Here is a 556011-nt window from a genome sequence, read left to right as displayed (position 1 = left end):
CCAGAGAGCGTTTTGTGGCTGTCCCGGTCCCCTTCAAGCCCGGGATGATTTGGAGGCTGTCCCGGTCCTTTCCCAGCATGGGGGCAGTTGGGAGCTGCTGCGGTTCCCACCCCCCCAGCCCTGAGGAGGGGATGGGGGCTGTCACGGTCCCTTTCCAGCCCAGGGAGGATTTGGGGGCTGTCCCGGTCCCCTTCCAGCCCCGGTCCCCATTCCCCGCCCTGCCCTGCCAGCCGGACACCCCGCAGCATCCCTGAGCGTTGCAGCCTGGAGAGAGATGCAGGCAGGATTGTCACCGCTGCCTCCAAGTTATCACCGCTTTTGCTTTTCGGGACTTGGTCCTATCGTCCCTCGTGGGTCCCCATCCCCTGCCCTGCTTTGTGGGGAGCCGTGGGGTCCAGCCACCCGGATGACCCACGCTCCTGGGAGAAGGGATGCTGAGGGACAGAGAGGTCATCGCTTTTATTGGACCAGCTTCGAAAAAATCCCGACCGGCGCTGGGCATGCAGCGCTGGCCCGTTGTGCACTCCCGGCTTTATTTTCTCTTTATTGTGGTTAATAAAAGATATTACCTCTGCTGCAAAGACTGATTTGGTCTCACCGCCATCCCGGGGGGCTGCCCAGGGCTTGGGGGGGCACAGGCTGCTGTGTCTAACAGCAGCCAGAAAAATCAAGGAAGCTTGTGGGAGGGGCAGGGGGAGAAGAATAGATTTGGGAATATGTCAAAAAATTGCGTGCCATCAAATATTTAAGTGTGGGGCAGCATCCACTCTCGCACCAAAGGAGAGGGAGTGGGGAGAGCCAGGTGTGCACAGTGGGTTGTGCTGAGCTAGCACTGCAGCACTCATGGATGGAGCCTCCTCTCCCCCCAAATAGCACTTTAGGGCCCATTTATCACATTTAATTGCTATATTTAATGAATCAATAGCGCTCTGAAAAACAAGGCAGATGGTGGGCCGGGTCCACCGCTTTGCGTGGAGGTCCTGGCAAACTCTCATCCACTGGGCTACAAAAATCCCAGCACCTTTTAGTCCTCCTCCGTGGCTCCTCGGAGAAGGAGCATCTGCCGTAAAACCCAAGGCTGAGGCAGGGCACCTTCGCTCCCTCTCCAAAAGCCATAAAACACGGCCGGTGAGTGACATTAGAGGTTGTGTGAGAGCACGAGGCTCTCTGCAGCTGAAAGGGAGCCGAACTCTTTGACTTTGAAGGGTGGAGATGCTCCAAGGTCCGGAGGGAATGTGAGCTCTAGTGCCGTACTGTGGCGGGGTGGCTCTGGGGACGTGGGCACTCTTGCTTGGTGGGACCATGGTGCCTTCCTTGCCTGTTGCAAACATCCTGGACTTCCCCAGGGATGGCTGGTGTGGGGCTTGGGGAGAGGGTGATGAAGTCCCAGCATGGGAGCTGGATGCAACCGTCATCTCAGCAAAGCTGTGAGCCTTTGGGGAGCTGGGGCTGTGCCAGCATCTGCAACTGTTCCTCCTCTGCACCTTGCTGTCCTTCTGCTCCTCCTTTTCACCTTGTGGCATCTCTGCTCCTTGTTTCAGCCTGGTCCAGCCCAAAACCAGCTCAGGACCTCTGTCATTTCAGACACAGGAGTGAAGGACAATTTTTTCCCTCTTTCTCTTCACAGCCACTGTTTTCTGGCCTCTTTTCAGATGGGTCATAGCTTTCCTGAAGTGCAGAGCCCAAACCTGAGCCTCCAGGCACCCCAAGGAGCAGAAGGATAGCCCCATCTTCCTCCATCCCCAAAAGGATGGGTCGCTTTTGGATTTATGGTCTCCTCTTGCCATCCATCCTATCAGTCCTGTGTGTTCGTCTCGTCTCTAGCAACATCCATGTGTCTTTGCTGGATGGCCCTGGATCAGTTTTCCACCCTTTTTACCAGTCTGCAGTCTCAGTCCTGACATCTTGGCATTGACCATCAGGTTGATGCTCTTCATTTCCAGTTATTAATGGTCACACTGGATCCTGCAGCCCCTCAGACATATGGTCCCCTTCGAGCTCCTGTTGGACTTGGATTGGTTTTGGGTCCTCCTACACCATCTCCCCCAGACCATAACTCTGCATTTGAAACAGCATCGAAGTCTTCTTGCTGTTAAAGGCAAGGAGATCTGCATCACCCCAATGCCGGGAGTCCATTGCCGTGTCGCAGGACAAGATTAGGTTGGGCTGATGCAATTTATTCCTACAATTTAATACAGACCATTACTTATCACCTCGTTATCTTCTGGAGGTTTCCAAAGAGAACTGATTACTTGCGCCGTGTCTTCAGTAACCAGTGTGAAGCCACCTGCTCTGCAATATTGCTTCTCTTTTCCTCTCTTTGATGATGGCCCATGTTATTTTTGGTTTTGCAGCCCGGGGATGTGCAAGCATGGCTCTGGTTCAGATCTGAAGCCCTTTGGGCTTCCCAGCTCCTCTCCCACTGCGTCCCACCCTGGTTTTTTTGCTACTGGTGCTGCTCCCGTTGGCCGATTGCAGATGGCTTTTTAGCGAAGGCTGGAACAAAAAGGCATTAAATGATTTGGCCAGCTCCTTCTCGCAGTAAGAGCATCGTTCCTTCCTCCTCCATCCCTCCTCATTTTCCGCTGCTGCAAAACAAGGCTGAAGGCTCTCCTCCTCCTCCTGCCCACACCTCCCTGTGGTCTTGGGCTGTGTAATTGTCCATGTATTTTTGCTTGCATTTTACTTGCGGTTTGTGGACAGTGTGAAAACCGCAGCTTTGGGTGTAAGGCATCTCATGGTTCCAGAGTTTCCCTGCCTACAATTCCACGACAGAGGAGGGCTGAGAGCAGTGGGGCATGAGGCAGTGGACGGTACAGAAAAGCTTCTGGTGCTCGCCAGCCTTAAACTGGCAATTAACAGTGTTAAAACCACAACCCTTTGTCTCCCCCGTCGCACAGTTATGGGTAGAGGGGAAGATCTGAAGACATAATAGATGATTTAAAAAAAAAAAAAAAATTCATTTTCTGGCCTCTGCGCCTCTCCCGGGCACATTTTCAAGTCTTACTCCACAAGCGCAAAGGCTGAATTGCTTTTGTAGAGGGATGCTCTTGCCCAGCCTTGTGCTGCCCCAGGCGTCAGTGTTGGGGAAGAGTCGATGTGCCGGTTGCAATATCGTCGCGAGATGTGTCGGGATGGAGGGGGAAGGAGCAGAGTGGAGCTCGCCACATGCAGCAGCTCTCTGCCTCCTCTGCCCTCTTAGAGGGGGCATTTCCACTTCTTCTGGCTCCCTTTTAGTTTTTTTTTTTTGCTGTTCCTTATAGTCCCTTTCAAGTGACGGTTTTCTGCCCCAGCCACATGCTTTGGGGCAGCGTGAGAGCAGCCCTCTTGCTGCTAAGAAATCCTATAATCTGTAAACTGCAGCATTTGAACCCAGCTCTTAACCTTTGCTCAGCAAACGCCAGCAGCAGCTGAGCACAGCCTCCCTTTAAGATTCATGCCTGTGAGACTGGAATTGCTCATTTCTCTGTGGAAGGATCCTTGGAAAAATGCTGGAAAATGAGGAATATTTTCTTTTGACAGTTTCCATATGAAGCTGTTGGAAATGACACTTCTTTCACTTTGAAAAATCCTCCCACCTGTATTTGCAAGGGATTTGGCACTGAAGTGTGAAGTCCTGTTTCAGGTTTTGCTTCATCCCAGATGATTTCTCTCCCTCACTTGCACCCTTTTGGGATTGCAAAAGGTTTTGTAAAAATCTGCTTTTAGCCCAACGTGGGATAGTCCCCAGGATGCAGGAGAATGGGAGAATAAGTCCCAGATTTTTTGTCTGGGATGGTGCAAAGATGCGATGGGCGCTGGGGCTGGGGGCCAGGCTGGGACTCCCCGGTCCCGTGGCCAAGCCGTTTCCCCCTGACCCAGCAGAAACTGCCTTCCCCCGTCCTGTTTGCTCAGCACGAGCAGATAAGAAGTGGGAAATGAAAGGCAGGCCAGGACGGGCAGACAAAACAAGGCGAGGATGGCACGTCCCCGCGGGCTGTGGCTGGCCATGGTTATTGCTGCAGGCACGAGCTCATCCTGGGGATCGGTGGTCACCAGCAGAGACCCACCGCCGGCTGGGTGCTTCACGCCACCTCCTTTTCTTGCTCCACAGCTCCCGTGTCCATATGTCCCAGCTGGTAGCACCCAGATCCCATATGCCATTTGGTTAGAGGATGGTGAGGGTCATTTTGGTAGCACAGCCACCATCCATCCCGCAGGGTCCCAGGCCACCACGCTTCTGCTAATTGATTCATTGGCATCCAGGCAGCCAGGTGGAATTGGACCTGCTGAGCTAATTGGTGCGTATTTTAAGATGGTATCAAAGATTTTGCATTTAAACATTATGGACTTGCAAATGCAGCTGCGGGTGGGCAGGTCTGCTGGGGCTGGTCACGGTCATCGTGGTATGAATTGGGTTGCAGTGACTTCGGACCCCCTGGGCACGGGACCTGGAGTCATCAGGGTGGTTTTTCACCCCAAATAAATGAAACCCTGCAGTGCTGGGTTGTGATGGCCAGCTCTCTTCACTGTTTTGTAGCCCCGGGTTGAGAACAAGGGTGCAGATTAATGGGCGTCAGGGAGCGGGTGCTTTGGGTGCCCACAGCCAGGCTTGGCTTTGCTGTGTACCCAGGACACAACAGATGCATGGAGCAAATGCTACACCAGCCCAGCAAGAAAAAAAATCCACCCATGGAAAAGCCACAAGATGCAGGAGGGTAGAGATGGCCCTTCCAGCTCATCAGGGCTCGGGTACAAAGGCAACGGCTCAGCAGAGCCCGTGTTGTGTTTAACCACTCTATTTATACCGTGATATCCGAAGGAGAGAGGACCTTTTCCCCAAATGTCTGCAGAGCACCGTGCATGCTAGTAATGCTCTATAAATACATTAGCAATAAATAATGAATAACCTGGATGGGCATTAAAGTGTAAACAGGAGGTGAAGGGCTCTCTCCCATTACCGGTCCCCCGAGACACCGGAGCAACCCTCTCTCCAACTCTGGCTTGATGCAATTCCAACTGCCGAGTCACAGCAGCGACAATATCATAGATCAGTGGCTCCATAGTTAAGAAAAACAAGCCAAAAATAGTCCGGAGGGCACAGTCTTCCTCCCGATGGCATGCTGGATTTGCTTGCATCAGCGTTTTTGCCTGCGGTGCTCCTCTGCCTGCGTGGGCTGACACTCCCAAGGAGTCAGAGTCCTCTCCATCGCACTCTCCACCCCCGGAAAGCTTGGGAGCCCCCTGATTTGGGAAGCTTTATCTCCCTCAGATGTAGAAGAAGTGGGGAGCTGTGCCAGCTGAATGTGGTCCCCAAAAGTCCCTGCCCTGTGACTCAGGGTGGCCCCATCCCCTGGATGGGAGGGGACTTGTCCCCATTGCGATGGGGTCAAACGGGATCATTCCCGCAGATGGTCCCAAGAGACAGCACGGACACTCACCTGAGGTGCAGGGAGAAAAAGATTAAATGAATTTATGGATGTGACATGGGATCATTTGGGGAGGGGACTCTTGTGCTACTGAGGTTACGGGATAATCATGGGCTGGGGCTGATCAGAGGCATTCAGACTGTGTTTGCACATCAGGGGGTCCCACGCTGTTTCAAAAGGGTCCTCACAACCCCAAATAAAAGCAAACCCTCTTGCTACCAGCTGTAAATGATTCATCTCAGGGTCCCCAGTCTTCCTGGTGAGGACACCTTGGTTGGGGCTTGGAAAATGGGGCTGCCGGCTCTGAGCCCTTCTCCTCCTGCAGCCTTGCTCTGCCAAAGCTGGGCATTAATACATCAGCCGGCTGCAAACAGCTCAGAAGTGGCTCTGCTTCAGGAGAGAGGGAAGGGATGAGATCTTTGTCTACCTGGCTTTCATGGGAGCTTCACGCTCAACCACGGCGGTGTGAGTTGGGAGCTGTGCCAGCCCGGCTCTGGGCTCGCAGGGTCAGCAAACCCAGCGCGTCATGGTCTGGTTGGGCTCTTTTCTCTGATTTCGCTCTTGTCCGTGGCTCTGGCAGTGAGCAGGCTGGCCAGTGGGTCCTGTGGCCCCACGGCAGCCCTGCAGCAAGTCTGGGGTCAGGAGGTAATTCATGGGGTGGCACGGCAGCATCGGCTGGGAATGGGGCGGTCGCAAGGTTTTTCCCCTTGCAAAGGGGTGATGCTCGAGGTCTGGCTGGAGCTGGGAGCTGCCGACGCGGACACGCAGATGTGATGCATGTCAAGGATCTCGTAAATTCTCCGCCTGATAAAAAGAGCTGTAGGGAGCTGGAGGGTTTGGGGACTAAGGAGCTACGTGTCTTGGAGGAAATTGCTTTGCTGGAGCTTCTGCTGCCCTGTGTTTGGGGCAGGCTTTACATCTCCCCATGCCGTGCAGCCCCCCAGCCGGTGGGAGAACGCAGTGTGTGCTGGAGGTGGGAACACCAAGTTGGGACCTTGGCTGGAGGAGCGGGCTGCCCACCTCCATCCACCCCTCGTGAGATGGGTCTGTAGCAGGACCTGGACACAGTTTGGGGAGGCCCCATCTGGGATGCTGCATGCAAGCCTGGAGGGGAGCCAGAGCAGAGAGGAAGGTTGTTGGAGGTGTGGTCGGGGTCCAGTTAGTCTTAGCCCACCTCTGTGTTGAGAAGGATTTCTTAATCCTGACAAACAGACCCCATTTGTGTATTCGAGCTGCCAAAAAAGTCCCCATAAAATTTAATGTGCATTTTATCTACTGGATCTCTCCCACCCATCACCAAGACTGGGGCCAGTCTGTATCGGTGAGAGCGTATATGTTTAATAAAGCAGCATAAGCCATTAACATACATAGAAAAAAAAAAAAATAGGATTGCTGGGCTGCAGCAGAGATCCACCTCCATCCATCGCCGATTGCCCCTCTCCTGGTGTGGCTAAGCTGGATGATAACAGCAATACTGTTTAATTATCTGCCCAACACTTTCTGGCTGCTGCGGTATGGGTAATTAGGCGAAGGGCTCCAAAGTGCTCGCCTGTTGTATCGTCTCTCCTCGTTGCAGAACTGCCCCCACCCCCGGCGCCCTTCAGGCCTGTTTATCTTTTTGTGTTGCTTCAGAGAACTATTATTTCAGGCTTTTCAGGGTGTCAAATCCATTTCTAGAGTTTAACGAGTGGGTTGGAAACCACGTTAATGACGTGGTCTGCTGGGGAGGGTGAGGGGATGGCAGTGGAGCTCACGGCGGAGGGAGGGGAGCCGACCTTCCGCTACCCCATGCCGCTCGGGGCTGAGCTTTGTACCCAGGGACGGCTGATGCGAAGCTGCTTGTAGCATCCCAAATTATCAAGTCAAGTGAAAGCCGAGGGAGTGATGCAATTAGAAAGCAAGCAGCTGACGGGCTGCCGCGCGCTCCCTCCGCAGCTCCAACATGTGCTTCCCCTCGATATTTTTCATCGCCAGCCAGCTGAGCTCTTGCTACTATACCAAGAAAATAAAAAGCTATAAATTTTCCCGAGCTTGGGACTTGGGGGGGGGGGGCACGATTACTCATATCAGAGCTGACAATTAATAATGGAGACATGACAAATTACACACTCACCTGCAATAGCGCATGGCACCTTGAGAATATTTAATTAAAGCTCAGTGCTGCGGCTCCCAGGCACCCTGAGCATGGAGCTGTGAAGTCCTGGTTTTGATGTCGGATGGCAGAGCTGAACTCAAAGCTCCTCCCATGGGCATGGTGAGGGCAGGACTGAGGGACAGGCATCCTTGGGGACAGGGCCATCACCTGGGGACATTGCTATGGGGAAATGCGCTTAGAACAACCTGTTCCTGGGGGTCTTCCCCCTCCATCCTTGCAGGATGGGGGATGGCGTGGAGGAGGCTGATCCTGGCCACCATGAGGCTGTGATGATGATGATGATGGTGAATGGCTCTACCTGCTTGGGGTCATGGAAATTAGCCCTCGGAGCTGCGAGCGCAGATGGGCTGGAGGCTGTTGTGAATCCTTGTCCTTCCTGCTATGGGAAATTAAAAAATAACCATGGAGGATAAGAAGGGGAGTGGGGGGCACAGGGGAGTCCTGCGGCTTCCCTCTCCCCTTTCTCTGCCTGTTCTGCGTCTGCTGGGTCATGGAGCCAGGGTTTAGCATAAGCCAGCACAGTCCCGGCTGGGCTTCCCTTGGTGGTAGCCACCCAAATTTGGTGTCCCTGGAGTGCTACAGACCTGCAAAAACGGTTCCCTATCTGCCCCATGCTGCACCCCACAGCATGGGTGCAGATGTTGGGTCCTGCCTGTGTCTGTTCTGGGGGGAGGCTCTAGGGACTTCTCCAAAGCAGCAAACTGGTGGCCAGTCCCAAACTGGGGTGCAATGAGCTGGGGAGATCTCTGCACCCTGCCTCCTCAGGGTATTTCTGTCTTCCAGCTGCTGAAATACTGTGGTAGGACATGTTTTTGCATTATTCAGGTGGCATAAGTTGTCTCCTGAGTCTAAAGGAAAAAAAAAAGGCAGCTGCCATGGCCATGCCGAGTGTCCCTCTTGCAGAAGGTGATCGGGGTCACCGTCACCAGTGACAGTCCTGCTCTGGATGGGGACCGGGCAAACGTGCCTTCCCCGGAGACAAGAGAACCTAATGTAAGACCCCTGCAAAGAAGAGCATGAGACCTAAGTGTCTCAGAGACCCTAAATGACAGCTCAGACTTTGTTCCTCATCTCCCATGGGCAACAGGATTTTCATGGTATTTGGGGCTACCTTGGAGCTGGGAGGGATGATGATTGTGTAGCATCCAGCAGCTCACCTGCGATGAACCTGGGCTCAGCGGATGAGGTTTATGGCGAATTCTTCCTAAGGGAGATTTGATGATGATTTCTGAGCAAGGAGTGACAACAGAGCTAATTGCAATGTTTAAAAACGCCTGCCTCCTGCCTGCAGAAGGCATTCTCGGGGGAAAAGCGGAGGCCAGCGATCAGCAGGATTATAAATAACTTGCTGTGGGGACCTTCCACCTTCCCTTCTGTGGCACGGTCATAAATAGTTTGCTTTGGGAAGCACCGGTGCATTAGTGAGAGCTGTAAAACATCAAGGGCTTTGGCTTGGCGCTGCTGACTGAAACCCCAGCAAAAACCTGGGGAGAAAAATGAATCCCATTTTCTTTTATGAACCACAGTGATCTGCTGGCTAAAAAGGGATTTTTAGGAGACTCACAAACTAAAGCCCAGCAAGGACAGACCTGCCCCAGAGTTTCACCCAGGGGATAAGTTGTTTGAATGAAGGTGATGCAAAATGTGTCCCAGCAGAGCAAACCATGAAGCCACCCCAGGTGTTGTCCCACATTGCAAGGTGGCACAGGGAGGGACCCACCGGTGATGCTGTGGCCTTGGACACTCTGTCCTTGGTGGCACCGCGAGGAAGAGGAGGGGTTCGGAAGGGCAACAGGATGGTTTTGTGGATGCTATTGGGGAGCTCCTCCCCAAGGAGCAATTTGGGAGAAAGGTGCAATGTGCAAGTGGAAAAGAGGAGGTGTTGGACTTGCATGGTCGTGGGCAGGACTCAGCCCAGCAATGCCAACTCTTTCAGGGGGATAAATGCTGCCCCAAAAGGGTGGCTGGGGGCCTGGGTTGGTCACCAAGTGGTTGCAGCAGAGCTCTGGGTGGGTGTGGGATGGAAGAGTTGCCCTGCCACCCCACATGGGCAGGTCTCGTGGAGTTGTGCTTGGAGGAGCCAACATCAGCCAGAGGTGTGGTAAGCTCGGACCTTTTTGCCTTCAGTCTGCAAGATGTCAGTGGCAGGACTGGGGCTGTGCACTAGCCATGCTTGGAGAACTTTCCATCCCCATCCATGGTGATGTCTCCAAGCCTCCTCCAAGTCTTTTCCTGACCTTTCCGCACCATCCCTGGCCAACGTCTTTGTCCTTCAGCCCAAATTGCACCAAGAGATCCCATTTATGAGGTCTTGAGGAGAGTGTGGTGGCAGCTGGTGGGCTGGAGAGCCCTGACTGGTCTCCTGCGCCCTTGATAGCTGTCACCCTTGTCCACGTATAGCAAAAACCGGTGGGGTAGGAGGTGTTGTTGGACAGAGGGCTCCCAGCTGGGTGGGGAAGGCGCTTGCAGCAAGGCATTGCTGTTGAAAGCAGCGGAGTGACTCAGCAGAGCCAGCAACCTGATATTTCCCGCAGGAGCATCTCTAGCACCATGAATCAAAGTCACGAACAACCCACAAGGCAACCGCCCTCCAAAGCTTCCTGAGCCTGGGCTGGGGCAGAGCTCTGGCTTTTCTCCCTCTGCTGCTCCTCATGCCTTGCACCCAAGCAGGGTGGGCTTTCCTATGCCACCGGAGAGACCTGTGCCACCGTGGGCAGGGCAGCAGAGGTGGTACCTGAGCAAAATGCTGCAGCCAGAACATTTTGCAGGAGAAAATGCAGACAAGGGAGTTGATAACATCTGGTAAATGATCCTTCTGTTATTGCTGTTTTATTGTTGTTTAATGGTTGGCATATAAAACCCCAACAAGCTTCATCAAGGTTGCGATGAAACCTTCTGAAAATCAAAGCAAGGGCTGCTCTGAAACTGCTGCGTGGGAGGGGGAGCACGGAGAGCCCCCAGCTTTTGACTTCTCAAAGACATTTTCTGCGTCACCTCCCTGGAGGACCTCTCTGCTGATGACGTAGGACCTGAGGGAGATGTCATCTCCACAGGGTCCCTACACCAGGGAGGGCAGATACCTCTCAGCAGCCCCCCAAAAGCTTTTACACTGGGCTTAGGATAGAGGTTTTAAAAAAACCCCCTGCTACATGGAGAAGATTTTAGGGATGAGCAAGTGGGATGTGATCGTGTCCAGGGTTATTATTAACGTCAGAGCTGCTAGAATTGCTCGACTCTGGTGATGCACCAAGGGCGTGGGACCAGCTGGGCTGGGAGCAGAGCCAGCTCCAGTTGCCAGTATCCATCCTCACCTGGAGGTTGGTGCACATGGGGAACGGGAGCAGGGAAGGCCACCTCCCTGTGCCGGCTGTTGGGGACACATGGCTGTCCCTGGTGTCTCGTTCTTGGCAGGGGGAATTATTTAGTCTTTGGCAGCCCTGCTCCTCTCCCAGCCACAATCACCTCTCCAGGATGAAAGATGCTCCTTGGCATCTTCTCCTTGGGCTGCTGTAGGGAGGGATGTGTGAAACAGCTATTTCTGCAAGAGGAATCTGTCCCTCCCTCTTTGCCCAGGGTTGTCCCATCCATCTACACTCCAAGGGTCTTTGTCCAGGTACCGTCAGGGTGTAGGATCCTGCTCAAAGCAACCATCTCCATCGTCTCTGTTGAGGAAGCATCTCCCTTCTCTCAAGCACTGACCGTGCTAGTCCTTGACGTTTTTCCAGAGCAACCCACCCACGCCTCACCATGGTCACCACTATCCCCAGGGCTGGAAGGAGACACTAAGACCCCAGGACACGGTCCCTGGAGGCAGCTCCCTGCAGAGAGCTGGCGGGTTGTTTACGACTGGCAGAAGTGATGGTCCAGCCATGGTGGTTCTTGTTTGCTGGTCTGAAGCCTGCAAAAGATTAGGAGAAAACAGATGGCTTCTAATTGGCAGCGCCAGCTTACTTCCTGCTCTCCAGATAAACCATTAAATTAAGGCTTAAATCAAACTTCATACAAGTTAAGAGGCTGCTTGTAATTATTTCGAAATCTAGACAGACTTAAAGGCCTGGATTAAGGCTCTGTTTACTGTAAACGATGAAAAACGCCTGCTGTTTCCTGTAAGGCTGAGCAGCAAAGGGCTGAAGTGCTGGAGATGGGACTAGCAAACTCCTCAGCTCTGATGCCCAAGGTTTTGGGGGAAGAGCAAGAGGTCATGGACTTTGGCCATGCTTTTACATGGTAGCAGACCTGTGGGGCCACCTGCAATGGGGCTATTGAGGACAATGCAGCTCACTATGGGACATGCCAACACAAGCAGGAGCCTCTGGAGACCCATGGGGAGCGAGAGCTTGGTGGCAGCCAGGGAGCGGTCCAGGGCTGATCAGAGACATGGGATATTTTTAAATGAAGCTGACTTCAATCATGTGCAGCTCAATTAAGATAAACAAAAATAAATGAGCTACCCATCAGCTGAGGCTGCTTAAAGGGAGTGATGCCTCTGGAGCGCCTGGGAGCATCCCCCGCCAGAGCAGCACGTGTTTATGGCTGGTCCAAGGATGCACAAATGCATAAACTCATGTGTTTGGGAAAGACCTGTGTCCCTGTGCCAGGGCAGGGGCATTTCCACCAGGCCATTTCCACATTTCCAGGGTGCATGAAGGACCTTCCTGGCCTGACTCCAGGTGCATTTACATTTCAGAAAACCCAGGGGTTTGGCAGGGGGAATTATTTAGTCTTTGGCAGCCCTGCTCCTCTCCCAGCCACAATCACCTCTCCAGGATGAGAGAAAAACCTAAAGGATTTTCCCAGGTGCTGTGCTTGAAACTTCAGACTTTGCTGGATCAGACCTTCAGTTCCTGACCTGTATGCATTTGAGATGTACACTGCATTTGGAGCTATTCGGTTGTCAGTCACGAGTCTGACTCCTTTTTCCCTTCCAGGCAACAAGTAGCAACATCTCACTGAAGAACACCAATCCCCCCCAAAAGTCTCCAGGAGGTGAGATTTTTGTTGTTTGTCCTAGAAAAAACCAACATGCCTGCAACTCTGGCCAAGCGATGTCTGAAACTTCTCCCTTTCTTAGCCCATCAAGCAGGGAAAATGCCCTCAATTCTACCCTAAAACAACTGAGGAGCTGCTATCTTTTCCTAAGATTTTGTTTGGGTGCCAACATTTAACCTCTGCATGAACTTTCTCGGCTTGTTACCACTACAAGCAAAGCACAAACCTCCAGAAACCTGGAAAGAGGGGAAATATCTGGAGAATGTTGAGACTCATGATAAGGACCCATCCTTGAGGTATTAAGGCAACCAACTCACCCCGAGTCAGGGTGATTCAGCTTTTTAAGAACTGGGCCCAAAAACCTTGTCCAGGGTCACACTGGGAGTCTGTGGCCCAGGCTCATATCCAATGTCAAGGTCTTATGTGCTGATAAAGCACAGGAGACGTTGAGCACAGCAAGTTATGGGAAATAAATACTACCCCTTCCCTACTTTAGGTTTTGCAGCTCGTGGTTAAATGCCAAGATTAATTGGGGGGTTTTGCAAATGTAAAAGATTTATTTTGGGGGGAAAAGTGGTTTACTTGCATATGGCATGAAATTTTATCCTTGATCGCTACGTGCTTGGCTATGTCTCTTATCCAACAGCATTTAAAAAGCTATACATGCTTTGATTTGTGCACTACAGCCCCCTCCTCCCGACGGCTCTGCAGGATTAGCCACCTATCCTGCCACATGCTTTACTCTCTGTAATGCCCATTAATAAAGTTTCCTTTAATCCCAGATGCTTCACAAGCAGAGGGCAGATGCAAGGGGTAGAGAAGTGGAGCCGGAGCCTCGTGTGTGGCTGAGGTCAGCGCAGCATCCCAGGGCTGCTTTTCCTTTCCCCCTAATTGGGTTTAGGGGATAGCTAAATCTCATCTGAATCCATAATGCCGCATGGCAGGGGAAAGAGAGAGGTTGGGGTGGGCTGTGATCCTGCACCACGCCCCGGAGAAGTTTCCCATGGGAGGTGGTACCACGGGCAAAGGCCACCCAACCCTGCGGCATCTGGCATTCCCCCCTGCTCTCGTCGGCTGCTCCGTCCTTCCTCCCCTTTTGCTCCCTCGTGAACTTTCCTCCCAGGGCAGCTTTGCCGAGCCTTGTTTATTTGGCATCCCTGGCTGACAGCTTGCTGCAGCGCTAATCACTGCTCCAAAATGGCAATTAGATTTGTTGTTCATGTGCATAGTACAAGCAGCCAGATTTACCGTCCTCTGCAGCTTCGCATGCAGGCACTGCTGCTCTATTCAATCTTCATTAGCAGCGCCGTATGCCACACAGGGTGGGGAAAAAGGTGCAATTACAACAAAATTTAAAGGTGCTTTCCCAGGAAAAGTAAGACCCCCTGGGTTTTCTTGCAAAGGACCATCCTGGGCTCCCCTCCTCTGCAGTATCCATCAGCCCAGGAGGAGGTGAAAAGCTCAGATGGGAATCACAGGAATGTTGGTCCAGACCCCAACAGCTGATTTAGTATTTACTGAATCACATAGTGAAAATAGGAATAATATAATAAGTGATTCTAAGGTGTCACCTTGGTGCCTATCCGTGACATGATGGCAGCAGCGGGAGCTTCTGTGCCACCACCTGAGAGCTTGGACCCCATCAGACCCCATCTAGCAGGGAGGGAAAAATTTGGACACTGTGTCCAGAGAGGTCCCAGCTCTCTCCAGCAGTGAAAGGACGCGCTGCTGCATTTCCCTGGCTCAGGGGACCATGCACTGCTGACTGCAGTCCTGCCTCTGCACAGCCACACCTTGCTGAGGCTGGAGCAGGGGATCTTGCTCTCAGCATGGATTTGGCATCCTCTACCCAGGGATGCAGGGACTCATTGCAGCTCAGCACGGTGCTCTGGGTCTGGCCAAGTGACCCATGGTGATTCGAGTGCTGCAACGAGGCTTTGCAGCAATGGTGGCTGCTGCAGGGGTGATGCAAGGCTGCAGGGAGGATAGAGAGCTGCAGGAACAAGGTTGGGCTGCTTCTGATTTACCACGGACTGATCCTAGGGAAGGATGAGGACAGGGTGTTCTCGTGATGCATGCTCTCTCCTCGGTCTTTGCTTGTGCTTTGCTTTGAGTAGCTGGGGTTGGTTTTGGGGCTCCGTGGGGAGCCTTGGTGGGGGACTCCTTTTGATCCATCTGTGCTCATCCTGGGGCTTTGAGACTCCACTTTGAACTGGGTAAATGGGATCATCACCCAGATCAGCTCCAGCGATGGGGCTCAGAAACCAGAAGTCAGGATGTTTGCTGGACCTCAGGATCTCCATGAAGTATGACTTGCTCTTGACCAGAGGAGCTTTTGCCATGGTGCAAGCTGAGCTGTCGGGGAAGTTTGCTCTGTGATGGTCCTAATCTGAGGACTCAGCTGAGTGTCTTGGGGCTGAGGGGATCAGGGCTGGATTTGGAGTGCAATTGCAGGTAGAAGCTTCTAAAAAGAGACACTTTTTTCCCCAGAGTGTTACTTTTTTCCAAGCTGCTGCTGGGTCCTTCCTATCAATGCTTTTCCTGTGGGATCTTAAATCAAGGAGCTGCTTGTTTTTAATGGGCTCTTGAAGAGTTTGCAGATTGACTGCACATGCAGCACATGCCCAGGACACCAGCGTCCTCACTGCCGTACCTCCAAACACCGAGAAGTCCTCCCCAGATCCTGCCCCACTGGCATGGAAAACTGATTGCCAAAAGAGATTCTTGCCCGCTGTATGGTTTTAGGCTTTCTCTTGAATGTGAGTTTCATTTTTCAAGTTTTTCCCCATATTGTGCAAACTGAAGGGAGAGAAAGAGTATGAACCCCTTGATGGCCATCCCTCTGGAAAGAGAGGCTGGGAGGAGAAAAGAAAGCATCTATCGTGGCACTTGGGATGAAAAAGGAATTGGCAATGCTGGATGCGGAGAAAATGGAAATACTGGTAGTGCTCACCTGGGAGAGAGGATCTGGGATGTGGGCATTGCCCGTGGAAAGGGAAGGGAGATGGGCTCATGTCCTAAAGGCCATGTCTCCTTCAGGGGCTGGCACCCTGGCACAGAACAGCAGCTTACTTTGGCCATAAGGAATTGCTCTACAGACCCATGCCACCCCTCGAGCCCCCATTTCCAGTCTCTCCAACCACCACTAATCGTAGCTCAGGCTGAGCTGAAAATAAAAAAAAGAAGGTTTTGATGGAAGCCACTCTAAAATCTCATGAATAACCCATACAGGGATTGTATTAACCTCTCAGCATGAACTATGACTATTGCTAATTAAACCTTTTTTTAGAGCAAATGGCTCCCAACAGGGCAAGTGCCACACCACGTGCTCTGCCTCCTCTGAGATGGTGTCTGACCATCTCAGAGCTGTGGCGAGCCAGCCGAGCATCCTTCGACGGAGGCGGGAGGGAGAGGTGTTGCAAGCCCCATGCAGCAATCTGTTATCAGCGGTCACAGCACCTCCGAGGAGAGCGACTGACTGAATGCTATGATGCTGTGGTCCTCCCTGCCAACCCCAGCCCATGCTGACTTCCCCCCAAAATCAATTTATGGTGAAAGAAAGGTTGTGGAGGAGACCTCCATCCCACATCTCCTCTAGCCATGGGCTGTGCCTCCCTGGGGTGCGTTGGGCATGGTGAGCAGAGGGAAGGACATGAGCTGCCATGCACCAAGGAGCCTGGGGATGAAACCAGGCAGGGTGTAGTGAGAGGGTGACAAAAGCACGAGGAGACAGCAAGGGGACACTGGACACGGTCCTGGGCAACCTCCTCTATGTGGCCCTGCTTGAGCAGGGGGGGTTGGACACCCAGAGGTTCGTGCCAATCTCATCTAGTTTGTGACTCTGTGATGTTGGGATCATTGAGGGATGCTCCAGCTCCTGACAATCACTGTCCCAAGAACTGAATGTCTCTGAAGGGCTTTTAAGCACAGGGTGTCCCTCTGAGCTGAGCGAGTTCTTCACCCAGATCCAGGACTTTGCATATATTATGGCAAGTAGGAGTTTGTATGTATTATAGCAGAGTCCCCTGGCTATAAGACAGACACAGTTGCCCTTGCAGAGGGCAGGTTACAAAGAGGGGTGGCCTTGCTCCCAGCTGGGCTGTGCTGGGACTGACATCCTGGTGGTACATCTGGTGGGCCAGGCTCTGCTGCTGCCCTTGCTTGAAGAGGGGGGTGATTCACCCCATGCGGTTGGGGTTCCCTGGGGTTATCTTACCCCAACGGATCCTTGTTTCATTTCTGAGGTCTCCCAGACCTACAGAGGAGTGGGGCAGGCTGATCGGGGCTTGGATGTGATGTGGAAGAGGTGATGCTCCCAGGCATCACCGGGCTCGGGACCCGGCGGAGCCATCGAAGTGTCCTTGGGAGGCAGCTGCCCTCCTCCCCACCTCTCCCTGCACTGAGGTGCAACACTGCAGGCACCAAGGCCTTGCTAAGGTGGCTGGATTAACGATCCTTGGAGTTTTCCTTCTGCTGGGGGCTGTGGAGAGGAGAGTGTGTTAAAATCAAATTTTGATTTATTGCTGGGCTGAAGGAGGGGGGAGCCAGGAAAGCCCCGGTGATGATGACAACAGAGCTGAGGCACCGTTAGCTGCAGGTGTTTAGGAGGATGCTGGTTGTCAGTTTAGCCTATTATATCCATGTACTAATTAGCCATACTATTTTATAACAGGATCTTTCCACTTGAACCATTCCCTTTCCATATCCTGAAGTTTCCCTTTTTCCTGTCTCTCCCATTTATTATTTCTTCTCTCCCTTGCGTTGATCCCTAGGCCTTATCTGCAAACTGAGGGAGCGCAAGATGGTCCCTTAAAAGGAACTTTGCCTAAAATAGTGAGTTTTCAATACCACAAGCAAATAAAAACCACAGAAAATCTATGTAATTCAGTGGTATGAAACATTTGCATTTGATCCTTGTCTGGAAAATGATGAGTAAATGTAAGAAGAAAGAAAAGATGCTTCGAATTAATAGAAAAGATTATTGCAAAGAGACCTGACAAGGAGTTAGCCTACTAGGAGGTAAAATCTGGGCATCTGCAGGTGGGAGCCTCTGCTTGAACCTGGGTTCAGCGCTGCAGGAAGGCTAAACCCTCCTTCCTCCTTATCTCTGTTATAATCATCTTAATCCTTAGAGGGCAACCAGCTATCACTGTACATCCCATCTGCATCTAAGCAAGGTAAAAATTATCCCTACTATGTGATCAAACTGGTTCTCTGGCTTACTACCTCTCATTTACCATGTTGCCAGTAACTTCATTTCCCATCAAACTAATTTGACTGCAGCACATCTTGTGGGCACACCTCTGGGAAGGACAAGGGTCTCATTTTAGCTGGAATGGCAGATGCAGAGATGTCGTTGCAGGCATGGAGGTGTCCCATTTGATCCCCAGCCTATTTCCCATGCTGTTCCACAGATTCTCTACTGCAGGGAAAGAGTTGATATATTTCCGCGCATTGCCCAAGAGAGATGGTCATACCCCACGCATGGGCACTGAATCCCTGACAATTTCCTAGCAATCTAGAGAAGTATTGATTGTGCCAAACAGCATATTCATGCTTCATCTCAGAGTGAAAAATTCAGTCCTGCCATGCAGTAAATTCAGCAAAGCATTCACAATTAATGCGCAGTTCCTGGCCATGCCTTTTGGATAGGCTGCCACAGGCTGATTGATAATAGGAATTTTGCTAACTGCTTTAAGGAGCAAATTAAGGAACAAGTTAAAATATCTGTGCTGTGGGCACTGAAAAACAGCCTCAATGAGTAAGCTTTAAGTCGCATTAGTCTAGATGAGCCTTTCAGCTGTCCCCATAGGATCTGCCTCTTTATCTCCTCCCATCAGCCCCACTGAAAAAGAACAACATCCATGGGCACATGCAAAGGCAGACTTAGGGCTCAGTTCTTGCTCCCACAGGAGGTTTCTAAATTCAAGCTCAGCTTATCTATGCCTATGCTGGCAGGCAGACCAAGGTCCAAGCTCAACCTGAGGTCTGAACTCACCCACTAATCCCCCTGTATCTCACAGACCTATGCTTAGTGGTTGTCTTAGCTGGAGTTGAGGAGCCCCAGGAGCTCCAGATGAGCCTGGTCACTGGCACTGGCTCAGCCAGGACTGAAGGTTTTGTTCATGCACTCTGGATGGAGAGGGCAGGGAAGGGCAGAGCAGGCTGCAGCCCTGCCCGTACCACAGACATGGCTCTTCCTGATCCCGGTGCAGATGTTTTGGGGCTGGTTGCCACCAGGCTTACGGGCAACACATGGAAGGATACCACAGGAGCCACAGTGCAAACTAACAGGGATGTGGTGAAGGAGAGACTGACACCCACGTGAAGGGCTGCAGGTGCATTTGCCATCACAGGAAAGATCCAATCAGTGAAAAGCCCAACAAAGTGATGATGAAAGGGACTCAAAACGCTATTGCTTTTTTTAGCGGATGGATGCGAAAGCTGGAGGTGCACCAGACCTTACAGCAACAGCTAAGTGCCTCGAAAAACAAATGACTCAAGGAAAGATTGCCTGTTAAATGGAATAACAAATACCAGTATCAATGTTCACTAGAGAGCTGGCGATCACTTCTTCCTTGTCATCCAGGAAAGGAAGTCACGCAGAACATCTGATAAAAAGAAAAAGGGAAATGTAGAGGCTTAACAAACAAGATCCCTTCAGAAAACACCTCTGAGAGAGGGAAGATGAACAGGACTTTGCACAGAGCAGACGTGCAAAAGGCTGGGCAGGAACAGAGATGCCTTGTTTGCATCCAAATGGGCTGCATGGGAAGGGTTTGGGCACAGAGGACTTTGCCAGCCCAATCTCATAAGACCCAGCTCATAAACCCTCCATTCAGGAGGTGTTGGGATCTTTCCCATCAAGGTCTATTATTAATTGACCCTCTGCCTCTGCTTGCACTCACACCTTCCTATGGAACAGCACATTGTAAAATTAAACAGTGTTGAGATGCACCGTGAAGTCCCTGGAAGGGGAAAGCAATTTCAGGCTGACCGAAGCAACGGCCGGTCTAGTGCTCAGCCAGCTGTGCTGCATAAACACTGAAGACCGAGTTCCCTGTTGAGTGCATGCACCACCAACATAAATGCTTTTGAGCAGCAACGAAGAGGGCTCAGCTCAGCGTGTTTATATATTCCAAAGGCTTTGCTGCTATTCTCGTTTCATTTTGAGAATGGCCACATTCAGCTGGATGGTAATACCAACAGGAGAAGTTGTGTAACCCCGGCACAGTTAGATGTCTCTGCAGGAAAAGCAAGCAAAGGTTGTTTAAAGAACAAAGGAGCGCTGAAAAGCCTAATAGCATTGCGGAGTATGCACAGAAAAGGGCTCTAACAGCCCATTGAAAATCAAGTACCATTAAGGTATGAATAACCAACCAAGGGGAAAAAAAAAAAGGCCTCCATATTATAAAGAGGGATGAGGAAGAAGGGAGCAATTCACTGTAGGGAATGAAAGTGCTGTATCAGTCTGAGGGTTCCATCAACAGCCAGAGGGACTGATCTATATGTACGCTGGGAAACATGCCACCATCCCAAATGACGTCTCCCCAGTGCTCTCCCAGTCACAGCCCCCTCTCCTGAGTCGTGGGGGTGACTGGCTGCAAAACACCTCCCTGGGCATGCTGGTGTGACCGGACCCCTCTGCAGAAAGGATCTCCCAGCACAGGGTGAGAGGCGGTGTGTTGGCCCGTTTATAACTGCCTGGGTTTCCTAGTTGACTTAAAGCTCCATTTCTGTGTTCCCAAGGACTTCTCCTAAAACCTCAGCCAAGCCTGGCTGGGACATGGGGGATGGAGGGCTCCCAGGAGATAACTTGGCTGTGCAGGATTTTCTTCTGAGACGCTGAGCTCTGCCCAGTATTTTTCTAACATGACACATTCAGTCACATCATATCGTACCTTCTGAGAGACACAAAAGACAGCCCATCTGGTTTCCTCATGTAGATACAGCTGACCTGATCATCCCCACGTCCCTGTGGCTGATGACCACGTCTTTCCATTTCCCCGTCATATTTCATTGCACACTGTCACATCCAGCCCGAGATGCAGAAAACCTCCAAGGCAGAGATTATGTGTTTTTATTTACATGGTGCACTGTTTTTCCAGTCCTGGCTGGCCTCTGAGATCTATGGATAAAGAGATTTTTAACAGCAGACAGTTGCAAAATAATAAAGATGATCCAGATGGGCTCATTTCCATCATCCTGGCCAGCACTCCCGTGGGTCTGTGGAAAGTACAAGGCTCCTTTGGTTTGTTCCCAATGTCCTCCAGCTTCCCTGGCTCTCAGTTGTCACTCCTGTCCAGCACACATCGTGTATGAAGTGCTACCCAGCTGTATTAGGTGTGTTCATGGGAGTAGAGCAGCCAAATAAGCATCTTTCAGCTCCGGTTCAGGAGAGACTGAGAGCATAGCCCGCGAAGCGGAAAGCAGCTGGGAAGGCAAGAGCAGGAGCAATGAGGCCATCTCATAGCTGGGATTAGACAACCAATCCTTCTGATTTCATCCAAGGGGTCCATGAGACCCCTTGCACCAGCCAACGGCCTCAAAGCAAAGAGGTTTGTGCCATGAACATGGATGCCAATCTGCAGGTTAGAGTTCTGCCTTGGCAAAACCACCCCTTTAAGGCAGAATTGCCTTTGGATTCATGCATGAGCAGACATAAAGAGACTGTAGCTTTAGTCCTGACTCCTGCATGACCTTGGAGCAAAACCATCGGCAAGTTGCAGTGACCCAAGAGTTCAATCGCTGAGCTCTAGAGGTAAAACTTGGAACAAATATTCAGACACTTTAAGGGAGGGTAATTGCAGGTAAAGCACTGCCTGGAGACTCTGAAGATACGATTCAATTTCCAGCTCTGTTGGTGGGGTATGGTGTGATCAGAACTGTGCAACCTTCCTGGAATCCATTCCCAAACTGCAAAATGGGGGTAATTCTGGTCTTTTATTTCTTGACTGTTTTATGTAGGCTGGAATCTCTTTGGGGTCAGTATCATAACAAAGCCTCATTCATTGTGTTCCCTTATAGCATGAGCAGTGAAGGAGGAGCACAAGTAGGACACAGCTGCATTCAAGTGATACCTAAGCATCACCTTCATACTAAGTTTCCTGTATAAATGTACAGCACTGTGAATTTCATGGCATCCAGTTCAACTTGGTTGTGGTCCAACTCTTCTCATCTTTTTCTGAAATATTCCTGTCTATCCCACCCCTGCTTTGTGCTGGCCATTTTCCCAGTGGTTGCTGCTCCTTAAGAGTTTTTCAGATTCTGAAAACAGATGATGAGGGTAAGGAGAGTGTTTGTGTACTGAAGGAGAGGTGATGCTGATGGGCGTCAGGGGAGGAGAGCCAGAAGTGCCAGTGGGTGATGGATGGCTGCAATGTGAGGGGCACGACTGGAAGTGCCTCCTCCCCCAGAGCCTGGGTTACACAAGGGAGAGATAACAAAGGGGAATAAGAAGGAGATAAGTGGATCAAAAGGATTTACAGCTCCTGCACAAGAATGGGGGGAAAACTCTTTGGGGTCATGAGGGAAAAGGCAGGGATGATTGCACTTGGCTTTGCAGCTGGTGTTGCGGGAAGGTGACCCAGATGCCAGGCTCTGCAGAGTTAAACAGCTCCCTTTGCTTGCTGGCTTCTGACCCAGAAATATGATTTGTTTGGGGGAACGCCGTATTTTTACAGCCTTAACATAATGGCGTGACATTCTGAACCTTCAGTATTCCCCTGGCAAAGTGCTGGGTAAATGCCATTGCTGGTAAAGTCTAATGACCTCTCTGGAAATTGAGGGGAAGTTGTACAGTCTTCACTTGGAGGAGGATTTTAAGATCCTCATCCACGCGGCAAAAGCCCAAATTCAGACCACTACATATTGAACAGCAAATGTCCCGTGTCCCATGTCCCAGCTGATGCTACCCAGTGTCCCAGTGCATGTCCCAGTGCTACCAGCTGAACACCGCGATCCCCTGAAGACTGGCTGGCGAACAGCAGGAGAGGAGCGTGGTCGTGTTCTGTTGCTGTACAGACAATGTAGTGCATCAAGAAACAGTTGGGAAGAATGTTTTGACAAAAAAAAGGGGGGGGAATAAAATTGGTAGATGCCCAGGGTGCATGTAGAGAGATATGGAGTGTGCCCCAGGTGCTGGGAAAGTTATTTGTAAGCAGCCATGACTTGTTAAATGAATTTCCCTGCATTATCTGTCAGGAGCTGACTACAGCTTCGTCATCTTTGCTCATGACATAGGATTATTGCCAAATTATTTCTTGCTCCGTTGATGGCTCCTGAGCTGTCAGAGCTTCTCTTGCAAACAATTGCAAGCGCAAAACTGGAAGATGTTTTCAGTGAACCCTGGTTCCTCCCTGGCTAATTGACAGGGGCAGTCACATAGCAGAGGGGATTACTGATTATGGACCTAAGGGAAGAGTAGAGCAATTTTTTCAGTACAGGTTTCTTCCTGAGACAGGCATTAGGGACCATTTAGGGATATTGTGGAGGATGCAAAGATTTAACTGCTTAACAGCAGAACAAAGTGAGAAAAGGTTTGAAGGCATCTTTGGGTTTTCTTTATACCTTCAGGAGTTTAGGTGGTAGAAATGAGAGTATCTAGGTGGGGATTCCCTCCCAGGGACATCGCATGGTACTGTGGCTCAGGTATATACCCCAGAGTATCCTCCTCTCTGAGGGTGGGGGGACCACAGAAGCCAGTCTGCCTATTTCAATTGCTTGAAAATGCTTGTGTGTCCAGTCCCCAAATAAGTTGTTGCAATCCTCATCCTTTCCTCCTAGGTCACCACTTCTGCTTGGAGCTCCTTATCCTTCAGTGCAAGCAGCCAGAGATGGTGCACGGTGCTGCTGACTGCATCCCTCACCATGAGCTGTCTTGGTTTTGGGGAAGAAACAAGCTACGTTCACCAAGGCAGAGCCTGCACCTCTTCATGGGAGTCTTGCAGCTCTTGTGCCCTTGGTGCTGCTATTCTCAAGTCCACAGCCATCATTAATCACACCCTGACCAGCTGCTGGAGGGTTTGTTTTAAATCTCCCCAGACGGTTCTGCAGAGAGTTCATTAAACACAAGAGCTTGCCATCCTGAGAGGGAATTAAATGGGAGTTAACACGTCTTAATGAGGAACTTAAGTGCCAGGTAATAGAAATAACAGCTGAACACTGCGGATTTCGACACATGGATGGGACACAGGGGACTCGTCGTGAAGTGCCAAGTGATCTTACCTCTTGCTGGCAGGTGACCTGATGGAAACTGTCCCAGAAATGGGGATGATGCTGTGCTCTGCCCCTGAAGAGCTGCACCATAGTGGCCCTGCTGGGAAAGAAATGTCCCTAGGATCCCACATCCAAAGGCAATTTAGTGCACAGCTGGGTGCAACAGGCAGTTGGGTGGAGGAATTAAGCGTGTTTGCAATGTGCTGCTAATGAAAAAGACAGACAGTGAGGAAGACGGACAAAGAGAAAGGTAAAGCAGGTGGCCAGGGACTGGGAATGCAAGCTGGAGAAATGAAAGGACACACTGAGATTATGGGGGGAAGCAATGAATAGCCACAGAAACAACATTGTCCCCTCAGAGGGCAATTAATACTTGATATGCTTTGATGTTATTTTGCTCCTATTAAAGTAAAAAAAGCTTAGCAAGGAAGATGCTGGGCTTTGGAGGATCTGTTGGTACAGCTCAGACAGCTAAAGAAGGAACCAGAGCAATGTCCCCCAAAACAACTTTTGCACCTTGGTCGTGAGGTCAGCCTCAAGAGGCAACCCTCTGCTAGCAGATTGGCCCAGCTAATTGGCTTTGCATGTTGTAAAGGGGTACCTTGAAGGTAAAATCCCCTCCAGGGAGGGTTTTCCTGCAAGCCCTCTCCCTCTCAATGGGACCTCTGGGAATTCAGCTCAGGTCTGGGTACGATCAGCCCTTCCTTTTGCTTTGCAGAAGCAGCGCAGTTGTGTGAGTGGGCTGTCGCTTTTGGTTTATCAGAAAGGTGGCGTAAAAAAAGCACTGAAAAGAAGCTTTAAAATGGTAATGTCTTATTTTTCTGATGTCTCTATATCTGGGGGCTGATAAATATTCGCATTTCCCTTGATAAAAGCCAGTGCTTTAGAACTGTAAGGGGAAGTAGGTCTGCTTCGAGGTGGAGTATAGATCTTGATAAATTCTAATCAGCTGCTCAGGAATAGACATGGGGGAGTGGGGAATTGATAGATAAAGCATCAGCTATTAAAAGAAACACCGTACAGCTTCTCCAGGCTGGATAAATCAAGGAGCCCTTTATATTCACATTCACGTGTAACCAAGGAAGGCAAATTGATGAGGACTTGAGTTGTACTCTCGTGTCGGATTAATCTTTGATTTATGGCCTGGAAGATTACATTTAAATGTACCTGCTGGGGAAAATTCTTGTCTCCATTTTTAGCTGTGCTTCTTCCCTACCAGCTAGGTGGTTAGTCAAGAAAATAAAAAAAAACTTTTCTAGGAAAGTCGAAGAGCCAAACACATATTTCAGCTGGGCATGCAGGGGCTAAACTCTGCTCTCTGTTATGTCCATGTGACTCCACAAAGATCCTTTCGGAAGCAGAGCGTGGCCTCTGGCCACTTTTCTCCTCCGATCCAGAGCCGGTGTGTTTGGTGCTGGCACCCCTCCTTGACCCTTGTGGTCTGAGGCATGAGGATTCACACGGTCGAGAGAAATCTCGGTGAGGATGGAAACATGAGAGGCCCTTTCTCTGCATGTTTCTCTTTTCTGCGTGTTGACCCATCTGTGATGGAGCTGCCTGCGGTTTTCCTTTCTCAAGTGGACTGGGTGTATTCATCTCAGCCAGGCTTTGCACTGGTGCCGCCAGCAGTGCTGGGAACAGCCTGGGGCTCTGCACTGCATCGCTGTGGCACTCCTGGGATGCTCTTCAGCATCGAGCCTGACCACAATATGTTGTGGGTGCATGCGATGTCTCTTGCTGCTTTATTTAGCTGGGAACTAAGAATCATGAAAAGAGGATGCTGGAAGAGCTCCTTCTTGTCAGGAAGGGAGCTGACAGCACTTAAGGGATCCTGGGTGAATAATTTCTTGGTGCATCCCAGGGGCTTTGCCAGGCTCCGTGCCCTCAGGCTTTTTCTGACTTTTGGTGGCCAGGGAGGTAGGAAGTGGCTGGGGATATGAACAGCAAGGTTCAATATGAGACCTTGGGGATGAAGTCCAAGTGCCAGTTGCAGGAGTGACCAGAAAGAGCTTTCCAGACAAAAAGTGAAGGAAGAAATATTGCTCAGGTGATAAAGCAAGAAGGACAAAGCTAGGCAGGGTGACCGTGGTGCTGGTCCGCCTGCTCTGGTGTGTCGGGGCTGGGATCGAGTGCTCACCTTGCTCCCTTGGGACCAGCTGCAGTGATGAGCTGGAGCTGGGAATTGTCCCCCTTCCCTGGTGCAAGGTGCCAATTCCCAAAATGTTCATTGCAGTCCCCAGCCAGAGGGTAACCAGGAGGGAGTTGGGTGAGAAATGAAGAGATTTTCCTGATGGTCATTTCAGAGGGGGTCGTATGTGGCTATTGATGTGCTGGGCCTGGCTGGGGAGATTCTGTCCTGCAGGGAAGGGTCGGCATTTGGGGTGGCTGCTTGTAATCACTGAAAATAAAGCAAATACAGACTGGACACTCACCATAGATCTGTTTGTGGGTTTGTTTTTCATTTCATTTCAAGGTTTAATTTATGACCCCTACCTGTCTCCAGCGAGGGATGGCAATGAAGCTGCTGGGGTCTCGGGGCAGCCTGGAGTCTTGATGTGACCTTGGGCACTCCTGGGGACACTGGAAAATAAATTTTGGAGGTAAGCCTTTCCCCAAAGGCACAGACAGGAGTTGGCAGTGTATCCTGCCACCACCAGCCTGATCTGAAAACAGTGAAGGAATAATTCTTACTGACTTCTAATTTGTGGCTTTTGTGTCTCATGCTTTCAGGCTTTCCTCTGAAATGAGAGAATAATAGTTTTGGCATGGCGACTGCTGCTCTCACATAATCCCCTGACTCCCAGAGCTTCTGCTTTAAGCCAAGTTTTTGTAATGCAGCTTGTGACAGTCCAGGCAGGTGGTCTCATGCTTCTGCATGGCAATGGTTGAGGTTGGTCCAGGAGGCACATGGAGAGTGGTGGATTGATGTCCCTTTGGTCTGGTCCCCCACAGCTTCCAAACCATGAGCCACAGACACCTCCAGATCACACCTCTCCTCTTCTTGGCTCTGTCCCTACCTTGTCCCTGAGCCCAGATATGTTGTGTGACATGGAGCAGTCCATGAAATGCATTTGCCTGGACCTGGCTGCCCGGCTGATGCTTGCCTGAGCTTTCTGTTCCCAGCTTCAGCAAGCCCAGAGCAGGTGCCTTTCTCTTGCTCTGCTGCAGACTACTAGCCTGGATAAAAAACTTGTTTGCAATTACCAAACAGAAGGGAGAGGAGAAAACTGCTCATCATTATCAGATGTGGGAAAGACAAGAAAAGACGAGGTAGACTGAATATCATGTGGGGTAGGGTCTATCTTGCTCTCCTTCTGAAAAGCTGGTGGAAGACCTTGCCCACTCAGATCCAGAGGCACACCGCTGAGCAAACACCAGTCCCGGGGGGGGATGACCTATAGGGCTGAGAAGCAGCACAAATCCAATACTTATCCCTTTGGGAAAACTGCATTCACTGGGGTTGGCAAAAGCACAGATAAACTGCATGGAGCAGCTTGGAGTGCAGCGTCTAGGCATTGCATGAGCATCTCCTTCCATCCTCCCCTGTCCCTGATTCTGCACCTGTGTTTTGGACCTGGTGGCAAACACACCTGGACCCAGGAAGGTGCCCACAGTCCTGGCCCCAGGGTGAGCTTTTCAGAGGGGTTTCACCTGCGATAACATCTGGCTCCCCTGCCAAAATCGGTCCTTTTCACCCTGCAGGAAATCTGAAGTCTGCACCTGAACTGCCTACAGCAGGTGAAGGGTTTGAATTGACTTGATGGGAGGAAGGTTTTTAGCCCAGCTGAACTGGGCTGGCTGGGTAGCAGCATTGCTTTTCTCTCCCTTTTCCCCCTGGCATGAAGGGACCATGACATTAATTCACAGAATGGAGCAAATAAATGCATAACTCTGCCTACATGCAGATCTACAACTCACTGTGAATACTGGTGTGCTGAGCCCAGGTCATTACAAACAGACTTCATTTTTTTTTTGCTGAGCCTGGTTGGAAGTGGCTGAAAGCCCGGACAGTCCTGCTCAGCTGCAATGAGTAAATCCTGTTTCATCCCATCACCTCTCTGCTGGCTAACTCTGTCAAGGATCATATCCATTCCCAGAAGCAATGTGGGACAGCCGTGGTGGTATATGGGGATGGAGGAGGATGGGGTCACCACCCTCTGTCTACCTGATGCTTTGCATGTCCTGGTGAATGCAGCATCATTTCCAATGTTGGCCTCAGCAAGGCATCATGAAACAACCTGGTCTGTCTTCTCCAGGCTGAATTTCCCTGATTACCCGTCCCACCAGTTTGCTATGCATCTGCTAGAGAGAGCGAGTGCTCGATGAGGCTGATTTTCCTTCTCTGATCTTGTCCTGGGGCTCCCACCCTTTCCCAGACCTGGGGACACTGTCGTTGAAGAAAGAGGGCTGTGAAGCATCCAGCTCACCCGTGGTCCTTGGAAATACCTCTGTGTCGTTCCTAGTGCTGAACGAGCCCGGCGTGTTTCTAAGGCAGCGTGAGGGGGAACTCTTCAGAAGCTATTTGGAGTTATTGATAACCCAGGCAGGAAATCCTCATTATCTGATGGAGTGCCAGCAGCCTCCGCAGAGCGGTTTGGAGGAGTGCTACGTGCACGGGCTGCACAAGCGCTTGCAAGATCCCTTGCTTCCCAGGGCAGATCAAACTCTTCTGCACCCTTCCCTCCAGCCCCCGTGGTGGTGGGGAGGGGGGCAGCCCTGGTGGGTCGCTGGCATGTTTGCAACCACAGACAAGGTGAAGAGCTGACGTGCGTGTTCAGCGTAGGGAACGAGGCAGGGAGCAGCGAGGGAGAAGCACCGAGGAGCGAGGAGGACAGCCATGGAGATGCATCATCTCTGGAGGATTCAGGAGGCAGAGAAAAGAGGGATGTGCATTTTAGAGCGGCAATAAATCCATATTCTGCATTGTGTTTACCAGCAGGGAGGGTACCCAAAGCATTTAGCTCCCCAAAACTCTGATGTTCAAGCTCCTGAGTAAAGACTGACAGTCACGGCAGCAGTGTCCATGCAGAGGAAAGCCGGACCAGCTCCTGGGCTGCTCAGACTTCAGGCTGTGCCGTCCCCACTGCCTGCAGATGCTCAAGCCCCTGGATAAAGCCAGCACATGCCCTTGCGCTGCCCAAGTCCACCCTGAGCTCTGTGAGGGGGATGGTCAAACGTCACCCACTTGGTGTCATTTAGTGCCAGCGATGGCAACCACCACCCAAGCCTCCAGTGCAAGCAGTGCCCAGCTCTCACTCATCCCCTCAGTCCTCTTCTATGGGGCAAACTGGTCTGAGATGGGTCAGACCAGCCCTGTGACAGCAGCATTGCCAGGGAAATTACACCCACAGCACCAGCCTTCCTTAGAAATTAGGAGCATGTTGACCAAGGGAAGAAGCTGCTTGGCTGACTGCTGATGAAGAGCTTTCATTTCCACCTCTATTAATGTGCAAATAGCTATTTGCAAAGGGAAGCGGCTCAGAGAGGGACATTAACCATTTGCTTCCTCCCCCTCCTTTTCCTTCCAATGCCTGTAAGTGATCCTTCAAGGCACCTGCTGCATGCAAAATGCATTTTCTTGCTGGTTTCCAGGTCAAGACTTGCTGCAGTATCAGAAGGTTTTGTCTTTGCTCAGGTCCCATGGGGAGGAGCGAAGACAAGAAAAGACCAACATTGTCTCTTTGAACCTTGACCTTTAAGTAAGTCACTTGGTATGTCAGGGCAGGAAAGGAGCATTGAATGCTTGACCAGAGCTCACCTGAAGGGAGGGATGACTCTGCTCCCGGATTCAGATAAAGTCTTTGGAAAGAGAAAATGCCACTGTTGTTCTCTGGCTCCTGTAGTACAGCAATGCACTTTTTGTCCCAGGCAGCTCCCAGGGCCATGTGAGATGAAGGTAGAATGGAGCAGGTTGGGGCTGGGGATTCTATGGGGCTGGGGATGCTATAGAGCACATGTCAGTCCACCCCACTGCTGGTGCCAAATGAACAGCATGATATCACCTAAAAAGAAAGCTGCTCAGTTGCCTGCAAAAAAAAAAAAAAAAAAAAGAAAGAAACCAGAACAGCCTCAGGTGATCTACAGGACCATTCAGCAGCAGGGAGAGAAAAGATCTCACAAACTTGTCAGGAGATGATAGAAACCAGAAGGCACTTTCCACTTAGCTCATGTGAACTTGGTTTGCTCTTTCCTCTGAATGCCTTCTCCAAGGGGAACCTACAGAGGTTGGAGCTGCAGCGTGCTGCAAACACTTAGGTGCCATCTCCAGCCCAGGTCATTGGGCTCAACCATCTTCTGTGAACCTGGCAGGGACCACGGTGGAAATATCACAGAATCAGTGAATAACTGAGGGCAAGGAAGGACCAGCTGGTTTGTGTTGCTTAGGACCTTGTGCTGCCCAGGCTTGAATATCTCCAGGGATGGAGAGTCCACAGGCCTGGACTGCTTGGACTCCAGCTTCTCCTGCTCCCCCAGCACAGCTGCCTCTGTCCTGTCCCCAGATCGTGTTTTCCTGGGAACATCTGGGAGATGCAGCTCCCTTTTTAATTAAAAAAAAAAAAAAAAAAAAAAAAGTGTCATCATTGGTTTTGGTTAAATTTGAAACATTATCACCCATAGACCTGCTGGTTAAAAGTGGAGCTATCAGCAGAGAGCCCTACTGCTGAGGAGCACAGGAGAGCCCAGTGCTTGACCAGTGCTAGCAGCAGAGCTGAGAGCAAAACCTTAATTCCCTCATTCCCCATGTATTTTTAACCATGAGATCACTTTTCCTTGAAAAAAGTTCAAAAACATAAGATGTGCTATTATTTGGTCCATCAGTAGGTGGGGTAGAAAGAGGGGTCCCTGGGACACCCTGCTCGCCCTCCTGCAGCTGCTCGAGGAGGGGCAGGGGTCTCTCCAAATCTGGGGACGCAGCAGAGTGTTGGGGACCTACTTTGGCTTTAGCACATCTGTACCATTTGGGGTCTGGTTTCTGGGGAGATCTCTCTCCTTCTCATTCCCTCTTTCTTTTAGAGAGCTGAGCAGAGAGTACAATCCACCTTGTAAATCCTCTCCAACTTCAGTTTTACAAAAAAAAAAAAAAAAAAAAAAAAAAAGTTTTCATCCTGAGAATGCTCCAGGCCCTGAATATTCACTTAAAAGCTTGGCAAAGGAGGAGAGTTCAACTTTCAGCCTCATTAACTAACAAAGCTCCCCACAGCTCTGCTATCGCTCACCAGACACCGCTGCCCAAGAGGGGCAGGTCATCATTCGGGGGTCGGGAGAGGGCTATTTTTGAGCTGTGCTCCTTGTGCATGTTAATGAAGCTCAGCAGGGGATGCGACCTATTTATTCTCTCCTTGGTGGAAATGCAACCAGCCCGCAGGACTCAATGCACTTGGGTGGACAAACGCTGGAAACACGTTGGCGAGGTGAATGGATGCACCAGAGCTCATTTCTCTCCACTGCCCCGTGGGGAGAAAGTCACCACTGCTCCGCCTGCCAACAACCCACCGTGGGTCTACCGTCTGTGAACTGCCCTCCAGGTGGAAAAGTCTCAGGACCACCCTTCAGGAGATGCTGAAGAGGTGCATGTAGACATCATGACCGGTGTGAGACACTTGGCAGCTCAGCACGCAGAGCCCCTCAGCCACGGTACCACCAGAGATGTTTCTGATGGGAAACACCCCATCCGTCCCTCTGGAGTTTTGTGTTGTGCCGAAAAGCTTTCACTTTTAGCACGGAAAGAGAAATGAGGTTTTTTCACTGCAGGCTGAGGTGACCCAAACTGAGTCACTTCTGTCTGCTGAATCACAGTCCTTTGTTTCTGAGTCAGTTTGACATTTATCAGCAACATTTACTGTGAGGACGTCAGAGGAGATGAGGAGCCTGGTCCTTCTCTTTACCTCCTCTTGCAGACCAGGAGGGGGACCTGGCTGGTCTGCAGTGAGCTCCATGTGACAGCGTGGCGTGCTCTGAAAAATAGAGAAAAGCCCAGAAAAGTTATGAAGTACCTGAGTTTCCACTCTGGTGACTTGCTGGAGCAGTCAGATCGATTTCATTCAGGATCAAGTAAGCAAAAACCAGACTTTCTGATATTGCTTAATATTTTGTCCTTGTCCTTTTGCTCCATGGGGAGTTTCTCTATTTTGACATTTCCATTAGGGATGAAGGTGGGTGTCGGAATTTCCCGAGGGATAGAAATTCTCATTTTCCCTCAGGCCAGCCCAAATAATAAATCTGCAACCAATTAAACCTCCCACACATCCCTATTCCACAAACCATGGCCTCTTGGAAGTTCATGGCTCCAGCTGAGATGAAGATCCTCCATTCCTCTCACTGCAAAGGCAGAAGCTGTTGCTCCTAGGGGACCCATTTTCCTGTTTTTTGGTGATTTTATTCCCAGCGTTTACCTAGTTTAATTGTACCACCTTTCATTTCTGGCCCACGACTGCTCTGGTTTGTCTTTACAAGGCTGCCAGCAAGCACTCTGGATTATTCACACATATTTTGCTTGCAAACATCAGTTAGTTTGGTCAGAGGCAGGCCCTTGTAATCATTATTCTTTTAAGGACCAGAAGCTTTTAGCCTGGTTTGTTTATTTTTTAAATGTCAGAATCAGTGGAGTTTGCAAACACAGAGAGGGAAAGGGTGGTACAAATGGCCCATCCTGATGTTAAAGCCAGGAACTAGAGGTAAATTTAGAGACTTGCAGGTTCAGAGAAAGGGTTGTGGGTGAGAAGAGGACAAGAGAAGGGAGAAATGGTGGTAGTATCTGATAGACACATGGAGAAGCTTTCCTACAACAGAATACAGTGCAGATAATTGCTAGGTCTGCCAGTACATCCCCTGGCACTTCAAGAAGGATACTTATGATCTTTGCACTTAACGAGGGATTTTCCTGTTAAAAGTTCTCAGCAAGTTTGCACTCAGGGGACACCAGTGCACAGGTGGTGAGAGTCCTGCCATCCCTCTGGGCTCCCCAGGGCTAGAGGTGTCAGCAATTGGGGTGGAAGTTGTGGGAGAGTAGGGAGAGCTACTCATAAAAAAAGAGGCACAAGCAAATGGAGAAATCCTACATGTAAAAGGGGCTGTAAGGTGCTATTGATGAGCCGCTGAGACGCTCAATGCCCTGCAACGGAAACTGATTGCATGATGACACCCCTTTATCCAAATCCATATGCATAGCCTCTGCAGGTAAACCTAAGAGACCCCTCTCAGGACCGAAGCAGCAGCTGGGGCTCATCCTGGATTGTTATCTTGTCTTAGGGTCATCATTCGGAGGCGAAAAGCCAAACTTCTTTCTTGCAGAGGATCAGGAACTGTGATGCATCCCAAGAGGGGACTGTCGTTGTTTCTGGGGCTGTGTCATCCCAGAGGGAGAAGAGCAGCGTGTGGCCGTAGCCCTGTACCAAGTGTGGGAGGAAGGAGATGAATCTGACTCATGTGCTGGTGCTTCTGCTTGCAAATGGGAGCTCATGGAGGCTGCTTGGGAACTAAAAGGATTCAGTGAGGCAGTCAGCTTGGACCTTGGCTGTTAGCAAGATGGATGGGGACCATATGCTTCATTAATAACAGGGACACAGATGAGCAGGTTTGAGGCAATGGATGGCTGTCAGCTCTGTCACGGTGTCAGGTAGTCTCGTGTTTGAAGGATTTCAAACCCATCCTTTATTTCCAAGTAAACAGTAATGCCAGATGGGTACCCTCACTGCCTAACCGTCCACCTCCCCAGGTCCTCCTGGGTGTTCACAGACGTGCTGTACAAGCTGTCCCCTTGTGAGATGACTGCAGGTGGCTTCAGACTCTTCTGATGTTTGGCTTGCACAGGATGAGGATAGGAAAGGACATCCAGGAACAATAAGGGAAAGAAAGAAATCTGGCAAGGGAGTTGTTAGGAAACAACCACAGGGACAGGAATCAGCCCAGGAATATGGGAAACGAGAAGAACCTGGATTGATTTAGAAATGAGGGAAGGAACTTTGCCTCTGCAGAAGAAGGGGTGCCGGAGGGGAGCTGGGTAGGCTGGGGAAGCAGGCAGAGATGCTGCATGCCCGTCTGGTGGGAGGGGGACCAAAGTCTGCAGCGTGAGCTGTGGGGGATAGGTGGGAGCACTGCTTGCCTTTAAATCCACTTTTTCCCTTTGAAACTACATTCCTACTGCCAAAGGTCTCAAGTGGAATTGCTGCTGTGGCTTGAATTGACTTAGACTTCACGGATTTGCTATGCCCAGGGTGGGAAAACAAAAGACCTGGAAACCTCCAAGGTAGCTAAAGAGTGGAAAATGGTGCAGCTGGTCCTGCTAGGAGAGGGAACCTGTCAATGGGGACAGACAGCTATGGATATGGGAGTGTTACCAGCACAATTCACCTTATGAGATGGCACTGGGCTATGGTGGGCTGCTGGATGAGGGAGATCTTGGGTGATTTTACAAAGGACTCTGTCACCATGGAGAAGGAGGAACATGTGTCCCTTGCATACACCTCCAGTGTTGACCTTAGTCAACAACCACAAGCATCAGCGGCCTCCGGGTTAAGTTACCACCAAGAAGCCTCATTACCTCAAATATAAGTCTTCCCATTCAGTCCCCATTAAACCACACTGTGCCTACCCTGATTCCCAGCAGTGCTGCGTGGTGGAGGGAGCACTGCGGGGTCTCCTAGAGCTTCTTGACATTTGATTTATCAGCCCAAAATGCTGCATCACCATGAACGGCTTGCAGTTAATAACTGATGCAGCAGAGCACTGGGGGATGTGCAGGTAATAGGTGCTACAAATGTGCAAAATGGGACTTTGGCTCCAAGGTCAGGGCTCGGTAAGGACGCAAGATGTACCAGGGAGCCAAAGGGCAGAGGGACAACTCCTTTGTCCTCTCTCTATTGCATTTTGCAAGATGTGGGAGCGAGTGTGACCACTCAGCGCAGGTTGAGCCTTACCCACGTCTCTAAGGGTGCAGCAGCGGTAGAAAACCTGCACAACATCCCTTGCAGAGACAGCAAAGAGACAGCTTGGGGAAGGGCAGGGGGTGGAGGGAGATGATAAATCACAGCGAGCAGATCAAGACTCCCAGAAGGACACGATGGCTCCGAGACTCATGCAGAGTGCCCAGCTTCCAACCCACCCCAGCCTGCAAGCAGGGTGACCCCCCAGGTGTGAGCTACCTTCAGTGGCAGGTATTCATTGCACCCCAAAAGTCACTGGTCCCAGGCTTGTATACACAGGCAGGACCCAAAGGAATGGCTTTTGGGCCTCAGAAAATGGAAATTAAGGTTGTAGACTGTTCTTTTCATTTTTTATAGCTTTTCTCTCCCAATCTTTAATCAAATGTTTCTTCAGCTTTTTATATAGTTCCTATCAAAAAACCCCATCTATAGAACAAAATTTCCCTCATTTCTAGTTTGATTTTTTTTCTGCGAGTGGCAAAATGTTCTTGTCTGAAAGATGTTTAATGAATTTTCCACTGTCGCTTGCCTTTATTAGCCGTGATTTCTTATTTCTGGCGAAGCGCTCTGCCATTCCCATGTTCCAGAGCCCACTAAATTATTCAACCCATTTATTTCTGACTTTGGGTATTGTTCTGATCTACCAGTATGCGCTAGTCAGGTGGTAATGGGGAAGCTTTTCTTCATCAAGCCAGGGAATCAGCACAGGCAGCACCCGATGTGAGTGCATGGGGCCATTTCTCCCCATCACACTGATTTTTAGCAGCTCCACTGCGAAAGTCTCTACCACCCTCAAGTCCCTCCCATGCAAGATGCTGTGCCCTTGGGTGGCAAGCAATGATCCTGGCCCCTCGCTGTCTGTGATCCCACTACCCCATGATGAGAGAAAGTTTATCCTGTATTTAGGGACTTACCCAAGGCATGGATACTTGTGGGAACAGGCTGGTTTTAATGACCTGCTGTATGGGAAAAGCTCCTCCAGGACATCTCTGCCTTGTGCTATGGAGAAATCCACTCTGTCTCCAGTTTCCCATAAATACGATGTCGAACCTGCTCCAAAAGCAGGCTGGGCTGTTAGTATTTATGTGGTGCAAGGACGGTGGGGGATAGCTGTGAAGGGAAAGCAGCCCACATGCGAGAAAACTGTATTTTCACACACTGCCTTTCTGACATTTGTTTGCCAGAAAAGAAATATACCTCCAGGCATGAAACAAATTGGTCCTATTTATGTACCTTCCACCCATAAAGCAATCATTTGCTGCCTAAAAGCTCCATGCTGTTGGAGAAAAGGGCTTTATTATTTTGGGAAGCAGGGATTTGGGGAGGAGATAATTGTCAGAATTTAAGAGCTGGATAGAGACTTATCTGTTGCTAAAAGTCTGGTGGGCTTCTGTTTACTGATATTCATGCTTTCCACCTGGCAAAAAAAACCCCCAAAACCTTGATTTAACAAAGGATATCAGTACAAAGTATAAACTTGTCAATAAGATTTCTAGCTGCATGCTGCTTTTGATTACCCAGTACCCAACCTTTCATTAACCATACATTACTGCAAGCTGGTGACTGAGGTGGGATAGGCTGAGAGAAACTAGAAGACAAGAGGTCACTGGTCCCACTTTTGCCCTAAAACAAAGAAGTCAAGAACTATATTAATAATTGAAGATATTATTCAGAGAAAGTGTCGCCCCTTGCTCAGGTGTTCGTGGCCCCAGACCACAGAAAAGTTGAGTCCTCATCTCCAGGAGTGCCTTGCTCTCACACACTCATTCTCTGTGACATCTTTCCCCACCATTTGCAGATGTATCAAGGTCTAATCATCCTGCACTGCTTCATAACAGCAATTAGCATGTGTCATGCCTGATCCAACCCATAATGCTGCTGCACGGTTTCCCAAAGCTCTGATTTGACTGCTCTGCCTCACCAAAGCACCATGAGCTGCTCCTCCTTGGTTTAAGCCCCTTTGTTGTCTATCCCTGCTCTCCATACCATTGCTTCTCCAGCATGGAAAGCCTGGCTCAGCTTGGCCTGGGAGATGACGAGCACAGATGAGTTTCTGGAGAACATCCTTTGGGTTTTCTTCCATTCTTTCCCTCACTTTTCTGCATAAACTTCAGTGCAGCCACATCCTTGGTCTCTCCTCAGTCCCTTCTTGGATGAGTTCTGGGCTGTGATGCCTCCTGAAGTCCTAACAGCAGTTGGGTTCGCAGGGATGTATGGCAAACACTCCCACCAATGACCAAAACTGCCTCCTTGTAGCTCCACCTGGCTGAAGATGCCATCTCCATCCATCTGGGACATTAAAACAACACTGCTTTTCCATTCAGCATTTGCACAGCACCTGGTGATGGGATCGAGTCCCTGAGGCAGCTCCTCAGCACTGCAACAACAGAAATAACTTCAATACAGTTGACCCTCCGTTGTCCGTGGGCAGCTCATCTTGTTTGAGGCTAAACCCTGCCACATACGAAGAGACATGCATGCCATTTTGAACCCAGCAGGGTTGATTCTCTCTGCCCACAGGCAGCTATTCTGTCTGGAACCTGCTCAGGTCTGGCTACTGTGCAGTCTCAGCCTGGAGAGGTGATGCAGAGGCTCCTGGAGGTTCTGCACAGCTCTGGACCACCTGGACATCTATGTACCAGGTCCTGGGAGGGCTACCAAACTGTATGCACTCATCAGGGACTCAGATAAGTTATTTCTGAACCTAAGCAACTTCTTGTGTTTGCGTGATGCAGCATTTGAGATAATAAATCCTCCGGGAACAGGGTTGTGCTGCAGAATGCACCACTGAATGCCCAGGCTGGGTCTGGAAGCAGCAGAGCTCGTATTATCTAGGTTTTTCCTCTTATTTGCAGAATTTAGTCTCCTGTTACCTTGGATGAGAAAGAAGCTATTGCAATCATAATTAAATGTCACATATATTTAACAGAGCACAAGTCTCTATTCCACACTCCCTCTTCCATCTGGCTCCAGCACAGCTGAGATCAGACTCTTCACAGCCTGTGAAATAATATTAGGGCAGTTTCTGTTTATCACAGCTGTGATTGATGCCTGCAGTCAGCTCATGATATAATGAAGGGAGTTCAGGCTGTACAATGGGGGTGTATATTTAGAAGATGAAATAGTACCTTGTGAGCCGTTAAGTATCATAACATTAACACTGGGGAGTGTAAATAAGAAGCATAACATAAGGGTTGGTGAGTCACCATATCAGGGAGTTGCTCTCCATCCAATAAAGTACGTATTCTCTCTTAAGAGAGAAGAGCTGGAGCTGGATGACACTTACTGGGAGCCCTTTTGTACCAGTGCCTTCCCTTCTGCAAGCTCTGCAGATGGCTTGAACAAGTGACTCTTTCATTTACCTGCACGAGATGGGGGAACAGGCTTGTGAGCATGGCTGGTGAGTGGTTTGGCCCCCAAACCTGCAGGCTTGCCAGTGGCAATGTTCTCCGAACACTGCTGAGCCTATCTGCTAAGTGGAGATGATTGTATCTCCGTAAACAGAGCTTTCCCAGGATGCCCCATCTCCTGCTGGATGGCTGTTTGCTGATACAAGCCATCACGCCAGACAGAGATGGATGGGGGATTCAAGCTGTATGTGAAATGGGCACGTTTTGAGTACAAGGCCAAGGAAAGCACTATATATCCTGGTCGTGCCATGGGCAGCAGCTAGTCCTGGTAGGACCTACCTCCAGGGATGCAAGCAAGCTTGGGCGAGAAACCTGGGGAAATTTACCTTCTGCAGGAAGAAGAAGATGGTAGCAAGAAAAAGACTTGGCCTTTTTCATCATGGTTATTTAAGTAAGGATTTGTGCAGCCTGGCTGACATAGTAGGACATTTCAGATGTGTGCTGACATCTTTGGCTGTAGCTCTGCTCTTCCCCCTGCACGTGTTCTTCTCTGCAAGCACTTGTCTGGTGACAGAGTGACTTGTGCAGCTGTGGCTACTTCTTTTGGATGAGGCCTCTCCTAATGATGGTATCATGATTACTCACATCTTTGCTCTCGAAGTAGTGCCAAAGGCTCACAGTGTGGACTCAAACATCTGCAGAAGAAGGCAGAAATGATAGCACAGCACATCAGGTGGTCAGAAGGGTATGGTGTTTTCTTCAATATCAAAGGCCATCCCTGGGATCATGGTGGGAAATCACAGCCCCCTGCTTCACCCAACATCCCAGGTGCATGCTGAGCACAAGCTACAGATATTCCCAGGACAAAAGTGGAACCAAGCTTTGCTCCATTTCTGCTTCTCAGTCGCCCTAGATGGACGAAAGACAAGAAGAGGAAATCTCCCAAGAGCTTGAGCTTCTGCTGAGCTTGCACCAGTCCCCTTGCATTGCCAATTCAAAGCCACCAGCACTGGTTCAGCCCTGTGTTTGCCCAGGACCCGACATCCTCCATGGGCCCCCCTGCAGTCCTCAGAAATCCGGTGTCCCCTAAGCCCGGAGAGCTTGCTGGCACTTCTGTGCAACTGCCTGTTTCCTTGTTCCTGCCAACAGCCTTGTTCAAAACATGTTAGATCAGGTTTGCAATTAAGTTCAGCAGGGGCTGGCTTATGACAGGTAATCACTGGGCTGTTGCTCATAGGTAGTGACAGACCTCACCGATCACAAATAATTTCGATGTCTACCTTGCCACATGCCAGTTTGTATCTTCATTTCAGCTGCAATTTCCCTATTTGAGCTGACAGCAGCTCTCGCCATCTGGAGAGAGGTGTGCTTCTCCTTGGCTGAGCTATTCAGCATGGAGCTGCCGGAGCATCATTAGCAAACATCAGAAACTGGAAAGCGTCAGGTGTTTATTTCTCCACAAGCTGTTCTGGGATGCCTATAAATAGGAAGTGTGCTCCAAAGTCACCTGAGAGCAAAAGCATGTCAGACGTCCATGGTTGTGTGACCTGAGAGCAGAAGGATGCTCAATATCCATGGTTTGGTGATTCGAGAACAGAAAGCATGCTAGACGTCCATGGTGGTGGCTCTCTGACTAAACTGGGGCTGAAGCTGGGAGCGTGGTCCAAAGCCGCTTGTTAGAGGGAAGTTCTTTCACTGGTTGTGGTGAATTTTGCAACAAGCCCTTAATTTCTACAGGTGAGGTTTCACAGGGAGCTTCAGCTAATGGTAGCAGTGCATGGGGAATAATGGACTCTGCCTTTGGAAAATCTCCTGTCCCGGCATGCCCTGGCCATGCCTCCCACCCTGTCCCTGGTCTGGTGCAGGGGTTTGTTTAGTTGCATGACCCAGTTTGGCCAGTGACTGTGTTTTTCCCGGAGGGTTTATTCAGCCACAGCTCTCTGATGCAGGTCCCTGAGCAGCCCCATTGAGAGGAGAGGGGTAAAACAGAAGGCAGATGGGACTCCTCTTTTTGAGTATCAGGTTCTCTTGGAAATAGCAACCTGCAGAGCCCATGTACAGAGTCTACCTTGGAGTATCATGGTCCCAGAGGAACCTTCTGCTTGTCCCTCCACCTGGGACAAAGCCTATTGACTTGTCTGAGCCCAGATGGCTTTAGAAAAGTTCTTTGCCCTGCAAATGTCCTGGTCAGAGTGAAGATATCCTCTATAAGCTACCTTGTAGCTGGGAAAAAGCTGTACCATAGGTCTGCCCACCTGGAGGTGACCAAGAGACTGCAGAACCCAAATATCCGTGGATTTCCTTGTGGGGGAGGACAAGCTACCGAAAGATGGAGATGGAGACAAGATGACCCATTGGAGCTTTGCCATCTCTGTAGGAGATGTTCCAGGGCCTATTTCCGTGATAATGTCAGCTACGTCTAAACATGGCTATGTGAAAGAGCTAATCAGAAATGTTCATAATGATCTTGTGCCTGTAGGGGAATTTGGGTTCATTCAATGAGCAACATTTCGCAGATATGTTTAATTTCAACAAATCTTTGAAAATCCCCAGAGCAGAGTGTTCTTGTAAAGTTGAAATGGAGCAGGCTCATGTTCCCTTTTGAAAGTGCTTTTGGGGGTTTTAATTTAAGCATGTTAGAATTAAAAAAAAGTCCCAAACCAAACCAGAGTATTGTCCTCTTTAAATGAAAAGCAGAACAAGATCATTTGGCTTCCTGACAAATTTTTAGAAATTATTCTGAACAGGAAAAGCTACAGTTATATAGAATTTCAGAAGAGAAAAGAAAATAGTTTCTGTCCACATCTGGGGTTGGGTATGACCCATGGGCTGGGGCGAACTGAGTGATTTTCCAACATCAGCTGTAAAACCACGCAGAGATTCGCTACTTAATTCAGTGCAGAAGAGTGAATTATCTCAAGACATCTGTGCCCTTGTGGCTTTATTAAAGGCATCAAGCAAGGAACCAGCATTGCTGAACTACTGTGTCAGAGAGAAGAAAACCTAGAGCAGGAATATTGACAGTTTATAAACTCTATCCTGACCTTACCTCCTTCACATAAACTTGCTGGCTGAGTCAGGACAATAAATCTGCTGCATCTCATTCGGGAAGGGAAATGATTATCCGTCTCTCCGTAATGAAAGAGATTTTATTCTGATGCCTGCCGTGTTGTGATTTGCAGACCTTCCACATGGCAAGGAGGGATTTATACAGCAATAACGTGGCTGTGCATCGGGGTGCAGCTGCATGGCACTTCCATGTCACCAAAAAGGCATCCAGATGATTGTGCATTAATGCTGGCTGTGGGAAGGAGAAAAAGAAGCAAGAAGAAAGATCTCAGCTGAGATCTAGAAACAGATGGGATATGGATGAGGCACGGAGAGATAAAGTGGAGAGTGTGCTGGCCCCAGAGCTGGGAAAAGAGGGATTTTGCACCAATACACAATTATCCAACACAAGAGTAGACAAAGAGAAGAGAATCAGGATCTGTTTGGAGATTACCAACCCTGGTTCCTTGAATAAAATGGTTTTGCACCTTTTGCAAAGGTCCCTCCCAAGATCTTTGGGGAGTGCAGCAGAAAATGGAAGATGTGCCCGGCAAAGCTGAGGTTAGACAGGAGGACTCGACCCAAGGAGCTCTTCCCACACTGGACACAGCCTCCCTGGAGTAGAGAGGCAGAAGCAGGGTTAATTTTCTCCTTGACAGCAAGAACCAAGAGCTTATTTATGATGGACAGCAGCTTAGTGGAGCCATGTTTAAACAGCCTTATAAAGAGCAGAAGTGGTTTGAAAGCTCTGAATGAAAGCCAGTCAGTCTTTTTTTTTTTTTTAAAGCCTCAGCAGGCTCTAAGCAGAGTTTGGCTTTGGTGCATGGCAGATGGCTCAGGAGATGTTTCTCTGCTCTATACATAGTAATTTTTGACCTAAATCTACTTTTGCCTCTTCTACAGAAAGCACACGTATTTTTGCTGGTGTGGGAGATTTCCAGAGCTTTTCCAGGATAGATCTTCTGGGAAAGGAGGGGGAAAAGCCCACTGCCATCCCCTGGCAGGACAACAACCCATCCCACAGACCATGCCAGGTGCTCTGCAGTTAGTAGGGCCAACAGCTTTCCCCTCTTGAGGACATGGATGCAACTGGGCCAAATTCATTGCACCGCTTGAACATCTTTCTGCACCACTCTGACGTTTTGGAAGCTAGGCTGCAGCTCAAACCTCCGGGAACAAAGTGAGCTTGGAGTCTGGCTCACCAGAAATACCTGAAGTGAAGCTACTTTGTCCCTGCATGTGCACCTCCATAGCAATGTCGATGACAGATACGTCATGATGTGAGAGTGCCTTTGCTCTGGCCACAGAGAAGCTCAGACCAGCAGCTCCAAAATGTCTGCTTAAAAGCAAGATATGTATGAGGAAGGTGGATCTCCAACTTCAGTGCAGCTATATCCAAGATGAGAAAATCCATTATCTCAGTAGGAGCTCTAAAACCTCTTAAAATGTAATACTTCTTGTCTGCAAGCACTGCTTTTTGGGCTGGTACCTCCAGGGGTTTACTTCCAGTCCTGGTTGCTCACCCACAGTGCCATGAGGAGCCTTAGAGGTGGGACAGGATCTGAGGCCACCTTCCTCAGGCACGGATGACTGATTGAACTATCAATCCCCAAACCCCAAAACAGAAGGATGTTACAGGGTCACCTGCAGTGCTCCTGGCAGGAGATCGGGACCAGTGGCCGAGACTCACCCTGCCGCTCAGCTGCTTTGCAGTCAGTAGCTATTTACTTTCGCTCTGCAGGCTTTCATCCCCCTACTTCTGCCGGTGTTTAAAGAAAGAAGAAGAAATGAAGTCATCAGGGATGCTGTAACACAGCAATCCTTTCAATGTGCTAATGCGCTTGCATTAGTGCTAATGGGCACCACCAGCAGCAGGCTCTCCGGAGGAGGGAGGATACAGAGCCCACCCGCGCTGAATTCCTCTAATGCTTCCTTAATCCAACCGGTCTTTAAAAGTGTAATGAAAAGAGCTCCTGTTTACAAATAACCAGGGCATCGTAGGGTTTTGTAGCCATCTTTGGACTTTCTCGCTCTGCTGAGACAACAGTCCTGGGCTGCGGGTTCTTCCTTGCATTGCGTTACCAAATCCCATCCCAAAAATCAGAAATCAGAAGTGTGTCCTGTTAAATGACCAGGTTGCCTAAGCTTGGTCTGATGCACTGAAACAACATTTGCCAAGTGCAAATCCCGCTGCCAGTTACGTAACTGAATTATCCTTCCATATGCCAGACAGCAATTCTACAGTTAATTGATTTTAATCTAATCATTTGTAGCCAGTCACCAGTTTTAATGAACCCTGCCCACCCCCAGCCCATCGTTTTGCATGAGCCATCTTTCCAGCAATTACTGGTTTTAATTATATGAAAGTCTGGTTACGTTTCATTAATTCTTGTCACATTACCACAAGCCTCCATTTCCACGTCCAGAGTCCAGCCACCTCGGCATCATGATCCATTACAGCGTACAAACAAGAGCAGATCCTTGTTCCACTTTCATTAGATTTTTTGAATGCTAATCAGCAAGATTCAGAGAAGGCAAAACATGGTTACTCACCCCTTTGCCTCTCCTCTCCTCTCCTCTCTGCAGCCGGAGCAAAGCCACAGCCTGGCTCCAACATTGGAGACCTGCTTCTTGCCTGATGGCATCTGGTGTGGGGGCACCTGAACCAGGGCAGAGCCCCACACAATGTTTTTTTTGCAATATGCTTCATTTTTCCTTGAGGAAAGGTACTCAGGACCTCCCAGGTGAGGGGGAATATCCCATTCATCTACACTACTCTAATCCCAGCTTTTATTAACAGCGTTAAATGCATCCTTGCGGATGGGCAAAGGGAAAGGCACAAAACCTTGCACTGGTTGGGGTCCAAACACAGCTGTGAGTCGCTGTGCAACAAGGTGGATGGTCTCCCGAGGTGGTGGGTGATGGAGAACAGGGGCAGGGGAAGAAGGAGGAGGAGGAGGAAGGGTAGAAACTGACCTTCAGGAGCATCTGAGAAGGCAAATTTCATGCCATGGACTGGGCAGTGCCTGCAAGTGAAGGCAAGAGCTTGGATTTGATGCAAGGCTGGAGAAGTGACTGTGATTGGGATCAGTGGGACGTATCTGGCTAGCGCTCAGGATGTGATCTGTGCCAGGGAAAGAGGCAGCAGAGGCAAAATTCCCCCCATTCAGCCTTGTTTGTCTGACTCCAGAGGCTCAGAAATGGTGACCCAGCACATGGCCCAGTTTGAGTGGGTAGGGTCTCCTTGACCTGTTAGGAAAAGCAGGGTTTGGCCAGGAAAACTGCAAGCCGCGCTGGATTTTTAAGCAAGTGTGAAGTTCAGGGGCTCTTGGATGTTCAGAACTGTTGCTGGAGCAGACATGTCTGCTCCAACCTGAGCCCAGACTCGGGTCCTGGATTGCAAGATCTCAATACCATTGGATTACTGAAATGTGATTCCCCCCAAAAAGCAGGCACTGGATCTGAGATGCACAAGCGGCCAGTGTCTGTACGGGAGACCCCAGCCACTCCTTCCCCTCCATATAGCTCCATATTCCTGCCCCATTTTCCAGCAGGGACACAACCCCACTGGCTGATGGGGTGGTCCAGGTAGATCCCCAGAGATCAGGCCTGTCACTGCCCCTGTGGTAGGGAACCCTTTTCTGCTCCCATCACTGACCCAAATGGCTAAATGATGCCAAGATGGAGAAACAGGCATCTTCCCAAGACCAGGGTTTGAGGGACGAGCAAAGGCATGGGAGGATTTTGGCTCTGGAAACAATCTACCTACAGGCTGCCCATTTGTCTGGGTGAGTCACCCCAGCCATGCGGCCCAGTTTGTTCCTAATTAAACAAAAAAATTCCTAATAAAAATGAAGGATTACTCCCTGTCTAGTTGGAAACAACAGCAAACCCTGCTATTCACATAGGAACATGGATATTTCCTTTTCCTAAAACACCTTTGCGAGGATCCACTTGCTACAGCCTGCCCGAAGGTAGTGTGGAGGGAAGGAGATGCCAGGGGGTCTCACAGGGGTTGTCCCTGTATCCTTTCTGCCATCCTCCTGCTGATGCTGGGGGGGGACATGGACTCTGGAAGTGTCCTGGCCATGGGGCTGGAGCAATTCTGTCCTGTCCTGTGTCTCTCTGGACATGGCAGGGCAACCCCTCAACCCAAGAAGCAACCCCAGCTCCAGAGGGACAGAAACCCCATGCACCCAAAACGGGCCAGAAAAGAGAGCCAATCACTCCAAATAAGGAGGTGTCGTATATAAATAATGTATTACCAGTGGAATTGTATAACGAGGCTTTTACGGACTACTAATAAAACAAACAGTAAAAGTCTCATTGCTGTCTAAGGTAACGCAGCCAGCACGAGCAAGTAATTTTGGCTCTGGGGACGACTTTGTGTTTAATCCTCCCTCTCACCATTTAGTCCAGTTTTATGCAGATATGAATTACTGAATGCGGCCAAACCTGCCCTGCGCTCCAGCTAGCCATGAGCTCCATTGCCGAAGACTTGTGGTAACACTAGTGCAACCACAGCAATAATACTCTCATAGGAGTTTCTGTGTGTATATAAATGAGCTAAAATGATATCTATAATAACTAGAATGAGATTACAAGCTTTGTGCTGGTAATTGTATAGATTATCCAAGTTTCCTAGCACCTCTACATGTAGTATGAGCATTTTATACACATTTATTATGCTATAGATAAACATTGTATTAATTATTCATTTATAATTTCTAAGATTATCTAGCATAAGGTGAAATGGAGAGTACTCCAGTTGAGTGTTGACATTGGAGGCAGACTCCCAGCCATGAAAGCCTTGGTGGCTGGAGCAAGGTGGGGAGAACAGAAGCATTCTTGCTTTCCAGAGGGAGCTTTCTCCACCTCCAATGGAGAATGCATTACAGTGTCTGCCAAGCCCAGGATGATTTTGATGGCCCAGAGAGGCTCATCAGCTCTTTGTGGTAGAGAATCCTGCACGGCTGGAGTGTAGCTGTTGCAGATGATTAGTGATGGAGACTGACCAGGTACAAGGGATCCTGGTGCTTGCGCAGGAGAAAGAACTACCTAGACCTCAGTGGCTTTGGTGGGTTTTGTGTTGGACACCAGAAAGCCCCATCAGTCTCCTTCCCTGCCATCGCCAAATCCTCAGATGTACTCAAGTCACACGAACCCATTTTTAAAGCAGCACTGCTGGGGATCTGATGAATCTCTCCCAGCACACCAACTGTGTCCACCTCAGACCTTCAGTCTTAGGCTCTGGAGAGGTGGCCAGAGCTGGTGAGGAGTACCATGTCCCCAGTGCCATGAGCTACAAGTCTGAGGGGACAGATGGGTGGACAGCAGAGGGCTCTCGAGCCCTCAGCAAGAACAGCCGCCCAGCTGGAGGATGCTCGTGTGCGCTTGGCCACTCCGTGAAACTCATTTGGGCAGGCTGCAATGAATCAGCTGCTGGAGATAGCAATGGTGCTAATAGGAATTTACTTCTGCTGTGGAGAAAGCTCGTTCCCCGATGAAATGCCACCCCTGTAGCTGCCAAAAAGGTATGGTGGGATTAAGTACAGCCAGGTTTCCCTGCTGGCTCCTCTTCTGCCTGGCTGTTTTGTTAAAGCTTTTCTCAATAACTACATGAGGAATTAAACATCTTTTGGAGATAAAAAGGGAGAAAAAAAAAAAAAAAACAAAAAGAGAAAGCTCTGTTTTCTTGTGCAGAGAACCAGTCTTTGGGGAGCAGTGCTGTGGGTGATGAAAAGCTGGGAAGCTCTTGTGGGATTGGGCTGCTGGGTCCTCCCCTTCCCACCCCGCTGTCCCTCCCTGCAGGGACTTGTTATCCATCTGCCTTTGGCTCAAATCCGAGCAGGGGAAGGAGAAACCCCCCTCCCTCGGGATGGGTTGGGAAGAACCTGGAAGGTTATTTTAGTATTTCGAGTGGGAGTCAAGGGGGGGATACCAGACTGGGGTTTTCATCCTTCCCACATTTCCCATTGGAAAAAAAATAAACAGAGTTTGCCACCCACCCCCCGCCAATGCAAGAAATGCCCAAAAGAAGCAGTGGTGGGTTTTTCCCATATAGGGCTTTGGAGGGCTAACTCCCTTGGGATTCACATTTCCATGGGGTCATCCACATCCCTTGTGATCCTGCATCTTCACCATGCTTCAGGTCCCATCTGTGCGATGAGGACAAGGAGACATTTGCTTTTTTTTTTTAATGGCAACGGCTATTTAGGAAGCCAAGAGAGGGAATTGGGCAGCCCGGACAGGAATTCGGCACTTTTCTGTGCAGGATCTGCCCTGTGCAATGCTCAGGGATGCCTGCCGGTCCCTTGAACCCACAGCACAGGCAGCACCAAGGCTCTGCCGTATTCTCTGCACATCCCAGTCCCAGAATAAAGCTGTCCCATGTGATGAGATTGCAGAGATTGTGTAGATTCATGCCATTTCCCGGGGCCGTACCCCTGCCCTGGTGGGAAGAGGGTGGGAGAAGCTGAGGGTTATCTCCGCCTTTGCAAAGCAGGGAAGGAAATTGCCAATAACACTTTGCTCCTTGCCACCTCTGGCATCTATTGTGAAGATTTGCCTTTCTCATTTATGTGTAAATAAGCCCTTTTCTTTCTGACACCGAGCAGGTTCTGCAAGTAACTCTAGGTACGGAGCTCATCCTATACCGGGGCTGTGAGCTCAGGACTCTGAATGTGCAGAGGGAGTTTGGGAGAACAAAAGGCTTTCAAAAAACCTCCTGTCTGGCTAATCCATATGACCTGACATCATCCTCAGCATGGAGAACAAGGTGGCAAGCCTGGCTGCCACTGAGCACACCTATTAAATTGTGTCTGCTCCGTCATGAATTATGTATCTTTGCATTTCCATTTCACCACTGCTGCTTGTTTGATGAAATTCTCCTCTGTTGATAAGGATTAAGCCACCTTCTTCAAAGCACAGCACTGAAGCAGCCCTGTGTTTAATAAACTGGAGGGAGAGAGTGTTGCATTCCCCAGGCAGGGTTTGCCCTGCACTGCTCCAAGGCTGCAGCATCATCTTCTGGTGCCTCCCAGAAGATGGGAGGAGAGGCAAATGCAAACCAAGGGTGGGCACCCAAGTGCAAAAAGTTTAACAGAGGTGATGGGGTTGTTTTATACCGTATGCAATGTGTGGAGGTGGGCTGAGGACTGGCAGACCTCATCCTGAGTCTTCCTTGTCTAAACACCAGTACCTGATGCTGGTTGAGATGCCTTCTAGCATCCAGCCCACCACCCAGCAGACACTCCAGGAGCAGAGAGCCTTCCCCTGAGTTGTGTACCCTACCTGCCAGCCCTGCATGGTGAACAGAGGTGATGTTTAGCTGCCTGCTTTCTCGTCAAACCTTGCAGATAGGAGGGAAGTGGTTTACTCAGATATCATAACCTGAGAGGCCGGCACAAAACCAATCACCATCTCTGTCTTCATCTTGTCTTTTGTCTTTTCCCTGGGAAGAACAGCCTAGTGTCCCTACAAAAGCCATGGCTCTGCTTCAGACAGGGGCCAAGCCTGCCTCTAAACCGTCATGAGACAGAGCACTGATTGCAACAGCTCATGGGTTAAACAGATGAGATGTCATGCAGCCATTTGCAAATATTGGTCAGAGTCAAATACAAACAGCAGAGCGCATGTGGACCTGCTGCTGTCTTTAGTGACAGAAGCCAGGGAAGGTTTGTCCTGGTTAAACACTGTCGGGAGAGGAGGAAGGTGTGTACATGTCTGGCTTTGACATATTTGTAAGGTAGATGGTGTCCAAAAAGGGGCTCAAGGACGGTCCAGTTGCCGGTCCTCAAGAGTTTCCCCTGGACACTTTAAGATCCCAGTGTGCAAAGGCAGGAACATTTCTATAGCAGATACTACCGATAAAGCTCTCTACCAGGTAAGAGGCTGGAGGGTACCCAGAGAAAGGAGAAAATAGGGTCAGAGTCAGGGAACACTAGCAAATGCAGTAGCATTTTTGTGGAAAATGGTGATCACTTGTGAAATCAAGAGATCAGGAGGGTTCTTGGGAGCCAAGTGTTAAGATTGTGGTGTCAAAGCAGCAACTGCACATCCCATCTGGGATGTAGGTGCTCGGCATCCTTGGAGCAGCGTGCACTGGCAGGGATGTGTCCACCCACTCCTGCAAGGAGTCATGCAGTCTCTTCCATCAGCTTGGCAGCTTCCACCTCAAAAGCTGTTAGGCTTTTTCTTTGGGCTTTGCCCCAGTACTCTATCTGGATGAAAAGAAGAAACCACCACCTGCCATGAGGGTCCCACAGTGGAGAGAAACAGAAGGTAAGAGTGGAGAAGAAACAGCTAAATGAGATATAACCAGGCTTGACATCATCCTTCAGGGCAGCAGTGGCCCAGGAGGAGAGGACACATCTCCTGCCTCCTTGTTCCCCTCAGAGCAGATATTCCCAATGAGCAGCCAGGGTCCACAGCAGGCTCATGAATTTGAACGTGCAAGTGGAAGTGGGAATCTCTGGGAATGGCTGCCTCGAGCCATGTCCACACCACACTTAACTTCTGCAGGATAGATAATTATTCCTTCCTTGAGCATACATCCTCCCTGCTTGCCACCAGCTGAGGTCCCCTGCTTATCCCCTCTCAAGACTTCTCATGCATCAACCCAGGCCTACCTGAAATGCTCCTGCTTTATTTCTGGCTTTCTCTGACGGCATCATGACATAACTCTTTAAAAAATACAATGCAAACAGGAGCGATACGCCCAGACAGCCCCGTTCTCCATTTGACCAGTGAGCCAACATTTGCTTTGGTGTTTATTTTCTGAAAGGAGGGAAGATTGATGGGAGAACCAGGCACGCCGCTGACGTAAACCCCTTTGGCTGCAAAGTCCGTCTTCTTCCTCTGCACGGGTGTTAAGCACACACACAGTTTGTCCAGGGGCTGGTTAAAGCAGATCCCCCCCCCGACCCTGCCCCCTTATCTCACCAGCCCACTGCTGGCCCAGTAAACCTCTGAGGGTGTCACACCCCCCTTAGAGTTATTTTCCTGCTGAAAATTAGATTACTGAGGCTGGATTTCTCCTCACCTGGATCGTGTTGTTTCACTAGTCCGACTTGCTGCCATGAGAGGTGAGCTGCCAAGAAGGGGTGACCAAGGAGAGCCAAGCAGAGGAGGACGTCCTAAATATCCTTTGCTTTCAGCTCAAATGCTGAAGGCAAAGTCCTTGCATAGTATTCAGTACTAGCAAGCCATGAATTCCCAAAGCTCTCCCACAGCTCTCTCCAGAGTGTGTTGTAAGTGGTTTTCTGGCTGTCCTTAGCTCTCGAGTGCCTAGCAGCCTTGCTCACACCTACTCAGCCTCTGCGGTTGCTTTCAGTCCCCAGCAAAACTCCCTGTCCTTGACCTCTCCATGAAGCTTTTCTCCTGGCTGCTATTATTTGAGGACTTTTTTTTCCCCTTTTACCAGAAAGAAGCATAACTGCTTCATACACTTTTTCTGCAGATTATCATCTGTACTAGCTTGAGCCCACAGAGTAAGCATGTGGACTTAATGCCTGCATAGCTGTCAAGTGCACAGTCAACAGTCTTATTCAGATGGATAACATCTGCATGAACATGTTCCTCTTCTCATACTCATCAAAGGGTAAAAGGTTTGGCATGACAGCAGGGATCTTACAGGGACATGTGGAGATGCTGTCAGATATTTCTGCAATTGCTTGTCAGCTAGTTAGCCATGAAACCAGCCACCAGACTGGCTCTCTTCACCAAAGTATGGGCAATTTTCCTTAATGAACCTACTAGAAGATGGGAATGCTCTGTTTCTGGTGTTGTCTCTCCCTGTCAGTGTCTTGTCAAGCCACGCACAGCTCTGGAACATCCCAGGATCTGGCTGGAGCATCTGCCCAGTTCTTCCCTGCCCTGAATCTTACCTGCCCTCCCTGGGATGGGCAAACAGAGCCTGGATTCACCCAGGACCTGTCTGCTGCTCCTTTGCCCACGTGGGCAGGGAAACTGGGGGTGAACAGCAAACTGGAAGGAGCCTGGGGAGAGACTTAGGCAAAGCACGGGTGGCGGATGCTGGGGAGAGATTGGGGAAGGCTAGAGATTTCCATCTGTATCTTGGAGGTGGTAGTAGTGACCATGAGCAACCCAACAAGCATCCTGGACTTCAAGGGGTAAAACATTTAATGCAGCTGCAACACCCCCAATGCACAAAACTGCCCTGCTTACCTCCTTCCACCTCCCCATCCTGCCAGATACCAGGCACCGAGCAATTTGAGGCCAGATCCACGGCATTTAGACCACTGTGGACAACCATGTGGTGCAAATGTGAGGAGCAAACTCATCCACAGCCTCCTCCCTGTGCTGTGACCCCCACTGCATAGCAGAAGCCCCTCTTTGCCCAGCTGCACCTTGTAAGAGGGAAGGCAGGGCTAAGTCAGGCCATGGAGATGTTGCCCAGAAGCTCGAGCAGGGACTTTCCTTGCAGCCAAGGGTCTTATAACAGAGCTGTGCCCCGAAGGTCCTGATGCAGGTGAGGCTGCTTGGATGATTTACACCGAAGGGTATGAAGCTCTATAGCCTCCGGAGTACCTATCCGCATGGGATAGCTGGATGAATTGGCTTCCTTTATCTCTGCTTTCTTTCCCTAGCAGTTTGTCAGTAAATCAGAGAGATGTCAGATGTTATCAGCACCTGCAACTTTTTTTTTGGAAGTGATACAGAAGCGCATAGGTGACTTTCAGAGTGCTGAAAAAAGGAAACAAGAGGTTAATAAATATTCCTTTTAGCAGTATCCATTCCAGTGTCCTTACCCCATTCCTGGCCTTGCACAGAGATGTGACACCCACTTATTCCTCTGCTATGTTGCAAAGCCCTGCTTTGAGCTCCCTCCTCTCTTTCTGAAGGGAGGAGAGGTGCGTATGTCTTGGGAGCAGGGCAATCACCCCAAGGGTGAGTTATTGCAAGGGAAATCTGACCAGGGTCCCGGTTCTGGCCCTCTGCTCCCTGTGCTCAGCGCAGCCCCACACTGCTGTTCATTGCATCGCGTGGATGTACAGCAGCTCAGCTCCAGGGAGGTGAGGGCAGTTCCCCAGGGTGAGCCAAAAGGAACCTGCCCGGGTATCTGAGACAGCAGCAGCAGGGGAAGAGGGGAGATGGGACACTCAGCAGGACCAGGAGTGATGCTGGGTACCTGGGCTTAGGCAGCTGCATCTCACCTGGGGCTGGCAGTCACCTCCCAGCTGCAGACACCGAAACAAGAGAGGTCCTCCTGCATCCCACCTGGCCTCCAGCCAGTCTAGCATGGCACATAGGTCCTGTGTCCCCTCTGTCACCCCTGTGTGGATGGGTGGCTGAGATAGGCGAGGGGTCTCACATGGTTTCAGACGCTCATGGACAGGCAGCTGGACTGAGCTGAGGGATTTAATGACATATATGGGTATCTAGAGCTGTGTCGGAGGTGTCCCAGGTGTGGAAGAGACCTGGAGGCAAAGCAGGATGCTAAGGGCAGCTGAATTGAGTCCAGTGGAGGATAGGGTTATTGGTAGGTAGGTGCTTATGTCAGGGTGAACAGAATTGCTCTCCAGGCTCCACCAACAGCAATGACTATATCTGCATTGAGTATAACAGGAGGTTAGACACCGAGCACACATGCAGGCACTTCTTCCTAGACATCGCCATTGCTGTGTCTACATGCTGGACCCAAACTGTACCCATATTTTCCACCAAAATGCGATCCTCTAGACTGCTCCATGCCATAAAGACCTTTGAGTGGTATTACAGTTGCTGCCCCAAAAAAGATCTCTCTACTACCTCTACATCACAGGTCTGACCTGCAATTCATGGGGCTGCCCCAAGTCCAGGGAGCTCATATCCAGACGTGTGCCAGCATGAGCCTACGGCCCCTTTGGTTATGCTACTTCCAAGATGAATGCAGGCTTCTCTTCCATTTGCTCCTCAGCTTTTCCTCTTGAGGCAGAGGTGGCTGCCCCATCCAACAGTTAAACCTGATCTTCTCTTTCCTTTGCACTTTTCAAACTGTTTTCCAGAAGTGCAGCTCAGCACTGGAAGAGATCTGCCATCTATTAATTAACTCAGTACCTGACGGGTGTCATCACGCTGAAGGGATTTTTGAGGACAGCATTGAAAATTATTAAGGGTTAGAAGGGAGTGATTTATTGGCGGAAGATTAAAAGAGTTAAATATGTAAAGCTCAAGTGAATGATGGCAAAGGAGAATCTGACGCCTGTGCAGAGTGGTTTGAAGGGTATAAATGCCCAGAAAGAAGTGGTGGCATTCTTGAGATGGGGCATTTCAGCAAAAGCCCCTTGGGGAAGGCTCAGGGTAAGCAAAGGGAATTGTTCTCTGCAAGCCTGCAGTTATCAGGGTCCACACTTCCAGATTCACTCCTTTAATTTAAATGCAGTGAAGGATTATTGGCTCTAATGCAGCAGAGACATTGTTAGAAGGCCAGAAACTCAGTTTCTCCTCCCTTTTCTCCCCAGCACGGGCTCTTCAGTGCCTCGAACTACTCTGTGCTCAGCACTGCTGCATCTTCTGAGCCCCAGGGAAGCAGGGACCCACTCGGGACCTTACAGAATTGTCCTGGTGCTGGCACACCTTGCAAATGCCAGTCAAGGCAGAGGCACAGAGAGCAATATCTGCTTTCCTCTGAAGCACTAGATTTTGCTATCATAGACTTGCCTGATCAGAAACTTCAATCTGTATGTGTTGGTCAGATGCTGTCTCTGCAAAGCAAGGTAAATGTGGTGCTGGGAAGCCGTAAGTTATCCAGGCTGGAAAAAGCTTCTCAGGCAGGGTTGTTAATAGCAAGATTCATCCAAAGGAGCTATGGACGGGCTGTGTTTCCTTCCTATTCGCCATGAGAAATCCTGGTTTCCTGTCTTGCAGAAATACTTGTTTCCAGCAATACTGGTTTCCCTGCCTTCCTTCTAGCTGAGTTCACCTCTGTATCTTAGAGGGCTGCAAAATGTTTATGCACTGTTCAGATAATGGTTAAATGACAACCCAGCTAATGAGTTCCTTGGTGTTAACCAATGTAGCTGAGAGGTCACTGACAAACTCTTCCAGTGTCTGTGCAATTAAGCATCATGCTCTTCCCTGTTTATCTGACCTCACTCTTGCATAGAGCTGTGACAATTACCCAAAGCTTCCAGAAGGTGTAAAAAAAGTGTTGCAGTTAGTCTAGCTCTTAATCATTTTTTCTTTAAAAAGTTTGTACCTCTTAAACCAATGCTAATTATACATTTCTTATGGGCAGCATTTTATCAATACAGCCAACTGGGACTGGAACACCAATTAAAGTCAGGGAGAGAACTACAGCTGTAGCAGAGCACCTGATTTTTTCAAAATTATGACATCAATTTAATTGCAACTTTCCAATCCATTTTTCCCCCAATTAATCTAAAGTGCTCTATTCTTAGGAGAATTTCGGAGCTGTGATAAAGCAAGTCAATGACCTGTTTTCTGACCCTCTGCTAAACTGCTAATGACTTTTTTGGCGGGTTTCATCTCCATTTTAATTGATGATGGACACAGTCAAAATCTGGTTAGGAAGTTGTAAGCAAAGTTGTGCTCTGCCTTTTGTGGCAGGGCCATCCAGTTTGGCTTCGGATGCGGAGAAAAGAAGTGGCTGGAATGACTCAAAACTGAGTTGTCAGCTATAAAAAAGGTAAGCAAGCAGTGAAATTTACGCTGGCAAAATTGCCCAGCTGGACAGATGGCCCCTCTCCATCGAACTCGCATCAGGACTTTGCTGTGTGGCTCTTTCATCCGGTGTGTTGGAGCAAGGCTGCTGTATTTCCAACAGAAAGAAGAGGGGAGCTGGTGTTGGCAGTGGGGAGAGGGCAAAGCAGGAGCCTTGTACATGTCCATCACCAGCTGATGAACTCTGCTGGGTAGGAAACCATCTGCTAATACTCTGCACCTCTCCTAGTGAACCCCCACCAAGGCTGCAGCCCACAGCTCTTATCTGTCCTGCCCCAGAGCTCAAATCCCCCAACGTCTCCCCCATCCCTCATTTCCCACTGCTCTGCCCTGCAGCTCTGGTCCCCTGTCCCAGCTCCTTCTTCATCCTAGGTCATCATCCCCACCTCCACCAGGCTTCTCTCTCTCACCCTGCCCCATAGACATAATTGCATGGTTGAGACCAAAGGTCTGCTCAGCCCAATGTCCCATGTCTACAGCAGATGCCAGGTGAAGAAGAGGGCAAGCATGCAGCAGTACTGCCCCAAAGCAGACATGCTATTATCTGTCCCATTCCCTGCCCCTTTGCCTCTTGGTTCTTCTCTGGCTTTCCCTGAAGAGGCAAATCCCACCTCCTCCATGGGGGATTTCCATCACTTGCAGCTTCCAACACCTGTACTTACCAAAAGCACGCTTGAGAAGGATCCTCAAAGCAGCAGAGAGGACACATGTAGGTCTGTAACGGAAACAATGCTGAAATATTCAATTCCTTTGGGGTTAGTGAGTGCTTACAGACTTCTCAGGAATGCAACCTGCAATTACCCACACTCTTTAATTGCTAGTTCTTCTCCAGCCTGTGCCAGCCAGGTCTTCTCCAAATAATGCTCAGACACGGATCGGAGTGGCACAGACCAGGGTTTGCTCCTGGGCGGCAAAGTGGATGAACCCTCCAGGTTTTGGGGAGGAGAGGATTCAGCGGCATGGGCACTGCTGTGCCATGCTGCCTGCCTTTGGGGCTGGTGAGCATGTCCCCGGGTTTAGCGTGGGAGAGGCAGTGAGGGAGACTCCCTCCTCCCATCTCGAGGTGCTCATGGACTGGGTGATTTTCTTAGGACCATGAGGACCCATTATGATAAAGGAGGGAGACTGTGGCATTTTGTAAGCAATGCATAGTTCTTCAAAGCAATGGAAAATCTCTGCATCCTTCTGTAATCTGTTGTAGTGGCTAATTACCCTCAGTTTTAGAAATGGGTGGCTTTTTTGCAGTTTGAACATGTTTGGCCCTTGTTATCTGCTAGCCATTAGCTGGCTAGAGGTAAGCCTCCCTTCATATCAGGCATTCCCCGTCTTCATTGGGAAGCACAGAAAGCAATTTAACAGCCTCTTAACCTTTGCTGTAACAATCTCCATAACCAGGACTCCTTTCATCTCTTGCAGTAGCACATGCTTTTCTAGTTCCTGAATCATTCGTATAACTCTTCCCTGCAGTCTCTCCCATTTATTTCTCTGTTCTCTTAGAGCCTGGACACAGGAACAGATCCATCACTTCAAAATGACTTTCCAAAGAATGCAGCTACAACTTTCTCCTCTTAGCACATCCCAGAGCTGGGTCACCCTAAAACATACGGTGCTCAGCTCATGGGCTGTTTGTAGCAAATATAGTGCAAACCACTATGGGTGTTTGGGATGTGTGAGACCAGATTAGTACAAAACAAGACTGAGAGGGGCTGGGAGAGCTCAGCTAGACACTCACTGTCCCCAAAAGAGGGTCGATGCAATGAAACCCCTCTTGGCTGACTCCTGGCTAAAAACCTCCCTCCCTCCACAAGCACTCAGCCCCAGGCTGTGTTCTCCTTCTAGCTATAAAGACTATCTCAGCCTGGTTTTCCCTTGCTGTAATTTCAGTCCATGACTTCTTATCCTGTCCCTGGAGGAGCTGTTTATTCTCCCCCTCTTTGCAATGACCTTTTACATAATTGAAGACTGCTATTGTGTCTCTTCACAGCTGTCCTTCCTCCAGATTAAATGACACCAATTGCTTCCCAGTAGCTCATGTTTTCTCGGCCTCTGATTATTCTTATTACTGTCACACGAATGCTCTTTGGGTTGTCCTTGAAGCGAGATGTTGAAACTGGACCCAGCGGTCCACCCATGGTCTGTAAGTGGAGAAGAGACAAAGTGCCACTTCTGCTGTCACCTCCTCCCTGTGTCAGCCCTGGAGCGATCTCCCAGAGGTCTGTGCATGCCACAAAAGGGTAAGTAAAGCCTGATGGATGCCACAAGGTGGTATTGCTCCTGCACTCCACAAGCCAGCTTGCAAGAATCATAGAATCGTAGAATCATAGAATCACAGAATGGTTTGGGTTGGAAGAGACCTTTCAAGGTCATCTCGTCCAACCCCCCTGCCATGAGCAGGGACATCTTCAACCAGATCAGGTTGCTCAGAGCCCCATCCAACCTGACCTTGAACACTTCCAGGGATGGGGCATCGACCACCTCTCTGGGCAACCTGGGCCAGGGTTTCACCACCCTCAGCGTAAAACATTTCTTCCTTACATCTAGTCTGAATCTCCCCTCTTTTAGTTTAAAACCAACACCCCTTGTCCTATCACTACAGGCCCTACTAAGAAGTCTGTCCCCATCCTTCTTACAAGCCCCCTTTAAGTACTGAAAGGCCAAGAGGACGCTGCTTGTGGGAATTGCACTGTACAGGTTTCCCAGCAAGGCTTAATGCTGCAAGATCATGGAGATAAATGGATTGTGGTTCTCCAGAACCAGTCTCACTTGGAGAGCCGTGGTGACAGTCCTGAAATTACTGAGAACATTGCTGTCACAGAAAGGAAGACTGAGGATGTATGACAAGAGGAAGGCAATTAAGATGCTCCTGAGCTATCTGAAAGTGTGATGCACCATTCATCTGGGTCAGAAGCCTTCGCATTTGTCAAAACTTAAAGAGAATCAGACATAACTGACCTGGAGGAAAAAAACATCAGTGAGAGCAATTGACAGTTGTACAAACAAAGCAGGTTAGATTCAGTTCTCTGTTCATAAAGGAAACCATTAGAAATCACTGAACCCGAGTTTTGCTGGTGATGATAGAAGGAACTAATGAGTCTGGAAGTTTTACGAGCAACTGCCTGTGCTGCTGGAGCAGGGTGATTATTGGGGAGGGTATGCTGTTTGTCATGATAACCACACCATATATTTGAAGATTTCTAAAGAAAAAAAAAAAAGCTGTTTACAAACTGCACCAAATTTTATAGTCTTCCCTCTGTTTTCGCTCAAGACAAAGATTTCTGAGGGTCAAAATTTACATACAGGCTAAGCTCTTTGTGGTGCATTCACAGTATGTTAAAAGCTCCATTTGCATCATTAGGTGCAAAGCAGCCATCTCAGGGGTCTCTTGAAGATTGTGGCTCCGGCTGAAACTGTTTGTGCATTTATTTCTGGAAATCCCCAATGTAATAGCTGACATGCTAGCCCCAACATGGGCCAGTGCCTAGACACAAAACCCCCTGTAAACCTCTTCTGCACCAAGATTTCTCCTTCTCTCTTTCCACTAATCTAGAACAGAGATATTATTTGCATTCAGAGTTGCTCAGAGTTGGCTGGACACATGACAGAGAGAAGCCAGGAAGGTAATGAAAGCAAGTGGAAATACTGGCTGAGGAAACAGAGAGAGTATTTTTAGTCTTGCAGTGTCACAAAGCCTCTTAACTTCCACCTGGAAGAAACGAGGTTGGTCTTAAGGATTTCATACAAAGACAAAAAGGTCATCTGCATTGGAAAAATCTGTACATTAACTCTTTCAGTCTCTCACAAGGATTGAGAATTTAGCTAGACTAGCCTCTACCTTAGAGCCTCTAGCGTCATTGCCATTCCTATTCACGCCCCTCCAACCATGAGCACCATAGCCAGGCTCTTACTCTGTGTGATTCACATGGAAATAAAGAAAAGTCTGAAAAAGAAGAAAGTAAAGTCTCAGGGGAGTGCACGTATCCTGTGGCAACCTCCCTCTTCTTGAAGCTGGGTACAAAAAAGTTCCAATTTCTCATCAGCTGAGACAAACACCATTCCAAACCAGCAGGAAAAAGAGCCATACCTTCTCCCAGGTAACCCAACGCAGTGGGAAGGACATGTCTGTGACCATAGCACCACATGTGTGTAGGGCTGGGGGGACCTTAGGAGATTGTGTAGCCCAAAATCTGCACCAAAGGGTGGTGGAAAATGGCTGTAACCGCCTCCCTTCATCTCTTGGGCCGGGAGAAAGCCTCTTCAACAACTCTGCTCACTGTAGCATCTTGCTTTGCCTTGCACGCAGAGACCACCAAGCAACTGCATGCTGGCAAAAAGCATTATGTTCTGACGTGAGTGAATAACATCCCAGGAAGGAAGGACACAGATTTCTTCGGTACCCTCCAGAAAGGGAATCTTTCCCCATTCCTCTTGTTCTTTTTTCTTCTCTATGCTCATCATTGCCCTGGGGACCACTGGCTTGGATTTCCCCATGAACCCCTCTCAGATGTTAGGAATGTCCCTGGAAGATATCTTAGGGTAGGAGAACCAGCTCCCATCCCCAAAGGGTCCCGTTCAGGCCTGGCACCACCTGCAACAGCACGTGGATGTCTCCTTGGCCTTGGATGGAGTCCTTCAGGCTGGAGCTGCAGGACCAGGAGACACATATGGGACTCATGGGAGGTGCCCTTGGCTGCAGGCTCATGACTTTTTGGAGCATGAACCTCTTGGCAATGCAGCCATGTAAGTTCTAATGAAAGGTTTTCCTATTTCCCTGGGGTTTTATTTCAACAAAAAAAGCGATTTCCTAGTTGTTTTTAGCTCTTCTTGATATGCTGCCTTCATCTTTGGTACTTTATGGTGTTAAATAGCTGCCATGTTTCACTCCAGGAGAGTGCAAATCCCTGTATTTCTGTCCCCAAAAGGCAGAAATAAACACAGAGGTAGTCACAAGTGAAACCACTCATTCTTTTTCTGTCTCCCTTATCTCTGGTACTTGAACAAGATTTCTCCTGTGTCTTTCTTCTCCTTGATCTTGTGTTTTTCTGTTCCCATCATCTTCTTATCCTCTTTTCTTCCTTCCCTGGGTTTCTGGAGTCTCTACCTTTTATGCACAAAACCAGCAGCTCTCTTTAATCAAACACAGCAATTAAGAAACTCTAAATTACAAGTGTCACCCATGTCACGATTTATTCTTGGCTTCAGAATTTTAAGTTCACATTATTTCCGTGTCTGAAAAAGTCTGAGGGGAATTAAGCACAGAGGATTGGATCACAGACAGAAAGCACCCCAAAGAGCAGCATCCCCTGTCTCCAGCAGCCCCAAATTGTTATCTCCGGGGATTCACCAGCTGAGAGTTTTATCCCCATGCTTTTGCAAGCCAACAGGCACCAGATACTTACCAGCTTGCTGGGAAATCTTCCCTGCCCTCCCCATGGTACATGAGGAGACTCTAAGCAAAAAAGAGGATGACTCTTTCCTGGGGGTTTTCATATCCCCATTTTAGAACAGAGAAAAAAGACGACTATGGAAGTCATGAAGAGAAGAGGTTGTTTCATACAGGGTTGGAAAACAGCTCAGGCAGCCATGCCAAAGCTGTCTTGGCAGAGTCAGACTGTCTTCAGCATCGCCTGTTCCCTCTGTGTGCACTCCAGCCCTCCTCCTCCTCTCCAGGCTGCAACAAAGGGGCACAAATAGATGGGCCAGGAAACACTCCCTTCTCTGAATTCTTAGATGGCTGATGGACGGGGATGTGGGAATGCTGCCCAGAGGGAGAAGGGGCCATGCACATGTCCTTTGTGCTGGGAAACTCCATTAGGACAAAAGGTCAACTTCTCAGCTGGGTCCTTGTGGTCAAGTGGGATGAGGGCTATCTGGGGTCTGAGCCAGCATTTGAGACTCCTGCTTGGGAGGATGCTAATCCCAACCTAGAAATGCCCACGTTCTCTCCTTGACTGTAGGTTGGCCCATGGATTGTGGCTCTGATAGAGATGTTTCCATGCTGTATTTGGTCAGATGAATCTCCCTGCAATGTTGTGGCCATGCCGTCCAATCCCACCTGCAGCTGATGATTTTGTTTGACCAAAAGACCTAATTTTGCTTGATTTGGAGGGAGACTGTAGCTTACTTTTGGGAAGGAGGTGATTCCCAGAGGAACCAATGCTGCATTCTAGAAGACTAAAAGACACATGGTGATTTCAGGGTACAACAAAAGCATCTCCTTTCTTCTTTTTTTTTATTAGGTATCTTTGATCTAGCTTCTTCCCTTTGTGCAAGGCAAATGTGGAAGTTAAATACACTATCTCAAAACTAAAACCCTGTAGCTCTCTCTGCAATAGAAACTAGCCAGGGCTGAGCCACGAGCTCCAGGCTTTGCTCATTATCTCCTAGATTACTTCATTGTTAGCTGATTCCTGGAATGCTGTTGTGATTTTTTCAGACCATGCTTGAGTGTGGCTTGGAGGATAACATGGGCCAGAGGTCTGATCCAGATAAGCAGTTTGGATGCAGCCCATCACCCAGGGATGGGAGCAAGTTCATCTCTGCAGACACGTGGACGCTGTACTTCTCACCTTCCTCTTATGTACTGAGACACAGCTTTTAGCAGTGAGTAAGTGCGGTTGCACAGGGGTTTACTGCAGATTGCTATACCATTTAGTTCAGACAACCATTCCTGAGCAGCGAAGTGAGTTGCAGTGAAAATGAGCTGCAGAAAGATCGTAAATCTCTGGGCTGAGAGGCAGAGGGCTGCAGAGAAGTTTCTGATGCTGCTTTTTGGATTGCAACTATCAAGCACATGCTTTTATCCTTTGGGGCCGCAGATTCCCCTCCAAAAATGTTACTGGTCCAGTTGCCTACCAGAGGTGTCCAGAGCAGTTTGAGATGCCCTTGGGCATCCTGGCAGGACCCCAGCTGTCAGCCACCAAGGGCAGATGTTTCTTGTAGGTCCCATATTCTGGCTGCTCGCCCCATTCAATAGGATTCACTCTTGATCCAAGCTGGTCTGTGCTTACATAAAGCTTTTCATGCACACTCATGTTCATGTAAGACTTTTCATGCACACACATGCATAAACCATAGCACCGAGGAGGTCTGTGCAGCCACAGACAGGGGGGTTGGACTAGATGACCTTGAAAGGTCCCTTCCAACCCAAACTGTTCTGTGATTCTATGATCCTCCATCCACTCCAGAAGCCCTGACTTCTAGAATCATAGAATAGAATCATAGGTTTGGGTTGGAAGGAACCTTTCAAGGCCATCTAGTCCAACCCCCCTGCCATGAGCAGGGACATCTTCCACTAGATCAGGTTGCTCAGAGCCCCGTCCAACCTGGCCTTGAATGTTCCCAGGGATGGGGCATCGACCACCTCTCTGGGCAACCTGGGCCAGGGTTTCACCACCCTCAGCATAAAACATTTCTTCCTTATTTCTAGTCTGAATCTCCAAAACCATTACCTTGTCCTATCACTACAGGCCCTACTAAGAAGTCTGTCCCCACCTTTCTTATAAGCCCTCTTTAAATACTGAAAGGCTGCAATAAGGTCTTCCCGGAGCCTTCTTTTCTCTAGGCTGAACAACCCAAGAAGAAGGGGGAAGTTCAGCAGCATTTGCTTCCACAGCACAGATGAATAGTTGTGTAGTTTCCTTTTTTCCTTTCCTCTCTTGAATTATAGAGACTGACATAGAATCTCCTCTTTCCCAGAAATGCACCTTTGAGTATTTGCGTGTGCTTTGCTTCTTGGTGTGACTTTGATGCTGTGCTGCAGACATCCTCTGGGTACATGGTCAGTGGCTTTTTCAGAGTCCCGAATCCCCATCCAAGGGAGTGGGGTACGCTGGCTCGTGGAGGTGCAGTCAGGACAAGGGTTTCTCTTCCCAGCCTTTTCCTCTCCAACCTTTCCAAGCTGAATCCCTGCTCCTGTGTCCCCCTTCACTCTGTGCAGCACTGGTGCCCTGGAGCCCAGGCTTGTTTATACCCACGGATTGTCCTGTGATAGAGATTATCACTCTGCTACCCTCACTAAACCATTGTTTGTTTTGTTGGTTTTTTTAAATGCAGAAAGCACCATACGTGGAATTGGGAGAGCTGCTTTGCCCTGTGCAGTGCATGTTTCAGCAGTTCTTGGCTGTTCCCGGTGCTTTGGCACTGATGGAGGTGGATGCTGAGGGTGATGTTGTCATCCCAGGGCTGCGGATGCTGCAGCCCAACTGAGGTGCAGTGGTTGATCCCAGGTGACAGAGGCATGCTGGGACTCTGATGACTTAAATTTCTGCCCTGCTGTGTAAGACAGAGAGCTCTGTCTTGCAGGGATGAGCACACTTTGCTGGCCAGCAGCGTATGGAGGTTATTAATGGGTAGAGTAAAAACCACTTGCACAAAGTGGAAAACTTCACACTCATGGTGCAGCTGTGGAGTTACATTGGATTTAAAAGCCAGATGAGGCTTTCCCAGCTCTTATTCCCCAAGTTGCTCTGTCTTGTGCAAGGAGTCCCCATGGGCTAATGTGCACAGTGCTTGCTGCACCTGACTCCAAATCAAGCCAGCGACTCTCTGGTTCATGATGGAACCCCAGTAGATGAAGCCAAGGAGGACCTTGAGCCTTCTCCTCCACAGCTGTCTGTGGTGTCCTGCATCCCTTTCCACTTCATGTTTCATCTGTTCATTTCTCACTTGCCTTTTTGCTTTTGTTCAATTCTTTCTCCTTCCCTATTTATTATTAATAAATACATTTGCTGCCTAATTTCTCCCTCCTTTTATATTATTTAACTATACCCAGGCTACGGGTAGGGTCCTCTGGCTCAAAAGATGCTTTTAAATTAAAGCTGCAGCTGTGCGTGGACCAGAAGAGATTAGAGGTGTGTTTGAAAGCCTCCATCACCTTCTAGGGCTTGGATCAGCCCCGCTGGGTGCTGCTTTCCAGCATCCCCAACACGATGGGGTCTGAGGGTGTTCAGGATCTGCCGTGTTTTACAGAAGCATGTCCTTGAAGACTTGGCCATTAGGTTAGTATGTGCCAAACTCAACCTTACCAGTTACAGCAGGGCTGTTATTGTTGGAAGGGTTTAACCCTGCAACCTGCAGGGTTATTGTGCTCCTCTGAATAGTTTACATCCTGCATGATTCGGTGGAAAGGGGAGCGAAGGAGGGGGCTGCTTGTGTCGGAGGGGTGGGCTGGGCACCCCGCAGTGGGATGTGCTTCTGATCCCAAAGGGATGTGCTGGGGAACAGCCCCTTCCCATGCGTTTCCCAGCAGCAGCACAGCCTTCTCGCTCCCCAGTCCAGAAACAAGCGGAAGGAACTGTTTCCCTCCGGGAATCTGGACAAAGTTTATTATTTTGCATTTCTGGAGAAAAATAAACATAAAATTTCTTGGTAGAAGGAGTCAGAGCAGGCCCAGCATTAACCCTTGTGCATCTTCCTCCCATTGTCCTCTCTCGGAGAGGCTTTGTAGGCAGAAACCATCTTGTTGGTACCTGACCTGGTCCATCACAATCTCTTCTGTGGCCTCTGCTTGGTGGCCCTGCAGCAGTGGCAGGTTGTGTGCATCCGTCATGATGTGCCAGCCCATGGGATGCTTTTGCTGGGTGGGGTATGCAGGAACATATTTCAAACATTTAGGACCCCAGTGTCTTAAATAACGCTACGCAGCTGTGTTTGTATAGCCAAATCTAGGCTGTAAAGGGAGCTGAAATACTCAGTGCACATGTGGACGTCTACATTTAGGGGATTTAATGTGCAAGCTGAATCGCATCCTGGCATCTGTACAGGGGGAAAGACGCTTGGGGCTTGAAAATTTTCATGGGCCTCATCAGTCACTGGCTCATTTCTCTGCTCTGTGCACAGCTTGCACTTTCAATGTCTCCCAGCCTTAGGAGAAGGGGTGTGTGAGACCAGTACCCTAGGGGCAGGTCCAAGGGGGTGGGCATGGGATGGTGGAGACCACACAGGAGATCAGGCATAGCATTGCTGGGAGATGTTCTTGCTTTGCAAGCTGATACCTTGCTTGAGCTGCCATAGACTCCTGGCTTTTTTTAGATACCCCTCAGTCCTGTGTCCTCTGTTCCCACAACATCTTCTGCAATTGCTCCCTTGAGGTATGAGGAATCCAGGAGACTTTGCAGCTGGGTTTTCAGGGAATGACATTGGCATTCGAGGCTGTTAATCACAGCTTTTCTCCAGTTTCTTGGAAACAGTAAAGCTGTAATTTCCTCTGGGCTTGCCTGTCATCATCACCAGGGTCCAAGAGGAATGCGTTGCCTTGTGTGCCTAAATATCTTCAGTCCAGGATGAGCCCCAGCTGTGTCGCATCTCTTCTGGAGGGGACAGGCATGAGAGCTGTGCCCCTTTCTGCTCTGGATGTTGGAGATTGATGCAACAAGACTCAATGTGAGACCTTCTGGAAGGGAAGGTGGTACTTATTTTAGTCCAGATGGGTTTCAGTCTTTTGCTCCAAGATTTCACCCCCTCACCCTCTGCTACCCATGTCTGCCAGCACCAAGGCGTGCATGCCTCAGTCTGCTCAGGATCATCTACGTGCAATGAGGAAGATCAAGGCTCCAAAATGTCTGATCCTTCCCATCTCTCTTGGATTCCTCTTTGTTGGCAATGACAAATATTTTTTGGAAAGGGGTCTGTAGGAGATATCTTTTGCCTCAAAATCTTGCTTATTTTGGCATCTGTAAATCTTAGGCAAAGCTGCTGCATCTCCTTGCTCTGGGGCTAAGCATGGCTCCAGCCTGTATCCCAGTGGGACAGCAGGATGAGGGCAGTTCCTGGGGCATGGGGTGGCACATCCTTGCCACCCTCCCATTGCCAGCGCTGGTCTGCGCCGAAGGGTGGTTGTGTGGGGCTGCATAGGAGTGTGTCCTTCGGGTGGAGTGGGAGTAGGGGTGTTCCCAGTTTGTTCACTGTCGATGGTGTCCTCATTTGTCAGCACCCCATCCCTATCCACCTGGCTTTAGTGTTTCTACAGGTGATTTCACACACAGGCATTTCCCATCTCCCTCCACCAAGACCACCCTCAGCATCTCTGTCACAGACCCCTGGGATGCACAATGTGGGACCCACCTGAGGGCACAAAGCCAGCTGCTGTCTCCTGTCCCCATGCTGGAAACAGTTAGGGGATGAAGAGAGAAGATCTTTCTCCATAACTTGCTTCTCTGGAGACTCTATGAAGGCAGCAAGCCACAAGAGCTGGTAAGAAGTGTTGTCCTTGGCTATCATGATGTGTTCCTCTCCAGCATTCCTCCTCCCTCCCCTCCATCTCTGTGGGGTCTCCATAGGCTCTGACATGCTCACTTTTCCCTCTGTGCCTCTGACTACTCCACCCCTGGAGGTGTACATACTGTCTCTATGCTATCAAGGTCCTTCACGTTGTGTCCTTGCCCACCGTGGCAGTCTCTCAGCCCTCAGGTCACCGCTGTATCCACATCTCTCTGTTTTCTCCAGGGTTGCCTGATGGAAAATCTATCTGTAAATATTTGCAGATATCTAGCTATCTACATCTCGCTTGCCTCCCTCACATCCCACCTTGAAGGTCTCTGTTGAGAACCGGCTACAAACAGAGCTGAGACTGAAGGAGCGAGTGATGTGCAAACCCACCGTGTCTCAGCCTGGCCAGACCCATGTCCTCCCTAGGTAGCTGCTCATCCTCCTGCTTGCAAAGATTTCTCAATATCTCTGTATTTGTGCCCAGCCTCTGCTCCAGAGCACTCCTGCAGTCCCAAGAAATCAGAAGCTGGGGAAAAAAAAAGATGAGCACAGAGTCCCCAAAACTTTATGAGTGCAATTTGGATACATCCAGTCACCAATGTGTAGTTAGGTCATGGCACTGGGAGAAACAGGACATGGGAAGCATGACAAAGGAAACCTTTTTTAACAGCAGGTATAACAGCAAGAAGGTTTCAATGGCAAGTTTAGCTGGAGAATGTTTTTTTTTCACTGAAGTTTGCTCAGAAAGTTATAATGGTGTGCACAGCTTGGAACCATCTCAGGTTCTGGTCTCTTTAGCAAATGACATTTTAACTAGAAAAGTGAGGTGAGAAGAATTAAAATGTTATGGCAGCCTTTATCAGCGCTGTCTGAAAGCACTTCTGTCCTTCAGCGCCCTGAAAGCAACAGATTAGGATGAAGCTGGGAATATGCTCAATGACGCAGTGTCAGCTCTTATCAGATCCAGAGGATAACGGATGTTGTTCCCTCGCCACAATAATTTCAGAGCCTTCAACAACAAGCTCCCACACAACTTTGTTATAAGTACATTAAGCCCCAAAGATGAATTTCATATTTCATGAGTAATCATTACTCAACCTGTCTCTAAACACAGAAGAGACTTCCTGATTTTTTCTGCTCTGTTTGTCTTGGACCTTCAAGTAAGCACAACAGGAAGAGAAGAGGGGAGGGCATCCAGCAATAAGTAGAAAAACGCGTTCAACTTAACAACACGAGGAAATAATTTTATGCCTCAAAGTGCAAGGGGTCATAACTTTTCCACACAGGACAGCAAGTGAATTCTGGTGAATGCCAATTTAATTTAAAGGGATGATATGAGCTTAAAACTCTTATAATGAAAGTCCAGCATCTTGGCCAAATCCCAGCAAATTCTGCCTCTTGTGCGTTCAGGCAGCTGCCATCTCCCCCGTGTCCTGCCGTGCTCTTGGCCAAAGGACAGGGAGGTCACCCCAGAGAAGGTTGCATCCCATGGGTAGGATGGTCATTCTTCAATGCACAGCTCATTAATTCTTTTTTTTCTGAAAGTACTTTGAGATTCAGCTGAATGAAGAAAGGTTTGTAAATGGCAGGTCCTCTGTGACCTTCGGTGTCACAGCTCTGCAAGGAAATGTTGACCCAAGTAACTAGGACTGCAATGCAAGAACCTCTTTAAAAGGACAGTCAAATGCCACAAAGCACTTCAGAACAGGAAACGAAGAAGGGAGTCATCAGATAAATAGCTAACAGGGATGATTGTCTTGGTATGATGGTGCAATTACTGCTTACAAGAAAAGCCCACCCAAGCAACCAGTAGGATTTAATGGGATCTGAGATATTTCTTTCTTGGTTCCTGTTGTCTAAAAAAAGCACTATTTTGGAAAGCATGGCTGTCTCCTACCTCTCCCTGCCATGCACCAGGCAGACCCCAAATGGTGGTGGGTCATTGATGAAACCCAAGAGCAAAGCCAACCATTAGATGACAGTAATGTTTCCTGCAGGACACGGTCTTTTCTTGATGACCTCCTGTCCAAATAGTGGTGCTGCCCCTGCTCTACTTGTGAGCTCTCCCAGAGTCAGTGCATGGCTCCAGCTGTTTGTATGACTGCAGTTTGCTTGGAAAACTGAAACTCTACCTTTAGAGACTCCGTAGAAAGTAAAAAATTGGGGGTGATACCTGTTACGCAGTGGAGAAGCATCTGTGCCACTTTAAGTGGTGCAACAAGACACAGTCACAGCACAGAGGAGCAGCTCAGATCCTTCCTGAAGCCATGAATCCCTTGGCTTTCCCATTTCTCCTTTTATTTGGTGTGACGGAAAAGGCAGGTGACCCTTTCTTTGCAGTACTTCTGTTGGGCTGCAGCTGCATCAGTGTGAGACCTTCTGGAAAGCAGCATCAGATCAGGCCACGTAGGTGTGATTCAGTGATTCTCTACCTGCTACAGCACTACAGGGCCTATGAGCCCCCAGATTGCCTTGTTCATGGATAGTCTCTGTCAATCAAGACACCGCAGGGTCCGTGCTACTGGACGGTCAGATCCCCAAATCTGCTCCCACACCTCCCCTGGTGCTGGGGTGGGAAGCCTGGCTGAAACCCTGGAGTCCATGGACTTGTAGAGCCCCTGGGATGCCGGCTCTGTTCCTATCCCTGGACCCAGATGTGTGGTCAAAACCCACAAAGCAAGGCAGCGAACTGACTGATGGCTGTGCCGGAGGCTGTTTTCGTGCTTGCCTGCGCAGTGCAATGACGTCCAACAGGAAGCATGAATTTCTCTTACAGATTTCTGTGTCAGGGTCTGCTTTCTTTCATGTCGCCAGCTGGGGAACAAGCCACAAGACCAAGGCACGTGTTGTTGGACATGGGTGCTGCCAGATCAAATCACAGCAGTGCTTTGCATTGCTCTATAACCTCAGATGCTGAACCACAGCAGAAACCCCAAAAGCAAGCTCTGCTGCTCCCCATCTGACAGGATATACTTTAAACTAAGAGATGTTCCTCCCTTTTACATTTGCAACCTTCCCTGATGTAATTCTGGGCATTACCAAGATCTATATGGATTTTACATCCTTTCAACATCCAAATAAGTCTTGGCTTTAGCTCTCCCACCCCCTAGCGAGGCACGCAGGTGAAAAAAGTTGTTCTTTGGGAAAATATTTCCCATGACCATCCTGAACAGGTCGCCTGTCAGGTTCACTCACCGTCACACAGCTGGCAGCACCGACACAGCGGCGATCCCGGCAGTGCTGCCAGCTCCCGAGCAGTGCCAGCTTGCACGGCATCCCCACGGGGTCCCAAGAGGTTCCCTCCGTTTTGCTGCTCTTCAATGCTTCAGCAGAGCCTGGGAAGGGCGGGTTGGAAGCGGCTCAACAGCCTCATGTATATTTTGGTCTAAGAAAAGACTTTGCCTTTATGATAGTCACCCTGTGACTTTGGATTAAACAGATGGATACTTGCATCTCCCATTCCTAAAACCTTCCATGGAAGCACCCAGGGCTTTACAGTCTGCTTGGGCATCTCATTGCAGTTGAAGCTTTTTCCTGCTCTTCCACCTACATCTTTTCCCCAACTGATAGTTTTTTTCTCCTAGAAAACACTGATCTTCCCTCCTCCTTATAGCTACTCTGTATGAGAGGTGGCTGCCACATCCCCTTTCTTGCAGGGCAGATTTTGCACCCAAGCCCTCCTTCCTCAGCAGCGCCATTTTGCTCTCATTGTTGAATTCCAGCATTATCGATTTCAGGCCATTTCTCCAATCTGCCGTGAATGAGTTGAATTCTAATCCTGCCATCGGCAGCACTCGCGACCACAGGCAGAAATTTTATTAGCTCCTCTTTCTCTCATCATCCAAGTCATTAATTAAAATATTGATTAGTGCCAGAGACAGGGCAGACCTTAGTGAGATTCTGCTAGATAAATCCTTTTGGGTAGGCAGTAAATTACCCATAACCCCTGGAACTGAAGCTTTCCAATTAAGCATGCTCTTTCCCCTTCTTTTTTCTCCTCTCTGCACGATAATTTCATATGGTTGATAATTAGTTTATGAGAATGATGGGGTAGGGTCAAAATCCTTACTTAAGTCAAGAGGTAGCACAGCTTCCCCAGATGGGGCAGCTACCTGCCCAAAGGAGAAATTAAATGTTTGATGTGATCTGTCTGTGACAATCCATGACATTATTATCCAAGTGATTGTACATGGATTAGCAATCGCTCCAGCATCTTTCTGGTGCTCAGGGCTAAGCTGGGTCTGGATCTGCCTGATTTCTCTGTTTTCCCTTTCTAAGATCCTCCAGAAACCCCCAACCTCTGCTAATTGTGCAGTTAATTAGTAGTACTTCAGTAATGCCTTGGCTCATCTTTTCAGTATCCTGGTGGGAACTTCCCAGGCCTTCCTAAATGGAATATTTCTACCTTTCGTATATACATATATGAATTATTTGCCTTCCTCTTCCCCAGCTTGGGGATTAGATTTCTTTCACAGCTCTGCCTCAGTCTGATGCTATGGCCAGGCACAGCGATTCTTCGTGTTTTTGCAACAAACTGAGTGTCTTCAATGAGCAATTTCTGGGAACAGCTTTCAGGTTGCCGAAGGCAGTTTGAGTGAATTTTAATAGAAACATTCAATGGGTTTTGATACACATTTTTTGTTGGCATTCTGCAAACAGTCACCAAATCCACATGAGACCATCCCTATCCCCTCTGCTGAAAAACCTGCTCCTTTAACAGCAGCAGATGAGCAGGAGAAACCCTTTGGGCTTTGATTGCAGGGTGGCCAGGAGCACCCCAGGGAGAGATCTAGCTGAGATAAGTAGATCAAGGGGTAGCTAGGTTATTTAAAAGCTTTAGCTTTGCTCTTTTCCAGAAGAATGAGCATTGTGCTTAGCTATAAAGTAGCATTCAGCTCCATAAATGCCTTGGATCCTTCCCCACTCAGACAGACAGACACAAACGAACCAGGTTCACTGAATCTTTGGCAAACTCTGCTGAAGTTTTTCTTCTCCAGCCTGCAGAGAGTTGAACCAACAGTGAAGATTCACAGGTTGGACTACAGCCCAGCAGATAGGCTGTTTAGTGGGAAGGGGTTAAAATGCCAGGAATAGCACCAGTGCAGATGTCTACAAGATGCAATGTGTTGAAAACCCTCATGGAGATGGAGGTTTGGAGTCTGGGCTCCTCTGCCCCAAGCAAGGGCTCTAGTCATGGGGCAATTGGATGAAAAAAGAGAGGTGCTATGGCTTTCTAGGCAGAGATCTCCCTCACACCTCCCTGGTATTTATCTCTGTTGGGTTCAAGCAGCTCCCAGTACTGCACCTCATCTTTTGTGAACCCCATTTTGAGGTGCTGGTCTCCATCCCTGCCTTGTGTAAGAGACTGTGGAGAGGGTTATCCCAGCCATGAGCAGGATCTCACCATGCCAAGCGCTGGCAATGCAGCTGTGGCCTTTTTTGAGCCTTCATCTGTGCTTGGTGGGACTTCAAGGCACCCAGCTCCCCCTCTACTGCTGGATGGATGGAGTCCGGGTGTTGGCCAGGGACGCCTGAAGAACTGCTGCGTTAAGCTGTCTCAATTTAATACAGTTGACAAGAGCAATTACTGAATTTGCTGCTCTCACCATTTGCACCGCCATTTGTCACTCCTCGGTAACGAGGCAGGCATCCTCCTGGGCTGGGACATTGATGTCACATCTTCTGCCTGAGTAATTGCTGGCCTCTGGCAAGGGGCTGCTGGGAAGGACTGGGTTATATCTCATCAGGGATGGCAGAGGTGGCCTTGGCCCTGCTTTGAGGAAATCAGACGACCTTCGGAAACTTTTCAAATTCCTCCCTATCTTCTTTTCTTCGAGTGTCAGTCTCTGTCAAGTGTTGTGCTAATCCCCCACACCCTCTCTCATTCCATCTCCCCAGCTCCCCCGCAGCTGAGCAGTACTTTGGGCATGCAGACCCTGTCCTGGACACAGCCATGCTCCAGTGCTGTGGGTTCTCCCAGCTGATGTGGGCTCGGGGATGAAAATGCCCTCCGGAGATGTTAGCACTGAGCATCATCACTTTTCTGCTCTGGCCAGTCCTGAAGAAGTCCCAGCTGTGCTCAGCTGAGTGCTGCACTTTCAGAGATGTATGGAGGAACCAGAGAGAGACCGGAGGAGACAGTGATGGATTTATTAAGGGTTTAGAAAACATGAGCTAGGAGGGAGAGGTTGTTTGTTGTCTGTTGTTTGTTTGTCTGCTGGGTTTGTTTACTCCAGAAAAGGGAAGGTCAAAGGGTAATGGATAAGTAAAAAAATGTTGCTGTCAAGAGGATAACAATCAGGTTTTCCCCTGTGTTTCCTGAGGAAAGACAAGAGGAAGTGTGTTAATTTTGCAAGGAGAAGATTTGAGCTGGCTGCTCTGAAGGGCTTCCCAGTGCTCTGACCAGTGGGCTGGGCAGTGTGGGCAAAAGGGGAAGGCCAGATCTAAGAGGGCTGGTTCAGCTTTATTTTGGTGTCTCAGCTCCTTCTGGTTTGAGGATGGTTTGAGGAGTAACTTGTTGAGGTACTTTGGGGTGGTGCCTCACTCTGGGTACCACTGCTCTACCAGCATCATATTGTCTTGGCTACTGAGGGATGCTATGCAGCTGTTGGTACAGAAAGGTTGTCCGGACTGGGTGAAAAACACACCGGTCTGGGTTAGGTCTGCCAAGAAAATGAGTTCAAGGCTGGTAACAGAGGAGGAGGAACTGGATCCACCAGGGGAAGTTCTGGGCTGGAAACCTCAAGCTGTTAGAGACCTCAGGTCACTACAGCAGCAGTGCTGGTGGTTGGAGGCTCCTCTGCAGGACAGAAACACCTACCTGCTGGCCAGACCTGTCATTTAGGGAGGTTTGCTGCTTGCCTGGAGCCCAGATCCATGATGTTATGGAAAAATTGCTGAGGCTCATCCAAATTTCCAGCTTCCCATGGCTGTTATCCATGTGGGGATCACTGACTCAGCCAGGGGACACCGTCAGCAGATAAAGATGAATACAGTACCCAAGGTATGAGGGAGTGGGGACCCACGTGTGATCTCCATCCTTCCAGCCAAAGGGAAAAACCCAGACAAGTAACAATTTCCTGGTGCAGATGCTACAGGGGCTGAGTGAGGTGATGCTCTATCATGGAGAAAAACTGAAAGTAAATATGGCCACAGGGACAGCTGGGGCTGCTGCTCTCATGAGATGGGCAAGCTCAGGATCTGGAGGAAGGCAGGGAAGGTGAACAGCAGTTATGCCTCAGGAAAGCAGATTTTTGTTTGTTTGGAGACTTGCTAGGCAGAATCCTCCAGGTGTAGCCATAGAGGGCTGGGGTTCCCAGCAGAGTGGGACTTTTTGTAAAGAAAACTCTTAAAAACCCAGGATAAGCCATCATCTTGGACAGGAAGAACAGTAATCTCAGGGGAAGGCTGTTGATAAGTATCTTATCACTGAGCTAAAACACAAGAAGAGAGCACACCACAGGAGTGAGTGCAAATGCATTGCCTGGGCTCATAGGGACACAATCCAGCACACCAAAGCTCAGCTGGAGATAAGGCCGATGAGGGACAATGTGGTAACAAGAAGGGATCCTATGAGTATTCTACTTGTCAAAAAAAGATCGGTGAAAAAGTGACTTCATTGATGGATGGGGAAAACAGCTGGTATTGGATGCTATGGAAAAGACTGAAGTGCTCAGAACATCCTTTTAGCCTCTGTCTTTACAGGCAAACCCATCTCCTAGACCTTGTGTCCCCCAGGATGGTTGGGGAAGTAAGTAAGTGGAGAGCCCAGGGACCAGCAGGACCACTCAGAGAAGCTGGAGCATTCACATCCATGGAGTCAGATGGATTTCACTGGAGGCTGATGAAGGAGCTGGCTGACATGTTTGCAAAGTCACTCTCTATCATCTATGAAAATTTGTGATGATCTGAGTCCCAGACAACCAGAAGAGGCTGAGAAGGTGCAGGCTTGTGGGCAAAGGGATGTTAGATGGGTTGAAAACTGGTGGGACTGCCAGGCTCAGAGGGTGGTGATCCATGGCTCCACATCCAGCTGATGGCTGGTAGCAAGGGGAATTGTTGATCTTCAGGGATCAATACTGGGGCTGATATTGTCCATGACGTATATGATGAGACAGAACGCACCTCAGCAAGTCTGAAGGAGTTACTGAATTAGACAAGGTGACATGATGAATGCGACAGCTTCAATCCAAAGTGTCCTTGAGAAACTTGATGGTTGGGTCAACAGAAACCTCTGGGAAGTTCATCAAGAAGTGTGAAGTACTTTGCACCTGGGTGGAAATAAACCCGCTCACCCGTACAGGCTGGGAACTGCCTGGGTGAGTAGGGACCCACCGAAAAGGATTACGGTACACACTGAGTTGAAATTAGGCCATCAGAGCACTCTCATCATGAGAAAGGCAAACCACGTGCTGGCCAGCATCAGAAGGATCTTGAGGAATGTTTTTATCCCCTATACTCAGTCCTGGTGAGCCCACACCTGGGATGTAGTGTGAAGTTTTGGGCTCCCCAGTTCAAGAAGGATGGGGATAAAATGGCGAGCGCCTGGGGAGGACCTGGGGCACATGATCAATCGGAAGATGTTGAGGGAACTAGTTTGTTTAGGCTACCCAAAAGGATGCTAAGGGTGATCTAACACCACCCTACAGCCACCTCAAGGGTAGAAGGAATGGATCTAAACTCTTTTCAGCCACAGCAGATGGCATGACAAGGGGCAACAGCCACAAGATGTGGTTTGGGCTGTTCAGGCTGGACACTAGGAAAAGCATTTTTCACCAGAAAGGTGGAGCAGCCTTGGCACCAGGGAGGCTGTGGCCTCTCCGTCCTTGGAGGTTTTTCTAGGTCAGGTCAAAGTCACAGCTGCCTTCATCTAGTGTTGGTGATGGTCTTGCTGACTAGATGACCTCCAGAGGTACTTGTGATCCTGACCCTCAAGGCAGGACAGTTGAGCTCATGAGGGTCTCCTACAATGCTATATTTAGTGACTGCTTAAACTGGAGGCTGCATGGTACTGGAGACCAGCCACCACCACCATATTAAAAACTTACGTTTAAAGAGTGACAGCATATGATGAAAAGATGCCGTAGACCACAGATGAATTTGCAAGGGACTGACATGAACAGGGTGATTCAAAAGTGGTAACTCTGCACAAAAGCAGCTCCCAGCCTTGGAGATATCTTCCTGCAGAGCTATCTGTCTCTGCTAACCAGCTTGCTGCCTTTGCTGGAACTGGTCCCACCCACCCAACCTCCTTGCACCTTGCAAAGCCTTCTTGTAGTTACAGAAATAGCCTTCCCTCCTGTTTTAATTCATCCTGTTGACCCTGTGCAATTCTCACCAGCCCTAAAGGCACTGTTCTGTCTTCAGGTCTGTGACCCCTGGTACTACAAAAAGTGCTGCACAGAAACAACCAGTGCATTCAATTCCTGGTCTGGATGTCTTTCCTATACCTGCATTGCTGTAGGTTATCTCCTTTAGCCTTCCGGAGCACAAAGGAGCAAGACTGAACAAAGTCAGTGGAGTTATGGCCCAGCTGGACCGACTCATGTTAACCTCCCCTATGCAATTTATGGCTGTTGCCTAAGGTATATCCTTAAGTGCTTTGTAAAATCTATTTTAAGCTATCTCCAGGGGAATATTTCCTCTGGGGAAAACCTGGCAAAGCATAACAGCACAGGGTGGATTTTGCTGATGCTACACCTTCCTTTGCTTCTTTTGCTTCCTTTTTTTGCAATCCTCCTACCTGCCTGCCCCTTGCTCTCCATCAAACACTCCTCCTCCTACCTTGGTGCTGACAACCTTTTCATTTTTCCTGGTTTTTATCTTCCTCCCCGCTGACAGTGGGAGCCAGCCTTTCCAAACTACCTCTTTTTAATCTTCTCTTGCAAGCCAGTCCCTTTCAACAGTGTTCTTAAAGAGTACAGAGGAGGGGAAGGGGAAAAAGTGGGTTTATTTCTCTTTATAGAAAGTCCAGCCCAAATTAATGGCAATTACCACAGCAAAAGCATAATAACAGGCCTATAGCTGGCCACAAAGCTAAGACACACTGTTTGCAATTGCCTAGGATGCTTACCCACAGGGAACTCTCTTCTGCTGGAGGGATAACAAGGAAAGGAAGAATTCAGGCTGTACCAGCTTGTGCATTGCCTGAGAAAAATCTCTGTGTGATGTGATCGAAGTTTTCCAAGTGGAAAATGGATGTAGAGTCCTGAGCCCAGCCGTGAGAACAGGACGTGTTGGGAGTGAGCTGGCCAGGCCATCCTCCGGGTTCCTTCTGCATCCATCATGAGCCCAGCAGACCTGGCCATCAGTCCAGTCAGATGGCCAAGGGATGGTGCAGCCTGCCTGCTGCCTGAAATAGCACTGTGAATCCAAGGGAGGTAATTGAACTCGCTGTTTATTTTTGCATGATGCTGTTTGTGAACAAACTTACAAGACAAATTGCTGTGTAAGGGTTTTTTTTCCTCTTTTCTCCTCCTTGCTATAAGCAGCACCACTGCCTTGGTAATCAAGAGGATTAAGAAACAGCTGATGCAATCTGGAGGGCTTCCAGAAAGGCTGCACGGTCATCCCTCTGAGGGTCTCCCTCTGACTTGTAACAGGAGAAGTCTAGTGCTATGCTGTCTGCTTTGCAAGAGCACAGCTACCCCCTGAGCCCGTCCCCACCACTGCCCAACAGCCCGGCATGGCAGACCCAGCAGCACAGGATGAGCAAAGGGTCAGCAGCGATTTTGCAGAAGGATTGCACTGGCAGACCAGAACACAGAGCCCAGGACTCCTTGGACCTGTGCAGTGGCCACCAGCCAGGCTGTGCTGCTCTGGTGCTCGAGCATGGTCTGGTCCCCGTGTGAAGTCAGCTGTCCTAATGGTAGGGAGGTGCAGCCTTTCTGACTTTATAAAGTCATTTTGCAATCCCATCCAGGGGTATTCCTGGCAAAGCACATTGCAGGTCTCGACTTTTCACGCCATACAAAATGAATTGTGTTGTTATTAGTTTGTTGTGGTTTGGAAAGCACCCTGGAGCGACTTGAGGTTGTGCTGAACAAGGCAGTAAACTGTCTGTGAGCCGAGGGCTTGTGCTTAGCCAGGAAAGAACCTTCTTCTCCGCCGCATGCCACAAATTTATGGGCTGCCAAGAGCTGGAGGGACAACTGTGAACATCGTGGACTGTCTCTTCCCTACTCCTGTCCAAAGAACCTCATTCCTATTCCACACCTGCTAACAGTCTGGTTTAGAAACAGATGCTACCTAGTCATGGCTTGAAAACCGAGACTAGTGCAAAACTCCTCCAGATTTGGCTTTCCGATGCTCATGGTGAGCATATGCTACCCATCCTCCCTTGAATGGGTCCACCTACATCTCTTCAGCATCCACTCTCACGACTGTCTTCCAACACCTTCTTTTGAGGCATAAGTCACTTCTGTGTGTAGGTACCTGTGAACAGGGCTGTAGACTCTCTTAACCATCTCCTCAATGAACAAAAAGCACTGCACAAAAACTATGCAACCCCCCCCCCCTAAAAAAATAAAATAAAATTAGTCTCTCACTTTGAAATATGTTAATTGGGTCTCTCAAAATGGCTGGGCAAACAGTCTGGTGAAATATCTAAACCAGCCACTTAACCACTGGCCTTTCCACCCTCCATCACCGTACATCTCTACACACCCCAGATCTTACCATTGGATATTTGCCAGGGTGTGAGGAGTTAATAAATGTTCTTCACTGTGTATTTCTTTTCTACTCTGCATATTTGGGCTGAACTTAGAAGTTTTGGTTTCTCTACTGAATTCCGTTCTGGAGCCAAAAATTACAAGCTACCCAATGGTCTGTGGTTGGAAACTGATGGTATGAGACCAGCAACACAATTTGTGCTTGGGTGGAAAGGAGCCCTGAGATGGGAAGAATGCAGAAAAAAGAGGCAGCTGCACCAAAATAACACCAGGCTCAACTTTCACCCCATAATTACAGCTGCATCTGATGGTAACCCCTTCAAGGAGCACAGCAAGGCTGTTTGGCTCTGTGGTCAAATGGCTTAGTCACGAGCCCTGCCCAGTCTGCAAGAGGGCTGGGTTCAATCTTCCTTTCTGGTCCTGCATCCCTGGGACGAGTACTGATAATGCAAAAATAAGATTTATTATTATTATTGCTGCAAAATGTGGCCATGCTGCCAAAGAGCTACAAGTCTGCAGGTATTGGAATTTCTCTCCTGGGCTGGACCTGCAGTTCCTTTTGATGTCCTCCCCTCCCCAGCATCCTCATCCCTTTCGCTCACCACCAAAGCAGCATCTACACAACAGCTGGGTGAAGCATGTGAGTCGGTCCTTGCAATGGTCCACAGCCTGGGACAAAAATCCCATCAATGTCAGCTGGAGCTGGATGAAGCCTTCAAGGAAGAGAGACCATCTAACACCATGAGAGCAAAAGGAATGAGCACAACTGACATTCTGGGGGCAAGGACAGACCATCATTCATGGAGATGTATGGGTTCAGTACAAACCCATTTCTTAAAAATGATTTATTACAAAAAACCACAAAACCCTTCAGCTATATGGTTAAATCTCAGTGCTGGCATCACTGAGACTGTCAGCAGGAACAAATGCTTTGGAGGACATAAATCCAGAAGACTTCAGTGTCCAAAGGTTAATGTGTGTGGACTAATCCACGTGAAGGAGCAAGCTGCACCATTGAGGTGGAGGAGGAGGCGTAGAACAGCGTATGGACAGACTCTCACAGCAGTACAGAAGTAGTACATCCCACCCAGAAGATTAGGAAGCAGCCCCATCGTGCATGACTCCAAGCATCCATCCTTCACAGTTCAAGTGTTGGGTGATTCACATGGCTTCACTTCCCCGGATACGGATCACAATTCACATTTTTGGTGTCACACTTTGGATTCTGGGACCTTTATGGAGTTTCCTGCCAGTTTCTCCTTCTCTGGGTCTGCCTTTGTCTCTGCTGCATTGCTGGCTTCCCTCTCCTGCCGTCTGAGAATCACATACACGGTCACAAAGCACAGGAAAGCACCCACCTCAAAGAAAAACTGGAGACCAAGATACCTGTGGTGTGGAAACACAATAAGTCAGGGTAGCAAGGGTGTTCCTATGTGCACCCAGCACCAACACCCAATGTCCCCAGGCACCCAGCAGGCACCGAACATGGGGATGGGCTCCTTGGTCACATTCAGCAGTGGGCAAGCAACTGCTGCAAGCCTGAGTCCTGAGAAGGGGGGCAGAAAGAGGAGGAGTAGCTACCAAGATGCACTTCTCTTTGGTGTTACTTTAAGAGATCATACCTCCTGGTAAGAAGGAGGCATATAAAAATGTATCTTGGGGTTGAGGGTGAATAGGGCTTGCTGCAGCTACTGGTCAGTGAGTCATTCAACACTGATGAATTTGCAGTGGGGATGGAAGACCACCTACAGCTGCCTTCTAGCCTCCCCACAGTGCCCAGGCTGGATTTGGTGTCTTCTGCCTGTTGAGCTGGGCCATTCTGTTGGAAGAGGAACCCCTGGGTGCAAGGCACCCTGCATGGACCCTGCACCACCTCACAGGCAGCTTTGAGGCTGGGGTCACCCCTGCTGCTGCATTACCTCCACGCAGAAGGCATCAGGACAGACTGCTTGTGTCTATGCTGGTAAAATGAGTAATCATAGCATCACACAACAGCCCAGGTTGGAAGAGACCTCAGAAGATCATCTGGCCCAACATTTCATGGGAAAGGGAGCCTAGATGAGATTATCTAGCATTTTGTCCACTCACATCTTGAAAATCTTCATTGATGAGGACTCCACCATGTCCCTGGGCCGGTTTGTCCGGTGAACGATTGTTCTCACTATAATGCAGGGAGTGCTTCTGGAAGTGTACCTCTGTGGTCTATAGCAGCAAGTTAGCATGGTCCTTGGCAGGGTTTTGGCTTGTGCCAATGACTTTCCAAACCATTCCTGGGCACTGCTGAGAGTCCTCATGGGCCAGGAGGACGCGAGTGTCCCTGTTTGCTTACCATGGCATATACAACAACTTATCCCACGTCGGAGGTGGCCTGATGCCACGTTCCCCCTGGATTTCCCTCTGCACCCTCAGCCCTTATCCTGACCGCTCATCCCTACCTTTGCCTGAAGAGGTTATTGTCGTAGTATCTGCAGGCTGCCTTCCTGTCGCACTTCTTCTCCCAGAAGATGCAGGTCGTGTCAATGGCGCTGCCGTACAGAACGGGGCCCGGCATCCACGCTGGAAGCAGAGGGTCAGAGGGGGCTTTGTTATGGTACGGGAGTGCCTCTGCTGGGACAGACCCAGCCCCGGTTACTTTCCCATGTGCTAAGGGGGTGGAAAGGGGCTGGGAATGGTCGTCTTTGCTGTGGCCCATGAAGCCACTGGTCCTGCACAGCACGCCAAGGGCTGGCTGTGTGTTTGCACCCCACCAAGATGCAAGATGGTCCTTTCTCTCTTTGATAAGGGACCATCGCTCATCCCAGGAATGATGCTCGCCTCCTTCATGCATTGTGCATATACTCTCCTTCCCACGACTGCTGTGGCATGTTCTCAGGGCCTCCAGGTGAACATGAATTTTCACCATAGGAAAAATAACTAGCGGGATCACAGCACATGGTTTGCAGCCACCCTGATACGCTGGAGACGAATATGGCAGTATCTGCACACAGCCAAGGGCTGTCCTCCTGGACCTAAATGTATTTCCTCCCCTCTTTTATTTAGCCGCATAGATGTACCCCCACAGAGATGCCTTGTTCCCCTCCCCACCACGTGCAGCCCCCCCAGACCCTGCAAGGCAGCATCTTTCCCTGGCTTAGGACAGGCTTTGGTCAGCCTGAATCTCTGAATAAACAGCAATTCTGTAGCCCTGGGGCTGCTCAGGGATGAAAACCCCACGAATCCCCAAGTTGCCATGATTTTCCAGGATGGCACTTCAACACGTTTTAATTTACCTAAAACTCTCAGCAGCATGAACTGTATCCCAACCGCAAACGATTTGTCTTCAGGCTGGATGCTCCTGAAAAACAAAATGGAAAGTGTGCCTGCTGGCATTTCTGCAAAGATGAATGTTTCCCTTCCTGGCATCGCACGAAGCTTACAGCACCTCACCCAAAAAGTCATCCTTCAACCCAATCACCAAGGGCCCCAGGCAGTTCCCGTTTACATCAGCAAAAATGATGAAGTTTCATTCATTAGGGCTATAAGCTTTCCACAGCCTTTTCTTGGCCTGAAAAACCTGCCAAACTCCGTAAGAGACAGGGAGGAGCTCAGCTAAGTATTTTTGCTTTTAATTTAAAGAATCCGTATGAGTAAAACACAAACAGAAACCAATATAGCTGCTGGCTCTGCCAAACACAAGAAATACAAGGGATGCTTTTTGTAACTGAAAGAGAAAAGTGATTTACCTGTTGAGGAAGTGGCTTTTTTTTGAGGTGGGATGCCCCAGTGTATATTTTGGTGGTACCCCAGTTTTCTGAAATAAATATTTCAGGCTGTGGTTCCTGCTGGGGTCACACATGGGAGAGGACTGGGTGGCAGAGGACCTCCAGGTCAGCACACCTCAGGGAATTCAGCTTCCCTTTCCTCTCTGACTGCCTGGTGCACACATAGCTCATTCGTGGCATAAAACGTGATTTAATAACGCCTGGGAGGCAAGGTAAAAACAGGTTTTGACCACAGCTTTTCCCTAAAAAGCAACTGTTTGGAGTGCTTTGACCACAGAAATGTGCTTGGAAATATCATTTATAGACCAACACAGAGATTGCCCCATGGTTTTCCTCTTTCCCACAGCACAGCCTCAGTCTCTCCTGCCCATCCCAGGCTCCAGCCCCACCAGCCTGGGGCTCGTGTTGAGGCTGGCTCCAGCCTGCCGCTGCCTGCTCCGCAGGTGCCTTTCCGAGGGTGTGGGAAAGTAGAGTCCTAATTGCTTCTCGGCACTGGGAAGGGAGGCTGTACTCAAGTGAGATCCATCAGAAGGAAGGAAGATAATTAAACTTCTTAACACAGAGCTGCGTCAAAAAGTGCCACAGTACTGCCGTGCTAAATTAATGCTGAGTTAATGGTGCATCTCATTACTGAGGTATCAGCCGTGGGTGGGGAGAAGGAACAGGACGGCTGTTGGATCTGAAGGTTGTGCTGAGACCAGGAATGGGGAGTGCTGAGGGCAACGTGGGGTTCCAGTGAGCCCCACAGCCCTGTTGGTGGGTGGAGGTGGCGTGGGGGCCTGGCATGGCGTGACACCCATGCACCCACCGCCTGCTCCTTGCCTGAGCCTGTTGGTGAACACCACGTTGCCTGCAAGAGCAATTGGCCATGCAGCACTGGTGGTTCCACGATAAAGCCTCCAGCAGCCTGAAATCTCTACTTGCTGCTTAACTCTGCAGGGATCAGCAGGAACAGCCAAAGAGACCTTGGGAAAGCCTTTGTAGCGTTAGGGCAGCAGGAGCTGTTAGTGCAGGGTCTTCAGGAGCAAGTCCTGAAGGTCTCTCCTGCTTCAACATTTGAGACGAGATGCTCAATGTTTCTGTCTTGCCCAGCCATGCCAGGTCTTTACTAACAAAGCACAGCCTGCTCCCGAGCCAGACATAGCCTGCAAGATGGACAACCGCATGCACTGCCAGATGACAGGAGCAGGGAAGCCCTGTTCCCCATTCCCTGCACCAACACATGCAAAACCTGTGTAAAAGCATCAGGAGGAACTGGGCATCAGGTACAATACAGGGCTGACTTAACCCTCCAGTCCCTCAGCTAGAGAAAACCTTCCTCCTCCATTCAAGGGCCCCTTGGTTTTCCAAACGCCACCTCTGGATGTCTTTTCTGGTTGCACCGAGACCACGGCCAACAGCAGAATAATTGCTGGAGGTGACATTGATATGTCCCCCTCTTAAGGGAAGGTGAACCTCCAGGGTGGAATGCAGTGGATATACATGAAATCTGTTCCATAATAATTCCCTGAGCAACATAACCTGCAACCTTAGATGTTAGCAATGCCAGGGGAGCTTGGTATGCTGACTCTAAGAGAAACAACACGGAGGGTGGAGCAAAGTGGAAATACCACAGCCAGGCTCTGTGATATCACCACAGGGATGGGGAACTGGAACTGCTGGAACAAGAATGGAAGGTCCCTGCATTAAATCCACTGAGGCAAGGAGGTGAAACAATGGGGTTCTGTCAACGCTATTGCCTTACTTCTGATTTATATCATAAGTAAATGCGCAGTTCTGGAGTAGTCACACGCAAAATCATGTCCCCTGGGTGAACTTTGTTCATTATAATTTCATTATAATACCAAAACACACCTCCATCCCAAAGGCTACCCGCCTTCAAGGTGCGACCACCCCTCACTGAGCATGTGCTCTGAATTTTCTCTAGCATATACCTTTAAAAGTAAAGCGAGGAGATTTTATATCATGGGTATGTATAACTAGAGTCACTCAAGCTCCACCTAAAAATAAGAAAATAGTATAAAAGGGCTTAAGAGAGGAAGAATGCTAGGGAAGATACCATCATAGACAAGTCAGGAGGACACTGCTGACTTCTGGGATCAGTCGACGGGCTGAACCTCTCTTCCCCCCATTGGGATGCCTATTGGGTAAGATTCGAACCCTTGGTTATACTGAGTGGTTCCCCAGGAAACTTAGAAATCTCTATAGAGTTTTTCTATAATTTAGCATGCTTGCAGTCAACTGTATTCTTGGTACTCGCATGTGATTTTTAGACAGTGTATTTATCACCAGCAATCTAAATGAATGTGTGCTTCTGTTGCTTTAATAAACTGTACTGTTCATTAAAATCTAGCCATGATAGTTCTTTGAATGCAACCAAACTTCTTAAATCTGGCCATGATAGTTCGCTGAACGTGACTAGATTGAAAGTGTATTACGCTATTTTTGCGTCCGTAGTCGTGGTAATTCAATACATATAGAACATGATCAGACTTACAGCATTGAACTGGACATCACTCAGAAACTAAACCTAGCCACCCCCAGCCCCTCTGATATCTGAGGACAAGCTGGAATGCAAGGAGGTTTATTTTCTGCCAAACTTCTTTGCCATTTAACGCAACACCAACCCAATCTGCTCACCTGAGGATGAGCATGAAGGACGGCGTGTGGGACGTGCTGGCAAGGATCCCCGCCAGGCAAGACAGAACCACGAAGGGCAGGAAGAGGTGGGAGCAGCCGGTGCCGCAGGTCCCGGGCTTGGCGAACCCCGCGAGCCCGTTTTCGGAGATGCAGCTGCAGTTGGTGTAGTTCTGCAAAGAGGAGAGAAAACCCAGAGGCTGCTCATCTGCTGAAGGCTATGGAGATACCAGGGATAGCTGCCAGCTGTCAGAGGCAGGGAGGGTGTTTAGGTTTTGTCTGTAAATAATTAGCAGTAATTAGCACTCAACACTTCGGGGAGCAGGGGAAAAAAAAAAAGAAACATATACAATGAAGCTGGCTGGGGCTAACAGACTGAGTGGATGAGGAAACACATATTCCCATCCCCACTTCCAGCCTCCAACATGCTGCCATCTCTGAAAGGAGGTCCTGGTCCCACCAGGTCCCACGGGTATCGTTAGATGTCACACAGGTGAGCACACACAGCTGATGGGGAAGCTGGGACCACTGCGGTAGCTTCGTTCATCTACAGCGGTACCTTGGTTCATCTCTCTGTGCTTCCAGAGACACCTGGAAGTGCTCCCAACCCAGATGCATCCTTGCCTCATTGGTGTGAGACCCAGTAATGCCTTCCTACCCCCCCACAGCAATCCTTCTATGCTTGTGCTTCCAGTCCTGTGTTTCATGCCTGTTGTGCACTGAAGATGCTTACACACAGATTTATTTCAATGTCATCATTTGCCAGCTGAACGCTTTGGCATCCTGTGTAAATCTGGACTCTTGGCATGGAAAAGTCTCACCCACAGCTGATAAAACATTCAAGCCTGATGTGAGCTTACTTGCCTGTATTATATCTTTTGGAGGAAATCTCCAGGGGAGCAGCCTGGGCTCCATCACCTGCACCCAGCTTGTCTCCTGCTGTGAGACCCTTCATCCAGGGGCTACACGTAGAGCAGAGCTGGCAATCAAAGCTGGAGCCCAAGCTCAGGGGAGTATTAAATCAGAAAACACCTGCTAGGGGAAAATGCAGAACCTCACCTTTGAGAGAGGGTCATAAATAACTGGCACAGCATTAGCAAAGGAAAGATGCCCCAGGGCGAGGGATATGGATTTTTTCTTTTTCTCCAGATTTTAGTCACAATTCTCTTTTGTTTAAAAAAGAAACCTCTTTTTTTTTGGAAGAGACCTTTAAATAAAATGAGCATGATCTTATTGCTGCCAGAGAGGGACAGATTCACAGTGGGATGGCAGTTTGCAGAAGGGTGATCCCAGAGGCAGGAGCGGACCGGGGTCTCCCAACTCCCCATTCCCACATCACTGTCTGGGGAAATGGCACGGCTGATGCCCATAAAAGAGACCCACAAGGAACTCCTCCCGGCTGAGAACACAGGGGGAGATCTGGGATGAAAGGGGACACAATCCCTCCTCCCACCTCTAGGAAAGAGGATTTAATATTTTAAATTAAGACTGGGATTTATCTTCTTCAGCCATCTGAAATGAACTAAACTAAACTCATCATCTGGGTTCCTTTTGCAGTCATGGAGGGAGAGGTGGGTCTCCAGAGGACCCACCACAGATAAGTGCCTACGATAGCTGAGATGAATTTGGGCCAAAGCAGTTAACAAAAATGCAATTAGATAAATTAAAACTCGCTTGATCTGTGCCACCACCACCTTTTACAGAGAATCTGAGTCGTGACATTGAGGGGCCTCGCACAAAGCCAAATGGAGACAAGGGGCTGGAGGTGCACGCAATGGAGCCACAAGGCAGGGCTCTGCTCCTTTCGCTCAAAACCTCGGAGGATTTTAGAGCAGGGAGCAAGACCCCAGCTGCAAAAACCTCCGAGCAATGGGGACAAGCCACAAAGCCACCGGTGGCCCGTCTCTCTGACATGCATCATCCAGGCAGCTGTGCCACGAGGCTGATGCGGCACAAGGGCTGGGAAAAACCACCCGGCGAAGCGGGGAGCGGAGAATAACCGAGAGCAGCCCTGAAACCGGGGCTGTGGTTTCCAGGCAGGGATGGGCTGCCGGATGGCACACTGCCAGCTCCAGGCTTTTCAGGACTGTGCATCAAACATCCCCACCAGGACCATTTAGCAATTGTTTTCTTAAGAGAGAAAGCTGCTCACATCAAAATCTGCCTGATGCTGTCTTATTTCTTCTTTTTTTCCCCGGCTGGGACCTGCTGGTACCCTAAATTTTTGGGGTGTGTGCTGGCCAGCTCAGATCCAACCTGGCTGGCAGTAGAGGGATGTCCCTGCTCCTATCCATGGCCATGCATGAAGAGAGCAGAGCGGGGTTCAGAAACCCAGGAGCCCCGTGGCACGGAGATTCCCACAGTCCTGGGGGAGCCCCCATGGCCACCTCACTTCAGCAAGTCATGCTGGACCCAAACAAGTAGCAAAGCACTAAAAGGCTGTCACTGCAAGGTCCTGCAGAGTTGGCAGGGTCCTTCCTTCTGTTGCCCATGAAATTTGTGGACATCAGGCAATGCAAAGAGCAAATTGCTTTCAGTGTAGAAGAGCTTTCAAGTGAGAGTGTTAAAATCAAGCTCGCACTGTGCAAGCCTCCTCTGGAAGGGCTGCAGCAAAGCTGAGCACAAAATTGTAGGTTTTCTTGCACACCGTGAGGGTTTCTAGAAACCCAGGCATTTGGGACACGGAAAGCAGTAGGCAGTGAGTGCCACACGTCCCTGCACTGGCAAAGAGATGCTGAAAATGGTAAGAAAAGTGTAATATGGCAGAGAAAGCAGGAGCTAGAAGAATGCCGTAAAATGCAATCATTTCTTTTTTCCTTTCCTGCAACAGGTAATACCCCAAACCAGAGGGGGACTGAGGCTGCTCTGCGGACACCTGAGCTCAGCTCCTAGTCCAGCATGATAAAGGAGCAAAGCTCAGCATCTATAGCCACATCACTGTGTGCCATGAACCTCCCATCCCAGGGCGATGCAATGTGCTCCAGCTACTACATGCTGGCACATGGCTTGGCATTTTTAACAACATATTGAGATACAGTCCCTATGTGGAAGAAGCTCTCACAAATTTAGTCAAGATGCGTCAGTAGGTGGAAAGAAGATTCAGCAAATTATCTCAGCGCTAAAGGAAGAGCTTGTGCTGGCTTTACCAAGTAACGTTTGCATGGCACCATCAAGGGAGACCTGATTTTGTTGTAGCTTGTGGCTACACATAATAATACATATAATGAATGCAGGTGTGGGTCATGTTCAGGAGCACAGGATGTTAAAGGGCTGGAGGCATCTTTGAGGAGGAAGAAGCAGTTGAAAAGGATCTGCTGTACAAAAGGCAGGCACAGGGATGCAGAAAAGCACATTTGGGACTAAGCTCTGGCAGAAAACATAGTAAAGCGAAGTGTTGTTAATTAACAAAATGCTGCTAAAAAGTGCCCAGATAGTCCCATGCTGCCATTGTATCCTGTGCCAAGGACACAGCAGAAAACTACTCACCCTATATGGATTGCTAACATTTTTCACATAGGTATTTGAATTGGCAAAGATTTCCTTACTCTTTATTTGTTAAACTGTATTGCCTGGAGACCCAACAGACAATTGGCACTGGGAAAACTCAGTCCTACTGGGGTTTTGGTGACAGGTGGGGAGCAGCAGAGGAGAGAGAAGCAGACGGAAGCAAAATAACCCTGCCAGGTCTGCAAATCAAGGGAAAGCCAAGAGCAAACCCCATTTCTCTAGCCTCCGCATAAGGACTCTCCCACTAAATTATCCTCTCATGCAGTCACTTGGCTTGACAACTGGTACTTATGGCGAGGATGCACACTGCAACTTGATTATGACTTTTTAAACTGCAAATCTGCAGGCTGAAAGGTGGAATAACATTGCTCTAACAAGGCCCTCCTAGAGCATGCAGTGAAGGTCTGCTAAATGTCAGTGCTATGTGTACTGTGCAATGTCCCTCCAGGCTTGGCTTGCCCAGAGCATACAGACTTGCTCCCTGAGCCCCCAAAAGCAGGACTTACCTTCCCTCTCTTCATCCCTATACACAACCTATAGATGTAGCATAACTAAAGCAAGTTATATGACGGAAACACCCAGGCTGCTTCTACAACTGTAGGCACCAGTTGAGCATTTTCAGCTGGTATTTGCCCCCCAGTCTGCAGAAGGGCAGTTTGGACCAATTGCAGGTTTGCATTTTGCTTCCGGAAAAATAAATAAATAATTTTTTCATTATAATTTATAAATAATTTATAAATAATTTATTCATTCTGAGCAGTATTTTAGGTCAAGTCCAAGCAAATGCTGTTGGGTGAGCAGTCTGGGTGATACCTGCTGTAAGACATCAAGGTATGTGAAAATGTGTACCACCTGCATTGATATTTTGCCTTCACAACCCTGCGAAATGGAAACACTTGGACTTCCAGTTTCAGAGAACTTTGGGCATGTGATGCCTAAATTGGGTGCCTGGTTTCCGTAGGTCCCTATTCAAGGAACACGGGGCAATTCACAGCAGGAGCCTGGAGGTGGGCTGACTCACCCCATGGAGAAAGCATCCCTGGTGTACAAGAGGCATCCATGGACTCGGGGTCATGCTAGGTGTTGTGATTAGCCCTTCCCATACTACACGTCCTCCTGTCCCACCACAAGAAACACAGCTAAGAAAGGTGACCTTGTTGGTCATCATCGTTTAGGGGTGAAGGGAAAGCAGAAGGTCCTTGCATCATCCACTCCAGCTGCTGGGTAGTATGGGAGATACTGAAGATAGGGTTTGTGGAGCAAACCCTGACCTGGGGTGGAGCAGCGGGTGAGGAAGGACACCATGACATCCTAAAAGGCTGGATGCCTAAAAGGTTTCTCATTGCTGCCTTGGCCAAGGATCTGTACTGGCAAGGGCTGTGTTATACTGGAGAGTGCTAAGAGACACCATCTACACGGGGTTTTCCTGGGATGTTCTCAACCCTCCCCTGCTCATCCCACAGGGTCATGCAGAGCTTGTCCAACACTAACGAACATCAGAAAACCTAATTGCCAGACGTAAGCGCTGCATTGGTCATCCCTCATTAGCCATCCCAAGCCAGGACACTAGCGCAGTGGGAATGACTCACCAGGACCGAGTTGTCTGCATTGATATTTACGATGCTGCAGCCGGCGGAACAGGGTGAGATGTATTCAATAGCGTTAGAGCCGCAGATGGGGTTATAGGCTTTCTCGGGGCAGTTACACTGGAGGTTACACTCCAAGGCGTGGTGTCCAAATTCAGAGCTACAGCAGGAAGAAAATATTCATGCATGGTATTGAGCATCATTAATACGCATCTTATATAGAAAATATACTACATATATCTTGAGATAGTAAAGAAACACTTGATTGCTTAACAAAACCTTCCCCATACATAAATGAGGACCCACTGAAATTCCACTATAACCCCCCAAGCCTTTCCTATGCCTGGGCAAAGCATCCTGACCACAAATGGTCAAGGGAGGCACCCACTTCCTTCATATTTGGCCCCAAACGTGGGGTCTTGGGGCATTTGCAACACCACGCTGTGGGAGGTGGTGAGCTTCCCACTGAGGGCTCGGACCAGCTTCCACCAAGACCACAGAATGCTGAACATGTGAATTTACAGCAACTTGGATCAAGCCTTGAGGGAAGACAAGGTCCTGCCTGTGTTTAGCTGTGTAGGAAAGCAGCCACAGCTTTGAAGGTGTGATCCCAGGGCTGGCCCCTGCCCAAATTATTTGCCTCTGAGTAACACGCCGCACTTTCCAACATGAAATTTTAATCTTGTGCTCTTTGTGCCAAAAAGATGTTCACTTCGGGTTTCACCACGAGTCAATGAAGTTAGAAAGAGTAAGGACACAGCTGATTCACTGTTTATTCACAAAAGCATTAATTTCTAGCCTTATTTTATCATTAACTGTTTCTCAAGAGGGAATAAACCCATTTCCGCATATCCTGCTTAACTTCCACCTCCACCCCAAGGAGTGCAGCTGGGGATGGGGGTACCCACAGCCCTGTGAATCACCCACCCATGCCCAGCCTAGCTGGAGCTGTCGGTACCTCTCGCTGTAGGTAATGCCCGCGACCTTCTGCGTGGGGCAGCCGAGGAAGAGGAGGGGGAAAGCCAAGAGCAGGCAGAGGAACATGCCAAGGACGCACATGGCGCTGCATTGCCTCAGGGACATCTGGAACCGCTTCAGGATGGCACCACCCACCACGATGCCGACCATCGCCCCAGGGATGTTCACAGCACCTGGGGAAAGGCAGGTCCTTGTTTTCCATCCTCCGAGCCGTATCAGTCCCTTCACTACAGCGAAGGCCCAAGAGGATTTGTTGTTGGATTCCTGTTTTGCAGCACTGGTGATCTGGAGGGGACCAAGGTTTTTGCAGGGACTGGTGGAATAATGCTAAGAAAGAGCAGTTTTGCAAAAACAGTGGGACCCTACAGCAAACTGGCTGTGTTAGGTACCTGTGCATGGAAGACACAGGGACCAGTGAAAAGCTATGCTTAATCCAGCAAACGTGATTTTTCAGTGTAGTCAGGAGAAAATATCAATGGAACCTGCAGAGGATATTTAATTTCTGCATAATGCAGTAATGTGCCCACTTCTGTTGTCATCATTACAAAACTGTGAAGGTTTCCATGACAGACTTGGAGTTTTGCAAAACCCACCTTACAATGGGATACCAAAGAGTGCAATCTGTTTAATTCTACAAAGAATCAACAGGGAGGTTGCTTTCAGCCCATAAATACCCATACAAGGAAGGGATTTCCAAAAAGCTTTTTGATCTATACAGGAAAAGGCAAAGCAAGATTCAGTAGCTGGGAACAAAAGATAGATAAATCTCTGCAAGAAATACTGTGCATGTCTTTAACAGAGCAGGTAAATCAAGCCTGGGAACAACTCAGCAGGGCACATCAGTGGAGGACACTACTGCTTCAGCATTTAACCTTTCTGCCTGTATTTAGCCTGGGTAGCTGGCTTTGCCAGTCTGCTCTGCTCACTTTCTTCTGATTTATTTGTTGCAGACTTCAGAAGACTCTTCCTCTGAGGATGCATGCTCTTTGTTCAAAAATATATTTAAAATACTTCTCTGCCTAGATCTCTGAACTCTCCAACTGATTGTAAGAGCAGGGCTTTATTCTTCATATTTTTATTACCATGACAAGCTCGCACAGGGAGACCTCAGTCCCGTGCAGGACATTCTGGATATTAAAATACCAGCAAAAGCAGTCTGATCTCATGAGAACATATCCTGCTTAACACTTATTTCTTTCCTTCACAACAATACCAACAGCAAGCAATTAGCCCAACCGTTATAAGCAATTAGTCTGACTATAACAAACATTTTGAAGAGTTTAGGCACAATCAGTACACCAGCCTGACTGGTCTCTTGCTGCAAAGTGTCTTCAAAATGAATGCATATGTTTCTGCAGTTTTTAATTTTAGTTACTATCTACTTTTTTAAAGACCCTTAACCCAATGATCAATGTAAAGTAATCACTGTTAAAGAAACATGCACAATTCATATCTGATGTTTCTTTGCTCCCTTGATGCAATGAGTTGGTTTCTTCTCCTTGATTATAGTGAACAGCTTTAGATAACATTTCTCCAGGTCTTAAAAGATTTTATTCTAGCAAGCTCAGGCTGCAATGTAAAGCAAGGAAAGTAGGTAGTAGCTGAGAAATCATATGGGCAAGGACCTTGTGCCACATCTGTCTGTAGGTAATGGAAGGAGACTGGCAGCTGCAGAGGAAGAGGTGTTTCTTAGTAATGTCTAAATTATTTTCTTAGAGGTGCTCAAAAGCTGGCAAGCCTTGAACAGCAATGCTTACCGATGATCATGTTGGCCAAGGACGCCGTGAGGGAGAACTGCCTCTCCAGGAACTTCCCCATGAACGTTGCTAAACCAGCAACCATGGCAGAGAGGTTGACCTGAGCCAACACCACCAGTAGGTAGACGGGATGACGCAGGTTCCGCAACAGGACCAGAGGAAAATCTGAAAGGAAAAGGGGAAACCTGTTGCATACAGAGGAGGTGTACAGCAAAATATTAATCCACAGAAAGTGGCAAAACCTTGAATTAACTCTTTAGGAGTGGTGAGCTGTTCTGGACGTTTCATTTACAAAAGGGCAGAATATGTGCTTTCAGGGTTTATCATTTCAGGCCTTGATTGTGTGACAATTTGGATATTAAAAAGTCAGGATGAAGGGTCAGGACATTGCAAAAATGAAACACATGAAAACTGCAAAACAACGTGAGAGAGGGAAGCCAACGATCCCTCATCCCACCTGCCTCAAAAGCTAGCTGTGGGATGGGTGAATCAATGGCAGAAGTTAATCATTGCAAAAGATGAAGCAAAAAAGTAGGGGTTTCGGTGTGAAGACTGTCCAGCCTCAAAGTGAACATCAGAAGAGAGCAACTCCTCTCTGGACACATCCCATCCCTGCAGAGCTCACCTCCATGTATGATAATCCTTTTGATTTGCTGCTAAAGTCAGTCATGCTTATTTTCAGCTGAAGCCCATGCAGTTGAGACTGGGAACTGCTCTTAACACATGCATGCAGGCAGCGTATAGAGGGTCTGTGCCAGCGCAATGGGAAACTGTTGAAGGCATCAGCATCAGTGGAATGGAATGGAATGGAATGGAATGGAATGGAAGAGAAGAGAAGAGAAGAGAAGAGAAGAGAAGAGAAGAAAAGAGAAGAGAAGAGAAAATATTTTCAGTTGGAACGGACCTACATTGATCATCTAGTCCAACTGCCTGACCACTTCAGGGCTGAACAAAAGTTAAAGCATGTTGTTAAGGGCATTGTCCAAATGCCTCAAACACTGACAGGCTTGGGGCATTGGCCACCTCTCTAGGAAGCCTGTTCCAGGGTTTGACCACCCTCTCGGTAAAGAAATGCTTCCTAAGTAAACCCAGAATGAAGCAATCAAGAAGATGGATATCTCACGTCAACACTCGGGTGATGTGCTCAAGCAGCCCTGAACATCTGCTAATGCAGAGGAAAAATCTGCTGCCTTCTGCAGCGATACCTCCTGCTAAGCTCTTCTTCAGAGCTGCCAGGGTCTTATGATGCCTTAGGAGAAAGGCAAGTGGCTCTGCAATATTCTTCAGCCTCAGCTGAACCTCTGTAAATACTGTCTATATCTCCTACCTTCAACAGGTAGACTGTACTGGGATGGCTGAGAGCAACATGGAAACCTGCATGTCTTTCCCCCACCACCATGGGCTGAGGGCTGCAGCGCTGAGTGATTACAGGCATTGTTACAAACACACATGGGCCGAGTAAACACGGCCTCGGTTTCTTTCCCTGAAGCTTTCTGGCAGGGCTTCTGCTAAAACAAATACAAAAGTAGCTGGGAAGTCATTAAAAGTTAATTTATTTGTTTGCTGTGGTTGCAATTTCAATGTCCTTTTTGTTTCAATCATAAAACTGTATCTTTTGATTACAGGCAAGAAACACTCCAGCAAATTCCCCTGTGGCTGAACCCTTACTGCTTAAGAAAAAGCTATCTTCAGCCTGCTCAGCAGAGACAGCTGCCCTGCACCCAGGGCCACAGGAATCAGGATGCCTGATGCTGACACCCGCCAGCTGGGAGGCTGCAGCTCTCCTTCGTGTGCATCCCGAACCCACTTTCTGCTCCTGCCTTTGCTCCTCCTGAACCATCGCCTTCCCCCTTGCTCTTCGTCCGGCTTTGCAGCACGCAAGCAAAGGGCGTGCATAAGGGCAATTTCCAGACAAACAGATGATGAGTTTCCCAGATGAGGGCTCTGAAAGCCAATATGCTGAAGCAGAGATAAGGAATTAACAGGGAGGATTAATGCAAGGGCCTGCCATAAATTAATGGTGTTAATTCTTAGCAGCTCACAAACAATTGGGGCAATCTTTCTATCTGCTCCAGCACAGAGGCGCTGGGAGATTGCAGCAGGGAGAACTATCCGGTGCTTGCCTGAGAGTTGCCCCAAGCTGTGTGTTTGTTTTAGCTGTCCTAGAAAGTTATGTGAAGAGCAAAGGTCCCTCTGTGGATGCGAGGGGTGTCCCATATACAAAGGCAAAGCTCTCATTCATGGGAGTATTGCCTCTCCAGCTCAGCACTCTGCTCTCAAGGTTAGGCAAGCAGCTGAAGACATTGGGGAGCAGCAAACTCAGGGCACCAGAGAGGCTCCAAGCGTGCAAGGCACATTCAAGGACCCTGAAATACTGACACGCTGGAGAGCTGGGAGGCTAGCAGTCCACCAGCGAGGGAATGAGCTGCCATAATCTCTGTGCTAGACCAAGGTGAATCCCAAAGAGGGGAGGTGGTTTTGCTCTTAAGTATCAATAGAGGTCTTGCTTTTTTGAAGCATATTCCTGCCTAGTTTGCATACGGGAATACTGCAAATATGAAACCTCAACTTGCTTGCTGAAAGAACTCCTGAGAGCTAATCCAGCCTTTTGGAGGAGGTAGTGGGAATCTTCCACTAAAAAGATTTCTTTTCCCTAGAGTTCTTTGGTCTTTTCAATCAAATTACACCCCCTCCGCCACCCCAGATCAGAGCTATAAAGCTACGACAGTGAGCAGGTCTCCCAGTTTGTGGTGGGAGGCAGCAAGACTGCTGTCCTCTGCAATCACCATCTCATTACTAATTCCATCTTCCTTACAGCTCCAGAGGGGAGGCTGGGCAGATACTAAAAACAAGTGGAAACTTTAAAATAATAATAATAAAAAAAAATCATTGAAACCATCTTTAGGCACAATAGAGAAACAAACAAGTCACAAGCCCAGTGTTTTAATTGCTTTGAAGATCACCTTTAATGGATTAATTCCCAGTATGTGCAACAGAAGCTGCACATCCTCCCAGGTGTTTTCAACAGAAGCCTAGAAATTAGCAATGGAAATTACTTCAGGCTAGCTAAATCCTACTTTCTTGATTACTGCGAGCAGGTCCAATGCCTGCAAAAGGAGCACTTCGTGAGCATGAGGAGCAGGGTGCAACCCAATGTCACGCAGAGCATCTGTGCAAGAGCCAAGATCGTTCCCCACAGTGCTCTGACTTTCCTACTGTTGAATGACTCTAGCGAGTGGAGCCTGCTCCCTTCTTGGGTAATTGACCTCATTGTTTGGAAATGTCCCCAGTGCTTTGCCTGAGTATTTATCCTGTACACAGCTCCATCCTGTTATTGCTGATTGTGGACGGAAAAGCTCTTCCTGTCCTTGAGGCAGAGTTTCCAGGGCTTTGCAAACTGTTCTCTGCTCATCATGCCTTGCCCCAGAAAGATTTAAAGCCCAGTGGCTTCCAGAAGAACAGAGAATGTGAAGCACCTCATGGGATGGGCTCTAACTTATCCTCATTTTGTTCCCAATAAAAGGCAAAAATTTCCGCAAGCCTTATTTTGCTCTCAGTGATCTCCATGTGCACTGAAGCAACAGAACAAATGACAAAATGCATTTCCTTCTCCATAATCATGCTTCATTTTGCATCATTTAAGCTGAAATAAGTGACTAAACAGCATTGCTGAACATCTTCCTCCTCCAGGTCAGCTTAGTAATTTAAGGTTTGCCCCTGCCAAGCCCTTAAGAAAATGATGAACCCTTTAAGGCACTCTTCAGCCTTATCCTGCTCAAGGAGCAGCCTCAAGTGCTTTGCTGAATCACAGCCTAACCAGGCAGTGTCCTTCTCATCTGGAGCCTCCCCCAGGCTTGGGCTAGCTTTGGAGCAGGAGCTGCATTTTCTCCACCCGTCAATGCCAAGGGAAAGCCTTCCCTGCTCCCTCCAGCTGACAGGCAAAGGGACACTTCCCAATGGGAGATGCTGCCTTCCTCACGAGCAAAGCATTCCTCACCCCAGATTGAGTTTGCAGCCATCCCTCATGGGTGGCCCATGTGAAAGTATGAGGCCAGTTTGCAAAATGCTTTAACACTAGTGACGAGCCAGTTGTCCAAGTGTTGACTCAATTGACTCCAAGCCCAAGTGCTTTGTTTGGGCAGACCCAACACTGATGGCGCAAAGTACCTTCTAACTGAAAGTGGATGAAGATCTGCAGATGAGCCAAATAACAAAGCATAGCCCTAATCTCCAGGGCCATTTTACAACCTACTTGAAGTATTCAAACACCTCAAATGTGTTCAAACACTTCAACCAGAGGGAGGAGTCTGTCTTACGAGGGATGCGGGAGGAACAGCACTGAAATACCATATGGAAAAATCTGAGATCTTGTGCGGTCCCTGTTTGATCCAGTCCCTGCTGGTATCCTTCATCATGCTTTCCTTCATCTCACCCTGAACAGGGGACCCAGAGACATCAGTGACCTTCATCCCACCCCAAAGAGGGGACCATAGCCATCAGCAACCTTCATCCCACCCTGAACAGGGGACCCATAGCCATCAACATCGGGCAGGTCTGGGGCTACCTGTCCCAGGGACAGCACCAAAGTACCAGGCAGCTCTGTGAAGGGGACCATCTGTAAAAGCTCCCCTTGAGATGCAGACGGACCAGCAAGCAGATGAGGTCCAATCCACTTCTTGCCAGTAGCCATCTCCAGCATGATGCTTAGCCCCTTGCCCATAAAACTAATGTATTTTTTTACAAGCAGTGAAAAGGCGTGAGCATAAGACTGAATTAATATACAGGTTGCTATTTCTCTTGTAAGATATTATAGGAATCTGCTTTGTGTCATTTCTGCTGGTGGATCGGCAGTGCCCATCTCCTAGATGGCCATCTCCTGCCTTTCTGCAGAGTGGTCTCCTGCTCCCCATGCTGCATGCAGAGATGCCAGATGCAATCAGAAAAACCAAGAGGTACATCTCAAGGATTTCACAGCACAACCCCATCAGTGGGACCCCTTTCCTTCAGGAGCCGGGTCATCCTTTTGTACTGGGGTGTGGTGTAAAAAAGGCTCCCTATGAACACGGTACGGGGACCAGACTGTCCTACAGCATTTCTCCATCACGTGTGTTTCATTCTGCCTCTCTTTTTAAATGACAGAAGGTACGAAATTGCAAGATGATTCAGGCTGGAAAATCTCCAAATGCTGTTTTCATAAACTATCGTATAGAAAAGAATAGTAAAAATAGAGAGGAAAGAATGCTTGGTGACAGAAAGAAGAAACAAAATAAGCAGGAGAGTCACAAAATGGGAGGTAAAATTCCTTCCAGTAACCCACAGATGAGCTAGCACTACAGTCTTCAGACTTCACCCAAGTTGTCCCCATCTACACCATCACACGCTAGCTACCATCCAGTTTCTGGCTCTAAAACCAGTTTTGTATTAGAAATCCTGGTGATTTCAGCAAGATTGCTCTTCTGGCAAAAAATACAGACACTTCATTTTTTTCAGAACTGGGCTGTAGGGGATAAATTCTCAGAAATAATGAATTTATTAGCATAGCTCCCGCAGCCCTGACAACAGCACCCTGATGCAAACCCTGAGCCAAACCTGCAGCTCGAGCAGAGGTAAGATATTTCCTTCTCTCTTCACCCAGGAGCAGGGAGCTAATTTTTATTCATTTTTCAGAGGCAAAGAGCAGAGTGTTGGTGTGAAAATCCCATCTGAGCACTGTAAATCTGTTCCCACACAATCGCTTCCATCACACGGGTTTTCTAAATTGACAGTGCAACAAGGTCAGTGGGGAAATAAACCCCTGACTTGCTCTAATTTAGCATTAGGCTAGTGAGCAAATGGTGCAACTAGCAGAATAAAAACCTGTCCACGCTTGTCTAGCTGTGCCTGCCCCAGCACTGACCTTAATAAAACAGAGAATTTCCAATAAATTAAAGGGATAATATTCAGGAAATATGGAGGAAGCTGACATGGATTGATTTCAGAGGGTCACTTTTCTTAAGTAATTGCCAAAGTGCAGAGTATTTCCTTCAAAAAAAACCAGCCCTGAGCGGTAACCTTCACAGACTAAAGCCCAGCTGATTCCCTTCAGCACAAAGAGCCTACTCATTTTTAAACAAGCTGATTGCACTGGATTAAGATCACCCTGTACAAACATGCATCTGATTTTTATTGCTTAGACCCTGGCTCCAGGCAGCACCAGCCATCCTCGGTGGGACAGGGAGGGCGGTCTGGCTCGGATATTGTCACCAGCCTTGAAAGAGGGGGTCTGAGGAGGCTTTTGGAGATGAAGAGCTGCCAGTGCTGCTGGGGGTCTGATTCCTGCTATGACCTGGGAGCTGAGCAATAGCAGCTGGATGCACCCAAGCTGCAAACCCCCCCTCTAACTGGGGGGCATTTCGCCTTCCCATGGCTCTGCTCCGGGCTCACAGCTTGCACCCCTCTTTGCTGCCTGGCTTTGGGCTCCGATGAGGTTTTGGCCCCCTGTTTCCCACTGCCCAGATGAGCTATAAAGCCATGCAACTTTGAGAGCTACCAACCCCAGATGCTTTGACCAGCGTGAGGTGGAGTGGGGCAGCCAGGATGTGATGGCAAGCATCTGCTGTGAGCAGACCAGGAGGAGATCTGCAGATCTAATTAAACCCAACAGGACACCTAAGTTGTACCTCGAGGGCTTATCTAGGAGATAGGCTGAGCACAGGGGGGAACATCACTTTTTCTTGCCAGCATTGCAACCTGCCCATTGCCAGGACATATGTTTGCGCAAGCAGAGAAACCTTGTCCAAGCGTGAGGTGGAGGATGCGCACACTTACGTTTGATGAACTTGGTTAGAGAGAGGTTTTGCACGTGTTCAGATCTTGACCTGAGCTGGCTGAGCACATCCCCGCTCTTCTTGCTGTCGCTCTCCTTCCCACTCACCACCTGGGGACAGACGAGAGGTTATCACTGCACCGACCATGCCAAAGTTTCCACTGAACTCGCTTTTTCTCTCCCAGATTGGGACAGACAGCAGCCCATGCTTCTTGCAGACAGAGTTTGTAATGTTTCTGGGCTTGGCCAGCACTGTCCATGCCCAGTGTGGGATGTGCAGCCACCGCCGGGCAGGCGTCCTCCCACCCACGGCTGCTGCTCCGTGCCTGTGCCATCGGGTCTCCGACGGGGCTGAAAGCATCCATGCAGATGTCTGCGCTACTGGGGTAAGAGCCAGCTTCCCCCCCCCCCCTTCCCAACAGTAATGAATCACACTTCCCAAATATCGAGCTCGGCCATTACACAGATACAGCACGTCACGCACTCAGCTCACATGAATATGGAAATTCAGGAGGTGTAAGCCTTTGCATCAGGAAAGTTGGATACCCTTAGGGAGATGCTTTTCTTCCCCAGAGGGTCTGTTTTACCCCTGTGTGCGGGGGAAGGAGGCACAGGAACCCAAGGAGCAATGCACCTAGACCTCCACCCAAAGCAGATTTGGACACTGGTTTTGGATGGAGGATGAGCATTTCCCCTGCATCTCCTTGTGTCCCCTAACGAGCTGCTGTGCAGGTGCCTTTGCCCCTGCTACGGGCAAGGAGACCGGGCAGCAATTGTAGGAGGGGAAGATCCAGGCGAGGAGGGGGTCTGGGATGGAGGCAAAATATTTTTCACCTCCTAAGAGGGGCTGACCCAGAGCAGGGATGTGCCAGGGGGCATGGAGAGTGGACACAGACCCCTTCCCTCTCCCAGCCCCTTTCCATTCTTCTCCTGCTCCTGGAAACACCAGCTGAATTCTAGCAACTCCTACTCTCTTCAATGCTTTTGATTTCTTTTAGCCACACCTTTCCCAAGGAACAGCAGCAGTATGGAAGGAACATCCTCTCCCATCCTGGTCCATGGAAGGGGACAGATCCTGCAGCTCCCTCCCCTTCTTCCTTCTCTATTCAGGGGAACAACACTTTGCAGCTGGAGGTCAGATGGGTCTAGGTGTCTCGGCCTCATCTAGCCTCAGCTGGTTCTTACAGCTCTGCAGGATGCTAATGCAGGTGTTGGCAGGATCTGTGCCCCAGGTATCACCCTGCCACCGCTGAAAAGCAAAGAGGTGCTGGCAGAAGAGGAGAAGTGGAAGATGGAGGGCTTGGATCATCTAAGGTCCATTGCAGCCTCATTAGATAACTGCACGTCCGAGGCAAGTGTCCAACATCCCATCAGCAAGTGGGAGGGGAGGATTTCTTGGATGTGCATCCCATCCCCTGTTCTGCAGGCTTTTAGGGGAATCACTGGACGGAGGGCATTAATTAGATTAGATGCGCTACTATACATGGGTAATAGCAGAAAGTGTTTAGTGGGAGTGCGGTTTTCATGGAAAACCACAGCATATTTTTAGGCAGAAGGACAGAGCCAGTGGCCCCATCTCTGACATCCCACATCAGCTCAGCAATGGAGTTGTTGCAACTCCAGACACAAATTTAATATGAGTCAGACAAATAAGTTCATTCAAAAGAAATTAGATGTTCTTAATTCACAGAAAGAACTGGACAGCTCTTTGGCTAAAATGATCTCTTTTCCTTTGAAACCAAGACTGATTATTAAACATCAGAGAGGTCAAAATGTCCCATGCTGCGGATGGCACATTCCCTTTTTGAAGAGCCTCTACAAGGCAAAAGTGATAAAACTCCTTTCACGGTTTTTATTGCTAGAGCTCAGGGTTTAATACATTTTTCAAATGCAAAGATAAAATCTAGCTTTCTTTCACTTTTCAATTAGGTTACAGGGTCTCTTCTCTCTGCTCTAAAACCGCAGTGTTTTCCAAAAATACATTCAAGCTGTTACTGACTGTGGCTTTCTCAGCTTCCAGCTGTTTGTACTTCAGAGAGCTAACAGTCTGCTGGGCACTGTCTGCACATCCAAAAAAAAAAAAAAGCCCCAAATTCCCCCAGATTCCCCAACCTGGGATGCCTCTGCATGAGCGTGACCCTTGCAAGTGGGACATTTCTGTGCACATCTGCTGGCTTAGCACCCGCCCAAGAATCAGCTGCTGTCTCTCCCCATGGAGCAAAGCCCTCGAGGAGGAGGAAAACTCCTCTCCCTGCATTGGCTTGGCCCCATGAAATATTTTTTTGCACTGCCTGAAAGGATCAGGAAATGCATTCCTCTGGGATAAAGCAGGCACATTGGGAAAGCAAGCTGTAGAGGGACAGGCACAAATCTTGCCTGCTCGATGTGGGCAGGGAGGCAAACGATGCTGGGTCTACCATCAAAGACGTTCAAGCCCTGCCAAGGATGTTGTGCTCCTGCTGCAGGGAATTTTAGCATTACTCAGAGCAGACAATTTGGCAAGCCAGAGTCAGTAGGTGCAATAACACGGGCTGGTTGCTCAGTACTACCCTGGCCGTCTGCTGCAGCATCATGCCAAGGAAAAACAAATAAATGTGGGAAACATCTTGCAAAATGTCCCCACACTTGGATTTTTCAGGATGGTTCCTTAAAGGACTCAGTTTCCTGGTGCACATCCACCGGTGAATGGGCTCTCATTGCATCTCTTGTTTTTGCAATGGGATTTTAGCCATCACCATCACTTCTAGCCTCATGGGGAATGGAGGAGGCAGACAGGCTTTTGAGGAAGGAGGATGAAGCTCCCCCCCCATTTTGCATTAGGAAGAACATCCCTAACCTGACTTCGACCTGAGGAAAGCCCCCGTTTCCCTGCACGGACATGAATAAATCAGGTATGACTGAGCAGGGCTGAGACCTGGACTTGCTTTGCAGGAGAAACCTGCAGCAAAAACCCAACAAGGCAGCTTGCCTGCGAGCCAGGCTCCTGCTTTCTCCTGGCTGCTATTGCACCTGTGAGAAGGGCAGCCAGAGGTGCTGGCAGTCTGGTTTTATTCAAATACACCACTGGGAAAAGGGATAAATGACCTGCTCTGTGACAGAGAGGTTTCCCTTGCTTAATTTGAGGCTTCTGCAGAGTTTCCTTCTGGCTGTGCAGAACCTGGAGCTCCTGGCTCAGTGAAAAATAAGGTCAAAGAAGCTATTTTCATATTAAACAAACAAAAGGTAAAACCTCATGGCTTGAAAAAGAATTATTTTCCTCCTGACAAGGTCATGCTCCCTACAAACTCTTCATTATGCCTCTTCCAGCAAGTGTAGGTCCCACCAGGGACCCTATTTCCTAGAGCATTAAAATAACCAGCTGACAGGCACCTTGCTCACACGAAATGGGATGTTTATTTTTGGCTGCCGTTTGCTCCTGTCTTTAAAGCTCCCTGGGGAAAATCTGAACTTAGAGACCAGCCCATTCCTGTAACATGCCAGTGGCACCACCACGCCCTGCCACTTGGCCCCCAGTTGGTCCCCAGATAATGCCCTGTATTTCTAGACTGCCTTTGCTGGTGCTTTAGGAGCTTTAATGAGGCAGCCTCAGAGCATCACAGCCCCAGGAGCAAAGGTTTCCAGACAAAGACTTAGATTTCCCTGTCCATGCTCTTTAACCTTTCCCCATTAACTGATAACCCAAATTGGAGCAGGCGTTTAAGAGAGTTCCCCGCCAGTTATTTTCATTTTGCATGCACTGGAAGCGCACCAGGTCACTGCTGAATAAACGTGGGAGGATTTGTATAAATGCAGGCAAGCTGTCCCAAGACAGAAACTGGAGAAGTTATTTTTCACTTCCCCAGCACCATTGCACAATGTCTCTGCCTGCACAGAAGGGTCAAGTCACTGACCCGGCATCGTCCCACCATGCTGGACCTGGGATGTCCGCTGCAAACCCTGGGGACAACCCCAGACAGAGCTGTCAGCTGTTTGCACCCTGCAAATACTCTCTGTAGGTTGGGAAGTTCCCAACAACCCTGATGCAGGGCAGGAGGTTCCTTGCAGGCTTGGGCATGCTGGTACGATCCTGTGATGTATCCGACAGCAGCACCAGCATCCATGGGGCATCCTCGGGGCAGGGCAGGAGGGGTCCTGGCTGCATTTTACCTGCAGGAGCTTTTCCTCGTCACAAACCTTCTGCTTCGGGACTGGAGGGACAGGCGTTGCCTGGACCTTGCCAAGCAATGCCACCTCCAGCAGGAATGGCAATGCCCAAACATTTGAGATGGACATGTGTAGCCAGGACACAAACACATCTCTTTCAAGCATTTATCTGTGCTTGCAGCCCCCTCCTGCTACTATGCTTTTTTAGGGGGATGAAACAAGTTGATCCAGTCTGCAGGTTGTGGTTCTAAAGTTGCCAGCTCTCCCCACTCCACGGCTTGAGGCACTGCCCAGACAGATGGGGTTTGCCCTGGGAAACGGGGGGTGACTGCTTAACCCTCTGCTCTGCCATGTACATCTCCTCCAGGATGGAGCTGCACGTCCAGCTTGGCGTTCCCCTCTTTCCTCAAGGATCTGCTCCAACTATCCAGCGGGGCAATTGAAAGTAAAACCTGGAGATAAGGTACAGATGACAGGGGACACGTCCTCCACCATCCCAGCAGAAAATCCCAGGAGATGCACTTTGCTAGGCCACCACAGAGCCGTCGAATTGCTGCACACCCTGAGCACTCCCACAGTTAATGTCCCTCCAGCTCCACTGTAAAATGCCCCCAGAAATCCACCTCCTCTGTTCTGCGAAGGATTTATTTTCCCAGCCTCTCCTGGCCTCTCCGTCCCATCCCACAGGACATGACCTTGCCCCTTCCACCTCCCCCATTAGCAACACCAAGGAAGGAGCATGGTTTCTTTCCACCCCATTTTTGCACTTCTCCTGGCTTGTGAAGCTTTGAGATGAAGAAGGATGCAACATGAAAGAGGCATCATCCTGCTCATCTCTTCTGTTTGGCACCCACATGTCCCCCAGATGGACGGGCTACCTTGGGTTAGGGGCTGATGGATCAGCAACCTGTTCTCCTTCCTCAACAGCACTGGTCTTTAAATAAATAAAGGGAATGCAGTAGGTCTAATCTCTACAGAACTGGGCAAAGCAGAACATGCAGCACCAAGTGAGAAACCATTAGCAAAAAAGTGAAAATTAGGAGAGTAAACACAACATGGCTAAATAGGAGCAAGAGACCGCAGCATCCCAGAGGGAAGTACCGAGCTGCTGGGAGGTGCTGGTGGCTTCCTTGGTGGTTTGGCACAGAAGCCCCAGCTAATATTTTCAGTAACCCCCTTGACATGGTGAGAAGACATGTACTACTTAATCTGCAGAGGAGAAGGAAGGTGGGAATTGTCCATACAGAGTGGGCTGACACCATATAAGAAAAATTAGGCAACTAGAGAGCTGAAATAACAGAAACTGAACCAAACTTAGTGCAAAGGTCACAGCCATGCACTTGGGTTCTACAAATAATTTCTGCTGCACAGCTGGAAATGTTGGAAATGAGAAGAAGAGAATGACAAATAGCTCCAGGTCTATCTCTGCATAAGTCTATGGTGCAGCCACGGAAGGAGTAAGTGAAATGTGAGGAACAACCGAGGACGGTGTTTCCAGGAGAGCTGGGGGAGTGCAGACCCTTCTGCACCACCACGGGAGACCAGATCCAGACTGGTGCAGCACCAGGAAAACCAGCTTGTGGCTGGGATGGGTGACGAGCAGGGCTGCTGGGATGGAGAAGCTCTTTGGCAGCAGAGGACTAGCTAACCTCCCTCCCCCAGCAAAAGGAAGGCTTTCTATAACCACACGAATATAGCAATGATTAGGAACAAATATTTAATCAGGAGTAGGGGCAGAATAACAAACTAAAGACTAAAATATAGACTGGAGATTAAACAAAGCTTTGCAACATGCAGGGAAATAAGTTTTGAAACCTCCTACCAGTGAGGCTTAGGAGGAAAGCACTGATGAGATGGACTGATATCCCGAGAGGATTGCGTGACAGCAAAACAGAGTCTCCAGGGCTTGGACATGACGGGGACATGTAGACCTGCTTCCCATAAAACCCGTCTGAGCTTTCTCACGAGGCATCTGTTTGCAGATGACACGTGCTGACATTACAGAGAAGGCTTCGTCAGGGTGAGGAGGAAGTGTTGCTCACCCCCTTTGTATGGCGTTTGGGAGACATTTGATTCTACGTGACTTCGGAGTGTCAGAACGAAACCTGAACGGGGAGATACCTGGGTGTACAAGACCGATCTTGCAATGAGAAATGCTGAGCAAGGGCAATGCTCCTGCTTTTGTTCAAGGCGCTCACAGGAGGACCTTTCCCCTTTTCAAACCCTTTTCACATCACCCGCGAAGATGCAGCAACTGGGGAGGTGCTTTACCAGCTGCAGTGCAACATTTGGTAAGCCTGCAAGACAGACAGACACTGTGTCCAAGCAAAAGCACAGGGAAAGCCTTTAGCAGTCAGAATGCAACTGCCTGGGTTGGGATACGATAACATTGCCAGCAACAGACGGTAAAGCATGAGCTAAACTTTGGCTACTCAGCAACTGGGAAACGCTCAGGTGCTGTAGTTCCCCACAATCCAGGACAAAACCTCAAGAAATAGTTCAGGCTCATGGAGGCAGGATTAAACTGGAATTATTAGAAAAAAAAAAATTATCGACTGGAAACGGTTTGTCCAGTAACAGCCTCATCCTCACACCCCCTGCCTGAGATCATGACAACTTTATAGCTTTGCTGTGATTGTCCCTCAAATTAGATTATTCAGGATACTTTGGTGCTAGAAACTTACTGACAAGTTTCAAAGCAGAGAAATAAAAATGTTCCAGGCCCAGAGTGATTGATTTATGAAAAAAGATCAATAGAACGAACTCTTATTATCATTAATGTTAACTTTAAGTGCACAAGTCATTCCAGGAACTTCAAAGAAAGAAGCTATCAAATAAAAGTAAAGCTGAAATGCAGTTGTAGAATAAATAATCTAGATCTGTCTTGGCTGATGGGAGGAGGCAAATAAATCTCCAGATAGACAGAGCGCTGAGCTGTTATCCAGTGTTTGCTGGATGATGCCCATTGAGGAGGATGGTCCTTGGTCCAGATCAACCACCAAGGGCTCAGATGAGTTGTATAGCATGAGGCAGGAGAAAGAAAGGCAAATGAAGGTAGGGTGAGAATCAGAGAAGAGAAATAGTGCTTTTGGCAGTGAGGACTGAGCCATGGGCCAGTCTTTGCTACTGGGATCTTGTTTGGTGCACTCTGCAGCTGGGAAATGTACCCACAGCTTGGTGTGGACACATTATTCCCAGGCAGCCCCATCGTCTACTGAAACGTGCGTGGTCCCAGGGGTCTGCAGACAGCAAGCGGCACAAAGACAGCTTGGCCTGGGGCACGTGAAATTCCTTTTTGACCTCCAGAAATGAAACCCACAGCTGGTGGTGCAGAAACATCTCAGCTTCTTCTGTGGGCAGAGCAGATCTGTGCTTTTCCCAGGTGTCATTATGGCTGCCCTGCCTGGAGGTATTTGCTGTGGATACGATAAGGCCTTACAAACACGGTGGAAAAGCCCAGCTGTTGCTTCGAGTAGTTGCAGCTTGTGGTTGCTCTGCTCGTAGCTGCTTTCCTGCTTTGGCCAGGCAGAAACCCTGAAACCGAAGGCAGCCAAGGAAGTGCTGACCATCTTTGAAGCTGCAGCTGTATTTAGGCACGGTTGACCCAAAGGTTATCACAATGTCCATTCTTGCTGATCTGCTGGTCTGTAAAACCCTGCACTGACCCCATCCCTCCCCTCCCCTCTGTGGTGTGTCAGGGATGGGGCTTCGTGCTGCAGAGCTACTGGGGGGGTCTCACCTTTCCTCACTGCAATGCCCCATCTCCCCCTCTCCATCCCAAACCAGAGCCAAGCATAAGAACAACAGCTTTGCTCTGTGCGGTGAGAGGAAACCTGGAAGCAAACCTAAAACCACAGCACGAGCCACCACGGTGCCGGGGACCTGCTGGAAAAGGGCGGCTGCTCCGGCTGGGGCAGCGTAAGGCAAAATTGGGGTCGATGTTTTACCAGCGCTGAGCTCTGTGCCTGGAAACACGCATTTCCTTCCAGTCTTGCATGTCTTACCAACTCTACCCATCCCTTCTGCAGGGTTTTGCAATATATCCCTGGCTGATGCTCTTTTGAAGGGGAACCGTGGCTATAACAAGTTCAGGTTCTAACAGTAATTCGGTGACCTTAGAGATGCTGCTCCCTCCAGCTCGCTGGAGAGGAAAGGGGGCTGCCCTTCATGATGGAAAAGCGGTCGTGCTTATACCCTTACCTGAACACTGATTTACTCCAAGGGCAAGCAAGAGAAAGTGATTATATTTTTTTTTTCTGCTATGCCTACAGAAAATCACCCATGATAATGCAGATTTCCTACAAAGCTTTGAGTGCTTCCACAGCAGACAGATGTTTTACCCAGAACAGCATCTGGCAAAGTTTCTAAAGAGGCCTTTTTTTTTTTTTTTTTTATTTAAGCAGGGACCCTTCTGCTGGTGGCAGTGCTGATACCCCATGGGACAGGCACAATCTGGCTTGGCTAGCCCTGGCATCTCCCGTTCTGCAAGGGGGGGGGGGGGGGGCAGAATTTTGCCATCACTTTTAGATTCTTTTCCTATTATTATTTTTTAGTGTAAGCAGTTTCCAAAAGCTTTCTGGGAGAAATGGTAAAATGGAGAGAAATTCAAGAAGATCTGGGCTGCAAAGGGATAAATGGGTGCTCAGCCATGTGGGAGCATTCCCTACAGATATTAGCCAGTAGAGCAGGGTGAAATCCTCCTGCTGCTTTTTTAAATCAATATCCAGCCAATACTTCCTTGAACTCTTCAAAACCGCTCAGACTGATCAGAGCGCAGCACTTGCAAAAAAGTGCAGTTGTTTTAGTTCGGAGTACATTATTTTCTCTCAAGAGCCATTTATGAAATTAATATTCCCATCAGCCCTAATAAAGAACCTTTCTCCTCAGATGTAGTGTGCCACCCTTGCACGCTGAGCAGGTTCTGCTAATATAGATCATCTGTAATGACTTTAAAGTGAACCAAGCTTCACGAGGATAAATCAGGCACATTGCATTTGGTATCGCCCTCATCCTGCAAAGCACTGAGCAGTTTCCACCCCATTACCTTGCAGGACTGCGGCACCTTTGCAAACCTCACAGCATATATAACCCAGGAGCAGATCATTATATCCCCAGAAGTATAACTGGTACAACAGGTCACATTTTCCCTGGCAGGTGAAACCCAAATCTCCCTAAGAATCACTCATTCCTGCAGAAATTCAGGCAGCAGCAGGAGAAATTAATTATTCTGCACCAGACAGTGCATGGACTTGTTTAGACAAGAAAGTTTTGACGCTGCCCCAAGGTAAAATATATGTGAAAGACAATTACACAGGTTAAAGTATGGCCAACACATTGAGATGAGCCCAATTTCACCTACTAAGCGCGTCCCAACAACTTCAATGACATTCAAAACCGTAGCATGATGCCTCCTCTAAAAGAACAATTTGTTTTGTATTATTCCTCATGACACGCCGGTTGCCAGAAAACCAGGACCAGCAGCCAGCAAAGCGCTTGGGAAGCTCACAAGCTGTCTCACATCTTGGCGTGAGCACTGAAGCACTCAGAAGGGCTCCAGAGAAGTGCAAAAACTGGTTGTAAACACAGAGCAAAGTACTGTCCCACCAGCAGGCTCTAGCAAGAGCCAGGGACAAGCATCCCCCGAGAAAACTGCAGGCAGACAGACGTCAGTTTGTCTTGCAATAACAGTTCAGGCTGCTAAAGGTCTTACCCTGCCAGTTATCTCCGAGCACTTTACATAGCCAGGGTGTTTAGGGACTGGAAAGTGTCTAAAATCCTTTTGGCCAGCAGAGAGGTCACAGTGAGAAGAGGTGGTGGGTGAAGCTGGATGCTGGAGCAGCAGCTAACCCCAAGCCCCATGGACAGCAAGAGGTGAAAAGGGGCTTTTGTGGTGGAAACGAGACAAACCACCCTCCAGCCTCAGTATTTCAAACACCCCGAGAGTACAACCCACTTTTAAGGAAAGGCTCCTGATGCATTACTCATATTTCCTACGAACTGGGACGAATTTCCTCATCAGGTACACGTGGCTCCTCCTGAAGGGAAACAAGGGCCATCGGTGCAGCATCTCCCGCCAGCTCCCAAATGAGATGCAGGAGCAGGACCATTGCTTCCCTAGGGAAGGCAAGGAGTCCCACCTCCAGGTGAGCCGAGAGGGTGGCTGTGAGAAGGACCTCAATCCACATAGAGCTTGCCCAGTGCTATATGTTCCCATGCAGAGGAATCAACATACAGGCACTAATTCAGTGCCCAACCAAGGAAATTATCACATCCATTAAGCTGCTTGCACCACACTGGGTTTCACTAAGCATCTGCTTAGCATACAAGAGTCTCCGACATGGGCAATGAGAGCAAACCACAGCTCACATCTGACTTTGGGATGCAGCTATAAACTGCACGACCACCTCCATAGTCGTGTTGCCTTCAGATGCAGCAGCTAACACTGGCGGCGAGGCAGGAACGTGCATATAAATACACGAGGTATTTGTGTGCAATGCAATCTGCAGCACCTCTCCTACCTCTTTCGGCATTTCCCGTGGGAAGAAGAAATAAGGCACCGCAGACAGGGCCACGAGACTGGCTGCAACTAGGAAACCAAGCCACCAGGCACCGACCCACCGCGGGTCTTTGTTGGTGAGCTGGACTTCATCTGCAACGCAAATGGAGAAATGGGCATTAAATCAAAGGCAAACAGAAGGACCCCAGTGCACCAAAGGGATGGGTGGCCCCAGTCACCCCAAATGTCAGCCAGCTCCAAAGTGGTGGCTCCCAACCTGGGCACCATCAGTTTTGGGGTCTGAGCAGCATTTGCACCTGACTCATCCCATGGTGCTAAATCACATTTCATTCTTCGTTATCACCAGGGTGTCTAAAAACCCACTCAGCCTTTGGATGGAGGCAGCTGCGACAGGGATGTCCTAGAGCTGGAAAGGCAAAGGAAAGCATCCCCATCACAGTTTTTTCAGAGAAGGGATGCCTATGTTGTGAAAAAGCTTGGAAATACTTACTCAAGGGGATTAAGTCATGATGTCTGTCAATACAGAAGGAAAAATCCTTTCTTAAGTTTAAAATGGAGTCAACTACAGTTAACTTTCAGCATCCAAGAGCACTGGTTTAGTTTTTTACAGTCCGGCTACCCTGTTTGCAGCAGGACTTGGACCCCAGAGCTGTGCCCACCAGTCCAGTCCATTAGCCAGTGCCTGGTTTGCAGCTCGACCAACAAAAGCCGATCTTTAAAAATGCTTTCATAAGGATTATATCACTTTCTCCTGTCTGTCTGCCTTCAGTTCACCCAGCCTCCTCTCCTGTTGTTCTCAGGGCACTGCCAAAGATAACATTTTCTGTGGGGACGGTACTTGGCATAAATAAAATGGGATATGCAGAAGCTAGAATGCAAATTCACAACAGGGTGAGTCTGAACCGAGAAATATTTCTACAGAAAAAGGGGATACCTGTGGTTAGATAGTATTCATGAGCAATCCCGGGAAATAAGTCCTCCCAGAAACCTCTTCCTTAACTGTGAGGTTTAACACAAGTGAGCTATTCTCACTGGGGGAGGTGCAATTAAAACTGCATTCAATTTACTGGATTTCCGTATGGCGGATACTGCCACATCTAATCTCCCATCTCTGGAAGTAACAAGTGATAGGTCAAAGAAATTTGATAATCTCCTTCCTGCACAATGTATTTAGCAAACTGGAATTTCAAATCCCTTCCTGAATGAACAACAAGGTTTTTTTCTAGGAAAATGCGAGGTTAAATTAGATTTAGCATTAAGCAGCCAGAGCTCACTGTAGACTGAAGACATCTTTAGGCTGAAGATAGCTCTAAAACTGGGTGTTCTCCAGTTCTGGCTACTCAGGCACATTTCTCATTCAACGTCCATCTGCAGAAGGTGGTTTAAAAGAACTGAGCATGAGGGTGTGCAGGCAGACAGCAGACTCTAATCCCCTTTCTTCATCCCTCAGAGGCAGGTAAGACAAGACTGCAGACACCTCACCAAGGTTCACCCACTGAGGAGGATGGATAGCTGCAGCAATAAGCTTGGATGTCACCTGGTAGGAGGAGGCAGCATCAAGACTAAAGCGTGCTCTTGGGCTGCAAATATCATAAACGTAGGTAGTGACGAAGTCCAGGTGAAAAAATGTCTGGTGAAGTCAGTGAGCAGGAATGAGCCGGAGGCTCTGAAAACGAGCCAAAGCTAATGCATCTGTAGTGTCAACACCCACTGCTCACCCAGCTCCAGACCCGATGCTGTCTGCTCACCACCCAAAGGAGCCTGACCATCGTCCTTTTTGTCACGTGAGGATATGCTGAGCTGTATAATGTGTGTCTGCTCTGTTAATAACCAGGAAAGAGCCTCTTGTTTTCCAGGCCAGGATTCAAGAGCGGCCAAAAAAGGAGACGACTACGACTGCTTTAATAGCACAGCTCGGGAAGAGACATTTGAAAAGGAAATCCCTTTCATGCTCCTTTCTTGCCCTCTCCAGCATTTCTCTTCTACTTCCTCCCATCCTACCCTTCCTTCCCTCTGCTTCTTCAAGTCTCGGGGTCCTGGTACCCATTCTCCATTCCTCCTCTCTTATTTCTTCCCCCCATCTTTCTCTTTCATGTTTCTCTCTGGGTTTTGTTCATCCTCCACATCCCCACTCTTCCCTGGTGCTGGCTGGCAGCAAAATGGTCCTGCTGCTGTTGCTGGCATACAGCAGAAAATTCGTAGAAGAATGAAAATCAGGTCTCCTCTAAAAGCACAACGCAGATGAGCATCCCTCTAAACAGACCTGGCAGCAGCCCAGGGGTGAGGGATCCCCAGGTCTGAAGGATGATTAAAATATGGGATTCCAGCAGCCATGGGACAAGGCTTAACCCTGCAGATGTGTGTGTGACACTGAGTCAGGTGGGAAGGACCCACTTATTTGCACCATCCACCCCAGCAGTGAGAGGACCGGTCCCAGAGCATCCCCAGGTGATGGAAATGATTTAACAGGGGAGACAGCAGGCAAAGGGAGCCAACCCCTGCCCCACAGGTTGCACCCTCGGATGCCTGGAGAGGGGCTGGACCGCTGCTGGCTCAGTAAATGGGATGCAGGGCGAAGGGTGCCAGCCAGCTCTCACTCACCTCCGGTGACTTTGTCGATGTCGACGTAAAAACGCAGCATGGCAGAGCCCAGCATGAAGGCCACCCCTGGCCCGATGACGGTCACAGAGAACAAGATGCCTGCAGAGGGGCGAGAGCAGAGACGGGCTCAGCCCTGTGCAAAGGGACCACAGGGGACAGGAGGTGCCTTGAGGCAGGACAGGCCCAGATCAGAGCCCACAGCATCTGTCTCCAGTACAGGTTAATTCCATGGCAGCTTTCTTATCTCACACCTGTCAAAGGATAACAACGCCATGCTTTCCAGGCTCGCTTCACAGGAAAGGTTTTGCAAAACTCAGATTTTTCCTGTCACTTTTCTTCAGCCTCCCAGAAAGACTGAAATACAGCCAGGAACAAGATGTGCCCCTTGGCCTAAGAAATCCAAGAAATGCAGGTTTTTTACAAGGTTAGGGAGATAAAAGTTATCAGTAAACTCTCCTACGTGAATTACTGATAAAAAAATCAAACACATGTAAGAGTCAATTCCTATCTTACAGGGGATCCTTTTAAATATGGTCCAGAGGTTTGGAGCATCCACCAGAGCAAAATTTGATGCGGTACTTTCAGTTTCATGATGGTAATGACCTGTTTTTGAGCTACCCTTGCTGTCCCATTCAGTTCAAAAGGCTGTTACAGATAACAGCTGGAAAAGGGCTAGAAGGATCTGCAAAGACCACCTTGTCCATCCCACCACCCTGGGACATCCCTTTTAGGCATGTACCCAAGCTGTTCTCCAGCACACCCTCCACTGAAGGATACTTGCCTACCTCCCACACGGTTGACCCTGCTTTTTTAGCTTCCTATAGTTTTTGCTATATCTAAACAAAGTCTTCATTGCTGCATCTTAAGCCCATAGCTGCCTCTTGTGAACACAAAGATCAGATTATTCCTCTTCTCCTTGTTGAAGCCTTTTTGGAGGAGTACACAGTTATTACGTCCCTCTCCAGCTTACCACTCTCAGGCCAAAAATCCCAGTATCTCCCCTAAATCATATTTTCCAGCACGCCTGGTCTGTCTGCAGTTTGCCCAAGCTTGAAGCAGATAAACCACTTTTGCAGAAAACTTCCTAGCACCGGGTAGAGCAGAAGGGCTATAGCAAGCTCTGCTCTCATTAACGCAAATTAGTACTGTCTGGCCTTGCTATCGATGGCTAATTCTGGTTTCCCCTCTTTTCACAGCAGCCCCAGTCTTACCCAAATAGAGGGGAGAGTTCCTCTCACTGGCAAAGTCGTCGATGTAGGAGATCCCGAAGGGCTGGATGGGGACGCCACCGATGCCCAGCAGCACCTGGGCGATGAACATGACGAGGAGAACCTCGTGGTTCTCCCTGGCAGCGTGGGGTGTACAGCCGGCATTGCTGAGGTTCCCCCAGGACCCCGGGACCCCGGGCTGGCACAGGTCGGTGGTGTTGCTGAACATGCCTGCGATGACAAGGGGAGCGGGTCTAAGAAGCTCGGTCTGGAGAAAGAGCTTCCCTAAGACAGCAGCAAGGACGTAGACATGCACTCAGTAGATGTCGGTGGGAAACATGGGTGAAAGAAAATGCAAAGGAAGCGCAAAGATACTCTGCAGATGTTCACAGCAGATGGATGCACATGCCATGAAAAGCCACCTCCATGGAAAAAGCAGAGCTGAGATCACTTCCAGGACGTTTTATAGATCTTGCAATAAAGGTAAGAGAGCAAAACTGCAGATTTCATGAATAGCTACTCAGGAAACAAGAACTCATTTTACCCAGAAATGGATTACAAAGCTGCCTAAGTGAAAGTGCTGATTCTAGCACCCTTATCTTCCTTAAAATACTGGGGGAGGGTGTGGTAGTGTTTATAGCAGAATTTCCATGGTTATGCCCCAAATCAAATGCAACTCTGAGTGCTTGACACAGGGCCACCTGCACCAGCACTCCTGAAAGGCAGAGCTAATTGTTTCCAAACTGTTGTTAGCACCTGACCCTTGTTTGCATCCATGAATTATTCACCTATTAAGTCTTCCTTTGGTGGCTGCAGCTGCGTGAACCACCTGCACTCTCTCTGATGAGCCAGAAAAAAAAGCTGTTTAGTGGAAGCTTCTAAAAGATTTGCTGGAGCTTCATGGCAGGATTTGGGAAGATAATGAGAGAGTGTCTTTCTCCTTTCTTTTTTCACCCCTTCACCTTCTTTCAAGGAGAAAATCCAAAATCTGCCATGACCTGTTCCTCCATGAGTGATTGAGACCTGCACGTTTCTCACAGGAGGTTGATTTTCTGATGGGGTCTAAAACCTCAAAGCATTCCCTCAAAGACAGCTCAGCTAGACAGGGGAAGACAGGTGAGGTGCCCCACAAGTAGGAGAAGTTAGATGTGAAACCAGCGCTCCCTCATTGCAGACAACAGCGTTTCACCCCCAAAACTGCCCCGTTGGGTTGAGTCAAGCTCCTTCCCGTACTTCTTGTTTCCTTCCCATAAAGGGCTTCACTGTTCATGAGACCTTATCTTATCTATGTTATGAAAATAAGGGAGCAGTTCATGTGCATGAGGACAACATGGCTCAATGCACGGAAAATGAGAGCCCCGATGGCTGGGGAAGACCCTCCTGCTACCCGATGTTTGTCTGCTGCGCGGATGTGCAGAAGACAAGGGGAATCAGAGGCACAGCCTACATTTTGATGGTTCTCGTGCCCTTTCCTGTGGTTTCCGCTGTCCCCTGGCTCTGCTTCCCACCATCAGCTGTTGCCTCTCGGGACTGAGATGATTTCATTCTCATAAAGTTAAAATTCCTTGAGGACAAACCTACAGCTTGCAGCTCCCAACACTTTGAGGGAAGGTCATTTCCTTTATCTGTCCCAAAAGGCATAAAATAAGTTCCTAGAGTACGTACTGGCAACGGACTGGTCATACTTGTAGGGTCCAGTTATGAAGTGGGGGAGAGACATGAGGAACCCAGCCAAGGAGACGAGGACGGCACCACAGCCGATGAAACGGGGTCTGTGCACTCGGCTCCCGAAGTAACTTATGAAGACGATCAGCAATGTGTTTCCAACCTGCAGCAGGACACACAGACCAGGAGGTCTCACAAGGGAAGGACAGGAGCATGGGAAGAGCGTTTGCCAGGTGGACTAGGAGAAGCAAGCTGGTTTTCACCTCATTGAAGGAAGCGAGCAGCCCTGACGTCTGGCTGGAGAGGCCATATCGTCTCTCGATGGTTGAGATGGAGCTTTTCAGATAGCCAGAGACCAGGAGCTGGGAGAGCTGCAGGAGCCCGTGGCAGAAAACGAAGAACTGCCAACACAAAAAGAGAGCATCCAGCGTGATTACTGCGAGCTGCAACATAACAAACTGCATCTCCTACACAAAGGCACGATTATTGAACATGAACCTTTGTGACCATGAGACTTTGAAATACTACCCTCGCTCCTGCCATCAGTGGTCTTCTGAAATTAGGTCAGGGCCATTAAATAGTCCTCTGCCAAAAATGACGATAGGGTTAGTATTTGCAAGGAGAGCGTAGTTTCTTCAGCTGAAAGTGGCTTTGGGCAAACATATCATTTCACTTGGGATGCTGCTAGTTTGTGTTGGCCTTGACCCCGAGATCCAGCAGCAGAAGTGGGAGGTTGCACAACCTTCCCGGTCCTGTCCAGCCTGAAGCAGGCAGCTATCCCCAGTGCTGGCAGGAGCTCTTCTGGGACAGGAATGAGCCCTTCCAAACACAACAACAAACAGCTTCTTTAGAGAAGGTCAGGAGAAGGTCAGGGAGAATAATTCAGACTTTCCTTCTTGCAAAGCCCTGGCTGTAAATCACATATCTCCTTTGGGAAAATGTGATGGTTCTTTTCCACTTCCAGAAGGAAACCTTGTCAAAGACTATCATCTCCCAGAATATCATCTAACCTCATCTACTCCAGAGTTTGGGATGTACTGGTGCTCGGCTGCGCAGGCAAACACGTGGCCCCACCGTTACCGAGAGCAGCATCCATCTTCCTGGTCCCCACGCAGAAGCAGTTTGCAAGTGCCAAATGAACTGTCCCGGGAGGGATGGAGACCACCTCCCCTTCATCCACAGCTCTGCAAAGTACTCAGCAAAGGAAAGGACGTGGCAAGCAATCTCCTTCCCTGCTGCCACATGGCTCTCCACAGGCATCCTTCCAGTCCCCAAATAAGTTAAAATAAACTAACCAACCCAAACCGTCGCATGCCCTGAGGAGATGGACCACTCATCTCACTGCAGGACAGGCTGAATATCCCTGGGTCCTTGCAGAGCTGCTGCCCTCGGCTTTGGATTCTGCCCAAAGCCACGAGGTGCTGCTTTTTAGTAGCTGTTTTCCCAATTGCTGGCCAGAGCAGGGCATTGCCCCGGCTCTGCAAGTTTTGCAGCCAGCTCCCACCAGGCAGCAGTCTTGCCTGGAGGAGCTGCTCAGCCTGGCCTGGATTTCTGCTATGTCTCGTTCTGAGCCAGGGCTGAAGTGGGGTGACTGCCAAACTGAACTGCTCTGTAAGTAGAGGGACTATTTACAGCACAAAAAGGGAAAAAGAAGATGGTCAAGCCCCCTTGGCTCCCTGAGGACTGGAGTACCAGGGTATGGGTACCACCACCAAAAGTGATGCGTTGGCATCATGCAAAGCAGGATGCAATCCAGGACCTTCCCCCTTCCAGGCTCATGTCACCACTGAGGGGTGCAACGTGTTTGGACTAGGAAAATGTCACCCAGCCAAAGGAAAGATTTCCTAGAGTCAACTTTGCTAAAACTCCCACATTCCTGCAAGACATGCTGGCTATGTCCAGACTCTGTTTCCTGAATACATGAGTTCAGATGGCAATGTTGAAGCCAGATTCATTTTCTCCAGGCATCCATAACACACAGCCCAATAGGTATCCAGATCAAGCACCTGCACAGCATGTTGGTTTCTATCAGTTCAGCAGCCACCCACCACTGCCCCACATCCTCTTCAGCACAGGTGGTCAAAATGGGTTGGGAATCTGGTATTTTATTCTCCCCTATCTGGGCAGACTAAAGCACAGAAAAGAGAGATGGCCCTGCAAAGGACTTGCAGTGGCTTGGTGTCAGCGCTGGGCAAGGACCCCGGTTCTTCTGGCTCTGGGGGCTGTTTGCTGTTAGCCATCAGATCACAGCACAGCTGGTGATCTGCCAGGAAAAGAAGGAACAGACTCATGGACTTTAGATCTGCTGGAGAGATATATGTCCCTCTTGGTCTTTGGCTGCACACACAATTTTGTTCTGCAGCAAAAGTCACTTGTTTACATTTCCGTATCTGATCAAGACATCTGGCTGTCTAACTTGTATGGTCTAGAAAGATGCTCTTCGCGCCTGGAAGGAGAAACCATTACTGACACCAGCGTGACCCTCATAAACAGAGGCAGATTTCCCTGAGGACCAACTGCTGCAGAGCATAAGCTCAGCTCTGCTCGAGAGCCACGGGGCATAAATGCCTACAGCATCTCCAAGTTGCCAGAGGTCATATGGACATGCACACCAACATGTTCTTCTCCTGTCCCAGGAGATCTCAGTAGGGCTAACCCTACGAAGCCTACTTTCATCTATTTCCTTCCCTGCCAGCAAAGCCTCCTTCATACTCCCAGCAAAAGGAGGGAGAAGCAGCAGACAGCACTGTTAAGAACGAAGGCAACACGCTAAAATCAAATTATGTCTGCTTATCAGCTCCCGGGAAACAAACCTGCCAACCTAGAGCATCGCTTTCCACTCTCTAAAAGTATAGGCTGTGAATCCTGTCCACATTACAAGCCTAACACAGGCTTGAAAGAGATGTGTGACACCAAGAGCCATGACTCAGGTCTCCTCCATTCAAATGCATGGCTGCAAGCCTAGTTTTGGTTGAGTCCCAAAGGTTGAGTCTATACTTGTAAATGAAACAGGCCGGGGCCATTCCCTGATGCCAAGGCCAGAGGGAAGAGAATAGCCTGCATCCATCCTACCAAACTCACTGAGGCTTCAAAATAGGGCTGTTTCACTCAAAATGCTTACTGGGAACAGTCCCGTGTCCTCAGCTTCCCAGGTTTTGGGGAAAGTAGTAGCTGCCCTAGGGCCAAGTCATGGAGTAGGTGATAATTCAGAGGTACAGCCAGATGAGCTGGAACGTTGAGGTCTGCTCGGGGTCTCGGTATGCAAAATGCCCCCTCCATCCCTGGAGGACCTGATCCGGGTGAGCCTGTGCTGGGGTGAAGGTGCAGGGCAGGCTCAGTCCTGCCTTTGGGATGCACCCAGGAACATGGCCACACCACGATGCTCATCATAAGAGGGTTTTGGTTTTCTCCCAGCATGCCGCTGCTTGCAGCTCCGGTCATCCAGACCAAATCTCTACACTGGAGGAAGGATCCCTGTCTTTCTGCAGCCCACAGAGCAACTACCACCTGTGTCCCCCAGTCTGCTCATGTTTGGGGGATGCCCTCCATGCCACAGCCTGGAGGGCAGGGGATGAACATCCAGCCTTGGAGTGCAGAGAGCTCCTTCACTGAAATCTGCTGTGCATTTTTATAGGCTTATCATTCCCTTTTCTAGAAGAGAAAAGCAGTACTGCAGGTACAGAAGAGCAAAAGCCTGGGTCAGTGCAAGGGTATGAGGACATCACTGGTGGCAGGACATCCCGAGGGGATTGCAGCAGCTTAAGGAAACTGGAGGTGGAGTAACTGGGTAACACCAGGAGCTGGTGGGGTGGTTAAAGACAGCCCAGCAAGAGCCCTCAGGTATGCACCGGGTCCCACCAAGGCAGCGGGGGCAGTGGAAGAGCTGCAAAGGCATCTGACCACAGTGCAAACAGCAGGATGAAACGAAAGGAAGGAAATCCCCACAGACTGCCCAGCAGAGCTTCCTAAGATCAAGCTATTGATAACAGTTTTTAATTAAACATTTCAATCTCTTTTCTTCAATGCGTGCGTTTTTTAAAAATGACTGTTAACAACCAAACACATTAGAGGGGCCGACATCTAACACCTCTGCACTGTGTGTGTTGAAAGAGCAAAGACCAAGAGATTTATAAAAACCTGGATACCCAGATGGTAACGGCACTAGTTGCCGCACAAAAGTTTTTAGACACAAGTCAGAACCCCAGAGCAAGCAGGGAAACATTTAGAAAGTCAAAATCAAGATGGAAATGGTTGAGAAGGAAGAAACAAACAGGAATGCAAAGACCATTGCCTGCACTTTCTCCATCTTTTGCAGCAATTGTAAGTCAACTAGTTCTGCAAAAAAATGTCACAGAAAAACTCGGCTTTTTGCAGGATCAGCCAGACTTTCTGTGCTTTCTATCCCTCCTTGATGGTGATTTACTTTCCTAAGGTAGCAAAGTGGGAGGTCTTGCAATTAAAGCTCTGCAAGTTCAAGTCTCCTTCTTGCTCCTCAGGGAGTCATTGTGGGCAACCACCCTAACCACGGGGCATTTTTAGGCTGGGGTATATTTTAATGAGTGAGAAATAGAGCCGGTAATCACTAGTGTGTGATTTCCAGTTTGCCCCATTGTAACTGTGATGATGGTGGTGGGTGGTTGAGCCCCAGCAGTGTGTCTATCACAGGGCTCCTCTGGGGCCCCCCATTTGGTGCAGGGCTGACCACATGCAGACTCAGATGCCACCCTGCGCCTTTCTCAGCTAGATCTGGGAGACAGCCCATGCCACACGGCAGGCAGATCCTCTGCATCACCCTTCTGTGCCATCTAGTTACTTCTCCCAAGGACTTGAGGCTGGGGTACCTCCCCACCTGGACTGGGTCTGATGGGCTACCCCAGCAGCAGATAAGAAGGCAACCTCAGTCAGCAGATGCCAGTCTTTTCCCAAGACCCAGGCCCTGACAGCAGGTCACAGTCATGGAAAGACAGGAGCAGCCCCAGAGCTCGGCGCTCCCAGAAGCAACCCCAAGCCCAGCTGTCCGGCACCTCTTTCCCGTGAAGGGCCAAGCCATGCTCACACCATCTCTCCTCTACATCAATAGAAATAAAACAACTCAGAAAATCCAAACGAGCGCTTGCGTAGGTTGAGGAGGAAGGAAGGGAGGGGGTTTTTAATGGCTTTTTTTTTTTAAACGTCTGTAAAGCATTATTATAAGAGCCTGCTCAGGCTCTATGTTGGGATAACACCAAACATCGCACTAGACCAGGGACAGAGGGTGCTTGGTACTGATGTACCCCTGCCAAAAACAACCCCCTTGCAGTGCCAGCTTGCAGACCAACCTTCCTCCTTCGGACATGTGCCACCACCGCTTCCCACCACCAGTGAGGCATGGAGAGTGCCTGAGACATCTTCCCAGTGCCCCAGAGGGAAGAGCAGCATCCCTGCCAGGTCTTTGGTGAAGTGTCCTCACCCACAGGCAACAACATCCCAACCCTCTACAACCAGCACTGGGACGAGTGTGTCTCCGCTCTTCACACATTGAACAAGGAGCTTCTCCGCAACTGTGCACTCTCTGGGGAACTCACTGCTTTTCTGCTTTTCTCTATATTTTTCAGTATATTTTTGCAGGCTTTGCTCTACTAAGCCTTGCATTGTGTCGGTGAGGTATTGCTGCTCCCACTCTGCACATGTAAGAGAATAGAGAAATGTACTCAATCCTAAGCAGCCAATAAATTGCAGAACTGGGGATTAAGTACCAACATCTCCTCTCCTGGTGGTCTGGAAAAAACTTCTTACAAAGCTTCCATTGTGTTTCTAGTGTCGATCATGCAGTTTGGCAACAAATCCTCCATGTAAGGCCTCTGAAAGCTACACACACAGTCTTGCCCCAGTTATCACAAAGAAGTCCTTATCACGCTGTTTCCATGTGTTTGGGAGACTCTTGCTGCTATTTTAAGAAAGGGTTTTGTGCCATAGCACATGATAACATCCTGTGCACTGGGCTGTGCTTACAGAGAGGAGAAAAAGGGGCTGGGAGGAATCAGCTTCTTCCAGTTTAATCAAAACCAGTTACGTGTAATTGGGCACAAGTCCCTACCACTGCGCAGATCCATTTGTAATAAAGGCTTGGGGCAGGGACAACTCTAGTTTGTTCTTGAACTAAAGCACAGAGCAGAAAACATCAAGGACTGAAGCTCCGACAGAGGGTGAATGTCCTCAGCCAGCACCTCGATAGCTTTAGGAAGTGTGTATTGCACGCCATCCCTTGAGGAGGGGTGTTGGATCCACAGCTGTATCTGCAAATGAACCTGGAAGCCACCTCTGGGGCATTAAGGTCATTGGGCACATCCTCAAGGAGCAGGACGGCAACAGGCAGGGTCTGGCAGGGATGGGAAACACGTGTCCATGGGACCATGGTGTTCCTCTGGGGCCACTCACCTTCCCACGCATGTCCTTACCGGGAGGGGTTTCACCAACCTTGTCAACAGCATGATGTGCCCCTCATACAAGCCAGCAGTGACCACATGAGCAAGCACAGTCTTCAAATGTCCAACTGGCCTTTCAGGTCTTCTGGATACCCCAGTTTTCTTGGACAAAACCTCTTTATATTGACTACAGTGGATCACACTATGGACTATGCTTTACTGCCCAGCAAGTCATCGCTCTCAGTCTGCTTCATCTTCATCTGCAGGTAAACTGTTGCCGTAACACACACATAGTCTTTCCAAAAAAATTTCTCCTTCTGTAGCGGTTTCCATCAGAGGATGCCAAACTACTTCTCCACATCTTTGCAAAACCTTGCAGGGAGACAGCTCTTGGGCAAGACCACTCTTCCCAAACTCCTGTGTCCAGCATGGGATGCTAAATGCTCCTTGAAGCCAAGACAAGGTGTTGGACTTTAATGGAGGCAGCAGCAGACCTGATTTAATCTGCTTTGATGGACTGTAGGAATTCATGCCAGGTATCTCTAAAGGCTCAGGGACCATCAGCCCCGGGAGCATTCCCCAGGACAGCTTTGAGCTATGCCTTTCAGCTGCATTTTGACACGTGGCAATTAGTTTTCGTGACACACTCTCTCTCTCTGGAGAGAGATAGATATATATATAAAAAAAAATTGCAGTGCTGTGATTTTTGGTCCTTCAGCCACTTCAAATGTATAAACCACATTGTGCAATGGTTTTGTGTTTCTGCAAGAACCATTCATATCATGGTCTCAGAGTTATGTTCTCTGAGGAAGTCATTTAGAAACCGGACAGGGTGACCTAACTTCTTGAAAGAAAAAAAAAAAAACACCAAAAAAAGAGATCTGGGGAAAAACATCCTGTGCTGAGTATAATTCTATGCTTGGTGACATGTGTGGTCAGGTCAGCTCTGCCTTAGGGGTAAAAACAAGCCCTTCAGCAGTTTACTGTGAAACATACAATTGGAAGAGAGGATTTGCTCTCCTTGGCTGTGGGCTGCAGCCAGGATAACACCTGGCAATGCCAGGATAATGCCTGGCAATGGCTTCATTGAGGTTGGTCCCAACCTGATGTGACTGCAGTCATCCCTGCAGCCTCCTGTGATGCTGCTCTGACCTGGAAGGATCAGTCAGGGTCTCCCTGCTGAGCTTTCCAAGCACAAACCCAGCAGTAGGGTGTCCATCAGGAGCAGAGCTGGTCTCCACTGAAACCCGCTCCCTTCCTGCCCTTCTCAGGGTGGGCTCCAGGGACCCTTCAGAAAGCAACAGACTCGAGCAGACACAGGCCGTTTCAGAGCTGCCCATTGCTCTGCTCAGGTCTGGCCTGCAATACTCCCCGCCAAGAGTTTCCTCTACATCTACCTTCACAGATACCTTTGCTCAGCAAAATAGATCTTGATTCTGCTCACAGACCCGAGCTGACTTTGCACGTCAGCAGCTTTAATCTTTGAAGTTCCGAACCCCTTTAAAATATCTCCGCGAGGAAAATCAATTTGATTTTATTTTTAAAGATAATCTTGCTGGCAAGTAAAAAAAGCAAACAGCTGAATGGACCGAAAAGAGGACAGAGGGAGAAATCTCAGGACTGTACGGCACCGAGCTCTCCCCTCTCCTGTGCCTCCAGCGCCTGCAGCTCTGGTAACCCTCTGCCTCAGTGACTTCTTCTGAGCTCATTTCCCCTGTGCCACAAAGGATGAGGGTAATTAAATTCACCAGCATTTGTAAAAAAACCTCCCAAACCCAAAATCTTCCCCACAAAACTGACAGAGCAATCCTAAGCCTTTAACACTGGCTGTCATCTTTTGCTCTACAGCCTGGTGAGACTCTCTAATGAGTCAGGTAATTGGCTTCCAACTACACTGAGTGTCGCAATAAATTGATGATAATGCTATCTTTCCTGATACAGTGCAATTATTCAGCCAAAAGAGAATGAACCAGATGCTGCAGGACAGAGGGAGCCACCTCAGGGGCAGCCCATGGTTCTGCAAAGAGCTCCTCAAACTTTCAGCTGGAAAGGGCCTGAGGATGCTCTGAGTCCAGCAGGACACTTACAGCACTGCATTGCCGAAAGACTTTGAAGAAGCAAGGTTTATATGACTGGCTCTGGCCTATGTTAAAATTAAATGGAAAGGCAACAGAGAGAATGAGGAATCTGGCCCCCCAGCTTACCAGGTCGCTACCAACTCTCCTAAGCAGATGAAACCATCATCTCCCGCACACGCTTGCAGTGACATGCTAAGAGCAGCTCATGTCGAATCATGTATGTACGTACTTCATGTATACAAAGAAAATCCCCAAAACTGTGGCTGCATAGTAACAGAAAAAAACATTTTCCATCTCATTCTCCATTTGTTCATCCAGCAGTTTTTGATCTGCTCCCACATCATACCACCTTTGGCTCCCCCAGACCTCTCAAGCTCCCACTTCACAGCACTCTGTTCCCATAGCAAAACACTCCATACCTGTCATCTCTGTCTGTTTAAACAACAGCATCTTGAAAGTTGATGTTAACAAGCCAAACAACATGCTCCATTGAACATAGCAATTGTCATCCAGCTAGACCAAGAGTTGGCTTAGTTTTAGTTTCTTGCTTCATGACATGTGAGGAAAGAGCACAAAACTTCCAAAATGTCCTATTTGTAGAAAAGATGATGGAAATATGAACTTGATTCTGATGCAAGCTGAGCACTCACTTTTTTCAACATCACTGTGGTCAATGCTGATTATTATTTCCACTTCGCAGATGCTTGTCTTTCTTACTTAAATGTTTACACGTTTTTTTCTTTTGAGTGTTGCTACACTTCTCCAATAGTACCTTGCAGCAGACCACCAGTTGCACAAGTGGTATGATCATCATCATTACATGGGATTTTTTAAAAATGCCATTAGCACTATACAAAGAGAAAAGGATTCTCTGCCACCTCCATAGCCAAGGATCATGGATCCTCCTCTGCAAACAACTGAGTGTGCAAATAACGAGCTGAGGAGCACTCTTGGCACCAACACAGCCACGGGTAGGAGGCAAGAGGCCACGCATATCTGCAGGCAAGCTCAGGGTCAATGTACTCATCCCAAACAGGCAGCACTGGCCCCCCCACCAGAAGATCTCAGCTTCTACTGCATCCAGCCTCACACCTCTTCCCAGCTTTGGGAAGGGGAGAAAAAGGGACCTTCACCCAGGGTTCCCTATGGTTCAGCAGTTTGGGTGCTCTGGGACAGAGGAAACGTGGCTTCACGCCTACGTTGGCAAGTTGAGCCGGTCCTCTACCTTCCCTGGGCAGCCCTTTGACCACCAGACTGCTGTGCAGACATGACCACCACCTCCTGCCATTCCCATCACAACCAACTTTTGGGGCTTCTCCAAAGGGCTTAATGAAGTCCCCTCATGTGGCTGCCTGCACTGGACCTGGCAGAGCTCTTGGGTGGAGGTGTGGAGGAACCACCTCCCTGCATGACCCCAGACACCCAACAGCAAAACAAGGAGGAGCCGGGTGAACTTACATCAGGGTCAGGCGGTGTTGCAGGGCAGGTGGCCTGAATTGTTGCTTAGGGCATATATTTTCAGTGAATAAATTCAAGCAAGGGCAGGGTTTAAGCCAACCAGATGCCATTCTTTGCCTAAATGGGGACTAATACCCAAAGTTTTGCAGGCTGCTATGTGCCAAGCTCCAAGAGCGAGCACCGATTCCCCCTTTCCTCCAACTCTGCTGCCCCTGTTACCTATATGCATTTATCATGGATATCATAAAATTATTTCCACGAAGACTGAGGCTCATAGCTGCTTTAAGATCTGGGATTTGTTTCTTGTGAAGGTTTGCTTTGGGCTCTGGGAGTTTCACTGACAGAAGTTAGATGCTGCAGAAGCTGAAAGTTAAACTTGCATTGCAACATCACTGTCCCACCACTTGCTTTTGGTTGGAGACGGCTGCAGATTCAATGGCACTTCTGCCATAGGGAGCACCCGGAGCATTTTCCAAATACATTTGGTAAACAGAACTCCTATCAATGCCTTCTGCAGAAAGCTAAACTCCTCTTTAGCAAGCCAGTAATCCAAGGGGGGATTATAGAAAGCAGGAGGTATTTACCTTGATACTGAGAAATGGGTTCCTGCAGAGTGTTTTCTGGGTCTGATCCGGGTAGCTGCTCTTTGTAGTGGTACTTGTCATTCTGTCAGGTCTGCTTTATCCGCCTGCCAAAATAAATCATTCAGCACAATGCTAAGTTGCTCTGCCTGAATTTGCCTTGCTCAGCACAGCAAAATCCTGTCGTGCTTTGCAAACACCCACACGGCAGGCACATGGTTGTTGTAAGCAATTATTAATTATTCCTGGTTTTCATTTCTTCTAGCACTTTGCGTCTGCAAAGCAAAATAGTAGCATGCAAAACACTAACACACTAATCACCAGGGCACCTGAGACATTAAAAATTATCAGCCATTTCACTTCAAGGCAACAAAGCAGTGCTGGGCCAGGATCCTGGTATTCCCAAATCCCAGCCATACCAGAGCACAACTGGGGCCAACGCTGTTCAACATAATCAAGGACAATATTGTTTAAACATTATCTGGGTGAGTACTGTTTAACATCCTTATCAATGACCTGGGTGATGGGGCAGAGTGCACCCGCAGTCAGCTGGCAGGAGATACAAGACGGCGAGGAGCAACTGACACAGCCGACGGTTGTGCTGCCATCCAGAGGGACCTCAATGGGCTGGAGAACCTCATGAAGTTCAACCAGAAATGCAAAGTCTTGCTCCTGGGGAGGAACAACCCACAGGCTGGGGGATGACCGGCTCTGCAGAGACGGACCTGGCGTTGAACACGAGCCAGCAACACTCCCTCGCAGCAAGGAAAGCCAGCTGGGCTGCATTAGGAGGAGTGTTGCCATGAAATCCAGAGCTCCCTTCCAACGTCAGCCGTTCTGTGATCCTGTAATAATCATTTCAATACCCGTAGGAGGAAAGTGGGCAATTTTTACTGTCCCAAGCTATGGGACTCTAATTGCTCTGATCAGCCCCTTCATATCCTTGAATCACACAAGACACCTTGGCTTCTTTTTGTTCTGGTATCAACCACGTGCCTAGATCGACCATCTCAATTAGTAAACAGATCTCCAAACCTCCCCTAATCCCACCCTGAACCCCAGCCACAAGCAGCACCCTAGGGTCTTCATACAGTGCCTGGGGCAGGCTCTGGTCTCCACCGTGCTGGTGCAAATATCCTTGAGCCTTATTCTCCTTCCCACGGTAGTGCAGCTCCACAAATGCCATAGCAGCTCCTCTGATTTGGTTAGATACAGCTGAGACCAGGATCCAGCCTCTGCATTATATATTGCACTACATCAAGCTGTCTTAGCTTTCTGGGTATGTTTGCAATATGCATTACACAGTGACGCTGTAGTTGAAGGTCAATGCTACGGAGTGAGAAAAGTACCCACAGCATTGAAAAGGTGGGAAAAGGGGTTGAGAGGAAGAACCCAGCTGAGCATTAGCTCGGCTCTTGAACGGTACTGGAGTAGTCTTGGGCTAAGTGTGAGGGATCTGCCCAGACATCAAGATCCACCAAGGCGAGGCCAAGCTCACCAGCTGTGGCTGAGGTCACGTTTGCTGCTATACGTCCTCATGGGATGTAACTGGTTTCAGCTCCCCATCACACAGGGCTGATGGTTGCACGGGGGCATGGTGTGCAGAAGTGTGCGCATGAGATCAAACATCTTTGGAGAGGCTGGCTGGCCAAATTGCCTTCCCAAGAGCAGGCTATAGACAACCATTGCTCTGCCTAAATGATGGTGGGTTTTGGGGACTTCCCTACTGGCTCAGAGGCAGGAGCTCCTGCCTGCAGGAGGGGGGCTCAGCAAGCCCTTCTCCATCCCTCCATACACTGGGTGTCTGACGGAGGAAAGCCCTTCTTTCCTGCCTCTCATTTTCACGCACAGTGTTTTCACATCTCCCCTGGAAGAATCCTTCCACACTTGCTTTCTGGCTCCCAACCACCACTTAAATTTAACCAGGCAAAGAAATGTAAACCCATGGGAAGCCACTGTCCCCTTCCCTGCACCGCTGACCTCCTTCCCTTTGGACCTGCTCTCCCTCCTCCCTTCTCACTGACTACATCTGCGGAGTGAACAGTGTGCGGGAGGATGATGTCTTTGTTGGGATTTTAGTACCCAGGCTTCCTGCTCAGGAAGCTGTATTGTTTGGAGGCACGTTAAACCCATTAGGCTTTAGCCTGTTGTTCAGTACACTCTAATAGATGTTTCCACCTCAGTGGCATCTGCAAGCTCTACAGCAAATGGGGTGAAAGGCTTTACATTATTGTTTTGCGTAATTCTATTATTTCCCCCATGATGAGAGGCAAAGGAGCAAGTACCGTAGCCTCAAACAAATTAACAAATGTACGGGTTGATGTAAATTCTAGCAGAGGACACTGTCTTAACTGTGGCGTTTATACAACCCTTGAGTGCAGTGCACAGGAGAGGTAAATTCACGAGGGGGACCTGCACACCACTGAGTTACAAGCTCCACAGCATCCTCTGCAAAAAGCAATTGCTGCCCTCAGCCCCATTTCAAGAGATGAGATACGGCTACAACAAAATGGGATGGGATCAATAAAGTAAATTTGATGGTAAATTAAAGCATCCATGAAAAGCTCCCCTGAACCTCTGGAGGGTTAAGCAATGCAGGAGCAAAAGCACCTGCCTGTCTCCAGACCACGGCATCCAATATTGCCTGTCTCTGAGAGCAGCGCTGTGATGAATTATTTACAGCTACCAAGTTTGCTGCTGGAGCCTCTTGAAAGCTCAGGGGCGACACAGGGGAAAGAAAAAGGGTGCCAGGGTAGCAAGGGAGGAAGCCAAAATGAGTCTGAGCCCGGATTTCCAGGGATGGGCATGTTCATGGAGCTGGTAACCACCGTAGGTTTAATGCCCTTCTTTCCCTGGTTATCTATATTAATGTCTTTGCTAGCCCTTCTCACCAAAGACGGACTCAGTTAGACCTGCAAACAACAATCCTGTGGTCTGTAGGAGTATTTTGGTCCCCCTGCCCATCCTTTCCAGGCCCTCCTTTAAATGTGTGCATCCTTTAACCCTTCAGGGTGGCCAGGAAGCTGCTACACCTGGAATTAGTCCAACCTCTTCCCTCATCAGCTTTCATAGTCTTCTTGGTAGAAAAAGATGGTAGAAAGCACTGATAGAAATGTTTTCACTAATTCCTGACCAAGCAGGGTGCAAAAGCCCCTCACCCTTTGCCGTGCACCATAATGACCCCAAATTTCCCACACCGCCATGGAGGGACTCGGTTCTTCTTTCTCCAGGGCTGGGTGTCCTTTGCGTTAAGGACAACCTGCATCATCTGTCAGCAGCTGGTGGCCAAGGATGCACAGCCATGTCTGACTCCATCCCACCACGCACACCTTCATCTCACCTTCAGCGAGGTTTCCTACTTCTATTTCATTATTACCTGAGGGTGCGCACTGTCTGTGAAAGAGGGAGGGTGGGTGAGCTGCCGAGAGACCCGAGGAGAAACACTCAGCAGAGATCTGAAATGTTGTAAAGGTTGCCAGCAGTTAAAAATGAAAATAACCTACAGCATTTAGATACCGTTCATCCACAACACTTCTTTAAGCATAAAATGAAACAGAAAAGTACTTTGGTCCAGCACAAAGGACAATGAGCAGACCAAATAAAAAGGCAGATAAGTCTTAACTGGTAAAAAAAAAATTGCATTAAGATAGCAGCATGCTAAGTTCAGTCTGGTTCTTGTTTCCTTTGACTGGATCAAGCCCAGCTGTGGCAGCATCCTCTGGGGATGTCATTTGCTTGCTGAGAGCCACATTTTTCTCCTAGTAGATGGACATCTCAAGATGGAAAGAAAGATTATTTTCGATTAATGCAATTTCTCCTAGGTAAGGTCAGGAGGTCTCACTGAATCTGCTCCTCTGCAGGAAGGAGGCAGAACTGGTGCTGCAGGATTAGTGCTGCAGGCTGGGTACAGCAGGGGAAGGAAGCAGAAAGGAGGGATGAGATAGCAAATGCCAGAAGATATATCGGCATCAGAGTAAGGAGAGAGGAAAGAAAAAGAGCAAAACCCAATGGGATTGGGGTGGGGGGACACATGTGCCTGGTTCAGGTCTGCAGCCCTCAGCTCCGTGATGGCCCAAGCCCCCTCCAGCAGCCCAGGAAGAGGATGCACGGTGGGAATTGCTATCCCTGCCTTGCTCCAGACCTCCCAGCACGTTTGCTGTGGTACCCGTGGAGCATGCAGGGACCACGCCGGCACAACGGGAAAAGGTAAGAAATAGTCAGTCCCGGAGTGCCACCCCTTGATTTTGGAGACCCTGACCCAAACATGCTCCCAGACCAGCCCTGCAGGACCAGGACCAACAGCACCCACCTCCCAACCTCGACTCCAGAGCAAGCTGCTTCCCATCTTTGTGCCTCAGTTTCCCCGAGAACAAGCCAGGGAATAGACACCACCTGCCTCTATAAAGTGTTTGGGGAGCAGTGGATAAACTGGGACAGGCAAAAGCTGTGGGCTGCGACAGTGGGGGCTGACTTAGCACAGTGGGAGCCATTCCCCAGCCGTGCCGGCGAGGAAAGGGTGCTGCAAAGAGCCTTGTTTACTCCGTCTTGCAACTTCTGCACTCTGCACCCAGCTGTGCCCACGAAGGAACTTTGTCCTAAACAATAAAGCACAAGCTGAGATGCTGCTACAAGAGCTTTCTAATGACTTCCACAGCAGCCCTGCAGCCGAGCATCTGCTCCATGCCAAACCTCCTCCTCCAGCTCAAAACTGCATTAGGAGGGTGTCGGACCAAGGTTACCCCCCCCCCGCCAGCAGTGGTTTTAAGCCAAGCAGCAAAACATTGCATTTGGTTTTCAGGGTGCCGTAACGTAGCGGGGGCAGCTTCGGTGTCTCTCCCAGCTGCAGGAGATGAGTAAGCTCCTTCCCAGAAAAGCATTTTGCAAGGCCTTTTTGCAAGCAACGATCCCGCTGTGAATGCAGGAGGCCAGCACCGTTTAGAAACACAAGCCCGAAGTGGCCATCCCACTTGTCTTAATTAGCTACCCGACAGCAGTTAGGCTGTGTTTTCACAACATAACCCTGATTATACAATGTGCTTAATGAGTGTCAGCGGCTGCTGTTTTCCAGCTGGGGATGTTGTCTAGAGGGCTGGGGTGGCTGAAGAACCGGGCTGTGGCCACGGGCAAACCCCTGCCTGCAGGAGAGAGGGCAGAGATTGCACTGAGCTGCCTTCAGACCCAAGGGCAGCATCCCCCCTCCTTCCCAAGCCCCCTCCAGCCAACCCCAGAGACATGGTTTCTGCACGTCGGTCTGTTGGCACTGGTGATGGGTCATTTCTGCAAAGCTGGAGTAGATGCCACGTCTTGACTTCAGTCCTCTGCTCCTGGCAAGGTGTTAAGCAGGATGACACAGCCGCTGGAAGTCTGCTTGGTGAGCTGATGGCCTTTCCATGACCGAAGGGATAAGTTTGCCCCGTATGTGGATGGGAAGGAACTTCTGAGCAACACAGGAGTGTTGGCAAAGGCACGTTTCTCCCTGAAGACCTCCCAGCGGAGGTGCCTTAGCAGCAGGGGTCTCCTCCTCCAGGGATGGTCTTTGCCATGGATGGCAAGCAGCAACAACGCAGCCAGAGTCTGCTCCCCATCACACCTTCACATCTCACTAGCCTGCAGAGCAGCCTGGTGCTGAGAAACCCCTCTGAGCATCTTCATCCACTTTGCTATTTGTCCTCCCTTCCCCTCCTCGACCGTGAGGAGTGCAGCCCCACAGCGAAGCAGCTGCTCCAGCCAGCCCTGGCATTTCTGCGCTGCTCTCTCCTGTACAGCTGTACCCATCAGCTCCGACACAGCTATATCCATTTACACACGTCATTGAGGGGAGAGGTGTTATCTCAGCCCAGCAAGGTATTTCTGATGCCAAACGCTGCTCTGCTGGAGGTCTCAACAGTGCCTTTCACCTTTTCTCCCCCAGATCACAGGAGCGTGAAATTCATTTGCTAGGAAGACACAGCCACCGAGAGGCTGGTGTCGGGTGGGATGCAGGGTGGCAGGATCCATGACCACAAGCGGTGTCACTGACCCTGGCGCAAAGCCCTTTAAAGCCAGCGCTGCACCCTGACAAAGCAGAAAATTGCTTCCTTATGCGCCTGCAAGTAAACTCTCAAGAAAAATTGCTTCTCCCGTAAAACTCAGAGGGACTTCCCATGCTCAATAGCAGTGTTTAGGAGTCTAACGAGATGCATGGGTGGCCAGGTTTCACCAAGGGTGACCTCTGGGAGACAATGTTTTCGGTGCAGGGACTCGGTGGAGCAGCTCATGCAGCAGGACCCCAACCAGCAGCTACCAAGCACCCATGGGATTTAGTCATATACTTCAGGGAAGATGATGGATGGATGGTCATTCAGAGAGCAAAGGTGCCTGATGCTGCAGATCCATCAGCTGATATTATTCCTTCAGCTATGGATGAAGGATTTGTCCTCAGAGGCCTGTTTTTTCCACATTACTGTCCTGGGTCAGAGCATCCCTCGGGAAGGCAGAGCTTGGCACGACAAGCCCTGGGTGTTGTGGGTACAGGGAGCTGAGCTTGGACGTGCCAGCGGGTCAGTCCCACACCAACTGATGCCGTCAGGCTACGATAAAATATTACTATTAATTACAGCCTTACTTGCCTGACATCTCACCACTGCTCCCAGGAGACTGTGACCTGCAAAGTGGCAAAGTGGGGGACTACAATCTGGGCAATAACCCCTATAAGCAGAGAGCTGGACCAGATAATCTCGTAAACCTTTGCAGCACAGATTAAGATGCTCCACTTGTCCCCAGGCTGTCCTTTCTTTGACACCAGGGCAGCAGAAGTACCCCAAAACCTCCCAGTTTCTCCGGGACGTGCACAATGGTCCTGGCTGCGATAGCAGGGGACGGGGCTTGGTGGCACCAGAGTCCCGTCCTATTCCGGAGGACATAAATTTATCACAACGCCTTTATTAATAGCAGCGCAGCTCCTGTTAGCTGAACAAGGAAAAGCACGCGCTGGGCTCAGCAGAGCTTAAGTAAATAACGGCGAATGTAACACAGCAAATTAAATCCCAGCAGGGGAGACAAAATGCCAGCAAATATCCTGTAATCTGTCTTCCTTCTGCTGAATTTCTAGATAATTTACATTCACCGGCAGTAAAACTGGAATAGCGTCAGTGTGTGTATTTATGAGCATGCCTGTGTGAAATGGGAAGCTGGTTTGGAAAATGTGGGTGCAAAGATGCTTTATAATACAACAGAAGGAAAAAAACAGTGCATACACGTCATTCCCTCACTGGAAAAAGATTGAGAAATAAAAGGGATGCGTAGATGTGCCCAAAAGCTGTTGCCATCTTGTACCAACTGGCAAAAAGAAACCGAAAATGAGATCAGCCAAGCTCAATGACTCTTTGTAATGAGAAATGTGTCAGGGATTACACACCCCAAAAGCTCACAAGAAGTTAAATAAAAGGAAATCTGTTACTGAGACGTTAAAAAGATTAGAAGAAAGAGAAAAATTGGTGTTGAAACCCATGAAACACAACCATGAGTGATGAGGGAGCGGCACCAGCCCCGTTCCAGCACAGGGCAGGACCGGCTGCTCGCCGGAGGTCCCTGCCAGCCCTGACCCCCTCCAACTTGGGAAGGACGAAGCCCTGGCAGGATAAAAGGGAGAGGGTCTCCCCACTGCAAAGCAATAGGTTGCTTTTGGGTGGTCGTTTCTGAGAGAGCATGCAGCCATTCCCGCAGCTCCGCAGATCAAGGCCAGCAGAGCCATACGCACAGCGTGGGGACTGTCCCCGTGTGCCAGAAGACCTTCACGGTGGCGGTTGCCATCATCGTGCATCCTTGGGAAGAAGGCAGCGCCCATCCCATGAGCTGGAATGGCCTCGCCTGCAAGAGGGGAAAGTACCTGAAAGCAAAAGTGGCTTGGAGCACAGAGGGAAGGAATTGCAGAGGTTACGGAAAAGGGAGGTGTTGCGGTGAGATCCCCAATCTCAGCCAGTTACATAAGCAGCAAGGCTGGTAATTGCCTAATGACATGAATCATTCACACGGTTTCATTTTCAAAGGCTGCCCAGGGCTACGGAGCCGTCGGGGTCCGGTAACCCCAGAGACCCCCTGCTCGCCGTCTTGCCTCTGCTGCTTCCCAAGCTCTGACGGGATACATCCCGCCTCGTGCAAAAGCAACGCCTCATTAAACCTCGCCGTAGCTCCTGCCCTTGTTTCTCCCCGCGTGAACTCTGGGTTTGTTTGTGCTGGCAGTCGTGCTGTGGGTGAACGCAGTTCAGCTCCAGGATGTGTAAGATGTTTGCCAGACAGGGATCTGACGGCTTTGCAAGTTTTACTTCTTCTCTGTAAGATTTTATGCAGGATACGGAATAAAAAGTTAGCCCTCTCCTCCGGACTGTGCCAGATTCTGAGCATACTCTTGCATGGGGGACAAACAGATGTAGTGTGTACTACAGAAAAGTGATGTCTTGTCTCCTCAGTGGGGATTTTCTATTTTAGCACCACCTCCTGTGTGTTTTGCAGGGAAATATTCCCAGCTTCAAGCAGCTTAAAACCCCAGGATAAGAGTTAAAATGATGAATGAAGTATGAAAACCCGTTCCCCAGTGGGGACCTGCCTTTCTGTAGGCTGCAAACACGGTGCTTGAGTCTATGGAGAAACATCTGCCAATAGAAGTCTGAAGGAAGGTGATCCCAAACCAGAGTTTTTCTACTTTGGGGGTTTATACACCATAGATACCTTCCTGATAATTTTTTCCCTCCTTATTTTACTGACGCTTGGACAGGAGGGAAGACTGAGAAAAAGACTGGCTTTTTGCTGAGTATTTCTAAAGAGCTGCAAGACTTTGCAGTGCCATTTGCAAGGAGCAGCTGGAGGAAACATATGAAAGCAAGAAAAAGGCAGCAGCCAGGGGGGCTCCAGTGCCTGACAGATGCAGACACGCTCCGATGAGAAAAACTAACTTTTCGAAGGGGAAGCTATTGCGAAATGAAGCGCAGAAGATGCTGCAAAAGCCTCATGCCTTGTACGCGCAGCCTGAGTGAAAGCTCTAATAGCTCCCTGGAGCACAGTCTTCCTGGAGCAATCCAGATGTTGTTTGCTATGTATTATCTATAAGTTCTAAAAAAAATCCCAAACCTACAGGATTTTCCGTCTGCACACATGGTTTTCCCAGGACCGTGGGCCTGATCCTGAGTATTGCACGAGGAGCACCCACACACCAATTCACTTGCTTCCTACCCATCTATTTCCACAGGACATTCAAGGCCAGCTCTTTTCTCCCTCCAGATTAATCCATAGATTAGCAATTGTCTTGGTTTAACCCCAGCCAGCAACTAAACACCACGCAGCTGCTCGCTCACTCCCCCCCACCCAGTGGGATGGGGGAGAAAATCGGGAAAAGAAGCAAAACCCGTGGGTTGAGATAAGAACGGTTTAGTAGAACAGAAAAGAAGAAACTAATAATGATAATGATAACACTAATAAAATGACAACAGCAATAATGAAAGGATTGGAATGTACAAATGATGCGCAGTGCAATTGCTCACCACCCGCCGACCGACACCCAGCCAGTCCCCGAGCGGCGAATCCCTGCCCCCACTTCCCCGTTCCTATACTGGATGGGACGTCCCATGGTATGGAATACACCGTTGGCCAGTTTGGGTCAGGTGCCCTGGCTGTGTCCTGTGCCAACTTCTTGTGCCCCTCCAGCTTTCTCACTGGCTGGGCATGAGAAGCTGAAAAATCCTTGACATTAGTCTAAACACTACTGAGCAACAACTGAAAACATCAGTGTGTTATCAACATTCTTCGCTCTGAACTCAAAACATAGCACTGTACCAGCTACTAGGAAGACAGTTAACTCTATCCCAGCTGAAACCAGGACAGCAATCAAAGTGTCCCCAGATTTTGGGGGGAGACCACTAAGATTTATTTCACCAGGAGCTGGAAACAATGCCAGCCACCCGCACACAAGAGGGATTGATCGAAGGGTAGGTGCAGAGAAATGCTGCTACGATGAACAGGGAACTGAGAGTACAGCTTAGGAGAAATGAAAAACTTCCTTAGCCAGCAAAAGAGAGGCAAACAGGAGCTGGTTATAAACACCCAGGAGGAAACACTGCGGGTAGAGGAGAGTTGGTGACATTATGGGGCGATGTTAGAACAAGGAGCAAGCGCTGGAGCAAGTCCCAGCCTAGTGCAGCTGTCAGCAACTGGAGCTGGCACGGGAAAGGGAAGATATGCTGATATTTTGGGCAGCAGGGGAAACAATTCACGTCACAACTAAGTGTGCTTCTGCCATTATTTAATATTAACGGGCTGCAGAAAGTTGTCTTTATTATTGAGGGATGTTGCTTCTTTTCTTTTTGCTGCCAGGTTTTTTTATGCCCTTTGGAAGAAGCATCTCCTACTCACCCCGAGAGCAGGTACAGGCTGGCACACTCAGACAGATCAAGGAAACCCAGTGAAAAAGGAGATTATTTTCTGGAAGTCCCCAGACCTGCAGCTGGAGCCACATCTGGCCCCAGCCAAGCTGCCTGTCTGCAGTCCAGTGCCCGGCCAGCAGCGAGCCCTCTCCTGCATCCCTGGCAGCAAACTTGTCCCGGGGTTTCTCCAGCCATCCACCCACGATCAATTTCTCCTGGAGGATATTGCAGAGCCTTGCAGGGTTTGAATCATGTTTCAAGCCAGAAATTCCCCGCGTCACTCGCTGTTCTGCAGCTTCTTACACCACTGCCTCCATTTCTTTTGAAAATTAACATTTTCAAAGCCTGTGGGCTAATGACAGTTCCTGAGTAATGAGGCTCCCAAGCCATCCCTCAAGTCCACATTTAGCAAGGTAATGGCTTGAGACACCGAGCATTTAATCCAGGGGATGGCTCAAGCCAGGGCACGTACAGCAGGTTCGGGATAAACCTGGGATGTGCCGCCAAACGACAGCGAGAGCAGCATGGTGCAGACCAGCACCCCCAGGGAGGCACTGGGACCAAACTGGGAGCCAGGAACCACAGAGAAAGAGGGGTTGGGATCTATTTTGGACCAGACCAAGGTCCCCAGAGATCCCTGGGCTGCTGCAGGGGAGGCAGCAAAGCCAGCAGCCCAGCAAGGCTGAACGGCTGGGTTAGGAGTGCTTGGGTGAGCCAGGACAAAGCATTTCAGAGCCTGGAAATGCCACCCATGCCCAGCAGCATGGCTGGCAAAAGCAAGAAAACTGGAAAAGCAGGAGGGAAAACAAAGAGAAATTAGAGTATATTGCAAAATAACCAAATAATAAATAACAACCAGGAGGGCTGGGAGTCAGGAGGGCTCTCACAGCTAGCTTGATGCCAGTGGTTCCCCCAACAGCCCTTCAGAAACTTTAGGAGGGAATTGGCCAGAGCAGAGCACAGCTTTGTACATGTTTGTGTAAGCAAAGTGGGGGTCAAACCCTCGCTCAGGCTGCATGGCTTTTCAACAGCTGCTGACTCGTAGTGGATGGCAAAGCTGATGGATGCCACAGCAGGGAGGCGATGCTCCTTTCTAATGCTTTTCACCTTTCTGGCATCTTCCACCTGAGCACAAGACACCATAGACCGGTGCAGGGCAGGGAGTGGAAAACAATGCAGTCATGAAATTGCTGCAAATAACTGATAAAAGGCCCTTTGGACCAGATCGATATGGCTTGCACCACTGGTGAGAAATCAGATCCTGATAGGAGCTTGGATAAAGGATGCTCCTTTGCCTGCTGGAGCTGTACCAGCAACCGCAGGCGAGCTGCACTGCACTGCCTCAAACGAATGCGATATAAGGTTATCATATACAGCTGGTAGGGTGAAATATAGACATGAATTTTGATAAGCTCCTGAAGCAACTCAGCTTTGGCCTATTTGTATGGCTGGGTATCCTTGGTGCTGCTCATAACCAGCCCTAAGTGTCTCTCTTTTTTGCCTCATTTGCCCTTGTTCTTTGATTTACTCCAACATCCTTGACTGGCATTTTTCTTTTTGCTGTGGACCCGGAGCACTAAGTGCAGCAGTGAAGAGCTCAGAGCCTGCTCAGGTTGGAGAAAAAGCAGCAGGGCCTGATAGCACCATGGTCCAGAGATCCCACCCATCTCCTGGTGCACTGCAGGGTCTCCAGCTGGAGAAAGCCCATGGCAGGGCTGCAAACCCATGCACGCTGTGAAAAGGTGCCTCAGACACGTATCCAGGTGAGACAGGAGGGAGGGAGGGATGTGCTCTTCTGACACAGTAATTGCTCAAAAGCACCACAGATATAAGAGGTCCAGGGTGCATCCGTACGCGTACCTTGCAGAGAGCCTTGGGCACACCGTGCCTCTTAAACAGAGAGAAACCTGCTCAGTAACTGGAGCAGTAACAGGTTTTACAGCCTCCGTCGATGGACACAAAGCATCCTTGAGCAACCCTGAGTCTGTGCCCTGAGGTGTCCCCAACCAAACCTCTGCTCCCTCTCCCTACAACCGGGATGTACTGCCAAGGATGGGGCAGCCTTGACCCTGGCTAACCAGATCCGCAGGGGCTGGAAGCGGAGGGGTGCAACAGCCCCCACCCAGGGTGGGATGTCTCCCCGTCCCTGTCCCCGTCCCAGCACAGCCAGCCCCGTTGTCCCCATGCCCAGCAGGGACACTACAGATGAAACCTGAGAGAAGCAGCAAGCGTGATCAGCTGGGCTGTGCAAAGCACAGCACAGCGCCTTCTTCCAGCATTTAATCTCACCTCTACCTGCTAAAATTCAGGGTTTTCAGGGAGGTCCCACAGCTCACTCCCAGGAGGCCATGCCCAGCTCCAAGGCTTTAAGCATTGGCTGGTTTAAGGGACACACCAGCTCCACCATTTGCAAGACCCAGGAGAAACCAAGAAGCCTGCTTCACCCAGGACCGCTCCAGCTAAGAAAAACTCAGCAGGATGCTGACAGGAGCAGGCAGAGGCAGCAGCTCAGCCCTGAACACAGGGCTCGTCCCGAGGCTAAGCCCACACGTCTCCTGAGCAGCAAATGCACCTAATAAATAAGAGGGATGCAACCCATCACCTTGGTCACTGGGCTGTTTGCATCTTCACCCACAGCCTGCAGAGCTTCACACCGATCCGAAGCAGGATCCCAGTGTTGGTTACAAAAAGCTGATGTGACCGCCTGGCTCTGAGAAAATTGGTGGCAGGGAGCAGGAAAGGGTTAACGCCGGGGGAAAGCCTTTGTGCAGCTCTGTGCCAGCCCAGGTACGGGTCAGGTCCATACCTGCCTGGCATCCTTCCCCAGAGCCTGCCAAGACCTGGGGTGAGAAGAGGCATTGCTATAAAAGAAGAAGCAAAACTGTAAGAGAAACCAACTGTGGCAGTCTCTGGGGTTGGGAAAACTCCCTGCAAAGGGAGAAATAAGTGGAGCTGCCTTATTGGAAAAAAAGACTCAAACACATAACCGCAAGCAGAGGGGAGTTGACAAAATACATGTGCAGAAAGCCAGCATGGAACAGGCGTGCAGAACATTTGTAATCGCTCCTTTTTTTTTTCCCCTTTAGCTTTCAAGCTGCTGGAAAAATCCAGCTCCTGAGCCAATGCATTCAAGGAGTCTTGCAAAACAACAAAGGGAAAAGCAGTGTGAGAAACTTCACATCTACCAAACCCTAAGCCTGTCCTGCAGCCTGGAAGCAGACCCGAGCGAGCTCGGTACCAAAGTCATCCTCAGCATCTCCTCGCAGTGGGCAGGCGCTGCCATACTCACAATTTCAGGACTCTCCCGATCCCAATCCCACTGCGCTTGGAGCAAAAGTTTTCCTCTGCCAGCGGCTGCTGGGGCCATTCACTACTTTTACTTCCCAGCCTGGAGGTGGGGATGGGTGTGTGGAGGTGGGGCTTAGGCTGCGATTTCAAAAGCCGGAGTACATTTTGACCAAAACTTTTGCAATCTCTTTCAATAGGATTTTTTTTTTTTTTTCCTTCTCCTGCAGTTGCAATCCAAAAACGACAGAGCTGCCCATGTGGTTTGCTGATACAGGGCTTTGCAAACTGCTTATGCAGTCCCAGTCCAAACTGGTCTTTTCTTTTGCTCTGTCTCCTGGCTCCCATCCCCTCTCCCAGCCGTGCAAGGGTCCCATCCCTCTGGGTCTTTTTCCTTACATTCATTTTCTTACTCCATTTGCTTTATCTGCATTTGTTTCTTTAACTTTCAAAGCTGTGGTGGTAGCCTGGGATTCGTGATTGCGAGTGTTTGTTTATATAATCCCGGATTGTTTATTTTTCAGTAACTCTTCCCATTGCTCTTTTCCACTGATCACTAAGGCATTTCCAGCTAAGAACTGGACGAGTTAATGAACAGGCAACCCCAGTTAAAGCTGTCAAAGGGAAACTGGGATTTCACCCTTCGGGGTTCTTCTGGTCCCTTTGTGTGTTTGGGTTGCGTGTGGGGGATGGCTCTGGGTGGGCATCGGGGATCTCCTCTTCTCCTTGCTTGGATCCAGGTGGATGCTCTGCCTGGCTGCTGGCACAGCTCCTTTGCTGCATGTTCCCCCTCCTCACCCCTGGTTGTTGGGTTTGCTCCATCTGCTGCTGGCTTGGCTGGGGACGGTGATGCAGGTGTGCCCGCCGTGCCGCAGACGGAGCTGGCCCTGGCCCCAGCCATCTCCGTGCTGCAGAAAAATAAGGGAGATGAGCTGCTGCCTGCACTCAGACACCATGAACACAGGCATGGGGTGAAAGCAGAGCTACCAACTTGTTCTGGAAATGCATCAGCAAAGAAAAACTCAGTTCTCTCTTGTGCATGAGCAGGGGCGTGGAGGTTGTCGTACAACGTGGGAGTCGCCAGGACCCGCCGCTGAGCATCACCGACGAGGCAGAGCAAGACGGGGTTTGGCTCATCACAGCTGGGGAGATACCCGCAACCTCTGGGTGGAGGCAGGGGGATGTAGTGTGAGGATGCAGTCCCCAATGGGAGCTGGCTGGAGGGGCTGTGTTTAACTCGCGGGCTTGGAAATACATCCAAGCACCCAGGTGAGGATGCTCTCCTTACCCACTCGGGAAGCTTGATCCACTCCAGGAGGCTCTTCTCAGTCATCTCTGCAGAAGGAGGTGATGGACACATCACCAAACATTGCTGGAGATACTGCAGGTTCTCCAGAGAGCAGCATCAACCGCCTCTCTCAAAACAGGCACCTGGATGTCCAGCCCCTGGATCTCCAGCCCCGCTGGCCTTTTGCAGCTTCAAAAATCAGGATTCCCACATCTGACTGGGAAACCTGGCTTTCCCCACCATCCCTAACCCTGCTCATACATTTCCCTGCTTAGAAAACCCAGGAACCTCTCTGCAAGCATCTGCAGATGGACTAGCTCAGATGCAGAGTCCGATTTATAAAGCTTTTAGGTGGGACTGGGAAGACGGTCCCTCTCCAGCTCCCTCCCCTCTCACTCTCCGCCTGCCACTGTGCCATGGCGGTGGGAAGCCCAGGGGCTGTTCAGGGACCTGATAGCTTGGAAAAGGGTCAAGAAGGGAAAGGTCTTAGCAGAGCAACCTCAGTTATGGATCCTCCGAGGCCCAGACATGCCCTCGGTCCAGGGGAGCCCAGGTTTGGTAGCGCTCCAGGACTGCTGTGGCCATCGTTGCCTCCCTTGAGCTTTTGATGGGATGAAGAGGGGAAAGCAAGGCTGGCATGAGGTATTGGGTCTGGGCAATTCATGCTGAAGGTGGTTTACTGCTTTGCTTGATAACCCACAGTCTCTGGAGGTAACATTTTCAGGACCAAATGCCAGGAGACTCCATGAGCTGCTGCTCTCTCAGTGGATCATGCACCCTTACCCTGCACACACTTTTGCAAGTTCACTTTATAGTCTCCATAGAAGCCATTTGTGTGCATCTTTTTCCAAAAAACAGCCAAACAGGTTGTTTTGAACCCCTTCGAATACCTGGATTTCAAATGATTTCAAAGCTCTGGGGCACTGAGTCCGTCCCTTCACCTGCTGCTACCCCTTGGCCAAAACACTGCAGCCTGCCCAGGTGCTGCTGCCGGCCCCTCCTGCTGCCTTCCCCAAGGGTGCCGGCGTGTACATGGCCTCGGCTGCTCTCAACATCAGTGTCCGGGGCTGTCTCAGCTGCAAACGGGTACACAAACCCAGGCGAGGTTTGCCAGGGCAAATTCACACTTGGATTTCATGCTGTTGCAGCTTGGGGACCAGGATAGATGCAAAGTCACATCCAAGGAGAATATAAGGTACCGGGGGAGATGGAGAGACCTTTGGTGGGTTCCCCATTCTCTTTTCATCCCAAGAGCCACAACAAGCTCCCAGATGGAAACTCCAGATGGGACATTTTCCAGTTCAGGTTTGTGGTGCAGCAGCAGCTGAGAAAGGCACAGCCACATTTTCCTCCCAGCATTTCTTGCTGGGGTCTGACGGATCGGACGACCAGCCATGGGAAAGGGGGCTCGCTGGGCAGAGGGACTTGATGTTTCCGAAAGGAAGATTATCTGCTTTCCCTGCACAAGCTCATTAAATAATAATTAAACAACGGCTTTATTAGTTCTAGCAGCAGAGATACATTTTGCTAAGTAGGAGACAGCCAAAGCAGTGCGTTCAAAAATACTCTTTGCCCAAGTGACCCTGAGCTGTCCTCTCAAGCAGGGCTGCATCAGACAGATAATGCACTGCAGAGAAAATAAACTTTATCAGCTCTTGTTGGCTCTGCGGTATCTCAGGAGGGCATTATTAGATCTAAAAAATGTATTATTAGTATTTTACAGCTGCATAACTCCTTTCTGTCCAGAAAGGCTGTGCGGCATACACAGACAGCCCCCCAGGACCCACAAAACGTGTTGAGGGTGGGAGGTCAGAGCTCCTCAACAGCAGGGAATAACCTGGTGGGAAGAGGAGACTCTCCAGCTGCAGAGGAGCAAGAAGCAGACACCCAAAATGGCCCGGACGAGGGGATCATCATCCCCCATGCTTAGAGAGCAGCAGGGAAAGGTGGACAGCCCTTTCGGCAGCAATATCACGCTGCGATATTGCACGAAAGAAGAGCACCATCTATTGACTCCTCTTCCTCAGCACCCCATTTGTAGCTGCTGTGAGCCGGCACGAGTTTTGCAAGTGCACAGGCTGCTGCTCCATCCCAGGTCCCGGGTGTTTGCCAGACACCCTCAAAGGCGGAGGAGCAACGTCTCCTCGCAGCAAAATGCCCTTGTCCCACTGGTCCAAGCTGGCGACTCGATGGCACAGCACTGGGTTGCATCTCCATGGTCAGACAGGCTCCTCCTGCAGCCCCAAAGGCTGCTCACTCATCTTTTCCCTTGTAGGATGCAAACAGCTTTCTGCAAACCATTAGAGCTGAAGGGAATTTGGCTCTAACCTAATGGATGTCACAGGTCGGTGGGCGCATGCAGCCCGGCTGTGGCCATAACACATACCCCTGGGCAAGGGGAGTACAACAGCCGCCATCCCCTTGGGCTGAGGGATTCAATTAGCTATATATGAATTAGCAATATGAATTGGTATTGCATCATGTGGGAGAGGGATGCAGGTGAAACACTGGCCCAGGTTGCCCAGGGAGGAGGTCGATGCCCCATCCCTGGAAACATTCCAGGTCAGGCTGGACGGGGCTCAGGGCAACCTGATCTAGTTGAAGATGTCCCTGCTCCTTGCAGAGGGGTTGGACCAGATGACCCTGAAAGGTCCCTTCCGACCCAAACCGTTCTACAATTCTAAAAAAGCCCATGAACTCCTTGGAAGGAAAGTGTTTCTCCTGGTGCCCTAGCCCCGTGGCTCCCAGCTCGGAGCCATCTCCTGCCTGCTGCTGCCACTCTCTGACCAAGAGCTTTCCTGCAGCTCTTCCAGCTTTTAGGTCACGGCAAGCCTTTGACCTTCAAATATTTGGACATGCAGACCCTGAGTGCATTCCGTGTAAGTGAAAAGGATCATTCCTATTGAAAACCGAGCATTAAGAAAGTCCCAGTGACTGAAACCTGAATGGGCTACATGAAGTGCTTTAATAGCAATCTCATTACAGTCAGTTCAGAGGTGTTAAATCCTCCAGAGGGCGTGGTGGAAGGACTATTTCTTGGAACGGTTAAAACCAGTTTGCAGCAAATGATAACAACACTTACCTTGTGCTAAGACATTATAAAACGTCACATGTCTGAGATTATATATGTCCATAGATGAATAAATTGGGGCTTCCAACCTGGAAGAAGGCACATTAGTGAGCTCTTATCTGCCCAGGCTCTGCTGGTTACTCCAACTCTGCTCTTGGTCCAAGAGTTAAGCTGGGTTTGCAAAGGAGCAGCTCAGTGTCCTGCATGGGATATGGGACACATCACTTGTGGGGCTGAGGCTGATTCTTTTCCATGTGTGGGATTAGGAAAAAACAGCTGGATTAAGGCCGGGATTTTACATCTGAGCTCTGCTGATGTCTTACAGAGGGCCAGCCAAAATCCGAGACACAAATGTTTTGAATTCTGCAAAAATTGTTTGCAGAGCTGGGATCTAAACTGGGTGGCTGGAGTCCAACAGCAGTAATTAGCTGCCTTGCTTCTATATATTTTGGGGCTGCTTTCTGAATCCCTGCCTTGCCTTTTAATGCATGTAGGAGTTGCACTGAGAGCTGTCAGCAACCGTAGCACAGATGTCGATGCGGGCTGAGTTCAGAAGAGGAAAGCCAAAGACAAAAACAGAGGCTGAACTCATGGTTCCCTTTCCTGTCCCTCAACCACGGGACTTTCCTTCCTGTCCTGAAGAAAGAGGAATCCCGTGGGCTGTACAAATGCAATGAGAAGTATCCTCATTATTCTGCTGCTGAACTTCATCCTGAAATTCTTCTATAGCAGCAGAGGAGGGAAATTTCAAGGCATATATTCAACTGAAATTTCAATTCTTATGAATCGGCAGTGCTATAGAGACACCCAGGAGAGCAAATTGTGACAGAGCTGGGTTTCAACATCTGCAGCAATAGCTGGGAAGGATCAGAGAGAAATCCTGTCCTGGGTAAGGAGGAAGAAAGCAAAAAAAAAAGGGAAAAAGTACAACTTTTCCCCACTCCATTCTTGCAAAACTGCCAGCCCACTCCCTTGGGCGTAACTATTTTGGGACAGCAGCGCCTGCAATGTGTGAGATGCCTTCAGTCTGGGAAAATCTTTCAAAATATGAGAATGGGTTTTTATGAATAACACAGAAGGAATAATGTTTCCTGAAGGATGTGCTTTGACTTGAAAACCTTCCAGCGGGGGATTTACACCGCACTCAGAGGCTGCCTGAGCTCAGAGCATTTATGTTGCTGCATAATTGCACAAGATGCACTTCTTGGAGAGTTTCAAGTCTATTAATGCACTTCACTCCTTGGGGACGTGGTGTCAGAGAGACTGCGATTTATGGACAGGGGCCATCATGCTGTTTGTAATTCGGCTAAAAAAAAAAAAGCTTGCAAGTCATGATCCTTCATAGTCCAGTCCAGATTTCCACCCCTCGCTACATCTGAGTGCTAGGTGTTAATTAGGAAACCTGATGGCATTATAGAAAGGCAAGTGGCTAAACCGTGAGTATGCACATAGGAAGAATGCACTGAAAGAAACATCTGGTTTTCTGTTTTCTTTCCTTTTTTTTTTTTTATGAAGTACGTCATACAAGTTGGAGCATCGTGGAAAACGAGGTCTTTCCTTGGTCGAGGATGTCAGCTGGGTGAGCACTTACACCCGCTATCCTCTCAGCACGGCTTTAAAATGCAGAAGGTCCTTTGCAACACCTTCGTTGTCCACACAGACTTTCTGCTGAGGCTGCAGATGGATACTAATTAATGGCATTTGTGGTGGCGGCAGATTTATTGAAGCTTAATGTATGGAAAACAGCGCCCTGACCATGTCCAGTGCGGGCAGCTTGGTCCACATTTAATGGGGAGATGCAAGGTCCTGCCACCTCCTGCTATTCCCTAAAGCCTTTCTGTCCAGGCAGGCTTAGAATTAGTCTTAATTGCTTCTAATGACCTGAGGGCCGATATAGCAATGCTGTGAGGAGGGGCAGAGTTTCTCCTAAGAAGGATCTTACTGAAAAGTAATCAGTCACTGAGCCAGACTGCGCAGGAGTTCAAGGCAGGCACCACCGGGTGCTTAATAATTGAACGAGTTCCTGCTTCTTGGAAGCATTTGTAATTTGCAGTTGTTATTGAAGTGAAACTTTACATGAATTTATACACAGAAATCCTTAGAAGAACTGTGCTTTTATCAGCCCTCAAAGTTATCTAAATTATAATACATTTCGTCTTTACTAGAGCAGGCTAAATAAATTGCTATGTAAGTAAATGTTATTACAGCGCTGATAAAGCACTGCATTCTTCCCATTTTCACCAGTATCCTTTCTCTCTTATTTTGAAGATGTTTACTATCACCTATCAATTGAAATGTAATCGCACCAAGCCCACACCCAGTCAGTCCTTAAGGGATGAGAAAGAATTGTAATCAGTTTCTAGAATGGAAAAGTCCTTGGGAAGGAAAGCCAGGCTGTATGGCTCAGCCAGGAGAGACATAGTTTGGGCTAAAGTAATTTAAAAAATCATTTTGGCATTAAAAGAGTCCATCTGGGAGAATTTCAGTTAAAAATCGGTGGGACTGAGAGATACCGTCCTTCAAGAAATGCAGCCCAAGAAATGAATGAGATATGAAAACCCTCGGGGGAAGAAAAGGGCTTGGGGATTTTGCCCTCTGTGATGCCGCCAGCTGGGTATCGCTGAAACAGGAGAGTGATGCTGCAAGGATGCAGAGGACAGGGAAGGGCAGATTGTCTCCAGCAGACTCCAAACTGGGTTTCCCCCAAAAAAGCGAATATGGCAGGTCAAAGATTTATTTTTTTTTTAACCATGTGCTCACCAGGACAACCTAGTAATAACAACAATCATCCTGAAATTGCTCTGCCCTAGCACAGACTTTGTTGGGGAGAAGGAGGCCAGTGGAGGTGCAGGGAGGATGCATGATGAGCAGCTCTCTGCACAGAGACTCACTGGCTTTCATCCATAAATCCTGAATGAGCAGCAGAGACAGCAAGCGGGGAGAGCAGGGAAGGAGTGGGACCCAGGTGAGGACCTAGACCGATGCAGAAATAGGGTTAGTCCTAACAGGGGTAGAAAAGAGGGATGAAGATGATGATGGGTCAGTCCACCCAACATCCCAGATGTATCTTAATGCAAGGAGTGTGGAGGGGAATAGGAAGAGGAAGCCTGGACTTGGGTCAATGGCTCCTACTGCCCAATCAGAGACCCAGCGAAACAATTTCCATAACTAGAATATTAGTAGGAAAAGGACTAACGTTTTCAGGAAGGGCGGACAGGAGCAAAAGAGAAGCGTGATGGTTTCTGTACCATTGCGGAGGTACAGACCTATTCTGAAGTTCAGACAATGCTGAGAATTAGACCAGCTGAAAGCCCATAGGAGATGGGACAGCAAAATGAACACTGTTGTGTGGGTCTGCTACAAAGCCATGAAGATCAGGTGGAGGAAGCTTTGCAGGCAGCTAGCAAGGTAAAAAAACCTGGAGTTTACAGAAATGAGGGATTTTCAACTCAAGGGATGGATAGAAAGTGTTGTAAGAGCGTGGTCTGGTGCTCTGGTTTCAAGCCAAGAAGGAAACCCAGAGAAGGTGGGAACTGGGCGAGATCGCTGGGACAATAGTGAAGAGCAGCAGGAGCACATAGGGGGGATCTGGCCAGCAAGGATGGCCACCAGAGCTGGAAGGATGGCCACCAGCATGTGGAAAGGAGAAAGCCCAGGGAGGAGGTGGTCTTCTGCTCCATGGTGGCATTGCCAGCCAACACTGCTTAATGGCTTTTTCACATCAATTTTCACCAAAAGGTCAACTGCAGCTGTCAGCAAAGTAGACAGCTACAGTGGAGGGGAATGGACAGAGCCAAAAATGATGAAAGAGGAGTTTGGGGAGTGCTTAGATAATCTCAATTTTCAAATTGCTTGGGCCTTGTTTTGGAGGACTTAAGGACAGGGTCAATTCCAGTGCTGGCTTTAGAAAGTCATGGCGAGAGGCTGTAAATCTGGAAGAGCGCAGAGCGAAAGCAGCTGAGGAAACAGGCAGGAGCCACACTAAACCGTGCCATGCCAGCTGCACGCAGAGATAAGCTGATCTTAGAGCCAGCTATTGCTGACAGCCGAGGAGGGACAGCACAGGCAGTGCCATGGTGACATTCAGCAAGCTCCAAAGTCCTCTCCATCAGAGCCTTTGCCCAAGCAGGATGACACAGAATAGCCTCAAAGTATTAAAATTTAACTTTTTGTTTTCTTGATTCCAAGTGGTCAGCAAGTCTCACAGCAGGGCTGACATGCTCCATCACTGATCTCTGTTTTTACGCCAAGAGAGCCTCCCATGAGCGGGACACTTGGCCGCCTCTCCGAAGGGCTGACCTCAGCTGTAGCAACATCAGAAAAATACCTCCCAGGCACAATGGCACCTTCTCATTAAGCCAGACTAATTGGATTTTCTAAATAGGAGAGGAAAATGTCCACATCCGAGCAATCGTCCTGCTTGCGAGGAACTCCCAAAGGCTACAGGGAGCAATTAAGAGGACACCCATGTCCAGGTGGCTAGCAGCCCACCTCATCCACGAGATGGTCCAACAGTGGCCCCAAGACTATAACCATTTACAACTCAACGTTTCCCCCAGTCAGGACAGTCATTAACTATTTAGCAACCCTGAATTTCTCTTCCACTGACATCCCAGGTCCTTCCTTGAACTTGTGTCAGATTCACCTTGAAGTATCCCATGGGAGGGAGCTTCACGACAGGACAGATGGGACCCCACATGAAGAGCCACCTCCTCTTGTTTGCTTTGATGCACCCGCTGGTGACTTCATTGGATGTCCCTGGAGTCACCGTGCAAATTCGGGCACTTCGGTTGCCCAGAGAGGTGGTCGATGCCCCATCCCTGGACACATTCAAGCTCAGGTTGGACGGGGCTCTGAGCAACCTGATCTGGTTGAAGATGTCCCTGCCCATGGCAGGGGGGTTGGACGAGATGGCCTTGAAAGGTCCCTTCCAACCCAAACCGTTCTATGATTCTAACATGAGGTTTGCAGGGCCCTGACCAGCCCACGTCTCACGGTAGGGCTTCACCTGACCAAGTGGAGATTTCCACCTCCGGGTAGCTCCTTTGGGCTCAACAGAAAAAAAAAAAAGGATGATCTGAGGATGTGGTGCCCTGATCCATGCAGGAGACAGTCCCATTTGCAGGGGGAGGCTTGACTAGTGGCCACAAAGCTTTTTCCAGCCAACCCTTCTAGGGTCTGCACCGTGGGTCCAGGGCAGACATTGCAAACCCTGGTGAGCCTTGCTCCACCAGCGCATTTGTCCAAGTCCCTGAGCTAGGCATGGCTGTGCTGGTATAATCCCAAACCCTTTCTTGTCTTGTAGCACTGCACTAGGGAGCATTAAAAGCATGTCCATCGGTCATAAATCCAGCTGTAGGTGAAAACCTGAATGCCGTATATAGTCAGGGGGTTTGGTGTGACTGATGGGCACTGCAAGGAGGTAAGGCATGAGGGACACTCACCCAAGTGCCAGTCACTTGGGCCATGTATCCCCCCAAAATAACTAGGTGGGGGTTATTTACCTGCTGAGAAGCTGGTGGAAACACGCAGGGCCATCAGCTGGTCATTACCACTGCAGCTTGGGATGGAGATGGACAACAGAGGGGAGGGAGGGATGGATGGGTGGATGGATGGGTGGATGGGTGGATGTGTGGATGGATGGATGGATGGATGGATGGATGGATGGATGGATGGATGGATGACCTCTTCCGCCACTGGCAGAGAAGAGGAGGGGTTCGGCAGGTCCTGGGGACACTGGGCCCCCCAAGGCCGGGGAGCTGTGTGCCGGTGTGCCGGGGGGTGGCAGTGTTAGAGCAGAGAAGGAGGACGCTCCCTCCATGCAAGCAGGGAGCTTGCAAAGTCCCGGCGTCGGGATGCCCCGAGCCCCGAGCATCCTTCACCCCGCAGCCCAGCAGCTCTCCAGAGAGTCCTGGGGCTGGGGCTGAATTTTATTTCTGTGCATATCTCTGGGCAAAGGGAGGAAATAAAAAAATAATGACTTTAATTGACAATTTTGGGTGAGGCAAAAGGAAAAACCAAACAGCTGTTCTGGGTTCCTGCTGCTCACAGTTTTGTGTGAGCTAGGATTGCACCCACCCACACCTTGAGCAGATCCCAAGGACATCCCGGCTTCCCACCAGCCTCAGTTTCCCCATCTGCAAAGTCAGGGCTGTTCAGATGCATTTCCCAGGGAATCAAGTCACCGCCACCCACCTCTCAACCCACTGCACAGAGAACACCCAGCCCTGCCTATAAATTTGGGGCTGCTCACCTGCAGAGCATCCCAGAGCCTGTGGGGTACAAGCTGCTTAGGACCAGTTGTGCTTCGGGGAGTCACTGAGTCCTTCACCCCTTTTTAACAGGATAGCACATGCCTCGTGCAGAGAAAAACCACAAGCACAAGGGATGAAGGAAGGTGTCATCCTCACCCTGCCCCCATAGCCCTCTCTGTTCTTGTTTTTGCAACTTGAGCTATGGGAGTGATTTATATAGAATTCACATGCTGTAGGGAAAGGCATTTTTATGGCATCCAAATACTGATTAGATCTAGCTGTGACGCTCACCTTGTTCATAGCATATCCATTTATTAATCTTCCCTTATTCAGCTATTTTATTAATTATCGATCGTGCATGCTTGGTGAAATTGGGTAGCCGAGGAGTGACATCCAGCGGTTTAGGCACACAAAGAGAAATGAGCATTTTCCTACCCAGAACTTCTGAAATTTGAAATCAATGGTGTGGTCAATAATCTTTTAAACTGGGGCAAGCTGGGTTCATTATTCCAAAAGCATTAGTTTGCTCCTACAGAGGATCACTCCCAGCTCAAGCAGGGAGCAGGGTGGAGGGGATGGAGATAAGGTGAATGCAGATCTGGCATTTGAACCACCCCCAACAGTAGGACCAGGGGATGCTCACCAAAACCAGTAGAGGAATGGTTTAAAACAGGAAAGTCCTGGTTTTATGCAGCAGGCAGTGCATCTCAGGGATTTGCAGCCCATGAAGCCGTAGAGATGCAGAGGACCAGCAGGTCAAGTTGATGGACAATGGGTCCATGAAGAGATGGCAAAGGGATGGGGTGACAGTTTTGGCTGCTGGGGTAGTGTGAATGCGAGGAAGCCCAGGAATGGACTGTCCCTGTTAGCATCTCCACTGCGGACAGCAAACAGGGTGAGCTGGGCCATGGTCTGACATGGCTGGGCATCAGCTGTGCTCTTATGTTCTTGGCCAAACACTGCTAACTGATTTTTATGCAGACATGTTATTTTTATTGTTTTTTAAAAAAAAGAAATAATGAAATAGAAAGTTATTTCAGATGGCATCAATGTAAGAAATTTTTACATAAATGAATTCTTCGCTGTGTCTTTTCTCTTTAAATCTAGCATATATGTGAAAATGAAAGTATTTTCCAGCAAGTCATAATTAGGAGAATGAAAGCACTTGCGCTACTCTGGGACATCCGCAGAGTACAGCAGTGTTCATGAGTTTACTTATGGGAGAACAAAAAGTGGCCCCAGGGTGATGCCCCATATCTGCAGAGCAGCCCAAAGTGTAACCTCTCTCCACAGACCCAGTCACCCAGAGCTTCTTAACATGTCAGGACTGAAAAAAACCCAACAGTTTAAAGAGTTTAAGACCTTTAAAACTCCTACTGCATGCTCACTGGGACCCATGCAATCTGAGGCTCCGGCTCCCCTAGGCTTCAGCACACTCCAGCACCGGCCACGCAAGCCCTGATTGTGCCGTCCCTGGATATTAATTATTCTGAAAAACATTTCTAAAACCCCAAAGATCTGCGAGCCACCAAGAGACCAATTTGCACTGTTTTCACTGGCGTTGCCACACAAGTGTAAAAATCAGTGTTTCAAAACAAACATGTTTGGAAATGCAACTTCTCCCGAATGTTTATGGGGAGTATTTTTAACACAAGGACCCAGGAGCTCCGCCATCAGGGGCACCACGTCCACTCGGATGCAATCAGAAATTCAAGTGGGAAATTGCTCCAGAAGGTGTATGTCAGAAAATGCATGGAAACGAGCAGAGTCATTACCTGTCCTGTTTGTGCGGAGCGTGATCACGGCTTAGCGTTGACGTTACTTACTCTCATGTCCATGGAGCAGGGCCAGATCCTGCCTCCTGCACAGGCAAAAGGGGACATATGCCTTTAGTCTTCTTGCACCAAGAGGCACTCCAAGAAGTGATGGCAGAAACCAGATGACCAGAGATGATCATGTGAGGGGGGACAGGGTAGAAGCGGTAGCAGTGTTGATTTGCAAATTGGAAATTTTTTAAAATTTGCAAAAAATTTTCGGATTTGCAGATCGAGGGAAGGTGAGGCTGGGACACAGGGGGTTTGGGCTCCAGGCAAGGAGAGGAAACCCTAGGGAGCACCAGTGAGACTCGCACAATGGCAGACGGCAGAGGAGAAGCGATTCATGAGCTGGAGGAGCAGAGTGTGGCAGTGGGAGAAGGTATCTCAGACAAGTCTGAGGGCAAAGGGAAGGAGGGAGAAGAAAAGGAGATAAAAAGAAGTATGGGTTGTAAGTAACAAACTGAGCTGAACTAGCGTGGGGCTTGGCTATTCTGCCATCCCAACACGTGGTCCCAGCTAGGAAGAGGGGGAGCACCCACGTGAAAGGACTTGGCATTCAAGAGGCACCAGGGTCTCATTCAGGGAGGTCTGGTTGGCTTCTGTCTGACAGCTCTGCTGCCCTGTCCCACACCTGGCCAGATGTGCTCGGGAAGGGGGGATGGCGTGCGGAGGCTGCTGCTCGGTGCAACTGTAGCGCAGGGAAGGGATTTGTCCCCCACCCAAACACAGGCACAGGGTGCTCAGGGAGGTTGTGGAGTCTCCATCTGTGGAGATATTCAAAACCCGACTGGATGCAGTCCTGGGCAACCTGCTGTAGATGATGCAGATGATATCGAGAGGTGCCTTCCAACATCAATACTTCTGTGACTTGGTCATTTGTCTTACAGCATTTAGCAGCCTCCTTTGCTGACACCTGCTAGACACGCTTGGGCAAGTCCCCGCGACTTCATGTGTAGCATTTTCACGGTGCAATTTCTCCAGCTATTCCAGATGTCTGCTTCCGAATGAGATGAGTTTCCCCAGAAAAGCATCTCGCCCACCATGGCCTGGGGCAGGAACAGGGACCTCAGATCTGGTGACGGTGTAAGCGTATGTGCTGCCCACTTCATCCTCGCCCCCACCCCATGGCCATCCCACCTGGGAGAGCTGCAGACACCACGGTGGTGATGGCACCAGGCTCCTACAGAGCTGCACTCCTGAGAGGAGATATCTCAGATACCACCAGACATTGGTGTGCTCAAGGCCATACAATGTTCAAGTCTAGCAGACTGCTGTGAACCAACTGACACCTCGAGCATTTCTGTCCTGTCCCTAGGGAAGCCAGTGATGACATTTTAAGCCGGAGCAGGTCTTAGTCCTGAGTGTCTGGGTTTTTCACAGAATTGGGTAGTTTAATAAAATTGCCACCCTGTAGGAGGGATTCTTGTCCTGTAACACATTTTTCCACCAATTTGTTGAGAATGAGCAGAGGCTAGATAATTCCAGGATCATCTATAGTGGGTGCATCTGAAGCTACCTGTAATTAAAAATTAAATTATAACTGACAAGACAAGATCACAGCTCAAATGGTTTATAATCAGCAATGAGTTCCTCCTTCGTTCCATGCAAAAGACATTTTATTACCTGTTCTCCGAGAAGAATATTAGAACTAAATGTTCAGGAGACTAAAGGTAGGGGAGATATTTCTCATCCATAGTCTAAGCTCAGGAAATTGTAGTTATGTAGGTTTGTCTGCTTGGAAACATAACTGGTATCCCCCTTTTAGTCCCTGGAGCAAGATGCGGACTGGAGGATAACATCCACAGCAGAAACATGACAGAGAAGGTGTGAATCTCACAGCAAAACCTCAAGAAGTGTTGTGAGCACTTGGAGGCTAACAATCAAGGACACTAAGTCCATTCAGAAGGGACTTGCACAGCTCCACCATATTACTGTTTCTGGCTGTAATAGCTTTTGGTCAGGACATGACTAGAGAATGGCACAGGGTGAGATATTAAAATATACTGAGCATTCCAAGATGGATGCAAACCATGCACTACAGTAAAAGTTTATTTCAAAGATTCTGTTTAAAAACTCTCTGACCCAATCTGGCATGAATCCCATTGCACACTTCACACATCAAACCAAACTGGGATCCATCTTTGTCCTCAGGTTCCCCAAAAGATCTCAACATCTTGCCAAGCCCTCAGCAATGCTCTGCTGACCCCATCTCCCCCAGTCTGAGGATTCAGCCCCAGGACATTGGACCTAACGAACTGGTACATAAACCCCACCTATATTCTGGCTTGACTTCTCCTCCCAGGGATCATCCTGGGCAAAATGACTTTGAGGACACACTCCAGGAGCACCACCAGATCCCATCACCTAGCAGAGCTCTCCAGCTCTTTCATTTATAAAAGACATGACTGCAGTTTGGAGGAATAATTGGGTTGGAGCAATGGAAATGAGACTGATCAGGTTTTGTTATGTATCTAGATGCTTCTGAGATGCAGGTGGGTGCATTATTCATGAATTGCTAATACTGTAATCAAATCTGTATTTTTCGGTATGGTGTCCAAGGACGCATCCTGCACCACAGAAGCCTGAGTGCATCAGAACCTATTTACACAGGACAGAATTTAACCCCTTCTAATTGCCATCCAACAGTTTTCACTTAAGATGGTTAGGGGACAGTGAAGATATTTATGTAGGCATCTGAAGCAAGAGGACATTTGCCTGGGTGGACATTTGGAGAAGGAGTTTAGTTTAGTAGCTATCAATTGCCCCTCAAAGGGAATGTCTCCCTCCATTGACTATAGAGCCAGCCGTCAATGTCTTCTCATGTTGCATGCCTGGATTTCCCAGTCCACACAGCTCTCAAGGGCTGTCATTTTTCCCCTTGGCCTCAGCCATACTTGACAAAGCCTCCAAAAGAAGAAGCTGGGAGGTTTAGAGGCAATGGTCTTGGGGATGGAGAGGGCAAGGAGATAGGCTGCTCACAAAAGTGGCCCAGGGATGGCTGAAGTAGTCACCTGGTTGCCCATGTAAAGGGGCTGGATGTTGGCCAACATACCTAGACATACCTAAGCATGGTGTATGGAACAGTCCTGGGCTCCTGTCTGAGGTGGAATTAAGAACCAGAGGCCAACCTGCAGGGACGGCACCCAAGGAAACTCCTGAGCAGCCAGCGATATTGCCCAGCCCAGTCCCATGCACGTTGTCTTTGCGATTGCCTGCACCTCCTGCACCAGCTGAGCCGTGTAGCAGGCTTGACCTGGAAATCCTGGAGAAAAGAGGTGGAGGTAGAGCAGATACAATTCGGGATCCTCTGTGGTTGCAACTGCATTTGGGCTGTGCCCACATTTGCGAGAGCTGCTGCTGGCCCTACCTGAGAGCTGCTCCTCTGCCTTGGCCGGGCACTACCTCTCGGGTGGTGTAGAGGGGGTGATGGAGACCTTCACACCCCCCAGAGTGTGACCCGGGCATTGGAAAGGAAATGCCAAAGGAAGCGCCAACACTGAACTATAGGAAGCTCCTCCAGATCTGGGAAGAAAAGACTGGTCTTCCTCCAGTGTTTCTCCACCAGCCTCAACACAACGGCCCACTTCCATCACACAGCAAACTTTGGGTAGTGAAAACTCTTCCTTTGCTCCTCTTGACTATGCAAATCTGTTGTATGATCTCCATCTGCTGTGCAACAGGGGGATTCAAAACTGTTGAGATGCTCTATTGGGAAAATAACGCGTGGGTCTCCCAGCTCAAGGTAAGAAAACATCACGGAGAGCATCTCTGGGGAGCATCTCTGGGTGGGGAGCAGGGCAGCACGTTCAAATACGTTCAGTATCAGTAGTGGCTTTGCCCATTGATTTATTGCAGGAGCTTTGCACTTCCCACTAAGGATAACATTAAGGAAAGGGAAGACCTTGTTATAACTTCAAAGTGCACGTGAGTTATTGTTGATACCATCCTGTTAATGCAGTAATATTTTTCAGACTAATTAAGTGTTTCATTTTTATTTACTTTTTTCTCATGGGGTCCAGAATGGAAAAATATGATTGTAATACATGTCAACAGGCTCCAAAAATCGAGAATTTGATCTACTATGTCTGAAAACAACTTCAAATCAATGCTAATTTTAAGGACATTACATGCTGGCAATTTTAATTCAATACAATAAATTATCTTGGGTTTTTCAATAGCATGGCATTGTTTACACTAATTACATATTTGAAGCTTACCAGTCTCGAAAAAAATAATAACAAGGAAGAGAAATGGAGAAGGGTAGATTGGATGAGAGGTAGAGAGTAAATGAAATATCAATTGTATTTCAATCTCAGTGTGGCAGAAAATCTATTTATTTGTAATATTAAATGGATCTCTCCTATATGGTTATGGAGATGACTTTCTGGGTGAAAGGTAAAACTATCTGAAAATTACCAGAGATTTAATAATATTAGGAAATTGCATGAGACCAACCATTACTCTCAACTACTTGTGGCCAAGCACAAAACATTTCCAAGAGAGCTTTATTTCCCCTCTCTTAAATTGGGATAAGGAAACCAAGAAAAGGCATAAAAACTTAAGCTTCATTTCTCCTTCTTTTTTTAGCATAAACCTAATGAAAACAAGGGTGGTTTTTCTTCTGAACATTATCTTAGTTTTGATTTACCCAATGTTAAAGAAAATAGATACAATCCAAAGGAATTTGTGCCTATGAAAGTGCAGCAGCTGTTTTGTGGCTTGAATAGAAGATGCTGGAAGTTTCCAAAACGCTGCTTTATTTATCTATTCCATAGAGTTTGGGCAGAATAGTCCTTTCCAATATGCATTAAATCTTTATGAGCAACAAAGGAAGTATTTCTATTGAGAGGAAGGAAAATCTTTGTAACTCAGGAATCTTAAAAGCTCATAATGTAATATAAATGGAAAAGTATGGCACACTCTTTCTTACCCTTCCTGGAGAAATCCAAAAAGTATCACAAGCTTATATGAATAATGCAATTGTAGAGTACATTATATAAAATAAAGATATGTAAGGGCTGTAAGCTGTCACACATCGTGTCCCCCTCCATCTGAGCTGAAGTCACTGACAGATACTTATTCCTAGTTTTTTATTACAGTGTCTTTGAACTTCATGAATTTCTAAAACATTTCTTACTATGGTAAAAGACATGATGTTGACCTACATCAGCCAAAAAAATTACCATGAAAATTCCTTTGCTTTTATGTACTGGAAAATGACCTGGAAGTCAAAAGAAATTCTACATTTTCATCTGAATTACAGCAACAGCAGCAGAAATCAACTGCATGCTGCAATGACTGTGGGAAATGCAGTGAGCTGCAAGCAGCCAACCAGAAGTAACATGGGCATGAAAAACGGTGATGAGAATGACTTTGGGTAGCAAAGATTGTAATAACCTAGCAAAAGAGAGATGGATGATTGACTGCTTCTGAGCTAATTCCATGAATTCCCTTAGAGAAGAGAAATGGGCATTTCCATAACACTGCTCATCTCCTCGGTGCGGAATGGGGCAGAGGAGCCGCCTCCCCCAAAATGCCCCTTTTCCCCACGGACCAGAAAAGGGACCCAGGAGGACCAGTGCAGATAGTGGGGCTCTGCATGGAGAGCACCCAAAGCTAGGTGAGACAAATCCTTGCCCTTCGTGCCCAAAGCTGAAGAGCGTGCCATCTATAGATGTAATCCACATCATCAACAGAGAATCCAAATCATCTTAGTTGCGGGTTAGAGACAAGAGGGGCCAAGCTGTGTCTTGCAACATGCTCAGCTCTGTGAGATTTCGTGCAACGTGTGTTTTCCTTGCAGAACCTCTGCAAAGCTCCTTAGAGAAATGTCTTCCTGCACATCAGCCTGTTTCCTTACTCCCTCTTCATCCTTGCAGGCGTTTTGACCAGCTCCACCATGGAAAGCTGCAACAGCAATGCTTCCACTAAAGTCTTTTTCTTGGTGGGCTTTCCAGCTCTCCAGGATTTCCAGACCCCGCTCTTCGTTGTGTTCTTGCTATTCTACCTGCTGATCATGGTTGGTAATGCCATTATCATCACAGTGGTTGTGGTCGACCATACGCTTCACAAACCCATGTACTTTTTCCTGATTAACCTCTCTGTGTTAGACATGCTGTTCACAACCACCACCATCCCCAAAATGCTGGCGATGTTCCTGGCCAACGCTAAAACCATCTCGTTTCGGGGCTGTTTTCTGCAGATGTACAGTTTTCACGGGCTCACGGTAACTGAGGCACTTCTCCTGGTGGTCATGGCTTACGACCGCTACGAAGCCATCTGCAACCCCCTCCAGTACCCGGCCAAGATGACAAGAAGAGTGAACATCCAGCTGGCAGCGAGTGCCTGGATCACTGCACTGCTAATACCTGTACCCGTCGTCACGCAGACCTCTCGGCTAGCTTACGGACACACAACCACGGTTCACCACTGCTTTTGTGACCACCTGGCAGTGGTACAAGCTGCGTGTTCGGACTTCGGTGCCGATTTCCAGACCTTCTTGGGGTTCTCCATTGCTATGACAGTGTCGGTTGTCCCTCTGTTGCTCGTCACCCTCTCATACATCCACATCATCCTCTCTGTACTAAAAATCAACTCCAAAGAAGGACGCGTGAAAGCTTTTTCAACATGTACTTCCCATCTGCTTGTGGTGGGCACTTACTACTCCTCCATTGTTGTGGCGTATGTCTCCTACAGAGCAGACATCCCTGTTGATGTCCATGTCATGAGCAACGTTGTCTTCTCTATTTTGACTCCCTTGTTAAACCCCATCATTTACACTTTACGGAACAAGGAAGTAAAATCTGCAGTTAAAAAGTCTATTTTTCTGAAAATCTTTCCCCTTTCTAAAAAATTCAATTTATTTGGGTAAATTTTACAGCAGTGCAGAAGCCTCGTGCTATTTATTATTTCAGTCATCTGGTTGATTAAGACATCATTGCCCTTGGAGTTCTGTTTTGTTCCCCTGAACTATGGTATACCCTCTGTTAATGTATTTCAGCCTATTCTGTGAAGTTTTTAGTAGAGTTGCTGTAATATTTATAATTTTCTAATTTGGTTTCTACCCTTCAGTGACTAAATCATAGATGCACTAAAGCAAGCTGTGAATGCACTAAATAAAGCTGAAAATGCACTAAATAAAGCTGAACTAGGGCAGTACCATGTTTCTTTACACTTTCCCCTCACATTGCACCGTTGAGGATGCAATTATTTTAATTCCTCCATTTAAGAGTTTCAGGGGTAGTGGCAGTTATTTTCCCTACAAATGACAGAGGTGACCCTGGACTGTTACTCCTGGGTGAGGATACTACAAAATCACTTTACAGGACTGCAGAACTGCGGGAAACATTGAAGATAAATTAAAAATGCAGCATGTACATCTGGATGAACCGGTGCCTGTGTGCGATACAGTGCCATCAACCACCTCTTATATCCAACAGCCTGATTTACAGGTTTCTGCATATGAAAGCCAATGTGAAGCAACAGTCAATAAAACACCATGAACCACAAATTTAAGGCAGAGATGCTATCAAGCATTGGAAAGTGTGATTGTTTGTCTAGAGCTTATTTCATTCATTTTTTTCTCCAGAGCAGGCAGATAGTTGGGTGCAAATGAGCATCTCTGACCTTTTGAGACATGCTTGATTTTTCCTAAGATTAACACACTGAAATACATGTCTGTCTTATGGCATCTGTTTAACAGAACCTTTCAAAGCTCATTAAAGGTGTTAGGGTCTGAGACAGTGATTTGGGAGAAGGCTTGGGCTATCTCCTCACTCATTCTTTCATTAACATTTTTAACTCAAAATGCTGATTCAACCCAGATTCAACCCATTGCTTTGATAGCCCATGTAAGACTAGAAGGGTCTCTGTTTCCAGTGTACTAACACCTTTACTCTCCTGTGACCAACCTTCAATGCTCTTGGCTGCCTCTCAGCAGAGGACCTCCAGCCAATGGGGGCTGGAGAGGAGAAGATTCTGCCAGGCGGGCAAGGACATGACATGGGTACTCTCCTGCACTGTCCACCACCAAAAATGTACACATAGACTGGGAATGCATTGACAGAGAGTTAAGAAAGAGTTCATCTAAACATAGTGGTTGATTTTGGTGGAAGATGTTGTTTTTAAAATGTTTTTTAAACATTTAGTGTTTTCCACTACATTGAGTCCCTAATGTTCAGAGCATCTTCTCTATCATGAGTGTGTGAGCAGGAGCTGTGAGCTTGTAAGAGTCATTGAAGGCATTGGCATGGCATCATCTTGGTAGCCTAAAAGTGGCCACCACGCTCAGGCATAGGCTTTTGCTCCAGATGAGGAGGTACTATGGGATCCAGACAGGGAACAAAAGATGCCCTTGTGTTCATTAGCACGTGAAGACTCAGCACTGATCTCCTGTTCACAAGAGAGGACACCTGCACGCATGTTAAGAAAGAGGTTTCCACCGGGGATCTTGCAGATGCACTAACAAGCACACCAAGTTCAGGTGCCTGAAGACCTTTCGTAGGACCAGGAGGTCTCTAATGAGCTTTGGGGACTTCCAGGATTAGATTGTGTTAGAGAGTGGGCACCCTGGATCATTAATTTTCCCTTGGTCCCAACTTTTGCAGACTGTGGCCTTTGGGTCTGAGGCAGCTGATGTCTCCTTGCAGCACGAAGCTCCATCACTTCTAGTTTGACTGGAGTGGAGTTTTCAGATTAAATCCCCTCCTAACAAAGTGTTTAGCAGCAAAGAAACGTTCATAATGACCAGTAAAATGTTCTTTTTTTATTACTCTAACTGTTAAAAACTTAAGCCTTATTTCCACTTTGATGTTACTCATTTCCCACCGTAAGATCATTTCATTTTTTGTCTGACACCATATCCCTGTTGCCCATGTAAATTCACAAACGAGATGATCAAACTCTTCCTTATGAAATGAGTGCCCAGAGGGTCTCACTGTAATACACATTTTCCAAACTTTTAACCATTCTCATGATTTTTCTCCCAAGCCTCTTTATGTTTTCACATTCTTCTTGAGGGATAATCATAAAAGCTCAATATAATAAGCCTGTATTGGCTGCACCATCATCAAACAGAGATTATCGCTACCTAATGCTTCCAGCATTCCCCTCCTGATACATATAGGATTGTTTTACTCTTCTCAACAAGTCATTTTGCAGCGACAAGCGTTCCTGAGAAAAAAAGCCCTAAATATATGAATTTTAGCTACTATTTTGATTGCACGGATTTTTCCAAGTGCCCTGAGGACAGGAAGCAGCCAGCACATCAAGCAGGGAGCTATGCAGAGCCCAGCATTGCGGAGGTGCTTAGCCCAGAGAGGTATCGCCCAACCCATCAGAGCTTGCACGTTTTTGTCATCCACAGCTTGGAAACTCTTCCCAAAGCCCTGAGACGGGGCACTGGAAAGGGATTCAAAATTCATTGCAATCCAGAAGAGGAGGGAATGTGGTCTATGAGGAAATGGGGAGTGCTGTGCTCCCCCCTCGGCTAGTCATCAGGGAAAGAAAAATTAAGCCATGGAGAAAGGATGCATTTGGGTTTCCCCAAGTGCCAGCAGGTAGGATGTTACCAACTGCCATGAAAATCCCGTGGTGGTCTTGGGTGATGGTTCGTAAACATGAACTGTGGTGGGAAATCAGCCACTGCAGGCATAGGAGTGAGATGCTGAGACCCACCAGCAGCACCGCTCCTCCTCTTCCAACACCCATGGGCAAACTGGGGTGAAAAAGCCCCAAAAATGAACAGAAAATGAACATCACCTATCACTTCTTAGAAGTTTGTTTCATTATAAGTGAATAAACCTCTCCCAAGCCGCAGATGTCCCCTCTGTGTCCTTCACAGGAGCTGCACCCAGGAGGCATCACTCCTGCACAAGTGCCTTTATCTCAGGAAATTATGAATATAAAGCCATTACTTGGACTTCTGTCCCCCCTTGCACGTTGCAGTATTGCTGGGACTTAGCCTCGAGGAGCAGAGGACCTTTCTAGGACCTCCCGAGAAGGAGCGGAGCCTGCAACGAGGGGAAGAGCCCTAGTGCTGCACCTTATTGCCAGCATGCGTCTATAAAAGAAGGAAATCCACCCAAAGGATTTTACGTAGTTTTCAAATAGAGTTTTCCCCTTGCACAATGTAAGCTGCTCATTTACTTTGAGGAACTGGACTTTTTTACCTGGGTAAAGCCTGATGCTGTTGGCTGCTCAAGAGGGAAGCAAAGACCTTGGCTGGCTCTTAGCATCTGCATTCAAGGGCAAGATTAGAGCAGGCAGGGTAGAGAGGCTTGCAACTGACATTCAGAATAACATTACAGCAAATAACTACCAATATAGGATGCTAAAGCCTTCTCCACTTCCCTCATTCATCACGTTTGACAATATAATAATTTTGCCTAACAGCTAGAAACCATTTCCAGCTAATATTATTTGTTATCTGCAGCAATAGCATTATACTAATATCCAGAGGGTCATGCAGCTGCCTTTTACAAGACATTGTATTCACATAATGCGTTTTCTGCTCCAAACCTTCATCTCAGTTTTATATGAAACAAAAAATAAATAAGAATTACATCGAGCAGAAGAACTTGCAGACTGTGAGCACCAGTTTTCCAGATGTAGCTGGGTATTTCTGAGCCAGGAGATGCAGTCTCTTTATGAATATGAACCCCCAAATCCTTCCCATACCCAATTTGTATGTCAGCCAGAACAACACTGCCTAATACTTTATTCTCCATCCAAGCAGCAAATTTTCTCACCTAATACTCATTATTGCCCTTAAATTACTCCAGTGCTCTCCATCTCGCCTTCAGGGATGTCAGCCCTCCTTCTCCAGCTCCTCCACATCCCAGCAGCTCAGACCACTCTCCTTCTTCAACAGAAACCTTGGAGGAAAACCATGATTTGATTTTTTTTTTCTCATTTCCAAATGAAAGCAAATCAGAAAATCAAAATAAAATATGTCCAGTTTTGCATCCATATAAAAATATATGTACCCCAAGGAGCTTATCAGTGCCCACATTCATTTGATGGTCTCCCCCTCCACCGTGAGAGCCCTCTCCCCCTTCACTTGCTGCTGCTTCTTCATGCCTGAGATGCCCTTCCCAAGTGGGTCATGAGCTTACATGTTGTGCAAATTATGTACACATGGATGCAAAGCAAAGCGAGACTGTTTCAAGTGCCATTATAATAATAGTTTAAAATGATATAAGAGTTTGTGTCATCTATTTTGCAATCAGAATTCTTCTACATAAAGTTCTTGTGAAAGCAGATATTCTTTTTCCATGGTTCTTTTATGCTTGCCATCGAACACAAGAACTTCAAAATACATTTGCTTTCATTATTTTTTGTTTTGTTTTGTTTGCTTTTACATGGCATGTAGTGAAAGCTTGCCTCACCTACCACAGTGCTCCACAGAGAAGGCACCCAAGGGTACCCTCACGCACCTCCTTCTCCCCCCCCCCAAAAGCACAATGCTCACCAGGGTCACTCAAAAGCCTCCAAAGAAACCCCTGAATGCCGCAAGCAACACCTCATCCCCCCCAGCTGATGTCCCCCCCTTCTCATCCATCAGGGCCAAGCTCTCCAGCTGAGCTCCTCCATAGCCAACAAGGAAAAAAGAGACATATTCAGGGGTAAGTAATCCTGCCTCTTGTATTTCTCCATGTGGGATGGTCTGCACCTGGAAATGTTTGCAGTCACCAGGGTGACTGGGCTGGACACTTCTCTCCGTAAAGCAGATCAGTTCTGGTCAGCTCACAAGGGATCTCGCTGCAGCATCACAGCAGGGAAATACAAAGCCGTGAGGTTTCCAGGGCTGCTTCTAGATTTAAGAGCCAGGGAAATCTGGGTTGGAAATGTCATAACATCTGCAGTGGAGCGATACACATTTTGGGTTGGGTTTTGGGGGTTTTTTTGGATAGAATAAAAGTAAAACTGCAGGTTGAGAAGTGGGTGTCCCTGCAGGCAGACCCTCAGTCATTCCCCCTCTCCACTGGGACACATCACAGCTGAAGTCCCTGAATCTGGAGAATGAACTCATCATTTCCTTGGTGGTTTAACACCATTTTTCATCGTTTGCACCAACAGTGCACCATTTGGTGACACGGAGATCTGTTTTTTTTCCCCTCTGCTTTTTGCATAGATTTTTCTGCTTTTGACTGCTTCCCTTCACTCCCGGAGAGCTACATGACATTTGCTGTGTATTTATCATGCTGGGAGAGTCTGAAAATAGTCGAGGGGGTGCGGGGGGGGAAGGGTTTTTTTGCACATAGAAGAAGAAGAGCCTTATGGCCCGAACCCCAGGGAGCCCAGGGAACAGCTGGGAAGCCACTCCCAAGTCAGGCTTTACTGCAGCTTCCCTGCTTAATGGCTTTCTTCACCATTTCTTCCTCGGAAAGCTGCACAGCTGCAAAGCCCTCCAGGAGCCAGGGGTCTTTCAGAGTCTGCCAGTGGTCATGAAACCCTTGGTCTTCCCCGCATGCCTCTGCTTTGAGATGTCTCCTTTCCCATGTCCTACGTTGGCGACCTGCACTTTCAGAGCAGGGATGTTGCTGTGTCTGGGATGAGATGGCTCCTCTGTCACCCGACCAGGCAAGGAGGGATCAAGAGGGATCCTCCTCCCTGCTCCTGCTGCTGAGAGCCTTCTCCTCGGTCCCTCTGCACCAGGCTGGTGGGAGCAGGGGAGACACCGTGCCCTGGAAGATGCTTTTCCCATGTGAGGCTTCTTCCTTGCACCAGGGCTGAGCTGAGCCCTGCGCACCCCAAGGGAAGGGAGCAGGAGAGGCAGATGTGCAGTGTCTCACCAGGAACCAAATCCTCCAGCTGTTGCTATTAGAAAGGATGGGGCTTGGGGAGGTCATTGCAAGGATCCTGTTTGGCCCCGCACATCTTTCTACGAGTCTTCAAGACAAGAAAAAGCAATAGCATCCTTCTGCCCTTGCAGCAAAGAAGGTGAATGGTGTCCTGGGCTGCATTAGAGAAAAGCATTGCCAGCAGGTCAGAGGGGACCCTTCCCCTCTGCTCAGCACCGGAGAGGCCACAGCTGGAGTGCTGTGTCCAGTGCTGAGCTCCCCAGTACAAGAGAGACATGGACATACTGGGGAAAGCCCAGAGAAGAGCCATGAAGATGCTGAAGGGACCGGAGCATCTCTGCTATGAGGAAAGGCTGAGAGAGCTGGGACTGCTCAGCCTGGAGAATGGAGAAGAGAAAGCTCAGGGGGATCTCCTCCACGTACATCAATACCTGCAGGGAGGGTGCCAAGAGGATGGGGTCAGGCTCTTCCCCGTGCTGCCCAGTGCCAGGACCAGAGGCCATGGGCACACACTGGAACACAGGAGGGTCCCTCTGAATATCAGGAAACACTTTTCCCTGTGAGGGTGACCGAGCACTGACACAGGTTGCCCAGGGAGGTGGTGGAGTCTCCATCCTTGGAGATACTCAAGAGTCACCTTGACATGGTCCTAGGCATGTGGCTTTAGGTGGCCCTCCTCAACCAGGGGGTTGGAACAGAGGACCTCCAGAGATCTCTTCCCACCTCAACCAGCCTGTGATTCTGTGATTTTGTAGCTGCTGGGGGAGATACTTGGTGTGGTTGCAATCCCACTGCATGCCATTGTCCATGCCAGGGAATTACTGCTCTGCAAAACTAAGTGAATCTTAATTCCTTGGGGGGGATTGAGCTTTGTGAGCAAGATATGGGCTTGTACTGTCTTTGTGACACTTTGTGCGCTTCTCAGCCCTTGGATTTGCTGTCCGTAACAGTCATTTTATCCGTTTGCCTCCAGGAACCTTCTGGCCTTCCCAATGTGTGTGTGCACAGATAATGGAATTAGGCTTTCTGGTCAAACCTGAATCGGGTAAGTCTCTGTGGTACTTTGTGCTTGGTTCTATTTAAAATGTGTTGGTGGTGTCATTCCTCTGCTTGATAAATGTGCTCGTGCTGGTTTGGCTTTGTAATCTGCTTTACGAATTAAAATGCAATATTCCTTTCGGTCATAGGCTGGAAAGGTGGAAATGCAAGGACACTGCCTTTGATGAAGCATGTTTCTTATTCACAGCACCATTTATGGTTTTAGGAGTAGCTGCCCAAATTACATGTAAGTTATACTCACTAACATTTATCAACTTCATTGCTAAGGAAGGAGGATGAAGGTGAATTTAAAACAACATCTAGGGAAAGCGCTGAAGCCCTTGCCATGCAAACCATTGGATTTTCTGACTGTGGGTCATTTGAACAAACTGGAAACTGCTGCTCTGTCTCCTCCTGCAGTGCACAGGACAGCCAGGAAAGGTCCACAGCGCACGCAGCGATCTGCTTCTGGTTTGAATAGGAATCTATGCATGTTCACACCCAAGAGAGATTTGAGCAACTGAGACTGGACACCCAGTTTCCCCACCCTCACCAGTGCCCCACCGCCTCTGGTGCCTCCTTACCTGCTGCCAGCCCTTTCCAGCTCCTGCACTGCACTGGGGTGGGCTGGCCAGGGCTCAGCCAGCCGCGTCCCCTGCAAGTCTGGAGAGGAGCAGGGATGGAGCAAAGCAGCAGCAAACATCACTGCTTTTCTAGCAACGGGACCCTCCTGCCTCTTGCTGGCAGTGGCAGCTCCACTGCTGGGCTGGAGCAAGGCGGGAGCAGCACATCCCCAGAGGATTTTTCTGCTTTGCTGATTATTTTCTACCTTTAAGGGGTTAAGAATCACTTGGAGATGAGCAGCCCCTTGCAGAAGGTTTTATTTTGTAGGGAAGGTGGGGGTTTCTGCCCCCACCAGGGAACCTCGGCGTGAGCCCAGTGCCTTGGGGCAAAGACGCTTTCTTACTTCATCACATGCACAAAGCTGCATTATTATTGTACCCAATTTATCAGCCTTTCTGTGGTGGATGAGACTAACTTATTTCATACCTCCTGGCTACCCTCACCAGTGTGTTCTCATCCTGGGAAGAGTCACTGCTGCTACCGCTTCTCACATCAGCCATTTCCTTTGATTCTTCCCCTGACATCTCTGTTTTGCTTAATTTAAGCTGTTTTGTTTTGCAGCTTAGCTAGCATTTCTATTTCGAAGACCTACAGAAGCCTGTCAACGTTACTCCATCCCCTCCAGCAGTCTCTGTACATGGTTGTTCCTCCTTTATGCTTGAATAGTCATTACTTTCTGTCTCTTACCCTTCTAAAAAATCCAAAAAAGGAACAAAGCTACTGTGGGTTAAAAGAAGACGTCTCCTGTAAATAAATACCTGGTTAATAGAGATGATATTCATAAGGGTGGAAATTAAAGGGGAGACAGCCAGGGACTGGTGTGAGTCCCACGTATTTTGTCATGCTTTTGCAAGGGAGAGAAAAGGAGTAAGCAGAGAAGTGGCAAAGTTTCCCATGATACAAATTATGAAGGGTAGTAAACATCATTTGGGAAGAGCCGCAGAGAAATTTTGCGATCCTGAATCACTGGGTGATGGAGAAGTCGCGTGTTGGTGCTGACGAATGCAGGGTAATGCACGTGGAGAAAGACAAACCGACATGCACTAATGAGTTGGAAATTAGGTGTTACCACTCGCAAAAGGTCACGAAGACAACTATGGTAGGTCTCTGAAAACAGCAACTCGGCACCATCAGCTGCCTCTGAAATGGAGCAGAATAATCATGAACACGGAGAAGCAAACAGAGCAAAAGCAAAAGTATCATTATCCCACACAGTGCCCTGAATCCTCAGATACTGCACCCAACGATTTTTATCTTGTCATCCACCTCAAAACAGATTATTTGTTGTTTCTCCTGCCACAAACACACCTGCAGAAGCTTTCCTCTGGCCCGGGCTGGCTCTGACCCTTCGTGTGTTGCTCCGATTTTGCTCCTGCAGTCTCACACCATGCTCATCATGCTTTGTGTCCTCTGCTGGGGATCACCGAAGGGCTCCCACAGGGCTGATCTCTCCCTGCATTTTTTGTCTTCCCTCTACATTTCAGTACATTGCCTATGCTTTGCAGCCATGCCCTCAAAGCCATTTCTTTAAGGACCCACCAGCCCTTAGCCGAGGAGTCACAGGCAACCGAGGTAGCTGGGAGCCTCCATCCCAGGGGAAGCCACAACATGCCTGGGTGACACGTCCCGGAGAAGAGCCTTGTGCCATGGGCAGGAGATGGGCTGAGCTTGGCCCTGACCCCCCCGGCCCAGCGCCGTGCCCCGGTGGGAAGGAGAGATGGCAAGCACGGGTGATGCAGCATTTTCTGTTTAAATGTTCCGATGGGAAGAAAGACAATTTCAGCATTAACGGACCCCTGATTTCTGGAATTCGGTTATGTGCTGCTGGAAAAGGCACAGGATGAGTGGTGAGTGGGGGGGGCTGGGTGCCAGTGGGAGGGCAGAGGAGTGGACCCAGGTGGTGGGACAGGACAGGGTGGGAGAGTACGGGTGGCAGTTGGAAGTGGGACTGGGGTGCTGGGAGGTGGCCAAACAGCCCAGGTGGCAGTTGGAGAAGGGATGGGTTGGGATGGGTTGGGATGGCATGGCATGGGTTGGTATGGCATGGCATGGCGTGGCGTGGCGTGGCATGGGATGGGATGACGTGGGGATGGGATTAGATGGGACGGGAAAGGATGGGTGGCAGTTGGAGGAGGGATGGCGTGGGGTGGCATGGCATGAGACGGGTGGCAGTTGGAGAAGGGAGGGGAGGGATGGCAGGTAGGAGGGGGTTGGGTGGGTGGGAGGTGGCAGATGGAGCCCAGGCGGCCGTTGGAAGACGGCAGGGCAGGGCTGGGTGACAGCGGGGTGAGGGGTTGGGGTAGGGGCAGGATGGGTCCGGGGGGGACAGGACATGGAGGCCCCCAGTGCCAGCTGGTGGTGCAGGAGTGGAGCTGGATGAGGGCAAGAGCAGGGGCTGGGGCTGGAGGGTCTGGTGGCAGTTGGGGGGGCCCAACAAGAGTCCGAGGGAGATGGGGAGTGGGGCCCGGTGACTGCTGGGAGGGGTGGGATGGGGCCACAACCAAGCGAAGTGGTGGGGATGGAAACAGGATAACACCCCCCCCAGGGTGGGCTGAGGCCAGGGGAGGTTGAGGTGAGGGCTGCTGCTGATGGAGCGTCCCCACAGGGCTGGACCGGTCTGGAGGGACGCAGGGATGGGGACGGGGGGCTGGCCACCCCCGAGGGGCGCGTGGGTCAGGGCACTGATCCTGCTCCTCTGCCCAGGTGAGGGGCAGGGAGACGGGAGGATGGAGCAGGGCTGGGGTACCCCAAAGGGCAGGGTGGAGGGGCACAGGGGGGGTGCGGGTGGGATGGGAAGCGGGCAGGGGGGTTTTGCATGGGGGGACATGGGATGGGGGACACGCACGGGGGGCTGTGGGTGGGGGACATGCACGGGAGGAGATGCGCTGGGGGACGCAGACATGGGGACACGTGTGGAGGGACATGGGGGACAACAGGGGGAGGGATGTGGGATGGGGGATGCAGGCTGGGGACAGGGGCTGGGGGACCTTGGTCGGGGGAAGGCAGAGGGGGGGACACAGGCTGGGGGGGTGCAGCCTGGGGCATATGGGTGAAGGATGGGGATGGGGGATGCGAGGGCAGGGATGAGGGTGGAGGATGCAGATCGGGAGACACGGGCAGGGGATGCAGGGTGGGGACAGGCATGGAGGGACACGGGCTGGGGAACGTGGGCTGGGGAGGCGAGCAGGGGCATGATGCACGCTGGGCTCAGCTTCTTGTAATTACTGAAGTCATCTCATTTTTCCCCTTTTTAAAAAATGTTCTCCGGAGTTTCTTGTATCCTAAGCTTCATTAGAAGCCAGCATTAACAGCAAAGAGCTGCTCAACCACCTCCTCTACACCTCTCATTGAAGACAGATGGACTCACAAAATTTAAACACACCAAATTTTTCAAACTTCCACTTAAAATCCTCCTTCTGCACTGCAGGGGTGGGAAATCCTTCATTGCCTGGTGTGATTAATGCCCTTTTTTCCCCTAAATGCAGAATTTCTTACAGGTTTCACTGAAGCATCGAGAATCATCTACTCCGAAGTTACAGTGCCCAGGCGGCTAGAGGCAAAGGATGGGACCTTCACAGAGGTCATTTGCTTTTTAGGAAATGCTGTTTCGACCATGGGTCTAGACCATGGCCTCTGCAGGGGCCACGGATGGGTGCCGAAGGGAGAATGGGGCAAGGGGACAGCTCCGGCTTCCCAGCCAAAATCAGCCTGTAAATAGTGTTTCCACTGTTGGATTAATTTGTAAAGTTAATCAGTGCCTTGGCCATTCCAGGGGGACACGTCCTATTTAATAACGGCAGAAGGAAACCACCACGTCGTCCATCTGACGCGGGCAAAGTAAGGCTCTTCCCCAGTTTTCCTTCCTCTGTTTATTTTTTGCACAGGGCCATTACAGGGAATTAATGGACCCACACTGAGGATTTTTGCTTTGGTCTTCAGAAATCTGATAGCCAAGGACATCCCGGTTTTCACATACAGTCCGGAAGGAGACCTGATAACCGAGTTTCCATATATTCAAGTAAGTTTAGGCATCTGTCAAGGATGCCTCAACAGCCAGAACTAAATGACCCTCCTCCTCCTCGCAGGCTCATTTGAATACACCAGTGGATCTAAGCAAGGGATGGCTTTCTGTTTCCAAAACAATTTGTTATTTTGACACTGTTTGTTTATAAAAAGGAAGGAAATCGTATAGAGACTGATAAAAACTAGAAAAACAATTTCAGATTGATCAGCACACTTGATTTCCCTTTCAAATTTTTCAAGTTTTTGAAATAATTTTACTCCATCAAAAGAAAAATCGAGAAATCACAAAATACCCCCCGGAAAAGTCATCATTATCCAGTGATGAGCTCTCAGGCTCCTGTTTTTTCCCTATTTATCTTCTATGCCTTCACTTTTGTTTTGCATGTGAAATACCCCTTTCAAAGTGGTAAAACCTGGATTTGGGGAGGTTTTTATATGTCCCGTTACTGATGCGGGGGTTTTTTGACCCGGGTGTGGGAGCTTTTCCCGCAGCCTGAAGCCACTTTCGCACCTTGCAGGACGACTGCTACTACAAGGGGTTTGTGGAAGGCTCCCCGGGATCCGTTGTCTCCCTCAGCACGTGCTTCGGGATCAGGTAGGGCTCTTCCCAGGGAAGAATGGGGGGCTCAGTATCAAATTAACTGGGATGGGCGTGTATCTCCCTTTTTAAAGCAGGTGTCCTCACTTCCACGTGCGATGCTTTCTGCTGCATCTCACTACTAAAATTCAAACCTTCAAACACAGCTGAGATTTTTTTTTAGCATTACAGATTTTACAGCCTCTCCAGTATAAATTTTAAAGGCAGATATTTTATAGAAAAACAGTTTTTAATGAAATTTTTGGCCAAACAATGTGCTTTATATTCTTCTGGCAGTCTGTAAGCAGGTAGGAGGTTTGACATGTCAAGAGAGTTCAAAGACTTACTTTAAAAGACAGTAAATTAAACAAGCACTTCTCGAGAAACTTTCCTCTTCAGGTGCACTCCATGTCTGGGATATGTTTATTTCTGATAGTGCAAGCTCTGAACATGAGACTGAAAGTGTACCTGTATGGGCATGACAGTCTCCAGCAAATCAGACTTCCCAAAACACTGTATTAAACTGGTGGTCACCCATAACCATCACCAACATCCCTCTTGAAGTCCTTTCTGTAGAACTTTTTTACTTTATAATATTAGTCAAACAGAAAGGAATGCCATCGTAACCTCTCCTCTGAAGATTAAGAGGATATTTAAATGAACCATGCACAGCTCAACAGTCCTCTTTTACATTATTCTTCTGCAATGTTATTGAACCCAAACCTTTGATCTTCTCCAGAAAATCAGTCCTGGGGAGCAGGAGCTGCTTTTTTTTTAAAGAGATTGTCCTAACTTTGAAAATGTTTAATTTTATTTTGAATTATTTTCACTGGCTTTGGTGGAAGGAAGTTATCCAGCCTTCCATGCAGCCATCCATGATTTATAGCATCCAGCCGCCCACACTCTGCACTGGTGTCAGACTCCCCACAGCAAGACTTAACTTCCTTCACAGCCTGGATGCAGGGGACTCGCAGGGTGGGAAACCGGCAATTTTTTCCCATTAAAAACCTTCTTGATAAATGCACTAGCACAACTGCCTTAGCAAAGTCTTCTGGGTTTCCAGCTCAGTGTTTGATGTTTTCCTATTGTGATACACAAACCAGTAATTATGAACATTTTAGGACTAAATAACTCAATCTCTGGCAAAACTAAGGCCCATTGAGCCTCTCTTATAAGACCAGGCATGACATTGAGTTTTGGTAGACCTACCTGCACCTTCTTTCTCAAACAAGCACCCCAGAAGGTCTCTGAATTAAGTGAGGTTTTTTTAGGATGCAAACTTACTAGCAGATGCAGCCTATTTAGCTGCAGTGTCTATGTGAGGATAAACAGATCTTAAAGACAGATGCTCCTTGGAAGACCCGTAGCACAGAGCTTTTATTGCCTTCTCACTTTCCTTTAATATATAGCATTTATCTGCAGCTTCTTTACTTCTTTCCAAAGCTGCACGATTGCTCTCTCAAGGCTCTCTTATGTATCCTAAACCTTGGGCATGACACTTCTTTTCCATAAAAGTTCTTTTAGGTGAGCTCCTTGTATCTTCTCAGGGGATCCCTACCCACAGGAGCAGTGGTATGCAAGAGCTAAATCTTTCCATATTCCCCCCCCCTTCAAACAAAAACCCCATAAAATATGGGTTGATCCCAATAGCCCTGAACCCCAGAGGCGGCTCCTGGAGCTTCTACCTGTTGGCGAGATGCACAGGGCTGCCCTGCCTCTCCAGTCATGCTATGATAAGCACCCTGCACCTTGTTTATTTTTGTATTTACTAAATAATTTAAGAAGTCATTTAGTTCACATCTCTTACCGACTCCTCTGTTGGAAAATTCGCAGTGGAGTTTTGCAAATTGGAGATTTGAGGTATGAAATCGAGCCCGTGGAGAACTGCTCAACGTTTCAACACCTCATTTACCGAAGGGCGTTGGAAGGTGGCTCACGTCAGCTATGCCAAGTGCCCGAAGAGCACAAGGACCACCTGCCTGAATTCGGAGAACCTGCCAACAGGAGTCATAAAATCCTTGTTATCGAAGTAAGGACTCCCCACCCACTTGTGTCGATGTTGCACATTCGTGTGTGTACATACAGGTTATGTTAAATGCTGGGAGTGATCCGACCATAGGGAAAATGCCTATTGCATTCATAAAAGCATGACAGGGGTTTCATGCAGTAAAGCATCTGCAGATCTGGAAGCAAACAGGTTTTCTGTATAGTGACAGTGAGCAAAGCACCCTCACATGGTATGGAAACCATACCTACAGCCATGCCTAAGCAGCACACTGTGAAATGAAGACCGCATTCCGTTTCTGAGGAGTGTTAGGTAGCACTTTGTCAGGTGCAGATCATCCTGCCCTGGGTTTGCTTCTCTCTTGAGATCCTTTCCCACTTGCCAGTTCATCTCACAAACCCTGAAAAAAATATTCAGGTCTTAAAAATGGGGGTTGAAATGAAAGTGGAAGTAGCAAACAAGAATTTTTTTAAGACGGCAATAAAGAGGGGAGTTGACATGTCTGTCAGCTCCAGAGGTAAAAGCAGCTGAAGGTTTCAATAAACAAATCTGAAATGATTAATTATTTTTAAAGACAGTTAGAGAACATTTCTAAATAAGCTGTGATCAGAAGCTATAGAAGCAATGATTTCAATCATTGCTGCCTTTCTATTATAGATAATCTATCGACAATCCAGTATTTTACTGCCTGACTCCAGAAAGGAAAGCGTAGATTCGTGGACCAGGTGTCTGCATCCAGAGTTCTTCCCTCCAGACCCTCTTTTGTAGGGCTGCCCAGGCAAAGAGCCTGGGAAGGACACAGCCTGGGGGGTGGGATGTGTTCCTGGGATGTGGGTGCTATCAACCCCTCTGACAACAGTCTTGAGCTCCATCTCACAGGGTCATAGGATGACCCAGGTTGGAAGGGACCTCAGGAGGTCTTCGGTTCAGCTTCCTCCTCCACGCAGGGTCAGCTCTGAGGTCAAACCAGGTTGCTCAGGGCTTTATCCAGTTGGATCTTGAAGACCTCCAAGGATGGAGACTGCACAACCCCTCTGGGCAACTTCCTGCAATGCTTGAATCATCTTCCTTATTAATGGGTCAGGAATAGATGCTCTGGGGTTGTAATTCGTCTTTTGTAGAGAAACCTTTGAACACCTCTCCGTGCTCTGTCTGTGCTGCCTCTCCCTTACCTCCAGAGGGACCTGGAGGTGCAAGTCCTTGGGGCCGTGGCTGGGTCCCTCTCCCCACAGTCATTTTTGCTGAAGTCCTGTGAGCACCGAGTAAGGGGGAAGGTTACATCACCTGTCTTACTCCTGCTCCTGCACCCTATTTGTTTGCCTTTCTTTTCCCTCATTGGGCAGCAGAATAATTCGAGTCTCATCACTGTTCATCGTGCCTCTCTGATGGAGTTGTCCGCAAATCTGCCAGCACGCCGTGTTAACCGCAGGCTGCTGGGATTGATGTTGAACAGTTTCTGTTCTGGGTCTGACTCCCTTGGGACTTCATTTAATGCATCTTTACATCTAGGCAATAAAGATCAACAATTTCTCCCTCTGTGTCTTTAGTTAGTATTCACCTTATGGTAAGAAAATCTAAACTCTACTCCCCAGTTTGCTCAAATTATACACACAAAAAAAGCTTTAGCTATGCCAAAATGCACACATCTGTTGGTTCTTTTCTGTTCAGAAACAGTTTCCATGTTTTCAAAGGAAATTAGTTTGTTCTGACATCATTTGATATTGGATATTACTGATGCAGTTGTTATCAGAAACACCTTGGTTAGAAAAAATAGTTTATTTGCTTTGATTTGTGAAAGCTTTTAGAGCTTGTGAGGACTTTTGTCATTGCTGTTGCTGCTTTCAAAAGAACTGAGATAAAGTGTTATTTTTGTACCTACGAGTGCAGATTATTTATAGCGACAGCCTGGCCTATGCCAGCGTACTGTGACTGCATTCACTGAAAGAAATAAAGAGTGACATTCAGAGATGCTGCCTTCTGATAATAATATGAAGCATTTAGATGAAAGAATTACTTATCAGCTCCCATGGTGGAAATATTGTTTTATAAATTGCTACAATTTCACTGAATTTACTGAGAACCTGCCAGGGAAAGAGGGTAATTTAGAATAATAATAAAGTGGTATTTGTTCACCAGAGAGGAGAGATGAGTCCCCGTGCTTAAAATGACTTAAGCAATAGCATTTTTTTAGCCATGCATACTTCTGCAACAGCTAAACCATTTAGAAAGTTGTCTTTCTCAGAGATAGAGACTCGTCCTCCTCTCTTCTACCACCAAAACTCCTGGGAACGACTCAAGAGAAAAGCTAACGTGTCTTCCTCACCCCCACCTCAGCCAATGCCAAAGCTACCAGCCAGGTTGTTGTAGGGTCAGCTTCTTTTAATCCTCGCCACTTCACCAAACCTGCAGATCTTGCGTGCCCTCACAGTCTCGCTGTGCGCTCACTCCATCAGAGATGGGACATTGCTGCCAATGAGCAATACCTGCTGCGAGGAGAAGAATAACCCCCCAGATTACCCATCAACCAATTGCTACCAGCAATTAATGTGCTGGATGTACATAGAAGAAGTCAATGAGCTCTACCCAGCCCAAGACTGAGTGCATCCCACCTAGGGCAGATTTTCTTCCACCTATGGAGCTGCCCTGGCACAAGTAAACATGCAAAGGGCACAATACCAAAAACCTTATTTCCAGAGGCTGATGGATCCCAGGCACGGTACACGGTGCCTCTCACTGCCTGGGTCTATCAGTGGGCACGCTCCCATTTGCTGTATTACGCAGGTGTGCTGGGCAAAATGAAGAAAAACTAAGTAAGAGTTCTTTTCGTGGTTTTCATATGGCTTGAACAACTTCACTTCAGGACCAGTTTTTATCTGCAATTATCTGTTCGCCCTCCTGGTTTCTAGCATTGAGCTGCTTGATGCAGGCAGCTCGTGTTGCCCCACTCAATTCTCCCTTTGACACAGCTTTTGTGGTGCCAAATCTAAGGATTAAAAAATGGTCTGAGCATGTGCAAAAGTCTGCAGCTCATAGTGAGCTGATTTAACATGAGCAATGCCAGGTAATCCCCCTCCTACCAAGAAAACCCGACCTACAACTGTGTTCTGTCTCTGAATCTCTCTGCTCTCACCCTGATTACTCGTTATGCTCATTAATCCTTCTCTAAAGCATAATTGCTCTGTGTTCTTGTACTTAAGGGAAATTCTGGATTACCTTGAGTAACACCACTTTGGTTTTTTACAATGTAGTGTAAGCTTTAAAGCTCCTGAACATATCTCAATAACCACAGTGTCATTTGTTCACTACCAGGAGGTTCCTGGTCTTCAGATCCTGCCTGTGCCCACCAGATACTTGGAGCTGGCTCTGGTCACAAACAAAGAGCTGGTAAGCATCAGAAATTATCGCCATGCTACGGCCGTCGTGTTATATTGGAGGGAATCCTTGGCATTCAGCATTGTAACGTAGCCCTTCTCTCCTTTCAGTTTAAAGTTAAGAACTACAATGAAACCCTGATGCTACATCTGTTCATTTCCATAAGCAACCTCCTGAACACAGTGAGTTTTAATGACGTGGTAATTACAACTGCCGTTCTGCTCCGTCCGCTGGCTGTCTAACCCGCTACCCTGGGAAAGACATGAATGATCTGTGCCTGACTGCAGCTACTCTACCAGGATCCGATGTGTTCCTCAATGCTATAAAACCCACCTCAACTCTTAAGAAGTTGCTTCAAATATGAGTGAAGCCCGTTTAAAAATAATTTTGAAATCATCCCTATAAAATGGTTGACTTGGAATAGGCATTATTATTACTAAATGCTTTCTGGTAGCTTATTACGACCTCCCTTTCTCTCCTTTATGATCATCCCCCTTACGAGCCTCTTCTTGCTCTGAACCCTCCAAAACAGCACAAGAGTTTTCCTCTTCTGCTCTGTGAACACACCAACAAGGAGCCAGTGCATCAGCCACGAGCTCAGCCATAAGCACTCAAAAATGAGCTACACAGAAAGCTCCATTAAATTAATACAATGCACAAAAATAAACGGCATGCTCAGCTCTTTCAGCTTTAGCAAGAAACTGCTTCTTGCACGAATAGAACGCGGAGGCAGGCGCAGCGCCCAGGGTCGCTGCACGCCCCGTGGGCTGCAGGGGATGCAAACCCTCGCCGTCTTCCAGGTGTACAAGCGCATGAAGCTGCAGATCGTCATCAGCGCGGTGGAGATGTGGACCAGGACGGACCAGGTGACGGCCGCCCACAGCCTGGCCCAGACGCTGCAGGTTTTTGCCGCGTGGTGTCAGAGGGATGCCGTCGGTCGCATTAATTATGACCATATCCAGTTACTGCTGTAAGAGTCCTGCGTTTTAATCACTCAGCTCACGTGCCGGCTGTGGGGAGATAAGCAGGGAGCAAGAAAATTTTCATCTCTTTCTTCTCCTAATTTTTACGTATATATGCTGATAAGTCTTTTGTCCTGGTGATATCTCGTGGAAAAAAATGTAAGAGCTTAATCAGTTCATGTACTAATCAGCACATATTTGTCATGTAAATTGGTACAAGAATTCTCTTTTCCCTTTCACTGTCCTCTTTTATATTTTTCCACACACATACACACACAGAGCATACAGCTTATTTCCAATTTTGATACAGTTGTCTGTAACTGAATTACTTCAATCTCATTTTTAGTTTTTACTTAGTTTTATATATACAAGCCACTCATTTTTTAGATAGAATAATTCGTTGTTATATGGTTTACAACTCAATATTTCAGTTAAACCTTTTTGCTAGGACAAGGGAGTTAGATCTCAAACTGCAAGATGTTTAATCACTTATTTCACTCATTTGCTTTTTAAGACCTAGCACCTTGTTTCTGTTTTGTCTGGTCCTTTTTCCTTTATTTTGGGGGAAAGAAACCTTCAACATATTATATCACCAAATCATTTAAAAATAATTTTGAATAATTATTTTTTATTGAAATAGCCTATAGGCCACTCTTCCCTTTAAAGTAGGGAGGATGCCAATGAGTTTATAAACCGTGGCCCTGCCTCCTTAGCATGATGCACTGCTGGTGCTTGCACACCTCATCTGTGGGTACCAGCCCAGCTGCATACAGGCCTCCCATAGGAGAAATGGGTGATGCTGGGCTTTTCTTCAAGAAAGGAGCCCCTCATTACCCGAAACCGTTATTTTCCAGCTGTAATTCAGGCGATGCATCCCATTATTGACACAAAGTGGTTCTGCATGTCTTTAATGATCAAACTTTCCCGCTGCAGTGGCCAGCACTACAAGGAACGGGGATTTGCCTGGAAGGGGACAATGTGCCAGACGAACTCCATGGGTGTCATCTCGGTAAGGGGAGACCTCACGGGTTTGCACTGAAAGGAAAAATAAACCTTTCATATTCACAGTGAACCTTGGGAGTTAATTCTACATAACTCCTGGGCTCAGGCTTTTACCAATTAGCAGGTAACACCTAAACTGGGCATCTAAAGGAGTTGATGTTGGTCTTGGCTTTGCCATTTCTTAAAGATGATGAAGATGGTGAAGGAACAATTCTCCAGCGCTTCCCCAGACCAACTCTTTAGGGGTCCTTTGGTTTCCCTAATTGGTTGTTTGCCAGTGCAAGTCCCTAGCGAGCACAAATTGCACAATTACTGAGCAAAACATTGGAAGTCTGGATTTGAATTTCTCCACATCAACATACACTGACTTGAGAAAATGTGGACCTGTGGTTTTTCTTCCTGCCTGCAGTTCCCTGGCCACGACACCATCAGCGACATGATGATGCTTGCCCACGAGATAGGCCACAGTTTAGGCTTCAGCCATGATGATGCAAAACAATTTCACAACAAATTTTGCAATTGCAACTGCACCCACAGAGGATGCATCATGCGAACATCCCCAGGGTAAGTGAAGCTTGGCTTTCCCTACATCACCGAGGGTGAGATTTGGGTCATTGCCTTCAGCTGTCCACCTCTGAGCAAACGCTGTGTTTCTGTAGGGGGGGGCGTATGCCCATTCCTCCACAGCATCTTTTAATCTTCCGGCTCAACTTGGCAGAGGAATGGGAGTCTAAGCTGCCCCTGCTTTGTGCAGGTGGTTGGACTAGGGACTTCCAGAGGTACCTTCCAACCTAAATTATGATGTGTTATCAAGTGAAAATACTTATTTAGATAAGACAAGAGACACCAGTTCTCCCTGAGACACAAATCCACAGAAAACTTGGCTTCCTTGGATCCACTGGCCACAGAATATTTATTTTCCATCTGCTTTCTCCAAGCGCTGCTTGGTTTTGGCTTCCTCATAGCAGGAGCTGCTCCTCACACCTGCTCTCTCAATGTAGGATCATCATGAAGAAAAAGAATTCCACTAATTAACTAATGTCTCCTGAAACCTGTGAAAAATATTTGGTAGACATCAGCTTCTGTTGTTTTAGCATCAAAGGAACCATATGATATTGCAGGAGCATCCTTGCATTGGTCAGCTCCATGTACTGCTGATAATACAATGTCTTTAAAAAAGACTCATTCCTCTTAGCTCTAGAGGTCTGCCCAACACACAGTGGACTTCAGCAGGCAGTGAAGGTTTCTTCATTGCAGATTGGTTTGCTTCCAAGTCCTAAGATCCTTTTCTTGGCGTGAAGAAGTCTTCATCTCTGTTTCATTCTCTGCAACGCACATACTGCAGCAAAGAGAAAGACACAGGCTCCATGCTTCATATTAGACCCTTATCTTTACCAGAGACCAGCTAAGCCTCCCTGAAGACATTAAGGATTTGAGAAACTGAAGTCTCCTAGTAGATTTGTCTGTTCCTCCAATAACATTAGGATTGAAACAGCCATTTTGGTGGGGTCACCAGCAGTCCTGCTTCACCCTGTGATGTCCCTCCCATCCCGTCCACCTGGAAGTCACCTCTATGGTGACCTCAAGGGGACCGAGGACCCAGCACACAAGGGCTGGGGTGAGAACCTCAGCAAGTCAGAGCACCATGTTTCATGGCTCTTTGATCCTTCAGCTTTTGCTGCCATCCATTCCTCATTATCCTAACGTACTCATTAAATTTATCTGTTTCCAAACCTCTCACTTTAGCCAATAGTTCTTCCAGAATTCCTAAACAGCGATTAATCAACATATTCAGTTGAGTTGTTTCCAATTTGGCCACAGTAATTTCCATGCCCATATTTACACATGAAAAAAGGAGAGAAAAAAGACTTATTCCCACTAAAACTGTCCATGTTCCTCTTTGCTAGTTAATCTATTTGTTCTTTAAGTCCATCAATTCATTTATATATATAGTATGATCATATATAATTTTTTTTCTTACAGATCTTGCTTGGCATTCAGTAATTGCACTATGGGAGAATATTACGATGAAGTAATAAGAAAAAATCTACCTTGTCTACTCAACATACCATCTTTAAAACCATTTCTTCTTGAACTCTGTGGCAATGGTGTCTTGGAAAAAGAGGAAGAATGTGATTGTGGCAGTGACGAGGTTAGCAACTAAAAATTTCACTGCAATCTACGTGTTAGAGTAGTGTTCATAAAATTGTGGTGGTTTTGCAACTATGAAAGCTCACTGACTCATGGGAAGAACTGGTCTTTGAAGTGTTACACATTCAAATGAGCCCACTGGCTTCCACTTCTGTGAATTCCCTTGAAGTGGGGGTTTTCCCAAATATGGCTTTATTTGTGGGCAAAATATGCATGATTTGTGTAAACATATGCAGAGCATATCTAGAGGTAAATTCAGGGTTTTTTTCCATGACTATGGAGGGACCTTTTGTGGCAGACTCTGTGCAGAGCTAACGGTGAACTCTGTCTGCAAATGTCTGATAAGGAGTCACACTGCTAAGACAGAGACAAGACCTCTCCATACCTTGTCCAGATGGAAAGGTGTTTTCCTTCTGGTTGTACTAATGTTCCTAAAAATGAGGGGTCTGAAGAAAACAGAAGTGTCTGAGCAGTGCTGCAAACAAAGTGGAGACTCTTCAGAAGGGACATGTCTTTGCCTCCAAGACGCTCTATATACAAGCAAGTTATGAGCACTTGCATCTTCTTGTCTGTAAAATGAGAGTTTTTCTATTTCTGTTCTTTCTTATATTTACCCTGAAGTCCATGAAGGAAGTGCTTTTCTGAAGCACTTGCCTGTTGGTATCTTTGCAGCTCTCATGCCAGGATCCATGCAGTTGTGACACGTCGGAAAGTTTGAGTTTTCCAGTGGAAACTCTCATTTGCGTTTTGTGTAATCATTATTTGTACGAAGCTTCTGTAGCTTTGTCAAAACTCGGCCGTTGCACTGACGTCTCCCACACAGAGCAGTTTGCATGTGTATTATATCCAGGCTTGGGTTGAACATCATGCACCTTGCTGGTAAAGAGGGTTCACCTACTTTAAGAAATTATGCTAGGAAAAACCAAATCCTACCACCTACAGCCCCCAGAACCTTGCACTCTCCAACCACTCGTCCCAGACCTCTTCTCCTCAATCAGGCACAGGGCTCAGCCATACAAGTGCCCTGACCAGGAGACCCTTTTTATCACCCTCTTTTATCCCCCCTCTTTTCAATTTTCCCACACTTGTTCCTCCCCAATCCACCTTAATCTCTCCCTGCCTTTGGTCCTTCCCCTCACCATCCCCAACAAAGCTTTGCACATCCCCACGTTTGCCCTAAAACATCCCACAATAAGTTTTACGCAATCCTACATTCCCTCTCAAATACCACATTATAAATTTGGGTCCTCTTCAGGAGAACCAAGAAAATCTTGTTTTCCATCAGCGACCCGAGAGCTCTGGTCTTTGCTAATGTTCCTATTATCTCCTCTTCATCAGCATTGTGTGATCAATTAATTCCTGTTCCTGTCTCCTTTCCTTGTTTTTATGCTAAAAAACCATTACCCAGCTCTCCTTCCAAAGCAGATACCCTTACATCCCAGGTATTCTTAAAATTTGGGTAATTAATTGTGTTTATGTGCCAGAGTTGAGAAATCCATCAGCTCTAGCACCTTGAATGGTTTGGGATCGGGAATTTCAACTTTTAAGGAAATAGTGGATCATTGCTGAAAGAGTTGAAAAAGGGAAGGAAAGTACAAAAGAAGGAAAAAAAGGATAGAAAGGGAGACTAATATCTCCCGTTGTGCTCAGAAGGGTTTCCAAGTACTTCGGAAACATTAATGGGCCTATTCTTAGAGCACCCCTGTGAAGCAGGTAGGTTGGCTGATTAACAGAGGAGACGAGATGGAAGCACTAGTGTTTAAAGAAAAATGTGAATTGTTTTAAAAGTGTCTACACAAGGCATAGTTCCCCTTGACACAGAACTCCAGAATGTCCAGAGTCTGAGGAGCAGCAGAAAACAGCAGAGTTTTTTTTCCCTTTATTTCCTTTAATTCTGTGTCTCTTAAGCTAGAGAAGCTGATCCAAATAAAAAAAACCTCTTAACACTGAGACGGTGCAACATCATTTACTTCCAGGCATGCCTCCAAGAAGGATGCTGCTTCTCCTCCAGCTGCTTGCTCACACCAGGGGCTTCTTGTTACAGAGGTGAATGCTGTCACAAATGTCAGGTAAGTCACAACAGCAACGACTGCTATTGGCTTTGTAATCTAGGGCAAACTAATGATTTAATTGTTCTTCAGAGCTGTTGGTGAGGTGCTATAGTGTTTATTTCCTGTATTTCTCAGTATATTTGGTCTGAAAATATCCATAAACTTGATTGGAAACTGCTCATGCTGAGGTAGAAAACAAATAGTTTAGATACACTGAACTTATGTCGGACAAAAACCATCAGCAGGAGCAGCAAAGCGAGGGTGTAAGGACAGGACCAACTAACCCAACACAAGCATCGGTGTCATGGACCAAACATCCAACGATCACAAGTCTGGCTGAAAGGAAAGAGATTTTAAAACCTCATTTACATTCCTGCTGATTTTGAGCTTTTAGGGAAAATCCAGCAACACTATTTGTGGAGGCATTTCAGATTCAACCTGAAATGCACAAATAAAACCACGAGTTTCTCTGCTGGAATATCAGTGATCACCATTTGCAATGTCTCAATTTCCATAGGACAGCAAGGACTTTAGTCCCTTATACCTTCCTCCAGTCCTTATTCTGTCTGACTTTTTGCAAATTCAAGTTGCTGTTCTTCATCTTACACTTTTGGGGCATTCCCTAAGATTTTGCCACATGGGTTTCAGTAATTTTGGCCAGCCACTCCAGAAAAAAAAAAAAATCCATTCAAAACTCATTTTCTGGGCTTTTCTTTACAGTTTCAGCCAGCAGGAAAAATCTGCAGAGAAGATAGGAGCACATGTGATCTCCCCGAGTACTGCAATGGCTCTTCAGGGAGCTGCCCCATGGATGTATTTAAGGAAGATGGAACCCTATGTGGTGACAACGACCGCTGCTACGATGGACACTGCCACAGCCACGAGGCACAATGCAAAGCTTTATTTGGCAGAGGCAAGATACCTCATCCAAGGAACAGCCAGATCATCTCATATGGAATTAGCCCTCACCTTCAGATAACACTTTGTCTCATGTCTCCTCCCCCTTCCCTGCCCTCTGCTTTAAAAAAGTCTGTTTTTTCCACAGTCACTGAAGATTCGCTGTTTACTCTTTGTAAGGCAGGCAGGCTTCAATAGACGGGCCAGTTACTTAAGAATATAAGTACTTGCATAAAAAATACTAAAGAATACTTCTTAAATACCCCATGATTTTATAACAACAGCTATATAACTACACATATATATATATCTATGTGTATATAAAACATAGTATTGGACTTGATGATCTTAAGGGTCTTTTCCAACCTAAATGATTCGATGATTCTATATATTTATAGTAGTTAGGGTAACAGAAAAGGGGTTTTCTCTGGCAGTGGTTGTTGCAGCGCTGTTTAGGAACATCCCATGCCCGTTGTGCAATGGGAACAGCAGACGTGGCCACCCTGACCCATTTGCCAGTAGAGGGTCCCAGAAACAAAGACGTGCTGGAGACAGTCGTTGAGATCACTTTTATGCCTTTGAAAGCAACCCAAACCTATAATTCATGCATCTAAATTTCCCCCAGTTCAAACTTGAAGCATGCATGTGATTTTTTTGAATACCCACCTACATCCTCTTTCAGATTATTTCAGTTCTGTAGGAAGTAACCAAGCTTCCCCAGTGCATGTGTCCTGAAGCTGCAGCAGAGCAGATCTGTTCTGCACTCCCTTGTTAGTGATAGCAGTGATGCCCATCATGATCTGAGACCTAGGTTTCTTTATGAACATATGAAAGTCTTCTGCAAGTATGGCCACAGTTCCTCTGTGATCTACCACATTTATGAGAAGTTTGGAGTCTCTGGGAACCCCTGCACATGAAGACAGTAGCATTTCTCATGAAAGGCATTGCTGGGAAAGGCAGGGATATTGATCAGGCAGAATATTTTTGTCATCATTTCGACGTGGGGCACCAAAGGAATTGTCACGCGAGTATTTACATGGTGCTAACATGGCCAACAGTGATCTCAGCCACCTCTGCAGGACAGCTGGGAAGTCTGGCGGTTGGTCTTACTTTGAGAACATTTTGGATGCTTGAAAACTTGTAAAAATGCCTGATGGGAGTCCTGCATTGACCACAGGCTCTCCCTCTTTTCCCTCAGTGGTCTGTTACTCTTATACAACACTTTGTGAATATAAAAATGTTCTGAAAAAACTGGGAGTCCCCTGGGTTAGAAATGGTTTTGCTTTACTGAAATCCAGATCTCTGAGCTGTTTCTGACATCTAACAGAAATTAGTGTTGCTAATACTGAATATAATGGTGGTGATTCTGGTTTCATGATAAATGTAAGATACATTAACCTGTGTCACCCAGCAAGTTAGAATTAAAGAAAAAATTAGGTTTGGGAAAGATTTTAGGCTTTAGATCCAATTTTATGCTCCATGTTGTTCTGGATAAATGACCATAGTCCATTCTGATCATTGGTTGATCTCTTGGTGGCAAATCTGTTCATTTAGCCACTTTAGTCTCACATTGATTATTTTGGTCCAAAAGAGGACCAGAACCAAAAGGTGGAGGGAAAAAAAAATGCCCATAAAACATGGCAGGTCAAATGCAAGCTGTGGTTGACTGGAACTTCATTTCAGAAAAAACCACAAATATCATCTGGAGGGATTATGGGGGTGCAGATAGTCCCTGCCTCTCCGTGAACGTCTCCTTTTGCTCTCTCACTCTGCAGCCGCCCACCGTGCCCCGCTGAGCTGCTTTAGGGAAGTGAATGTTCGAGGCGACCGGTGTGGGAACTGTGGCTGGAACGGGACATACTACACTAAATGCCTGGAAGAGTAAGTGCTGTTTACTGGTGGTTACTGGTGTTCCACTCCTGCCAGTAGCCAGGCAGGACTGGGACACCACTCTTGTGCGTTGTTATAGAAGGCATACAAACAGAGCACTGCTTCTAAGGGGTTTTCAACTTGAATTTTTTTTTGTTGGGATTAAGCACAAGAGAGGCGAAAGCAAAAACGGTGTTGGGAAAAGGAGTGCGGCTTTTTTGTATGACCTGGAGGCTCTGCTAGGCTTTTCTGGTTGGTTTTCATAGGTGAAGGCGTGATGTACAAGCATTGCCGAGAGCCTACCTGTATAACAGTCAAAGTAAGGGAAAAAAGCACATGGCAATAGGAGGAATTTGAGGCAGCGTTTCTTCGGGTTGGGTTCTTCTTGCACTTTCAACCCAGAAAGTTAAGTGAGGACGGTCTTCTTTTTACAGGAACTTACAGATTTTTCTTCTTTGCTTGTCCAGAACAGCCTTAAATCTTATCTCCCAGCATGAATGGAAGTTCAGCACGTGATACTTTCCAGCTTTCCCACAGTAAGGGGTCATCCCATCACCAGGCGAGGGCTGAGTTTTCCTGTCCAGTTTGATAACGGGCTCTCTAACCCTTTTTCTCCTTTAGCATGAATTCTTTTCATGTTGCTGTCATGCGCAGCAGTCACCAGTCAGTACGTCTTGAAAAACATGCCTAGATGAGACATTGTTGTAGAGTGCTGTCCCTTAACCTTTGAACTCATCACTCTCCGAGCCCTCCTCTGTGCTCCTGCCCTGAGAGCAGGACCTGCTGAGAATGACCCACATCTGAGTGTGGATACGGACAATCATTCAAAAGGAAGGAGATTGTTTACCGGGACCATCCCTACGCATATTAACATTCACTCAAAAATATGCAGTTGCTAGTACCTAAACTTCATGCTTGCACTTTGGCAGTTCACCAAGGAGGGGGACATTGCTGTCATTAGAGGAAATACTAGGTTGCAAATTCACAACTTGAGTTTATTTCCTATTTTCCTACTGAGCACTACACAGGCAGCACCTGAGCTTCACTGTTGCCATCTCTGGGCACAGAGAGAGTTTCTGAATGACTACACTCAATTCTTCCTGGCATAAACAGCAGTATTTCTCATACAGTATATAAAATGGGCAAAACACATGAAAAGTGAGGGTCAAATAGTCAAATGGAAGTAGCTCTGCAGCTTCTGGAGAGATACACCAAACGGCTGTGCCTATGTGCACTAATACTAACAGGCATAAAAAGAGTCCATGTCAATACTAGTTAAATGTCTTAACCTCAGAAAAGGGGTGGTTGGATGCAAACTGCCTAAAAGGATTGATCCCGGACAGTGGGAACCTCTGACCATGCCCAGGGTTGTTCCCAATGTCCCAGCACCACGGATCACCACATCTTCAGATGTCTCCATAGACCTTGCAGCAGGCTGTTTGTCTATCCCAGGAATGTCCTGTGTGGAAGAGTGCAGTGTGCTAACATTAAAAGAGTACCAGTCAGGCAAGACGGCGAGACCGTGGTTCAGACTACCATGAACGATCAGCTCTGCTGGGGACTCGAGTTTCACCTGGCTCCAGACACTCCTGACGAGGGATCCGTGAAGGACGGCACATCGTGCGGTAGAAACAAGGTACTCTTAGTGAGCTAGGAGGAGATATGAATAGTACAGGACAGAGATTAAATGGAAGGATTTTGTTCCTAAAGGAGATGTGCTTGATCTCTGACATAAACCCCATAGTGCCTTCTGTTAAAGCCTCCTTTAGCAGCTGAAAAATAGCAACATATTGTATTGGGGTTTTGGAGGGGGGGTGGTTTACCTCAGACTGAGTGGCTAACACAATAGCTGGTATTTTTTTCTATTAGAAGGGAAAAGAAATAGATTGTACTCTTCTTTTGAAGCTATTAATCAAAGTTAACGTTTATTTGTTGTACATACAGAAGAATTTGAAGTGTTTTTCCAAGAATAGGACTCACTTCTTCCCTTTGACCCACACAGATAGACCAAACTCCTGCCAAGCTGATGACACACTAAAGGATGAGTTTCCTGCTATTACATGGCAGGGAAAATATTTCTAAGAAAAACAGAGGTGCTGAGTTCCACCAAAAGGGAAGGAGCTGCTCAGTGTTGGCTTTGGTAGAGTTCTCCTTTCAGGAGACATGGGTTTCACATCACCAAATGCAAACATTAATTCCAAAAATAACTAATTTGCAAGGCAAAAAGTTGAAAACATACCTTCTTCATTCTCCTTCTGCACAGAGGAGATGTGTTTGTGTCTCCTAGAGCTAGGAAAATGCTCCAACTTATTCACTGCACAAACAAAACATCTTCTGGAGTTCCAAGGTCTTGTTCACGTCATGGACTGGATAGGACAAGACCAGAGTTCCTGAGCCATAAAGTGCCAGGAGCTGGAGAGCATGCTGGGGAAATAGTGTTGCATTTATGTACAGAGATCAGGATGGTTGTGCAGGGTCAGTCCAAGAGTCCATCCAGCCCAGAATCCTCCACCAGTTGTGAGCAGGTACCTAGGGAAAGGTATGAGCGGAGCAGGCACATACGGTACTTCCTACTAATACTGGCACTACCTTCAATTATTTTCAGCTCTTAAGTACTCAGTTCCTGAGGTAGAAGTGGGTTTTGTGCATTTTGTAACCCTCAAGGGTTTGTTCAGTCTCCTCTTTGGTTTGCCTTGAACCCAGAACTCGAGATCTTCATTTTATGCTCCCCTAGTGCTTGTTTGGAGAAAGAAAATTAAATGAAACTTTTCATGACTGAAAAGACTTGGCCTGCTATTCTCACTACTTTTATCCCTATTCACCAGTCAGTGCCCTTTCCTAGTATCTGTCATTTTATCATTTCACTAATATAAATCTGCCTCTTTCTGCAGATATGTATGAACAGGACATGTGTCAACGCGGCTTTTCTCAACAGTGATTGTAGGGAGAAAAAATGCAATGGCAGAGGGGTAAGTAGAAAACTTCTAAGTATCCTTTGAACAGTAGAGTATATGAAGCGTAAATTTGTCTCTCAAAAGGAGCATTAGAAGTCCAGAATCATTCCTGGTTCGGCAGCACAGAGATTATTTTGGTTCTCACCCATGACTCTCCTCCCAGATTCTGCTCTGGCCCTCCACAGCTCTTCATAGCAGTGTTGTTGGTTACTTTACCATTCTTCTTATTTGTTCCGTCAAATATTTTGAAAACCAACTTCCTCATCATAACACTTCATCCTTCATCGCACCTGCCAGTGCTACTGAATTTAAATGAGGTGGAGTTGGAGAGATCTTCTAAAAAATGCATGCTCAGTTCTGTAACTTCGCTTTCTTTACAAATACTACAGAAATGGCAGATTTTGTACAATATTGGCTGCACTTATAAAACCTACATTCCAGACATTAATACTGGCAGAATTATTTCACATGTGGACTTTTTTTATGACATCACTTCCAAGGTACCTGCCCCTTTCCAGACAGATATTATTGTAGATGAGCAGAAGATCTGTCTGGGTGTTAATGTGGATGCAAAGGGAGAACATTAGGAAGATTTGCCATCATCTGTCTTTTATCTGTAGTATTGCCAAGGACCAGTAAGAAGTTACTGGCAGTCTGTCAACCTGTAATTGGAAGGGTCTGAGGTCTGGTTTTCTTCTGCTCTGTCACCAGCTGCAGGTGGCCGAGTCCTTCAGAAGTTATGTTCTTGGCAACACTGGTCTCAAAGTAGTTGGAATAACCATGTCGTTGTCCTGTCTTCAGAGAGAAAGGTTATAACCCAAAAAATGCACGCTTTTTTCTTGGGAAGCCATTCTCCAAACTAAACAGGCATCCTTGAAAATTAATAATTACTGCTCTATGTGGTTTGGGCTGCATAAATGAGTGAAGAAAGCTAGCCTCAACCCTGTCTCCCCAGAAGAGAGAAAATGTTACTCAAAGCGGAGCCGCTATATTTGGGTGGGAAACTGTCACTACCTACACGGGCGTGCAAATTTGAGATGCGGGGGAGCGGAGCTATGGGTCCATACTACCAAGCAGTAACACAAACCTAGACTAACAACATACAATAGGAAATCAGCCGACGAGCATCTAAAGAGCATCAACTCAGTGCGTGCCACTGACACAGGCTGACCGCAGACCCACATTGCGGCATGACCCAAAATCAGGGCAGTAGTCCCAGGGGAGCTCTTCCCTCTGCTCCTGGTCGACAGTGAGGATACTCAGGCTGCTTGGCAGCCCTCGCTGCACCCCATGAGAGGTTCAGCTGTGAGGGACTGTGAGTGAGAACCGAGGAACGCAGGAGCTGAGTAATCCAGCCTGGACGGGACAAATAAATGTGCAACCAAGGGAGTTATGGTCCTATCTTGCAGGAAAACCCATAATTTTTGAATCACATGAAGGTGACAAATTCATTTTGGACATATTTGTGAAATATGTTGTCACAACAGAAACAGTCAAAGCATTCAAAAGGGCAGGGTAGCTCTGCAATTAATAAAGACTGCAAAAAGGCTTTCCAACTTTGAGATTAAAAATGGCTTGAGAAATGCAAAAAGCACTCCTACTAAGTTGGAAAAGGCAAATGTAACCATCTCTCGCCTTCTGTATGCTGCCATCTCTTCCCTGCGGTGTTTGTCGCACCTCTTCCAACAGGACCATCACCTCAGCGATGGATCGGGAACTCCCACTGCCCTCCCTGCGCAAACGTAGCAGACATCTAATGATCGGTACAAGCCACACAGCCCACGACAGCCTGTGACCGGGGCACCAGTCTATCTATCACCTTTGCACAAAACAGGCTGAACATTTCCACAATGGCAGCTAAAGCAGAGTAACAAATTTATCTTAGGACACGGATTTCATCCAGCCTGTCTCTGCAGTGCCTGCCAATAAACGGTGCTAGCAGCCTATTCCCCAGGGAAACACAGGGCCACCTCATGATTTCTTTCTTTTTCATGCCATAAAGTAAGTGTTTTCTTTTAGGTGTGCAACAATAAGAAAAACTGTCACTGTGATTTTGGATGGGCCCCTCCGGACTGCAAGCTGGAAGGCTTTGGAGGCAGTGTTGACAGCGGACCACCTCCTCCTTCGCACAGTAAGTGCCGTGTGGTGGGACCTCTCTGCACATCGCGCTGCCTGGCTTAGCTTTACTTTTTCTTCAACGAGTTCAGCAGTTCTCCATCTATACTTTCAGATCACTTTAGACTTTGTTCAGGCGTCTCTTCGTCCCTTGCTATTTAGCCATGTCAGGTGTTTTTTTTTTTCTCTTACCTCGCCTCCTGTTTTTTATCACGCTAGTTGTGCTTGCCTTGCCTGACTCTCTCAGACTATTCTCAGGGCACCCACACGAACTGCAGATCGATTCCACTAAGCACAGGGGCCAAGCAGCCAGCACACAGCTCATTAAGATGGTTTATGAGGGGTGTCATTCTGAGCTCATCAAAACCCTCTTAGGAGAACCTTCCTCTCCTCTTAACAGAGATCTCAAGCAGAGCTCCAATCCGGAGAGGACAGGACATAAATAAATATGATCCCGGCAAGTACCTCTGAGAGGTATACTCTTGCCTTCCTATACATTCAGAGTTCTAACTTGCTGATTAAGAAATACCACACAGTCACTCAGCAGTACTCCACAAACCCATCAGCACCCGACAGCTGACAGCCTTCAAGCTCTTCCCCAACCCTCTTTGCTCATTAGTCCTGCTACCGACAAAGAGCTATTAGATCTTTCTGCTCTTTATTTGACCAGGCAAATGGCAAGTCGCTCAGGCAGTAAAGGGCCCACGGCACCGCAGAAATATAACTCTTTTGAGCAGATAACTGTTTGTATGTCAAATCAGCTGCTCTTCAAATATCAACCCACTCTAGCATTTCACCTGCCTGTGAGGAGGGGAAGGTACCCAAGTGGTAATGTTCTGCTCCTCTCAATTCACGGAGAAAGGCCGATGCCAAGTTTTAGGCTTATGCTAGGGTCTCCTTAACAGTTGCTTATGTGTGCTGGAAGAAGCCAACCCTTTTACACTTTCCCTATGAAAAATCTCTCATACCTACTTATCCATACACTACCTACACATTGGAGCCTTAGCCATTAGCTGAAGTAGGTGTTCAGCTCACATTACTTACCCTTCAGTGCTATACTTGGGTATTTCTTCATCTGCATGTCCTTAGCAGGGAACCCCATTGGAAGCCTTCCTGCTCATTCATTATGTCCTCAAACTCCTTACCATGCCATCCCAAAGACTCCCATTTCCAGGCCTATATCGCATTACTTTAGCCTCTACACGGTATACCTCAAGGCTTTTTATTGTTTCCCAGAAAGGTAAGAACACTGGTAGCTCCCAAATAGCAGTGGTGGAGGTGCCTGGGAGACCCAGCCCGAGAGCAGAAGGAAGGCAGCATGCAAGTGAGCATCTGCTCGTTTGGGGTTGAGTGTGTGCACTAATGAATATCCGAACATACGTGACAAACTGCTTTTTCGACTAGCGTTCTGTTGTGCCAGAAACGCCTGGTGTGCACAGAGCATAATGTCCTTTCTTCCAAGTGTTGAGAGCTGCAAGGATTATGGGAAAAGCTGCCGGAATGCTGCTTTTACTCTTCTTGGTTTTGGCCTTTCTGCTGCACAAGAGGGTTGCCATTGCTCAGTGGATCCAAAGGTAGGTAAAGCTCCACTAATCTTTGCATCACTTGGCAAAACTCAGGCACGTTTAACAATTTCTAACCAAGGTTCTCAGCATCCCTTTCCATGAAGGGCCTTACTGTGAGTTCACGGTGCAATGCCAGCCACCTCTCTTGCAAACCAAGATCCTCTTGCTTCAAAGACAACCTGCAGGTCTGATCAACGACCAGAGCTTTGTCACAACTGCCTCTTCTCCAGAAATGGCAGCTAGAGCTTAATAGTTTTTAATCCTTTCTGGCACTTTTAAAAAGTTTTCCATAGAAATTTTGAAACTAAAATTTTTGTCTAACTTCAGGATAATTTTTCATAGAATTTGGCTTTTTCTAAATCACTCTTCCTTTTTTCTCTTTTGGAATGTTTAATCCTTTTTTTTTTTTTTTACTTTTTCCTTTGATTTTCACTTTTCTCATTCACTGAAAAATGTGAACAAAAGTTGAAAAAAGAAAGATTTTTAAATGGTGTGCAGAGGATAAACACTCTCTTATCCTCTTACTGTTTTCCACATTTTTCCCAGGTCAAATGGGTTTATAAGCTTAACTGAAAGAATATGGGAATGTGACTGCAGGGGGGGGAGAATGTTCAAAATCCCAAACCAGAAAATGAACGATGACATTCCGCTCGATGATCTCCGCACATCCACATGCTTCAGATTTGCTGGGCTAATTTATTCTGCCAAGAAGTAGGAAAAACCACACGGAGGTTTGTTCTGCTCTTTGCAGCAAGACTGTCTAGTACCCAGCTACCTCATGTACTACCAATTTAAGTATCTCTACCCTATGCTACAGTCTTCAGAGCAGATATAAAAAATTATTCCCCCTTACCACGGTGATCTGTGATATCTCTGGAACTCAGGTAAGAGACAGAATTTAACTTGCTTCATAGTTTTATTTTCTTGTCATTTTACATATCCATGTCAGAGGAGACAGTTTCAAAAAGACACCCAATATTTCTCATAAAGTACTTGTCCATAAACTAGAGCATCTTATTTTGCATGAAATCACTGTCCAAAGTTCATGTTCATTGAGCACTTTATGTTATAGGTGGCAACTTAGAAGACAGGAAAAAAATTGTAATACCACTCCTCCTCCTCCAAAAGAAGTAAGTATATTCTCCCATCTCTAATATAAAAATGACATTCTCGAAGGGGTTTGGAAAACTTTTAACATCTCAGTATTTTCCAAACATCTTTTTCCTTTCTCAGTAATTCATGCTCCCCCAGTTATTTCAGTGCAAGTCAAAAGCTGCCAGTGAGGACATACCCAAAGAGCGTGTGCAGCATACCTGCAAAAAAATGCTTTGGTTTATGTCAAAAGACAGTTTAGGGTAAAAATACCAAGTTCCTATAAATAGGAGTGCATTCAGATTGACTGCTTCAAGAGCTGGCATTAGCATGATGACACAGCTGAAGAAAGCACAAACAAAACACTAGTCAGAAAATAAGAATTTTGTCTACATTGGGACAAATATGAGCTCTCGCCCAAAACTGGCAGTATGAGGTGGCAGACATCAGTGTCCTTGCAGGGAGCCGCCAGGCAGTAGGGTCAAATCCAAGCCTCTGCTCTCATCCTGGCCATGGGGCTTTTCTGCGGTGTCTGCCGCTGTTCAGCAAGGCTGCTCTGTCCTCCAGGAATCTGGCTAATCTAAACTACGTCAAAGCTGATGCAGTTTCATCAGATCAACTTTTCCAAGGAAAAGCTCCCTGGAAAAAAAAAAAAAAAAATCCTGCCTCTTCCAGTTAGAAAAGCAGAAGAAAACAGGTAAGGAACCAGAAAACAGAAAGCATAGTAAGAAAGAAGAGCACCTAAGGTCTCACCTCACACCCCATGCACAGGCATCACCCATCCATGAGGCCCAGGGAAGAGCCCTGGGGTCAGAAACTCATGGTCTTTAGGGGAAAACTGGAAGACATGAGTTCTATAATTTGAGGAGGTGACTGAGGGGATATTGGATAATAACCCCCCAATACAGTCAAGGCAACCATAAATTCAGACCTTGCTTTTTAGGTTTATTGCGGGCAGAACAAAAAAATGATGAGACTAAACTGCAACACAAGAGATTTTGGCTAAGAAGTGAAAAAATGCTGTGCTGCTTTTCATATGGCACTGAGGAGGTCCACCACATCTCATAGAACAAGTGAGCCTAAAGAGACAGATGGGGAAAGTTACTTTTTTCTGTCAATAGTTAATTCAAGTATGGCAGTCATTGTCACAAGATGCTGATGAAATCAAGCACTGAACATAATGCAAAGAAGATTAATCACATGCAGAGGTAACAAGATTAGTCAAAATTTTAACAGAGTATTAGCATAACCCACAAAATAAGTAAGAGGAGAGCAGAAGAGGTAGTCTAGGAAAGGTACGTCAAGTCTGCCACCTTTGTTGTTAATACATCATGTGTGGTCTCTAAACACCACAGGAGTCTAGAAATGACAGATTTGATAAAATGCATGTAAATTAATTCCATTGAAGCAATGCAGTTTAAGAATTTTACTACAATTTTTCAAACATTATAAATGAAAAAAGCCACTGAAGGCTGAAAACATACATTAGTTAAGAAACTGAGGAAGCGCTGAGACACCAGGGCAGAGGCTGGAAACTCCAGCCCAGGGAAAAGGAGCAAAGAGAGGAGGTGCCTTGGTTACATTTGCAGGAATATGCCTAGAAATGTAATATATCGTGACAACTAAAGGAGTTATAAACAGAACATGAACTGGCCCAGATCAAGACCCATCCAAAGCAGCATCTCCTCTCCAGTGTGCAGTAACAGACTGGGGAAAGCATCATCACCAGGACACGGTGAGCTGATCCTGGTCTCCTGAAGTTCTGCTGATGGCCAGCTTGCATCCAGGCCACTGTATTTAAAGGTCCTGTTGGACTCACCCTCCACAAATGCGTCTAATCCCTTTGAACCTACTTATCCTACTGCCTCCCCAGGATTCTGCAACTCTGAATTTCACCAGAAAAGAGTCTTCACCCTCTGGAAATGCATCCTTCCAAACAGTTCCAGTGTTCCAGTATACATTCCTTAAAATTGTAAACACTGGACTCTGCCACCAGCATGCTAACAAAATAACCTCCGTTTAAGTAGAATATGCTGTACTAACCTTAGCATTTTATTTTTCAGGAGAACCTAGCAGAGGAAGAGGAAAGTCCTTCTAAGGATTAAGCCAGAGCAGTGCCTCTTTGCAGGACACAACACCCCAGAGGGCTGAAAAAAAACGTAGGCATGGCTCTGAGAGCAGCCTCACGCATCGCTGGCTCTGCGGGAACCGTAGGAAGCCGTGCTTCCCAAATCTGTTACGTTAGTTTTGGTGGCGTTCAGCTTTAAATAGCAATGTTACCTTTACTGAAATAAAACAGGTTTTCTTCCTATTTCTGTTTACAGCAAATATCTTGCTTTCTAGGAGGAAGCTGGACTCTGCTCCTGCAAGGGTTTCCATCTCTGCTTCCTAGGCACTTTGCTGCTGCAGCAGTCCGGGTCATCACTTTACGGGCCTTGCAAACTCTGTAGGCAGGCACATGGCAGGCTGTATCTCGACATTCTGAATTTTTTAGGCTGAGTGTTTTGATCTGTGAGTCCAGAGCAACTGACTACAACACACAACCCTAAGAATGCAGACCTTGCCTGTGGCCAGAGCAAGCTCAACACTACAAGCCAGGGTGCACCTGAAAGGACGCATGGATTGTGGGATGAGTGGTTTAGAGTTCTTAGGATTCCTCAGCCTCCTTTTTTAGACTGGCTGATGGAAAGTCCACCTCCCAGTTCCCCACTGTCTGCCTGGTAGACCAAAGAGCAGCCACATCATTTCTTTGGCTTCTCAGACATAAAAGAAAAAAAAATAATTGCATTTCTGTTTGAAATACTCATCCCTGAACATACTGAGCCATGCCATTGCCTTGTGTGGGTCTGGATTTCAGAGTCACAGCAGAGGACAGGGCTGGATGGGCTCTGTGGCCATAGGAACGTCCATAAGGTCTGCTGCTTTCAAAAACTGAGTGAGAACAAAGAACAGGAAAAAATATTGTATCAGTGTGTTTGCCACAAATGATCTGAGACCAGTTCTTGGTAGCCATTCCTGTTCTATCAGCTGATCTTCCCCAAAGAGCACAGCAGATCCTTATGGCTCAAAACAGCTAACTCCAAGACACGGTTTTGAAGAAATGGCCTTCCCACCTCTTCCTGAGGATAAGCAATGACTACAAAGGAAATACGATAGTCCCAAAATTACATTTTGCTTGCAGGGAGGTCCTGAAAACACCACTGTCCACCACCTTCTCCCTCATTTTCATCAACATGTCACAGTGACTGGCGGTGTCTTGGCCAGAGTGAAACACTCTGGCTTGGTCCAAAAGGTAGGCTCTTCAGGGCAATGAGCCTGCAAGAAAGGCAGGTCTACCGAACTGTCCAAGAATTCATCTACATCACTTTGAAGTTTACTATAAATGTACAAGGGGTGATCACTCCTGGCGTGTGTCGTGGTTTCAGCCCAGCCGGTAACAAAGCACCAGACAGCCGCTCGCTCACTCCCCCCTCCCCGGCCATGGTGGGATGAGGAGAAAATATAAAGAAAGGCTCATGGGTCGAGACAAGGACTGGGAGGGATCACCCACCACTTATAGTCACGGGCAAAAGACAGGCTCAACTTGGGGAAGAAACAAAATCAATTTAATTTACTACAAATCAAATCAAAACAAAGATATTAGGAAGTAAAACCAAACCTGAGCCTCTGAGGGTGGCTCAGCTATAGAAATAGCAACTGGAAATACTCTTTTTATCCTTGTGATTAACTACTGTGTAACATTCAGACCGCGGACTGCTCAGACATCCAGTAGGCAATTTCGTTTCACTTAAAGAGCGTACCAGTTCTCACAGTGACAATTTCCATTCCTAGCTCCTTCACAGTTTCCTTTCCCAGTGTACATGTCTCCAAGGCTGCCCAAAAACAGACACAGTGCAAAGCCAGCCGGCAGAGAGAAGCAACTAAGGCTGTAGATACTCATGGTCTCCTTCACTCTGCCAGGCTTTCTGCATGCACAGAACCTGCTGAAAAAAAAACAAGAAACCACCCTACATCAAACAAATACCTTTTTGTATTTTTGTAATATATATGGCAAAGCCACACACCGAGGCATAACAAAACAGCTTAGCCTGTTCCTATTATTCTAATTCTGTAACAAATGTTACCAATTTTATTCTTTCCTCCTCAAAATTTTGAGATTAAAATATTTCTTTTCCGGAGAGATTTTGAAAAGTCCTTAAAAATCTTTATTTTGTTACAACTTAAATGGTCATTTCAGTTGTTATCTTCATTCAGGCCTTGGTACTTCAGAAACACCCTGCACTGTGTGTAGTACTGGAGGGCTTTTTCTCCTTTCCCCCCACTTACCCACTTAGTACACTGGAAAGATAAAGAGAAGATAAAATAAAAGGCAAGAATGTGCAGAGAAAACTGTTTTCGGGCTCTCTGCTTTCCCCACGTGGACTCCACAGCGTTCAGTCACTCCCCACGCTGTTCTGCCTCATGCTCCTTCTCCTCAGACAGTGGCCACCAGGAGATCATTTCCAAACACTTATTACCACCCGCTAAACCAGACGTTGGAGTTCAGGAGAGACTCAAACTGTTCCTTTATGGCTAGTAAGTGATGCAGGGCAGTAAAAGAGCAAGGTTGCCCCACGGCTCACAGCCGAATGTCTGGCTCCCAGCTCTTCCTTTGCTATTTCTCCTTCTCTCTGTTCTCACACCTTGCTGGAAGAGCACCTTGAGCTGACTTGGCCACTCGTCTGCCTCAGGCTAAGCTCGCGTCCTGCAATTAATGCACACAGATGAGAAAAGAGTTAACCGGAGAAGGTGACAAAAGGCTGACATAGCTCTGAGCTCACAGAGTGCCACACCGCTGTATTCTCATGTGCAGCTGGTACTGTCATGGCTTTACTTAGGAGCAGCTGAGGGAACTGGGGGTGTTTAGCCTGGAGAAAAGGAGGCTGAGGGGAGACCTTATCGCTCCCTACAACTACCTGAAAGGAGGCTGTAGTAAGGTGGGGGTCGGTCTCTTCTCCCAAGTAACAAGCGATAGGACAAGAGGAAACAGCCTCAAGTCGCACCAGGGGAGGTTCCCGGCTCACTCCAACATCCCTCACAGGCTTCTAACAATCAAAAGTATTAAAACAATCATACTGTTTGCACTGAAAAAAAACCACCCTGCAGTCAGTTTGTTTCAGATTCTTCACAAGATGTTTACTCAACACTTTCTTTTTGAATCATAGTATGTAGAAAGAATTGCTAAGACAAAGGTTTTAGTAAATTTCAGACTGTTGAGCTATTTTACAAAAAATAACATGAATGAAATACCTCTCCCTCTGCACATGAGAATTCTTGCCATCCTTTCTCTGAACAGTTCTAATACCAACATATCCTGAAGTGATAAAGTGGAAGATGTCAGGAAAGTAACCACCAGTGAGAAGTGCTTCTCACATCAACCAGCTCCAGTTACTGCTTCCAGAGCAGCACGCAGCCTCTTGGCTGAAGGAAGGGGTCTGGCTTTCCACCCTGGTTTTCATGGCACTTCTGCCTCTGTACCTGCTTTTGCCCTTGCTTCTTTCTCACTCACTTCTGTACTGAGAGCCCTGAGTTAGCCCTGAGCACAGAGCTCAGACAGCACAGCCTAAGTCTGAACCCATCACGTCACCCAGAATGTCCTACCCCCTCTCCAAGCACTGCAGGAGCCCAGGAAACTGCATTACAAAACCACCCGAAGCACCTCTATTCCTCTCTGACAACTTCTGCAGGACTGCACGCTGAAGAGTGAGAGAAAAATAAACAATACAGAACATCAAATAACATAGGAGATACTGCACAGACTAAAAGATTCACATTCAGATGTATTTCTGTAAAAACAAGTCATTTTCCTGATTACCCCAGAGCCACCTCAGAAGCTGTAGGCTGCCACCTTGCAGCATTACAGAAAACAGACACAGCTTGCCTCACAACACTGTGCATGCCAGCTACAACCCAGCCAGAAAACAGAAAAAGCACAACAATCCGTAATAAACTCCCAATTATCACCACTGATCCTGAAGCGTCACTGTTACTGGCAGTGAACCACAGCCAGAAGCAAGTTAGCTGCACCGATCCCTCAGCACCTGGTCTGAGCCTACGCTGGAGAGAAACGGAGAGGAACGTAGAGCAATCGCCTTCTGCAAATGTGGGCTCAGCCCTGCAACCTCGGTTTGAGCAGCATCCTCTTGGCGGGGGAACTGGAGTCAATGCGATGATATGCAGCACTTGTCAGGAAAACAGTAAAGTACCTGAGAACGATACGCATTTAGTTGTTAAAAATAAAACAGCAAAACCTATGTAAGGAAGCGTTGGTTGGGAACCGTCATGTAACCACGTTATACAGAGGCACCAGCATAAAGGGCAGAGGTTAGGCTGGCTTTTACAAAGACTGGGGAAACCTCTGAATTTATCACCACAACTGCGCGCGGATATCTCTATTTGAGAAGACGCACAGCCCTGCGCCGCATCACCGCCTCCATTACGCTTACAAACCCGCACGTGAGCCTGCACCGCCACCTACACCCCAGCGTTCCGAGCGTCAAAATCAATTATTATCATCAAATCCGATTAAAGACAACACCTCAACGTGACCCAACCTTCCACACACACCTCCCCAGGTGTAAGTAACACTGCAGGCCCCGCTCCCCGCGGGAATAACGCCGCTCCACACACCCCGCTGCCTTTTTCCCCTCAGGGCGGCGGCCGCGTCCCGCCCTTTCCCTCACAGCCGCCGGCGCCGACCGGTTTTAACCGGCCGCGGCCGGTTGTCCGCCATTTTCCGCCCCCTCCGCCTCCACCCGCCTGACGCTCGGGCGACGTCACCGCTGTGCGCCGCCGCGTGATGTCACAGGCGCGCCGGGCGGGCGTTGCCATGGAGGCGGTGGGCGCCAGGGAGAAGGAGGAGGAAGAAGAAGAAGAAGAAGAAGAAGAGTGGCTGCTGCAGTCCCTGCGCCTGTGAGGGAGCCCCAGCCCCGGTCCGGTCCCGGTCCGGGTCACCCCGGCCCCGCCAACCTCCCCTCCGTCCTTCTCCCCGCAGGTACGAGGACCTGCACGCCTTCGAGCTCCAGGCGCCCACCCGCCTTATCGAATGGGCCCGGGGGAACCGTGAGTGAGGGAGGGTGGCTGAGGGGAGGAGAGGGGACCGAGGGGATGGGACGGGCTGGGGGGTGCTGGGGTAGGGAAAATGGCCGCGGGAGGAGCGAGGAGGGAGGCCGTGGGGTCGGGCCCCAGAGGGGAGGCCAAGGCGCGGGGCCAGGACGCCAGAAGTGGGGCTGAGTGGCTGGGGCTGCACCGGGGTTCAGCTCTGGGTCCAGGGTTGAGGACGGTTTGTACCATAATTCAGGGGTCTGGCTCGGGGCGGGGGGGGCATCCCTCACCATGTCCCTGGTTCTTCGTGCCCACCCCCAAGGTGTCTGTGTAGCCGGGTACGGACAGTCTGGTGGGAACGAGATCCTGCAGCTTCTCCCGCCGCCAACGCTGCAGGTGAAGGAGACCCAGGTGGGTGTTGCAGCCAAAGTGGCACCAGAACTCTCTGTCTTCTTTGGCACGGTGTCTTCAGAGACCGGGCTGGGCTTCAGAAGCTGTTACCTGGTCTCTGTTGCTCTGACAAGGGCTTGGCCAGGTTTTGAGCAGCTTCGGTCGAAAGGTAAAGCACGAAAGTCACCCGGCTGCTGTCCAGTTGAGGTAGCACAGGTTGGCGTGCCAGTCATGCAATCCTGCGGCTCTGCGGGCAGCTTGTACCGTGAACGCTTCATCTCCAGATGTGTGAATGAAAGCGTTTCATGGGGAAATAGGACAGATGAGGACACCAAGGCAAATGAAGAAGGGACTCGCTGAGGTGCCCACGTCTGGGGGACCACACCGCTGAACAGTGAGATTGGCCCTTGGGTGGGTGACCTCTACCTCTAGAAGGTGGTGTTTGGTCACTGGGTAAACAGAAAGCTCCTGAGCCAGACGTGTACGGATGGCAACGAACCCAGGCAGAGCTCTTGGCAGGAACTTTCTCCACATTTTTTTTTTCCTCTTAACTATTTTGGGATCCTTCAATCCTATAGCTCCTGTTGAAATAGGCATTACTGGACAGGCAAGAGCTTTACCAAGCAAGAGTGTGTCTTGTGTCTCTGTCTTTTTTCACGGTAACTGACCGCACCAAGTTCTGCGCCATTGAGTGTGAAGAAATGAGTTTGCCTCTGATTTCTAGGGCCTGTGTCCAGAGAGAGATTTCAAGGTGGAATGTGGTGGATTTTCAAACCGCCCGGTGTACAGCCTGAAATATGTGCCGGATACCAGGTATGGCCACGAGGTCCTTCCAGGGTGTGTTGGAGATGGAGAAGGGGCTTGTCCACTGAGAGAAAACTCCTTATCCTTGCCTACTTCCCAACTCAGCTGGTCAGTCCTGCCAGCTCTGAGATCAGCGTGAGTCTGGGTGGGGAGTTGCTGGCCAGTGGTCCTCCCAGAACCCTGTCTTGGTGTTTAGAGAGGAGCCGTCTATCAGGGCGCTCAGCAAAACGGAGTGCACCCTGCTGCTGCCATACTGAAAGCTGCAGTGGGGCAGCTGGCAGTGAAACTAAAACTGCTGCTGGATCAGTGGAATCCTCAGCTTCTTCCAGAAGTGAGCTGCAGGGGCTGCTGACATTGATGCTGGCTCACCAGGGATCCCTCCCTACCCGACTTCTGAGCAACAGGGGCCTGCATAGCTTCCTTGCTCTGCCTTCTCCATCCCTTCCTTCTGCATTTGGCGCTGCGTGGAGGTGCTGAGCAGGATACTAGTGGCTGCTGCCACGGCTCTGTAAGTCCCTGTGTATGCAGGTTTGGAAGGTTTTTTCCTGCTGTGGATTGTAGGCCGAGCAAACACGCTTCCCTCTGGCTGATTCATTTCACTCGTTCAGCTCTCTCCTCCTACGCAAGCCCCTGTTGCTACTTTGGGGCTTTTTGCACCATTCTTAGTCTAGTGCTTTTGGAAAATGTGCTAATTAAATGCCATTGCCTGGGACTGTGTTTGCCTGGACTGCGTAGACCACCCTGGCATCAGGAGTTCTGGGATTATGGTCCTTATGGCCCCTTCTCTGCTCCAAGTAGAGGCCAGAGCTCCTGAGCACAGGAGGAGCAGCAGACCAGTTTGTCCCAGGCTGGGGAAAAAAAAAGGCTGTTCTCTGCTCCTGGAGAGTTTTGTGGGGTTCTTTTTGTCTCCTCAGCTTGCTGGTGACAAGTGGCCCACCAGACAGCTCCCTCCAGGTCTGGCAGGTGTCAGCAGAGGACTCGGGTAAGGGAACATGTTTCTGAGCTGCAGTAGTTTCTCAATGTAGTCTTTGCGTCAAGCATCTCTAGCTTCCCCTTCTTCCTGGGCGTAAAACGAGGAGAGGAGTGCCAGTCCCGTTGAGTGAAGTCCTGAGTGACTGTCCTTATGTGGCAGGGGCTGGAGAAGGGCGCGAGACAAGCGTCTACCCCAATTCTGGTGGCTTGGAAAGATGTGGACTTGACAGCACAAACCTCGTAAGGGAATTAGTAGGTTTAGGCCTGTCACAGCGGCTTTCCACTTATTTGTGAGCTCTTAGTCATACAAACGAAAACCCTGATCATATAGTTAGCATAATGACTCCCAAGGATTAGAAATAAAGAGCTCCATACATCACCTTTCAGGATATAACATGAACCACCTCGGTTCTCCAAGCCTGTGTCTGTCTGTTTCTAGAAAAGGATTGCCGTTGCTTTGTCTGCTCTTGTGAAATACATTGAAACCACCAGAAAGGAAGTGCAAAATGCATTAGAAGTTTTCTTATTCTTCTTCATTGAAAGTAAACATCTTGATTCACAACTTTCCATGCATTTTGCTAGATTTTAAATGGCTTCTTGTCAGTCCTTGCTGGATGTGTTGGAAAGAGTGGTTTTATTCTGGAGAGGGGGTTAGTCATAATTGGATTTCTTATTGGTTCAGTAGGTCACTTTTAGCTTTGGGAGGCATCTTTGTGAAACAGCTTGATCTCGTGGATTACTTGACTCCTGATGTGTTTTACAGCTGCTAACATCTCTTTCAAATAGATGTTATTAAACCTGTAGGTGCCATACCTACAGTAAATGGCACTGGGCAACCTTGGGCTAAAATTGCAACTGTTTCGGCCAGAGCCCCGTGGGTCCTTCATGGCTCAAGACTCAACAGCGTCCAAATTACAGAGGTTGAATCAAGGAAAAATGTCTACATGGCAGGTATTCAAACCAAGTCTAATGTCTGATTTGGGAAAGTTAGGGTTTGTGTAAAGCAAGGGTAATTGCTCAAGTGGCAAACGTTTCACTGGGTGGGTACTTCCAGACATGTGCCACACGGTATAAAGATATTTGCAGAAAGTACATTGTCTTGAGGAAAGAGGTTACAATGCTCTGGTCCATCTCCAGCTTCTCACTACTCCCGTGACAGTGATTTCTCAGGCTTCTGCCCCAGATCTGTGCACTACGAGAGCACCGTAGATGGTGTCAGTGAAAAGAATTGGGTTAGCAGAAGGCTGCTGCGTATGTCGTCCCAAATGAGGGAGGTGCTGGCCCCAGAGTCACGTCGCTTGGGGTCGTTGAAATCAGCATCAGCTTCTGAGCGAGCTCTGTGTTACTCTGATCTGTCCATGCACATGGGAGGAGGGATCATGCCAGCCCTGCCTTACCTCGAGGTGGTTAATCCAGGTCTGGTTTGTTGGGGGTCCTGGAGACCATCTGCCTTCACTTACAAAGTAAGACTCAGGCCCCACACACCTCATCCCGTGGTGAGGAAAATGTGTGTGTATGCATCCAGTGGCTGTAACACAGTGAGCTGAGCAAAAGGAAGGTGTGTTTGTCACTGCTCTGCCGCGTCCCCATGCCACAGGGACTCGTGTGGCTCCCGCTGCTGAAGGGTAGGTAGTACTGGAGGCATCTACTGTCAGAGCCCTGGTCTGTGTCAGGTCCCCCATGGGAACTCGAACAGAGCTAGTGTTAGTCGTGGGCCTGCCTGTCTCCTCTGCCTGGGTGCTAACATCACCTTTTGAGCGGTACAGACTGTGCCTGCTCCATGTGGATCCTGTGCAGCGACAGTTCTCGAGCGAGCTGTCAGTCTCTGCTGCTGGCTTTCTTGAAGAACTAAGTAGCATTGCTTGAAAGCCACTTCCAGGGACAAGGCTGGAAATCTGCTTTCTCGGGCAAGATTGCAGTAGAAAAATCATGTGAATCCTCCTCATGGTGTCTGAGATCTGCCTTTCCTTTTTTAGCCTCCAGTAACAGTGAGGAGCTCAGCAGCCTGGCATTCCTGGATGGCAACACGTTGCTCCTCTGCTGTGCCAAGGGGCAGCTGTGCCTGGCTGATGTTCGGCAGCCACAGAGTCCCTTGGAGGCTGTGTCCGTCCCCTCGGCGCCGTGTGGCGAGCGGTGGTGCATGGGAGTCGGGCGCGGACCTCAAGGCTCTGACTCAAGCTCCCAGCCCGTAGCTTGCCTCTCGAGCGGAGGGCACCTCACCCTAACAGACCTAAGAAAAACCTCAGAGTCCTTGGCCTCAGCAAAGTGCAGAGTTCCCTCTCCCAGGTCAGATGCGGAGTTCCTGTGCGTCTCCTGGGCTCCTGCTCTGGAAGGCTGCCTTGCCATTTCAGGTATGTGCTTTGGGCAGAGATCTCCTTTTCTGGATGCTTTTTTGGTCTGTATTTCTATCGAGGCCCAGTTCACCCCACCTTACTTTAAACACCCCGGTTGGCGGGGGTGGTTCAGAGCTCCTCCTGAAGTCAGCAGAGATAGGAGCTAATCGTCCACTGCAACTGCCTCACTCCAAAAACTACAGAAGGGGTCTGGATGGGTTCTGAGGGACTCTCGCTTCCCTCCTGGCAGAACAAAGTCCCCACGCTCTTAGCAAACGCTGCCCTGATAGTGCCAGTGACAGCCTGGCCGCAGGGATACTGCGCTGATAAGACCAGCTGGGCAGCAAGGCTGCCTCTTGGCCAGAGCTTTGCAAATTCAGGCTAGTGGATCTGCAAGCTTTTTGGATCTGGCCCATGTTCTCCCCGGCAGCTGTTAGCTTGAGACAAGCTCCTCGGGGGCTTGGATGCTCTGCTGTTGCAGATTGTCAGTCTGGGCCTTTGTCCTCATTTCTGTCTCAGCAGCCCTGCAGGGAGGTGAGCGTGAGGCCGATAGGACTAGAGCAAAGCAATTTACTTCTGCGGTCTCTCTGATTCCCTTTTATTGAAGGTTTTGATGGGACCGTGCACGTGTATGACACGCAGAGCTGGGACAGCTCTGACAGGGAAGCAGAGCCGATCTTTGTTCACAGAGGCCACGCGTTCGGCGGATCGGACAGCAGCGGAGGCCCTCCCCTGGTCACAGTGCACACGTGGCATCCGCAGAAACCAAGAACTTTATTGTCAGCAGCAAGCGACGGTTCCCTGCACGTTTGGGACTGGGTTCAGTCTTGTGGGAAGTGTGGGTAGATCATACTTTCAGTGAGATGTGGTGTGTTTCCTGTCTATGTTCTAGTTTGCGTAGGCTGCGAGGTATCTGTTTGCATGCAGATACTGTTTTGAGACAGTTGTAGTGAACAGAGCCAACTGTAAAGAGTGCTGTTTTAATATAGTAAAAAATTTTGATGGTGTTACTTGTTCTCCTGTGTACCAGCCTTCAAATGATAGCTGTGACTGTATAGTAGCCTGTAGTTCTGGTTGCGTCCGCCAGCAGAGAACATCCTGCCGTCATTTTATCGTAGACCCATGTCGTGTCTGCACCATACTTTTTAGAAGCAAACAGACAAAAAAGCATGAGTACAGTTTGAGGAAGTGGGCTGATCTGTGGCATATTTAACCCGCCGCTTTCCAGGCCTGCAGCACTGGGGGGAAGGCTGCACACCCCACAGGGTGTTGGCATTTCATCACGTGTGTGTGTCACAAGCAGTGGCCTCCGCTCAGGAAGCCGCAGTGCAAGCGCAGCCTGCTTGCAGCCTGCAAAAAGGAACAGGAACAACCTTTTGAGCCCCAGCCTCTTACAAGCTTTGCCCTCCCCCTGTGTAACTGGAGAGCACCCAGTCTAAGAAAAGGCCTTGGTATCTTTTGGCTCTTTTCCCACCACCTGAAAGTTTAAATTTGATTGAGCTAATATGATTTCCTGGGCCTGGGGAAGCCAGGCAATGACTCTTGCCAACGCCTACGCTGTTACCAAGGTGTTATTTGGGGGGGGGGGAAACTGCTCCTTATCCCGAACATGAAAAACAGCATGTTTCATCGAGGAGCTGGGGAGGGAGTCAAGAGCCAGGGCAGGGCAGGGATGCGGGCAGGGGCTGCTCACCCACAAAGTGGGGGACCCCAGCTTGCTCTGGTGCTGGGGGTTGCTTGTACTGGAGCAGCCAACCTGGATCTTGCAGTGCAAATGCTTGCACAGGGCCTGCCAGGCTGTTTGCCTTCTGTTCCACGACCCAGCACCCAGCATTTGCTGTCCCCTTGTGCTTCTAAGTGCCTTTTCACAGTTATTTCTGGGGTTGGGAACTGTCGCTCTGCTTCCCTCAGAGGAGGGGTGCGAAGGGCTCCCCGCTTTTCTGGGTGTAAGCTGTGGTCGGGGGGGAGGTTGAGGGCAGGCAGGATGCTGGGCAGGTCGGGGTGAAGGTTGTATTTTGCGAGGACGGTGCTTGAAGTGGCTGGGGAAGCCTTGGTGCTGGGAAGGCGGTGTGCTGAACTGCGCTGGGTCACGGCAACAGCCCTTGGCCTGCAGGTGCTAAGGCTTTAAACCTGCTCCCATCTACACCATAACGATAATGCGGGAAAGCTCCACACTGCTCGCCTCCCAGCACAAGCCATGTGGGCTCTTCTATTCCACACCCAAAACCATCCCTGCCTACGTGGCAGCGTGTGAAATGGGGGGAGCATGTCCTGCCCCGAGGCCGGGGGGTTTGATGCTTCGTCACCTACCAAAGCCATAGGTCTGTGTCACCGCCAGCAGCAGCAGTTGCTGTACCAGTGAAGAAAAAAGCCTGTCTGAGCCCAGGAGGGAATGCCTGGTCCTCCTTTCCACCCCTGGAGCGTCCCCAGCAAAACCAGTACAGCTGCGCCAATGTCAAACTGGTGTGAATGGGTTCTGGCCAGGGGCCTGGGAGGATTTCTGCCCTGGTGAGGGGTAGCTAGGAGGGCTCCTGGCTTTCCAGTCTCTCTACCTCTGCTATTGATTGTATTCCTGCCTGCTGTGGGAGAGCACAGTGTGCCCTTCCCCTGCACTGAGACCACTGGGTTTGAGTTTAGGACGTGGCTTTTCTTTTAGGACGTGGCTTTTCTTTTAGGACGTGGCTTTTCTGGCCCGAGGCTGGCACTAGGTACGGTCCCAGGAAGGGCAGCGTGTGGCTGATGGGTACACAGGCATGGAGGATTCCCCAAGCGGGATCCTGGTGCTTACGGGATCTTTTCCAATCACCCCTGGGAGCGGGAGATTTGGCAAACTGAGGTGAGCAGCTCCGCTGCTGCAGCTCCTCTCGGCTCCTCCACAACACGCGGTTTTTAGATGGAAACACCCACCGGGGTGAGGGTCTGGCCCTGGAGGAGGTGGGCTCTGAGGAGAGAGGTGACCACTGCAGTCTTCCCAGCAACCAAGGCTTTGCCTTCCTCGCCGTCTCCTTTGCAGGGCTGTGGTGGAGGAGCTGGCAAGCAGAAGCAGCAGGGCCAAGCCTGGCCCCATCCCATGTCATGGTGATGCAGGTAGTGGAAGCAAACTTGCTTAGCTTTCCAGAGAAGTGGGGCTTAAGCAATAGCACAGTTTGTACTCATCTAAACTTCCCCCTTTTTTTTTTTTTCTTTCCCAAAATAACTTAAGCCCGCTTGTCCAACTTGAACCAGATTTGACAGGGGACTGGAGATGTCCAAAATATTAAGTACTTGCAGCTGCCATAGAAAGGGATTAGGCACAGAGGAGGGATCTCCCTTTAAACGTGACGCTGGAGAACTCGCACTGGGTGGTAAGGGCATTTCTCCCAGAAATGCACCACGTGGACCTTCAGGCAAAGCCTGAATGTTTGACCAGAGAGTCCGGTTGTGTGACTGTAGGGACCGTGGCTTTACTGGAGCCAGATTTGGCCTTGGTGGGGAAGGTTGGGATGGCTCCTGCCCCCGGCACAAATGTTGATGCCCCCGAGATGGACCAACTTAAGGATGGTCTCTCCTTCCCCACAGCATCAGTGTGGCAAGAGGCAGCTCGCAGCTGCATTGGACATGGATGTGTCCAACCTCTGCTCTCCCTGGGACCTCGGAAAGGTCGTCCAGGACCCCCGTCTTCACTGAGGCAAGCTGCCCACAGAGCTTTCCTCTCTGGTTTAACCCCACGGCAAGGTATCGCAGCTAGGGAGAGCGAGCGGGCTGGACGTGCAGGGCTGGAGAGATGTTTCCCAGCAGGGAGCGGATCCAGAGCGGTGCTGTGGATGCTGGTCATGGCAAGCTGTGCTCTGGGTTTCTCCTCCCTTGCCTGGCAGGGGACAAGCCACATCCCTTCCCTGAGGGGCTGTCCCCCAATTCAGGCCCAGAAAATGGGGAGGTTATTTGGCCTATCCCCCAGTCCTGGCTCCTCCTGCTCCCCAGGGGGGATGAGAATCTCACGGCAGCATCAGCTCCCCGCTGCCTGCGTGCCAAGGCGGAGTGGTCCAGCCCTGGAGCTGCCGTCACGCTGCTCCACGGACATCTCCACCCTCCTCGCCATCCCTCCGGGGATGCCCACCCACTGCAGCGCTGGGCTTGGGCCGTGGACTTGAATGACACGCGGAGATGCACAGGCATTGCTGCGTCCTTCCGAGGAGAAGCAGGAGGTTTCAGGGCCTCCATCCTCACCGCTCTCCCCGGCTCCTTCTCAGCCCCTTGCTGGAAAGACACGATTTCAAACCGAGTGTGAGCCTGGGTTTTATTCTGCGGTGTGAGGCTTTGCACTGCAGCTACGGCGAGAGTCTCCTGCGCCCTAACAGAGCTTGTGAGAGCAGAGGGAAACTTAATGACACTATTTTGTGCTACACCAGGGGCTGGGAAGAGGCTGATGCTTGCAGCACCGCTGCCAACAGTGCTTTTGGAGGGTGTCTGGATGTTTTTAAGGACTGGGGACTTCTGCTTCGAGGCGTTGCGTTGCTCTCTAAAAGTGCTGGGCCGTATTTGTGGGGAGAATATCGGCACGGGCTGGCCTTGGCTGGATTTAACAGGGCGGTGCCTGTGTGTGCCCGTTCCCCCGGCAGCTGGAGCCTCCTCTGCTCCTTGAGAGGCTGGGACACCTCCCTTTGCACCGAGGGCCATCCAAATTGCCCTGTCCCATACGACAGTGACACAGGCATGGTATCCAGCTCTCGGCATCATCCCTGGGAGTCATGCCTCCCTTCTGCTACCCTGGATACAAATGCACAGCAGTGGAGAGACCTCGGCTTTTACAGCTGTCCGGCTGCTGCAGGAGGTTGGGTTTTATGATGAATGCTGCGATGGTTGGTCTTCCTTCATGCTTGTGGGCACCAGCTCCTGGATGTATCGAGCCCTGCAGTGCCAACCTTTAGGGCACAACTTCTTAAACCATCAGCTACCAGGAGTTCCTCAGCAGGACGCAGACCAGACATTGCTCATTTAACAAGGAGCTCGTTAGTCCGCCGTGCTCGCCAGGTACCGCGTGGCCTCGCATTTCGTTTCCGAAATCATGCCCAGTCCCTGCTGCGGGATACAGAAATCTTCGTCTCCTCCCTGGCTCCCATTGAAACATGTCTCTGCACCCCGGGTTGCGGGGGGAAGGCTGTCATCAGGGCAGCGATGGGGACAGGGGGGTACGGGGGGGCTCAGCAAAGCGGCCGCGAGCAGGACAGGAGCAGGATCCCCCGTGGTGGCCGTGTCCGTCTGCGCTGGTCTTTTAGGATGGCATCCCAGCTGATGGAGACACGCCGGCATTTCTGGGGCAGGGTACAGCCCGTCGTGAAGAGCGACGTGTTGGTTCGATGCCTTGCCCTGGATGTCTGTCTCTGCTGGCAGGGAGCCCAGGCAGGGAGGGCTGAAGCTGCGTTAGTCATTTCTCACCCAAATGACCCAAGATTTCAGATGTTAGCCGAGAGTGATGAGGGTGCTGGGGTGGTGGGAGCTGTGCGGATCATGCCTGGGCAGGCGGCTCTCCTGTGCTCCCCCCGCGTAAAAGACAGCTTGGTGCAAGTCTTGTGGCATTTTAGCATCGATTTGTGTGGTTTCTGCTGCAGCCTGAAGCTTGCAGAGCGCACACAGAGACGGGGACATTTGGTGTGAGCCGACGACAGAAGCCAAGCCGGCATTTACCCGCTGTGTCTGTGTGAGCTTGGAAGCCAGGACACAGCGGGGAGCAGGGGGGGCACGATGGCCAAAGTCTCCTCCAGCCGGACCAGAGGATCTGGGGGTTTCGGAGGGGCAGCTGAGGCAGACGCCGAGTCCCAGAGACCGGGCAGGGGTGTCCCAGCACCGACGCGCAGGCAGGCAGCAGCCGCAGGGGTGCTGGAAACGCCGGGGCTGGAGATGGGACACTGCTGGAGACTTACTTACATGTTAATGCATGAATAAATTAATTTGCTAGTGAGGAAACATGCAGCTGAGGACAGGAGCAGCAGGACCGTGAGATGCTGCGACAAGGAAATCTGCTCTCGTGAGTTTGCATTTGACTTGCTGGGGTGGGACAGAGCGGCAGAGAGGGGGGCGAGAGCTTCCGTACCCCCCCTGGCACCAAGATCGGGTGCCACATTGTAGAAGACCCCAGGACTGTGCCAGCTCCCCTGTCCTGAGCCAACAGAAGTGTCCAGGCGCTGGGACTCTTTTTTTTTTTTTTTTCTGAGTTTAATAAACTAGAATAATTTATTTGACAGAACACAGAAACATCACAGATATGGTGGAGAAACCAAAGAAGCAGGTATCCATGAACAGTACAAAGTAACCACTTTACAAAAAGAAGTACCACGCTGCCCATCAGCTTTACCCAAAAATAACAGGGGGGGGTTCAGCTCTGCATCCCCCCTGAACAGGGCGGGATGGAGCTAGCCCCACGGGTTGCTCTCAGATGACAACGCTGACCGCAACAGCACAATAAATAGTGAGAACGGCCTCTCGGGTGGTGGTGGGAGACCCGAGACCCCTGCAGACCCTGGTGGGGGTCTGTGGGGTGGGATGGGTCCCAGGCACCCAGCAAGGGAGCCCCAGGACGGGCACCGCCAAGCCAGGAGGCACAAGCATCTGGTGAAACACTGGTTAGGGTGGCAAACGCTGTGTTCCCCCTCCCCTCCCCACCCCCAAATAGGTGCTTGACCCCATGCAGGCACAGATCGGGGGAAAACATCAACCAGGGGAGCTCTGCAGCTTGTGGGGGGGCCAAAGCATCCCCGGTGTAACCCCGCTGGGAACGAGGTCGTTACGCCGTGACCCTGCTGTGGCTGAGAAGAGGCGTTTGCAGCCTCTTCCAGAGCAAGCATCGTGCAGCCGGCGGCACGGACCCACGGGGGGCTGCGCGTCCCCGCTGCCAGCTCCAAGTCCGCCGGCATTACCCGGCGACTCACGGCTCTGAGCTCGCTTCCTCCGGGGAGGCTGTACTGGTGTAAAAACCAACGCAGCTGAAGAATAAACCCCCGGGGTTGGCCGCTTTAGGAGGATTTGAGGGTAAGAGCAGGGGGAGCGATGCCCACCCATCTTGCCGGCTCCAAACCCCGGTGCCGGGTCGAACCTTTGCCGGGGAGCAGCTGGGCTCGGGTCTCGGGCAGGGTCCAAGGGTCAAAGCCAGGCTCGTGCATCCCAGGGAGGGAACGCATGCAGCAGGGCCAGACAGGAGGGGGACGAAGGAGGGGACGTTCGAGGTGCGCGGGTGCCCTTTCCCATGAGCAGGCTGCCTAGAAAAGACCCCCCCCCAGTTCTGCTGCAACCCACCCCCCCCCTTCCCTGTAGCAAACTGGTGTTGAGACTGGACTTATATAAAACACATAAAAGAGGCAGCTCATAGGAAAGGGCTCTGAGTGCAAGGGGGGAAGAGGCAGGGGGCTGGACGGGGAGCGGGGGGCTAAGGCAAGGGGTGCCGCGACCCCACAAACCCCCCCCCTTGCCTCCAGCACCCCTCCGGCCGTGCCCTGCAAGGGAAACAGCAGCTCTGGCAGCTGGATGAAGAGTGACAACACGGCACAGCTGGAAGGTTATAATTGCTGTCGCCATCAGGCGATCCATAGGCTCCCGGTACAGGTAGAAAACAAAATTAATAATTATACAAAAGAGAAGAAGCCTAATGCACGGGTGTTACTGGCGCGTGCCGGCCCGGCGAGCTGAGGGGGGCTCGCTTATCTGTCGTTGAGCTGCGGGGAGTTTGTCCGCTCCTCCTCATCCTCCTTGTCGTCCTTCATACCTTTGAGTCGCTGGCGGGCGAAGTCTTCAAACACAATGTCATCGTCACTAGCGGAGACACAAGGGAGAGGGGCTTTACGGGGGGGGGACGGGGTGCACGGCGAGACCAGGATTTGGGGGCACCCACAGCAAGGCTGTCCCGGCTCGCATGGCGAAGGCAGGCATGCTCCCACGTGCTCAATCCGCACTGCGGTATTTCAGCAGCTCAGGGGGCTCTTAAAACCCCATCCCTCAGCAAACAGCCTCGCTTTTCAAAGCTTTACCATTACTTGCCCTCTGCAGCCCCCAAAATGCCCCCAAAGAGGCGGCTGCCTCGGTGCTTGCTCGGTGAGCAAGCTGAGCAGCCCAGGAGCGATGTGTAGCCCGAGAGCGGTGGGGGCAGCTCCGCATCGGCAGCCCGCGGCATCACCGGGACTGTCCGCACCGTTCGCTCCGCTCCTCGGGAACCGCAGCCCCGCAGGGAGCGGCTGGGTTGGCGGAGCACTGCAAAAACCTCCCCAAACCACTAATTCCAGTACAAATGCAGAGCCGGGGATTAACCCAGTCGGTGCAACACGGCTGCAGCATCACCAGCCCCAGGGCATGCACCCCCATCCGTGGGGACACCCCCCCCCCCCGCCGGCCCCCCAACACATGATCCCGGCGGGTGCTTTCTTACTGCAGTTTCTCCTGTTTTTTGGAAAGCCGTGCAGGGAGATGGTGAGGGAGGAGAGAAGAGAGAGGGGCACGGCATGCGTTACGGGTTACACGTGCGGGGTTAGTTATTGTGTGCCGATCCCACGGCACAGCACAGCAGGTGTTAGTGGGTTAGGGGGGTGCCATGCAACCTCTGCAAATGCTTCGCGTCCCCACACAGACCCCGGGGGGGGGGGGGTTTGTCTCTTACTTTGTGTCAAGCTCTATCAGATTTGTATCTATGGGCGCTTCGTTCTCTGGAACTGAACAGAGGGAAGTATGGCACAGGGTTAGTCACCGCGGACACCGTCACTGCCGTCCCACCGGGTGGGTGCGACCCCCCCGGGGTTTGGCTGCACCGGGGCGATGGGGGCACCCCCGTGGTTTTAGCCCCAGCACTTGCTGCCCTGTGAATGGGTTACCATGGGCTCGAGGGGAGGCGAAAATCTCCATCGGGCACCGCGGCAGCCTCGCTGGCACGGATAGGGGAGCGGGCTGACCCCTCTGTGCCCCCCCCCCCACCGCCACCCCAAAGTGGGGCTGCCCCACACCCAGGGCCGGACACTCACCGTCCCGGTGTGCCGGTTCCTCCTTGGGTTTGGGATGCATCAGCGTGAAGGGCAGCTCCACCGCGACGTCGCTGCAAGAGATGCCGGGGTAAAGCACGGGGCTGCCTGCGTTTTGCAGGCAGAGCAGGGCAAATTTGGGGGGCGGGGGGGGGGGGGACACAGAACAGCATCCCACATTTCAGCTGCTGCGGAGACCACAAAGCCGGGCAAAAACCTGTATTATCCTCCACGTAGCCTCTTTACAACTATCGCGCTTCTTGCTTGAGCTTAACGCCGTGGTTTGGGATCAGCAGAACCCCCCCACCCCGGCTGCGGGGCTGGCAGCTGGGCCAGCCAGAGGGCACGAGGGAGGAGATCAGCGCAGCAAAAAAAAAAATCTGCCTTTTAACAGCTTAGCAGCAGCTGTGGATCCAAATCCCCCGGGTTTAGGCTGCGTGCCGGCGGCGCCATGTGAGCGGCAGCGGAGTCTGGGGCAACCCCGGCGCGGCGGGAGGGATGGAGGAGGTGCACCGAGTTTCCAAGTGCTCAGCGGGCACAGCGATGGCAGGGTGGGACAGCCCAAAGACGGCCCCGAGCTCCGCCGGGGATGGGGTAGGACAGAGCTCTGCTTCTTCCACCCGCAAGCGTGTTGCAGCGGGGGAAAAAGCTTGTTGTGTGTGTCAGCTACAGCCCCAGCGTCCCCCGGGAACGGCGAGTGGGGACGGGCAGGCGTGGGGAGCCGTGGGACCCCACGGGAGGGGAGCGATGTGAGGATGGAGACCGGGAAAGTCCCGGAGACTCTCCTCCCCACGGCCGGAGATGCTCAGCCCCAAGGAGCCACCTCCGTGCTCTGCTCACTGTCCCCACCAGCACCCATGGTCCCTTCTCACACCGGCCCCGCTGCTCTGGCACAGGGCAGGGGGGATGCAGGATCCGACCCCCGCCGACATCCCCAGCCCCACGACTCCTCAGCCCCACCACCCCGGCCCCATCTCTGCGGGCTGCCTGGCTTTTGGCTTCGGGTGAGCCGGTGACCCCAACGGCGGTGGCATCCCGAAGACAACTGTGGGGTCAGGGTGGCAGCGGGGGGGACCCAGGGGGTGCAACGGGGGGCTGCAGCAGCGATTCGGGGGTGTTCGGGGGGAGCGGTGCGAGCATTACCTGGAGGCGAGATCTCCCAGCAGGCTGGCATGGGTCAAAGGAGACAACACATTAGTCACCGCTCCCCAAGGACACACGACCCCCCCACCTTGTGTCCCCCCACGCTGCTGAGTCCCAGGGGAGGTTTGGGGGGGCGACGGGCCCCATCCACGGCACGGGAGGGCTGCAAGCAGGGCCCCATCCTGCAAAAGGGGCTGCGGCAAAGACAAGGGGGGAGCAGGGTTGTTGTATGGATTAATGACACCCCCCCCCCCCCCCCCGGCAATGGCCACACTGGTGTCACCAGAAAGGCCCACCTTGCCCAGAGCTGGGCTCTGCCACAGCTTCGCCATCCCACCCCCAGGAACCGCGCAGCATCCCGGGGGGGATGCGCCGAGGCCGGTCCCAAGCCCGAAGGAGAGAGCAAGGGAAGAGAGGGGGTGCAGGGTGGGGGGGTGGTCCCCAACACTCACCCTCCTCGTGACACCACCAGCTTCACCTTCACCTTGTAGGAGACGATAATGCCCAGGATCTCCTTGTTGGCTCCGTCTCTTAACCTGGAGGAAGGGGTAGGTGGGCATCAGCAAGGGGATGTCCATGGGGACCAGCCCCCCCATCCTCCTGAAGGCCCCCCCACCAGGTCTCCTCTACCCTGAGCATCACCCCTGGAGCAGGAGCTGGATGCCCACCAGGCTCGGTCCTCCCCCAAGCCCCCCCCAGCACTGCTGGAGGGAGCAGAAGACCCAGGGGGGTGTCGGGGGGGGGGCTCACAGTGTGCTGGAGGCCAGGTTGGTGTCCTCATGCTTGAGCTTGCCGTCCAGCGCCAGCCCCCGCTTCTCCCGGTTGTTGGCGAGGAAGGGGGTCAGGGTGTAGACTTTGCAGAACGTCGAGCTTGGGGCCACCATGTCGCTGGGGATGACAGCCACCATCAGCCAGAACCCCAGCTCCCCCCCAGCTCCGACAAACCCACCGGCCACCTTGGATATCTCCACCCCAGCCCGGGGAACATCTCCTTCCCAGGACCAGCCTGGAGGACATCTTCTTCCTAGCCCCAACCTAGAGGACATCTCCAGCCCCAGCCTGGTGAACATCTCCATCCCAACTCCATCCCAGCCCCAGCCTGGTGAACATCTCCATCTCAACTCCAGACCCAACACAGCAGACATCTCTGTCCCTGCCCCAGCCTGGAGTTCATCTCTGGCTGGGGGGGACGCGGAGGGTGACGTCCCCCAGGGTGCCATCAAAAAAAGGGTCTCCATCTCCCCGCTCCTCCCACCAGGACCCGCTTGCCAAACACAACATCCCACTGCTTTGAAGGTGCTGCATTGGGGCAGGAGTCCTCCAAGGCTCCTCTGAGGTCCCTGGGGCCCCTCGCGATGTCCCCGAGCAGCCGGTACTCACTCGGCGTCCTCCACGGCCACCGGGCACTTGTACTGGGCGGTGTTGAAGAGGCAGATGTCGGCGTACTGGCGCACTGGGGCGAGAGATGGAGACACAGGGGTCAGGGAGGGCCCCGTAGGGATGGGGACAGCAGCCGTGGGGGGCAATGTCCCGTTCCTCACCTGAGATTTTGATCTTCTTCACCGTTTTGTTGGTGTTGTTGGTGACATGGACGTTGACACTGATGGGTTCTCCGTGGTAGTAGATCTGTGGGGAGCAAAGGAGGGGGGACGGTGAGGTCCCCGTCCTTGCCGGGGTCACCCCACCGGTGTCCCCTCCCCGGTCCTTGCCCACCTCTTTGTCCAGGGACGCCTCGAGATGCAGCGGTTTGTCCGACATGAGGAACTGCCGGGTGGTCTCTGCCATGGGCTGGGGGCCGGGTCGCTCCGGCGCGTACTGGACCTTACGGATCACCAGGCGCACCGAGTTCCTGGGAGGAGACGGCGAGAGGAGAACCCAGGCGTCTGGCTGCCTGCAGGCACCTCTGCCCGCAGGCTGCCCTCTTTCTTGGCCCGTTTTGGGGTCAAATCCCTCTTTTCTTCTGGTCTGCTGGGTCAGGAGAAGGATGGCGTGGGAGGTCCCGGCTGGATGCCCAGCTCGCTTGGGCTGCAAGGGGGCAGCCCCACGGCTGTGCCAGCCTGCCTGCGTGGCCCCACGTCATGGCAGGGCTGGGCTCCTTGCCTACAGCATAGCCTTAGATGTCTCCATCCCAAACCCTAGATCATCTCCATCCCATCCCTACCCTGGAGAGCATCTCCATCCCATCCCTACCCCGGACAGCATCTCCATCCCACCCCCAGCCTGGAGAGCATCTCCATCCCAGCCCCAGCCTGGAGGACATCTCTGTCTCAGCTCCATCCTGGTGAACATCATCATCCCAACTCCAGCCCCAGCCTAGCAAATATCTCTGTCCCAGCCCCATCGTGGAGGACACCTCCATCCCAGCCCCATCTCGCCCACTGTGGGTAGCAAACTGGGGTGCCCCTTTCCCAAGACCGGGTCATAGCCCCAGCCAGCACCCCGAGGATGCTGCTCCCACCCAGGCTAGACAGATCCTCTCCGCTCACCTCTTGTGGATTTTCTCCTCCAGGTTCTCCGCACAGAAAGCTTTGACCTCGTAGTCCACGCCGCAGGCCTGGAGACCAGGAGGGGGCAGAGAAGGAGACAGAGAAACCCCTTTGCACCCCCCCAAAAGGTGACCCCAACCAACAGCCGGTCACCACTGCCCGGTGGCACAAGGATGGGTGGAACTTACCTTCCCCGTGTCCTCCGGGCCCGGCTGCAGCGTGACGGAGCAAGGCAGGTTGGGGGGGATCTGGAAGGGAAAGGGGGGGTTAGGAGCGGGGCTGGGACCCCCATCCACGAGCCAGCTTTTTGCCGTAGAGATCCACGGCATCACCCACTCAGCTGTGGGGCTGGGCACTGCATCCCCTCCCGGTGCCACCCCAGCACCGGCACCGGAGCCAGGATTTTGCTGGTGCTGCCAGCATTGCCCCTTCCTGCCTGTTGTGGGGGAGGACAGCCAGGAAGGATTTCCTCATTTTCCTAATTGCATTTCCTAATTGCACGGTGCCCTTTTCCTTCTGGCCATATTTCAACCCAAGTCCCGCTCCAAATCCGTCCTGGGCAGCGGCTCGGCCTCGCCAGACCCAAACCCTGAAGGGTTAGGAAAATCTGTGGGCTTGGTGTTGGGTTTTTTTGTTAATCTGGAGGATTTGGAGGAATTAAGATTGTTTCACTGGGGCTCAGGGATGTTTGCGACCCTGCAGGGCTCAAGCCTGGAAAATGCCACCGGGTCCCCCCCGGCCCCAAGGGGAACGGGGGCGGCTGCTGTCGCCAAAGCTGCACCAGGAAATTTGGGGTGCAGGAGCACAAAATGGGGGTTTATCCCCCCCCCACTATTCCCTGCCGGAGCTGCCCAAGCCTTGCTTTGCTTTGGGGGAGCACCCCAGGTTGGTGTCACTGCCCCGGTCACACTCAGGGCATGGACCCACTGTGCCAGCATGCACCCCGTGCCTCAGTTTCCCCACTGGTGGCTGCTTTTTGCTCCCGAGTTTTAAGATCCACTAACAAAAGCTGCATCTTCATCACGGGTGGCAGCATCTCACCCCCAACCATGACCCTACGGGGCCAGAAGGGACCCCGATGTCCCTGAGGGGGGGGTCACCATCCCCTCCAGCAGCAAGGGAAGAGCCCCCAGCAGCATTGCCACCCGCTGCCACCCTACCTCGAAGGTGAAGGGGTAGGCATGCTCGCCCAGCTTCTTGATCAGCCGCTCCTGCAGCCGCGTCAGGGGCTTCTTCTCCTCGGGGACCGGGGGGAAGGCCTGGGCATTGGCCACGAAGAGGTCCTTGCGGAAGGTCAGCCCCAGCACATCCAGATCCTCGCGGCCATAGCGGAAGGCGCAGGTCAACGTCACAAAGACTGGGGAGGGCGACAAGGGGTGGAGGTTGGTGGCAGGGCGGCATCAGGGCGCGGTGGTATCGTGGCATGGAGCATCATGGTGTGGTGGTATGGCGTGGTGGCATCATGGTGTGGTGGCATCACGGCATGGTGGTATCATGGCATGGGGCATCATGGTGTGGTGGTATCATGGTGTGGGGGCATCATGGTGTGGTGGTATCATGGTGTGGGGGCATCATGGTGTGGTGGTATCATGGTGTGGGGGCATCATGGTGTGGTGGCATCATTCCGTGGTGGTATCATGGCATGGGGCATCATGGTGTGGTGGTATCATGGTGTGGGGGCATCATGGTGTGGTGGCATCATGGCTCATCCCGGTCCCACCAGCACTGGGAAGTGGTGGTGGCTCCCAGGAGGTGCCATGGTGGGGAGACGGGGATGCAGCCCGGGCAGCAGCCAGACGTGCCTTGGGGTGCCCACCACAGGAGCCCCATCCTCTGCAGGACAGGGCACCCACCGTGGGGACAGGGGGCTGGAAAACGTCACCCAAGGGCCCAGAGATGCCAACGCACAGGGACACCGGCCGTCCCCTGCGGTGGTGCCACGCAGCGAGCCGTTACCTTTTCTCTCCTTCAGGTACTCGGGATCCACCAGCACCACTCCGTCTGCAAGGGAAGACCGCAGCGTCAGGGGACACGCCGGCAGGGACAGGAGGGGGACATGGCGGGGTTGGGGGGGACACGCTGGCAGGACTGGGGGGGGACACGCTGGCAGGGTCAGGGGGACATGCCAACTGGGTCAGGGGGACGCGCTGGGATGGTTAAGGGGATGTGGCAGCAGGGTCGGGGGGCATGCCAGCAGGGTTGGGGGGGGGGACGTGCAGGGAAGGTTGGAGGGGACACGCTGGCAGGGTTAGGAAAGGACACGCCAGCAGGGTTAGGAGGGGACGTGTGACATATAAAAGGTCCCCTTTATACAGAGAGGCATCACCTCAGAGCCACCAGCCAGAGCTGGGTGGGGGACACGGTGGCGGGAGGGGGACAGGCTGCACCCGCTGCACCCAGGGGACAAAGACAGACACGGGGGGGGGCCGCGCCAGGGACCCCGGGAGCCCCGCGGTGCCCAGCTCCTCATGTGCAACCAGCCATGCGCCTGCCACCGGAGACAGATACATCTCAATATTTATGTATTTTTTTTATATTTATATATCTATTTAAAGCCTTCTCTCTGCAGGATGAGAGATAGGGGGGATTCGGGCTCTGCCTCCCGAGGTAATTAATCCACGGAAGCTGCAGGCGTCTTAAATGAGTAATAAAACAGGACTATTATTCAAAACCGGCTGTTTTCTGACGACTCTGGCGCGGGTGCTTCTCCAGCGGCTGTCCCTTAGGGATGCAGCCGCTGCCAGTGGATGGGGACGTCCTCAGGGCATCTCCCAGGGGGGAGTGCCTGCTCCCCAAAAACCCTTCTTCCCACTCACAGAGGCTCAAGCAAGCCCAGCCCACCCCGGCACATCCCCCCACCCAAACTGAGTTCCCCCCCCCACCTCCCCGGCCCCACATACCCACGGGATCCACCACGTCGATGTGATCCACAAAATCCCTCTTTCCCAGGTAGACGGTGAGCTGCGGGGAGGGATGGAGGGGGGGGTCAGGGATGCCCGGAGCAGCCCCCCGGGCTCCCGTGGCCAGATCCGTGCTGGCAGAGCTCCGGGGGGTGTCCTGGGGTCCCCCCGCCTGGTCACCACCCACTGGGGTCCATCACCCCCATGGTCCCCACGTGGCACCCCATCCCTGCAGCACCCAAAAGCCAGCCCCCCCCGCTCCCAGCTTCAGTCTCAGGCAAAGCCTGGACCCCCCCGCCCCCCCGATGTCCCCAGACCTGGTGGCATCTGGAGGCACTTGGCATTTGGGGACATTTGGGTTAAGGTCAAGCCTCAGCTGGCACCCCACGGGCTGAGCCCCACGGCATCACCCTCCCGACTTTCTCCTGATGGGGAAACTGAGGCACGGGACACAGACGCATCAATCACTCAAGGGTCAGCAGGAGCATCCTCCCCTGGGAATGCCGGGAGATGCCGGGTGTGATGGAGAGGACCACCAACTCCAAGCCGGGAACGAGCCCCGGTGCCAGCGCACGCTGCCGCCGGCTCGGACAGTTCCCGGCTCACCGGCTTGGCATCCCTGGCACCAAATCGGATTTGCCTCCCACCGCACAGCCCCTGCAATCCCAGCCGGATCCCGGCTGGAGCTGGTGAGTTCCCGACCCCGGCCTCATCCCGTTAGGTGATTGAATAAATAAGCCTTTCCCTCCAGTGCAGGGCAGGCAGGAGCAGGCAGCTGCCAGGCAGGGGGTTACACTGCCAGACCCACGCTGGGGCTGCCTAAAAACCCCACGGGCAGGGCTGCCTGCACCCCGGCACCCATCCGCTCAACCCCATGGGGGGGCTGCAGGCAGCTCCATCACCGACTGAACCCCCTGACCTTGGGCAAGCCCCCCCCTCAACCCCGCCGTGCCTCAGTTTCCCTTCCTGCTGGCATGGCAGGATGCTCAGGCAGCAGGCAGCTTGCAGGGCATCTTTGGGTACGTGCCTGTCCCCCGCTCCTCGCTGTGCTTGCAGGGTTTAGGGGGGGGTCACCCCAGGAAGCACCGGCTCCCCCCGCTTCCCCCCCATCTCCCCAGGGAGCCACCGGCCTCCCACTTACCTTCCCGTTGGGACTGGCTTTCTTAAACACCCTGCAACAAGAGCAAAGGGAAGGGGGGGGGGGGGTTAGCGGCTGGGGCAGGGGGCACCCATGGGTGCTGCGGGATGCGTTTCCATCACGCCAGGGCAGCACCGGGCAGGCGATGGTACCTGACCCCATAGGGTACGGGACGCACGATGCCCGGCTCCGGGCACAGAGTGAGGGGATCTGACCCTATATACCATAGGGGAGCACAGCCAGCCTGCTCCCGGCCCCCATATGGCACTGGGGAGCGGGACGGGACGCCCAGGGGCTGCACGGCTCTGCCGCTGGGCAAGGGGCTGGGAGAGGAGCAATGCAAGGTGCAGAGCAAGGTGCCACGCAAAGGCACGAGTCATGGAAGATGCAAGGTGCCCTGCAAAGACCCTGCCGTGCAAGGTGCCGTGCAAGGTGCTGCACAAAGGCCCTGCTGCGTGAAGCCAGGCTTTCTGCAAGCTGGGGAACAGCACGGCAGAGGGGCAGCCCCCCGGCAAGCTGCACAGCCCCCTGCAACCCCGTTGGGTGCCAGGATCTGGCCGACCCTCGGCATCCTGATGAATGAGCAGGAGCAGCCGCTGCCAGCGCCCTGCTCTGGAAAACAGAGGTGTCGGGAAGCCAGCACAGCGTATCGCATGGGGAAGGCGCCCAGATACCACCGTGATGGGCAGCAGCCCAAAGCCCGCAGGCTGCAGAGCTGCATCCCAGCACCCAGCTGCCTTCCAGCACCTTCCTCGCTCTTTATGGCTTTAATTTGTTTCTAATTACCTGAAAGTAAATTAAAAATAAGGTTTGCGCCGCACACACGGATATTAAAAAGGGAGTTGGGGTGAGGCTGCATCGAGGCGCGGCAGCTCCCTGGGGATGGGGACGAGCCCTGCGGGCGCGCGGGGAGCTGGAAGCAGCATGGGACCACGGGGGCACATCAGCCAGGATGGGGCCACCCCGAGGGATGACCCCCCCCCCAGCACATTTGCACCCGCTCTGGCTGTGGGGTGACGGTCCCCACCGTCACCTCTGCCCCAAGGGACGTGGAGCACACGGATGGATCCCAAAGCCACCGGAGAGGCGAGGAGAGATGGGGGGTGCTCCTGTCCCCGGGGCTTTTCATCCATCCTCCATCCCAAGGGCCACCCTGCACTGTAGGAACAGCCCCCAGGCATCCCCTTTGCCCCCCCAAATCCCTCTGCAAGACCCCACGGAGCTGTGGGGGAAGGACGTGGGTCCAACATGCCACCGCGGCGTTGCAAGTGCCGGGAAAGCCAGAGCATCCCCAGTCTGCCTGCTGCAGGCAGGGAGCAGGCAGGGGCAGGCAGGGCTCGCTTGCCCGGCACTGCCTGATTTCAGAGACTGTTCAGAGCCTGCCCTGGCACGAAGCCACCCATAATGGGTTCTCCTCGGATAATCCCTCCTCGCCTTTAAATTCCATTAAAACCATCCGGGAAGATTAGTGACGGCGGTTTGGGCTGGGAAAAACAATTCCCAGGGCGGCTGCTCGGCTCTGCCGAAATACCAGGGGCTCCTCCAGGCGCTGCCGGGATGGACCCTCACCCCACGGCCAAGGAGAGCTGCCGGCATCCCGCTGCCTGCGTTTGCCTGCACCCCGCCGAGGGGCAGGCAGGCAAAGCGGCAGCCGGTGGGTTTGCTCGGCACAAGCAGGGAATTAAAACAGAGCGGTGCCGGTTCGGGTCAGGTCCAATACACCCGAGCCATAATCCTGGTGATGGGGTGGGATGCACCGGGCTGCCACGGGCACCGCACCGGGGTACGTGTGGGCACACGCCGGGGAGGGTCCTGGCACGGCTCGGTCCCTGCACCGAGCACAGCCTTGGCAGGAGCATCCAGGGTCCTGCTGCCCGTGCCGGGGTGTCCCTTGTCCCCACGCCAGGGCCATCCTCATCCTCATGCCTACATGCCAGGGTGACCGACGTCTCTAAGCCTGGGTGCTGGGGTGACCCTCAGCCATGTCCACGTGCCACAACGACCCTCACCCCTGTGCCCACGTGCTGGGGTGGCCCTCGCCCCCGTGCCCACGTGTGGGTCCATGCAGGAGGGACAGCAGTGCCAGGAGCACCCCGAGTGCCAGCAAGCCCCAGCACCAGCCTCAGTGGTCCAGCACAGCACCGGCATTCGGCACAGCACGGCACAGCCCTGGGCTACCGGGGACATTCATCCCGCTGCTCCCGTCATGCCATGTCACCCAGCAGGCATCACTGCCAAGTCCCTGGCCAGGGAGCAGGATGCGGCCCCGCCACGCAGGCACGGGGAAGCGGTGTTGCTCCTTCAGGGAGCAAATTTCCACCATCCCTGAAATCCTAGGGAGATTCCAGGAGGTGGCTGGGATTCCCGGGACCAGAGCCGCTCTCCCCAGCCCTGACAGGGAAGGGGCTCAGCGCGGAGGAGATTTCCTCTGCTGGAGACACAGCAACTGGGAAAAGTGGGGAAAAGGGGGGATTACTGAAATTCAACATTCCCTCTGAGCAAAAATGCCTGGTTCTGCTGGGAAAGGGCCCTTCCTTCATCTGCTTCCAGCCCTGCCGCCTTCTCCGGCAGCAGCTCCCATGCCAGGGAAGCCCAGGCAAGAGGAGGAGGAGGGCAGGGGGCTGGGCTGGGTGCTCCGGCAAATCCCCGGCATCACCCACTCCAGAGGTCCGGCTATCGCACAAGGACTGGGGGGTTGGCTGGGGGGGCTGGGAGAGGCTGGGGGGGGGCGGCCCGCATCCCCACACTTATTCCCTTGTCCCCAGATGAGCCCCAGGAGATGACAAGGGCTGTTGATAAATCCTCTCCCAGGCACATAAACACTCAGGACAACCCGCAGGCTGTCCCAAAACAACCGGGAACGTCGGGAACATCCCGCTGGCCCTTCCCGGGTGGCCTCTCCTCGGGATGGTGGTGGAGGGGGGGGGGGTGTTGAGTTTTCCCAGCCGAGATGGGAGAGCTTTTCCACGGGCGGGATGCTCGGCACGAGGGTTTGCCGGCACCTCGGTCCCCGGCGTGCAGGGCGAGGGCCGGATCCTGCGCCGGCGCGAGCAAAGCCGGCGTTAATGGGAACGCTGCTGCAATTAAATAAATGGGGGGGAATAAAGGGCCTGGGCTCATCAGGGAAGGGCGGCAGTGCTGTTACTCAGCATTTCGCCTTCCCCACAATTAATTAATTAATTGTTTTTTAAGGCCATGGGGGGATCAGAGCACCCAGTCTCGAGAGCTGGGGATGGAGGGGGCGATGCCATCCTCCTGAGAGCCCGGAGCAATTAACAGGGGGATTTTTCTGGGTAATTAATGAGGCGTTACATAAAAGCAGGGTGGGGAGCATCCTCTGCCAGCCTGTCACCCCACATCCCCCCCACCCAGGGACCAGCACCCAGAGGAGACCCCAGAGACGGCTCACACCGGGGCCAGCGCAGGGAGGTTTCGGCGTGCCGGATCCTAACCCCAAGCCGTGCCGGGAAGCCCCGAGAAACGCGGCCAAAGGATGGAGGCTCAGCCGATCCCACTGCCAGGACCCCCCCAGGGATGCTGGAGGGGGGGCAGGGAGGGAGCGGCGATGCCTCCTGCCCATCCCTCGTTACACAAACGAACCCGCTAATGAACCCCGGCGAAGGCGAGATCGATGGCGGGTGCTGCAGAAGTGCCGAGCAGGAAACAATTACTCACCGCTCCTCCCCGGCATCGCCGGCGTCCACCCATGCTGGCCGCACGCCGGGGGGGCAAGGACCCCACGCAGCCCCACGCTGTGGGTGCAGGAGCCCCGCAAAACCCCGTGCTATGGTGCAGAAGCCTGGGGTTGGCTATGGGTGCAGGAGCCCTGCGTGGACCCATGCCACGGGTGCACAAGCCCAGGCTGGCCCCACATTATGGGTGCAGGAGCCTGCAGTGGCCCCACGCTGTGGGTGCAGGAGCCCTGCACAGCCCCACGTTACGGGTGCAGGAGCCCCACACAGCCCCACGCCGTGGGTGCAGGAGCCACGCGTGGCCCCGTGCCGTGGGTGCAGGAGCCCAGGCTGGCCTTACGCCGTGGGTGCAGGAGTCTGGGCTGGCCCCACGCCGGGGGGGGCAGGAATGTGGGGTGACCTCACGCTATGGGTGCAGGAGCCCGGGTTGCCCCCCCCCCAGAAAGACCTCCACGGCCGCGCATCCCGACGGCCAGCTCTGTCCGAAAGCACCCACGGGAGCAAGCGGGGAAGGTGGCACGCGGGGACACGGTGGCCTCCCGCGTTTCAGCATCCGCTCGACGTCGGGGGGGACCCTCGCCCGCTGCCGGATCCGGAGGGAGGGAAGGAGGAAGCGCTGAGCCTTCCCTCCCCCTCCAGCCCTTCCTGGTGTCGAAAGGCCGGAGACACGAGGCAGGAAGCCGCCGCCGTCGCTGCCCGTCGGTGATTTCCAACCCACGGTGGCCCCACGCCGTGGGCCGGTAGCCCCGGTGCCCCCCGAGCCCCCCGGCACGCTGCCGCAAGGCCGAATCCTGCTCTCCTGCCCACCCTGCCCTCTCCCTGCCATTGATCCGGTACCTTAATGAGCTCGTTAGGCACACGTCCGGGGGCTAACGATCGCTTTATTTGGTGGCTGATAATTGAGTGGGGTCCGTTTGATCTCTGTTGGGAAGATTTATGAGGATTTGATTCCTCGGGGCATCGGAGCGGGGTCTGACGGCAACGCCATCGATTGCCTTTGAACTTGGGGCAGAGGAGCCAGCGTTTTCACTGGCTCTCACGCTAATGGGGCCGGCGGGCAGATCTAATTAGCCAGAGCCGCGTTAGAAGGGACCTCCGGGGATAACGGAGCCGCCAGCAACCACATCACACACACTGGCATAACCCCGCGACGGCGGCCGGTGGCTCCGTGCCAGCCGTGCCGGGATGAGCCCGGAGCGCCGTACCAGCCGATCCCAAAGCAAGAGCATCCCACGGGCCGAAGGCTGCATCCCGCATCCCCGTTGGATCCCCACTGCGTCCCCGCTGCATCCCCTGCCAGGCTCGGTGGCAGCATCCCCCGGCGGGGTTGGAGCTCCGCCGGCTTCCTTGGCAGGGAAACGCCTTGGCTGTGGGATCCGGGATGTGTCTGGATCCTGCTGTTATTACCAGAGTTTGTTCTCCAAACAACAGCCAGGAAGCAGGAGTCTCCCCTCCCGGGCCACCTTCCAGGGCTCCTTCTCTTTCTAACGGAGATCCCTGTCCCACTCCCGGATCCTACAGCTTCATCCAGAGGGATGCACAGGATGCCAGGACTGCAAAGCACCCCCGGGGACTGGTTGGTCCCGGAGTGGTTTGATGCTGCAGAGGGGCAGGATAGGACCGTGGGGCCAGGGGGATGGGTGCGGAGGGATGCCCGGTGCCAACCGAAGTGGGCTCTGCCACGCCGGGACCACCACAGTGCTTCCCCAGCTCCAGCTCCAGCTTTGTCTCCACTGACCACTGGGAAACCACCCTCAGCCGCAGCTCAAACCACAGGCCACCGGCCGAGCATCCCACTGGACCACGGAGGCCAGCGGGTGCCTGTGGGGCTGCGGCCAGCCCGGCTGGGTGCTGGGTGGGAAGAGCTGGGGGGGTGATGTGTGTTTTTTGGAGAAGCTGCAAATAATTAGGCGATGTGTTCGGCGGCGGCCGGGGCTGGCCCGGTCCCCGGCGGTGCCAGCAGCCACAAACTCGCCTGTTTACTCCACCGAGCCACTTCCTCCGGCTCTTCCCACCGCGGGGCTTTGAAGGGGGCTTGGCAGGAGGCTGGGAACGGCGGCACGATGACGCATGGAGCCGCAACGGCCGAGCCCCCGAGCACCCCACCAAACCCGGGGACGGCTCCTGCACCCCGCGCTCGGGGTTCGCCTGCACCCTGGATGTGATCTTCACCCTGCGTGGAGCACCCAGGGCCATACCGGGAGCAGGGTGACCCCAAACCTTGTGGCACCGAGGCCGGTCGGTGGCAGACGTGGAGATGTGACCCCCAAGAAAAGTGGGGTGGCCCCATGCTGGCACCGGAGGAATCAACAGAAATGATGCTTTTGGGGTATCTGATGGTAAATCAGCTCCCACGGCCGAACCCCCCGACCCTTCTCTGGTGGCTTTGGGATGAATCCGAGTGGATTTGGGGTCGGAGCTCTGAAACGGAGCCGAAAGGAAGATGGGGAGCGGGGGGAGATTTGTCAGCCTAATTCCGCCCCCCCAGCTCCCTCCGTACGCGCTGCGTGGGCAGGGATCAGCTCATGCCTCTCCTGCCTGCACGCCTGCCCGCGGTTGCTGCCAGCCTATGGGAATGCCGCTTGCCCGAGCTCCCCCAGGCACCCGAAAATCTCCCAGCGCCGAACCAGCAGCATCCCAGGGATTCCCCAGCTTTGCTGCTGCGAAAGCGGGGCTCTTCCCCCGGCCCCCCAACTCTGGGGGGCTGCTCGCCTGCTCCAGGGGTGCAACGCGCCGGTTCTCAAGAATTAGGGATGCTGAGCCGGGGGAATGCGGATGCTGTTGGCCACGGCTGGGGCAGCAGCACCCGAGCAGCCCGTCTGGCAGCGATGACCCCCCCAATGCTGGAGGTTCAGCGGGAGCCCCCAAATCCTATCCTGCCACCCTGAAACGCTGCAGCGTTTCTGGAAGGTTCTGCCAAAGCAGGGCCGGACCCCCTCGTCCTTCCCTCCTGCCGTAGGGCATGGCGGTGGCATCGGCTGCACCGAAGCCCCCTGGTCCTGACGCCCAGGTGCCACGGCGGGGGGGACCGAGGGGAGGGCAATGCCACCCCCCTGCCTGCCCGCCAGGGTTGGGGGTGAGCAGGAGCACCCCTAAGTACCTGGCCCTAAATAATTAATGACGGGGAGGCCCAGGGGACAGAGAGCTGTCAGAAAGGGATCAGGGTGACGGATGGCACTGAGATGGAGCATTAGCCCCTTGGCCACCCCACCACGACAGCCAGAGCCAGCTGGGGAGGGGGTGTCACGGGAGACACCCCCAGACCCTCCCCAGAACCCCCATGCATGGGCTGGTGGGGGGGGTCACCGGGCTCTCCCCCGAGGTCCCGAAATCCCGGGGTGGGCACCTCCGCGGGTCCCTGTGTTCGCCGCAACCATCTTTGCCGTGCTCCACGCCCAGGGCCCTGGGAAACGCGGGGCGGCCGGAGGGTCCCCATCGGCACGGGGGTCCCCACAGGCTGGCTAGCCATCGTGGTGGCTCCCATGGGACCAAGGCATGGCATGCCGTCGTGGTGCCCGCGCCTCCAGGCCCGGCATGTGCTCCCAAAAATGCTGGGGAGAGGGGGGGGGGGGGGGGGGCACACCAGGGGCTGGCTCCTGGGGGTCACTCCAGGCTCCCACCTGAATCATGAGTGGGAAGAGCTGGGGTGACCTCCCCCCCGCCCCCCAAAAAACCATCCAGGCTCCAAATCAAGATGGGAAAAGAGCGATAACGCCTCCGAGCACCCACCTCAGACCCACGGCTGGGCAGGGGTGCGGGCAGGGGTGCAGGACCCTCTCCCCAAGCCTGCGGGTCCCGTCCCCCGTGTCGTGTCCCGTGTCCGTCCCCCCCCCGCGCCGGCCTCAAGCCCTCGGCCGGGATGCAGCCGCTGCCTCCCACCTCGCACCCCAGCAGCCGGGGGACCCCGGTGGGGACCCAGGGGACCCTCCGTCAGCCCCGGCCAGCGGTGGCCAGATGTTGCCCGCAGCTGGGGCCGGCAGTCCCGGAGGGGCTCCGTAGAGGCAGGCGGCGAGCAGGCAGCGCTGAGACGGACGGCGTTCCGGGATCCCCCGTCCCCCCCTGCCCCGTCCCCGGGGCTGCTCACCCCGCGGTGCCTCCCCCCCCCACTCCCCGCCCCGGCCCACTCACCGGGTGCCTTTGTCTCCCATGGCCCCGCCGATCCTCCGGGCGGCTACAACCGGGAAACGCCGACCGGGCTTGGAAAATTACTGGCTGGTTGGTGGAGGGGAGAGGCGGCGGCGGGGCGGGCGCTGGGCCCGGTACGGCCCGGTACGGCCCCGGGGGTGGGGGGGGGCGCGGATACGCTCGGCTCCCCTCGGCTGCGCTCGGTTCGGCTGGGCTCGGCTCCGCTCGGCTGGGTTCGGCTGTTTTCGGCTGGGTTCGGCTGGGCTCGGCCCGGCTCCGGTGCGGGCGCTGCCGCCGCCTCCGCCCGCCCCCGAGCGGCGCGGCCCCCGGGGCGGGGGGCGGCGGCACGCGCGGGGCCACACGCGCGGGGAAGGCGGGGACACGCACGCACGGACACGGACACGGGGGGGGGGGGGGGGGAATGTGCGCGCGCGGGTACAGAGGGGGAGGTGCGCCCCCCCGTGCCCGCACAGGCACAAGGCGGAGGGAGGGGCTGCCCCGCGTGCACCGGGGCGCGGCGCGCGCGATCACGCGCAGGTGCGCGCACACGCGCGCGGACGCCACACACCCACGCGCACCCCCGTGTGTGCACGCGCAGAGGGAGGGAGGTGTGCGCGGGTCCCCCCCCCCCATCGCACGCGCACACACGCGCGCAGGTGCACCTGTGTACGCGCTCCCCCCCCCCCCCCGCGCCGGTGTGTGCACACGCACGGGGGGAGGTGCTTGCACACACGCGCGCGCGCGCACCCCCCGGCCCCTTTGTGCGCATCCCCCATGTGCCCACACACACCCGTGTGCATGCACACACATCCCCAGTGCACACAGACACCACCATGCGCACACCCCCCCCATGTGCACACACACATCCCCAGTGCACACACCCCCCCACACGTGCACACCCCCCACACACGCACACCCAGGTCCGCCCACCCCCACGTCCGCTCCCCCTCCCCTTGTGGGGGGGGACCCGGGCGAGGGCTCCCACGGGGTCACCAAGCCCCGGGTGGGCGGCCAGCGGGCGCCCTGGGGACACTGGGGATGGTCACCCCCGCTGGCAGCAGGACCTGCCTTCTCCCACTGGGGACATGGGACATACGTGGGGACACGGGGACATAGATGGGGACACGGGGACATGGGACATACGTGGGGACATGGGGACATAGATGGGGACACGGGGACATGGGGACATGGGACATACGTGGGGACGTGGGGACATGGGGACATAGATGGGGACATGGGAATGTAGGGACATGAGGACACGGGGACATACATGGGGACATAGTGACACGGGAACATGGGGACAAAGATGGGGACATGGGGACATACATGGGGACATGGGGACACGGGGACACGGGAATGTAGGGACATGGGGACACGGGGACATACGTGGGGACATGGAGACACAGGGACATGGGGACATGGGGACATACATGAGGAGATGGGGACACGGCAACATAGATGGGGACATACATGGGGACATGGGGACATAGACAGGGACATAGATGGGGACATGGGAATTTAGGGACATGGGGACATGAAGATGTGGGGACATGGGAACATAGATGGGGACATGGGGACATACATGGGGACATGGGAACGTAGGGACATGGGAACACGGGACACACATGGGGACACGGGGACATAGATGGGACATGGGGACACGGGGACGTGGGAACATATATGGGGACATGGGAACATGGGACATATGTGGGGCCATACATGGGGACATGGGGACGTAGGGACATGGGAACACGGGACACACATGGGGACACAGCCACGGGGACACGGGGACATGGCTGGGGACACGGACGGGGACACGGGGACGTCCTCCCCTGCCCGGCCCTTGCCCGCTGCACCCCCAGTGCCGGGCGGGGACAGGGCCACACCCCCATTTCCCTCCCCTCCACCAATGAAGTTCAGCCCTGCCTGCCGGCAGGCCCTCCCCTCCCTTCCTGATTGGCTTTCTTCCCCCATTCGTCCGCCTCCTGCAACAGAGCAACCAATCAGAGCCGCCGTGGGAATGGGACCCCGTTCATTCCCACGGGCGCGCCCAAACCCACCCACCACCCACCCAGCGTGGGGGCGGGGCCTGGGCCTTGGAGGGGCGGGCAGGGGCGGGCAGGAGGAGGCAAGGATGGGCAGGGACAGGCAGGGACAGGCAGGAGGAGGAGGAGGAGGCAAGGATGGGCAGGGACAGGCAGGGACAGGCAGGAGGAGGAGGAGGAGGAGGAGGAGGAGGAGGAGGCAGGGTCGGGCAGGAACGGGTAGGGGTAGGGACGGGCAGGAGCAGGCAGGGACGGGCAGGAGGAGGCAGGGACGGGCAGGAGGAGGCAGGGACGGGCAGGGACGGGCAGGGACAGGCAGGAGGAGGCAGGGACGGGCAGGAGCGGGCAGGGATGGGCAGGAGCGGGCAGGGACAGGCAGGACCCCCCACCCCCGGTGTGGCGTGGCCCTTCCCGCCTGCGGCTTCGCACCCCCGAGGCCTGCGGGGCGGGCAGCGGGGGCGGGCAGCAGGGGGGGGCCCTGCCTGCAGCACCCCAGGGGTCGGGCCGGCCCCCCCCAACACCCCAACACCCCAGCCAACACCCCAGGCGGTGGGGTGCTGGTCGGTGCTGGGGGGTGCTGGGGGGTGCAATCCAGTGGGTCCCATGGGTGCGCAGCACCTCAGGGCAAGGGTGTCGCTGGAGCCCTGAGCCCTGCTCAGCACCCACCCACCCTCCCCCAAGGCAGCACCAGGACCCGGGTGCCCCCCCAGGCCCCCCCACCTGTGACCAAGAGGGGCTCCCAGTTGCGTCCCCACGGCGCACGGTCCAAATCCCGCTCCCCCGGCCTCTGTGGGGCAGGAGGAGGGGACCGAGGGCTGAGCCCCACGGCTGGGCACAGCCCTGACCCCCCCACACACACACAACCCCCCCATGCGCAGATCCACGGGGACCCACCGTGCCAGGGTGGAGGGACAGAGACATTTTGGGGGGGGTCTGGGGCTGCCCCGGGTCGTCTGCAGGGTGCAAGGGACAGCACGGGCAGGGCCCGGGGGCAGGATGCGACCCCCGGAGCCCTGACACAGGGAGAAGGGACAGAAGGCCCCCCGCTCCCAGGGTGGGTGCTTGGGGGGGGACAGGGACAGGCTGAGGGTGACCCAAATCTCCAGGACACCTGCACCCCACCCAGGGGATACCTGCGCCCCGTGGGGACGATGCTGCGTGGGGCACGGCCGCCCACCCCAGCACCCTCCTGTTGCCCCCCCCAGGCAGCAGGGACGGGGTGGTGACAACCGGACAGGCAGCCAGGGTTGGAAGGACAGACAGAAAGCGATGGCTGAGACATGCGGGGGGACAGCCCCGAGGCCGGGGTGAGGGGCAAGATGGGTGGCCGTGGCACCCCAAGTGCGCCCAGGAAGGCGAAGGGACGTCACCGAGGGCACGGAGCCATCGGTGTCAGAGGGAGGAGGGGGCTGCTCCCGGCTGGGGACCCCAAATGCTGCTGGTGTCCCCTGGCACACCCCAAGCCCTGCTCTGGGACTTGCTCAGCATTAAAGGATTTAATCCCAGGACTAGCTCTTGGCTCTGCTGCTGGGTTTAACCGTGGCCAGGAGCGGAATGGGGGACACTTGACAGGTTTTGCAGTTTTTCACCCCAATTTTGGCAGCTCACACAGCGCTGGCGCGTGCCAGTGGTGAAGCATCCGGGGATTTCTCTGGCATTAAATGCCGCTTCCCCGGGATGAAGCCATCAGATCGGGCCGGAATGAAAGCGCTGCATTGATCCCAGGTAATAAATTGCTCATTAGCGGGCCGGCTGAACCACAGCCCTGATGCGAAGGTGATGGGCAGAGCCGAGCTCTGCTCGGGGGGGGGGTCCCACGCAGGGACGGCTGCGGGACCCAGAGGAGCAGCCCAGGGTCAGATCCTGCACCCCCACAGCCCAGTGCGCTGGGGGCAAGTGCCCACGGGTGACTCAGGGTGCATGCACCGCAAACGGCAGCGCGACCCACGGCTGGCCATGGGTGCTGGGTCCTGGCTGGGCTGGATCCTGCCGTCCTGGCTGAGGGATGGTGGATCCCAGCGCCAGTGGGATCCTGAGGTGGGGGGGCAGGCTGGGAATCCTGTCCTGGCAGGGTCCTCTCACCCCATCGCATCCTGGCAGAGCCCAGGACCGGGCTGGATACAGCGGTGTCCCAAGTGGGGCTGGATCCTGACCCAGTGTCAGGGGGGCTGGAGCATCCCGGGGCAGGGCAGAGCATCCTGGAGGTCTGGAGCATCCCAGAGGGTCAGAGTATCCTGAGGGGATGGTGCATCCCGGGAGGCTTGGATCATCCCAAGGGATCAGAGCACCCCAGGGGTCTGGAGCATCCCGGGATATCAGAGCATCACTGGGGGTCTGGAGCATCCCAGGGGTCTGGAGCATGCGGGGGGGGCCACCTTGCAAGGGAACCCCTGCCTGCACCCCCAAACCATGCTGTCCCCACACCGGCACTGCCCACAGCGTCACCCGCTGCACACACCTCGCACAGCCCACGCACTCGGGTTCATCCCCAAACACAAGCTGTCCCTCCCTGGTGCCGCTGCACATCCTCGAGGACACCCCCGCTCCTGCTCCGGAACATCCCCTGGGACCCCTGACACGAGGCACCCACCGACCCGCCGCGGGGAGATCGACGTATGAAATTTATTTAGGAAAATCAAAACCCACCAAAAAAAAATAATAATAAAGAAGGAGGAGAAGGATAAGAAGAGGAAGAAGAAGAAGAGGAAGAAGGAGGAGGAGAAGGAGGAGAAGAAGAAGGAGAAGACGGAGAAGAGTTGTCTCCTCCTCAGGCTCTGTTGGAGCCCAGAACAACCAGCGCCGCGAGAGGGGAGGACAGAAAAGCCGGAGGAGGTTTTGCACGCCCGCGCACGCCCGTGCACACTCGTGGGTGAGCCGGGCTGGGTGCCGGCCGCGCTCCCCAGTATCCATAGGGTTATGTACAGGGGCGGGAGCCAGGAAAGCATCGACCACCTACGCACACCAGCGGCGGAGGCTGCAAAAGTGGGATACAGCTGGGAAATGGGCATCCCTGCGTGCCCCCCTCCACGGTGTGGTACCCAGGATGTAACACCCCAGTGCAGGACCCCCCCTTCCCCCATTGGCACCAGCTTAGGATGGCGAGACCCCGGCATCGCCAGGCACCCCCGGACTGGCACCGGGCTGGGAATGGTTGTGCCCACCAGCACGTTGGCGGTACGGCCGTGCCGGTGTCACGCCAAGGATGGAGCTGCCTTCCTCCTCTTGCAGTTTGGGGGTTTGCTGCCTTCTGGGACCATCTCTGCCCCCCCCAGCCCCATGTCCTTGCACGGCGGCGTGGGGAGGGGGCAGAAGGGCTTGAGGGGGTCTCGTAGGCGAAGCCATGGGCCAGCAGCCAGACGTGGTCACCACGCAGGTCCTACCGGGGTTTGGGCAAAGCATCTCGCTAAAGGCATCTCCGAGTAGGTAAGGCAAAAGGAATTCAGTTCACTTTGTCCCCGGGGAGCAGCTCGGCTTTGGGGGTCTCCTGTTGCTCCCGCAGACACACGCGCTCCGGGTACCCCGAGAAAACAGGCGAGGCGTTGCTTACAGACGAGACGACGAGAGGAACGGCCGCCCCGCAGCCCAAATCCGGGAGGGAGCCGTCGCACCGGGAGCATCGCTGCACCGCGGGGACCCGCCGCGGCACCGCCGGGACTCGGGCGCGGGGACGGTGCCGTGGGATGCTGCAGAGGAGCGGGGATGGGGCGGCAAACAGCCCCGTGGCTGCACCCGGGCTGCCCTTGACCCTGGTGGGACCAACTCCCGTGGGACCGACCCCGGTGGGACCGACCCTGGCAGCGCCAGGATTTCACCGCGCCGCTTCCGTCGCCTTCCCCTGCCGTGGTTGTGAACCCACCAGCTCCCACGAGCCGGATGATGCAGCTGGGGGGGGGCTCAGCGCACCCCAACCCCTCGGGGCTCAGCATCCACCCTCAGCCCCATCCTCCCCTTTGACTCAACCCTGGCAAGGAGAGCTGCTCACCGCAGCTCGCCCTGCCCTGGTTCCCCTGCTCGTGGGTGTTTCGGGTGGCTTTGGTTGGGGTGACAAAGACCTGGGTCGTCCACAGCTGCAGGGACCCTGTGGGGCTGGTTGAGCAGAGCCCCCGGGGCTGAGGGGGTCCACACGTGTTGGGTTGTGGGACTGGAGGGACCATGGGGAGGCTGGCAGGGTCCATGCCTGGTGGTCAGTAGGACCAGAGGGACCCCAGGAGGCCACCACTGTCCATGCATGGTGGTCTGTAGGACCAGAGGGACCACGGGAGGATGGCAGGGTCCATGCGCGGCAGTCAGCGGGGCAGGAGGGATGGTGGGAGACCAGCAGGGTCCGTGCATGGCCAGAGGAGCCACAGGAGGATGGCAGGGTCCATGCACGGTGCTAAGTAGGAGCAGAGGGACCACAGGAGGCCATCACTGTCCATGCATGGCGGTCTGTAGGACCAGAGGGACCATGGGAGGATGGTAAGGTCCATGCGCAGCAGTCAGTGGGATCAGAAGGACCACAGGAGGATGGCAGGGTGCATGCATGGCAGTTGATGGGACAAGAAGGACCGCAAGAGACCATCAGGGTCCATGCACGGTGGTCTGTAAGACCAGAGGGACAGCAGGAGACCATCACCGTCCATGCATGGCAGTCAGTGGGACCAGAAGGACCACAGGAGGATGGCAGAGTGCATGCATGGCAGTTGATGGGACCAGAAGGACCCCAGAGACCATCAAGGTCCATGCATGGTGGCCTGCAGGATCAGAGGGGCCATGGGCACTGGCAGGGTCCATGCATGGCAGTCAACAGGACGGGAGGGACCACAGGAGACCATCAGGATCCACGCGTGGTGGTCTGCAGGACCAGAGGAACCATGAGACGCCAGCAGGGTCCATGCACGGTGGTCAGTATGGCAGGAGTTGGGAAGCCACTGCGAGCTGGGGATGCTCACGGATATGTTGGTCCCCAGTGCAGCCGCTTGCAGAGAGAAGGCTCCCGGGTGGGCACCACGGTGCCAAGCCAGAGAAACACCCACGTGGTGGGGACACGGCGGGGACCGGACCCCCCTGCGGTGTCCCTATGGGAGCACAACCCCCCTCATGCGTGCAAACCAGGAGCAGGAGCCCCCCCAGCCTTGGCACGCTTGTAGCCCTTGCAGGGGATGTGGCTGCGTGGGACCGAGCTGGGCGAGGGACACGAGTCCTTCCATGGGTGAGTGGGTCCAGGGGTCCCCAGGGGGGGGCTTTTAGCCAAGGGATGCTCAGCAGCTGCTGGGAAGAGGCAGGAGCTGGTTCTCCAGCGTGTGGGGGCCAGTCTGGCAGGACCCGGCAGGGGATGCGGGCAGAGCATCCCCATGGCCATCCCGCTCCGGGTGCCTCTTCCCTCCTCCAGCGAGAGCCAGCCTCCTTCCCTGGGCCTGATCCTGACTCCTCTGTCCTCAGACCTCCCAGCCGCCCTCCCACAGCCTCATACCCCACTCTGGGGTCCACAGGGAACCCCCCCCCCCCCCGCACCCTGCAGCCCACCCGACCAGCACTCCCACTCTCCCTCATCATCCTGCCCCACGCCGTCCCCCTCTGTCCCGCAGACCCCCACAGCCCCATTTCAGAGGGACGACCTCTCCGGGGGTGCTTCCACCGAGGACCCCTCATCCCTATTGTCACCCCGTGGGGACAGGACCTGCAGCCTTAAGGCAGTTTAAAGCACATCCATCCCCCAGCCCCACGGTGTCCCCGGCCACGGAGGCAGAGTCCCAGCAAAGAGGAGTCCAGGGACCACCGGGTGGAGGGGACACCTGAATACCTGCCCCAGAGGGAGGGGACAGTCACCCACCGGTGGGGAAGGACCAGCAGTGGGTGCTGGCAGCACACAGACCTTCCCACGGTGGTCCGGTGTCACTGATGTCCCCCCCCAAACCTCCTCCCCATGGGCTGGAGAACCAGGGTTGGGGATGCTCCTGGCCCCCAGCCCCAGCCGCAGCCCCCCCCCTCCCAGTCACCCCCCCTCACTCAGCCCCCGCCTCGGGCTGCCCCCCCTCAGGCTCCAGGCAGCCGTTGAACTGGGGGTCGGGGGCCTGCGGGTCGTATTCCTCATCCAGAAAGTCCAGGGAGTTGTTACTGGGCAAACCCCGGATGGTGAATTTGTGGGAGACCTTCGTCCACTGCTCCCGGTTGCTGGCCACCCTCTCGTAGAGCTCCGCCGCCTTGGGGAAGAGGTCCTGCAGCAACCTGCGGGGGGGGGGGGGGCACCCCATCAGCATGGGGTTGCACCCCCTTAGTTGGGTGGAACCCCCGCTTCCCCCCATCCCCGCTGCTTGGAAACCCCCCTAACATCTGCAAGACCTCCCGCCCAGCACCCCCCCATCCCATTCTGGTATGGCAAGGGGGGGGTGACAGCAGAGGGCCCCCCCCACCCTGGTGCCAGCTCACTTGTAGATGGGCATGGCGATGTGCTCCATGAAGCTGATCTGCAGCTCGGGGATGTAGGCTTTCTCCCGGTCCATCATCTCCAGCGGGCGGTTGCCCATGGCCTTCTCCTGCAGCGATGGTGAGGCCGGGGGGGGGGGTCAATGCCATCCCCTCCCCATTCCCGGCCACGACCTCCCTGTCCACCCCCCCCCACCTCATCCGAGCCCCCTTGGTGCTTGCCAAGAGCGTTGGCCAAGCCCAACCCTGCACCAAGCCCTGGTGCTACCTACCAGGTCACCCTGGGAGAAGAACTCCTTGTAGATCAGCTCCTGCAAGGGACAGGCTGTCAGCAAGGGGGGGGGGGGGGGTGTGCATGCCTGGGGTGACCCCCCCAACCCTGCCTGCCCTCCAGACCCCTCTCCACAGCTGCAGGGGAACGGTTCTGCGTTGGGCAGGGACACAGTCCCTGCACAGGGGACTGCTGGGTGGTCCAGGGGTCCCTGCATGGAGGGACCCCCTCCGTGGGGCATGATGCCACTGCGAGGACCAGGCTGGTCCCCAGCACCTGGGGATGTGCGGGTGCCCCCGGGGGGTGGCATGCAGGGGGTCAGGCACTCACCGCGATCTTTCTGGTGGTCTTCCAGCCCTTGGTCTGGTCGGAGAGGTCGCAGGAGGTCATGAGCAGGCAGAGCAGCAGGCTGCGGTGCTGCTTGTTCTTGGGGTCGTAGCCCACTGCCGGGCAGGGAGCGGGGCAGGGGTTGGGGTGGGGGGGCTCAGGAAGGAGCCCCACGGCCCCCAGAACCCCCTGTACAAGGACTTTGGGGACAGGCAGGACCTGCCGTGCCACCTCCCAGCCTTGGTGGGATGAATTCCCACCACAGCCCCCATCCCAAGCCCAGGAGCTTCACCTTCTGCCATCTTCTGGAGGTCCTTGAAGATGCGCAGGTGGTGGGCCAGGTCGGTGGCCAAGATGATGTCCCTCATGAGGTCCAGCATGCGCTGGTAGTCCTGCAGGGCCAGGCAAGATAGCTGGCGCGATCAGCTCCGTGCTCCCTGCCAGCCCCTGCATCCCAAGGGCCGGATCCAGGGATGGGGAGCTGGGGGTCCAGAAGGGATGAGGGGGCTCGGCCCGGGCGGGGGGGAGTGGCGGGGGAGAGATGCCAAGGTCAGGGGCTCACCTTGCGGGAGAAGTGGTCGAAGATGTTGCAGCCCTGGCTGTTGAGGATGGCGATGGCTTGGGCGAAGTGATGCCTCTGCGGGAGAAGCCGGGGCCGTGGGAGCAGGCAGGGTGCGGGCAGGGATGCTGCCACACAGCCGCAGCCCCGGGGAGCTGGGCAGGGGGAGGTTTGGGGGGGGACACACCTTACCTCCATGACGGAGCCCTCTGAGCTGTACAGCGCGGCCAGGACTGATTTCTGCAAGGCAGAGCGGTCGGAGTCACGGAGCTGGGGGGGGTGAAGATCCCCCCCAGCTCTCTCCCCGTCCCCCCAACCCATGCACATCCCAGCGCGGGGCTCGGCTCACCGAGGCCACCTGGAAGGAGTTATTGGTGCCTCTGTGGTCCAGGTCGTGGCACATGCAGGAGATGAAGAGGGCAAAGATCTCGATGTCTCTGGGCGGGGGAGAAAGGAGGGAAACTGAGGCAGGCGGGAGGGCAGGGAGCACCCCGGCCGGGCCAGGGGACGGGGACGGCGCCTGGCCTTACTCCAGGTAGTTGACGAGCTCCAGGTTCTTGTAGAGCAGGTAGCAGAAGTGGGAGACGGAGAAGGCGTGCATCCAGTTGTGGTAGGGGGGATCGCGGTAGCCCTTCTTCACCATCAGGCAGAACCTGGCAGGGGGAGGCAGGGCTGTGAGGACAGGGGGTCTTCGTTGTCCCCTCCCAGGGACCCCCCCCGCTTGCCCAGGGGTCCCACAGGTGGGCATGGGGACAGGGACAGGGATGGGGACCCACCTGGTGAGGGTCTGACGATCCATCTTGTAGTTGTTGATGAAGTTCATGTCCTGCAGCATGCTCAGGATGGCCTGCGGAGGGGACAGGGTGGGTGGCAGGGGGTGACAACGCCCGGCAGGGTCCCCCCTCCCCGTGCCACCCCTGCCTGGCAGGCAGGGTGATGCTTGGGGATGCAGCTGCATCTCCGCCAGCCCAGCCCCCCCAAGGGTTGGGGTACGTGACCTGACCGAGGGGACGGTGGCAGTCGGGGACCGTCCCTGTGGCCCTCACCATGGAGGTGTCATCCTCGGGCAGCGAGCGCGGCGTGTAGGTGAAGCTGGCGAAGTTGGGGTCGATGGTTGACACGGGCTGGATGCCCTCGCTCAGCAGCTTGGTGTACTCATCGTCCGACACCTGCGGGAGCCATTGCCGGTGACCGGGTCCCCGAGGTGTCCCCAAGCTGTCCCCTTGGACACATTAGCCCCAGCAAGAGCAGAGAGCCCCGGGGTATCACTGCCCCCCCACCCCGTGCCACCACCTCGGGGTGGAGTGCGGGGGCACCACGCTGGCAGCGGGGGGTCCCAGCTCGTGTCCCCAGTCCTTGTCCCCATCCGTCCCCGTGCCACCTCACCTTCATGTGGTACATCATCATCTCGTTGGCCAGGTGGCTGCGGTACTGCGCCTCGTTCACCTTCTTGTACAGCAGCGACTGCGGGGTGGGAGGTGGGTACGGGAGCGCTGGGGGTGGGCAGCACCCCCCTGCACCCGCCAGCCCACCCCGGCCCCCCCAACACATCCCTGCTCCCCGTGTGTGCCCTCCCCATCCCATCCCATCGCCACCACCGCTCGTCCCCAAGGAACAGAGACCACACGCACGCGTCCCCCCAGCCCCGTCCCTCCGCGCCGTGGCCAGCTCTAGGGCAGAGCGGTGGGGGTCCCCTCGCCCCCCTCCCCGGGTTGGGGACCCCCCCCCCCCCTCGGGCACGTACGTGGGCGATGCTGATGCCGCAGTAGATGGAGAAGGCGGTGGCCAGGTCCTCGTCAAATTTGCTGAACCAGGGGCCGTTGATCTTGTTGACCAGCTCTGCCACCCCGATGACCTCTGGGAGCGGAGGGGGGACAGGGGCAGGATCAGGCCCATGGGCCGGGGACAGTGCTGTGCCCACGGCGGGGGGGACAGGATCGTGCCCACGGACTGGGGACCGAATCGTGCCCGCGTGCTGGGGGACGATGCCATGCCCGTGTGCCGGGGCGCAGGGGGACAGCGCTGTGCCCCCCAAACCCGGTGGCCCCGTGCCCGCCCCCCCTCACCCTGGTTCTCGTTCTTGATGGGGAAGCAGAGGATGTTCCTGGTGCGGAAGCCGGTGCTGTCGTCCACCCCCCGGTAGAAGAGCGGGTGGGAGTACGCGTCCTTGATGTTGAGGATCTTGCCGGTGGTGGCCACGTGCCCGGCGATGCCCTGGTCCGCCGGGATGCGGATCTCGTAGCTCTGTGGGTAGGGAGTTGGAGGGAGGGGGTCAGCGGCAGGACCCCAAGATGCTCCCCCCCCAAAAAAAACCTCCATCCTCTTCTCCCCGCGCTCACCTCGTCGTCCACCACGCCGCCATCAAACACCTTGGCCACCAGCTCGTGGCTGAGCCGGTCCAGCAGGAACACGGAGCATCTGCAAGAGACGCCCACGCCGAAGCTCGCACCCGCGGGGGTCCTGGCTCCCCCCACCCGGTGCCCCCCTCCCTGGTGTCGTCCCCCCCGCGCCAGGGCTCACTCACATCTCCGCGTTGCTGAGGTTTCGGGCCTCCGTGATGATCTCCTGGAGCAGGACGGAGACGTCGTCTGCAGGGGCGGGGGGGGGGGGAGAGGGTCAGGGAGCCCCCAGCCAGGCAGCTGCCGCCCGCCTCATCTCCCCACTCATGCAACGAAAGGGGGGGGTCTCAGCTGAGGCTGCACCGAGGGTGGGCTGTGCCAGCCCCCCCCCACTGCAGGGGCACAGCAGAAAGGCCTGGGGAGTGCAGAGGAACGGGGTCCACACAGAGCGTGTGCATGTGCTCGTGCACGCGTGCAGGTGCGTGTGTGCACACCGTGCAAGTGTCGCAGCGTCACAGCGTACGCAGTGCAGCGGGGTCCTCGTGGGTAGCGTGAACTGCAGCGGTGCAGGGGTGCGTGCAGCAGTGCAGGGGGTGTGGGTGTGCAGCAGTGCGTGTGTGCATGCAGCAGCGTGTCTGCAGCAGTGCATGGGTGTGTGCAGCAGCGTGGGTTTGCCTGTGGCAACGCAGGTTTGCCTGCAGCAGTGTGCATGCATGCAGTGATGTGTGTGCGCAGCACTGTGTGTGTGCGTGGCAGCATGTGTGTGCACAGCAGTGTGCATGTGTGCATGCAGCAATGTGTGCGCGTGCAGCAACGTGTGTGCAGCGGGGGGGGGTGTGCGGCAGCATTTGTGCACGTGCAGCAGTGCATGTGTGCACGCAGCAGTGTGTGTGCAAGCAGCAGTGTGTGTAACAGTGTGTGCATGCAGCAATGCGCGTGTGTGTGCAGCAGAGTGTGTGTGTGTGTGCGGCACTGCGTGTGCAGCAGTGCATGCGTGCCTGAAGCAGCGTGTGTGCGCAACAGTGCGTGTATGCATGCAGCGGCATGTGTGCGTGTGCAGCAGTGCATGTGTGCGTGCAGCAGGGGGGGTGTGCGTGCAGCAGTACGTACACCCGTGAAGCGGCGCGTGCCTGCAGCAGCGCATGTGTGTGCAGCAGCGCATGTGTGTGCATCAGTACATGTGTGTGCAGCTCTGCATGTGCGTGCAGCAGTGTGTGTGTGCATGCACGTTTCCACGGGCACGCAGCGCTCCGTGCTCACGCAACGTGCGTGCCTGCAGCCGTGCAGCATCAGTGCCAGCAAGGCTCCGTGCAAGCTCCTGGCTGCGCCCCTCGCCCCGCAGAGGCAGGGCTGGCAGCTCAGGGGACCAGGTCCCCCCAGGTCCCCCGGGGCTGTGCGTGGGGGGGGGGATCCGTCTGCCACCCGCACCGTGGGTGCTCCCTGCGGCGTGCACCTACCCAAGTGCGTGAAGAGGTTCTTTGCCACCTGCAGCAGGGCCTGGGGGGGGGACACAGAGGGGACGCCGTCAGTAACCGGCGTGACGTGGGACACGCGACACGTGTGTGCCCGGCGTGACGTGGCCCCCCCCCGGCTCACCTGGCACTCGCACTTGAGTTTCTGCTCCTTCTGGAAGGCCAGCGTGCTGGTGAGCACCGTGGAGGTGTAGCAGAAGCAGTGCTGGATCTTGTGCTCGTCCGCCTCCGTGTAGCTGGGGGGGGGGGGACGACGGACTCACCTCGGTCCCCTGTGTGCGTGTGTCCCCCCCCTCGGTCCCCACGCCACGCCTGGCCCCCCCGTTTCCCCCAGGATGGAGATGCTCCACCGCCCCCAAAGGCAGCTGCAGCTCAGGGCAGAGGGGAAGGGGCGAGGGTCGGATCCTGTGTGTCCCCCCCCCCGAGCCAAGCCTGCTGCTCACCTCTCCCCGCTCAGCTTGTTGAAGGCGCAGGCCAATGCCACCACCTGGGAGGTGGCCCGGCTGATGACGGGGACGCAGAGCATGGAGGTGACCTGGCAGCCCAACATGCTGCTCAGCTGCTTGTGCTCTTCCTGCGGGGAGGAGGCGAGATGGGGCAGGATTTTACCTCCAACCCCCCCGGGAAAGCCCAGGGGACACTGGGGACGAGGGGGACACCGTGTCCTCGGGTGCGGGGAGGTGGGGGGGACACGCACACAGAGTCCCCGAGCCAGGGCAGGATTGCTGGGACCCACCTCGCTGATGTCCTTCAAGGTGATGGACTTCTTGTCCTCCACCACCTGCCCCAGGCGCCCGAAGGTGAGCTGTGGGTGGAGGGGATGGGTGAGCCCATGGGACCCACTGCCCCCCCCTCCCCGGCGCTCCGTACCCCCCACCCCACCCCTCGCCACCCCCCCCGCCCCGCTCACCGAAAAGCTGATCTCCTCCTCCAGGACCCGGTCCCCCACCACCTGGAAGAGATGGGTAGGAGGGGGTGAGCTGCCATGGGATGGTGGCCGAGCCCCATGGAGCTGTGCCTGGGGGGGTGCAATGGGACCCACTGACCCCATGGGGGGGGGGGTCAGGGTGGGGGGACCGGCCCGGTGACACCCACCTGGCAGAAGAGCTGGTGGTTATCCTCAGAGACGAGCAGGAGGCAGCAGCAGAGCGACTGGGTCTCCTGCTTCAGCTGCGGGGGCAGAGGGTGGGGGTCAGCACCCCAGCCTGCCCCAAGCCCCCCTGGGCAGAAGCCGGCCCCTCCTCTGCCCCCCCTGTGCCCAGGGTACCCGTACGTGCCACACAGAGCCAGGTGCCACCCTAGAACCTCTTCCCCGTGGCTGATCAGGTTCACTCTGCAGACTACTGATGGTGAGGGCAAAGCTGTTCACTCTGGACACTGCTGAGGGCTGTGTGCAGGACACTAGAGAGCAGGAGGGGGACCCATAGATTCTCTTTTGCAATTTCTGCGGTTAGGGTGGCACTGTTAACTCTGGACACTATTGATAGTTATTACAAGGCTGTTCACTCTGGTCACTACTGATGGCTGCATAGGTGATGCTTGAGATGTTTCTTTGTTTTAGGGGGTTTTCTTTTTTTTTTTTTTTTTTTTAAATAAAACAGGGCTCCCCAGTATGTCCTGGGGCTGAGGGCAAGGGGCGGCCGGGGGGGCAACTACTCACATAGTTGATGACCTTGAGCTGGAGCGAGGCGGCATCCAGGTCGTACAGCTCACCTGCACAAGGGGCGAGAGTGCCGTGAGGGGCTCAGCACCCCAACTTCACCCTGTCTGCCCACTGCCCCCTCCCTGGCGCTCCCCCCAGCCTCACCGCAGAGCTGCAGGATCTTGCAGTCCAGGTCACTGTAGCCGCTGTCGGGTGCCTTCTCGGGCTTGGCCAGGGAGTTCTGGGAAGAGCTGGTGGAGAGGCTGACCTGCGGCCAGGGCTGCAGCTTCTGCAGGGCTTGCAAGCGCCGGTATGCCACCAGGGTCTGCAAGGAGGGGCGTAAGGGACAAGGGACAGGGGGGCTTGGGGAAGGGGGTGGCAGGTCCCCAAGCGCCAGGTCCCACGGCCAAGCCAGGGTCACTCACGTGTCTCTCCAGCGCGTGCAGGTTCTGCTCGTCAGAGTCACTCAGCTGGCCGCAGTGTACCTGGAGGGGGGGTTGTGGCATGAGGACCCAAGCTTTGGGGCCCCGTCCCTGTCCCCCAGAGCCCTGCCCACGTCCCCGCACTCACCAGGATGACGCACACCACGGCCCCGCTGTCCTTGTCCACCAGTGGGATGATGAGCACTGCAAGCCGAGAGAGGGTCGGTCCTGAGCGGGCACCGGGGGCAGCCCGGGGCTGTGGCACTGAGCCCTCGGGGTGCATGTCCCCACCATGTCCCCACATGTCACCCACCCACTCATCCTCCCATCCATCCATGTCTGTGCACCTGCCCCTCTTTCACTGGCTCATTCCTCATCCACCCATCTGTCCACCTGTCCCCACCTATCCATCCATCCATCCATCCATCCATCCATCCACTCACCCACCCACCCACCTCCATGCCTACTTGTCCCCCAGGCACCCATCAGTCCCAGTGCCCACCTGTCCCTCACCCCTCCATCCACCTGTATGTGCACCCATCACCCATCCACCCATCTGCATGCCGTCTTGTCCCATCCACTTCCTCATCTAACCACCCATCAATTCACGCACCCATTTATGCACCCACCCATCAATCTACCCACCCACCCATTTATCCATCCATCCATCCATCCATCCACTCCTATGCTCACCCATCCATCTACCTACTCACCTACCACCTCTCCCACTCATCCATCCACCCACCCACCCACCTACTGACTGTCCTGCCCATCTACCCACCCATCCACCAGCTCATCCACCCACCAAGCCTCCCATCTATCCATACATACATTCACCCACCCATCCATCCACCTACCAACTCTCCCACCCATCAACCCATCCATCCACCCATCAACCCATCCACCCACCCATCTACCAACTCTTCCAACCATCCATCTCCCCATCCATCCAACCATCCACCCATCTCCCCATCCACCCATCCATCCATCAACCCATCCACCCATCCATCTCCCCATCCATCCATCCATCTCCCCATCCATCCATCCATCCACCCACCCATCCACCCACCCATCCACCCACCCATCCATCTACTCATCCACCCACCCACCCACCCCTATACCCACCCATTCTCCCACCCACACAGCCACCCCACCGATATGCCCCCCCATTCCCCGCAGCCCCCACCTTGCGTGCCGGGGGCCAGGGGTGCTGCGAGGGGGCCCAGCTGCCGGCCGGGGAGCTCGGCGGGGGGCAGCCCCCCACACTCCAGCCGCTTCTGCCTCCGCACCGCATCCCTGCAAGGGACGGGGACACCCTGAGCCACCGCCCCGGGGGGGGGACGACGATGGGACCCCAACACTCGGGGGGGCCCGTGCAGCACACATGGGCACGCGTGTCCCCCGCACACACGCAGGGCTCACCTGAGCTTCCCCTCGGGCGGCAGCTCGTGGGGGGGGTCGTCGCAGATCAGCCGGGTTTCCCCATCCAGCAGGTAGATGTAGACGTGCTCCTGGGGGGTGGGAGAGCAGGCGGCACTGAGGGATGGGGACCCCCCCCCGGACCCTCAGCCCCGTCCCACCATGGGCTCAGTGGGCCCTTGCCCCCGCGCCGCTTCCCCCAGCCCGGCTCTGCAGGGACCGGCCGGGGCGGCACTGTGTGCCTCAGTTTCCCCAGGTGCACGGGGCTTTCCCAGGGCAAGAGCCACGACACCCCGGGCATAAACACATGTGCACACCCACACATGTGCATAAACACATGTACACACCCACACATATATGTAAACACATGCACGTACCCACATATTTACATAAACACATGTACATACCCACACATACACCCCCACATGTGTACATAAACACATGTACATACCCGCACATGTGCATAAACGCACATACATACCCACACATAAACACACGTACACACCCACACATGTATGTAAACACATGTACACACCTACACATGTACATAAACACATTGACACAAAACACATGTACATAAACACATGAACACACCCACACATGTATGTAAACACGTGTACATACCCGCATGTATACATAAACACATGTACATACCTCACATGTATAAACACACATGCACACCCACACACACAGCCACACACGTACATAAACACACGTACACACCCAGACACGTACACACCCACACATGCACACTCACACACTCATGTACACACACACGAATAGAAACCTGCACACACACGCACACAGACCCGCACACATGCTTGCACGCACACATGCACGCACACCTGCCCCTGCACACTCACACGTGCACACCCCCCCCCGCTCCTTTGGACCCCCCATGGCCAGGGTGCCCCAGCCCCGCTGCCCGACGGCTCCGGGGGTCCCGCGGACCCCAGCCCTGCCCTTGTTCTCGTGGCCACGGCTGCGGCTCCCCGTGCTACGGCGCTGGCATGACGCCTGCCCACCACCAGTGCCAGGGCCACCGTGAGCACCAAGGTCACCAGCACCCCAGGGCCACCACCAGCACCCCGGGGGCCACCACTGGCACCAGGGCCACCAGCACCCCGGGGCCACGAGAGGGTTAGGGGCTCTGCAGCTCCTGGGGGGGGGCTGTGCCGCTCCCTGCCCGCTACTGCGGGGACCGCTTAGGACCAGGGACTGAGAGTCACAGAAGTCAACCCATGAGCAATTTTATGCTTAAAATGGCAACCAGGGGACCAGCGACACGTGGCCCGTATAGGGGGAGGGCGCTGAGATGGGTCAGGGAGGAGGACACCCCCCACCCCAGGCTCAACCTCAGTATCAGCCAGCAGAGAATCCACCACCCGCAGGGCTCCCCCCAGCCCCAGGGCGGGGGGGGGGGGGCATGTCTCAGAGACCCGGGATCGGGCCCCTTCCCCCCCCCCCCCTCCCCCCACCTACCACTCTGGGCAGCAGGGAAACGAGGGCATGGCGGAGGGCGTCCCGCAGGCAGGAGACGTCGAGCACGGCCCCCAGGCTCAGCAGGGCGTCCTGGGGAGAGAGCAGAGCAGGGCAGGGGGGGTTAAGGTGGCCTGAAGCCACGGTGAGGGGCACCGGGGAACCGGGCCCCCTCCCCCATGTCCCCAAGACCCCCATGGCACGGGTCCTCCTTCCCCCAGAGCGCCGGCCACCCCCCTCCGGAGCAACCTCCAGCCTGGCTAGCTCCTTTTTGGGGCCAGAATGTCCCTTTTTGGTCAATGGCCATCACAGGGGAGCTGGGTGGTCCCCGGAAAGTGGGAGAGGCTTCGACACCCGAGGGGGGGGGTGCACTGGGCTCAGCGTGGCAGCATACTGGGTGCACTGGGCTGGAGACCCAGCCCCGCAGGGGTGGCACGGGGAGGGTGTCCCCGTTTGCAGGATGGTGGCCCTGAAGCCACACTTGGGTACACACAGCCTTGGACTAGCCACGCTGATGGCTGCACGAGCCACATCGGTGCCTGCATTAGCCAAACCAGTTTCTGTACCAGCCGTGCCAATGCCATGCCAGTGCCTATGCCAGGCATGCCACCACCAGCACTAGCCATGCCAATGCACTAGCCGTGCTACCCCCAGTGCTGGCCACACCAATGTCTGCACTAGCCACACCAATGCCTGGACTAGCCAAGCCACCCCCAGCACTAGCCACGCCAATGCCAGCACTAGCCACACAACCCCAGCCCTAGCCACACCAACACCTGCACTAGCCATGCCAATGCCTGCACTAGCCATGCCACCCCCAGTGCTGACCACACCAATGCCAGCACTAGCCACACCACCCCCAGCACTAGCCACACCAACGCCTGTGCTAGCCATGCCAACACCTGCATTAGCCATGTCAATGCCTGCACTAGCCACACCACCCCCAGTGCTAGCCACACCAACGCCTGCGCTAGCCTTGTCAACGTCTGTACTAGCCAGGTCAATGCCTGCACTAGGGAAGCCACTCCCAGCACTAGCTGTGCCACTAGCCACGACGACACCTACACTAGCCACGTCAACACCTCGTCTCCCTCCAGGCGCTGCCGCTTCCTTCCTCATCCTCAGACTTCTTCAATCCTTCACGCACGGGCTGAGCTCCTGCCCACGGTGCCGGCAGGGCAGCACGTGGCTGCCCTGCCCTTAAATATTTGAGGCAGTGCTGGTTCCTTTGCATTAATAAACAGGGGGCCAGCCCGGATCCGTCCCCCCCTCCCCATCCCACGCCACCCTGGGGCACCCATAGGGTGCACGGGGTGGAAGGACCACGCTCCCCCCTTTGCTTCCCCCCATCCCTTGGGTTTGCCGGAGGGTGCCGGGGCGCAGCCGTGGCCACCGTGGCTCCTGCCAGACACCCAGAGGGAGCCCTGCAGGCAGGAAAATTCCTGCCGTTCCCCTGCCAGCGCTGCCATAAATCACCGACCGGGAACAGAAACGGGGCGAGGAGTCGGATAAAACAACTCGCGGGCGCTGAAAGCTCGTCTGAGGATTAACGACCCCGCGGCGGGACGGGGACGGCGGGTGGGAGTGTGGCCGGCGGCGGCGGTGGCACTTCCAGCTGAAGACATCGGCGCTGGCTGTTATTCCAACAGGGCTGCATCTCCAGTCGCTTACTCACACTGGAGACACATGCACTGTAGAATACAGCCAGGCCTCGGCCGGGTGTCCGTCCTGCCGTCCCTCTGTCCCTCCGGTCCCTCCGCTGCGACTCAGCATCCCCGTCGTGCGCGGGGGGGAGATGGGGCAGAGCCCGAGCGGGACACCCGGGGCTGTTCGGAGCATCAAATGCCGGCGGCACGGTCGGCGCGGGGACGGACAGGTGGCAGCTGGACGCGGGTGATGGCTTTAATAGGGCCAGGAATCCGGGTCCGTCCCCAGAGGGGGTGGAAAAAGCTGCAGGAGCTAAAAAAAACCATCCCCAAGATGAAGAGAGAGCGGCGGAGCCAGGCGGGAGTGTTTGCTGTGTGGGGAGGAGGTGGGGGGAGCGGGGCTGGCCCGGGAAGGGCATCCTGCTCATCCTGCTCATCCTGCTCATTTCGCTCATCCCACTTGTCCCGCTTATGCCGCTCGTCCCACGCACGCGTCCCATTCGTCTGGCTCGTCCCACTCGTCTTGCTCATCCCACTCATCCTGCTCACCCTGCCTGTCCCACTCATCCCGCTCATCCCACTTGTCCCGCTTATCCTGCTCATCGCCCTCATCCCATTCGTCTGGCTTGTCCCACTCGTTTTGCTCGTCCCACTCATTTTGCTCGTCCCACTCATCCCACTTGTCCTGCTTATCCTGCTGATCGCACTCATCCCATTCGTCTGGCTTGTCCCACTCGTTTTGCTCATCCCACTCATCCCGCTTATCCTGCTCATCCCACTCACTCATCCCACTTGTTCCACTCATCCCACTTGTCCCACTAGTCTTGCTCACCCCACTTGTCCCACTCATCCCGCTCATCCCACTCATCCCGCTCCCAGCCCAGCTCCTCCAGCCCGCAGCGGGAGGTTTTGCCGGACACCCCTCGCCCCACGTTGCTCAGCCCTGGGGATGCTGCCGAGCCGCGGCCGGGGCTCTGCACCCTTTTGGTGCCAGGATGCAGCCCTGCTCCGCGCTGGGCAGGGAGCCAGCGCGCGGTCGGAGCCACCATCCCGACCGCATCCCATTTATTGCCATAAATAGTATTTCCCGATGGCCTCGGGCTGGGCCGATCCCGCCGCAGGCTCAGCCCGGCTGGGGCCCTGCTGTCAGCTCTGTTTCTTGCTTTTATTTAATGACCCCACTTGGGAGCTGAAGCAGCGAGTCCCTGCAGGCACCCAGGGCACTGGGAGAGCTCAGAGCCACACCACGAATGGGGTGGGGGGCACAGGTTTCCCTGTATATCCCCCCCCCAATTCCCTTCCTGATGGGGAAGGGGGTCCCTCCTCCAGCGGGATGCGGTGATGTGCGGGGTCCCTGCGTTTGCCGCGGAGGTGACGAGCGTCCTGGGGCCGTCACGCAAACTGGAGAGGGGGACAAGGGGAGGGGGTTATCCCTGCTCTGGCTCCCACGGATGGATCCCCACTGCAGGCAACGTGCAGGCAGCATGCACCCGCTGCATCCTTCCCCCGCCGCTGCGGGATGGAGGGGCAGGATCCATCCCCCCGCATCCCCAACCTGGGCAGGGAGCACCCCCGAAAGCCAGCGGGCACTGGTGTGCTCTCCGCAGCCTGGGATCCAGGTTGCATCCCTGCCAAGGAACTAATTAAGGGGCTAATTAGCCTCCCAAAGCCAGGCACTTGCATGGCGAGCCAAGCTTGCTTCGCCATCCCCTGGGACGCTGGGGTTGGCAGCGAGGGGATGGGGTCCCCCCACATCTCGCTCCTGGCGCTCTGCCCCACGGGTCCCAGCCAAGCACCACCCCAGTTTGGGGGCTGCAGCTGGGAGACACGGAAGCGGGGGGCTCTCCGGATCCGTCCCTGGCTCCAGGTACACTTGGCTGGGCCGGGGTGTTTGGATGAGGCCGTGTTGGCACACGCATCCCTGGTGTAGTGGGATGCTCCAGCACCCAGCGAGGAGATGAAGCCATGAGCCACCCCATCGCTGGCACTGGGGATGTCACCAGGACCCACCGAGCTGGGCTCACCACAGCCCCTAGACCTGCACCCATCAGGGCAGGGGACCCAAACATTCCGCAGGAGAGGCTTCCCCATCCGCCGCTGCCAGCGCCTGCTCCGCATCCCAGCTTCCCTGGAGGGCAGAGCAATAATAACGCTTCCCGGGAGGGCATGGAGGGTTAATTAACTTCACCGAAGTGGGGGGAAGCGTGGAGCGATTGCATTTCCCAGCTGTCAGAGCAGAGCCTGACACCCTCATGCTGAGGTCTGCACGCCCAGCAGCTCCGAAAATGCCGCCTGGGACGGGGATGCCAGGAGATGGGTGCTGGGGGCGGTGGATTTGGGGCCAGACCCAGGGACAGGGTGCAGGCAGCAGCTCCGGTACCCATCCAGACCCGGTGGGCAGGGGACACGGCACGGTGCTGGGCATCACCGACAACCCCAGGAGCTGAGGATGCTGCTCCTGCAAAGCAGGCTAGAGCAGGGGACCAGCACCCTGTCCCTGTCCCTGTCCCTGTCCCTGTCCCTGACCCTGCGCGGGTCCCTGCGGCACAGACAGCAGCCGTGGCCCAGTGGGACCATCAACCTGGGACTGGTGTCAGCTTTGCTCTGGCCTGGGAGGATGGGGACGCTGGTCTCGCTCTACCAGACACCCGAGCTGACCGGGTGACACGTGCCATCGCTGACCCCCCGGGTACCCCATGGGACCGCGGTGCCGGCAGGGATTTTGCTGGCTCCGCTCGGCTGGCACGCCAGCATCCCCCGGCGCGGTGCAGCGCCGGAGCCCTATCTGCCTCAATATTTCCCGCCGGAGCCATCGAGTGATTAATGAAGCCATTCATCTCATTAGAGTAAGCAATTTGTCTTTGCTCCGACACGAGCCAGGGCACAGCACAGCCCCGCGCGGCACAAACCCCCACGGCTTCGGCAAAGCCAAACCTCACCGCGGCCCAGCTGGCCGGAGCATGAGCTGCTTTCCTCCCCGTGGAAAATGGCACCTTTTTATTTTCCCCCTATTTTTTTTCCTCCCTCTTTCCTTTCAAAGAGCAGCGGCAGCATCCCGTACCCAGGCATGCAATGGTGAGAACCCCCAGCATAGCCCCCCCCATTCGTCCCACTCGTCCCACCCCAGGCTCCAACAGACCCCGCTGGGATGGAAAAGCATCTTTTCCAGCGGAGGGAATTCACCAGCAGCAAAAACGTGACTTTTTTCGGGGAGGGATGGCTACATGCTGAGTGGAGATTTCTGGGACAGATCCATCCCCCTGCTCAGCCCCACCAGCCGCAGCAGCTGGGTTCAGCCCCCCCCCCCGCCCCCCCACCCTGGCCTCTCTGGATGTTTATGGAATAGAGAAATCCCATCCTGGCCGGCTTCCTCTCCGGAAAGGCTCCTCTCACGCCTGCCATGGGGACGGAGAGGGACCGGAGGGGGAGCTCCCGCATCCCCCCCACCAGCACCTGCGCTTGCTGGGTCTTACGCCTCAGGGCTTGCGCCCATTCCCCTGGCCTCGCTCCTGGGCAATGGATGGAGATGATTTTTCCCCCATGGGGGAGCTCAGGGTGATGCTCCCCTGCCCAGAGCCCCCCCCAGGGTAAGGAGGAGCCCCCCTCGGAGCGGGGAGAGGCGGGATCCAGTGCAACAAGGTACCCGCTGGGATGCTGAGCACCCTTGGGGGTACCTAGAAGCTGGGGTCCCTCTCTGAGGGGGGGGCACCTGGGCACTTGGCAAGTGGAGTTAGCACCAGCAAGAGCTCAAATCCAGGACCTGCCACCCACTGGGCTCCTCTTTAACCAAGGGGAAACTGAGGCACGGAAAGCGAGGCAGCGATACCTGGTGCCTGGGAGCATCCTGCTCCTGGAGGGACGTGGAGCTGGGCTGCAGGACCCCCACCCTGCCTTGCAAGGGGGGGCCGGGGCTGGGTGTCCTGCCCAGCTCCCAGGCTGAGGATAGGGGTCCTGGGCTGGTGGGAGCCCAGGTCTGCAGCCAGGCTGGGTCCTGCCATCGCTGCGGGAGCACCCACGGGTGCTGGCTCCAAGGGAGGATGCTGGCATCAGCCCAGGCTTCAGCAGCGGGCTCTTGCTGCGTCCTTCCTCGTGCCGTCCCTGTGGGGACAGCAGCCCCTGCTTGCTGCGGGGCCAAGGAACCTCGAGGAAATGAATCATCTCCCGGCTGAGTTTCCAGCCCAGCTTTTGCCGCAAAAACTACAAGTAAATTATTTGACCGACACAACCCTGCGAGCTCGGAGGTGTCCGTCTCCCTGCGAGCCCTCAGAGCCCGGCTCCTGCCCCTCCCATGGGACTTTATCCACCTGAGAACGCGAGGGAAATGATCCCAATTAATTCTGTAAGTGGATTAGTGCGTTAGCCCCTGCGTGAGCGATCGCCTTCGGGATGAAGCCAGACATCGCTCCGTCTGGACGACTTCACTCCCTGAGCTGGGGCACCCAAATCAAATTAGAGCATCCAAGATGCTGAGTGCGCAGATTTTCATGCCCACGGGCATCGCATTCCGCCCCCCCCCCAGCACCCACGTCCCACGGGCACCATCCCCACCCATGGGCGAACGTTGCCCAACGCGTTTGCCGGGCTGCCGGCTCGGGGTGCAAAGAGATGGGGATGTTTGAGGGCACGGCGTACAGCGAGGGGGGGGTCTGGGGCAGAGAAAAGTCCCCCCATCGCCCCATTTATCGCTTTGCCCTAAGCCCTCTCCGGCAGCAGACGGGGTGAGAGATGGCAGCCCTGCAGCCGGCAGAGCCCCGGTGCAGCCAGGACCCCCCCTGCCAGCCCCCAGGCCCTCTCACACCAGCCCCGTTGCCTCTCGCAGGGTGTTTGCAGGCGTCAAAGACCAAGGAGCATCTCCCAGACCCTGCTGCTCGCCGGGGCATCCCCTGCAGAGCAGAGCCCTCGACAAGGAGGATGACCACGGCTGCCTGCCCGGGCTGGGAGCCCGGCCGGGGTGGTCGCCCCATCATGGTCCCGCAGAGCCAGGGCTGGGGGCTCGGCTCCCTCCCACCTTGGGGTCTTCCCGTCGGATGCATTTTTAGCCTGTGCCGGCTCGGCTGCAGCCGCCAGCCTCTGGATCTCGTTGCGTTCTCCCGTCTGACAGGCAAAAAGCAAATCACATTTGTATTCCTGCCGCCGCTCGTTGCCATCTGGGAGGCAGCCTGCCTCCGCCGGCACAGCCCTTTGCCGGTCCCCGTGTCCCCAGCCTGGGGACACCCGGGTGCTCGGGTCACCTCCCCTGGCCAGGGCAGCCCCAGGGGCTCCCTGCCTGTCCCCAAACCTGCAGGCAGCGGGTCGGTGCCCACAGGCAGGGACATCCAGGCCCTCTCCCATGCCATAGCTCTGGCTTTCCCCATCACTTTCTCCTCTCTAGGCCACTTTCTCCCCTCCCGCCTCCCCTCTGCAGAGGAAGATGCTGGTCCAGGACCCCCTTCTGCCCCCACCGATTGCACCCAGGGTTGTCTCCCAGGGCACGGGGACAGACGTCCCTTCCTTTGCCACCTCTCCAATGCGTGGCAGCAGGGTGACAACACCATGCTCACACCCCGGGATCATGCTCACACACCAGGGGAGCAGCCAAGGACCCCCCCCCCCTACTCCAGACCCCCAAGCTGAGCCCCAGCAGCCGGTGGCTGCAAGCAAACACCCAGCCCCGGCGCCCGCACCGCCCTGCCCAAGCATTTGCCAAGCAATCTGGCGATGTTAAAAATATCCCTGAGCCGTGATTCATCCTCCTCTCCCGCCTCCCCCTCGCCTCTGGCAATGCTGAGCCCCCCAGCCCCACTCCCCTCCCTGGGGGGCTGCTCCCCGCTGCCCCCCCCCCCAGCTGCACAGCCCCATGCTCCGGCCGCGGCGGTTAAATATAGCCAAGCTCTGGCTGTGTGTTAGCAACGCGGAGCTGACAACAAGCAGGCAGGGCCAGGCAGGAGCCCTGTTGCAGGCAGAGAACATCGCCGGGCTAAAACGCTGCGGTGCAAGTGGGGAAACTGAGGCACGGAGCAGGGAAGCGACTCCGGAAGGCAGCAGGTCCCACTGTAGGCAGGAGCTTTGCTGTCACCTCCAGCCAGCTCTGCTGTGGGCAGTGACACTGCTGAGGTCCCTGTCACCGTACCCATACTGCTCCAGGATCCTTCCCCCAGCCCCAGAGCCACCATTCCCCAGGGAATCCTCTCCATCGGGGTGGGGATATGGAGGCAGCATCCCTGATAACCCCCGCAGCAACATCGCTGGGGCAAGGTCCAGGGCAGCAGAGGGTGGAGCGATGGACGGACAGACAGACAAAGAGAACCAGCAGCTCTGCCCAACCCCGGCCGGGAAAACATCCATCGCCTCCGAGCCTGCCCATCCCGGATTAGAGCACTGCTTTCCATCCCAAATTACATTGCTTTAATCTCATCAGGCAGCAACAACCTGTAACCCGAGGTAGCTCCTTAATTACCTCATCTTTTATAGGAGGATAATGAAGGTAAACGGGAAGGAAACACTTCTGGGATATCTCTTGCCTCCCCACGGTCATTTGCCCGGGGTCCTGTTGCAGCAGATAGATGAGGAGCTGGGCCCCGGCGGGCAGCAGCCTGGCACGGAGCTGCCCCAGCATCCAGCGATGCTGGGCTGAGGCTTCCCAGAGCCGGAGGATGCAAACCTGTGGGATCAGCCGCCCGAAAAAAAGCACGCTAGGAGCCCTGCACTCCCGCGCCTGCCTCAGTTTCCCCGGCTGCGCAGGGTCGCAGCCGTGCAGGACCAGCTCCGGGCGGCACTGGGGTTGAGTCCAGATGGGAAGGGCTGTGCTGAGCCCGGCATCGACCCCGGAGCTCAGCGCATCCCTCGCCCGTGCGCCGGACTCGCTTGAGCCTGCCACGCTTAACCGCAGCCTTCAACACCACCCAACGGGCAGAGAGAGCTGACTAACTGCACCAGTGTGAGCTGTTTGTTTCTCCTTAAATAGCACTTTAAAAGTCATTTCAGGTGCTCTCGGTCTATTAGTGAGTCCCAGCTGATGAGGCTGCAACATAATCACAGTTGAGCCCGGCAGAGAGCGGTGGCTGGCACGGCATCGCCCTGCCAGGCACACGGCGGGCAGCCGGGCTCGCAAGCCTCGGCGGTGAGCGCAGGGTGGTCTTATGGGGCAACCTGCACAAGGCCATTTGCACAAGGCGGTTCGCACGGGGCGGTTTGCACAGGCAGTGCAAACCATTTGCACGGGGCAGTTTGCCTAGGCTGTTTGCACAGGGTGAGTTGCACGGGCAGTGCAAACCATTTGCACGTGGCATTTGCACGGGGCAGTTTGCACAGGCCGCTTGCATGGGGCGATTTGCACAGGTGGTTTACACAGACCATTTGCACGATGCAGTTTGCATGGGCATTTGCACAGGCCATTTGCACAGAGTGCTTTGCACGGGCAGTTGGCACAGATTCTTTGCACAGGGCAGTTTGCATGGGGCATTTGCACAGGCCGGTTTGCACGGGGCAGTTCAAACCGTTCGCATGGGGCATTTGCACAGGCCAGTTTGCATGGGGCCGTTCGCACGAGGAATATTTGCATGGGCCTGTTTGCAAAGGCTGTTTGCAGAGGACGTTTGCGCAGACTGGGATCAGGTGGACCGACGTTCCCTGGGGACGCCGCAGTCTCCGAGCGGGGCTTTTTATTTTCACAAGCAAATTTTCCAACCTAACGTCATCCCCTGAGACCTTCAGGGATGCTCCCCGGGTCGTCCCCCCGCATCCCGGCCTCGCCTCCCGTGGCCGATGGAACAGGGACGGAGTCAAGGTCGCTTCCTGTTGATGTCCCTTTGTCGGGCAGGACAAACGGCCGGGACCGCGGCCGTCCTCCTCAAGGATTTCCCGTCCCCAAGAACATCGCGGCCTTCTTGGAACAGCAGTCCCCGGCCGGGCTGGCCAAACGATTTGCCGCTAATTAGTTGTTGATAAGAGCGGAGCTGGAAAGGGCCGGGGGTCTCTCCCGCCGGGAAGGGAAGGAAGTTGTTATTTCGGTGGGAAACGAATTGCGAGGAGCAGATAAATGGTTGGTCAGACAGCCCTGCCCACCCGTGGGGACCCCAGCACCCCGGGGGGACCCCGTGCACCTTGCAGCCAGGGCTGCTGCCTGCAATGCTGCCTGCACCCCGCTCAGCCCCATGTCACTTGTCCCTAACCCATGTCCTGTGGCAGAGAAGGGGACCAGGACCCCACTCAGCCCACCATCTCCTGCCCCAGCCCATTTTGGGGGTGCAGCAGTGCTGCAGTGACACCCCAGCATCTCCAGGAAGGGACTTGACCCGGCCGCCCTTCTGTTCCCACGCGTTGCTGCCTGCCCCGCAAGGCTGCGGTGCCGATAAATAACACACCGGAGGATGGGAATAGGCAGGGACAGGGGGGGAACGGGCCCGGCTGTGGGGTACACGAGACCAGGGGGGTGCCCGGACCTGGCAGGGTGATCCCATGGATGGGATGGGGGTGCAGCTGGGGCCATCCTGCAAACTCAGGCCAGAAAATGGTCCTGGTTGAGCATCCGCTTGGACCACCAGCCGCATCCCGGCAGGCGATGCCAGCCCCCCCCGCCGGGGCTCGGGGGCCATCTGGGCAGAAAGAGGGCAAAGCCACGCCGGTCCCTAAAATCCTCCTCTAATCCCACGGGCACCGCACGCCATCCCTGCGCCACGGCTGCAGCCCCGGAGCCGTCTCCATCCTCCCGAGGCAGGCGCAGGGAAACCGCTCCATCATTAGAAGCATCCCCGGTACCTGACCGCCTTCGTCCCGAGGGACACGGACATTTATAGCAGCTGCCGTGCCCACCCGGGCACCCAATTGCCGGGGGTGGCCGGTACCGAGCCTTCGGCGCTGGCACCGGTGGCAGAGCCGGGCACGGGGCCGAGCATCGCTGCCGCAGGGCCCCGGCTGCAGGCAGTGCCGGGGGGAAGCTGGCACCATGCGCATCCCCGGGACGTGCCGTTCCTGGAAGGCTTTCTCTGGCACACGGTCCCCTTCCCGTCCCCGCCGGCCACCAGCACCTCCTGGCTGGGTTTTAAAGACTTTCCTAGATGTTTTCTAGTGGATTAGCCGTGCCGAGGTTCCGCTGGCCTGGCTCTGCTCGGGAGCATCGTGGCAAAACGTCCTCCCCAGGCGCTCCGGGGATGCAGCCGGAGAGGGGCTCGGAGGGATGGGGACAGCCAGGTCCCATGGGTGGGGACTTCGAGCGGTGGGATGGGAAGGGGAGATGCAGTATTCCCGCATCCCCTCCCGGCGCAGTCAGCACTAATGGGATCTGCGCAGTGATTAGGGAGTTTATTTATCAGCCTCTGATGGAACTGGGAAAATTGAATTCCCGGCCATCTGCAGCTGGGGAGGAATTCAATTTGGGGCAGCACTCTGGAGCAGGGCCTGGGCGGCCTGGGGCTGGCAGAGCCGCCTCCCTCAGGGGATTTGCTGGAGACCTCTTTTATTTTCCATATATAAGAGGGTTTGGTTACAGGATCCAGCTCTCAACTGCCGGGGAGGGGTCTGGGAATTGTGGGGATCTCACTACTCAGATGGGGAAAGTGAGGCACGGCCAGGGGAAGCCCAAAGCCACCCATTAAATGGCTCCCCATTCCGGAAGGTTTCCAGTGCCGGCCTTTAATGGATCAGCACCCAGCCGGGCAGTTGGCCGGGGGTCCCATCTGCAACCCCCTTGTCTATGGCTGGTCCCAAAGCCAGCCCCAGGGCACCCAAAGGTGCCAGGCATCATGCGCCCGCCACAGCCACGGGCACCATCCTGCCCGGCGGGTGGGTGGCAGAGGGATGCGCCTGCAGGGACCTGCCTGAGCCAAAAAGCAGAGAGAAAATCCCCGCTCTGGCTGACGCACAGCTGCCAGGGAGGATTTGCTTCTGGGTTTGGCAGCATCCCGATGGAGCTGGGCTGGGAGCAGCGATCCCCTCTCCTGCGCCAAGAACAGGGAGTCTCAGGAACCAGCCCTGCTCCCCATCTGCTCCCCTCCGCATCCCCCAGCATCTCCCTCCCCACGCATCCTCCTCGGGGCGAGTCCCCAGCATCCTCACCCCCATGCCCATGGGGCAGCCGGGGCAGCGATGCGACCGGATCCGGCTGCAAAGATCCAGCAGCTCCAGATCCCAGCCTGGTGCCCAAGTCCACAGACTCAACTCCAAGAGGGTCGCCCTGGAGCTGGTTTGGCTGCTCAGCCCTGGAACCCATTTTAGGGATGAACCCTCCCGTGGCTGTGGATGCTCAGGAGGGGGCTCAGGTGAGAACCAGGTTCAGCCCTCCCCAGTAACACCCCGACTGCCACGTCAGTATGGGATGGATGAGAAGACCCCGCTGAATTCACCCCTGTCCTCCCTGCACTGCCACGGATGCCGTTGTCCCCACAGCAAGCCCCCCCAGGCGCCTGAGCCACCCCCCAGCTTGGCCTTGCAGGCAGCAGGCAGGGGATCTCTGCCATCACCTCCCTGCAAAATGTCTCAGCTCGGCTCCAAAAAGTCAAGGTCGGCCGCCGTGCCCATCGCGGCTGGAGAGGACGATGCCACGCTGCCGGACCCGGCATGAGAAATTCCTCCCCTCCAGCAAACACCAAAGGTCAAATCCCCCCCCCCCCAGCACCGGCTGCCCCTAACCCGACTCCGCATCTCCCGGTGCCGATGCCTGCAGGCAGCCCCCCCTGCCTGGGGTGCAGCAGGAGCACCCACACCCCAGCCAGGCTGTGGGCTCACCGTGCAGCCCCCCCCCGGACGACGCAGGGCTGTGCCACCCCAGCTGGGTCATTTCTGCACCCCAGCCTGGTTTCCACGTGCCTGGAGGTGGCCACAAGCCCGGTGTGATGCCATGGGGCATGAGAGGGCCGGGACCCACGGCCTGAACCCCACAGCCCCCCCCCACCCAAAAAGCAGTGCCGGGGCACACGCAATGCCAGCGTGGGCTGATCCTGCACCCTTGAGCAGTTGCGTCTTGCAGCGGCCGTGCAGAAAGAGCTTTTGCCGGTGAGGACCCCCCAGGCCGGGGACCACTAGGGTGCACCCACTGACCCCCCCACCCCAGTCTGGGGGTCCCGCTCTGCCCTGCGGCTGGGTGGGGGAGGAAGCCAGCCCTGCCCCACGTCATGGAAAGAAGCGCCCCTGCCGCATTGTGCGCCGCGGCCCTTTCCTCCCCTTTATTGCCCTGCTGATGTGTTTTGTGTCCGCCGGAGGAAACGCCGGCAGCGCCGGGACAAACGCCTGCACACCCATGTCCCCGCACCGCCCTCGACGGGTCCCCCACCCAACACGCCCGGCCGGCCTCACGCATGGGGAAACTGAGGCAGGAGCAGCCCCACGCCGCTGGCCGAGGCACCCCGAGCCCCGGCAGGTCAGCGTAGTCATCCCCTGGGGTAGGATGGGGAGCGGGGGCAAGCAGTGCCCAAGAGTGTCATCCCCCCCAGCCCCTGGGCATGGCATGCCCCCCCCCAGCTCCTTTCTGCTTAGCCAGGCTGCGAACACGTTATCAATTAGGGTTTGATTCATGGGCTAGTCAGCAGGTAATTGCATTGGGGCCAGCGGCTGGGAGGGAGAGGAGGCACAGACATCTTCAGCCTCACCCCACAGCGGGGTGGTTGGGGGGGCCAGTGTGGGAGGGGTAATAAAGCCCCAAGCCCTATATACCCCCTATATACCCCCCCAGGCTTGGGGATGGGGGTCCCAAATGCAGCCAGCACTCAGGGCACTGACAGGGACTGGGGTCCCAGAGTATTTCTGGGGGGGGATGAGCTGTTCCTCGCCCACCCTGGGCTGGTGTGCACTGGAGCAGGGCAGCCCAGCAGGATCCGTCCCCTGCCACCCATCCCTCACACGTCCCCGGTCATGTCCCTTTGCCCCATGCTGCTGTGGCCTCACACACGAGGGACGGCCATGGGGCACCTCTGCCCCAGCACGCGTCCCCCTCCTTCTCCTCGGTGCCACCCCAGCAGCCCCCAGACCAGGCTGGTGTTCCAGGTTAAAACCAGCCCCCTCTCACGCATCTGGGTGGCTTTTGCTCCCCCAGGACTGGGGCTTGTGGCTCCCTTCCAGGTCCACACACACCTCTGGGTCCCCTCGGGGGGGGGCTGCAGCCGGGGCTCGGTGCCCACCCAGCTGTAAGCACCCTCCTGGGACAGGGCTAGTTGGGTGCTGGGGGTCTGGGACCAAGAGGGGTCACAGGGACCCCCGCACCACAGAGAGGGCCACTTGCCCTGACCAGTAAGGAGTCACGCGTCCTGTCCCTGTGCCGGGTGACAGCTCTGATGTCCCCAAGCTTCATCCTGCCCCTCCCAGGGGGGGCTCAGTGCACCCCATGGCGAGCCCCAGCCCCACCTCAGGCACAGGCCAGCCCAGCTCAGCTCCTTTCCCTCCGTCAGCAGCTTTCGGCTGTTTCCCGGAAAACGTTTCCTTCCCTTCATTTCCCAGCGCAAAGCCCCGGGTCCCTGCCTCGCTCCGGCCTTGAACCCGGAGCCACCCACTGCGCTCCTGCCCAGCCCGAGCCCACCGGCCGGCTCCGAGCACGCAGGGGGGACCACGACCACGGCTCTCGCACCCAAAACCATCGGCGCTGCCCAGCGCTCGGGTCAGGGATCCGGCATGGTGGGCAGGCGGACGGCGAGAGGGCTTGGGAATGTTCCGGGCTGGGGTGAATCCCTCCAAGCAGCCCCTTCCCCAAAAATTCGGGTGCGTGTGAAGGTGCAGGAGCACAAAGGACCAAACGTTTTCCCATGCACATACTGGGGTGCAGCCTTCCCTCCCCAAAAATGTGCAACTGGTGCTAGGAGAGGGTGGGGAGGACTCGGGGCAGGGTGCTGCCGGGGGGTCTGATGGGGGTCCCCCCCTTCCCAGCACAACCCCCCCGAGGACTGGCCCCACAGGAGGGCAGGCTGCCTGCCCCTGCCCTGAACAGGCAGAGCTGCCCGCAGGCGAGCTCTCGGGGGTCCCACGGCGAGCAGAGCAGGGCAGGGGGACACGGAGAAGTGGGGACCCCCAAGCCCAGCACCCCGATACCCCCAGACACACAGGACCCGCATTCCCAAGCACGCCCAAACACATCGCAGCCCAAAACCCTCAGCACGCAAGGGACCCCCAGCCCTCTCCACCCCCGGCCCGGGGGTCACCGACCCCCCGGGGTCCCCATTTCCCCGGGTGACTGGGCAGAGCCTCCCCCCCCGCCCCGGGGTCGCTTACAGTGTTCTGGAGGGTGCCCATGGCGCGGCCCCGGCTCCCGGCTCGGCTGCCGGGACCGGGACCGGGACCAGGACCAGGACCGGGACCAGGACCGGGACCGGGACCGCCCGCCCGGTCCAGCCCATTTCCTCCGCACCCCCCCCCCCCGCCGCCTCCTTCCTGCGTGCCTGCGGGGGGGGGGGGGGGACGGGACACGGAGCCCAACGTGTCCGCAAGCCCCGGGGGGGACACGACAGACGGACACGACACAGACACAGCTCCCCCCCGGGCCGGTCCCGCAGCTCCGTGCCTCAGTTTCCCCAGCGGGCAGGACCCCGTTCCCGGCTCTCCCAGGGGACTCGCAGCCCTCCGCCAAGGAGGGGGGAGAGAAGCGGGTACAAGCGGGCTCGGGAAAGGCCCCCCCCCCCGGGCGCGGGGTGGGGGGGGTCCCGCAGCCCCCGGTCCCACCGCACCCCCACCCCGTGCAGCGCCGAGTACGGCGGACCGGGACCCCGGGCTCCTCCGCTCCCCACCGCCCCCCCCGCCCAGCGCTCCCGGTGCCCCCCCCCACCCCAGCCATAAACCCGGGCACCCCCAGCACCCCCGGGCTCGGGTGGGGAGTGGGCTCAGCAAGGCTGCCCCAGTCCCCGCTTCCCCGGGTCCTGGGTGGGAGGGGAGGTGGGTCGGGGGTCTGGGGTGGGAGGGGAGGCGGTTGGGATGGGGGTCCCGGGTGGGAGGGGAGTGGGGGGGGCACCCGTGGGGTGGGATGGAGCGGGGGGGGGGGGGGGGTGTCCCCGCCGTCCCTACCTGTAACGCCTCGGAGCCGGGCACGGCGTCCTCCACCTTCAAGAAAACCTGCTGGCCCCGTCTGAAAAATTGAAGGAGGGCGGTGAGGAGATGCTGCAGCCCCAGCACCATGCCGGCTCCCGGCTCGGCTCGGCCCGGCCGGGCTCCCCGCCGCTCCCCGCCCCGCTCCGCCCCGCTCCGCTCCGCTCCGCACCTGCTGCGCGCCGGCTCCGCGGGGTCCTAAGGGGCCGGGGTGGGAGGGGACGGGGGGGGGGGGGGTCCTCGGGGTGGGGGGAGGTCGGGGTGAGGGTCCCTGGTGTGGGGCTGGGCATCGGGGCATCGCTCCGCAGTGTGGGGTGGGGTTGGGGTGGAGGTCCCCAGTGTGGGGGGGGGGTCGGGGAGAGGGTCCCCGGTGTGGGGAGGGGGTCAGGGCATCGCTCCCTGGTGTATGGGGGGGGTCGGCGTGAGGCTCCCGGTGTGGGGCAGGGGTCGGGGCAGGGGGGGTGGCAGTGTGGGATGGGGGTCAGGGCATCGCCTCTTGGGGTGGGGGTCAGGGCATCACTCCCCGGTGTGGGGTTGGGGTGCTCCTGCTATGGGGCAGGGGGCTGGTAGTGCTCTCCTATGGGGCAGGTACCGGCTGTGCCTCCACGGGTCTGGCCTCCAGGGCGGGGGGACGGCCCCCGTATGTTAAACCCTGCCCTTGTCGGGTTTTGGGGTAGAGGGGTCCCCTGCACCTTCCCCCTTCTTGGGCGGGGGTCACACCCCAATTCCCCCCACATGGTACAGACAGAGCCCCCCGTCCCCCATCCCCAGGGGATATCGGGGATGTCCCACACGCCACCCTGCATTGGAAGAGCACCCCCTTATTCTCCAGCTAAAGTGACCCCCCTCCCTTAAGGGCTGTGCCCCAGGCTTGGGTTGGGAGTTCCCCCCCCAACCTCCCTGGTCGGACACTGGAAGCCTCCCCCGATTTTTGGGCAGGGATGCCCATCCCCTGGCTCTGGGATGACTCTGCTGCAGGGCTTGGTACAGACAAACACCCCCCCACCCCCCAAGCCCAGGGGATATTGGGGATGTCCTACCCCCCACCCCGCATTGGAAGAGCACCCCATCCCCATTCTTGGATAGGGAGGGACCCCCATCTTACACGCTGGAGAAGACCCCACTTGGGGACCCCCCCATAGGGATGCAGGGGCTGTTCACCCCCAGCCTCCTATATATCTCCCATCACCTTCGGTGAGAAGTGACACCCCCCCCACACAACTTTCCCATCCTCTCCCAGGGTAAAGCACCAGGATTTTGGGGGTGCCGCTCCCCCTGCACAGCCTGAGCCATATGGGGACCCCGGGGACCGCTTCGCTGCAGCACGCACGGAGGAGAGGGGTGCTCCGCCACCCCGACGTCCCCTGGGGCACCGGCTCAGCTTGGGGAGCCCACCCCAAAGAGACGGGGCTTTTGGGGTGACAGATCAACAATTTAACAGCTTCTTCACGCACGGCGAGGAACCGATGAGGATCAGTCTGGCGGGGACATGACATGGCAGCCACATGCCACGCTGCGCGAGGGACGCAGGCAGCGTGACCAAACGAAAACACAGATAAATGGGAAATAAAGGAGGCAGGAGAGAGATGTGCAATCGAAGAAGAGATTATGCCAAAGAGAGCAAGGGCACAGGGCCTGCCAGGGCTGGCATCCCACCTCCATCTCCTCTGGACAGAGGAGGAAGGTTTGGGCTGGGGGAGGAAGGCCTCCTGCTCTTCCTCCAAATCCCATGAACCCCTCAGCTCACTTGATCTTCCCTCGTCACCCAGATCAGCTAAATCGGAGCTAAACTGGCCTAAGCCACCAGTAACAGTCACTTAAGTGCCGCTCATGTTCTTATCCTCTCCCCGGGGCTGCTCAGCAGCTATCGCCTCTGTTATCTTAAGCCAATTCTTCAGCCAGGCTTGCGGAGAGGCTGGATGGGGTGGGAAACCCATCCGGTGCAGGGCCCTTTGCAGGGTGCCTGGCATCCCGCCTCGCAGGGCCCCAACAACCCCCAAATTAGCCTTCCTCCTGAACTCTTTCCCTCCGCTCAGCCTTGCTGCAGAGGGGGGTCCCCAGGACCTCTGCTCCGCAGGCTTTGCAAAACACCCCAAAGACCCTTCTACACACTAATGCTGTGTGCATAGCCACGCTATCAGACATCAGAGAATACACACACGCAACCCCCGGCAGCTGCAGGTGCTGCCCACCGCACCGGAGAAGCTTTGACCGGAGCAAAAGCGCAGATCCCTGGTTTTGCCTCCCATCCGCTGGGAGCTAAAGGGGTCCCGCTGCTCCCCAGGGACAGGGTGCTGTGGGGATGCGCTGGTGGCTCGTAAGGGCTCAACCCCTCTCGCATCATCTCGCAACCCATGGGGGAACGCCGGGCCCACAAAAGCCCGGCTGCCCGGCTGCTGGTGGAGGCAAAAACGTCCCCGGAGGGTGGAGGGATGGAGGGAGAAGTTCCTGGGTGCCCTCACCCCCATGAGCGTCCCGTGGGGACACGGGACGACAGGGGCCAGGCCACCTCGGGCCAGTGGCCAAATGGGGGAGGGTTTGGGGGCTACTGAAGCAGCCCCCCCCCAGCTAACCCCCCCTCAGCGGCTCAGGGAAGTGCGTGGTGCTGCAGCCTCAAAGCTGGGATTTGCACGCTGCAGCCCATACCCTGCACCCAGCAGCTCCCTGTGTGCTGCACCCACCATCCTGCACCCCCCCACACCCGCACCCTGCACCCCACACCCCACTCCCTGCACCCCACAGCCCCCGGGTGGGGCCAGGGCCAGGGCATGGGGGCCCAGTGGGGGGGTCAGGGCGGCCAGTGGAGCCGCAAGGTCATCTAGTGGCCAGAGCCACCAAAGCCACCCCGGCCACCTTGGGGGGCTCATCCCATCCAGCCCCCACCGTGCCCCAGGGCACCCTCCCACAGCACCCCCGGCTTCACCCTGGGAGCAGCCGCTGCAGGCAGGGGGGTCCTGCCCCGGGGGGGCTGAGAAGCCCTAAGCTGGCATACCACAGCCCCCACCTCAGCTCGCAGGTCCCCAGCCCTCAGCGCTGCACTGGCATGGTGCTGGGACCGAAGGGTGACGCAGCCACGGGTGCAGGGTGATGGGCACCTCGTCCTGGGAGATGGCACAGGGTGATGGGCACCTCAACCCAGGTGATGGCACAGAGAGATGGGCACCTCACCCCAGGCGATAGCACAAGGCCATGCACCCCTACCCTGGACTGGGTGCCAGAGGAGTTTTTCTCTCTCCAGGGGCCTTGCCCTGCCATCAAAGCCCCGTGGCGTGGGCAGGCAGCCTGCCTTCACCCCCTGCCTGCTCCCCTGCCCACCTCGCACCTTGTTAGCTGCTTCGCTCTCTGCTCCCATCCCCGGCAGCGGCCGCTTCGGCTCCGGTCCTTCTTCTCCTCCCACCAAGCAGAGGTCGGCCACACACCAGCCCTTGCAGCCGCCGAGGAAAAACCCTTTGGACAGGTTCTTCCTCCACTCCAGCCTCAGTTTCCCCTCTCGCTGAGCGGGAATCAGCCAGATCCGGGTGCCGGCAGGATTTGTTTCTATGGCAATGGGGATAAGAGCCGCCCAGATGGGAGCAGATGCTGCAAACAGGTTTGGAGCCGCGGCTGCCAACCACGCCGGGGTTTGGGGAGCAGCACCCCTGCATTGCGGGGGGAAGGACCCCACCATCCCCACCCTGTACCCAAGCAGGTCCCAGGGATCGGGTCCCTACAGGAGAGGGGGGATCGGGGTGGGCGAGGGGCAGGGATCCAGCCCTGGTGGGTGGTGGTGCATCACCCCGATGTACCCATGGGGCTGGAGGGGGGCCGAAGGACCCCGCCGGGGGCTGGGTGCTGCTCCTGGTGAGTCACCCTCCAGCTGGGCTATAATTAGCGATGGCAGCAAGGGGAGGTGCAGGGAGCTTCGTCAGCCGCTGGCCTTAATGAGGCAGGCAGCAGCAGGGCACCAGGGCGGCCAGGCAAGCGACGTCTCAGCAACGTGTGGCAGAGTGGGGGGTGCGGGGGGGGGGGGGGAGGGCAAAGCCAACCAGCACCCAGCTTCAAACTCTGGGGACTCCAGGGCTGGGTGCTCAAGCCTTGCACCCCGAGTCAGGTCCCGTGGGACAGGGTCTCACCATGCCCATCACCCTGACCAGGCCACCACGGGACCCACCAGGTCCCCAAGATCACGCCCTGGGGTCCCCAGCTCTGGGGACACCCCGCTGCAGGGACCCGAGCATCATCTCAGCCTGCCGGCTCTGCCCAGCCTGGATGGATCCTGCCGGCTTGGATGAGGGTCCTGTGCATGAAGCAGATTTCCCCATGGGGCTGGTAGGCAGCAATCAGCCCCTGAAGAGCTGGGTGCTCTGCATCAGCTCCCAGGCTCGCAGGATCGGTGCCGAGCCTGGCACGTCATCGTCACTAGAGCCACACAGGGAGCAGGTCACGGGCCCGGCACAGCTGCCCGCAGGACAGAGAGCCATTGCTGAGCCCGCACAAGGGCACAGTGTGGGGCTGTCCCCAGCTTCCCCGTCCCCAACTGCTTCCCCATGGGTGCCTGGGGACGGGGCAGTGGGACGCAGGGGTGCAGGGACGCAGGGGTGCAGCACCGCGGTTGCATGCAGGTACTGCTTCTTAACCTGCATGCATGCAACAGAGCTCATCTCCCCGGCCGGCTTGTTAATGATCTGGTGTAATTATGAGCTGCTCCAGCTCACTGGCTCATGCAGCCCCCCGGGATCGATGTTGCTCGGAGAGGAATGTCACCATCAGTCGGATGGGGGACATGCAGCACCGGCCCCCCCGGCCCTGGCACGGGGCCGGGAGATACTGGGGAATAAATCCGGGTGCTGGGGAGAGGCGAAGGAGCGTGTTTCCCAGCCATGCTTCCTATATTTCCATTCTGCCTGTGGTTTTTTCCCTGTTTCCGACCCGGGATCGATAGATCGGCGCTGCCCATCCTGCCTCTCCTCAGGGACTCGGGGCGGCAGCCTGCCAGGCATCCCAGCCCTGCTTCAGCTGGGGGTGTTTAATGGCATAGGAGGGAGCAAAGTTCATGCAGGCTTGTAAATATTAACCCTTATTTCACGCAAGACAAACCAGGAGAAATCCCCTTTGGTGTTTTAAGACTCACAGACTCAGCTTTTCCTTGGGAGGTGCTGGCAGCAAATGGCAACAAAGCACCGAAGCTGAGGGATTTGGGCGGGGGGGGCTAAGAAGCAAGGCTGAGCCTTCAAAGCCCATGTAGTCCCAAAAGACTGGCAGCACGCTTTCTCCCCACGCCCAGGCCCCTTCACAGGTCGAACGTAGGAGGGGAAGCTGCAGAAACCTGCCCCTGGAGCAGCATCTTTGGGTATACTGGGTATACTGGGAGCGCTGGGATACCAGGTGCCCCCTTGCACAGTGCAGCCAGGGAGCCAGGGCGGGAGGGGAGCGTGGCCCGGCGGTTACCAGCTGTGCCAGCATTGCTGTAAATCATGTCAGATCAGTGAAGCTTCATTAAGCCGCCGCGGCGGAGCCGGGATGGATTGCAGGGCCGGATCCTGACTCCGACAGCGGCTCCGGTGAAGCACAGCCGGGGCGAGGACCGTGACACCTCCCCGAGCATCCCTGCAGCATCCCTGCCCCGCAGCTCGCAGGAGGGAGGGGACACGCGGCGTGGCCAGGCACGGGGACACGGTGCACGTGGCCGTGGGAGGCTACGGCAAAGCAAGGCGGGATGCCGGGGGCTGTGGCAAAGCCTCCGGCACTGAAAATGCCTCATTGCACCCCACGTCCTGTGGGTCAGTGGCATTGGACCGGCAACTGGGGAAACTGAGGCTGCGGGGTCCCTGCCCGCGGACCGGGTCCCTGCCGCAGAGGCGACCTGGACTCAGCTGGCTCGAGCAGAGCTCTGGGGACGCGGCTGCTGATCGAGCTGCTGTATCTACAGATAAATTGAGGTGTTATTGCTCTGGAGCTGCTAATCTGGGGTACTCTGCCAGCTCTAAATTCAGGCGGAAATAAATCCATCTGTTCTCCTGCTCGGCCACTAATCGCCCCGGCCGGGGCTCTCCACAGCAGCCAAGCCTTGCCGCTGGCTCGGCGGGGATGTAACCCGGCGCTGGGCTGGACGTGGCGGCTGCAGATCGATATCTTGTTTGCTGCTCACGATGGTTTCTTCACTGATAAATCCTATCCGACGCCGCAGCCCTGGCTGGCGGTGGCCAAAATGTGGCTGCACCGCGGGAGGGTTGCGTTGCCTGGCCAGAGCAGGGGATGCTGCAGCATCCCTCCCCGGAGCGATGCTGGGGGTCAGCCGCCGCCGAGCCCTGGGGACGAGGCTCGGGGTGCCAGGAGGCTCCATGGACCCAGCCGGTCGACAGCACCGGCTGCCACGGCCAAACCGCTTCGGAGCAGCAGGGAGAAGCCGCCGGCTCCTTCCCTCCCCATTAAAGATGACATTTCTGCTCCTGGGCAGGAGCAGGCAGGGCCCCTTGTCCACAGGGAGACCTGTGCATGTGCAGGAGTGAGGAAGACCTGCAGCAGGGCAGGGAGGAAGAGCGGGGCAGGAGGGCATCGCTGCTGGGGGTGGTTTCTGGGAGAGCGGGGGCTGGCAGGGCAGAGGGACGTGTGTGTGTGAGTGCACATGTGTGTGTGTGCACAAGTGTGTGTGTGCACAAGTGTGCCTGCATGGGTATGCACCGGTTTGCATGTCACCTGTGTGCACGTGTGCATGCACGCATGGGGGTGTGCACGCAAGCGGGGTGTGCACGCAAGGGGACGTGCACGGGGGTGTGCTTGTGTGTGCGTGTGAGTGTGCACATGGGGAGGGCAAGGATGGGGGTGCATGCACGCAGAGCGTGTGCACGCACGAGAGACATGCATGAGTGGGTGTGTTTGCGCAAGCGTGGGGTGCATATATGCACGGGGGGGTGTTTGTGTGCGTGTGCTTGGGGGGCACATGCACGCTGGTGAATGCGGGGGGGGTGTATTTGTGTGCATCAGATGTATGTGCGTGGGGCGTGCGTGCATGCGAGTGTGAGTACACACGCACTCCCCACCTTTCCCTCCGCTCCCCCCGTAGCTGATGGCCGGTCCCCGAGGGTGACCCCAGAGCCAGTGCGGGCACGGGCATGTGCCAAATGTCCCATGGGCAGCAGGACCCCCTCAGCCCCACAGCCGCCCCACGGGGTCAGCCAGCCGCCTCCTGGGTGGGGGTCCCTCAGCCTGGCAGCCCCCGCACTGCCCGGGGCGATGAGCAGCAGCTTGAGGGGGCAGCAGCCTGGTGTTTGCAGTCCTGTGGTCCCACGTTTGCACCCTGTCCAGCCCCACATTTGCAGCCCGTGCAGCCCAATGTTTGCCCCCGCCCCAGCCCCACATTTGCACCCTGGTGTTTGCATCCCATGCAGCCCCACATTTTTACCTTGTGCACCCCCGTGTTTACACCCTGTGCAGCCCCACTCTTGCACCCTGTGCACCCCAGTGTTTGTACTCCTTGCAGCCCCACATTTTTACCCTGTGCCCCCCAGTGTCTGCACCCTGTTCAGCTCGGTGTTTGCACCCTGTGCAGCCCCGTGGCAGCTCAGCCCCATCCTGATCCCCCATATCTGCCTGCAGCGGGGCAGGGGCTCTGTCCCAGCCAGGGACACCCTTTCCCTTTCCAGCACGGGCTGGGGGCAGCCAGCTTACCCTGAGCAACACGAAAGGATCACCGACTCGCCCTGTCCCCATCCCAGCCGTCACTGGGGCCACTTTTGTCATCGCTGCCACCCCAAGAGCCGAGAGCACCCCTGCCACCCCTGGGCGCACTGCGAGCCCCATAAACACCCAGCAGCCAGGGAAAGGGATGCGACCGCAGGAACCGAGGCACGGCACGAACCCGGGGCCGAGCAGGGATGCGGGTGTCCTGGCACCCCGTCCCTTGGCGGGGACAGTCCTCGGGAGATGCCAGTTGCGGGGACCTGGTGGCTGCACATCCCGGGTGCAGGCAGGGAAGGTTTTGCTGGTTTTGTTGCTGCTGTCATTACTATCGCCGGATTTTGAGCTGGATAACGAAGGGGCCCGGCTGAGTGAGCGATGCTGGCGATGAATAAGTGATGGAGCCCTCGAAGGGTCTCTATGGAGACAGCTCAGAGCGCGCCGGGTGCCGGGGGGCCGCCGGCAGCCCCCGCATCCCATAGCCGCTGCCGGGGAACCAGGGTAATTAGGGGGATGAGCGTGATGGCAGAGCCCTCTCTGCTCCCCGGCAGACGATTTCCCTTCCCAAGAAGGTGGCCGGGCCCCCGCAGGGCTGGCTGGTAGGGGTTTAAATGGCTGTTTGCTTCGTTCCCATCCCTCTTCCCCCCCAGCAGCAGCTTCTTTCCGTTCCTCGACCGCTTTCCCAGCATGGAGCCAGCTCAGCCAGTCCTGAGGCTGAGCCATGGGCCATGGGCATCTCCGGCTTGGCTTGCAAGGGCTTTTGCACCATGGGTGGCTCAGCCACCCTCGTCACGCACAACCTGTCCCCTGAGAGCATCCTGCATGCGTGGGGTCAGAGCACACAGCCGCTGCATGCTCAGAGGGACGAGGGACAGATGACATCCACGGGGACAGCGTGCATCTGAGGGGACAGCATGTGTCCAGAGGGACAGCATGGGTCTGGAGGAACAACATGGGTCTGGAGGGACCGCATGCATCTGGGAGAACATGTAGCATGTATCTGGAATGACACCACACACCTGGGGGACAGCATGTGTCTTAAGGGACAGCACGTGTTCTTGAGGGACAGTAGGTGCCTGAAAGGACAGCATGTGCCCAGAGGGACAGCATGTGTGTCAAGGGACAGCACGTGTCTTGAGGGACAGTAGTTGCCTGAAGGGACAGCATGTGTCTGGAGGGACAAGACGCATTTTGGGACAGCACGTGCCAGGAGAGAGAGCATGCGTTAGGAGGAGGGACAGCAGGTGCCTGGAGGGACAGCATGCACTCAGGGGACAGCATGCACTGGGGGGGGGGACAGCATGCGCTGGGGACGACAGCATGCACTCAGGGGACAGCATGCACTGGGGGGGGACAGCATGCACTGGGGAGGACAGCATGCACTCAGGGGACAGCATGCACTGGGGGGGGACAGCATGCACTGGGGGGGGGACAGCATGCATTCAGGGGACAGCATGCACTGGGGAGGACAGCATGCACTCAGGGGACAGCATGCACTGGGGGGGGACAGCATGCACTGGGGGGGGACAGCATGCATTCAGGGGACAGCATGCGCTGGGGAGGACAGCATGCACTCAGGGGACAGCATGCACTGGGGGGGGACAGCATGCATTCAGGGGACAGCATGCGCTGGGGAGGACAGCATGCACTGGGGAGGACAGCATGCACTCAGGGGACAGCATGCACTGGGGGGGGACAGCACGCACTCAGGGGACAGCATGCATTCAGGGGACAGCATGCACTGGGGAGGACAGCACGCACTCAGGGGACAGCAAGCGCTTGGGGGCCCAGCACACTCCAGACACGCAGCCCCCCAGCAGTGTGTGCTGCGGGTGCAGGGTCACCGTCAGCCCCTGCTGCCAGTTATTCAGCCGCAGACAACAGGCCGGGACTCCTGACAGCGAAGCTTAGAGCCTGACCTGCCTCCAGCCCCCCCGTGCCTCAGTTTCCCCCAGAGAAAACAGCCCTGAACACCCCCCCACCCCGAGTCCCCAGGGCTGCCCCAGACAGCAGGCACAGCACTGGGGTGCAGACTGACCCAGCCTGGCGCAACAGGAGCCTCATTTAGCAGCTTCATTTTGTTTTGCCTCGTTTTTTTTTCCCCCCTTTTATCACTGTAAATTTCTCTTCTGATACATTCTAGGCGAAAAATAAATGAAGCATCCGAGCCAGGCGGGCAATGTTCTTCCAGAAGTACTTACACAAATCGTTAGCATGTTAATGATTGTGCCATGCCGGCTACTCCAGGTGGCTGAGCAGCAATAAGGAAGACCCCAGACCAGCCCAGGCATATGGAGGATGTGAATATATTGCCAGATTAAATAAAAGAATAATAGGGGATATACATTAGCGATAGGCTGCGTTGCTCCATGCTGGCCCCGCTCCAGCTGCAGGGTACAGGGACTTCTGCCACCCACTCCCGCTTGTCCCCTCCGCTTGCCTCGGCCCCTCGTTTTGCGGTGGGTTTGCTTCCAGGTGACAACAGGTTGAGGTGCCACCATGAGTACCAGGGGCTCTGCTCGGGGACGGAGAAGCGGGGCTGGTTTCCATCAGCTTTTGAGACTCCTGAGAAATTTGGTGCACAGGGAACAGGGTCCCTGTCCCCACACCCACATCCTAATCCCATGGGATTCTCCAAAGCAGACCTGAATGATAACACCACTTAAGGAAGGGATGCTCTGAGCCCTGACCCCAGGGATACTCTGAGCCCCGACCAGGGGATGCTCAGCACCCCATTGAAGCGATCCCAGCCTGGGTGTGCGTGGCCAGCACAGCTCTCTATGCCCATGCCCCCGCCAAACCTGCTCACCCCCTCCCGGCACAGACAGGAGGGCTGATCTCGTTGATTTACAGACACCTTCTTCAAAATGGCACCCGCTTCAACCTTCCTCTCGCCCCAGGGACACGAGCACACACGTCTCAGCCTCTGTTTCCCTGACACGTTCCTTCGCTGGTAGGACCCCCTCGTATTCCTGAGGAGGGACAGCTCTGTCCCCGAGGGCACCGCAGATGCCCGGGTGCTATACCCCGCTATGATGATGCTTTGAAACATGCTGTGCCTCAGTTTCCCCTTCTAGACTCAGTGACACCCACCTGATAGAAGGGGGACAAAAGGGGACCCCAGCTTTTCCCTAGTGCTTTCAGGCACTTCCCACCCTGCTCCTGGTGGAAATCTCCTTGGAGACAAAGCAGACCACGTGGATGGTCCGCTTTGGCAAAGGGGTGACAAAGGGATGAGTGGGGTTGTGGGCAGCGCAGGCAGGAGCCTGGCAGGACCGTCCCCAGGGACCCTGACGTGGGGGTGACACCCGGCTCCCGCTCCCCTCCCTCTTGCAGGTTCCCACTGGCGTCCCCAGGATTTTTTCCCCCTCTCAGGCCAACTCTCATCCCTTGGCATCCCACGCCCAGGCGGCTGCTGCCACCATCTCGCCTGGCACCTGCCTGCTCCAATTCCCCCTCGTTATCTCTCTTTTGTTAACGATGCATTCACTCACCAATTTAACCTGGATTAAAACCGGCTCCCTTGTTCTCCTCCAATTAATTTGTTCGTCACTTCTATTTCCAAATTAATTCATCAGGCTCTTTGGCAGGGAGAAAACAGCGGCGCCCGCGGTCTGCGCTGCTCAGGAAGGGATCAGGGTTAATTATCCTGGTGGGAATGACCGGGAGGGGAAGCGGAGCAGGGGCTCATCCCGGGATGGGGACCCAGATCCGGGGTGAGCAGCAATCCCCTGGACCAGCCACGAGCATCCCACCGAGGTGGGGCCATGGGATGGGGAACCCACAGCTCAGCCGCACCAGCCCCATCACTTCCACGCTCCTTCGGGAATATGTCACAGGGACAAAATCCTTACAGAACAAAACGTGGCATCTCTGGGGGGGTTGCCCCAGTCCGCGGTGGGGCGAGGTGGGGGCCAGGCTGTGCCCCACAAGGGTTAACGCCGGGTACAGCACGGGGTGTTCGAGCTAAAAATACACGGTGACTTTTTCTGTATTTGCTCTAATGAGTCATTCTCTTTAAGTAATTTATTGCTCGTTACATAATCACTTTCATTTTCAGCTTGAGAAAAATGGAATTTTTTTTCCCTTTTTTTTTTTTTTTTAATGAAAAGGGCATTTAGCAAACCCTGCAGGCACACGAGCATCGGCCATTTTCCCAACTCTTCCCTGTATTTTTCCGGCGAAGGGCCGGGATGCTGCCGTCGGCAGCTCCTCGGCTTTTTTCACATCCTCCAGCAAAATCCTTTCAGGAGCCCGGCAGGCACCAGGGTGATGCTAAAGAGAGTGGCTGTGGGTGCAGGGGGGCTCTGGGTGTTTGGGAGTGGGGGCAGAGCACCCCGGGGCTGGCTCGGTGGGGACGGTGGCAGTGGGGAGGCTCCAGGACGGGCTTGGGGGGGCCGGATCCACGGTGCCCAGCCCGGGCACGTCTCACCCAGCTGGGGCAAGCGCTTACCAGCACGGCCCCGAGGGCCAAGCCTGGGCTCCAGCTGTGTCCCAGCAAGCCCAGTGTGATGTCCTAGCAATCACAGTGCTGCATCCAAGCAAGCCCAGTACCTTGTCCCAGCAAGCCCAGTATGGCGCTCCAGTAATTCCAGAGCCATGTCCCAACAAAACCAGTGTTGTGTCCCACCAAGCCCAGTACCGTGTCCCTGCAAGCCCAGAGCTGTCTCCCAGCAAGCCCAGTGCCATGTCCTAACAAGTCCAGTGCCATATCCTAGCAATCCCAGTACTGCATCCCAGCAAGCCCAATACGGTGCCCCAGAAAACCCAGTATCATGTCCCAGCAAACCCAATGCTATGTCCCAGCAATCCCAGTGCCGTGTCCTAACAAGTCAAAGGTAAGGGGACCCCAGCTACCCTCAGTGCTGGGTGGGGGGGAATGGGGGTCTCTGGCTCAGGCCCCTGTGGGACTGGGGGGGGATCTACCGGCTGGGGGGTGGGAACCCCACTGTCCTACCCCTGCCAGCCCTCGCTGCTGGCAGCTGCCTGCTCCCCTGCCACCGAGGCGAGGGGGGCGAAAAGTCTCGGGTTTGGAGCTGCAGACTAGGAATTAACTACGCCAAATGTTTTATTTGTGTAGAAACGCAATTATGCTAATTAAAGCATATCTGTAATTACAGCACTTAGTGGCCCGTAAGTGCACAAGTGACTCCGGTGACTTTGGAGGAGCTGGAAACCTGGAGGGTGGCTTGGCCCCGGCACCAGCGAGGTCCTCGCCAGGGTGAGAGCCAGTGTCCCCATGGGGTGACAGCGGTGACCCCAATGTCTGCAGAGCTGGCGGCAGGAGCGAGCTGGGGCTCGTCGCAGAGGATGCTCGGAGCACGCAGGGATGGCAGGACAGATCGGTACCCGCAGCCGCATTTCGGCACAGGCGCCTGCCGGTAGCCACGCCGTGGTCCTGCCTGTGCCAGGTGCGAAGGCAAAGGGCAGGCGATGCCGCCAGCGCCTGAGGGATGAGGGAGCAGGGGGAAAAGCGGGTCCCCGGGGGGCACGGGTGGGCATCACCCCCAGCTGCGAGCAGGGCACAGCCCCGGGTGGGCACCAGTGCCCGGGCAAAGGGAGAGGCTGGTGTGAGCGAGGCGGAGGGGGGAGCAGGCTCGGAGCACCGGCTCTGGAGGTGGCTGAGGCTCGAGAGCGTATCAAGAAGGGAGAAATAAATGGGAAGCAGAGGAACATGACAGCCGGAGCACCGGCCAGACGGACCCGCGGGCTGGCTGGGATCAGATAACTCGGTCTCCAGGCAAAGGCAACACGGGAGATCGCATCTGCCCCTGCCTCGATAAAGCCCTCGCTGTGAGCAGCGTGTGATGGGGGGGATGAGGACCACAGCAGGGGGATGGAATGGGGCTGAGGGGAGATGCTAAGGGGGCACGGGACAGCCCGGGGCAAACTCAGGGCGTTTCGGGCTGGCGGAGCAGCAGGCATCGGTGGGGAGCTCCGGGGTCCCTGCACACCCAGGACACCTCCATCCTTCAGCAGCGAAGAGCACCCGGAGGCAGCCAACCTCCCACGCTGGCACCTGCCGAATCGGATTTCATCTTCCCCAGCCTCAAGCAGCGACAGAAAATTGCCTGTTTACTGCAAACACCGAGCCTGAAGCCGAAGGATTTCGCCATGCGTATCCGAGGGATGGATCACGGCGCGGGCATGGGGTGCCCCGTGGTTAAGCATCGCCGTGGCATCCGCGGGCAGGACAGGCAGGGATGGCTGCTGAGCTCCTGTGTCTAATTTAGAGCCATTGTCAGCTCTGGGTAATTACAGGCCTGCATATTAATGGGCAGGTGCTGCAGGATGCCGGGCGGTGACACACCACCTGGCAGGAGCACGGGAGGGAAAGGGAACCGTGTCACCGAAGCTTTGCCGGGTGCGATTTATTTGCTTAACAAACGCATCGAGCCCTAAGTGCCTTCGATAAGTCTGCGGGAGGGCTGAGCTCTGTTTGCACGGCAAACGCACTTCGCCGGCTGCTGCCCAGCCCTTAAGTGTTAGGTCCCGTGCAGGCAGCTGCCTTCGCTGCCAGGCTGGAAGAGCAGCTCCCCGGGGCTTCGAGGAGACGCAGGAATGCAGCCTGGCCCTGTCTGATGCGGCTGGAAAGCCTGGCAGCCCTGCAAGCCTGCAAATCCCCATCCCCATCACACTGCACCCCAAGACGCCAGGACCCAGCTCGCTGGAAGCAGGAGGGTATCCCCGAGCCCCCCAAGGGGGGACGCTGGGAATGCCGGGTGATGTGAGCTTTGCATGGGGGCACAGGAGCAAGGAGGAGGGGAAAGCAGGAGTGCCACCACCTTAGGGACCTCCAAGCGAGGCCACCGGCACCCCGAGGGAGCTGTGCCCACGCCACAGCCCTGGCACCAAACCAGGCAGGAACAGCACCCGGCGCGGCAAAGGCGGCGAGAGAAAACACACGGTTACCCTGAATCTCTGGGGAATTGTCCTTGGATAAATGCAGCGTTACAGACTCTGCCAACTCATCTTTCAATTAGTAGGTTTAGTTGATAACCAGAGGAAAAAAAAAAAAAGGCAGCCGGAGGTGGTGTTTTAGCGTGTGTTCGTTATCTTCCCAGTGCTGTTTGCTGTTTTATCCCTTTCCTGGCTTTTTTTCCCTTCCCTGAGCCCCCTCTCCATCCTGCCCATCCTGATGCACAACCAGCCCCACTGCTCATCCCCGTCCAGCACCAAACTGGGCTCAACCCCACATTCGGGGTCTGGGGTCCCCTCCATCCGATGCCATCAGCAAAATCCCATGGGAATAGAGCAGGACTTCAACATCCCGCCTCTGCTGTCCATGCCCCATCCCTCTCTGGGAACCACAGCTCCTCCAGGAGCAGGGATACTCTCCCAGGCTGCAACACCCTGGATTTGTCACCAAAACCTCTGTGTCCGACCATGGTGCAAGCGGCAGCCACTCAACGGGCCAGCCTCCCCTCCAAAATGAGCCAAATCTCCATGTCAGGGAAATAAACGTAGTGCAGGCACCGTGCAAACACAAATTATTTGTATTAGCAAGAGCGAGCCCGGGGATCTGGACCATCAGCGGAGGGAAGGGAAAGGACACGGCTAAAAGACGCTCATGCCTTTGAGGCTCGTCGGGGTGAGAGCTGCTTCATCTGACACCCATTTGCTTAAAAGCCCCATTTCACTGAGCCAAGCTTAGTTTTTAATTTGCAAAGCTCTGCCTTTCCCTGAGAGGAGGGAGGGGGCTGGCAGGGGGGACACGGGCACCAGGGCTGGCACAGGCACCAGAGGAGGGACAGGGCTGGCAGAGAGATGCAGGGGCACGTTAACCCAGGGACATGCCCCGGGGGATGGCAGCGCATCTTGTACCTTAATCAAGCGATGAAGCGGTTTTTATGTCTGACCAAGCCTCTCACACAAGGACCGCTTCCCCCCGTCTCTCTCTCCTCTCCGGGGACAACGTGACAGCGGGAGGGTTAGAAGAGACCCCTCCTTCGGTGGGGCACGGGCAGCCGTCCCCAGCCCCAATGCTGTCCCTGGCAGCGGGGACACGGGTCCTAACGCCGATGGGAAAGCTGGGATGGCGGGCAGCTCGCCCCCGGGATGGGCACGGAGATGCCGCATCCTTTGGTGATGGTCCCTGGCGCTGCCAAAGCCCCCGCGCAGCGCTGCTCGCCCCCGGCTCCCTTGGCACCAACTCTCCGGCAACGAACTTCAATCAGCTTCTGCAGCGTGGCCAGATCCTGCTGTCGGTGTGACCAGTGCCGCGGCAGGTCGGGTTATTAATGCTGGATTGCACTTTCTATGAATTAATGGTTTTTCTGCGGGGTGAACTGCTGGCCCCGGCTTCTCTGCCACGCCGTGCCCAGCCGGGCACCTGCGGGAGGGCTGGCAGCCAGATGCCACCTGGCAAGAGTCCCCAGCCTCGGGGGTCCTGGTGGGGTCTCCATCGCAGGGTCTGGTTGACTGCGGTGCAGGAGCGATGGTGCCAGGATCCCACGGAGCTGCACAGGGGAGGACGGAGCGGGGAGGGATGAAACGGGGTCCCGGGGGTAGCACCTTGGTCCCACGGTCCTCTTGGTAGCACCTTGCCTCTCTGCTGTGCCTGCAGACTTGGGGCTTGCAGGAGGGAGGGGAGTGGGGGGCACGGCTGGGGTCCCCCCTGCCCATACTGGTGTCCAGCTTGGGCTCTCCACATGCTCGGCTCGAACACGGGGCTCGCTCCCCGGCACGCTCCCGGCTCCCGTGCACAAGCGATACACAGGCGTGCCTGACTTTGCACTTCTTGCGGAGCTGCGGGCTCGCCAGCCCACGGACCTGCTGTCCCATCTCCCTGCCAGCGCGGCGGAGGGGGGGGGGGTCCCCAGCAGCGCCGCAGGTCCCTGCCAAGCCCCCACCTCCGCAGAGCCCCTCCATCCTCACCGAAACAGCCGTGGCCGCGGCACACCCACGCACCCCGGGAGCCAGCTCCCACGCTATTCCCTGGGGGAAGAGACCCCCTTTCCATCCCCGCATTCCCATGGGAGCAGTGCAGCGGGACAGCCTGCTCCGGCTCCTTGAAGAAGGGGTGATGATCACAGCTGGACCGAGGGAGGCCCAAGGACAGGCCCCCAGCATTGCCCTGATGCAGCTCCCGGGGTTTGGGAGGGCACGAGCGGAGCTGCTGGCACTGGTGCCCCTTCCACCCAGCCTGCGGCATGGCACGCATTCTGCCCCGGCTCTCCCTGGGGACCACAGGCAGCTGGGCAGCCCCAGGGGTATCCCATCCATCTGGCAGGGGCAGGATCAGAGCCGGGTGCCTGGCAGGGAGCCACAGCAATTCCCGGGAGTGTCACTTACCTGGGGACAGCCAGCCCCAACAGCAGCCCCCCCTCAACCTCTCCCTGAGTTCCCCCGGGGTGCGGTAAGCCTGGGTCCCACCGTGAGCATCTCCTTTTCCCGCAGCATCCTCCGGAGCAGGCGCTTGCTCGGCTCTGCGGCTGCATCCACTCGCATCCCAGGTTTCGCCAAGGGAAACCAGCACCCAAAGGGCACCTTAGTGCCCTTGTGCTTATTTCGGGGGATGCTCGACCCTCAGCAGCTGGGCTGGGGTTTCCTTTGGGGCAGGAGCCTCGTCGACGCTGAGCCATCCCCCTTGTGAAATCCTCTGCTAGTATCTCATGGCTTCCTTGTGATGGGCGGCTGCACCGAGAAGTCCATCTGCACGGCCAGACCGAGCCCAAACTCACCGTCCTGGGGGTACAGCAGGGCAGCAGCACCCGCGGTGCGGGCACGTAATACCGGGCTTGGAAGAAACCCCGTAATTAACACATTGCAGTGCTCTGCTGGAGGAGCCCAAGCCTCTGACGGCGCAGAGCACTGGAGGGAACGCAGGGGAAATAAAAGAGCAAAAATTTCATTAACAAAGGTCACGCTGCTCCTGGCTCACACTGCTGAGCTGCGGCGCTGGCTGAGCCTGCTCCGACCCTCTCCCTCCCGAGGGACCCCCGGGATGCCCTGCGGCCGAAGGCAGCCGCGGGCGGCGATGGGGAGAGGAGCCGGTGCACACATGCGGCCACGGGGCTCTGCCGTGGGTGCTGGTGGCTGCAGGTGTGGGCTGGAGCAACCAGAAACCTCTGTGAGTAAATGCAGTATGCCCAGGTGCCCGTCACCCTGGCGTCTGACACCGAGATGGCCCCACACAACCCCCGTGGGCTTGCTGCAACTTCTCACGCCTTGAAAGCTGCTTTACCTGCAGGCTGTTGTGAGTGTTTCCAGCCTCACACCATCATTCCTGGCTCAGGCTTTAGCAAAACACTCAGGTTTTGGAGGTTTCACCCACAAGCGTTTGCTGTCTCAGCATCAGTCCCACTCCCCACATGAGGCCGGGAAGGGTGGGAGACGAAGCCGCCCCATGCGGCAGGTCCCAGCCATGCTCCGGCTCAGCCGGTGGGTGAAGGACGTGCATGGGGAGACCCCAGAGCCGCACTGCCGGGGAGAATGGAGCTGGCTGTGCTGAGCGAGCAGAGGGAAGGTCCCCAGGTCCCCTGTCCTGGGAAAACGAGCCTGACCCTAGTCCTAGCCCTAGTCCTACCTCTAATCCTAACCCTAAATTTAGACCTAGCCCTAGCCCTAGCCCTAACCTTAGCCCTAACTCTAACCTTAACCCTAAACCTCACCTTAGCCTTAACCCTAACCCTAGTTCTAGCCTGAACCGTAACCCTAACCCTAAAATTAGCTATAGTTCTAACCCTAGCCCTAACCGTAACCCTAACTCTAGCCCTAGCCCTAGCCCTAACACTAACCTTAGCCATAAACTTAGCCCTAGCCCTAACCCTCCCACGGGTCCCATCCGGCAGCGGGAGCTCCCAGCTTGCAGGCAGTGACAGGGCAGAGAATTCTTGCCTCGAGTAGCTGATAATAAAATCATTAGGGGATGTACCATCACCGTGCTTGAGCTGGGAGATTACCAACTTTGCTGGTACACCTCTCCCCATTGCCAGAGCTGCCTTGCTCGGCCCTGATTTCTTATTTAAAGGCTGCACGGCTTCCCCCTGCTTTTTCCACGCGGGGAGGATGCTGCCATCAGCCTGGCTGTGTTAGCACTAGTAAAAAAAAAAAAATGGGGAAAGGCCCCATTTTTTTGGAGAGCAAGGAAAAACACAGCAGCACCCATGGCTTGTGTCCTTCCAGCCAGGCATCGGCTCAAGGACAGGGCTGCGGACCCATCCTGGCTGCAGGACCAGGGACACGGAGCAGCCCCAGTGTTATCCCCTTGCAGCAAATAAACCCCAGCCTGCAAACTGCTGCAAAGCCGTACGGATGTCCCAGCTCCACTCCGACGGGAGCAGAAGCTCCGGCTAAGGACGATGCATCACCTCCCAGCACCGAGCAGCCGCTGGCCTCGTCCCCAAACACACGCCGGCTCCATCAGCGTGATATCCTCACCAGGCTGATCAATCCCACTGCTTGGCAGGGCTTCACGCCCTCGGAGCCAGGCTGGGTGCCATCCAGACCAGCGAGGTCTCGTGTCCCAGGCTACGGCTCCCTGTATTCCCAGGGAGGAGCGCATTCCGGCAGCCCTGCCTGTACCTTGCACCCGCAGGCAGGAGCATTAGGGGCTTCTGCTGCAATGGGGTGAGGTTCGGGGTGCCTGGCAGCGAGGAGGGGTTTGCAGGGAGACTTTGCACGCCAGGCAGAGGGGAGCATCAGCATCTTCATGCCGTAGCAACCAGACCCTGAACCTTAGGGGACGGGGACGGGTCCCCTTCCAGACCTGCCTGTCCCAGGGCCACATCTGCCCGCGGCCAAGGGGAGCGCAGCCGCATTTGGCCGGCAACAGCTCAAGGAAAGAGGGGGGGGGGAAAAAGCCCTCCACCAGTCTTAGCCTTTCAAATGCTCCTTATAAATAGCTCCTCAGTGTCTTCTGAGTCACCCAGATGAAACGTGCAAGTTAATAACGAACTGGGAAGGGGCTGGGAAGCGATTACAAGCCAGGAGAGGCTTTCTGGCTAAGTCATCACTTCTGTGACGGGGCTGCACTGGCAGCTGCCGTTTGCTTTTTCTCTCCTCGGGTGCAACAGTCCTCCACTGCATCTGGCGAGCAGAGGGCTTTGGGGATGCCGAAACACGCTGCGAGGCCATCCTCACCAGCCGCAAGGCCCGGGCCAAGCCTTGAACCCCCCCCAGCCCCAGGCAAAAAATCAGGTTTTAATATTTTCTATGGGAAATACACCCACCCAAAACCACCTCCTTTTTCTATTTGATTTATTATAGAAGATGCAAACTGACAAAGACCCAGAAGGCTTGAACCCACCCAAAATGCTCCCTGCAAGGTCTCAAGCCATCCTTTTCCCTCTGCCTCCCCACACTGGCATTGCAGGCAGGGCTCTGCCAGGCTGTGCCAGGGCAGGCAGGGCGCAGGATTTGGGGACGGGAGCAGGACCGAGCTGCCAAATAACCTGCCCCCGGGACATTTCTGAGCCGACACTCGGCGAGTCCCGCAGGCTGCTGTGCTAGTCCATCCCTCGAGGATGCTACGTGGGTGACAAGGTTTGGGGACACCTTCCTGCTGCCTGGGGATGCCATGGCATCGTGGACCACCATCGACCGGGAACGGCTACCCGAAGACCAGCCGGAGACCCCCCATCCAGTCTCCAACCCCTCCAAAACAGCAAATCTTGGGGTCATCACCCATCGCTGCAAGGCAGGCAAGACCCCCACCCACCCTTGACACCTCGGCCGGGGGGGGTCCGAGCTGCCAGGCTGCCCGTTGCCTGCGCTCTGCCGGCTCTCCATCGCCTAAACCCCCCCGCTGCCGTGCGGATAGAGCCGCAGCAGCAGACAAAGCATCTCCCAGTGCTCTCCATCCCCCTCGCTCCCCCCTCCAGACAGGCCCATCCATTAACAAGGACAGCTCAGCCCTTTGCAGGAGAAAGCTGGACAGGCAGAAAGTCCCAGGCAGCTCCGGGCCCTGCCTGCATTTCTGGCTGCAGCCCAGCGCAGCTCTCAGCGAGCCACGTGGGAGCCGGGAAAGAGACAAAAGCGAAAGCGGGGACCGGGGTCGGAGAAGAGCGGGAGGCAGGAGGGATTCCCAGAAAGGGCTGCTGCATCCCCCTCTGCCCTGGGGAATCCTGCATCCCCCATGCAAGAGCTGCCGGCGAGCTGGCTGCCCACCCCGGATGGATGCTCATCCTCCCGGAGCTGATAGAGCAGCACAGCTCCCGGAGGGATGCGCGGGGGGCTCGGATGGAGATGATGGCCAGGGCACGTTCGGCGCAGCTTCTCACCGGCAGAGCCGCCGGTGCTGCCGCCCTGGGCCGCGGCCAGCCCCGCGGTGTGCCAGTCTGCCCGGCGGAGCGGAGGCCGGCCTGATTGCCTGCATCTGCGCTAGCATCTGGCTGGCAGCCGGCAAGCACCGGAGGTTAATTCCCAGACACTTTAAAACCACTCGCTGCTCTGAAGCTGAGGATGCTCAGGGGGATGCCCCAGGGCGACGGGAGGGAAGCTCCTGGCCGGGGTCCCCCCCTCACCCAAGGGACCTCCCCGGGCATGGAGCTGTGCAGGGTGCCAGGAAACTCACAGCCAGGAGCTTCCCCTCCATCTTCTCTGCAAGGCACCTCTGAGCTCCTGGGCTAGGTGCCCAGGCGGGTGGGTGATGCTGAAGTGCCCCAGGCACCTCCCAGCCAACGTACTGGCACCAGGCTGTGAGAAAGGCAAAGGCACAAACAGCCTGAGGTTTTGGAAAAGCCCAGAGAACATCACACGCAGCCGCTTGCAGATCCCAAGGAACCCAGCAATGGGGGACCAGGCTGCCCTCACCCCACTGAACCCCTTCACCCTGGTGAGTGGGTGCCCGGTAAGGAGCAGAGCTGCCCCGGCCACGCTGGAAGCAGCGATGGAGTCGGTGTTTTCCACGGCACTTTAAACATGCAACCCAGGGGCTGGCAATAACCACAAGGCAGAGGTTCGGAGTGGCGTCCAGCGGGCTCGGCAGCCTGCCCTCGGCTTTGCAGATGCTCAGAGATCTCTAAAAGGCGGCTGAACCACTTCGCCAGGCACCTCGTACCCTCCGCGTCCCAGCTGGTGTTGCTCCCTGGCTACCTGCAGAGTTAATGCCACCGGAGCAAGCCATAGACTCATAGAACGGTCTGGGCTGGAAGGGACCTTTAAAGGTCACCTAGTCCAACCCCCGTGGATGCCACGTCTCTGCTGCCAGCGCTGCCCTTCAGGCCATGCTTTGGGAGAGAAGCGGGAAGTAACAGCAAGGATGCATGAGGTGGGGAGGGACCGGGTTTCCCTCTGATGTGTGCCCAGGCCACACAGGTAGCGGCAGGTAGGGACATCAGCAGCATCACAAATGTCACCTCATGCCATCAGCCCCTCCAGCTGCTCCCCTGGGCACCCCCTGCGCTGGGACCCCAGAGGAAGCAGCTCCTGGGTGGGTGCACGAGGGAGGTAAATTGGGGATGGTGCATTACACATCGCCCTTGCATGAGCCTTGATGGGGACACACCGTCCGGGTCCTGGCATTTAGCTGGGGACACACCATCCAGGTCCTGGCGTTGACCTGGAATACCCAGCACAGAGACTACTGCACTCCTGCAAAGATGCATAAGAGCCATCTTTGTCCCCTCGGAGGACACCGGGCCCTTCCCTCTGCCAGTGCCCACTGGCTCCCGGCCACTCAGCCGGCCGTGCCCCGGGCAGGACAGAGCTCCTCATCCCAGCTGTGGCCGCAGCCACGGTCCCTTCTCCATCACGCGCCTGGCACCGACCCTGTCACCGGACCAGCGCTGAGAGTGGTGACACTTGGCCAGCTCACACATCCCCCGCATCTGCTCCTGCCAGGCAGCTGCCAGAAGCGAACTGGGCAGCAGGGAGAGCTGGATGAGGAGCAGGCAGCCCTGCCTGCACCCCGAAGGAAGCCCTGACCTCTACCCAGCCTCTGCTGAACCAGGTCCTTCCCTGCAGGGATGCTCAGAGCATCGTCTCTGTGTTTGCAATCTGCAGAGCTCGGCTGCTTCTCCCCCAGCCCCAGCTGCTGTCGGATGCTGTGAGAGCAGCAGCTCCGGGCACCCCGGCATCCCACTTGCCGCTAACCGGGTCAGGAGCTGCCCGCCCGGGAACACGCTTCCCACCGGAGGAAAAAGAAGGAGAAAATGGGTTAAAATGTGACCTGGATAATGCAAAATGGCACTTGAGTGGCTGCCACCCGACGCTCCCCTGCGATAAATCAGAGCTCATCAACCGCACACGTGGGAGACCTGGCCCACCGACGGATCTCGGCCCCACGCAGCATCCCCAGCCGGGCAGCAGCGCTTTGAGACGGCGGGCAGTGGCACTGCTAAGATCTGCCGGCAGCATACAAGACAAGCCAGCATTAAACAACGCACGGCTGGAGCGGAGGCAGAGAGCCGGCAGCATCACCCCACAAGTGCTGGCCTCACCGGGGGACACCCGCTCCAGCCGAGTGCTGAAGGAGCAGCCAGCTGCACGGGGCAAGGGCATCGTCTGAAAGCTCTTGGGAAGCTTTTCCACCTCTATATATCCCCTGGGGTGTACAGGAACAGGGACAAACATCTCCTGGGAAGGACATGAGATTATATCCTGGGTAAAAGGGGGGAAGCATCTTGGCTCACCATTCCTGCCTCTCCTGCCCTGGGCGGCTCGAGGCATGCAGCCAGTCCGGCTACACTAAGTTTCTATAGCATCTACCTTTCTTAAAAGCCATTAAACAGCAGCTGCAAGTCAGGAGAGGCACTCCAGCTGGAAGAAATATAGGGATAGCATGGCATTTCAAGACCTTTGTGTGTTTTGCTTAAAGAAAAGGACATGGGCACATGTTCTGGCAGCAGCATGAAAGGATCTCTGCAGGGAACAAAGCGCACGCAGCACCAGAGAGCGAGCCAGGAGAGCTGGGGGGGAGGAGACTGGACCCAGCACCCATGGCAGAGTAGGGGGATCAGCAGCTCTTGGTGCCTCTGGAAGGTGGGTCTAAGCCCCACACCACGTGTAGGCAGGAGAGATGCTGGAGGCTATTTTCTATAGGGAAAGGCAAGCTTCTCATCTGAAGGTCACCTCATGAAGGTGCAAAAACCTGGTGACGCCGGAGGGAAACATGTGGGGCTGGGGCAGGAGCGGGCGGCAGCTTCCCTCGCGCCCTGATGGTCCTGTAATCACCTAAAGCACCCACTCCAGGAGACCTGAGGCTGCTCCTGGGCACATCCCTGTGTGGCGAGGCAGCCCCTGGGAGCGGTGGTCCCGGTGCAGGCTGCCGAGCCAGGGGGTTCGGCCGGTGCCTGAGCACGTGGAGCCAGCACCACCAGACAAAGGAGTCCAAGAACCGAGCAGCTTTCCTCCTCGTCCCCTTACACCCGCATCCCTTCCCCGCCGGATCAGCTCACCCCTCTGGCAATGTGGGATCTGATCCCAGCAACTGCTGGGGAGGGGGAAGGGATTGGGAGCACCCAAGATCTCTCAGCACCCGGGAGGCAGAGCACCCACGTACCGCAAATCGCCTGTGCACAGCCTGCTACCCAGCAGCTGTGGAGCCTCGTGAGTGCTACACACACGCGCGCGCAGAGCCGGGGGTCTCTGCCATCCCTAGCCGAGCCCGTGGGCGATGGGAATTCAGGCACCACATGCTTCCCGTTAGCCAGCTCAGCCCCTCTTCCCACGTGGGCTCTCTGGAGCATCACCCTTCACCGCTTCCAGGGAGCACTGTCATCCCTCAGCAAGGTCACCCCACGCTCGCATGCAAAGCCCCTCGTGCCTGCGCCGTGGAACAAGATCCCCGTGCCCCCCAAAGCCCCTTCCCCACCTCGCTGCATGCAAACAGGCGCAGCGACACCGGGACCCCCAGACCTGTTGCGTGGGTGGGTGTGCGGGGGTGGCTTCTCACGTCCTGCGTGGAGCTGCTGAAACCAAATTTCAGAGGCCTGACCTGCATTTCACAAAGTCACCTATGCCCCCCCCCCAGCCCACCCCCTGGCCAGGAGCCTTCTGCCCCCATGGGGAACCACCACGGGGTGAGGGTGGCGCGGGAAACGGGGAGATGCTGTTCACACCAGCCTTCCGGCACCGAGCCCTTCAGCCAGCCACCAGCGATGACCTGCCCTGGGCTAACACAGGTGGCGAAACAAGGGGGGGGGGGGGGGGGTCGCAGCCACTTGTCATTTCCCTGCCACCCCCTCCCCGCCAGCTGTCAGGCAGGAGGAACTTTTTCCTGCCTCCCCTCTCCCCGATGTCTCCCTCACTCCTTCACCCAGCATCACCCCCGGAGCATCCCTCCCTCTCGGCGCGGTCTCCCCCCCCCCCTCCATGCCCGGTGCCGGCGGGAGGGGACTCACAGGTCAGACGCGGCCGCCTGGTACGGCTGGCTCCGGCAGAGGATGGAGTGTCCACAGCCCTGGCCCATGGCTCCGCATGCTTCGGCAGCCCTGCCAGGCGGGCGGCGGGGGCTCGGCTGCGCCCGGTTCTCGCCGCTGGCTGGGAGCGGAACCTCCCGCCGCGCTCGGCGAGGGTGTCTCCAGCTCGCTGCTGTCACCGAGCCCGATGCAGCGCGCCGAGGCGTGCGGGAGGGGAGGGCGGAGGGTGGGGGTAGGGGGGGTGCGGGGGGAGCCGCTGATTGACGGCGCCGCTGCGGCTCCGCGGGGCTGGGCGGGGGCCGAGCTGCTCACCGCGGAGGGGCCGAAGGGGTCCGCACCTGCCGCCCGCCGCGGGCCGCGCCCGGCCTCGCCCGCCGCGCCGCGCCGCGCCGAGGGGCCGCCGCCTTTGTCTAGCGAGGCGCACGCTGGCCCTGCCCGCACCCCCCCCACCATCCCCCCCCCCGGCTCTCCCTGCGGCGACAGCCGACCCGCCGGCGTCCCCGACCCGCCGGGCAGCGGGTCCTGCTGGGACCGCAAGGCCGTTCTGCCCCGGGGGGCATCGGGCAGCACGGAGCAATACTGGGCAGCACTGGTTCCGCAGGCGAGTCCCTGTCCCAGGGATACTGAGCAGCACTGGTCCCACGGGTCCCTGCCCCAGGGGTACTGGGCAGCACTGGTCCCACAAGCAGGTTCTTTCACCAGGAGCACCAGGCAGCATCGAGCAATATGGAGCAGCACTGGCCCACAGGCAGGTCCCTGCCCCGGGGACCCCTGGGCAGGACTGGTCCCACGGGTCCCTGCCCCAGGGGTACTGGGCAGCACCAGGCAGCACCGGACCCACGGGCAGGTTCCTTTCCCAAGGGCACTGGGTGACATCGAGCAATATCGAACAGCACTGGCCCACAGGCAGGTCCCTGCCGGGGCAGTACCCTCCTGCACGCAGGTCCCAGCCCAGGTAATACAGGGCTGGCTGTGCCCCCCACCACCCCCCAGCAGCTCCCTGTCCGGGCCATCCAGGCGGTGTGGAGCTACTGGCCGCGGGATGCTGCCCACTGCATTGCTCAGCTGGGGCCAGGAGCAGGGCGGGGATGCTGAGCCCCCAGCTTGAACCTGCCCTGGTGTCAAGACACCCAGGCTCCAGCCCACTCCCAGGTGCCTGCAGCACCACTCCATGCCAGTGCCCATGCTGTCACCCCCTGAATTAGCACAGCTTCCCTCTGGGAGTCTTACTGAGCACACAGCCATTTGCATGTGCGCAGCACCAAGCACCACTGGAACTTGTCTTGGCTGAGTTGGAGGAGCCGCTGCACCGTCCATTCGGGCTTGCAGGACATCGGGTCCGTTTGTTCCCCACAACCACACCGGGATATCCTGCCCTGGGCCTCCCTGGGCCGGGGGCTGTCATGGTGAGCTGTCACCAGGGTGGGATGGTGGCAGAGAGTGGCTGGAGATGGGCAATAGTTGCTGCAGTGCCAGCCCCGGCCGTGCTCTCCAGTCGGGGCTCATCTGCCGCAGCCGAAGACCTGGTGCACTGGAGCTGTGTTCCTAGGAGGGACTCTGGGGAAGGGCATCCATCCTACGTTGAATCAGGGTCAGACAGGCTTTGCCTGCTATGAAACCCCCTATCTCCTGGCCCAAGGGGAGGGGATGAAGAAGGAGCGAGAGCAGCCTGGACTTTCAAAGATACTTAAGCATTTCAGGTCCTTCCAATGCAAGCACTGGAGACATCAGGTGAAGCTAACAGGAGCCAGGTCCTGAACAAAGAGTGGGAGGAGATCATCCCGCAGGTGAAGGAGAGGAGCAGAACTTCTTGCCTCAGGATGTTGTGGATGCTAAAAGTTCACATGGCTTAAGGGTAGCATTTGCACGTACACAACAATGATACAGCAACCATCAGTAGCTCGGGACATCCCTGAGCACCACGTGTTCAGAGGCCAGGAGAGTAGTGGGGAAGTTCTGCATGTACTTGCCCTGCTCTTACACTCACCCTTGGCATCTCTTGACCACTGGCAATGCGGGGTGATGGACCTTTGGTTTGAGCCGCTACAGCCACCCTGGTATTAGTCTGGTGAACCCAGGAGCATCTCTCTGGCCCTCAGGCTTAGCAGCATCCCTCTGCAGGTACCTGCATCCTCCACACACTTTCCATGTGCTGGGTGCTGCACAGCGGTGCCAACCCACACCCCCAAACTGGGAGCTCAGCTTCGTGTAATGAGATTTTGCACCAGAACGAGCTATTTTGGTTGCTCTTCACTAGCCTTGCAGATCTCCATCCCTCCAGGGTCACTTTTTGTGGGGAGAGGGGAGGAACGTGCTGTAAAATCAACGTGGATATGCTGCTACTCCCCTGCTCCATCGTGAACCCACCAGCTGGGACTCTAAGAGCAGTAATAAATATTAAGAGTTTAGCACTCAAATCACATCAGTACCTGTCAAATTCACAAGGATTAATATCCCCGTGGTCTACATAAATAGGCAGTGTATCATAGCAATTACATGAGATCCCCTGCCTGGGTTGTCTGGAGGGGGAAACTGAGGCCCAGACCTGCCATGACTTGCTCAAATTTGATCCCGAGAGCTGATAGTAGAGCCAGGGCTAATTTGAGACTATTTTAAGGACTATCACTTTAATCTAATCCCTATTTCCATCCCGAGTCACAGGTTTGATGACGTTTTCATCCTCTGGCTGAGCTCACCTGGGGTTTTGGAGCACATCCTGAACTCCTTTGGGGGGGACCTGCTGTGGGACACCATGGGATGCCCTGGGGACTGGAAACTATCCCAGGGCTCACCCATCTTCTCACACCAAAGTGGCTGGTGCCAGCCCAAGGGTGGGCAAAGCTTCAGAATGCTCGAACATTCAACTTGGTGATTTTATTTATTGCTCTCACTCTTTTTTTTTCCCCCCATGTTGTTGTTATTTGATTTCAATTTCCTCCCAGCAGCCTGGATCTTGGGGGAAAACAGCTGCACGATAGTTCTCGTTCTGGCCCGGGCAGGTTGAGCAGGCTGTTGCCGCACGGTTGCACTTAGTGTTGGTATTAATGCATCCAGACGGCAGCGACTTTCAATCCTTCTCAGTTTCTGGGCTCTGGCGGAGGTGTGGACCATGCAGGAGGACTGGCACTGCCTTGCTTTCTGCTGTTGTTTCTTGCAGACTTTCTACAGCCCAAAACCTCAGGCTGACCTCGAGTTCACGATTGCAGGGGATGTGACCGGAGACCCACGCGGATGCCGTGGGGCTGAACCGGTCCCTACGCCCTGCAGCAGCAGTGATGGGTGCAGGGAGCAAAGCGGGTGCTGTGTATGGGCCATGCAACACCCAGCGAGCCTGCTAACCCCCGTGTGACGGAGCCGCCTTTCCACGTCATCTTGGCATGAAGACATCTACAGGGAGTCCCCTCCTTCCCGGAAAAGCTGGTTCTCATGGTTGTTTATCCCAGCCTCTCTTATTCCCAAGAGGCGTTTTTGTCTGGCAACGGTCCCCAGCCAGAAGCAGCTGAGAAGATGAGAGCAGATGTGGGTGCAAGGCCCACCAGAAGGAACCAACCCTCCCCAGATGCGAGGCAGGGACCACCACATCTGCGTATTCCCAGCATCCAGCCTCCTCTCAACCCCCTGTGAACCTTTCCGTGCGGTCAGCATGATGCCTGGCTCTCTCCCCTATCCAATTGTTATTCCTGGTATTTAAAAGACGTGGTTTTCTCTGCTCCACGTTGCTCTGTACTATTTTCTCCTCGAGAAAAAACCCAGCCCTGTATCCAAGCAGCTTCTGAGAGCCCTTCTGCAAATGACAGCACGGGTGCTCGGGCTCTCTCCCTAGGAGACATGGTTCCTCCTTTCAGCGTGTGCAGCCCTGGGAGTTTCACAAATGCTGAGAAATTTAAATAGCCTGATGGAACGCTTCCACTGCTTCTGAAATATTTTGACGCATTTCATTAAAAATGCTCAGTTTGGGGATTTTTTTTCAGATAAATCCCTGCTTGCTCTTTCTTGGAAGCACCCAGGAGGGCTGGACTGGTGCCTTGAGGACCCAGGGGAATTCTGGCTTGCTTTCATAAGCAACCAAGGACTACAGGATCCCACCCAGGGTGAGGGACATCGCGCAGATGTCAGGAGGATATGACCTTCTGGTGGATGCCATGAAAACAGGTGGCTGGTTCAGAGATGCTGAAGGCAGAGAATCCTGAAGGGCCGAGCTTTGGCTTTCATGCCATGTCTCAAGGAGGTTTCTCAGCAGGTTTCTCCACCAGCCTCAAGCAACAAGGTCTCTGCCTCTGCTGCAGCTCCTCATCATTGTGATGGAGACATCCAGCTGGCTTCAGCATCACCTCTGCACCCGTCAAAGCTTCTCTTCCTCCAAGTGCTGCACTTTGTGGGCAGACACTTCTCCACCAAAGCAGCCGGTCCCTACCTGCTCCCTTCAGACGGTGTTGATCCATTCCCTGCCAGCCCGCGCCTCCCCAAGAAGCTGCCGTTTGGAGAAGGCAAGGATTTCTACAGCAAACCCCCATGGTGTTTGCAAGCATCCCCTGGTTTCTGACCTCCCAGAACAAACCCAAAGTGTCACGAGCAGAAGGAGCGCAGGCGCTGGGTGGGCATCGCTGGGTGGGCATCGCTGGGTGGGCATCGCTGGGTAGACCCTTGGCCATGCAGGGAGCAGGAGGGATGTGCCTGGGTGAGGCGGTGCGGGTGCTGGCTGCGGTCGCCCATCCTCTCCCATGCCTGTGATGCCCCCGGTCTAGCAGGGTTGCTGCAGGGTAGGGGCTTCAGGTCTCTGGTCCAACCTCCTGCTCAAAGGTGGGTCAGGCCAGGGCTTCATCTGATCCGTCTCCAAGGATGGAGACCACACGACCCCTTAGGGCCACCTCTTCCACTGCTCTACGGTGGAAAGGTTTCTCCATACACCCAGCGTGAACAGCTGCGCTCGCCGTGGACACCCACCTGAGCTGCTCCGTGGGTTGCTCACAGCCCCCAGCCCACATTAGGACCCCGTCACTAGGAACGCAGCACCCTCCAAGCCCTCCAATGCCCAAGCAGCTCCAGGGCCACCTCCATCTTCTCCACGCGCTGCCCTGCGCCCACAGAGGTCCCGTGGGGCTCAGACCCCCACAGAACTGGTGCTGAGCCTGGCTGCTGGAGCTCCGTGGGGTGGGCACCCCGCGGGCAGACAGGGACGCCAGACCTGGGCCGTGGTGCAGGAACGAGGCCCCGGTGATGGCCAGCAAGATCTACCAAGAAACCTTCTCCAGGTGCATCCAAAGGGTGCACCTTACCCCGACCTCCCCGGCTGGAGGGAGAGGGTCCTGGGAGGGTCCGACACGGCGTCTCCTACAAATCCCTTTGTTTCTCCACGCGATTCTGTGTTAGATGCAGAAAACACCCTTTTAATGGAGTTCATGGCATTCCCCGCTCTCGGCGCTGACACGGGCTGTATATCTTTATTGTCAGGAAGACGAAGCACTGCCGGTGTTTCAAAGGCATCGTTACAGTTACATGCCCTCGTACCAATATTTGTGGCGTGAATATGAAACAAGACTTGCTTTTGACTTCTGCGGAGCCTCCTTAGCTACAGGATTGAATTTTTTGAGCTCTGAATAGCCGTGCATTGTCCTCGAGTGCTCATTGTGCAGGATACCAATTCCACCGCTAATGTAGATGTATTTGCTGATACAAAGCAATTTGCTCTGCAGATACTTTCCCTACAAAAGGGCTCGGCATCGCTGCCGCCCTGCGCTCAGAGCTGCAACCTTCCAGAGAGCAATTTGCTCCCTTGCTGTGCACGCAAGTGTTCCTTCCTCCAGAGATACCCCGGCAGCTCAGCCCAGCATCCCGGGATGGTCCCTGGGACCGAGCCACATTCTGCTTTCCTACTTCCAGGTTTTCTTTACAGCTGTCTCTCAAGCATCCCTCTGCATGCATCCGCCGCCCCGTGTACCCTGAATAAATGCCGGGCAGCCACGGAGGTGGGGGCTCAATGCAGGGTGCTTGCAGAGGTGGCAGGGCAGCTGCTGCTGCAGGGTGCTGGGGGTGCTGGGGGCAAGGAATAGTCCCCGCCGGCAAGAGAGCAGAGCATTGGGTTTGGGAGCTGCATGCGGGTCAGTTTGCAGCCCCGGCGTTTGCTCCTGCAAGCCTCCAGCGTGCTCAGGTGAGCCTGGGGAGAAAGCCAGGGCAGGCGCTAGCTGCAACGTGCCTCCTCCACAGCCCCCAGCAGATCCTATTGCCCCAACGTCCGCTTTTTCGTGGCCTGACCCTCCAGCCAGAGCAAAAGAGAGGAATTTGGGGAAGCCCCAGTGCTTTTGCATGACAGGCACACGAGCCCTGCGCAGCCCATCCGCCCGCCTGGAATGGATGCGGCCCTGCGGGACGTGGCCAATATCGTCGGTATTCTCACCAAAGGAAGCGCTGGTCCTGTCACACCTGTAGAAATATCTACCAGAAAGTTCAATTTCAGCAAGTTGGGGTTTTTTTTTCACCTGTCTGATTTTTCTGCTGTTTTCCCCAGCACACTCGAAAACCTGAGGAGTCTTTCAGGGAGGGAAGAAAACAGCGAAACGGAGAAAAGCTTTTCCATTTTCACTGACATTTATCCTGGGAACAGAAAAAGAACAGAAAACAACACCCAGAGGAACCCGGAGCCTTGTTTTTATCGCAAGGTCGGTACAAGCTGTTCTCAAAAAAAAAAAAAAAAAAAAAAAAACAAAACGAAAGAAATCCTCAATGATCAGGAAAATTATTTCCCACGTCTGCAGGTACAACAGCTCTGCTGTGGCGTGAGCACAGCGGGGACAAGCCCCCCCAGGTATTTTGGGGCAGGGATGGGTGTTCCGGGGAGCTGTTTGGAGGTTGTTTGGGGGCTCTGGGGGTGCAGCATCCCACCGCATCATAGTCCTCATGCTAGGGAAGATGCTGCATGGAGAGGTGGGGTGCGATGCCGGCTCTCGCCGGTGCCCCTCCACCCCATCCTGTGCTGAAGCCTGTTGCCTTCCATGAAAGGGACAAGCAGGGGATGCTTTTGGGGGGGCTCTTGGCATCCCCTGCCCCATCAGCACTGGTGTGACTGGAGCAGCACTGGCGGCAGCCGAGGAAGCAGCTGATGAAAAGATCCTCTGACCAGATTAGGGAAGGAAAATGAAACCCAGCGTCGTGGGGAGAGGCAATCTGCTTGCCGGCTCACATCGAATAAGGCCAAGGCATGGGTGGGAGCGGTGTGCTTGGTGGGGGACTCTGGTCATGGCCAGCAGCCCCTTCCCCACCCAGCAACCCCCCGGTAAATACCCCACCTTCATTTTCTTTTTTTTTCCCCTTTTTTTGCTGTTACCCTGTTCCCCAGCAGCAGAAATGAGAGCAGATGGCCATGCTGGCTTGGCCACCCAGAATTGCCATTGCATTTATCCACCTCCTGCCCTGGGCCAGCTCCCGGTTCGGTGCCGCTTGCCGGGCCAGTGCCGGGGCTCTGCGGCTGTGGTAGAGGCCCTGGGGACAGCCCACGGCTGCGGTGCCAGGATCCGGCCAGCCCGGCTCGGGATGGAGCATCCCAAAAGTCCCAGAAAGGGGCTGGGGCAGCCCAGAGGGGGCAAGGACTTTCCCTGGCTTTGTGAAAGTGGTTGGAGAGGGGAAGGGAAGGGGAAGGGGAAGGGGAAAGGGAAGGAGAGGGAAGAGGAAGCAGAAAGGGGAAAGGGAAGGATGGGAAAAGGGAAGGGGAAGGGGAAAGGGAAGGAGAGGGAAGAGGAAGCAGAAAGGGGAAAGGGAAGGATGGGAAAAGGGAAGGGGAAGGGGAAGGATGGGGAAGGGGAAGGGGAAAGAGAAGGGAAGAGGAAGGAGAAGGGGAAAGGGAAGGATGGGGATGGGGAGAGGGGGAAGGGAAAGAGGGAAGGGGAAGGGGAAAGAGAAGGGAAGAGGAAAGGGAAGGGAAAAGAAGGGGAAAGGGAAGGATGGGGAAGGGGAAGGGAGGGGGAAGGGGTCTGAGTCAGCCGCCTTCTCCAGGATGGTTCCACCCCATTCCAGGCTGCAGGCTGGTCCCAGCAGCCCCCCCAGCTCCCCTTGCGTGACAGGGGCAACAGAAGGGCGGCTGGTCCCAGGTCCTGAGGCTGCATCCAGCACTCGTCATTGAACCTGCCCTCCAGCCACTGCCGGCGTCTCCTGCCTGGTCACATCTGTCAGCCGGGGTGCGGGGAGGGGACAGGGACCCGCTGGCTTCATCGCACCAAGGACTTCACACGGGTGCCCTTGCCCAGCGCTGACCTGGGGAGACGAGGCGCTCAGGGCCAGGGGGACCCTCTGCCCACCCCCCAACCTCCATTTTCATCGCCCAGCAAACACTTCCCACGTCCCGTGGTCTGATATATCCCCCAGATCGAAGTCTGGAGCCAAATCCCCACGGTGCCGATTCCCCGGGCGGCAGCATCCATCCCCGGGCTGTGCTGGGGCGAGGGGGTGTGACACCCATCATACAGGCGGTGGGGAACAGGAATTTAAGCAGGGCTGCAGGATCAGACCTGGAGAGACCCGGCCTGGCTGTGGGAATCATCGGGAATCATCAGGTTGCTCCCAGGGTGCTCCCAGCCTCCTCCCGGGGCTCTGCCGGGTACCGCGGTCTGGGCATCATCCCCATAGCCCTCCACCATCAGATGGACCTCAGCTCTGTCACCCTCCACCGGTTCCCCATCCTGAAGCTGTTCGAGGTTTTGGAGATCCTTGTTGCCACCCCGGCCCCTTCCCAGCTCTCACATCGCTGCCCTTGGAGGGGTGTATGGGGGCACCCAGGCACCCAGTCCCAGGGTGGCACCGGGGTGCGGGCTGACCCCAGGGGTCCCGAATTCCCGCTGCCCCTCACCCAGAGGCAGGGGTCCCTCCCCTGGTTTGGGGGTGATGGGGTCAGGGGGGGCTTTTCCTCTCCACCCAACACCCCCTCGCCCCCAGGGTGGGTTGCAGCTGTGGCTGGGAAGGGCTGGGGTCAGGGGACGGAGCAGGGACCGGGCAGCCCAGGGGACACAGGAGGAGCAGGATGGAGCTCCGTGCTCCTGGGAAGGGGTGTCCTGGTGGTCTGCACCCCAACAGTGCTGGGGCAGCTGAGAGGAGGTGTCCCTGCACCCTCAGTGTCCCCTTGGCACGGCCCATGGGTGCACCCAGGGTGCAGGATGGGACCGTGAGCTTCTCCCTCCCCACAGCCCCATCCACATGCCAGCAAAAAACAAGGGCTAAAAAGCACAATGGGCAGCTGCTGAGGAAAAATCAGGAAGGCAAAAAAGAAATCAAATGAAATAATCCCCTTGTCCAGCCAGACGTGGGGCCGTGGAAATTAGCAGCATTACTGCCCGCCTTCTTCACGCGCGGGCTGGCTCCTACAAAAGGGAGCAGAGAGGGATTAAACATGCAGAAGGCAGTAATGGATTGCACAAAATCAATGCCAGGCGGCAGCGGGGGCTTTTGTTGGGCGATGATTAGGCGACGCGCTACACGGAGCTGTGCAGATAATCGTCTTGTTGTTGAACAAGCCCCGGGGGAGCGTGGGGTCGGTGGCACCCACGCGCTTGGGCGTGGGTTTGTCCACTGTCCCCTGCCCCAGCCGGGCCACCCTCTGCACCAGGGACACCCTGTCCTGGGAGCGGGGATGGGGGTCCCACGGGACAGGGGCTGCCCTTGGGATGGTTCTCAGGGGCCATGGAAGGGATAAAACTCACTGCTTGGGGTTTGGGACATCCGTAGCTGGAGTCAGCCCGTTGCTTCAGTGGGGTCTGGGAAATGTCCCCTCTGCCTCCTGCTCCCCCCCGGCAGCGTCCCCTGCCCTGGAGTGAGCCCAAGCGAGCCCAAGCGAGCGCTGAACTGGGGAACCTGCTCACTCCCGCCCATCATCCCCCTGAAGCCACCAGGAGCATCCCCAAGGCACGAGGCTCCTACAGCCTCTTTCCAAGGGTCTCCTTTCCAATCCATCCTCCTCGAACCATGGCCCACGAGCAGGGAGGAGAGAGCTCAGCCCCCCCCAGGGCGGTGAAAGCATTGTCCCCTGGGTGACAGCCCTGCTCCCCACTGTGCTTCAGGGCTTCTTGGGGTGGGGAACAGCAGGGCTGAGGTTTCCAGGGGTGGCAGGGGGACTCGGTGACCACCTGCGCTGCAGAAGGGTCGCAGAAGGGACCTGTAGCCCTGCAGCATCCCTGGACCATCCCTCCCCGGGTGGTGGCTTGGCTCTGCTCCACCAGCTGCAAACGAGCTCTCAGCCATTCCTTCCCAGCAGTGAAATCCCCGTGGAAGCAATCAGGGTCACCTGGAGCCCCAGGCTGTAATGACCACAAGGTTCGGAGCAGGGACGTGGATGTGCAACGTGTCCTCCCCATCTCCAGCTCTGCACCCAGATGCACCGAGCCGGGGGTCACAGCTGCGGGGTTTCACATCACCCAGCAAACGGCGACGCGGGGACGGGCACACCGGGCTCTCCCCCCACGGCCGGGAAGCGATGGGGTAACGGTCCCTCCCCAGAGGGACAGGGATGTCGGTGGGGATAACCCCATCCCCTGGACATCCCCTACCCCCAGGGCTGCGCATCGCATCCTGCTGCAGCCGTGCCAGTGCACGGCTGGGGGGTCTTCCAGGGCACCCCCTTCCCACGGAGCCTCCCCACTCCCTCCCATTGCCAGCCTCTGATCCCTTGGGATGATGCCCAGCGGCATCTCCCCAGGCAGGTACCAACCCTCGTGGTCCGGGCATCGGGGTCGGCACCCCACGCCGGGGCCGAGGCCGATGGAGTTTGCCGAGCACCGCAGCAACAGGTGCCGGTGCGGCGCGAAGGTTTGTCACCGGTGGGACCGCGGGGACACGCGCCATGGCACATGGGGCTGGCACGCTGCCGCCCCAGCAGCGGGCTGCCAGGGCTCGCAGGTAGCCATGGAAACCTCCCGGCGGGATGCTGTGCCGATAAATAGCCAATTTAAAGTGATTCTCCTCAAAGAGCTATTTTATATATGTGTGTGTGAGCAAGTCCAACTGTTTTTTTAGGTTTTCCTTTTTTTAATTATTTTTTCTTTTATGCTGCATTCAACGTCTGAACGCTGCCGTATGACGGTGACTCGCAACACTTCAGGTTAAACGAAACAAAGCAGGTTTATCCTGGTGGCAGCAAATATGGAAGCGGGGTGAGTTTGTTCAGCGGGTGCTGGGCCGTGCACGGCCGTGTGTGCACAGAGCTGCTTCTTACCTGGGCATTTATTTAGCCATGCACACTGGGATAAATAAATTTGTGTGCACCTGAGTGCGTGTGCACATATTGGGATGCATGGGCACGCGTTCTGCTCATGCACTCCACTTGTGCATGGGGTTGCGTGTGTGTGTGCAGATCCGTGCACGCCGTGTCGGTGCAAGCATCCCCGCAGCAGCGTGCACTGCCCGGGGTACTCGTGCACGCACACGTGCGTGTGTTAGGGCTGCTGCAGCCCAGCGCAGGCTCCTCTGCAGCTCCAGGTCCTCTGGGGAGTCTCCCAGGGGGTGGTACAAGGGGAAACGGGGATTTTCGAGTCCTGGTGACCCACATCCACCGCAGGAGGTGCCAGCCACCCCCGGCTGCAGGAGCTCTGGCCCCAGCCAGCTGCCACCTGGGCTTTATTCTCCATGGGTGGAGAAGCAAATCTGTGCCTGCTCCTCTAAGGATGCAAACCGGGTTTGGCTGCAGGATCAGCCCAGGGCCATGTTAAGTCAGTAATTAGATATATCTGTATATCCCACATTGCACACATGTCTCTGGGGATCCCATCCTGCTGGCTCGGCACTGGTCCCTGCTCTGTGTCCAGCCCTGGACAGGGTCGGAGCAGGGATCTCTCCCGGTTGACAACCCAGGAGCATCACCGCAGGGTGGCCGGGGTGGGAGGCAATGCTAACAGAGAGATTGAAAGCTCTGTTATTTTTAAATAAATTCCAATTGACGTCGCCTTAATGGAGAAAGACAAGCCCAGCTCCTCCTCGCAGCAAGCGTGACAAAGGCGGGTGAAAAACTGCTGCCAGCGGGGCGAGGAGCCGGGGCCCCGCACCAGCACCCCGGGGCTTTGCCAAAGTCAGGCTGCTGTGCCAGGCATAGCGGCAGTGCCAGTGCCCCCCCCCAGCCAACCTGGCAAGCCTGGCCTGGAAACCCGGCTGCTCGGCCGCAGAGGGGATGGCCGGAGCATCCTTCCCCAGGTCTCCTGGATGTAGCGGCACCGTTTGCATCTGGCAATGCTGCCTGCGGGCTGGGCAGAGGTCTGGCAGCTGCCTGTGCCGGGGGCTGCCCACTCTGCTCCCACCATGCCCGGTGCTGGAGGGGGGCACGGGGCTGTGTCACCGGCTGCCCCCAGCATCACCAAAGCCCTGCGGTCCCTGGGGAGCGGCATGTCCCTCCTGTCCCCCCATGCTCCCAAAAAGAGCACTGGCATCGGGACGGGCCCTTGCCCACCCTGTGGTGCTGGTGGGGGGTCGCTCTGACCCAGGAAAATCCCAGTTTGCCTCCTGCCTCCGCCACTCACCACCAGCTGGCGTTGGCCATGACTCCTTGGCCAGCTTTGGTCATGCCAAGCCAAGAGCAGCCACCCCCCCAAACCCCTCTTTCTCCATCCCTCCAAGGTGCCGCGTCCCCGATGCCCATCACCAGCACTCAGCACCGAACCCCCCGGCACTGCCGGTGCCCCACGGGAGTCGGGAGAGGCGGATCCCCCCATCCCATGGGACCCCAGCACTCTGCCTGCGGGCGGCATTTCCCCAGGCACAACCCACCACTGCACGCTCTTCTTTCCCGCGCCTGCTCGACATTTATTTAGTTATTGAAATTTCCTTTATTTTTCCCATTAAGCCAGGAGCGGCGAGTGGGCGGCTGCTGGGGAGGGAGGAGGGGAGCGCGGGGAGTGGGGGGGGAGCATGGGGATGGATAAAAGGCTTCAAGCTGTGGGGCCCTTCCCCTTCCCCATCGCTTTATGCTCTTAAAACCCTCCAAGGGGCTCTTATCCACCATTGAGAGCCCCTTCCCACTGCTCTGGCTGGGCTGAAACAAGCAGAATTGCTGGGGGGGTGGGGGCCGGCTCAGGGAGCGGGGCTGTCGGTTACATTTTCAGCATGTTTCCCCAAATCCTTCCCCAGCTTGAGCCCATTTTATGGATGGGTAAACTGAGAGCAGAGGGAGGTGGTGATCCTCCATCCCTGGTCACCCTTCAGTAGCATCCCGAGCAGGGAGGTAGCTCCACGCTCCGATAAAAAAAAACAGGGATGGGGAAAAGGCGGGAGGGAAAGAAAGGGGAAAAAAAATGTGAGAGAGCCTGAAAAAAGCCGGTGACAGTTTAATGGGGCTGCTGATGAAATAATGACTGTTTTAAAGTCTGCTGGAGTGTGGCTGCGCCTCTATTAAATCTGGGAGCTGATAATCTGCTGAGTTCATTACCACGGTGGGGGGAAAAGCAGCCGCTCGGCAGGACGTGGTGCGGGATACACGTGGGGGACACGGCTGGCCCAGTACGGGGGGGCCCGTGGGGACAACTCGTATGTGTGCCATGGGATGTCTGCGGCATTGCACCGGGCTGCCGGCATTGCCCGGCTCCCCCTTAGGGTACCCGAGGTGAGGAGGGGGCAGGCACCCCAGGAATGGCAGCATCCTGGGCAAGCATTTCCCAGGGCAGGCAGCACACGCCTGCCATGCTCTCGGGTGCAGCCCTCGCATCCGCACCACACGCCCACCCGGGACCCGTGGGAGCCGGTCGGGGCTGTTTCAGGAGGGGCCGGGGCCACGGCACGGCCCTGGGGAGCATTGCTCAGAAAAGCAAACACTCAGTTAAAATAGACCCGTAGCGGTGTATTTTATATACTCCGCATACTACAGGGCTGAGGGGTGCCCTGTGCCTCAGTTTCCCCCTCTGCAAAGGGATGAGCCCTCGGGGACTTGCCCTCTACCAGCCAAGGGCAGAGGAAAGCCGGGGGCTGGCTTCGAGCCCCCTGAGCATCGTCCTTGGTGGCACGCAAGTTCCTGGCGTGTGCTCTGTGCCACCTTGGTGGTGTCTCTTGCCTGGCTTTTACCTAATCCATTTGGCACACAGAATCACTGACGCTCCTGCCACCGCCAGACCACGGGCAAGAGCAGGGATGCCGCCGGTTCGGCCACGTGCCGAGGGCTCCCGCAACCCGGGAGGAGGCACCGGGTTCCAGCCGGCAGCTGCGGAGGGGCTAGAAATCACCCTCACGTGCTAAAACACTGCCGATGTCGGGAATTTATTAAGTTGTTTGTAAATGACTCCACAATTAATCACTTGTCTGTGCAAGGTATCACATGGCGCTCGCCTCCACAGCTCTATATATAGAGGGGAGGTGTAGGTAGGCTCTATCCATCCCGCTCTTGAGAGACAGGCTCTTGGCTGGGCTTCCTCCCGTGGCAAGGCCAAGGCTGAGCACACACCAGCTCGGTGCAGCTGTGGGGCTGCTGCCCCAAAGCGCCCTGGCCCCTTCGTGCCTTCCCTGGGCTCGGGGACATTAGGGCAGGGGGTCCCCGGCATCCCTGCTGCATCCCAGCGGCTCCTGCCTGCTCCCCTCGGGTGGTCCATCAGGAGCTCCCTGCCCATTCTTCCCCCAAGGATGGAGATGAAGGGAACCCCAAATCTCATGCTCGTGAGATCCAGGACACTATAGAAACCATAGGTATCGATGCTGGCGTCAGCCCCAGGCCAAGACATGGCTGCGACTCGGAGCATCTTCTCCGTGCGACATGAGCCAGGCTGCAGCGCAGCCCCAGAGCATGAGCTGCCCTCGGGGGGACAAGGCCAGCCCCGAGGAGCTACGCTGGGGTCCGCTCCCCTTTCTGGGGGCTGCGCTGCTGCCTCTCCCGCCGTGTGCAGCCCTCGAGGGCAGCGCCGACACCGAGGGCACGCCGCAGAAACCCGGCGTACGTGCGGACACCGACCGCCTGGTCAGACACTAAATGCACGCGCAAACGCCCCATGTGTGCGCAGATGACAAGTGTGTGTGTGTGCGCAAACTGGGGGTGCACAAGCACGCGCAGACACTGAGCACGTTGCGGACGAGCACGTGTGCGGGCTGAGCGCACATGCAACACTGAGCGCCCGCTGCAGACATCGAGGGCACGTGCAAAAACGCAGACGCTGAGCGCAGGTTACAGACAGTGGGCACGTTGCAGACACTGAGCACGTGTTGCATGCACTGAGCACATGCTGCAGACACTGAGCACACATTGTGTACACTGAGCACATGCTGCAGACACTGAGCATGTGTTGCATGCACTGAGCACACATTCTGTACCTCAAGCCCACATGCAGACACCAACCACATGTGCAAGCACCATGTGATGTTCACCAACAGGCACTGCAGTCGCCAAGCGTGCATGCAGGCTCCAAGCGCCCGTGCCGTGCCTGTGCTCAGCCCATGCGTCCATCAGGGCTCAGCCCTGCCATCGTCGGCACGCTGCGGCTGGGCTTTCTGCAAGGAACCCCCAGCTCTGGGACGGGATTTACACCCTCCGTTGTGTACAGCAAAAGCTCTGGGCTGGTGTGCTGCCATCATCTCACCTGCCTGCACCTCCACCCAAGGTGCCGCAGCAGAAACCTGCGGGCTCTGATCACCCAAAGGGCTTTGGGTGTCCAGCAAGAGGTGAGACCCAAGTCTGGCTGATGAGTTCAGCTGTGGATGGCCAGACGGGGGGGTGGTGCAGAGAAACCCAAGCACAGCAAAAACAGCCATTAGTGGGAGCTCAGCTGGTTTGGGGGCCAAGAAGAGCTTGCTTGGCTCCTGGAACAGGGCAGGGTGAGAGTGGCTGGCTGTCCTGGCGATGAAAGGATGAGAAGAAGGAGGACAGATGGACAAGGGCATGACTGGAGGGACAGGTAGGCTGCTGACGGGTGGGTGGAGGGAGGGATGGGTGGAGGGAGGGATGGAGGGATGGGCGGTGGGATGGGTGGAGGGGTAGAGGGAGGGGTGGTGAGATGGATAGATGGATGGATGGATGAGTGGGGAATGGGTGGATGGATGGATGGGGAATGGGTGGATGGATGAGTGTCTGGACAAAGCTGAGCACTAATGGCATTTCATGGCGCGTCACTGGGCTTTGGTGTCAGGCACCCGCTCCCCTGCCTGCAGAGCCCGGCGCACCAGCAGCCCCGTGGGACCACCTGGCACAGCAGAAAGGGAGAGGGGTCACGGAGCCGGGGGTGGCAGAGGCTCTTCCCCTCTCCCCGACACGCGGGTCCTCACCCAGGCACGGCGACGAGGGGCCCGAGCCACACGCATGCAAAGCCAAGGCATGCGGGGGGGGTGGTGTCGGGGGGCGGTGGGGATGCGGGTGCCTCCCCTCCATCTCCCATCTCGGCGGCTCCACCACCCCTTGCAGCGCTGCGGGTGATGCCGCCAGCACCGCCGCCGCAAACCTGCAGCCCCGCCAGCGCCTGCGGGTGATCGACAGCCTTCTCCCACGCATGACTCACCGCCCGGCCCCCCCGGGGGGGGGCTCTTCGCGTGGAGGGGACCGTGGGACACCCCCACCCAGGGCCACCGCAGGCAGCTCAGCTGGCGAGCGATGCTCCCAGCCCCCTGCATCCCTGCATCCCTGCATCCCTGGGGACGTGGACCAGGCAGAGGGACAGCCACCTCCTGCCACCCAGGCTGAGCTCCAAGGACGCTCCCAGCAAGGACAGCTCCAATGGTTTTCATGGCAAGGACCGAGGTGGTGGGCAGCAGCAGGCAGCGGTCATGCGTGGCATCAGCCACGTGCTGTGGGGCTGACACGGGTGTCAGGGAGGAATTCCTGGGGGTGCCGTGCTCCGAGGAGGAGCCCGCTCTGCCTGCACAGAGCGTAAATAGGCAGCTCCTTACCTCCGGCATTCAAATGCCCATCGTGCCTCATGCTGCAGGGCACCGCTCCCCGAAACACACCTGCAGACATGTCCTTGTGCATGCACACACGTGCTTGCACACGCACCTTCCTGCATGCACGTGTGCTCCCCATGACAGCAGCTGTTAAGGAGCAGCACCGAGCGGCCGTGGGTTTAACATGGGTTTGGCTGTGGGTTTAGGCTGGGCTTGGCCTGGGTTTAGCGTGGGTTTGGCCACGGATTTAGCATGGATTTGGCCCTGGGTGTAGCATGGGGTGGCCGTGGCCACAGCAAGCACAGGGCTGTGGGATGCATCGCCGAGCAGGACCTGGCACACAGGCTGCACCCTGGGCCGTACCCAGCACCCTGCACCAGCCCCACGCAGCCCCCAGCGGGTGCCCCCAGCAGTCACTGGGGCAGTGCCCATCTCACTGACCCCCCCACCCAGCCCCAGTGACCCACAGCGGCAGTCCAGCCCGGCCCTCCTGCCCCCCCCACACCCCCTCCGCTGCTCCCCATCTCCCTGTGAAGGAACATGCCACCACTCCTGGGCATGTCCCCAGGGCCGCTCCGGTCCTCGCTGGCACCCAGGCAGGCAGAGCCGTCCTGCGAGCGGCAGATGCGATGCCACGGGAAGGTGGGTGCAGGCAGGGGAACTCACCCACCCCAGCAGCCACCTTCCATCCCAGTGTGCCAACACCCCAGCACTGGCACAGCATCCCAGCGGCACGGGCAGGGCTCGGTGATCCCGGGGCTGGGCACAGCAGAGGACCGTCGAGACTGGGGTGCCACCACTCTGTCCCCAAAAGCGGCTTGGCAGCTCGCTGCCAGCTCCGTGGCATCACGCATGGGCTCACCAGCTCCCACTGTCCCCCGCCCCGTGTGGCCAGCAGAGACACGGACACCTCCACACCGTTTCCCCAAGACCTTTAATATCACCGAGAGGTGGCGGCGGGAAGCGGGGGCAGCTCCTGCTGCCCCCCATCCTGTCCCCCCCCCTCCAGTAGAGGCTGGAGCTGGGGGGGGACAGAGGCCAGATACACCCCCTCCCCAATTTGGGGCGATGCAGAGGCTCTTGACGCCCAGCCTGGCATGGAGGTGACCCCGGGGATGGGGCACCCCCCCCCCAGGAGTGATGGGAGCACCATGATGCTGGTACCCGGAGCTGGGCGTGCATCCCATGGGAAGGGCTGCTCCCGCCTGCCTTGTCATTTTAAAGGTGAGAGACTTAAAAAATAGAGGGAGGAGGAGGAAAAGCAAGAGCCTCCGGCCGCAGCCCTCGTCCCGCAGCTGTGCCGGGGTGCCCGGCCGGGCTCTGCCTCTCCGCCTGGAGCTCGGAGCAGAAGCGGCAGCCGAAAGCAGCCGGGGCGTGGGGTGCGGCATGCGGGGTGGGATGGGCTGGCACTGCCCGGTCCCCGTGGGCTGCCTGGCCGTGGCTCCCGAGACCTGTTCCGCCGGCGGGTGGGTGGCCTCGCTGCCGTTTCCCCTCCTGGCTGCCCGTGGGTCACCGCGGGGGGAGGCGAGAGGGCCTGGCGGAGGCTCCGGAGCTGGCGGGACCCCCGGCAGGTGCCGGGGTGCAGGGCTGGCACGGCTCCCCCAGGGCTGCCCCGCTTGCGGACGAACCTGCGGCACAAGCGGAGAGCAAAGGGTCAGTGAAGGGGAGGGGGCTGCCACGTCTGTCCCCCTCCCACCTTGCAGGGGGATATGCGTTGGGGGGGGGGGGCACAACCGTGCATGCATGCATGTGCCCAGGTCCCCAAGCCGGGGTGGCAATGGGACAGCCAGAGCCATCGGCTCCCACCTCCCGCTGCCTCCCCTGCCTGCGCGCCGGGGCTGGGGCAGGGGCTGCAGGCAGGGAGGGACACTCACCCAGCGTGTCAGGCCTCCAGCTCAGACGTTTCGCAGGAGCTGGGGACAGAGAGCAGACAGGTCCTCGTTAATCCTCAGCCTCCTCCGTGTCTGGGCATCACCGGCAGCGCTGTGCCCGGGGCGGGGGGGAGAGGCACCAGGGGATGGGGGAGAAAACCCAGAGGAAGGGGAACCGCGACCCCCAGCACGTCCTCCCAGCTGCAGTGCCAGCCACCCCATCCCACGCTGGGACCGTGGCGGGGGGGGACGCCCACATCACTGTCCCCTGGGAGCCCCGGGGTGCCGGTCCCTTGCCCTGGACCACGCCATCTGCTGCTCCATGGCCATTGGGGTGCAAAGACCCCCCTGCCAGGGGTGGGGGTCTGAGCTCGGACCAGAGGAGCGGGCAGGGACGTCCGTGCCTCGCACGCTGGCACACGCGCACCACGAAGCACAGCCCACCGCAAAGCCCCGGAGGAGCTTCCCCACTGCTGACCCCCCCGCCTCGTTATAAACCTGAGCCTGGGTGGGGGTCCTGGGGCAGGGCTCCCCGGCAGACCTGATCCCAGGGGACAGGCACAAGGCAGGGGCCACCGGAGCAGTGACGGTGCTGCTCCCGGCCCTTGGGGCACCCGTTGGGCAATGCACAACCGATGCCGGCGGTGGGATCTCCCCCCCCCCCCATCCCGGGCACAGCAGCATCCTCAGGTTTATAACAGCAACGAGGGCCCGAGGGATCGGCTCGGGCACGGTGGGACCAGAGCAGCTCTGTCCCACCGCCGGCCGGCCGCACCGGCGGGCCCTGTGGCTGAGCAAGGCTCCGACACCCACGGCCAGCACCGGGGTGGCGGGGGGATGCCCGGTGTGCGACAGCCCCCGGGGAGGACGGCTGTTGCACAGACAGACAGAAGGACAACAGGACGGGGGGACTGATTTGTGACCGGGGTGGCATTTCAGAGAAACCCACCCCTGTTATAGGAAAAATCAGGAGCCTGGCAGCATCCCCTCTTCTTGCATCACACGGTTTGGGACACCCCTGCACCCAGGAGACCACCCACGGGCCCCAATGCCGGACAGAGCACCCCAAGGATCAGTCACCCCCCCCCCAAACTCTCTCTGGGGTGACCAGAGGCTGATGCTGGTACATAAGGAATGGGAGCAGGGACACCACTCTCCCCGCCCCAAGTTTGGGGACCAGGACCCCCCGGCGTGTGATGCAGGTGAGATGCAGCCCCCACACACAGGGACACCCCCCCCCCCCGGCACCCCCGTCTCACTCACGGTTAGCGGGTCAGTAGCAAAAGCAGCCACACTGTTCCTCATCTCACTCTCATTGCCCCGCAGCGGGATGAGGGAGATGTTACCCAACCTGGAGTCCTGCTGCGACCGCGACGCCCGCACCTTGGAGGTCTCCGAGGGCCACAGGGCCCCGCCGTTCTGGGGACAGAGGGGACAGGGGGGTGAAGGAGGGCTGGAGACCGGCTTTTTGGTCCTCAGCCACCTGGGGATCTCTCCTCCGCCCTGGGATGCCGGTATTTAGGGATGCTTGGATACCCCGAAGGGTTTCTGCTAGCCAAGCATCCCTCGGCAGCCCAGCTCTTGGAGGACGGCGTGCACTGTCCCGTGCCCGCTGCCTGCCTGCGGGCAGCCTGCCCGCTCCCTACCTGCACATGGAGGAAGGTGGCAAACCACTCCCGCAGATCGGCCTGGGTGTCACAGCACAGGTACCTGCGGGGACACGGCATCAGCGGCCGGAGGGGACGGCGGGGAGGGACACCCGGCTGCTCCAGGTTCTGTTGGGGATGGAGCCGGGACCCCAGCCGCTGCTTTGCATGAGGTCTTGCAGACCCCAGGGGACCAAAGGGGACAAGGGTGACTGCCACGGACACCGGTGGTACCCTGAGCAGGTCCACGGGCGCCCAGACAGGCTCTGCCCACAGAAATCCCCATCTACACCCTCCGCGGCAAAGGCACGCCAGCTCCGGAGAGCAGCTGCCCCGGCAGCATGTCCGTTGGTCCTGGGGGATGAGTTTAGTGTCCCTGTGTCCACCCCTGCCCTTACCATTGCTGCTTCTCGTGCTTCTCGTTCTCGTAGAAGACTGTAAAGCCCCAGCTGGAAGGGGAGAAGTAAAACCATGAAGGCGAACGTCGCCCTCGGCTCCAGCACTCCAGGTGCCAAAGTACCCCAGCAAACCCCCCGTCCCTGCAAACAACCCCCAATCCTACAACCACCCACGTCCCTGCATGCCACCCTCCTCCTTGCAAGCCACCTGCATCTTCGCAAGCTGCCTCCAGCCCTGCAAGCCCCCACAGCCCTGCACTGCTGGGCGCACAGGACAGGTTCCCATTGGATTTATCAGCTCAACGCAATGCTGCGCAGCGATTCAGGGCCAGTAAAGCAGCGGGCAATGGCCCTGAGTCCTTCCCAGTTTGCACCAGTTTGCAGTCCGGGTGCAGGTGCAGCTATCTGAGCCGGTCCTTTCACTGGTGGTATTTCTTTCGTGGTCACACTCTGCCACCTCTCAGCTTCTGCCTGGCCTCAGCTATGCCCAAACGCCCCTGCAATGCCTGGCCAGGGCACCAGCCTCCCCGCAGTGCCGGGGGGAGCCCCCCCGGCCCCAGCCCTGACCCAAAGCCCCAGCCGCTGCTAGCCCACCCCAAGACCTGCAGCAATGCTGCCTGGCACGGTGGCACACACCCAAACCCCTGGGGGGGTCAGGGTCACGGCCTTGCATGCTCACATGCATATACACATGTACACATGCATGTACACACAGGTTTCTTGCCCCCACAGTGCAGAGTGGCCCTGGAGCACGGGGACTGGAAGCCTCCCAGCAAGCCTGCGTGGCTCGTCACATGTGCTCACATGCACACACAGACATGCGCTCGCACTCATGTGCACACACATGCACACGCTCACATGCACACACCCGCACGCATGCATGTGTGTGCACTCAGATGCACACAGATGCCGCCATGCATGCACACACTTGCGCACACACACAACTTGCTGAGATGCATACACACACATACATGCACACACACATATGCCCATGCACACACATGCACACTGACACACATGCACACAGCTCGCTGACATGCACGCACCCATATGCACACACTCACATGCACACACGCAGGCTGCAGAAGCGTCCTCCGAGGCTGCTCTGACATCTGGTGGCAAAAGGCACGGCCAGCAGGAGATGTGTCCCAGCAGCCAAAACTGTCCCTGTCCCCATCCCCACGCCCATCCCCATCCATCCCCATCCCCATCCCTGTCCCCATCCCCATCCCTGTCCCCAGCCCAGCAGGGCACCGCGTCGCTGCTCACCACGTCGGGGGCCGAAGTTTCTTCTTCATGCCCAGGTAGACCTTCAGGTTCCTGACGGGCCACTCCTTCTCCGGCTTGTGGCTCTGGGGGAGAAGAGCGACCCAGCACCGGGTTGGGGGCTGCCGGACCTTTCACCACCCGTCCCCCCCCACTCTAGCCCACACCGATGCCGGGATGGGGTTTGTCCCCCCAGCAGGCAGGGAGGAGAAGCCGTAGGGATGCAGTGACTGGGATGCACTGGTAGGGATGCAGGGGAAGGGGAAGGGGCTCAGCCCAGGTCTGGGCTTGCCAAGGATGAGGGCAGAGCGGTGCCCATCGCCCACGGCAGAGGCCACGGGTAGAAGGGAGGGGACACAGGAGGCCAGTCCCTGCGGCGGGGTCCCTCAGAGATGGTGCCAGTTGCCTTCGGAGCTGGGACCAGCACTGGCACATTGTGATGGGGTCTCGAGAGCCTGGCACTAGTCCTTCGTGGGGATGCCCACATCACGTCCCTCCTCATCATCACGGCCACGGCAGCAGTAGCCGCAGCCCCGCTCTGCCGGCGGCTCTCTGCCCCGACCGCATCCCCAAATGTCCCACCACCGGCACGGCACGGTGGGTGGGCACCTCTCTGCGGTGGATGAAGATGGGTGCCCCGACTCCCTGGTCCCACTTAGGCTGTGCTGGGCTCCCCCCTGCATCGGAGCATCCCTTTGGGGTGCTGGCTGCGAGCCGCACCCTGCCTCACCAAACACCTCCCAAGGGGAGGGATGGGGGGAAAACGGGATGTCCCGGCAAAGCCAGGGCACCACCGGTGCCAGCAAGCTCCTTCCCCGTGGTCTGTGCCACGGCAGCCAGCCGACGCAGACATCACCCTTTGCTGGCAGACGTTTTGAAGGGCCAAAGCCCCGCAGCTCCCTCCCCTCTTGCCCGGGACCTCCCCAATGCCGGGTGCACCTCGCCATGCCACGCAAGCCATGCCCTGACAGCGGGTGACACGACGGGGACCCCCCCCAACCCGTACAGCTGCCCACCTGCGTTCACATGCAAGCGGCATGACTTACAAGAGCCCAATCCAATGCCTGCGGGACGGGGGAGCCAGCTCAGCCCGTCCCCTCCGTACAGCATCGGCCCCTTCCCCATCCCCATCTCCAGTTGCCTGGAGCAAAGGGCAGCGGTACCCCCAAATCGGAGGAGCCCGGATTACAGGGGTGCAAGCTGATGCACCCCCAGTGCCGGGGGCTAACGGGGAGGGATGGCAGCACCGGGGGCAGCTCCGGCACAGGGAGCACCCCATCGCCTGGGGCTGCCGCATCCACGAGCGCGCGGTGATCGGCACACGCGTGCTGCGGGATTGGATTTGGGATTGACCCCGGGCAGCCTTGTAAGGGCAGAGGGCGCGGGAGCCCCTGCGCGCCTCGGCTGAGCCCCCCAGGCTCCTCTACTCACGTTGTCCAAGGGGGGGGTCCGCTGCTTCAGGCTCTGTTCAACAGAGGACGGGGGTTAAAGCAGATGTGGAGGACGAGCCGCAGTGGGAGGAGAGGGGACGACCTCCCTACAGACCCTACGCTGCCTACGGGACGGGGGACGGAGGCAGCGATGTGCAGTGGGTGTCACACCAGGGAGCCAGGGCAGGGGGACCAGGGACAGGAGAGTGGGGAGCAGATGTGCCAGCACAGCTGGGATGCCAGCATCCCCCTCCTGAGCCCTTGCATTGACTCAGAGCCAGCTCCGGACCTGCTCTGGGAAAGCTCCCGGTCTGGGAGAGCAACAGCACTTCTGGGATCAGCCCCATGGCTGCCTGCAACGCCTGTGGGATTCCAGCCCACGTGGGTCCCACGTCCTCAGGGACTCCCGGCACCGGGTCACAGCTGGGAAGGAAAGCAAAGGCAGGGGAAGGGAGCGTCGCCTCGCAGGCAGGCAGCAGGCAGGGCTCACCCGCACTTCCTTGTAGAGGCGCAGGCAGGTGTGGTTGAGGATGAAGTAGCGGTCGTGGAAGCCGGTGCTCAGGCCGAGCCCCAGCAGGTTCCTCTCCTCCCGAAACTTCATCATGCCGTGCTTGCAGTCGCCCACTCTGCTGGCTGGGGGCACATGCCTGAGCGGCTCCGGCCCCCCGGGGGGGGGTCAGGCCCCCCCAGGAAGGGCACGGGGTGCAGCTAGACCCGGTCCCGCAGGGCAATAGCAAGGGCAACCCCCCCCTTCGCCCCCAGCACCGCAGCCCACCGGCTGCTGCCTGCTCCCAGCCCAGGCAGGGCAGGCAGGACCATCTCCTCCAGTGCACTGTGCATGGCATCCAGCCCTGACCCCATACTGGGGGGCTCCCAGCCACACACTAACGGGGTTGGTGCCCGCTCCGCTTGCATGGCCAGGCAGGATGCGGCCTTGGGATGGTTGATCCCATGGAGATTCTCCGCACGGTTGCAGCCAGCAGGACAGGGAGCTGTCCCCATCCCCATCCCCGTCCCCATCCCTGTCCCTGTCCTCATCCCCATTCCCATTCCAATTCCCACCCCTGTCCCCATCCTCATCCTCATCCCCATCCCCTTCCCCATTCCCATCCCTATCCCCGTCCCCTCCCTGCTGTCCCTGCCCGGGCCCTGGCCCCCCCGGCTCCTCACCGAGGTAGATGAGCATGTTCTCCATGGACATCTGCTTCTTCACCACCAGGTAGCTCTCTGTTCCCAGGCAGTGCAAAATGGGCAGGACTTTTTCCGAGTAGTGCAAGGGCCGTTCTGTCGGGCAGGGAGACAGGCAGGGGTCAGGCAGCATCCCCGGGGGCTGGCACCCACCAAGGGGGGGGGGCACACATGTGTCCCGAGGGTCTGCCAAGGTCCTGCCTGTCTCTGGGCAGACCTCCCACACAGCCCCATCGCCTTTTAATTGGATTCATTTCACGGTGCTGCTGCTTACTAATTGTCCCCTGGGGAGGTGACTTTTGGCCCATGGTACGTGAGCAGCGGGGACCTGCGGGGACTGGAAGGTGGCTAAGGAGCAATTGCCAACAGATATTGCAACACATGTATGTTTTGAAAACGTAGGCTGCTGTAGGCAGTATGTAATCTACACACGTACTTGCAAAAATATGCACAGAGGTATTTCAAACATGCACGTTTCCACGCAAGCAAAGGGCGAGTAAAGGATTTCATAGAAGTTCATAGGTGAATATTCAATTTTAGGCTAATCGGCTAATCATTGCCCCTGCACAGCCTGAGGATCCTTTTTATTTTTAAGGGCTGGATGGTGCTTGGCTGAGCACGGTGCTTCCCCGAGCAGAGGGGGGAAGCAGCCCCCACCCTTTGCAGAGAGAAGCCTGAGCCTGATGGCTTGGGGTTAGCAAGGACCAAAACATCTCAGCAGAGGCTTTCAGTGCTGCCAGGATCAGCACCCTGCCTGTCTCCCTGCCAGGCACAGTCCCCGGGCACGCTCAGCCCATGAGAGTCGGTGGCAGGAGCTCGAGGCACCAGCTGGCAGGACCAGGGGATCATCCTGCTCACACCAAGCTCTCGCTTGCTGCTGCCTACGGGCACCCCAGGGCTGCTCCCTTGGGTGGCCGGAGAGCCCAGACACCCCCATCAAACTTGAAAGGCATTTCAACCCCTAAGGATGCAGACAGATGCTCTGTGGGTCCTGGCCCAAACCACGCACCCATCTGCAGCGCTTGGCCACCTGCAACCTGGATGTGGCAAGCAAAGCTGCAGCACTGCAGCCGTCCTCTCCTGAGCGTCTGGAGCCCGTCCCGGCATTGCTCCATGGTGCAGTCCCCATGGGAGCCTTCTCGTCCCCAACCCCATCCCTACCTCCATCCCCATCCCCATCCCCACCACCCTCATGCCCCTGCACCAACCTGCCTCCTCCCTCTCGTTCACTTCGAAGCAGCTCCAATAGTCCTTCTCCTTCATGACGATTTTCCTCCGGTCTAGGATCTCAAAGGTGAGCTCCTCAGCTGTCATTGTGGCTGGGATCTGGGAGAGAGGGAAGGGACAGGTCTCCATCAGCCAGTGCCCAGGGCTGTGCCACCCTCGTGCTAGCTCCAAGCATGTCCCCATGCCACCACAGACATTTGGGCATGCAACAGGGGGTCCCTGTCCCCTCTGTGAGCTCCCCAGGGCTCACCTTGACATGCTGCTCTGCCTCCGTCTTTTTCTCCTCCAGGTAGACAGTGCAGATGAAGTCCCCGGCTTGCTGGAGGGCAACGGGAAAGCACTTCAACCTGCAGCTTCCCACATGTGGGCTAGATCCCCCCCACCCAGCACGGACACTCCCTGCCTGGGGCATCTCCAGGAGATGCTGGAGCAGGCGCTGAGGTCCTCATGCAAAGAGGGTGCCCCAGGAAGGTCCTCATGTCCAGGACCCACCTGCGTCCCACTGGATGCTGCCTCCCGCATCTTCATGATGGCCATGATCTCGTCCTGCTGCTTCTTCATCTCTTGGTCATTGACCTGCCAAGGAAGAGGAGCCCAGGGAGCCATCAGGGCTGACCAGACCACCCTTAAGTTCCACTGCAGAAGCTGACGCGGATCCCCAGGGGAATCTGCTCCCCTGCCCAGCGGTGCTGGCACCTCCAGGCTCAGGTGTCTCCAGGGTTTGCAGGGACATGGACCCCCCTCCCCTTGTCTCCGAAGCAAGATGTCTGCAGACAGCTTCCTCCTCCTTCCACCTCCCCACCCCCTGGGAATGTCCACACGTCAGCCTGATCCAGAGCAGCGCCAGAGGTGGGGTGAACCTACGTTAAAGATCTTCACATAATGGCTGATGAGGTCCTCCACCACGCGTCCTGCCTTGTAGTCCTTCCCGTCTGTCTGGAAGAGCGTGGGCCCGAAAACGATGGCCAGGTTGTGCGTGTTCATCTGGTTCTCCCCAGAGAAGCGCTGAACCCTACAGGGAACTCCGTTAAGATTCCTCTCCCGGGACCCCCCCTTCAGCCTTGCCAAGGGGAATGCCCCCCACGCCGGGACGCGATGCTCAGCTTTGGGCACAGCTTGACCTCAAATCCCCTCCCCTTCCTTGCTTGGGATGTGAGCCAAGGGATGAGGGCTCTCCTCCGCCCCACAGCCTCCCCAGGACCCCGCAGCGGACAGGGCGATGCCCCACGGGGGCTTGGGGACCCCGGGCTCCACCGTCCCGCGGACCTGCCGCCCACACCGTACCGAAAGAGGTGGTTGATGAGCGCCTTCAATGTGGCCCGGTTCACCGTGGGGAGGGTGCCCAGGAGCCGCCGGTACTCGCTGATCTTTGCCTCCTCGTCCTCCAGTGCTGCGAGAGGAGCACGAGGGAGGAGATGAGCACGGAGGGGCATGAAGTTGAGATTAAGACCCACAGCCCCACCATCCCCTCTCCAGACCCCACCTGGGACCCTCCTGCCCCACTCTGGGGATAGAGCATCCCAGCTCCACAGGAGTAGAGCACCCCAGCTCCATGGGAACAGAGCATCCTCTGCAGGGCCAGAGCACCCCAGCTCCATGGGGCCGGAGCATCCCAGCCTCATGAGAATGGAGCATCCCAGCCCCACAAGACTGGAGCATCCCAGCTCAATGGGGCCCAGAGCATCCCAGCTCCATGGAGCTGGACCATCCCAGCTGCACAGCAGCATGGCTCATGGCTGTTTAGCTGCTGGGTGCAGCCGACCCTGGTATTTAGGGGCTGGATCCAGAAGCGAAGGGCGGGGGGGTCTGGCTCTCTGCCCTGTCTCAGCCCCAGCCGTGCCAGAGCACAGGGTTGCACGGGGTCAGCGAGGATGCACTCCGCTCCCCACCCACCGCTCGAGCCCCCAGAACATGTGGGGCCCAGATGTGTTCCCCCCACCACATAGCCCAGAGGAGAGGACAAAGGGGGCTGCAAGCAGATCCGAGGAGCCCGACCCCCTCCTCCCACCATCTCCCAGCAGCCCCCCCAGGGCTCACCCGTTGCCCGCAGCCAGTCCTGGCCCCATCGCCCGGTGAAGAGCCCGTCCCCGAGGTCGCGGAAGAAGCGTTTGAGGGTGTTGGCGACGTCGTCCACCTGGTGCTCGCCCTCCTTCAGGCGGACGCTGCGGGCGTCCCGGCGCAGCATCTCCAGCAGGCTGGTGGTCTTCGAGTTCTGCCCGCTCTTGCGGTAGATGCCCTCGGACGTCAGCCCTGCGGCAGAGCCGGTGGGGATGAGCCGGTACCGCGGCACTTCCCACCCCGCAGGTGTTGCCGCGACCGCCGAGGAGCTGCGGGCTGGAGCCCAATTCCTGCTCCAGCCGGAGCCCTCCCACGGAGCTGGAGCGGATGCTCAGGGAGGGAAACACGTGTCGCAAGCGTGTCGGGTCTCAGCCTGCCGCGCCACACCGATGGAGTGACCCAAATGACGCGCTCTGGTCCCCGCCAGCATCCGGCGATAAGCGATGGCACGTACCGCACTGGGTGATGTAGTCGATGCAGCGGTCCACCAGCAGCGGGACGTCCGACTCCGTCAGCTGCTGCTCCGACAAGGTGTCCCCCGCGCTGCCCGCAGCCTTCTGGATGGCGTGGACCCAGCCCAGGAAATCCAGCTTCCTCTCCCCCTGGATGTACAGCGTCCTGCCGGCAAGCCTGGCCTCAGGGTGGGGGGGGGGCAGCTGCCCCCCCCCCAAAACCCACTGCGTGGCCAGGACCCCTGGGAAGGCTGGCCCTGGGGGCCTGGGGATGGTCCCGACTCTCTTTTGGAGGTCCCCAGTCACCGTCAGGAGAGCGAAGGCACCCCAGGATGAGGGGGGGGGTGCTTGGGCAGGGTGTGATAATTTGCTGGAGGGGTCTAACCCCCCCCCGCCTCGGTTCTTACCTCCGCCTCTCCACCAGCACCAGCACCTCGTTGTCTCCCTGGATGGCTAGAAGGGAAGGCAGAGAGCCCATCACCTGCGGGAACGTTGGGTCCCCGGCCCCCCCAGCCCCACGCACCACGGGGGGCTGTGCCAACGGGTCCAGCTCCAGCCCAAATGGGACAAGCAGTGACATTCCAGGGATGAGGAAGAGGATGGAAAGGAGGAAGAGCAGCTGCATCCCACCCAGTGGAGGGACCCCACGCTCCATCAGAGCAGCATCCACCGGCCTCCCACCAAAAGCTGGGGTGCAACCCAGCTGCTCAGGGCAGAATTTGGGGGATACCCCCCATCCCCAACGTCCCTCCCAGCCTGCGGGGGGGCCCCGCAGCAGGGCAGGGGCACGCACAGAGCTCCTGCAGCTTGCGCAGCTGGAGAGGCTCCTGCCGCTCGCTGTCCTCGAAGCAGACGTGGAGCGCGGAGCCGGCCAGGGCGAACCAGCCCTCCTTGGCTCGCTCCAGGTTGAGGCCACCCTTGTAGTGCAGCCGGCCGATCCGCTCGAAGTCGAGAGCCAGCAGCTCCTCGGCGCGGGGATGGACGAAGGACTGAGCCGGGGGAGAAGAGGGACCCGTCAGCGCCGCGGGACCCGGCTCCCTCCGGCACCCCCGGCCACCCCCAGCCCACCGCATCCTACCTTGGCAATGGACTTGAGCCATTCCCGAGCGGAATCGGGGCTCTCCAGCCCAAAGAGGTAGAGCCTCTCTGACTCGATGTAGACCTCAAACGTGCTCTCGATCCTGCGGGAGGGAAGGAAAGGGGAGCCTGGCCGCCCGCGGGCGGTGGGATGGAGATGGTTGGGTACCAGGGGCATCCCATCCCGGGGGTGAGAGTATCCTGCTGCATGTCTGCCGCCGGCTCTGCCACCGGCTGATCCGGTTTGGGATCCCCCCTCCCACACCCCTGGGTCCTCCAGCAGCCCCGTGCTGCTGTGCACACTCCGATGGGGAGCACAGGAGCTGCAAAGGGATTGCAAAGGGTCCACAAAGGGGTTGCAAAGGACCCGCAAAGGGATCGCAAAGGGGTTGCAAAGGAGCTGCAGAGGGATTCCAAAGGGGCTACGAAGGGATTCCAAAGGAGTGCAAAGGGGCTGCAACGTGATGGCTGCAAAGTGGTACAAAGGGGTTACAAAGGGGTTTACACAGATTCCTTGCAAAGACAGCTGGGTCAGGCATGCCACAAGTGCTGGAGGGGCCAGCGGTGGGCTTGGGGACAGCAGCCCCCCATGCCACCACCTGTGAGCGAGGCAGCGGCCATGCCCAGCCCTGCGGGAGCGGAGGGGATGTTGGGGTGCTATAGGGCTGCATGTAGGGGTACAGCCTTACCCGTGGGCGTTCGGTGGGTTGTTCACCAGGCACACGATCTCCTCCACCTTGATCTCGCCATTGGGCACGGCGTTGCGGTCGTTCTCGTAGTAGCTGAGGACGCCGTCCTGCAGCGTGCACCACCGCCGGCTGAACTCTGCGCGGCACAGGATGGTGCTGGGCAGCCCCGCACGCTCCGGCCAGCTCGAGATCGCCCACCAGCCCAGCCTGGGTGGCCCTGCAGCACCCACTGGGTGCCCACCCACTGTGACCCCCCCCGCTCCAACCGGGCTGGCCAGGTGATGCTGCACCTCCCTGCTGCCTTTGCAGTGCCCTGGGGAGCAGGGGATGGTGCAATCCCCCCCAGCAGCACCCCTTTTGGGGCTGGCTCTGAGCCCCCCACCCCCCTGCACCCCTATTTCCCTGCCCCATGGGCCCCCACGTACCTTCCTGGCCTTTCCGCTCACCGACGGGTTTGGCCATGGAGGGGGTCTTGTAGAGGAAGCCGTTGTGGGTGACGGAGGGCAGGGGCACCAAGTAGGGCTTCTCCTCGCTGCCCCCCACCTCCAGGCGCGGTGTCTCTGCAAATGGGGTGACAGCCTGTCACGGGAGGGCTGGGGGGGTGCATCCCCCCTTTAGAAGCCCCCCAGACTGCTGCTGGTGGGGACCCAGCAGGATGCAGCAGGACCCCACCGGGTCAGGGATGGGGTGACAGTGGTCCATGTCATTCCCCGGGTGCTTTGCTGATGTGACGTGAAGGAGCCAGCTGGACAGGGTGACAGTGGTGACACCGGCCACATTGCCCCCTGCCAGCCCCCCAAAACAGCTGGGTGTCCCCCCCGCTCAGCACAAGAAGCAGGAGCCCAAAAGCATCCCACAGGCTGCACCGCCAGCCCCCACCACGGCACGGCTGGGGTGCAAGGAGCAGCTCCGGCCCCCAAATCTGGGGCTGCCTGGGGGTCAGTGGGGTCTGGCTTATCCGCTGGGAGGGCATCCTGCATCCCGCATCCCGCATCCTGCATCCTGCATCCCACATCCCGCATCCCCCCCTGCAGACTAGCCCCAAGTACTGAGCTGTGTCGGGATGAGGACATTACGGGAAGGTGGGGACCAGACTCCCCCACCGCCGAGGTCTCTCCCAGGCTGTCCCAGGTCCCCACTGCTCTGCGGGAGGAGAAGGGCAGAGCACCGCAGTCCTGCGGCTGAAATAACAGCCCAGGGCTCTGCCACAGCCTCCCCATGTGACTACGGGCATGTCCCCCCTGCCTCAGTTTCCCCACCTTGCCTGCCGGTGAGAGGCACCCCCCTATTTCCTCCGGGGACCAGGCAGAGATGGGGTGCAGGGACACTCCTAAAGCACCCCCAGGGTGGACCACGGGGCTGCCCAGAGCTCTAGAGACGGGGAAACCCAGGAGGATGCAGAGCCCTGCTCCACCAGCCCAGCCCTGCTCCACGCACGGTGCTGGACTCATCGAGCCCAGCAATCCCAGGACTCCGGAGATGACTGCCAGAGCCGGCCCCGGCAGGATGAGCTCAGGGATTTGGTTTTCTTCGGCTCACCGGGGCAGCCGGGAGGCCTCGCCGCTCTCCCAGATCCCTTTTGTGCTGACATGACTGGAACAGCAGGGCCAGCCCCAATCCTGGGCAAACTCCAGCTTCCGCGGGACGGACTTGGCCACCGAGGCAGCGAGGGAGGTGACGGCTACGGCAGGCGCTGGCCGGCCCCGGCACACCTCCATTCCAGCTGCCCGGAGGCTCACTCCATGTTAGAGCGTGGATCAGTCCCGTGGGAGCCGTCAGCCCACCCGGAGCAGGGCTCGGTGACGTGGGCACATTTAGCGGCACGGGACGGGGGGGGTTTAGGGGGATGCTCTGCAAAACGGTCGGAGCCCCCTTGGTCCTTGTGGGGATGCGGAAGGCGGGGGCTGCCCGGCTGGCAGGGGCACGTCTCCCCGAAAGACCGTGCCGGGACGGTGTGGCAGAGCTGGCCCAGTCCCTCCCAGTGCCCAGAGCACCAGCCTGCATCCCCAGTGGGGCTCTGGACCTGCGTCCCCGGCTGGGACGGAGCCTTCCTCCCCGGCCCCCACCCAGCCCTGACCCGAGGGTGCGGGGTCTTCCCAAAGCCCCTCTCCTGGGGTGCACAGAGCCCAGCAGCGCTAAGCAGCCGGAGAACCCCATGCTGGGAATCTGCCTGGCAGGACACAGAGCCGAGTCCGGCTCAAAACATCCCTGCGTCCCCCGGGACACCCCAGCAGCTCTCTCCCCCCGGCTCCCCGGAATGCCAGCGGTGGGTTTAAGCCCATGGGGGTTTCAAGGGGTCAGCCCTTACCGGAGTTTTTGTTGTGGAGCAGGAACTCCATCTGCAGCCTCTGCCCGCTCTTCTCGGCCAGGGCCAGGGGCGTCGGGCACTGGGGGTCTCCGGTGGCACAGGTCACCGCCGCCCCGCAGAAGAGCAGAGCCTGCGTCTCCGCCAGGTCACTGGTGGTGACGGCCGCGCACAGAGCCTGCGGCAAAGCCGGGAGGGTGGCGGGTGAGGCCGAAGGCTCCCGAGGAGAAGGAGGAGACCCCCGGCCAGGAGCCACGCCGGCGAAAGGAGCCGGGTGGGAGCGCGGCGAGCAACCGGACCCCCGCCGCCTCCCGGCCGCCTCGGCAGGACAAAGGAGGCTGGAACTGGGAGAAAAAGTTTGGAGCGGGCGGCGAATCCCTCCCTTAAGGAGCCGGGGTGAAGTCATAACGGCAACGGGGCGGGACAGGCTAGCCGGAGTAGAAAAACAAACAAGCCCACATGCGAATTCCCGCGGCCACCCGGGCCCCCGGCGCACCCCCGGCTCTTGTGCAAACACGGCAGCGCCGAAGGCGGCCGGCGGAGCCATGGCGGAGCACGGAGACGAAGGGCCGGCGGCCGGAGCGCCGGGATGGCGTTCCCTGTGCCGGTCGCGCAGAGCGGCATGAAGCCCCAGTCTGGCACTCTGCCCACCGCTGGGACTGGGAATGGGTGCCCTGGCCAGGGTTTTGGGGGGGGGTGCTGGCCGGGCACCTCTGCCCCCGCCGCCGTGGGGTGCTCCAGGGAGCAGGAGGGGCTTCGAGCTGCTGCAACCAGCGCATCCCCCCAGCACCAGCCCTCCCTGAACCCCACTCCAGCCCAATGCTGGACCCCAACGCCGTTCCCAAGCCAGGGAGAGACGAACCGTGGGGATGTCTGGCTGCGGAAGGGGGGATCCCACCTCGGACCGGGCTGTCCAGCCTGGAAATGAAGCTGGTTGTGCCCCATCCCAGAGACGTTCACCCTGTCCCCGCAGCCAGCTCGTCCCTCCTGGAGACCCCAGGCTTTGGCTGGGGGTGCACGGTGGGGACATAGGGTGTGCAATGAGGGCTGGGGTGATACAGGCAGGGGTGCAGGCAGGGAGGGAGGGTGGGAAACCATCCAGCCCCACGTACGGGGCCAAGCAGCCTGCTCAGGCAGAGCCCTTGCTCCCCAAAACAGCCTCGGGACCCCAGCTCAGCACCACTTAGCACCCAGGTGGGACCCCCGAGACGGTGCCCGGCCCCGGGGGCCACTGACCCTGTCGAGCTCCTCCTGGTTGCCGAAGAGCGGGTGGTAGCGGCGGTACTTGCCCTCCCGGTATTTGGCGATGAGGAAGCGCCTCCTCTCCTGGCTGCCGCTGGCGGGGGTGATGGCCTCGCTGGGGGGCACGTTGGCAGCCCAGAACCGGTTGGCCACGGCATTGCCGATCTGGTGGAAGAGCTGCGGGGACAAGGAGAGGCCGATGGGACGGTGCTGCCGGGGGATGGAGCGTGGCTGGGCATGGGAGGGGGGGCTTTGTGGGGATTCTCCGAGGGTCTTTGCTGGGCCCGGGGGGGGGGGGGGGGGATGAGCACGGCAGTAGACGTTCAGAGCCCAAAGCTGCTGCGTTACTGCTGCCCGGGAGAGCAGCGGGGTGCAGGCAGAACATGGAGGGGATGACGGGTGGTTGGCGGGGCCCACGGGTGGGCAGGGTGCAGGAGCACCCACCCGCTGCAGGCACGCAGGGCTGCTCCCTGCCCAGCCCCGTGTTCCGGCAACAGCAGCGGCTCAGCCCCGGCGTCTGGCAGCCCCCACCGCCTCCGACCCCCCTTCCTGCCCTGGAAAATCTCATCTGGAAAGCAGCACCCAGCTGTGGGCGAGGAGGGGGGGATGCTCAGCATCCATCGGGGTGGATTTAAAGGGCTTTCCGTGGCCCCTCACCATCCTGCTGCCCGGCACCGAGCGATGCTCAGCCCACCATTGAGAGGTTTAGCCCTGTCTCGGGGAGCTCCACGTTGCTCCAGCAAGCCCATGGGGTGCTCTGCCAGCACCCCCGAGCTTTTTGGGGTGGCACGGGTGCAAGCGGGGCCGGGGGCCGGGGAGGGGCTGGAGCAGGCGGGGGGCCAGGGGATGCTGGCAGCAGCTCCCCACCAGCCCGGCGGGGTTCAGGGCAGCCTTCCCGGAGAGGGGAGGGGAAAGGGAGCAGCCGCAGGCAGCAGCTGGAAGCGTTTGGGGGCTCGGGGAGCAGGCGATGCCGGAGGCGGGGGCTGCGCGGGTGGGACGCCAGGCAGGAATGCAGGATCCAACCGGGACGGCTGGGAAGAACGGGGCCAGCCAAGGTCTGCCGGCTGGAAATGGCGGCCGGGTTGGGTCTGGTAACAAATCCCGGCTCCCCCCCTCCCCAGCCCGCCCCGGCGCTGGCTGCGCCGACGCATTCCTCCGCGCCGGCGGCCGCACCGCTTCGGGGGGCTGCTCTGCTGCTTGGCCCCAAACCCTGTCCCCAGGGCTCCGCAGCCGTCTCCCCACGGACAGACAGACGTCGTCTGTCTGCAGCACGGACACACAAGTGCCGCTTGTCCTCGCCAGCATGCCCGGGTGGGTGCCGGCCGGCCGCAGACAGCGGGGATGGAGGGCTGCTGGGGGTCCCCTCTCCAACCAAGCCACACCGCCATCTCACCCCCCAAGGGGCTTGGATCAGGCTGGAAAAAACCCTGCCGTGCTCCTGCAGTCCCTGGCCCGTAACCAGTGGGTCTATTATGGGGACGGGGATGGGGTGTCTCCCCCCAGGAAGGTCTTTTGGGGTTGGTCTGTACCAATACCTCGATCAGCTCCTCCGACCACACCTTCCTGTCCATCTTCAGGCTCCGGACTTTGGTGATGCCGGGGCCCAAGCCCCGGTGCTCCCCTGCCAGCAAGACGAGCCGTTAGGGACCCGTTTTGGGGTGGGAGAGGCTGAGCCGCCGGGGTCCCCCAAGACTCGCTGCCCTGCATCCCTTCCCAGGGCAGGGGATGCCCGGCCCCTTCTCTCCCCCCCCCCGGGATGCAGGTACCTGCGCATCTCTTGCAGATGACGACGCAGAGGTTGATGGAGGCCCAGTCGGGCTTGGGCGAGCCGCAGTCGGCACAGAAGCGGTTGGACTCCACCGCCCAGATCCTCTCCGCCACCTCCGAGTTGGAGAGAGCCTCGGCGATGGACTGCTGCATGGCTTCCACCCACTCCTCCTTCTCCTGGTCCGAGTCGGCGGAGAAGCTGCCGGCGGGGACGGGGATGAGGGACGGCATGGCCGCGGGGAGGGGCAGCACCACCGGCACCCCCTCCCCTCCCTCGTCTCACCTGAAGATCCTGTACGGCGTTGTGAGATCGAAGCCCCGGCGGTCCACCTCCTTGACGTTCCCCACGTTCATCTCGATGTAGGTGATGCCGATCCCCAGACGATAATCCTGGTGGGCGAGGGCGGGGGGGGTGAGGGAGGGCAGTGGGGGGGGGGTTACAGATGATGCGCTGCCTGCAGGAGCTGGTGCCGGCGCTGCCTGCGCTGCTGCCCGCACACCGCAGCGGTGCTGGTGGCTGCGGGTCCCCGTGCCCCTTGCCAGCCCAGCTCCCAGCCCCGGGGGTGCACGGGGAGCCAGGGGCTCTGGGGCAGCTGCAGTGGGTGCGATGCTCGTGGGGGACCCCGAGGCTCAGAGCCGGCGGGGAGGGGGACTGCAGCCTGGGGGTCACCAGCCTGTGGGGTCTGAGCCGTCCCCGTTTGGGGGTGGCAGCTCCGGGGTGTCCCAGCTCACTGCCGCTCTGCTCAGGCTGTGGATGCGAAGGGAAGGGGTCCCCCTCGAAATGGCATCAGGGTCCCCCGTGGTGCCACAGCCCCCCCCCCCCCCCCCAGCCACCCACCTCCACGTTCTTGTAGAGGAAAACTTTGTCCCCGGCCACCGCCACGAACAGCTTGTGCTTAAACCCTCGCAGCTCCAGGAAGCCGCTCTTGTCGGCCGGGTCGGCGGCACCGTTGGTGGTCGGGGACATCAATGTCCTCTCCAGAGCTTTGCTCTTCCGCTCCTCCGCGATCTGCTGCAGCGTCCGTATCCACTCGTTACGGTCCGCTGCGGGGCCGGAGGGGAGACGGGTCAGGATCAGCCCGGGGCCAGGAGTCTCTGGGGCTCATCCCTTGGGTCAGGGGAGGGGGAGCAGCTGGGGCCACCCAGGAGCAGGGACCCCCCCCCCCGGCCCTGTCGCTCACCGTCACTCTCGGCCCGAAACACGAAGTTGCGGTTGTTGGTGATGACCTCGAATTTCTGGTCCCCGACGCTGGCGACGCGGGAGATGGAGGAGACGGGGATGAACCGCTTGGAGTAGGCATCCTGGGGCAGGGCAGGGGGGGGGAGACACACTGCTCACCACCGCGGCCTCAGGGAGATGGGATGGGTACCACCCCGGGCTCACGATGCTGACAGCATCCGTGCCCGGGAGGCTCTGAGCATCCCACATCCCACCCCGGTGCCGGCATCACCCCAGCACCCATCCCTTGCTGCTCCCCGGAATGCTGCCCTTTGGCACGGCCGCGTCTCACGGCCAGGATGCCCGGAGGGATGTGGTCCCGCTGCAGCAGCTCCTCCGCCACCTTCTCGCCGTGAGCCCCCAAATCCTCTCTCCCTACTCGCCTTTTCGCTGTCAAAATAGCGGAGGTAGTCGGCGTCGAGCTTCACCCAGCGCTTCTGGTAGATGTAGGACCTGGGAAGGGACCAGAGGGACCCGTTGGAGGGGATGGGGTGACCCAGCTGCACCCTCCACGTTGGGGCAGGCAGCGGGTGCTGCAGCCCACCCGAGGCCAGTGGTGCTCCCGAGGGGACTGGGGTGCAGGAAGGGTGCTGTGAGCCCCCCGGGGCTGGAGCAGCCCCCCTCCCCGCTCACCCCTCGCCGGCCCCAGCCCCGTGGCACGGGCTGTGCCATGCCAGGCAGCTCCGGGCTGCACCGTGCGCCCTTGAACTCGGGGCGACTCCGCTTGTGTGTTCACGCCCCAGTTGCCAAAAGCCTGGGGCCACCTCGCCATCGATCCTGCGCCGTGTCCCCAGCCCTGGTGTCACTGATGGGGACAGCGATGGGGACTTCGTGCTTTCCTCCGGGCACCAATTAAAACATGGAGCTGGGAAAGGGGGCTGCCCCTAACAGCCCCCCCAAATCCCTATTCGCAGTTACTGCTCAGGACCTACAAGCTGGTGAGGGTTCAATCCAGGGGACACGTGCCACGCAGGGCTGGTGGCACCCCGGCCTCTTGCGTGGCAGAGGGATGGGGACGAATGGGAGAGGGGGGACCCCAAGGCTGGGGCAGAGCCCACCAGGGACCCCTTCGCCCTCCCCAGCCCAGCACGCAGACCGGCCACACAGCACAGGGCAAGGCATTAAACCCTGCAGCCCATCCACCCCGGCGTCAGGGCTGCAGGAAACGCCGAGCCGCTTCCCACCGTCGGCACCCGCTCCGACAAGCCCTGCGATGCAGCCCCCCACCAATGCTGCACCCCCAGGACCCCCCCCGCCGCCGTGCCAGCCCCAGCGGCTGTTGCTTAAGGGTTTGTTTGCTCGGGAAGGATTTCGCCATCGCCGCACGTGACCCCGGCGCTCGGCCTTTACGTAACCAGCAACAGCAACCAGGGTTAAAAGCACTCGGCTCTCCCGCTCCCCGTCAGGAGCTCGTCCCTGTCCCATGGGGTGCAGAGACCCCCAACCCTGCTCTGACCTCCAGCTGCTTTTAGCTTCTGAGGGGTTGGGGTTTCTGGGTTTTCTTCCATTGCCTTCCCCAGGCTTCGGCTCCCCTCCAAGCAGCCGCCGGAGCAGCTTCCCAGGGACCTTCCAGCTGCTCTCACTTCCCCAGCAGCCAGGCTGCTCCGCTGCGAACAGCCGGAGCTTCCTCCTCCTCGGCAGGACTGCAGCCTCGGGGCTTCCTCGTAGCCCAGATTAAGCAGCCCCCCAAATATCCCTCATGTCTCCTGCTTGATTTTTGCCCCCCAGCTGGCACGGTGGCTGGCTGACCTGGTCCTGTGCCGGGATGGGGGCAAGCATGCTCCCTGCGTGCGCTGGGCTCACTGTGTTCACTGGGCTACTTGTGCTTGCTGGGCTTACTGGGCTCACTGGGCTCACTATGCTCGCTGGGCTCACTGTGTTCACTGGGCTACTTGTGCTTGCTGGGCTTACTGGGCTCACTGGGCTCACTATGCTCGCTGGGCTTACTGGGCTCGCTGGGCTTACTGGGCTTACTGGGCTCACTATGCTCGCTAGGCTCACTGAGCTCGCTGGGCTTACTGGGCTCGCTCGCCCTCGAGCACACGGACATGCACCCCACAGCTCCCATAGTTTTACTTCTGCAACCCAGCGGTTCTGCATCAGGAGCCGCCGGGGCTGGGGCTGGCATCCCGCAGGCGCTGCCAGCAACGTCTCCTCCCGTGGCAAACACAGCGAACGCCAAACCCGCCGGCCTCTGGCAGAGGAACCGGGGTGGCAGCGCCATCAGTAGGAAACCAGCCCAAAACGCCCCACTTCTCCCCCATCAGCTGCTTTCCCGGGTCGCTGCTATTTCAGGGCTTCCCCAGAGCAAAGGCAGCGCGTTTCCCAGTGAGCCCAGCCCATGGCACGGGGCTGGGGGGAAGTTCGAGCTGCAGCCTTCCCTCCTCCTCCTCCTCAGCCGGCTCAGCGCTACCGTTGGTGACACCCGCTCTGAGGAAGGCCCTTTCACCAAAAATGAGCGTTTTTAACCTAAATCAGGCGGTAGGAGGGAGCTGAAGGAACCCCTTGGGATGGCTTCTCACCAAAGCAAAATTACACCCCCCAGTGAGCAGGAATCACAGGTGGAAAAAGCAGGGAGCATCTCCCCTCCGGGGAGGGGCACCGGAGGGGGGGGTCCGCGGCCCCCCAGCACGTCACTCACCCCTGCGGTGGGTTCTTGTCCAGCCACCCCGCTTTGATGGTGGGCGAGAGCGGGGCGGCGGTGCCTTCCATGCCGTCGCCGAGCGTGCCGGGGCTGCTGCCGGAGAAAGCGGGAGCGGGCAGGCGCAGGCTGGGGCCGTTGTCGCTCCAGCTGCTGCCACTGCTGGGGACGAGGAGCCGAGGGAGGGGGTTAAGAGCTGGCGGTTCGCCGGGGGTGGGGGGCAGGCACGGCCCCCGCCACACACTTCGGCCTCCCCTTGCCCTTCCCCGAGGCACGGGCAACGCAAGCACCGGCTGTTTGCAAGCAAGGACCCTGGTGGCAGTCCCCTTGGTGGGGGTCCCGGCACGTCCCCCAGCTCCTGGGACAGCAGACACCCGGATCCCAGCCCTGGGAAGGGGGACGGGGGCACCCCCAGGGACACAACCCCAAATTCAGAGACGTGCAGAGTTGCTCTCTGCTCGTGCACGCACACACACGCTACCCCCCCCCCCCCCCCCCCGCCGAGTACTGACAGTGTGTGCACGCACGCACGCATCCCGGGAAGCCGTGCAGACACGAGAAGTCCTGACCTGTGCACACACACCCCCACCCCCTGCACAAGCGCTCTCTGCCTGTGCTTACATGCACACACGCACGCCCCCCCATGCACAAGCACCCCCTGGCACACGCACACATATCCCTTGCCTATACGTGCACCCACGCACATGCACGCACCACCCGCTGTGCATGCACACACACACACACAAGTACCCCCACCCAGGCATTTGCATCCTATCCACGCACGCGTGCACACCCCGCCCTGCACAAGCATCCCCACCTGTGCACACACACATGCACATGGACAATCCCTGCCCACGGGCAGGCGTACAGATTCCCTGCCTGCACGTGCACGCACACAAGCGCTCGTGCCCTCGTGCGCTCACACGTGTCCCCCGCTTGTGCGCACACACACATACACACGGGGGGCAGACGAGCTCCTACTTGGCGGGGGGAGCATCGTAGTAATCCTCGACGAGCTCGTCCTCACTGAAGAGGCTGTTGACGCGCAGGGACCGCGGCCGCCCCGTCACGGGCTCAGCATCCTCCTGCGGGGACAGAGGTGGTTGATGGGGGCAGCCCCCTGCCCTCCCCGCTGCCCAAAGCGGGCAGCTCGTGGCGGGGTCCCCTCGCTGACCCCCTTCCCCACCTGCCTGCACCATGAGGGATGGGCAGGGGACAGACGGAGAAAGAGGGGACGAGATGCAAAGTCACCATCCACGTTTCCCGGCTCTGCGGATGCCCCCGGTGCCGGGAGGTGCCCGGGCGCTGCCGGCCCCGGGGAAAGGGACACGCTCCTGCCCGCAGCAGGACAGAAGCACGGCCGTAGGGAGGAGCTGAGTGCCAGGCTGGTTATTTATAGCAACCAAAAATGTCCGTGCTTGCTGAGAAACCCTGCATTTCCCCCTCGTTGGCCAAGGGCGGACGTACACACGTGGCTGAGAGCTGTCGGGGGGGGTGGCGGGAGCTGCAGGTTTGGGGGTGAAGGCAGGACCGGGCAGAGGGGAGCCTCTGCCAGCAAGCTGCCACGGGTGTTTATCCCCAAGCCCTTGCCCCACGCTGCAGCCCCCCGGGGCAGGGGGTGGTGGCTGGGCCGGGGTTAGAGGCAGCCAAGGCACATCTCTCCCCATCAGCCTGCTCCCAGGCGAAGGCAGATGGGGGGGGTCCAGGCGCTCAGGGGTCTCTCCGGCTGCTGCAACCCCTCAAATCCATCCAAACCCACCCAAATTCAGCCTCGGGAGCGCAGGGCAGATATAAATCCCAGATCCGGGGATTAAAACCGGGCTGCGATGCTGCAGATGTCCACTAGCACGCACTCTGTGCACGCAAGTTTGCAGAGAGGCTGCCCTGCTCCCCAGGGACCCTGGGGCTGCCCGTGGGCCGGTTCCAGCCCCCGTGGGAGACCCAGTGGGTGCTCGGCGAGCTGCAGACGTGCTCCTCCAACCCTAACCGGTATCTCCAAAGCAGCCCAATGCCAGCGCCTCTCCCTCGGGGACGGTGACCCCGAGGGGTCCTGCCCGCTCCTGCCCACTGCCAAGCCCCGTGGTGGGACCAACCTTGTTGGCCATCTCCCCCATGGGTCCGGCTAATTCCTCCTCCCAGGCGGAGTCCTCGTAGTCCGAGTCATCTGCAAAAGCGGAGGGAAGATGCTGGGAATCAGCTGGGGCGGAGTTCGAAGGGTCCCATCACCCCCTGCCACCCCCGTGCCTGTCCCCACCAGCACGGGGATGTGTCAGCGCTGGAGCCTGGCGGGGAGGACGCCGGCACGGCAGGTTTCCCCCCCTTGCTCTGCCCTTGGCAAACAACTGCTCCGTCGGTGCGACAACAAGGGTTTTATCAAGGAGTCTGGAGAAGAGCAGGGAAGGGCAAAGTCCTGCTGGTGGCAGCTCCCAGCACCGTCACGACCCTCCTGGCACTGCCGAGAGGGGATTTGGGTGCCACCAGCCCCAGCACCACAGCTTCATCCAGGCTCTGGTGCCTCTGCCCGGGACCCCCTGCTGCTGGGGCGTCCCAGGGGCTTTTCCTACAGCTTGTTTTTCAGGGTGGATTTCCCTCCCTCCCCCTCCATTCCTTATCAGCTGTTGGAGAGACTGGAGCAGCAAGTGGCTCTCGAGCCTGTGCACCCACGGGAAATAAGATCCCGGAGAAGGAGAGGAGCGAGGAGCCGGTTCCTCCTCGCCCAGCACCCATGGCAGCAGAAACCCAGGCTAGCAAGCACCCATCCCGCAGGGGACAAGTGGCCCCAGACAGCCTGTCCCTCGCAGACACCCTCTCCCAAACCCTGGCGATAACCTGGACCAGATTTCTCCCAAAAATCCTAATCCAGAGGATGCTGTTAACGGCCAGGGAGCCCTGGTGCTGGCAGCAGGGAGAGGATGCTCCCAGGCTGCATGGGGATGAGGGGTGCGGGCAGATGCTCTCCCCGGGCATGTCCCTACAGGGGACCCCCCCGCAGACTTTGCAGCACCCAAAGCTCGCTGGCTTTTGGTGCAGAGGAGCAGCTGACCATGGGGGCACGGGGCAGGAGCAGTTTTCCTCCCTGCACCCCCCCAACAGAAGGATAACCTTTCTGTCCATGCCTTCTCCTAGCTTTTGAAACACACCCCAGCTCCCAGTTAAACCAGTGCCGCTTCGTGCACGGCTGCTGGCCGGGCTGGACCCCAGGCAGGCACCCAGCGCCCCGCAGAGCCCTGCCCTTCCTCTTCCTTTCAGCAGAGCTATTCAAGCTGGATTGGAGCTATTAAATAAAGAGGCAGATAAAACTGAGTTATTGCTGTTACAGCCGCCAACCAGGGCTGCTCCCCAGGCGATGCCCTGGGACCGGAGCTGTGCCCCTCCACGGGGGTCCCCAACTCAGCATCCCTCCCTGCAGCTGCTCGAGCCCTGGTGACCCCCCCAAGGAGGGGGCTGGTGGGCACAGAGAGCTTCTGAAGGCTGCACAGGGGGTCGGGGGTCCCAGCAGCGGGGCTGAGAGCCGTGTCCTGCTCCTGCCGTGCTCCCCCAGCAGCCTCCAGCCCCCACCGGCCGCAGCTCGGGGTCATCTGAAGGCATACGCTTTTAACATCCCTGATGGGTTTATTTTTCCTCCATGAATTGGTGCGGTTGCTTTCCGAGTCTGTGCAAACCCTTTGCTCCCCCTCTATGGAGAGAAGGTGCACCCAAATCCCCAGCCTGGATCTTGCACCCCGTGAGAAACCCCAGCCCAGAAGGCAAAGAAGGGAATGGAGGAGGGAGAGACCCAGGCAAGGCTGGGCAGGACAGACGGACCGACTGATGGGGGGGGGGGGGAAGGCACAGCACCCATGGGATGGGTGGTGGTGGATGGGGAGACAGACCCAGCCAGACATCCCAAGGGAAGATTTGGGACAGGGGAAGATTTGAGGGGCCCAGGCTTGGCCCCCCTCATACTCACCGAACTCGGGCACGAAGGGGAGGTTAGCCTTGGAGGGCAGCTCCGGCGGCAGCGGGACCGGCGGCTTCGTGCGGGGAAGGAGGGCCGGCGGGGATGGGGGGACTGTCAGGGGTGCTCTGTCGGGGACGGGGACCTCCTCTTTGGCAGGGATGCTGCGGGAGAGAGGAGCAAGCGCTGCCTTACACCGGCCCCGCACCTCCCCTGCCCTGCCTTCCAAACCCCAACGCACCCGCGGCCATCGGCACGGGGTCCCAGGGTGAAGAGGACCCCCAGCACAGCCAGCCTGAAACCGCCCTCAAAGGGATCAAACACCCCAAACCCAGCAGACCCAAGCCCACAGAACAATTCCTAACAGCCTCCCACGGCAAAGGCTTCGCCTTGCTCAGGTTATACCGGTGCTTTACCAGCCTGAAAATATTTTCTGGCATCCAACCTCGCTTGCCCGTCGCTGCCGCCGCGGCTCAGGTTCCTTCTCTGGCTCTCAAGGACACCAGAAGCCGCCTACAGCCTTGAAGCCCACGTCATGGATCAGGTTGTTGTTTTTTTTTTTTTCTCCTCCAGTCTAAACAACGGCGGTGCCGCTTCCTCGACTGGTTTGCAGGTGGCCACGGGGTCCCCCGAGCGGGACGGGGGTCCCGGGGATGCTCCCGTCCTACCAGGGTCCCCACGGTGGGGTGGGCACAGGAGATCTGGGGCAGCGAGAAGCCCTCTGGAAATGGAGCCTTGGGCTTCTCCTGGGTCAGTGAGCAGCACACCGTGCCCCCAGCCCCAAAACCTTGCCCAGGGGAGGAGAGGGACCCCGGGGACTCTCCTCCTGCCTGCAGAGCCCCTGGGAAGCCAGGCTTGACCATTCCTGCCTCCCGTTCTCCGTTTGCTTCCTGCCTTCCCGACAATCGCAGGCAGACGGGCAATAAATAGAAACCTCTGGGGTTATGGTATTTTTAAGAGCAGGAAATTAAGAGGAAGTTCCTTCGGGGTATAAAAATATGAGGCACCTGATTGACCAGCCCTGAAGTCAGGGTGAGGGCAGAGGAGGCAGCTCTGCCTGCTCCCACCCCGAACCCCTCGCAGCCCCACAGCGAGCCCCGGGGGACCCACACGCTGGCACCGAAGCCACCGTCCCCATCCCTGACCCCGCTACCTCCCACCGCAGCCCCGAGCCGGAGCAGCCGGTCCATGACCCATGCCACCAAGCACCAAACCCCGGCACGGCTATCGGCATCGCCCCACGGCCACGCTGGAGAAGGCTCAGCACGGCCAAGGCTGCCGCCAGCACCCGGCGGTCCCGGGGGACCACCGACCCCGGTGACTCCCGGCCCCACGGCCGGTGCACGAGAGCTTTCCCCCAGCTCGGGGGTGAGCTGCGGAGAGAAAACTTCTCCCTCGGCTGCCCGCACCGGAGCAGGGGGAGGATGGCAAGCGAGCGTTGGCTCTCCTCTGGGTCAGGCTGACCTCATTTCTCAGCAGCCATTTCCATGGGAACCAGCCACAACCATCCATACATTAGGGAATGCTGGCAGGGAGGGCAGGGGAGTGCAGGCAGGGGAGCGTGGGCAGCGAGCTGTCCCGCAGCCCAGGGCAGCAGCATTGCTCCCAGCGGCCCCAGGCAGGGGCTTGCTGGGGTGGGGGGGCTGCCACCCAGGGGTGCGGGGACACAGGGACAGGGAGGTGACAGTGCGCAAGCCACGGAGCACCCCCCCACCCCGGGCAAGAGCCCGGCTGGGGTCTGCATCTGCACGGCCACCCAGGATGGTGTTTGCCCCCCCCCCCGGACCAGGGGTGGGGGGCTGCGGTGCCAGCCCCAAGGCCAGCAGCGAGCCGACGGTTCCCCGGCTGTCTCGTTTTCCGCAGGCACGGCGCGACGGCCAAGGACAACCTCTTTTCTTGCTGGGGATATCTCAGGAGGGTTTAGGAGGAGATGATTGTTTCCACCCCTGCCCCAGTCCTGCCCGCCCCCCCCGCGGGCTGGCAGGACAGGCAGCCACGGAACCCAGGCGCAGATAACACCCCAGTTCCCCAAAACACCCTCCCCGATGCTCTGGCCGCTCTCCAGGTCATCCCCAGCTGCCGGAGCATCCCTGGGCCTTATGTCCCCCCACGGCTCCGTGGGGCGGCGTGGGTGCCCCATCGCCTCCTGCACCCCCTGACCCCCCCGACGCTGCAGCCGTGCCCAAAACCGATGCCGATCCTGCTCCGGGCAGGGTCAGGCTGGTGCAATGTCTGCCATTAGAGAAGTGCCAACCGGTGCTTTATCTGCTGTCCTTCTCCCCACCAGCAACGGCTCGGCTGACCCCCCCATACGCCCAAGCTTGGGGCAGCGGGGGGGCTGCTCTCCTGTAGGAAATGCCACCCCAAAGCCAAACCACTGCCGGGGCCACCGCCACCCCCCCACCGGGCTCGCCAGGCTGTGCCGAGCCCTGGGCAAACACGGAGAAGGACCTTCTGCCATCACCTTCTTGGACATCGCTCACTGCCCTCCTACACCCCACCCCAGGGATGAACCCCCCCCCCCAGCTGCTTGGGGGGGGTCTGCTTTGCACCCCAGACCGTCCCCCAGGCATGGGCAGGGGGTGCCCTCGTCGAGAGCCTCAGCCCATGATCGGGGTGCAGACGCCAGCATCCACCGCTGCTGTAGGTCAGAGCCACCAGCGGCCAAAATCGGCAGTGGGGGAGGGGGGGGGCCCATCAAATCCGGCTGCTTTTGGGAGCTGCTGAGAAGCGCTCGGCGTCGAACGCGGTGGCCGTCGTCACCTCGTGGGAGGTGGCATTGCGGGCGTTGTCGCCGGACATCCCGCACCCAGCACGGCTGAGATGTCCCCGTCACCTCCCGTTCGGATGCCCGGGGTGCACCAGTGCAGTGGGACCCTGGTGGGGGGGGACACACGGTGGGACCCCAGAGGTGAACGCAGCGTGGAGGAAACCACAACACGACACTCGCCCTCGGCAGCTCAGACCCCCCTCAGCCTGGCCCCAAGCCGCTCTTGCAAAATGCCAACCGCCCCCCCACCCCGGGCCGTTTCCCCTTGGGGGGGTGGGCAGGAGGGTGCGGGCACGGGGCCCCCGCGGGGCGACCACCGCAGCAGCCGAACCCCACGCGGCGAGCGAGGGGCCAGGAGGAAGCGCCGGGGACCACGGCGGTGCAGGCGGAAGCGAGGGGGGCCGGGTGGGTGGCATCACCCCAAAAACGCCGGGCTGCTGCAAAGGCCCCCGCGGCACCGCCGGGTCCCTCGTTTTGCCCCGGGCTGCCTGCTGCCTGCGCAGGCAGGGATGCCTCAGCTCTTTCCTGGACCTCGTCCTTGGACATCCCTCCCTTGGGGGCACCCCCGCCTCCGGGGGGGGTTTATGGTGAGGGGCTCATCCCCCCACAGAGCCAGGGCTGCCAGGGCCAGACCCACGCAGCAGCCTCGGTGCCTGCTGGCAAAGCAGCCGGGCAGGAGCCAGAAATCCCAGCATCAGCCTGGATGCAGCAGGCATCACCCCCAGCATGGGCAAGCATCACCCTGACACGTGGGCAAGCACCACCCCAATGTGGGCAAGCATCATCCAGACATGGGCAAGCACCACCCTGACACGTGGGCAAGCACCACCCCAATGTGGGCAAGCATCATCCAGACATGGGCAAGCACCACCCTGACACGTGGGCAAGCACCACCCCTATGTGGGCAAGCATCATCCAGACATGGGCAAGCATCACCCTGACATGTGGGCAAGCACCACCCCTATGTGGGCAAGCATCATCCAGACACGGGCAAGCACCACCCCGATGTGGGCAAGCATCATCTAGACATGGGCAAGCATCACTCTGATGTGGGCAAGCACCACCCCAATGTGGGCAAGCATCATCCAGACGTGGGCAAGCATCATCCCAGATGCAGGCAAGCATCACCCCGCTGCTTTAGGTCCCTGGGCAGGCCGGCAGCGTCCCCCACAGCCCCAGGGACCTCCGTGCTCACCAACCACAGGCAGCCCCGGGCAGGTCCCCGACCATCGGGGCAGGGGAAGGTGTTTCGGGGCCGGCAGCAACACCCCTGCGGCCGTGGGGTTCCTTCGGTCCCAGCCGGCGGGCACCCCGGTGCACGTCACCGAAGCTGGGCGCCCCGTTACCCCCGGGGGAGCCCAGGGAGCCGCAGCGCAGGCGGCTCGCGGAGCATCCCGGCACGTGCCGCCCCGCACGCGGAGCCGGGACCGCGGCTCGCTGGTGGCTGAGCCTGCACCAAAGAGCCGCCGTGGGCTGACTCACGCCTGCGCCCGCCTGAATGCACCCCTTGTCTGGGCTGGCACTCCTGCACCGCCGCAGCTCCTCCATCGCCGGGCCTGGCTGGGCACCGGCACCGACACCGGCCGCGACACAACAGACCCGGTGCCTGTGCACGCACCCATCACCGAGGCCCAGCACAAGGCCATACCCTGCTGTATACATCCGCTATAGGAGCCAAGCACCAGCTTGTACATACCCTGCTGTATACATCCACTATAGGAACCAAGTATGTGCCTGCTATAGCAACCAAGCACCAGCATACTAGATATATATGCTAGAGTAACCAATTAACTTATCCATACCCTACTGTATACACCCACAACAGCAATCTAGCATCAGCACATACATACCCTACTGTATATATCCACTGTAGCAGCAAGGTATATGTGCTACCGTATACACCCACTGCAGTTACCAAGCACCAGTGCATACATACCCACTGCAGTAACCAAGCACCAGCACATGTCCCCGAGGATATATTTCTGCATCGTTTGTACCTGTAATGTACACACTACACGTGCATCAGAGCACGCAGAGCGCTGGGGCCCCGCTGTCCCCCAGGAGCCTCAGCGCAGCCTGATGAGCACAAACTGCTCAGAAACACAGCCCAAGCCGCTGGGGCAGCCATCCCTCTGTCACGATCATCCATCCCCACGGCACGATCCAGCTGCTTTTTGAGCCACCCAAACTTTCAGCATCTGCAAAATCCTGCGGCAAGGTGCTCCCCGGCCCAGCTGCCCCCAGGGGAGCCCAAGCAGCTCCCGGCCCCCCCCCCCCGACCAGCCCCGGCCCCCCTCCACCATGGCATGCGGAAAGTGCCGCGACACCATCTCTTCCCTCTTTGGGGAAGCCAGGGCTGCCGGGGACCTGCCCTGCAAACCACCCTTTTCCCAGCAAAGCCGCCGTGCCGTGCCGTGCCACCGCAGCCGGCGACCCCCAGCCCCGCACCGCCTTACGGGGGGGGCAGCTCCCCCCGCTCGGCCCCCCCCGTTCGATCCACCGGCCCCCGAAGTGCAGGCAGGGGCAGGAGACTCTCGAATGAGCAAAAGGAGGCGAGACTCACGCCTGGCAGCACGGGCAACGCTCGCTTCCCGTGCAAAACTCCCACCGGCCCCGCTCCGCTGCCGTCCCGCCAACGCCGCGTGGCACCCGGCCGCGACACCCCTACCTGGGAAGGCAGCGGGGGTCCCCGGCAGGGTCGGATCCGGCGACGATGCCGGCGAGGCCGGCGATGCCGGTTGGGGAGCGGAGCTCGTCACCCCAAGCACTTCCTGCACCGCGCTCGCCCGCGAGCAAAACTTCCTGAGATGGCCAAAGCGGCGGCATGGCCGGCACCGAAGCGGTGGGCACCGGCCTTGCCGGGCACCGGCGTTCCCCCGGCCAGGGCAGGACGGAGAGTGGCTCCGGGGCGGGGGGGATTTTTGGGGACCACCTCGGTGCGGAAATGCGGTGATGGGGACGGTTCCCGGGGCTGACAGGAGGGACGCCGTTTCGGCGGTGATCCGGAGCCCCGGGAACAGGCGCTTGCCCACCCCATGGGGTGCCAGCCCCCCCCCCCCCAGCTTGGCATCCCAGCCTGCTCCCTGGCTGCATCGGCGCCAGGCAGGGGGCAAAGCACGGGCTGGGGGGGGGGTCATCTCTGCCTGCCTCAGCCAGACACGGGCAGGGGTTCTGCTCCCAAAAAGCCTGCTGGGGCACGGGGATGGGCAGCTGGGGGGGGGGGGGTACAGCCACTGTGCCCCCCCCGTTCCCATCCTGACTGCACAGACACCTCGGGGCAGGGGGGGGTCTCATCCAGCGCCATCACCCAGGGCTGCAGAGATAGGGCAAAACCCCCCTGCCACCCTGGGAACGGGGCTCTGTCTCCCCTTGGGGACCAGCCAGACCCCCCCTGGCTCCAGCAGCACGTCCCTCGGGTTTGGGGGTCCTGGAGAGGCAGGGGGGCAAGTGCTCGCACCCAGGGGCTACTCTCCCCCCTCCCCAGACTGCCAGAACCCCGCTCCCGCCCCTGATTCCATGCCCACCTGCTCTTCTGCAGGATTTTGGGGTGCAGCGGCTGTGGCACGGTGAGGGGGCAGGGGGTGGGGGGGCTGATGCCGTGGAAGCTGCAGCAAAAGCAGCCCAGCCTCGGTGCAGCAAACCCTGTTTTTGCAGGGAGGTGCTGCGGCTCAGCGCGCTGGGGGGGGGGCCGGGTGTGGGGGGAGCACCAGGGTGGGGGGACATCAAGGGAGGGCTGCGAGCACTGCTCTCGCCAAACCCCAGCCTGCTCTCTCGTGTCATCCGGCCGCACCAGCCGGCAGCTGCCTGCTCCCCCCCCCCCCCCCCACCGCCGCGCTGCGGTTTGCCGTCTGACCCCACAGGGTGTGACGAGTTCCTCGGGCCTCAGCGCTGCCCGCGCTGCGGGCAGGGGTATGATGGGGCTCTGCATGCCCACTCGCTGCCAGGCACTGGGCGGGGGGGGGGAAGCAGAAGGACAGGCTGGGGTGACCGGGGAGGGGGGGGCCTCATCCAGCCAATATATCAGCCCCTGAGAGGCACATTGAACCCGGGAGAGAAACGAGTCGCAGACCCCGGCACTCATGGGGCCCATGGTCAGGATTTGGCCACTGTGCGCTGGCCGTGCATCCCCCCACGCATCCCCCCGAAAAGGGGATGGGGACAAAACTGGGGTGTCCCTGGGGGTGACACCCCGCCCCGGGACAGTGTGACACTAGAGGGCACCGCTGTCCTGGACAAGAGCAGCCACAGCTCCTCTCATGACCCCCCCCCAGCCTGCTGGGGGCCCCCCAGGAGATGTGCTGGGGATGGGGGACAGGTACCCCAGGGGGATGTGCTGGGGTGTCGGGGCGGGGGGGGGTACCCCCAGGCAACCCATGCCATCACCACGTGCACCCACCTGAGGGTCCCACTCACATCACGGCAGCCCCCCACGGGGACCCTGCCTCTTCGGGGCACCCCCAGGCTCACCCCCCCCCCCCCAACTCCTGCAGCCCCCTTACCTCCTCTGGGACACGGCCCTTGGGGGCAGCACCGGCGGGCGGCTGGGCGGCGGGGGGGTCTTCAGGGACTGGCACTTGCCTTCCAGTTGGTGACGCTTGGCCGGCAGCGGTGGCAGGGGGGGTCTCGCCCTGCTTTCGGCCGGGGGCTTCTCAGCCACGGTCGGTGGCGAGGGCAGCTCCGGGGCCGGGGGGCGGCTGCGGGGCACGAGGGGGGGCTCGGGGCTGCCGCTCGTTAGCGATGGGGAGAATTTGACGGGGGGGCGGCAGCCCACCCTGGGTGGGATGGGTGGGGGCAGCTGGGTGAAGTTCGCACCCCCCTCCGGCTCTAGGACCGGGGACCCACTGGGCACCGCCGGGCACGGGGGATCCGGCTGCTCCGGCTGCCCCGGCACCGCCGCGGTGCTCAGGCGGAAGATATGGCGTTTCATGGGCACGGGTTTTCTGACGGGGGGTTGAGGGGTCCCGGCGGGCAGGGTGGTCTCGGCAAAGGCTTTCTGGAGTCCCAGGAGGATGCGGCGGCGGTGGCCGGGCAGCACCACGCCGAGGCGGGTAAGCGCCTCGTCCGTCAGCGCCCGGCAGTCCCACACCGTCCACAGCTCGCTCTGCTGGAAGCTCTCCACGTACTGGTCGAGGTGGAGGGCCGCCAGCCAGGCGGCCACGGGCAGAGACCCCCCGTCCTCCATGGTGGGGGCCTGGCCGCAGAGACCCCACGCCGCTCAGAGCATCTCCTGCGCCCGGCGAGGCTCAGGACGGCATCAGAACCTGGGGACAGAGAGAAGCGGGGATGAGTGGGGGGTCAGGATCAGTCCCAAACTATGCACCAGCTGAAGCCCAGGGTCCCAGAACTACGATTTCCCAGTTCAGCAGCGTGGTTTTCAGAGGGGCCTCCTTGCCTCCGACCCCACTGTGTCCCCAGCAGGATCGGGCACCGGCACCTCCCCTGAACCGAGAGGGCTGCAGGGATCCGGGAACGCCGGGGGGTCCCGGTTTAGGCGTCTAAATGTAGATGCCATCCCCACCGAGGCTTGCCAGATGACGGCATCGTGCGGCGCCGGCACGCTCCCCGGCCGCAGCATCACACCGGGAACTGCTGGCTGTCCCCCCAAGGGCTGTCACCCCCCCCCGGACACAGCTCCCTCCCACAGCCCCCATTTACACCAGCGTCAGGATCCGACCCTGCGCAGGAGGGCGTGCGGTCTCCCAGAGGATGCTCGGGCAATTATGGGCTAATCGATGGGGAGCGGAGGCGATGCATCAATAGCTGCAGAGCTCCTGCAGATGGGCAGACAGCCACCCCCCCCCCAGAGCCCCCCGCTCTCCCTGCTCTCAGCCTCTGCCCGAGTGAGCCCGGATGGAGGGACAGAGACAGATGGACGGATCCAGAAGGCTGCAGCTCACCAATGCCAGACAAAGCCTTTGCACGGCAATGGGATGCTGAGAGGAGCCCCTGTCCCCTCTCCCGGGCCGTCCCCAGCCCCATCAAACCCACAGGTCCCAAAATGTTGTCTCCCGAAGCCCCACAAGAGCAAGCGCAAGCCCTCGCTGGCTCGCAGCCTGCCTGGTCCTCGGTCGGTCTTAAATCTGGTTTGGGGGCGAGCTCAGGGCTTTAGGAGAGGGGCCGGATCCTGATCTCGTCATGCAAACACGGTCCTCGCTGCCCGCTGGTCCTGGCCCGGGCGGTGGCAGGGTGCTGCTGCTGGAGACCCTGACCCAAACACCCACCGAACCCCACGGGCCCCCCCACGGCATCACTCCCCAGTTCCCAGCCTGGTCCCGGGGTCCGGGCAGGCACGCGAGCCCCGGGTAGGAGGCAGACCCCAGCCGTGCTGGCACACGGGCTGCGCTCCTCCCGGCACTGCCGGTGACCCCGGCGCACATCTTATTTTGGGTTTGCCAGAGGCTTTTTTAGACCTGCTAAATAAGAGGCAGAGGATTTCCTGGTGCTGTAAATACGCCAATCATGAAATCTGCCCGTCAGAGTCACATTTTCTCTGACTCAGGCAGCTCTGACCCCTCCAGCCAGCACTTGCGGTTTCGGCAGCGAAGACGGTCGAGCGGCTGCCACTCCTGCCTAACGCGAGCAAAGCGTACGGCAGGGCAAGGCTCGTCGTCTTCCCGGCACTAACCGGGCGCAGCCGAATCCGGCAGACCCCCGCAGCGGTGTGAGGCCCTGGCTGGCAGCAGGGCTCACCCGGCGGCCCCCACGCCTCCAGACACCGGCATCCCGGCGTTGCCACAGGGGTCCGGCCACGGTGCCTCCTCCCCGGCACAGCTTGGCTTTGCTTCAGGCTGCAAAAGCCGGGCGTCCATCTCCGGCCGAGGAAGGAGCAACGGGGACGCCGGGGCTAGCTGTCACCCAGGGCTCCTTGCCGGCTGCACCAGAGAAACCAGCAGCACCCAGGACCTTCCCACTGGTTTCAGCCAACCCAACCAGCAGCACAAAAATCCCTGAAGCAGCATAAAATCCGAGGGGCCACGCACACGCAGACCAGCCCTTTTCCTCTCCCACCCGCGCAGCTTAAAAAAAAACAAAACAAAACACATTTACTCTTAAAAATAGACAAGTGACGGTGCTGGGTGACATCGCTGTCACAGGACGTCTGGTGCTGCCTGCGCAGGCAGGCTCCTTCCCCAGCCGGTCACTGCCTGCGACATGCTTCTCGCGGAGGCAAAACCCCACGGAGGAGCTGAGGGAAACGCGGTGGCACCGGTGGGGGGGTCCCACGCATGTCCCCTCCCGGCAGGAGCCAAGGAGTCACCGCGAGCGTCACACATAGCCACGGGTGACGGCAGCCCCGGCCCTGCCGGGGCCATCAAAGCTGCGGTGGGACAGACCCATCTCCGGCAGCCAGGAATTTGGGGTGGCATGGGGGTGGGCGCACACCCATGAGCCCCCCCACTCCACCCCGGGCACAGCGTGCAGCCTTGCCGGGAGGAGGAGAGTACGCAGCGGTGGCACCGGTGGCACCAGTTTCACCACCGGTTCTGCTTTTGCACCAAGTGGGAAGCGGATGGGTTTGTGCCACGCAGCCGACGTGGGACGCCTCTCCCCGTCCCCCCCCACGCCGGGACGGACCCCGTGCCGCGGCGAGGCGAGAGCTGCACCCGCCGGGCGCTCACCTCCGCTCGCCACCGGCGCAACCCCGGCACCCGGCACGTGCCGGCGGAGCGCCGGGGCGGCCGTGGGGCCTCGCCGCTGCTCGCCGGGGACGGGGACGAAGGTCCAGCGAGGGACCCACCGGGTCCCTGGTGCACCAGGCTGGCAGCTCACCATCGCCCTTCGCCCTCGCCCGGTAAATCATTCATCAGGACCTCGCTGGGTTCCTTCCTCCTGTCATTGGTCATTTATAACCTCTGTCCAAAAAGAGACGAGGAAATTCCAGAAACAAAATCAACCCGGAGAGCCGCCGTAACCCAGCCGGGTGTCGGGGACCGGGGCGGGGGGGATCACCCCAGCCCTCGTCCCCGCCGTCCCTTTCGGCTCTCAAATCCTCGCCGTGCTTACCCACCGCATTCCTCCCCGGGATTAGGCAATGCTGCCGAAGCTGTTTTGTAAGAGACTTAAAGGCTGTAAGAACGGCGTGACGAGGGGCAGGCGAGGGCTGTAAACCACCCCCAGGGCTGGGGCAGGGATGAGCAGCTGCCTGCAAACCGGGAGGATGAGCCGGGATGCCGAAACACACCGTGGGCTTGTAGCAGCCGGGGACAGACCCCGCCAGCCCCATCCCAAGCCCACACTGCCCTCGGTCTCCCCGTTCTGAGGATGGAGGACCTGGGGGTGACCGGGGATGGTCCCCATCGTCCCCATAGTCCGGACCGAGGGGCTCAGCCATCCCCTCTGCTCTCAAACAGGGGTGCTGGCAGCTTTTCTGTGGGGCTCCCACAGCCGATACGTCCTCACCAGCCCCACTCAGATGTCCCCAACCTAGCAGAGGGGTTTGGATGCTCTTTTTCCCTGGCCACCTGCACGTGAACCCCAGGAGAACCGAGCATCGTGCCGGGCTCCTGGAGCTCAGCCTCCACCGAGGCACCAGGGACCCTCTCCCCATCCTCCCCCACCCCTGCACGAGTGTCCCCAACCTCGGGGGACATCCTGCGCCCACAGCTCCTTTTCCGAAGCGGAGTTAAGCAAGAAAACGGCCGTGGCCTCCCCTTCCCAGCCCACGCCAAAGCCTTGCCCTGGCTTTGCTTGCTGGCGGTGCCGGGCAGTGCATCGGCTGCCGAGCAGCACCGCCAGCGTGCACAAGTGGCCCCGGCACGCACCACAGCAAACCAGCCGCTCCACTTCAGGTTCGCCCAACGCCATACACCACAGCTTTCCTGCCCAAGGGTCTGCTCCAGGGTTACCCAGCCCTGGGTGCCACGCGCGGGCACAGGCAGGAGACCCCGAGCCATCCGTGCCACAGGGATATGCCCATCCTTATCCCACTGCTGCTGTTGGGGCCGTGGGTTTCCCATCCTACAAACTGGAGGCAAACAGCTACGGGCAGCGGGAGCATGCACAGCAGTAATGAAGGCCAGGCTCATTAGATTAACGAGCTGTGCATGGGATGGGAAGGGCAGTGGTCTCTGATTGGGGGTGGCAGGTGAGCACGCTGCCTTCACCGGCTCCGGCAAAGCCTCGACCACCGCAGAGGTGACTGCGCGCAGCCCCCTGCACCCTCGCAGCCCTGCAGCACCCAGCTAAATCATCATTACCCCTAATGAGGCGCTGGGGAATCAAGCGGTTTGACCAAGGCCGGTCGGTGCGTCAGTGGCAGAGCTGCGCTTGCGGCAGCACCATCCCTGGGCACCGGCAGCCGGACCGCGGCTGCCCCACGGCTCTTCCCTGCCCGTCCCTTCGAGGGCACCTGGGCTAGTGGCCACGAGCTGGAGGAAAACCGGCACAGGAGCCCGTCAGGCGTGCAGCACCCGCTTGATGGGTCTCATTCCCATCCCGATTCCTCCTCCAGCACCGGCAACCCGGCAGGCGGGGGAGGCAAACCCTGCCTACACCCTGGCGTTCCCCTTTCCCAGGCTTTTGGGCTCGTTAATCAAAGAGAGTTAATTAAAGCGGGCGAAGCATGGTACCTTGGCTCAGCTGCGGGAGGTGGATGGGCGAGGTGGCCGATGTACCAGCAGCCCATGCCCGGCTCCCCGGCCGGCGCGGCGGAGGCTTGCGGAGGGGTCTCTGCCCGCCCAAGGACTTCCTCAAACGCCGCCTCGGCAATCGGGAACTTGCCGAAAAGCCGAGCCGGGCGTTACGAGCCCAGTGCGCGGGGGGACGTGTTGCAATAACGGCCCCTCGCTCGCAGCCCGCCACCGCGCTGCAAGAGCTCTCCGGCCCCGGCAAAACCTGCGGTATCTCAGCACGGCCGAGAAACGCCGACGGCGGCCGCAACGGGAGAGGAGGAAGCCGGACCCTGGTACCAGACGAGCCCCGGCTGACGGCAAGACGGGGCAGGGCCTTCAGCAAGAGAGGAAGGAAGAAACGGGGAGGGTGGTCCCCGGAAAGCCGCGCGGCATGGCACGGCTCCCCGGCACCGCGGCGGGGACCGGGGCACCGAGGATGGGGTGTCCTGGGGCCAGCAGGAGAAGCCGAGCCCCGGCCACCAGCAAGGAAGGGACGAGTGGCCGGGTGGCTGCCACGTCCCCACCACCCTAGGAGCCCCACGGACCCCCCGGGAGGGCAGCGAGCCCTCACCCACCGGGGTCCCGGTGGGCACCGGGGACACGGAGCCAGGTTGTGGGGGGACCTGTGGGAACGGGAATGGCCATCAGTGGGAAGGGGGTTACCCAGCCACCGTATCCCTGGCTGCACTGGGCAACCAGCCTCGCACCAAGGTGATTTTTACCCCTTTCTGCCTAAATTAAGAAAGGATCCTCAGCCGGGACCGTGGCCACCCAGGACGGGGCCGATGTCCCCAGCGTCCCTGCAGCAGCCGGGGACAGACCCAGCCTGGCCGAGGAGCCCAGGACCGACTCGCCTGGGCCCAGCCGCAGCCACCGCCGCTCTCGGCCGGGAATCGAAAGCGCCGCATCCTCGCACCGAAACTTGCCGACGCGAATCCTCGGCGAGCAGAGAATGCCCAAAAGCAGAAGCAGGGGCCGGGGATCGTACCGAGCCTTGGCTCCCAGCAGCACCGCACCCCACAGACCTCCCACCGAAACTGCTCCAGCGCTTCACCTCGGCAGAGTCCCATCAGTTCAGCAGCTGCAAAGGTCTCACTTTGGGAAGATGAAGCTGTTTCATTTTCAAGATCTCACCGTGGAGCACAGGCCAGTAAATACAACATGCAAATAATATTCAAACACACCAGGCCTTAGGCAGCATTCAGAAATCAAGTTAAATCTTGCAAAGTCATCAAAATCTAGGGGTGGAAAAGGTTCTTCAGAGCCTCTTCCTGCTGCCAGTGATTCAAATCTCAAAGTGCTTCATGTTTAAGCAGCCGGGACGGTACCCCGGCCTCGCTGCAGGCAGCTCAGCTTGCTTTACAGCTCCTACACACCGTGCCTTCCTCCAAGGGTGCCACCAGCTGCCAAGCTCCCCGTGGTGGGAACTGCCCGAAGGCGGCTGTGCATGGAGGTGAGGGGTGTGCACGGGGATGTGGGGTGTGCACGGAGGTGGGGGGTGTGCATGGAATGTGCGATGTGCATGGAGATGTGGGATGTGCATGGAGATGTGGGGTGTGCATGGAGGTGAGGGGTGTGCACGGAGATGTGGGATGTGCACGGAGATGTGGGATGTGCACGGAGATGTGGGATGTGCATGGAGATGTGGGGTGTGCATGGAGGTGAGGGGTGTGCACGGAGATGTGGGATGTGCACGGAGATGTGGGATGTGCACGGAGATGTGGGATGTGCATGGAGATGTGGGATGTGCATGGAGATGTGGGGTGTGCATGGAGGTGAGGGGTGTGCATGGAGATGTGGGATGTGCATGGAGATGTGGGATGTGCATGGAAATGTGGGATGTGCATGGAGGTGAGGGGTGTGCATGGAGGTGAGGGGTGTGCATGGAGATGTGGGATGTGCATGGAGATGTGGGATGTGCATGGAGGTGAGGGGTGTGCATGGAGATGTGGGATGTGCATGGTGATGTGGGATGTGCATGGAGGTGAGGGGTGTGCATGGAGGTGAGGGGTGTGCATGGAGATGTGGGATGTGCACGGAGATGTGGGATGTGCACGGAGATGTGGGATGTGCACGGAGATGTGGGGTGTGCATGGAGGTGAAGGGTGTGCATGGAGATGTGGGGTGTGCATGGAGGTGAAGGGTGTGCATGGAGATGTGGGGTGTGCATGGAGGTGAAGGGTGTGCATGGAGATGTGGGGTGTGCACAGCTGATCGGGGTGTGCACGGTAGCGTGGGGAGCGCACGGCAGCTGAGGGGGTGCACGCCTGGTGCCCAGGAGCGGTGCACAGCTGGGCCGTGCTGGAGGGAAGGCAGCAGCACCGGGAGGAGAGGGCAGCAGGAGAGAAAGCCGTGAGCCGAGACAACGCCGTCCCCGCTCCTCGGGATGGGGCAGCTCGCGGGGCGCTTCCCCCTGCTCCGACACGCAGCGGGAGGAAGGCGATGAGGAAGGCGATGAGGAGGGTGTCGGGGGCAAGGGGGCAGGGAAACGAGGGGTTCCTCATTTCCCCAAGGTCCTGCCCGTGTTTCCCTTCTCCCCCTGGAAGTAAAACCCAGGAAGGTGAAGTGTGCCCTGGGCTGCGGCATGAACGAGGGCACCCGAGCTCCCGGCATCCCCTCCCGGGGCATCGCCGCCTGCCTTGCAAAGCTAGCCAGAAAAGCGGGCAAATCCAGCAAGAAAAGGGGGCAAATCCAGCAAAAAAAGGGGCAAAACCAGCAAAAAGGGGGCAAAACCATCCAGCAACTGATGTCCCTGCCCACTGAGCCCCGACCGGGATGCTCTCAGCTCCTGACACACTTTCTGGCAGCCGCCTGCAAAATAGGTCAGGAAACCGTACCCCGCATGCACGGCCCCCCCCAGCAGCCCCACCTCCCGGGGTCCAGCGATACCATGGGGGGACGGTGCCGAAACACCGGCTGCAAGCCGAGGATGCCCCCGTGGAGCACCGGTCCCGGGGGGGGCACGACACCAGCGTCCTCCGTGGGGATCATCCATGGCACCCGGCGCACAGCACCAAAACCAGGTCGGTCCCTGTTTCGCCTTCCCGTAGTGGGAAGTGAGAGTCTCTTGGCGGAGGGCTTGACCGCTCTGGCTGTGGCCGGTGGGGGGGCCCTTTGCCGGCCCCGCTGCCCTCCCGCCTCCTCTTCCTCCTCCTCGGGGCGCAGCGGGCACCCACGGCACAGACCCAGCTCACCCCCGGGGCCACCCAAAAACCTCTGCCCGGAAAAAGCCAGCTCACGGGGGTGCAGCAGCACCGCGACCCCACGCACAGACCCCCTCCACCGTGCCGGGGCCACCTCCCGTGCACCCCTGGCCACCGCAACACCGCCCGGCAGCCCTTCGGCAAGGGCAGAGCCAAGCTGCGGCGCGTGGATGCTACCGGCGGGGACCCCCCGACCACATGCACCCCCTCCCCCCTTTGCAAAAGCCTTTCCGCACAACCAGCCCCCCCCCATCACCTGCAGTTTTGGGGTGTCCAAGTGCCGTCCCAGCCACTCCCTGGGTGCCCCGAACTAGGGCAGCATCGCCTGCCTGCGCCCTGGGCCAGCAGCACGGGCAGGAGGAGGAGGAAGGCCGTGCTGGGGACGGCGGGGGGGGGGGTGGCAGCACTTTCTAACCTGTCCCAGCCAGGCGGGAAGCCCCAAATTATTTTTAGACTATTTTTTTTCCCCTCAAGCGTGACGTTTGTGCCGTGCCACAGGCAGAAGAGCAGGCAGGGAGACACCGACTCCGGCCACCCCCTGCCAGATTCCACCTGCTGCTACGATGGGTTCTGGCTCTGCGTTTTAACGATTTAACAGCTCGCATCCATCTGCAAAACTTCCCGGAGCACTAACACCCTGACAGCCACGGGGTCCCTGCCGCGGGACACTCGCTGGAGCCACCCGAAGCCCCCGGCATGCGGTGACAGTGCCTGCAACCCTCCCAGGCTGATGGAACAGGACTTGATTTGCTGGGGGGGGGACGCCAGATGTGTGGCACGGGGTGGTAAAATTAGGGATGGGGCAACCATGCCACCCTGCCTGAGAAGAAGAGCCGCAAGACGCCGGCATGGGGGAGCATTGCTCCCTGCCTCCTCCCAGACACCCCCAAAATACCCAGGGCTCACCCCCTTGGTGGGTTTTCTAGGTTCTGGCAGCAAACGACCCGCTTTCGGGGTGGGGGGACAGGGGATGTGGGGTACGGAGGGATGCAAAAGTCCAATATTGCTATAAATATCCCCATCCCTGATGTCCCGGCTGCTTCCCGTAACAGCTCGGCCCTGGTAGCTGCCGCCGCGGTGGGGGGCACCCCCAGAAAACAACCGGCAGCTTTCAGAGAGGCTTTCCCCGGCGCAGACATGGCCTTCATCCCGACACGGTCCTGGCACCCCGGGGTGGCCCGGAGGGAGCTGCCGGCGAGCCCCGGCACAGCCACCCACCCGCAGCACCCGGGTCTGCTGCATGGCACCAGCCCGTGCCTTCAAAGGCTGTTTTTTTAGGGGTGAACACTGCAAATTAAAATTGCAGCCCCTGCAGCGGTGCCAAAGCCCTGCAGACCTCCCCCCGGAGCGAGGGACCCCCCCCGGGCAGGCACGGCCCCCAACCCCGCACCCCCGAGCATCGTCCCGATGGCCCCGGGGACGCGGCAGCAGCAGCAAGGCGACGCAAGAAGCCAGCTTGACGTTACCAGAGGACGAAGCCGCGACCGTCCCGGTTCTAGCCGCGCAGCGCCAGCAGCCTGTGCCGGAGCAATTCTTCAGGCCTCGCCAGACGTACCACGACGCGGTGAGGAGGAGGAGGAGGAAGGCGAGAGAAGCCCGCCGGCGGCATTGCCCGGCGTTTGGGAGCTCTTGGCGGCGATCGGCACTGCACGGGCGCTGCTGGCAGGGATCCTGGCAGGGATCCCGGCTGCCCCGGCGGAGCCGCAGCTGCCGGCGTTGTTTGGCCGTGAATTGGGACGCGCCGAGCTGGTTCTCAAACAGAAAACAAATCTGCCAGCCGGGCCCTCGGGGTTCCGCTCTCCTGGGCTTCACCCCTCCGTCACCGGCCCCAGCCCTGGCAATGCCGCCCCGGCGTCCCTGGTCATGTCCCTCACCCCAGCGGGCACGGCTATTGCTGCACCTCGACTCCCCGGGGTGGCCCGGGGACAGGGGTTGTCGGCACAGCCGGGGGTCCCAGGAGACTGGGGTTGAGCTGGGTTATGCTGGGGATGAGCTGGGGTATACTGGAATCGAGCTGGGGAGTACTGGGATTGAGCTGGGGTGTACTGGGGTTGAGCTGGGATGTGCTGGGGGTGAGCTGGGGTCTGCTGGGGATGAGCTGGGGTATACTGGTGATAAGCTGGGGTCTGCTGGGAGGGGGAGCTGGGCGATATTGGAATTGAGCTGGGGAGTACTGGGACTGTGAGCTGGGGTATACTAGGGTTGAGCTGGGGAACACTGGGGTTAATCTGGGATGTGCTGGGGGTGCAGGCGCATCCAGCCGGCGGGGGCACAGCCGTGTCATAGCCAAGCACTTTTGGAGCACGGGTGCAACCTGCCCCCCCGGCTCCTCTGCACCCACCGCAGCTCACCGTCCCCCCCCCAGTGCCCCCGCAGCACCGCACGCTCCAGGCAAGCCGATGCCCCAGCAGCACGTGGGGAAGCGCAGGAGAAGCATGACCCCCCCCCCCGGGAAAGAAACCACAGCCGAGGAGATCATGCGTGTGTGTGTGTGTCCCATCGTTCGTCCCCCCCAGGCTGGGTTTGCACCCCCAGCCCCCCCCACCCCGGGCATTGCCCACCCCACCGGGCAGCGAGGAGAGCGCGGTGAGAGGAGCACCCAGTACCTCTGTTCGGCGGCGCCGAGGATGCCGAGGCGCTTCCCGGGGCGGGGGCTGGCAGGGCCCCCCCAGCCAGGCATGGCGGCAGCCCTGCCAGGCCTGGGCTTGTTCCCGCATGGAGGTTTGGCTGCCTCATGGAAACGGGAGCCGAGGGGAAAACCGTAGGGACTTTCCCCCCGCAAAAAAAAATAAAAATAAAAAGGGGTTTGGGTTTTTTTTTTTTTTCCTCCCTACCCAGTTCCCGAGGCCTTGGCGAAGGGAAAAAATGAAGCCGGGTGGTTTGGGGACGCGGGGGGAGACGTGAGGATCCCACGGCCGCCCCACATCGCTCCCCAAGCCGAGGGGGGGCTGCGAGCCGGTCCCGGCGGATTGCACTTGTGCTGGCCGGACAATGCTCCTTTCATGCCGCAGAGCGGCTCGGGGACAGGGACACGCTGGCTGCCTGCTCCCGGGGACGGGGGGGGGGGGGTCGGTCCCCACGGTCTCGGCCCCTCGCCCACGCGAGGCCGTGCCCCGTGCAAGGAGGGGCCGGGCTCAGCAGCACCCACCGGGCGATGCACCAGGCTCGGCCCCGCGTTTAGGGGACGATGCTCTGCGGGGGTTCAGGCTGCGGGGCCAGTGTCTGACCCCCCCCACCAAAAAAATAAAAGCCCCTGCTGCTTGCATCCCCCTCCGCTCGCAGCATCCCCGCTCACCGGGCGCTCGGAGCCATCCTTATGGGATCCCCTGCCAAAGCCTTCAGCCGAAGATGATGACGGTGCCGTGGGTGCCATGGCCTTATCCAGGTCGCGGGATTGCATATCCCGAGGCCCCAGGGGACCGGCAGCAATGTCGGAGGGTCATCCCTGCGGAGCCGAAGCCTGGCAGACCTTCCCCGCAGCATTTAGGGGATCACTCACGTCCTCCCCGGCCAGCGGTGGGACAGAACCAACACGGCACCGCAAGAAAGCCCCCCAGCCCGGCCCTCGGGTGCCCAGCAGATCCATATCCTCCACCTGCGCTGCCGACCGTCCGCAGCCTACCTGAGCCCCCGGCTCTGCCCGAAGCCCCCCGGCACGCAGCTCCTCCGACACCCGGCCACGCTCTGGAGCATCCTTCGCTCCCCTACGGAGCCATTTCTTCTCGCAGCCCCCCCGCCAACGAGTCTCTGGCAGTACCTCCGACAGGCAAAAGACCTAAAAAACCCCCTGCGAGGGGCTTTGCCCCCATGATCGGCCCCCACCGCGCGTCCCCCCCATTGCCAGAGCCGGCCCTGGCTCTGGTTTTGCTCCAGCATTGCCCCGCGCAGGGGTGGAGCGGAGGCCGGCTCCCTTTTTAATTGGGTCCTATTTTTAATGTTGGTTTTCGAGAGGTGTGGGGGAGGATGGGGAGGATGCAGCAGATATAAATTAACAGGCGAAATCAGAAGCGAGTCCCCGGTGCCCAGCCCGGTCCCACATGTGACGGCGACACGGGATCACGCCTGGTGCTGGGGTGCACCGGCCGCACACCGGGTATGTCACGTCGACCGGCCACAAGCCAGACCCTGGCGCGCAGCCGTCGAGCAAGACCCCGCCGGCCGGCGTGCCGGGGCAAAGGGGGGGGCTGCGCTGGCCGTAACCGCATGCGCCAGGGCTGCACCCCACGAGGACCAGGAGGTCCCAGGGCTGAGCCCACTGCAGCCGGGCTCCACGCAGGGCCATGCTCCCCGGGGGGTGCCAGCCTGTCCCCCCAGGACAGAACATCCCCTCTGACCCCCCCCCGGTGCTCCAGGCACCCCAACACCTTGCAGAACCCTGGTCACCTGGGGGGGGGCTACCTGTCACCCCAGGACGGAGCATCCACCTCTGACCCCCCCCCCGGTGCTCCAGGCACCCCAACACCTTGCAGAACCCCATTCCCCTGGGGGTGCCAGCCTGTCCCCCCAGGACGGAGCATCCACCTCTGACCCCCCCTCAGTGCTCCAGGCACCCCAACACCTCACAGAACCCCGGTCCCCTGCGGGGGGGGGGGGCCTGCCTGTCCCCCCAGGACGCCCCCCCCCGTGCTCCAGGCACCCCAACACCTCGCAGCCCCCAACCCCTCCCCGCACCCCAAACCCCACACCGCAGCGCCGCACATCCCCTCCCGGTCCCCGCTGAGCTTTGCAGCCCCCACCGCCCCGGCGGGGGGGGGACGGGACGGGGACCTGCGGTCGCCCCCCCCCCCCGGCAGCGCCGGGGCTGGCTGGCCGCCCAGAACCCGCCGCTCCCCCCCCCCCCCCCGTCCGCTGCCCAAAGTTTGCGGAGAAGCAGCGGGGGGGGGGGGCTGGGGGGGGCAGGGCCCCCCCGGGCAGCGAGGGGTCTCTGCCATGTGTCGTGTGTGTCCGTGTGTCCCCCCCCCGGAGCATCCCCGGACTGACCTGGCCGGGCGGCCGCGGGCTCCGCCGGCGGCTGCGGGTACGGGGGGGGGGGGCGGGAGGGGGGGGTAGGGGAAGTGGAGGGGGGGAGGGAAAAACCCTTCCCAGAATTAAATAAATAAAGAGCGGCCCTTGCGAAGGCCGACACCGGCCGGCTGCCTGCTGCCTGCCCAGGGTCCCCCCCGGGCACCCGGCCATCCTCATCCTCCTCTTCATCGCTCCCCAGCGCATCCCCCGCGCTCTGTGCATCCCACCGCCCTGGCTCGGGCCCCATGGCTCCGGGGGTCCCCGCAGCCCCGGAGGGTCCCCTCCTCGGGGGACGCCGTTTTTAGGTTTCTTGGCAAATATCAGCGGGATCGGAAAAAAGAGGATGAAGGCCTCGGGGACGTCACATCTTCCCGAGCTCCATCTTCCCTGCTGCAGCAGCGCGAGGGTCCCGTTGGATGCCAGCAAATCCCCCCGTGACGGCGAATCCCCGTGACGGTGAATCCCCCCCCCGTGACACCCACCGCCCTGGAGAACAAGGCGTCGTTGATGGCCGCAGCCCGAGCAGCCCCTGTCCCTGCAGGGCCGGGGGGATTTCTCCTCTTGCTGTCACCTGGGGGGGGGCAGATAACCTGATGTCCCCCATCCCCACCCGGGGAGGAGCCGCTGGGACCCATCTCACAGCCCCCCCAGCTCTGAGCAATTATGGGCCACTCGCCATTTCCACCTTTTACTCCCATTTTAAGGCTTTTCAAGCCTCCTCATAGTGATGGAGAAAAACTGGAGAAGCCGGGGGGTGTAACCCCAAATCGTGCCCCCCCAAAACCCCCCAAGCCCAGCGCCTGGGGCCTCCTCTCCCAGAGGTGTTTTGGGGGGAGTTGTGCCCCACTTGCGGTGTTTGACGGGCAGTACTGGTGTTACTGGTCTGGCTGGGGCAAAACCCACTGCAGGGGCAAACAGCCTTGTCTCTAATTGGTGCCCAGCACTAATTGGGTTTAGGGGTTTCTCTGGCACCCTCTGGCAGCATTGCCACCCCCGAGGGCCCCCCCCGGGGGTCCCCCCTGGGCCAAAGCCCACGGTGGCTCCCGGGGATCAGCATGGGGGACCCCAAGGGTGAGCAGGAGCCGGCAGCACCCACCATGACCGGGGACCCCCAGGGACCCCCCCCACCCGAGCTCACCGCGGAGCTGGGGACAGGGAGGGCTCCCAGGGGACCGAGGCAGGACAGAGAGGCTGAGCCACCCCCTGCGCTGGATTTATTTCTTTTATTCCTAAATAGTCAGCTCCGGTACAAGGTACAAAATCTCCCTCCTCCCCTCGCCGCCCCAAGCAAAGGAGGGGGGCGGGAGGGCGGCCAAGGAACAGCTCCAAAATCCCGATTCAAGGCCTCTAATTCTAGCGTAGAAAGTGTTCAAACACCGAGCTTGGGGCTCCTCGCCTGGAAAAGGGGGGGGGGGGGGCAGGAGCCCCCTGAGACCCCCAGCACGCCTGGAGGTGCCGGCAGACCCCCAAGTCCCCCCAACATTCCTGGAGGTGCCAGGAGCCCCCAGAACATCTGGAGATATCTGAAGATGCTTGGAGCCCGCAGAGACCCCCAGAATATCTGGAGGTGCCGGGAGCCCTCCCAAGTCCCCCCAAGATGCCTGAAGATGCTGGGAGCCCCCAAGACCCCCCAGCACACCTGGAGGTGCCAGGAGCCCCCCAAGACCCTCCAACATGCATGGAGGTGCCGGGAGCCCCCCAAGTCCCCAACAACATGCATGGAGGTGCCAGAAGCCCCCCTCCCAGCACGTGTGGAGGTACCAGGAGCCCCCTCAACCCCCCCTGCATGCCCGGAGGTTCTGTAAGACCCCAAAGACACACACCCCCCCCCACATGCCTGGAGGTGCTGGGACCCCCCCCAAGCCTCCCCTGCATGCTTGGACAAGCCAGGAGCCCCCCAAGCCCCCACCTGCATGCCTGGAGATGCCAGGAGCCCCTAAAGACCCCTTTGCACACCCGGAGGTGTGGGAAGACCCCCAAGCCCCCCCCCACCTCTGGGGGTTCGCTCGGGGCGGGGGTCCCATGGGAGGAAGGCAGTTCTGTTAAACGATAACAGAGGAAGACGGGGAGGAGGGACAGGGGAGCAGGGGGGGAGCACGGGGAAGGGGCGAGGGGGTGCCCCCAGGGCTGGGGGGCAGGGGCAGGGCCCCCCACTTTCCTCTGCCGCCCCCCCCCCCCCAGGGGCAAGAACTGAAGGGCACTTTGGGTTTGCCACCGATGGGGATGACATCGGTGTCCCACGGTGGCTGCGAAGGGACCAGATGCCCCCCGGCTTCCCACCCTGGGATGGGGGGGGAGGATGGCAGCCATCACCCGGGGGGGGAGCCCAGCACAGCCCCCCCTGTCCCCAGGCAGGGGGGCACTCCCCGAGCCAGAAGTATGGGTGCACGTGTAGGTGCGTGCAAGAGAGAGACACAAACTGCGTTGGGGGGGACGACAGGGACAAAACAGCCCCGGGGGGGGGGGAGTTGGGGGTGGGGGGCTCAGTTAACGCTGTCCTCGTCGCTGGCCTCGCCGCGGTCATCTTTGGTCTCGGCCAGGGAGCTCTCGTCGATGTTCTCCAGGGAGTCGGCGTGCTGGAGGGAGAGCTCGGAGAGCGGCAGGGCCGGCAGCCGGCTCTGCTCCGGGAACAGCCAGGGCTTGAAGTGCGGGTTGTGCTTCAGCTTCCACTCCGGGTACTTCAGGCAAGCTTTGTACATCTTCTTCATCGCCTGGGATGAAGGCTGGGTTGGAGCTGAGCTGGGTCGGGGGGCGGACACCTCGCCCTCCACCCCACCGCACCATGGGACCCCCCCGGTGCGACCGACTCACCTTGGGGGCCAGGAACTGCGAGGATTTGTTCACCACCCATTTCGGCAGGGAACCTGCCGAGAGAAGAGGAGCCGGGCTGGGACCCCCCCAGCCGTGGGACAGCCGGGACCCCCAGGCACGGCACCGCCAGCCCCCCCCCCCGGGTCACCCTCCTCGGGGACAGGAGGGCTCGGGGACACCCGTCTGGAGAGGGGACAAGGCGAGCGGCAGCGGGGGGGACAGTCCAGGGAAATGAGGATTCAACCCAAACTGCTGCCTCAGCTTCTTGCCGAGTTCAAAAAAAGCCATTTCAGCATGTTGGCCACCTCTTCTACCCCAAAAAAGAAATATTTCAAGAGAACGGGCCCAAAATGTTTCCTCCTGGCATTGCTCCAGCGCTCCTGGTCTGGCTCCGGCCGTGTCCCGAGATGCTCCCGGCTGCCTCCCTGCCTGCTGCTGCCCATCTCTGAGCCCACCCCGAGCCCACCCACCGCTCCCAGCTCCGGAAAAACTTCCAGCCCGATTTATTAACCTCAGCTGATCCGTTACGACAGACCCCTAACCGGAGGGCAACTGTCCCCGAGGGACACGAGGGCAGGACTGGGGTGGGCTGAGCCCCGAGGCATCGGCGCGGGGGTCCCCCCCCTTACCTTTGGGGTCCACCTGTGCCAGGTAGGTGATGGTGCAGCTCTTGGCTCCCGTCCCCTTGATCAGGTAGCCCGTCTGGATGGAGACCGCTCGCACCATGTCCTTCCGAGGGGGGTAATTCTGCAGGGGGGACAGTGAGGATGGGGGGGGACAGGGACGCATCGATGGCAGGGGCAGGATGGGGTACAGGCAAGCACCAACCGCAGGCAGGGCTGCCCTGACCCCCCCAACAGCCCCCCAGTGCCTCCAGCCTGACCTCCCACCGCCCACGGGGCAAACCCAGCCCTGTCCTGGTGCGGGCAGCACCCCCGGCTGCTCCCCCCAGCCCCCCCCGGGGACTCACGGGGTGCTTGACGGAGTAGTTCATGATGATGTAGTCAGTGCCCATGGGCAGCCAGGAGCGGAGCGTGATGACATCCCGGTTCTTCAGGGGCTTGGGGCACTTCCCTGGGGACAGCAGCGGTGGGAGACCAGGGTGAGACACCCCCCACCCCACCCAGCACAGGCATCCCCACTGGGGGTCCAAGCCTGCTCCCCAAATCCCTCCCAAACTGGTACCCGGCCTCCTCCCAGCGATGCCCGGGCACCACCGAACCCACGGATGCTGAACCCAGGGACGCTGCCGTGACAGCCCCGGGGCTCAGCTCCCCCCTCCCTGGGACCCCCCCAGCCCCCTCCTCACAGGCGTAGTAGCCCACGTCAGAGTTGACGGTCAGCTTCCCGATGTCGAAGGTCTCGATGACATTGGTGTCCCACTTTTTCCGATACTCGATGTCATGCAGCACGTCGTAGAGCGTCTCCGCCGGCACGTCCTTGCACTCCATCCTGCACTGCAGGGGTGGGCGGCTGAGAAACCGCCCCGGGGTGGGGGGAGAGCGGCCGTGGGGACCCCCGGGGCGGGAGGGCGGCCGTGGGGACCCCCGGGGCGGGAGGGCGGCCGTGGGGAGCCCTGGGTGGGGGGTCTCCTCTCAGGTTCCCCAAAAACCAATGCAAAACCCCCCAAGAGGAGCTGGATCCCAACCTGCAGCTCAGCCCAGTCTGGCCCAGTTTAGCACCCAGAGCCACCTTATAGCCTGAGCACTCAGAGCCAACTACACCCCAAGGCAGCGTGGAGCTGAGCCCCGGATGCTGGGGGGACCTTCGCGGGGGGGCATCTTCCCACCTCCTCTCTTCCCCCCCATCACTGGTCTCCCCCCAAAGCAAGCATCCCTGCATGGGGCACCAGTGGTGCCACGGGGGTCTGGTGCACGGGGCCATGCCTGGTGCCGTGGTGCAGTGTGCATGGGGAGGGGGGGGGCTGGCTGGAGTGGGGAGCAGCCCCCCCACCCCCAGGGTCAAGAGCAGCTCCGGTAACCATGGCAGCCAAATCCTTGGGAAGACAAGAAGAAGAGGAAAGGAGAAGCTGCCGTCCTCCCACGGCAGCGGGGATGCCATCTGGCCAAAGATAAGGGCCACCGGAGCCGTGCCATGGGGCAGAGTGCGGGCAGGAGCCGGCAGAGAGGGCAGCCAGCACGGGCAGCGGTGGGCGGCGCAGGCAACCCTGCCGTGATCCCTAGGGATGCTGCTCCGGCACCCCGGCAAACACACGTGGCCCCAAGTGCCTCTGAGGTGGGTACCGGCATCCTGCCCCCCGCCGAATGCCGCCGGCTCCTGGTCCATCCCCAAGGACGGCTCTGGCCCCTCCTGGACCCCCAGACCCCGGGCACCCAACACCTGGGGGGAGCGGCTCTTGGGCCCTTCCTTCAGGAGCAGATTTAGGGAATTAGGGGCAGAGGAGCCACAGCCACCGTCCTCGCCCAAGCATGCGGTGCTGGAGACCCCCGACCCCGGCAAGAGGAATGGCAGCAGCCGGCACCAGGGCACGGCCCCGCACCCGGACCCTTGAGCGCGGCATGGCTGCTGCTCGCAGAGCCAAAGCCTCCACACACAGACCCTGTCCCCAACCCCACGGAGCCCATCCCCAACCCCACGGAGCTCATCCCCAACCCCACGGAGCCCGTCCCCAACCCCACGGAGCCCGTCCCCAACCCCACAGAGCCTGTCCTCAGCCCCACGGAGCCTGTCCTCAGCCCCACGGAGCCTGTCCTCAAGCCCATTGCCCCCATCCCCAACCCCACGGAGCCCGTCCCCAGCCCCACGGCACCGCTGCTCGTCCCCCTGCACCTTGCATTGCAACCCTGCCACGTGAGCCTCCCTTCGGCCGAAAACTCGGACGGGGACAGCCGTGCAAGGCGGTTTCAGGGAGCACACCCCCGGGTGACATGCTTGGGGACCCCCTGCTCCCCACCCGCACCCAGGAAACCCCAGCACCGTGCCCACGCCGGCCGGGCTGGATGCAGGAGCGGGTGCCACCGCTTCTCCCGTATATTCCTAAAGCGGCGAGGCAGGTCGGCCGAGCCGTGCCCACGCAGGCAGGACCAGCCGGGTGACTCAGGACCTGCCCGCGCTGCCTGCGTGCCACCAGCTGCCTGCAGCCCGTGGGTGACTCATGTCCCCGGCAGTGCCGGGGGGGTCTCGCCGGGAGAGGGGACGGTGCCACCCGGGAAGCGCCCAGAGCGGCCCTGAGTCAATATTGACTCTGACGTCTACGGGGCGAGGAGGAGGAGGAGGAGGAAGGAAGGAAGACCAAAAGGAGGGAGGTTGAATGCAATGGGTGCAAGGGGCCGACCGTGCCCCGACACCCTCCCTGCCCCAGAGATTTTGGAGGGAAGGGGCTCGTGGGGACAGCTCTGGGCAGCAGGACAAGGGGCTGCCTGCGGGCACCCAGGTGGTTGCGGACTGAGGGGACCCCCGACATGGGAGAAAAACTCCCCTGGGGGTCAGCTCAACCCTCAGCCCCACATCATCGGGGGGCCGACACTGCCACGAAGCCCTGGCTTCACTGGCGGCATCCCCTCCTGTCCGGAGCGGGCTTCCCTGGCCCCGGGAGTGCACGGCACCTGGTACAGGCAGCGCCGGCGGCCACGGCCACGTGGGTCATTAATTAAAGAGAAGATCTCCCCCGTGGCCCGGATGTTCAACGCAATCATTAACGACCGGGCGCCACGTCTCAAGGTGACCCGATGAATAAAGTAATGAGCGGGAGCAGGGTCCGGGCAGGAGCGGTCAGCGTGTGCATCCCAGGTGGCTTCCCAGAGCCCGGCGGCTCTGGCAAACCCTGGCAAAGCTCCAGCCCCCTCCCGATGCTTCCCATGGGATGGCTCCTGGCCATCCTTTCGGAGCAGTCCATTCCCAGGGGCAGAGTCTCCCCTGGGGGACTCGGGTCCCCAAGCGCCAGCTCGCTGCTCCACTGGGGTGGGCAGGGGGTTCCCAGCCGGGGTCCCCCATCCCGCAGCCATCTCGGGCACCACGACGGTTAACGGGCAGCCCCGAGGCCACTGAAGAATCCGGGAAGAATCCCGTGTCCTGCCGATGAATCAGCCCTGGGTTTTGTCAGGTCCTGGTGGCACAAACTTGTTTCCAGACTCCAGAAAACAGGTTAGACGAGAGCTGCATCCCTAATGGCAGGAGAGGAGGCGAGGGGGGGGCACGCAGCCACTTCAAAGTGGAGCGAGACCTTCGGGTTTCATTTAATTACAAAGCAGCAGCAGCAGGAGCGAGAAAGCCAGCGAGCAAACAGCGAGGAAAACAGCTCTTTGGAGGCTGCCGGTGCCAGGCACAGCGGGCAGCCCCCATCCCCCATCCCCATCCCCGGGGAGCTGCGGCGTTGGGGGCGAACGCCCCGGCTCAGCCCCGCCGTGCCACGTCAGCCATGCCACGTGTGCCGGGGCAGCTGCCCGTCCCACCGGCCGGCATGAAATCCAGTGGGAGCATCCCATCCTGGGTGGGAGGTGCTGGGTCTGGGTGCTGCTGGGGACCACGGGGGTGGCACAGGGACTGTTGGTCCCCCCACGGTCCCCGATACCTGGCCGGGGCAGCCCGGTGCCGCTCAGCGCACGCACAGCATCAACATAAAACACCCAGCGGGATCTTTCCAAGCAGGATCTGGCCAGGAGGGCGCTGGGGGGGGGTCCAGGACCTGACGTGGCTGTGGGATGCACCGGGCTCTTGGGGGAGCAAGGCTGGATGCTGGAGGGGGCTTGGAGAGCCCTATGGGGGTGGTAGAGGGGCTGCCGGGGGGGGAAAAGGCTTTGGGGAGGGAAGCAGGGAGAGGAGCAGCCACGGGGAGCGAAGGTGGCCGGAGGGAAGGTGACCGCCCCCGGGGCAAACAGGGACCTTGGCCTTTCGGGGATGAAGACTCCTCGATGGGGTTTAACTGAGCAGCACCCCAAGCCCGGGCTCCCCTGGCACGGAGACCCAAGGACCGGGCACCCCTGGGGTGCTGCCGGGGCTCGGGGACCCCCATGGGGGCGAGGGAGGGCTTTGGGTACCGGCCGCCCCGTGGCAGGAGCGTGCCGTGCCAACCGGGGCCAGGACATCCTGGTACACACCTGGGGCTGGTTCCCTGCCACGCCGACGCGGCACACCGGGATTGTTGGGGAGGGCAGGGATGCACCCCCCCCCCCCCCCGCCACGTCCTCCCTGCTGCGTGCTTGCACCCAAGCAGCTCTACAGAGAGCGGCACCTCAACCCCACCGGAGACGTTTTGGGATGCAGCAACACCCCAAGAGCGAGCGGCAAGGCGGGGGGGGGGCACAGGGGGCTCGGCGTGGGGGCTGGGACGCGCTGCCCCGCGGAGCTGTGCCTACGCCAGCATGCCCGGGGATGCGCAGACCCCATGGAGATGGGCGCTTCGTGTCCCGCTGGCCACGTGTGCCGGCGTGGGGTCGGGCTCACACCTCTGCGGAGGGGAGTCCCCCCCCCCCGGGGACTCACTGCTACGGCACCGCAGGCTGCTGCCGCCGGTGCACGGTGGGGCCCTGTCCCCGGGTCACTGCAGCCCAAACGCGCAGCCGTGGCTCTGCCACGCCGGCGGCCGGCCGACGCCGGGGAGCAAACAGAGGCGATTCCCCGGCGGGCGCAGGCGCGGTGGGAGCCAGGCACAGCCGGTGCTCCTGCCACCGCCACCACCCCAGGGACAGGTTTCTCCGGTGCTGCCGGCGCCGCTTGTTTGCGCAGCTGCTGCAGAGCGGCATGCGAGCAGGCCGTGGCGGCCGCCACCGCCTCCGCTCCGCCGCCGACCTCGCCGGGCTGCCGCCGTCCCTCGGCATGCCGGCGAGGGCAATATAACCCGTTGCACCAGGGAAAGCTTCGTGGAGTTGCCGGCAGGGACGGGGACGCCGGCCAGCCCTGCAGAGAGCCAGGCAGAGGTTCCAGCGTGGCACGGTGGCCCGTGGCCACCGGCAACGCCAGCCTGACACCGCTCCTGTCCTAAGTTTTCCCTTGGATTCCTGGTGCCCGGTCGGCCCTAACGCTGCCTGTGTGCCCGCTTTGCCGGAGGGATGAGCATGCACCCACCTGCGCCAAACCGGCACCGGGGAGGGAAGGGACCCGCCGGAGGATGCAGCAGGGACCCGGAGAGCCCCAGGAGCTCCGCTCTGTATCGGAGGAGAGGGGGTTGCAGGGCTGCAGCGGGTGCCACGGGGCGAGGGGACAGCCCAGATGGGGACAGCCCCGGTGAGAGCGGGCCGGTGCCCGGCAGGCCCCGAGGAGCCCTACAGCCCCGCTCCGGCCCCGGCTCTGGGTGCTGGGGATGTTCCCGGGGGGGGTCAGGCAGCACCAAGGCCCCACGGTCCCACATGCCGGAGGGTCCCTGTTTGTCCCTGGGTGAGTCCCCGGTCACCCCTGTGCACCCCCCTTGTCCCAGGGGTCCCTACTTGTCCCTGCTCAGCCCCGGGGTCTTGTTTGTCCTGGGGTCCCCACTCACTCCCAGAGTCCCCGTTTGTCCTGGGGTCCCCACTTGTCCCGGGGTCCCCTTTTTGCAATAGGGTGCCAGCTCGGCCAAGCCCCCACTCGCCCAGGGTGCTGTAATCACTTGAGGGTCCCCACTTGCCACAGGGTCCCCGCTAAGCCCTGGGGTTCCTGCTCACCCCGGGGTGCCGCATCGCCCCGGGGTCCCCACTTGCCACAGGACTCCAGCCTGCACCCATGGTCCCTGCTCACCCTGGGGTGCTGGCTCTCACCCCAGTGTTCTTGCTGTCCCCCAGGGTGCTGGCTCACCCCAGGTCCCTGTTTGCCCCAGGGTCCCCGTTAACTTCTGGGGTCCTCACTCACCCTCAGGGTCCCTCTCTACCGCAGGGTGCTGGTTCACCCCCAAGCCCCCACTTGCCTCAGGGTCCCTGCTAACCCCTGGGGTCCCCACTTGCCTCAGGGTCCCCGCTAACCCCTGGGGTCCCCACTTGCCACAAGATTCCTGCTTGCACCCACAGCCCCTGCTCACCCGGGGGTGCTGGCTCACCCCCCGAGTCCCCGCTTGCTGGGGGGTCCCCGCTCACCCCAGGGTGCCGCATCACCCCAGGGTCCCCGCTTGCCTCCAGGTTCCCCCCCCCGGGATCCTCGCTGGCCCCCAGCATCCTCCCCGCCGCCCCAGGGTCTTCCCCTACCCCCCGGGCTCCGCGCTCCCTCCGTGCTGCCGGGCCCCCGCCCGCCCCCGGGCGCTGGGTTCCCCCCCGGTGCCCGGTGCCCGGTGCCCGGTGCCCGGTGCCCGGTGCCGGTGGGGTCTCACCTTGATCTTATGGAGGGAGCGCTCGGGCTCCAGCAGCTGGACCCAGACGGCCACCCCCGCCTTGCTGTAGGTGAGGCTCCAGCCCCGCTCCGACTCGCACTCCGCCCGGAACGCCCCGAAATCCCGGTCGTCGGGGATCTGCACGCTGTCGCGACCCGACGCGCTGTCGCGACCCGACATGGTGTCGCGACGCTCCCTTCCTCCCCCTTCCTTCCCCCCCCACCCCCACCCCAACCCTCCACCGTTGCCGGTGCCGGTGCCGCGGGTCGCGGCGGCCCCTACGGCGGGGGCGGGGACGGGGACGACGGGGACGGCGGCGGCGGCGGCGGCGGCGGCATCCCCGGTGCGCGGGGCGCGATGGGCCGGGGCGGGGCCGCGGGGGCGGGGCGGGGGCGGCGCCGGGAGCACCGGGAGGGGGCGGAGCTCCGGGGACAGCACCGGGGCGGGGGGGGAGGGAGGCCGGGGGAGCACCGGGGGGCGAGGGGGGGGGAGGCCGGGGGGCGGCCCCGGGAGCACCGGGGGGTGCACAGAGGTGTTGCAGTTGCACAGACCCCCGCGCTGTGCACGCACGCACACCCCCCCCCGTGCAACCCCCCCGCACACCCAGCCTGCCCGTGCACGCGTGCCGGTGCCTGCACACGCACACGAGCCTCGTGCCTTTAACACACGCACGCACATACCCCCCCCGCCTGCACACACGCGGGGGTGCACGCACGGGGGTGCGCACACACACACCCCCCCCCCCCGCCTGCACACCCAGGGCTGCACACGCGCGTCCCTCACCTGCACACAGACGTGGGTGCACGCCCAGGGGTGCACACACGCTCACCCAGGCACACTCACACCATCCTGCACCACAGCCCCTGCCTCTCGCCCCAGGGCCCCCGGTGCTGCGGGAGAGGGCCCCAGCCAAGCCGTGTTCGCCCCCCCCCCCCGCGCCCCATCCTCCCCGGTTTTGAAGGATTTCCTCTGGCAGCGGGACAAAGGGGCCACGGGTGCCGACAGTGCAGGACTGGGACCCTCTCCCTGACTCGGTGCCCCATGGCTGCACCGCCACCGTCTCCCCGAGCATCATCTCTCCCCACCCGGGGACACGGGGGGCCGGTGCCTGGCAAGCGTGTCCCCCCCACCGTGCAGGTGCCAGGCCCTGCTGCGGCAGCACCGCGGTGCAGCTGGCCGGGAGCAGGAAGGCATGCTGCCATCGTCGGTGATGACTAGGAGGCAATTTTTTGGAAGAGCTGGGGCTCCCCAGCTGACTCTGGAAATGCTGCAGACTCAGGATTTCTCTCTCTCCGCTCAGAAATGCGAAGGAAGCATCTTCCAGCTCCTGCTGCCATGAATAACCACTTAAAGGAGGACGAAGCAGCACGGCGTCTCCTTAACCCAGCAAAGCAAGGTCCTTCTCGGCAGCCTGGGACCTGCAGCGGGGAGGGTGGGGGGCACAGAGCCCCTTCCCGAGCTGCGTGTCCGAGGATGGGGCCCTTCCTGGGATGTGGTAACCGGAGGAGAAGGAGGGGGACGGGGGGGGGTGTCACCGTCCTCAGCGCCTGTGCCACGGGGACCTTGCATCGCTGGGCTGGACGTGCCGCACTGCTGCTCCCGGGAAAAACCTGACCCGGGAAAAAGAACCAAAGGAGGCTTTGATCACCCCGTCCCAGCCCAACGCGGAGAAGCCACGTGCGGGAACCCCGCTGCCGTCACCCGTGGGCGACAGCAGGGCTGGGGACGAGGCAGGGCTGGGGACAAGGCTGGGTGCCTGGGCTTTGCTGTGGTGGGTGCGGGGGGGACCCTCTCCCCTCGTTCCCCACTGCGCAGCCCTTCCAGACAGCCCTGTGTCTGCTCCGCTGTTGAAACCTGGGGGTTTTTCCCACCCTGTCCCCAGGCAAGCGGAGCGGGGTCCCAGCATCCCGCAGCCTTTCCCAGCCTGGTTCCCCCCCCCCCCACCGGGCAATTCCAGCTCTCACTGGGGAGCAGGAACACCCACGTCCCCAGACAGGGCCTGCCGTGCACACCGCGGTGTGCAGAACCCAAGCCGAAAATAGGACAGACATCATCTGCAGGCCTAGAAACCCTGCCTGCGTGCGGGGCACGGTGCGAGGGGGCCAGCTGCCTGCTGGAGCTGGGCTGGGGGAGCTGGGGGAACTGGGCTGAGGGAGCTGGGCTGGGGAACTAGGGGAACTGGGCTGGGGGAGCTGGGGAAGCAGAGCTGGGGGAGCTGGGCTTGGGAGCCGGGCTGGGGGAGCTGGGCTGGGGGAACTGGGCTGGGGAGCTGGGGGAACTGGGCTGGGGGAACTGGGGGAACTGGGGCTGGGGGAGCTGGGCTGGGGGAGCTAACTGGGGAACTGGGGAAGCTGGGCTGGAGAACTGGGGGAGCTGGGCTGGGGAACTGGGGGAGCTGGGCTGGGGAAGCTGGGCTGGGGGAGCTGGCTGGGGAACTGGGGGAGCTGGGCTGGGGAAATGGGGGAACTGGGCTGGGGGAGCTGGGGCTGGGGGAGCTGGGGTGGGGAGCTGGGGGAACTGGGGCTGGGGGAGCTGGGCTGGGGGAGCTAACTGGGGAACTGGGGAGCTGGGCTGGGGAAATGGGGGAACTGGGCTGGGGGAGCTGGGCTGGGGGAGCTGGCTGGGGAACTGGGGGAGCTGGGCTGGGGAACTGGGGGAACTGGGCTGGGGGAGCTGGGGCTGGGGGAGCTGGGGTGGGGAGCTGGGGGAACTGGGGCTGGGGGAGCTGGGCTGGGGGAGCTAACTGGGGAACTGGGGAGCTGGGCTGGGGAAATGGGGGAACTGGGCTGGGGGAGCTGGGCTGGGGGAGCTGGCTGGGGAACTGGGGGAGCTGGGCTGAGGGAGCTGGGCTGGGGGAACTGGGGGAGCTGGGCTGCAGAACTGGGCTGCCTGCAGCGCTGACAGGTCCTGCGACACAACTCACAGCCCAGCTGAAGCCCCATGCTTGGGGCAGAAATGCCGATTTCTGGCTGCTCCCAGTACCCGGTGCTGGGAACAGGGACCAAGGGGACCAGCTCCCCCTCCTCCTCTCCAGGGCCGTTTCCATCTCGTTTCCATTTGCCCTGTGCTCTCCCCAAACCCAGTCCTTTTGCCGCGCCATCCCCTCGTGCACCCCGGCAGCTCTCGGGAGAGATCACGGCACGGCCAGGCTGCACGGTGCTGAGCTCGCACCAGGGCCAGCCTTAACCCTGCTCCTCCATTCTGCATCCCCCTGACAGGCTATAATTAGCAGAGTGCACAGCTAAATTAGCCGTGCAAACGTGGCCCACGCTGCCAGGCTCCACCGAGGGCTGCGGGTGTGGGGGGGCAGCCACTGGGAGCCCGTGGGGAGATGCAAATACTGGGTTATAAAGGCTCATCGCCGAGTCGAAGAAAATGGGTTTCCTGCAGGAGGCTGAACCGCTGCGATCACCGGCGAGCTCCCACGATCTTCCCGGAGCTTTCCGGCACGGCTTGGCATGGGTCGGCATGGCTTGCCATAGCTTGGCATGGCTTGGTGCTTCCTCATGGTCCCAGCAGCGCCCAGCGTGAGCCCCACATTCAGCTCTTCTCCGGGGGCTGGTGGGCAGAAAGCAGATATTTAATAATGCATGCAATAAAACCAATTCTTCTCAATAAACCTGATTTTTTTCATCCACTTTTATTTTGCTTGCTAAAATGCAACTTATTGGCAACCCAGTTTAAACACCCAGAAGCCGTGTCAGGCACCAAGCTCGTTAGAGCCCATTAAAGCACTGAAGTGACGGCACATAATGTCAAACCGTGCAAGCGGCTGCTGGAGTAACGAAGAAGCGGGGAGTGCTGGCGGCTGCAGCCCCCCAGCAAATCCCGGTGTGGAAAAGGGCTCTGGGCAGCTGCAGCTTCCTCTGCACGTGGCATGGTTTAATATTGTTTTCTTCACCAAATAATGAAGCTGAAATGCCTGTTTTCCTCCTGGAGCTGTAAGTGCATGTGAGAGACGGGGCGAATTCCTCCGGTTCTGAAATATTGATGGACCTGGAGGAGAGAAACAGGAGACGCAGCCTGCTAACAGCCTGCCTGCTGTCTTCGTGCTCCTTTAGCTGCCAGATATACGAGGGTTGAGCAAAAAGCATTCCCGACCAGTGCACGATAATTTAAGCGACCATTTCTTTTGCCTTTGCGGCGAGCCCTTCTCCCAGTGAAACCCCACGCGCCGCTTGCCTTTCATCTTGTCCCTTAAATACGCAATTTTATGTTTTCCTTCTCTTAAGCACCCAGTTATACGCATTTTTATCATCTACCAAGAAGCTTTTCTCGCACAGGGCAGTGACGTACTGTTTTGTGTAGTGGCTCCGGGGATGGTGGGGAGGGTCCTGGACCACTGCCGGTGAGCAGCCGAGGGGCCTGGGGGGCTTTTTGAGGCTTCTCGATGCCTTTTGGGGGAAGGGAGGCATCCAAGGGTGGAGAGGAGCAGAGGTGTTTGCTGGATCCATCCCTGGGTCCCTCGTGTCAGTGTGAAAGCAAAGCCCTGGCCACGCACGGGTAATTAAACCGGCATCAGGCCGGCAGTGGGGATGGAGCTGGTGGTGCCACGGGGGTGGGATGTCCGTGGGGCTGCACCGCCGGTGCTCAGTGCCTCCTGCCAGGACACACACACCCTTGTGTGCACACACACTCAGTCACGTACACGCATGCACACGCATGTGCACTCATACAGACAGGCAGGCACACACACTCACAGGCACGTACGTGCATGCACACACGTGATTCACGCGCCTGCATGCACACACACAGTTTGCGTGCATGCACATACACGTGCACTCCCGCACACATGCACGCACACAGAGACACACGCGCGCACACACAGGTGCGCTCACGCACCTCGCGCACACACAGACACGTGCACATGCACACCAGGTGTGCTCAGACGCAGGCGCGCACACACAGGTCGCACGCACGTGTGCACACACGCTGGGGCAGGCCCGGCGGGACCCCCTCACACCCCACGCAGGGCAGGCTCGGCCGGCTGTGCAGAGCAGCGGGTGGGCTCTCCCAGGGGCAGAGGGTGCCCGGCCAGCTCGGGGGCCGGGGTACGGGCTGCTTCTCCGGGCTGCTCCCACCCTACGGTGATCCCCGCTCCGCTCCCTTCCCGCACACTGCCTGGGGGGCTCTGGGCAGGGATGGGCAGAACCAGGGTGCTGCCGGTCCTGCCTGTCCTCTACTGCGGCGTGAGGTGGGACACAGCCGGCTGTTCCCCTCCGAGACCACGGCACGGGGCAGGGTCCGCAGGGACGGTGGCACGGAGCAGGAGTGGGACAAGAGGAAATGGCCTCAAGTTGAGGCAAGGGAGATTTAGGTTAGATATTAGGAAAAATTTCTTTACTGAGAGGGTTGTCAAACATTGGAATGGGCTGCCCAGGGAAGTGGTGGAGTCACCATCCCTGGAGGTATTCAAAAAGCGAGTGGACAGGGTACTCCAGGGCATGGTTTAGGGGGCTGGTTAATGGTTGGACTCGATGATCTCGAAGGTCTTTTCCAACCAAAATGATTCTATGATTCTATGCGGGAGCAGCGGCGCAAGGCAGGGAGAGGCCCCGCATGCAACTCCCACATCAGCAGCACCGAGCCCACCTGGGTGTGCAAATCCCCCCCCCCAGCCGAGGCTGCCGGAGGTATTTGCTCCCCAATTTTCCGCCGCGATGCCGCTCATCCCGGGGAGCCCACCCGGGATTTCCCAGGGGACAGCAGGGCCGCCGCAGGAGAACGGAGCGCCTGTGGGTGTGCAAGCCCCGCACGGGTGTGCGAAGGGCTACGGCAGGGCCTGCAGCGTGTGCGCACACACGCGTGTGTACGTGTGCAAGCAGGGCACGCGTGTGCGTACCCGTGAGGGAGCGTGTGTGCGGACGCGGGTGTGTACGAGCTCCCGCGCGCACGCGCGGGCCTGTGCACGCGAGCGTGCGCAAGCGCCGAGGGGCGTGCACACGCGTGTGCGAGCCCGTGTCCCGTCCCCCCCCCCCACGGGGCGCAGGCGTGCGGGCGCCTCCCTGCCGGCGCACGTGCTTGTGCACCGCGCGTGCGCGCGTGACGGCGTGTGTGCACGCGCACCCGTGTGTCCACACGCGCGTGTGCGCACGGGGGGGGTGTGTGCGTGTGTGCGCGCGTGTGTGTGAGCACACGCGTTCAGGCCCAGCCGGGTCTTGAACCCGGGTCCCCCCGCGGCACGGCCCCCTCCCGCCTCTGTCGTTTCCCGGCATGCCCCGCGCGGGAGGGCCTTGCCGCGGCGCCCCCTGGGGGTTGTAGTCCGCGGCGACGGGGACAGCGCGGCGAGAGGGCGCGGCGAGGACTACATCTCCCAGCAGGCTTTGCGCGCGACCCCGCGCCGACGCCCTGCTCTCGCCGGGCAGCCGGCGGCCGCCATCTTGATTCGCCGGTCTTCAGCGGCGGCGCTGGGGGGGGGGGGGGGTGTGGGGGAAGGCACCAGCGGCGGAGCGCGGGGACGATGCTGGCCTCCCTGGCGTCCCGCCCGCCGCCGCCGGGTCTGGCGCGGCTCCTCCGGAGGCGGTCGTGGCCTTCACGGGTTGCTTATGGGTTTCCGGTAGTGGCTGAGGGAACCGGGGCCGGTGGGCCGCGGTTGTTCCCGCCTTCGGCCGCCAGGGGGCGCCGCGAAACCACGCTGACGCCCAGCGCGAGGCTGTCATGGCGGGCCGCGGCCTGCGGGGGGCGACAGCGGGGCCCGGGGGAGAGACCCCCGGTAACGGGGCCGGGCCCGGGGGTCTCCCCCTTAGCAGTGGGGCCGGGCCCGGGGGACACCCCCATAGATATGGGGCCAGGCCCAAAGGGGAGCCCCACGGCGGAGGGACCGGGGCTGCAGAACCCAAGCCTGGCCCTGCTGCGGACCCGCAGGCCGAGCACCACCGGCCTGGCTGGAGCAGGCTGCCCTGTGCTGGGGCGGTCGAGCCTAATGATGTCCCTTGGAGAGCCGGTGCTGTGGCCCTCGGGTGCTGAGCGGTGCTGTCGTCACGGAGGAGACCCCGGCGGGAGTCGGAGCGGAGGTGGGAGCTGCCCCCCAGGAGCTGCGGTGCCTGCCCTCGTCGCTGCGCTGGCGTACTGCTACATCAGGGACCACCTGTCCAAGGGTGACTATCGCCGCTGCGCCGGCCCCGGGCTGGGAGAGGGCTTGATGCGGAGCAGAGGAGCTTGTGCCCCTCGGGGAGGGGGGCGTGGGGGTCCCTCCTTGGAGATGGAGCCTGCCTGCTGGCGCTGGCCTGGGAAACCCTCCAGGGAAAGTGTTGTCCTTGATCCCTAGCCCAGAGGCATGCTGGTCTGTGACAGATACCCAAGCTCTTCTGTAGTGTGAAGATAATGATCCTCATGCTTGCCACCAAGATAGAGTAGCCAGCGCTCTTGTCGGCTGCACCCCAGCCCGTCTCTGCGGACGGTTTTGTGATGTGTGTTGGGAGAGGACCTGGCTCCAAGACCCCGTGGGTGACAAGGCTGGCAGGGGAGGGTTTGAACTGTCAGGGTGCATGTTCTCCACAGGGCTGGCTGTCCCCAGTGCTCTGCTTTGAACGTAGGATATTTTGGGCAAGTACAAAGGTTTTGGAGTTGGGAAGGGATTGAGTTACTACCCTGATAAGCCCAAGGTTTCTCACAGAGTGGCTTATGTCCATCCCGCTGTGGGAAATAAGCAGTTGGTGGGTGGCCACAAGCCCTTGTTGCCCCAGCATTAGCTTTGGATCTAGGAAGGCTGATGTGTGTCTGAGCTGAAGCGCACAGGATAGTCCTAGTGATCTGTTGGGGCAAGTTGCATGCTTCTAGGTTGATGCATAACTGTAGGTTTGCACCACAGCAAGTCCCATTCTCGGCACTCATGCAGCTTTTTGTGTTTGGGAGTATTTGGGGTGCAGTCCTACGCTTGGCCTCTCTGCCCCAGGTTGTTGTCACCCTGCTTTCCAGCTGCAGGACAGGAGATGGAGTGGCCTCGTTGGTGTTACTGGTCAAGGTGGTGGTGTAGATGTCTCTACATCTTTGCTGCTCTTGCTGTGTGCCAGGCACACAGGGCATCAACCTTCAGCTGAGCAAGGTCAGGATCCAGGGTCGGTACAAGCTCCAGAAGAGATGGTGTGTGCACAAGGGGGGCCTTCGCTGCGGTCCCTTCGTCATGAACCAGCGCTCACTGCTCACGGGCTTGGGCTTGTGGGCAGTGAGCTCATCTGCTGGTGTGACAGAGCCCTGGGGCAGGGGGGGCTGTGACTTCAGAGCAGGACGCTTTACTTAGTGGTTTCAGGCACGTCAGAGGTTGGTTTCCCTGTGAGTAACGTGCCAACTGCTGCGCTGGGCTGCTGGGTTGGTTACCCAGGAGGTTTCACCATCATTATAGAGAGTCTTGTGTAATTAGTGCTTAGGAAAGGTCTGTGAGACCAAGGTCTGGCTTTGTTGCAGGAGCCGGTTTGTGGACTGGTTAGTGTTTAGAGCCGGGAAGCCACGTGGCTTTGGCTGCGGGCAGAGGGGACAGAGCCACGAGTGCCCCAAACCCTGCAGCCAGGGAGGCGGGGAGAGTGCAGGACGCAAGCAGGCGAGACGCTTTCCCGGAGAGGGCAGGGATGCAGGGACACGGTTGCAGAAGGTCAGGGCCAGAGAGCTCAAGGGTCCCTGCAGAGCTCGCTGAGCCAGGCCACGTGTTGGAGAGCTTTCCCCTCGCTCACGCTTTGTGGGTGGGTTTGGGAAAGCCCCATGTTGTTTTTTACTAGGTACTGCGTGCAGCTGTGGTGTCCTCAGCACAGGAGAGACATGGACCTGTTGGAGCGAATCCAGAGGAGGCCACAAAAATGATCAGAGGGCTGGAACACCTCTGCTGTGAGGACAGGCTGAGAGAGTTGGGGTTGTTCAGCCTGGAGAAGAGAAGGCACCGGGGAGACCTTATAGCAGCCTTCCAGTACTTAAAGGGGGCTATAAGAAAGATGGGGACAGACTTTTTAGTAGGGCCTGTAGTGATAGGACAAGGGGTAATTGTTTTAAACTAAAAGAGGGGAGATTCAGACTAGATGTAAGGAAGAAATGTTTTACACTGAGCGTGGTGAAACACTGGCCCCGGTTGCCCAGAGAGGTGGTCGATGCCCCATCCCTGGAAGTGTTCAAGGTCAGGTTGGACGGGGCTCTGAGCAACCTGGTCTAGTTGAAGATATCCCTGCCCATGGCAGGGGAGTTGGACTAGATGACCTTGAAAGGTTCCTTCCAACCCAAACTGTTCTGTGATTCTATGATTGGGAGGAGGACACTGTGCTGGGCCGAAGTCCAGGTTGCGGTGCCTGAACGCTCGGTAACTCAGACACCAAAGGTTGTTTGGCCCCAACTGCCTGGAGTTTACCCCATGTCTTGGGCAGGCCTGAGTGCCCTGTGCTGCCGGTGCTCTGCTGTGGTATCCAGGCCAGCAAGCAGCCATCATCACCCCGGGGCGGGGGGGACACACATAAACGCACCCGCTGCTCCCCTCTGACATGCTCAGCCTGGTGAATTGTCCTTGAGACAGCACATTGCCCAGGTAAACCACCAGTGCCCACTGATCTCGGCTTTCCTAATAAGGCCACAAGCAATTTGTGCTGGAAAGCTCTTAGTTTGGATGCACCGATGACAGCCAAAATAGCTCCCTGCAGCACGTTGACTGCCGTTACTTTCAGGGCAGCAGAGGAAACGTTGAGGTTTGCGGTGCAGCTCGAACCTCTGCAGAAAGCTGGCTGCTGGGCTGAACTGTAATTGTTGCTTCTGTCCATTTGTGGCTGTATGTTCTCTCAGGAGAGAGGGACCCTCACCCCAGGACCAGGGGTTGGGGCGTGCAGGACAGAGCCCTGTCTGCTGGGGCTGCTCTCTAGGGAGGCAGGTTGACAATGCAAGGCAGAAGACTGAGCCACGGACACAAATGACTTGGAGAAGGGAAAGGAGGCAGAAAATGTTGGGGAGAGAGCAGGAAGCTCCTGAAGGCTGGTAAGAATTGGGGGGAATTGTCCCAGCTTCCCAAATACCCCGGTGCAGCTGTGCTGGCTGCACTGTTTTTGAACAACTCCTGCTCCAGCAGCTCTGTGCATCTCTGAGTCAGAGCTGGGGTGCTGTCCTTACCCCCTCTAGCCAGGAGATGTCATTCTGAGCCTGCAGTAGGAACTCACTGGCCTTGCTGTGATGTCTGGAAACCTCTGGCTGACGCAGTGCCTGCCTGGGCTGACAGTGCCAGCTGCCCCATAATGCCTGCTGCAGCTCGGAGCCCACCATTTGTGGGGTTTGCTTTGCAAACACAGGAGAAGTCTTTGTTTCTCCAGTTGTTGATGCAGTTGGTTCCTTGCTGGAGCCGCTGCTGGCTTGCCCTCAGCCCCAGGTGGCCGAGTAGGACCTTTCCCCTCTGCTCCAGCCTTTTGCTGGGCCCATCCCATGGCACCTTCCAAGCCAGAGACTGGCAGCGCCCACAGTTGTGAGCTGAGGTAGTTTCCTGCAGACATGGGTGATCTCTGGCAGGCTGGGAGAGACTGGTCTCCCAGGGAGGAGCAATTTACATCCCTGGCTGCGTCTGCTGAGGTGCTGCCCGGGGAATCTCTCGTGTTATGATGTGGCATGCGGGGAGCTGCTGTTTCAGCTGGCTGAACATCCACGTTTGGGCTAGGAGAGGCGAGGAAGGGACTTGTGCAGCCAGGCCGGGGATTCAGCTTGCGCACAGGTTCCCATGTGTCTGCTCATGACTGCCTTTTGAGAACTGCTGTTCAGTCCTGCCTTCCCCAGAGCCTAGCACCGGGGCTTGCAGGGAGGCTGTGGGAAGTCAGCAAGCAAGGGATTTTGGAGTAACCTGCTCGCAGAAATAGATTCTTCCTAACCTGTGGCGTTTGATATGAGCTGTAACCACAGGCCCTGCCTTCTCTGCTGCAGTGGCCTGTGCCACCTCCAGGTTATTGTGTGTGTGTGTGTGTGTGTGTGTGTATGTGTGTGTGTGTGTGTGTGTTTCACTGCTAACTCGCTTTCCCGTCTTTTTCTGCTTTCAGAAGATGCTCTGCTGGAAGCTGCGAGGATGAACAACGTTTCGGAAGTCAACAGGTGAGCAGGCTTTTACAGAGGTGTGAGACAACAGCACTGCTGAGGGGGTGGGAAGGCAGGAAAGCTCTGTCAGCACTTGGCGAAGGGGTGGGCTCATCCTCATTACTCGCTGTGACTCGGCACTTGTTCATGTGTGGGTAGGCATCCCAAGGCAGAGCTCCTGGGATAGAGCAGCGGGGCCTGGCTGCTTCCACAGCCTTTGGGGTGTTCACCTTGCCGTCTCGGATCCTGAGTGGGTCAGAAGGGACGGTAAGCGCAGTTACCTGTGAAGTGGAAGGTGGATCACAGATCCCTGTGCTGGGAGAGGACAAAGCGTGAGGCCATGCAGTGCAGCGTGGTACAGATGTACCCCTCCAGGCCAGAAGCCGCACAGCCTTGTTTGTGGGGGTCTGTCTGTGAACGAGCAACCCTTGTGGGCTCCTCAGCCAGAGCCAGCAGCTCTCCAGCCTGCACAGGGGCTTGTGTCCCACAAGGAGCACAGGAGAGAGCTCAGGTCTGCCTGTGCTGCCCAAGCTGACCTGTCAGGGAAGTGGCTGGTTGGGTGGCCAAGCACGTGCATGTTGGGGAGTCGAGCTGTCCGTGCGCTCCTGTCCCACAGGCAATGGGCCTCCAGCGCTCTTGTTGCTGTTGGCCTCGCCTGCCTCTGTTGGGGTTGCGCCATGGCATCATTGGGGAGCTCGTCTAGCAGTGTTAAATTTCCTGGGGTGCTAACGAATGAGCGCGTTTCTCAGGCCCAACGTGTGACCAGTCCCCGAGAGGCATGTTTGCTCTCTGCCCACCAAATCCTCCTGCAGCTGTAGCTCTGGGGAGGGACGTGGATTGGCTCGAGTGGTTCCCAGGATGGTTTGTGAGCAGCAGTGCTGCATTAACGAAATATGTCTGCTGGCAGGCCAGCACTGACCTCATCTGCAGCGAGTGCCAGGGACTCAGTCTGGAGCTGTGTGGGGGAAACAAATGTCCTGAAAACGCAGGGTGAAGAGAAGTGTCTGAGAACCAGGCAGACCTGCTTGTCCAGCAGAGCTCGGCCATCCTGCCTGCTCTCTCTCAGTAACCCAGTGGTGATGAGGTCTCCCATGCCCCAAGTGCCACCCTCAACCAGTACTGAATTAAGATTTTTTTCTTTTTGGTAGCCTGGCAGCTTGCATAGGACAGGAGCGGACATTGCTGCTCTCCTGTGTTCACCACACCTGATGTTTCTCTTTGGCTGAGATCTCCCACCCAGTGCAGGCATCCAGGGAGCTCGGTGCTGCCAACTGCTGTCCTTGCGTCCTCCTGCGGCAGGGGAGGAGAGCCCTCCTGGCCTGCAGCCAGGGGATGCTCCTTCCAGTCTCCGGGATCTCAAGAGGAAGCAGCCTGACTCTGCTGCACCCCGGGGCTGAGATCTGGCCTAGATCAAGGACTGAAGAGGATATTAGTGTGCAGCTAATTGGCACATGTGTTCTGCTGTTTGTAATTGCAGGAAACTGCTGCTTAGGGATGTCTGGGTGATTTGTGAGCCTGGTCAGGCAGAGCAGTGAGAGGGATGCTCTGTGCTCCCCCTGATTAGGGAAGGGCTGGCAGCTGTACACAGTCCAGCTGTGCTGTTCATCCATGGCCTCTCCCTTTGTTTCTGTGCTCTTTCCTTCCAGTCCCGCTCCCTGGGAAGCTGCCTTCCCCCTGCAGCACCCCCTGTGTTTGGAGCTCCCTGCCTACCTGTGCCTGGCACATGCCTTTGCTGCCAGGCATGGGCAGGGGACTGTGAAAACTACTGACTCTCTCCCTGCTGCAGGCAGCTTCGGCCTCTGCTTTACAACAAGCTTCCACAACCCAGGAACCTCACGGCTGCTGCAGAGCTGACAGAGGAGGCAGGAACAGGGCTCTTGCTCTTGCCACCTGCAAGGGGTAAAGCCCAAATTCAGTGTTAGCAGGGCAGGAGTCTGACATTCAGCTGAGCAGTGTGGGCTGCACCCGGGAGAGGGCAGCGCCGTCCATGTAACACTCTGGGTGACTCGTCCTCCCCTCCCCGGACAGTGCTGTCCCCTGCCTGCTCTCCCCTCAGATCCACACAGCTCGCTGGTGGTGAGTTAGGAGACGGGAGGCTGGTGTGATAGAGTTTTCTAATACAGCTTTAGACTCATTTAAACTCTCTCCCATGGCCTAGTGTCTTGGTATAATAACTTAAAGGCAGTGAAAAGCTGGTGGTGCGATAGGGCTGAACTCCTACACGCTGTCTTGCTCGGGCTTCACAGAGCGATTCAAGACACATGTTCTCTGCTGTTCAGCAACCTGTCTCATTAGGCCGTGCCAGGAAAGCTGAGCAGAGACATGTTGCTGCTCGTCTTGTGGAGCAGTTGCTGATGTTGTTCAGTTCTCCAGCCTTTTGGCTCAAAGACTATTAGAAGAAGCAGCCAGATGTTTATAATTCTCCAGACCACGTCCTCTGCTGCACACTCTCTTCATCTGTCGCTGGGGACCTGTTTTCCCTTGCTGTGCAAACCGGGGAGCTGGCCTTTTTCAAGTGCCTTGTTCAGCTGACGGCTTGTCGTGGCCCTTTACACATTAAAACGTCGTAATACAATGACTAGGAAATGCAGTCTTTTGGTCTGAAGTATAGAAAATGGACGTATGAGAGAGGGTGGTGTGAGGTGCAAAGAAGATAATTTTGAAACCATGAGTTAAGTCACAGTTGTGCTTAACCGCAGTGGGAAAACAGGGTAGAGAGAGGCTCCAAGGCAGTTTGGAGCAGAGGCTGTGCTATAAGCAAAGAACTGAAGAGCTTTTAGGATAACTGCGTCCCCTATCCCAAAAGAGTTGTGTTCTCTCTCTTGGAAGAGAGTGCCTCCATCACCCTAACAGCCACCTGTAGGATGATGGAGTCAAGGCTATCATCCTTGTGGAAAATCACCATAGAGGATTTGAATGCCAGCAAGGATAACTGGTATCTGTTTCCTAAAATGAATGATAGTCAAAGAACGGGAGGTGTAGAGGCCCTGGCGTGTGTGTCCATAATCTGCTGCCTGTTTTGAGGTTGTGTTCCTGAAAAGTGTGATGATGACCTGGTGCAATGAAGAGTGAAGCAATTTTTCCTGTAGGAATTACTGTAAGGAGGGATTTTATGTGGGGACTTCAGAAATACACCTTAAATACACAGGAACAGGGTGCATGATGTGAAAGATGGAGGGGCAGGAGCAGTAGCATCGGAATCATCAACCAGAGAAGATGTTGGCTTTTTGGAGTCTGGCTCTTCAGAGCAAGTCACCCTTCCAGAAGACCTCAGCCTCCCCATCGTCAAGTGTAAATCTTCCAGTGCGGGTCTTCTCACTGCCTCTTTCTGAGTATTTACATCTCATCATCATATTCCTCAAATTAAAGTCAATCACATCAGTTGAGTAGGAAGGTCAGAAGATGGGGTAGTGGCAATGGTTAGAGGAGCACGACATCAGGCAGCTACAGAACTCCTAAACGATGTACGGAGAAGCGACAGATAGCAGGGTGCTGTTGTATAAGTGCTTCCACGTGCGTAAGGAAGTGGATGACACTACTCAGATTATGCTGTACTAAAGAGCTCACGTTTCACGAAGCTGCAGGCAAACACGCTGCTTTGTTCCAGCCGTCAGGATGTGAATGGAGTCAGAAAATAAGTGATACAGTTATACAAAATTAAAAGCATTTGATCTTGGAAGCCAAGCTGTCCTATGCCTGTCCAGATCTTCTGTCTGGGAACCCAAGAAGCACAGGCACAGGTGAAAATTGGGCCAAAGGGACTGAAAGGAGGGTTTGTGTCAGGGACACTTGGGCAGCACGTGAAGGCAAGGTCTGGCTTTGCCTCGGGCTGGTTAGCAGCTGTGCTTCTGCACTAGCGTCTCTCTGAGTTTGGGCTAGGATATTTACACAAGCCAGCCCAGCTCTACTCACAAACAGCATACAGAGCACCTTACTCTGAAAGGCTTTCTCTGGGTCCTTTTTTGCTGCTAGATAGGGAAAGTAATGAGACATAATGAGTGTTAATTCAGCCGGTAACTGGAAATTTCTCAATTGGGCTTGGAAAGACTAAGGTTATGAATATCGGAAATGAATGGGAGGCTTTTGTTCAGGGGAATTTCGCGTTATTCTGACCAGCAACTTTTTCCTTGGTTAAGGATGAACAGGCCTTTCAAACAGACCAGGCAGACCTCACATTAACACACACGTTAGTATTGCTGCAGGAAGGATCGCGTGTCTAAAGGTTGGATCCAGCCCCCGAGCTGTAGGCTCTCCTCTTCGCTGTCTCCTCTTAGCTCCCAGACAGGTTTTCTCATCTTTACCCGCTTGTTAAATGCAAGAAACCAGGCTGAAATCTTGATCGAGATCAAGGAACGTGTTAACTTCTGAGACCATTCCTTTTGGGAGTGTGTGGCAAACCAGCTATTCCCTTCAAGCCCTTCATGCTGTTAGGCAGTACGGAAGATAACACCTAATTAATGTGGATAGTTTAATTTCCCTCAACCTCAGTTGTTCCACGCATTTGGAGGGAAAGCAAGAAGCAAAGCCATAAAGAATTACTGCCTCAATCCCCCTTGTGTTTATATTCAGTATTTATATTGATTCTCTGTGTTCCAGCTTTGTTTCTTAATAAGCCACCCACAAAAGTGCAGGCTTACAGTGGAGTTTCCTTGCCAGATAAATATGATGGAACAGTATTCTCATAAGCACTGTACGACTGTGACTCATGGAAACACGGTGCATATGTCAGTTGGCTGTTATCAGGCTCATTCATAACAGCAGGCAGCAACCCAAATCTGCATGTTAATGAGATCTGGAGATGACCAGGCGCTCTCCTGCTCTCGGAGGGATCCAGCCAGACATGGTGCTGGGGCAGGAAGCTCCGTGTCAGCTCCTGCAGCTGGTTTTGCTCTCCAGGCTGATTTTTAGGTGGAGGGTTGCAGAAACAGCTAAGTCAAGCTTGATCGCCCCAGATGGTGATCTCTCCCTTTTGGTCAAGCAGCTGAGAATCACTCATCTTGTTGTCTCTGACTCATCGTTGCGCTGCCTCCTGCCAGACTGTGTCTGTCTCTTCTCCCTTGTTTTGTAGGCAACAAAGCTCGTCGAGCAAGAGATCCCTTCTGCAGCAAGATGGGTTTTGGCCCAGCCTCGGCTGCTGGCCATGACAGGGTTACACCCAATAAATGGTCCTGATCCCAACGGCAAGAACACCCTGCTCTGCCCAGTTGGGAGGAGGGTGGTCCCGGTCTGTTACCGGCCTCGCTATCCCCTGCTTCCAGTCCTCTGAGAGCACGACATCTCCCCTTGCTGTCACAGAGAGGTTTGCTGCCCACCAGCATGGTGCTCCAGGGATGTTCAGTCCACACATAGTTCTAATTCAGATCAGTAGCAGAAATGCTGATGTGGGATGTACTCCGGCGTGTATGGCATACACAGGGTGTGTGGTGGCAGGGCCAGGCTTCTTTCTCCACCATGAAAATACCTCTGGCCCAGGGCATACACTGTCATGCTGTGTTGGCCTGCTAGTGGGAAAAGATTAAACCTGAGGCTGTGGTCAGCTGCAGGAGACTGAGCTGAAGGATCCAGGGCTGTGTTAGTTGCTGCACTGGCTGAACTGTGTAGTCATGGTGGTGATTTGCCTTCTAATCTATACCTGGCACGGTGGTCAGATGTGCTGGAAAACAAGGCTGCTCTTCTAGGAAGCTGCAAGCCCTTTCTGCTCTGGGGCACGTGTGACATGGCAGGACCTGGACAGTCCTCTCAGCTAGACCAGAGCAGTATTTGTTTTTGTCTTTTATGCCTTTTGTATCTTTTTATGTTTAAATGGCTAGGAGGAGCTGAGATAAGCTGCCAGCACCACAGTAGATCCGTGAAGACGCGTCTGTTTCTGGGTAAAACTTTGTGCTCCTGGACATTGCACTTGTCTCCCTATCAGTTCTCTCCAGCTCAGGGGGTGGACTAGGGGTTCAGCAGCACCTTCTGTTTGCTTCCCATTTCAAGGGTTTGTTAAAGAATTCAGAAACTGCATGTGAAATCACAGACTGGGCAAAAAATCCCTCTGTAGCGAGTCAGGCTTTGGTTACCAACTTGGAATAACACCTTCCTCAGTCCTGGAATGGAGTTTTGAAAGTCCCTTGTCTGAAATGAGCCCAAATCGGAGCTGAACATGAGCCATTTGCATCAGAGCTTCCTGGAACTCAGTCCCGTTGGTGGCTTTTCTCTCCTGACCTGGCAGCCCCATTTCTGCCCCCACCAAGCACAAACTGGCAGTTGACATGGGGTTGTGCTGCCCACGCCACTGTCTGAGCAGAAAGTCGTGCCTGCAGCTGGGAAACCATCAGATCATGGGGAGGAACCGTGGGGAGGGTGTGGGCCTTTACGGGAGCCGATATCCCATCCCGTACCTATCAGAGCATCGTCCCGTCTCAGAATAATTAGCAGTACTGTGAATATCATGCATGTGGCCTTATGCTCAAGGGACACCTGAATGCTTTGTAGGGTAAATGTAGGAGTTATGTCAATGACTACCGAAGCATGACTGCCTCTGGCCACCAGCCAGACGTGTACCTTATCTTCTGTCCCAAACAGCTGTGAAACATCTTCAGCAGTATCAGTGAGGGAGGGTTAGAGACAGGATTGGAAGATTATTTATAATTACATTTATTTCCATTGCTACACGCTTTATATTATGCTGTCTGTTTACACTTACCGGGCCTGTATTTGTTAGTATATATCTGAGTTAATGGACACCTGGGTTTTTTAGGATAAACAGATCTTTTTCCTGTAAGCGACCCCTTTAATCTTTTCTCCTAACATGTGGACCAAATTACACAGTACTTTGTTTCAGTGGAAGTTTTTGACTGGTTATTGAGTTTGATTTGGCACGTGGCCTTGGGGACTTGGAGCAGATACAACAGCCCAGATTTCTTCATCTTGGTTATGAAATATTGCAGGAGACTTGCGTGTGCTGTGCTTTCCCGTATTGGGAGACACCGAAAGGGGACAGCCTTTACCAGGCAGCACTGCAGCACAGGTTTCCCAAACAGGGCAGCAAGGACTGAGGAGGAAAGATGGGAAATAGTGGTAGCTTCTGTTGTTGCTGCTCAGTTTCTCACTGGTTTTGCAGGAGCGTTTTGCTTTAACACTTCCTCTGTAGTGACCTTTTTTCATGCTTCTTGTTGTATTTTGTCCTTCCAGGACTGATGGTATTTGCACACTGAGTCATAAGACCAATCTCTTTGCAGTTGGTGGCCAGCCAGACAGACAGCCAGCCACAAGAGACAGAAGAACTCATGCCTCTTTCCAAAACAGCTTTAACCCTTTTATTGTGCCAAAATCCCTCTCTCTGGAAGCAGAGACCAACTTACCTGGCATGGCTGGATGCGTGGTAGTTTCTGTATGTGTGGAATACATCTGGTAACCGTCACAGGGTTAATTCCAATTAATGTAGGTGTTTATCACTCTGGCAGCAGCGGGGCTGAGTGCGGGATAGTCTCCATGTGAGGGAGACGGCCGAGCAGCTCTGGGTTTGGAGGAGAAGCGGCAGCAGCACTGGGAAGGGCAGTCAGCCAGCGTGGAAGTGGCCTGTACAACCACGAGCAATGGTGACAAACGGGAGCAATTATTCCACTTCCCTCACAGCTCGGGAGCCAAGGAGCACCCAGGGAGATGTCAGGCAGCAGGTTTAAAACAAATGCAAAGTGCTGCCTTAACGCAGCACTTACTTAAACTGTGAAACTCAGTGGGTGCTAGGGAGTCTGAAACTCAAGTTCAGATTCGTGCAGAGTAAGCCTAGCAGGTAACCACGTGTCACCTCCAGCTCAGAAACCAGTGTGTTGTAGATTGCCAGAAGTTAGTGTATTATCCTCAAATCCCTCTGCAAACAGTGATTACTCATGTTCTTTCCCCAACTATCTGCCAGTGGCCATTGCCAGAGACAGACTGTCAGGCTGGTGTAGTCATTTTCCAACGCACAACTTAGCTGTTGCATTGCAGTGACTTGGGAAGTCACCAATGACTCAAGGCTCCTTCAGGTGAGGCTACATTTTCTCTTCCTCCCAAACCTGGTGATGCCAACCGTAGCACACCTTAGCCAGTAGTGAAGCCAGTACTTCTAAACTCCTGCCCTCCCCTGTTCCCTGGGCAGCAGCAGGAGACAGGGTGTGTACATTCCAGTCCTTTTCTCCCTCTTTCAGCCTGTTTTGAAAAACAAAATCTACTTGCAGTGTTGCAGCATCTCACAGGCTGTGTAGGCATGGGGCAGAGACCAGCATCTCACCCTGTTTGTATCAGTCTCTTCATGTTTGCGTTGTGCCACTTTGGCTTTCCCATCGTGTGTGTTCTCGCCTGCGGTGCTTTCGCCCACCCTCTGTGCCCTCAGACAACCCCGCTCTCATCTGGGAGCTTGGTTTGCCTTCTGAAATTCAGATTTATAAGAGCTTCCCTTTGATTTTGGAAATTTATTTCCGGGAGTTTCTCCTTGGCCACTTGCCTCTCCACATGCCCTGTTTGTGCTGTCTGGGTTAGGGACACTGTCCTCTCCGGGACCCCTGTGTCCTCGGAGCAGCCTGCCTGCCTTGGGAGCTGTGGAGAAAATGCTGCTCCTCTCCTTGTCCCTTCCCTTCCTGAGCCTTGCTTGAAATATCTGCACTGACCCTGCCCAATGCTTTGTGGGTTCGTGTGTTTTCATGAAGCACCGTGGTGTGTTACTGGCCCCAAGACGATCGTGAGGGGTTGAGAAGCAGATGCGAGCTATCTCAGGGAAGACAGCAGCAAGATCAAAGGCTTTTCAGCAGCTTGCCATGTTCTCCTGAGTGGACAGATCCTTTCCCTGGCCTCTAACAGGGATTGTGCTTTCATGTTCGGAGATATTGTTGGGTTTGGATGTTTTTCTTCCCTTCCTCTTCTGCAGAGCGGAGGGCAAGTCCCAAGAGAACGAGCAGGTCTGAGGGTGTCCCCCATCCCTGCAGTTAAACAGTGACATATTGGGGAAGGGGTGGGGGAAATGTTTAAGTGGCCGAGAGAAACAGAAGCTATTGTTGTTGCAAAAGTTCAAGTTTCCAGCTTCCTCTTCCTCCACCTGTCAGGAGGGAGCGCTGGGCATGCTCCCGGCACTGAGCACAAACTCAAACATGCCCTCTGGGCTCGGTTGTGAGCGCGGTGTCACCGAGTTAGTCACCCAGAACCCCGGCAGCGGGGTGAATAGGAGGCACATCTGTCCGGGGGCAGCGGGGGGAGAAGGCTCGTCGCTGCAGCCGACTTGGGCTCTTTTTCTCTTTTGGGTGGATCAAAGTGCTGAAGCTTTGGGAGCTGCTGTCTCGAGGTAAAATAGGTCGTACGCACAAAGCGGTGGGTGCCGCTCTGCCCGGGCTCCTCCGGCAAATTCCAGAGCAGCCAGTGATGTTCTGCTGGCCAGGCCCCGGGCTGCTCCAGAGCCTCTGCTCTTTTCCAGAGAAGTCTTCAGTTCTGCAAAGGGCCCCCATTGCTGCCCTCGGAGCTGAGGCTCTGGAGGGAGAGGGGACGTTCGTTGAAGACTGGGACCGGGAGCCATCACTGCTCACTTGCAGGCTCTCTAACTGTTAAAACACTGTCAGGAAAATCTGTTCACGCAGAATACCCCATCTGTCTGGAGAAGCGGACGAGCTTTCTGCCCTAAAACCCTAAAAAAAAAAGGTTTTTCTGAAATCCTTAAAATACAAACACACCACCAAACAGAAAAGCACCTGCTCGTTATTATTCTAGTGACTGGGTGTTGGTGGTACTGCTGCAGCCGAGGACCAGTTTGTCATTTGAGAAACACTGAAAATGGTGCTAATAGGGCTATATATGCCTGAGAAACTCTTAGGAGATAGGAGTGAGTGTCCTGGATCTTATTTGGTTAAAATGTGGATAAACATCCTAAACATTGATCAGAGGATTTTATTTAATTAAAAAAAAATACTCCTGCTGGTAAATACATTTGGCTGTCTAGGATCTGAGCAGTGGTCATCACTTTATCGATTGTCATATCATTAAATCAGGCGGGGAAAAAATTAATGATAGGCTTGAAGACCCTGAACATAAAGTTCAGTTGTCTAGAAAATCTGTTAAGTTGCTGAGCATCTTGCAATGATTTAAAAAAAAAAAAATCGAGCTCCTAAAGGAAATGTCAATGCATATTACGCTAGGTGATGTGGTGCTAGTAATTCTCTCACTGGGCTCGGTCATGTGGCATTCCAGATGCTTATGATTATCTAGATTCCTGAATGGAAAACTACTTGATTAATTCTAGTATCTTAGCTCCGAGCCTGTAATCAAATCCCGCAGCAGAGTCTCCAGCATCCTTCCTGTTGGATGCACTATGTTCTAACAGTTTTGGCTGCTGGACTAGGATCTTATTTCATTATATTTTTACCTAAGAGTGAAGATAATTCATTGTTCAATAAGCCCTTCCAGTACGTCTGTAGAGGAAAAAAGCCTTCCAGTGAGTTAAAAATGTAGTTTTTAGTGGCTCCAAAGTGCTTTAAGTGAAGGTTGCAGTCCTGTCCTCTGTCTCACGAGGAGATGCTGAAGTGTTTAGCTGCGGTTCCCATTCATGAGAAAACAAATGTTAAAGTTCATGACATATGGAGGTAAGACCAAGGTTTTGCAGCAGAGCGACCCAGTGGCTGATGGAAGGCAACCAGGACAGTCTGTTTGCGGCTTTAATGTTAAATCATATTAATACTGTGGTCAAGTGCAAATGGGCCTAATACTTTGTGAATTACATTAATTAACCCCCGTTAAAGATGTTAATAAGTGGTAGGTGTTGGGCTGTGAGGTTTTAGCTGTCAGACAAAGGTTCCCAGCCTGAAGGGGTATGGCTGCCTTAATCCCTGCTTAGCCGATGCCTTCATACCTCGGGAGGCTTCGTGTCTGCCTTCGCCCTGCTTCTCCTGGGTTCCCCTGTCAGGCTTCCTCTCCGATGCAGTAGTGTTTTCCTTTCTTTTATTTGCTGGATTTTATGTGGCTATTAGACTGTCAGATTGACACACTGTAGAAAGGGGGTTAGGTGGAAGTTACTGTGTTCAAAGTACTTTCAAATGGCCAGGTAAATAAAATGAAATTCAGAAATAACTTGTACACATCCTTCCATGCCGCTCTAAGAGAAGAATGGAAGATGACTGGGCACCGCGATGGCTGTGAAAGGATTTTCCAAAGCACCTGGGGTGAGTCGGAGGGGAGATGGTAAGATCTCAGTGTAGGTTTCCCCCGTCTCTTGCTGGGCTTGGCTACAGCTCCTTGTGGTTTCTGGGGGAGCTGGGGCTGAAGCTGGTCCCTGCAGTGGCAGCAACCGAGCAGTTTTTCTTCTGAAGGAGCAGCTTTCTGGGCCTGTGCGGAGGACGCGGTGCACATGGTGGCACAGATGGAGCTGCGGTGTGGATTTCTGCTGCAGGCAGTGTCCCTCCAAGCAAGAGCAGGTGACTGCTGTGATGAGCAGTGGCTGTGGATCTGAGTCAGGCTTGCTTATCTCTCTGTTGTGAGTGCAAACACCCTCCATATGCATAGCTGCAATGAGAGCTGATCTCTAAAGATAGCAATCTGCCTGGTGTACAGGCTGCCATCATCTGTGTATCTAGGCACGTCCTATGTTACAGGGACAGGAGAGCCTTGTGGCTGCACATGGATATTTCTCCTTTAAGCAGTCTGCTGTCTGGGAGTGGTCTTCAGGCAACAGAGCTGACAGCACGCTCTTATCGTTTGCTTTCAGAGATTAGTTGCTGGAAGAAGGAGAAAGCATAAGGACGTATCCTGGGGAGAGCCAAGGCTGGTCCTGTGCAGTACCTCAGAGTGTAGTTTGCAGGACCATTTGATAATACAGGAGCTGCAACCTGCCTGAAGTTAGTGACGTGCAGATCTGTGTAGCATGGATCTGGTAAGGATTCTGCATGAAAATTTGTTCCTCTGCTACTGTGTAGTATCAAGTACCACGCTTTTTTGGAGCAAGGACCTGTTGTTTACCTGCCAAATAGTTCATTATCATTAAACTTTTAATTGTAACCCTGGTAAAGAGAACATGAATCTTCTGTTAGTGCTGTGGATCATTTACAGAGGTCATGGCCTCCTGAACCACAGTTGGGAGCTATGAATAAAGGCTACCAGTTACTATTCTATTTTATTAGCTATTGGATCTCAGTCCAAGTGCCTGATGAGCAGTTCAGAGCACCCGGTACCAGGGCACCAGCGCTGGCTACCCCTCCTGTCAAAAAAGGATGGTCAAATTACCCACCTGTACCCGTTACCTACATACCATACCTCCACTTGAGTCAGAAGAGTTATCCGACCTGCTAGTTATCCGACTTGGCTGAAGTCATCTGCCTGTTGTCTCTCATGCCCCCACAGTCTCAGTCTAATAGGGCAAAAAGTTCAACTGGAGGGGGATATGGATGATTTTAGGCATCTAACTTGGATGACAGTTATCTGGCTAGTTTCTCAGGTCAGCGGGGAGAACTGTGTTCAACTATGTTCAAGACAGGAGGCAAAGCTTAGGCATTGGTATTGCTGGTCAGAAATAACTTTAGGATTATATATTTGTTCCTTGGGATAAGTTTTTAGTGAAACCTCTGTAAGGATTTTTGACCAGGTGAAGGAGGGTTTGCAGAGACTTTGTGTACAGCTGTGGGTGTTTGCTGGGCTAGCGTTTGTGCTTTCCTTTATCTTTGTTCCAACTGTAGGAAGAGGAATATGGTGCATTTAGCTCCTTTTCACTAATTCCATCCCAGCACTCTTTATTAACCACCTGACAGATTTACCACCACAGCAGGCTGAGGGCAATTAATTTGAAAAGGGTGGCCAAGTTCAGGCACGTACCTCTCTAAGTCCTTAAAGAAGTGGTCTGACTTTTTCAGTGCATGTGAGCAGCCACAGCTGCCATCAACTTCCTTATCTGTGGATCTGGGGGGATTTTGAAGTGTGGTGCTTGCATGTGTGGAACGTGGCTTGTGTTTTCACTTGTGTCTCTCTCAGCACAGAGTTTAATGGTAGCTCTTCCCTGTTGCATCTGTGTGGAGGATGTGCTGTGCAGTGACGGCCTCACCCAGAAAGGAAGATGGAAAGCCTCAGTTTGGGAAAAGGAAGGAGGATTTGTGTCTGACGTCTGAACTTCCCTCTTTCCTTGTGGTCTACAGAGAGAATGGCACTTCCAGGCTGTCATTTCATACCATCTGGGTTTGGCACTTGTTTTAGGATGAGCTGAATTAGCTTCTGCAAGGACCCGTCCCTTGCCATTAGCTGTGGGGAAGCGTAGGCAGCTGGGGTAGGCTGGACTCCCAGCATCCACATGCATTTGGCTAGAGGAGGTTATTTGGATCCCATGGTTGGCCATGAAAGAGAGAAGGTTGGGTAAGTTTGTCTCTATGAAATATCGCTGTTCTTAAGTACTGCTTGGAATCTGGCACTAAGTGTAATAGTGTTGTTGCTGCAGGATCAGAGGATGCAGAAAGGGTAGAGAAGCCTTCTGGTGCTTTAGAATCTGAAGAATATAAAAGCCAGCAGAAGCCATGTAGGAACAAAGTTGCTAAAAGGTGCCAGGGCGGGATTAGGGAAACAGTGCAAAGGCTGAGAAAATTTCACAGAAAAAGCACCAAGGGTAGTTTGATGCCATTTATTTTTTGCGTTTGTCTCATTTGTTCTCATGTCGTGCACAAAATCTGCAAAATATCTCCTGTTGACATGGGCTTTGGAGATCTGCTGAGCTTTTTCCAAAACCCTAATGGTTGCATTGCAGCCTGATGATCCAAACCTGTCATCAGATTGTAGGTTAATCAGCTTTGCTCTCCATCATGTTGCTGGTTGGTTCTTCAGGTATTAGACTGAATAGAAGAAAGAAATAAAAAATAAAGACAGTTGGCATTGCACCATTTGAAAGGACTGTGCTTGTTATCACCTACCAGTTCATTTCAGTTTGGTAGCTGATGAGAAACTGGATTGAATCAGCTCTTCATGTTGGGTCTTCTAGGCTGCACTGGAGCAGGTGCCTGTGAAGTAAAATATTCCACTTTCTGTCATTAGCTCCAGTCTGCTCGGGATGCTTTCTCTGCGTCTTTTTCCTGAATGTGTGTCTCTTCTGTCCAGGTTATTGCTGGAAGGCACAGACGTGAACGCAAGGCACAAGCTTGGCTGGACTGCTCTCATGGTGGCAGCTATCAGCAGAAACTCCAGGTACGTTTGTCTCGGCATTCACCATTACGTAGTGAGTAAGTCACTTCACAGCTGCCTCACCTTTTCCTAAAGTCATACTGAGCTCCACAGAGGGTTTCCAGAAAGTTTGGGCTGGTTTGGGATGTGTTGTCGAGCTAAACCCGAGGGAGCTTTTCACTCTTCCTTTGCCCGATACGTTGTGTGACAGATCGAGGTAGGCTGCTCTGCAATCCCAGAGAGGTGACTGCTGAATTGGCAATAGATTTTGGCCTCTGATGAGTCCATACCCTTGGGATGTCATTGTGGTAGGTAGTCTTAACACCCCACCACCAGAAATAGCTCCCCTAAGAGCTGCTGCATCCCTCCTAGCTTGTGGGGCCATTGCTGGGTCTTTCATGCTAGGCCTTTATGAAGCAAAAATGCTGAATGCTGTGCCCTCCCTCCTTAGTTCCCATGATGATCGCTGTGGCTTCTTGTAACCTTTTAAAGACACTCTTAAATATATTCAGTCTACAACTAAATTCAATTAGTTTTTTATTTAAGGAAAAAAGAGAAAAAGAAATCCAATTTTGGAAAACGTGGGACAGACGGGAGAATGAGCTTTGATGTTACAACCTCTCAGGGATGCTTTACTTAGTCACAAGTTCATAAGCAAAAAAGCCTAATTACTTGGGAAAACACAGGATTAAAGCAGTGCACAAAAGCTGAATATCCGCTCTCGGGCGACACGATTCGAATCCATGTGCCGAGTTCGTGTGTGGTGCAAACTTTGATGTGTGCTATGACAAGCTGAAAGTCGTGACCTCCTTGGGGAGCTCCTTAAGATGGGCACAGAGGCGGGGGCTTGGGACTGTTTGTTTAACTTTGATGTCCGAGCAGCAACGGGCCCCGTTGTTTGCCCGTCCGCAGAGGGACGGGCTTTGGAGCCTCCCACCTTTGCCAGTAGACAATGGTCAGCAATGGAGTGTGACGACTGTTGACCATTCCAAGTGACCGGTGGACCAGAACAGGGCTTCCCGAGTTGCAAAGGCTAAGAGGAGACAGGGAGAAAGGCTGTTCATGGTACAATAATTGCCTAAAATCAGGTAGAAATGCTAATGAAAACATCTAGGCAGTAAAAAGCGTTCAGCACCCAGGCTGGTCCCTTGTTACAGACTGGCAGAGCGATAACGGCGGTGTGTCTTATTTGGGTACCTGGCAAAAAAAAGCGCTTTTGGCTGTGTTGGGCAAATGGTGTTTATTTTTCCCACATTTTGGATGAATACTGACTTTAATTGAAAATTAAGAAGTCCTTGAATATCTGAAGCTTGGTAGGACTTGTCTCCAACATTATAGTGGAAGAGTAATTAGATACTTCATGGAGGCAAACATAAATGCAAGCCAGACTTACTCCTGGTGTAACAACTCTGTTGATACCGCTGGGGTTGTGCCAGACATGTTTTTGGCCCTCTGTACCATTTCTAGCTTTGTAACGTCCACAGTGGGGTCTCGCTGCTGGCTGGGAAATGTGTTGAGCTGGAACATGACACACGGAGTGTTTGAAATTCCCTACAAATCGTTTGCTCGCGGATGTAGCCCACAGGGTAACCCTTTTAACTCAAACCCAGCAGAACTGGGCGTTGTGTGTGTGGTCAGCTGTGGAAGTGGAGAAGGCAGAGCCTGGGGAGCTGATGGCTTTGACTCAGGAGCATGGGTTTAGCCTGCAGAATTTTAAATGTTTAGTAGCTTTTCCCTTCCAAATGCAGAGTGCCTGCTGGTTTTCTGGATCTCTTGCAATCCTTTTGCATACATTAGGTAGGAATTAGTCTAAATATGACTTACTCTGCTTTGTAGTAGGATGCAGGATTATATTTTTTTTTTAGAGTGTGGTCCCTCTGTAAAGAGTGATGATCTAAAATTGGTTTATCCAGCCAGAGCAGCTGATTTGCTGGATTATAAGTTGTTACGACTTTTGATTCTTAACCCATCAGTCAAACAGCCTCCGGGGGCGGTGAGCTGGGTCTCTCTCTGTCTTGCACTTCAGAGGAGAGGTAACGAGTGGCTCAGAGATGGTCAAGATGCAGCCAGCTGAGCAAGCATCTGCATGTATTGTTAGCCTGCGACAAGAACAGGGTTGTTCGGTTTTGTTTAACCTGTTTGCTTGGTCACCACTTCTTTTTTTAAGGTTGCCAATACCTGCGCAAGTTACTCAGCGTGGATTTAGGGGCCTGTGATGTTGGTAGCTGGAATGAGTGTCTTCAGCTTAGAACTGCTAAGAAAAAGTAAGCCTTCAGCCCCAAATTGCTGTCTTTCCAAAGTCGTTTTTCAGAGAACTGTGTTTTCAGTCTCTGCTGTGCTGCTGGAGATTTCTGTGACCTGTCCTTTAGCTTTGTAATGTCTCCTAATTTTCATGGCCCTCACTCTTCCAATTAGACAGCTACAGTCCATATGTTTAATTTAATTTCAGAGGCACTGCATTAATGATTTCTGTCAGTTGCCATCAGCTACAAGATGAAATCCCGTGTGCCGGCAGGGAAGTTTGGGGTCTGTCTTTCCTTTTTACAACAAAACAATGATCATTCTCATCCTCTTGAAAATGTCCTGTATCCAAAACGTGGCAGGGCATTAAGAAGTGTTTGGGTACATTCCTACTGATAGGTTTCAGAGGGGATATGGGTGCGTAGCTGGGCAGGAGTGGGGTCAGGGCTTCATGTCACGCTGAAGCAGAGCCTTTCTCATGGGCTCCCAAAGGCTCCTATCCAGGTGAATTTAGCCTCATAGTGCCCTGTGAACTGGGAGAGGCACTGGCACTTCCAGCAGCTCCAGGTCCAGGCAGGACTTTCTTTCCCATTGCCCGTGCTCAGGGGATCACTCTTCTGCAGGCAGGGAGTGTTTCTAGTCCTAGCTGGCATCTTCCTCTGTAGAGCATTCTGTTCTGAAATGCAGATGCACAGCATGCAGCGTGATTGCAGCTTAGCTTTGGCACCTCTCAGCCCGGCATAGTTTGTGGTCTAGTGGGGAGGGACTGGGCTACTAGGACGCCTGGGATCCGTTCTGGTCTCTGCTCAGCGGCTTGGAAGAGCTATTTCTTTTTTCTAGTGTTATAAAAGTAAAGGGAAGTGGCCACATACTTCAGTCTGATGTCTAATTTTGGTGTTTGTGTTTTAAAAACACTTCGCTAAGGTAACATAGATGATATAAAAAAATTGTGAGAATTGTGTTCCTTTTTTTTTAATTATTCTTTTAATTAGCTTATTACCTTGTTTCAGACCCTTTCTGAAGTGTGGATAGATTCATTTATGGCTCTTTTTTTATGTGAGTGAGAGTCGAGGTCCAAATTCCTTGGCTCTGTGATAATACAGGTTGTAACCGGGTTGTAGACTAAAGACAGATCAGCTGTGACCACGTTTACATGAGCAAAGGAAGGTTTTACACTGTAATTCTCATAGCTGGGGGAATTTACCATAGCTTTAACATAGCTGATGAGGCAATGATGCTGGTTTTAGTCTAAGCATAACAACATATAACTGTCACTTTATGTAGCCTGCAATGCTGTGTCATAACTGTGCATTTCTGTTGAGGCCTGAAGAGTAATGCAGGCAAGTGAGTGTGCATGTACACACACACACCTTCCACCTTACTTTTCATTTACATTTTTCAGTTGGAGTGACTCCTACTCTGTTTTATTTTTAGTCTTTGTGAAAGCCTATTGCTCTTTTGGATTTCTAGAACTATTTTAAAGGGGTTTCTTAATTCTCCTGGAACAACATCAGTTTTAAAGGGGAGGATTTACAGTCTATGTGAAAAACACTGCTAGGGGCTTCTTTCCCGTGGCTGCACCTGCTAGATTTGCATGTTTAACATATTTATAGTAATTAAGCTTTAATTAAATGCTTACTGAAAGCTTTGTTGGTTTTGTGCCTTTGTTAAAATAAGCAACAAAGCTATAGTAAGTTAAAAACCAAAGCAATTAGGACCTTCGCAGGCCAAGTGTCTATGCATTTGTAGCATAGTGACCTTTTCTGCATACAGCTACTCTGTTTTACATTGTTCTGGCAGAAATAAAATGACAGTGAAACACTGAGTCATCCTCTCATCCCCTTATAAGGTGGAGAACTGATTCTCCAGAATCCCGTGGAAGGGGAAACTAAGGCACAGAGCAGCATGTGCTGCTAAGCCCCAGTGGGATGAGTTTGGGCAGTTATAAAACACTGGCACCCGGTTCTGCTTCCATTCTTACTGTCAATGCAATGGACCTGTGCCCCAGTCCAGCAAGGAGGGAGGGGGTGGAACATGATTTTAGGGTTTCCGAAGTTATATGCATAACTCAGGTGGCGGGGAGGAGCACCCAGCTGTATTCGGAGGGATGACCTTCTCAGAGTGGTTCAGGTCTCTGCAAGGCTGGGTAACAGCTTTCTCAGCAGCGGCAATACACACTTTTTACAGGTGGAGAGAGAAGATAAAGAGAAAATGACTTGGCCGCAGCTGGGTCTCTGTGTCACAGCGAGGTCTTTGTTTGCTGGGACAGAGACACGTGCGGCTCTGGGGAGGGAGATGTGGGTGAGAGTGACGGGCACATGGCTGCTTGCATTAAGTAAGTTTGTGAGTGTTTTCTCAGGTTTAACAGTCAATCGTCTTCTTTCCAGCTTCCCTTTTTCTTCTTTACTAATACATAGCTACAGTACTTCTGTCCATCTTCCTCCCCCCTTTTTTCACATACCCCTTGTTTCACACACTCATCTTGTTTTACACATAAATGAGCCCTTCGTTCTCACCCCAAATGCTGTGAGCAGCTGTGCATGGATCTTAGGGTGATACCCTCTGTGAATGCGAGGAGGGTGGGAGGGGGGACAAGAGCAGAGCGCAGCTCCACCTAAAGAGCATTTCTTTATTTGAACAGGTGCTTTCTCTTGGAAGCTTGTCCCAGTCTCCCCTTGCCCATGGGCATTCTTCTGTACGGACTGCTTCACGTTCTCTTCGAGCAGGAGGGGACAACCTTAATGCTCTGTGCTGGTGAACCATTCATTCCATGTGCTTTTAAATGAGTCCTGCTTGTTCATCCAGCTCATGGTATAAGCACCTCCCAGGCATATGTATTCTTGTTCTGTCAAGGGCTTTAGCCTGTGATTCCTCTCAGCTGTTCCCAACATCGTCTGCTCTCCTCCATTTTCTTTTCACATCTTTGCCTTCTTGCACACCCTTTCTCCTTCTCCCTCCATCTTCAGATCTGGTTCTCTTTGCCTTTCCTCACCTTTGCTTCTCAACACCTTCCTGCTGGGAATGACCAACGACAAGTGACTCCTCCCTGTGCCTTGGCTCTCCTTTTCCTTCTCTGTCTTTCTATGTAGATCAAAAGAGCTGTGGGTCAGAGGCTCGTACATGGAACCAGAACCAGCAGTGCTTGGCCCAATGTGGTCCTGTTCTTTCCCTTGCCCTTCTCCTGCAGCCTGCCCTCCTCCATCCCTCCTTAGGGAGAGGAGTCGGGAAGCAGCTTGCTCTCTGCCTCGGTGTAGATTGCTGGGACTTGTGCCCCTTCCATGCGTACCTAGACTTTGTGCATTGAAGGTGCTGTATAGATGTTTTATATTGGTAATAACAGTACATCATGCATAGTAATATTCTGGTGGGTATGTTCTAAGACTTATAGTGAAGGGTGACCTATCTGGAGCCATTTTCTGTCTATAGGCAATGACATGATTAACTGGTGCAGTCTTATTACCTATATTAGGTACATACATCTGTTCGTGTGATTTTTTTCACTCCTTTCACTTCAGGCAACTCATTCAGAGCTGTCTGCAGCAGAGCTGGAGAAATATCTGGATGCCTTTGGAAGGACGTATGGCCCATAGTGTTGCCTGTCAAAGAGCTGAGGAGTCGAACATGGTTTTCAGCTGTGATGACAGCACATTTTGAGGGCTTGATCCAACAAACTGGGGCATTGTCTTTCAACTACTCCCCTTCTGGATGTCTTTGAGGGACAGTGTCCACTTGGCCATTCCTGCATTGTACCTGCCCACCTGAGGACAGGCCAGTGGCAGCTGTTGCCCACGCTGCTCCTCCACTGCTTCGGCAGTGTCCCCATCTGAGACCTCTGTGCATGAGCACCCCTCTTTCCGGGGATGAATGGCAGTCGGTGTCCTGCAGGTCAGGCACAATGAGGTATCGTCAGTTTAGCAGGTTCCTGCACCTCTCCAAGCCACAGAAACTGCCTCTGTGCACATTTTCTTACCACTGCACGCAGGTAGCAAGACTTCTTTTAACGGTCCTTTGTGGATGGCAGGGGGCATGCAGCAGCAGTGCTGTACCTTGACCATGTCTCTGAAGCACAATTCACCTGAGTCACACTCTTAAGAGAAAACTGTTGTGAACAACATAACAATTCTACCCTTCAAGATTTTTTTTTTCTTTTTGGATTCCTTTTTGCGGGGAGGATCGTTTTTATCTGGGTCAATAACAAACCGCCACAGAGTGAGGGAATGCCACGGCTGCCCTGCTTTCTGTGCCACAGGTAGGCGTAAACATATTCCTGGGAAGGCACACATCCACATTTAGACCTCATCTGAGAAAAAAAGGAGAGAACAGGGGCTGGAGTGTAAACAGCAGCTCCCCCCGGCCCTCCTGCGCCTGCTGAGTTTTACAGAGAGTTAAGGTATAGCCATACAAGGGATCTTCTTTGTGTCCAGGCAGGACCTGTGGCTTCTGCCAGAGCTCGGGGCAGCCGCGTATCAAAACCCGTCAAGGCTTTTGCATTGTGCTGATAACTCACGGTCATGGGGATCACTGGACTTCTTGGTTCACCAACCCCAGCTGCCGGCGCGTTGGTCCCGGCACAACATCTTCCCTGACGCAGCCCCAGTCACGTCCAGCCATCTCGTCATTGATTTCCCCACCCCCTGTATTGTATGTATGTATTTATTTATTTAACAATATGTTGGTCCAGCCATTAAAAGCAGAAAGCACTTTCTCCAATCGATTGAACTGCCCAGCGAACTTCAGTTAAGCGTTGCCCTCTGAGTCATCACCAGGGTCAATTTAGATTTATATTCATGCTGATGAATAGGCTGTGCCTCTAATCTAATGAAAACTTGATCAGCAAATTAAAACTCAGCTTGTTGAGGCTGTTGAGCACAGGTGAGTTATGGAGGGAAGCCTGCCTTCCTGGACCAGCTCAGCCTGCCGTTGGCGTCCCGCTCCCTCTAGGTATCTGCACGGAGTGTTGTTCTGCCCCAACACCTGGCAGCAAGAGGAGGAAAATAGGAGGTATATGGGCCAGAGAATCCTCTATTTAAAAGTCACCCCTTTATTAATAACTAATAGCTGAGCTGGTGCAGAAGAGAAAGATGCCTTCTGCCTTCTCTAGCACATTCACCGGAGCTTCCTTAATTGACCCCCACAACTGCCTTATGAATTGGGAAGTAGTTACACCTCTTCTCCCTGGGAAACCTGAGATTTTTACCCAGAGACTGCATTGCTAGATCATACTTTGTGACTGTCATCTCATTTTTGAAAGTCCCTTGCTTATTCCAATGACATTCACACGCTTTACGCTGATGAGCACAGTTACTCTGTATTTTGATGGTGCCGTTACCTCTCCTAAAGGCTAATTTGCTTGAATGTCCCATTACCTGCAAATTGGATAGGTACGATCAATATTTGTGATTCCAGGAACATCTGGCTGGTGCAGAAGTGCCTGGAGGGGACAGCACGTCCCAAAAGCAGGAGGTGAGATTGAAAGATGATGGGAGAGGGAGGCTGAATGTGCCACGTGTTGTTATTAGACCAGTGAGTCCTTCCTGTGTACGGAGCTGGATCACAGCCCGAAACGGGGCCAGGCTTTTGGAACACCAGATTTTGCCAGTAAGAGATTATATCTGTGCGTATTAAACTTGAGCCTCCCAGCTATCTTAAGAGCTAAGGAAATGTTTCTTATCGCTGGGGGGTAAATGGCGTAGAGGGTCATTAACAGAGAGAGCGGAGCACTTCTGACATCCTCACTTCCCGCTTTCACTCTTAGCCCACCTTGCATCTAGCATTTGTGGTCCTCTGCTAAACTTTTCATGAAAGGACATTGCCCAGCGAGAAACACTGAAGGTGTAGGCAATGAATGAAGAGGAAAGGGCTTCCTGAGAGTCGCTGAGAGCCCACGAAGGTGTTATCTGATGAAGTGCCTGGGAAGATCATTCATTTCAACATAGTCACTAAGAACAGGAAAGGAAGATGGATGGAGTTACCAAGGAAATTACAAGTCATTGTGTGTTATCATATGACTCATTCAGTACCTATAGCTCACCCCTGGCCTGCAAGGTTGTGGATTAAAGTCCTACACTGGGACTTGGGATCATTTCTCTTAAAATGAGAAAGATGCATGGACCTTAAAATATATCGTAGCCTGTCAGCTAAAATTGGAGTAGAGGGATCTCTTTGGTCTTGACAGCCATGAGGACGGGGTCCAAGACGGGTGGTTTGACCATGTCAGAACCTGTACTACTAAGGATTTGAATGATCAGAAAGGCCTGGCTTTCTGGTGTAGATGCTGGAAGCCCTGATGCGAGAATCACAGTAAGTCAGCTGCTGGGGCAAGATCATCAAAGGCTTAATTGAGGCACATTGCACTAATGTTGACTTCTGTTCAGTAGCTAGATGTCCATCTCTAGGATCATGGAGGTCATCAACAAAGATCCCACAGGGCAACAGGGCAGTATCTGCCCTACCATCTTCCATCCTGTACCTCCTGCTTTCCATAGGGACTGCCTCTTCCAGATCTCTGCTGCAGTTCTCTCGATGACTGGGCTGACCACAGCAGTACCAAGTACTGGAGATGCAGGATGTCTCCAGAGGAATCCAGCACTGGGTCTCCCAGAAGAACTTTGCACAGATCAATGACCTATGCTAGAGCTTTCCCGGGTAGAAAGCCTGGCTGTGGCACCTTTACTTCTCCTGTTTCATAGACTTGGGCAGATGGCACACCTCCTGCCCAGCACTGCCAGCCAGGCACCAAAAGTAGGATTGACAGGCCGAAACCTACCTGATGACCTACCTAATGACCAGAGGTGGAAGAGCCTGGGCTGGCGGGCTTTGACTACAGCTGTTCTGGACAGCCAGGGCTATGCACTTGGGCTCATGTGGCTTTACTTGCGGCCAAAGCTCTCTCTTGCTTTCCATTTTGCTGTGGCCATAGAGGTCAGTGGTAAAGGTCATGCAGTGTCCCTTTATATGAGGCAACATGTTGGACCTGTGAAGTAGAGGTGAGTCTGGATCTAGCCGTGTTCTGAAAAGCCCTTGCTAGAGGTGCTGAAGGACTTTTAGGATAGGTTTTGTGCCCTGTGCCTTATTGATGCTCCTGCAGTGGTCCAGAAGGACCTACAGGCTTCTTGTGTGGCTGGAGAGACGGCAGCCCTGCCTAAGGTGTCCTCACTGATGTGGCCTTCAGGAGCAGTGTAGTAGGACAGCGTAGACACTGAACATGGAGGGGAAGACTTGTATCAGTGGCTTTGCCCTGGCAGCAAATTGTCTGTTCTGAGAGGACTGAGGATGAGACAGTAAGGTTATATCTTGCTGGAACTATGCTGAAGATAGTAGATGATCTCACACAGTGATCCTTGCACCAAGACCAAAACGGCAGAAGGGACTGAAAGAAAATTCAGGCTAGTTGGAGGGATTTGAGTGGTAAAGAGGGAGCACATCTGTGATGGGAGACTACTTAGGGCTTCATGTCCTACATTGCTGATGTCTGAAAGTAGGTGAGATGATCCCCATCCTTAGTGCCAGTCCTAAACCGTCAGATACCTAATTTGATCATGGGTGTGCAACTCAAACCATTCGAGAAAATCTTTAGTGCAACGTGCTCCTGACTACATTGAAATGGTGAAAGATCATAGTTGCTGTTTGAAGAATAAGATCCAGTGCATCTCAACCTAAATATTTTAGAACTAAGGGTGTTGTTAAAATACAGATATAAATGAACTCTGTATGCTCACACGGGAGATGGCAGGAGGTTCTCCTGGCTTCCAGCCTGGTGCTTTGCTCACTAGAAGTAACTTTGTACGTGGTGAAGAGCGTACCAGTGCCAGTAAGGAGCTGGCTCTATTGTACCATATTCAAAGAATAAAATAACCACCTTTTATTCTGCTAATGCATTTATGGGGTAAATGGGAGAGGAGCTTAAGTTAAATTCTAAATGTGACTTGACAAGACACAGCCTGCAGATACATGTCAGTCAGTCTGCGGTGCATGTCGCTGTCAGCCCGTGAGCCATGTCATCAGTGATGAATGCTAACTAACGAGTTACTGTCTAGTTGTCATGGAAAGCTTGAACCCTGGAAAAAAATTAAGAATTAACTGGCTTCAAGCTGCTTTCAGAAGTGGTGAGAAATCTAATTCTTGCCTGATGATTGTTTGCGTTCGGGAGCAGAGATGGAGGACTTCCACACCAAAATTGCCTGGCCTGTATATCTTGTGTTGATCTGTCCTGCTGCAGTGTGTTGATAACTTTACAGGTCTGGAGACTGAAAGCCTCAGTCCCAACGCGTAGGAGAGTTGTAGTCTGGTATGTCCTGCCTGTGTTGCCATGCTGGTCAGCCCTGGGAGGACCTGCCTCTCCAGTGGGCCCTGCAGCTACAATATAAAAAAATGGGGAAGTTCTCTACAAATTCAGAGGTTAAATCTCTTTCAGAAGTCCTGGCAGCTGCCAGGCTGGTTGCAGATGATCAGGCTGTCTTCAGTGGTGATCTCATACGAATTGTCTGGTTCTCAGGAACGGAGGTTTGCCTGAACTTCACGCAGCAGTCAAATGCTTTTCTTCCAGAACCCCACATAATTAATGCAATTGAAATTTATTTTTAAATGCTGAGGTCGGTGTTTCATCTTGTGAGGGCAGGAAGAGGCAAAGAAAGACTAGCTGTCTCTCATAGCCAATGTGGGTGCAAGAGATGCCTTTTCAAGGGTGGCTTCCATTAGCTGCATCAATGTAGAGGGACCACTCAAGTGAATGCTATAAATTGCAGGGCAGAAACCTCTGGAGTGAAGAGGGCCCTTCCAGCCCCCTGCCTTTTCTCGTGCTTCATACTGAAATGCTATGTGCTTCTTGCCTTGGTAGGATGGCACCTTTATTAAAGGAGGCTTCCCAAAAGCAGAAGTAACAGCATAACCTAGTTTTGCGTCCCTTAACCTGAAGAGTATTACAAGAATCTTCCTTTTTGCAGGGGCAGGGATGGCCATGGAGCCAAGATCTGGCTCTGACTGTGCCTTTACTGTGGCTGAGGACAGTTTCCACCACTGATCCAGACCCACAAAGTTATGGGGACATAACTGATTCCCATGGTGGAGTGGGAATATGACTCTTGCTAAGAGCCTGTTCTGTGCAGGTCTTCTTGGGAGGGCTGTGTTTCCCTACAGTGTCACCCCTGCCTCAAGTGCCTCCCACATCTAATTGGTTTGAGAATATGCTGGTGTGGTTGTATTTGTTGAAATGTTCAATTATGGTTGTTGGTTTAACTTTCCTTTGCTAGCTGGCAATGTTTGAGGAGGGCTTTCTGAGCACTGTCTCCCTTCTCAGTCTCTGAAGGACTTCAGTTACTCATGTTCTACCTCTGCCTTATTTTTGTTCTAATTTGTAACAGTGTGGTGAAGATCCTGCTCGCAGCTAACGCGGATCCAAACCTTGGAGATGATTTCAGCAGCGTGTATGAGACTGCCAAGGAAAAAGGCCTCCATTCTTTAGAAGGTAGTATTGATTGTGTGCAGTTACCTGCATTTGCTTTTCAGGTCCCAAAATTTTGCTTCCTGGCTTTGAAATGGAAATTTGACCTCGTTTGGTTTTTTTTAGAGCTAGCTTCAGCTTCCATTTAAATGCAGAGTAACTGATGGTATGTGGGTGAGCATCTGTCTGAAGATGAACAAAAACATTACGTAGATGTTTATGAGAAGCAATCCTTCAACGTCCTAGAGGTAACCTGCTTTTATATAGCCAGAACATAACACAAAGTTGTAGATAGGAGCGTCATCCCATTGACCCACATGCAGCCACTTGCTGGGGAAGCAGAAGGGTTCAAGGCAGTGTATTCCACCAGTAGCCTTACTCTAGATCTTATAAGTAGAAATAAAATGAAGAAAGACTTGTCCAATTGAAATAAAGCTGAATGACATAACTGGTTGCCGTTACTGCTGCTGGTTTTCGGGCAGGCATTAACGCTAGCTTTCAGCCCTTGAAGTCTACATGAAAACAAGGAAATTTTCTGCAGCATCATTTCATCTTGTTATGATTTTCCACGGCCCATGTCTCAAGTTTCTGAGCACTGTCTCCCTGCTCAGTCTCTGAAGGACTTCAGTTACTCATTTTCTACCTCTGCCTTATTTTTGTTCTAATTTGTAACAGTGTGGTGAAGATCCTGCTCGCAGCTATCCCCATTGGTGGGATGTTGATGCAGACTTAGAATCATACAACAGTTTGGGTTGGAAGGGACCTTTAAAGGTCATTTAGTCCAACCCCCCTGCAATGAGCAGAGACCTGCTCTGTCTATTCAGACCAATTTAAATTTCCCAGACTGTTTCCACTTTTTATGACAATAAATGGTGGTTAAATTTTCTTGGTTTTGTGCTTATCAATGGAATCTTGCGGGGGGATGTCTGGATTCCTGCTGCCTGGCTGTGCTTCGAAGAGGCCAGCTGCACGTTTCAAGGATGCTTCTGGTCCCCAGGCTTACAGCTCCCAGGCTGGCAGGAACGCTGGCAGGACCTGACTCTGCTAAAATGTCCCTGGCTGTTGCTTTTCCTGTTCCAGAAGCCTTTTCCCCATCCGAGCGCCTTGCTAACCCGCTGGCCTCGACTCTGAGCTGGCAGACCATGGAACGTGTCCCAGCCATCCCCAACAACCTGCCAGAGCTCAGCCAGCTGCCGGGACTTGCGTTCCCGGGGACTGCTGCATCCACAGTGACTGCATTTGTGTGCTCTGACCTTCTCCTTTGAAGTTAAACCTTTTCCTAGCTGCTGTAAGGAGAAAATTGGAGGAAGCCACACAGGTTGTCCAGAGCCTCTCTTTGCCCTGCATGGTCTGCAGAGCCTAAATCAGACGGCGATATTATCCATTGGTCTGTCTGTGCTTTTTGCCTCACTGCTAAGAGCTATATAAAGTCTAATGAAGGTGTAATATTTGAACCTTTCATAAAACACAGGTTGAGTTAAGAAGATGAATCAGTGAGGGGACAGTTTTGACAGGGCGTTATTTTATTTTTAAAAGCTCTCCGCTCTCATCCCTCACTTTAACCCACCCGTGCAATAGACCTGATCCTTGATGGAAGTGAGAACACGCATATATCAGATTGCTGTAGCAGTGAATGCAAAATGTATGAAACAACATTAAAAAATGAACAATGGAATGCCAATACATAATGCATGTACATAGACTTTATTTAAGACAAAGTATATCAACCAATAAAGTTAATTGTTTTTGTCTGCATTCATCCCTCTATAATGTTATATATTTTTGGGGTGAAGAAAAGATAAGGCCACTCAGGAAGAAGTTGCATTAATTCTTTGGTTGACATGTTTTATTAAAAAGAATAAATTCAGTTGCATTTTTAAAAAGAGAGGGAGAGAGAGAAACTGCCTTTGTTTTTTACTTTTTTTTACGCATTTACATATTTTGTGTATAAATATTTTTTCATAAAAACATCCAAATCGAGAGGGTATGCTCCACAAACACTGCACAAAATATATTACAGACATTTATATGGATGGCAGGAAGGGAGACAGAGGGCTGAAAATTTCCAGGCACCCAGTGATTGATGGTAGACGAGGCTTCCCCTGACGCTTTATTGAGTTTCCGATGATTATCTCTCTCTGAGACATTTTTTACAGATGACGGCCGAGCTGTCACAACGGACCATGGGGGAAAAAACCCAACAATAATAACACTTTAATCTCTTTACTGCACTGCTCCCTAGTATCTCAGATTCATCTTCCCTGACGCACGCAGTTCATTATCCTGCTCCTCCCTGGGTAGGAAATGACGACAAATAAATAAATATACATACTCACCCTGTACGCTCGGAGAAAAGACCCAGGAAAGGAAAGGAGCCAGGGCATTAATTGATCTTCCTGGAGGTACTGCGGTTCATTAGCAGAGATGCTGGGCTAGGACGGCATCAGGTATTCATTACAGTGTTTTTCTCTTCTGAACTTTTCAAATCTTTTGGAGATCTGTCGGTAGCTCTCAGGAGGGAACGTGGAGACTGCCCTGCAGGGGATGCGCAATCCGGGTCTGCTTGCTTTGCTGTGAGAAAGTATTAGGTGCTCAGAGCCCTTTCAAGTTCTCGATGGCAAAGTCCTTGAATTTTGGTCATATACCCATTCACCAAGGAGCTGAATGCACCTCCAGGAGCAGAATTTAGCTCACTAACTGGGTGATGTTCATTCAACAGGAGACAGCACATGCCAGCCCCACCATCACTTAGGCTCCGTGGTGGGGCTGTGTGCTTATGGGGCTTCCTCATCTCCCAAAGCTGGGGAGAAGGGTTGTGGCCAGGCCTGGCCCTATTGCCTGCCCCTCGCCTCCACCAGCTGAGTGAGAGGTGGATTAGTCTCCATTAACTCTGGAATGGGTGCGACAGCCTCACTTTCCTCAAAAATCAGGTATAAAGTGCAGTGCCTGTCAAAACCCACAGCCCTGAGTGATAGCATCTGCTTGTTGATAAAAGAGCCAGTGAAGATGGTGAATGCTGAAATGAGAGAGGGATCTGCCCTCCCTGCAGACATGAGAGTGGTGCTCATGTCGGATTCTCGACTATGGAATACATGACCTCTTTGGTGGCTGTGATCGTCCATCTGGCCAGGCTTTAGATCAGGCTTCTCTCTGGTGTGCTGAACGCTCTCAGGGCTGATGTTGTGAAGATGCTGTCTCTGCTCCCGTAGGTGTCCCTTCCTGGCTAATCAGCAGCCTGGTATTTCCTTCAATACCTAAGAAGAGCCACTCTTTTTTCCACTGTTCATTTTTGCTGATGACCAGAGCAAAGGGCTTAAAAACCAGGAGGTTTTCTAAAGCCTGACCCTTAGACCAGCTGGAGAAGAGTACTGCTGCAGACCCTTCCCGTGGACCCGGGTAGGATTCTGGGCCCATGGGTGCTGGAGCCTTGCCCAGACACACGAGCTGGTCTGCTGGAGAGTCCCAGAATTAGGAATTTGCTTGAAGGCCAGGCGATGGTGGGGCAGCATCCTCTCCTGCACAGCTTCTCTTCTGTTTGCCGAAATCACCACTGCCTTGTAGTAATCACTCTGAGTATCAGGAGGGAGTTTCTCCTGGCTTGGGAGAATATTTCTTCCCATTGTAGAAACAGCATCTAAAAATAGGTCTTCGATTAGCACCAGAGCATCAGCAGTGGAGGCACTTTCACCTCTCCCACTGCGTGTCTGAGTCTAAGCTTGCACGTAAATGTTGCAGGTCTTGTTAAGTCTGTGCTTGGGGACAGGTCAGACCTGCGCTTAGCAGAGAGGAGCAGTGCCTTTCAGTGCCGCCTCACAGGGGTCCTGTGCCGGTGCGGTAACAGCCCAGCCACGTCTGCTAGCCATGGTGCATTGCCTGAGCGTCAGCTGGGTTTGCGTTCGAATCTGCCACTTCACCAGCTCCTACCTGCACGTGTTGTGGAAAGGGGACAGATCTACCCAGAGCTGGGCTTGGAGCTGGTGTGGTGCTGGCTCCCCTGCAGAGAGCCTTTGCCTCTGTACATGTTTGTTTTAATGCATTTTGTGATCTTCCAGCTTTGCAGTCCAAACTCTGATTTTGCTCTGGCCTGGAAACACAAGTCATTGGGCTTTTTCTTTTGCAGGGTATCCATGCACATTGGCATTCAGTAGAACAGCTCAAAGGAGGAACATACTATCATTAATCAGCTTTAGCAAGCATCAGTTTCTGTTCAAAGAAACATCACAATTTCTAGGTCTGATTTCACAAAACCTGCCAAGGCTCGGTGTAATTGCATTTGCTCAGGGGATTCCAGGATTTCTAGTGAGTTGTAAAATGCGTTATTATGAATTATTCCCATCCCGGTAGCATCGAGGAATACACCTCATGGAGCACACTGTACTGGTGACTAGGCAAACACAGGATAAAATCTCAAAAGTCCCAAAGAACAGCTGGTTTTGACACAAAACCGAAGACGGCAAGCAGGTAGATATGGACAGGAGCAGAACTGAGTTGAGTATTGTGCTCTGCAGCACTTTAACCCGTATTACTTTTCAGTTAACAAAGGAAGTATTTTTAGAAGAGTTCCTGCTTTTAAATGGCTACTTCTTGATGTTTCTGGGAAGTGTGGAGTAGAGGAGGCAGCTCCTGGTGGAGATGAGCACATGAGCAATCGGAGCAGTGTGATACGGGAAGCTTGGCATGACTCTGAGGAGTTCCAGTGGGCATTCCCAGCTGACTGCTGTCCCGAGGACCTGTAGCGCTGTCGTCCCTCAGCCTCTCTGGCTCTTTTCTCTTGGTTATGGCTTGTAGGTTTTGGTGCTCTGTGCTTCCAGCCTGAAGTAGGCGCAGCCTGCTGGGGTCGTGTTTTGGCTGGGGGAGGAAGGTGGTGTGGAGGAAGCATTGAATGGTTGTTCTGTGGCCTTTCTGGACTGTAAAAGGGGGAAAAAAAGGCAGAAGTCTCTGTGTTGCTTGCTTGCATTGAATCCTGATTTCACTTTGAAGGTGCAAAGAGGCTGTGGTTGGAACAAGGCTGAGAGGTCTTCTCTCAGGCTTTCTCCAACCACCTCCTCCCCTGCCTGGGCACTGTGAAGGCAGTCACTGGGATTTGTGGAAACCATGTTGTCTTCTTCTCCACTGCTGCTCAGAGGAGTGGGGAGATTAAGCAGCAAAAACCCCCAGCGGGGTCCCAGCTGTGTCCTGGAAAAGGCCATTAGGCCCTTAACAAGCTTCCAGACCGGTGGTGGTGGTCCATGCTGCTGGTGCACATTCAGACAAGCAGTTCTTCACTTTGTCTCAGTGAGCTGAGCTTTCATTCTTCTTCCCCTGCAGTCCTTGTAACCCGGGAGGACGACTTCAACAACCGCTTGAACATCCGAGCCAATTTCAAGGGCTGCACAGCTCTACACTACGCAGTACTGGCTGATGACTACCTGACGGTCAAATTGCTGCTGGATGGAGGTGAGTTTTGTAGCTCCAACCGGCTCTTGGGCCAGGAGCACTTTTTCTGAGTAGGCCTGTTCCACAGAACTGTCAGGCTCAGACAAGGACCACACTCTTTCATTGTCAGGATTAGATGTGATTTACTGTTTGCTTTAATCTCTTTATTTTTTAGTTTCTGTGTTCCCATTCATCTCCAATGGTTTTTCTCATGTACTTCTGGTGGCTGTTCTCAGTCATTGAGTGTTTCCTGCAGTTCAGCGGAGATGCATCCCCTGGTCTCTCTGTTCAGTATTTTGAACATTTCCCTTTCTCAGTTTGCACTCTACTCATCTATCATATCCCTTATGTACCTGTGTGGTGTGGAATCGAAGAGCCCCTACTTTACTGGGAATGGATCTGGTCTGTAGACAAGACACTGGATAGGTACCAGTACCCACATTAAATGGTTGAGGCTCAGGTATTGTTGGTACCTTGGCAATGCAGCTCCTGTGAGAATTGGTAGAAATGAGCTTGTGCAGTTATTGGTCCTCCTGGATAAATCACAGACCCCTTTTTCTCATGGATCCTGCTTTACTGTCATCTCTTATGTACTCACGGCTCCAGATTACAGATCCATAGAGATACTTACGGTTGGACTCGGATGATCTTAAGGGTCTTTTCCAACTTAAATGATTCTGTGATACTAAAGAGGTGAAAAATTGTAGAATTATTGCATAGTTCAGGTTGGAAGAGACTTCAGGAGGTCTCTAGTCCAACCTCCTGTTCAAAGCAGAGTCAGTTGTGAGGCCAAACCAGGTTATTCAGGGCTTCAGCCAGCTGGGTGCTGAAAATGTCCAAGGATGGACACTGCCCAACCTCTCTGGGCAACCTGCTGCAATGCTTGACTATCTTTGTGGGGAAAAAGCTCATCAGCACTAGTGGAGGAGAAGAAGAAGATGCATTTAGCTAACAAACAGAATAGACATGTACTACCATGACAACAGTTTTTTATTTTTATCGTCCTGCTGATGTTTACCAGGATGACATTTGCATCTGTGTTATGCTGTTACCCAGAACCAGAGTCTGCTGAATGTGTATCTACATCTGCATGGTGCTGTTAAAATAGCTGCATCTGCCCACAATGCAAATCGTTCTGCAAACCGCAGAGCTAGTCAGTAAAGTTCTGCTTTCCTCCAGATTTGTGTCCTTTGTCCCTAGCATTCCTCCTACTACAACAATTTCAACTCCTCTCCTCACTGCAGGGTCACCTAGGACACCTTTGAATGACCAAGAAGCAGCGATGTTGTGCCTGCTTTCAAGTGTGTGCTTGGCAGCAGCCTTCTGCCAAATGCAGCCTATAGCAGCTGAAGGCTGTCAGCCTGTCCCTGCAGTGGAGAGACTCTCTAGCGTCTCTCTAGCCAGATGCCAATTTCTGCAGAAATTTTAGGAATGTCATAATCTTCATGGGGTGGGCACCTCAGGAGTTCAGGAGTTAATTCTAGGGAAGCAGGCAGGCAGATAATTGTACAACGGGCTCACATAAGGCTCATTCCTTAAGAAAGCAACTAAAAAGATAATGGAAAGTAGCATCCATGAAGGCTAAACCTCCCCAGAAGAGATGAAGAAAAATAATTGTAGGAACATCGAACCTTGATACTCATCTATACCATATGCTTGTTATCTTTCCAAATAGAAAAAGTAAGAGTGAAAGGTTGAGATTCAATACCACTGAATTCCACAGTTAACTGTGCATCAGGATTTCTCTGGGAGCCTGCCAGATACCAGAACCCTATCTCTTAGCCATAAATTTAACCCCCCCAAAAAATAAGCCACTGAAAGAAAACCTATTGCAAATGGATTTAGCCAAGGTTCCTCAGGAATGCTTGCAGAGAAGGGAGCTGAAAAAGCAGACAGCTGCTCTGTAGGTTGTGGGAGTATGTGCGTGTGGTGACTGGGAAGTCCTCAGACAAAAATATTGCCCCATGTGTGGTCCAACGCATTTGTCTGGTGTGGCAGACCTGCTTCATGTTTGCAGCATATGTAGACACTGCATGAACACTGAACCTGCCACTTTCTCAGTGCACCTGACTTGCTGCACATCTGCTGCACAGTCCCAACTGCATGTCTTCAGCAGTTGCTTGTCCAAGGGCTCTGGTGGTCAGAAGAAACTGCTCCAACAGGACCTCCAAGATCCCACAGTTGTGGACAGGGATGCCTGTGGGAGGAGTGGAGTGGGCTTCACCCTCTTGAGCGATGAGTTGTGAATGCACAGACCAGGAAGGGCTTTGATGGTGAGTGCAACGAGCAAGAGAGCCTCTGTGGTGTTAGGGAGAGAGGCAACGTGGTCGAAGTGCTGGCATGGAGAAGTCCTCGTCACAGCAGGGTTGTGAACAGATCTGAGCAGGGTGAGTCTGTGGCTCTTGAGGCTGGGGAGTATTTCACGTGTGGGATGATGTGAATGTCAACAGCAGTGTTTGCTCTTTAAAAATGCCTAAAATGCCGGTGTGGACTAGCTGCGACAGCAAAGGGGCAGTCCTCTGTGAAGATGGTACAGAGGCACAGCCAGCGTCAGCAGGGATGTACATACGCTGTAGTCATGAGAGAAGGCGATGGCAGAGCTGCCAGCAAGAGGCTGAGCGCTCTTTCTCAGTCTGTTGAGTTTGGGCTGGCAGCCGCCCCCCGTACCCTCTGGAATAACATTTTTTACAAAGATACCTGCTTCTCATTTTCGCCTTTGAAAGTCTCCTTGCAAGACGTGTGTATTATTAGCTGATTGAAAGTACCAAGGCAGCTGCTTGGTTATCCTAAGTACAGGTAAAATATGTGTGCAAATAAATGAAGTTGGCACTAAAGAATTTCACTGTACTGAATAAATAATTGCAAGTAGCAAGTCCAGCTCATTTCTACATCTGTCCCCTGCTCAGCTATCTGAGTGCTGTTACAATACAGGCCTCTTTTAATAGAGAGGACTGTTCTTTTTGTTCAAAAGCCGTTTCTGTATCTGTCCTGGAGCCACTGCTGTCTTCGTGAATGACCGCTTCTGCTGCTCGATGCTCATAGAGAGTTCTTTGTTTGTGGCAAAGTGTCTCAGCTCAGAAGAACTCACTTGGATCTCAGAAAAAAGCGTATAACAATCTGTAGGACTGTGTTTGTTTGAGCACAACTGAAGGGATTGTGTACCAAATCAAAGTGAAAAGTCTGAATTTAGTCAGCCATAGCACTAAAATGTGACGATCACCATTCTGTTCTTAATCCAGCCCCATGGAAATCCTTCTGGATAGATTCAAGAGAGTCCACACTAAGAATGCATTTCCAAGTGAAATTTTTTGTCTTGTGAAGGAATGAGCATGTCCCAGTGTTTAGACCCTGGGAACAGCAGTCCACCAACATGAATCTCCACTTGGTGCATGGTGCAGAAGTCGTTGTAGGATCCCGGGGCTGAGTTTGCAAAGTTCTTCAGATTAATCTGTATTCGCCAGCCCATCCACAACATCCTTTTACCCTTTGCGGTCATAGTTATGATGAAAATTTATCACAATTTACTTGCTAAATCAAATACATCTCCGCTTTTTGTCAGGTGAATTCTTCTGAGCTGGTAGTGTTACAGCAGACCCTTCCCTTTCCTTTCAGTGAGTTTTTCATGCTGGAGTTCGATTTCACGACTGGTGCCTGACACGAGGTTTTCATCGCATTGACTGGGGGTGTTCCCCTCCTCCCAGTTCTGCACGATAACAAAGCGTTGGTCCCTGCATCCTTGTTAGTATAATCTGCGATGAATACATGGCTGAAGGTCTCAGAAGTGGAGATCGAACACCTTTCAAAGTGTGCCTGCCCCGGGCCCTTTGTGAGGATAATTTCCCCATGCGGTCTGCCATTGATATCCGCGCGTAGGATGTCTCCTGTTTGCTGACATGGAACAGGCTCCCCTTGCTCCCTCCCTTACCCTTCCCTACACCTGCCTTTTTACTAACTGTCCATTTACTCCCCCAAACACTTCCTTCGCTTGGTGCCCTGCCCTCGGGGCCAAAGCCATTAACTGCCAAGGCCCCTCTCTGCTAAAACAACTACCCCGTTGTGCAGCACTGTTTTTTTTTTTTAGGGAAGCTCCCGTGCACTTGCCCCTCACCCCACATCCCTGGCCTTTTGTGGCCCATTCAGTGACTCGCTTGACCCCTCCAGGACCTTATCGCCTTGTGGTCAGCATGTGTGTGCCCAGCAGACCGCGAGACGAAGTCACTGCTCTGTTGTCCTTTCGGGACAGTTGTTGGTGACATTTCACAGTCTCCTGACCTGAGCTGACACCATAAATATCGGTGTTTATGGGAAGGAGTGGGTGGGAGCTCACATCCACAGAGTGCACCAGTTGCTACTGCAGGCACGATCGATGCAGAGGGCTTTGTGTTTGGCTTGGAGGAAGGAAGGCAGGGTCTCCAGCTCGTTGACGATGGAAGTCTCTTCGTTTTAGAGGGAGCTTTTATTATGTCAGTATTTAAATCTGCTGCATGAAATCGCCGGTATTAAAAGGTTCAGCTTTCTGCAGGCAATAGGGTAGCCTTGCCATAGAGCTCAGGTGCCTTCTAGCACCCTTCTAAGTCTGATTCTGCTCCAGAACCTGCTGCTGAAAGGCAGGTAGCCGGAGGAGCCCAGGCAGGCACTGATCCGTGGGGAACCGGGACCAGAGCTCAGCTCCTGTGACCCCCAGTGTCTGGAAGCACAGTGGGTTTATTCCTGCCCTCCATCCTCCTCTTAGCTCTGGACATTTGCTGATAGTCAAACTAAACCTTCCTGATGGCTCATGTTGCTACCAGCCCTCTTGCCCTCCAGCAAGTCTCTACAGGAGACTTGAAGGAGCTTAGAAACCTGACCAGGCTGGAGAGGTTCACCAGAGGTTGTTTGTCCCTCTGCATCTCTTGAGTGGCCCCTCCTTTATTAAACCAAGCACAGTCTGCTTGCCTTCATTGTAAAGGCCCTTTGCAGCCTGTCCCAGCCCTGTGCATCACGCTGTCATTTGCTATTGAGAGATCACGCTGCTGACAGCCAGCACGTCAGCTGCCACTGCCTTGTGGACAGACTGTCGAACAAGCATGTTTGCTTGGAAGCAGCTCACCTGGATGCTGCAGAGCTGCTGTTTTCTCTCCCCTAATGCTCTCACCAGTGCTCAGTTGTCTGCAGGACACATTGCAAGTGGTTCGCTGATGCCTTGTCTGTTGCTCAACAGTGTTTCATTGCTGGCATGTGTTCCTCTGACCGTATCCAGCTGCTGTCTCATACTTTGCACTCACTGAAGAAAGGTATCTTTGCCCCTGACTAAAGCATCTAGGTCCAAAGATGCTCCCTAATAGTCACGAGGGACAAAGAGGGAGCTGAGGGGAGAGTTGTGTTTCCCCATCAGGGTGCCGGGGCATTGTAGAATCCCAGAGCCATGAAATTGCTGAGGTTGGCAGGGACCTCTGGAGACCATCTAGTCCGACCCCTGCTCAAAGCAGGGTCAGCTGGAGCAGGTTGACCTGGGTGAGGCTTAGCAGGGCTGAGCGGGAGTGGAAAGGGGGGACAGCCTGGGGAAACCCCGTGGGCTTCAAACCGAGGGGCAGCACTGCTGCTGAGAGATTTTCCCTGCAGGGAGATATCCCTTCTCCCAGCATGGGACACATTACCTTTCACAGCCTTATGCTGGGAAGAGTTGTGATAGCTGTGGTATCCTTGTAATAAATTAAAGTTACACTAAACAAAGCACAGAAGAAAATGCTGCAGAGAACTGTCTTTTTCTTGGGCTAGAGCTTATGAAATGCAAAATCAGAATATTGTGACTTCTTCCCCCCATACACACCTGAGAAACTTGGGCACAGAGAGAAGTGTAGAAGCAAGGTTTGCCTGGCACTTAACAGCTCAGCTGTCATGTTTCTTGGGTATTGAATTGCTTTTCCAAGTGCTTTTCCAAGGTGTGTTTTGTGTGCATGTCCACATAGCGAGGGGTTGGCTGAACTGGCAGCTGCTGTTGTGTGGAAGTGCACTACTTTGCTGATGCACGTAGGTAGATGGTGGCTTACATTTCATATCTTTGCTTAAAAGCAGAGCAGTTCCCTCCTTCAGAGACTGACCCCTTGCCCCTTGTCAGGACCTCGCCTCTCTCCATCCCCATCGCAGGCAGAGACACATCTCCTGCCAAACCTGAGCAGCCTCATTATGTGTCTCATTCTCCCCAGCACTCTCCTAATCACTGACCACCTTGCTTTCTACTTCCCATCTTCACAAATCCCCTTTGCTTCCAGCTCCTCCTAGAGCCAGCATGCAGGCTGACCAGGCTGTTCCTGCACGGGAAATGCCTGCGCCAAAACACCCTTTGCCTCCTTCTCCCTGCGTGGGACCCTCGGTGTGACTCTGGCCCTGCTCCCTGTTCTCATACCAGCGCTAACAATCTCTTGGACTGGGATTGATGGTCTCGGAAGTGCAGAGAGGCTGAGTAGCTGAGGTCACGCAGCACGTAGCTGGGGAAGCTGGGAGCGGAGCCACATCTCACTGGAGCAGCCTCACTGCCCATGCTGCCTTGAGAGACTTGAGCATGCATGCCTAGGTCTGGCACTCGAGTTTCTCTTGTAAAACGTGAGCGATCAAGTCAGCTCAGTGCACACATCTCTAATTAGAGGGGGGAGAGAGAGGGGGAAAGAGAAGAAGGAAAGAACATACATTTATGAAAACATTTTAGCTGAAGCTGCAATAACCCAGACTTCTGAACTCGATTTGCCAGTAAATTTAGCACAGTACATTTGTTGGTAATGCACCACACTAACCTATTTGGTACAGTATAATTGCAGATATTGTGAATAGGATGACTGATGGGTAAATGAATTACAGAGCCAGCATTACAAGGGATGCTCTTTTGACATCAGAAAGTGAAAGTGCTTGTGGTATTCTCAAGAAAAATGAGGTTGTAATTATAGCTGGCTTTCTTGTGTTTGAATTCTGCATAATATGGCTTGGAGCATTTTCAGTTGCATCCCAGATGGAAAGGGCTCTGTTCGTACATAGAGAGGGTGAAGGACATCACTAGACAGCTGTGGTGATGAAGAGGAGACACCTTGGGCCTGATCACATCCTCAGAAGGTGACATCGTTGTTTCACTGCACTTGGTCAAGTCACAAGCGTAAGCAAGAGCAAAACTGGGGAAACTACATGAGAAACTGAGGAAGTCATGCTGCCGTAGGTCTGCTAGGCTGACGGTCTCTGAACAAGAGGTCTTTTCTAACGGGTGGATCCCCAAAAATTTCCAGCCAAGGTTCAGATGCAACTGTACAGTGAGTTGAAACCTACTGAATTATTTTGCTTTGCTCGGTTCTTCATTGAGCCCTGGAGGTTGATCAGGTTGAAAAGCGCTGCCCCGGGGCCCAGGACAGTAGATGGTACGCTCAAAAAGTTCCCACATGAGCTGGTTCCCTTCGAAAATCATTTCATTTATTCTAAAGCTACCTTGGCAGCTTTTCCTGTCCCACCTTTGATCTCTGCTGGCTCTGCCTCTGTGCCTTGACATCAGCCAGGTCTTTGGAAGGAGCAGTGGTGCAGGTGTGGTGGTGCCAGCTAGCAGGACAGAGCAAGACAGGAACCAGGAGTCCCTTTGATCCGTAGCACTCGTTATAAATGCACAGCGTGTCTGCAGGAGGCTGGGAGAATGTGTGTGCTTGTCTTGAAAGCCAGTGTTGTTGCAACTTGGTTTGGGGAAGTGAAAACCACAGGCTGCTCTGTCTTCACTGGGTTTTTTTGCCCCACATTAGCTAGAGTTAGGAACGGTTTGTCTTGTGAAGAGCAAGGCTGTAACCCAGTCCTTGTGAGCAAAACCAGGCCCGTGTGAAATCATAACTCTGCCTTTGCTGTCCGGGATCCTGCAGGCATGCATGGAAGTGGTAAGTGCTCATGCCAGGGGAGCATCCCTGCTCCCGCAGAGCCACGTGCTCGCAGATCCCTTATTGCCCAGGCTACGGTGTCGGAGGGAGTGTGGCTGAGTCCTCCCCTGAGCTCCTGCCAGTGCCTCAGAGGACACTGAGCCCTTCCTCAGCCCGAGGCAGCAGCGGGGTGTCAGGGTCAGTGTTTCTGGGGAGCCACATGCCTCGTAGCTGCCCCTGGGTGCTCTGTCCTGGAGGTTTCCTCCAGGTCTGGCACCTGCTATAATGCATCCATCCCAGGCCAGCTGTTGTACAAGAGTGCCTGAAATCCTCTCTCCCTCTCCATGCTCATATTTACAACGGAATGTGATAAATTCAGTATTGATTCCTTCTGTTGCACTGTAAATTTTGCAAAAGATGATTAAATAGTGCAATAGAGTCTGCAAGTGCCGTGGCTCAATATGTTCTGGGCCGGCGTATCGACCCCCTCCATCCAACGGCAGCAAGTTCCACTCCCAGCCGCACCAGACCAGTAATTAAAATCCTGTGAGACTGGGATTTAGAAACCAATCATATCACAGCATCGAAGTGTCTAACATCCCAGCGTGGCGAGAGCAATAAGCGTATAAGTGCAAGCACATTTATGTCCATGTCGGAGTGCTTAAGAATAGTTTCCCCATAGGGCAGGGGAGCAAATAGATCCCTCTCTAAGTGTTTCTGGGTACAAAATTCTGCAGTGACATAATGTTTGTCATTAAGTTAATAGCTCTGCACACATGTGTAGATATAGAGAGAGATGATGATTCTTTAGTTTCCCCTCTCATACTGTTACCTTACAAACAAGAATAAGGTGGATTGTTTTCACACCCAGGTATCAAGTAGGCATAAAACAGCTTACACTCACATTACAATAAAGCAAGACTGAAAGGAGCAGGTAGGTCAACTTGTTTTAAAAGGCATGGCAAAGAATAAAGGTTTTTCTGAGCCCAAAATACAAAGTCCAAATTGCCCAAGCCTTTCCATGCTCTGGTCCTTCCTGCGCATTGCTGGAGAAGATTGTGTTTGAAGGCAGTTTGAATTTAACCACTTATGCAAGTTGAAAGCAGTTTGAGGTAAGATTAGCTAATACTTGTAACGTCTTGAGGGAAGCCTGTTTTTTCCTCAGATATGTCAAGTCTTGTGCACGGAGTGCAAGAACTTGCAAACCTGGCTCCCCTACTTCATCCTCTTCATGAGGTCTGTGTCTGAGTGATACATGCAGTGCTGTGTGTCAGGCGCAGGGGACCGGCAACGACCGCGGTGATCCCCTTACCAGCTGCCTTGGGCAAAAGAGCTGCAGGAGGGAGGCTGCTGTGCTGTGCCGTGCCATGCCGTGTCATGTTGTGTCGTGTCGTGTCGTGTCGTGTTGTGTCGTGTTGTGTCGTGTCGTGTCATGCCAGGGGTGCACCAGCAGCAGTACCCTTGCTCAAAGAAGCACTGCTGGAGGGCACACTTCTCTGCTGGAGCTCTCAAAAGGCAGATCCAAAATAACGTGTTTATATTTAACACACAAGTTAATTTATTTTTCTCTGTCTTCTTCCGTTGTAACCTTCCCATTTGCCATGTGTGTGAACTGTTCTGTGTATTCAAAGAGAAGTACAGTCCTCTGCTGTTATTTTTCTGGAGGGCAGGTTCTGGTTGGGATTGTACCTATGCACTGGGCATACCTCTACAGAGCTCTTTATTTTCCAGAGTTCCACTGGGGTCACTGAAAGCAAATTTGGTCATTTTACTGTATTTTGTAATTTTATACTGAGGTGAAAAATCTACGTGCAAGATTCCACCTATAAAGAAGGGCAACAGCCCTTGTCCCAGCACTGAACAGCATAAAAGAGATCAAGTAAATGTGAAGGGCTTGTTCTGAGTCTGAAAGAGTGTTCTGTAGTTCATACCCTGAAGCGTATAATGCTGCGTTATGTGGTGCTGAGGACACCAAAAGGCCTTCAGGATGCAATGTGCCTGAATAAACAAGCATTGGGCTGAGTTTCAGGAGATCTGGGGTGCTTCTCAGCCCTGCCAGCGGCTCACTGTTCTAGATATTCCTCTCTTTCTTCCATCCTTTATCGTGTCCATCTGCACAGCAAGCTCCTCTAGGCAGGTCGCTCACTGCTGGTGCCTAACGATGCGGCAATGCAGGACTTAGCATGGCTGGGAGCACACCGCACCCGATCACGTCCCTGCACCCCTGAGAGCAGCCGGGAACAGCACTGAGGAGGAAAGCTCAGAGTAGGACAAATGTCTGGCGCTTTCTTCCTTCTGAACTAATTCCCGCTTTGATTCAGCAGCAAGTTAATGTTTTCATAGAACTGTTGACGGCAACTCCAATGCCTCGTGCCCAATTTCCCGGTGAAAGGTGGCTCAGTGCCTGTCAATGCTTGTATGTAACTCAGATCGATTTTTCCACACGTGCATTGGTTTAGATTTATTATCTAAGTTGAGTTTCGCTTGCCAGCTCATCGCTGTCACTCAAATGGCTCTGAAAAACTTAGTATTGGTAGTCATCTTTGTCATGTCAGTATTAGCCCTCACTCCAGCCACTCGCAGATGGTCTGACCACACAGGCATTAGCAGAAATCCCTTGGATGCCCTTGGACAACTTTCTTCCTCTGTGGACACTGACCTTTAAATCCTTTGTTTTCAGTGTTTAAGTCATTATTTATCCATGAGGAGCCTTTTTCTTGTAACAGCTTGCTTCTTAGGTGCGGAACTCTGAAGTTCTCGGGCATCAGAGATGCATCTGCATGGAGTAGATCCTGGTTTCCAACTGAACAGTGATGGCATGGCCCCCAGCTCGGGAAGGCAAGGCTTTCTGCCAAAAAATTTGTGCTGACTTTTCCTCTTACATGTTTTTTCCACATGTCTGCTACTGTGTTTCCTTGTATAAGTGTTTTTTACGGATTGTTGTCACATTTGCTGACTTCCACTGTCACCCTGTAGTGGACGTGACAAGCCGTGAGTCATTAGCGCTGGTGGATAATTTGGTGTTTGAGCTCCTTCTGAACTCCTCAGTGAAAAGTCTCCGGGCCTGGCAATTTATTAATGCTCAGTAATGTTTTAAACCTGTTTCTGCTGACACTTCAACTTGAGGCAGTTCCTGCAGCGTGTCCCTGTAAGAGGTTTGGCATGAGACCCTTTCCGTGGTAACCGCGGATGCAGAGTGCAGTTAGCCGTTCCTCACATCATCTCGAGCCCTCCTGCTTCACCTTGGTCACCTATGGAAACTCACCTCCTCAGGCTGACTTCCAGCTTCTGATACAGTTAAAAAGATGTTCTAGTTTTCATTCCTGAAGCAAGGGCTTCTTTTAAATACGTTTTGACCTGTGTTTTTTCCATTTTAACTTGCCAGAGCAAATGCTCCGTTCTGTTTTTCTCATCTGGACAGAGCTTCCAGGCTTTGAAGATCCTAACTTTTCTCATTATAAAGACTTTTTAATAAATAGCATGCGTTTCTTTAGTCTTTAACATCCATGTTTCTGAAAGTTATCTGCTGGTGGGCTGCAGCTTTATTTCTAGCAAGATTCATTTGGTTCTCTTTCAGAACAAAGCTCCTTGGCAATGGGTTCTTCATCAGGTTTTGCTTGTAATGATGTTAAGCATGAGCATGTGTCCTGCTGCAGCATGGTGCTTAGGAGCTGAGGTTTTGGAGAAAGTCTTTTACTCTGTCCAAGCATGAATTAAGGCTTGCTTCTTGTCTTGTGAGCTTTCTGACTAGTTGCTTCAGGAAGCACCTCTTAGTCTCTGGTTCTTACCAATTTATCAATTCATTAGTATCATGCTTTTTACCCTTGCAGGCCCTGCACTTTTTTTAGTGTGTTATGATGCTCTTCAGTCTCTCAGAGATTGATCCTAGTACTGTATTTTCCCTACTCAGTCAGGACATTTTATTCTGTACAAATTCTGTCTTATTGGCTCATGCAATCAACTTACTTAACTTATTTTTGTTTCCAGTCTTTAATACCTAACATCAGTGCTCCACCAGTGGGACTTATTCCTTCACTGCAATATGCTGTTTATACGCCGGCATTAAGGCATCCTGCTATTACCTTCCTGCATGCTATTACCAGTCTCCTCTGATGCCTCCATTCCAGCTTGCACATCCTAGTTTTGGACTTTGCCGCTACCGTCTGTCAGAAGCACGCACAGATTTGTTCTCAGCGTGGTTCCCGAGATTTGTGAGCACCGGTTGAGCTGCACCTCTGCAAGGACCTCTCGTTGCTGTTTCTTACCTGCCCTTGTCAGCATCTGAGCTTCATCTTGGGAGCTCTGGATATTTCTGGTTTAGAGGATCTCTCCTTTCCTTGTAGACTCCCTCTACTCCAGAAACATCTAGTTCTTAATTGAGTCTGAACCCTTCCTTCCTACATCACTTTTTCAACTGTGTATCGAGGCACCATCTCTCTGTTTGGTCATGTATGTGTTAAAATTTATCAAAAACCATGCACAGTCATAGTAGTGACTAGGTCGATACAGCGAGAACAAATCCTCAAGAGATGGATGAGTTGCCAGCTTGGTCGGTTAGGACAAAATGTATTTTTAATGCTGTCAGATGCAAAGTTCCGCACATTGGGGGAGGATTAGGGTGGTATCGACCTTGGGAAAGTGGAGGCTCTGGAAAGGATGCAGAGTCACAGCCAGGTGAGCAGGAGCAGGAGGAAGCACTGAGAGGTGAGCCACACCAAAATGAGCCGGTCCTAGGCTGTATTAACAGGGGAGCAGTCAGAGGGCGAGGGGAATTTTAGGAAGGAGAGGCAGGACAAGAACTAATGCATGATGCTGGACAAACTCATACTGGAAAGGCTTCCTATGCTTTAAGAGTGAGGGTGGACCAAGGGAGCACAGATCCTGTCCCCTAAGAGCTCTGGGTGGGCTGCTGCCGTCCTGGAGCTGTGCATTAGCCGGCGCTCGATGTGATGGCACTGAACCTCATTCAAGTAACGCAATGTTCTGCACTGCCTGGGATATCGCACTCATGGTGCCTGCTGGCCTTGGCCGCCGGGAAACCACGAGGAGTTCATTGAGGGGGAGGACAGCGTTTCACAGCCATCTTCATCTGCATGCGTGGTTCTCCTGATGGAGTGTTTATGGGTTGAGCTGTCAGGCTAAAAGAAAGTTGTTTCATGTGTGTTCTCATTAAAGTGATGCTTCATTTGGTGACAGAAGGAAAGGATTTGAGGAACTGTGTAGAAGCAAATATTGAAAATCCTGCTGAACAGTGTGATATCACCACATTCAGGCACAGCAGCACACTTGGGAAACATTTTCTGAATCTTTTTTGCACCTTGTGGTCAGTGTTTGTGGTATCATTGCATTGTACAGTACTAACATTTTTAATGATGATATTATGAATCACTAATGAGTGATTCTTATTGTTCGGTGCAACGTACTTTCAGTTACCTTCTCAGCTATATTTGTAGTCCCCTCAAAGAGGGACTACACGTATGCACACGTGTACTTGTATATAGATGTCTGTGGGTATGGAAGAAGTCAGAGGCTTGGGAGCTTGCAACTGCTCACCGTGGTGGGGGCTGACCCGGAGCCTCAGCCTCAAGCCCACATCACCGGTCAAGGTGGTACAGCCAAGTGTGGCCCAGAAGAATTATTAGATCTTTGAGCCATATGTTGCTCTTAAGTATGCTGAGCATTTACTCCTATGGAGACCAACGTTTTCACTGGAGGGACCACAGGCAGTATTAGCCTCAGCGTGTCAATGCACTGAGATGGTTTGATCTCATATACTGTCATGGCCAGGGTAATTAGCAATGCCACCAAGGAAGAGGGGTGGGTCTGGATACTGAATCATCTGGAGTACTGTCCTCAAGTGTGCCCGCAGCTTCTACTTCCACCCAGTACTTCTGAAAATTTTGCTCTGGGTCTTCCGTTGATGAGATTTGAGGATATTCCCAGGGGAGTGTATGTTCACATTGAAATTCAAGCGCTTGGGAAGATTCATTCGAGGTAGTAGCAGGGGCAGGTCCTTGGCAAGAGCTAAAGGTTAAAGCCCAGCGAGTGGAGCAGTACCCTGTAATGCGTCTCTTGTATTTAGTGAAACATCAGGCAAGAAAAGGGTGGTAGGATCATAGGCTTGGGGTGGCTACTTTCATACTAATGTTGTATGTTAAAAGCTGCTTGTGAAATACGTGTCTTATTGATTTAAAAACAGGTTTACGTTACTGGAAAAAGGGGTGATCATGCTAATTCAATCACTGAAGACTCAAGAGGAGAGAAGTCTTTTTATATTACTTTAACTAGCCATGTGGAGCAATAATAATGTCATTCCTTGTCAAAGCTGATGGCTGATGACATTGTGTAATCCCCAGCAGGTAGTGTGGGCTGCTTCCTCCTGGTGAATCCCAGACTATGTTGGTATTTGAACAGGGCCATGGAAAGGTGTAACTGCAGTGGCAAATTGCATTCAGCGCACCAGAGTTGTGCAATTCATCCCAGCGCTTCTCTGCCGCTCAGAGCCTCCCTGGTTCAGGATGACAGCCGCTCTCTGTGCCCATCTCCAGCACCCTCAGCAGCATACCGTGGGCGTGGGGATTTCCAGGCTCTTCTTTCTGGGATTTAGTCTGCTTCACCAGAAAAGATTTTTTGCACACAGGACCTTCGGAGTGGCACCAGGACATAGACCATCTTGTGCTAGTTCATAGCAGCTGCATCCTCTGTCCCCAAAGCAGCTCCTGTTGAGTGGTCTGCAGAAGAGAGGCTCAGGACCCAAACGCTGAGGTTGGAGGTTACCTCTGAGGATGCCCGAGAGCAGCAGTCCGCAAAGGAGCTTTCACAGCATCTGGTTGCACTATGAAATGAGGTCCTCACACTTATTCCTTTCCTTGTCTCAGTGCCCTGGGCTTTCCCAAGTTTCCCAGGCTTTCTGTGTCCAGTCTTCGGAGAAATGTAGCTCTGCAGGTGTCCATATGGGTCACTGATAATGCTTTGAGCCCCGTTCTGTCTGCCTGAGGTGTGAGGCTTATTCTTGCTTCAGCAGGCACCTATTTGGCTACGTGCTCTGAGCCAGATCTCCGCTCCTCTGCCCTGTCAGGACAGACTGGTGGAGAACGGAGAGCAAGGACCGAGCTGCGGCAGGGTCCCAGGGCTGCCAAGCTGCGGAGGACACAGGGCTGCCCACGGAGCATTGCTGGGATGCTCCTCCAAGCCCTGTGAGAGCCCTGCGAGCCCCTGGCATCCTCCTCTCCCTCCTGCCATCACCTCCTCCTCTCTGCCATCTCCCCCTCTCCCTGCCATCCCCATCTCCTCCCTGACGGCAGCGGAGGACCCGGGTACCAGCACCTGCTGTGTCGTGAGCTCTATTGACAGTTATCCAGAATCTGAAGGAATTCAAGACAAATTGTTAAGAGGATGGAGTTAATAAAATTTGAAAAATTGAGGCCTGTCACTCTACTAAACTTTTTTCGATACCGCTGACAGAAACATATTTCCCCAATGAGTGACCTTATGCAGCTGCTCCAGCGACGCGATGCCGCGCGGATGCTGCAAGTGAACCAGCGTGCTATTTATCAAATATTATAAGCCGGGGCCTCCTAATATGAGCAGGGAGGTGTGGGAGGAGGCGACGGACTCGCACAGCCCGAGGTGTTGCCCAGGTGTCGATCCCCAGCTACAGACAGCTAGTGGGAGGTGACAAATTGCCTTCTATTAAGTCTCCAAAGGTTGACGTCCCCTCCGCCGCCGCTCCAACCAGCTGCCGGGGTGGGAGAGGGCAGGGGAGGAGGTGGAGATGGGGAAGGGGGTCAGGCCGGGGCGCTGACAAACCGGTCGCCACTTTTACCTTCTATTAGCAAGCAAAGTGACACTGTTATTTATTGTGGCGTAATATTTTATTGCTGCCGGTACTCGAGGTTGGAATCGACCAGTTGTAGGAGTCGGGTTCTATCAATTATTGCAGCAATTAGTCAAGTCGTCAAAGCCATTAACAGGGGGATTAGGCCAATATTGGATAGCCATTATTGATAGATCCAGGGGAAGGGAAAAGCCAAACAAACCCTCAACCTCCATCTAAAATGAGAGCAGGCCTAGCCTCGAGGATGTCATCATTTGGAGAAGCCAGAAAACTTGCCCCCCTCCTCGCTGCACAAACCCGGGGTGGGTTTTGGCAGCAGGGGGGGGCCGTGGGAGCACTGTCTCTTTAAAAGATATTGAGTGGCCGGCCTCAGCAGTATATAATCTCACCTGTCTCGATCATATTCTTTATTTGCAATGACAAGGCTTGCAATAGAAATTACTCTGTGTCGAATGTTTATGGAGCACATTTTTCATTCTGTAAGCAAATATAGATCCCTGATGCCAATGCTTAGAAATAGCTAATCTCTCTGGCTCCCGCTCACAGAGAGTCCTCTCACTTCTTTCATATATTATGATTGCTGCTCGCTTTTATTGAGCACTCCTGGTGCTCTGCACTCTCCTGCATTATAGAAGCAGAAGCTGCAGCCTGCTTTGCGTGTGCCAAGGTACCCGGTTTGCTCCTGCGTTTCCAGCGGGATGGAAGATGTTTGTCGAGCCCCTTGCAAAGTGGGGATGCTGTAGCAGTGCCCAGGCTCCCGTTTTTCGCAGTCGTGCACAGGCACCGTCAGCCTGCCCTTCCCAGCAGCTTGTCACCACTGTCCCCTCCGTTTTACAGGCAAATCAGCCAGACCTACTGTAGGCTCTTCCCTCGCCAGGTTGCTTCTCAAGGCTCAATAAGTGCTGTAGCTTTGAAACCGGTGGGATGGTCAGCTCAAGCACCAACCTGAGGGGTTTCAGGCCGATTTGAAGGCTCATTCTCCTAACCCTTGGTGTCTGGTTGGTGACAGCAAGCTGTCGTGGAGTCACAGAGTGCACCAACATTAGTGCTGAGTCTCTCTGCCTTAGACATACCTCCTGAGATGCTGAGAGCCAGAGATTAATCCTGAGACCTTGCCTGCCTCACTGGCTATTCCCCAGTACCCCTCTCTCCTGATCTTGGACTGCCCTGTCCAAGATTCCCTCTGTATACTTCCCATCACTGCAACTGGGAGCAGTTTGCCTTTGCACATTCTTCCGCAGTCCAGCGTGTCTGGGACGGGGACAGAGGACGGGGAGCAATCTCTGTGTGAGCTTGTTTCTGTGAGGGTGCCCATCTGACTCCCTCCAGTTCAGTCTTTGGGGTTTGTTGACTTTTTTTTTTTAATTACATTCTAAAGAAGAGTGTGATTTTCCCCCAGAAGCCACTCCTGTGGCTTAGGGTGGCAGCTGTTTAGCAGACTACAGCCATCTCCAGCTCCAGCTTGGAGTAACAGAGGAAGGGTAGCGTGTCCAATTGAAGTCGTAATGGTCCCATGTGGCTCCCACAGGATCAGGAGCGGGTGCTTTTGTGAAGCTGTATTTTCTTCTGGTGACCATGTGCTCTCATCCCCCACAGCAGCTCTTCCCTGCCAAGCCAATTGTTAGCAGTGACAATTCCTTTTCTTGTTCCCTGGACACCCGTGCATGTAACCGCTGGTTGTACATTGTCCCTTTCTGATCCAGATAGCCTTTGGAGCAAAGGTTAGGAGGGGATGCTGACTAGGACGGGAGGCACAAGATGTGCATCCTGCTCATTCTGCCCCAAGACTGAACTCTGATCCCCTGATCTTATCAATTTCTTCCTGCCATCAGGTGCCAACCCCCTGCAGAAGAACGAAATGGGACATACACCCCTGGATTATGCCCGTGAAGGGGAGGTCATGAACCTTCTGAAAGCGTCGGAGACAAAGGTGAGCCTGAGATTCAGGTGACTTTGTGCTTCCTTTCCCACTACAAGAACAGTTTTAAAGAAGACCTGGCGCAAGCAATGGAGGAGAGCCTTAGCACACCTACACCTCCATGCTTTTTCAAAAGAGGTCTGTATAAGTTAATGACATGATGCATAAGGGGAAAAAAACCCTCTTCTGAAGTCTTCTTAGCTGTGTTCGTGGCTATGTGTCCTCCTCTTCCATGTTAACATTTCTTCCACAGCAGTGACCTGCACAGGACCAGTAATACTGTTCTGTAAGCCCATGACAAAAAAACAGTAAAATCAGGGGGTTGTTTTTACTGTATTTTCTGAAATTCCTGGTAAAAGAACCAGGTCTGAGAACCCAGAGTCCAGTTGTGGGCCTGGTATCCATGCATTCAGGAGCACCAGTCTAAGGCAAAAGACCCCCATTTCTGCTGTCTGGTTGTGAAATGGCCATCTCATCCCTTCAGCCTCACTGTCTCCTTGAGTGGGCTGGAGCACACCGTGTACCATTCGTGAGTTGCTGTTATAAGGTATTTTAAAGAGGGAAAAGAACCACATTTGCCATAGTGGTTCCAATAAAAACCCCAGGAGTAAGTAGATGGACAGAAATGTGCAGCCTGATGTCAAGGATTTAAAATTCCTGGATATGAGGCCTTATTCGAGTAGAAGCAACTAATTATCAATTGGTATGAGAGGCCATCACAGCAGCCATGAGCAATGCCTCTTGAGCATCGTGGCTCCCAGAATCTTAGGTCAGCGGGGCTGTGAAACTCCCCCCGCTGCCCGATGAAGGGGGGGTACCAATGCCACCAGACTGCAAAAGCAGAAACTGAGGCACAAGGAGGCCAGGTTTGCTCGTGGTTGCAGACTTATCCTCTGATGTTGTGCTCCTCAGAGGTTGGTCTACAGGTTTGGAATTTGAACTTGTGTGCTGGAAAACCAGAAGTTAAGAACTTGCCCACAAGTGGAAGAGGAAGTAATTAAAACTGTGGCGATTACTACATTTAGTGGACATTACTATGAGTTAAATGTGCCAGGCAGTCAAAACTGCTGTACTGCCTGCACTCACCTAGGAAAATCCTTGCTCAAGCAGGAGTTCAGAACCATGTTCCCTGAATGCTAAACCTCTGTCCTAAGCAGGGAGACAAGGATCTTTCCTCTTGGGCTCTCCATGCTCCGTCACGGCAAAGGAAACCCTGACCGTGGCGCTCCTCTGCAGAGCTGACAGCTTCTTGTGTTAGCCAGAAGCACCGCTTGGTCGCTTGGACAGCTCTCCAAGCAAGTTTTAAGGAAGAAAAGTTGAGAATAAAATACTTGAAATCTTTACGAGGAGGTGGGGGGGAATTATCTGCTGGGTAAATGGTCTCTGGAGTCCAGCATTGGCAAGGAAATCTGCCCCTAACAGTTTGAAAAGCTGCATTGGTTTTTATGCTTAACTAATAGATGGAGGAGAGAAAGGAAATATATCTATAGAAATGTTCCTGATGAAAATGATTGTACTTGTATATAAAACGTAAGGCAGTCAAGCCAGCTCGTGATGAATATTCAGCTGGGGGGGATATGGTGCTCCAGGGGTTGCATCCACCCCAGTATCTGCATTCCACTGAGAGTCTTTGAGAATTTATTGCTCATTTTAATCACTGCTAGAGAATGAATTGGCAGAACTATTACTGGATAGGCACATCCCATAGATTTTATTTACATATCCTTGTGACAGAATAACAAGGAGTTTTCATATGTATTTTTAATTTATTTTGATTTCCTTTATTCTTTTAAAAAAAAAAAAAGAATTCTGTGTGTGCTTTCCCTATGCTAGACCACACTTGCCTGGTGTTTAGGACTCTTGAGCTAGTTCACATTGCTAAACAGTCCAGTGAAATTTAAATAAGCTGTCATGTATCTAGGGCAGAAAGGAAGGGAGTAGCCCTCGAAACTAGTGTCTTCTGTATGTAACTAGAAGGAAAGCAGCCCCAGGACTGATTTCAGCTCTTCCAAGTCTTTCTTTGCCATTCAAGTCCTCTTTCCCCTGGTGTACTGGGCCCAGTCAGATCCATCCAGTGGTCTCTCCTGTGTCCCATCAGTGGCTGCTAACAGATTTTTACGGAATGTTTCAGCCAGGATGAGCACACAGTTGCCCTTTCTCTGGGCTCCCTTCTGGCAAGCAGTGGTGTGAGGACCTCCTGAACTGGAGCTTGTGTCCCCTTCATCATACTGAATTGCCTTTGATGGACCTTTTAAAGAAAACAAACATCCAGCTGTGGCTTGCTTTTTCCATCCAGAACATCCTCGGGTTGTTGGTTTAAGCATATTTTATGAGAAAAATTTCTGGTTTGGTTGTTTGCAAAGTGTCTGTTCATTAAGCCGCACACAATCTTAAATGTAGTGTCGGGGGCAGAGCAGCCTTGCAGTGAAAGCTGATTTTATGCTTTCTGTAAACCCACAAGAATTACTTCAAGATGATGTTTGCCCTTCCCGCAGAAGAACTACTCTCCAGATCTCCAAAGGCTGTCATAGCTTAGTTCACGTCCCCGACATGTTCTGCAGCTGACCAGAGGTTTATCATCTTGCTTTCCTTTAATTTTTTAAACTCTTACCCCTGTAAGGCGAAAGACACTGTCCCCTCCACATCTGTAGGTTTTCTGCAAAGGTTTGCTTCTGCTGGTGCTGTGCTTTTGAACTTCTTCCCTCTGAATATTTTCCCGTAAATGCAGTCATGCTTGGGACGGATGCTATGCTGGGTAAACAATAACGAAAGCCAGTGAACACAATTGCCGTACCCATCTTGGTGACAGGCAGCCAGCTGTTACTATCTCAAAGTGAGGTCTGCCAAAGCACAGACAGAGTGAATATCTTATTAAAAATGTCTTGTGCTTTTGACATTGCATCAGGAGAACCTCTTAGCCCAGGTGAGCGCAGGAGTTCAGTTGGCTTCAATGCAAGAGCAGGGTACCTACCGCTCCTTGCATTTCTTTCAGAGCACGTAACACCGCTGTAATCCGCTTAAGTGCCCGTGATGTGCCGTAGAAGTCTAATCAGCAGAACCGAAGATCAGTTGTCAGAGGGTGAGGACACGGTCCCCCCTGACACTGTTTCACACTGCAAACCTGGAACGGGCGTTGCTTTCTCCAGCTGCTGGTTTCCTCACCACCAACGCTGAGGACTGAAGTCAAATGCAGACGAGGTCAAAATGTCCAGCCGAAATGTCTGGCAGGAGCGAGACCTGGGTCAGATGTGGTGCTCCAGCTGCCCCTGGTGTCAAGATAGCAGGGAGAAGGTGGGAGAAGCTGGGTGCATACCTCTGTAGGAGGGTGGGGGGGGGTGGAAGAGAAAGGAGTGTAAGATTGTGTCTCGTGTAAAACCCAAGGGGCTTTTTGTTGCAGGTTGTATCCCAGACTGATCTAAAATATGTTTTTCTCGGTGGACTTTTCTCATTCTGGTGAGCCCTGCTCAGTGTGGGTTGTGGCTGCTGCTCAGGATGCTCCGGGCTGGCAGCGTGACCTGACTGCGAGATGCCTGGTGGTACTGCAGCTCTGCCAAGGAGATGGCACATGGGAGGGCAGGTCTCTCCAGAACAGAGCCTGAGCAGAAAACCATAGTGGGACAGCTTGGAAAAAGCACTGTAACTGGTGCAGTTTTTTACCCCTGAAAGGGACTTTCTTCCTACCCAAGGACTTCTATAAAGTTGGTTTTCCAAGGAGGGAGGGAGAGGGCGTTGCAGAAAAAGGGCATCCCCTCCTGCTCTTCGTGCGCATCTTCCTGCTTCTCTATCAACCCACGCGAATCGTTCAGTATCCTGACAACACAGATCACATTCTCTGTACCTTAAGAAAGGCAGAAGAGGAGGGAGGAAGAAAAGATTTGTCAAGATATATAGAAAGACACAGATATATGGCAAGAGCAGTGCTTTGAGCCTTGTGGTGTACACGGAGCCTGGGGGAGATCACCGCAGACATGCCGGTGTCTGTCCCGCAGTGCTGTTCCACTGGGATCTGCAGGGAAGTTATTGCTCCACATGAGGCATCAGGGCTGATGGCATCTCTCCGTTACACACGAGACTGATAGCACCAGCCAAAATTGGATTGTTTGCTATTTATTTTTTTTAACTTCTGTCAGAGCCACTACTGGCCCAGGAAACACTGGCAACCTGGCCTGGGGGTTTTATCCGCTCCGGCTCTGGCAGCAGGATCCTGCTGCAGCTTCTGCGACTGCTTTCTGGTTTTGTTAGAGGTGTTTCCCCTTCAGGAAGGTGGGTTAAATAATCGGGCCAGTTATGTGTGTTAAGTTACTCACTCTGCAAACCCTGTGGGCTCTTTATGTTCTGTCCTTAGCTAAGTCTGGCGTTGTGGGATGGTTGTTTCCAGAGCAGTGTTTCACTGGTGAGATGGCAAACCTCTGCTTGTGAGGGGAAAGGTGCTCAGCAGGAAGTTTTGCAGCATTTTCTAAAGATGAGCAGGGGCTAGATTTATCCTCTTTCCTCTAGAAGTTCACTGCCCCATAAGACCTGCTCCCACTCTGCCTGTATCCCATCCCCAAGCATCTTGGAGATGTGCTTGTGTCGGACGCCTCTGTAAACTACTCTGTGTACTCTGCTATCTCAGCCTTCAGCTCCAGAAAATGATCTGGGTGGAAGCAATGCATAAGTCACTGGCTCTCAAAGGCCCTGCTTCCTTGTGAGCTGGAGGTGGAAGAAGGCAAATGTCCAGAGTAAAGAGCATTTTCCAGTGCCGTCCTGTGTGCTGCTGTGGGTTTGTCTGCAAAGCAATGGTGTCCGACTTCCCCAGTGTACACAACAGGACACAGTGATGCTCTTCCATCCCTACGGGATGTTGTTGGAGTCTTTGAACAGGAGATGTGTGGAGGGTGAGAAAACGAATATAGGTAGAATAGTCAAGGCTTTATTTTTCAAAATAAGCAAGCTCATAACAGGTTAAGAGTTCATTAGGAAATTTGAGCAGTGTCAGTGTTCCCTCTGTGTCACTGTTACAGAAGCAGTGCAGTGTCTGGTTTTCCCATCAGCTTCAAAGCCGGTTCCTGAGTGCTGCCCATGGTGTGGCAGCTCACCCACTTCTCTCCATTCCCATGCACCCCAGCCCCCATCCCCAGCAGATCCAGAAATTTCATCTTGCTTGAGCTGGTGCTTCCAGACCAAGCTGCATCTGCCCTGGCTGCTTCCCAGTGCCAGGGAGCAGTGCTCTGTCTGTCTGGATGTCAGAGAGATACCCATGCAGGGCTTTGCAGTCCTGGGGAGGGGGAAACTCTATGTACCTACCGGATGCTTATGCTGTTGCTCCGAAAAGCCTCTGGTCCCAACGTTTTCTTCCCTCCCACAGTTCCAGGAGGAGCAGCGCAGGAGGGAGGTGGAGGAACGCCGGAGGTTTCCACTGGAGCAACGGCTAAAAGAGCACATCATCGGTCAGGAGAGTGCAATAGCAACGGTGGGAGCAGGTAGGACCCCTCGCCCACCGCCCGCTCTGCCCTCCCACATCTTCTGCTCTGCAGGGAAAGCAAGCCATTCCCTCAAGCCCTGATCTGAGGCTGCCTCTGAGCAGGTCACCAAGGTTGGTGGGGGACTCACCGTGAGGTCCAGCAGGTATTTCTTGGCTGTGAGAGAGAACGCTTGCTCTTTATCACAAGAGGGGCCATTTCAGGTGCAGCAGCAGAGAGGACCATTGGATGCTTTCTTCCCAGGCACTGGAGTGAGGTGCCTACAAGCCCTTTCATTTGGGATGCTTTCTCCCCAGATTAAGCGTAGTGTCTCAAAGGTCAAAGCTGGTCACTGACATGCCCACCTCACACCTTTGAGCACGCAGGCAGTTCTCAGCTAAACACAGTGGCTGAACATGATGACACTTGAACATTGAGCTATCTTTTTACAAGATCATTTGTCTTAAGAATATCACTCATTAATAATTCGAGAGCAGTTTTGTACAGCTTTATGTACAGAAGCCCCTCACACACGGGCTGCTTTGGGGAATTTTCCTGTATCCCTTACAGATTTGGGGCTTCATTCCACATAAAATACAAGCACATACTTCAGCCACACTTTCCGGGCCGTATGTGCTACGTCAGATCAAAGGCCAGTGTCCTGTCACTGTTACCAGAGCACAGGGAGCTTTAGCAAGACAAATACAGAGTGGTATTTCCTCACTCTACTCCCGCAATGTCCATCAATTTGCAAGCCAGGAGTACCCTGAACCAGAAGTTACAATTTTGTGTGCAGCAGCCCTCAAGAGAATTTTCTTCCATGAATTTGTCCAAGTTTCCCTTGGATCTCCTGTAAACATCCAGCCTCTGCAGCGTCCTTTGGCAGACAGTTGCATAGCTAGGGAAGAAATAGACCCTTTTATTCATTTTAAATCTGCCTCCTGATAGTTTTGCCTGGTGCCCTCTAGTTCTTGTGTCAAATGAAGCATTTGCTGCTGAGGAAACGGTTGCTCAGCCAAAGCAGCTGCAGTTTATGGCACAAAGCTCTTCTTGCCTCATAACAGACTGATTCCAGTTGGAGTTCAGAGCCTGGCCCCACTTTGATCAGTGGGGGTTGTGATCCTGAGCTCTCAGAGTGTGTTTGGTTGTGGTTAGTTGTAAGATACCCAGGCTTTGGGGAGGATGGGATGGATGATAGCTGATGGAAGGGTTATTTGCCTCCTGAGCCCTTTCCATCCCTACCTTTCTGGAGGTGTTGCCAGTAAATACCAAAGATAACATTAAAGCAAAACCTTTTGCAGCAGCATGTCCCTGTGGCTTTCCCTGCCGTATCCGCGAGCCCTTACAGACACAAGGGGACACCATCTTCTCTTGCTATATACACTGCCGAGAGAGGAATGACGCACGAGGCACCTCCTTAAGAGACTCAACTTTAAAACACGTTGCCTTTACAAGTCTGCTTCTGTTGTTTTCTGTCTTGCAAGCCGTGTTAGTTGTCTGTGCTATAGATTTGTTAAAACACATGGTCACACATGTCCGTGAATCCATTGCAAACAGTGCAAGCCCTTAGCTAGTGTTGCCTTGTCTGGGTCTGCTGAAAGCCCTGCTCAAATGAGGGTGCTGGTGCCTTTTTCTGGAGGTGTTTCTCCTGCACTTCAAATTCTAAGTTTTCACTGCTTAAAAAAAACTAAATAAATGCAGGGAATAAATGAGGAGTCTGGCCTCTTGTGGCTGTGATGGAACCGTACAAGTGTGCAGCGAGGGTTGGAGGAAAAGGTAACGGTTTTCATCGGACCAGTGGCTGGAGTTGGGGGAAGAAACAGACCAGCTTTTAGGCACACTGGCCCAAACAGAAACCATGAATTTCAGATGAGCGCAGACAGTTGCTCTGAGCATAACTTCGTTAATCAATTAGGCACTTTGAGATGAAAGGGTGCTGGGCATCTGTGGAGCAGAGGGGGATGATTTCTGACTGTATCAGTTAGCCTAGTAAATGCTATTATCTGTCGCTGTAAACCTTGCTTTGCTTATACCACCACGGCTCCGGCAGCAGCATCCCTGCAAAGCGTGAGCCTGGGGCATCAGCCTGGCCCTGCAGAGAGCCTGGAGCTGCAGCTCCACCAGCTCTGAGCCACCCGCTACCCTCCTGGGGAGCACTACGCTTTGTCTCTCACTGGAGGCACCAGCCAGACTCCATCCATTGCATGTGATGGAGCACACAGCCCCGACCAGAGCACCTGCAGGAAAAAGAAAAGAGGGGTCCCGGTTGTTTGTGCGAGGTGGTTTTCCTTGGTGTCACAAGCTTGGGGCAGCCACTCAAAACTCAGGAGCAGTTTTTTTCATGCTGGACACTAAAAGACTGTAAGGAAATCAAGGCTCCAGCAAGCTGGGCTGGGTTCAATTTGCCAGTCCAAAGCCTGAAAGCCTCTGGATCCTGTTAATAATTCCTTGAACCATCCGTGCATCCTAGTTCAGTGCCTGAAAACGGGACAGCAAGGTAAGACCAGGCTGAGGTCAGGGCAAAACTGCGAGCAACGTGCTGTCATAAATACAAAAACCATAGCGGTCTAGTTAACAAAGACGAGTCCTGTGTGATCTGGAAGCCCTGGAAAGAGCCAGCTCTCCCCCTGCAAACACAACAGACACCCTCTGTGTTTGGAGAGTGGCTGTGCCTGGGGGCAGCAGTACGGGCTAATTGGGAAGCTTTGATTAATGGGTAGTGCCTGTTTCTGACACAGGTGGTGTTTCTGCACATTAAAGTGGCTGCCTTTATGGAGGTTTCTCTTATTGAATTATAGGGAATGTGCTTGATACCCCTGCAGCCTCGGGATATCAGACCAAAAGGTAGCAGGAGAGTCTCCGTCCCCTCCTCCCCCTCTTCCCTTCTGCCCCATTTTTGTTGTTTTCTTTCAGGAAGACTGAATTTAGAGACATGACTTTTTCTTTCAAGCACTTCCCGTCTATTTTTGTTATTTATTTTATTCCCAGCTGGTTTTGCTGCCACTTTGTGGACTCCACGTGCCTCCTGTTTTGCACTCACCGATGCAGTTTGTTGGCTAGGAGACTTGCCGCACACCACGTCTCAAGATTTACCGAGCCTAGCTGATATGTTTAATTTATAACTGCTGCCTTAATTGAATAATCTGATTTAATCCGTCACTCGGTGCATGATCCAAACAGTCTCCAGAGGGGCTCAGCCAAGAATACAAAGGGAATGTGTGCTCTGGTGTTTGCCACGCAGGTCCAGGGTGGTGGGGATGCACAGGGGCTCCGACTGCTGGGATGCTTGCACGGACCTTGCTGCAGTCGCAGCACCAACAGCTTGACATCTTTACCGCAGAGGGAGGAAACCCTTCTCTGCCATTTCCACGGGATATTTCTGCTACATGAAGCAGGACAAACAATGGCAGGACCGTGAGAAGGTGGATGATGGTTAACCGATCATAACAGGGAGTGCAGGATTCCTCCCAGTGCCCTGACTGGGGACGGCAATGGTGGAAGGCTGCTTGGCCATGGCTGAATGATGCATTCCCCTCTGTGGGTGTAGATGTTTGATTCATTTTAACAAAATCCAGATTAAATATTCCATCTCATAATATGTCAGAAAGAAACAGGCAGGTCATTTCTGTGATCCCAGGAACTAATGACAGCCTGGATGCTACAACTGGTTCATGCAAATGAAGAGCTAAAAGGCTTATGATTGTGTTTCCAGGGCACTTTCATAAATGATTATACTCTGAATCTGGTTAGGTCTTATTTGGCTTTTCACTTGAAGATGCAGAGGCACCAGGGTGAAGCAGTGCATGCTTCTTGGGGCTCAACAGAAAGAAAGCATCTCCTGTCTGAGGTTATAAACCAAAGGAGGGCATTTTTTGAAACTATATAATTTTTTTTGTTTTGTGATCTCATATCCTAAATATCATGCCAGAGAAAGAATATGTCTTTTATAAAGATACATAGCGTTTGCCAGGCAGTGGTCACTTAGGGGTGGGGGGCTCAAAAACACCACTTCCCAGTGCTGATTTCCTAAACTTTTTGGATTGAACTAATCTGTTACAACTCTTCCTGAAGTTGAATAAGAAGGGAGGAAGGAAAAGTGTTGTGTATTTTTTAGTGTAGAGATTTTGAATAAAGGGTAGTGCAGAAATTCTACTTTTTAATTGTAAAATTACAAATTTCGAACATGCTGAGCAGTTATGATGTTGAAATCAGTTGGCGTTTCAAAGCTGAAGGAAAATGGGTAAGCAGGAATATCATCCTGCTCTGGTCCAAAGGAAATTGGTTTTATTTTGGACAAGATAGGATCCTTTACAAGTTCTGTATTTCAGTGTGTGTAGCACTTGTTGCCTGCAAGTCAGGTCAGACTTTGCAAGAAACAGCTTTGGTCTAGTTTGAGGTTCATCTTCTTCCACATCTCGGAGCCACCGACAGTGGGGCTGGATGAGCTGTTCTTCGGGGATGCGGTAGACCCTGGACTGTAGATGCAGAGCCTGGACAGAGGAGAGTGATCCCACAGTGGGTATGGACCTGGAGACATCACCCCGTGGTACCCTGAGCCCGGGCGGTCTGAGAAGCACCGCTGAATGAATTGATTTGATAAATGGACATTTATTACACTCACAAATTGGCTGAAACCAATTTTGGTCACATCAACCCCTGATAACTGCTAGGGTATTGATTTGTGTAAAGTAATACAGTGAATTTATCAGTTCAATAGCAAGCTGAAGGGCCTCTCAGAGACACAGCGCTACAGTTACGCTGTTACAGATGTACAAAATAAAGTGAGAGCACTGCAGCGACGCTGGAAATGGCTCCAAAGAAGAAGGCCCAGGCGTCATCATCAGCCTCTTTGCTTGGACATTGGGTCTGAATGTCTTAATGAAATTTCAGCAAAGTAGTGTGACCTACCTCCTCTTATTTATTTATTTCTGCCATCCCTGAAGTTACAGGAGGAAGGGGACAGCTTTCTGAGAGGCATAGCATGGATTTCTTGTGTGGCTATCAACGAAGAGCAGTCAACGTGGCTGGCAGCTGCTTTGTGGGTACAAACCCCAAGGAGAGGAGTGCTCCTGTGGGCTTTCCTAGCTGAGGTTTTCATCCTTCAAACTGGCGCTGGTGTCCTGCTCTGTCCTAGGATGGCATCTTTGTTCCTCCTGCTGAAGATGAACTGTGCAGTGGCCAACCTGGAGACCCTCCTGCAGCTGTGGCTGCAAGACCTGGGGTGCGATGGTCCCTCTCTGGTGACATCCAGAATTTTTCAGGTTTTCCAAACCTCAAGAGGACTGAGGCTAGGCTGTGTGCTAGAATACCTCATCATTTTAAGGCTGCTTATAGAAAAGGTTTTACACCTCATCACTCTGTTGATCTAACTAATCCAGTAACTAATGATGATCTCACACTGAATCACAAGCACTAACCTTATGGTAGTTTTTTATGGGGTGCTTTATATCCCTGGAGTTGCTATGAGTGAGACGAGCATTTACCCATAAAGTCTGGTATCGTGCTGCAGAGGGGAGTGAAAAAAGACCGCACTTAACCTTGCTGCCTTCGGACCATTGAACATGCTGACCCCTGCAAGTGGTCACTCCGTGCCCTGAAGCAAAAGTTTATTACCTTGATTATCTTAGCTGAGATAGCTGCAGAAATTGTCGGCGGTCATGTTATTCCCCATCAATTTTTATAAAATACATCCACCCCGGCTGTTTGACCTCACTTTTGCTGCGATAAAGGGCAAGGAAGGAGCACGTGCAGCACCGGGAAGGGCACGCGGTGGGATGCACTCAGAGGCGTGCAGGGGCTGGGACGGCTGCAGCATGCCTTGGGCTCACCCAGACCCTCCTCTGCACCTCCGTGTCAACGGCACAACCGTTTCCTCCTCTTCCTCCTCCTGCAGTGGCTGTTTTGTGGGGGTGACGTGGCCCGTGAGCAGCTGGAGGGCAGGACTGGATGCCCACTGGGCTTTGGCCGTGATTTCCGAGAGAACAGAGCCGCATTGCCGGCTGCAGCCCGAGCTGGTCCATGGGGCTGAGCAGAGACACCCGGGCAGGGTGAGGCAGCCAGACGCAGACCAGTCCTGCAGCCTGGCTCTACGCCCGAGCTAATTAAGCCTTGACAGGAGTCAGAACTTATTAGCGTGGCTAAGGCACTGGGTAATGCATCTCAATTGCGTCCAGGCATAAACCAGCAAGTCCTCATGGCGCTGGGGCTCGAGTTCCCACCAACTTCACAATCCCTGCACTCAGTCCCGTTTCACTGGGTGATGTGTCCTGGACTTTAAGGTTAAATTGGGCTTTTTCAGCTGTTTGGGCTGACTCCCTGCGTAGCGCAGTGATGCAAACCTTTACCTTCAGACTCAGTGACCACCACCTTTCAGGAAGACTCTCTGTCTTTCCCTGCAGACTCTGCAGGGATTAGGGATTCAGTAACACTCCTCTTTCTAATTCGCTGCAATGGTTAATCACCCTCATTATTAAAAAATGTTCTGCCTTATTTCTAGTTTGAATTCGTCTAGCTCCAGCCCCTGGAGCATGTTAATTTTGTCTGCTAGATGGGCGAGTTCTCTGCTTTCTTGTGGAGATACTTAATGACTGTGGTCAAGTCAATCCTCAAACCTCTCATTGTTAACCTCAGTAGATTGATTTTTTCTTGCAGTTTTCAGGCTCACTTGAGGCTCTGCACTTGTTCTCCTAATCCTCACCGGACCTATCTGGGTCTCCTCAAATACAGACATGGGCTCAGAGGAGCTCGGCTGCATGCAGGTCTTCTCAGCAACAGGAGCAACTCCAAGAGCTTTGTGGCAAATTCATGTGAGACTCCTTGGTACGATCCAGCTGCTGGAATATTTCTCTTGAGCTGCTGCTATTTAACATCTCCCCACCATTTCTCCTGCTGGCAGAGGCAGCATTTCACTGTCTTTCTGTAGGCTATGATATTCAGCTGCTTTTTACATGCAAAATGGAAATATTTGTTAAATATATTTACATGCAAATCTTTTTACATGCAAAAGGGAAATATTTAATAAATATTTCCCATGTCAGTTTACTCTCCCTGTTCCTGCAGGAAGACCTCTTTGCGTGCCACGGCTAGGGTGCCTTTTCTCAGGGATCCTTTATTTTCCCATACCCCATCAAGCAGAGGGTTTTGTAGACTGACTTTTTGAGGTTGAATTTCAGAATTCCCCAATTTTAAAGGTTACTGTCATGCTCTCCTGCCAGCTCCGTGGAGAAAACAAATCCACAGCTCCCCACGGTGCCGGCTGGTGCCCCGTTCGGGGGAGACAGGGGCAGCTGCGAGCCCAGGTCTGAGGGACAAGGACAGAGACTCAGTCCCAGGCAGTCAGAAAGAGAGGAGATGCGGTTTGGGGGATGGCAGTCACAAAGAGAGATGTGGTTTTATTCTTGTGTTTGCTGTGGATGCCACTGAAAGGCAGCAAACACAGAGCTTTGCAGTGCCACTTGTGCAGTGGCATTTAAAGAACTTTATTTTAAAAGCGCGGTCAAGCCGTGGATCTCTGAGTGATTTCCCTCTTCTTCATTCTACCTCTGATGCTGCTATTTTCCTCTGCTACCTTAAAAATAACGTAGGTTATCATTCTTGGGCATCTTGCCCGTTTCATGCCCTACTTCTATCAAAAAAAACCATGCCGCATCTTTAGTCTCACTGACATCTGGCAGCTGCCATGCGCCATTTGAAAAGCACGCTTGCAGGTACCTTATTCGGCGCAGCCTCCCCATCATTTGTAACACCGTACAGTTTGGGTTTATGTCGCTTCTTACAAAATACCACAAAACACTTTAAAATGTGCACCAATTCATATGGCAAGCATAATTCTTTTTAAGAGCTGTAATACAGGCTGTGTTTAAATAATGCAGATAAATCAGGAAGACTGAGATGTGAGTCCTTCTCTCTCCCTCTGAACTAGGAGCTGGCAATTCAGTATATTGCAGTGCCTCTGTGATTAACTCCCAGGGCACAAACCATGATCTGGTGAGCTCTGTGCTCTGCTCTGGAGCCTTGCACCACGTCGTTTTGCTAGAGCCAGCTGCCAAATTGTGTCCAAGCTATGGTCTGGAGCATTCCGTGTCCCGTGGTCCCTTCCTGGCTCCAGCTCAGTCCGAGTCCATCCCTGGTGCTCGGTGGGAAGCAGCAGATGGTGGTGCACCCAGAGGGCTGGCAGAGCAGAGCAAGCTCGGATGGTTTTGGTTTCCTGGGGCTCAGGTTTGGTTCAGGGGCAGAGTCAGCTGTCCGGGCATGAGGATAACTGCACTGCCATCCCCTGTGAGCACTTGTTCTGGTCTCATGGGGAAGAGCCTGTTTGAGGCAAGCTGGGAGGCAAATCTCAGTAGTGCTTTCCTTACACGTCCCCGCGTCCCATTGGCATATATCCTTATGAACCTCCTGAATTAAGAGCTTGGTTCATCCCTTACAAGATCTGGGTGAGATGTGAAGCCCCTGCAGATGAAAATTCAGAACAGAACCCACAAAATACCTCCTCCTCTCCCTGCCCCCTTTAGTCACTGCCTGAACTGAAGCCACCCTACCCACCTGCACCGGTATTTCACATTTACTAGTGGTCACTTCAGAGTCTTCCAGGGTACAAATACCCCGGGAGTCTGTTTTCCATAGGCTGTGCTCAGCACGGGCTTTGCTCAAAGGTTTGTGACACTTGCTTGGACTCCAGGGGAGGCTGGACAGGTACTTGGAAGTGACACTCGTGGAGGATACATATCACGGCAGGCACAGGAGATCCCCAGAGCTGAAGATAGGTGGGGGTCAGCACAATATAGGGAGGAAAGTCCCACTGATGGGGCTTACTCGTCCCTGAGCCTCCTCCTGCAGCTGCTGCTTCTCATGCCACTGCAGGGAGCATCACTGCACCGAGCTGATGCCAGCAGCAGATGGAGGAAACACCTAGTCCATCTCCCGGTGTCAACCAACCACCAGATATCAAGTCCAGTCCAACAAAGGACTATCTAATATTAAAATGCTAAGAATTATTTACTTAGCCAAAAGGCCAAGCAGCAATGGACCCTTGGTCTGAACCAGGGCAGTCACTTTTGTGCTCCACAGGCCAGATCCAGCCTGCAGGTGACTACGTTTGATCCTTTTGGCCTCAAAAGCTGTTCCTTATCTTCCAGATAAGCCTAGTGCAGTGATGTTACTGGTTTGGTGAACATGCTCACAGAGTCTGAGGCTGTTCAGTGGGGCTGAGGGACTGAATCACACCTTGGGTGGCTGTGGAGACCCATGGAGGGTAGGAGGCACCATCGGCTCTGCAAGGCAGATCAGTGTCTGTCCTGAAGAAGGGGTGGGCTGTTAGGACTAGGAGTTTGGGAGGTAATAGGGTGTTGCAGTTTCCAAACCCTTCTTGCCTTTTGTAAAATTTTCCATTGGTATCTTAACCAGGATGCCCTAGGATATTGCTGTCCAGTGAGGCACAGAGATAGCCGGCTCTCCTTTCCCAGTCCTTCTAGACTTGCACCAGTTCAGAGCTTTTGTGACCTTCAGTCACCTCCCTCTTTCCATTCACATGCAAGAAAGAATACATAAACCTCTTCAAACCCGCTTTTTTGCAGAAAGGTCGCACTTGCAAGCTGGCAACGCGGCGTGCCTCTCGCATCCTCCCCTCGCCAACCCCCGTTGCTCCATCCATCCATCCCTGTCCCCCCTCCCCACCGTCTCCCTGGCAACGCTGAGTGCACATCCTGGAAAACTTTATCCGAAATCTGCTCTGGGCAGCTTTCCAAATCCATGCTAACCTGATTAGGTGTCTCTGGGGCCTTGGCTGGCTAATCAAATTAGATAGCACTAATGGTAGTGAGGACTTTGAGTGGGTAGAGAGCAGTAAAACATAGTGTATACTTAGTGATAATTATACTTGCTTTTGTGTCATTGATTTATATGCCTTCCCCCCCCCCCCTTTTTTGTTTTCGTTGTCTTTAAATGCAGCTATTCGGAGGAAAGAAAATGGCTGGTATGATGAGGAGCACCCACTGGTCTTTCTTTTCTTGGGATCATCTGGAATAGGTAACGTCTGGGTTGCAGTGAGAGGGACGGAGAGCCCCATGTCGCAGCTGGGCTGGGAGAGGGGGCTGCGGCAGGGCGGCTCCTCAGGCTCAGCACAGGCCCGCAGCACTTTTCGCAGGCTCTGCATAAAATACCAGCTAAAGATGCTGTCGTCCTTCCAACTGGTTACCCAGTCCATCGTCCCACAGGGCAACCACCGCCAGACTCCAGCACACACAGCCACATCCCGTGCTGGGGCATGAGCAGCCTCACACTGAATGATCCCGGGGGACTGTCTGCCCTCCAAGTCTCAAGAAGGGGCGGTTTTCACCATAAAAGTGTTATTTTAACAGCCCTGTGCTTTCCAGCAGGAATGCCTCCATGGGTGGGGTAATAGTAGAAATTTGCTGCTTGCAAACTGAATCTCTCCTCATCTTGCTCCTGTGAGCAAGGATTGCTTTGTAATGACAGGATTTTATTGACACCGATAATATTTGTCCTCAGGCACAATAAAATGCAACATGACAGCTGATCAGTTCATGAAATGGACAAAATGACTTTTAGGGAGGGAAAAAAAAAAAAGCAGCTTTAAAGTAACCAAACTGTGACATTTGAAACAACCAACCTCAGTGCTTCTCCTGCATCCACTGACTCCCGTGGTCCTTGGGAAGATGCTGGTGCTGGAGGGGTTAAGGCAACGGGACACACACAAGGATTGCTGCCTGACCAGGCTCCTGCCTAAGAGCAGTGGCAGGCCAAGTATTAACTCTAAATGACTTGCTATAAAGCTGTATAAAAACAGTAAGAAATGTTTTTGAGACTTCATTGCCCTGCTTATAGCAGGTCTGAAGGCTCAGTAATGTAAATTGTCAGCTCTTCAACTCCCATGTATTTCCATGGGGTTTTTTTTTCTTTCTTTTACTGCCATAAAAATGAATATTGAAATAAGAAAGCAAAACAGCTGAGAATTTTATTGTCTCAAATGGATATTTTAAATAGGGCTTGAAGTAACAGCAGCCTGAAAGCCCAAATACGTGCAAACTCATATCTAATATGTCTTCACATTTCAGTAGATTCCCACAGCGGTTAAGCAATTTAAAGATCCGTTCATATATATGTATATACAATATGTATAAGTACACATATATACCTATATGCTTACACATTGGGATCTACAATATAGCAACATACGAAGCCAACAAAGCTTGAACTGAAGCAAGATGCTAAATTTTGGCAGAGATTTTACCTGCCAGAGCAGGCTTCCGAGCACAGTGATGAATTCCTATTTTTGCAGCCCTTTTGTGGTGATCTGGTTAAGTGATCCTGCAGATCTGACCCACCCAATCTATCGTCACCAAAATACAGCTGTGTCAGGGTGGGACTGGGGCAGATGTGTAATACTCCAGTAATACCGGACTTTTTTTAGCTAGTTTGGTTTTTAAGACACAGGTTTTTTATTTGGTATAGTTGTTTATAGCATGTCTATGTGCCTGCTCTCTGCCCTAACATGTCAGAGTGTTTATTTTTCAGTGTGCAGTTAAATCTAAAATGGATATATGTGGAGTGCAGATAGCACATGGGCTTCAGACGGTACGCGAGGTACTGTTGTAAACCCACAGAGCGTCCTCCGTGGCTGTGAAAGGCTGCACCTCACCTTTGCTCATAATCCCAGGAGACGAAATAGCCAAATCCTCCACCTGATAAACCCAATAAACTCAGCAATTACGTGCCAGTGGGTGGCAGCAGGGAAGAGGGGTTTGCTGGCAGAGCGGGGGATATTTCTGACACGGAGTAGTGCCTGCCTGTTAAATGAAGTTTTTCCTTGAACGGATGGGTTGGGAGGACAGGATCTGGCCTTTTGTGAGCTGGTATGTGTGTTCATCCGTGTCCGTGTGGATTTGCTCCATTACTGATTGTTCCTAATCCTAGAATTTTATGACAGTTGCCTTATATAAATCAAAGAAGGAAAGAATATCCCATTTCTCTGAAATTCTTTATCTAGAGAGTAAAAGACATTGCTTATGAAACCAAGAATAGTGATAGTAAGTGTAGCAAAAGCCTGATCTAACCACACCTTTTTGTGGAAAAAAAATAAAGATCTCTCTGCCCATCATGTAAGAATCAGCTATTAAAAATGAAGCAGCTGACGCTGTGATACTGCTCTCCTAATCAACCCCTTAACTGCTGCCCAGCTGTGTCCTGCCCAGGGCTCTCATCAGGGTATTATCCCAGGGATCTGACAGTGATACCCTCTTCCCACAAGTGCATTTTGCAGAAAAAAATATGTGTATCAGTTACAGGAGGTGCTAGCCCTGGTGTTAGCCCAGCTGACGGACAGACAGACAGTGGACAAATGTGCTTTAACACGAGTCTTTTCTTCCTGTCTTTGGAACAGGTAAAACTGAGCTCGCCAAGCAGACAGCCAAGTACATTCATAAGGATGTCAAAAAGGTAATGCCTCTTCGCTTTTTGCCGTCCAGGTGCTTTTAGTAATGGGGTGGGTTTGGTTTCTTGGTGGCAGGGTCATTGTCTGGCTTTGCTAGGCTGGGAGTCCAGCTCACTGGTGAGCCCGGCTGCCTTGCAGCACGCTTAATTCATCCGTAGAAGAGAAATGTGAGGTCTGTCTGTGCGCACTGAGAAAGGGCTTCAGCTGCATTAAAATGAACCTGTGAAGGTTCCTGTCTATGTTACCAGTATATTTGAATTGTAAAAATCTAAATGGATTTAACAATATCTTGTGTTCCCCGTTTGAGGCTGCTGTCATTTTGACATCCTGTGTTGTGAACGTATTTTTTTGCCTCTGTTACTAATAACGCTGTAAATTGTTAGAAGGATAAAATACTGAAAATCCGTTTTACATGTCCCTAGCTGCACCACTTGTCGCATCGTACCAGTACGGCGGTAGAGGTGGTGGCATTGATTTTGCGCTCGGGTTCTTAGTGCTGAAATGTTTCAAACAGCAGAAGCTGTTTGTGTAGTTTAGTTTGTTATCCACTTGGCAGTGTTTAGTGAAGATGGGTTAGAATTATTTCTAGGTGGTGGTGGCTTAGTAGGGGGATAGTTCAGAGATGTCTGAGATTTTAAAACACCAAGCTTTTAAAGCCAGGCTCCCCAATTCACATTTAAGTCTCTGCCTACCTTTGGGACATGCCCAGCTCTCTCGCATGGAGGACCGGGGAAGGTGCGGAGGTTGGAGCCGGGGAAGATGAGGAAACACAAACAGAGCTGCCCCCTGCGCCGACAATAGATTAATTCCTCTCCCCCACATCCTCCGGCAGAGAACGGACGCAAGATAAAATGACATGTGTAGAAAGAAGATCAAAAGTAAAACAACGCTATAAAAAACGGCTGTTCTGGTTTCTTTTCCTCATCCTTCTATAATTGCCTTCCAGAAGCAATAAATCCTGGCTCCTGCGTCCCAAGCACCTTCATCCCTGACTCCCGCACCTGGAACTGGTCAAAGCCCGGCCAAACATCAAATGGAGAAATCAGTTAAACACTGAATGTTGTGTTAATTCAATAGCATGCACAAATCGGAGTTTTATTGGTAATGAATCAGCTTAGCCGTCAGTGCTGTAACGAGCGGTGTGATGGGGGGTCATAAACCCCATGGGCAGTTATGGGGGTGCAGCAACTCGCAGGAACTGACGGATTAAGAAAGGAAAACCCGTAACCGTCCCATTTTCATACTGCTAGAGAGGCTGCAAGGTAATGACACATGCTAACTTCTTTGTCCAGCCTGCGTGGTATGAACACGGAGGCAGGAGGATTGGGAGCAGGATCAGACCAAAGCAAAGCAGGTCCTGCAGAGCCCGGCTCCGCTTTGTTTGTGCCAGCTGTTTGCCAGGATGTTGGTGGGACACTCCTCAGCATGCATGCTGCCAGGATCAGGCCCCAGTTTTGTACACCTCACTCTGCCCTGGGCATTTTGTTGGTATTTTAATATTTTTCAGGGAAATGTGGCTGTTTTGAATTGAAATCTGTGCTAAACTGGCCTGAACTCTTACCACCCCCCCCGCAAATACTGGTATTTCACAGGAGAGTGGCAAACCAGGCACTCCATCCCTTGGAAGTTCATGGCAGCACCATCTTGGTTTGGTGCCCCAAGGCATCACCCGGGACCAGAAAAGCTCTGGGCTCCCTGTGTGCTGCCAAATGTCCTGCCCATTAGCTCTGAAGCTGAATATTCAGGCTTGCCTTCTTCTTAGGCAGTTGGACTGGATGATCATTGTAGGTTCTTTCCAGCTGAAATACTCTATTCTATTCTATTCTATTCTTGTACCTCTAGGAGCTAGATTATAGCTGCAAGCCCAGGAAATTCAGTGTCTGCAGTGAATCATCAGCTTTTCAAATGCAAAAAGGAACCTTGGGTAGTAGCTGTAAATTCTCTAACAATATTATCTATTTAAGGTGATCACCCACAAACCTAGTTTACCTCGGCTTTATGATTTTGATTTTTATTTTATTTTTGCAGAGAGGCATTGCATTCTTCTTGTGATTTATTTCTAAAAAGCCGAACTGCAAGAATACCCATTTTATTTAGCAAATTGTGAGTTGCTGTTTCAGTCCCATCTGTATCGCTGCAGCTCCAGCAACAAGCAGTGTCTGAAGTGAACCTCGGCCGGGGGCTATGAGCTGGCAGTGGGAACTGTTCCTGACTCTCTTTGAGAAACTGCAATCATCTTCCTCTTCCTCAGAATAACCTTCAGCACTTTGTGGTGGATCTGGCCACTCCAGTGCCGGCTGTCCTGGGGAACCACAAAACCTTGTTGTGTTCATCTGTGCAGCCACCTGCCTGGTTCTGGAGGAGCCTTTTAAATGTAATGAAACTTGGAGCACATTCATCAAAAATCACGTTAAGAGTTTCTTTCTCTTGCAGGGTTTCATCAGACTGGACATGTCGGAGTTCCAGGAGAGGCACGAGGTTAGTAAATGGGCTGTGTCTGCTTCCAAGGGGTGCAGCTTCAAGTTTAATGGGTAATTTAAACAAATCCTGTCAATGCCCTTGTTCCCCTGCATTTGGTCCCTGTCCTTGGCAGTGCTGAGCATCTCCCTGCTGCTGCTGAATGTGACAAGCATCTCCTGTCTCATCCTGGCAGTGGCCTTCCCGAATTACTTCCACGTTCTCCAGAAAATGGGCCGTTTGATGTGTCAAAGACAGAGCAATAGCAGTTGCTCTGGGCTGTGCAGTAAATTGCAATATGGGAAATACCAGCCAAAAAAGCAAGTTTAACTCAAAAAAATTAGGAACAGAGACCAAGGAGCAAGAAAAGCTCCAATAATTTGTATCTGATGCTGTGGCTTCTGTACACAGTGTCGACCCTTGGGGGAAGAGTGACTGAGAAGAAATCATATTGTGCATGAAAATCTGCAGCCTGGGCACAAGCCATGTGCTGTACGTCACCCTCCCGTGCCAGGGCTGTTTGTGCACTCCTGCCCAGGCAGGCAGAGCTGAGCCCAAAGCCCCATTCCCTTCCTTACCTCCGACACATTGCCGAGTCTGGTGCGGGATCATCGCCTCAGCGTACCTGCCACCGGGGAAAGGAGGAAAATCCAGCAGAAGACAGGATTGTGGTGGAGAGTCCACCCCTCCTGTCACACCTTCTGCCCAATTCTGGTGCTGCAGGAGAGGTGGGACATCTCACCAGGGTCACCCCTGGGGCTGGGGGGGCCCTAAATCCCTTTGGATGGCTCTGCCTCCCCAGAAAGCAGCAAGGTCCTAGCTGAGATAGGTTCATAATATTTTTCTTTTGATGGCTGTGCAGGAGCCTTGTATTTTTTATTGATGCCAATGGGGAAGTGCACCTAAATCCAGAAAGCATGGGATGAGAAATATTCCATGAAGGATCTGAGGATCATTCCCATTGGAGCTGCTGCATTGTTGTACGGAGATAGGGAAGAAGGAGGAGGAGGACTCGCTGGCTGGGACCTGGGAAGATGGTGTCTTGGAGGAGGAGGAGGAAGGTGCTGGGGAGGAGCTCAGAAGGACTGGTCCAAGATGGGAGTACTATTTTTTTGCATTTCTTGCTGCTGAGGTCTGTAGCCAGCCTCCAGCCCATACACACCAGGCTGCAAGCGGGCAGGGGTCAGGCAGACCCTCACACTCAGCATGCCACGCTGACAAGGGCTGATTCGAGTTTTGGCCTGGCACGAGACAGTGAGAGCCTCAGCACCATCGTCAGGAACTGCAGGGCCCTCAGATGGCCAAGGCTAGAAAAGGTCCAGAAAATATGTTATTTTGTCCAAAGCAGTGAGGTGAAGAGGTGTGGGAAGAGAAAATAAAGACGTGCTTGCTGCTGGCCTGATAGATTGGTTATGATAGGTTCCTACACTGTAGGAGTCAAAAATAGATAAAAATAAAGCCATGTTGATGATTCAGTACAAAGAAAGAGGAGTTAAGAGTAGCAGTATAAATGTAAGATATAAAATGCTGTGCCCTGACTAAGACAAGAGGCAGAGCAAAGGGAATGAATAAAGTAGAGAATTGCAGCGAAAGCAATATAAATTTTTCAAGCAAACAAGGATCAGGAGGTCAGCCCAGGAGACGGCATCCTTTGAAGGAGCCAGGGGAGCCTCACGTAGCCCCAGGCACTGTGAAACGAATGCAACGAATTAGCTGCCATTGAATTAGCTGCCATCGGCTAATTTCTTCTCTGCTGTTCCCGAGCCAGGGGGACCCCCCTCACCTCCACAGCCCGTGTCCGTGGGAGCGGGCAGGGGCGGCACCGGCGGTGCAGAGCGGCGATGCTCAGGGAAGGGGGATCGCAGCTCTCCCCGGGCAGCCTGCCCGTATTGCTCGGCAAAGAGGAGCCACTTGAATGGGAGAACCATAGAACCACAGAATGGTTTGGGTTGGAAGGGACCTTTCAAGGCCATCTAGTCCAACCCCCCTGCCATGGGCAGGGACATCTTCAACCAGATCAGGTTGCTCAGAGCCCCGTCCAACCTGGCCTTGAACAGTTCCAGGGATGGGGCATCCACAACTTCTCTGGGCAACCTGGGCCAGGGTTTCACCACCCTCAGCGTAAACATTTCTTCCTTACATCTAGTCTGAATCTCCCCTCTTTTAGTTTAAAACCAACATCCCTTGTCCTATCGCTACAGGCCCTACTAAAAAGCCTGTCCCCATCTTTCTTACAAGCCCCCTTTAAGTACTGTAGTACTTTAAGTACTGCTATAAGGTCTCCCTGGAGCCTTCTCTTCTCCGGGCTGAACAACCCCAACTCTCTCTCAGCCTGTCCTCACAGCAGAGGTGTTCCAGCTCTCTGATCATTTTTGTGGCCTCCTCCAGACCCGCTCCAACAGGTCCCTGTCTTCCCTATACAAGTCAGGTGCTTAGTTAGAAGCTGCCGTGGCTTCTCTCCTCTGCCAGCCCCATGGAGCCAGGCTCACCGAAAGGGGACACACCAGCACGGCCGTGCCATGGCGCATGCGGCTTTTGTCATTCACCAGCACTGAGACCACGACACACTCGCCCTTGAGCTGTGCTGCTTCCTTGTCCTGGATTAAGGAGAGGAAATTTCTTTGTTTTATGAGGATTTGGGATTTTGCTCCACGAATTGCTTCTGCTGCCCATACAACCAGCCAGCCACTGACTCTGCATGTCCAACGTCCCAGAGAACAACGCAGGATTAACAAACTGACTGATAATTTTGTTCTTTTCAACTTTTATACACCTAAAGATGCATACGCAGACCCTGGTCACTTGAAAATGCTCCAAGCTGTACATCAAAAATCACTTGTCATTTTTGCCAAAACATTTCTATTGTCAGAAATATTCTTCTAAATAATCTTCTAAATTTTTTAACCAAAAAAATCATGACGTCAAGTAGTGAAGTCGGTTATTGACACAGGAAAAATATTTCCATCGTGGCCTCTTCTCAAGCTTTGATTCCCCACCGGAGCCACCTGCCACTCATAATCCTTTGAATTCTTGCTCTTAAAAAGGCTAAAGGAGATGAAAATAGGTCTTGGACAGCTGGGGTGGGTCGCTCAGACACTGCTTAGAAAAGCAGGGGTGATGCCTTTTTGCCTGTCTGTGGCTGCTCCTGCAGATTCTGCTGGTTAAAGCTCTGGGCAAGGTAACTGCTTGCAGCAGCCACCAATCTGCATTTTGCCAAATTGTTGCTTATTAAGCTGATTTGGGGATACCCAGGGTGCGATAGATGTCACAAAGAATATAGAGCTTGATTTGTCTGCAGCAAAGAGTCGTGGCTGCCTGCTGAGCTACCGATAGCGTTCCTGGCACCCACGGATCAGCTTTCACGTGTCCTGTTGCTTCCTCCTAGGTCGCCAAGTTTATCGGCTCTCCGCCTGGCTACGTGGGCCATGAAGAGGGCGGGCAGCTCACCAAAAAGCTGAGGCAGTGTCCAAATGCTGTGGTGCTCTTTGATGAGGTTGACAAAGCCCACCCAGATGTCCTCACCATCATGCTGCAGCTGTTTGATGAGGTAAATCCACATTTCAGGGTCAGGGTTTGCAGAGGGGCTGTTTGGAAGGTGACAGTGAGTGATGCAAGGGACGATGGCTACAGGAGATGTCCTGGAGCAGAGCTGAAATGCTCTAGATCAATAGTCCCTTCCGAAAAATGTGACCCAGCCAGTCAGCCTCTTCTGCATTTTAGCATCAGGAAACAGGGTGATGCTGAGGTCTCCTGGTGGAATAAATGACATCTTCAGGCAAAGAAAAAGCCAGTGATGGGAGGGTTGGAAACTTGAGAAAGAAACTTGGGAATCGGATTGTCCCATGTCACCGTGAAGGCGTGACGGTGAAAACTGTCATGAGGATACTGCTAAAAAAAACACCGCAGTGACAGCTCAGTGTGGGAATAGGTGGGCAGGGCAGAATAGGGTCCAGGGCAGAAAGCAGGAGCAACAAGAGGAGGCAGGAGGACAGCAGCCCTGTTCCTGTGGGTGCCCTGTGCCTACCCCCCATGGCATGGAGGAAATCGTCTCCTAGGTCCCAGGCTCAGGTCAGGGTGTTGTCACAACATCAGAAAAGCAGGGTGGTCAGGGGACTTCATAGTCCATTGGTATACTAATGAGTCATGTCTTGTTAATTGCTGTTTTTTAGTTCAGGTTGGTTAATTTATGACTCTTCAGTTGGCGTGTGATTTGTCTCACACCCTTCCTCCCCCAAACATAGAATCATAGAATGGTTTGGGTTGGAAGGGACCTTAAAGACCACCTAGTTCCAGCCCCCCTGCAAAACCATTCAGCTGACTACCTAGGAGGAATCTGGGGCTGCTTCCCAGGACTTCAGCTGTCTCCAGAGGAAGCCAGGAGATTCTTGGAGATGCCTGGGAGGAATCCTGAAGAGCTACCGGCATGGACCTGCCTTAACATACACAAAACTCCTCACTCAGGTAGCTACCTTGGAGGAGTCAGGCTCCCAAAAGCATTGTGTATGCTGGGGGAAGGTCCATGCCTGGTAGCTCTCCAGGAAAACTCCCAGGCATCTCCAGGAGTGTGTTGGCCTCCTCTGGAGGCAGCTGAAGTCCCAGATAGAAGCCCTAGACTCCTCCAAGGCAGCTACCCAAGGAATTTTTTCGACGTTAGAGGCAGGTCTGTGCCTGTTAGCTCCCTGATACTCCTCCCAGGCATCTCCACACATGACACTACCTGATCCTGCTGGCAGTGGGAAGGAGAGCAGATACCTGCTGTCTGAGGAAGGCAGCACAACGTCTGTGACTTTGGAGTCCTTTGCTGTCTGCTGGTCTCTGGGGGACGCTTGGCATATGACCTGTCTTGGGCAGCTGCAGCTCTCTTGCACGAGCTGGCGGGAGCCAGGGACAAATGCGTGTGTCCAGGCTCTGCACCTTCTGCTGAGCCCTCAGCCTGTTGCATGCAAGCTTTTCGGTTTATTTTTAAGGTCCCAGTCTCTCCTCAGAGGCAACCAAGCTCCCGAGCAATGCGCTGGAAGGTTTGGGGTTTTTTTGTTTTAGGGATTAATAACACAATTTTTTCTTGCATAGATCATCGCAGCAGCAGCTAAATGTGAAATCAATTCCTGTACCACACACTTGACAGGGCAATAACCCAAATGTTAATCTCAAGCACCCAACAAGGATTTGTGTCATTGTGCTGGATATCTGCTGCTGGAGACATATCGAGGAAAGAAACTGCCTGGGGAGCTGCTTATTTTTTCCTTATTTTTCTCTCTTTTTTTATTTTATTAATCAAGAGAACTAGTACTTTTGAAGGGTTCCTGCACTGGTTTGGCAGGAGGAAGGTTGATGCCGCACCAGTTAGCTGCTGTAGCGGTCGCCCCCACCACTGAGCGCAGTGCTGGGCTGCCCTGGTTTGGTTTGCCGGGCAATCCCGCAGGCGTGAGGGATGCTCTCTATTGCCTCTTGCTGTCACGGCCTCTCCGTTGCTTAGTTCACTCCATTATAGCCATAACCTGGTTATTTCTGCAAGGTTATTTCAGCTTTGCTTATTTTCAGTCAGGCTACTAGCAGCCTGTGCATCCCTGTGGTGCTTTCAGACCACTACAAAGCCCCCTCTGAGCCCTCCCTGCCCTCCCAGGCGGCCACAGTGCCACGGAGAGCTTTGAACTGACTCATCTGGAAGGCTTTGGTGAACATCTGGGCAATGTTGCTGGAGCTGTTCAAGGCACCAATGCCTGCTGCTGCCCGTTTTGCCCCCCAAAAGAGCCTGTACGGGGGAATGACTCGCGTCTCAGCCACTCCAGCACCAAGCCCAGCGTCCCAGCCTAAACCACAACCCCGGGCAGGGCTGAGCCAAGAGCCTGGACTGCCTCTGAGAGTCCTTCAAACCTACCTGAGGGGCAACAGCCTCTGTTAGAGGGCTGGGACAGAGGCATGAGGTGACAACAACTTCACCTGCACCGGTGGGGTTCATCAGAGCTCATGAGTCAGACCCAAAACCACGGCAGGGAGGTAGGCAGAGCATCAAAGGCAGTTGAGTTATGTATGGGCAGCCATATGGGCTGCCCCAGCCCACCTCCCCTGTGAGGCATCTCCCAGGGCTTCCATCGAGTGTGTCCTGGATGGGACAGGATGGGACAGGCTGGGACCACGTGCAGGACAAGTTACTGCCATTCCTCGGAGAGGTGGGGGCTTCTTCAGCCTCTGCAGCTCAGCCCTGCCTCCTTCCTGCCTGTATCCTTGGGCATCCCTTCAAAAATAAATCTGCTAGGGGGAAAAATGAGGTACATGTCATTTTGCCTCATGTTTTGGCAATGTCCTGTGGCACCTGCTCATGCTGCTTGTGTTGACTCGGTGTTGTTGCAGGGCAGGCTGACAGATGGGAAGGGGAAAACCATTGACTGCAAGGATGCCATCTTTATCATGACCTCCAACGTGGCAAGCGATGAGATTGCGCAGCACGCTCTGCAGCTCCGACAAGAGGCCATGGAGATGAGCAAGAAAAGGATCGCAGAAAACTTAGGTACTGGTCTTTTGATGTCGTACTCCAAATCCCTAAAGAATCCGCCTCCTTCCTAACATTCATTTGACACCAGCTCAGCCATCCTTCTGCCATGGGGGAGCACCCAGACCCTTCGGTTGCCTCTCCACTGCTCGCCCCTGCAGCTGGTCCGCACTGACACGTCCTCCAGGCACTGCAGCTTTAGGGCAAGCCTCAGGGATGCTCCTCTGCCAGAAGGGAAGGCAGCTGCCTCTTCTTTTGTGTGTGTGTCTAGGAAGTCGTGCTGTTGCCTTCTAGGATGACCTGTTGCTGAGAAGTCCCACACCCCTATCTCCACCGTTCTGCCTCCTGTGATACCTCTGCTTTGGGCTTGCCCTGTTCTGAAATCCTCATTATTTGAGATCACATCCTTCAGAGGGAGAGCACATCTTTGGAGGAGGCTTTCTGTTCCACCTCTCAGTCTTCCTCATGCTGTGCGCTCTTCCTTTATCTCCTCACCCTTTTCATTCTTTCAGGACCCTTCCAAATGCTTTCTAGAAAAGACTGGGGCTGGTACAGGTGCTCATATTAAAGAGGAAGAGTTTTGTTTCCTCACAGTCCTTCCAAAAAGGACTGAGCTTAATCAATTTTACTTCACCTTGGAATGGAGCCCTGGACCCACACATCAGAGTCTTGTAGAAAATTTTCCAAAAATGTGAATGAGGTAATAAAAGGAGAATTGAGTAGAGCAAGGGCAGCCTCTAAGATTTGAACTACACAACTCCGCTGAAGGCAGCAGAGTCCCAATTTATGCGCGACCCTTCACCAGCCAGTTGGTGATAACTGCAGTGGCACCAGGAGGCCCCAGGGACTGGTAGGTCTCTGCTGTGCCAAGGAGGGATGGACGGACGGTGGTCGGCAACGCCTGCACCAGGGGCCGTCCCTTCTAGCTCTAAAATGCGTGGCAGTTTGTAAGCACAGGCACTGGCACAGGGAAACATCATCTCCATCGCGTGCTGCTGTGCCTGTGGATAACCAGGCAGCCACAAACAATGGCTGCATCCCTTGTTTTCTCATCAGTTTTAAAAAACTCATCAGTTTGTTTTTTTTTTTAAGACCCATTTATGGTCTTAAATGTCTGGACATGCATCTTCCATAGGGTACGTCACAGTATGTGCTGTCACAGATGCACCATATTTCCTAAAGGTCAGTCTCGAGAGTTCTGCTCACCAGTGGAAATGCCCGGAGAAGCTGTGGTGTGCAGTGTGTGCTGTGGCTGTGCCCGGGAAACAACCACAGCCCTCTGCATCAGCTCCACGGGAGCAGGAAAAAATGTTTGGTTTTGGTGTCAAATGTATTTTCCAGCTTCTTTCTCACTGTCTCTTCCTTTTTATTTTGAGAAGTGGATGCCAAAGCTGGCTTAATTCAGAATCTTTAAACTTCAATCAAACTAGGTAAAGGACAAAGCATGCCTGCAACTGAACTTTCAAGAATAACATTTTAAAATGCCAAGCACTTTTCTCCTAAACGAGGAAAGCATTGAATTTTAATTTCTAGAACTGTACAGCAGACAGCTGCAGTGAGCAAACGGCAGTGAGAGAGCATAGCCGGAAAATGCATTTCGGCTCAGAAGCCTGCCCTCAATTGAGTTTCGTGGAGCTCTTTGCAATTTACTGAGTTCTTGGCTTGGAGATGCTCTTGAAGGCAGTGGCCAGGTCAGCGTAAGTGCCTGGGCGGGCAGATAAATGGAAAGATAGAGGGAAGGAGCTGCTTCTGCAGCATCTCTGCGTCTGCGAGTGGAAGCAGCAGATATTACTGGTGGCAAACCTGAATATGGGGGGCAGCTCTGTCTCTTCTGCCTTCTCCAGCTCTCCTCTTCCAGAATGCCATGCCGAGTTCCTGTGACTTAGTGAAAAACCCCTTGGTGTCTTTTAGCAGAAAACAGAGAAGTGAAATGGGCCAAATCCTTATAACCAAAGACACCCCCCCCTGCTCCATTTAGACTGCACGGATGGGCCATACTGTCTATCTCCCCCATGCTGTGCAGCAAACTCCTCACCCAGGATGCAAACAAGAACCACGAGCGTGCTCGTGTCTGCCATGGGGGAAAAGAAGAAGAGGTGATTTCAGAGCGCACAGCACCGCTTCGTTGCATGCTGGCACCAGTGTGGGTCTGGTGGAAGAGAGCTCCTTCTGCCGCTGCTGGGGGTGCAACGATCTGCGCCAAGGCTGCGAGCTGGGAAGGGCTCCCAGCACCCAGCGTGGGTCTTTCTCCACTGCCCCGCGTGTCAGGATCCTATCCAGAGCACCTTGGATGCAAGGGATCTCCCAATGAGCATCCTTGCATTAAAATAGCATGTGAAGTTAAATGCATGAAGATGTAGGAAGGAATGAGACGGTAAAGACAAAGGGAAAAGCAAATTTGGGCGGCAGACAGGTAAACCTTGCATTTGAGCCGTCTGTTCAGAGCTGGGATTCGGGAGCCAGCCAGACCCTGGCTCCATCTGCAGTCAGCTGAGGGAAGTAGACTCCGGCCAGAGGCAGAGTTGTGCCACAAACCGTCAGAACAGGGGTTTTGCAGTTTGCTGAAGGGACGGAGGACTGTTCCTCTGTGCCTGACAGAGCTGCAGGAGCCTACGCAGAGCAGCCACGGCTGTCGATGTGCCCTGTGTGTAATGTAATTACCACCGGCTCCCAGACCCCAGCCACCGGCCGGGGTCTGTGGAGGCCGAGTGAGGACTCCTGCTGTCCGAAACCTCCGGGCGGCAGCTCCTGGGGGTGTAGGGCAGAGAGCGGAGGCAGAGCCGGAGCTCTTTTGCCATGCAAGTGAAACACGTCAGTGTAGGGTGCTCTCCTCGGGCACCCGACACGTGCAGGGGCAGCCACGGGAGACCCAGACACGCTGTCCAGAGTGTCAAGCGCAGGGACACCCCACTACTGAACCAAGCGTGGATGGTGGTGGGTGTGGAGGTTCCAGGTCTGTTCTGAGGTTCCCTCCGGACCCCCACCTCACCCCCCTGCTCAGCCTCTGGCTCCTTGTCACACTGCTTTGCTCGTCCATCCTCCGGGAGCTGGGCAGATGGGAAGCCCGTGTCCCACCTTACCCACCAACACCCCGTCTGTCTTCCAGAGGATGTCCAGATGACTGACAAGATAACCATCTCCAAGCAGTTCAAGGAAAAGGTTATTCGCCCCATCTTGAAGGTACGAATGATTTTTTTCATGGCTTATGTTTCAGGTATCCTGAGCTTTGGTCACTCAGTCATTCGATGCAATATCCATGTTCCTCACCCAGCTGTGAGATAAGTGACATGACGTCGTTTTTTAATTTTCACCCACTAAGAAGTAAGGTCAGAGTCCAGCAGAAACAAATAACAGCTTCTTACTCACTCCCTGTCCTCTTGTATTAGAGCAACAACATGAGACAAGAAGGGGAACATAGGGTGGGAAGTGCTACACTGGGATTTTGGGGGTTCCCTGCTCTCCCAGGGTCACCGTCTGCTTAGCTCCTGCACTGCTGCAGAGGGGCCAGGAAAACCTGGCCACAGCAACACATCCTGATGGCATTAAGTTTCTTTAAGACGTTTCTGAAGCACTTCATGGTGCTGCTTGCCTGGCAGCTCCTACAGAGACCAAGAATTTGACCTCCCGGCAGAAGGCTCAGATCGGAGCCTCAGAACTGGGAGACCCTGAGAGCAGCGAGGGGTGTTACTGTAAGTGGCTCGGGCAGGAGCAAACAGCAGAAGAGGCTGGAGCTGGGCTTACACTGCAGGAGAGATTTGTTTCTAGTTCCTCTTGCCATCTCCAGAAGAATTAATTCCTCCTATAAGCCATGCTGAGAGGTACTCCTGGTGACCTGAGATCTGGCACCATGGATTTCCAGCTCCATGGCATGGGGTGGGATGGCTTCAGGGCCTCGCCACATGGATGCGTGAGCTGTCGGAGGTGGAGGTGATCCCTGGGGAGCTTCTCCTGCAGCGTCACTGTCACTACTGTCCCTATCGGGGTCACCAACCCTGTCTCCGCTGACCTTCGCCCCTTGTCCCTGCAGGCTCACTTCAGACGAGATGAGTTCCTGGGGAGGATCAATGAGATTGTCTATTTTCTCCCTTTTTGCCACTCGGAGCTCATCCAGCTTGTCAACAAGGAGCTGAATTTTTGGGCCAAGAAGGTAAAAACCATCCATGGCTTTAGAGGTAACTTCTCAAGCAATGCATGAGCAGGAGGAAGTCCCTGCCCAAGCCTTCATCCTCCTGATGTGGACACAGAGTGAATGTATATCTTTACCATAGTCTCACATGGTGTTCAACATGAGGGGACCCTACTCAGGAGGGTGGGGACCTCCTGGGACGGTGGAGGACGGTTCCTCCTGTGTTGGGGCAGCAATGAGCTTCAGGGCACGTTCAGAGACATTATTTGTCTAATTGGTCCTTACACATCTGAGCTCTCCAGTGGGGCTAAATAGAAATTGGCAGACCACTTGCTTTGGTGGGTCTGGCCTGGTGGAGCTCTTGGTGCCCTTTCTTCCTTGGCCCAGGACTGCTCACACCCCACCGTGCTGCCCGTGGTGTGTCCCCCCCACTGCTCAAGGAATGGGGTGCCAGGGTTGCTTGAAGGCTTCAGTAACTCTTCCTCTTCCTCCTCACCCGGCAGGCCAAGGCGAGGCACAACATCACCCTGCTCTGGGACAGGGAGGTCATGGACGTGCTGGCTGACGGCTACAACTTGCACTACGGTGCCCGGTCTATCAAACACGAGGTAAAGCCAAGGACAGAGCACGGGTGAAGCCCATGGCATCACCTCCAGCCCTGCTCTGCACAGGGGGAGTCAGGAGGGGATTATTGCTTGGGTCTGTCCTGCAGAAGAGGGTCCCCACAGCTCCCGAGGGCAGACGTTCATGGTCTGTGGGAGGAAATGGCACAGCCAGTACACTCCAGAAAGAGACAGGGAATAAGTAGGATGAGCAGGAGCTTCTGGGACCCTGCGCTGCCTGGAGGTGGGAAGGAGAGCTGCCCGGCTCCCTGGGAGGCTGCTCACAGGTGTTTTCTGATGGGAGCTGGTTTTATTTCTTCAGGTTGAGCGGCGCGTTGTGAACCAGCTGGCAGCTGCCTACGAGCAGGACCTGCTGCCGAGGGGCTGCACCTTGAGGATCACGGTGGAGGACTCGGACAAGCATCTGCTGAAAACCAAGGACAGCTCTTCCCCTGGAGCGGAAAAAACAAAGATGCCCACCCTGCGGTTGGAGATAGTGGAGAAAGACAGCAAATCCCGAAAACTGGACATCCAAGCGCCTCTGAACCCAGAAAACATTACTTACTTCTTGTAGGCAGCAATGAGCACTCCTGGAGCACACTCTGCCCCAGCAGCTGCCTGCGGGCAGCGCGGGCTGACAATAAAATACCGCGAGACTCAGAAGTGTGCCATGTGGCCACATCAGTGAGGGCAGGCAGTAGGTAGGGCAGGGGCAAAGCTGTGCTCCTGCTACCTCCGCTGCCTGGAGCCAGGCACGGGCAGGCAGGAGCTGCCCGATCAGCCTGCGCCTGCTTACTCTGGGGCGGGCGCAGAGGGCTCTGGAGCTGTAGCTGTGGGTGGTGAGGTGCCACGCTGCCATTCGGGGACATATAGGTGGAGGGTCCTGGGGTTTCACTTGGCACAAGAGAAAGCATCGAAGCTTTTTAAGAAAGGGGAAAGTAGATTTCAGACCATATGGGAGCTGGGGTATCCGGCTCTGGTAGGATTTGTCATTCCTTAAAGAGGAGGCTTGCTGCGGAGGCTGGGTTTGCTGGGTTGGACTGCGGCTGGAAAGGGGTAGGACAGGGATCGTGTGTGCGACAGCTTCATTTTAAAAGCCACCAGGCACTCTGACTCTGTATTTTGCCCGCTTCTCTTTATTTATTGGCAATAAACACGGCGTGCACATACGACCTGTGTCTGGCACGGGCACGGAGAGGACGGGTAGAGCAGAGGTGGGGATTGCCTGTGGGCAGGACACGTCCCCGGGGGGCTCCTGCATCTCCTGCTCCTCGCTGGGAGCCGTGAACAACACCGACACATCTCCTTGTCCTGGCCGGGCAACATCCCAGTGCAAACCCCTCGCTAAATCCTCCCCACTGCTTTGCTTCTGACCCGATTCAGGGAAATATTTAATATCTCGGGCTTAACCTAGCTGCCCAAGCTGTCCCCAGTGTCAGAGCTGGAGCAAAGGTCCCCAGCCCAGACCAATTACAGTGGCTGTCACTGGGCAGAATTGGATTTTTCCTGCGTGTTTGTATGCGGGAGGTTTTGCTCTCCCGAGCCGTGAGCTCTGCAGGGACTGATCCTGCCGGCAGCCGCATTTGCGGAGCCTTGCCGGGGTTTGGGGGAAAGCGTGGCCCAGCGGTGTGAGCGATACGGGGGTTTGCCTTCCTTGGCGAGGGTCCCAGTGCAGGGTCGTGCCTGTCGGTCCTGGGCGCGTGGGATGAGGTGTCCCACGGTGGGTACCGGCTGGGTTCGAGGTGCACGGTCACCCCGCCGGGAGAGGAGCCCTCTCTGCTGCCGAGACAGCGGCGCTTCACCGACACAGCACCCACTCCTCCAGCCGGTGACGTGTCACAGAGGTGGATTATGAAGAGTAAGAAATTAAATACAAAAGGAAATCAAACCAAATAGCCTTCCCGAATCAATAAGCCTTAAGTCACAGTCCCCCCGGCGTGGGGACAGGGACGGATCGGAGGTGATGGCCCCATCCAACACAGCAAAGCCACTATGTGAAGTCCCCCCACCCAAGCATCGCTGGTGCTGCCAGGCCATGGCGTGGCTTTAGTTTTGGCACTGGCACTCATTTTCCAGGGGATACGTGAAGGTTGGGGGGGGGGGGGGGGGGGGGCTGCCTTGACCCACCTTTTCACCCTGGTCACCTTTTCCTGTCGTGAGTCTTAATTCAGTAATGCTGCTGGGGACCTGAGCGCTGCCTTCGGCCAGGGCTGCAAACGGGGAAGGAAGGCTGGAAAAGGGGAAAAGCTCTGCCTAAACGGAGCTGCTGGGATGGCAAGTGGAGCTGCCCCATCTTGGGCATCGCCCGTGCTGGTGGTCCGTGGGTGCCCTGCTCCTCTCAACCCCCGTCCACTCCCGGGCAGCTTCGGGCTGGCAGCGGGTGGGTGATGGAGCCGGAGAGGATGAGCCTGTTCCCACCCAGGCGCTGGGATGCGGGGGCTGGCAATGCCCAGGGATCAGCTGGATGGGGAAGGGGGTCTCTGGCAGCAGGATTCGACCTTTACGAGCCACTCAGGGTGACCAGCAAGAGGACAGCGGGATAGCCAAAGCAGGTTTCTCTTCCCCTGAAAGAGTTTTGGAGCTTCGCTGGGCTTTTCTGGACCCTCCCAAATTCAGATTTTCACGGGAGGACCAGGAAGAGATTCAGCCGCTGCCGTGGTGGGCATGGCTGACTCCAACCCGACGGGTGGGAAGGGGAGTTTGCTGGCTCGGTCCCTGCTTCTTCCCTGTGCCACAGCCAGGGAATCACCCACCCCTTCGCGTCCTTGCCCCAGGCAGGCAAGGCTGCACAGGGGCCAGGGCTTGGGGAGGGGGTCCCCGAAAACACCGGGGTGCCTCGCAGGGCAGCAAGCAGCATCCCCAAACCTGCTGTCACCTCCCGCAGCGACAAGACGCTGGCGAACACCAGCCCCACGGTCTGCACGGACACGGGGGCTCGGCTGCCTCCGGCCGACGTCCAGCACCGCACCGGCCCGGTGCAGGATGGGCAGCCCCAGGGTGGCACCGCAGGGCAAAGCTGGGATCCCCGGGAACTCCCCAGGTGCCAGCCAGGCCCCAAACCTGGGGGGCTGCAAGGAGAAATGGGGCTGAAAACGGGTCTTGCAGCAGTGGTAAAGTGTGTGATGGGGCGGGGGGGGCAGAGCTGAGTGTGCTGTGCCGGGCAGTGCTGCATGACGCTGAGGCTGACCCCAGGGATGAAGGCAGATTCCCTCCACGCAGCCCCAGGGAGCAGCTCCCTCCCCAGCACCCCTGTGCCACGACACCAGCACCCCCACGCCGGCACCGCCGGGCTCGGGGCACCCGGTGCCGGGGCTCTCGCGGGTGCTCCTGCACGGCAGCGGGAACGGGCCCCATCCCTGCCTGGAGCTGCTGGCTGGGACGCGAGGAGAGCAGGGAGCCCACGGCCAGGCATGCTGTGCCATACTGTGCCGTGCCACGCTATGAAATGTCATGCTGTGGCATGCTATGCCATGCCATGCCATGCTGTGCCGGGTCACGCTGTGCCGTGCCGTGCCATCACACTATGTCATTCTGCACCACACCACGCTGTGCTGTGCCATGCTGTGCCGTGCCATGTCAGGTTGTGCCGTGCCGTGCCATTCTGTTCCATGCTATGCCAATCTCTGCCATGCTTTACTGTGCCATGCTGTGTCATGCCATGCTGTACCATGCCGTGCCGTGCCGTGCCCCCAAGGGAGTACAGCCACGAGGGCCCCATCAGCAGGAGCATCCCGGCCGGGACGGCACTTGGGGGGCACATGGGGCCCTCCCTGATCATTTTATTTGTTTTTAATTGTGCTGGAGGCGCGGCGCCGGCGTCCTCTGAGCAAACAGCAGCGGGTGAAAGGGCTCCCTCTGACAGATCAAATAAATGTGCCACCGCAGCCAGGCCGGGAACAATAAACGGGAGGCAGGATCCGGAGGGGAGAAACATCAGGCTGTGACGGGGGAAATTCAATTACCGCCAGCCTTCAGCCCCGTGCCGGGCTCCTAATTCGATTAGGGGCAGGCGAGCTCCAGCGAGCGGAGGGGCCTCGGTGCAGCCCCGGCTTGGGGCTTTGTCACCGGGAACAAAGCGGCGGTGGCGGCCGGAGGCCTCCGGCACCACTGGGCCGTGCACGGTGCGGGACCAACTGCCGCGGTGGCAGCGGGGCCGGGACTTGCTGGGGGTCTGCGCCGCAGCATGGGTGTCCCTGTGGGGTGACACGGCCTGGATGGGACATGGGATGATGCCATGGGTGCTGCCATCAGGTGCTGCTACAGGGCATGGGCTGCACCTGGTCAACGACCCCGACAAAGCTGGGACTTGAGCTGTGCAGGGCACCTGGGTTATGCCCAAAGGGGGTCCCGTTAGAGAGGGTCCTATCAGCGCCCCCAGCTCCAGAGGGGCCCCAGCCCACCTGGACACATGGACACGGCCCTCGGGTCATGGACGGTCCCCAGAGTCTGGCGGGATGGAGGGACGGAGCGTCCCTGTCCCCAGCTCCTGCACCATCCCCAGTCCTTCCCGCTGCCATTGGCAACTGTTTCATGGGGAGGGGTGTCAGCCTGTGCCCCCACCCCATCAGGCCATGCTGGGGACAACCAGGTGCCCCTGCTGCCAGCACCCATCTTCTTTCACTCACCGAAATCAGGAGGTTTCACCCACATCTGCATCCCAGCTCCCACGGGAGCCACAGGGATGCAGGGGGTCTCCCTGGCACTGCCCCTCACCCCCGGCCGGGCAGGGACGGGGTGCCCCAGCTCACCCACCATCCCGCTTCCCTCCCCTATATCCCCCCCTTGTCCCCCTCCCTCTCCTCTTCTCCTTCATCCCCCTCATCCTCCTCACCCCCCCCTTCCCCGTTCTGCCCCTGGCTCTGGGTAGCAATAGCAGCAGCTCCTTGCGTGGCAGATTGCTACCTAATTAGTTTAGAGGGAAAACTTAATTGAATTAACTTTTTCACAACTCCAGCAGCCTGACAGTCGGGGCTCTCGCTCAGCCGCCAGCCTCCAGCTCCATGATCTAATTAACTTGTTTAGCAACCTGCCCGCTCGGCCGGCGCAGCTGGGGTGGGCGCGGGTGGGGAGCACCCATCAGCCCCTGCCCGCGCTCACGGGTGTCCCAAGGGTCCCACGGCGAGGGACCAGACCCGGACCCAGACCCAGCTCACCCGGGTGGCAGCTCCCAGTGAGGGGAGCCCGGCCAGGAGCGGGGGCATCAGCTCTGCCCTGCGGGACATGGGGCGAGACGTGGGGCAGAATGCAGGACAAGACATGGCTCAGGGCATGGGGCAAGATGCAGGGCAGGGCATGGGGCAGGAGATGGGGCAGGACACGGGACAGGGCATGGGGCAGGACGGAGGGCAGGACATGGGGCTGGATACAGAGCAGGAGATGGGAGAGGACACGGGGCAGGAGATGGGGCAGGACAGGTCCTGGGCAGCCCCCAGGACAGCGGGGGCCAGTGCCAAGCACCCCAGCCCCATCCCTGTGCCCGAGCAGGGATGAGCCCCATGGGCAGAGCTGATGCCACAGGCCCTGGGCAGGGTCTGGCCTTTCCCCCCACCCCCGGGGGGGGGCCGATGCCCGCTGAGAGGGCAGGGACCCCCCCTCCTCCCCGGGCTGTGGGCACAAAGCCCTTAGCTGGGCGTAATTAGACTTTTAAATCCTCTTTAGTGAAAGTGTTTGTCTTGAAAATGTCCCCAAATCCTCCCCAAATCCCTGCCCTGCACCCCCCCCAGTGCCGCTGAAAAGGGGCAAAGCTTTTACCTTGCCCTCAGCTGGGCGGGGGGGGCCCAGCAGGGCAGGGATGAGGCGCTTTGAAATGCAACCAGGCTGCAAATTGGGGGGGGGGGGCAAAGGGCCCGGGGAGAGGAGAGGAAGAGGGGGCTGAGCACCCCCTCTCAGCCCCCTGCTCCCCCCCATGCACCCATGTGTGGTGGGGGTGCCCCTGCTGCCCTCCTGCTCCTGGGATGCTCAGCCCCAGAGCCACCCCCCCCCCCCCGGTGAAGGGGACCCCCGTGTCCCGTCCCCCACCCCAGATGGTGGTCCCAGGGGACAGTGGGCCCTTCCCGCAGCACATGCCCCGGAACCTTCCCGGGATGCGACCTCAAGGGCGGCCGGTGCTCGGGGACATTGGGGACCCGGCGGCCACTGGGGTCGGGGTGGATGGATGGAGGGGCTGGGGGGGGTTGACAAAACAGGGACAGGGACAATCTGCTGCCTGTCCCCCCCACGCCAGGGGCCGCTGCCCCTCGCTCCCCGGTGCTGGCAGAGCATCATCCGCACTCGGCTGGCAAAGCGGCAGCCGGGCCCCCCCGAGAAGTCATCTCTTCCCAAGGGCAGGGGGCCCCTGGGTGCGGGATGGAGGCGGGTGCCCAGACCCCCCCCCCCCCGACCCCAGGATCATCCTGTGACCCCCCCCCGGGACAGCGGGGGCTGGGGCTGGGCAGGAGCCCTGTCAGAGCTGGGGGCCACGAAGGACCCCCCAGCCCCGCTCCCCATCCCTGTGGGACCCCCAGCACTGGGGCACAGGGGCTGCGCTGGCTGGGGGGCACCCCTCACCCCAACTGCCATGGGGCAGGGAGGGGCTGACCCCATGGGCGGCTGCCCTGGGGCCCCCCCTGTGCTGCCGTGGGGTGTCTGTGGGTGGAGGGGGGGTGGGGAGCGGTGCTGGGGGGGGAGGAAGGGCTGGGGGTCGGGTGGGGGTGGATCCATGGGGGCACAGTGGGATGGGGATGGAATTGGGATGGGGATTGGGATGAGGATGGGATTGGGATGGGATGGAGTGGGGATGGGACAGGGATTGGGATGGGGATGGAGTGGAGATGGGGATTGGGAATGGGACTGGATTGGGGATTGGGATGAGGATGGGATGGAGTGGGGATAGGGATTGGGATGGGGATGGAATTGGGATGGAGTGGGGATGGGGATTGGGAATGGGACTGGGATGAGGATGGGATTGGGGTGGGATGGGGATGGGGCAGGGCTGGGGACGGGGCAGGGGACGGGAAGGAGCTGGGGACAGGGACGGGAGGGACGGTGGGGATGGGGCCGTGGCGGGGACAGGGATGGAGAACGGGACGGGGCTGGCACCGGTACCGGGGCCGCTGCTGCTGGTTCCCCGGGACCGGGACCGGGGGGGGGAGTGCGGAGGGGGCCCTGCCGAGGACCCGGCACACCGGCAGGGACGGCGGGGCCGCCCGCCCGCCCCGGGGCCGCTGCCCACCGCCCGCCCCGACGTGCGCGGCTGCCGGGGCCGGACCGGGGCGGGAGCCGGGGGGGGGGGGGGTGTGGGGCTGAGTTGGGGGGGCTGTGCGGATCTCGTCGGGCGCCCACGAAGGGTTAAGGGCGGGGGGCGGCGGCGGGCGGGGGGGGGGGGGGGGGGGCCGGCGGCTCCGCCCGCTCCTGCTGCGCCCGCCGTCCCCGGGAGATATTGTCATGCAAAAGCCCCCGGCGAGCGCAGCCTTTGTCCGCCGCTCCCCCCGCCGGTATATTTACGGGGCGCGGCGGCCCGGGGCGGGCTGGGGCGGCGGATGGCGGGGGCGGGCCGGGGGCCGGCGGGCAGGCGGCGGCGGTAACGGGCGGGCGGCAGCCGGGGCCGCTCCATGTTCGCCATGGACTACTCCTACCTCAACTCCTACGACTCCTGCGTGGCCGCCATGGAGGCGTCCGCCTACGAGTTCAGCCCCTGCAGCCAGGCCGGCTCCTTCCAGTACAGCCCCATGCGGGGGGGCTTCGGGACCGGGCCCGCCTGCCCCCCCCTCGCCTCCGCCAACTGCGCCCTGGGCGCGCTGCGCGACCACCAGCCCTCGCCCTACTCGGCAGGTAACGGAGCCGGGACCCCCGGACCCCCCTCCGCGCCCACCGGGGGACGCCACCACGCACCCCCCCCCCCCCAGCCCCGCTTGCCTCCCGCCGCCCCCCCCCGTCCCCGAGCCCCAGCACCCGTTGGCCGGGCGTGCGGGAGCATCCCCCGCCGCCGGTGCCCGGCGCTGCCGGTTCCCGGGGCCGCCGGTGCCCGGTACTGCGGGTGCTCTGTGCCGTCGTTGACAGCTGCCGTCGGTGCTCGGAGCCGCCGGTGCTCGGTGCCGTCAGGGCTCGATGCCATCGGTAACTCCTCGCTACCGTCGGTGTTCGCAACCGTCCGTGCTCGGTGCCGTCGGCTCCCAGTACCGTCGGTACCAGCTGCCGGCGGTGCCCGGTGCCGCTGGTGACCGCTGCCGTTGGTACCCGGTACCGTCGGTGCTCGGTGCGATCGGTTCCCGGTACCGTCGATTCCCGCTACCTCCGGTGCTCGCTGCCCTCGGTTCCCGGTCCCGCCGGTGCCCGCTGCCATCGATTCCCTGTCCCGTCGGTTCCGGGTCCCGCCGGTGCCCGCTGCCATCGATTCCCTGTCCCGTCGGTGCCCGGTGCCGCCGGTGCCCGCAGCCCAGGCTGGCCCCGCCACGGCCGCCCCCGAGCCCGGTCCCCGCCGCCCCCGGGCCCGTTGCCGGGCGGGCGCCCCGTGCGCGGCCGCGGAGCCCCCGAGGACCCCGGGGCGGCGGCGGCCCCGGAGCGGGGCTGGGGGGGGGTCACCGCCGCCGGGCTCCCCTTCCCCGCTCCGTTTTCGTTGCCGCCGCGGACGCGCTGCCCGCGGAGGCGCCGACAACGAAGGAGCCGCCGGACGGGACCGGCGGCCCCCCCCCAGCCTCGGCCCCGGTTCCCGGCCCCGCACCGGCCCCGCTCCCGCCGCCCGGGGACCCCGCCGAGGGGGCGGCGGCAACGAACGAACGGGACCGGGGGGCGCGGGGAGGCAGCGCCCGAGCTCCGCGGCCGCCCTGCCTGCCCTGCCCGCTGTGTCCTGCCCACCCTGCCCGCTGCATCCCTGCTCGCTGCATCCCTGCCCGGTCCATCCCTGCCCGCTGCATCCCTGCTCGCTGCATCCCTGCCCGGTCCATCCCTGCCCGCTGCATCCCTGCTCGCTGCATCCCTGCCCGGTCCATCCCTGCCCGCTGCATCCCTGCTCGCTGCATCCCTGCCCGGTCCATCCCTGCCCGCTGCATCCCTGCTCGCTGCATCCCTGCCCGGTCCATCCCTGCCCGCTGCATCCCTGCTCGCTGCATCCCTGCCCGGTCCATCCCTGCCCGCTGCATCCCTGCTCGCTGCATCCCTGCCCGGTCCATCCCTGCCCGCTGCATCCCTGCCCGCTGCATCCCAGCTCCCTGCATCCCACCCGGTCTCTCCTGCCCACCCTGCCCAGTGATCCCCTGTTCCCCTGCCCGCTGTATCCCTGCCGGCCCTGCCCGCTGTGCCAGCCCCTCACCCCCTCCTCTCCCTCCCCAGTGCCCTACAAATTCTTCTCGGACCCGTCGGGGATCAACGAGAAGCGGAAGCAGCGGCGGATCCGGACGACGTTCACCAGCTCCCAGCTGAAGGAGCTGGAGCGGGTCTTCGCCGAGACGCACTACCCCCGACATCTACACCCGCGAGGAGTTGGCCCTCAAAATCGACCTCACCGAAGCCCGGGTGCAGGTGAGGGGCCTGGGGATGGGGGGGGGTCTCTGGTCCCACCAGAGAGCTGGGGTCCAGGTGGCTGCACCCCGACTTTGGGATCCTGCTGCTCGCATTGGGGTCGTGTCGGGGAAGCGATGGGGACCCACCGCAGGGTCCCAACGTGGGGACCCACCCCCCACAAATCGACGCGTCCGTGTGTTTTCCCGGTGCCGGGTGCCCTGGCTGGGACCGGAGCGTTTCCACCGGGTCGTTCCCCAGCAATCGGCTGGGACGGGGGACAGGGAGCGGGGCTGGGACCCGGCTTTGTCACCGCAGCGGCGAGGGGACGGAATGCGACACAGCCCTGCTCTGCCGGGGGGGCTCAGAGGAATCCCCCGGGGCCCAGCCCGGCTGCTGGCAGAGGGGGGGGGGTTGGCTCATGCCACATCACCGCTGCGCTGGCACCCCTCAGCAATGACTTTTTACAGTCCCAAACGCATTGAGGTCGGGTGGAGTTGGTAAAGGCTGTGGGGGATGGAGATCGGCCCTGCGGTGATGCAGATCCCCCCTTTGTCCGTGCAGCCTCCCCCCTTCATGGGTGCAGCCCCCCCCTTCGTTTGCACTGCGGTCCTCACAGGGCGCCGGGACTCACGGCGGGGAGAGGGTCCCAGCTGGACAATGTCCCTTGGAGGGACACGGCCAGTGTGACCCCTCCAGAGAGGGGGACACTGCTGGGGGGGGGTGGTCAATGGGGAGGGTGACATCCCACAGCAACAGGGGACCCATCCAGTGGCCCCCAGCCCAGCTGTGGAGTGCGTGGGGGTTTGGGGCGGATGTCCCCCTCCAGCCTCGGCTCCAGCTCCCCTCTGGTTTTGGGTGAAAATGGGGTGGTTTGGGGCAGCTCCTGCCCCCCCCCCCCCCCCAGCATGGGCTCAGGCACCGTGGAGGGAGTCGCTTTGTCAGCACACAGGGGAAAAATAAGGTTCCCCCATTTCCATGGGTGCAGGGCAGGTGCTCGGTGGGTGCTGGGGGGGCGGACAGGACTGTGCTGGGTTATTGGGGGCCAGGCAGGGATGAGAGGGGCCAGGTGGGACTGGCACAGCAGGCACAGCCTGAGGAATCATGCGGGACACTCCGGGGTTGTTCTCGGGGGGGGGGGGGTGTGCCCGCTGCACCCCAAGCCGTGGTAACCCACAGCTCAGTGACATGGGGACAGCTCAGGAGGGATCGCCCTGGGTGTCCTCAGTGGGTCCTGCTGCACCCCAACCCTGGGCCCCCTCGGCCGGGGGGTCCTGGGCTGCTCAATGGGTCCCAGCAGTGAGATCCGTCTCCGGCAGCGCCACGATCGGGGCAGCAGTGGGAGACGCCGGCGTGGCAGAGCCAGCGCCCGTGTCCCTGACACCCCAGGGAACGTCTCGGCCCCTGGGCCACCCCCCAGCATGTCCTTGCACCGAGCACCAGGGATGCTCTGCAGGTGAAGGGTCCCATGGGACCCTGCTCGCCCCCGTCCCCCCAAAGCATTCCGCAGTGCCATGGAGCAGCCAGGGGATACGGCCGGGCTGGCGGCTGGCGCTAACCGGGACGGCACAGCTCGGCCCCAGCAGCCGCCCCTCCGCAGCAGCGGCACAACCTGCCCTTGGCCTTCAGCATCCTGCAGGCAGGATGGACGCTGCAGTCCCTCAGTGCTGGGGAGTCCTGGTCCCCAAGGATGGGGGGACCAGGCGGTGTTTCCGGGTCCGGCCATTTCCAGGCAAGGCTGCTGACATCCCCAGCAGCTGCGGGGACAGAGCTCTGCTGTGGTTCGGAATGGGATGTGATGGACGTGGTCCTGGGGGAAAACCGCTGGCGATGAGGTGGTGGTGCCCATGGACCCCCCCCATCCTGCCAGCACCTTGCGGGACCATGTGCTACTGAGTCCTTGCCGGGGAGGGGGGGTTCCATCTTTGGGGTCACCTCCCTCCCAGGTGGGGATGGTGAGCGGGGTCGATGCTGCGGTCGGCACCGTGGGGAAGGTGTGTGCTGCAGACCCTGGGGGGGGGGCACAGGCTGCATGGGGGGGGCTCTGACCCCGCGAGGTGCAGGCAGGGGGGCAGCGTGGGCCCCGGCAGTGCCCCTCACTGTCTGTCCAGGAGCCCCTGCAGAGCCCCCCGGCATCGCCGGTGCTTGTGCCGCAGCACCGCAGCAGTGCCAGCGCCCAGCATCAGTGCCACAAACCCTGTAGCTGGTTTTAGATGTATTGACCTCTCCCCAGGGCAGTGGAAAACGTTTCACCCGTGGGAGTGGGGGTGTTGCAAGGGGCACCCTGGGGAGAGCACCCTGGCATGGGGGGGGGCAGCGGAGCCATCTGCGCCCCATGGGTTCCCCAAACCCCCACGGATGGCAGCACGGGGTCCTCCCGTTCCCTCCAGGTCTGGTTCCAGAACCGCCGAGCCAAATTCCGCAAGCAGGAGCGGGCGGCCAACGCCAAGGGTGCCGGTGCCACCGCCGGCACCGCCGGCAAGAAGTCAGAGCCGCGCTCTTCCTCAGAGGACGACGAGTCCAAGGAGTCCAACTGCAGCCCGACGCCGGACAGCACGGCATCCCTGCCCCGCCGCCGGCAGCCTCGGCAGCCCCGGCAGCAGCCTGAGCCCCAGCCCCGGTGCGGGGCCACCCATGGGACCCGGGCATCCCCCCCAGCCCCTCAAGGCGCCCATCTGGCCCGGCGTGAGCACCAGCAGCGGCACCGCCAACGCCACCGACCTGCTGAAGGCCTGGCAGCCCGCCGAAGCCGTGCCGGGACCTTTCTCCGGCGTTCTCTCCTCCTTCCATCGGAAGCCCAACGCCCTCAAGACAAACCTCTTCTGATGTGCCGGTCACCGGATCCGGCTGCCCCGAACCCCCCCCGGCCCCCACCGCCGGCCCCTGCCCACCGCGTCGATGCGGACCCAGCGGTGATGCTCCGGCAAACGGCTGCCGGTGGGGAGATGAACTGGGGACCCCCCCCCCCAACCCCAGCCCTGCCCAGCTGCCGGCACCCAAGGCTGCTCCCCGAGGGGGCCACGGGACCCCCCCACCCTCTCCCGGACCCTGTGCCGACAGGACGCACCCGGAGCTGGGGGCAGCCCCTGCCGATGGCTCCCGCCGGCACCACCCACCCATGGGTGCTGTGGGACCACGGGGGTGCAAATGTGGGGGGGGGGAGCAGCAGCCCCTGGCCCAGCCGGCATGCCTGGGCAGAGCCATTGCTCCAGCATACTTTCGGGGGGCTCCCGGTGCACCCCAGGGGTGGGGGCAGCTATGGGGCTCCCCACGGCACTGCGGGTGCTCTGGCATCATGGTGGCCCCCCCCCGGGAGGCCCCCCCCCCCCCCGGGCCGTGCCGCTGGGCTGAGGGCGAGGAAGCACTTTAGGGTGGGGGTTTTGGGGGCCACGGGGTGAGCAGTGCTGGGGAATTTGGCAGCAAGAGCCCCCTTTGGCATGGGGGAGGTGATGCACCCCCCCCCCCCAAATCCTGCAGACACGGGTTTGCCTCCCTCCCCCCCCCCAGCAGCACCCCAGCCCGGCGGAACTGGAGGGGAGGAAACACCCCCACACCCCCCGGGGTGCAACGAGATTTTGGGTGGGGGCAAACGCAGGACTGGGGCTTTCCGCTCGCCGGCAATGCCGTGGATGCTGCCAACGGGGACGAGGCACCGGGAACTCTCACCATCCCGCTGTGCCGGGGCTGAGCTGCTCCGGTGATGCCGCAGCTCCTCCGGAGAGGGGCTGGCACGGGACGGACCCACGCGGAGCAGCCGGTGGGACCCTCGGACGAGCCGCGACCCCTCACCGGCCGTCACCACCGCGCCAGGAGCAGGATGGGTGCTCTCACCGGAGCTGGCACGGATGCAGCCGGGACCCCCCCCCCCGGCACATCACCACTGGGCAGGGACCTTGCAAAGGGTCCCGGGGGGAGCCCAGGGTGCAGCTCGGCCCCTTGCACCCACCGCGCCGGTGGGCTTTGCAGCGCGGTGAGCACCGGCACGGCTGTGCCGGCGTCCCTGTCTGTGTGTCTGCGGTCGGACCCCATCCCCGTCCCCTCCCTGCCGAGGGTGTCCCCCCCCCCGTCCCAGTTGAGGTGGGTTTGGGTTTCACCTTTTTTCTTTCTTTTTTTTTGTTTTTTTTAACCGTTCTGTAATTTATTGACCCCATTTGCAAATGACACTAATCCAAATAAAACTTAATTTATTGAAGACGCCACCGGCCCCCTGCCCTTGCTGCAACCCCCCCCCCGCCAAGGCTGCAGGTGGTGGGGGTCTGCACGGCCACCCCTCCCTCAGCCCCCTGAGACCCCCCTGTGCCAGCAGGGGACCCCCAGGCACCTTAGGGATGTTTCAGGTGTGTGTCCCCCCCCCACCAAAAGACCCCGAGCAGCTGCACGGACCTGGGGTAGCCCCCCCTGAGTCCAGGGAGAGAGGGTTGCCCCACGCAGCCCCCTTCGGGGGGCCACGGGGGGTGGTGATGGAGAAGGTCCTGGAGGGCACCGGGATGGCAGCAAGGAGGATCCCAGGGTGCGGAGCAGTGAGGAGGGGTGGTCTGGGGTAAGGGGAGCCGGGGGGGGGGCAGGGTTCTGCACCCGCCCCCCCAGGATGGGCAGGGAGGGGGCAGGGGGTTGCAGGGTGCCGGCGCAGCATGCTCCGTCCAAGGGAGTGCCGGGATGCGCCGATGGGGACGATGGGGTCCAGGGTCGGGGTCTGCGGGGGGTGTCAGGGATGGGGAGGGGGTGTCTGTGCAGGGGGGACAGCTGGGGAATGGGGGTCTTCCAAATGGGGCAGCAGAAGTGTCCCCTGCCGGGTCCCCACCGTGCTGGGACCAGTACGGCCAGCCTGGAGGGTCACAGACCATGGTGGGACCAGTACAACCAGCCTAGACTGTACTGGGCCCCGGTTCCTCATCCCGCCCCTTCCCGTGATTCCCCTGGGAAGCCCCCCTCCACACGACAAGAGGTTGACAATGACCATTGCATTAAAGATTAAAAACAATAGCTCATGATTTAACAAAAACCACCAAAACAGAGTACAACATGACAGTATTTTTAGTAGGATTAAGTTCACACCAAATGCCCCGTTAACTAACAAGGGGAGGACTGGGGCGGGGGGGGGGACTGCCGGGGGGGGTCCGGACCATCCTTCATCTCAGCCGGAGCAGTGGCAGCGGGGGCCGGACAGGGGGATGGGGAGGGCTGGGGGTCTGAGGCGCCGAGGTCGGGGACAGGGAGAGCCTGGGGGGGGTCTCACCCCAGCGAGGAAGGGGAGGGGGGAAGGCACAGCTGGGGGATCCCCACCCCGGGGACCCCCCTGGAAGGGCACTTGGTGAGGCTGGGGGCTGAGCACCCGTGGGGGAACCTGGGTCAGCACCCACGGCGGGGGACCCAGGTGAGCACCCACGGGGGACCCGGGTGCCAGCCCCGCTGCCACCGAGGGTGTCGCAGCCCCTGGGAGGGGATGGATCCAGCAAGTACCTAATGGGCAAACTGGGAGCGGGGACGGGGGGGGGGACGCCCCGGAGGCACTGGTGGTGGCGAGTTGGGGGGGAGTTTGGGCGAAGGCACTGATCCAGCTCTGCTGCGGCGGGACCCGCGGGTGGGGATGGGACCCCCAGGTGGGGATGGGCTCCCTGAGCTCTGCGTGGTGTTGTCTATGGGGGCTGGCAGAGCCCCCCCATCCCATCCCATCCCATCCCATCCCATCCCATCCCATCCCATCCCATCCCACATCCCAGCTTGGCCCCAGCCGGGCATCACAAAGGCACTTGGGTTGTGACACGACTTTGCTCAGAGCCTCCTCCTCCTTCTCCTCCTCTTCCTCCTCCCCGGCTGTGAGGGGCCGCGGTGGGAGCCAGAGGTCCCCAGGGTTCACCCCAAAAACCTCCCTCTGCCCGCAGGACCCCCCCCACCCACAAGACAAACGCTCGTCCCTCCTCTCAATAAATAAGAAATAACTTAAGCGAGGGGAGGCCCCATCGGTGGGGACCCCACCCCCCTGAAATTGTCTGACCAGGACCCGCCGCCCCCCCTGCCCCCCCAATCCCCCCCCACCCCGCTGTTACCCAGCACCCGGGGAGGGGGGCGGCCGCGGGGGTCCCGGTGCTCACGCCGGCTGCTGGTGACGGCTGCTGCTGGTGGTGGCGGGATGTGCGGATGCGGGATGCTCAGCCGTGGGATCCGGGATGCGCGGCCGTGGGATGCAGGATGCTCAGCCGCGGGACGCTCGGAATGCGCGGCCGCGGCTATTTGCGGAGCTGGAGGCTCTCCAGGAGGACGCGCTTGTGGCCGGGGTCCAGCACGCCGGCCTCCTCCAGGTCCTCCTCTGTGATGTCGCTGGGGAGGGGGGCACAGCTGTGGGGCTCGCCGCCCCCGGGGGGGTACCTCAGCCCCTGGGGGGCACCCCAGCCCATGGGGGGTACCCCCTCAGTGGGCGCAGGAGCCCCCACTTGGGTTGCTGGGTGCCCAGGCAGCTTCCCCCCACCCACCCTGCGGGGCTACGCAGCCCTGGGGGGCAGCAAGGACCCCCAGGGGCAGCAGGGACCCCCCCAGGGCAGCACCCCACGGGGGTCTCCCCAGGGCAGGGGGTCTCCCCAGGGCAGGGTGCTCCCACCCAGGCATCGCTGTGACCCCCTGGGGAGAACGTGGACCCACGGGGGCTGGCAAGGTGGGTGGCGGTCGTCCCCCCCCCATGCCGGCCCGGGGGGTGGGGGGGCTGCTCACCTGAGGAACTCCAGGTCGTCCCAGCCGTTGCGCACCAGCCCCTCCTCGTACCGCTCCAGCCCCAGCGCCCGCAGCCACTCGCCCACGCCGGGCACGGCGCCCACGCCACGGCCCGCCTGGCACAGCGCCTGCGCCGCAGCACCCGCACCGTCAGCCCTGCGTCGCCCCAGCCCCGCACCCCAGGGGACCCCCAGGATGGGACCCCCGGGATGGGACCACCCTGTGCCGTGGAAGGTCCCAGACCCTAACACCCTCAGCGCACCCCCGGCGTCCCCCCCAAAGGGAAACCCGATGGAGGGCGCTGGGGGGGGGGTCCCAGCACCCTGACCGCTCCCCCCTCCGCAAACACCCACCTCCTCGGCCAGGTCCTCCTGGATGCTCTCCCGGATGGAGTGGGGGGGGAAGGCGAGGGGGCGGCCGTAGTCGGGGTGCAGGCAGCGGGGGGGCAGCTCCAACCGCCCCCCCTTGGCCAGCAGTGGCGGGGGGGGGGGCCGCCCTCCCCTTCCCGCCGGCGTAGTCCACCTCGCTCAGCGTCTTGGCCATCTGCAGCACCGAGCAGGAGCGGTCGTCCAGTAGCCCCCCTGCCGCGGGCAGCCCCCCGGCACCATGCAGCCCCCCGGTAGCGGGAGTCCCGCCAGGCCCCTCAAGCCCGAATCCGGCGCTGGCAGACGGCGGGGGCCGGGGGTGCAGCTTGGGCGGGGGGGGACTCGCCGAAGGCGGCACCGCCGACGGCCGGCCGCGGTTTGGGCTCCTCGCGCCCGACGGGCACCGGCAGCTCCTTGGCGCTGCCGTAGAAGGGGTTCGGGGGCAGCTCCAGCTCCCGCGGCAGCGGCGGCGGCGGGAAATCCGGCGGCGGCAAGTTGAGGGTGCCGGCGTCCTCGTCCGAGGAGCTCTCCTCACCGCGGCACGCCGGCGGCTGCCCGGCCGAGGGGTGCCGTCGTCGCTCGGGCACCGCCAGCTGCACCTTGGCCTTGGGGGCCGGGGGTTTGCCGGGGTCCCCGGCTGCCAGCAGCTGGTGCGGGACCCCCTCCAGCACGTAGTACGCCGGGTTGTTGAAGCTGTTCTTCAGCGGCCCCGCCGCCGGCTCCGGCGTCGCCTCCGCCTTGGACCTGCGGGCACAGGGGTGAGCGTGGCACCCCCGGGCGCGGGGGGAGACGGCGGGTGTCGTGTCACCCCCCCCCCAGCCCTGCACGTCCCCCCTCACCGGCTCGGGGCGGCCTCGTCCCTGGCGGTGCCGCGGTGCGGTGCGGGGGGCCGGGGGGCCGGCGCGGCGTTGCCCTTCTCGGGCTCCTCCGGGAGCTTCGCCGGGACGGCGGCGGCGGGCGGCTCGGCACCGGCGGGCTTCCGCCCCACCGACCTGGGTGACAAGAAGTGTCGGGTGCCCCATGGAGCTCGGCCGCCTCCAGGACAGGACTCGGACCCCCAGGATGGGGCTCAGACCCCCGGGACAGGGCCAGCACCGCTCTCGGACGCACCGAGCCCCCCCATCCCTGACCCACGTGGCATAAGAGCCAGCACCGGGACTGTCCCCAACCACGTCACATACGCCATCCCAGAGGGATGCTCTGAGCGATGCCTGTGCTCCTGCGGCACTGGGGCATGCTTCAGCCCCCCCGGCCCCCCCCCAGGACCCCCAGCCGGGGGCCACTGGTTCTCCCCCGCCCCACCGAGCCCAGTCCCCCGTACTTGGCATAGTCCTGGTTGGCTCTGGCACCCAGCAGCACCTTCCCTTTGCCAGCCGCCGTCTCATCCTTATCGATGCTGATCCACTCTGCCAGGGGATGGGGGCTCAGCGGGGGGGGGGTCCCGTCCCCGCCGTCCCCCCAGGGTGTGGGGGGGTCCTCACCATAGAGCCTCTCGCGGGTGCCCAAGCGCTCAGCGGGCACCCGGACCTTCATGGAGCCGCGGATGTTGCCCGTCTCCTCGCCGCGGTGCGACAGGTAGGTGAGGAACTGCTGCGCGGTGCTGCCGATCATCGACTTCAGGGCGATGACGCATTCCCCTGGGGGTGGCAGCGGGGTTGGGGGGGGGTCGGGGGTCCGCATCCCCAAGGGACGCCCCCCGGGAGGGCGGTGCGGTGCCGGGGGGGGAGCCGGCGTGGGTACTCACCGTAGGACTCGTAGCCGTCAAGGGATTTGACGGTGAGCAGGAGGTGCTGGTCCTGCAGGTACTCGATCTCAGAGAGGATGGGCTTCAGCTGCAGGCGAGGGGACGGGATGCTGGCACTGGGAGCAGGGGGGGTCTCCCTGCCTGCAGCCCCCCCCCCCATCCCAGCACCAGCCTTGCCCACCCCCGGCCCTCCCTCACCGTGGGCAGCTGCCGGGATGACCATTGCACCTTGAGGAAATTGATGTTGTCGCTGCTCTGGCTGTCGTTCTCGAAGCTCTTCTTGAACTCTGGGGAGGGGTGGGGGAACACGGCACAGCCCCCATCAGCCCTCTGACCCGCCCCCCAGGACCCCCCCGCCACGGTGCCGTCCCTCACCTTCCAGGCAGGTGGAATAAAACTCGATGAAGAACTTGGTGCGACTGGCCGTCTTCACGATAGCCTCGATGCTCTCGAACTCGATGTACGCCTGCTCGGAAGACTTGGAGAGCCCTCCAGGGAGAGTCGAGGCATCAGGACCGACCCCCCCGGGAGCCCCCCCTGCCTTGAGGGAGAGATGGGACCCACGGGGAGGGGAACGGGGTGTCTCCTTGGGCACAGGCACCTTTTTTGGAGACGAACTGGGACGTCACCCCCACCTCGAAGGAGCCAAAGACAGGCGAGTGGTCGCTGGTGACGATGTCGTCCGTGCACCCTGCGGCCAGTTGGGATGGGGGGGGTGTCAGGCTGGGGTGGGGGGGGCAGCCTGTCCCCGGGGCAGGGGCAGGGACAGTGTCCCAAGGAGGGGGACACGCAGCTCACCGTAGGCGTTGCAGTTGACGTGAGTCTCGGGGTAGGACTTCCAGAGGATGCGGTCACACCAGGACGGCACGTTGGTGCGGACCTGGCAGGGACAGGGAGTGTGTGTGTGTGTTGGGGGTGTCAGGCTGGGGTCCCTGTCCCACCCCCCCGACCCTAACCCCCCCACCTCACCCTAGCACCTACCCCTGTGGGCTTCTGCTTGTGCCAGACGTAGGTGTCCCGGGAGCCCCGCTCATAGCGGTAGGTGGGGGGGAAGGTGATCTCCTCCTCGCCTGCACCGACAGCAGGGGGGTCAGGACAGTCCCAGCAGTGGGGGCTTGACCCCCCCGGATCCACCCCCAAGCTCCCCCAGCCCTCACCAAAGCGCAGGAAGACCTTGTGCTTCTCCTTCTCCAGGTTGAGCTGATCCACCTTGAGCAGCGGCTCCAGCTCCTTGCGGCTGATGTAGTTGAGGATCTCCTGTGGGACAGAGGGGCTGGCACGGGGTCGAGGGGGGGGACACAGCAACAGCTCACCGCCCCCCCCGACCACGCCGCCCTCCCCAGCACCTGGATGTCCATGTCCAGGCGATAATTGAGGTCCCCGAACCAGAAGAGGTGGGTGAAGCGGAGGGAGATGTCGAAGGAGCTCAGCTGCTTGTCCCCCAGCGAGAGCAGGCGCAGGATGTCCAGGTAGTTCTGGTTCCTCCTGCCCGGGGTGGGGGACATGGGGGTGGCACCAGGACGGGGGTTGCACAGCCCCGGGGCAGGATGAGACCCATCCCGGTGCGTGGGTGCTCACCGTGCCGTCTTCTCGTTGCCGGAGGTGAGGTGGCAGTTGACGAAGCCGAAGGAGGTGCCGTTGAACATGAAGGAGACGCCCACGGCTCCCTTGTTCCCTGCAGGGACACGGGCACGGGGGCAGGATCAGGCCGGGGCGGGCAGCTGCCCCAGGACCCACAGGCTGCCCACCCTGGGGGGACGGGGACCCGGCTGTCCCCACGTCCCAGTGACGGGGCACAGTCACCACCCAGACTGCCGGCACCGGCACCCACAGCCCGCGCTCTGCCCGGGCTCCCAGCACGCACCCAGACCCCTCCTCGTGCAACGCGCGTGCTCCAGGACCCCTCCTTGTGCAACACGTGCAACACCAGGTCCCCTCCCTGTGCAACGCACATGCACCCAGACCCTTCCGTGTGCAATGCACGCGCTCCAAGCCCCCTCCTCATGCAACTCACACACCCTCAGGCCCCTCCTCGTGCAACGCACACATGGCCAGACCCCTCCTCATGCAATGCGCACGCATCCAGACTCCTCATCATGCAACGCACGTGCTCCAGGACCCCTCCCTGTGCAACACACGCAACACCAGGACGTCCCTCCGCGCAACACACACGCCAGGACCCCTCCTTGTGCAATGCACACATGCTGGGACCCCTCCCTGTGCAATACGTGCACAGCCAGACCCCTCCTTGTGCAATACGAGCTCTGGGACCCCTCCCTGTGCAACACACGCACACCCAGGCTCCTCCTCATGCAACACGTGCTTCGGGACCTCTCCTTGTGCAACACATGCAACACCAGCCCCCCCCCCCCCTGCCGTGCAATGCACAAGTGCCTGGACCCCTCCTCATGCAACACATGTGCTCTGGGGCCCCTCCCCGTGCAATGCACACACCCGGACCCCTCCCTGTGCAATGCATGCAACACCAGAATCCCTCCCCGTGCAACACCCGCCTGCCCAGACTCCTCCTCGTGCAACACACGTGCTGCAGGACCCCTCTTTGTGCAACACGTGCAAGATCAGGACCTCCCCCCGTGCAACGCAGACATACCAGGACCCCTCCTCGTGCAGCACACCCCCACCCTGACCCTGTGTGCCCCCATCCCCGCGTCCCCCCCCACGTGCCCGGCAGCTCCGGCCCCTACCCAGGGTGTTGGCAATCCCCGTCTTGACGCTGGAGGTGCTGACGTGGCTGATGCGGTTCTCGTGCTCCGGCTTCACCAGTACCACCACCTTGATGTTCCACAGGGACTGCATGGCCACCTGTGGGCCCACGGCCACCGTCAGACCCCCGCTTCTGCCGGCACACACTGAGGAGCGGGTCCCTGTCCCCCCCATGCCGTGGGTGCCAGGGAGCTGGGTGCAAGGTGCCCCTCGGGTGCGGACCGTTGCAGAAGCCCCCTCCTTCACCCCGGCATCTCCCACCAAGGGCTGTTCCCCCGCGATACCCACCGTCACCAGCACCCCAGCACCACGAGACCAGCCCGAAACACCCAGCGTCGGCAGAGCCGGAGCATCCACAGCCTCCCCAGGAGCCAGAGGGACACCGAGCATCACCCATCTCCACCACCCACCAGTGTCTGCATCCCGTGGCCCCCAGGACCCCCGGGTTCTTACCGGGCGGTACTCGACCTCCGTGAAGTCCTTCAGCACGGCGCGGAGGAAATCCACCCACTCCTTGTCCCCCAGGGAATTCTCCTGGGTGCCGAAGACATAAATGTCGTGGGGGATGGCGACCGTCACCTCGTCCAGCGTCTTTCCCAAACCCTTGGAGGTGAACCACGACGTGATGCTCTTGGGTGGGGGCACGCTGCCTGCGGTGCAGGTGGGACAGGGGGGAGCAGCATGGTCAGGGGGGGACCCCAGGGGCTCGGCCCCCTGCAGCGGGCCCCCCCCCGGCCCCGCTCACCCATGTTCCAGGTGCCGATGAAGATGGAGATCATGTCAGGCTCGTCCTGGTGGGAATGCTTGTTCTTCATCAGCTGCAGGAGCTGGCAGAAAGCCTCCCGCTTCTGCGGGGGGGAGGCAGTGAGCAGGGGCAAGGGGCTTCCCATGGCCAGGATGGGGCCCCCCCAGCCACCTCCAGCCCCCGTGATTCGGCTCGGCCAAACTCGGCACCTCTTGGGCACAGGGGACTGGGCAGGGACCACCCTGGGGACGTCCCCCAACCACCGGGCACCCAGCACCCATCCCCAAGCCCCCATGAGGGACCGGGGGTTAAGTCCTGCACCCCCCCATCCCTATGAGAGACACTCCTTCCTCACCCCCCCATCCCGGCCGAGCGCGACCCACCCGGGCACTGACGAAAACGAAGTCTTTCCGTTGCGTTTTATCCTTTTCCTTCTCGAAAACGATGCCCAGTTTGTTCTGCACCCGCTGCGACTTGATCAGCTGCCGGACTAGGGGAGAGCAGGGAGAGGTGGTGGGGTGGGGGGGGGGAGTGCTGGGCTCCGGCTGGGCACCGTGCCCCCCCACCCCAGCGCCCAGGCTCTGGGGGACACCCAGGGTGGAGGGACACCCAGGATGGGGACAACCAGCTGCTCCCACCCCACCACCGAGCCCCATGGGGACGCTCCCCGCTCTGCTCCAGCGCAAACTCAGCCCCAGCCGCCAGCCTGAGGTGCAGGGACCCCCAGCCCAGTCCCCACCGCCGCACGCCCCCCCTCTCACTCTTGTCGTGGGTGAAGGTGTTCCAATCCTCCTGGGAGTCCTTCTGCTTCTTCAGCACCACCAGCTTCCCCCCCTCCACGTCCACGCTCAGCGTGTACTTCTGCGACTTGCCGATCTTGGTCAGGTCCCCCAGGGTGACGTCCAGCTTCACCTGCGGCGGGACACCGGGTATGTTCGGTCGATGCCGAAATTCCCCCCCGGGGGACCCTTCAAGCGCGGGGAGGGGGGGGTCGGGACTCACCTCGAAGGTCTGCACCGGGATGCTCTTGGCCTTGCGGGAAAGGGGCTGGGGGGGGGCGGCGGGGGTGGCCGAGCTCATCTCCTGCAGGGCTTTCAGCGCCTGGCAGAGCCGGCGGCAGCATCAGCCGAGCGCCGGGCACCGCGACCCCCAGCCCCCCAACCCCTCCCACCCACGGGGTCCCCTCCGTGCCACCCAAGCGGCTTGTTTTGGCCCCGGCACCAACCGGATTGCGCCCTGACCATACCCTGGCGCAGGACCCGGCACAGACCCCCACGGCGGGACCCCCACCCCGGCACCCCTGGCCTCACCTTCTTCTCGATGCTGGAGAGGAAATCCTTCAGCACCGAGAGCTTCAGCACCAGGCTCTCCAGCTCCTGCTCCCCGCTTTGCCCCGCCGTCTGAAACCCCCCGGCATGTCACAGCCGGCCCCGGCACCGCCACGGCACCCCCAGATCCACCCCAGCCCCCCAGAAGGGCACGACCCCCCGGCACCGTGGGACGGGGCAGGACGGGACCCCTGGATCCACCCCAGCCCCCCAGAAGGGCACGACCCCCCCCAGCACTGTGGGACAGGGCAGGATGGGACCCCCAGATCCACCCCAGCCCCCCAGAAGGGCACGACCCCCCCCAGCACTGTGGGACAGGGCAGGACGGGTGGGTGTTTCTCCGCTGGCTTTCCCACCACCCACGCGTCCCCGTGGACGGTGCCGTGGCGTGTCCGTGGGCACAGCCCCCGCACGTGGGGGGGATGGCAGCCCCTCACCTGCTGCAGGATTTTGGAGACCATGGGGGAGCTCTGCTGGTCAAACACCTTGGAGAGGATCTCCAGCCCCGCCAGCACCTTGTCCACCTCGCTGGGGAGGGAGAGAGGAATGGGCTCGGCAGGCGGCACGGCCGGTCGTCTGTCCGTCCGTCTGTCCGTCCCGGTGCCCGGCACCCACCTGTGCAGCCGTTTGCAGGAGGTGACGAGGGTCTTGTTGAGGTGGGGGAGGCTGCTGGCCCCCCCCTTCACCGCCTCCAGGTCCAGCGAGTAGCTGCCCTTCAGGTACTCGTGGGAGATGCTGCTCAGGCCGTTGGTGCTGCAGGGAGGGAGCCCGGAGGGTGAAGAGCCGGCAGGGACGGGCAGGGGACGGGCAGGGGTGAAGCCCCTCACCTCTCCGCCGTCCCCTCCGGCACAGTTGGCCCCAGGCCGGCGGGGCTGAGCCCTGCCGAGGTGCTGGAGAAGCTGGTGGAGCCGGAGCGCGGCGGTAACGGCGGCTTTTCATCCTCTCCATCTGCAACGGGGCGATGGCGGGGGGGGGGGGGGGGTCGGTCACAGCCCTGACGGGGACCGGGGGTCCCGGGACCCCGTCCGCTCACCCGGGTCACCCTGCCGTACCCGAGTAGTCCCTCTCCTCCGCGTTCTCCTTCTCCTTCTCCCTCTCGACGGGGAAGAGGAGGGTGCAGACCAGCCCCTGGTTGGGCTGCAGGTACAGGGCGATCAGCTCGCTCAGCGTCTTGAAGCGTCTCACCTGCACCCCCTGCGACGTCTGCGGGGACACGGGGACCCTCAGCGCCTGCCGGCGGGGTCACCCGGACCCCCACCCCATGCAGGGACACCCTCCCCCATACAAGATGGGGGGGGGGGGGGGGCTGACCCTGGGAGCCCCAAAGCTGAGCCCCGTGGGGAGCGGGGTCCGGTGCACGTGGCAGCCCGCCGCAGTGCCGTGGCTGCGTGCCGGCAGGGCTGGCAGGGTGCAGGCAGCAGGCAACAGGCAGCAGCCATCCCTCGGCCTCCTCCCTCCCGGGGGCGGCTTTTTCCTGCCTGCCCGGACGGCACAAAGGGGTTTCTGTTGCTCTAAAAATACCCGGCGACGACGGCCGGCCAAAATGGGTGCTGCCGAATCGCCCGGCCGTGCCGGAGAGCCGGGCACGCTCGTGGCGCAGGGCCGAGGCCGAGCCCCGCTCCCCGCACCCAGCCCCACGGGAGAGGCGGGGGGCAGGGAGCTCTCAATGGGGTGCTGCGCCCACCCAGCACCAGCCCACCCCCCCAACCAGCATCCCCAGCAAGGAGCTGGGTGCGGGTTGGGGGTCCCGGCACCCAGACCTCCCGCAGCCCACGCCAGGACCACCCCCAAAACCACTGCTTCCCATAAAGGGGTGCCCCTGCTCCCAAAGAGGCGGGGGGTGGTCCGTGTCATGGCGCGGGGGGGCAATGCCCACCTGCACGGCCAGGAAATCCTCCTCGTCGGGCAGGATGCGGTAGGTGTGGACGTGCTTCTGGAACCTGCAGGCAGCCGGGACGGGGGGGGGTGTCAGGCAGAGGATGCCGGGGGGACACACATGGCATCCCCCCATCTGCCTGCACGGCCCCCCCTAGACCCGGGGGGGACGCCAGGCACCCGTCCCGTGGGACCCTCATGCCGCCGGCTAGGCACGAGCATCCACAGCGGGAAGGAGCTCCGGTACCACCATTACCTATGGCATGCAACGAGCTGCCAGGTCTCAGCCCAGCTCCCACGGGAAAATGCCTGCGGGAGGGGTGCCGGGGGTCCCAGATGGGTGCTGGGGGTCCCAGAGTGACCCCCCGCTTGCTCCAAGGGGGCCCCCACATCCAACACCCCCACGTCCCCAGGCAGTGCCGCAGCCTGCCCCATGCCATGCCACGGTCCCAGCTCCGCTGCCCGTCGGTGCGCCGGAGCGGGCGTCCCCTGCCCGCACCGCAGGCAGGAGCAGGCAGCCGCTGGCAGCTGGGAGGCCAGGAAGCAATTTATTTTTCAATGGAAGCTCACAGGAACCGGGGACGCGATCCCGGGGCAGGGGGTGACGGGCGGCGCTGAGAGACGGGGGTGCCGACGCCAGCGGGCACGGGGAGCAGGACCGGGACCCCGGGCGCGTCCCCTCCGCAGCAGGGTGACACCAGGAGCCGGGGACCACCGGCACGGCCAGACTCCCCCCCAACACCAGTGCCAGCGGCAGGGACGGTGGCTCGCGGGCTGGCCCCCGGCCACGGCACTCGTGGAGGTCACCGTGAACACAGAGGCGGCTGTCACCGCGCCAGGGCCACCTGTCAGCTCGGCTGCCGTGTCCCCTGCTCCGGTGGCACCCCATCGCAGGGCTGGGGGACCAGGACGCGTCCCACTGCCACCACGCCGTGCCCCCGGAGGGGGTGCCGTGCCCTGCAGCACCGGGTCCCCCGGCGTCACCCCACTCGTCACGGTGCTGGGTCCCCTGGTGCCAGCCCGCTCCCCATGGCACCTGGTCCCCATCCTCCCCCAGCACCCCAGGGGTGCAGCACCGGCTCCCCCAGCACTGGGGCTGCTCCTGGGTGCCCCAGTGGTCAGCCAGGGGTCATGGGGGGGCCATGGGGAACCCCCCAGCTGAGGGGGGGCTGAACGGGAACCTGCTAGGGGGCCCTGTATAGAAAATCCTGCTGGGGGGAGGTAAGGGGGTCCATATGGGAAACCGCCGCTGAGGGATCTGGGGGGTTCCCAACTCAAAGGAGTCCTGGGGGGGGGGGGTTAGCATGGGAGACCCCCAACTGGTGTCAGGGGGCTCTGTATGGGGACCCCCAGTTGGTGGGATTGGGGGGGTGCACACAGAGACCCCCAGCTGGGGAGGGGAGCACAAGGGGTCTCTGTGGGAAGCCCTAAAGCACAGTCAGGGTCTCCACAGCAGAAACCCCAAGGGGGGGGGTGATGGGGGGCTGTATGGGGAACCCCAGCACAGGGTCAATATGGGGAACCCCAAACTGGGGGGGCAAAGGGGAGCCCATAGGAAGAACCCCAGCTGGGGGGGAAGCACAGGGGGGTCTCTACGGGTAACCTTGGGCAGGGGGCCTATAGGGACCCCCAGCACAGGGGTCAGTATGGGGGACCCCAGCTGGGGGGTGACCCCCACAGGCGCCATCCCGCGGGGGGGGGGGGGCACCCCCCCCAGATGCCCAGCCCCGCACCGCTCACGGCTGCTATTTTGGTAAGTAATGCCAGGAGGCCGGGGAGCGCCGGGCTCATGCCGGGGCTGCCGGCACAAAGAGCCATTATGTGGGAGCGCGGCTGCCGGCGAGCGCCAGGGCTCCCCGCCGCCTCTGCCGCGCCAGCCGGCATCCCGCCACGGCCCGGCCGGCACAGCGGGGACCACCCGCGCACCCACCGCCACCTGCCCCCCCGGAGAGGAGGGCACCCACCACCCTCCTCCACCAGGAGCGGGGTCCAGGCACCCCGGCGAGGGGGGCACCACGCGCCCGCCGGCACCACCCTGGCACCGCCGTCCCCACAAACCAGCGGAAAGCCAGGATGGGGGCTCCGGCCCCCCACCCTCTCCTGGGACACCCCACGGGGACTGTCCATGCCGGCGCTCCCCGGGGTGCCACCGCCGCGTGCTGGCACCGCCTGCTCCGGCGAAGCCCGGTTGTGCCGTGGTTGTGCCGTGGCTGGCTCGGCGGAGGCCGTGGCGCGTCGGCAGGAGGGTTAAAGGAAGACGGCGCTGCCGGGATCCCGGCGCAGTTCCCTTTCCTCCTCCTGCCCCCGCAGTTATTTTTAGGCCCCGGCGGCGGCCGCTGCCGACGAGCCCAGCAGCCCCGGCCGCCCCCGCGCCGGCAAGAGGGCTGCTCGGTGGGACTGCGGCACGCTCCTGCCCACCGACCCGGGCAGGGACCCCCACCGGTCGTCGCCACGGCAGGGTCCGGCGCAGCCGCCCGCCGTGGCATCCCCAGGCGAGGGGAGATGCCGGGGCCGGCACCCCTCTTACCCCAGCACCTGCGCCAAGACCCCGCTGCAGCCCCCTGACACCCACCCAGGTACCCCCGATGCGTCCCCCAGCCCCGTGGCACCACCAGTCACCAGTATTTGCAGGGGCGAGGCGTGCTATCCCGGCGTCGTGCCGCCGGTGCCGCTCGCCACCCTGGCTTCGTGGCGGGGATCCGGCGGCCACGGCCACGCTGCGCCCACGTGGCCGGGAAACCAAATTTGCGGGAGCCACCGGCCACGGGGAAGGAGGACAGGGCCACCGCGGAGGCCGCACGCCCTGCGCCAGCGCGGCACACGGCACAGCCCCAGGCCAGGGCAGGCCGGCTCGCGGCGGACTCCTGGTTCTCCCTCATTTGCCATGAGGATCCAGCGGCTGTCGGCGCCCACGGGCTCTCGGGGAGCAGAAAAGCCTCATTTCGAGGTGCCCTCGCCGCCGTGCCGCACCGCCTGCCCCACAACCACATCAAGGTCCCGGCGCTGGCGCAAGCCGCCGGCCCCGAGCAGAGCCGGCGGCGCGCCCCGGGATCCCCCCGGCACGGTGCTGAGCCGCGCTGCCAACACGCCGAGGTGCCGGCAAGCCCCCCGGGGACGGTGGGGCGGCCGGGATCCGCTGCTCCGTGATGGCTGGGCTGCTGCCCCGGTGCCACCGCAACGCTCAGCCCCAGGGCCGGCACGGCCACCGGGCAGGGGGTGGCAACAGCCGGGGGCTGTCGGCACTCGCCCGTGGACCGGCACCAGCCACGAGCCCCCCAGCGTGACCCACGGGCACCGAGCCGTGTGTCGTCCTCCCCCGACAGCCCCCTGGGCTGGGGGCCCTGCCAGAGATGAGGGCAGGGGCCGGTGCCCCCCCAACCCCACGGGGTGGCTCACGGACCCCAAGAGTGCAGGGCGGGGGCCAAGCCCCCCTGTCCTCGCAGACCCCCACGGTGGCAGGGTGGGTGCCCCAGCCCCCCCCCCCCGGAGCCAGCCCTGCTCCCCACAGTGCCTGTCCCCTGCCAGTGCCCAGCATCCCCCCCCAGTGCCCGGGGGACCCCCAGCCCACTCTCCCCCTCCTCCCCCAGAGCCCCCCCCAGTCTATCTGTCAGTGCCCGGCCCCCCAGGACCCCCAGCCCGGAGCGGATGCCCCATCCCCCAGCAGTGCCAGTCCCCCCCTGCACCCCCCCCCAGACCCCTCCCCGCTCCCAGCGCTTGTCCCCCCCCCCGTACCCATTCCCCCCTCCATAGTGCCGGTGCCCCCCCCCCCCCCTCCGCGGACACCCCACCCGTGTCCCCCAGCACCCCACTCAGCGCTCCCCCGCACCCCCCCCCGCCAAAATCCCCCCCTCCCCCAGCACCCCCCCCGTTCGTCCCCCCCCCACTCACAGCAGACAGAGCGCGTAGGCCCCCGCCACGCTCTCGCTGTCCCGCACCAGGAAGCTGCCGTCCCGCCCGGCCCGGGCCAGCTGCTCCTCGGCGGCGGCCCGGCTCAGGTCCCGGTGGTACCACGGCGGCGGCGGCGGAGGAGGAGGCGGCGGCGGCGACCCCCCCGCACCCGCCATGCTCCGATCACCGGGGACCGCGCTCCGCGCTGGGCGGGCGGGGGCAGCACCGGGAGGGAGGAGGGAGGAGGGAGGGAGGGGGCGGGGAGAAGCGGGGGGGGGGGGCGGAGCGGGAACGTGGAGCCTGGGGGGGGGCTCAAAGAAAGAAGAAGGGGGGGGTGCGCGGTTTGGCGCGGGAACGGCTGCACTCGGGATCGGGGGACACACGCACCCCACGCACCCCCCCGCTCCGTGGTCGCCGGGGGGGCCGGGATGGCTGCACCCCGCTTTGTCTGCAGGTCCGCGCACCCCCCCCCCCCCCCCAGCCCGCGGAGGGGCACGCCATGGGGTGGGAGTCCGTGGGGACGTGGGCGAGCCCCCCCACACACACCCCCGGCAGCCGGGTGGGCTGCCGGCCGGCAGGACCCCCGCGACAGCCGTGTGTTGTCCCGTGTCCCCCCCCCCCACCTCAGGACAAGCAGAGCTGGCGCTGGGGGTCCCCGGGACACCCCCCCCCTCCCATTTTCCCCCTCATTGCCCCAGTCGCACCCTGCACACCCCGGGGTGCCGGTGACCCCCCCGGGCTCCGAGAGCTGCGGTGGGCGCCTGGGACGCCTTCGCGGGGGGTCCCGTGTCGTGACCCCCTCCACGTGTGTCCCGGCAGCGGGGAGCCCCGTGCCCCCCGCTTTGCCAGGCAGGGCGGTTTGGGGGGGTGACACCACACAGCCCAGGGGGTCGGTCCAGTTAAACGGGGTTTCACCCCCCCAAGAGGAGCAGGACCAGACCCCCCTCCCCTCCCAAGCCTCCCCCATCCCATCCCACTGCCCCCCCCCCCCATCCCCACAGCACCCCGACACCGAGTGGGGCAGAAGCATTTATTCACCAGCCACATGCTGGGGGGGGGGGGGAAGCAGGGGGGAGCAGCCTGTACAGCTTGGGGGTGTCCCATGGTGGGGAGGGGGCCACGGGGCAGACGGACGCCCCCCCCCTCCCCAACGTGCTCCTGCCTGCAGCTCAGAGCAGGGCGAGGAGAGCGGGGGGCAGCAAGGCCAGCAGGCGCGAAAGCGGAGAGCCGGTGGGGGCTGCGGCGACGGCGGCGGCGGCGGTGTTGGCTTGGGCGTAATACCGCGCCACGGCGACGTTGGGGTTCCCCTGCGAGGGGTTGAACCACATCTGGATGCAGCGGCCGCTGCCGCGGCGGTAGGAGGTGTAACGGTAGGAGTGGGACCAGATCCGCTGGCAGAGGTCGGCCGGCGTCGGGAAGACGTACCGGAATTTCTGGCACGAGGTGCCTCGGGGACACTGGTTGACGCCTGGGGGTTGGGGGGGGGGTTGCGGTGAGAAGTGTGTGCGGCGGGGGGGGGGGGTCGTTCCCCTGCGCGTGGAGGGGTATTGGGGTCCTGCTGCCTTTGGGGTTGACCCTGGCGGACCCCCACCCGGCTGCCAGCACCCCCCCCCCCCCACCTCCACGGGGAACCCTCGGGCACCCCCAGACCCGCTCACAGCCACCGAGGTGGGGGGGACGCAGCCGATTCCCCTGCGGCGAGATGGGAGGGGGGGGGTCCCGCGCCCCCCCACTGACCTGTGGTCCAGTTCCAGCCCTTGTGCCAGTTGACCTTGCAGGTGACGGCGTTCTGGCAGTCCTCCCACCACTGCTCGCAGTCCTCCAGGCACAGCGGCACATACAGGATCCGTTCCTTACGCCAGCTGCTGTCCGCCTGCGGGGGTACCCCAGTTCATCCCAGTTCACTCCGGGGACCTCCCAGCCTTCCGGCAGGTGGGTGAAGGTGGAGGGGACGCTGGGGGGGGGGGGGGGGGGAGGCGGGGGTCTGCACCCACCGGCTTGATCCAGGGTCCCAGGTTGGGGGAGCACTCGTAGAGACACGTGTCCTGGATGAAGTGCCGTTTGCACTTCTCCGGCATGATCCCGCAGTGGTCCCAGTTGAAGTTGTACAGGTAGGACTGGTCCTGGTGGGCTTGCACGCTGGTGTTGGCGGTGCAGCAGGCGTTATCCTTCCAGGGAGTGCACTGTGCCGGGACAGCCGGGGCTCAGCCGGAACCTGCCGGTGCTTCCCCGGGCGTGGGGTGAGGGGGGCTGGGGGGGGGACACGGGGGGTAGACGCGCCGGGCAGAGCACCGGCGGTACACGTGGGGAAGCGGCAGCGGGTGATGGAGACCACGGCGGGGCAGACGGCACCCCCCCCCCGGCACCGCCGCGATCCGGTCCGGTGATCCCACACCGGGTGCCGCGGGTGGGTGAAGACCCTACCTGCCCGTAGAGCTGCCCCTCGGGGCCGGGGGCCGTTTTATGGTGCTTGGCGTCCATGCAGACGTTGAGCAGCGAGTCTCGTACCGTGGCGGCCGTGGCGGGAACCGGCCAGGCCAGGAGGGCCAGCAGCACCCAGGCGGCCACCATGGTCCTGCCGGTGGCAACGGAGAGGGGTGAGGACGGCGGAATACCGAGGGAACAGGGTGCCGGCGGGGATAAAGTACCCCCCCGTGCCCCACGTGGGAGCCTGGCGGCACGCCATCACCCACAACCCTCGACCGGGACCGCCGGTGGGGGGGGGGGGTGGGGGGTGAGTGGGGGGGTCGGGGCTCTTACCTGGAGGGGTGCTGGGTGCCGCGTGCCGCCGGGCGAGCGTGGCTTATCCCAAAGGTCGCCGCGCGGCGCAACCCTTGGCCGCCAATCACGGGACGTTACCCACCGCCGGCGTGGGGCTCGGTGGGGCGGGCAACGTCTGTGGGGCACGAATGGGATGGGGTGCTGGGCTCCGCCACCCCACTCTGCTCTGGATTGACACCCCCCCCCCCCCCAGACACACACACACCCCCCGCCCCCCCTCCCCGGTCCCACGTGGAGGCAGAATCCGTCCTTTCGGCGCCAGGCTGGGGCCAGCGTCAGCCAAAATCCACTCGTGGCTGGGTTTTTCCCTTTCCATCCCCTGCGGGGGCGGGGGGGGCGGGCAGGGTGGGCAGGTAGCCACATGCCCCGACACCCCCCCCCCCCCCCATGCCTTTCCCAGCACTGCAGGGTCACCATGGATGCCCTGGGGGGGGGGGGACGGCACCCCAGCAGGTAAGAGAGACCCCCGGGGGGGGGCTGGTACCCCTGTAGGGTCACAGATGCCGCCGGGGGGGGGGGCAGGTACCCCTGTCCGGGGGGGGGGGGGGCAGATAGCCTTCGTGGGTCACCCATGGGGGGGGGGCAAAAGCCCCCCCAAGTGTCAGACGTGCCCCGCGGGGGGGGAGGAGGGGGGCAGATATCCCTGGGGTAGATACCGGGGGCAGACCGATACCCTGGGGGGGGGCAGATACTTCGGGGGTGACACAAGGTGGGGGGGCAGACATGCCTCTGGGGGTCACAATTGCCCGGGGAGGGGGGGGGGGGGCAGATACCCCTCGCTTGGGGTCACAGATGCCCCGGGTGGGGGTCACAGATACCGCGGGGGGGTCACATACCCGCCATGGGTCGCAGATGCCCCGGGGGGGGGCGGGGGGGGCCAGACACCCCGAGCTGTCAATCACGCCGCACGGCGCGGCGCTGACTCCGCCCCCTTCCCCGCCCCGCCTCCTGTGGATATGTGGGCGTGGCCTCGCCATCCCCGCCGCGCATGCTCCGTGCGGGACAGCCACCACACACACCCCCCAAACTGTTTCCGGTGGGACGCGGGCTGGGTTATACTTCCGGGTCGGCGGCCGGTAGCGGCCTGCCCAGTTCCCGGTGTCGGTATTCCCCCCCCCCTCCCCCGCCATGTCCACGCTGTTCCCCTCGCTGCTGCCCCGCGTTACCGAGTCTCTGTGGTTCAACCTCGACCGGCCCTGCGTGGACGAGACCGAGCTGCAGCAGCAGGAGCAGCAGCACCAGGCCTGGGTGGGCCCCGGGGAGGGGGGGTCTCTGTGGGGCCGGGGGGAGCGGGGCACCGGGCGTCAGGGGCTGGGGGGGATGAGGGGGCTGGGGGGGGGGTCTCTGGGGTCCGGGACCCCGTGAGGTGGGATTGGGGTGGGGGGGGGGTGTTCCCCCGCTGCCCCGCTGAAGGAAGCAGAGGTGCTGACTGCGCTTCAGCCCCCCGGCTGCACCAGGCCTGGCTGGGCGGGGGGGGGGGGAACCAGGGTCTCCAGGCCGGGGGGGGGTCTCGGCCCCACTGCCCGGTGTCCTGCGGCACACCGGAGACAACCGCCGTGCTCGCTGCGGTCCTCCCGGGGCGCAGGGCAGGTCCCGCACACCATTCCCCCAGCCGTTTTCACCGTTTCTGCCTTTTCTTTGAAGGTTTTTTGGAGGACCCCTGAGCCGGTGCTGCCGTTTCGGGCACCGCCGGCCTCGCAGCCAGCCAGTGGTCTTGTTGCCACAATCCCTCTGCTGCACCGGCTCCGCGTGGGCCCTTCCCTTGTTTCCCACCGCAGCCCGGAGCTCCCTGTTGTGTGTGGTGGGGGTTGATTAAAGAGCTGGGGCTGAACCAAGGCTCCCTCAGCAGCCCCCGATTAATAAATTAACCTTTTCCAGAGGAAGGCAGGTGGGGATTTCTCTGCCCCACACTGTGAGTGTGGCTCGGTGCCACGGCCCTATGGCCACTCCTGAGTGTGGGGAAAAACAACATCTCTTTGATTAAAGTTTAAAAAAAGAAAATAGCTCAGTGATTAAATTCTTCTAATTAAATAAAATCATTTCGATCCATAATTAAAATGTCAGCACCTGGGAGAAGTTCCGAGTCCCTCTGGGTGGGAGGTGCTGGAGTGCTTTAATTGAGCTTTAATTACCTGCAGGGGTTGCGCTCGTCTGCCTAAGCAGACACCTCATGTTTGTGTTCTTTTTTTATAAAGAAAACAGAAAAACTTTGTGTTTGAGCTCTGCTTAAGTCTTCTCAGGCCGAGCGCAGGGACACCCCTTCGCCCCCGGGGCAGGTGCTGCGTCGTCGGGGCCACCCTGCCTTGTGCCAGAGAGCGCAGGCAGCTGCCTGCAGCTGCTCTTCCCTGCCTGCCCCTGCCTGGGGACGGGATGGGGGCAGAAAAACTCCTCTGGCAGCTGCCAGCCGGGATTAGCTGCCATTAGGAAGTGGTGCAAGTGCTCGAGGGGCTGGCAGCCAAGCGGGAAGGGCTGCTTTGCCACCGGGGAGCCGTGCCGGGGTGTCGTGGAGCTGTCGGGGTGCTCACCTGCCTCCCCCCTCCCTCTCTCTTCCCTCCCCAGCTCCAGAGCATAGCCGAGAAGGACAACAACCTGGTGCCCATAGGAAAGCCAGCGTCCGAGGTGGGTGTGGTGCTGCGGGTGGGTCGGGGGGCCCCCACCCCTGCATGAGGATGGGGGGGGAAGCCGCAGGGGTTGGGCACGGGGTGGGGGGGGCTGGCGGGGGCGCTGGAGCTGTCGTATCCACAGCATTACGACGAGGAGGAGGAGGAGGACGACGAGGACGACGAAGATAGCGAAGAGGACTCGGAGGACGACGAGGACATGCAGGATATGGACGAGATGAACGATTATAACGAGTCTCCCGATGACGGGGAGATCAACGAGGTAAATAACGGGGCTGGGGGTGCCAGCCCATGTCCCTGCCCCACCGGGACCCTGAAGTGGGGGGGTCGAGGGTGAACCCCGGGGGGTTGTCTCCTCCCTCTGCCCCCAGCGGGTCCCTCTCCGGGTCTCCCTGCCTTTGGGAGGAGAGGGAAGGGCTGGCTGTTGGGAACAGCCTGGCCCCTGCTCTGGTGGTGGTGCAGGCGTGTCTTAAACCTTCCCCCTTCCCAGGTGGACATGGAGGGGGCAGAGCAGGATCAGGACCAGTGGATGATCTGATTCCGCCGTGGCCACAGCAAACCAGAGCCTGAGGAACTGGGAGGACACTGGGGAAGAGCCCTCGCCCACCACGGCTCTGGGGCCCTGGGGTGTGGTTTGGTGAAGCTGCTTCTGCCGTGGCCATTCCGGCGGGGGGGGCTGCATGGGGCAGGGGGGCTTCAAGGTAAAGCTGCCCGGGGGGCTGGAGAGATGCAGCGGCTGCCAGGGCAGCGCTGGCTCTGCCCAACACTGCGGCGGTGCGTTGTCTTTTCTAATAAACTCAATTTTCAAGAAAATACACCAGATTTGGGGGCTCTGAGGCATGCCGGGAGCCGTGGGGGGCTGCGCCTGCCGGGGAGAGCCGGGCCACGGGGTGAAGCAGTTTGGGCAGGAGCCGTACGAGGTGGTGCAAGGCCCCCCCTCTTCCCACCGCCGCACCCCACCACAGACCACAGCAGCCACCGCCTTTCCTCCGGAGCCCGTATTTATGGCAGAGCGCGGTTAGCCGGGGAGACGGCGGTGACCGCGGTCACTGGGCGAGAGCTCCCGCCCACCTCAGCGGTTACCGGTGTAGCAGAGCTCGGCGACGCCGTCGGGGATGGCGCGGAAGTACTCCAGGCTGGCGCGGTGTACCTTGCAGCGGTATTTGCCGCAGGTTTTGGCGTACTGCAGGAAGCGGGGCGCCCCGGGGAAGAGGACGTTGTCGGCCAGGACGATGGCCCCCTCGGCCAGCAGCTGGTGGGTCTCCAGCAGCTGCAGGTCACGCAGGTAGCAGCGCTTCCAGTGGTCCATGAAGACGAAGTCGGCCTTCAGCAGGCCGTGCTTCTCCCTCAGCCGGGGGATCACCTCCTCCGAGGGGCCCACGATCAGCTCCACCTGTGCCGGAGACCCCTCAGCCCCTGGGCTGGGGTACTGGGGGGGGGCTGACCCCGCTGACCACAGCATTCAACCCCCCCCCCCGCCACCACCACCTTGGTCCGTGGGGTGTCTGGGAGCAAGTGGTGGTGAGGGACCCGGCGGGGAAAGGATCCGGCCTTTCCCTTCCCGGCTATCCCACCCAGCAGCGGGTGTGGGATGGGAGAGGGGGCAAGGTGCAGGCATACCCCCCCCCCTTCCCCTGGCAGCAGCAGGGGTAAGAGCCGGGTTTTCCCCCTCCCAGGCGCGGCACTCACCGTCTGCTCGTCGAAGCCAGCCAGGCGGATGACCTTCTCGGCCACGGCGGCGTGCCGGGGGTCCACCTCCACGGTGTAGAGGCGGGCGCCGGGGGGCAGCCCCTGGGCCAGCAGCACCGTGCCGTAGCCGCAGTAGGTGCCCAGCTCCAGCACCCGCTGCGGCGCCCGCTCGTACAGCAGCCGCTCCACGATCCTCCCTGCCGCAGCCCAGACCCCTCAGCACCCCGGGGGGTGCCCAGGGGGCTGCACGCACCCCGCCACCCTGTGTGCCCCCTTCCCTGGGCAGGGGGGAAGGTGCCAACCGGTTCCCCAGCGCCAAGAGGGGCAGAAGATACGGCACAGCAGGAGGGAGGTGAATGGCCGTGCCAAAGCTCCCCGTGTCCCCAGCCAGCCCTTCCTAAGACGCCAGCCCCGTGTCCCCAACCGTGCTGGTGGGGCCGTGGCTGCGCTGGGGGTGCAAAGCTCCGACAGTGGTGCTGTGACCGTAGTGGTGGTGCCACGGCTGTGCCAACAATGCCGTGGCCACATATCAATGGTGCCACAGCCGTGCCAATATACCGTGGCCATACTAACGGTGCCATGGCCACACTGGTGGTGCCACGGCTATGCCAATGATGCCGCGGCCATGCCAGTTGTACCATGGCCATACCAACAGTGCCACAGCCATGCTGGTGGTGCCGTGGCCGTACCAACAGTGCCGTAGCTATCCCAATGAAGCCATGGCCGCACTGATGGTGCCATGGCCATACCAACGATACCGCAGCTATGCCAATGCTGCCATGGCCACACCGACAATGCCACAGCCGTGCAGATAGTGCTACAGGCATGCCGATGGTGCCACAGCCACGCCAACAGCGTCACGGCCACGTCCGTGGTGTCGTGGCCGTGCCAATGATGCCACGGCCGTACCAGCAGTGCCATGGCTGTGCTGATGGTGCCATGCCAATGGTGCCACAGCCATGCGGATGGTGTTACGGCCATGCCAACAATGCCACGGCTGTGCCGATGGTGCCATGGCTGTGCCAGCGGTGCTGTGGCCATGCTAATGGCGCCACGGCCATTCCAATGATGCCACAGCTCTGTCAACGATGCCAAGGCTGCACCAACAGTGCCATGGCTGCGCTGGTGGTGCCACAGCCATGTCCTTGGTGCCGTGGCCATGCCCGGTGCCGGGACCGGCGCAGGCGGGCGAGGGTCGCGCTCACCTTTGACAGGCCCCACGCTGCTGAGGTGCTCGCAGTGGTAGCACCACTGGTCGAAGGTCTGCAGGACGTGCCGGGGGTCCCCGGGGATGGCGTGCGCCAGCAGGTACTGGAAGGCGCGCTGCTCCCGCGGGACGCCGGTGAGCCGGTCCCGCAGCCAGCTCACCAGCACCGCCCGGTACAGCAGCACCAAGTAGTGCCGGTAGCGGATCAGCAGGGTGACGAGGAAGGGGAGGAAGGCCAGGGCGATCGCCGGCGACACCATCGCGGAAGGGGGGTGGCTGTGGAAAGGGCCCCCCCAAGGGAGATGCCACGGTGCCAGCCATAGCTCCCACTCGTGCCATGAGCTGGCAGTGCTCTGCACCCCCCCGGGAATCGCCTCTCCCGGGGCCCCGGTGCTGCCCAGACGGTTTGCCCGGCTGCGGGGCTGCGACCGGAGCCGGGCCGGGCTGCTCTTGGGGGTCCCTGCGCCGGGGCTGAGGGGTGCCGGGGGGTCGGGCTGTGGGGCTGCTCTGGGGGGGCACTGTCCGGCACAGCCCCTCGCACTCCCCTCGGCACAACTTTGCTGTCCCCGCACCCCATATCCTGCACCCCACAGCCCACACCCCGAGCTGTTGGGGGTCCCCAGCCGCAGCGAGGGGCCGGGGCTGCGGGGGTGGCACCTACCTGTCCCCACGCTTCAGGCAGGCAGGCAGCAGGCAGGAGGCAGGCAGGGCTGCGCAGCCCCGAGCGGCGCTGAGCTCTGGTGCCCGCTCAATTATTGATGGTGTCACCTCGGCCGCAGCCGGCGCTGGCTCCGGTTACCGGGCTGAGTGGGGCTGGGGACGGGAATGGGGCCAGGCTGGGGCTGGAGGGTGACCCTGGGGCTGGGGTGCCATCACTGGGGCTGGGGTGCTGATACTGGGGCTGGGGTGCTGATACTGGGGCTGGGGTCCTGATACTGGAGCTGGGGTGCTGATACTGGGGCTGGGGTCCTGATACTGGAGCTGGGGTCCCACCACTGGGGCTGGGGTCCTGATACTGGAGCTGGGGTCCTGATACTGGGGCTGGGGTCCTGATACTGGAGCTGGGGTCCTGATACTGGGGCTGGGGTCCCATCACTAGGGCTGGGGTCCTGATACTGGAGCTGGGGTGCTGATACTGGGGGCTGGGGTCCCGACGCTGGGTCTGGGGGAGTACACACCAGAACCAGGGGTTGGAGGCTGGATCGGGGGGGCTGGGTGATGGGCTTAGGGGGGCTGGGTGGAGGATTTGGGGGGCTGGACGCTGGATTGGGGGGAGGGATGCAGGGTTTGGGGGGCTGGATGCCATACTGGGGGGGCGGTGCTGGACTGGGGGGCTCGGGGCAGGGCTGTGGTGGTGGGGGCTGCGGGCAGTGCCCCTCAGGGAGCCCTGGCTGCCGCAGGGAGAGTGCCCGGCTCTGCTCCAACCCCAGGTACTCCTCCCCAGCCTCTCGCCGGGCTCTGGGGTGGGGGGTCCCCGCAGACACCCCCCCCCCCTCCGGCACGTCCTCCCCAGCACTGCGAGGCCTCAGCCCCTCTCCCCGCTGCCTTCGGCACAGCCGGAGCGAGGGGGGTGATGTCCCACCGGGCTGAGCACCGACGCACTTGCTGCAGGGATGGGACAGGGAGGGGGGCAGGTGGGACGGCCCCCCCCCCCCGGGTGCAGGGCACGGGGTGGGCACCCGCTCCGCACCCCACATTTTCCGTGCACGGAGCGGCAGACAGGCACGGGGACACGCGTGGGTGCACGGAGCTGGCGGGGGTCCCCATGGCGGGGGTGGGCAGGGGGTGCTGGGAGCAGGGTCCCCTCGGGACTGGCAGTGCTTGGAGGAAGGGGGGGGGGTCAGCTTGGCCCCCCCGGGGCGGGGATGCCCAAATCTGCAGGGGGGGCTGCAGGGGGGCAAGGGGAGGAACGCCGGCCTGGGGGGGTCAGGGGGGCTCGGGGGGACTTAGGGGGCACTGGGAGCACTCTGGGCACTGGGAGTATGGGGGCACTGGGAAGCGCTGGGAGTATGGGGGGGCGCTGGGAGCACTAGGAAGCACTGGGGTCACTGGGAACACTGGGGGGAACTGGGATCATGGGGGGCACTGGGAGCACTGGGAGCGTTGGGGGTACTGGGAAGCACTAGGAGCACTGGGAAGCAGTGGGAGAACTAGGGACACTAGGAGGCACTGGGAATCACTGGGGGGCACTGGGAGCACTGGGGGGCACTGGGAAGCACAGGGGGCACTGGAAGCACTGGGTGGCACTCGGGGCACTGGGTCACTGGGGTCACTGGGAGTACTGGGAGGCAGTGGGAGCATTGGGGGTACTGGGAAGCACTAGGAGCACTGGGAAGCAGTGGGAGAACTAGGGACACTAGGAGGCACTGGGAATCACTGGGAAGCACTGGAAGCACTGGGGAGCACTGGGAGCATTGGGTGGCACTCGGGGCACTGGGTCACTGGGAGTACTGGGGGGCAGTGGGGGCTCTGGGAAGCATTGGGGGCACTGGGCACACGGGGGAGCACTGGGACCATTGGGGTCACTGGGAGCACTGGTGTCACTGGGAGCACCGGGGTCACTGGGAGCACTGGGGTCACTGGGAGCACCGGGAGCACTGGTGTCACCGGGAGCACAGGTGTCACTGGTGTCACCGCGTGTCCCTGCGCAGGCGCGCGCAGCCCGCGGCCGCGCCACGTGACCGCCGTGACCGGGGGGGTGGGGTGGGCGGGGTCGGTGCGGGCGGACACGTGACCGCAGACTCACGCGCGCGTCGCCCGGGGCCGCGTGACACCGCCTACGCGCGAGCCCCGCCCCCGTCGCCGCCCCGCCCCGCGAGGGCTCCGCGCGCGACCCCGCCGCGCGGCGCCCGTTCACGTGACGGAGGCGGCGCGCGCCCCCGGCGGAGGGCACGGCGCGTCCTCTCCCTCCCCCTTCCCCCTCCGCCCCGCTGATTGGCTCCCCTTCACGTGACGGAGGCGCCTTTAGGCGGGGCGGGGAGCTACGGGGAGGGGGCTTGCCTTTCCCGTTGGCTCTCTCCGCCCACGTGACGGGGATGGCGGGTCACGTGGCAGGCGGCGGCGGCAGCAGGGACGCGGCTCCGCCCTCCCCACCCTCACGTGACCGGGGCGGCGGGGCCCCTGCCGGACACCGTAGCGGCGCCGCGCCCGGCCCGGCCCTGCTGCGCCTCGCCATGGGCTGCTGCTACAGCAGCGAGGCCGAGGCCTCCGACCAGGTGGGCCCCGGGGCCGGCGGGGGAAGCCCGGGGCTCTGCGGGGTTAGGGAGGGGGCCGGCCCGGCCCCGCCGTGGCGGAGGAGGGGCGAGGCGGGGCGGGGGGGGAAGCGGCCCGCCGGCTGCCCCGCTCCGGGGAAGGCCTCTCCGCCCCCGCCCCGGGGCCCGGGCCCTTCTGCCGGCGCGGCGGGCTCCCCCCACCTCTCCCCGGGGGCGGCCTGGCCTGGCGGGGGGGCGGGGGCCGAGCGGCGGGTCTCCCCGGCCGCCCGCCCGCCCCCTCCCTCCGGTTACGGGTCGGGGGGCTGCGGGCAACGCCTGGGGACCTCGTCCCCTTCCCGGGAACCGGCGCTGGCTTGCGGAATGCCGGCTGCAGCGTGACAGCCGCCGTGCCTCCGCCTCCCTGCCCGGCTCCCCCCCCTCACCGGCGTGTCCCCTCTCCCGGTGTCGTTATTCCCGCAGAGCCGGGCGCGGCTTCTCTCCTCTAACAGCCCCCGAGAGCTGCTCCTGCCCCTCATCACCTTAATGTCTGGGTTTTTTGGGGTTTTTTTTTGGCCTTGCATTTCTCTCGGTGCTGCTGGCTGCGCGTAGCCTCCCTGGTGTTGCGTGGGAGGAGGAGGGGGCTTGGTGGATCATGGAAGACACCCTCCACCCCCCCCATAGCACCCCACAGCCCTGTGGACCCCGTCCCGGTGCAGGTGTAAGCCCAGGGCTCCAAACGGTCGTGGCCGGCGGGAGCGGTGCCAGGTTTTCCTTCTTGGGACAGCGTGACCGTCCCCGCTGCTGCCTCTTGCTGAGCAGCTTCAGCTCGGGGGGGGGGGTGGGGGGGTGGCGGTGCAAAATCAGGGCTGTCACTTGTCCCACGGAAATTTAATCGGCAGCTGCGTTGTGGGCAGCCCTTGTCTGCGCCCTGCCAGGGAGCTTGGCTGAGCTGTGGTGCTCCCATGGGTGCTGTGGGGAAGGGAAGGAGAGGGGAGCTGCTGGCCGGGGAGGAGCTGAAGATGTCACCGAGGGGGAGCGCGGAGGAGTGACCGCGCTCCTGGGTCACAGGCTGCGCGTCCCGCTCTGCCGGGGCGCTTGTGCCCGTCGGCTCCTGCCAGGCTCTTCTCCTGACCCCTGTGTCACCGAGCTGGAGGATTAAGGCCTGAGCCACGGCTGGGGGCTCTGCACCCCCGGGGCTGTGGCTAGGGCGGGGTTCACCTGGCCCAAATGAACCCCGTGCTGTGCCGGTGTGGATGCGAAAGGCTGTCAGGGGTCTCTCCGGCCCCCAGTCGGTGGGTGAGGCCGTGGTAGGTTCTGCGTAGGCAGGTTCAGGACGCGATGGGCGTGTCCTCGTTAGCTGCCAGGTTTTGGGCAGGTTGGGATCCTCTGCGGTGACACCCGCTGCCTGGCTGTGGGGTGCTGGCTGCGTCAGCTTGCCTGTGGGAGCAGGCAGGGCTGTGGGCTCCTGCCTGCAGGGTTAGCTGCTCCAGATGTGCTGCCGCACGCTGCCTGATTTCAGCCGTGCTTGCTCCCTTCGTGGCGGTGGGGGCTTCGAGTGTGAAAAAGCAAAGGAATTGGGGAAGAGGAGCCCAGCCGCTGCCTCGGCTGTGCCAGGGTTACACCGGGAAGCGCGGGGAGCCCTCCCGGCAGCGCCTGGTAGGCAGAGGGCGAGACTCGCCCCGTCCCATGGGGCAAAAGCTGCTGGCACAGCGGAGCCGGGACTGATCCTCCTCTTGCCTTTCCCCCCAGGAAGAAGAGACAAAGCGGCTGCTGGAGCCGGCAGCCAGCCCTCCCAACAAGGTGCTGAACGGAGCGGAGCAGAGCTACCACAACCTCCCATCAGCACGCACTGACGAGCAGGCCATGCTGTCCTCCATCCTCGCCAAAACGGCCATGTAAGCCTCGTGCCGTAACTGCCTTGGTGCCGTGGCACAGCGGGGCGGGCAGGGTGTCTGGGGGACTGGTGATGACCGCAGGACACGGCGTGCTGTCGGATGTGTCGTGGCAGCCTCACCGGGGGTCTGCCAGGCCGTGGGTGCCGAGGGGAAGGGGGGAGCTGGGGCAGTGCCCCCCTCGTCCCTCCGGCAGCCTGCATTGGGGGTGGGCTGCCTGTGGTCAGCCCCCTCCCTCTGGTTTGAGCCCCATGGGGACGCAGAGACAAGACCCCAGGTGTGAGGTGACCCCTTGGCTGCTGGGTTGGGAATAGGGGCAGGGGCTGAGGAGCCCCCCCGCTCCAAATTGGGGTAAGCAGGTCAGTCCCTGGGGAGGCGGAGAGGGGGACTGGGCGGCACCAGCACTGTGTCCCCTTCCGGGGAGGCTCTGTCCTCCCTGGGGAGGCTGCCCCCCTGTACGTGCAGGAGCAATGTGGGGTGGGGGCTTGCCCAGCCTGGCTGGGGGGAGCTTTGGGTTGCTCGTGGGCCCTGCTGCTCCCCTGCCTGGCACGGAGGGGCCGGTGGCAACCGGTGCGTGTCCCACACGTGGTGTCAGAGCAGCCCTGAGCACCACTCTGCTTGCGGGGGGAGGCAGGGGGCACGTGGCCGGGCTGTGGCATGGACCTGGGCGAGTGCCCAGCTCCTCTCTGAGCCCGGGGCCCGGTACCGGGGCTCTCGGGATGTCTGCCAAGCGCTTAATCCTCACAGCCCTTGCGGCACGACGGAGCCTCCTTCCCCGAGTGGCTGCGTGCCCGGGTCCCCAGGGTACAGGCCAGCCCACGCTGCAGGAGGCTGCGGGCCAAAGCCCCCGGCTGTCTGCGCAGCCTCTGTCCCTCCGTCTGCATCTGCCCCGGGGCAGTTGCATGCAAACGGTCCTTGGCACTTCCCTCCCAGCAAGCAGCTGTCCAGCCTGGCACGCTCGTGTCCAGCTGGCTGCATCCGTGCTGCGAGTTTGGCCTCGTAACAGCCCTGAGCTGTTAATTTTGGGTTGCTGGAGGGTGCCAAAGTCCTGGCCAGCCTCGTTGGAGGGTGCTGGGTCTGCCTGAGAGGGGGAGAGGGCTCAGGGAGAGCGACGAGCCCGCAGCAGGACCTGCTGTTTTGTGTCTCCGCAGCAACATCATCGACGTGTCGGCAGCGGATTCCCAGGGCATGGAGCAGCACGAGTACATGGACAGAGCCAGGCAGTACAGGTGGGACCTGCCCTGCTCCCTTGGGATGCTTGCACCCCCTCAAAGCCGTGTCCCTGGGCAGGGCCTTGGGGTTTTGCCCTTGGGAGAGTCAACTCAGCGTGGAGCAGGGCTCCCTGCATCCAGGGAGGTCGTGCTCAGCCCCGCTCCTCTCCTCCACCCTCCTGGCACTGCTGGGTGAGGCCCGTGGCGGTGCCAGCGGCAGAGTCCTCGTCCCGGCTACAGGCTCGGCGAGGGCGGCCGCGCACAAAGGGCTCCTGTGTTTCCCCCCCCACCAGCACTCGGGGCAGACGGCGGGTGGCTGGATGCGATTGCTGCCGCTTGAAAGGCGCCTGTGTTGGAGAGCTGGAAGCTCCCTCATCCTCCTGCCTCGGAGAGCGAAGAGGGGTGGATGCCAGGAGCGGTGCAGCGTGGCTTTGCCCAGATCCCCCTCGGTGGTGCCAGTGCCTGGAGGTGCAGCACCTGTCTTCCGCCGAGCCTGGGTCTCCCTGCGTTGCTCCCCGGGGTGGGCTGGCACGCTTCTCCCCGGTGCCGGCGCCGACCCTCGCCGCTCTCCCCTCCGCAGCACGCGCCTGGCCATGCTGAGCAACAACCTGACGCACTGGAAGAAGCTCCCGCTGCTGCCATCTCTGACCAACCAACCGCACCAAGTGCTCGCCAGTGACCCCGTCCCCTTCGCAGACCTGCAGCAGGTGAGAGGGGCTGGGGGCGAGCTCTGCCCTGCAGCTGGCCCCTGGGCCTCCCTCGGTGCTCCACGGAGATGCGGGGACTGAAGCGTCCTCGTCCCAGAGGAGCAGCAGTGCTGTTCCCCGCTTGCCCGGAGCCCTGGCACCTGTGGCAGTGAGTGCTCCAGCTTGTCCGCAGCAGCCTGGCTGTGCCGGAGGGCCCCGGGCAGGTCCTGGTGGCTGCTTGTGCTGTCTTTAGCTGAGTGCTGCCTCACCAGAGGAGCATGGACACCACAGGCTGAGCATGGGCCGTGCCGGGGCTCCTGTGAGCACAGAGGTGGGAGTCACGGTGCTGATGGGCAACGTTGTGGTCGATGCAGAAACATCCCAAGTCTCAGGCAACCCTGTAAGAACTCATGAGTACTGAAGGCAAAGCCCGGTCATGGGTTTCTAGTGCAGTAACTGCACACAGGCAGTGGCTCTGTACTCCTTCCAGTCCATTCAGAGGATCCTTCGCGGCAGCAGGGTGTTTTGCAGCTCCCGGGGAGTCCTGCTGCCGCTTTGAGGAAGGAGCTGCTGGGGAAACAACTCTTCCTCGCAGGCAGGAGCTGCTGCCTTGCCCATTAAGTGCACTGAAAAGGCCCAGGTTTGCTACCAGCTGGTTTGCAGGGTGGGTCTCCCCGTTCCAGCCCCAGCAAGGGCTGGTTCCCAGCCCGCCGGCCGGTCTCCGGAGCTGTGGGAGGGCTGGTGCAGCCCAGCACAAAGCCCACGGGCTCGCCGTGGCTTGTCCTGCTCACGGCGCTTCCTCCCCAGCCGGGGCATTTGAATACTGAAGTGTGTGGGGAGAGGAGACTGTCCCTGGGCTGCCAGAAACCTCTTCCCAAACAGAGACAGGCCGGTATCTGGGCACGTCCCGGCAAGCAGAGCAGCTCTGCCCAGCCCACCGCATCGCTCCCCTCTGGGGACCGTGGAGGTTCATCCCCTGCTGGGGGGGGCACAGCCAGGCCTGAGCTTGTGCAGGCAGGGAGGAGCTGCCGGCAGGCAGGCTTTTGCCAGCTGGGTTCTGCCTTGCCCTCTCTGCTGGGCTGGATCTCGGGAACGGCCACAGGCTCCGCTGGGAGGGCAGGTTTGCCTGCCGTGGTGAGGTCACCTGCCTGTACCTGCCTGCAGTGAGCAGCTCCGGCACTGCTGCCATGCCGGGAGCTGCCCGGGTAGCCTGGCTTTCCCACCGGCTGCAGGGTGGTCAAGGCGTCGTGGTTTCTCCCAAGGCCTGGGCTGACGCGGGGCCGGGCCCGGCCCCGGCAGCGCAGCCTCCGCTCTGAGAACAAAAGCCCATTTTTAGGGTCTTGAAGGTTGGGGGTTTTTTTTGACCCAGAGAGACCTGCGCTGTCCAGGGGCCTCCTGCCCTGCTCTGCTGCTGTGGCATCGCCCCAGGACACAGCCCTGCCCCAGTACATCCTCGGGGATGGGGACCTTCTTTGGGGGGGTACAAGCATTGTTCCCCACTCTATGGGTGGGCTTGTGCCGGGGCTGCCAGCCCCGCTGCTCCCTGTGGCATTTTCTTTGGGATAACTGCATTTGCCGGAGCCACCGCTGATGCCAGCTGCTGTGCTTGTGCCCGCAGGTGTCCCGGATAGCTGCCTACGCCTTCAGCGCGCTCTCACAGATCCGCGTCGATGCCAAAGAAGAACTGGTTGTACAGTTTGGCATCCCCTGAGCCCGCCCCGCGGCACCACAGCTTCACCGGTTTTGGGTTGTTTTTTGTTTTGTTTTGTTTTTTCCTACCCCTCCCCCCTTTTTTTTGGTCTTTATTTCTCCTCCCCTCCCTCCCTACGGCGCTGCGACAGAACTTGTACAGACACCCGGTTTCCTACTAATCGCCAAGATGCCCGTCACCGGCGCTTCGACCCTACTGCGGTAGCTGCTGGCGCTGCTCGGAGGCTTTCTCCTCCTGCTGGGTGGGTGTGCGTGGGGAGGGGGCTGCGTTTCGCTGGACGCTGCCTTGCACAGGGATGACCACAAAGGGAACGCCGGCACGGGGAGGCCCCAGTGTGTGCCGGGTCACTGGGAAGGGTAGGCTGGAACCAGGTGGTGCCGGAGTTGGGCTGCAGCGGATGTGACTCTCTGCGTGGGACCCGGTGGCTTCTGACACCCTCCCCACTCATTTTTACATGTTTGGACCTTTATTTTGGTTTTTTTAATTATTATTTTTGGCCACAGTAGATAAAACAACGTTCATCCAGTGCCCGTCTCTGTTCTGCGCCAGCCATAGCGTGGATGTGGTGGGAGAGCCCTGGGGGAGCCATGGTGTTGTGTGTTGGGAAATGCATCCCTGGAGCCCCATTCCAGTCTCCAAGCTGGTTACTGAGACCCACGGGATCTGCTCTTGGCAAAGGCTCTGGGGGTCGGTCCCCTTTCGGCCCATGTTGTAGAAAACCACCCCACGAGCTGCCTTCTGCCTCCAGCCACAACTGCTGCCACCCTAGCCGGGGCTGGATGGAGTAGGAGGGGCAGCAGGGAGTCATGGGGGGGCTGGTGATGGAGGGGGGGGGGTGTCCATAGGAGGCAGCTGTCCCCCCCCAGACCCCCACTGTCACCCCAGGAGGCAGCCAAGGCTGGGGTGAGCCTGTGAGGGGTTTCTGGGTGCTGCTTTGCAGGTTTCAAGGCAGACGTTGACCCTCATCCCCTGCCCCCTCTTCCATCGCAGCCCCCTGGGCAGGGGGTGACACGGGGCTGTGGGCCTCCCCACTCCATGGGACTGCCAGGGACCCCCAGGAGCACCCAAACCTGGGACCACCCAAGCAGGGTGAGGTCCAGCTTGTGGGTCAGGGCAGGTTTGGGGGCTGCTGGCACCTGGGGGCTTTCGGGTCCCTTCCCCCTGCCCCAGCTCCCTCTCCCTGGGGTACCACCCTGCCCCCCCCCCCCCCCATTTCACTCCGAAGCTGGGGTGGGCTGAAGGTGAGGGGGGCCCTCCCCCTGCTCCCGGGGGGGTGAGGGTGGCCCCCCCGGCGGTGCCGGTAACCCCTCTGCTCCTCCGTGGGGTTCCCGGGCAGGGGGGGCTGGCGTGGGGCTGCACTGTCGGCAGCTCTTGGGGGGGGGGTGGGGGGGGAGAGGGTGAGGGTCCCCCAGTGGGGCTGTGGGGGGGTCCCGTGGGGCCGTACCCGCCCTGGATGGAGCTGATACGGCAAAAGGAGAAGTCGGGGGTGGGGGGTGAGCTCTGGTCACTCCCCCCGGGACGGCAATCCCCGCCGTGGGGCAGGACCCCAGCCCGGCTGGTGCTGTGGGGCAGAGCGGGCCCTCACTGCCCCCAGTACCGCCCCACGCGTGTCCCCTGCCCTACCGTGGGCCTCCATCTACCCCTGCCCGGGACACTCCCCCCCCCCCCAGGGTCCCTCGCGTGTCCCCACCCCGAGTGGGGGCCTGCGGCCTGCGCTCCCCCAACCCCCTCCGTCCTCACCCCCCCCACGGGAGACCCCCCCCCCGTGTCCCTTTACCCCCAGGGGGTTCCCCTCCCACGGACACCCCCGTCCCCACGCGTGTCCCCGTACCTTCCACCGCCCCCCGCGCGCCGCCGTCGCCACGGCAACCCGTTCCCGTCCTTCCCCGCGGCTCTCGCGAGATCCCGGACTGCCCCGCCCCTCCCCGCGAGGGGGCCGCCGGGATTCGTAGTCCTCATCCCCCCGGCACCGCCCACCCCTCCCACGTGACGCGCCCCGCCCCGCCAGCGGCCAATAGGAAGGCGGCGGGGGCGGGAGCTGCCGTTTGAATCCGGGAGGAGGCGGCGACGGCCCCGGCACGGTACGGGGCGGGGGGGGCGGGGGGCACCGGGGAGGAGCGGGATGGGATGGGATGGGATGGGATGGGATGGGATGGGATGTCTGTCCGTCCGTCCGTCCGTCCCCAGCGGGCCCGGTGTTTCCCGCAGCCTACAGCGGGGGCCTGGGCCCCGGTACCCGTCCCCCAGTGTCGCCATCTCGGGCCCGGTGCTCGCAGGGGCCCGGCTGTGCCAGTCGGTGGGGCTGAGCCTCCCCCTCCTTCCCTGTCCTTCACACCGTCCGTGGGGCTCGGCGGAGGAACCCCCAAGAAGTAGGTCCTCACTGGGCCCAGCACCGGGCACCAGATCGGTGCCTTGCCGGAGAAAGGCCTGCGCGTGCCGCCAGTACCCACCGGTACCCGCCGGCTGCTGTCCCGCCTCGGTTTGCCGGGATTGCCTCACACTGCCCGTCGCCGTGTGCCGAGCCGGCTGCACCTCGTCCGCGCGACGTCCGCTGGCCGGGCGACTCCTTGCCTCCTGATCCGGTAGGAAAAGCTCCCGCCACCAGCTCCCATCAGTCTCCGGCCGAGCTCAGCGGCATCCCCTCCCCGGGGGGGGGTCCCACCCGGAGCGTGGGGGCTCGTGGGTGTCTCCCTTTGGTTCCCGGCTGTTTTGGGAAGCCCGAGCTTTTGCCAGTGGCGTTCAGCAGTCATGTCCCTGCCGCCGGCTCTTCTGCTGCCCCCCTGCCCCGGGGCCGGTTTAAAAGAACTTTTTCTGCGGCACACCGTGCTCCTCAGCCCTTTCCTGGCTGGCGCGGTGAGCGCCGTGCTCGGGGCAGCCCAAACGCCCCAGGGATGGTTCCCGAGGATCTCCGGATCAGCAGCGAGGGACGAGCATCCCTTCCTTGCCCCCTGCCTGCCAGCCCCAGGAGGCAGCTGGGTCCCTGGGTGCAGGCAGGGCTCTGGCAGCTGCCATTCCCGACGGAAGGCAGGGGTCCCGCAGCCCCTTCAGCCAGCTGCCTTCGCTGGCATCTCTGCCGGCGGTGGGTTGCGGCATTGCTCCGGTCCCCGTCAAATCCGTGGCCACTGCGGGGCGGGGGCATCAAGGGGGAATTTTTCAGGATCCAGTCAGCACATGGCTCCAGCTGGGTTAGCGGGACACAGGGGCTGGCAGCGGGGACTCCCAGTGCCTTTTCCTGCTAAGCCCCCCCGCTCCCTGCCAGCAGCCGATGCTGGTGGCCGGTGCTGCCATCACGCTGGGGCTGGGAATGGGTCTGTGCCGGCCCTGGCAGCCCTCTGTCACCTGGGGTGACGGCAGCGAGCGTACCCATGGCCGGGGTCGGACGTTGTCGCTTCCCCACAGCCGCTCCAGCAGCGGCGGCAGCAGCTTTCTGTGCCGTGCGCCTTTAACTAGCGCGGCCTCGGCGCGGTGACGTGGGGTGGCCCAGGGCCAGGAAGGGGAACCGTCGCCTGCCAGCCCTGCCGAAGAGAAGCCCAACAACTTTTCTTTTGTGCGTGGCCGCTGGCTCTCCGGCCCTCCCCGGCTGCCAGCGCTCATGGCGGATTAAACCCCGCGTGCCGACGGCGGCCACTGCGCGCCCCCGGTAAGGCCCGAACAAAGACTTTATCCGTCTTCCTTGTTTGTTTTCAAGAGGGCCGGGGAGGGGGAGGAGGAGGGAGGCGGGGGAGCCGAAGCTCACCGTCTCCCAACCCCACCGCCTCGCTGCAGCGTGTGGTTCCCTCCCCGGCGCCTCGCGAGCTCCCAAGGTGCGAATCCCCGACTCGCGTCGGGACGCGGGCGGCCCAGTTGGGTTCGCCAACATCCGGGAGCTCAGGCTCCGGGGTGGCGGCTGTGACACCCCCCACCCCCCCCGCCTTTCACCACCTTCTCCCTACACCAGCCTTGGGCCGGGGAGGGGGCTGCCGTGGGTCGCCCACCCTGCCTGGGTGAGCTGCTGGGTGCTTCCTGCAGCGGGACCCCCTGCCCTGGGATAGCTGGGGGGGCCGCGGGCGCGTCCCTCCGGCAGGTTGGCGCTTCGGGAGCTCCGGAGGCGCGGGCTTGCGTAACGCCGTGTTTTGACCGGAGCGGGCGCTGGGGGAAAGAGGCGAAGGACAATGCCGCCGTGGCCGTCACCGCCGTCGGGGCTCGTGTCCCCCCCCTCGTCCAACGGGACCCTTCCTCACTGACCCCCCCGCATCTCCCCTCCCCGGGGATGCAGTTGGAAAGCGCTCATGGCTGCTGCCGTGCTTTGTGCCGACACGCCGGGCTCCCCAACAGCTTCCCATCTGCCATCGCACGGATCCAGGCGTAGCGCGAGCGGCATGTCTCCACGGAGGGTCGTGTTGTTGTCTCTGGCGAGCACGGCTCGGAGAAGGCGACATCGCCGGCGATGAGCCAGGCTGTGAGCAGGGCAGGAGCTGGGCACCGGCACTTCTGCAGACCGGCTCCGGTAAAACCCAGCTCAGTCCTGGTGGGGTGTGCTCAGTGGGATGTGGCCCTCCGTGGTAGAAGACTACGTTCAGTGCTGGCACGCGTGTTTTGCCCGGAGGCTTCAGGTGGATTTCTGGGGAGAGATCCTGGCCCAGGCACGCTGCACCCCCGGCCGTGGGGCTGGAGGGGTGGTGGGAGGCGAGAGGCTGTGTGCTGCAGCTGCGGGGCAGAGGAGTGGGTTTTTAGCCAAATTGGAGGGAGGACCCGTCCCGCCAAGGATCCTGCACTTCCCAGCTGAGCTCATGAAGGCGGTGGGAGCTCCGTGTCCCCCCAAAGCCATTGCGGCCAGTGGCCATGGTGTGCTGGGCGCTCCCGGGAACGGCTGCGGGTTCTGGCCCCCCCCCACCTCCCCGCCCCGGCAGGTGGTTCTCCTTAGCACTGTCGGCAGCAGGCAGGGAAGCTGGCAGCGTTCCGACGGCTTGGCTGCTGCCTCGCCGGGCTTGTTTGGGGCCAAGTGACCTTTGCAGGCTCCTTCCAGCCCCCGCGGCGGTGCCTGGCCGGGGGCAGAGCGGGCAGCCTGCCTGCCCCCCGAGGGTCCCAGCAGCTGGGGGTCGTGGCAGCTGGGGAGGTGGGCGACCAGGGAATCCCGGTTCCCACCCTGCCAGTGTTTTGGGGGCTGGTGGCCACACAGCTGGGAGGAAGCCAGAGCTGCTGCGGGCAGTACCACGGTGGGAGCTCAGCCCCTTGCCGGGCAGGCAGGGCTGTCTCTGGTCCCCCAGCAGCCTGGGTTCCCTCCTTTTTCTTTCTCTTTTTAAATTTCCTTCCACCATGAGGTCCGCGGGAGATCCCTCCCCCTGCCAAGGCCTGGCAGCCTGCTGCATTCTCCATGGCTCCCACCATGCTCTCGGCCAGAGCTGGTTGACCTGCCCGGTTTGGGTGCTTGTTTGCCACTGCTCCCCAGTCCCCCTCTGCTCCCCAAGGGCCGTGCCGTGATCTGTAGCTGCTTCATCCTGCTGGGGCTGGCTGCCTCTTGGCACAGTGCTGGGGGATTTTTTCCTGCTCTTGCCCATCCCGCAGGACCACCGTGGCTTTTGGCATGGCATCCCTACACATGCCAGATTTTTGTGCTTTGAACCACGCTGCCTTTCTCTCTAAAGTTGGTGCTCATGTTTTCTAGAGGGAGGTGAGTTTTCCTGGCATGCCGGGGCTTCCCGGCAGTGATACCGGTTCTCAGCCGTGACCGGCGGCAGGGGGAATGCCATCCCTGGGTGGGCAGCAAGTGCCGACGAGCTGCCAGCCCCTGTGCCAGGAGCCCGCTGGATGCCCAGGTCAGGCTCCCTGCCTCCAGCCTGCCGCAGGCAGGGGAGCCCGGTGGTTGGGCACAGCCATGGAGAAGGCCTCGGCCACGCGTGGTGCCCCACGGTGAGGCGGGCGGGCAGGATCCCTCGGGGTGATGGCAGCCGCCGGTGTCAGCTGGCCCGAGCCATGACCGGTTGTTTTGTGCCGCCATGGTGTGACCTGAAAGACGGGCCTGATGGGACACTGCCCTCCTCCTCGGGGGGCCAGGGTTGAAACCGGTGGCGAGGGGGACCTGCCTGGGCACGGGATCAGAGCGGGCTCCCGGGGTGCCAGGCCTTTAAATTTCTCTTAAAAGAAATTTCAGAGAAGTTTGGGGGTGAGGGGGAGGGAAGGAGGCACAGCAGGAGGTGCTGGCTACAAGGAGCCTGAGCAGCGGTTTTCCCTTGAGCCTTGTTCATCAGGATCCCGATCTCCGGGGGGTAAATCCTGGGGGGGCTGTGGGAGAGGACTTGGCTGCCGCTTGACAGTGCTGCTCCCCGCTCAGTGCCTGCTGAAAAGCAGGAGGATGTCGGCTGCTCACCTCCGTACAACCCACAGCCGGCCAGGCACAGTGGGTAGATCCTCCCTTGACAGACATGAATGCCTGGTGCTGTGTGCAAGCTGTATATTAATGTAATTACTGTGTTTGGCCTTAATTGGTTTTTTTTTTTTCCCCCTTTGTTGGCATTCCTAGGTCCGGGCAGTCACCTGGCAGCCTCGCAAAGATGCCTCTTCACGGCGCGAGAGCCGCGGCTCTCCTCACTTGGGTAAAGCCTCCCTCTCCTCTGCCGTAGCTTGCTCCGTAGGTGGCACATGCTGCCGGGGTGGGTCCCAGCTGCTGCCGGCACCGGCAGCTCCTCGGGGGCACGATGCCGGGGCCGGTCAAGGGAGGGATTGTGGCTGGGGCAGGTCCCGGGGTGGCTGAGTCCCTGCCATTCCCGGGCAGGTGGGTGTTTGCAGGAGAAGCCTTGCTCACTGTTCCTGTTGAGTAACCAGAAATGCCGGAACAGCTTGGCCTGGCTGTGGAAACTGCCCGGGATCCAGAGCCGAGCCTGGAGCAGGCAGCAGGCTTGGGAAGTGAGCAGCAGCTGGACCATAAAGGGGCCGTTGGATCTGCCTCGCAAAGTAGTGCCGTGTAGTGCGATGCATCACAGCGTGATAATCGACACCCATGCTGGCCTGCCTGGCTGTGGAGCCATGGGGATTGCGTTCAGCTTTTGCCTGGACAGGGCAGGGGTGGTTGGAAGGGCTGGCTTTGCTCTCACACCCAGACCGGTCTCACCATCCCCTGCCAGGACCGGGAGGTGGCAGGTGGCACAGCATGGCGTGGTGTTGGCTTCTGCCTTCTGACCATCTCACCCCATTTCTAGGTGAACAGCACAAAAGTTTGTACTGATCCCCTCGATGATCTGTCACAGCTCCAGGACTGCAGCATCTTCATCAGGATCATCAACAAAATGTGAGTACAGGGAGCTGGGATGTGCTCTCCGAAGCACCTGGCTGGCTGGAAGGCGGCAGCGAGCACATGCTGGGCTGCCTCCCGGAGCCACAGCCTCAGCTCCCAGGAGTCTCCTCCAGCTGCAAGCACGGTCCCTCTCCAGGCAGGGTGGGAGCGGGGTCCTGGCAGACCCGATGGTGGATCTCTGGCTCCTCCATGTGAGGCTCCGGTAAAGCAACAGCACCTACGTAAGCAGCACTTGCTGCCGGGTGTGCTCTGAAACCCGCTGCAATGAAACACAGGGCTTGTGTCTTCACACTGTGGCTCCTTTGCATGTAAACCCACTGCGTGTGGGACGATGAACCTTTTGGGCTGCCTTCCTTGGAAGCCTCCGTACGTAGATGATGTACCGGGGCTCTGCCTACAGCTCAGGCTCGAGAACAAACCCACTCGAGGTAGCTGGGAGAGGGTCTGCTCCCCTGCCTGCCCTGCAGGCAGGGGCTGCCCATTGTGTGGCCGGGGTCTGCCTGTGGAGCTGCCCAGGTAGGATTTTGGCCAGAGTTTCTGTCATTTGAGGCTTGCTATCACCATCTGGCACTGATGTCTGGGCTTACTCCTGGCGTCGAAGCAAAGAGCCGAGGGCTGATACCAGCAGTGCGGGGGCTCCCGGAGCTGCGTGGGAGATGCTTTATTTCCATAAATGCTGCTCGGGTGAGGAAACAGCCCAGCAAGGTTTCCTGAGCCGCAGCCTCGGGATCCTGAGGAAGCCTTGGGTCTGTAAAGCAGCTTAAAGAATGACAGCTCCTGCCCCATGAAGCACTCCTGTTCTCTGGGGACATCGGGCTGCTTCCGAGTAGGATACGGGCAGGATGGAGCCTGTTTGCTCTGTCCCGGGAGCCAGGGTGGCTGGGCAGGGGTGGAGGAAAAGCCTCCATCAGGAGCCGCATTCATTGCCTGTGAGCAAGGGCAATTAAAACCTGCAAGCCATAATGGGCATTGGAGCTAGGACCGAGCACACTCCGCTCCGGCTGTGCGTCGTTAACGAGCTGGTGAGGCAAATTGGGAGGGCGTGAGGCAGCCGCTCAGCGCCGAGCGCGGCTTTGCTTTCAAACCCTTCCGGCGGGAGGCTCTGTGGGAGCCTGTCTGCTATAATTACCTCCTGCACGGTGTAACGAGAGCCTGCTCGGAGCAGGGATCTGCCTGTGGTGGGTGGGGAGGAAGGAGCCGCCTGCACCGGGGATATATTTAGTCAGACCTGGTTAATCTCCTGGGTCTGTGCTCCAGCTCAGATTAGCTGGGATCACCAGCGGCGTGTGCTCACTGAACAGGCCTGACCATAGCTTGATAAGTGGGGCGGCCACCATGGCAGCCAGCTGAGCTGAGGAGCTCCCCACAGCACCAGGAGACAGGCTGGGAAATCCGTGAGGATGAGAAAATCCTTGTGCCAGCCCCTTCCCGGGGCCAAGTCCCTGCTTTCGGCACGCCGGGAGTAACCGAAGGTACCAAAGCAGCGCCGGTCGAGCACAGCTGGCACGGGTTTTAGGCACACGGTCTCTGTTTGAGCTGGCAGCTGTTGAGGAAGAGCATGGTCTCAAATAAGAGCCACAAAAGACAGCTTCAGCTCCCCCACTCCAAAATCCAACGTGGGCTCCAGGGCAGCAACCCAGAGGGGAGTGGGGTCCGCGCGTGTCTCCAAAACGGTGACGCTTCGCGATAGCAAGAAAACCACCCGGTTCCACGTGCGACCCCCGGCCCCCACGGTGCCTCCCTGGCTGGCGGGGATGCCGCCGGCTCCCTCTGCCGCGCTGGATGCCGGGGCTGGCAGGCAGAGGAGGAAGCGGCGGAGGTCGGCAGCGCTCCGGCACACGCTCCGGGGGGGCCAGCTGCCCGGCTCCGGCTGCTCACCAAACGCAGCCATGTTTGTTGGGGCTGCGGGGAGCGTCTGCGCCTGCTCCCGGGCATGGCGTGGCTGGCTTTTGCTTCACCACCCGCCCTGGCATGAGGGCGTAGGGCAGGCTGGCGTCGCATTGCCCGAGAGCCAGCCCCTCGCTCGGCAAGCTCTGTTGCAAAAAAAAAAGCACCGTTCGTTTAAATCCCTCGGCAAAACATTAACGCAACCCGTGCGCTCTTCTAGCCACAGGAGCGAGGAGGGGGAGTCTGTGCTGGAGCAGCCGCTGCCGGAGAGGATCTCCTTCATCCGCGGCTTCCTGCAGAGTAAGAGCCTCCGCCGGGGGAAGCGGCCGCCCCTGCTCGGTGCCCCCTACCCCTGCGGGGGTCTGGTCTTGTGTCTGCAGGCTTCCCCTTCCCCCAAGTGACCCCCCCGCTGCATCAGCAGCTTCACGAGGTGCAGGCAGAGCTGCCGTGACCCTGTGGCAGCGTGCGGGAAGGAAAGCTTCCCGATGGAAATCCTTGCCGGAGCCCAGGCTTGGTGCAAAGGAAGTCCAGGGGGTGAAGGGCAGGGTGCTGGTGGCTGCTCTGGTGATGCTGCTTTGGGGCAGCATTCCTCACCCGGTGCCTGGCCTCAAGCTGCTCAAATCCTGCTGGAAAACCCTTATCTAAGCAGGAACCCTGGGAGGAGATACGGGAAGTCTCTTGCACTTTTGCTTGCCTCCCTTAGAAGGGGAGACACTATATCCCACCCTCCATAGATGGGACTCGGTTTGGGCTGGTGGTGGAGAGGCAAAAGGTGCAGAGAGATGCCGAGGGCGAGGTGGGGAGGTTGGGACTGAGGGGCAAGTTGTCAGAGAGGGGGAAAAAAGCCCCCGTCAGAGTTAATGGCAGAGGCTGAGCACTGGGGGCTCAGCTCTGGAGCCCAGCCTGCCCTGTGCCTCCCCGCCTGTGCCCCTTCTCCTTGGGGATGCATCACGGTGCCTCTCAGCCTAAGCGCGTCACCACGGGGATGGACACATGCCACGGGCTGGCAGGCAGCGTGCCCAGCGGCAGGGACTCCTGCGTGACTGGGAATCCTGCTTCACGTTGCAGAGCACTGCAAGCACAAATCGGCCACGGAGAACCTGGTCTCGGCACAGAAACTGCTGGAGGGAGAGGAACTGGCATTGGCCAAGGTAACTGCCGGGCACGCTTTATTCCTAGCCGGCACCGATGTGCCGGTGACCAACCTGGGGTCGGTAACGCTTACCTGCCTCGTTCCAGGTGGCCGTGCTGCTCCTGTATCACACCTCCATGAGCTGCAAGAGCCCCAGGGAGTGGTATGAGTTTGACTACAAGACTCAGGTAATTCCTTCTGGGTTCCCCCTCTGGACCAGGGGTGTGTGGGGGAGCGGAGGTGCCTTTCGGGGGTGCTCTGAGACCTGCCCTCGTGTTTGGGTGCCCTTGAAAGATGGGGTGGGTGCTGCAGTGCTCTGGGCAATCAAAGGCTTGTGACTGTGAGCGTGGCTACCTGCCAGTGCAGGCACGGGCAGGCAGGGAGCTGCCCGCTGCCCCGAGCCTGCTGTGGTCGTTGCCTGGCTGGCACCACTCTGCCTGCGAACCGCAGCTGCTGCAGCAGAGTTGCTGACCCTGTGGCTCCTCCAACACAGGTTGAGCTGGCATCGATCCTCAAATTTGTGCTGGACAATGAGGAGAGCCTGAATGAGAATCTGGAGTCGTTTCTGCAGAGGAAAGGTGAGCGCCAGGCCCTGGCTGCCTCTGCTGTGGCACCAGCTTGGAGTAACGGGCCAAGCCTTGTGCAGGCAGAGCAGGCATTGGGCACGTTTTTCTCCTAGCTGGCACCAATGCAGCGCCCTGGTAAGACCGACAGGTTAACGTGTTTGCTGTAGTGATGTCCAAGTGCCAGCTCGGAGTGGGACAGAAACAGTCCATAACCTTGCAGAGAGCAGCAGTGGGATATTGTGAGTGCTGAGCACTGCTGGCATCTTTCCATACAGCTCCCATGCCGGCAGCACCTAACCGGCAAGGATGAGCCTTTTCTAGAGTATAAAAACACTGGGCTTTTTTCCCCATTTGTGCTGCTATAGCTGCCAAGCCGTAAGAGCAGCAACACCATCCAGATCCCCGCACCCCAGGACTGAGCACTACGACGTGGTTCCTTGTAAGCTCTTCTTTAAGAGTAGGGCTGCCTTATACCTGCCGGGCTCTTCCCACTCGGCAGCATCCCAGCCTTTGCGGTGCATGCTGCTTTCCCTGGAGGAGCGAGGCAGGTGGGATGCCCACAGCTTTGTGGTGGGAGTGGAGTGCCAGGGCAGGACCGTGGAACTGGCAGGACAGGGATGTAAGGCAGGTTTATGGCTTTCTCGGCTGGGCTGATCGCTGGAATTTGTGGTCCCTGCGCACCTGGGATTTCAGCTGCTAAACCCTCCCTTCTGGTATTAATGTGAAGATCACAACTTGCTTCTCCCTTGTGATTTCCAGCGCCGCCATCCTCGTCCAGCGCATCCAGCAGCAGCTCTGAGGAGCACTCCCCGCTGCTCTCCCTCCCGCACAAGCGAGAGGTGCGTTTCCTGGAACTGCAGAAGATTGCTTCCTCCTCCTCTTCCTCCTCCTCCTCCTCCGGCGCCAACAAGTATGTCCCCAGCCTCTTGGCTGCTGGGGGGGGGGTGAGTGAAAGGGGGGGAATGGACAAGGCAGCTGCTAGGACCCAGAGATTTAGCCAGGGTGCATGCTGACTTGACAGAGACCCCCTTTCTCTCGCGGTGCTGTCCTGTTGCAAATTCCTTAGGCTTGATATGGGGATGTACGGCGGTGGGGTGAGGTTGGGCTGTAATTAACTCCTCTTAGCCTTGCTCGTTTCAGCCTAATGAGCACAGACACTTCCCAGAGCAGCTTGTGGTCCTCTCCTGCCCTGGGGTGGGTTTGGGAGGACCAGGCTTGTGTCGCTGCTGGATGTGCTAAAGGAGTTTCTCTCTAGCAAGCAGTGAATGCTCTGCGGTGGGGCTCCAGCTATGGTGCGAAGGGAGATGGATGCTTTGCCCTGGAACGGGTTTTGTACGTGCATGCAAGACATTTAGAGGCTGGTGTTACTGTAATTGAGATGAGGAGAGCGGCCTTTCTGCCCAGGCGACGAGGATCAGAGTTATTGCTCTGAACCTGCCTCTGAGATGGGGGAACCAGAGCAGGTCTGGCTGCACGGGGAGGGACTGTGCCCCGCTGTTGGCTCCGGATAACTGAGTTATGTGGTGTGCCTCTCTGCAGCACGCTCTCCGGCTCTCCATCCTCGCCCATGGGGGATGTCATGCAGACCCCCCAGTTTCAGCTGCGACGGCTGAAGAAGCAGCTGGCTGTTGAGAGAGAGAACCGGGATGAGCTGGAGGTGGAGCTGGCAGAGAATCGCAAGCTCATCACAGAGAAGGGTCAGTCGCTAGCGGGATGTCCTGGGGCGCGGGGAGGGCTCTCGAGGGCTGGCACCTTGCCTGGTTTCTGTGACTCTGTTACAGCTTTGACCCTACCATGACTGTGCTCATGCACAGTCCATCCTGCCAGACCCCAGGTGAGCACAGCTTGTGGCTTTGGAGCTTTTCTGCTTCCCAGAGCAGACAGGGTAGCTTGGGGTTTGCTGTGCCTTGCTCCATAGTGGGCCAAGGGGACCCTTGCCTGTTAGTCTGGAACAAAGGGTGATGCAGAAAGCCTTGCTGGTGGGAGCCAAGACAGCTCTGATGCTGTTGTAACAACGCTGAGCTCCTCTTGGAGATGGCTGGTTGTCCCCCTGCCAAATGATTTGGAGCAGGCTGGCAGGCGTAGGAGTCTCGGCATCCACATCTAAAACACTCTCTGCACTGGGGATTTCCCCAGGCGCATGCGGAGACTGCAGGTTCCTTCTTCCCTCTTGTATTCCCTTACATATCCTGGGCAACAGAAGCCATGACTGAAGCAACACCTGTGCTGAGCAGCAGTGCTCGCAGCCTGGCTCTTCTGTCTTCTGCTGCAAAAGGTTTCTGTGCAGTGGCTCCTCACCAGCTTGGGAGAAGGACAGGCAACCTCCACTCTGCTGTTGGGGGGGGTTCAGGTGACATAAAAAGATGGTAATGGGCCCTTTCTCGCTCCCTCCCCAGAGGCTCAGATCACCATGATGCAGCAACGGATTGATCGCTTGGCTCTGCTCAACGAGAAGCAAGCTGCAGACCAGCTGGAGCCCAAGGAAATGGAGGAGCTGAGGGAGAAGAACGAGAGGTAATCCTGCGGGGACGTCCGCTCCCTCCTGCTAGGCTGGTCCTTGTCACTCCCACATCCCTGGACTCCGTGTCGTTTGTCTCTTTCCCAGCAATGCACTAAACGGGTGAGGGCAAACCTCCTCTTGTTCTCTGCTACCTCCTCTGCAGCTGCGCCCTGAGGAGGAGATGGCTTCGGCAGTCACAGAATCGTAGAATAATTTGGGTTGGAAGGGACCTTTCAAGGTCATCTAGTCTAACCCCCCTGCCATGGGCAGGGACATCTTCAACCAGATCAGGTTGCTCAAAGCCCCGTCCAACCTGACCTGGAATGTTTCCAGGGATGGGGCATCGACCACCTCTCTGGGCAACCTGGGCCAGTGTTTCACCACCCTCAGCGTAAAACATTTCTTCCTTATTTCTAGTCTGAATCTATGCTTCTTTAGTTTAAAGCTATTACCCCTTGTCCTATTGCTACAGGCCCTGCTAAGTCGTCTGTCCCCATCTTTCTTATAAGCCCCCTTTAAGTACTGGAAGGCTGCAATAAGGTCTCCCTGGAGCCTTCTCTTCTCCAGGCTGAACAATCCCAACTCCCTCAGCCTGTCCTCATAGGAGAGGTGTTCCAGCCCCCTGATCGTTTTTGTGTCCCTCCTCTGGACCCGCTCCAACAGGTCCCTGTCTCTCCTGTGCTGAGGACCCCAGAGCTGGATGCAGTGCTCTGGTGGGGGTCTCAGCAGAGCAGAGGGGCAGAATCCCCTCCCTTGACCTGCTGGCCGCACTGCTTTTGATGCAGCCTAGGACACGGTTGTGCCAGCCAGCACGCTGCACCTCATGGTTGGGGCGATTACGGCTCGTAGCCCGTTTTTATCGCAGCAGGTAGGGAGCCAGTCCCAAACCATGCAGTGCGTTCTGACAGCCTGCTCCTTACCCTAAAGCCAGCATGGGAACTGCCATCCCTGTTGTGGGAAAAGGGTACGCTGCCTGCGTGGGTCTTGCCTGCCTGGGATAGACTCTGTGTCACTGAAAGCTGTCAGGGTGATATTGCAGCTCCTGACCCCAGCCCCTTCTCCAGTTGCTAGCCCTCCAGTTTGATCCAATTTGATCGGATCTGAACTGGGCTGTGTCATGCACTTGAATTCCGTTGCCTGCCACGCTGCGTCCCAGTCTTTGCCCTGTCTCTGTGCAGTCACGTATTTACTTGGGAAGGACGCCCAGCCTCCGCTGGCAGGTGCCATGCCTTTTTTGTCCTTTTCTCACTTATTTCACTTTGGAGAGGGGTGGCTGGAGTCCTGCAGCTGCCTCTGCCCTCGGTTCTGAGCGGTTGTGCTCATGCAAAGCACAAACGCTGCTTATCCCTGCTCCGCTTTGTGATGTATTGGGACCCAGTTTAGAGCTGAATTTGTGGTAGTTTCTCACCACGGCACAGAGATACCTTGGTACCTTAGCTTCCTCAGCAATATCCAGCAGCATCTGTCCCCAGCAATGTCCTCACCTGCCTTGTTTGTGCCCTGCTAAGCCACAGCATAACGACCTCCTCTCCTGCAGCCTGATGGTGCGCTTGCACGAGGCCCTCAAGCAGTGCCAGGACCTGAAGACTGAAAAAGGCCAGATGGACCGAAAAATCAACCAGCTCTCCGAGGAGAATGGGGATCTTTCCTTCAAGGTACGGGGCACTGTGTCCTCTCCATGTCCCCACAGCCCAGTCGTTTGTGTTGGGGCCCAGGGGGGAAGGATTTGATGGCAGTGACGGCTGCTGGGCTGCTTATGGCTCTGCCACTGGCCTTGTGTGACCTTGACCCCGTGACTGAGCCTGCTTTGGGCTCCAGATCCTGATCCAAAGGGGAACCGTGGTGGAGGAAATAGCGGCCGGGTAGAGTTGCCTGCATGCAGTGCTGCAGGTGCAGAGCATGGGCACCCAGGACCTGGGATGTCCGTGGATGCTGCGGTGCCCAGCGCTCGGGAGAGGGGAGCTGAGCCGAGCCCTGGGCAGCGTGGGCACTCTCTGACCCTCTGCTGGGATGGGGGATTTTTCCCTCCACAGCTGCGGGAGATCGCCAGCCACTTGGTCCAGCTGCAGGAAGCCCTGAACGAGCTCTCGGAGGAGCACAACGCGGCCCTGGCGCAGTCGCAGGAAAAGCAGGGACAGCTGGAGAGCGAGCTGCGTACTGCCCTGCAGGAGAAGGTGAGGGGGCCCCGGGGTCCCACCTGGGTGGTGGGTGCCCCCTGCTCTGCTGCACCTGTAGCCCCCCAGCTGGGGGATGTCTCCTGGGGCTGGCTCATGCCCTGACGGCTGCAGGCAGGGTGGAGTGGGCAGGAGCCTCCTGCCCATCTGTGCTGGCACGCGGGGAGAGGCTGTGCAACAGCAGGCTCCTGCGGGGAGTCTCTCCCTGCTCCTGGGAAGTGTTCTCCATGGTGGGACAGGCTGCTGTCCTCGCAGCGAGGAGAGAAGCCCTGAGCCTGCTGAGACAAAGCTGCCGGAAAGCTTGGTGTCGATTAAAGCTGGGTGACTGCACTGCCCCTCGCTTGGTTCCCTCTGCTCACATCATGCTCAGACTCGCGTCTCTGTCCCCAGAAATGCTCGGAAGAGAAGATCGAGATTCTCCAGGGGAAGATTTCTCTGCTGGAGGACCAGCTGGCCAAGCTGGGGGACTGCAGCGCCCAGGAGAAGGGAGAGGTCATGGGGGACATCCTAAAGGTACAGCTGTGTCTCGAGCGAGCCTCTGGCTCCTGCAGCGAGGGCAGGCAGCGCTTGGATGGAAAACCCCTCTAGCTGGGGAGAGCGGCGGGTGCTGGGGGGATGCACGGCAAAGCTGTGTGGGGCAGAGCCGGCTGCTCTCTGCTGTTGGGTGGGGGTTGTGGGGCTGAGCACTCTGTGGGAGCCCCTTTTGTGCCGAATTTGGGAATACCACTCCCAGGTAGCTGCTGGCTCCCCCAGCCTCCTGTAGCACAGGTCGGTTGTGGAGGGAGAGGCTCCTGCACGGTAAGAAAAGGCATTTGGTCCAAGAGAGCAGAGCGGCACAAGGCTAAGGGGAAAGCGGGGTGTGCTGGGGCGCACCGGGTTTGCTGGGAGGGAAGGCAGGTGCCGGGCAGCTCCCGCTGGGATGTAGCGCGTGGGTCTCTGGTGAGAGTGTTGGATGCAGCTTGAGTAACGCCTGGGGGTGTCTGTGTTTTGTTCCCCCCTTCTCTCTGCCAGCTGGAAGAGCTGAAGCAGGAGGTATCCAGCCTTGCCGCTAAAGGGGCCGAGCTCCAGGCCACCGTCCTGCGGCTGGAGGAGGAGAAGCAGCTGCGGGAGGCAGCCCTGCAGTCCGAACGCGGCTGCTTCGAAGAGGAGAAGCAGCAGCTGGGCGGCCTCGTCGCCAGCCTCCAGAACTCCCTCGCTGAGAGCCACCGGGCCAGGGAGAGGCTGGAGCAGGACCTGCGGGCACGAGAGGCTGGCGAGCCCCAGGGCACCCCGCTGCGGGGCCGGGGGGCCGAGGCAGAGGCAAGGAGTGAGGGGGAGGCCGGGCGGCTGGCTGCCCTCAGTGCCCAGCACGAGAAGACCCTGCGGGAGAGGGACTCTGCCCTGCAGCAGCTCCAGCACCTGCAGGAGGCCAACGCGTCCCTGAGCAGCCAGCTGCAGGCCATGGCGCAGGCTCAGGATGCCAGCCAGGCCGCCTCGGCAGAAGAGAAGGCTGAGCTGAGCCGCAAGGTCGGCGAGCTGGAAGCCAGGATCCTCGAGCTCGGCGCCCAGCGGCAGCAGGGAGCGGCGGAGGGGCTGAAAGCCCAGCTGCGGGAGCTGGAGGGCAGGCTGAAGGAGAGCCAGCAGAGGCTGGCCGAGAGGGAGAGGCTGGCCCGGGAGAACACCCGCCTGCAGGAGCGGCTGCTCTTCCTGGAGGAATCCCTGCGGAACACCGAGGGCATCCTGGAGGACGAGAAGAGGCGGGCGGCCGAGAGCCTGGAGGGCAGCCTGGCCAGGATCGCCGAGCTGGAGGCGGAGAGGCAGCAGCTGGCGCAGGGCCGGGAACCGGCTCCACAGGAGCGGGGCGAGGAGCCTGCCAAGCGCCGGGCGCTGGAGGAGAGCCGGGAGAAGCCGATGGGAGCCTCCCCTGCTGCCAAAGGGGAAGATGGAGAGCGCGGGCGGCTGGAGGAGGAGATGCGGGCGCTGAGCCGGGAGCACGGCCGGGCCTGCCAGCGGCTGCAGGCTGAGCAGGAGAAGGCAGCCGCTCTGGAGGCCCGGGCAGAGCGCCTGGCTGCCGAGCACCAGGAGAGGCTGGCCGTCCTCCAGGCCGACCTGTCCAGTGCCCGGGCGCGGGCGAAGGAGAAGGAGGGCGAGGAGCAGAAGCTGAGGGCCGAGGTCTCCTCCCTGCGGGAGAAGATAGCCGTCACGGAGCAAGCCACAGCCCAGCGTGCGGCCGGGCTGGAGGCAGATGCCCGGAGAGCTGCCGAGGCGCTGGAGGGGGTCTCCCAGCAGCTCTCCCAGGAGAAGCTCAAATCCAAGGAGCTGGAAGCTGCCGTGGAGCGGCTGCGGAGCACGGAGGCAGAGCTGTCCCGGGTGGCTGCTGCCGGCAGGCAGCGGGAGCTGGAGCTGGAGGCGGAGGTGAAGAAACTGTCCGGAGAGTTGACCATGCTGGGCGCCAGGCTGGAGGAGATGCTGCGGGAGCACCGGCGGGACCTGGCGCACCGGGAGGAGGAAGCCGAACGCCTGCGGCAGGAGGTGGAACGGGCCAAGGCGGACTGCGCTGCTGAGCGAGCCCGCAAGGCAGAGCTGGAGGTGCAGCTGCAAAACTCCCTCAACGAGCAGAGGGTGGAGCGGTCGGTGCACCGGGAGGAGCTGGCCCGGTCCCGGGAGCTGATGGAGGAGAAGGAAGGGGAGCTGGATGAGCTCCGCCGGAAAAACGTCTTGCGGGGCGAGGAGTTGAGGGACCTGCAGAAGACGGTCAGCAAGCTGAAAGGAGAGCTCGCCTCGGCAGAGGCGGCCAAGGAGCGGGTGCCCAAGGCGGACAACGAGCTGCAGGGCTTCTCGGAGGCCACCCGGAGCAGGGACACGGAGGGGGACGGCGTCAAGGCCACCTGCTCAAAGGAGATGTCCCTCAAAAGCTTGGAAGAGAAGACCCGTCACAGGGAGCAGGAATCCAGCTCGAGCCAAGACCTTTACCAGGAGAAGCTGAAGGAGACCCAGGCGCTTCATTTGCAAGTGAAGGAGCTGGAGCAGAAGTGCAGGGAGCAGCAGGAGGCTATGGCCACCCTGGAGCGAGCGGCGGCCGAGGCGGCGATAGCGGAGCAAGCGGAGCTGGAGGCCTTGAGGAGGGAAGCGGCCCAGCAGAAGGAGAAGGCGTCGGAGCTGCAGAAGCTGCTGGAGGCCTCGAGGTCGGCACAGGCTCTGCACGACAGCACCGTGGAGGCCCTGCGGAAGGAGCTGCAGGAGAAGGGCAGGGAGCTGATCCAGAGCAAAACCGCCATCACCGCTGCCGAGAAGGAGCTGGCGTCCCTCCGCTCCGCGGCGCAGGAGAAGGGCCGGTCGGAGGAGAGCTGGAAGGAGCAAGTGTCCCAGTGCGTCCAGGAGATGGAGAGGAAGAACAGCCTGATCGGCAGCCTGGAGCACGAGGTCTCCATCCTCCATCGGCAGGTGACGGAGAAGGAGGGGGAGAGCAAAGAGCTGAAGCGCCTGATCGTCGCCGAGTCGGAGAAGAGCAAGAAGCTGGAGGAGAGGCTGCGGGTGCTGCAGACGGAGATGGCCACCGCCGCCTCCCGGGCGGCCGAGAGGTGCTCGCTCATGAAGGTGGAGGTGCAGCGGTGCCAGGAGGAGATGGAGAAGCAGCGTTTGGCCATCGAGGCCCTGAAGAGGGACCGCCATTGCCAGAGCGAGCGGGAGGACGAGCTGCGTCAGGAGGTGAAGGTCTGCCAAGACAAGTGCCTCCAGAAGGAGCAGCTCCTCGCCGCCCTGCAGCAGGAGCTCGGCAGTGCCCAGGCGCTCGCCGGGGAGCTGCCGGCGCTGAAACACCTTTGCCAGCAGCTTCAGGCCGAGCGTGCCTCCCTGGAGAGCCAGCACCGCCAGGACCTGGAGCAGAGGGCGAAAGCCCTGGCCGCTTTGCAAGCAGAGCTGGCGCGGGCCAAGCTGGAAGCGGCCGAGGTGCCCTCCCTGCGGGAGCGGTCGGCAGAGCAGGATCGGGCCATCCAGCGGCTGCAGGCGGAGACGGCGGAGCAGGCGGCGCGGCTGGCGGGGCTGCAGCAGGCCAACGCTCGGCTGGCCGAGGAGAACCGTGGGCTCGGCGAGAGCCGGAGCCGCGGGCAGCAGCGGCACGAGGCAGAGCTCGGCCAGGCCATGGAGCGGCACGCGCGGGAGCTGGAGCGGCTGCGGTCGGCGTCGGAGGAGCTGGTGGCCGGCAGTCGGCAGAAGGCGGAGGAGGCGGCGCGGAAGCTGGAGGCGATGAGTAACGAGTACGAGAGCAGCAAGGCGGTGGCGCTGGAAGAGAGGAGGAAGCTGCTGGAGGAGAGGCAGAGGCTGACGGCTCAGGTAGGGGTTCCCGCGACCTCCCCGCCGGCCGGGCTGCGGGTGGGGGGGGAGCCCGCCGGGAAAAGGGGTGCGTTTGGTCTCCTGCGCACCCCTGAATCCTCGTCCTCCTGCTCAGCCCAGGAGTTGGGGGTCTGGGACGCGCTCCCGAAGCGATGCTCGGGCGTGAAGGGGATGGGCGTTCCTGGGAAAGGCAGCCCAGTCTGTGCCGGCCGCGTATTCACTTCTGCCTTTTGTGCTCGCAGGTGGAGCAGCTAGAAGTATTTCGGAAAGAACAAGCTAAGCAGGTAACGCATGCGAAGTGCTGGCTGCTTAAAAGGTGACGGTGCATGGCCCTAGCTGCTGCCGCTTCCCACCGGAGCCACCTTCTCCTCTCGTGAACTGTTTGCGGTGGGGACCCAGCCGTGGGGTGCTTGGTTCTGGGTCTTTGCACTTGCGCCTTTGCCTCTGTGGGAGTAGGAACTGGGGTCCAATCCTGCCGCCTGCCCACTCAGTGGTGCCCGTGGCTCGGCACGGCTTCTCGCTCTCGCCTTCCCAGCATGGCCCTGGGGCATGCCACAGGCAGCATGCTGGCGGTGACCGGCTGCCGAGAGCATCCAGGGCTCCTTGACACAGGACCTCCTGTGACACCTTGTCCTCAGGGAGAGGGGATTTGGGGGGAGCTGGGATACCCCATTCCTTCTGTCCATCCCTTTTTCCCACCCTCTTTAACTGAGGTTAGCTCCTCGCCCAGCCGGCAGGAATGGCTGGTGCTGGGAGGAGAGGGCTGTGCAGTCCAGATGTGGCCAGAGGTGGGATGCTTTGCAGCAGCATCAATCACAGACATGGTGTGGATTAGCACTTGGGAAACGACAATGGAAAAGCCCTGTTTCCCTGCCCAGCTTAGTTTGCCCCCCCAGTCCCAGCCTGAGCTGCTCAGGGACCCCACAGAGGCCTCATGGCTGTGACTGGTGGGGCTGGGGTCTCCACTGAGTGTCCCCTGGAGCAGGGAGAGCCCAGCTGGGCCGGGCAGGAGCTTGCAGCAGCTGGGGTCTGGCAGCCATCTCCCCTTGCCGAGAGTGACAGCCGACCCGCTGGACCGCAGCTCGCAGGCACCCGGGCGGTGAGTGCACTCGCTGCCGAAGGATTTACGAGGCACCTGCCCACGCCTGGGGCTCCCGCCGTGGCTGGGGTCCTCGTGGGGTTCCTTGGTCCTCGGCCCTTCCATGGTGTCACGTCCCGCAGGCGCATTGAGCGAGCTGCAAGCAGTCGCCCTCCACTCTTGAACCACAGCAGCATCTCCTTGGGGGTGGGATGCCTCCGCCCCAAGTGGGCATGGGTCCCCCTCGAGCTGCGTGGCTTGAGGTTTGGCATGGAGGATGCCCGCGGCATGCTGGGCATCCTGCTCTTACCCCGACAACAAACAGCTGGCAGCAGTAATGCCTGCTCCAGAGACGGGGCACTGTGTAACTGCACTGTCTTCCCTCGCCCACCCACCTAAAGGGGTCTCGGCTCCGCTTCCAGCTGCTCCTTATGCTTAGGTAGCACAAACCTCCTCCCCGCAGAGACTAACGTGAGGCGGTTGGCTGTGCTGCTGGCTGGGGAGCGCAGCCTGGAGCTTCCTCAGTGGTGGGCACTGCTGAACAGCCCCCAGGGCCAGGAAACCTCCTCCTGGTCCTGCCCCTGGCACTGGCCGGAGAGGAGGGACGTGGTTCTCCACGGGAGGGTTGTAGACGGGAGTGTTGTGCCTGGAGCTGGTCTCACTGAGCTGTGCTCTTCCAGGTGGAGGAGCTGAATAAAAAGCTGACCCAGCATGAGAAGACCACCCGAACCCAGCAGCAGAGAGTTAAGGTAAACAGGGACCAAAAACCTGGGGGCTGAGCTCTTGGACAGCCCTGGAGCTGTTGGTGGCTGCCCTGGGGGCTCGGTCGCGCAAGGTGGGGGTGCAGGGTGCCTCTGAGCCGGTCTCTTCCCTGCCCGCAGGTGCTGGAAGGGGAGCTCCAGGCAGAGACCACCCGTCAGCAGGAGAAGGTGGCAGAGCTGCAGGCGCAGCTCGCCCAGAAGGAGCAGGCAGCCGAGCACTACAAGGGCCAGGTATGCCGGGGGCTGGCACGGCCCCGCCGTCCCCGTCTCCCCGGGCAGCATGCCACGGGGAAGCTCGACGGCTTTTCTCTCCTTGACATCCTAGATGGAGAAGGCAAAAACTTACTACGACGCAAAGAAGCAGCAGAACCAGGACCTGACGGAGAAGCTGAAGGCCATGGAGCAGCTGCAGAAGGAGAACGCGGAGCTCCGGACCGAATCGGAGAGGCTGGCCAAGGAGCTGCAGCAGAGCATCCTGCAGGCCAAGGAGTCGGAGCTGAGCTGCAGGAACCTCACCAGCCAGGTCCGCAGCCTGGAGGCTCAGGTGGGCACAGTGCAGCGGGGCTTCACCCTCCTCCTCCTCCTCCTCCTCGCCTCCGTTGCCAGCTCGCTTGGAGGATCCAACCCTCCCTGCTTCCCACCCAGGTGGAGTTTGCCGATCGGCAGCTACGGGAACTCGGCAAGTTCCAGGTGGCAACGGACACGCTGAAGGGCCGGGAGACTTTCCGCCAGAACCCTGCCGATCTCAGCGCCGACAGCCTCGACCTCAGCCTCGACGAAGCGCAGCCGCTCAACTCCACCAGGTACCGACACGCCGCGGCTCGGCACAGCCTGTCCTGCCGTCAGCGCCACAAAACCCCGGTGTCCCCAGTCCTCTCTGTTCCCCGATGGCCCGGTAAGCCAGTCAGCGCTGCCCTCGTGCCCCGTCTCTGCAGGAAGCCTGGCCGCTCGCAGTCGGAGGCCTCGGCGGTGCCGCCAGGCAGCGAAGAGTCGCCGGTGTCCCGGCGGCTGCCGCGCAAGGTGGAGTCCCTGGAGAGCCTCTACTTCACCCCCATCCCCAGCCGCACACGGTCCCAGCTGGAGAGCAGCGCCGGCTCCCTGGGCGACCTCTCGCTTGACTCCGGGTGCAAGACCCGCTCGGCCCGGCGCCGCACCACCATCAACATCACCATGACGAAAGTGAGCGGCCCCTGGGTGCGGGGCAGGGAGGGATCCGTGGGGCAGGGAGGGATCCGTGGGGCAGGGAGGATCTCCGTGCTGAGGACAGGGATGTGCGGTTTGCTGTGCCCTGCAGCCTGGGGGCTCTCTGGGGACCAGAGGCTTACACAGGGATGGCTTTTAATCTGTTTCCTCCCCTCCTCTTTGCCTCTTACCCCACGGGACAGCAGCCGGGCAGCCGCAGGGCACAGCACCCCGTGGGCTGCTCCAGCCCCTGCCGAGGGTCACCCTGGGATGGGCTGGGGGGTTTGATACCTGGGTGGGGGTAATCCCCGGTATCCATACAGGTTGGGGGATGAGGGGATGGAGAGCAGCCCTGTGGAGAAGGACTTGGGGCTACTGGTGGATGAAAAGCTGGATGTGAGGCAGCAGTGTGCGCTCACAGCCCAGAAAGCCAACCGTGTCCTGGGCTGCATCACCAGCAGCGTGGCCAGCAGGTCGAGGGAGGGGATTCTGCCCCTCTGCTCCGCTCTGGTGAGACCCCCCCTGCAGTTCTGCGTCCAGCTCTGGGGTCCTCAGCACAGGAGAGACAGGGACCTGTTGGAGCAGGTCCAGAGGAGGGATACAAAAATGATCTGAGGGCTGGAGAACCTCTGCTGTGAGGAAAGGCTGAGAGAGTTGGGGTTGTTCAGCCTGGAGAAGAGAAGGCTCCAGGGAGACCTTATAGCAGCCTTCCAGTACTTAAAGGGGGCTTATAAGAAAGATGGGGACACACTTTTTAGTAGGGCCTGTAGCGATAGGACAAGGGGTAATGGTTTTAAGCTAAAGGAGAGTAGATTCAGACTAGAAATAAGGAAGAAATGTTTTATGCTGAGGGTGGTGAAACACTGGCCCAGGTTGCCCAGAGAGGTGGTCGATGCCCCATCCCTGGAAACATTCCAGGTCAGGTTGGATGGGGCTTTGAGCAACCTGCTCTGGTTGAAGATGTCCCTGCCCATGGCAGGGGGGTTGGACTAGATGGCCTTGAAAGGTCCCTTCCAACCCAAACCATTCCATGGTTCTATGATCTCTGGATTTCCTCCTCCCAGAAACAGGCCAAGACCGAGGAACCGGACAGCGCCGACGTCTCCTTCTGCAGCATCCCGGCGGCACGGCCCCCAAACGCCGCCCCCGGCAAAGGCCGGCTGCGCTCAGCCACCTCCACCCGCTCCCTCACCAGCTTCCCCTCCCAGGACTCCCTCGTCAAGCTGGAAACCTCCTCCCCGCAGGAGACCCCCGGCAATTCGGCACTGCTGGGCCTCCCCGGCTACCGGCCGGTCACTCGCAGCTCCCTGAGACGCTTGCAGGGGGGGAGCAGCTCCAGCCTCGGTACGTGGGGGCAGGTTGGGTGGTTGGGCTGCTGGATGGGAGACTCTGTCCTGGCTTGGGGAAGCGGGAGGGGGCATTTCTTGCCTGGGACCCCCCCTCAGCCCTCCCTGCTTTGGGTTTAGGCCGGAGCAGCATCTACCTGGGCACGTGCCAGGATGAGCCGGAGCAGCTGGACGACTGGAACCGCATTGCGGAGCTACAGCAGCGTAACCGAGCCTGCCCACCCCACCTGAAGACCTGCTACCCCCTGGAGAGCAGGGTAAGGGGAGCGGGGGCAAAGGGGCTGCCCCTTCCCGGCCTCTGCTGCCCGCAGGAGGGGGTGAGGGGGACGGAGAGGGGCTGGCGGGCAGCCCTGGGGGCACACAGGGCCAGGGGGAACGTTGATGGTCACCCCTTGGCAACACCTCTGCATCACCTCCCCAGCCCTCCAACTCCCTGGGGACCATCACGGACGAGGAGATGAAGACGGGCGACCCGAAGGAGACGCTGCGGCGTGCCAGCATGCAGCCCTTGCAGATCGCCGCCGGCACGGCCGCCCGGCGCAACACCCTGGGCACGGTCTGGGCCGGCGGCATCACCACCCGGCAGCAAAGGAAGCGCCTCTCGGACGAGTCCCACCAGGGCCCCGACACCCCCGAGGTGAGCTGAGCCTGCCGCAAGCACCCTGGCTGGTCCCCAGCTTCCCCAGGAGCCAGGCTGGGGACAAAGGGGAGTGGTGGACAGCTGCAGATGTTCTCCAGATGTGGAGGGGGCTGCTGGGCCCCTGGGAACGGCTCCTCCTGGGGTAGAGCTGGCAGGAGGCAGCTCAAGCGGCAAAGGTCTGAGCCTTCTGCCTTCCCTGCACCACTCCCCAGGCTCTGCTGCCCTCGATCCCCATCCCCTCCCCGCAGCCCCTCGGTTCCCCTCCTTGCCACCAGCTCCCCGGGAAGGGTGGCCCTAGGGCTCTTGTTCCCCAGGTGACAGTCCTGGCTTGTCCCCTCTTTTCCAGTCCAAGAAGCCAACCAGCTGCTTCCCACGTCCCCAGACCCCCCGGGACCGCAGTGAGCGGCGCAGCTCCCAGGTCAGCCAGAGGAGCGAGCAGCAAGCCCCCAGCAAACAGGTGAGGGGCTCGTGCCAGGCAGCAGGGCCTGGAGCAGCGAGCTCCAGAGAGGAAAAAGTGGGGGGGACCAGGGACCCCCCCCGTCCTGCCCCTGAGCTCACGGGCCCGCGTCCTCCTCCGTAGGCTGAGAGACGCCAGTCGATGGCGTTCAGCATCCTCAACACCCCGAAGAAGCTGGGGAACAGCCTGCTGCGCCGGGCAGCCGGCCGGAAAACCACCACCAAGAACTCGCCCCGCGGCAGCGCCCGCCGCTCGCCCCGCATCGCCACCGCCAAGTCCCCCAAGGGCAAGGTAGGTACCGGCAGCCCCCCGTGGTGCGGGGGGACACACGGGAGGGGAAGCACGTGCTCACCCCGGTGCCTTGGGCTCGTGGGGGGCAACAGGGGGACCTGCTGTCACGGGGCTCTGGCGGTGGGTTGGTCACAGTCGCTAACGTCCCCTTTTTGCTCTGTCCCTTCCAGGCCAGTCGCCGATCGCTCAAGGACACGAAATTCTGAGGTTCCCCCATCCCCTGCTCTGCCCCCTCACCTCTCCCTGCCCCCCCCCCCCCCCCCCCCAGTGCTGCGGGCACGTCCCCAGGGCCCAGCAGCACCAGGGGGGGAATAGATGGGGCCACCTTCCCCTCGTGTCACTGCCCCGCACGTCCCACCGATGCCCCTGGGGCTCCCCCGAGTGTGGCAGGGCCCCAGCACCCTTCCTGCTGCACCCACCATCGCCCCCCTCCTGCACCCACCTAGGACCTAGCCCAGGGCAGGAGGGATGCGCAGGGGAACGAGGCCAGGAGGGGGCTGTTCCCCCGGGGGCTGCCTGTGGGCTGGAAACACCCGTGGGTGCAGGCAGTGGGGTACAGAGGGTGACCCCGATATTTGTGCACAGCACCAGTCATTGCTGTGTGGTTACGCCAGGCTGGGGCTGAGCCCTCCCCGGGGGGATCCTGCAGCCCCAGGGACCGGGACAGAGGCGGGATGGAGCGTCCCCAGGGCCACCACACTCCTCCCTGTGTTTGGGAGCCCCTGTGGATGGGGGGGCCGAGCCCCAGCAGGGCAGGGACTGACACCCACCCTACCTGCAGTCGCAGCCCCAGGCAGGACCCCAGGTCCCCCCTGCCTGTTCCTGCCCTCAGCAGGGGTGGGGTGAGGTGGCATTTTTAAAGTGTTTCTACTTGTAAATAAATTGTATTTTTCTCCTGCTCTGGATGTTCCTGGTTTGTTCCTCCCAGGAGCTGTTTGTGTGCCCACGGGCCACACACACTGGCTTTGCTGGAGTGGGGGACGCGCTGCTGCTGTGGCATTGCCTATGCCAGCTGCGGGGCCAGCTTGACAGCGGGGGTCCTGAGGGGAGGAAAAGTGTGACTACCTCCTCCTCCTCGCTGTCCCCACTGCTGCGCAGGGTGCCCCAAGGCAGGACCCTCATCTGGGGAGCTCACTATGACACCAGGCAGCCGCAAGGGAGTTTTTCTCTCTCTTTCCTCTTTCCTTTAATTTATCCTTCTCCAGCAGCAACTCCCATCATTACAACATTTCCCCACCCATGCCCCCCACCCCAAGCCCCGGCATCATCCCCACGCTCCCCCAAGCCTGGCTGTGGGGATGGAAGCAGCCTCTCCATCCCCACACCAGCCTTGCCACAAATTTACCAGTGCCGCTACACCTCTGCCAGCGTGGCCAGCGCTCCTGCGCAGGCTCATTCCCTGCCCAAATCCTGCCCATGCACCTTGCTGTGGTACAACCGGGTCCAGCAGCGCGGCTCTGCCAGCAGGTCGCTCGATGGGGCAGGCAGGGCTCCGGTCTGGCGTCTCCAACAGCCGCAGCAACGCGGCTTCAGCCCAAGTGCCGCGACGGGGGGTTTGTCGTTTCCCCCCCCCCCGCTGTCCTCGCAGCCCTACCTCACGCGGTAGGATGAGGACGGGGTCCCCGGCGTCCCTGCCTGCTCCCCACAAGTGCTGGCGTGCCACTCCACCTCCGCCACGCTGAAGGGCAGCTCGCAGATGGGGCAGGACACCCAGGCATCAGGGGACGTCTCTGCCAGCGGGGAGGAAGGCCAGGCTGCGTCGGGGTCTTCCTCCCCGCAGCAGGAGGCGTGTAGGGGGAGTAGATCCAGGCTGAAGCGGCCTGTGGAAAGGGGAGATGACACGGTTGTCCCAGGCTCTCTGGTGTTGGGGTGAGCATGGGGTTTCGGCTCAACGCCCTCCCTGAAGATTCCCGTGGCAGCCTGGCACCCCGTGACGCGCTGTGACGTCCATCCTCTGCCCATCACAGGGCTGGTGCCACGGCACCCTGCACGAGTGGGAGTGAAGTGTCCCAGCCACGGAGCCACTGCCGCTTCTCCCCGAAAAGCTGAGGTTCAACACACAAGCAGGGACGGCGGAGCCAGCGGCAGCTGCTGCTGTCCCCATCTGCCGCTGTCCCCTCGTCCCTCACAGCCCTTCAAACCCAACCGCCTCCGGTTTGAGCCCACCCCGATGCTGTGGCAGCTCCACAGCCGCGGGCAGGGAGTGCTGCTGAGCTAAGGGGACTCAGCTGATGGGTGGGTGGATGGACGGACAGACGCACTGTGCTCTGCCCCAGAAGTGTGTCCCGCTCCCCGCTCAGGTTGGCCGTGCAGACTCTGTTTACAGGGAGGCCGCTTCAGGCCAGAGGAGACCCCTGCCAAGTACCCACCTGAGCAAACGGGGCAGACGCCCCTCTCCTCGTGATTGCTGTCCCCTCCGCTGTCATCCCTCCTGGCCCGTCTCTCTCGGTGGCTGCGGGGTCTGGCTCTTCCTCCTGACCTGGACTGCCTCAAGGCGGCTGGCAGAGACCTGCAGAGGCATTGCAAGAGGAGTTATAAGCTTAGGGCTTGCTCCACTGCGTCCTGCACACCCAAAGTTGCCAAAGACCAGCCCCAGACAGGGACCAGATCCCGGCAACACACCGAAAGGGAGAGGGGAGCTGTGCCCGGGCTGCCCCATGGGCGCAGGCAAGGAGCCGGCTGGTACTCAGAGCAGAGGAATCATTGGGGTGAGGGCAGGAGAAACATGGTGACCCGAGGGATTACCTGCCCACAGGGCTGGGAGCTCTTTGCCTGCTGTCCGGCTGCCTGCGAGCTCTTGTGGGGGCTGCGGGGACATCCTGCGCAGACCCTGGGGAACAACGGACAAGCAGTAACCCTGCCCTCCACCCAGCAGCACCAGATCTCCTGGTGGAAGGGGCCGGGTGAGAACTGAACCAGCGAGGTTCACAGGTGGGAAAACATCTGCGTGACACGAAATAATGATCGCATCCTCCAGCTGCCCCACTGCGGACAGTAAATGGATCACAGGAGGTTTCTGGATGAGCCGTGGGATTTACCATCATGCTGCTTTCACACCAGCAAGGAGGGTGACTTGCCCAGAGGAAGGCCACCCTGGCCAGGACATGGCCTGCTGCCAGCGGGGCAGGGGAAACAGGATCCCTCCGGGCATGGGGAGCACCCTGGCAGCTGTGGATTCATCCCAGCCTGCCCCAGGTGGGACCCCTCCAGCCACGGGCAGAGCCCTCAGCAGGACAAGATCCCTTTAGGGGGCATGTACCAACTACATAAAGGCTCTCTGCACTGCAACATGCCCTACGCCGGCTGCGGGCAGCTCTGGCTCACCTGGCACCACAGGGCCTCCCGGGTCCTCGGTCGGCAGCTCCGGGTCACCCTCCAGGACGCCCGTGCTGGCTCTGGGCCTCAATGCCCGGCTCCGCACCGCTGACAGCACCATCTGGGCCGGGCGGCTGAGGCGGGCTGGGCTCCAGGCGGTTGGTTCCAGCTGCTGCAGGTGGCTCTTCAGCTGCTCCTCCTCCCTCGAGCTCCTGGAGACAGAGAGACCGTCAGCCCCACAGGGAGGTGCGAGCAGGCAGGCTGGCGGGAGCCGGGGCTCCAGGCCTCCAGGGGCTTGGAGGCAACAGCTCGAGGTGGCTCCAGGCCTGGCTGCGCAGGGAGAGGACGGAGATGGACCAGACCAGGCTACTTACGAGCGTGGTTCTGGAAAGAAAGTCCGGCAAAAGGCAGGGCTGGAGCGCCAGGGGCTGTCCGCAGGCTCGGCATCCTCCTGCGGGACGAGGGAATGCCTTGGGGAATGGAGGCCAGCACTCTGTGCCCCCCACCCCAGCCACAGCCCCCGGTTCAGCCAGGCGAGCACCCTCACGCACTCTCCACAGGGTACGGAGTGGCAGCAGCAGAGGAGAAGCCCCATCACTGCTACCTCCCGGCAGATTCCCACGGTGAGGAGCACGCAGAGGGGTAAGAGGCACCTACCAGGCCTTGCTGCGAGGGTGGGGGCGGCTGGGGGTGCTCGGGGTCCAGCGGCGTGCGCACGCGGATGAAGGACAGCCCGAACTGGCTGTGCTTGCTGAAGGGCTGGCTGCAGGTGAGCCGCAGGCGGTCCCACTTCTGCCCCACCGCCAGCGCCAGGAAGTCTGCTGCAGGGGGGCAGCAATTGGGGTGGAGGGGGCACACCGGGGACTGCTGTCCCGGCACCGTGCCCACCTCTGCTCGTCACCCTGTGCCACTGTTCTCCCTCCAGGACCAGGACACGGTGACAGCTGGGGGATTACGGGCACGGGAGAGGCCAGGGCAGCGGAGCAGTGCTGGTACAACACTCTACAGCAAACAGGACGGCTGTGACCCCTGGTCTCCAGCACTACTTGTCATTCCCTGGTCTCCCTGTCCCCTTCAACCCCCCCCCCCAGCCTCTTTGCTCTGCCTTGGGCCTCTTTCCCTTCGTATCAGGTGATCTTTACCTTCTTTAAACATCCGGACCCCGCAGCGGTTCTGATCCAGCTTCGAGTCAGCCGGCGTCATCAGCGCGACGCTGGGCACCAAGGTGAGGTAGGGTTGGTCGAGCGGCCACGAGGAACGTCCCACCTCGATCTGGAGAAAGGCGCAGCCGCAGTTGCCTGTGTTAAGGCACAAGGGATGTGAGGTTCAGGGCTGCTGACGCCGTCCAGGGCACAGCCCTGCCTGAGCTGGTGGGGTCACGTACCGACGTCCACGTAGCCGATGGGACTGGCTCTCTCCAGCTGCAGCTCCACTCTCAGCTGCCTGCTGCGGTCCTGGGGGCAGCCAAGCCAGGGACGAAGGCCGTCCTCACGCAGCAAGTTCTCCACTGGGTACTTGGGATCCTGCACACGACAGCAGAGATGCCATGTCACATGCCAGCTCCCTCCCCAGCTGCCTTCCCCTTCACCTCCCATCTTGCTCCGGGCGCAGGGGAGAAGCGGGGGAGACTCTGGCAACCCAGAAACAGCACTCTGCTTTTTGAGAGGGGAAGAATCACGTGTAATTCATGCCCTTCAGCACTAATTAGTGCCCTTCAGGCGGTGCCTAACAAGGACAGCTGTGGGGCTGCACCCCCCCACATCCCATACTGAGCTCCCCCCTCCTTCAGCAGCTCAGAGGGAAACCTGACCTTTACAAACCTCTCACCCAGCCCCCCTTGAGGAAACACCCTGGAGACCTGCGAGGAGAAGGACACGATGTAGCTGATTTTAACCGGAGCCATCCGGGATCCCCCGTAGACAACCCTCTGCAGGGACCGAGCTTCCTTTCGGATCCCTCCAGCACCTGGTGGGGAGAGAGGGCAGGTCTGCGACGGGATCTAGCATCTCCCGGCAGGGAAGAGCCGGCACTCCGGCTCTGGCCAAGCCTCTGCCCCCTCCCATCTGCCGTGGCACAGCTCACCCAACTTTCAAACGGTGCAAAGTGGGGGGCACTGGGGCAGCCGCTCCATTAGTCCCCATTGAGTCCAACCTCACCCCCCCAGCCCTGTAGCCTCATCCCACAACCCCTCAGCAGTCCCACTCAGTCACCCCAGAGCCCCCCAGCCCCATCCCACTGCCCCAGTGCCCCCCAGCTCTTCCCCACAACTCCCCTCAGCCCCTCCAGTTCCACCCCACGGTGCTCCCAGACCCACACACAACCCCCCCAAGATCCATTCTGCCATCCCAATAGCCCCCAGCCCTGCCCCACAGCCCCTCCCACCCCCCATTCACCCCCCCAGTCCTGCCTCACAGCCCCCCACAGCCCCATTCACCCCCCCAGTCCTGCCCCACAGCCCCATTCACCCCCCAGTCACCCCCCAGTCCTGCCCCACAGCCCCTCCCACCCCCCATTCACCCCCACAGCCCTGCCCCACAGCCCATTGACCCCCCGGTCCTGCCCCCCAGCCCCCCCAGCCCCTTTCACCCCTCAGTCCCGATCCCGAAGCCGCCGCCTGAATCTCCCGCCCAATCCGCGTGACCCCTGACCTCCGACCCCTGACCCCGCGGCCCTCTCACCGCCGCTCCCCGCCGGCCCGACGCTCCCTGCTCGCTTCAGCCCCCCCCCCCCCCGCCCCGCTCCCGACCCCCGGTCCCCGGTCCCCGGTCCCCGGCCCGGGCCCGGGGGCTCCGCCGCGGTGCCTGACGGGATACGTAGTCCTCCAGCAGCGCCGCGTCACCGCCCCGCGCAAAGGGAGCTAAGGGACCGTCTGACATGTGCTCCCCCTCCGAAACAGCGTGAGAGGCAACCGGGAAGGGGCGGGGCGGAGCAGGAGGGGAAGCGGCGTCTCGCCGGCGTTGGCACCGGCGGCCCGGCGGGGCGAGGCGGCCAGTGTAACCGGGCCCGCCGGCGGGGATTCTCCGTCCCGCTACGGGACTGGAAATGGCAGATGATCTCTAGCCGTGACAGCTCGCCCCTTCCTCCGGCCTGAAGCGGTGCTTCTGGAGGCTGTCCCACCCCTCCTCTGTTCTGACTGGCCGCTCCGGCAACATCTCGCCAAGCGATTGGCCTAAGGTACGGTGGCCTGGCCGGTGATTGGCGGACGGCGGCGGAAGGAGCTGGCCGCTGGGGACGGAGGGGGGCGGGAAGCAAGATGGCGGCGGTGCTGGAAGTGGAGGTTGGAGGCCCCGTCGAGCGGGATGTGGAGGAGGTAGCGGGGGGCCGGGGGCTCCGAGGGCCGGGGCGGGCTGGGGACCCCGGGGAGGGGAGGGGAAGGGAAGGGGAAGGGAAGGGGGGTCTGGAGGGGAGGGGGCGCCGGAGGGATGGTTGGGGTCTCTGGCGCGGGGGCTGGGGGGGGGGCTCGGGGTCGGGGGGAAGTGGAGGGGGGGTAGGGGTGTGCACCGAGGGGCTCTGAGGCTACTGGGGGGGTCCCTGGGGCAGGGGAGGGGGGATTCTGGGTCACTGGGAGCTTGCAGGGCTTTGGGGCGGGTGGGTGCGGGGTCTGCTAGGGCTGGGGGGGCTCCGGGGGTCCCTGGGGCAAGGGGACGCTGGGAGCTCCTGGGGGGTCCCTGGGGCAGGGGGACGTCGGGGGGGCTGTGGGTTAGGGAGCCTTTGGGCTCTGGGTGGTGAGCTGCAGTGGGTCTACAGGGCCTTGGGGGGCTGTGGGGTCCCCGTGGGTGTCGGAGGCACCGGGGAAGGGTGAGAGCAGTGAGAGTGGGCCACTGGGGTGGGGGGCCTGAGGCGGGGGTGAGGGGCTGGGTGTGGATGGAGGAATTGGCTGGAGGTGGCCGGAGGAGGCTGTGGGGAGCAGGGGGAAGGAGGGCGGTGATGGAGGGGGGGCTCAGGAACAGCCTTTGAGCTGTGTGAGGAAAGGGCGGTTGGGGACGTGGCGGGTAATTGCACACCGGGGTGCTCAGGGACAAACCCTGCGGAAGGACTTTGCATCCGTGCAGTAGCCAAAGCGCCTGTTTCCAGATGGGGTCCCCAAAGCTGGTGCGGGTGAAGAGGCGCCCTGGAAACACCATTTGGGACCTTCGGCACCTCTGCTCTTAATTCATTCCCTGACTGTAAAACTCGTTGCTGGAAAAGCCACGCAGGACCAGGGTGGGATTTGCATTTCGGAGAATACGGGAGCACATGGGGCTCCTCAGGGTGCCCTCGGCTGCCGGCAGCGCGGGTAATGTTCGGCCTGTCACCTTGGTGCTGCGCCATGCAAACTTCCACGCTAAGATAATTAGTAGCCCTTGTTGCTCTTGGGAAATAGAGGGCTTTAATCGAAGTTCCCGTGCTGGTGTTCAAGCATTCCTGGAGATGAAAAATTGCAGAGATGAAAAATTGCAAAGCTGGAGGGGAAAAAAAAAAAAAAAAAATCTGCTCGGAAAGCTGGAATTGGGAGCAGGGGCTCGCCTGCTTCTGCGCAGCTGGAGTGCAGCGTGTGTGTCTGCTGCCGTACCGCAGCGCTGTAACGGCACTGCTGTCCCGGGCTTTGCCGCAGCTCTTTGCCATCACCTGTGCTTCATGCTCAAGAGCTTTCCTTCTGCTTGTAGAGCAGTTCTGTGTGTGCGCAGCCGGCAGTGCTGCCTGCGTCCTGGGAGCAGTGCCACGGGGCAGACAAGATGGTCAGCTGGTGCAGTCAGGGTGGGTTTCGGTGCTTTTCCTCAAGAATTGGTAGTTTGGCTTAAATTCTCAGGTGCTGAAGGTTGTATTTGGGAAATTTACTGGCAGGGTCAAGTTGTGGAGCTTCCCTCGTGTACGGCTGAGCTGTGCGAGCGAGGTGAAACCGTCTGCCTGAAGCCCAGGAAGCGCTTGTGCATCCTCCCTGTGCCGTGTGTTGCTGCCGAGGAGCGGGTACAGTGGGGTGACAGGAGGATTCAACCTCAAATCCAGTGACTGAACATCTTAAAGCACAAATCAGTCGCTCTTGAGTTGCTGCTTGTTATATTTAAAGATGTTGGCTGGTGGCTTTTTATGCCAGAGAGGTGTTTTTCCAGCCAGGCTTTGAAGAATGCCAAGGTGTAGCTGTGCACGCTGGAACCAGCCTCTCCGAGCCTGGCTCTGAACAAGCGAGCCTGGCATCCTCCTGTGAATCTCTTCCATCGTGATAAGTGAGACTTAAGGCAAGCTAGTAAGCAAATAGTAAACTGCTGCACTTGTGAGCTCCTTAGTTTAGTGCCAGCAGCAGATGGGAAACCTCTTCCCTTTATAAATGTGGAAGATCTGAAGTCTCTGACCCTCAAAAGTGAAATTCCTGTTTTTCAGTCCGGCAGGAAACTGCTTTTGGGGCTGGCTGAGGGGGACAGAGAGTGCATCGCGAGGAGGCAGCTGATAAGGAGGGATACCAAGGCTGTGCTTATCCCTGTGCTGTGATTCCACAAAATCCACGTCTGTCAGGACAAAATCCGTATGCTTGTGTTGTCCTGAGATCTTGGCAGCTCTTTGGGCTGAGCATGTCACTGACAAACCATTAACGGTGGGGCCAGTGCACGGTGCAGATCTGAAAGCAGTTTAACGTTTCACTTGGTGCACCCGTGTGGGATAAATGCTGAGTGTCATGTGGCTTTGGCTCTGCCTGTTTGTAACTCAGGCTGTCGTCAAAGGTTTCATTTACAATTATCGAAGCGTTTGATCAGTCAGGGCCTTTCTACTCCCTGCTGGCTGTTACCACGCTCTTTCATGAGCAGAAGAAATGAGGAATTGAGATTCCAAAATTTCCTGAGACTTTCACTAAAGAGCCTGCCTCTTCAAAATCTGCCTTGGGTGAATGGCCAGAATCTCAGAGATTTATCTTCCAGTTATTTCAGGTTGTTCCTAATGGGTGATGTGAAACAAATATTGAGGTTGAGAAAGGTGAGATCAGGTCCCCGGTGTTCCAGATCCTCAGCTCTTCTGCCTCTGCCCAGGGCTGTGCGTAGCAGATGCTGGACGCTGTTGGTTTTGATGGCCAAAATACTGCGGAGCCGCACAACATGAGCTGTAGGCTGGTCTGTAGCTTGGAACTGAAATCAGCAGCTGCTTATTCTCCATCGTCTAGATGTTCTCCTTACCTCCTTCCCAGATTTAGAGCGTAAGGAGATTACAACTGGCTTGCAGCAGGGTGGTTGGTACGCATGCCTGGAGATCCTGCTGTCTCCCTGCTTCTGGACTGCAAGAAACAGGCAGTTACGGGTTTAATATTACAGGTAGCAGCAGCCTTTGCATTTTCCTAGAGGGAGGTAATTCTCTTGGCCATCCTGGTGATGGGGATCACAGGTTTGTGGTGGCTTTGGGGCACTAGTCCCTGCTGAAAACTGGGGAGCGGCATGAGTTTCTTCCAAAGACCATGATACCGTGTCTGAGGAGAGAATTAGACTTTAGTCATAGATACCCAGTATGTCCCTGTCGTCACCCAGAGGGGGCTGGGGTTTTTGCGTGGTTCATGAGTTATGGAGGAGACAGAGGGCAGAATATATCATTTTTAATTCCTTATTTAAAAAAAAAAAAAAAGTTGTTCTAAGAGCTCTAGTTGGTTGCACACAGCGAGTCCTGTGCAGGTATCACCAGCTGGAGGAGACTGCAGTGGGAGTGGGTTGGTGCTCAAGGCTTGGTAGAGCATATCTTCAGATAATTCTGTCATCCTCATGGTTCTTGTCTAACCCCTTGCCTCTCTGGCCTGGTAAAGGGAGATTTAAGAGCGGAGGCTCTTTAGCCTAGCTGATGGGGTTAGAAAGGGACCCAAACCCGGGGTGTCAAATTGAGACAAACCCAAACTAGAAATAGAGCGAACGCTTAACAGCGAGAGCAGGTGCTTCCTGGCACCGTGTCTCGCCTTTGGGTTCACCATCGCCGTTCATTTTTAGAACCAAAACTGGATTTCTTTGGTAAGAGAGCATGCAGATCAAGAAGGGGTTAACTGGAAGGTCCAGTTTGGGGTGGCTGCTCTGCCAGGTCATGTCTGACAGTCATCAGATCACCGTCTCTGCCTGAATGTCCTGTCTGTCACGTCCCAGCTCCCCTTAATAAAGTTATTTCAGGAGCTTTAAGCTCTGGGGAATCTGTTGAAGCTCAGTCTCTGTAATTGAGGGAAAATTGTGTCCAGTGCTGTGGATTCTTGCACTTGCGAGGACAGCATATGTGGCAGTTGCAGTTGGCTTTGGAGGACAGCTAGGTAGGAAGCCCTCTTCTCTGTGAAATGCCAGCAGGATTTCCATAGGGTTTGGGGCTGAGAAGGCTTTAGCTCATTTGTTTGAAGAATTTGCAGATTTGGGGAAGGTGCTGAAGGAAAGAGGCTGAGAATTGTTCCCTACGTGTGGGACAGACCGGCATGGATGGGGTGGCTGCTGGCGCAGTGCAGAGGAGTGACCAGAAGCCACTGTAAGGGGAAAAAATAATTGATGTGTTTTGAAGGTGCTGGACTGTCTGTGCCTGTAAAATGTCCTCATCCAGTGAGGACTGGGGTAGAGCCTGGGGGCAGCAGGGATCTCCTGGGGGGTGGCAGCGGGAGCCCCCAGGGACTTCCCAGGTCTTGCAGGGGGACTGACCTATGCCGGAGCTGAGCTGGGCCAATGAGCACATAGGGTTTCTCAGCTTCTCCTGCTTGCAGTGACTTGAGAAGATTTTTAAAATTTTTTTTTTTACTGTTTATCAGAGCAGTTGTTCTAACTATGAATTGTGTAGCTGACTTTTTTAAGGGAAAGCAGTGACTGAACTGATTAATCTGGATGTGGCTGCTTTAGGAACTGAAGAGCTTGGGGAATTTGGGCGATACGAGCGCGCTTCTTGGAGCCGGTGTCAGATCGTCACCACCTACACATGGTCCTACGCAAGCCAGTGAGCTCAAACAGGGATTTTCATAGCTCTATATTTTGCATCTATCTAAGTACTGAAGTGCTTCTCGAAGGCCTTGGGGACCAAATCTCCCACAGGTGTTGCTCTGGGGTGAAGCACAGCAGATGTGTAACAGCACGCAGAGAGATTGCTGCCATGCGTGTGTTTCCCTGCCTCCTCACCCCAGGGTATAATTAGGCACCACAGAGGAAGCAAGGTGGCTGTGCATGTCCTCGGCCGAGCCCGAGTGCGATCAGAGGTGCTGGCTGTGAGACACCTATTTGGGGAACAGCCCCGAGGGATCTGCCGCGCGTCGCCGGCAGCGGTGGCACGGCACCCTGCACACGGGCAGGTGAGGCTGGCTGCCGCGCTGTCCCTGGGAGAGCCCTGGGGTAAAGGTTGAAGCCGAGCCAACAGCTCCGTACCTGGTCATTGGAGGCTGGAGTGAGGTGGAGCCCGTTCCTGCGTACACAAATCCAGACTGTGCAGGAAAGCGCGATAACAAAGTCCTTGCTGTGACTTGTTTTCGATCACTCTTCTTATGGCTCCATGCCTGCTTGCTGGTAAACATCAAGCATGGGTCATTCAGGGCTGGCCAGCCATGTGCTCGGCTGTGGCTGTGCCGGGGGGAGAGCTGGCAGCCAGGGCAAGTGCCGTCCCCGTCCCCTCGGCCATGCTGGAGCGTCTCCAGCCAGATGGTGTTTTGAAAACCATGCGTTTATATGCCCAACCCCAGGTGAGCCACTGTAGGTTTTATTAGAGTTTGTGCCTCACCAAGGAAAGGCGAGATGAAGTCAGAGCTGTGGGATTTCGTTTGCTGCATCCCCAGCACTGTGTGTCGGGGTTTGTGCTGGCGCTGGGATGAGTGCTGCCTGGCTAGTGAGCCTGTGCAGGGACGTGACCAGTGCTGGAGGCCTCTTCAGCTCTTATGTAAAGATACAAAGCTCCAAGAGAAAGCTGAAATGCAATGTCAAAGGTCCCCCCACTCCTCCACAGTCCAAATGCCTCATGGTGAGAGTATTCACACCAAATCTCACTGGGGGAAATAGGGGATTCTGTGAGGCTTGGCCTCTGGGTGAGGTTTGGGTGCTGCTTGCTTGCAAGCTGAGAAGGTTGGCACGGAGTCGCGGTTCTGTGGAGGGGGGCTTTTAAATCACTTAGTATGTTCCTTCTGTCCCCTAAACCTGTCAGATGGAGGATGTCCTTAGCACCCTGTGTCCAGCCTGGCAGTTTCAGCTTGCGTTAAGCACAGATTATGCCAGCCCATCATCTCTCATCACTAATAACAACAACTCCCGTCACTCTCGGTTGCTCGTGTCGGGCAAAAACTTTGCTGCCCGTAACGCTTGGGAGAAACTTCCAGACGTGTCAGCAAAGCAAGTCCTAAATCTTCTGTGATTCTTTCTGAAAATTTTTTTGGCAGTGGTTTGTTGCTGGTGTGCAGACGCCATCCCCTGTCCTGCAGACTGGTGGTGTTTTGGACTCCCTTCTCTGTCCTGTTTCTGACGTGCACTGGGATCTCCCCTCTGTGCCCAGAGACACCTGGCTGGGTTGTGAACTTGGGACTTAAACCAATTCCTCTGGTACACGTAGCATGGGACGGTGGGCAGAGCCTTGGCTGCACTAAAATACGTGAGAAAAAGGGGAAAGGTACTTGCAGGTGATGGAGGAGCAGGGGGACTCTGCAGCTCTCCCCATGCAGTCTGGAGGGTCAAAAGACAGCTTTGGGCTGTGGCGTCACGATTGGCGTGTCGAGGATTTGTTGTTTAAAGCTTCTGAACCCAGGGCTTCCCTTCTTAAAGTTCGCAAAGAGCAATCCTGGGGGTCTCACAGGGTGGCTTTGCAGCTGACTCCGCCACTGCTGTCGGCACTGATCGGGTCTCACCAGGAGATAAAGGAGCCGGGTGCTATGTCAGGGTTACTCACGGTGAACAGGCGGTGTAGACACACAGCACAGCCTTGCTCGTGTGGGTCATAAACCAGCACCTGTGCTGTTTGAGGAGGTGAAGTAAATAAGTTATCCTTTCTAGGCTGGTACCGCTGCTCCCGAACTACAGTGGCTGATTTCTTTGTTTGTTTTTTTTTTCTCCCTAGGTCGATCTTTCGCACTTGTCCCCAGAGGAGAGGTGGAGGTGAGTCTGTGTTGGGAGGTGAACTGATGCTTACAGCTTGAGCGAGCTCCTCCTCCTGACTGGAGCTACCAGCAGCACAGCCCATATTCATGGCAGGAGAGGACAGGGACAGCCTTCCCTGCGCAGTGTTATTTGTTAGGGGGAAGTATGAACTGTCTTAAAAGGCAATACTAATATTTTTTCTTTTAAACTGCTTACTAGATATTCCTCCTTTTCCCTTAGTCAAACCAATTTCAGCTAGACACTTGTTGAAAAGCACAGTAAGACTGGTCTTCTCTCAGTATTAATAATTAATTAAATATAGAGGATGACTTAAGATCAGAGAATTTGGCATATTTGTTGGGTTTGGATGTTTTTTCCCTTAACTTGAACTGTCTTGGCAGCTTAAGACCGAGATGTAAGGATGTTACAGGTCTTAATTCTGCCTTGGTTTTTGGTCAAACAGCACAAGCTGCAAAGAAACCCCAGGTGTCTGTAGAGCATCAGTCTGGAAATCACTTGTTCCAGGATGCAAATGGGGTTGCCCAGGGCAGAGAGAAGTGATTTGTTGGGGTTTGTGGGTTTTGCTGGCTGTAGACCGTGCCCATCCTGCCCATCCAGCCTTTCCCTTGCTGGGCGAGAGGGGGCATGGTGCTGGTGGCTCTGCAGCTGGGCTGAGGGTTTGGTATTGAGCGTTACTGCATGCTCGTGGTGTCAAACAGCCTCTTGGCTGATGCTGTTGCACCAGTGAGCTGCTGGGTGAGTTACGTGAAACGTGCACTCCACGTTTGTTAGTTCAGCTACGTCAGCGTGAGTTATCTCTGCCTCATTCACGCCAGGATGGGCTGGATAGCAGTCTTGGCTTTCACAGTTTAAAAATGAGCTAGTCTCAGAGAAGCCTTTTGTCCTTTCTCCTCTGGATTGCAACGTAGCACCCATCTCCACAACATTCCTTTGTGGTGTCTCTCAGTCTGGTCTTCCTGCCTCCCCCGTGCCGAGGTGTTTGTCAGCCCTGCTGTGCTGTTAGCATGCGGTCTGTGCCCGCATGCTCCTCAGCCGCCTTTTCCCTGTTGTTGCAGGGTGGAGCATGCACGGATGCATGCCAAGCACCGTGGTCACGAGGCTATGCATGCCGAAATGGTTCTCATCCTTATCGCCACGCTAGTGGTGGCACAGCTCCTGTTGGTTCAGTGGAAACAGAGGCACCCTCGCTCCTACAACGTAAGTGTCTCCCACACAGCTGTTTTGTCTCGAGGCTGGATGCGAGTGCTGAGCGATGCCATCCTTTAGCTGCTGAGAAGTATGTTCCTGTTTTTCTCCTCTTGTCTGATGTTGAGATACCCTTGTCTTCCCAGCAGCCTTTGGGGATTCTAGCTAGGGATGAGAATGGATGCTCCTGGAGGCCTCAAGTTTCTGTTATAAGTGATGCCAATAACTCGGTTTTACATAGTGCTTTGACACCAGGTGATGGGACAAGCAGAGCTCGGGTATTGGCCCGAGGGTAACGAAAAGGGAAGCTGCATTTTGTGAGCACTTCTTCAGAAGCGATGGGGGCTTCTTGCTGCCAGGACCCTGGGTTTGATGGTTCCTGCAGCACCACTGGGCTCTGCTGAGCAGACCTGCCGCTTGCTGATGCCACTGGCTTGTCAGGGACTGTTATTTCACCTGAACCAACCTCACCCTGACTTCCTTATCGTACTTAATGTTTCCAGGCAATACCTGTAATCCTCTATGAACTTTAAACCAAACCTGTTTGCCTCTTCCCCTCCAGCAGCACCACAGGAGCTCAGCTGCATGGCCATAGATCCCTTTTGGGAATAGGCTGTAGGGCAGAGACAAGTCTGAAACCTTCCACTGTGCCTGTCTCCTTGTTTAATACTTGCCTGAGGTGTCTGTGGTTGCTGTGTTTGGGACCCTGGAGAGGCAAAGGTTTATATAGCCACCTTACGACAACTACTTAGGTGGATCATCTCCTGTACCTTCCTCTGGAGATGTTTCCTGTGTGTTTTTCCTCCAGCTCTAGTCCTTTGCTACCAAAGATCGCCTGGCTGCTGCGTGCGACTCCCTCAGTTAGGCTGTGAGCGTGTTCTCTGGGTGCTGGGTGCCACAGACCGAACCTCCCGCGTTTCCTGGTGCTGTTCAGGGCCCTTTGATGCAGGCAGGAGAACGGCTGGCAGGGTGTTTCTGATGTCAGATGAGCAGAGAGCCAGCTCAAAATGCCTTTCCTCTGTTCCTGCAGATGGTGACCCTCTTCCAGATGTGGGTAGTGCCTCTGTATTTCACGATCAAGCTGTACTGGTGGCGGTTCCTGGTAATCTGGGTGCTCTTCTCAGCAGTCACAGCTTTTGTCACCTTCAGGGCAACTCGAAAACCTCTGGTACAGACAACGCCCAGGTTAGTACACGCGTTCCTGGGAAAACTCCTCAGCCCCAGGGTAACCACTACAAGCAGCTCTTTCCAATTTTGCTGCCACAGATCATTGTCTTAAACTTTGCACCCCGGGGGTGTGCAACCCCTGCCCGTGTGGGTCGGTGTGAAGCACTAACCGGCTGCTGGCAGCCAGCCCGATGCACCTGGTACCCGAGTGGGTGGTGGTAAGGCAGATACTGCGTGGGCTGGCAGCCTCACTGAGGGCATTCCCGGTGTGAAGCACGCTTGCTTACAGCCTTTGGAGATCCCGAAGTTTCTAGTTTGGAAGGCAAGACCGTGAGCGGCCCATGGCAGCAGCGGATCTGTAGCTCGAATTAGAAATTTAAAGCTCTGTTGCCCATGCGTATGGGTAGGTGAAGTGTCTGCAAACACCACCATCCAGGTTTAAAAAGTAGAACTCTTTAGGTGCTTGGTGCAGTTTCTTTCAGGAAAAATGAGGTAGTTAAATTCTTGTTTTAATTCTTTACAGGCTGGTTTATAAATGGTTTCTACTAATATACAAGATCAGCTATGCCACTGGAATCGTAGGGTACATGGCTGTGATGTTTACACTTTTTGGTCTTAACTTATTATTCAGGTGAGTGAATCTTTTGGGTCCTACTCCTGGGGCAGGGGATGTAACTCTGGAAAAATAGTTGTCTTAGCAATCTGATTAATGGGGCCAAAGAGACTCTTGGGGTGTCTTCTCCCTGCTGGGAGGATCACGGGTGAGTTGCTTGTACCTGAACTGGTCAAGGTCACTGGAGAGCCCTGCTTCCAGTTCAGCTGTGTCAGCAGCTCCTCCAGCTCTGTGCATGTCCAGCCTGGGGGCAGCAGTGGGATTTTCTTTGCTACCCTGATAAAGAGGTACCTGCAACAAGCAGCCAGCCCAGGTGTGGTAGCAGAGGACCTTAGCCCAAGCCAGCTTCATGTTTAGAGAGGTTGATTCCTTCTCTGGAATATGAGCAGACCTGGCAACTGCCTGCAGAAACATGAAAGTGTTAACTGGGGGCTTACTGGGTGCTGATCTGGTGCACGAGATAGCTGGAGATTACTGCAGTGGTTCATTCCAGAGGCTGGTGAGGGTGATGGGCACCAGGTATTAGAAAGCTGGGGTGTCACACCCACATCTCCATTCAAATGCTGCTTGTTGACAACCAAGGTGAAGTGTCCCAGAAGCAGGGACCGGGGTTGTGCTGGGCAGGTGCCTAGAAGACCTCCGTGGGTGATGCTTCCCAGTGATGTGTGTCCACTGCCTTGGTGGACCACTTTTGCAATGGAGTTAGTGCTGTGAGCTGTGTCGGCATGCTGGCTTTTGCACCCCTGCAGCCCCCCAAAAAAGCTCTTGATGTCATTTGGGCTCTTCTGTTGTAGAATCAAACCAGAAGATGCGATGGACTTTGGCATTTCCCTCCTCTTCTACGGTCTTTACTACGGGGTGTTGGAGCGGGACTTTGCCGAGATGTGTGCAGATTACATGGCCTCGACGATCGGGGTGAGTTAATGCCGTGCTGTCCCCCAGGCAAGAGTCCTCCCCGTTATGGGGGGGGCCTGAAATGGTCAGTTGCAGCAGTAGCTTTTTGCCTCGCCTAAATGGGAAAGTGCATCAAGCTCCCCCCTTGAGGAAGGGCTCCCTGAGGCTGCTGCCATTCTTGCTGTGCTCTCTCTGGGCTCACTACCACGGTATCTGGGCTGGAAGGTTTTTGATCTAAGAGTGGCTCCGAGATCCTTCCTTAAGAGCAAAGCCTCTGCGCGTGTCTCCTCATCCTCAGAAGCACAAGAAATGAGGGAGTGGAAGGATCTGTTCAGCCCCTCTAAACTCCTGACAAATATTTCTCTACCTGGGCCTTTAAAATCTCCAGTGCCAAAGAGCACTCCTGTTTCTGGGACCACACTGCGGGTACATTAACTCATGACCTGCAGCCATCAGGGAAGGATTCACACCACGGGCTTCCTTCTCCTGCTGGTACCCACTGCAGCCTGTGCTGTCCCTGGGGACAGAGGGCGTGTTCCTGCGTGCCTGCAGTGGTGGCCTAAAATCTGTAGCCCACTCACCTGTTACCAAAAAAACCGTCTCCACCAAAAATACATGACCTAAGACACTGGTGGAGTAGGTCATGTTGCTTCTTTGCAGCAGCTCTTTAGGGTCTTGGACTTTGTGTTTCCTCCTCCTCTCTAAGCTTTCTGCTGCTGCTCCTTGGAGGTTCTGCCTGGCAGGACTGGGGAGCCCCAGACCCTCGCCAGCCGCCTTCCACTCACACTGGGACACCTTGACAGAGCTTGGGTCTCCCCCCACATAGGCGGTGGGTGCCCAGGACAGGCCTGCAGCAGCCCAGGCGCTCCCCAAGGGTCTGGCCTGGCTGCAGGGCTGCCGGGAAGACGCTGGCACTGCAGCCCAAGGGCTCCGTGGGATGCTCGGAGTGAAGCTGTGCCAGGTCTCTGCCGGAGGCATGTTTTGGCAGTGATACTAAACTAGGAGGAGCTGTGGGCTCCTTCAAGGGTAGAGAGGCCTTACAGAGAGATCTGGATAGACTAGAGAGCTGGGCAATCACTGACTGTATGAAATTTTACAAGAGCAAGTCCCAGATTCTCCACCTGGGATGGGGTAATCCTGGTAATACGTACAAATTGGGGGATGAGAGGCTGGACACCAGCCCTGTGGAAAGAGATCTGGGGTTTTGGGTTGATGGGAAGTTGAACATGAGTCAACAGTGTGCCCTGGCAGCCCAAAGGGCCAACTGTGTCCTGGGGTGCATCAAGTACAGCATCGCTAGCTGGTTGAGGGAGGTGATTGTCCCACTCTGCACTGCCCTGGTGCAGCCCCACCTCAAGTACTGTGCGCAGTTTTGGGTGCCTCAATATAAGAAGGACATCAAACTATCAGAGTGTGTCCAGAGGAGGGCGACCAAGGTGGTGAAAGGCCTCGAGGGCAAGGTGTATGAGGGGCAGCTGATGTCACTTGGTTTGTTCAGCTCGGAGAAGAGAAGGCTGAGGGGTGACCTCATCACTGAGGGGTGACCTCGTCACAGTCTACACCTTCCTCAAGGGGGGCAGCGGAGGGGGAGGTGCTGATGTCCTCCCTCATGACCAGTGATAGGATGCAAGGAAATGGAATGAAGCTGTGTCAGGAGAAATTCAGATTGGACATTAGGAAAAGGTTCTTCACTGAGAGGGCGATCAGTCCCTGGTACAGGTTACTCAGGGAAGTGGTCATGGCACCAAGCAGTCCCTGGAACAGGTTACTCAGGGAAGTGGTCACGGCACCAAGCCTCTCAGAGTTCAAGGAGTGTCTGGATGACGCTCTTAGCCATATAGTTTAGTGTTAGGTAGTCCTGCAAGGAGCAGGGAGTTGGACTCAGTGATCCTTATGGGTCCCTTCCAACGTGAGATATTCTGTGATTCTGTGTCTCCCGACCTGGCCGTGGGAGCCGGGACGCAGCATGAGTGACCTGGGGCTTGCAGCTGTCCCAGGAGCTTGTGGATCCAGAGCTGCGCACAGGGAGACCCGACTGCGTGCGTGCACCCTCCTGCGTGCTGTGTCAGGCTGATGCTGAGCCAACAGGCTTGGAAATGGTGGGGGGTGGCTGCTCTGAGCTTTGCTCCTTGGCCGTCCGAGCTTCGGGGTCCTGCAGGGCTGGAGGCTCAGGCTGTATTTGATGGCTCAGGCCGTATTTGACTGCCAGCCCAAGGTTGTCATCTTGGGTCAAAGCTGTGACCTCCAGCTTGTCCTGCTGTCACATCCAGCCTCTGCCCTCACGGCCCGGCGTGGGTGCACCAGCCCTGGCAGGCAGCTGACAACTCACACGGCTGTCGGGGAGCGAAGCGGGGTGATCCCTGGCATGGGGAGGGGGCTTGTGGGGCTGGGGTGTGATGGGCCGCCATGTCACTGAGCAGCTCCCTGTCCTGTTGTAGTTGTTTCCCGCAGCTGGACCTGTAACAAGGTTTTTAAGGCCAAAAGGCTGAGGCTGGACTCCTCGGGTGCTGACCCCAGCCCTCCTTAAAGCTTAGCCGTGCCGACGCGGGTGTGGGACGCGTGCCCTCCCGCTGTCACCGCTCTCCCTCTGCTCTGCCCTCGCTCAGTTCTACAGCGCCTCGGGGATGCCCACCAAGCACCTCTCCGACAGCGTCTGCGCCGTCTGTGGTCAGCAGATCTTTGTGGATGTCAACGAGGAAGGGATCATCGAGAACACCTACCGCCTCTCCTGCAACCACGTGTATCCTTCTCCTCAGGAGCCAGCCCCTCGCCTTGCCGGCTCCCCACCGGGGCTGGCAGCAGAGAGCTCCAGCCCCCGGCTTCCCCGACCTGGGGTGAAGAAACGCCTGTCTTGGGACGCGGGGCCATTCTGCTGATTTTGCACATGATCCGTGCCTCTGTCATAGCTGACTTGGCATGGAAAGTGGCGAAGTCCTGTGTGTCCCTGAAATCGCTTCCTTGACACCTCTGTGTGTGTTACAAGTAATCGTTTCCTCTTCTTTCCCCTCCTCAGCTCCCCCGGCTCTGGCAGTGCTGCCGTGGAGCTGCACCTTGCTTTCCAGCTGCCTTTGCCAAATCTGCTGGAACCTGTCCGCCTGGCGCTTGCCGCTGTGCCAGCTCCAGTGGTGTGAGGTAGGGGCGTGAAGTATCCCCGATCCAGCCGAGCTGGGCTGCCTGCGTCACGCTGGTCCCTCATCGGAGAGCCAGCGCTGTGGGTCCTGGCTGAGAGCCTCTGAAGGGAAGAGTCAGGGGGGAAAACACTGCCTGCCCTGCGCGGCATCCCTCAGAAAACAGCCGCCCTGCTCTAGCGCTGCCAGTCACTGCCTGCCCTGCCTGCTCCAGCCGCAGCCCGGCAGCTTCCTTCTTCCGCAAAACTCCTACGGTGACTCCGGCTGTGCGTGGGGTTTCCAGCACCCTGGAATCACTCAGCCCTCCCCGTCAGCTGATTGAGGTGCAGTCAGTTTTGAAACTGGAAGTCCTGGTCGTTGCTCAGCCCCAGCTGGGGACGGATCTGGGGTTTTTCCAGCGGTGACTCAGCAGTGGAGATGGGATGTCCTCTGGCACCACTTGCGTTTCTGGCTGCGAGGTGGTTTCCAAGTTGGGCCTGAGGAAAGGTCACGCCGGCAAAACTCGCTGCCTAAATTTAACCGCTACAAACTGTTTGGCGAGGTTTACACTGGCGTGGCCCTGGCAACCGACCCCGCGTGGGGCCTGGGCCTGCGCGTCACTCACCCTGCAGCAGCTCAGGGGTGTGTGGCTGTCGGAGGAGTCGGTGCTCGTGGTGGTCCCCAGTGGCGAGGGCTGGCTGGCAGCCCTGGATCATTGGCACTGTGGCAGCCCTCTGCTCCAGTTCGGAGGAGGGAGCGGCTCTTGCTGCTGCTCTCTGGCATTAACCCTTGGTTTCAGAAGCAGAGGCATTACCTGGGGGAGTTTCTGTTTGCTCAGTGACACCCTCCTGCTTGGCAGAGTCCCCTGTCACGGCAAGCAGCGTCGCCTCACCCCAGGGCTGTGCCGCAGGGCCCCGGCTGCCACTACCTCATGTTTCCCCGTGACCTCTCCAGGTTGTGCCCAGGTTGGGTGAATCCTCATTACCCATCTGCTGTGATGGAGCATAGCTGGCACCTGGAAGTCAGACCCTGGGAGAAATTCCCTAAATACGTTGTTAATCCTTGAGAAGCCTTTGCAGGAGCTTTGTGTAACGCACGCAGTCAAGTTTGCAGAGCTTTCCTGGGCTGTACGAACCTTCCCGGTGCTTGAAGCCCCGGCATTTCACAGCCAGACACATCCCTGCCAGTCCTCTGCTGCCGGCTCTCATCCTCGTATCGAGGAGCTTCCCTGCAGCCTCTGCCCTGGCCGCCCACGTCAGTCTAACCCAGTCCCAGTGTCAGCATGTGCTGGGCTACGTGTGTGCCGGGCACCGTCGGTGAAGGATTTGTGTCTCATCGGTGCCTGATGCGTTGATCATAGCCCCGACCCACTGCCCTGTGAGCCCTTTCCTCTGTGCCTGGAAGGTGCTGCGCCTTCTAGGAAAGGGCTGCAGTTGTGTGACGCAGCCACCCTTGCATGGCATGGATGTTTCCCATCATCTGCACAGTGGCGTGGAGCTGACTTTTTTTTAAGCTTGATGGTTTCCTCCATGCTCGGTTATGTCCCCCCCTCCTCCAGCCTGAGGCAGTTCCCCTTAACGTGCCGCTCTCCAGGTTTCACGAGTTCTGCATCCGTGGCTGGTGCATCGTCGGGAAGAAGCAGACGTGTCCATACTGCAAAGAGAAGGTGGATCTCAAGAGGATGTTCAGTAACCCGTATCCTTTCTCCTCGTGGGAGCCAGCGCCTTGTGAAGGGGAGCAGTGGGTAGAGCATGAGGGGCTCGGGGCTGTGTCCGGGAGCTGCTGGCTGCTCATTTGGGCTTGCCTGGCACCCCAGGCAGGTTGCTGCCAACCCACAGCGGTGGCAGAGACCCCACAAAATCTGTCCCTGAGCTGGGCACATCACCCAGCACAGAGCAGCAGGCACATCGGGGGAGCTGGGAGGCTGTGGGTGCCACCGAGGCTCTCGGGTGAGAGATGAAAATGTTCACGAAGCCCTTCATGGCTGACCCCCACAGTCCCTGCCTGCTGGTGGGAGTGCTCAGCCGCTCCTGTGCTGTGCCCCCCCCCCGTCCCCCTCTCCGCACCACTGCAGGGGATGACTTGAGCCCCAGATTTTGCTTTTCTACCTCTGGATGTTCCCATAAGGAGCACAAGTCCCCGCAGAGTCAGCTGCTGGGTTTGCTGCTTGCGCAGCACGTGGGTGCCCCGGCTCAAAGGCAGGTCCTGTCCATCCCGCGGGAAGAGGAGATGGTGAAGCCGGGTCCCCCCTCATCCCACGGGACACCCCTGGCTGCACCCCAGACCCTCCTTGTCAAGGCACGGCCGAGGTGACCCTGGCCAGAGCCATCCCTCCCCCGGCACCCACCGCTGCAGAGGGTCGGGGCTGCGTTCCCCGGTCCCTGCGTGGCAGGTTTGGGTGTCTCTTCGGTGGGCTGCGCTCCTCTCTCCCCGTGGCTCTTTAACTCCTTCCTGCCCAGCTGGGAGAGGCCTCACGTCATGTACGGGCAGCTGCTGGACTGGCTGCGCTACCTGGTGGCCTGGCAGCCCGTGATCATCGGACTGGTCCAAGGCATCAACTACATCCTGGGGCTGGAGTAAGGGCAGGCGGTGGGGAGCCGTGGAGCCACGAGAGGACGCGTGCCCAGGGCAGGGGACAGCAGCCGGCCGGGGACGCTGGCTTTCCTCCGTCACCTCTCAGGACCTCGGCCGTCCCCGAGGACTGCGGCGTTGGGGGCTGAGGGAGGGCTCTGCCCTGGGGCCCCTCCCGCTAGGGCTGGGGGAGTCTGTTTTTTTAAAAGCAATTATTTTAATGAGCATATTTAAAACTTTCTATTGCAGATGAAGAGAGACGCTTGTTCCGTTTCCCTCCCCCAGCCCCTCTCCAGCCCCTCGCACGGCGCCGGCCTGCCGAGCTTTTGGCTGGGGGCTTGTTCTCCATCTCCCTCTCCTGCTGCTCTGCCGGGGTAGGCGAAGGGGAGAGGGCCGAGGCTGTGCCGGCTCTGACACCGGCTCCCAGGAGCAGCCCTGCCAGCAGCGAGGATGGGACGCGGGGAAGCAGGGTCAGGGTTGGGCCCCTCTGCTGCGTGGGGCTGCGAGGGAGAGGCTGCCCGGGGCGGCTGGAGCCCAGCACCCTGGAAGAGGGGACAGAGGGACGCTCGGCTGCCCCGGCACCGAGTGCCGCGGGCCGGACTCTTGGCTGCCACGTCCCCCTTCCTGGTGCCGTGGGCACACGGGGAAGGAACAGAGCCGCTCTCCTGCGCTGTGACGGTGCGCTTTGCCCGTGCCCTGCCTCGGGTAACCCTTTTGTATGCTCCCGTCTTTTCTATGTTCCTCCCCGGGGGCTGGCGGCAGTGCCCGGCTGCTGTGGCTTGGGGGCCAGCCAGGTGCACGGAGCGGTGCCGTGCCATTTCTCTCCCTGGCACCCCTTTCTGTGACGGTGATGGTACGTTGAGAGTGGCCCGAGAGCGGGTTGCCCTCGCCCCGGGGCTCAGGGGATGCCTCACTGGGGTTTGGTTTTTTTGGCACTGTAATAAAAGGGATGGAGCGAAGGGCACGGGCTGGACTGGGCTGGTGCCGGCGTTTTCCTGCCCTCGCATTGCTCCGCTCCTCACTGTGCCGGTGCACGTGCCGTCTTGCGCAAGGGCCTGCAAGCTCATTTTTTGGAATGGGTGGGTACGGCCCGTGACAGCAGAGTGCCAGGGCAAGGTCCCTGACCCTGGACCCGCCGGCACTCGGGGTGGGGCGGGGGAAGCCAGGGCGTTTTGGGGCTTGGCAGAGAGTCGGCTCTCCCAGCGGTGCGGGGGCTCGAGCCGTGTCCCCTGAGGGGGCTGGGGTCTGGCAGGGGGGACACTGGGGGGACACGAGGCAACATCACCCCCGCTCCTGGTGCGAGGGACTGCACCATGTCACGCAGGAGATTTGGGAAGTGGCCGCAGCGGCGGCTGGGATGCAGGTGTAGCATGGGCTGCGTCACACGGGTGAGACCCGGCGTGGCTCACCACGTGCCCCGCCGAGTGCTTTTTGGTTTTCTTTCGGGTGAAACCACGTTGCAATGTTGTGCCAAACACAAATAGAGTCCTGGAAATGGAGATGTGGTCCAGGGTTTTTCTTGATCGTCTTCCCTGCCCCGGTGTGAGGCCATGGGTCGTCCTCCTGCCTTCCTGCTCTCCTGGGGTGGGGGGGGGGCTGGATGCCACGAGGTGCTGGGGATGAAGCACTCTTTCCATGGCCCCTGCCCACATATTTCACCTCGTGGTACCCTGAGCTCAGCTGTGTTGGGCTTTTGTGGGGAGCAGGGACGTGGTGGAGGAGCGGAGGGTGCTGGGCCATCCTCCTGCCGTAGCAGCCTCCGGCCCCTCGCTGCCCGCGGGACCCCTGGGCCAGCGCCTGTCGCAGCCCCAGCCACGGTGCCCACGGCCGCTGTCCTCATCCTGGCCGGAGGAAGGGGACGTGTTGCACTTGGCAGGCTCGGAGAGGTCTCCGAGATAACCCCTCTCCCAGTCGCGGTCCTGCCCTTCTGGGAACTGCCGGTAACGATTGCCGGGAAACTCAACGGGCTTTTAGGGGCTTTTTTCCATGCGGTGCGTTGGTGCTGTGCCTACGCCGCAGGAGCTGCCAGGGTGTGAGGGCTGGGGCGGCTGCTCCTGCCCCGTGGCCGTGCCTGTGCTGGCTCCCTGCCTTGGCCGTGCTGGGGAGGGAGGAGGCCCAAGGGCTTCCCCTGGTTTAGCAGCCTGATCTCAGCGAGTTACTGAAATCCTCATGTCTGCTGCTTTCCTGCTGGGCCCCCGCCGCCCTGGCCTGGCTCCAGGGGGGCTCTGCCATGGGAAAGCAGAGGGGGGCCAGCTCCTGGGCTGGGGTCCCGCTGCCCTGGGTCAGGCTCCTCGCCGGGCCGCGGGGCTGGCTGGGTGCTGGCTCCCCTGCGGTCGAGCGCCGGAGCAAAGCCCTCGGTGGGTCCCTGGGGGGTTCTCTCCTCCATCCCCTGGAGCTGGGGGGGGGCCGGTGCTGAGCTGCGGTCCTGCCCCAGCTGGGACATGCCAGGGCCACCCCTGAGCACCCAGGTCTCCCCCCGCCCAGCATGGGTGCTCATTCCCCGGGGGGCTTCGCCCACCTCCTTCTCCCCCCGCGCAGCTCTGCCCAGACCCTGCCTTGCCCCCAGCCCCCCCCTCCCCGGCTGGCCTCGAAACGTGGGGGGCACGGGGAGGCAAACCGGCCCTTGCCGTGGGAAATGCCGGCCGTGGCGTGGCCCGGCTCGCCGCTACGGTCGAGGCACGGCGTGGGGCTGCGGGCACGGTGCTGCCGTCAGCCCGGGGGACTGTCCCCGAGTGGGGCAAAGGACAGAGGGACTTGGCGCGCACGCAGGGCTGTGGGGCGCATCCCGTGGGATGTAGGAGCGGGGCGGAGGGGGGGTGGCACGGGGGACGTGGGACACGGGGGGAAAGGCGGGACGTGGGGCACGGCACGGGGGGCTGGGGGGACACGCAGGGGCCGGCGCGGGTGGCGGTCGTGACCCGTCGGCGGGGCCGGGGCGGCTCCCGGTGAGTCACGGCGCTCCCGCCCGCCGCCCCCCCGGGCCGCCCCATAAAGCGCCGCCGCCCCGATCGCCGCCGCACCATGGACCGGCTGCGCCCCGCCGGTACGGCCGCCGCGGGAGGGGGGGCACGCCAGCCGGGACCACCCCCAACCCCGGGAGGGGGAACCGGAGCGATGCCTGGGGGGGGGGGGGGACGACGGGACGACACACCGGGACCGTTCCGGGGTTTGGGGGATGCTGGGGGGGAACCGTTCCGGGGCTCGGGGGGAGCATCCCGGTGTGCCCGGTGCTGAGCTCCGTCTCTGCCCGCAGGGATCTCGGGACCCCCTGCCCGGCTCCTCCTGCCCCTGCTCTGCTGCGCCCTGGCCGCCCGCTGCACGGGTAAGTGGGGGCTGCTATGGGGGGGGGGGGGGGACAGGGCCAGTTCTGGGCTCTGTGCCCCCCCAAGGGGCCTGTGCGGGGGGCTGGGGCTGAGCCGTGCTCCCGTTTTTCTCTGCGGGACCCTGTGCTCCCACCCACCCCAGAGATGTGGGGTCTCGGGGGGGGGCAGCTCTTGTCGTCCTGCCTCACCCCGCTCTGCTCCCCCAGGTGCCATGGCCCTGAAGCCCCCCAGCATCACCGGCCTGCGGACGCCGGCAGAGCCCCCCCACCCAGGTGAGTGACCCCCGGGGCCATAGCAGGGGTGACCTGGGGATGGGGGGGCTGCAGTGAGACCCCCAGCCGGGAGGAGGCATGGGGGGGGGGGTCAGCTCCTGCACCAGCCCCAGCAGACACACGAGGTGCCAAAATTTTGGGGTGCTGGTGAGGTGGGGGGATATTCCCCTTTGGGGGGGGGGGCAGGCTGCACCTGTGGTCAGGGGCAAACTGGCCCGGGGGGCACCGGGGACCCTCGCAGCCCCTCTGACCCTGCGTCCCCTCTGGCTCCAGGCGAGAGCGTGACGGTCTCATGCGAGGCGGTGAGCAGCCTCCCCGAGCTCACGCTGCTCTACTGGCTGGGGAACGGCTCCTTCGTGGAGAAGCTGCACCCGGACGGGGCCGTGAGCGAGGGAACGGTGCTGTGAGTACGGGGTCGGGGACTCCCGGGGGGCGCAGCGGCAGCGGGGCTGCCTGCGGCTGGCAAAGAGGGGCAGCCTCAGTCGGGGCGGGGACGCCGGGTCCCCCAGCCCAGGGTGGGTGTCATAGAGCCGGGGACGGGCGCTAACGGGTCTCGCTGGGTCCGCAGAGAGGAGCCGCGGGGCTCAGGGGTAGTGCTGTGCCGTGACCTGCACTTCAGCTCCTTCGGTGCCCAGCACCTCTACACTAACTTCACCTGCGTGGTGCTCAGTCCCCTCGGCGTTGACACCAGGGAGGTGCGGTGGCCGCCCCCGGCCCCAGCCCGGGCCCCTGCCGAGAGCGGGGGACTGGGCTGAGACCGGGGAGCAACTCGTGACGGGTGAGCGCCCTGCAGTGCAGGTCCCCGCTCCCACGGCCCTGCACTGCTGCGTGGGGACGTGACGCCTCCATGGAGGTCTGTCTCCGTGCCCCGCCGTGGGGTCCGCACGGCCCCGCGTCTGCCGGCCCTGCTGTGTGTGGGGCTCCCGGCACCCCTCGCTGAGCCGGGACCACTGCCCAGGCCGACCCTGGGACCTGCCCACAGCCGGCTGTGGGACCCCAGGGTTTAATAAAGCATGTGAAGGCTGCCTGGTGTCACCCGTGTCCTGGGGACGGGGCCACCCCTGGGTGCAGAGGGCACCCATGGGGTGAGGAGGGAGGGAGAGGAGGTGGCTCTGGTGACCGCAGAGGGCAGGATCCATCCCTGACCCCCTCCCTGCCCGGCGAGGGGCTGGAGAACCATGGACAGCCCTGCTTCTGCCCTGGGGGTGTCTGGCCTCGTGGCTGCACCCTGCCCTGGAGGAGGAGGAGGAGGGTGGGGAGCCCAGGGGTGCAGGGAACCCCGGGGAGCTGGGCCCATCATGTCCCCCTCTGCACCCAGCGGGGCTCAGAGCTGTCCCTTGGCACGGCACTGCTGAGCCCCACGTGCTGCTCCATGGGGCAGCCCCCCACCCGTCTTGTCCTGACAGGACTCTGGGCACTGGGGCTGGGGTGGCCGGTGCCAGCCCCCTCCCTGCTCCCTCGGGTGCTGGTGGGGGCTGCGATCCCCCCTGGGCTGCAGGCAGCTGGGGACAGGCAGGGGGACAGACCTCGAGCAGGACCCAGGGCACGGTCATCGCTCCGTGGGATGCTCTGGATGCAGGAGGGATGGGGATGGGGCGAGGGGGGTGCTGGAGAAGACCCTGGCTGCTGCCCCCACGAGCTGCCCGCAGCCCAGGGAGCTGCAGGAAACCCCCGGAGACACCCTGGTCCCACAGCAAGTCTTTATTCTTCTGGGAGCCAGGCAAAGGCGAGTGGCGGAGCAACAGGCTGGGCAGGGAAATCCCCAAAAGCAGCCCTGCTGCGTCCCCCCGGTCCCTGTCAGCGCCAGCCCCCCATCCCTGGGGCAGCCCCTTGCAGACCCCACGCTCAGCTGTATCCAAAAGCCCCAGCCGTGGCTCTGCGAAAGGCCTCATCCAGGCTCCGCTGGTGTCCCGGGGCTGCCGGCGCGTCCCGGAGCCGGTGGCACCGTGGCAGGGCTGAGCTGGGCACAGGTGGCCGCCATGCGGGACCCTGCAGCGGGGCTGTCCCCATGCCCCCGGCCCCTCCTGCTGCTCTGACCCATCCCGCCGTCTCCGTGAAGCTGGCGGCTCCCATTCCCGATCCCTTTTCCTTGCTGGGGTGCGGTGGCATCGTGGCTCAGGGGCCGCCGATGACTGCCAGGGCTGTGGCTGCCAGGAGGAGCCCCCAGAGGCGTGGGGGGTCCCTGGGGACGCTCCTGCCTGGGGGTGCCGGAGAGGGGGAGTCAGGGGCAGATGGGGGGGCATGGGGGGGCCCAGCCGGGGGCCACCCTCCCCGGCTGCTGCGGGGGCTCTCAGCTCACCTGCGCTGAAGACGCACGGCTGGGTCTTGCATCTCTTCTCTGCCAAAGAAACCAATTCTGTCTACGCGGCTGCTGCACGCTCCGCACCGCACCGCTCCTCGCCCCGACCCACCCGTGCCGTCCTGCACCGTGCCATGCCGTTCCATGCGTTGCTGCCGAGGGCCCCCATTGCAAACCCCGGGGGAGAGCGGCTGGGAGACGTGCGAAGATGCGCGCCCGAAAGCAAGAGCCCCGCATCACCCCCCCCCCGATTGAGACCCCCCTTTCCCAGCAGAGCTGGTGGGACGGGGCCACCCCCATCCCCTGCACCCCGCAGCGGGGAGGGTCCGTCCGGCGGGGACATCACCTTTCACCAACTCGCAGTTGTAGGTGCTGCGCCTCCCCTGGGAGCGGAGCTGGATGAAGGCTCTGTGCTTGTCGTGGGTGACGTTGGTGACCTCGAAGATCTCGAAGGGTGGGATGAGGACCTCCTCCTCTTTGGGCAAGTAGGAGAAGTTCCTGATGGAGACGCCGTAGCAGGTGTCCACCGAGAAGAAGGTGTCCTGACCGAAGGGCCGGGTGGTCTCTTTCCGGAGGGAGGTGGAGGTGAAGTGGCCGAAGCGGACACGCTGGTGGTGCTGGGCGGTGAAGCGGATGTGCTGGACGCCCCGGTAGACATGGTGGCAGCGGCGGGGCTGGGCATCCCGCAGGGTGCGCAGGGCTTCGCTCATGAGGAAATGCAGCGCCTTGAAGTGGAAAGCACCCAGGTATTCCTCGCGGGAGCGCCCGGCCTTACGCACGGCATCGTTGAACACCTCGTACAGGGGTTCCGGCAGCGTGTACGCCAGGAGGGCGACCGCCTGCTCCGGCCGCAGCGCCGGCAGCAGGGGGACATGGCCCTGTCGGCTCCGCCATTCGGCAGCGGCGAGGGTCCAGGTCTTGGCATAGACGCTGTTGTTGATGAACTCGGTGCGGTTGAGCTCCTCCAGCAGCTCCTCCATAATGTGGCTGCAGCCCTCGTACTGGTCGTCGAAGGCGGTGGGGGCCATGTCCAGTGCCACTTCCTTGATGGTGTTGAGGTCTCGGCGGTGTGGGGGGGTGCCGGCGACCAGGGTCCCGGCCAGCAGCACCAAGCCCAGCGTCAGATGCTCCATGGCGGGCAGAGCCGCCCTGGGGGAAGCCCCCAGCTGCCGCGGTGCTGCAGGCAGGGAAGCAGCCGGTTCCTCCGCAAGCGGCTGGGGAGGTGGGGGAGCGAGAGCCGGGTCAGCTTGGGGGGGGGGCGGCGGGGCCTGGGAGGGGGTTGTGAAGAGAAGCGGGGCAGGCTGGGGGAAAGCAGCCCCAGTTGCATCCCTGGCCAGGGGCACCCTGCTCGGCACACCTCCCAGCACCGGCCGAGACCCCGACCCCATTCCTAGCGTTAAACCCTGCCAGCAGGCGGGCGGCCCCGGTGCCTGGCAGCACAGCCCCGGCAGCCCGCAGGTCTGTGGCATCACCCACGGGGAGCAAACCCCTCCAGGAGCCCCAGCGAGAAGCATTACCTGCACCCCACGGCAGGCGCGGGGTTGGGGTGCTGCTCCCCGGCTCCCACGGCACCCAGCCCCTTGGCACCCACCCGCTGCCGGCAGGAGGAGAAGCCAGAAGCAAGCGCTCTTTCTTTTTATAGCGGTCCTGGCCGGGATTGCTCGGGCCCAGGTCCAGCCCCCACCTCCGTCCTCCCAGTTATTTTTACCGTCCCCCTGCCCCGAGCGCCCAGTGCAGCCGCTGCCCCTCCTGCCTTGCAGCGTGGCTGTGGGGGACGGTCAGGAAACCCCCGTGGGATAAATTGCCTTTGCTTTAACCTGGGGGCAGGCCACCTGGGGAAAACCAGGGTGAGACAAGCAGGACCCTCCGGAGCAGCTCCGGCTGGACGCTGCCCTCCCCAGGCACAGCAGCAGCGTCCCTCCCCAGGTACCCCCCCCGTGTCAGCATGGCCCTGCACGCTCCATGGTGGTTTGGGGGGACAGCACCCTGTTCCCACGGCCCTGGGGGCAAGACAGCTCCTACCTGGGCTGTTCCGGCATTCCTGGTTCTTCTCGTCTGGAAAGCAGGCGGAGGGGCTGGGGTCAGCATCGTCCGCCCTGGGACAGCCCTGGACTGGCAGCCTTCTGTGACGGTCTGACAAATTCAATGTCTCAAACATCTGTTAAAGAGCTTTGCTGGAGAAAACGGCCTCTGTAAAAATGCTGGAGTTTTGTGAACAGGACAATGTGGCCAGAGGAGAGGGCCCCACGGAGGGTGGGAACGCACTTCTCCAAAGCCCCAATTCCTTATCTTAAGTGACCAGGAGAAGGAGCACAGTTTATGCCTTCCCCTATGTGGGGAAGAAGGCCCCACAGAAGTTGGGGCTGTGCTTCTATCTTAAGCGGTCATGCCAGCAGGAAAAGAGAGGCAACTCCACAATGAACCCCCCCCAAAGCTCACTGACCGATTCCCCTGAACCCCAGGTGTGGGAAAAGCGCATGTGGAGATCATCAACTAACACACTATAAAAGAAGAGAGAACGAGCTCTCAGTGCGCGCCCTCCAGAACTGGATCTCTACACTGGCTGGACCAACGCTGGACCCAGGACTGGTGAAACCCTTCTCTTCTTTCTTTTTCTTTCTTTCTTTCTTTCTTTCTTTCTTTCTTTCTTTCTTTCTTTCTTTCTTTCTTTCTTTCTTTCTTTCTTTCTTTTCTTTCTTTCTTTCTTTCTTTCCTTCCTTCTTTCTTTCTTTCTCTCATTCTTTCTTTCTCTCATTCTTTGTCTCATTCTCTCTCTCCCTCTTTTCCTTCTCTCTTTTCCACGGTCCCTACACCTCATCCTTTTAAACATAAACCGTTGACCAAGTCTGAGACTAGGAGCGGACCCAGCCGCCCCTGGGCTCCTCTGTGAGAAGGAGTCCAGAAAGCAAGGGGGTCTGCTCTGAACCTCGTGACTCAACGGGAGGGCTCTCCTTCTGACACAGTTTCATGTTC

The 556011-nt window shown here is 56.3% G+C and overlaps 19 protein-coding genes and 2 long non-coding RNA genes across 38 annotated transcripts; 12 read left to right on the top strand and 9 right to left on the bottom strand.

Moving 5' to 3' along the window:
- Window positions 1-78446: 78446 nt before the first annotated feature.
- On the bottom strand, window positions 78447-139114 carry SLCO2B1 (solute carrier organic anion transporter family member 2B1). Of its 2 annotated transcripts, none has more exons than XM_052812865.1 (15): window positions 139019-139114; window positions 125339-125442; window positions 115078-115215; window positions 114815-114977; window positions 113153-113380; window positions 111942-112040; window positions 109342-109472; window positions 98683-98791; window positions 91876-92040; window positions 90099-90291; window positions 89144-89300; window positions 84051-84220; window positions 80919-80983; window positions 80085-80205; window positions 78447-79035 (listed from the first exon to the last, which is right to left on the bottom strand). In XM_052812865.1, the coding sequence occupies exons 2-15, from the start codon at window positions 125417-125419 to the stop codon at window positions 78861-78863; spliced, it is 1995 nt and encodes a 664-aa protein (XP_052668825.1). In that variant the 5' UTR covers window positions 125420-125442; window positions 139019-139114; the 3' UTR covers window positions 78447-78860. The 2 variants fall into 2 exon arrangements, with proteins under 2 accessions (XP_052668825.1, XP_052668826.1); XM_052812866.1 differs by lacking the exon at window positions 139019-139114 and adding an exon at window positions 125665-125730.
- An 18228-nt stretch (window positions 139115-157342) lies between these two features.
- On the top strand, window positions 157343-158314 carry LOC128153570 (olfactory receptor 2AT4). The gene has a single exon (XM_052813021.1). It carries the CDS (start codon window positions 157343-157345, stop codon window positions 158312-158314), a length of 972 nt encoding a protein of 323 aa, XP_052668981.1.
- Window positions 158315-168541: 10227 nt separating this feature from the next.
- On the top strand, window positions 168542-194807 carry LOC128153569 (disintegrin and metalloproteinase domain-containing protein 9-like). The gene is made up of 21 exons (XM_052813020.1): window positions 168542-168611; window positions 169394-169488; window positions 169681-169745; window positions 169848-169926; window positions 170450-170526; window positions 172342-172537; window positions 175823-175897; window positions 175996-176067; window positions 176686-176855; window positions 177781-177856; window positions 178259-178413; window positions 179833-180001; window positions 181977-182069; window positions 182772-182964; window positions 184724-184829; window positions 186270-186453; window positions 187709-187786; window positions 189791-189902; window positions 191349-191460; window positions 192524-192581; window positions 194607-194807. The coding sequence occupies exons 1-21, from the start codon at window positions 168542-168544 to the stop codon at window positions 194646-194648; spliced, it is 2277 nt and encodes a 758-aa protein (XP_052668980.1). The 3' UTR covers window positions 194649-194807.
- Window positions 194808-199362: 4555 nt separating this feature from the next.
- WDR73 (WD repeat domain 73) lies at window positions 199363-205135 on the top strand. Its single transcript, XM_052812681.1, has 8 exons — window positions 199363-199494; window positions 199577-199644; window positions 199949-200037; window positions 200741-200829; window positions 201735-201802; window positions 202579-202743; window positions 203769-204143; window positions 204733-205135. Exons 1-8 carry the CDS (start codon window positions 199382-199384, stop codon window positions 204969-204971), a joined length of 1206 nt encoding a protein of 401 aa, XP_052668641.1. The 5' UTR covers window positions 199363-199381; the 3' UTR covers window positions 204972-205135.
- Window positions 205136-211642: 6507 nt separating this feature from the next.
- On the bottom strand, window positions 211643-228970 carry ARRB1 (arrestin beta 1). 2 transcript variants are annotated; one of them, XM_052812686.1, is made up of 16 exons: window positions 228588-228968; window positions 220771-220801; window positions 219630-219690; window positions 218686-218730; window positions 217890-218086; window positions 216918-216977; window positions 216730-216797; window positions 215957-216092; window positions 215785-215869; window positions 215624-215696; window positions 214994-215131; window positions 214696-214779; window positions 214244-214267; window positions 213104-213174; window positions 212746-212797; window positions 211643-211907 (listed from the first exon to the last, which is right to left on the bottom strand). In XM_052812686.1, the coding sequence occupies exons 1-16, from the start codon at window positions 228605-228607 to the stop codon at window positions 211796-211798; spliced, it is 1257 nt and encodes a 418-aa protein (XP_052668646.1). In that variant the 5' UTR covers window positions 228608-228968; the 3' UTR covers window positions 211643-211795. The 2 variants fall into 2 exon arrangements, with proteins under 2 accessions (XP_052668646.1, XP_052668647.1); XM_052812687.1 differs by lacking the exon at window positions 212746-212797 and having other exon boundaries at window positions 228588-228970.
- A 7319-nt stretch (window positions 228971-236289) lies between these two features.
- PDE2A (phosphodiesterase 2A) lies at window positions 236290-287914 on the bottom strand. 2 transcript variants are annotated; one of them, XM_052812699.1, is made up of 31 exons: window positions 287529-287914; window positions 262567-262627; window positions 246968-247057; window positions 245489-245577; window positions 245253-245362; window positions 244215-244270; window positions 244070-244129; window positions 243810-243969; window positions 243663-243715; window positions 243098-243172; window positions 242913-242954; window positions 242739-242807; window positions 242446-242576; window positions 242127-242238; window positions 241988-242027; window positions 240716-240779; window positions 240531-240609; window positions 240258-240435; window positions 239936-240048; window positions 239578-239655; window positions 239238-239360; window positions 238968-239038; window positions 238722-238844; window positions 238541-238628; window positions 238384-238431; window positions 238195-238269; window positions 237925-238024; window positions 237636-237748; window positions 237307-237345; window positions 237038-237144; window positions 236290-236836 (listed from the first exon to the last, which is right to left on the bottom strand). In XM_052812699.1, exons 1-31 carry the CDS (start codon window positions 287594-287596, stop codon window positions 236614-236616), a joined length of 2838 nt encoding a protein of 945 aa, XP_052668659.1. In that variant the 5' UTR covers window positions 287597-287914; the 3' UTR covers window positions 236290-236613. The 2 variants fall into 2 exon arrangements, with proteins under 2 accessions (XP_052668659.1, XP_052668660.1); XM_052812700.1 differs by lacking the exons at window positions 262567-262627; window positions 287529-287914 and adding an exon at window positions 261781-261875.
- A 17360-nt stretch (window positions 287915-305274) lies between these two features.
- On the bottom strand, window positions 305275-490245 carry ARAP1 (ArfGAP with RhoGAP domain, ankyrin repeat and PH domain 1). 11 transcript variants are annotated; one of them, XM_052812690.1, is made up of 35 exons: window positions 349978-349994; window positions 338041-338802; window positions 330784-330935; window positions 328928-328998; window positions 327816-327919; window positions 326835-326996; window positions 324577-324646; window positions 324156-324276; window positions 323813-324018; window positions 323258-323364; window positions 322974-323173; window positions 322743-322828; window positions 321202-321384; window positions 319969-320143; window positions 318086-318220; window positions 317661-317796; window positions 316973-317075; window positions 316688-316883; window positions 316302-316347; window positions 315897-316060; window positions 315422-315634; window positions 314669-314774; window positions 314249-314396; window positions 313877-313960; window positions 313635-313703; window positions 313366-313483; window positions 312140-312253; window positions 311460-311602; window positions 310971-311003; window positions 309543-309625; window positions 308274-308324; window positions 307876-307939; window positions 307493-307648; window positions 306233-306271; window positions 305275-305986 (listed from the first exon to the last, which is right to left on the bottom strand). In XM_052812690.1, exons 2-34 carry the CDS (start codon window positions 338721-338723, stop codon window positions 306254-306256), a joined length of 4500 nt encoding a protein of 1499 aa, XP_052668650.1. In that variant the 5' UTR covers window positions 338724-338802; window positions 349978-349994; the 3' UTR covers window positions 305275-305986; window positions 306233-306253. The 11 variants fall into 11 exon arrangements, 9 of the variants coding, with proteins under 9 accessions (XP_052668650.1, XP_052668649.1, XP_052668655.1 ...); XM_052812689.1 differs by lacking the exon at window positions 349978-349994 and adding an exon at window positions 343111-343207; XM_052812695.1 differs by lacking the exon at window positions 349978-349994 and adding an exon at window positions 343111-343207 and having other exon boundaries at window positions 307581-307648.
- Window positions 353742-361722, bottom strand: STARD10 (StAR related lipid transfer domain containing 10). Its single transcript, XM_052812706.1, has 6 exons — window positions 361402-361722; window positions 355480-355627; window positions 355141-355244; window positions 354800-354917; window positions 354171-354223; window positions 353742-354070 (listed from the first exon to the last, which is right to left on the bottom strand). Exons 1-6 carry the CDS (start codon window positions 361579-361581, stop codon window positions 353843-353845), a joined length of 831 nt encoding a protein of 276 aa, XP_052668666.1. The 5' UTR covers window positions 361582-361722; the 3' UTR covers window positions 353742-353842.
- On the top strand, window positions 362157-365036 carry LOC128153379 (uncharacterized). 2 transcript variants are annotated; one of them, XR_008238949.1, is made up of 2 exons: window positions 362157-362797; window positions 364792-365036. It is a non-coding gene; the product is annotated as an uncharacterized LOC128153379 (long non-coding RNA). The 2 variants fall into 2 exon arrangements; XR_008238950.1 differs by lacking the exon at window positions 362157-362797 and adding an exon at window positions 362809-363492.
- Window positions 367822-453992, top strand: CLPB (caseinolytic mitochondrial matrix peptidase chaperone subunit B). Its single transcript, XM_052812702.1, has 16 exons — window positions 367822-368498; window positions 372384-372435; window positions 386488-386574; window positions 398151-398254; window positions 403538-403666; window positions 421171-421268; window positions 426604-426718; window positions 436646-436723; window positions 439098-439153; window positions 441582-441626; window positions 444991-445152; window positions 447957-448113; window positions 451202-451275; window positions 452123-452242; window positions 452725-452829; window positions 453146-453992. Exons 1-16 carry the CDS (start codon window positions 367862-367864, stop codon window positions 453395-453397), a joined length of 2271 nt encoding a protein of 756 aa, XP_052668662.1. The 5' UTR covers window positions 367822-367861; the 3' UTR covers window positions 453398-453992.
- Window positions 412520-415992, top strand: LOC128153378 (uncharacterized). Its single transcript, XR_008238948.1, has 2 exons — window positions 412520-412613; window positions 415489-415992. It is a non-coding gene; the product is annotated as an uncharacterized LOC128153378 (long non-coding RNA).
- PHOX2A (paired like homeobox 2A) lies at window positions 460297-465166 on the top strand. The gene is given in 5 exon segments (XM_052812704.1): window positions 460297-460632; window positions 462130-462254; window positions 462256-462318; window positions 464688-464863; window positions 464865-465166. Coding segments are annotated over 5 exon segments (843 nt in total). The 5' UTR covers window positions 460297-460412; the 3' UTR covers window positions 465124-465166.
- Window positions 467406-481885, bottom strand: INPPL1 (inositol polyphosphate phosphatase like 1). Its single transcript, XM_052812708.1, is given in 30 exon segments — window positions 467406-468615; window positions 469003-469130; window positions 469356-469481; window positions 469483-469653; window positions 469655-470111; window positions 470207-470359; window positions 470689-470773; window positions 470849-471004; window positions 471112-471199; window positions 471310-471398; window positions 471487-471600; window positions 471713-471802; window positions 471910-471991; window positions 472093-472181; window positions 472269-472368; window positions 472458-472596; window positions 472690-472786; window positions 473817-473934; window positions 474289-474485; window positions 474581-474683; window positions 474964-475070; window positions 475342-475492; window positions 475583-475681; window positions 475891-475980; window positions 476346-476436; window positions 476524-476661; window positions 476736-476856; window positions 476961-477111; window positions 477785-477848; window positions 481672-481885. Coding segments are annotated over 30 exon segments (3861 nt in total). The 5' UTR covers window positions 481848-481885; the 3' UTR covers window positions 467406-468524.
- LOC128153373 (folate receptor gamma-like) lies at window positions 482688-484373 on the bottom strand. The gene is given in 6 exon segments (XM_052812703.1): window positions 482688-483139; window positions 483409-483544; window positions 483666-483854; window positions 484096-484263; window positions 484266-484318; window positions 484321-484373. Coding segments are annotated over 6 exon segments (882 nt in total). The 5' UTR covers window positions 484358-484373; the 3' UTR covers window positions 482688-482840.
- On the top strand, window positions 485473-487886 carry ANAPC15 (anaphase promoting complex subunit 15). Its single transcript, XM_052812707.1, has 4 exons — window positions 485473-485700; window positions 487012-487071; window positions 487198-487335; window positions 487564-487886. The coding sequence occupies exons 1-4, from the start codon at window positions 485581-485583 to the stop codon at window positions 487609-487611; spliced, it is 366 nt and encodes a 121-aa protein (XP_052668667.1). The 5' UTR covers window positions 485473-485580; the 3' UTR covers window positions 487612-487886.
- A 2780-nt stretch (window positions 490246-493025) lies between the features above and the next one.
- Window positions 493026-499186, top strand: LAMTOR1 (late endosomal/lysosomal adaptor, MAPK and MTOR activator 1). Its single transcript, XM_052812883.1, has 5 exons — window positions 493026-493184; window positions 494910-495055; window positions 496204-496281; window positions 496844-496970; window positions 498568-499186. The coding sequence occupies exons 1-5, from the start codon at window positions 493143-493145 to the stop codon at window positions 498658-498660; spliced, it is 486 nt and encodes a 161-aa protein (XP_052668843.1). The 5' UTR covers window positions 493026-493142; the 3' UTR covers window positions 498661-499186.
- A 1536-nt stretch (window positions 499187-500722) lies between these two features.
- Window positions 500723-525154, top strand: NUMA1 (nuclear mitotic apparatus protein 1). 2 transcript variants are annotated; one of them, XM_052812458.1, is made up of 26 exons: window positions 500723-500741; window positions 505160-505232; window positions 505836-505924; window positions 508038-508117; window positions 508886-508968; window positions 509057-509137; window positions 509443-509527; window positions 510275-510425; window positions 511055-511212; window positions 511912-512029; window positions 513553-513670; window positions 514049-514189; window positions 514580-514702; window positions 515201-518500; window positions 518743-518784; window positions 520259-520327; window positions 520460-520570; window positions 520665-520883; window positions 520985-521142; window positions 521275-521518; window positions 522586-522865; window positions 522988-523124; window positions 523289-523504; window positions 523854-523964; window positions 524088-524255; window positions 524426-525154. In XM_052812458.1, exons 2-26 carry the CDS (start codon window positions 505191-505193, stop codon window positions 524459-524461), a joined length of 6360 nt encoding a protein of 2119 aa, XP_052668418.1. In that variant the 5' UTR covers window positions 500723-500741; window positions 505160-505190; the 3' UTR covers window positions 524462-525154. The 2 variants fall into 2 exon arrangements, with proteins under 2 accessions (XP_052668418.1, XP_052668417.1); XM_052812457.1 differs by lacking the exon at window positions 500723-500741 and adding an exon at window positions 502095-502300.
- A 328-nt stretch (window positions 525155-525482) lies between these two features.
- XNDC1N (XRCC1 N-terminal domain containing 1, N-terminal like) lies at window positions 525483-530290 on the bottom strand. Of its 3 annotated transcripts, none has more exons than XM_052812459.1 (10): window positions 530249-530290; window positions 529429-529535; window positions 528955-529093; window positions 528713-528868; window positions 528228-528391; window positions 527945-528021; window positions 527580-527782; window positions 527001-527085; window positions 526625-526764; window positions 525489-526075 (listed from the first exon to the last, which is right to left on the bottom strand). In XM_052812459.1, the coding sequence occupies exons 2-10, from the start codon at window positions 529471-529473 to the stop codon at window positions 525846-525848; spliced, it is 1239 nt and encodes a 412-aa protein (XP_052668419.1). In that variant the 5' UTR covers window positions 529474-529535; window positions 530249-530290; the 3' UTR covers window positions 525489-525845. The 3 variants fall into 3 exon arrangements, with proteins under 3 accessions (XP_052668421.1, XP_052668419.1, XP_052668420.1); XM_052812460.1 differs by having other exon boundaries at window positions 530157-530253; XM_052812461.1 differs by lacking the exon at window positions 530249-530290 and having other exon boundaries at window positions 525483-526075; window positions 528228-528388; window positions 529429-529747.
- A 495-nt stretch (window positions 530291-530785) lies between these two features.
- RNF121 (ring finger protein 121) lies at window positions 530786-548643 on the top strand. The gene is made up of 9 exons (XM_052812736.1): window positions 530786-530880; window positions 537567-537604; window positions 538663-538804; window positions 539823-539977; window positions 540483-540590; window positions 541367-541487; window positions 544073-544206; window positions 546167-546268; window positions 547033-548643. The coding sequence occupies exons 1-9, from the start codon at window positions 530824-530826 to the stop codon at window positions 547151-547153; spliced, it is 978 nt and encodes a 325-aa protein (XP_052668696.1). The 5' UTR covers window positions 530786-530823; the 3' UTR covers window positions 547154-548643.
- A 1477-nt stretch (window positions 548644-550120) lies between these two features.
- IL18BP (interleukin 18 binding protein) lies at window positions 550121-551763 on the top strand. The gene is made up of 5 exons (XM_052812754.1): window positions 550121-550187; window positions 550398-550466; window positions 550674-550739; window positions 551013-551142; window positions 551308-551763. Exons 1-5 carry the CDS (start codon window positions 550166-550168, stop codon window positions 551492-551494), a joined length of 474 nt encoding a protein of 157 aa, XP_052668714.1. The 5' UTR covers window positions 550121-550165; the 3' UTR covers window positions 551495-551763.
- Window positions 551764-552425: 662 nt separating this feature from the next.
- Window positions 552426-554699, bottom strand: ART1 (ADP-ribosyltransferase 1). Its single transcript, XM_052812974.1, has 4 exons — window positions 554556-554699; window positions 553385-554252; window positions 553039-553077; window positions 552426-552937 (listed from the first exon to the last, which is right to left on the bottom strand). Exons 2-4 carry the CDS (start codon window positions 554169-554171, stop codon window positions 552855-552857), a joined length of 909 nt encoding a protein of 302 aa, XP_052668934.1. The 5' UTR covers window positions 554172-554252; window positions 554556-554699; the 3' UTR covers window positions 552426-552854.
- Between the last annotated feature and the right edge of the window lie 1312 nt (window positions 554700-556011).

The sequence above is a fragment of the Harpia harpyja genome, chromosome 17 (genome assembly GCF_026419915.1).
Source record: "Harpia harpyja isolate bHarHar1 chromosome 17, bHarHar1 primary haplotype, whole genome shotgun sequence".
Classification (NCBI taxonomy): Eukaryota; Metazoa; Chordata; class Aves; order Accipitriformes; family Accipitridae; genus Harpia; species Harpia harpyja.
This window is presented reverse-complemented; position numbering and strand designations above follow the sequence as displayed.

What these genes read in the sequence shown, in the direction of transcription:
- STARD10 (XM_052812706.1), bottom strand. Translation starts at nt 361,581, where the DNA reads ATGTCGGGTCGCGACAGCGCGTCGGGTCGCGACAGCGTGCAGATCCCC. An exon ending in ACTACTCCGTCAAGCACCCC is followed by an intron (nt 354,918 to 355,140) that starts GTGAGTCCCCGG and finishes TCCCCCCTGCAG; the next exon opens with AATTACCCCCCTCGGAAGGA. An exon ending in CGCAGTTCCTGGCCCCCAAG is followed by an intron (nt 354,071 to 354,170) that starts GTGAGTCGGTCG and finishes CCTTCATCCCAG; the next exon opens with GCGATGAAGAAGATGTACAA.
- RNF121 (XM_052812736.1), top strand. Translation starts at nt 530,824, where the DNA reads ATGGCGGCGGTGCTGGAAGTGGAGGTTGGAGGCCCCGTCGAGCGGGAT. An exon ending in ACATGGCCTCGACGATCGGG is followed by an intron (nt 541,488 to 544,072) that starts GTGAGTTAATGC and finishes GCCCTCGCTCAG; the next exon opens with TTCTACAGCGCCTCGGGGAT. An exon ending in AAGAGGATGTTCAGTAACCC is followed by an intron (nt 546,269 to 547,032) that starts GTATCCTTTCTC and finishes CTTCCTGCCCAG; the next exon opens with CTGGGAGAGGCCTCACGTCA.
- PDE2A (XM_052812699.1), bottom strand. Translation starts at nt 287,596, where the DNA reads ATGGGCCAGGGCTGTGGACACTCCATCCTCTGCCGGAGCCAGCCGTAC. An exon ending in CAGGCGGCCGCGTCTGACCT is followed by an intron (nt 262,628 to 287,528) that starts GTGAGTCCCCTC and finishes TCAATTTTTCAG; the next exon opens with ACGGGGCCAGCAGGTTTTCT. An exon ending in AACAAGCTGAGCGGGGAGAG is followed by an intron (nt 242,239 to 242,445) that starts GTGAGCAGCAGG and finishes CCCCCCCCCCAG; the next exon opens with CTACACGGAGGCGGACGAGC.
- SLCO2B1 (XM_052812865.1), bottom strand. Translation starts at nt 125,419, where the DNA reads ATGACAAGTACCACTACAAAGAGCAGCTACCCGGATCAGACCCAGAAA. An exon ending in ATGCAGACAACTCGGTCCTG is followed by an intron (nt 84,221 to 89,143) that starts GTGAGTCATTCC and finishes TCCTCTTTGCAG; the next exon opens with AACTACACCAACTGCAGCTG. An exon ending in AATAACCTCTTCAGGCAAAG is followed by an intron (nt 79,036 to 80,084) that starts GTAGGGATGAGC and finishes TCCACACCACAG; the next exon opens with GTATCTTGGTCTCCAGTTTT.
- IL18BP (XM_052812754.1), top strand. Translation starts at nt 550,166, where the DNA reads ATGGACCGGCTGCGCCCCGCCG. An exon ending in GGCAGAGCCCCCCCACCCAG is followed by an intron (nt 550,740 to 551,012) that starts GTGAGTGACCCC and finishes CTCTGGCTCCAG; the next exon opens with GCGAGAGCGTGACGGTCTCA. An exon ending in GTGAGCGAGGGAACGGTGCT is followed by an intron (nt 551,143 to 551,307) that starts GTGAGTACGGGG and finishes CTGGGTCCGCAG; the next exon opens with AGAGGAGCCGCGGGGCTCAG.
- LOC128153570 (XM_052813021.1), top strand. Translation starts at nt 157,343, where the DNA reads ATGGAAAGCTGCAACAGCAATGCTTCCACTAAAGTCTTTTTCTTGGTG.
- LAMTOR1 (XM_052812883.1), top strand. Translation starts at nt 493,143, where the DNA reads ATGGGCTGCTGCTACAGCAGCGAGGCCGAGGCCTCCGACCAG. An exon ending in AGGCCGAGGCCTCCGACCAG is followed by an intron (nt 493,185 to 494,909) that starts GTGGGCCCCGGG and finishes CTTTCCCCCCAG; the next exon opens with GAAGAAGAGACAAAGCGGCT. An exon ending in GACAGAGCCAGGCAGTACAG is followed by an intron (nt 496,282 to 496,843) that starts GTGGGACCTGCC and finishes TCCCCTCCGCAG; the next exon opens with CACGCGCCTGGCCATGCTGA.
- LOC128153569 (XM_052813020.1), top strand. Translation starts at nt 168,542, where the DNA reads ATGGGGACGGGGGGCTGGCCACCCCCGAGGGGCGCGTGGGTCAGGGCA. An exon ending in AATGCTGTCACAAATGTCAG is followed by an intron (nt 182,070 to 182,771) that starts GTAAGTCACAAC and finishes TTTTCTTTACAG; the next exon opens with TTTCAGCCAGCAGGAAAAAT. An exon ending in ATTGCTCAGTGGATCCAAAG is followed by an intron (nt 191,461 to 192,523) that starts GTAGGTAAAGCT and finishes TTTATGTTATAG; the next exon opens with GTGGCAACTTAGAAGACAGG.
- XNDC1N (XM_052812459.1), bottom strand. Translation starts at nt 529,473, where the DNA reads ATGGCTCCGGTTAAAATCAGCTACATCGTGTCCTTCTCCTCGCAG. An exon ending in TTCTTTCCAGAACCACGCTC is followed by an intron (nt 527,783 to 527,944) that starts GTAAGTAGCCTG and finishes CTCTGTCTCCAG; the next exon opens with GAGCTCGAGGGAGGAGGAGC. An exon ending in CGTCTGCCCCGTTTGCTCAG is followed by an intron (nt 526,076 to 526,624) that starts GTGGGTACTTGG and finishes CCCTTTCCACAG; the next exon opens with GCCGCTTCAGCCTGGATCTA.
- ARRB1 (XM_052812686.1), bottom strand. Translation starts at nt 228,607, where the DNA reads ATGGGAGACAAAGGCACCCG. An exon ending in GAGGAGAAAATCCACAAGAG is followed by an intron (nt 216,093 to 216,729) that starts GTGAGCGGAGAG and finishes GTCTCCTCCCAG; the next exon opens with GAACTCGGTGCGCCTGGTGA. An exon ending in AGGCGTCCCTGGACAAAGAG is followed by an intron (nt 215,870 to 215,956) that starts GTGGGCAAGGAC and finishes TGCTCCCCACAG; the next exon opens with ATCTACTACCACGGAGAACC.
- WDR73 (XM_052812681.1), top strand. Translation starts at nt 199,382, where the DNA reads ATGTCACAGGCGCGCCGGGCGGGCGTTGCCATGGAGGCGGTGGGCGCC. An exon ending in CTGCTGCAGTCCCTGCGCCT is followed by an intron (nt 199,495 to 199,576) that starts GTGAGGGAGCCC and finishes TTCTCCCCGCAG; the next exon opens with GTACGAGGACCTGCACGCCT. An exon ending in AGGCTGCCTTGCCATTTCAG is followed by an intron (nt 204,144 to 204,732) that starts GTATGTGCTTTG and finishes CTTTTATTGAAG; the next exon opens with GTTTTGATGGGACCGTGCAC.
- ANAPC15 (XM_052812707.1), top strand. Translation starts at nt 485,581, where the DNA reads ATGTCCACGCTGTTCCCCTCGCTGCTGCCCCGCGTTACCGAGTCTCTG. An exon ending in TAGGAAAGCCAGCGTCCGAG is followed by an intron (nt 487,072 to 487,197) that starts GTGGGTGTGGTG and finishes TCGTATCCACAG; the next exon opens with CATTACGACGAGGAGGAGGA. An exon ending in ATGACGGGGAGATCAACGAG is followed by an intron (nt 487,336 to 487,563) that starts GTAAATAACGGG and finishes CCCCCTTCCCAG; the next exon opens with GTGGACATGGAGGGGGCAGA.
- ART1 (XM_052812974.1), bottom strand. Translation starts at nt 554,171, where the DNA reads ATGGAGCATCTGACGCTGGGCTTGGTGCTGCTGGCCGGGACCCTGGTC. An exon ending in CAACTGCGAGTTGGTGAAAG is followed by an intron (nt 553,078 to 553,384) that starts GTGATGTCCCCG and finishes TTTCTTTGGCAG; the next exon opens with AGAAGAGATGCAAGACCCAG. An exon ending in GCCGTGCGTCTTCAGCGCAG is followed by an intron (nt 552,938 to 553,038) that starts GTGAGCTGAGAG and finishes CGGCACCCCCAG; the next exon opens with GCAGGAGCGTCCCCAGGGAC.
- CLPB (XM_052812702.1), top strand. Translation starts at nt 367,862, where the DNA reads ATGCTGGCCTCCCTGGCGTCCCGCCCGCCGCCGCCGGGTCTGGCGCGG. An exon ending in TGAAAGCGTCGGAGACAAAG is followed by an intron (nt 421,269 to 426,603) that starts GTGAGCCTGAGA and finishes TCCCTCCCACAG; the next exon opens with TTCCAGGAGGAGCAGCGCAG. An exon ending in CCCGGTCTATCAAACACGAG is followed by an intron (nt 452,830 to 453,145) that starts GTAAAGCCAAGG and finishes TTATTTCTTCAG; the next exon opens with GTTGAGCGGCGCGTTGTGAA.
- ARAP1 (XM_052812690.1), bottom strand. Translation starts at nt 338,723, where the DNA reads ATGGAGGACGGGGGGTCTCTGCCCGTGGCCGCCTGGCTGGCGGCCCTC. An exon ending in CATCTGCAAGAGATGCGCAG is followed by an intron (nt 322,829 to 322,973) that starts GTACCTGCATCC and finishes TCTTGCTGGCAG; the next exon opens with GGGAGCACCGGGGCTTGGGC. An exon ending in GGCTCAAGTCCATTGCCAAG is followed by an intron (nt 316,884 to 316,972) that starts GTAGGATGCGGT and finishes CCCCCGGCTCAG; the next exon opens with TCCTTCGTCCATCCCCGCGC.
- NUMA1 (XM_052812458.1), top strand. Translation starts at nt 505,191, where the DNA reads ATGCCTCTTCACGGCGCGAGAGCCGCGGCTCTCCTCACTTGG. An exon ending in AGGAACTGGCATTGGCCAAG is followed by an intron (nt 508,969 to 509,056) that starts GTAACTGCCGGG and finishes GCCTCGTTCCAG; the next exon opens with GTGGCCGTGCTGCTCCTGTA. An exon ending in CCGAGCACTACAAGGGCCAG is followed by an intron (nt 520,571 to 520,664) that starts GTATGCCGGGGG and finishes TTGACATCCTAG; the next exon opens with ATGGAGAAGGCAAAAACTTA.